The 497339-nt window shown below is 47.3% G+C and overlaps 1 protein-coding gene across 1 annotated transcript; it reads right to left on the reverse strand.

The window, feature by feature from the left end:
- Positions 1-105541: 105541 nt before the first annotated feature.
- Positions 105542-487129, reverse strand: USP14 (ubiquitin specific peptidase 14). The gene is made up of 16 exons (XM_086917977.1): positions 487108-487129; positions 486753-486898; positions 451885-451917; positions 450603-450707; positions 445057-445160; positions 431350-431408; positions 399437-399567; positions 398701-398781; positions 395681-395781; positions 345407-345521; positions 340059-340124; positions 257118-257210; positions 221810-221938; positions 166258-166312; positions 141823-141930; positions 105542-106349 (listed from the first exon to the last, which is right to left on the reverse strand). The coding sequence occupies exons 1-16, from the start codon at positions 487127-487129 to the stop codon at positions 106201-106203; spliced, it is 1497 nt and encodes a 498-aa protein (XP_086774103.1). The 3' UTR covers positions 105542-106200.
- Between the last annotated feature and the right edge of the window lie 10210 nt (positions 487130-497339).

Genomic DNA, 497339 nt, shown 5'->3' on the forward strand with positions numbered 1-497339 from the left:
AGTCTTAAGTGGGCCGCCACCGGGGCCATGCATTTGGTGAATACCCTCGGGGCTGATTTGAGTCCGAATGGCAGGACTTTGAACTGGAAGTGGCGACTCTCCACAACAAACCTCAAATACTTCCTGTGCTTCCGATGGATGGGAATATGGAAGTACGCATCCATGAGATCCAAGGACGCCAAGTAGTCTTTGTCCTTTAACATGAGTAAGATCTCTTGCAACGACAACATTCTGAAGGATATCTTTTTTATGTAATGATTGAGATCCCTCAGGTCCAATACCTGTCTCCATTTCTGGGCCTGTTTCTTTTTGATGAGGAAGAAATGTGAATAGAAGCCTCTCCCTCTGAGATGCTGTGGTACTTCCTCTATGGCTCCCTTTTGTAGAAGCGAGAGAACTTCCTTCTGCATTTCTGTGCGATGATGGTTGAGCCTGAGTACTGGAGGGTGGTCCGGTGGTATCTCCACAAATTCCAGTGTGTGGCCCCTGCTGATGACATCCAGGACCCGTTTGTCCGATGTTATGGACATCCAGTTGGTGTAGTATTGAGACAGATAGTGGTCGTTGTCCGGGATCGGTAGTGTGGGGAGCGCCTGCCTGAATTCATTGCCGTCTATTAGACTGCTGATTTTTCCCCCTGGCGTTGGATTTACCTCTGGACTGTTGTTGGTAAGAGGAGTTAGAGGATCTGTACTGGTTGTTGGTGTTAAACTGACGATATCCCTGCTGACTGTACGGTTGATATCGGTTGGATTGAAAAGAGGATCGTTGATTAAATTGTCCTCTTGCCCCCCTCTTCCGAAAGGACTGAAACTTTCCCTGCTGAAGAGATGCCAGCGCTCTAGCCGTATCCGTATCCGACTTTATGCCTTGCAATGCCTCATCGATATGTTTCCCAAACAGGTTCTCACCGTCGAAGGGCATATCGACAATCTTCGCCTGCACTTCTGGCCGAAAGGAAGTCGCCTTGAGCCAGCCCTGTCTGCGAAGCGAGACCGCCCCGGCCATTTGTCTGAAGGCTAAAGACGAAACATCCATGGCGATGTCGATAGACTCAGCCGCTGATTTTGCTCCTTCTTTAAGAAGGGCTGCCGCTTCTTCCTTTCGATCCTCTGGAAGCGCCGACAGGATGGGAGCCAGATCTGACCATATCTGCCTGTTGTAACGGCCAAGCAGAGCCATCGCATTTGCCGCTTTAATGGTAGAGGCTGCCATGACCGCAAACCTCTTACCTGCTCCATCCATTCTCCTCCCTTCCTTGTCTGGTGGTACTAGGGAAGTAGCCACCGGGTTTTTAGAATTTCTTTGCGCCGCCTGTGTCACAACCGATTCCGGTCTGGGATGACCAATGAGGCAGGCTGCCGTAGATTCTGGAGCTCTGTATTTCTTTTCAATTCGTGGAACCGAAACCGCTATAGAAGCTGGTGTTTTTAGAATCTTGAGGCCCTCCTCCCATAAATGCGGGATAATAGGTATTGAGCGAAGTGACTTTTTGTTATCATCCTTGAAATCGTACAAGAAACAATCCGTCTCTTGTACGTCCACATCCAGATTGAATCTCTTGGCCGCCCTTTCCATGATATCATGGAAGCCTCCGATATCTTGAGGAGGGGAGGTAGATTTGAGTGGTTCAGGTGATGCAGCTGAAGGTAAAACGTATTCGTCCCATTCCTTCCCCGAGGCATCATGAACTAGCTCTCCGTCTTCGGGCTCTTCATCGTCATCGGAGTCCGTTAGGTCGTCCCTAATAGTAACCACCTGCGGAGATTTAACCCCTTGATCTTGAGGGGCAGGTGCTTTTTTAGGTGTTTGCGTGGGAGGCGTGTGCGCAACTGGTTGTGATGAATTCGCCTCTGGGAAACGACGATAGTAGTCGTTTAGCATCAATCTAAGATCAGACACAAGGGTGAGGGGTATAGAAACTGTCTCTTGACGTTCTTCCTCCCGTGAGTCCTCGTGCTGATCTTCTTCATCTTCATAATCACCAGATTCCTGGAATGATTCATATCTGGCAGATTGTGGCCTGTCCTTGAAGGAAAAACTTTCCTCCTCATCCGTATCTTGGCTTTTTATCTGAAGCTGAGAAGGGCTGTAGGCGGCACCTGAGGACTCCTCTCCCTCCGAATCCTGCTCCAACAGCGATGATGGCGGCAATGGAGAAATCTTTGTCCAAGAGGTGAACTCCGCGGACTTACTGATGGTAGCCGAACCTCTTGTCGATTGAAAAGAGCGGATGGAGATCATGGTCTTCGATTGAGGAGAACTGTAAGCTTTAGCCGTTGAAAGTAAGATTTTCGTCGACGGAACCACCGTCGACGGGATCATCGTCGACGGGACCATCGTCGACGGGGCCATCGTCGACGGAACCACCGTCGTCGGGACCATCGTCGACGAGACCTTCGTCGACGGGACCTTCGTCGACGAGACCTTCGTCGACGGACCCTTCGTCGACGGGACTGTCGTCGACGGAACCTTCGTCGACGGGACCTTCGTCGACGGGACCTTCGTCGACGGGACCTTTGTCGACGGGACCCCCGTCGACATTCGTGACATCGAACCTGTCGTCGACGGAGTCGTCGTCGTCGTCGACGGTCCTGACAGAGACATCTTACTCATCGATGTCGTTGCCGTAGACGTCGTGGTCGTCGACGCAGCCTTAGATGAAGCTGAAGTCGACGGAACTGAAGTTTTCACCACAGGCTTAGGAGCAGAAACCATCGAACTGGTAGAAGGTGCAGATCCAGGTCCTTTAAGACTTGACTGCTTCTCCAGAGGAGTAATAGGAAGAGATGATGTCGATTTTTCCCTAGATTTACTCCTTTTAGACTCCACTTTCTCCACAGAAACAGAGGCCTTTCTTTTCTTGGGAGTGGAGTGAGAAGATTCTTCCTCAGAATCTGAGCCTGATGTGGCCTTCTTCTTCTGAAGCCATAACAGTAATCTTGCCTCTCTGTCACGCTTAGTTTTGTCAGAAAATTTTCTACAAAGCTTACAGTCCTTCACCAGGTGTTTAGGGTAGAGGCAATAAAGGCAGTCCTCATGTGGGTCCTCAGAGAAGAGTCTGGCCTTCCCACAGGATCTGCATGGCCTGAACAGCCTCTTCTTAGAGCTTTCAGCCATCATAAGCAATATGAATACACACAATACCTCAAGGTAGAAGGCAGGAAACAAGATTCCCAAAGGGTCAAAAGTTCACACAGGAACAGAAGAAAACTGAGCAGAGCTCAGGGAGACTCCTTTCTCACACGAAGGCGGTTGGAAATCTGAGGCAGGAAGCTGCTGCTGGGGAGTGTGAGGGCAGGGCAGCAATTATGATTGGCTGGCTTTTGGACCAAAACAAAGAAATGGTCTGGTTACCAAATAGTACAGCCCCTATGGGGATTTTCTATGCAGTTTTTCTTCTCTATGATACTGCTTGGTCATTCTGTTACCGTGAGACTCCCACCATGACGACGGGGAAGATACAAGCATGTGAATCTATGAAAGATGTAATACTGGAGAATGGAACTTACCTTTGCCAAAGCTCTGCAGCATCAAAAGTGAACTTACTCCTGAAACCTTGTGTTTCCTCACATTGTGAACAAAGAGACTCGTCAACAGTGAACATTACAGCAGATCCTATACCTGATGGTATAGTATGGGACAAGGTTGATTTTGATATATTTGGACTGACAGAACATTTAAAAATAGCACATTTATTTAAAATTTAATTGAATGATATCTTTACCTCCAGTACATTTTTCCGATGATTGAGATTTTGAAACTGTGAATAATATGTTGTCTGATTTAGAACAATCTGCTGCATTTTCTAGCAATGAAATATTAGAAGACACATCAGACTTTAACACAATGTATTGTTAGCAACATTATGGTCATCATTTTTTACACAAATCAATTAACCTTAGAAATGTTTTCACATATCACCAATGGGGACATTGTCCAACACAGCCTAAATGTACAAAAATGTTCATATTTTTCAGGGTTTAATATTTCAGATCCGACCTCATACTATTAAAGGTTTCACTTACACCTGCACAGAAAAATATGTTGACTAACACCAAACAGATTTACTCTGCTTCTTTAATTGCCCAACTGTCTGAACAGGGTTTTGACTTATGGAAAGACGCTATAGACTTAAAATCAGTCTGGGGTTCTAGAGACTGGCAAGTCCAGGGAACAGAAGCGCTATTTAGACATGCCTAATTTCTCAGCAGATGATACTTCTAAATGAGACTGTGCAGCCAAGAACAAGGATTTAAATACACCTCGAATTCCAAGACCATCACAGGCTGAGGGTAACTTTACATCATTGACAGGGGATACCTTAGATGACATCCTACAATACAATAGATCAGACCCCAATTGGAAGGGATGGTTGGTTTGGCACACAGATACTAATAGGTGACAAAAAAGATTCAGGGGTTACACCGAAGGGTTCAGTATCCATAGGCCTGACCCACGCTACGTACAAAGAGAACATGCTGGGATAGTGACACCATACAGTGTTGGGAAGTTACGCCTCGATTGGCTTAGAACCTCAACACTAACACAGGTGAAACAACACTTATCCTTACTAACAGACGATGTGGACCTAAGGAATTTATTTATTCGGTCCCAGAAAGCCACACCAGAAATGTTTCTATTATGCTGTCTATAATGAAATTTGGAAAATCTCCCAACAAGAAGCAGCGGAGAGATTTTGAGAAATAGATAGGATCAATTTAGAAAAGGTGTTAGCCGTAGTTAACATTGGTATGACTACATTAGCATCCAGGATTGATTCACTGGTCAACATTGTATCTTCTGCTATTGATTGCCTAGCACAAGATTTGTCGATACTACAGCACAGACGGTCACAATTACGTTCTATTATGTTATTGAGCTGGACGCTGCAAACATTGCACGCAAGTTATGTGCCTTGGCGTGTTAAGAACAGCACGTCACTGTTTTCCACAAACAATCTTGCGATAAAACAGATGAAAATGGCACAGCGAAGGGGTGTGGCCAAGCATTGAACCGTGATGGGCGCGTAGAGTGAAGCTCCGTCACCCTAAACTTCCCCACGTCTATCCACACCCATCATCCGGCCTTCCCGAAGGTGGTTCTGTAAATCCAAGGCGTAGCGGCGCCTAACCCTGCCACCCGCGCTCGCAGCCGACGTCTGGGGCCAAAGTTACAGAGACCAGTGGATTGGGGCCTACTCGCCGTGCGGGAGCTGGGGTGCACGGTGCTGCCGGAGGCCGAGGGGGTGACACTGCCGAGTGGACGGTTCCCCGCAAGACCCGGGGGGTAATCGCTATCGAGGGAGGAATGACAGATCTCCTCACGCAGATCGGGACACATCAAGCCCGGGCACCCACAGAAATACAGTGAGAGGGCTCCGGTTGGGCTGGAGGGACCCGGACTTGAGCGCCATCCTCATACAACCGCGGGGCCTGGGCCGACGGCGGTGTGGTGAGTTGGAGGCCCGGCGGCGCCTGTAAGAGAGTGAGTTTCTGTTGCAGTACCCCCCACTTTTTGCCTGATACCTGATGCACTTTTCCTTGGTGTGCCCTGGGTCCCTGCCAATCAGGTACCCAGGGCCTGTGGTCCTTCCCTAAAAACTGTAATAAAGCCTAAACCCAATTGGCATCTCTGGCCACATGTCAGCCCCTAGTAAATGGTACCCTAGGTACCCAGGGCATTGTGACCAGAGAATACCCCGAAGGGCTGCAGCACTTATTGTGCCACCCTTAGGGGCCCTGTACTCTGACACACACACACTGCCTTTGGAGGCTGAGTGTCCTGGTGCAGAACTAAACAAAGAGTCGACATTGCACACATCCATGTGTGCCATGCCCACAAACCCACTGCCCTGGCATACATCAGCCAGCCCTCTAGCTGGGTGCCCTATGCCAGTGGTGTGGGCACAGGTATATGAGCCATGTGCCCCTACAGTACCCAGTGCCATTCCTGGGCACTGCAAGTGCAGTGATACCATTAAGAGTATATGGTGCTGGGAGGTTGTCATTACGAACTCCACAGCACCATCATGGCTACACTGAAGACTGACAAGTTTGATATCAAACTTCTCAGCACATTAAACCCACACTGATGCCAGTGTGGGATTTAATGTAAAATGCACTACAGAGGGCTTCTTAGAGATGCCCCCTGAAACCTAACCTACAATCCACGTCTTGTCTGAGTGGCTGCCTAGGCTGCCACACAGCAAACATGCTTCTGGACCCCTGGGTGGAGAGCCTCCGCTTTCCTGGGCCTGCAACAATGCACATCCTGGGACGAGGTGCCAAGCCTCCTCCCCCAGGATGAGCAGGGGAAGCTTCAGAGGCATTCCGCCTTTGTCAGCTTCTCCAGACCACTTGCTGAATTCAGCAACTGCCCCCCACCAGTTCTGACCGCCACTCTTGCGGGAAACCCTACGTCAGGAAGGTGGGTGTGCCAGCCTGTGCCAACTCCACTCCTCAGGTGGAAGAGGCGAGGTGAAGCACGACCCCGGGTTCCGGCCATCTTGAAGATGGGGACCCCTGCCCAATCACAGCTAGGCTCCTGCCCCCGCTCCCACAGGAGAGAAGCAGGCTAGGGGGTGGACCCAGGAAAGGGACCTATTGGTCCCTGCCCTTGCCCTACCTGTAACGCCCCTAAATTTAGTATTTAGGGGCACCCTGAACCTTCCTTCCTGAGATCCGATTGCAACAACAAGAAAACCAAAAACAAGACCTGCCGCGCAGCTGCTAACAAAAGGACAACACCCACTGACTTGGCCCCAGAACCCTACAGGCCCGGTTGATGCTTGAACCTGCTCCTGTGGACAGCAACCTCGACAACCCCGGAGGACCTGCCTGTCTGCCTTGAACCTTCCCAAAGACTGGGACTCCCACAAGCAGTGGTTCTACTCAAACAATACCCCTTGTGCCAGCCAGGAACCGCAAATCCAGCCCACTCTGCACTCGCCAAGCCCGGCCTGTGCCTGAGTGACCCAAGACCACGAGGACGTCCCCCCCCGGTGACTGGGACCTGAAGTCCAGTGCCCAAAGACCCTCCTCAATGAACCAGACGACGCCAGCAGCCTCAGAACCAGGGAGCCCCTCCAACCGCGACCAGATGAGGATAAGATTTCCCGACACCAAAAGACACCCCGGCACCCGGCGCCCTGAAGCCCCCTGTGCCTACCTCTTCTCCAATATCCCAACTTACTTCTCGAAGTGGTGGTCGCACCTGAAGAATCTCCGTCCCAGAGTCTGCAGCTTTTGTTCACTTTTTAACTTTCCCATTAGATAACATTGAGCGCCTGACGGCTCAAAAGCACCCTGCACCCAGCCGCCCGAGTGCTGCTGGAAGTGCAACAACTACTCTACTTTACTTCCCCACTTGCCCTGAGTAAGTGACTAGGAGCCCAGCTCCGACATCAGCGTGGTTTGCTTGCTTGCAGCCACAAACCAAAGGACCCATACCCTCCATTGGATTGCCTTGGGCCTACTCTCTCTGCACTCTACTGAGCTTCAGGAAGAGCTTAAAAACCTGGCTCTTATCGAACTCCAACTAGCCCTCTGCCATCACCCACTATCATCTATATCTCAGCGCCAGGAAACCTACGGTGTCAGTGCACTTTATAAGTGTAGCTTAACATAACATAACATCCGGCTGCCCCTGTGCCGCTGAGGTTGTAACTACGGTACCTTTCTGACCCTGGGGGACCCCTGAGTCTATGCCCAGAACCTTAACTTCACCAGTCGAGTACTTACCTAAAAGCTGATAACTTACTTTCCTTCCATAGGTTAACAATGACTGGTTTTTACTTGAAATTTCTTCTAAGTGTGGAGTTTTGAAACTTTAAAATATTCATCTAAAATCTGCCGAATAACGAATTCCGAATCACTCACCTGTGATCATGAGAGAAGCCAGTACTGTACCTTTTAACCCAGTACTGACCGCAAAAGTAATCCTAACTACTTACCAGTTACCTGCATTTTCTTCCATAGGAAACCATTGACTGTTTTTCTGTGAAATTTCTTCTAAGTGTCGATTTTTGCAAACTACAAATATTGTTTAAAAATCGTACCAAATACCAAAACGTAATAACTTACCTGTCTTAGGTAGAGGTCCCAGTGCTGAACAAAAGTAACAAGAACCTACTTTACCTGTGACTTGAATTTCCTCCCATAGGATAACATTGGTTGGTTTTCACTGAAAAGTTTTAACTTTGAAAATACATTTATATTCTTTAGAAATCACAACTGTAACCAAAACGCTTGTACTTAACTCTTTCCAGCTTATGTCCCAGGACTGAATCCAGGATCCAGTCCTGTGGTTAGAAAATTAATCCTTAAAGTAATCAACTGCCTTCATGTAGAAAAACCCATTTAGCTCAATGTTAAATTGTGTTTGAAATTGTGTTGCCTATTGCAACCACTGTAGCTATTGTACTTACAAAGTCTATTGCCTTTTTGCAAAGTAATTACCTCATATTGAGAAAAGTATATTTTGATACCCGATTGGTTCTAAAATAAAACAACTATATCTTTGGATATAAAACAATTGGCCAAGAGTTCAGTTCGTGAGTGTGTGCAACCTTTTACTGACTGAGTGTGTACAACAAATGCTTTACACTGTCCTCTGATACTGCCGTATTGCTCGACCAAGCTACCACTTTAGAGAGTAAGGTTATATCTAACTTTAACCTCTTTCATACCTCTGGAGACTGGAAACTCTGTACCTTACTTTGTTCCAGTATATATAGAGCCACTTTCTTACAGCGCCTCGCACTGCCACTCCCGCCCGCGGCTGAAGTCAGGGGCTGTGGACTTAGGGACCAGCTGATCGAGGCCTACTCCCCGTGCTGGAGCCCGGGGCCACAGTACTACCAGAGGCGGAGGGAGTGGCGCAACTTGGCAGATTGCTCCCCGTGGCGACAAGGGACCAGGAGGGCCCTCACCTCAGAGGGAGGTGCGCAAGGCCCCCTCAGGTGGATCGTACTGTGTCTGGGCAATCCGAAAAAAGGACCCCATTCGGGATGGGAAGACCCGGATCTGAGCGCCACCAAATCACCGCGGACTGGGCCGAGCTGCAGCAGGCGTCCCGGGAAGGGCCAGAATTCTGGCTGGTTCACCCTGCATTTGAACCTCAAGGTCAGTGAACACTCAGTCACCAAGAGTGGGAGGGCGGTGAAGTGCAACGATCGCCACTTGCCCCGTTAGACCCTGGCAAGTCCTCCGTGGCCCGGGGCTCAAAACCGCACAAACCAACAAGCTTGACCACTACACTATACCCAAGGACATGCAACCGAACAGACTGTCGAGAGACGCCTCCCTGGGCAGCCTCGGGGAAGAGGAGCAGGATTTGTCACTGAAAGAGGTCATGGACGCCATTACTGGTGTCAAAACCTCCCTGGAGCACAAAATGGACACTATGGTAATTGATGTGAATCTCATCAGGGCTGATCTGGCTAAACTGAACGAGAAAGTCTAGCAAGTGGAAATCACTGCCACCAGTCTTGTCAGAGATGTCCCACAGCTCCATGGAGAAGTCTGCGAACTTCACAATTTCTGCAAATTTACAGAATTAAAGCTGGACAACTATGAAGGGCGCCAAGGGCAACAACCTGCGCATTTTGGGAGTTCCGGAAAAGGCAGAGGGCCAGACCCCTGATCTCTTTGTTGAGGTCCTTATTCTGAAACATTTGCAAACCTAAAGGTCTAAGCAAATTCTTTGTTATTGAAAGAGCTCATAGGGTCCCGAGCGGCTGTTCCAAGCCTGGCGCTCCCCGCGACCGATGTTAGCTCGAGTCCTGAACTTCAGAGACAAAGATACTATCCTCCAAAAAGTCAGGATGGGGGCGACCCTCCGCTACAAATATGCAGACATAACCTTTTTTCCGGACTTGGATTGAGCAAAGGGGATTTAGAAACCCGAATGACATCAACGACAGAGGGAGAAATCAATCGGCCTCCCTGAAGAGGAGATCAGGCCTGCAGCTGAATCTGAACTGAGTATACAGACAGGGCCTGGAGCGGGTTGGGACCGGTAGTGAGATTGCCTTGTTATTGGTCTTTTGCAGTGGGGGACTCCTACAAACTTGACATATTTACTTCATGGGGAAGTACACTTGAATCTGCTGGGAACAGGGTAGCGGAGCGCTCTACCCCTCTTTTTATTCTACTCTTAGTTCCATACGAGGGCCACAGGCACTCTGCAAGTTTTCAAATGGACAGTTCTAAGCCAAGAGTGCAGGGCAGCAGGGTGAGGGGGTGTTGGGAGGGGGCATTTTGGTTATTTTTTGTTGTAGGGACACTTTCTAATACATAATAGCTATACATTGGGACAAAGGGGTTACAATTCTAAGCTGGAATGTCAACGGGTTGAGGGATGAAATCAAACGCAGTGTGGTCCTCCAATACATCAAGTATCAGGCCCCTGATTTTGTATTGCTACAGGAAACACATCTGATCGGCAATGTGTGCAAAGCTATGCACAGAGGGGGATATATCATGTTGGCTCATGGGGGATACACCATGTTGGCTCATGCGGGATTCACCTCCAGCTCGCAGGAGTGGTATCATGATGAGAAAATCCTTCCCGCTGGTGGTGCAGGCCACTTGGACTGACGACTGGGGTAGATACATTGGGGTCTCGGGCGCCTGGGAGGGGCACCCCATCACACTTCTGTCAGTTTACATACCGCCTGGCCTACAAGCCACAAGGCACCACCTTCAGAGACCATCTTACTTGCTATTCCAGAGGGCCTGTTGATACTTGGGGGTGACTTGAATTGGTGGTCTCGGGTGAGCTGGATCGCCATCCCCCCACCCCTGAGAGGTGGGTACAACAGCGTGTTGGATTCCTGAATTCCTTGAGACCATGGGGCTGGTGGATGAGTGGCAGACCTAGCATCCAAGCACAGTGCAGTGCACCTTTCATTCGGGGGCCCATGGGAGCCTTTAGCGCACAGACTATTTTGTAGTCCTTGCATCTCAGGTCACACACATTCACAAGATTAAACACCTGGCCAGAGGTATCTCGGACCATTCACCAGTCTGGCTTACATAGTTCTTAACCACAAACAGGTGGGGATAGTGGCCCCTATTAATCCATGGTATCTAAGGAATCCTAAAATTTGCAAGGAACTTCTTGGAGCCATAGATAATTATTTTACTAACAATGATGGATCATGACCTCCTCTCAGACGCTATGGGAGGCATTTAAGATGGTGATCTGGGGTCAAGCCTTATCCTTGATCTCAGGAATAAAGACATAAAATCAGAAAGAGATAGCGGACATTGAGGCTCAGATTAGTCACGCCAGAAAAAGCTCCACTATATTAATCTCTGACAGCAGGAATATAGGGCATTAGCGACTGAACAGGCCTAAGCCTTGGGGAGAGCCACGTAAGGAAGATTATACGATCTGGGGGAAAAGGCGGGGAAATGACTTGCATGGCCAGACATAAAGGAATGGGCGAGCAGATTGGTACCAGAACTCCATGGTGTGGGGGGCAACCCTCTCACGGACCCGCAAACCATTGTAGACGCATTTGCTGACCCCTTCAGCGTTGTCTACTCTTCCGTCGCTCCCTATTCAGTAAATGACTCCAGTGAACTGTTAGATGACATAGCGTTGCCCAAGTTCCCAGTAGACAACTGTAACTTTCTGGAGAACGGCATTTCCAATGAGGAAATAGCAAAAGCAATCAGGGGCTAGATGTAGGTAAATTAGATTTACTGATTCTAAAATACCGAATTTTACCGATTCGGTATTTTAGAATCGGTAAATCTAATGTAGGTAATGATTCGGTATTTTTTACCGAATCGGTAAAATTCGGTATTTACCGATTCGGAAAATACCGATTCGGTATTTGCTATTGACTCCTATGGGCCTTGAAGCCCATAGGATTCAATAGCAAATACCGATTCGATATTTACCGAATCGGTAAAAATACCAAATTGGCAAGGGGGACAGGGTGTCACTTTGACACCCTGTTGCACCCCTGTTTCTGGCTAGTGTGCCATGTGGCACACAGACATGCCCTAAGGGCATGTCTGTGTGCCACATGGCACAGGTGTACATGCACAGATGTGCATGTAGACAAGAATTCGTTATTTACCATGGAATTGTATTACATGGTAAATACCGAATCCTGAAAGACCTGAAGCACTGTTAAAAGTGCTACCTACATCTGAAAATACAGTTTCGGTAATTTTACAGATCGGTAAAATTACTGAATCGGTAAAATGTACAGAATCAGTAAATTACCCGATTCTGTAATTTTACCGATTCGGTATAATTACACTTTCGGTAAAATTACCGAATCTGAATGTATTTTGAGCCCCTACATACCAAAGTCCAAATACCGGTCGAAAACGGCCGAAAATCGGTATTTTCGGCCGTTTCCGACCGGTATTTGGACACCTACATCTGGCCCCAGATCCTTAAATTCAGGGAAGGCCTCCAGTCCCAACGGTCTCCCGATCGAACTATACAAACTTCGGCCGGACAAGGTGGCCCCATATCTCCGGTCCATGTTTGAAGAATCCAGAGACAAAGGAAAACTACCAGCTGATCAGAGGATGGCCACCATAATTACTATCCACAAGGAAGGGAAACCCAAAACTGAACGTGCTTCTTATAGACCGATTTCTCTCTTGAATGCCGAGCCCAAGATTGGCCAACTGCCTGGTCACTGTGATTGGGACTCTAGTCCACCCAGACCAATCCGGTTTTATTCCTCATCGCAACACAGCACTTAATTTGCATAGGGTACATAGGGTACTGGACAGAGCAGCCTCCATCCAAGAACCAGCTATATTAGTCTCCCTTGACGCTACCATGGCCTTTGACACCATTGAATGGCCATATCTCTGGGCAGTTTTGTAAAAAATGGGGTTTGGCCCGAAATATATTCAATAGGTGCTGGACCTCTGGCACAAGTGGTGGTTAACAATAAGAAGTCGGCCACTTTTGAACTTTGTCGGGGGACGAGGCAGGGATGTCCACTGTCCCCCCTCCTGTTTGCCTTGGCTTTGGAGCCATTGGCAGCATGAATACGTAGAGACCCAATGGTACGGGGGTCTGGGTTGGTCCCCGGAATGGGAAGACCGCATCTCACTCTATGCGGATGACATCCTACTTTGTCGGTCCTCCCCGAGACGATCCCCGATTGTCGTCTTATATATCCTGGCCATTTCCTGTAGAATTTCTGGATATTCTATTATTTGGTATAAGTCCCTGCTGTTTGTTCTAGAGGGAGAGCCGCCTGTCCCACCAAAGGGATGCCCTATACAAACAAATACATACTGAAGGCTTTAGGTATCTCGGGATCTTTCTCTCCTTAGATCCATCACTCCAGTACACTCAGAACTTGCTCCTGCCTCTGGCCAGGCTGAGAAAGGATATAAATAATTGGAAGTCTCTTCCCCCTTTCCCTACTGGGTAAAGCGCCTCTTTTTAAAATGATGTCCTTACCTCGGTTTTTGTACACCCTGCATAATTCCCTAGATCCTGTTCTGTCGTCTTATTTTAGTGAGGTAGAGCGCCTACAGCGGGACCTGCTGTGGGAAGGAAAGCCTCGTATTGCTCTCAATAAGCTCACTCTGAACCAGTACAATGGAGGCATTAGCCTCCCTGATATTAAAAAATATTACTGGGCGGCCAATCTAGCTGCCATCAACCATGGCAGCTAGATGGGCCGCCCGACCGGGAGATCCAGGCTATGCCATGGACAGATGGCTTCTCTCTGGAAGGAACTATAACAGAGCTCTTTATTCCAAACCTCAACACTCCAAACTAACAGGCCCCCCTAAACATTCGGTACACGTGTGGCATACTGCCACTAAATGCCTTGGCTGGGATCGCAGACTTACACTTGCGACTCCGTTATCGGATTCAGAGCAGCTGGGTAGCCTGTGGAGATCCAAGGGGTTTGACAAGTGGGACCTTACTGGAATCTCACGCATAGGTGATCTATGGGATAAGTCAGATGTTAAACCATTCACCGCCTTGCAACAACAATTCGATCTAGCTGACACAGAATACTTTCTTTACACACAGATCAGACAGGCTTTGCTCTCCCGCTAGCAGCGAGGTACCACCTTTCCTGAGTCTTCCCATTGGAGGATAGTGTACTGGATGGACACCTTCCTGATAAAACTATCTCTCTGATATATAATAAATTGATTAATAATATGCCAGAGCCTCTTCACCTACTCCAGGAACAATGGTCGGGAGATGGTATTGAGATAGATGACGAATAATGGCAAGAGGCTGTTTTCTCGTCTAGAATCGTGGCTATACCAGCGTGACTCCGATTAATACAACTTAAAATACTCCATAGGGTATACATGAAGTGACCCCTGCTGGTGTGGATGGGAAAAGTGGACGGGTAAATGTAGACAGGGATGTGGCCAAGAGGGTACTTTTATGCACAGTATTTGCCAATGGGACTTTATTCAACCCTACTGGCGTAAGTTACATGACACCATCAACATAGTGCTATCCACCCAGCTCAGTCTTGAAGCCCGTAGGTGTCTATTGAATATATGGGAACCAACAGATTTGAATGTTTACCTTACACAGTGGGTCACTCTGGGGCTTATGCTAGCTAAGAGAAACATTGCACAGTTATGGGGAGCGTCACATCCTCCTACAGTGGAAAACCCGAAGAAAGACTTGGATTGGACCATGTATTGGGAAAAGAAAGTATATATGGCTCGGGTTGCCCTAAAAAGTGGACCCGCATATTGGGTTTGTGGAATTCCTATTGTGGTGATATATGTCAACCGCCGGCACTGTCAGTTATGATGACCCCTCTTCCCCCCCAGATCTTCCGGGTGATATATTGCAATGATTGATTTTACATATTTTCTCCATGATGCCAGATTTATTATTTCCTCTGTATTGAAATCAATGAGCTGATGTATGTTAATAAAAAGTTTTACAAAAAAAAAGAAAATGGCACAGCGAGGAGCAACCTATACAATGCTGCGTATTGAAAAACTGGTTAGATTACCTTTCACTGTGGCAGAATCACCGGCCACAGAATGGTTGATCCATGGCCATTTAACATTCCTGGTCACAACTTTCCAGTTTCAGTACTGCTTAGAACAACAACAGGCAGGCAGGTATGAAGAAATGGGTAGGGAATATATCAAGGAATCTTGGGAATTACCGTTCAGATTTCGATGCAGAAGTGGGGATTGAGAAGTCTTTCTAAGCGGTTCAAACTGCGAGAGTGCTTTGAGTGGTTCTCTCATATGCCAGGATGAACAAGTTACTTACCTTCGGTAACAATATATCTGTAAGAAACATTAGAAGTGATAGATTCCTTAGCTTAGAGTTACCTCCAGGCGTTAGACTGGATCCGGAAACTTTATTTCAGCAGTACCCCTGCGCGTCGGAAGGTGGCGTCGTGCGGCTCCGCGTCCGTCGTTGGCGTTGTGGTCCCTGAGATGACGTCGCAGCATCTACTTAGACGCGGTCCTCGCGCTCTGACGTCAATTCTGTACACGACTTTCCGCACCAGAAAACGCAGGCCCATGCAAGATACTGACCATTGGTGCCTTGAAACTAGGGCCCTGAAAAGGATGACCGTAACCCTAGAAATCAGTTTGCAGAGGATGGGTGGGGCGGGAAAGGAATCTATCACTACTAATGTTTCTTACAGATATATCGTTACCAAAGGTAACTTGTTCATCTGAAAGAAATACAGTAATAGATTCCTTACTTTAGAATAGATACCCCAGCAATACCAACGCGAGTGGTGGGTCTGAGAACCAAGATCGCACCAGGAAGTCTCGGAGAACAGAACGGCCAAAGAAGCCATCTCTCCGGACTTGTCTGTCCAGGCAGTATTGCTTAGTAAAAGTGTGCAGCGAGGCCCACGTAGCTGCCTGACAGATGTCTTGCAGGGGGACATCATGTCCCAATGCTGTAGTGGCTGCAGCGGCCCTGGTAGAATGGGCGCACAGCCCCAACGGAGCTTCTTTTTTAGCCAGAGAATAACAGGCTTTAATACACAACATGACCCATCAGTAGATAGTCCGCTTGTGTACTGGCCGACTTTTTTGGGCGCCAATGTAGCCAACAAAGAGCTGGTCATCCACATGGAACAGTTGTGTGCAGTTCAAATAAAACAAGAGCGCACCTTTTGGGTACAGACAGTGGACCCTTTCTTCCTCTCTAGAAGGATGCGGAGGCAGAAAGAAGGTGGGCAAAGTGATGATCCGGCTGATGTGAAAAGCAGTGACAAACTTTGGCAGAAAGGATGGACATGTCCTGAGCACAACCTTGTCCGGATGGACAGATAGAGAAGGAAGCTTACAAGAAAGATCCTAGAGCTCACTCCTTCTCCTAGCAGAGGTGATGGCAACCAGGAAAGCAGTCTTCAAGGTCAGCAGACGAAGAGGACAATTGTGCAGAGGCTCAAAGGGAGCGCACATTAGATATGTAAGAACAAGATTCAAGTCTCTCCTGTTCCTTTTGAAAGGAACAGGAGGGAAAAGAGGAGTAATGCCTTTGAGAAATCTATTTACAACAGGGGATTCGAAAAAGAGAGGGCGGATCAGGGAGCCTTTGAGAAATCTATTTACAACAGGGGACTTGAGTAGAGAGGGCAGATCAGGGAGCCTGAGAAAGGCCGAAATAGCAGAAAGGTAGCCTTTGATAGTGCCCAGAGCAGAGCCCTGCTGGGCCAAGGAAAGAAGAAACAGAAGAACTTCTGAAAGAGGGGCAGAAAGGGGATCCACAGCCTTTGCTGTGCACCATGCCACAAATTTGTTCCACCTGCAGGCATATACCAACTTAGTGGCGGGACGCCTGGCTGCCAGAATGACTTCAGAAGGCAAGTCAAAAGGAATCAACTGCCGCCGCTAAACCTCCATGCAAAGAGGTGGAGGCTGGACAGGTTCGGGTGGAGGACCGTCCCCTGCTGCTGCGACAGAATATCCTCCCAAAGAGGCAGTCGGATTGGGGGATCGATTGTCATACTCAGTAGCTCGGGATACCAAACTCTTTGAGCCCAGTCCGGCGCCACAAGAATGACTTGTGCCCCGTCGCGCCTAATCTTCTTCAGCACTCTGGCCAGAAGTGGTATAGGCAGAAAGGTGTACAACAGACAGCAACTCCAGTCACAACAAAAAGTGGCGCCTATCGAGTGCCACCTTGGAAATTCCAACACGCAGAACTGCTGACATTGCGCGTTCTCTTCGGTGGCAAATAGATCTAACCAAGGCTCTCGCCACGGTTGAAAGAGACAGAGTCCAAGTGAAGACGCCATTCGTGATCCATCATTTACCTGCGCTGCATTCGTCCGCCCTGGAGCTCAGTGAACCTGCCAGGTGTTAAACCACCAGGAAAATGCTCTGCTGTTCCAGCCATGTCCAGAGGAGCAGAGCCTCCTGTCGTAGGGTCCACGACCCCAATACGCCCTGTTTGCATCAGTACCACATATCGGTGGCGTTGTCTGTGAACACCTGCACCACTTTTCCTTTCCCTTTGACAGGCGGAAGGAATGCCTTCAGTGCAAATCGGATCGTCTGAAGCTCCAGAAGGTGGATATGGAGCTTGGACTCCACCGGAGACCAGAGGCCTCTGAGCTCTGCCTCTCCCATGTGCCCCCTCCCCCCCCCCCCATCCCAGGAGGGATGCTTCCGTCACCACTGTGTGCTCTGGTTGGTAAAGGGAGAGGAATCTTCCCTGAACCCAATGTCGGTTCATAAGCCACCACTGCAGCTGCTGTGCAGTGCCCTACGACATCTGGATGTAATTGGACAGGTTCCCCTGATGCTGCACCCACTGGAACTTCAGGTCCCACTGCAGTTCATGCCATGCTCATGCCATCTGGCATGAGCGACCAGCAGGATGCAGGAGGCCATGAGGCCCGACAACCTCAGGGTCATCCTGACCGAAACCCAGGATAGAAGCTGAAAATTCGGAATCAAAGCCTGAATATCCTGGACTCGCCATTCGGGAGGATAGGCCCGAAACAGCGTTGTGTCCAGAATCGCTCCGATCAAGAGAAGCTTCTGAGAGGGAATCAGGTGCGACTTCGGCACATTGATGGAGAACCTCAGCAAATGCAGGAGGCCGGCCGTAGTCTGGAGGTGGGAAACGACTGTCTGGGGAGAGCCCGCCTTCAACAGCCAGTCGTCGAGATAGGGGAAGACTAGAACCCATGATCTACGCAGATGAGCTGCAACCACCGCCATCACTTTCGTGAACACCCGAGGGGCACTGGTAAGGCCAAAGGGGAGCAGGGTATCCTGAAAATGCTTGTTGCCTACCGTGAACCGTAGGTAACGCCAATGGGCCGGCAGGACAGGAATATGGAAATATGCATCCTGCGAGTCCAACGCTACCATCCAGTCTCCCGCGTCGAGCGCAGACAAGACCTGAGCCAGAGTTAGGATTTTGAACTGGAGTATTGACGTTCCTGAGGTCCAAGATAGGACGCCAGCCCTTGTCCTTTTTGGGCACCAGAAAGTAGTGGGAATAACAACCACGTTCTACTTCTGGCGCAGGAACATGCCTGATGGCCCCCTTGGCCAGGAAGGCCACGACTTCCTGTTGAAGTGCCAAGTGATCCCCGAAATGCAGTGGTACTGGGGTGGCATTGCTGGAGGGGTAGTCTTGAAGGGGAGGGAGTAGCCCCTCCAGACTATGTCTAAAACCTCCCTGCCCGAAGTGATGGTGTGCCAGTGGGGAAGGTGATGATGAATCCTGCTGCCCACTGGCGTTTGATGGGCCCGAAAGACCGGACTGACCCGCCCGCCGGCCCCCTGAACCACCTCTGCGGTTCCAACGTCCGCAGCCCCACTGAGTCTGCTGCGGCCTGTGGCTCTGAAGTGAACGTGCTTGGGCGCCTCTTCCGTTGCTACAAAATGAGCGAACTGCAGAAGGCGGAGGAGGGCGAGTGGTCAACAGGCCCAAGGACTTGGCTGTAGCCTGTGAGTCCTTAAAACGCTCCAACGTGCTATCTGCCTTGTTGCCAAAAGGTGAATAGCATCAAAGGGCATGTCCATCAGGGTGTTCTGGACATCCCCCGAGAAGCCAGTGGTCCCCTGCCAAGGGTGGCGACAGAGTGTCACCGTTGTGGAAATCATTATGCCCAGCAGGTCGGCAGTGTCAAGGCCACATCATATTGTTAATTTGGCTGCCTCTCTCCCCTCTGCAATAGCCTTCAAGAGCACTGTCCGTGCCTCCTCCGGACACTGAGGCAGCACTTACGCCACTATCCCACACAGAGTGGGAGTAACAGCCCAAGAGGCATGCAGTGTTCAAAGACCACAGCCCTGAACTGGTGGAAGAAAACATCTTCTCCCCAAATTGTTCTAGTCTCTTGGATTCCCTGCCCGGGGGTGCAGTAGGGAATGCGCTCGGGGCATTGAGGCATGGACAACCAAGCTCTCAAGGATGGGGCCGGGCGATGGCGTCGGGCCACATTCCTATCCCCAGAAGCCCCTGTGTTGGGCCTGGACCAGGTGCCCAAAAGAATGTCAGAAAGTGCCTTATTGAAAGGCAGCACTGGCTCGGCAGAGGTAGCCGCCGGCTGAAGCACTTTTGTCAGGAGGTTAGCCCTGACGGCACCGGAAGTTGGAGGTTGAGGGCCTCCATCGCCCTACGCAACACCACTGCAAAACTTGCGCCCTCCTCTATAGCGACGGTAGGAGGAGTGAGCATGCCATGGTCAGGGGAGGTGTCAAGACCGCTGGAATCCCCCAGTTCCTCTGCCCAGTCCAGGTCATACTCACACTGAGCTGTGAGAGGGTCCTCAGACCCCTCCCAGTCCTCCCCTTCCTCCTCAGGCTGATGTGCAGCCTGAAAATAAGGAGGCTGGACATCGGGCGGAAGCTTTCTGGCTCCGTGTCCATGGCGGGGCTGAAACCGGGGGCGTCATCATCCAGTGCCACAGGTGACGTCGGAGGTGGTGCCGGTGGGGTCGACATTGGTGGAGGTTTAGCAAAGTCAACCGGCGTTGACCGGGATCCAGGCCTGGTTCCTCTGGGGCACTGTGGTGTCAGGGCCTGAGCCGACAGCGATGCCGGAGCTGGAGCCGCCAACAGGGAAGGGCGAGGACGCCCAGTCGGGCCAGCGGAAAGTGCCGGAGGGGCCCAATGGCACAAAGTGGCGGGTCATGGCTGACAGAAAGTACTGCAGCAGGGCCGGAGTCGCTGACGGACCTGGGAAGGCCGACGGCAACACCGTAGGCTCCGCCCGGAACCGCGGGGAAGCACCATCCTCGGCCGCGTAGCCCGACAGGAAGTTGAGTGATGACGCTTCTTTGACTTCTTGTGCTTCGCCTTACCTGACCCCGAGTGCGAAGACTTCGATCCAGAAGAACAATGGTGATGGCTCCGCGACCGGTCCCTCGACCTTGAGTGGCATAGAGCCGACTGCCGGACCTCCAGCAACTATCAGGACCGCTCCCGGAAAGTCTTCGACGCCATGGCCCAGCAGTCGGGGCACGACTTGGTGTCGTGGTCGCGCCACAGGAAGTAGACACACAGGCAGTGCGGGTCCGTCACAGACATCATCCGATGACAGTCCCCCTAAGACTTGAAACCAGGCATCCCTACAATTTTTCGAGACAAAAAGCTTCAAAAACACAGTCAAAAAATGACTTGGGGTACTACTCTCTCCAGACCTGCGCTTGCTGGCGCAGAAAAAGAATGAACTGATGTCAGAATGCGAGGGTGGTGTCTAAGTAGCTGCTGCAAGATCATCTCGGCGATCATGACGCCAACCATGGACAAGGAGCTGTACGACGTCACCTTCCGACACGCAGGGGTACTGAAGATGAAAACTTTACAGATACAGTCTGATGCCGGGGGGTAATTCTAAGGTAAGGAATCTATCACTATGTGTTTCTTTCAGATATTATGTTGCACGGGGCCTGCAATGGTTCGGTAGCAAATCTTTCCTGCCACTTGAGGGGTATCCAAGCAGCTGTGATTGCTCCGGTATTCAGGCGACTTTCAAATGCGTTACTTGATGCTGCACGATCAAGGTTGTTGAGGCATGCTTCTGGGCATCGCATATCTGGTAACCGCAAGCTCCAGGGTTACTTGCTGTTTGCAAGTATTGTTTCCACCAACACATGCAGTCAGAGAGGCGCTGTTATGTCCTTCAGTAAATGTTTCTCTTACACGGTTTGATACTCAAGGCCTTAACTTCCGCCCGGGAGACTTTGATCTCCAGATCGCAAGGTCCTCGGCAGAGATACAGGCGCTCATAGGTACAAACTGCCCCTTCCATTTCGGCCCATGTTCTGCAGTGTCCCCAGCATATTCCAAAGTTGATGGCAGCATTGTTAGAGCCTCCACAGGAAGTTTCTGCTCCTGTAGGAATGGATACCGGCTCTTCCACTGACACCAAGGCCTTGGATGGAGAACAGGCTGCCCCAACATCGCTGCTGGCAGTACGGAAGATCATCTGTGCTCGATTGACGTACTCTACAAGGTGTTACAGGGATCCTGGTCTGCAGTTGCAGGCAACAGCAATGTTGGGTCTATCAGCCAGGACACAAACATTTGGTGGTTCATTGTGCAAATTTGGAACTCCAAAACAAATTGACACTTTCATGACCTGCATGGCTTTCCAATGCTTGTAGTTGTTCGAACTATATTTACGGACATATTAGAGCTATGGCTTGAGTGACAATTTTTCAGAGGAACTATGGGTTTTACTAAATATGTTTGCGTTCCAGTACCTAGCAGGTAGTACGTTTAGAGTTAAATTATGTCGTCCAGTCGGAGGAGGAGTGGGTGAACATGGGGCTTTCCCTGACCAAATATCCTCAACCATTATGCATGAGGATCCTTTGAATCTCAGCAGGGCTACCATCTCCTGCATAAAAGTTATGTACAAGGTTCATTCCCGATGTTATCCTTAGTCCGACAGTGGTACAGCAAGGTAGAACCCCTGGGGATACCTTTAGGTATATAAGCATCACATCTTGCTGAGTTAGGGAGAGGAGATCAGGACCTCCACGCCAAGACTCTGACACGAGAAGCTGAAGCCCCTGCATGCAGATACTCCAGCTCGCAGTGGTCTGACATCCCTTGCGGGGTGTCCAACTCCATACCAGGACGGGGTCCTACAGTTTCTCACTTCAGGTAACCGGGGTTGACCCTATTCTAGAGGGATTCTTGGCTTAACACCTACATACATGCTAGGTACACTCGGGTACATCTAGATAGGGTTACATCGTAGGAGTACACATTTTATTATCATGCATTTTATGTACTTGAATTCATGGTTATAGCAAAATGGTAGAACTCTAGCATACTTTTACTTTCCTAGTACTTCTAATCATCTATATCTGTTACTGTCCAATGATTGTTTTAGCACACCAATTTTACACTAGAATAACAACTGTTCAATAAATACTTATTGGAAACGTCCCTAATGTTTAATCTCTCTGAGATTACGCGAGCATGAGTGACTAAGCGAAAAGTAGTATACGGTTTCCACGGTCCTGAGGGATCAGGGTTGTCAGGTTCGATAGCTGCCAAGAACTATTCTCTCCTTGGTAAGAGGAGTTTTTAGTGGCACTGTGAGCTAGCTGGTATACAGGCTAGCATACCCAGTGAGGGTGCTCAGAATAAGTCTGGCAGCAATCCTACAGTGTATGTTGTTTATACGTGCAGATCCAGTATAGGTTTTATAGGAACAACACAACATTATATTAAGGGGTGGAGGTACGAGAAGTCAGTCTATAGCCTCAGCAGATGGGTAGGGAGCATTCTCATTGTCACCTGGAGAGGTGGGGTGCTCCATCGGCTATATAAGACAGTATGTCACCAAGAGGGCAATGGCCTCCCTGAAGCCTAGAAAAAGGCTTGCCAGTAGTGCTTCCACATGGCCACCAATGTTCTCTCTATTTTTTCCCCTCTATGTGCGACAATAAAGGTGCTTAGTGCACTGCAAATAAGGTTGCGTGCACTGAAGATAAGCAACAACTTAATATGCAAGCATGTGTGGTGTGTAAGCTACCAAAATCAATGGCCTAGTAATAGTGCCATGGGCCCTAATGCAAACCAGTAGAAAAAGATCCCCCACCCCTCTGGGTTGGTATTAAAGACATCCATTACTGGGGTGCAGAGGACTTCTTGCACCTCTGGGAATGGGTGTCACTGCATCATGTGTCCTAATCATTACACCAATGATTCTTCTCTATTTGCTATTACATGTCACTTTTATCTCCTCCTCGTACCTTTTCTTATTTCCTAGCTTGTCCTCATCGCTTTCATCCAATTTCTTTTTCTCTCCTTTGGTAGCTTGCACACTGCATTTGCTTGCATATTAAGTTGTTGCTCATCTTATGTGCACACAGTCTTAGTTGCAGTGCATGAAGCACAATTATTGCAGCAGAGAGGAAACTTTTATCTTGAATATGCTTCTCTCAATTTGTTCCCTTACTATGCTCTGACCTCCTTGTATGCCATTTCTAGATCTACCTATCCCATTTTTATATTTTATTTTCCTTTCCTTCTTTCTATTCCTCACCTTTCCATGTTTCACTCCCCTTTCTTTCTTTTCCTCTCCTTTTTGGGATTTCTCACTTCCATAGCTCATCCTCTCCATAAAATATTATCTTCACTTTACACTCAAATCTTCGCTCCTCACTCCCAAATAGGCTTTCCTCTTCATCTCTATTATTTCTGTCCTTCCTACTTTTCTCCTTTCCTATCCAGTACCTTTTCTTACTTTCCAATCCCTGTTCTCACGTCTCTTTTTTCCCCACTCTCCAATCTTTCTTTCCAATCGGTCTTTCCTATTTCCTTGTTCATTTTCTTACCCGGTCTCTCCTCTTCCTTTATTCTCTCTACTTCGTATCCCAGTCCCATCCCTCCATTCTTTCCCTCCTTAATATCTAGCCTTCATAGCTGCCCTCCTCCTCCCAATCTCATTGTATCCACCTTCATTTCTTTACAACCTTGTTTTTTTCATTTCTGCTGCCATTTTGCCAGATCCACCAACTTCTACACTGTCTCCTTGTCTTTTTTTATTACCTCATGACAAGCTCCTACACAAACCCATTGAATTAAACTGTGATCTCTGCTCTGCTATAGCCTCTGTTCTGAGTTTTACTAGTGCCTGTCTGGGACCGGTTTCCCTTTCTGTGGCAATGACTCGTCCACAACCCCTCATAGAGGGAGACAACACAGAGATAAACGAGGGAGACGTTCCTTTATTGCTTGTGTTTTGGTTCAGGGAGGACTTGGCCTGGCAATTCGGGCTACAATGCCCCTACTGGAGTAGAGTCAAAACTGATTTGCATATGGCTGGGTCCAAACTGAGTTTCCCTGGTGGGCAAAATAACAATCGTTTGGGATGCTACCCAAAGTGATTGCCATTGGTTAGACCTACTGCAAGCATTCCTCCCATCACCTTTAGTATTTTTCATGTAACACACTTAGTGGCCAAGGGTATGCCCAGAGATTGGCTCCTTGCTCACTCTGCTACTGGAACCAAGCTACACCGGACTCAAAAGCCCCAATCAGTGTGAAACCGGTCTTGAGTTCTGGTACATGGAGGACCTGGCAGTTCAGAATGGACTGCTCCTATTGGAGCAAGTTTAAGACTGATTTGAATATGGCTAGGTCCAAACTGAGGTGGAATGGTGGGAAAACGAAGAATGGGTTGAAATGCCATTTTGAGTGACTGCCCATGTTTAGACTGATTGGCAGCATTTCTGCCATCACCTTTTGTGTATCCGATGTTAAATAAACTTAAGCCAATGCAGAGAAGACTGGGCCTCTCTCATGTCTGGGCTGTGGTGCCTTTGCACTGGCTGCAGTAAATAAGACAAGCCCCCTGAAAAAAGATCACATGTTAACATCACAAGTGGCACTCGCTGTCTCCTCTACCCCATTTGTCTAATTTCCTCTAGAATCCTCAAAGGTAATGGGACAGGCAGCCTTGGCCAGGCTCTGTGTCACCAAGCTTGCTACCACTAGGAGGCCCGCATCCACACCTCATCACTTGTGATGCCTGTAGAACAGCTACATTTGTAGTCACCCCTGAAATTGTAAGTGTTGGTACATTTTATGATTTAGCACTCTTCAAGAACCATAATTAAATGATAGCTGTTGGAGCAAGTTTAGACCTTATTTATAATCTGGAACCGGTCTACAAAAATTTGGCATGCTCAATGCCAGGCACAAACCATTTTGCCTCATGCTTCTGAGGTCCCTTCTCTAAGGCATCGTCACTGACTTTTGATTTCGCACAGTACAACAACATTTGCTCTGCATTAGTCATTTGGTAACCTTATATTAGCTTGAAGTAAGAACACAAATCGTCCTCAAAGTATTAACAAGTACCGGTGTAAAGATTCTGACCCAGATTTATTAACTCTTTGCACTGAGTTTGCATCACAAAAGTGACACAAACATAGCACACAGTGTTGTGGTTGGATTTATTTACCAAAGCAAGTCACGATTTGTGTAGAAAAGTTGCCCACAGTAACGCAAAGTAGCACTATGCCCTAAATTATGCTACTTTGCATCAAGAGAGGCTTACCATAGGTGGTACATGGGAGTTCCCATGGAACCACCCATGGGTTTTGAGGCAAATCCCTATCTAATAACATTTATACACAGGGATTTCAGCCAAACAAATTAGGAGTAACATCAGAGCAGCTTTTAAAACTTTCCAAGTGCGATTCACTGTACAGCATATATACAGCGGGGAAACATCTTAAAGGATATTTTCTGTACTGGAAGGATCCCCTTCCAGTACAAAACCTATGCTTGACAGAACATTCAAATCTTTACACTAAGGTCAGGCACCAGAATTATAAGATATTGCAGCTGTGGCCTTTTCTACTTGAGCATGGATTTGCCACATAACCCATCATCTGATGTATAATTTGCATATTCTAATCCCCCCAAAAAATTTCTAGCTTGAATGGATAAAACGCTACTAAAACCAGGTCTACCTGTATTGCTACGAAGTGAAAGCTCCTCTGCAAAGTTTGACTGGTCACATTTCTGTTACTTATTGTTTTATTTGGGTATCAATTTGGTTCTAATGACGTGAAACAGTTGCCCAGTTAGTGTTAGTATGTTTGACATGTCAAAATAATAAAGTTATACGATCACAAAATATGCAGCATTACGCTGCATTGCTGGACTTTTCTTGCCACACAATTCAACCCTGCCAAATTATTTGGTCCTCTCCTAACACATATTTCCAGTTGCTCGGACTATGGTGCAAGGCAGAAGTGGGTGAACCAACAAATTAATAGGGATAGCTGAGCCAGGGTCTGGTCTTGGTCTTAAGAACCCATATGTGAGAAGTTGGCCTGGTATATGATGTTCACTATTCTAGTGAGCACCTTGCACCAGTCCAAACAACCCTTATGGTGATGGTTGTAAAGTCAACCTTATAGACCAGCTATCCTAGGGGTAGCATGGACAAAGCAGTCTTAGGCTAAACTCAAGAGGGCATGTGAAGCCAGCTGTTTTACCATATGAAATCCCTTTAATACCAAATGAAAGGACACCACACAAGATATATATTGAAAATATATATGTATTTATTTCTAAACAAACCCCTGAACTCTTTATGAGCACAGAAGCACAAGCGCAAAACACGTAACTTAATAGAATAGACAAAAGTTTCACAATTATGGATAGGGCGGGGTGGCCCGTCAAACCATATATCAAAAAAGTGGTATAAGTACCACGACACGAACAATGGTAAGGCCTAGGCCCTTGGGAAACGCTGGGGCTACACTGAGCTAACAATGGTTAGGGAGCAGGAGGCCCACGGGATGCGTGTGCAGTGTCTAAAAGCACACGAGTGTACACATTGAAGTCAATGGGTGCGTAAAAGTTATGAAGTTAAAGAATTAGGAGCCTTCTGACTGGAATAGAACTTAACCACTGGAAACTAGGACACTAGGGATGTAAACCTCTACAGGAGCACCGTACTACTCGCGTTACCTAACCCACAGGGAGTGGGTGCATAAATCCAAAAGTGTGTCGGGTTTCGTCGTGGAGATCTATGGAGCCTTGGAGTAAAGATGCTGCAGGCGGCCAGAAGAGAAGAGTCTGAGTGGATCCAAGGGTGGAGCAAAGACGTAGAGGACCTGAAAGCAGAGGGGACAGAGTCTGGGTCACTAGCCAGTGACCAGCGTGCAACCAGGATGGAACCAGGCAATGTCGGGATACGATCAGGTGCTGATGGGAAGCTTGTCTCTGCAGCCACGTGGACCAGGATGGAGGCACGAGCTGTCCCACGAAGGCTCTCATTGTCGGCGGTGTCGGCTTCAAGATTGGAGGCAACAAGCCTTGGCAAAGGCAACCCATGCAGGAATCGATGTAGGCTTCTTACTCAGACCTGCCAGGTCTGAGGGGCTGCTTCGTTTCAGGGAAGCAAGGGCCAGTCTGGAGCAACCAGACCAGTGGTGTAGTTTCACAGGATCGTCGCCAAGATGGCCACTAGCCAACGGGCAAGTGACCGGGCAGACGCGTTGAGCAGGAAAATGCAAAAAAGCCCCACGCAGAACTCGTGAAGTGTGCAGGGCTGATCTTTGGTGCAGATGCTGCTCAGGGCTGGGGCTTCTCAATCCCGAATGCACAGCTTCGAGGAGGCCTTGGGGGCTGAACAGTTAGAAGGTCGCAGACTTTTCAAGATGGCCGGTCCCACGTCTCACGTCGCCTCCACGGGTCTCAGCTTTGCAGGGACTGTGGATCGGGCTGTTGGATGTCTGGGAATCCGGTTCTTGTCAGGCTCTGGGCTCGGGCGGCGGCAAAGCAAGTCGTCGATCGCTGGATGGGCCTGCTTGTGCAGGGTGGTCACTCCTTAACCACAAGGGAGATTCTTCAGTCATCTTCTTTCAAAGTAGAGTGATGAAGGTCCAGAGTTTCGTTTCAAAGTTTCAGTCAGGATAATCTAAAGTCCTAGTGACTCATCTCCTACCTATATACTGATCTAAGGGGCTGGATTACCTGCTAGGTCCCTCTTATGAGTGGGACCAGGGAAGGGGGCGGTTACCAGCACTGGTTTGAACTGGACTATGCATGGGACACCTTGTGTGCCCCAGGCATGTCTCAATCCTTTGAGCCCTCCCTGTCCCAATACACAAAATCCTGTCTGGGGTGGTGCTAGCACCTCCCAAGGCAGTAAACCTATTGTCCAAGCCTCCCTCGCTGGAAGGACTCCCAGCATCAGGAGGTCAGACTTGTGTCTGTGGCAGCAGCATACATTTTGTGATGCTGAGGCTCTGGTTAACTTTAACCGGGAATAGTAAGAACAACATATCTTCTCCCTCTAGAAGGGTGGAATGCTACCCCCGTCGCCAGGCTGGCGAGGGGGTAGTATTCCAAATCGTATGACACCTTACTCGACATGTTTCGATAAAGCCAAACCATAGTTAGCATCTAACTGCGAGGATTATAATGCACTTAAGAGTATATGGTATGGCAATATCCCAGAACAGCTAAAGGACATCTATCTAGAGGAAATTTACGGGAAATGGCCAATGAGGGAGGGAATAATGGTAAATGCCTGGCCAGGAATAAGTGAAGAATTAAAAACCCATTTTCTCCCAGATCGAATTAGAACCATAATATCTAGACTAAACCTAACACGGGCAGCCGGCCCTGACAACCTGCCAGCTGTCATAATAAAAACAAACATAGAATGGTGGGCAGAGTTCCTTTCAAATATGTTTTTATGGATCCTAAAATACAGGTGAATTCCCTGCAAATTGGAAAGGGGCTATTGTTAGGCCAATCCATAAAAAAGGTGATGTAAACACCCCTAAAAATTACCGCTTAATAAACCTCTTGGATATAGGCGAAAAGATTTTTGCCAAGGTAATCCTAGGGATTCTAAAGGAGTGGGTGGAAGACAAACAGATAATACCCCCAGAGCAGGGGGGGTTCAAAGAAGGCCACTCAACGATTGACCATTGTTTTGCTCTGTGGTCCATCGCACGGAAGTCAATTGATCAGAGGAGTAATCTATTCTGCTGTTTCGTTGACTTCCGTGCAGCCTTTGATCTTGTGGACAGGGATCAGCTGTGGTCAACACTAACAGGGTATGAACTACAGGATGACCTGCTGGCCCTTGTCCAAGCATTACATACAGAAAATTGGGCACAGATAATATTGGACACGGATGGAGGACTGACCGGGAGAATCCCTATTGGGAACGGCTTAAGACAGGGGTGCGTTCTAGCCCCCCTGCTGTTCGCCCTGTTTTTAGCTGACCTACCCCAAGTATTAAGAGATGTCAGAGGGGCGAACCCGAAGTTGGGAGGAAGGCACATATCGTGCCTCCTTTATGCCGATGATCTAGTAATAATGGATCAAACGGAGATAGGCCTCCAGAGAAAACTCAATAGGTTTAAAGATTACTGTACGAGTAAAAAACTAGTGGTAAATATGGATAAAACCAAAATAGTATGTTTTGGGAGAAGGAAAGTGAAGTTCTCGTGGTATCTTGGCACAACCTTGCTTGAGAGGGTGACCAACTATAGATATTTGGGAATGTGGTTCTCAGGTAACTTGAAATGGCATACACACCTGCAAGCATTAAAAATAAGGGCACTGGCGTCGGTCAAAGGCCTAAAAAGCTTTAATAACACCTATGGTGAAAGGTCAGATAGACCGGTCTTAAAAGCTTATCAAGCAATGGTCCCCCCACAATTTCTGTATGGAGCCGAGGTTATTTATCTTAGTGGCAAGACCTCCTGGGATAGTGAAGAGGGAAATATATTAAAAAGCTTATTCGCTCTGCCAAAATCCTCTATGGTGCAGGCAGCACGACTGGAGCTGGGAATAACCTCCTGGGCTATTACAGTTTGTATGAGCCTTGTACGCTTCTGGCAGCGGTTGGGAGTAGGGGAAATTGCTAAAATCTCCCAATGGGCTAAGGAGGAAATTATCAATAGTGAGCTCCCCTGGGCAAAAAAGGTAAGAGCCTCAATAAGCAAGGCTTATGGGGTGCTAGATTTGAAGGTATGTTTGCCGCAAGACCCCATAATATTTGGGAAAAAAGAATTAAAGACTCAGGGGGTCAATATGTCCCGTAGTTATGATCGGGAATACCTTGCTCAAAAGACCTCGGTAGCACACATGAAAGTGGCTTGGGAGAGCAGTCAACACTTCCCTTACGTGGATCGGTTACCCAGCCATAGTCTGAGGCGAGAAGTCCTGAAAATGCGAATTGGCATAAACCCAGGCTATGCAAATAACGGGGTTCGAAATTTAATGATAGGAAGTAATGGGAAATGCACTTGCACTTTAGGAACCACCTGTGATATGTCACATATTTTATTAGATTGTACGAGATTTTTAGACTTTCGAAAGGAGTTTTTATGTCCGATTTTTAAAAAATATAAGATTACGCACAGAATGCAAGCTGCCACTCTTTTGGTGGAAATGGAGACTTTAGATATAGCCTGCGCGTTGGGGAAATATATGAATAAAGTTAGGTTGTTCCTCAAATCCGCAGAAGAACATGTATAGTGCAGTCCTTATCCCTGAATAAAGGTAGAGATACTAAGGGACAATAGTAGTAAAAATTGCATTCTGAAGAAGGTATATATAGGAAATGTTAGCGATTTTAACAAATAAATGTTATAATACTCCGTTTTAAAAGGAACAAGAGAAGTTAATTTTCATGTATCTTGAGGTGTAATTGTGGTTTTAATATTATCCTGTTATGCTGCTGCTCTTTTTCTTGTTGAATATTACCATGTTTTGCTGTTGTCCTTTCTCTTATCACGGAATGTGGAATGTACTTTTAAGGTTTTAACAAATCAAATAAAGTTTTGTTTGACTGACTGACTGACAGCTAAAGGACATGGTTCCGAAAGCTGCAGACAGGCTCAGATCATGCTAGAGCACCATCTCACATAAAACCAAGCACTCTGCCTCCAGGATTGTTACGGCCTGCCATAGGAGTGACTTATAGGTGTATATGTGTCCAGACATAAGGTTAGATATAGGTATACTATATCTAAGCAAGGGGTGATTACACCACCTTGCCCCAGCTGAGTGATCAGCCAGTTGTGTCGATTTGAATGGCCAGCCAGGGGTGGCAAAGGATATGCTGCAGCCCCTGGTAGGCCTTGGATGCACCTATGTCCTGGGTACCTATGGTACACTGTACAGGGGCTCATAAGGTGACCCAGTATACAATTGGAGATGTACCTAGGGTACATGGAGTCCATTTTAAAGAGAGAGCAGATAGCCTGGGGCCCTGATTAGCAGCATCCCAGGCCAACTAAGTCGAAAACCAGCTAAACACCAGGCAAAAAATCTGGGGTAACCATAGTCAGGTATCCACCTTCCTACACCATACACAAGCCAAGCCTTGGAAAATATATTGTAAGTCAATCATGGAGCCCAGATTAGGTTAGACTACAGTAGAATGCCTTCAGAAGCACCTCATCATGCTGCATCAGACTATGTGTGAAGTATTTATTAAACATGAAGTGAGAATCGTTCAAGCACTCAACCCCCTTTCCCAAAAGACAATGCTAATAGTTAACTAAAAGGCAAGTCAGGGGTCATGGGTACCCATGTGCGGCCTACGTTAAATTTATAGATGGAGCAACTTTATAAACTACTAAATCAAACACAAGAGTTGTTTTGTACAGTACAAAGCCTGAATTCATGTATTCGAAGGTGCCTCATTTGTAAACAGTGCCCCCGCGGACCCGCTAAACCCCTGCCTGATGCAGGCCCAGAACCTGAATACAGGACTAGACACGTTCACCCCCATCAGCGAGGACATCCTAGCTCCCATCCTCCAATCACTTAAGAGTGGCTCACCGCGTGACCCAGCCCCAGTCAAGAACTTAAAACAGGTAGCACCCACCATTCTTGCTTCGATGGCGAACTTGATCAATGCCTCACTAGCAGACGGAACGGTACCCCCCAGCTGGAAGAAGGCGGTGGTCAGGGCCTTACTCAAAAAACCCAACCTTGACCCCCAAAACCTGGTTAACTTCAGGCCGATCTCTCTCCTTCCATGCATCAGCAAGATGGCTGAAAAATGTATTAACGGCCAGCTGTCCAATTACCTGGAATCCAATGAACTGCTCAAACCTTCACAAACAGGTTTTCGCCCGGGCCAGGGTACTGAAACAGCGATGGTGGCGGTTGTAGAAGAGGCTAGGAAGATCATTGATGCAGGAGAATCAGTGGCCGTGATCATCCTGGATCTTAGTGCGGCCTTCGACACCGTCAACCACCATATCCTGGCTCAGCGACTCAGAGACCTTGGTATTTCAGGGTCTGCCTTGTCGTGGTTAAAATCTTTTCTTCACTGCCGCTCTTTCCAGGTGGCGGAGTGTGAATGCATCTCCAAGGAGACCCCTACACGCTGCGGAGTGCCGCAGGGCTCTTCGTTGAGCCCGACGCTCTTCTACGTATACATGTCTCCTCTTGAAAAAAAAATTGTCGCCCCCCCACGGAATTAAACTTCTGACATATGCAGATGACACCCAGCTGGTTGTCTCTCTCAGTCAGCATGAAAATCCTACCAGCAATTTGTACTCCTGTCTGGGGGATATAGTCAGCTGGATGGATAGGTCCCATTTGAAACTCAACAGCGATAAAACTGAGATACTGGTGATGGGTAATCAGTCTCACTTACGTCCTGAATCCTTGTGGCCCCCGTGTATGGGCCTGCCTCCAACCCCCAAATAATACATCAAAAGCCTTGGGATTTGGCTTGATCAAAATCTCACCTTGAACACCCAAGCAAGGAAAACGGCAGGAGTCTGCTTTGGTCTCTTGCGCACTGCCCGCAAGATTCTCCCGCAGCTACCCTTTCAGTCAAGAAAGCTCCTTATAGAGGGCCTCATTCTGTCCAGATTGGACTACGGAAATGCCCTGTATCTTGGCGCACCAAAGAAAGTGACAACAAAGCTCCAGGTAGTGCAAAATGCTGCTGCCCGGATTCTTACTGACACCAAGAATTTTTGCACGGCCAAACCGGCCATCAGAGCACTGCACTGGCTGCCCGTCTTGCAAAGAGTGCAGTTCAAGGCCCTCTGCCTAACCCATAAAATACTCCATGGAAAAGCCCCCCCCCCATCCTTAAAGACCTCATTGTTCCCTATACTAGCTACAGAAACCTCCGATCCTCCAATCCCCACCTAACCTTGCCACCCAGGATCAAGAGGTCGCGCTCCGGAGGCAGGGTTTCTCTTATAACGCTTCCAATCTGTGGAACGCACTCCCTTCTCACCTCCGTGCCCAACCCAATCTCTTGCCTTTCCGGAAACTTCTAAAGACTTGGTTGTTCCAGTAACTTCCCTCTCCTGTTCTCACTCGATCCTCTGTCAGCGCTGGGACGCTTTCGGGCAGCCATGCGCTTTAGAAATCTTTTAACATTTAGCATAACATAACATTTAACAGAAGTTCTCAGTTAACAGTGGATACTTAACCACTGATGAGGGCTAACATAGTATTGCTAATGTCGTGTTGGCGGATAAAGCCCTACCCCCCATCCCTCCCTCAGCCCCACGTAGGGAATCCTGAAATGTTGAATTTCCTCAGTGACTGGAGGTTATTGGTGGTTGGTTCGTCTATAGTAGACGCAATAGTCAGAGGTATCATGGACATGTTGATTCCCTGAATTCTTGTGAAAGCAGGGACACATACGGACACCACAGATCCTCAAATGCCGCTCCCTTCCCAGCCCAAGTAATTGTGATCTTTTCCATACCCAGGATGTGCCATAGCCATTGAAGCTAGCTGGTGTGAGTGGGGTCTGTAATGAGCCCCAGTGGCTAAGAATGTTTTGAATGGCAGCTTCCAGCGCCATGCCTATTTGCCGCCCACGTCTGGATTTCAGAGGGTATGTTAAGGGATTTGGAAGGCCCAGAAGTATGTATGCAGGGAAGTGCGGCAATTGGGTGTCCAGATGCCTATATAAGTTGTTGAGTACCTGCAACAAGTACTGTTGGATTTGGAGGCATTCCCACAAGATGTGTGTCAGTGTCTCCCGCTTCCTGCACCCCCGCCAGCATTTTGCGCTTTGTGTGGTCTTGACCCTGTGTAGTCTGACCAGGGTATTACACCAGTTTGTGAGGGTTTCAGTAAGGGCATTGCTGTTAGCTGTGTGTCTTGCTCTGTATGATGTATCTCCTAACTTCATGGCACTCAATGGCCTCCCCAGTTCATACTCCCACCTAGTCTGCCCAGCATGATCTGCATGCTTATTATATTGGATTAAAAATGTGTATAATTTGAATATTAACCCTTTATCTGAATCTTTATAGAGAAGCCATCTCACTTAGTGGGTGAGGTGCCGCTATGCATTGTGTGTTTTTTGGGTGTACAATCCAATTTTGTATTTGTCTTTCAGACTCCCGGAGCCCATAATCTTCACGCATTTGGGGGTAAGAGAGCACACCCTCGGTATCAAATAGGTGGTCCATGGAACGGCAGGTCAATTATTTCCACTCTGCGAACCCCTCCACCTCCATTCCTGGAGCGAAGTCCGGGTTATCAAATATTGGGGTCATCGGGGATGAAAAAGTAGTCAGTCCATTCCTAGTGGTGGTCTAATCCCAGGCTGTCATAGTCGCCGGTGTCATCGGCTATAGATAGGTCTGTGCGCTTTCTTCAAGAAGGGGACCTTCCATAGGAAGGTTCCGGCCACCGCCCTGTCCTGAAACAACCATTGTTTCTGGTACTAGGCTCAACTCCACTCGACTAGGTAGCGTAGGTGGGCCGCCTGATAGTAAAGATGGAGATCAGGGATACCCAAACCCCTAGCCTCCGGGGGAGGTGGCTCAAGGCCATCATGCTTGGTTTCCTGCCCTGCCAAATGAACTGTGAAAGTTCAGTTTGGAGTTTTGTGATCATGCCTGGAGGAGGTGGTGGTGGTAAGGGGAGAGTCTGAAAGAGATAAAGTATCTTGGTGTAGGGTGGTACTTTGGTTGCAGCTATCCTTCCCAGCCAGGAGATCTGGAAATGATTCCACCTCCCAAAGTCGTTGCGAATTGCGAGTAATGTTTGACAGTTATTGGCTGCTGTTGCTTGCGTGGTCGCTGCAAGGTTGATCCCCAGGTACGGGATAGTCTCTGTAGCCCATTGAATGGGATATTGATTTGCCAGTTGTTTCAAAAGTTGGGTCGGCTGGGAAAGGCTAAGTGCCTGTGATTTTCTACGTTAATCTGGAAGCCCGAAGCAACTCTGAAGGTCCCAAACTCGTCCAAAAAAGCCAGCAAGGGTGTGGTTGGTTTACCCACTGGCACAAGCACGTCATCTGCGTACATGCGGATGGAGTGGCGGTCGCCTCCGAATGTCACCCCAGTAATTACTGGGTGGTCTCGTATTCTCTGGGCCATTGGCTCCATGTAAAGGGAGACGAGCAGAGGGGACAGGGGATTTGCCTGGCGTGTGCCTCAATTGATCGGAAAGGGCTTTTTTGCATTGATCGCCAACAGCATATATACCCCTTGATCGCAGAAGGTCTTTTCAATAATATGCAGGATGCGCTTTGATGTTATCGCTCGTTTGTCTCCGGGGGATGAAGCCTGCTGGGTCCGGATCAACTATAAAGGGCATGTATGTGTTGAGCCTATGTGCTATGATACTTGTGAATAGTTTCAGGTCTATTTTTAGGAGGGAGATAGGTCTGTATGAGCTGCAGTGTGATTTGTCTTTGCATGGTTTGGGAGGACTATTATGGAGGCCTTCAACATAGAGGCTGGGATTGCCCTTGGGTCCGCGAAGGAGTTAAATAATCGCACCAATATAAGTGCTAAGATAGGACAGAAGTTTTGTAAAAAGCAGCGACGTATCCGTCTGGGCTAGGTGAATTTGTCCTAAAGCCATGTGACTTACCCACACATGAACAAACCCACCTGACAGGACGAGGTGGAGGCATAAGGGGGTCTCCGGGCCGCAGTTCGGCCTGTTTTTGCTGTGTCGAACCCTGCTATTAGAGTGTCCATGGAGACAAACGGACTTCAAAAGTTCCACCGTACAATTTGAGGCTGCTTTTCTCCAGTCAAGCGGATATATCCAGTAAACACCATCCTCAGCCAGGGCACAAGTGGATGCCCTGTTCTGCCTTTAACAAGACAGGCCAGACGAAGAACAATGTACGTCTGTAGTACAACCTATCACCCTTTATGCCCCAGACAGGAAAACTCACCCTCTCCCTGCAGCACCTATTGCACATTTCAGCCCTGCGTCCAGTATCTGGCTGGGGTGGGGCGGTGGCGTTGAGGATAGTACTCCCCAATTGCAGGCTACTTCTCTACCGAGGCAGTGGCAGGCGCAAGTGCAGTTAATACGGTAATGCATGACCCATTCTACTATGCTAATCCTAGCCGCCACTGTGCGTGGTCACCACTCAGGAGCAGCACACAGGTAGTGCTACGTGCTATGCAGAAATATGAATGTGCGGCACTGGAGCTGCGCAAGCCAAACCTCCGCCTCAGAGGGGCATATTAAATTAATAATGCTTGCTCCCCATGGTCATACACAGCAAGTGTGGTGCGTGGAAGTAACAGCAGGCAATTATTAACAAGCATTGCCATAGCCAATAGGTCTTGCCTTTGGGACCTTATGAGTGTTTAGTTATCCAGCACAATATCCTTGGTGCAACAACATCAAGTGTTGCATGGATAAACATGTATAAGTTCCAAAAGGCATGACCTACTTTCTATGTACAGGTATGCAACTGTGAGATAGAGATGCTGCGAGTGCTTTTACAGGACCCCTGTGACATTGCGCTTCTTCAAAACACTTCTAGCACCTATTCCCGTCTTCTTACACCCAATGCATCCTTTAATGTCCCATGTACAGCCAGGGTTGACACTCCTTTTACCCCTGCCCTTCAGTGACACTTGTGGTGGTGGTGGACATGGTGGTGGAGGACGTTGGGGTGGTGGAGGTCGTTGGGGGTGGTGGAGGACGTTGGGGGTGGTGGAGGACGTTGGGGGTGGTGGAGGACGTTGGGGGTGGTGGAGGACGTTGGGGTGGTGGAGGACGTTGGGGTGGTGGAGGACGTTGGGGTGGTGGTGGACGTGGTGATGGAGGTGGATGTGGTGGTAGACGTGGTGGTGGAAGTGGTGGTGGAAGTGGTGGCGGTGGACGGCGTGGCATTGGACATGGTGGTGGATTTGGTGGTGGTGGACGTGGTGGTGAACATGGTGGTGGACGTGGTGGTGGTGGTGGGCGTGGTGGTGATGGACAAGGTGGAGGACGTGGTGGTGGATGTGGTGGTGGTGGACATGGTGGTGGATGTGGCGGTGGACGTGGTGGTGGACGTGGTGGTGGACGACGTGGTGGTGGTGGACGTGGTGGTGGTGGTGGACGTGGTGGATGTGGTGGTGGGGGACGTGGTGATGGACTTGGTGGTGATGGTGGACGTGGTGGTGATGGTGGACGTGGTGGTGGTGGTGGACGTGGTGGTGGTGGACATGGTGGTGGTGGTGGTGGACATGGTGGTGGTGGTGGACGTGGTGGTGGATGAGGTAGTGGTGGTGGTGGATGTGGTGGACATAGTGGTGGTGGACATGGTGGTGGTGGATGTGGTGGACATGGTGGCTGTGGTGGACGTGGAGATGGTGGACGTGGAGATGGTGGACATGGTGGATGTGGCGGTGGACGTGGTGGTGGTGGATGTGGCGGTAGACGTGGTGCTGGACATGGTGGTGGTGGACATGGCAGTGGACGTGGATGTGGTGGATGTGGAAGAGGCGGAAGACATGGTGGACGTGGTGGTGGATGTAGTGGTGGACTTGGTGGTGGTGGACATGGTGATGGACATAGTGGTGGAGGATGTGGTGGTGGATGGGGTGGTGGTGGTGGTTGTGGACGTGGTGGACATGGTGGCTGTGGTGGACATGGAGGTGGTGGTGGACGTGGAGATGATGGGCGTGGTGGGGGTGTTGGTGGATGTGGTGGTGGATGTGGTGGACGTGCTGGTGGAGGACATGGAAGACGTGGTGGATGTGGTGGACGTGGTGGCCATGCTGGATGTGGTGGTGGACGTGGAGGTGGAGGATGTGGTGGACGTGGTGGTGGAGGACGTGGAAGATGTAGAAGACATGGTGGATGTGGTGGTGGACATGGTGGTGGAAGACGTGGTGGTGGTGGACGTGGTGGAAGTGGTGGACGTGGATGTGGTGGACGTGGAGGTGGTAGATGTGGTGGAGGACGTGGTGGTGGACATGGTCGTGGTGGTGGTAGTGGCCATGGTGGTGCTGGACGTGGGGATGGTGAACGTGGTGGCCGTGGTGGTGGTGGACGTGGTGGAGGTTGCGGCCGTGGTGGTAATGGAAATGGTGGTGGATGTGCTGGACGTGGGGGTGGTGGATGTGGTGGTGGATATGGTGAACGGCACCGCTCTGTTTGATGTTTGAGAGGTGTGAGGGGTGTTCTGTACAGAAAGGCATTACAGTGCTCTAGTAAATAAATACATAAATAAAACAAGCCTGGTACGCGAAAGTGAAAGCGACCGCTTTTGGAGCTGAAACTGCACGCTGTGCTTAATGGGCTATGGCGAAGGAGGAAAGCTGTGCTCGCTCCCGCGGACCCTTGGTCATGTAGAGAGAAGGCGGGACATGCAGCTACCTTTGGCCAATTGCGTGCTGTTGTTCTTAGAAAGACGCATGCAAAGGCCAGTAGCGGTGAAGAAAACAAAAGCACACACACAAGTGTGTGTTCCAAAGTTTAAAGCCCTTACTAAATGTCTCGCAGAGCAACGCATGCGCGCTGGCTCAGGCAAGACCTAAAAGGAGCAGAGACTGCGCGGAATGTGTTTTGACAGTGACACTGGCTGCATGCTGCTGCTAATGTTTAAAATAATTGGCCCCTTCCTCCAACCCAGTCCCAGAATCAGAGGCTTTCAGCTCAGAGGCAGTTTGGATTTGTGCAGAGGCCCCCCTGCACTGTGGGGGCTGCCAGGGCCAATGTTTCTCCAGTGCCTTGGCACTAGAAACCTTAACTTGACAGGTTGTTTAAATAGGTCCATGGTGGGTATTTGAGCATGCCCTTTAGCATGGGTAAGATCTGGAAGGTTGGCTGTGTTCTTGACAGTGTTTCGACCAGGAAATCTTCCTCATCTTCCAGTGTGTGCATATCAACTTTATGATATTCTGCAGCCCTGCTTAGTACCTTATTGTATGTGGTTGTGTTGTCAGGTGAGGAAGGTTTTGAAGGATGCAAGTCAGGTTCTGTATCTCGAGAATAAACATTATAGTCTTCCTAGCGTTCATCTAGTGCATCAGGATCTTCCAGTGGATCTGGTGGATAAAGAGTATAGTACGGGTCTCTATTTTTCCCAGTGCTGTGCTCCCATAACAATGAGGTAGTAGGTGCCCTGTGGGTGAATACGAGAGGAGTGTTGTGAGGAGGTTGGTAAGGAGTAAGGTTTGGATGACATTGGATGAGGAGGAGGAAGATGAGGTAGCATTGGAATAGTAGGTGATACAGGATGTGGAGGGTCCGATGGGAAGTGAATAGGGCTAATGCCCTCGTCCTTGTGTTTTTTTAATGTGGGGGCTTGTGTGGTTGAGGCCCCATAATCTCTTTCTCAAATGTCTTTTTTCACATAGGCAATATATGTGTAGGTGAGAGTGGTTACCTTCTCGCCACTAATCCTGTATCTGGATTGAGGACTAAAATCTTCCTGTCAATAAATTGTTCCTGAAGGTTTGATAAAATAGGCTCCACAGGGTGTTCTATGGGGTCTGTATAGGCTTTTGCATCATTAGCAGTCTTGGACGGTGGCATTCTTTTTCACGCTGTAGGAAAGCGCCCCTTTTTGTCATGTCTCCCCCACTTTTTGCCACTGGTACTGATGTTTTTCGACTGATGAGTACTAGGACTCAGCTAACCAGGGCCCAATGCAGGTGCTCTTTCCCTATTATTATTATTATAAAAACGATGTGAACCTGTCTAATTGTACTACAATGGCAACACCCTTTAGCACCCTTGTAAGTCCCTAGTAAATAGTACCCTTTGGTACCTAGAGCATGGGTACTAAAGAGGGCCCCTAGGGTTGCAGCATGTATCATGCCACACTAAGGGACGCCTATACAAATTGCATGCAGGCTGTGTGACATGGTGCAACCCATGTGTGAAAACATGACATGGCACACTGACTGTGCCATGCCAAAGTCACTGTATGTAAAATATGTATGCAAAACAAACAAGCATTTGCAATGCAATAGGTCTCGCATCAGGAAAGTTTGAGCTATTGGTCTTGTAAATGACATTTTTTATTTATGTGTTGGTTTTGAAAATAGCAAAATAGCTTTGTCATTTACAATGCCAATAGTTTTAACTTTCGCAAATGTGACACCTATAGCATTTTTAATGCAATATGTGTTGTATTTAAGTGACTTAGATGTATTGATATTACAAATAACAATGGCTTAATTTTTTTTTTTTTTTTAATAGACCTTTATTGTACCATTAAACATTACACAGCTTCTGGCCTACAACCCCTGGGGCCGGCCGCAACATTTTCTCATATATGCAATAATATCTGGATTACACAGCCCCTGTGCCGACAGCCCGGGGATACGGCGGCATTATAAATCAATGTATATATGTGGTTCGCGTTCAGAATGCGAATTTGTGTAGGTCCGATTTTATATTTTATGAAATTGAACAGTATTTTTTTTTTTTTTTAAATTGAAAAAAAAGAAAAAGGTGTAACAATACACAAGGCAATAGTACAATATACACGGACATGTGTTCACAAAGGAGGGACTCCTGAGTATAGTGTTATTCAGCATTTAACTAATACAGAGAGTAGAGGGGTCAGCGGGGAAGCAAGTCAATGGTAACAAAGTAAAAGATACGTGGAATGTCTGGTCAGGAGGAGAGGGAGTCATCTAGGATCTCAACAAAAGGGGGCGTACATATATTCCCACGGTAAGCATTCCACTGGCTCCAGTTTTTATTCCATTTCCTAGGTCTACCCCTAGCCACATATACAGTCTTCTCTCCATACACCAATCCATGCTTTACTTCCATACTGATACCGCGGGCGGCCGCTAGGAACCCCACAACTGTGCGAGGTCTCTCTTTGCAATCATGTTCCCAAGGGTCGCCCACTGGGTCTGAGCGACATTCTAGTCATTCGGTTCCCACACATTCAACAGACAGTGCCTGGCTTCAGGCAGCAATACAACTCCCGTGACCCTCTCCATCACTGCATGCACACGGTTCCAGAATGCAAACACCTCCGGACACTCCCAAATTATATGAAGGAAGGTTCCAACCATTCCACAGCCACGCTTACATAACCCATCGGGGAATTAACTCATACGAACCAAGCGCGAACCAGTAACATACACACAATGGAGAATTTTAAGCTGGACAAGGCGCAGACGGGCGGGAATAGCCACCTCCTTAGGCGAGGATAACGCGGATTGCCAGTCCTCATCATCCAGCTCCAAACTGTCACTAGTCCAGACCTCCCTGAGAAGTACAAGTAGATCCGCCCGATTGTTCATCAACTTTTTGTATATTAATGAAATCGTGCTATCGGGCACATGACCGTCAAGCACATGGTCTTCGAGCGGGGAGGACTCAGGGATGTCGGCACCAACAGTGAAGACCGAGGTCAAAGCATGGTGAATCTGCGCATATCTGAAAAATTCCTGGTCGCTCAACTCTTATTCTATCTTTAATGCCTCCAAGGTCTTAATTTTGCCCTTGGCCCAAAGGTCGCCCACCCTGCTGATACCAATCATGTCGCATTTCTCAAAACCTTTCGTTTTCCAGAGACATCCCAATCTTTCAGATGAGTACAACGGAGTTGCACGGGTCAGTCGATCTCTCCATCCCAAAGCCACATTCGCATCATGCCAGACTCGTACCGCGATCTTGGTAGGTCCAGATAATTTCCTCCCTACTACCTTAGAATAAAGCGCCCTATTGTAGTTCAATCCCGGTAACAGGTATTTGTCCATCTCGAATGCCGGGTTAGGACCGGGTGCGTACGTTGCATGGTTAATCGCACTCAACTGAGAGGCCCAATAATAACGCCTGTATCCGGAAGTGCTATACCTCCGTCGTACCAGGGGAGTGTTAGCTTAGTAAGGGCGATACGCGCACGTCCGTCCCAGACCAGCCGCCTCTGTAAGCTCTCCACCTCTCGAAAATAGCGAGTACAAAAATCGTGGCAGGGACATCATTTTGAAAAGCGCCGCACGCCCGAGCGGTGACAATGGTAACCTACGCCAGCGCATAACATCAAGTTTCAGCCTCTGAAGAGGGGGGAGCAGATTGCGCTCGTAGCGGACAGCGGGGTCTAAAGATATGAAAATCCCCAAATACTGAATCCCGTCTGCGAGACTTGGATAGGAAATCGACGTGGCAAAAGAGGGAGACAACCCGAAAGAACATAAACACAGGATTTAGTCCAATTGATAACTAGACCTGAATTCTTTCCAAACGAAGTAAGCACGTCAAACAACACATTAAGCGATTTTCGGGGGGGACATGAGGTACAACAAGATATCATCTGCGTAGAGCGATACTCGATCCTCAAAATCCGGAGTCCACTGGATACCCTTTATCGAGGGTTCCCATCGCAACCAGGCAGCCAGTGGTTCCAGAGCAATGGCGAATAGTAGGGGGGACAACCGGCAGCCCTGCTGTGTACCCCGCCCGAGGGTAAAGGATTCTGATACTCGGCCATTAACGACCACCTGAGCCAGCGGCTTCTCGTATAAGAGCTTCACCCACCCGATAAACCCGGAACCGAAACCGAATTTCGCGAGAGCGGCCCAGAGATAAGGCCATTCTATTGTGTCAAAGGCCATCGTGGCATCTAAGGAAGCCAAAATGGCCGGCTCATGATGAGATGCCGCCCTTGCGAGAACGCCATGTAAGCGCCGCAGGTTAAGTGCGGTGTTGCGATGCGGGATAAAACCAGACTGATCCGGGTGGATCAGGTCACTAATTACCATGATCAGTCGGTTGGCTAACAATTTGGCTAGAATTTTGGGTTCGGCATTTAAAAGCGAAATGGGCCTATAGGAAGCACAGCGATCCCGCTGCTTCCCCTCCTTGTGGGTAACTACGATCGTACCGAGACGCTGATCACGGGGAAGGGAACCAAGGTCTCGCGACTCCAGGAACATATCTCGAAGATACGGCGCCATTTTATCCGAACGCAATTTGTATAGTTCAATGGGCAGACCATTGGGACCCATAGCCTTGCCAGAGTGAACGGAACGAATAGCGGTGGCAATTTCATCCGCCGAAAGTGGAGCATCCATTAAGTCACTGTCGACCTCCGATAGGCGCAGCAATGCAATGTCGCGCAACAACAGATGAGAATCCTCCTCTGCCCTATCAGAGACCGGAGAGTACACCCTTCGAAATTATTCCGCAAAACACTCAACAATCTCAGCCGGGTCTGTCACACACACTCCATCAAGTTTCTCAATCACGGGAACCACACGACTCGCCCTTTCTTTCTTATCGAGCCACACAATCAATTTACCAGCCTTGTCCCCAACGTCATACAGTCTACCCTGTTGCTCTCTATTCATAACTTTAGCAGCATCAGTCAACAGGGCTCCTTAGTCTAGCTGCTTAAGGCCGAGGGAGTGTAGTTTAGCACGAGTCACGCCAACCTCAAGGTCACTTTCTAGCTCGGCTATCTCTGTCTCAAGACGAGCAGTTTCTTCGTGTTTAGTTTTCTTAGCACCAGCGATTAGTGACAGAGCCTGCCCACGGATGACCGTCTTGAAAGCCTCCCACAATGACACAGATGAGGACACAGACCCCACATTTTCAAGAAAATATTGATCAAGGGACTTTATCCAATCAGCGCGGATCTTAGGATTGCGAAGATACCAAGGGTTTATGGGAGAGACCCGTCCTTCGCCACACACTTTAGTATCCATGCAGAGCCACAAAGGGGGATGGTCTGATATACCCCCGGCAAGATGTCTAATTTCTCTGATAGAAAAGGATTGTGCCGCCGGCATCAGAACGTAGTCAATTCTGGAGAGGCTGCCGCAGGGCCCCAGAATGAAAGTGTATTGTATCTGCTCGGGATGCATCAACCTCCAACAGTCTACTAGACCAAAAGTCTCCAAGAACCCACTCAGCCACGATTGAGACTTGGTAAGATCTCTGGGGGGGTAACGATCTATGCTGCCAGAGACAACCGAATTGAAGTCTCCACCCATAACCAGGATACCATCAGGAAGCCCCAGCACTACACGCCCAATATCGGCAAAAGTAGAGGTCTGTAGACCCGGCGGGACGTATATGGTAATCAGTGAAACAGTCCTTCCCTCCCATCTGCCAGTGAAAGCGGCATAGCGCCCCCTATCGTCAAGGATTACATCAACTATTTCCAAAGGGAGAGAGGACCGGACAAGGATGCCCACGCCCCTAGAGCCAGAAGTAAATCCAGAGTGTGCAGCAAGACGATAACCCCGCCTGTTCATGGCGTGGCACGTATTCCCAACCAGATGTGTTTCCTGTAGGAGAACGACGTCGGGGGAGAGGAGTCGCAAAAATTGCAGCACCACTCCCCGTTTTATCCTATCACCCAACCCATTGACATTCCAGGACATCAGTCTCAACTCACTACCCCCCATCCCGGCAAGGAATGCAGAATCCGCCCCACACAGAACACAATGACCGGATAAAAGAAGAGAACAATACGTTGCCTTGAAAGAAAATAAACACACAAATTCTCCCCTCCACCCACCAACTTGAACCCGTTACAACACCCACCACCCTGCACCCCTGTGTTAGACTTAGAAGCCACCCCAACTTGCAGTGTGCCTGTCGCCCTGACATTAAACTAATCTACAGAAAGAAACCCGGAGGAGGAAAGAGTCTCGTTTTCCCCGCCACTCTCGGGCATACAACAATGAATCACAATAATATTAGAATCATCAAACCCAGCTGTGTGATAAGTCAAATGTTCGGAAGTCGGGAACCACAGTGTCACTCTTGCTCTGGCACACCACCCTCGGCACCACCAGGGTGCTCAGTTCGATCGTTCTGCGTTGGTAAAGCATCCAGCCAGTCACTAACACTTTCAGGACGGCCAAAGAAAAACGTCCGGTCCTCGTATTCGACACGAAGACTGGTTGGAAATAGCATCGCGTATTTCAGGCCCACGTCTCGCAGTCTTCGCTTCACTCCCTGAAATCCCATCCTTTGCCTTTGAACAAGCTGGGTGAAGTCCGGGTAAAAGCTCACTGTTGTGTTTTTGAACTTTACAGGGCCGCTCACCCTCGAGGCCTGCAGGATAGCGTCTCTGAAATGAAAAAGCCTGGCAATGATAGGCCTCGGAGGGGCACCAGGCTTCGGTTTCCCACCCGGCACACGATGTGCACGCTCCACGGCGAAAAATTTGCACAGACCTGTAGGAGCAAGGTGATTTAGGACAAGGTCTTCCACCAGGAGATACGTCACGGGATTTTCGGGGTTTTCAGGGACACCAATGATGCGTATGTTGTTGCGCCGGGCCCTGTTTTCAAAGTCTTCCAGTTGGTGAGACATAAGGTCGTTGGAGGATCGCAGATTACCGATTTCAGTCTATAGATCCGACACATCGGTCGTGAGGCTAGAGGTCTTTAAATCCAGCGACTTGACCCTTTCATTGGTCTTAGACAAGTCAGCTCTGATCAGGGTAACATCGATGGCTACCGTGTCGATTTTAAGAGCGAGAGCTTCATATTGCTGGCCAATGGAAGCCTTCATACTGGCAATGGCGCCCAGGACATCCTGGAGAGTCAATTTGGTCGGTGCAGCCGGGTCTTCCTTGGCTTCTTCCGAAGTACGGCTAGTACCACCGGGGGACCCTTTAGAATGGGTATAGCGGTCCATGATGTTAGTTTGGATCGGTCCCCCGTGTAGAGGCGTCTTGGTTTTCCGCTTCTCGTTGTCGGCCCTGTGAGCCATCTTGGAAAGTGTGCCCCGAAGGGGCCCGCGAGACCTGGTGAAAATGGCCATTCGCGGGCAGATCACCAGAGTCTACAGAAGTGGGCTCAAATGGCATGGGCAACAACGTAGCTTATTACCGCAGGCACACGATGAAGAGGCTGAGCCAGGCTGGCCTTCGGGCAGACCGGAACCGTCTTGCAATCTGATAGTGCAGGACAAAAACGAAACTGAAAGTGAAAGCCCCGCAGCCACTGTTTTTCAACTACTTCCCGGCGTCCTGGCAAGTCAAGCCCCCGGCTTCGCCATGGGGTGGGCCTCAAAAGTTCAAATCAACGTAGCTGCGGTTCCCAAAGTCCAAATTAAATTTTGAAAAGAGCAGAAGTATCAGCCGAAGTTCATCTCCAATAACCCATATTCAGAATCAGGATATCTTCAGGATATCTGCGGAGGGCGGCGAGGGTCTCGGGAGCCCTGTGCTCACGCGGCCATCTCGGATGCTCGCGTAGCTCCTCCTCTCGCTTTTAATTTTTTAAAATAATTAATACTTAAATGAAAAGTATTTGTAATTTATAATGGCAATAGCTTAATAGTTTAAACTTTTGTAAATAACTTTTGTGAAGATTATGTTCAGTGTATTTTATTGTGACAAAATCCAAATAAATATCAACATCTTTTTGTAACATTTTTAATAAAGCTTGAAACATTGAGAGAACATATTTGAATCAGTTGTTGTTGAATGGTTGCACAGATTGATGCTGTGGTGGCTCTGAATGATGTTGTGGCGGCGACGAGTGATGCTGTGGCTGGTGCTATGTAAAGCGCTGTGAGACCCGATTTCTTGGGTCTACTTCGCGCAATAGAAAACTAAGAAAAAAAAGTTTTGATGACAAACTGGTAGCCATGCTGTCTGCCTAGTGTCTCTCTTGTGCTCCATTCAGGGTGTACCTTTTGCCACCCAGGCCATGCTTACTGCTATAATTATTATAACATCCTGTGTTTCTGGGCAAATCGCTTTATCTCTCTGTGCCTACCAAAAAAATAATTATGTCCTTGTTAAATGTAACTGGTACTCCTATAAAGTGCTCAAATACCTTCAGGTCGAATGCACGATATATAAAAAAAACTGTTACACTTAGGCACAACCATTAAGAGGCATCATTTTTGCTTCTCCCAAAGTGACCTCTTTGCATGACATTGCTCATCAGCCACTCTGGTACTCTGGAGACTGGAGGGATGCTTGTGTCCTCTGCATGCCAGAACTTAGTTTGTTGCTACGTTATTTCAAGGCACTTATTTTGCCAGTTCATTACGTCTGGTGGCTTCCTGCTTGGATGTGGCTCAGTCATCTTGTATGAGACCTGCTCAATCTGAGATGCTATTTTGCTGTTTGACTTTGATTCACAATAGCGTAGATTCATGGCAGAATAGTGAGCAGGCGGTGAAAGGGCCAACTGATTGGCACGGATTCATTCAATCGCGGGAGGAATGAATTATGCATTTAAAATTAGGTCTCTGACTTGCAACTCCAAACCAAGTGCTTTTACCCACTAAGTGCAAAAGTCTGAGACCTGTACATGTGAGCAGCGGCAAACTTGTTGCAACATCCTAATTTGCAGACTGAACATGTACTTTTAGTCAAAGTAAGGCAGCATCTCCTTTCTGAAGAGGGAATTAAATAGTTTCATGAGCTCATAGTCATTTCACAAAGGAATATTTGGAACATTGGCCAAAGGGTCATTGTCTTGAAACAATTTTCAAAAACGGATTCTACCGTTCTCTGTATTAAAATCTGTAGATGCTGCTTTTTAGACGTTCGACTTTTAAAAGACCTCTGCAAGTAGCCTATAAACATCCTCAAATCCACTAAAACAGGTCTGTTATCGTATTGACCAATGTGTTTCAAATGCAGAATTCACCACCATTTGCTTGCATTGATTTTAAGGAGTTTCATCATATTGTTAGACTGCATCGCTTGACGTGCCAGCACCCCCAAGTTCGGGTTTAGTTGTAGCCGTGGCCACCAATAAGAGTGCTGAAATATATATTCACTAAGACTGCTGAAATACATATTCACTATACACGCGACATTGGCTTTGCCAGTGCTTGTTCATTGCGAGTCTAGCCATGCCTGCATGGAGTTGGCCTCCTGAGATGCGAGTTATTCATGCAGGTAAGGGGGAGGGTGTTGGCTGTTAGTGCCTGGCACGCCCTGCAGGAGCCAGCTGGGGGCCCCCACCCTTCAGAAGGGCCCCATCCTGCCCCAAGTTCTATGGACATCTGGGAGAGATGGGAGACCCGGGTCCCTTTCCCATTCTATAGGTGGCCCAATCATTTGACGTCGCGCCGCTGGCAGGAGGTCTGGAGGGTGACAGGGAACGCAGGGGCAGCGCCTTGAGGCGCGGAGCACTTCCCCTCTCCTGAGCACCTTTGCCAGCGCAAAGAAGACATCAGGTGAGTGGTAAAAACGAGCCCTGCTCGGATGGGGGAGGGGGAGCATTATCCGCTAAACTTCTCCATTTCATCACTCGTCTTGTGATTATAGTGTACTTAAAGGTACTTACGCTCCGTCACATGCCCTTCGAGCTGCGCGTCACCTGGCTCGGTCCTGCTCGCTGCACTTCCCTTCATGCCTCAGTTGTTGCCTCAACAGCTCCCTTGGCCCTAGAGTGCCAAGAGGCCCAGGAACTGGCGAACACGGCACTATAACATAAAAACCTGCGCATCGCAACATATAGGCAGGCTAGGCGCACTGAGCTGTACATTAGAAGCAGGCCATGTGACCCATTGAACAAGCCACAACAGATTTAACGCCACGCTTCTCCCTGTGGACACATTCTCCTTGGCAGAGTGAAACAACAAAAATTAATTGTATAAGTTGATTGTCAGACTACTCACGACTCAACCCCAACTCCTTTTTGCTGCCCTACCTTAACCCCTAACATACGGGTCCTCGCAGTTAATGTTTTCCAGTCTCAGCACTTATTTATTTATCTAATGAGATTTTCCATAGTGGGACATTATCCGAAGGTGTCACGTCGGAGTTTCAACTGCCTACGAGAACAGGGCTAAGGGGCTAAGGTTAGGTCGTGAGCAATATCATGTGACAGAGAGGACGCCCAATAGGAGACAGAGTACGATCTGTGACGTAAGGCGGACTTCCAGGAAATCCCTGTTGTGCTAGAGAGACCTTGAATGCGGCATAGTGTGTCTGCTCTTCATACTGTAATTATGGGCAAACAGTTTAATCCCCCGGTGCCTACCAAAAATGAATGTGTCGGTGTGTAATTCCGTCACCACCGCAGGACGAGAGGAGCCTGAGAGACCTGGGGGGGGGCTGTGTGTGTGCGCCCGTGAGTGGTGGGGGGTGCGTGCGTGGCTTTGTGTGTGTGCGTGAGCCCGTGAGTGGTGCGGGCGGTGCGTGCCTGTGTGTGCGCGTGACCCCGTGAGCGGTGGGGGTGGGGGTGCGTGCGTGGCTGTGTGTGTGTGTGTATGTGTATGTGTGTGTGTTTGTGCACTTCAGGGAATCTGAGGCAGGAGATGTGCACGGCGCCGGCCTGGACGTGCGCGTTCACAGATACCCATCGCCGCGTGTGCCCGACCCCTGTCTCAGATTCCCAGGAGGCGGGATTATATATATATATATATATATATATATATATATATATATATATATATATCCAAAACTCTTTGTCGCTCTGAACCCCTGCCGCTTGCAATGGAGGGCCCGGATAGCGAATCTCAAAGTCTCTACAAACTTGAATCCCAGTAGCAATAAATGAATGGAATGTCCAGGCCAACTTCGTGCAGAATTACGAGCTTTTATTTCAGCTCCACTCAACGCGTTTCGAGAAAAACTTTCTCTTGGTCACGAGCGTGAGTGTCAGTGTGCTGGTGCTTTAAATATGGTCACATGTGTGTAAACATAATAAACAGACTCCCAGGTATGCATAGCCTGAGCTACCTTGCACATTAAAGATTTACAAAATAAATGTCAAATCAATAAATGTAGACACATTTGAAAAGCAGTATTAAACATTGCACATTATTGCTCTAAATGTCAAACAATACATCCAAACATTTAAAGAAAATAGACCAGCTAGGAAGCCATTTGGCCTAGAACCAAACATGTGGTGTGCCTTAAAATACTTGATACACATTGTGCCCCAGTGGGCTGTTTTTACCCCGTGCTGATGCCAGACAATAGTGGGAGAAGAATGAAATCCATATGATGCAGTCCCACAAGCAGGACTAAACTCGTATCCACCAGTGTGGATTTTTTAAATCAAAACAAAACACGCCCCAGTGGGCAAAATATCAATATTCAGAGTTCAGCCCCAGTGTATGTATATGTATGTATATATATATATATATATATATATATATATATATATATATATATATATATATATATATATATATACATATACAATAATACTGTAGGTACATCAATTCAATCTTGGATCCTACAAAGTTTTGAATAGTTGGTTCGTGTCAAAAAGGGATTGTGTCGACGTTTCGACCATGGGAAGCGATGTGGTGATTTAACGCATCAAAGGTGGGTCTTCATCAGGAATGTATATATATGTAGGACAGCCTCTTGCAGACCTAGCTCCGCTTGGAGTCCTGGTCTCTTTCTGAAGCATACTCGCGGTCCGTTTACTCAGGCCGTATAGATGTTCAATGGACCTCTGTATTGATTAGTATATACAGGGGGTAGGTTGTAGCGTTGCTCCTTTTTATTTCTGACTCGCGTGGTTCGCGTCCTTAGCCTTCCGTTTGTCATCACAGGATTATTGTATATATATAGTTGTCAATTCCAATAAGTATATGAAGTAACAATTTTACTTGTTGTTTTTAGTGTGTATTATTTCTTAGCACACAATTTACGTGCCATGTGTCTTTTAAATATGCTTTAGGGACAGCAATTGAAGTAATTTGTTTTTCACATTTGAAAGTTTATGAGTAAAAATTTACTTTCATTTTTTACTTTGTGGTCAGTGTGTTTGTTTGTGTATAAGTACATTTATCTTTGTATCCTGGTTAGGAACGAAGTACGCAAAAAATACCATTGAAATACTAAAGCATTGTGTATTTCTGTCCGACAGAACCATTATTATTTTGTCTATTACCCACCCAGGTTCTGAGGGTTACAGGGTCACCCCATTACATGTAATGAATAAGAATAGAAAGCAGTACGCCATAATACTCAAAGTCATAAAAGGCAATAATGAAAAGGTAATGATATAAATACACATTGGCAACATTTACAATAATGCACAAGAAAACCTTTTATGACAGGAGGTGGGAAGCAACATAGGCTCACCTTTATTTGAAGAGATTTCGCAGCACCGCTTGACCCACAGCAGTGTCCGCAGCGTTAGCTGTCTTCAGACAGTAGTACCTCGTGAATGTGTGCCTACTGGACCATGTTGCCGCCCTGCATATCTGATGCAGAGGCACACCAGCAAATAGGGCAGTAGAGGAAGCCACTGCCCTTGTCGAGTGTGCTCGCACCGGAGCGGAAAGAGGCTTGCCAGCCCGTTGATGGCAGTAGGAGATGACAGAAGAAATCCAATGAGCAATGGTTTGTTTAGTAACTGGATGTCCCTTGCGCATCCGTCCATAGGTCACAAAGAGCTGGTCTGACTTTCGAAAGGTAGCAGTGCATTGGTTATAGAATTTGATGCATTGTTTCAGGTCCAGGGAATGAAGTGTACACTCAGCGTGAGACTGAGGGTTAGGGAAAAAAGTTTTGAGTAGTACAGGTTCGTTAAGGTGGAAGACTGAAGGGACCTTTGGTGTAAACTTAGAGTTTGTACGTAGTACAACAGCGTCCTTTGAAAACTGAAGAAATGGTAGCTGAATGGTAAAAGCCTGCATGTCGCTCAATCGCCTTGAGGACGTGAGTGCAAGGAGGAGAGTAACTTTCCAAGTAAGGAATTTTAAATCAGCTGAATGGATAGGTTCAAATGGCGGCTTAAGAAGCTGGGATAAGACAAGATTCAGACGCCAAGAAGGTGGAGGACGCCGGACAGGTGGAAACATCTGGAAGAGACCTTTAAAGAATTGACGAATGTTCCGAGAGGAGTACATGGATGTGGAACCATCAGGTCGAAAACGGGAAAGTGCAGCCAGGAAGACCTTGAGAGAGGAATGTGAAAGTCCATACTTTGCCAAAAGGAGGAGGAAAGGCAATATTTGCACAGGGGTGGAGAGCATAGGATCAATGTTCTCCGAGTGGCACCAAACACAAAACCGCCTCCATTTCAATTTGTAGGTTTTGATGGTGGAAAATGCCCGTGCGTGAGCAAGGACTTTTCTGCAGTCAGGATCAATAATAAATTGGGCAAACTCTTGGTGTCAGGTTCCAAGCGTGAAGCTGGAGAGATGCTGGGTCTGGATGGCAAATCTGCCCGTGGTTCATGGTGAGAAGGTGCGGCAGGGGGCGGAGAGGGATCGGATCGCACTGGGAAAGAAGGAGATCCGTGAACCACGGTTGACGCTGCCACTTGGGCGCAATCAACAGGATCTGACAAGGTTGCGTGCTCATCCTGCGCAGGAGGCGAGGTATAAGAGGGATCGGCGGAAAAGCGTACATGAATCCTTTCGACCAGTTGATCGAAAATGCATTTCCGTTCGACCCTTTGTGGGGATGCCAGCTTGCGTAGCGTAAATTTTGGAGACCCAGCCCCGCAAGGGCGGCTAGGACTACAACATGCACCAACGTTTGGAATGTTTTTTACAATAAACAAGTTAAACTTTATGAATAAGCAAATGAGCAAATGGATTTATCTGTATCTTTGCATCAAAACTGTCAAAGTACTTTACATGAAAAAACTTTTGAACAGCTGCGTTATACAATTCAATGTTTTACATACATAAAAATATATACATTTGGACTTCACACCCAATGCATTTCGAGACCATAGTCTCTTCTTCAGGGGTACAGCTGTAAAAGAAAATATATCATGAGACCAAATCACTCAAATAATGTTATTTTCATATGTAAATGCTAAACTTCTCCAACCAATTAGTGTTGTGACCCAATCACCAACACCTGTGTATCACACTCAATAAAACCACAACTTACTTGAAGTCCTTAATTATTCTCTAAATGAAAACTCCAGAAAAAACCAAATGTCAACCGAGGTCCAGAAGGTTAATTAATCTCTTCTTTAACTTTATAAAAGGTATTGCATCCTTTTCATAATTTACCTTAGTTTCACAAGGCTGATTTCTTATCAAAATAGGACGGCCACTTAGTTCCTCAATCCTGGTAATGCTGCAATATTATAAAAGCCTTCGTAAATAACACAAACTCCCAAGTGAATACTTTTAAAGAGAACATATTGCTCTTCTCTCACCTAAGATCGTATTCAATGGTTGATCCCAAAGTAACGGCTTATGTGTTCAAGGACGCTCTAAAAAGTAAATACAACGACCAGTCATGACTGTGTTCTATTAGGATGCTTCAATGCAGCATGATGAAAATAATACCTCTCTATGCTTCAACAAGTTTCTTACCTAAGGCACGACTGGTATTCTCAGTAATCCTCCGTACAAAACGCTATCCCGACTCGCCATGACAGTCTCTGAATTCCACTGTTCAAAACATACTCCCGTGTCACGTGATCGCTATCTTAGATTCATGAAACTAGAAAGCGGACTGTTTTGTAAATACGGAGCTCCTTACTGGTCAAAGAAGCAAAAGAGCCTCAATGTCCATATATCACGGCTCGTGCAGATCAATAGGGTTAGAGCAAATAATTACTCGGACACCCAATAATATTACGTGCATCTACATCATATAAGAACATCATAAATCAAATATCCAAACAAGTATCTGAAAACTCGTAGACGGGTATAGAAAAATATCTATCGGTGAAATCTGTATTTGTAAGTCTATCCGAGAAAGAATCTGCCCTCTAAAAGTTGTTATACGAAGCATAGGCCACCTCACTAATTATAAAAATCTGTGGGTTGTAATCCCAGCAAAATCAACAAAGGACTAAATCAGCCACTTGAATAGTTCCAAAGTCTTTCTGTCAATGAATTTCAAACCAACGAAAATAAACAAAAGACTCATTTCGTGCCTTCTAGGCATGGAATTAATCATAAACATAAACAAAAGACTGTATAAGTAGCTACAGCGTGAATTCTGATTTTCAATCTGAATGATGATGATTCACAATGATCAATACATTTTGCAAAAACATAAAATGACTTTAGGAATTCAATTGCGTACATTTACAGTACATTACATCAAATAATCAACATAAATATTAAGTGACGTCTGATTGTAGGTGTTGTGTTAATGTGTGAATAGTTGTTTAAACTAAGATCAGCTGGAGTGGAAAGAACATATTTAGAGGAAACACAACATCTCTAATTTGTCATTGAGTCCTGTCGGATTTAGAGTTTTCAAACGTTTGATCCAATATACTTCACGTTGGAGAAGCTACTTGGAATTGTCACTTCCAGGTATTTTAGCCACCTGTTCAATAATTTGAAATTTAAGTTGTGCTATCGTGTGTCTGCTTTCTTTCCAGTGTGTTGCCAGTGTAGATGTCACATTTCCTGTTCTTATCCTGCTTTTATGTTCTGAGAGCCGTGTTTTCATTTTTCTTTCAGTCTTTCCGACATACAAAAGCCCACAAGGGCATTTGATGATGTATATTACGTTCTCTGAATCACAAGTACTCTGATTTTGTAAAGTGATACTTTCTCCTGACTGTGGATGTGAAAGTATATCCCCCAGTATAGCATTATTGCAATGAATGCAATTTCAACATTTAAATGTTCCTGCTTTTTGCAATTTTTCTCTTTTCTTGCTTGTCAGTAGTTCTTTAAGATTTTTAGCCCTGGTATACGCGAACAAAGGTTTACTTTCAAATAGTTTATAGAAATCTTCTGTTTCTAATATTTACCAATGTTTTAATATGATTCTTTTGATATCCCAAGATGCTGTAGAGTATTTGGAGACAAAAACAATTCTCTCATTAGTTGATCTTAACGTTTTCTCCATACGTTTTTGTCTAGGAATCAAACGTGCCTTCTGCATTTGATTTTCTATTAACTTCTCAGGGTATCCTCTGATCAGATAATTCTGTTTTTGATGTAAACAAGATTCTTTGCATGTTTTTTCATCTGAAGAAATGCGACAAATGCGCAAGAACTGTGAAAATGGTAAATTGTTCACCAATGAAGGTGGATGAAAGCTGTTATACAGTAACGCGTTGTTTTCATCTGTGGCTTTTTTATACACACTTGTGTGTATAGTTCAATTTTTCAATTCTATTTGTACATCTAAGAAGGAAACTTTCCTCTTGTCCATTTGGTAGGTGAACTGAATCCTTGGGTCTGCCAAATTTAGTGTCTTAATGTTGTTTTGTAATCTTTCTTCTGAGCCCTTCCATATTATGAATATATCGTCAATGAATCGACGAAAAAATATCAATCCTTGCTTCCATGTTTCGTCTTGTAGAATGTAATCATTCTCAAACCTTGCCATGAAGGTGTTTGCGTATACCGGCGCTCCCAGAAAAACCCATACTCGTTCCATTCAACAGGATGAAAAATGTATCATTCCACATAAAGTAGCTATTTTGCAGGCAAAATTCTAGGATCTCTAAAATGAAACTTTTAGGTGCATCCAAATTTTCTTGATTCAGTAGGGCCCATTCTACCGCCTCTATTCCACTAGCATGTGGAATTGAAGTGTATAATGACACTACATCAATAGTGCACAAGATCCAGTTTTCTGTTACTTCGTCTTTGACGTTATGTAAACATCTCAAAAAGTCAGATGTATCCTCAATGTATGTCACCCACTGTTGGACAAATGGCTGCAAATAATAATCAATGAATCTACCCAGATTTTCAAATACAGAACCACATCCTGCCACAATGGGTCTGAACAGGGGATCTGTTTTGCTTTTATGAATTTTTGGTAGAAAAAAAATTCTAGGACGTTTTGGAAACATGTTCATCAGGTATTTTTTCGTCGTTATGTTTATCCAACCTAGCTCTTCTGCTTTATCCAAAATTGTATTCAGAGTATCCATAATTTCTGTGGTAGGATCAGTATCCAAGATACCATATATTTTCCTGTCACTGACATGTTCTAATGCTTTTTTGTCGTAAAAATCTTTGTCCATAATTACCAATCCTCCTCCTTTATCCGCCTTTTGAATTTGCCAGTTCCTTCAATGCACTGTATTCTGCTCTACTTAGATTTTTATGTTTTCTCTTGTAGTTTATTTTCTTTAAATCTTGTTTGACAAGTATCTCAAATGTATCAAGAGATTTATGTGAACTTGGTGCCATGAAAGTACTTTTAGCTTTGAATACTGGTGTCTCTCTGGCAGGATCTTGTGGACACACGTTAGCAAAAAAGTTATTTAGTCTAAGAGCTCATAAATTTAAATATGGCGATGTCTGTCTCTAGTTCAGATGTATTGTAGGTGCTTACAAAAGAAATCCCTTTGTTTAGAACTTGATTCTGAAATTTGGACAACTGTAATTGAGATATGTTTACCACTAAAATCATTTCTGAGTTTGGCTCCGTAATCCTGGTTTGGATTTTTTTTTTCTTTCTCTTTTTCCTTTGCCTCTCCTTGTTTTTTGTTTACGGGTTTGCTTGTCTGTGTTATTGCTGATTCTTCTGGTGGACATCCTGTTTGGGCTGCCCCCTCTAAAAAAGACACACTTGGTAGTATTTCTGAAGTTCCTGGTGTGGAATCTTTGGTAGATTTGGTAGTTATTAAGGGTCGACGTGCTGGTTTTCTTGCGGTATCTATATCTCCATCCGAGACAACACTTTCTTCAGATGACACTTGGGTGGTACATTTTGGTGAATCTACGTTGGGCATATACTTCTGCCCAAGTATATGCCACATTCAGTTTATAGTCTATTGTGTCTCTTTTGAACTTTCTTAGTTTTGTCTCTTGTAGTTCTTTACCATATTTGTCCAATTTGATGTTGAGTTCCTCAAGAAATTTGTCCCAAGGTTCAGTTTCCATCCGTTTGGACAAGTCACCTTTTAGATTAAATATTTCCTCCTCTAGTTCATGTATTGCTCTAGAAAGTTCTTCCACTAGTAATAAAATTAAATCCAATGAGCATTTGTTTAGGATGCTATACCATTTCTCTATGAATTGTTGGTTGTTCTGTAGTCTGTATAACATAGGTCTGATAGATAGTCGCAATCCTCTTGGTATTCTTTTCACTCGATGATACTGGATCAGAGTTGAGGCATGTAATCGCTGATTGAGTTCTCTCCTAGTTAAATATTCTAATTGTCGTAGTTGTTGAGCAATTGTCCCGCTTTGTGCGTCAAATGATTTGGTCTCCTTGATGAGATTGTAAATTTGGTCTGCCTCTTCTGTTGTGTAAACTTTGATTGATGCTCTATTTTCAGTAATGCTAGAAATGCTGTCAAACGAAATTTTTAGTGTGAAAGGTGCTGCTTCAGTACGGGTCAGTAGAAAGAATCAAGAAATAGGAGCGGAGCGTAGGCATTTGCGGTTGAGTGGAGTCGCAAAGAGATCCAGCTCCGGCTGGCCCCAACGGCGAAAGACATACTCCGGAGTTGGCTGATGGAGTTCCCATTCAATGATTGTCTGTGGCCGATCGACAGAGAGTCTGCAAGGGCGTTGGAGACGCCTGGTACGTGAACTGCAGTTAATTGGACTCGATGTTGTATTGCCCATTCCCAGATCTGTTGTGCCTGTCTGGAGAGCAGAAGAGATCTCGTACCCCCTTGCTTGTTGAGGTAGTGCATACTGGTGGTGTTGTCTGTACGCACCAACAGAGACTCCCCTTCCACCAGCAGACGGAATGATTTCAGGGCGAGGAAGATGGCCAAGAGTTCCAGCCGATTGATGTGCCACTTGAGCTGGTCCGCAGTCCACTTGCCGTTGACAGATAACCCTTCATTGTGCGCACCCCAACCCTCTAAGGAAGCGTCCGTCGTAAGGGTAAGCGTGGGGGCTGTTTCCTGAAACGTACGCCCTGTCGCAATGTTCGGAAGGTGAGCCCACCATTCCAGCGCGCCCTTAATGCGAGGCGTCAGAAAGACTTTGTCGTTAAATGAGCCTGAGACTTGCCTCCATTGTTTGTCCAATTCTTCTTGGAGAACTCTCATGTGTAACCTGCAATTGGGGATTAGCGGTATGCAGGACTAGGTCATGCCCAGAAAGGATTTTAACACTCGGACAGAAACGGACTTTCTTGAGCGTAGAAGGGCCACCAATTTGGCAACGCGATGTTGGCGCTCTTGAGAAACAAACACCTTTGCTAGATGAGTGTCGATCAATGCTCCCAGAAAGACTCTTAGCTGTGCTGGATGGACATGCGGTTTCTTGTGGTTGATGGAAAGACCCAAGGTTTTGAAGACTGACAGGCAAGTCTGAGTGTGTTGTTGTGCTGAGAGAAAGGTTGGTGTCTTTATCAAGCAGTCGTCCAAATAAGGGTAGATTTGTATGCCTTGTATGCGTAGATACGCCGCAACCGGAGCCATGATCTTTGTAAAGACTCTCGGAGCGGACCGAAGGCCAAAAGGCAGAACCTTGAATTGGAGTGTTTTAATCCAACTTTGAAACGGAGGTACTTTCTGTGGCTTTGATGGATTGGCACATGAAAGTATGCATCTTGGAGGTCGATTGTGGAGAGGAACTCTCTGGGGTTCAGGAACTGCAAAATTTCCAGCAAGGTCAGCATTCGAAATGTCTGGGATTTAATGAACTTGTTGAGGGCTCGGAGGTCTAAAATCGGGCGCCACTCCCCCGATTTCTTCCTGATAAGAAAAAAGCGGGAATAAAAGCACGTCCCTTGTAATCGAGGAACTACTTCGACTGCTCCCTTTTGATATAACTGCAACCTGTGCAAACAGTTCCTTTAAGTGTGCTGGTGGGGGACCAGAGGGCGAGTGGTTGGGTGGAAACTTGAGAAATTCCAGAGCGTGGCCCTTTGAGATGACATCCAAGACCCAACGGTCTGAAGTTATTTTCGACCAATCATAAAAGTTGTGAGAGATTCGACCTCCAATTCGCTGAGCAGGATAAGGCTTGGATTTTGAAAAGTCATTGTTTTTTAGAGGTGTTACCTCCCCTGTAGGTGTTTTTTTGCCTATAAGGCCTGCAATCGGACTGTCTATTCTGGTTTTGGTTGGAATAACGCTGTTTGTTATCACCATAGGAGCGGTACTGGGTTGAGCCTCGAAAATTGGAGGCTGTGCCCCTGCCACGCGCTCCACCAAATGGCCGTTTCCTGTACTGGAGAGAACCTAAGGCTCGAGTAGTGTCCGTATCTTTCTTGATGGACTCTAAAGCGTCGTCCACATGCTTGCCGAAGAGGGACTCCCCATCGAAAGGTAAATAGAGTACCTTAGCCTGTACCTCAGGCCGAAAAGACGTAGCCTTAAGCCAGCCCTGCCTTCTTAAAACAGCAGCACCTGCAAGCTGTCTGAAACCAGTTGAGGAAATATCAATTGCACAGACTATAATTTTGGATTATATTTTTTCACCCTCCTGCACGATCTTTTGTGCCTCTGCCCTGGAAGATTCAGGTATCAGGTCGACTAGAGCTGCAATCTCCGACCACATTTGTCAGTCGTATCTGCCGAGGATGGCTAAGGAATTTGCCGCCCTGACTGTAGTTGCGGCCATAGTGGTGAACTGTTTGCCGATGGTATCCAGGCGGCGACCTTCCTGGTCCGGCGGTGACGATAAAGGAGAAGCTGGGTTACGTGACCTCTTCTGGGCAGCCTGTGTAATGACCGAGTCTGGCTTCAGTTGAGACACAAGGCAGGCAGGTGAATCCTCGGGCGCCTTACATTTTTTGTCTAGGCGTGGAAGTACGGCAGGAATGGAATTAGGCCGTTCCATGAGTTTAAGTCCCTCCTTCCAAATGAAATCAATTATTGGAATGGTATGCCCTTGCTTTAAAGGTTGATCTTTAAAATCATAAAGAAAACAGTCTTGCTGTCTGACGACCATAGGCAGGTGGAAACGTTTTGCGGCCCTCATCATTAAAAGGTGGAAACCCCCAATATCCACTGTGGGGGGAAGCCCGAGGGGAGGAAGGCGTAGGAGACGGAGTCTGGGCCTAATAATTAACCCAATCTGCTAGGACAGGGTCATCATCTTGGTCCGTATCAACATGAACATCATCATCAGTACCAGGGTCCTGAGGAACAGGTGACCGTGGCGGTGCAACTTGAACGGGTTCCTGCGCTGGAGGAGGCGTTGGAGAAGCCTGCGAAGAAGGTGGAAAATGATGATTATAGTCGTCCAGCATGTACTGCAGATTTGTGATTAAAGACATCAGCAACTGCGCCATAGGAATTTCATGTTCCAGATCCTGTTGGTCATCCTGAATCAAGATGTGTGACTCCCGCTCATAGTTATCTTCATCCTCATCCTGATATTTGATATGTAGCTCTGACGGGCTACTTGCGGGACGAAAGGTGTCATCAGCATAGGAGCCATCAGAAGATTCCTCCTCTGCGGACACAAACAATTGAGCCGGGGGACCTGACCAGTGTTGGACAGGGCTCAAAACCAGTGGAGCAGGATGTTTAACAGTAGTTGCACTTACCACAGTGAAGGTGGTTGCAGTCACCAGTGAAAATTGCTCTGTCGACGAGCTAGTCGACGATGTCGTCACCGAGGGATTCGTCGTCGATGTTCCAGGCGTCGACGATGAGGTGGATGCCGTCGACAAAGTCAAGGCCTTCGACGTCGCTGACGCTGCCGTCGACTGAGATGTAATTGTCGTCGCCGAAGACTTGTGCGATGAGGTAGACGTCGACGAGCTACTCGACGTCGACAAAACTATCGCCGACAAAGCAGGTAGCGTCGACGAAGTCTTCGACGATGAGTGTTGCTTAGGTTGGGTCGTCGACGAGACCGATTTCTTTGTCGTCGACAAGATTTTCACAATTGAAGAAATAGGCCGAACCTCCTTGGCCATCGTCGACACAGAGCGGGTCGTTGTCGAAGTATGTATCACGTCGACGGATCTCGTCGTCGTCGACTGGCACGTCGACTAGCTCGTTCACGAGCCGGCACTCGTTTTGGATGACAAGGGCACAGAGTGGGACTGCGACGCCAGAGAACTAGGTCCCGCAGGCGTAGAGGCTGGCAGTTCCCATGGGGAGACAGACTTTGCAGTGCCCACAAGCTTATTCCTTTTAAGGAATAGAGAAGGAAGCTCAGTCTCTGACCCAACGCTTTAGAGAGGTCTTGGATTGACAGGAAGACACACTCTCTAAATCAGACACAGGGTCGTCTGACGTCTTCAACCTCTGTAGCCACAGAAGGAGACGGGCCTCTCTATCTTTCAAGGTCTTTGCTGAAAAGATTCTGCAAAACTTGCAACCCCTCACCTCATGGTCCGGGTACAGGCAGTAGATGCATTTTTTATGGGGGTCCTCAGAGAAAAGGCAAAGTTTTCTGCAGGCAGAACAAGGCCGGAATAAAGATCTTTTTGTAGAAGACATGTTGCAGAAGATTTGAAGATATGTAGATGGAAGAAACTGAGCAAAGCTCAGGGAGACTCCCTTCACATGACGTGCGGTAGAAAATCTGAGGGCTTGAAGCTTCTGAGGAGAAGGTTCTAGAGGGTGCTACAGCCTGATTGGCTGGAATGTGGACTATTATATGACATGGATATGCTACTAAAGTGAACTCTACCTCTATACTTTATATGGGCCAATGTTGTTCTATGGTACTTTAAGGTTTTATTTCTTTTAGATATAAACGTAAGTACCAGGATTGGAGATATATATATATATATATATATATATATATATATATATATATATATATATATATATATATATATATTAGTTACTTACCTGTAATCCTAGTTCTCTTCCAGGGGTATCCTCATCGAAGTCATAATATAGTGTTTCCGGGGTCCCGCGCATGGGCGGGAATATTCTAATGCTTATATGTGCCCCACATATATATAACCATGTTTGAGCAAGAGCCTTTGAGCTTTTGGAAGGGCACACACCGCTCTCTCGTGCCATCCAGCATTTCATGCCTCGCTGTAACTTGCTTTCTGTCCTCATTAGATTACTTTAAAATCCGACGCGTTTCGAGGCAGAACGCCCCGTATTCATGGACTGCTTCGTAGAGGGAGTGATGTCTCTGTGCAGAATACGCGTTTAAATTGTTGCGCTGATCCGCCCTAAGTGGGTGTGGCCTTCAAGTTGCACGCATTGCATGCTGGTTAGTGAAGTTCACAATGCACAGAGTTGATTGACACCTTGAGTAGGCTCAGACCCCCTACTTGTTGTTTGCTTTAAATCCTTGAGTAGGAGTAGAGGTTTCAGTCAGCAAGTAGCATCTCCCTCGAGATTGCGTGCTATTAAGGAAAGGAAGGTTCCCCTCCATGGCCGCTTCTCATCTGACTGGAACAGTCTTAGTAGAAGCTGGTGCTCCTTCCCACGACCAAGGCAGCCGTGTATTTAATGTTTGAGCAAGAGCCGTTGAGCTTTTGGAAGGGCACACACCGCTCTCTCGTGCCATCCAGCATTTCATGCCTCGCTGTAACTTGCTTTCTGTCCTCATTAGATTACTTTAAAATCCGACGCGTTTCGAGGCAGAACGCCCCGTATTCATGGACTGCTTCATAGAGGGAGTGATGTCTCTGTGCAGAATCTGTGTTTAAATTGTTGCGCTGTATCCGCCCTAAGTGGGTGTGGCCTTCAAGTTGCACGCATTGCATGCTGGTTTGTGAAGTTCACAATGCACAGAGTTGATTGACACCTTGAGTAGGCTCAGACCCCCTACTTGTTGTTTGCTTTAAATCCTTGAGTAGGAGTAGAGGTTTCAGTCAGCAAGTAGCATCTCCCTCGAGATTGCGTGCTATTAAGGAAAGGAAGGTTCCCCTCCATGGCCGCTCCAAAGAGTCGGTGCCTACTTTCAGAAAACGTAAGAACCAGGATTGGAGATATATATATTTATATACATAAATATATATATACGGATTAGTTACTTACCTGTAATCCTAGTTCTCTTCCAGGGGTATCCTCATCGAAGTCATAATATAGTGTTTCCGGGGTCCCGCGCATGGGCGGGAATATTCTTATGCTTATATGTGCCCCACATATATATATATATATATATATATATATATATTTATATATATATATATTCACTTAAAAAAACATAGGTTTCAGGCCTTATATAGTTAGGAATTAGCATTTTAAAAACCTTGCAAATTCACTTAAAAAAAACATAGGTTTCAGGCCTTATATAGTTAGGAATTAGCATTTAAAAAACATTGAAATTGCTCCTATATAGTTAGTTGTACTAACTATATTTCGCACACCCGCAATCCACTGCTGATGATGTCACATATTACATCATTCATGACATGGTCAGTGACATCACTGATGACATCTCATTTGACATCACTGATGACCTCATCCAGTGACTGTGTTTCTGTACATTTTTAATATGTTTTACATATTGAAGAATGAGTGGATGTAGAAGTGTCTGGATGAAGGATTTAGTAGATGCGTGACTGACTGTATGAGTGAGTGATCAAGTGTGTCTTACTAAATGCATGGGTTAGTGACTAAACTGTCTGAATGTGTGCATCAGTATGTCTGTTGTTGTGTAAGCTGCTGCATGTGTTGATCAGTAGCTGTATGAGTGGCTATATGGGTTATTGATTGGTTGCCCAAGTATTTGAATGCGAGACTGAGTGTGTGTGTGGGTGGCTGGGAGGTGTGTGATTCTGTCCATAGATGTGTGAGCAGTTGATTCACTAGGTGTATGAGTTCAAGAGTGCATGTGGAAACAGCTATATGGGCGGTTGACTGTGTGCATGGGTGTGTTGGTGAGTGAATGGATAGCTCAGTGCTACATGTCCAAGTAAGTACATATGTTAAACACAGTGCATGTGAGAGTTGGCATTTATAAATGACTATACAGGAGAGCCAGTGAATGTGCGAGTGGCTGTATGGATCATTGTGTACTTGTATCCGTAATTGTATAACAAAGTAAGTATGTGTTAGTATATGTTTGAATAAGTAAGGTGTTGTATGTATAACTGTATAGTTGAGGAAATGGAAGTGTGATTGATTCTTTGCATGACTGACTAGGTGTGTGAGTAACACCATGAATGAGTGGCAGTGTGTGAGTGTCTGTATAGGGGTATGAGTGCATATGATAGTGTTGTATTGATGAGTGACTGTATGTATGAGTGATTCTATGGGTGAATGAGTGAATGTGTGTGTAGACCTAGGAATCATTGAGTGCGTATGTAGTAACTGGTATTGGTGTGTCAATGGTTTCAAGACTGGTAATCTGTATTTAACACTGGGTGTATCAAAGGTTATATTAGAGTGTGAGAAGGTGCATCGTATTATCACATGAATTATATCATCAGTGATGTGATCAGTGATGTCAAATGTGATGTCATCAGTGATGTCACTGACCATGTCATGAATGATGTAATATGTGACATCATCAGCAGTGCATTGCGGGTGCGCGAAATATAGTTAGTACAACTAACTATATAGGAGCAATTTCAATGTTTTTTTAAATGCCAATTCCTAACTATATAAGGCCTGAAACCTATGTTTTTTTAAGTGAATTTGCAAGGTTTTTAAAATGCTAATTCCTAACTATATAAGGCCTGAAACCTATGGTTTTTTAAGTGAATTTGCAAGGTTTTTTAAATGCTAATTCCTAACTATATAAGGCCTGAAACCTATGGTTTTTTAAGTGAATTTGCAAGGTGCCCCAGCAACTGGTTTGAAACGGGGTATGCACAGGGACACCTTGTGTGCCCCAGGCATGTCTCATTCCTTTCAGCCTGTCCTACCTCAATACACAAAATCCTGTCTGGGGTGGAGCTAGCACCTCCCAAGGCAGGAAACCCTTTGTCCAGGCCTGCATCGCTGGAAGGACTCCCAGCAGCAGGAGGTCAGACTCGTGTCATGCCAGGCCAGGGATGGCACAATACGTGCTGCAGCCCCTGGTAGGCCTTGGATGCACCTATGCCCTGGGTACCTAGGGTACACTGTACAGGGGCTCACAAGGTGATCCAGGTTCCAATTGGTATGTACCTAGAGTACATGGAGTCCATTTTAACAGAGAGAGCAGAGGGCCTTGGGTCCTGAATAGCAGGGCCCCAGGTCAACTAAGTCGAAAACCAGCTACACACCAGGCAAAAAGTTGGGGGTAACCATAGTCAGATATCCACCTTCCTACACAACCTCCCCCTACCCAAACGAAAGGAGATAAGGCTATCCTTGACCAGGTAAGCCTATATTGCCTGAGTGGCCATATGAGGAGGTACATGCACTGGCATGGTTACCCCCTGTCTCATTGTCCACTAAGCAATCACTCACCCTAAGTGTATCTGAGGGTCTCCACCATAAGGAATTGCTACCTGTGGTGTGTTTTGGTAAAGTAAAAGGCTGATGCTGAGATGGAGTACTGAAGTGAGGCTCCACTAATGTTGGGCTCAACTTCCTCCAATTACCATCCGCCATATATGCCTTTCTTTCCAGGACTGAGTTGCAGTGTGCTCTCAGGGTCAACCTCTGGCTACCTAAAGCTGGAGGCTGGGTCCCTCTGTTTGGCTTACTGGAGGGACAGATCAGGTTTGGGGCCCTTAGGTCCCAGGTTTGGCTGTGCCCAACAGTGTCCATCTGGGGGAGGTCCCTAACTAAGTTTAAGGGGGATCCCTCAGGAGTTTGTTTTATTTTCACCTGGCTATGACTGCTAGCTTCGGTGCCCTTAATCTGCTGATTGGGGAGTTCTTTTGGACAGGGGACCCTTTGGTGTCCACTGGCCTCCCTGACCTCTACAGCCCTGGCTGACAGGCAGGATAGAGAGGGGAAGGTTACCTGCTCCAGACTGGGTCCCACCTTGGAAGGGTCCACTGACATCAGAGGCTCTGCCAGGCTAGGCCTGACTACCTCTGGGGCAGTTTCTTCAAACGGGGTAAGATCAGTTCCCTGAGGAGGCTGATCCTTTCCTAAAGTCTGGTGGGAGGGAGATTTCTCTTCCTCCTCAATGCTCTCTGTGTGGAGGGATCCATAGTTTCAGGCTTCACAACACATGAATCTGAGTTTGGGCTGTGGCCATCAAAGCCCCACCAACCTTTTCAGGAAGGGACTCCGTTTGGGTATGGGCTGTTACCATCACAGGCCTGCCAACCTGTTCAGGGAAGGAATCTGGTTGAGATTGGGCTTAGACTGGCACAGCCCTCCTGACCTGTTCAGGGAGGACATTTTGGATTGGGGCTGTGGCCATCACAGCCCCACTAACCTTTCCATGGAGATTTACCATTTTAGAATGGGACAATCTACAGGCAAGTTTGATGACACTGCCACTCTCTTGGGGCCAGTGACACCTCCCCAGCTGAGATTTACCACTGACATGGGATGATCTTTCTGCACTCCATCAATGTTGGTCACCTGGTATGTGGCTCCGGGTACAAGTTGCCTTGAGGGGACTAGGCTCTCAGTCACCATGGTGATGCTAGCCCCTTTGTCTCTATAGGCCTCAACTTTCAGACCATTGATGAGGGGCTTCTGTCTGTACTTGTCCAAAGTGTTGGGACAAGCAGTGAAGTTGGCAAACCCCCTGCCAGTCTCAAAGACAAGAGTAGCTGTGGTAGGGGACCTGGTTAGGCCAGAGTCCACCTGAGTTCCCCAAGTATACCCAACCAAATTCTTGGGGGCACTCCCACCACCTGGGGGATTACTACTAGTAGTAACAGGAGGTGTTGGAGTATTACCTGGAGGAATATTTTCCTTATTGTTGGCCTTGGGGCAACTGCTGTCAGTTTTCCAATGGCCTACCTGTTTGCAGGCATAGCAATAAGGTTTCTTTTGGGTATTGAAATGATTCAGTGGATTTTGGGGCCCTGATGTGGTTTGATCTTTTGATTTATTCCCACCCTTCTCTTGAGGCTTGATTGAGTCTTTCTTTTGGTCACCACCCTGATTCTTAAGCCTAATCCTGGTTCTGACCAATTTGTCTGCCCTCTTACCCAATTCTTGTGGAGAGGTCAGATCTGAGTCTACAAGGTGCTGGTGTAACAACTGGTTCTGACAATTATTTAAGATTTGTTCTCTCATAATAAGATTGTACAATCCTGTGTAATCAGTAACTTTACTTCCCAGTAACCAGCCTTCCAAAGCCTTAGTGGCACAATCAACAAAGTCAGTCCAATCCTGAGCCAGAGTTTTCTGCGTGTCTCTGAACATCGACCTGTACTGTTCAGTTGTTAGGCCAAACCCATCAATTAGAGCATTTTTCAGGACTTGGTAATCATTAGCATCCTCATCTCTAACAGTTAGGAGCTTATCTCTACCTTTACCTTCAAAGGAAAGCCACAATATAGCTGCCCACTGACTCTTGGGTACCTGCTCTACTTTGCAGGCCCTCTCCAGAGCAGTCATCCATTTGTGGATGTAATCTCCTACCTTATAGGAGGGCACTATTTTACACAGGTGTCTAATATAAAAACTCCCGTCTTTATCCCCAGGGATACTGCTGCCACCAGTGGGTTCTAACCCACTCAATTTCTGCTCTCTGGCAAAGGCAAGTTTCTCCTTGGCAAGGGCAAGTTTTTCCCTTTGGATCCTCAGATTAACTTCCTTCATCTTTGCCTCGTGTTCTCTCCTCTGAGGAGAAGTCATCCCCCTCTGAGAAGATGTATGAGAAACATGGGAGTGAACAGATTTGTTTGAGTCTCTGGACTGAGATCTACCTCTTCTGTTCCCAAGGTTAGGCCTGCTTGTGGTTAGGTCTGGGGCTCCACCAGATCCATCCCCATGTAGGCCAAGTTGGCCCTTGTAAGTCTGCTGACTAAAACTTGGCCATTGTCTGCCTCTCCATCAGAGGAGTTCCCATCTTCCCTACCATCTACATCTTCTGTTTCAGGGAGGTTAGAGTCATCTTCTAAGGGGGGCATGCTTCCATCCGCTGGATCAGACGGGCCTGGGTTAGAGGCTCTTGTAGCATCATATGTCTCTAAGAGACCTAACAGAAAAGGAGGGGTAGGGTTAGAACCCGGTTTCAATTTCCTGGAGGTACACAATTGTCTCATCTCCTGGAAGCGGAGTGCTGAATATCTGGAAAGGACCTGTGGAGGGTCAATAATCACAAGGGGAGTCACTCCTGTGATAGACATGTTTTCTAGTTTAGGGGAGGTGTGTGCACCTACCTACACTATGGGTTTTCCTACTGATCCCTTGCTAAGAGTTGTAGTCCGGGTGTGCTAGGCCCGTTATACTACAACAGCTGGTTCAGTAGAACTCTGAGTATTTCTAAGCTTTGTTATATGTACCTATGGTACCTTATGTGATCTTTCAAATGATATCTCAATATTATATTTGGTAAAAACAGCAAGCTCAAATCCCAACCGCTGCACACCAATGTGAGAAGTTGGCCTGATATATGATGCTCACTAGTTCTAGTGATCACCTTGTATCAGTCCAAACAACCCTTATGGTGATTGGTTGTAAGTCAACCTTATAGACCAGCTATCCTAATGGTAGCATGGACAAAGCAGTCTTAGGCTAAACTCTTTTGGCATGTGAAGCCAGCCGTTTTACCACATATAACCCCTTGAATACCAAATGAAAGGACACCACACAGGTTGTTATGAAAATAAACAAGATATTTATTACTAAAAAAACGCCTCTGAACTCTTTATGAGATCAGAGGGCTAAGCACATGACAAGACTCTTAAGAAAAATACGATAAGTTGCACAAATTACAATGGTGCCCTAGGGGCACGACAAACCATATACTAAGTAAATGGCATAAGGAAATCAATAGAAGGAATGGAGCTGTCCAGAGGCTGTAGGATCGCTGGGACTACACTACCCTAACCTTAGGTAAGGGACAGGAGGCCCACAGGACGCGTGTGCAGAGTGTGAACTCACACGCGAGATGCGGGACAAAGTCAATGGACACTACAAATTACGAAAAGGTGAGTAAAAGACAGTTCCGACTGGTTAAGACTAAAACAGGATACCTGGACACTAGGAGAGTCAATCTACCCTTGAGCACCGAAATGCTCTCGTTACCTCACCCACGGGCTGCGGGTGCATAGGTGTGAAAGTGTGTCGGGTTTCCGCGTCAAAGTCTATGGAGCCTTGAAGAAAGATGCTGCAGGCGATCAGGAGGAAGATGTCCGGGCCGATCCAAGGGTGGATCGAGGAAGATGGAGGCCTGAAAGCAGAGGGGACAATGTTCACAGTCACTAGCCAGTGACCGGAGTGGAACCAGGAAGGAACCAGATGCTGTCGTCGCGATCAGGTGAAGAGTGGACGCATGGCTCGGCAGCCACGTGGACCAGGAGGTGTCTTCGACGACCAGGATGGAGGCACGAGCTGTCCCACGCAGGCTCTCGCTGTCGGCGGTGTCGGATCCGGAGTCAACAGGCCTTGGCAAAGGCAACCCACGCGGTGAGTGGAGATGGCGTCTGGTGCGGAACAGGAGGGTCCGGGGTGCTTCTCTTTTGGAAGGAAGCAAGGGCCAGTCTGGAGCAACCAGAACAGCGGTGTAGATTTCTTGGGTCGTCGTCTAGGAGGCCACTAGCCAGCCGGCAAGTGACCAGAGAACGCGTCGAGCAGCAATCAAGCAAAAGGGCCCCACGCAGATCTCGTGGATGCTGGAGGGCTGGTCTTCTGTGCAGGAGCTGCTCGGGCTTCTCAATCCCCAAAGCACTTTCTCAAGGATGCCTCTGAAGTTGTGCAGGAAGCGAAGTGCAGTTTCTCCAAGATGGCCGGTCCCACGTGTCTCGTCGCACCCACGGATCTCAGCTGTGCTGCAGATGTAGGTCGGAGAGGTCTGGAAGTCCGGGTCTGGTCGGGCTCTGAAGTCTGGTTCCACCGGGAAGGACGACAAAGTGAACCGCTAGGACGCTTGATGGTGCCTTTTTGTGCAGGGTGGTCACTCTTTGGCCACAAGGGAGATTTCTTCGGTCTTCTGTGGAGCAGAACATCGAAGTCCAGAGTTTCTTCTTTGCAGTTTCAAACCAGGATTAATCTAAATCTGGAATGGGACCAGCTCCTACCTTTATTCTCCTAAAGGGGGCTGTACTGCGACTAGGTCACTCATATGGGTGGGACCAGGAAGGGGGGTGGTTACACCCCCTATCCTTTGTCTGGTTTCGCGCCAGAGCTGGGGCTGGAGTGCCCCAGCAACTGGTTTGAACCGGGGTATGCAAAGGGACACCTTGTGTGCCCCAGGCATGTCTCATTCCTTTCAGGCCTGTCTTACCCAATACACAAAATCCTGTCTGGGGTGGTGCTAGCACCTCCCAAGGCAGGAAACCCTTTGTCCAGGCCTCCTTCGCTGGAAGGACTCCCAGCAGCAGGAGGTCAGACTCGTGTCTGTGGTGGCAGCATCCATTTTGTGATGCTGAGGCTCGAGTTAACTTTAACCGGTGTTCTCAGTTACACGTCGTGTCCCTCTAAAAGGGTGGAATGCTACCCCCGTCGCCAGAACTGGCGAGGGGGTAGTATTCCAATTCGTAGGACACCTTGTGAGAAGTTGGCCTGATATGTAGTGCTCACTATTCTAGTGATCACTGTGTATCATACCAAACGACCCTTATTGATGATTGGTTGTAAGTCAACCTTATAGACCAGCTATCCTAGTAGCGTGGACAAAAGCAGTCTTTAGGCTAAACTCTAGAGGGCGTGTTAAGCCAGCTGTTTTACCATCACATATACCCCTTGAACACCAAGTGAAAGGACACCACACAAGTTGTTATGAAAATAAAGGATATTTATTTATAACAAGTCTACCCTGAACTCTTTATGAGTCAGGGAGCTAAGCACAATACAAAACTCTTACGAAAATACTTCAAGTTGCACAATTTACACAAATGCCCGAGGGGCACGAAAAACCATATACTCTAAAAGTGGAATGCAAAATACTAACAGGTAAGTAACAAGATCCAGAGGCTTCAGGATCGCTAGGACTACACTACTGAACCCTAAGGTTAGGAGCAGGAGGCCTAGGGAGATCGGGTGCAGAGTGTGCACTCTCACGCGGGATGCGGGACAAAGTCTATGGAGGCTAGTATTTCTAGCGTTACTGTTTTCGGACGAATCCGACTAGGTAGACTTAAAAACGAAAAAGGATCTGGACACTTGGATAGTGAACCTGCGTTGGAGCACCGAAATGCTCGGGTTACCTAGCCCAGGGGCTGCGGCTGCATAGGGTTCAAAAGACGTCGGGAATCCTCGTTGTAGTCTATGGAGCCTGAAAGAAGAAGTTGCTGGCAGGCGACCAGTGAAGAAGTTCGGTGTGATCCAAGCCTGGATCGGTGATGGAGACGACCTGAAAGCAGAGGGGACTCAGTTCTTAATCACTAGCCAGTGATTGTGTGGGCACCAGGATGGCACCGGATGAAGTCACCTCGACTAGGTGAGTGGACGACGCTGGACTCTGCAGTCACACGGGCTAGGAGGCATTGTCGGCGACCAGGCTGGAGGTGCGAGCTGTCTCACGCAGGTGTCTGCTGTCGGCGATGCTGAACCCAAGATGGGGGCAACAAACCTTGGCAAAGGCAAGCCCAAGCGGTGGAGTCAAGATGGCGTCTGGAGTGGACCAGGAGGGTCCAGGGTGCTCCTCTTTTGGAAGGGAGCAAGGGCCAGTCTGGAGCAACCAGACCAGCGGTGTAATCGTCGTGGTACGTCGTCAGGAAGGCCACTAGCCAACGTGCAAGTGACCGGACAACGCGGTAAGCAGCAAAGAGCAGAAGGGCCCCACACAGATCTCGTGGATGCTGGGGGCTGGACTTCGGTGCTGGAACTGCTCAGGGTTGGGGCTTCTCAAACCCCAGTGCACTCACTAGAGGATCCCTCGGCGGTCGTGCTGGTTAAGCGTCGTGCAGGTTTAGAAGATGGCCGGTCCCTCAGGTCTCGTCACACCCACGAATCTCAGCTGGGCTGATGATGCAGGTAGAGGTCAGAGATGCCAGGGAATCCGGGTCTCGTCGAGCTGGTCAGTCTTGATCCGGAGGATGGACGTGCAGCAAAGCGCGATGCTTAGGTGGTGCATGCAGGTGCAGGGTGGCTACTCCTTAGCCATAAGGGAGAGTCTTCAAAGAAAGTCAAGAGTTCCTTTCGTGGAAAGTCCTTCAAGATCCAAGATTATCTAATTTGGGAAGGGGGCCCGCTCCTACCTTTATTCTAAGAAAAGGGGCTGGCACGCGCCTAGGTCCTGCCCATGGGTGGGACTAGGAGGGGGGTGGTTACACCCTTCTCCCTTGTCCGGACTTTCCCCAGCTCAGGGGCTGGTGTGCCCCTGGAACTGGTTTGAGCCGGCATATGCACAGTGAGGACCGGGGTGCCACTTGCAGTCACCTTCCTCTCAGCCCTGCCTACCTGGGATACACAAAACCCTGTCTGGGATGGTGCTAGCACCGCCCCTGACAGGAAACCCTTTGTCCAAGCTCTCCTCGCTGGAAGGACTCCCAGCAGCAGGAGGTCAGACTTGTGTCTGTGGTGGCAGCATCCATTTTGTGATTCTGAGGCTCGAGTTAACTTTAACCGGGGTTCACAGTTACATACATGTCATGTCCCTCTAGAAGGGTGGAATGCTAGCCCCGTCGCCAGAATTGGTGAGAGGTTAGTATTCCAATTCGTATGACACCTTACTCGACATGTTTTGATAAAGCGATACCAAAGATGGCAAATAACCGCGAGGATTATAATGCACTTAAGAGTATATGGTACGCGTTATCATGGAACAGCTGCAGACGGGCTCAGCTCATGCTAGAGCACCATCTCACATAATTCCAAGCACTCTGCCTTCAGGATTGTTAAGGCCTACCATAGGAGTGACTGATAGGAATACATGTGTCCATTTTAGGGTTAGATATAGGAATACTATATCTAAAGCAAAGGGTGTTTACACCACCTTGCCCCAGCTGTCGTTCAGCCAGTGGTGTCAGATTTGGATGGCCAGCCAGGGGTGGCATAATACATGCTGCAGCCCCGGGTAGGCCCTGGGTACACCTATGCCCTGGATACAGGGACTGATAAGGTGGCCCAGTACTAATTGGTAAATGCACCTAAGGTACATGTGTGTCAATTTAGAGAGAGAACAGCTAGGCTGTGGGTCTGATAAGCAGGCCCACAGCCAGGGAAAGTCGTAAACCAGTGAAGCAAAAAGCAAAAATCGGGGGTGACCATAGGATTGCAGACCCCACTCTCCTACATAACCCTCCCCCCCAAACTTAGGGACATTAAACTAACCTTGACCAGGTGAGTCTTCTTGTTCTAAGTGGAAGTACCGGGAGAGACCATCTGCATTACCATGGTCAGTCCCTGGGCGGTGTTCCACTGTAAAGTCCATCCCCTGTAGGGAAATGGACCACCTAAGAAGTTTGGGGTTTTCACCCTTCATCTGATTTAGCCATAAGAGGGGCTTATGGTCGGTCTGAATCTTGAAGTGAGTGCCAAACAAGTATGGCCTCAACTTCTTCAGGGCCCAAACCACAGCAAAGGCATCCCTCTCTATAGCTGACCAACGTTTCTCTCTAGGGGTCAGCTTGCTACTTATAAAAGCAATGGGCTGGTCATGACCATCAATATTCAGTTGAGAAAGAACAGCTCCCACACCCAACTCAGAAGCATCTGTTTGGACAATGAATGGCTTGGAGTAGTCTGGACTCTTGAGAATAGGTGCAGTGCACATGGCCTGCTTTAGGTCATCGAATGCCTTCTGACAGCTAACTGTCCACTGAACTTTCTTTGGCATTTTCTTACTTGTCAGGTCATTAGGTGGAGTCACAATGGTTCCATAATTTCCTATAGTAACCAGACAGGCCCAAGAAAGCTCTGACCTGTGTCTGGGTGGTTGGAGGAGCCAAGTCCTTTATGGCCTGTATCTTGCTCTCCAAAGGTTGAACTTGGCCTCCACCTACAAGGTGGCCCAAGTATACAACTTGACTCTGCCCTATCTGGCACTTGGTAGCCTTGATAGTGAGGCCTGCCTTTTGCAGGGCCTCTAAAACTTTCCTCAGGTGGATCAGGTGATCCTCCCAGGTGGAGCTAAAGACAGCAATATCATCTAGATATGCTGTACAGAAGTCATCCAGCCCAGAGAGAACTTGGTTCACCAACCTTTGAAAAGTGGCAGGTGCATTTTTCAAACCAAAGGGCATCACCACAAACTGGTAATGACCTCCTGGGGTAAAAAATGCTGTCTTGGCTTTGGCATCCTCAGCTAACCTGATTTGCCAATAGCCAGCTGTCAGGTCAAATGTGCTCAAGAACTTGGCAGAAGCCAATCTGTCAATGAGCTCATCTGCTCTTGGTATTGGATGGGCATCTGTCTTAGTGACAGCATTGAGACCCCTGTAGTCTACACAAAACCTCATCTCTCTCTTACCATCTTGGGTGTGAGGTTTAGGCACTAGAACTACAGGACTAGCCCAAGGGCTCTCCGAGGGTTCAATGACTCCCAATTCCAACATTTTCTGTACTTTTTTTTTATTTTTAAAGACCTTTATTGAAAGCAAAGCCATTGACATCACCAAGTCTTTACATTTTCACATTGCACTGTATCATATACCACAAAAGACATGCGAGCGATGATCGAGAAGAACCGTACACAGCCTTTTTGCCGGCATCCCGGAGGCCCGGCGGCGTGGTGAGGTGTCGTTATTCTAGTATAACCAAGTGCAATGTCTCTCCATAGGCAGCTTATTAGAGCAGTGTGTCAACTGGCAATCCCCAACTGCGATCGCGGCAAAAAGGTCTAGTATTGAAATAAGGTCAATAGAACTACCCCAACTAAACCCCTACCCCTCCCCCCAGAGTGTGGCTGTGGAACCGCTAACCCCATCCAGTCATGTGTACCTCAAGGTGTACTTGCTATGTGCCCCGTGACGTCCCACCGTAAATGAATGCCCCCCCCCAGTGCCACCCCCAATCGTGCCCCAGAATCAGGAACCTCAGTGTAGCCCCCTCCCGTCCCGTAACTTCCCCCAACCCACTCCCCTCAGGGAAAGAAATGCATGCGTTCCAAGCACTATTCCACCACCCGGTCTTGGAGTTCAGCTACTTCAGAAGTGTCAGAGTCGCCATCCTCCCCCTTATGCAGGTGGTCTTTGTAAAGATCCCAGAAATTCTTGGGCCTACTCCTGGGCGGTAACAGGTCGCTGTACAGTTCTGTTTGAGTGCAGCAGTACTGTAGGTCCCGCAACCATCTCGTTTTGGCAGGTAGGGGCCAACGCATCCAACAGGCCGCAACCACCCTCCTGGCCAACAGCAGGGCCATATCGACCAGCCTGCGCAGAGAAGGGGCCAACGGCTTAGAGTTACCAAGGAGCGCAAGCGCCGGAGTGCGCGGCAGGGTCTCCCCCAGAATCTGGTCAAGTTCCGCAAATACCTCCCCTCAGAATGCTCGTACACCGGGACAGAGCCACGCTAAATGGAAGAAGTCTGCCACCAATGTTCGGCAACGCTCACACTCCGCAGTGGGGCGAAGGCCATAGCGGTGCAGTCGTTCGGGGGTATAGTACACCCGCTGAAGGAATTTGAAATGCACCAGCCTGTGCCTGCCATTCAGGGAAATCTTGCGCGTGCTGGAGCAGCAGTATCGCCACATAACGTCGTCTATGGGGGTTTGCAAATCGTCCTGCCAGGCCGCTCTAGCTTTAGAGGGTTGTGAGCGCTGATGCGCCACTCCCAACCTGTTGACCTGTGAAATTAGCTTTGCAGGTGATGTGGATTTAATAATATAGGTCAGTTCCGGGATCTCCTCAGGCTCCTCCATGGTAGAGCCCAGGACCTCTCGGAACGCAGAGCGAAGTCTGTGAAATTGAAATTTCTGTAGCAAGGAAGGGCTCGACTCCGTGGTAGTAAGTTGATCCCAGGTTTTCAAAGTGCCCTCGGAGAACAAATCCTCCATCCTCACTATGCCGAGGGCACGCAAGGCCTCGACTACTCCTCTCTCGCCCAACGGGTCCAGCCAGAGGGCCCATTCTACAGGCATCAATGGGGAGTACAAAAGGGCGCAGCCGCGAGAGCGCATCAGGGAGTTCCAGGCACGATTGGTCGCTTTAAGGGAGTCCATCCGGCCGATCGATCGATCCGCGGGTAGGCAAATAGTGGCAGGCAGGGGGAGTGGGTCCGCAAACAACCGCTCCAGTATGAGGTGCGGCGTGCGTGCGTCACCATGAATCCACGAGTGCAGGTGCGAAGCCTGTGCAACTCGGTAGTAGCGCTCTAGATCCGGGGCTCCCAAGCCCCCCATCTCACAGGGGAGAGTCAGGATCGCCCACCGTACTCTTGGTTGCTTGTCGCCCCAGGCCAGTCGGATCAGGACTTGGGTAAGTTGTTTAAAAAATGCTCTCGACAGAACCACAGGTAAGTTAGGGAAAAGGAACAGGAATCGGGAAAGCACTATCATTTTCATAATAGCGATCCTGCCCAGAAGGGAGAGCGGGAGTCTGACCCAGGCATCGACATCATCAACCAATTTATTGTACGCAACTCCGTAGTTGTCCCTAACCAGGACCTCAGGATCAGTATGCAGGCGGATACCCAAATAACGGACTGAGTCAGTGGACCACTGAAGTGGGTACTCCATAGCAAAGGGTTGTGTCACAGGGGTGAGAGGAAAAGCGATGGACTTGTCCCAGTTCACCCTCAAGCCCGAGAGCGATCCAAAGCGGACCACCTCCCGAAGAACCGCGGACAGGTTAGATTCCGGGTTCCGGACGTACAGTAGAGTGTCATCAGCGTACGTCGAAATCCCTATTTTGTAAGTGGGAAAACTTATACCCTCCAAACTGTGGTACTCCCGTATAGCGCAAGCGAGGGGCTCCGCGACCAGTGCATAGAGCAACGGCGACAGGGGGCAGCCCTGCCGATTGCCCCTACCAATGTATACCGGCTCCGACACTCTGTCTCCCAACCGTAGTCTGGCAGATGGCCGATGGTACAGCGCCCCAATCCTCTGCAGGAACGGTTCGCCTAGGCCCAGCTTTCGCAGTACTCTTACCATGAAAGGCCACTCCGAGTCGAACGCCTTTTCCATGTCAAGGAAGATTGCCAGCGCGCTGTTCTCCTGCTTGACATGTTGCATTGTGCCCAGCACCGTGCGAATGTTGTAAGTTAAATTCCTGCATGGGACAAATCCGGACTGCTCCGGGGCGACAAGCTCTGGGACCAACAAGGCCAGCCGATTGGCTAGGACTTTGGCATAGATCTTTGCATCTACGTTCAGCAGGCTGAGTGGCCTGTACGAGCCGCAAAGGTCCGGTGGTTTCCCTGGCTTAGGTATAGTGATCAGCAACGCCTCACGCATGGTGGGCAGCATCTCGCCATCCTCGCAGATAGCATCAAAGAGGGCAACCAAGTGCGGGAGCAGAATGTCTTTGAAGGCTTTATAAAAGCCAACCGTGAGTCCGTCGGAACCCGGCGCACTCCCCGATTTCATGCTCGCAAGAGCCTCTAGTATTTCGTCCTGGTGAAAGGGGGCCATCAAAAATTCCCTATCCGAGTTCTTGAGGAACGGCATGGCAATGTGGTCCAAATAATCGTCCATTTCGCTCTCCAGTCCCTGCGTCTTGGACTGATATAGTTCAGCATAATATCGTCTAAAGGTCCCTAGTATCTGCTCCTCGTCTGAAACCGTGTCACCCTCCGGGGTCCTTAGCTCCTCAACAACCAGAGGCCGTCGAGAGCCCCGAACCATGCGAGCCAGCAAGGCACCTGGCCTATCCCCCTCATCATACACTCGGGCAGTGGCGTACTTGCCCATATAAAGAATCTCTCTATCCGCCAGAGCCTGAAACTCGGACAGGAGTTGGGTGAGCGCCGGGCCATCTGCAGTACTAAGTGTCGACAATTGTCGAGCCTCCAGCTCCGCTATCCTAGTCTCCAGAGCAGTGAGTTCCCGCCTGATGGAACGTAGCACACTGGAGTGCTTAGACATAGCCATGCCCCTGATGTACACCTTAAAAGCCTCCCAAACTGTAAAAAAGTCTTCGACCGAGCCTTGGTTAGTAGCGAAATATTGTTTTATATCTTCCGCAAGCTCCCCCCGGAAGGCATCATCTAGCAGAGCGAAAGGAGGGAACCTCCAAGTGAAGGCTGGTATCCCCTTTCTGGCAGTGGAAAGGTGTAATAGAATGGGGGAGTGGTCCGAGAGTGTGCGTGGGAGAACCTCGCATGCGCTGATACCACCCAGGACCGAGGGAGATGCTAACCAGTAATCTATCCTAGTGTGCACATTGTGAAAGGCCCAATAGTGCGTGAAGCCGCCCTTCGTGGGGTGTTTGTCTCTCCAGACATCCACTAGGTCTAATTTAGTCATCTCGGCTTTCATATGTGTGGCCGAGGCCACCGGACGCCGAGTAGGGCCCGCGGAGCGGTCCCTGGATGGGTCGAACACAAAATTAAACCCCCCCCCCCCCCACAACATCCCAGGCTGAGCATGTGACCTGCAAAGGGCAGACAGAGTCGCATAGAATTCTGGGTGATCATAATTGGGGCCATAAACATTTACTACCAGCAGATCAAGACCCCTACCCACACACCTAGCCAGGACGTACCTGCCCTCCGTGTCTGCGTGTACCGGGATCAATTTCAGTTGTGATGTAGGATTGGCCCAGATTAAAACCCCCCGGGCGTGTGTCGTGAAGCCTGCAGCTACTATATTCCCCGCCAACCCCCTAGATTGCAACATCCTGCTGGTGAGTGGCAAGTGCGTTTCCTGCAACAAGGCCAGATCGACATGATGTCTATGGAGATAGCAGAGGACCTTCCTCAGCTTACGAAAGTCGTTCAGGCCCGAACATTCCAGGTCATCAATTTCAGCTTATTCGGGATACTTGTGGGTACATTCAGTGTAGCATTAGACATTGCATGAGCTCATGAGTTGTATTAGCAGCAGGGATGTGCAAAACAGGACTCAGCAGTACATTTGATCCCATATTCGCCAGCCGGCATTTCCAAACAGGTACAGTTCCACAAAGCAGTCCACACTCAAAACGCACAAACCCCCCAAACAACCCAAGGCAACAACCCCCCCCAACTGTCCAGTCCCCCGACCCCACCCCCCATTCCTTCGCCCACCCACAGCCGACCACCCCCAACCAGGTCAGACAGGTCCCAAAAATCCCCCCCATCAACCCTCAAGTAGCAGAGTATTCGTCAGTTCGATACCAACTCCCTGGAGAGTCGCTCAACCAAAGGCACCGGGGCGAAGCGCGCCAAAATAGTACAACACCGCAAACTGTCCCAATGAAAAGTTCAGATCGGCACCTCGATCCTGCCCCACTTGTGTGCCAGTGCCCTTCGAGCAGCAAGTATAACGGCCCCCCCACAACCCTACCAGCCCCCCCAACGATTCAGCAGTGGTCAGGTCCCCCCCCCTATCAGTGGTAAACGACCTCCTCACCAGCAATCCATAAGGCATATGTCCGAACAGAGTGGCCGCCGCCCCTCCAGATAGTACCGGCAGCGCTCATGTAGACCAGACATACCGCCCCTCTTGGGGTGGCGCAGCGGTACCAGGTTGCAGTGTCCCACACACGTTGAGAAGTTCCAAATATCCCGGCAGAGCCCTCTAGTCCTGTTCCTCCAGGTTCGATGCGGAGCCAGCGTCGTCTTCCTGGCTATGCCTAGCCTCCTTTCGCTCCCGTGTCCATGTCTTTAGGGATTTCTGGAGTTCTTTCGGATCCGTAAAGAAATACGATCGCCCTCCTGTGTTAATGCGAAGCTTGGCGGGGTACAGCATCGCGTAGTCAAGGCCCAGAGTACGCAGTTGTTTTTTATACGGCGCGAACAGTCGTCTCTCCTCCTGCACTTTGGCCGTAAAGTCTGGGTAGAGGGAGATGTCCATACCCTCATGTTGAAGCTTGCCCTTCTCCCTCGCCAAGCGCAAAGCAGTGTCCCTGTCGCGGTAATTAAGGAGCTTCGAGATGATGGGGCGAGGCGGCGCGCCCGGCTGCGGTTGTGGGCCCAACGTGCGGTGGGCCCGTTCCACTATGAACATGGGGGAAAGCCTCCTCCCCGAGTAGCAGCTTCAGCAATTTTTCTACGAAGAGTTCCATCTTCCCAGTTTGCGTTGTTTCTGCCACACCTGTAATACGGATGTTGGATCTGCGTAAGCGCGCTTCCAAGTCCTCCGTTTTATCACGAATAACTTGCAGAAGTCTATCAAACTGCTTTCTATCTTTGTCCCACTCGGTCTGGGCTTCTTCGGCTTCGGTGAGTCGACGTTCCGCCATGTCCAGGCGCTCCGCGTGTTTATCCACTCGCTCCGCCATGCGGTCCATGCGGTATGACAGAGAGTATCTTAGTGCCCACAGACGCAATGCTGTCCTGGATGCCCTTTTCCATGGCGGCCAGCATGTCCCTGAGCTCCGTGGACGCTGGGGCGGTCGCAGTGGCCCCCTTCGGGGAAGACTCCGGGGCCGTCGCATCAGGCCCTTTCGGTCGGCGCCGTTCGAAGGAGAGCTTCGCCTGGGCAGCGTCGTTTTTCCCCATCTTCTGCCCCTGTTGCGGTGGGTCCCAGAACAAAGAGGCGCCTCGCAATCAGCAGGCCGCAGGGGCAATACAGGAGATACACCAGCCAGCGATCCACTGCCACTAGATACTAAGTCTGAGCCAGAGGCCCGATGCAGCCAAGATGGCGTCCGTTATGGCGGACAAACCGCCTCCAATCACTTCGGCAAAACCCACACCCGCTAGACACAGGGTATTATTAGGTCTACAATGCCAGCACCAGTCAACGTCGCACCAGCGTGGCGTGGGGGCACGGGGATAGCAGGTCGACGCAGTGGGGATCCGAACCAGTGATCGCACCGATATGGCGACCGCTCCACCTCGTGGTTCGGATGCTCAGTGTCCTCTCTGCCGGTGGCCCTCCGCTTGGGAGGACAAGTCGTTCTGATGTGGGGCAATCGCAGACAAAAGGGGGGCGGGGGGGGGGGACGCTCCGGCAAGGGAAAAATCCAAGTGTTAGTCCGGCCGGAGATGAGTCCGTCCACTCCCGACTCTGAGGCTGCACGTCAGGCGACGTCACCCGGTCACCTCTCCAGGATAGCACGCAGCTTCAGGCCCAGTCCTCCTCGGCCGAGTCGCAAGGAGCCGCTCTTCAAACAACTCGGAGAGGCTCGCCAGCAAATGTCCGAAAAGGCCCCCAAAAGAATCTAGGGTGTCAGCGGGTGTAGGAGAGCCCGCTATGACATATAGGACACGTTTTAGGATAAATTATCAGGATTATTCCGGGGCTAAGGCGAGGAGCCGAGAGCTCACGCGTCCGCCATCGACGCCGGCTAGCTCCGCCCCCCAACATTTTCTGTACTTCTTGTTTGATACAGTCCCTGACGTGGTCAGGTTGCCTGTAGATTTTACTCTTTATAGGCAGACTGTCACCAGTGTCCACCTCATGGGTGCACCAGTTTGTCTGACTGGGTGTCAGAGAGAACATTTGTCTGAAGGATTGAAGAACCTGTTTACAATCCTCTTGTTGATGCTCAGAGAGGCTGTCAGAAAAGACTACACCATCTACTGACCCATCATCAGGGTTCTGAGTGAGCAGGTCTGGGAGAGGGTCACTCTCTTCCTCCTGTCCCTCATCTGTAGCCATGAGCAAGCCCATGTCTTCCCTGTTGACAAATGCCTTGAGCCTGTTCACATGAAGTACTCTGTGAGGGCTCCTGGGAGTTCCAAGGTCCACCAGGTAGGTGACCTCTCCCTTTTGCTCAATAATGGTATGGGGTCCAGACCACTTGTCTTGGAGAGCTGCTGGGGCCACTGGCTCCAACACCCACACCTTCTGTCCTGGGTGATACACAGTCAGGACAGCCTTTTGGTCATGCCAAGCTTTTTGAAGTTCTTAGCAGGCCTCAAGGTTTTTAGATGCCTTCTCCATGTACTCTGCCATCCTGGAGCGGAGACCAAGTACATAGTCCACTATGTCCTGTTTAGGCTTTTTGAGAGGTAACTCCAATCCTTCCTTCACAAGACACAGGGGGCCTCTTACAGGATGCCCAAAAAGAAGTTCAAAAGGGCTGTAGCCAACCCCCTTCTGTTGGACCTCTCTGTAAGCAAACAGAAGGCAGGGTAAAAGGATGTCCCATCTTCGCCTAAGCTTTTCAGGTAACCCTTTTATCATCCCTTTTAGGGTCTTGTTGAACCTTTCAACAAGCCCATTGCATTGTGGGTAATGAACTTGTAGTTGACACCACACTCCTTCCACATAGCAGTCAAGTATCCTGACATGAAGTTTGCACCTCTGTCAGAGACAACCTCCTTAGGAAAAATCGGGGGTGACCATAGGATTGCAGACCCCACTCTCCTACACACCTTACTCGACATGCTTTGATAATGCTATGCCAAAGTTAGCAATAACCGCGAGGATTATAATGCACTTAAGAGTATATGGTATAGCGTTATCATGGAACAGCTATAAGGACTTGGTTTCGAAAGCTGCAGACAGGATCAGCTCATGCTAGAGCACCATCTCACATAATTCCAAGCTCTCTGCCTTCAGGATTGATAAGGCCTGCCATAGGAGTGACTGATGGGAGGATATGTGTCCATTTTGGGTTAGATATAGGTATACTATATCTACAGCAAAGGGTGATTACACCACCTTGCCCCAGCTGATTGATCAGCCAGTTGTGTCAAATAGTAATGCCAGGCCAGGGGTGGCACAATACGTGCTGCAGACCCTGGTAGGCCTTGGATGCACCTATGCCCTGGGTACCTAGGGTACACTGTACAGGGGCTCACAAGGTGATCCAGGTTACAATTGGTATGTACCTAGAGTACATGGAGTCCATTTTAACAGAGAGCAGAGGGCCTGGGTCCTGAATAGCAGGACCCCAGGTCAACTAAGTCGAAAACCAGCTAAACACCAGGCAAAAAGTTGGGGGTAACCATAGTCAGATATCCACCTTCCTACAGTCACCCTTTCTATTACACATATGGGTTATGGTACAATACACTATACCTTATGAAGATTTTTTTTTTTTTTTTTTTTAACCTTTCCGGGTGAGGCGATGATATAATTGAGGCCCCTGAAAACAACCGTCCAACTCATCTTTACCTCAGTTTCGCCATACTGACTCAAGGTACAATCCATCTTTGGAGTGTCCTGGGTGATCATAAAAGCCAATACCTGGTCGTTGACTTCTTCCTGTGGGGTCACCCTATTCTGGTTGGATCCCTTCTTCAAGATATCAATTGAAAGTTCTTTCTGCCACATACAGCCATTACTTGGTCGCTGACCTTGTCCTGCGGGGCCGCTTCACCATAATTGGACCCCCTCTGCCCAGACATCCGGGTGAAGGTTTTCCTGCCAATTACAGGAGTACACAGGATTATATTGCTCCTTATGAAGAGTCACTGACTCCTATACAACTGTCTCTAATAACCAGTTGCTGACATCCCTTTCGAAGTGTAGCTTTACATCCAACATATTGCTTGGCCAGAGGAAGTTCCCTATATGGAAATGAAACACTTTGGCTGGATTGTCTAAATTTAATGAATTTTAAAAGAAGTTTTTGATTAAATAAGTTGTTTTTCAATCTACACTGGTCTATTAGACTTTTTGAGCTGCGCACCCCCATTTGTTGCATTATTCGCTGATCTGGAGCACATTGACGCCATCCAACGGCTGGCGTAGGGGTAGTCTGCACAGCGACCGTAGGTAAAGGAACTGGCACGAGGTGCGGCACAGGAGGTCCACCGTTGTTGCTTTGTGATTTAAGACCAAGGGACTTGTAAGCAAAGATTGATAGAAAGGGAAGCAGAAGGTCCATAAAAAACATGCAGCAAGATGGAAAAGTGTTCAGTTCAAAGAAGAAAACAGCATTTCACACTGTGGAAATGGATATATATAGATATATATATATTTTTTTTTGGGGTACAAATGAATGAAATGAAAAAAATATAGTCAAGGAAAACAACCATAAATGCCCATACAAGGCGGCATAACAACTGCATATCAACATCCAGGAAAATCTCAGGGAAAAAGGGGAAAAGTCTTGATAATCATTGATTAAATATTTTATTATCGCTTCGAATTGAGACCACTACTTAGGATTATATCCTACATCATATAAAGTTGTAATAACTTATTTATGGTTATATGATACATGTAAAATGTACGTGCTTAATATTGTAAATAGATGAATTTGCGTCTCAATTCAAATGTAGAATTCCCCTTTTAAACGAATGTGATGGGATATGCAATGCAATGAAATGCATAATGATTTTATGTTTGTGTACTACATTGTTTTTAACTGCACAAGCACTTTACTGACACCATTCTCCTTGCACTATTACTGTAATGTTTGTTTTTTGATGTTTTATAACAAAACACATTGTAAGATGGCTCCCATTAAGAACTCTGCGCTTCAGTCCTCTTTCTATGATTAGAATGGGGTGGAGATAAAATGGTGTCTCTTTCTATGCACTGGTTGACACTGAGGAAGCCTTGACGGCGAAACGCGTCTGTTGCTTTGGGGGCAGGGGGGGTCTGCCAATAAATTACTTTTAAATCACAGCTCAGAGTGCCGTCTACCTTCGTGACAAAAAACGAGCGTGTTTCTTAGATATATATATATATTGTGTGGGAGGGTCTGAGATTGAGTCGGCCCCACTCTAGCGGTTGGTGTAAAACGCAGGGATAAGAAGCTATTGAAATGTCGCTTGAAGAAATAAACGAACGCGAGCAAGAAGCATTGCTGATATTTGATGAAACAACCACTGGTGTAGCGGCAAAACAACAGCCTTCAAGAGCTCGTAATGAGAAAATGCCTGATGTAATGGTGCGATTGAAGCGCCTTGAGAAATTATCCCGGGGTGAATTATCAAAATGGTGGGAATCAAGATCCCTGCAGCGCTACCTTGAAGTAGGGAGAATTCCAAGGGGGCTAAGAATTCTTGTGGCTCCGACCTACGAAGACCCCGACCCCCTAATGCTACAGGAGTGGGCGGATAATAACCAAGAATCATCTTGCCGCATGCTAAGAATTCTAATCAAGTATGCGGAAAAAGATCGTGCAAAAATGATGGAGGAAATTATTCAAATTAATGACATGTTGGCTAAAGAGGATAATCAAGAACCAATTGTTCTCTACAAAAAAGAGATGGGAGAACGGCTGAAAAAGTTGGGTACTTCGATCAAGGAACGAAAAGCACAAAAGTTCATAAGGGACAAAAAAAGACTATGATCGTGGGCAGATCTATACATTTGCCAAAAAATTTGAAAATGTAAGGAGAATGAAAATGAGTGGCGCAGCTCAAAAACAACAGATAGCCCAATCTGGCGTAAGTAGCGTACCAAGTTCAGATGTGGTGACCTCAGCGGAAGAAGGGCCTACTGGGGAAATGGAAGAACGAATCCCTACAGTTATTGACAAATTTGTTTTTTTTCAAGAGGACCTACGGTTCAATCTCCGCCCAAGAACAAGGGTAAATTACGCCAAACCGCCAAGAGGAAAAGGCAAAGGCACAAAAGGCGCCAAGGTGCAAAACAAAGAGCAGTGAACAATGCACAAATGTCTCCTGACAATGTCCCGGATTTGACCCAACAACAAACATCGGTGATCAACCTGACCGACATGGAACTTTCTATTGAAGAGGAACAGATCCTCAACTTAGGACTATCGTTTTGCCCGATTGCCGAGTTTAATTACGTCCAAACTCGGATAGACATTTTCAAATTTGCAAGACTCTTGAAACTAAAAAAATATTTCTCTTTGAACCAGGGTTCAGTGAGCGAGACTTTAAACCACGGAAACAGTGAGGCTTCACTGGGAGAACTAAATGTACAGGACATGGATCTCATGCTTGATATTCAGCCTTCCGGTGGAATATACGAAGATAATGGGAATGGAGAGAGCTTTGAAAGACAAATAACTGGTGAACCACCAGAACTTATGAGTCAAGCAGATGAGGTAGCAAGATCTGAAGGATTGATCATCAATGCTAGCGACCCAACTAATTTTCGCCCCAGATCTCGATATATTCCTTATACTGCACATGATAACATTGATATTTTCAACGATTTGGTGGTGAATGACTTGAAAAACTTGGAGAAATGTACTAGTGTGTGCAATAAAAAATTTAGCAAGCAAGAAAAAGTTCAGACGGCCCTTATTAATAAAATCAAGCAGGAGGACAAATGTATAGTACGTGATGCTGATAAGGGCGGGAATGTAGTCCTTTGGGATAGACAACAATATTTATCTGAAGCTTATAAACAGCTAAACAATAGAGCTTGCTATGTAAGAGTTAAACCTGAGATTATGTTTAACAGTCACGCACAGTACAATTCAGAATTGGAAAACTGGTATGGGCAATCATTGATTACTCATGATGAGTATAAGTACCTAAAGATAACTAATCCAGTTACTCCAGTTTTTTATTTGCTCCCGAAGGTGCATAAGGACTCGTGTAACCCCCCTGGTAGGCCGATTATTTCAGCCATAGGCAGTGGGTTAGAAAATACCTCAAAGTTTGACTCTTTTTTGAATCCATTAGCTGCACAACTCCCGTCGTATATTTTGGATACAGGGGATTTTCTTAAATCCATCTATGACATTCCCTGGGAAGATGATCTGATTTTGGTAACTATTGATGTTACCACCTTGTACACAAGCATTAAACATAGCGATGGACTTAACGCTATAAGACATTTCCTTGGGACAAGACCAATCAAATTATGGGCTCATACCCAAATGCTTTTATCAATGGTCTCAACCTGCTTAAAGAATAACTTCTTCATCTTTAATGTTGAACTATTTCACCAAACCTGTGGCACTGCGATGGGCACCTGCTTCGCCCCCAGCTATGCTAATTTGCATATGGGCTGGTGGGAGGAGCAGGTGATCCGGAAGTAGTGCCAAAATGAATGGGAGAACAACATCCTTCATTGGAGTCACTTTATTGACGACTTGTTTGTTGTCTGGAGAGGCCCCCTATCTGATCTAAATCTGTTTTTGGCCAAAATACAGAAAAACAGTTTAAATTTGAAATTCACTAGTACCGTAAGCACAGAATCGGTTAATTTTTTAGATCTTACAGTCTACATCAAGGACAATAAATTACAGACTAAAGTATACAGGAAGGAGACCTCTGGAAATACTATACTGTGCTACATGCCAGTAGTTTCCACCCTACTTGTTTAGTAAACAGCATCCCCGATGGGGAAAGTCTAAGGGTCTTAAGAAATTGCAGTGACCCCAAGGACAGGGAGTATGCATTAACTGAACTCCAATCACGTTTTAAACAGAGGGGGTACAGTGATAACTGTCTTAGTACATCTTTCTGTAAAAGTCAAACGTAAAACCAGGGAAGAAGTCACTAATTATAACAAATTGCATGGATCGGTGAGGAAAATCTTGACACGACATTGGCATATCATTAAAAATGACCCAATTCTCGGTCCTTCACTCACCAATAGACCCCTTATAACCTTTCGAAAGGCAAAATCTTTTAAGCAAATGCTAGTGAAAACCACGCTGACTAAGGCAAAGAAAAAGACAAAAAGCAAAAAGAGTAATTGGTTGTCCAGAAAGGATGGGTTCTTAAAGTGTAACAAATGTAAAGCTTGTGAACATGGGAAGAATGCTAGTACATACCAACCAGGCCTTTCTAATAGAACTAAAAAGATCAAAGGACAATATGACTGCAAAACAGACTTTGCGATTTATGTTTTATGTTGTGAATGCAACCTACAGTATGTAGGGAGCACGATCAAGCCCGTTCATCAACGGGTGTTACAACATTTGAGGGCGATAAAAAATGCTGATAGATCTTATCCAGTCGCCCGACATTTCTAAAAGTTTCATGGAAAGAATCCAAGCAGTCTGTCCTACTTTGTTATTGATTCCGTACCCTTGAATGAAAGAGGGGGGGATAGGGTTAAAAAGCTGCGCAAACTAGAATCATGGTACATAGTGGAACTGAATACAAAAAGCCCATACGGATTAAATATTGAAGAGGATCTGTACACACACCTATGAACTTTGATTAAACTGTAATAGTGATGAATTTCTTGTGGTATATTCAGCTTCCTGGTGAGCGTAAGCCATTTTTTCTAGTTTAGAGTTTATAAATTTTTGTGTTATTGTCTGTTCTTATAATTTTTGTTGAGACACTTGAATGATTGAACTGATGAGATTAGCCCACTTGGGCTATACTCGTAAACCTTTTGGTTTTTTGGTTTCTCAAGTTTATCCGTTAAAAACTTTGGGGGTTTCTTGATACGAATGCAATTTATTGAATATAAACCACCAATTGCAGTTTTGTTTAAAGGAGGTTATCTTAAGCCCACTGGGGCTGCACTTTGTGTAATCGAAATTATGATTATAACAATGGGCGCGAGTATTTAGCGCCTTTTCTTGTTACAAATACCCCTTTAAAAATAATTACAGTTTTTTTGGGTTTTACAATAAAATTTGTGTAATTTGTGTTTGGTAATCAACCCCGCAATGGATATAATGTCTATACGGAAATACGAACTACAGAAACCACTGTGAATCTTTCTTTCAGTTCTATGATTTTACCTGTCACGTGATGTATCACGTGACATTCATGCACTTTAAATGTTTGTATGTGTATTGTGAACTTTAATCGTGACCAAGCCTGCTGGGTCAGGCGAAACGCGTTGATAGCGACTAAAGAATAAAAAGAAGGTTTTTCACCACGTTGTTGTCGTTTCCTCTTCGAATGGATTGTCGAGGTTTTGAGCTCGTAATATATATATATATATATGTATGTTATTAAAGATTTTTTAGAGAAAGATTCTTTCCTCATTTGAGATAAAGAACCCTAAGAAAAGACCCGGAGCCACAAAGTGGGATTATTCCTCAAACAAAAGTTATCACCAGATTTGTGAGTGTATTCAGAAGATGGAAACTTTAAAGAAAACTGACATATTTCAAAATCTAACCTCTGGAGAAATAATTGTGCAGTGATTCGCTGAAAATTTCACATGGTATGTGTGCCACTTCAGGTTCCAAATACGTTCGGAAGGCTATAAATAAAGACAGAGTGCATTAATAAACTAATAGGTTTAGATTTCTGGATGTTTATTGGTTGCTGCAATAAACACTTACTTCAAGTCTCCATCATAAAAGTCCTGGATGGCCCGAGATAGAACCCAGATAATGCATTCAAAGGGGTCTTTTGGAATAAAATTCGTATCTTATGTCTGCGGAATTTCCAATTTCCCATTTGACATCAGTCTGGACTTTCCACATAGTGTACCTTATTTTGGTGCACTACATAAAAAGCCAGCTCCCTACAGGCAATAGGGTTTTTGATGCCAAGGGCATTTGAGGCTGAGGGCGTTTTTGGAGCCAATGCCATCAGGGAGTTTCACGGCGCTTCCGACACTACAATGTTTTTGGAGCCAAGGATGTTTTTAGCAGCGACATAGGCTTCGAAAGTGCTCAAAGCCTTTCCAGCACTGTAATTCGCTCCATAGGCTTCTTTAGCATCAATGCATGTTGTCTGGACGCCGGCCTCGAAACTGGCTTCAACTTCAAAGGAGTCGGTCAGTGCCTTAGTCTTTTCAATTGCCTTGGAAGCTCGTTTGGATGGAGGAACGATTGCCTGCTCCTTTCTCTTAAATGTTATGTTATGTTCTGGTGGATTTATACTGCGCACAAATACTCAAGAGTGTCCTGGCGTGCAAAATAACCGAGACCCGTTGGAGCGAAGAATTTAAAACGGCTGCTTGAAGAGGAAGGTTTTAAGTTGCTTTTTAAAAAGTCTGAGGTCGTGTTTCGTAATTCCAGGGGCAGGGAGTTCCATGCCATAGCTGCTTTAACAGAAAGGGACTTGGGCCCCAGCCGCGTTCTGCGGAATCACCATCCGTCGTTGGGTGGTGGAGCGCAACGATCTGTTGGGGACATAGAAAGCAAAGCGCTTCCTGATGTACATTGGTTCAAGACCGTGCAGGCATCTATGCGCCAGGGAGAGGGCTTTAAATTGCACTCTCTGGACCACAGGAAGTCAATGCAGATCTCGCAAATGCTGTCTTGCGCTAGATCTTCCAGAGATGTTAAACAGACGTCTAGCCGCGGCATTCTGTATGGTCTGTAGTTTCTTTTGCAAATATCCAGGAATACCAATATACAGAGCATTGGCATTATCTATGCGGGAGAGAATGAGAGTACGGGCAACCATTTCCTTGGCCGGCCTCAGAAGCAGGGGGGAAGAACCTTCTTAATGACTTGAGAGCCAAAGCAAACTCCGGTGAGTTTCTTTATTTGCACCGAGAATTCCAGGTCTTCCAAACCAGACCCCCAAGTCCTTTACTGGAGCACCCTCTGAGTTAGGTAGAGGGAAGTCAGAAGCCCACAAAGTGTCTCTGAAGGCAAGCAGAAATTTACCATACGGAAGGACCACCGATTGGTCCTCGTTGCATTTCAGTTGGGCATTGGCCAACCACTTAAACACAGACGAGAGACAGTTCGGGGCAATTTGTCAACAGGTCGGAGTCCTTCCAGGTAAATAGGAGCTGGGTGTCATCAGCATAGGCGATTATTTTGCTCCCAGTTCCTCAGCCAGAAAAGTCAGAGGAGTCAGATAAATATTAAAGAGCAAAGGGCTCAGAGTAGAACCCTGAGGTACTTTGGTAGACAATTTCTTGGCAGTTGATGAAAAAGGAGGCATCCAGACCTGCAGGGTGCGCTCTTCCAGGAAGGATTTCATCCAATCCTAGGTGGGCCGGCAATGCTAATGTTTGAGAGGCGGGCGAAAAGTAATTGATGGGGCACCGTATCAAAGGCGGCAGAGAGGTAAAGTAAAATCAAGGTTGCTCTGCCGCCCACGTCCAGGCACTCCCTGATTGCCTTAGCCATTTCCACCAGTGCGGTCTTGGTACTGTATGTTGCCCTAAAACCAGACTGCGCTGGATGGAGAACACCGGAAGCTTCCACATAGGCTTCAAGCTGTCGAAAGACCACCTTCTCACATACCTTTGTCAATGCCAGTAGGAGAGATATGGGGCGATAACTTGCAAGTTTGAACGGGTCTAAAGAAAGTTTTTTTAAAAGTGGCAGGAGCTTAGCCGGTTTCCAACTCAAAGGTACAACAGCGGTCTGTAAAGATAGAATAATATTCTTATTGACCTCTGGATAGACCACCTCAGCGACCCCAGCCAGCACTCTGGGTGTACAAAGGTCAGTCAGAGACCCCGACTTAAGGGATTTGAGGATGGCCAAAGTATCTAATCCAGCTATGGGCAAAAAGTTCATAAATGGAGGAGCTGATGGAGTGGGAGCTAGAAGGGGCAAAGGAGAAGAATCCCTCGGTGTCGGGGAACCTCGACCCAAGACTGTCTTAGATATTCTGTATTTTTTCAAAAAAGAAAGTGTAGCAGGGTTTCCGTTCTCCCACAGAACTGTGCACAGAGATCTAGAACCTGGGTGAGTTAGGATGATCCAAAACTCACCTTTGTTTCAGAAATCCCCTTACCAAGCTAGCTACAGTGTCTCATCGGTAGTAGTAACTTACCAATGACTTAGACAATCCAAAACATAAACTTAGGGTACCTCAGGTATCGTGGTACACATGAACACTCTTTCGTTCTATAATCATTCCAAACCGAAACTGGGAGGCAAAGAATACACGGGCAAGTTTGAAATGTTTATTTTTCAATGCAGCATTCTCAAACGCAGTATCTTGTATAATATCAACATACATATTATAAAAATCAGAGTCAGCAGCATAGTCACTAATCCATAGTAAGCAAAAGGTGATAGCATGTTATGATGCAAAAATCTATAGAATTCTGTATCACCTATATTTCGCGCACCCTAATTAGCATATTATATTATATCTAAGAAGGTCTCATCTGGGTTCTAGCAGGGCGGACCCATACCTCTAATTCTCAGTAGGAGGAGATCACATCAACAGCTACCAGCTCTCTGCATGCGAAGCATCAAGTGTGTTGATTCAGTCCCTGTAACTGTATCTTAAACCCGCGTAGAGCCCAATGTTGGCAGCAACATTATTTGTGTTATGTCTAACGTAGTGCGAGGATCAGGCCTTCAGCAACCTTGTGTTAGGTTATTCTTAGAGTGTGCAGTTCTCGGTGTACAGACAGTTGTACCAAGTGTACCAAGCACGACTGATACTAGAGCAATAACATATTATTCTCAAATAAATCACATCTTTCGTCTAGGTTGAAAGCTACAATAACAATTAGGTGTTGTGTGCAAACTCAAGCTGAAAGAAAATATTGCGTTTAAACATTTAATAAGCTCATGCTAACTTAACACAATATATAGAAACGTAGTAACCATATGACACCCCCCCAATGATCCGAGGACGGTTTAAAAAGGAGAAAACACAAGCTAATACCATATGAAAGGTAAAACATGAAAGCAGAGTTCAATGATATTGAGCCAAGCTAAATGTATGCAAATGTATGTAAAATTTAAAAACAAAAATATGTATGAATGCCTATAGTGGCCACACAAAATATAAAAGTCAAACTTAAGGCCTACTCTCAGTTCATAGGCCCAGAACATATGAAAGTCGAATGTTCGTATTGAAAAAGGCACCATTCAGAATTACTAAAAAGTCACGTGCCATAATACTGAAAGTCTTCAAAGTCACTCATGGGTTGAATGAATATGCAAAATAGGTAGCTACAGCTTCCAACATGAAATCACTGTCATCATCCGAAAACAGTTCAGCCATCCAATTAAGCAATGGGAAAGAACATACGTGCTCCTCCAACATCGATTCCTCTAGCAACATCAGAGGACAACTCAGTGGGTTCTCGAGAACACTATGTGCCAGAAAGTCATGCGCCGCTGCGAATATGTCCCACTGACCCATTAGTCCATGCATCGCTGCCACAGCCATAACCCTTTCGCCAGAACAGACCAACTCGTGAGCCACTACAGGGTTCATCAGCTGATCAAAATCGACGTCAGGAGAAGTCGGTAAACAGAGACACAAATCAATGGCCCAGTCGAAATCACAGCTCAGGCAATGAAACACAGGCTGGACACATGTGAAATAGGAAAATCGGAACGATAATCCAAAAGCCGTGCTTAAAGTCGCAAGCGGCAAGGAGCCATAGTATTCAAGCATCCGGTTGCGAAACTGCATCAGTAGGGGCTGAGCGTTTCCTTGCGCAGGATGGGCATCCATGTTTTATAAAGTAAAATATCACCAGAACGCCTGCAGCCAAAGCCAGCAAAACAGGAAATCCGCCAAACAGGCATGCGAATATAGAATGAAAGAACGCAGGGATAATACCAAATACTTTTTCAAATGTAGTCACGAGACCACTGCTAACCAATTTAAAAAAATGAGCCAGGCCTACTGTGGAGGAGGCATTGAAGATTTGATGAACCAGCTCGGAGAAATGAAACGGCAAATCAGTATTTAAAAGTGCCTGCACCTCTGTGCGTGTGTTAGCTATGTGAAGGACATAAGTTTCGCGGGCAGAGCTCAGGGCCACCTGCTTTTGAGACAATAGGGCTCTTATACGGCTTAAACCATTGAACTCGGCTTTCAAGGTTGGTATTCGTGGCCAAATTGAAACTTCTGAATTCCCATGCGTGGGTGGATATAACACATTCTTGCAACAAACCACCCTCTCTGAAACGGTTACCACATAAGCGATACCGGCCTGTAACCCACAACACAGTTCGTTATTCAAAAGTAAATAACTACCGTTGGACAATAAAGTGAACGTGAGAACTATTGCAGGAACTGGTGTCCCTTTCAAAACACAGGCCAAATTAGGTTTGTCCTGATTACAAGAACCATGCAAGTGGATGTGTCTGCATATTAGTGAACGGTCAGGCGACTGTGTACATTCTTCACCATTCAGATTCACTTCATTTCCCTCTTTTAGGCATCTGTAAGTGTATGGTAAAGACCATGTCTCATGGAGGAAAGCACTGCCTAATGGTTCATATCGCCCTATAGCCATATATTTCATACAATTTGTAAATTTATACAGAGCAAAAGGTAAGGTAATAACACCATGGATAAGCCATGTAGCAGCAGTTACCTCAGCCACAGAAAAGGGCAAGGATTCCAATTTTTCAATGTGTAACATAGAAAATGATGCATCTCTCATTGAAAGCATGCGCTGTTTTTCAGTCAAATTAAATGGGGCAAATAGTGATGAGACGTTCATAAAATTCCAAGGCACTCGACCAGACTTCAGAGTCTGTAGTGTCCAAGCAAACTGCATCACAGAACGCAATTGATTTTGACCATGATATAACACGGACACTTCATCATGTACAATGTCAACAACAGAAGACACAATATTGTTCAACGTGTAAATTCGGGAAGAAAGCGTGTTAATACTGTTATCGACAACTGCAAGCACCTTTTCTAAATTTGCTTGATCAATAGCTCTCAGGCGTTTAGCAGCCTCAATTTGGGAAACTTTCCAAATTGCATTGTAAATCGCATACAGCCATCGTTTAGATCTACCTTTAGCTGGGCCTTTTATAAAACCATTCAAATCCACATTATCATTTAATTGAGACAGATGTAGCTTGACTGCAGCTAATGTGGAATGTTGCAACCAATTCTGACACAGCTTTCCCACAGAATAAGTTGTGACAGTATAGCCTTCTTCAAAACGGGGATCGGGTCTGACTTCTGTGAACCCTTCCGCCAAACCCAGAAAACGGCGTTGGCGAAAATCAGCACTCCTATGCCATATCAGCCAACCCTTGGAATCCAAACTGGAAATGTTAAAGGATGAATTGTGCAAAAGAGCTTGCAACTCATGAATGGACAAATCAGTAAAATTACCCCAACCTGAATATTCCTCTAAATCTGGGATGGTCGGTGTATTTAATTTTTTAGAAGTAGCCAATCCAAAGCATGTTGTTTGGAAAATGGTTGAATTTAAAAACAACATGTGATTCGGGACGAGAAATGCACGGTGCAAAGCCTCAGTGCCTGGTACCTGCCAATCTTTGGTACCCTAAACCGATTTAAGGTCAATTGTTCCTTTCCAAAACTCGTAGCCATCTACAGCCAACCTGTCTAGAAAGGACTTCGAATACAGTAATTTTGTATCGGTAAGTCTAACTTTGGACATGGACTTGTGTCATTTTAAAATAAAATGACTCGGGATTAGATTGATTAAAGTCTGTGAAATAAGTGTATTTTTTCAGAAACGTATTGGAGCTGCCACCTAAAGGAGCAGGGCAATGTTCCCATTGTGTATAATTTACAGCAACCCTCCTTGAATTTGTCTTATGCAAAAAATGATTACCATAGTGTTGAAAACAAAACAAATCACCATAATTAATAGAATCTAAATACAGATCCTCAGCATCAAAGGCAGCATAATATTTCAAATCAGATAATAATGCTTCTACGGCCTGAATATCCCAATCATCAGAACGTACATTTTGTTTAATCACATCTCCCATGTTTACTCTAAGCACATTTGGAACATTAATCACTTCAGTGGGCCCATGTATCTGAAACCTAACCGCATCCCACACAATCCCATCAAGGACAGGCCAAGCAGTAATGTTGACTGTATTTAAGTTTCGTTTCAGTCTGTGCGCTGAATGTGAAGAGGAAAGAGGGGCCAATGTTCCATTTAGGTACCGAATTCCTGTTCTTTCTTTAACGTAGTGACCATCGATCAGGCGGAAAAAATAAAACACAAAACCAATTGACATAAAAAGGTAAAATGAAAATAGGATCAACCAAATGTATGTCCATGGGGGAATCAAAAAATGTTTTTTAAATAACTTAACATAGTTTGAAATAATTGAGGGTTTCTTTGAAAGTTTCGAAACAGAGTCAAAAGAGAATCTAGATTGGTCTGCCAAACGGGTCTGTAAATCAGGCATCGATAAATCAGCAGGATAAGTGTAGTTCAGCTCATCAATGTTAGTAACAGGAAAAGTATTTAATAAAGGACTGGATATGGCAGACATCTCGAGGGACACCTCCTGTTCTGCACCAGATCTTATTGCTAGCACAGAGTGCCTCACCATGGAAGGACAGGATACAGCCGGTGTCATGCTATGAAGAATCGGCCACCCTGTGTGTCTTGACATTGTCAATAGAAATAAATCTGTTTTCCTTACGACCTGGAAGTGGTGGTAAAATGACTGTTCTTGTGCCCTTCACTCCAAGAACTCGAACCGGTACTCGATATGAGGGACCAAACTCTTTCTTGTTATCGATCTTCTCTCGAACCAGTTCTCCAACTTGGGGTAGCCAGCCAACTACCAGGATCTGCAGCGCATCATCCGATGTGGAGGGCATATGTTCCTTTGCAAGACTGTCTCTGGTCTTTTGTAGATTCTGTAAAACATAGCAATGTTCATCTACGTCAAAGGCCGTGGCCTGGGCCTTGCAGTCCTGCCCATCGAGGTCAGGGACATACAACTTGATACCAAAGAGCATTTCGTATGGGGTCCGCCCACCCAGAGACCTTCTAGGGAGATTATTAAGCGCACGCTGCACGCCCATGAGGTGGGCTAACCAGTTTCTGCCAGTGCCTATAACTCGAGCTGTCAAAGATTGCTTTAAGTCGCGGTTCATTCGTTCAACTACACGGTTACCCTCAGGTCTGTAGGGACTCGAAAACTTGACTTGGACCCCCATCGAAACCATAGCATCCTTATATGCCTTAGAGGCGAAAGCCGGACCCTGATCCGAATGGAAGGTACCACAGGCAAAAATTCCCACAAAGACTCGCAAATCCTTAATGACAGTACGTGAATCAGCGCTCCGATGTGGCCATACCCACACAAAGCGTGTGCATGAATCAACTGCTACTAAGATGTATTTGTATGCAGTATCAGAAGAAAAGGAACCGCAGTGATCCAAATAAACGCATCCAAGCGGTTTATTCGAGATGTACAACCGTGTCTGAGGCGGACGCGCAGCAGTTGAAGGCTTAATCTGCTGGCAAATGTCACATTGAAGAACATAATCGCGCGTCTGTTTGTACAGTCCCTGCCACCAGAATCTTTGTTGTAGCTGAGTTACAGTGGCTGAGACGCCCGCATGCGCAGACGCCACACCTTCATGAGCCGCTGCAATCAAAGCAGCCCTGCGATCCGAGTTGGGAACTAGACGTTCGCCAACATCAGGGATTTTCACATAAGGAACCTTATCGGGACTTAAGTGGTATGTGTATTTAGAAGGGAATCCCGCAGGATATTTACCTCCCTTCTCGGTCGCAGCAACTGCTGCCAAGATGTCATCATCTATTTTGCTTTTGGACCTCGTGACTGCTGCAACTAAGTATTTTGATACCGCTGACTTCGCTGCTTCATCAGCAAGCGAATTGCCAACAGCGTGGACCCCCACGCGCTGATGACCGAGAGTATGAATCACAAACACGAGTGGCAGCTTCTCTTTAAGTTCCGCCACTCGGACCCAGATCATTTTATGTTTTATTGTGCTACCTTTGGAGTCACGAAATTCATTCTGAATCCAAAAGAACAAGTTCTCATTATAAGACTGGACACAGTAGTAAGAATCACTTACGATTAAAGTCGTCACACCAGGATCTGCGTACTCCAATGCAAGCATCAGTGCACGAAGCTCTGCTAATTGTGCGGTGCAGTCTCCAAGCGTCTGCGTGTGCACGACACTAGACTTGAACTCATCGTTCACCATGGCACCGACCACAATGGGGCAAGCGGACACGTAGGCATGTTTAGAGCCATGCGCAACCTGCGCCGAACCATCAGTGTAAATGATGCAATGGAAATCCTCCAACGGCCGCATTGCTAATGGGGCAGGATGAACAAATTCATACTGTAAATACTCCTGCGACCGTAAAGTGGCGTCAAAAATAAACGTGACATCCTGGGACGTCAAGGACGCAGCCCATTGAATCCACCGAGGGTGCAAAGCTTTGGAATTAGGTACACTGGCTTTCGTAACCGCCTCCAAGGCAGGACACGGGGTAACAACCAACATGCGTTTTCCTTGTGACAGGGCACGTTCCTTAAGAATCGCCATCTGCACAGCCGTTAAAACTTTTTCCACAGTGGAAAAGCGCAGTTCAGCCGAAGTGTACAAGTGTGACTTGTAAGCAATTGGTACTGTATCTCCCTCATTAAAAGTCAGGTACGTGAAACCCACCGCCCCAGGGATAATTCTGATCACCAGGTTGGTCTGGTTATCACGAGTCTGTAAGTATTCAGAAGCGAGCAAATCAGCCTGCAAAGACTGTAAAATGGCTGAATGCTCAGGCAGCCAGCATGATTTGGAAAAAGATGGTTGTATCAAAGCATACAAAGGCTTGATACGCTGGGCATATTCCGGAATGTAACTCCTCCCGAAATTCAAAAAGCCCAGTAGAGATTGCAATGTTTTCAGTGTTGTCGGAGAACGCAACTGTGCGCACTTCTCCAGGAAGTGGGGTGCTAAACCCTTCCCTTCGTTGTTAAGCTCGTAACCTAGAAACAACACTGTGTACTCTGCAATGTGCGACTTTGCAAAGTTAAACTTGTAACCTATGTCAGCAAAGTTACAAATTATGCTATTTACTCGACACAGATGCTCCCAAAGATCGTCGTCTGTGAGATAAATGTCATCCACATACGAACAAGCAACTGGGTCGATGCCCTCCAGAAGAGAGACAATGCGGGCGGAGAATACTCCAGGACTGTTCTTATAGCCCATTGGGAGTCGCCGAAACATTTTTTGCACACCGCCGCATGTAAAACTGGTCCATTGGGAACTTAGACCGTCTAATCTATGGGCATAAAACCATTGGAAATGTCAAGCGTGGTTTTGAACCGTTTACGCTCGACTATTCACTAACGCAGAGCCATGAATAATCTGTACTGCGCAGTTACGCCAATGCGAGTTCAAATGCCTATAATCCAAAACCAAACGATATGATCCGTCCGGCTTGTTTACAGTAAAAAGGGGGTTATTCATCGGTGACACACACGTTTCAATTACACCTTGATATTCCAATTGTTCAAGGATAGCCGCGACTGAAGCTTTGGCTTCACGTCGTATGGGATATTGAGGTTGAGGCTGCGGCTGAGACCGTAAAGGAATCTCGTGGCTTGGTGACAATTTATCCCAGCCACACTGATTGCGGTACACAGCCGGCGCAAGCGCCAGAGCCCACTCTTCTGCAAAATGCAGCGCTTCCACTCTCGGCACAGTGTGCGCGAAACTGGGTAGGATTACCTCCTCCCCTCGCGGAGCTGCGAGAACAAAAGGTGGGGGCCAGTCAGCCTCCGAAAGCAAAATGTCATACGTAGACAAGAGATTTTCCCAAAATACCCCTTTTACCGTTCGCTGCATGTCACCTTCAATTAACGGGACAATTTCAAAAAGACGTTCAGGGGGAGCAACATGCGTATCAGCAGTTTCAATCACAACATAAGTATCAGTCGCTGTCACCTTCAACAGTGGACGGAGGGCCTCTCTCACTATGGTAATCTCTGCTGCGCTGTCCAGCAAGGTCAGAGCCCACGTCAGATTCCGAAGCCGCGTTCTCACTATCTGGGGCATAACGATGCGCTGTCAGGGCGGCAACTTTCTTCGTGGCAAACTGTGGTCTCTTGGGCGTAGAGCCTTCCTGCTGCTCTCCACTGTTTCGCGGGCGGGCTGACCACGTCCTTGCTGGCCACCCCGGCCCCTGCCGCCCCCTCCACCACCGGTTGACGGAGCCGATGAGTCCTGAAAGGAACGAGGAGAGCGTTGGTCAGATGTCTGAAACCTCTCAGGCGATTTAATCATCGCGCGGTCGCGCAAATCATAAACACGATCCGACTGCGCAGGCAACGGAGACGCAGGAGCAGAAACCTGTGTTTGTTGTTGTTGTTGCTTACCCTGATTCTGCTTTTTAGGCCAATTTTGTTTCTTGGACTTTTGTTGACCACTAGTTTCCGATGTCTGACCCTGGGGCTGCTTTTTCTCTTTATCAGGAAAAGCTTTAACCCCCATGGCATTGCGGCCAACCGTTTTATAAGCAGCCACAATAATCCTTGCTAACCGTCGGGGTCGTTCGGCCTCGGGAACCAACGCCAATGCGTTAGCAACCTGAAAGGTCACTGCATCCCCCTTGACATTCGCAAGGATTAGATCGCAAACTACATCAAAGGAGCCACACAGGCGCATACCCAATTCAACAGCCGACTCCGGTCCGTGTTCGTCTTGAACACTTTTAAGGACCCCACCTAGATTGGTCACAGACGGGGTGCCATAGCACCTCGAATAGACCGCTGCAAAAGTCTTACCCCAGGTCTCACAGTCAACAAGTTCAGGAGCCAAATCCTTCGGTAAACTTAGTGTAAGAATCCGGTGTTTATCACCCGGACTCGTGTTGGGAAACACAGCTTCCAGTTGGCCGAATTTCTCAGCAAGCCAGAATGGAAAATCATCCTTGTCCTGGGGTTTTTTACCCATCACGGAATTCACCATGACTGGATTGATTTTCAGACCAGCATGCTCTGCACGAAGCTGTGCACCCCTAGGGGCCGCGTCCTGAACATTACGGCTAGTGTAATGAACAAGCGCTCTAATCACCTTCACCGCGACTTCATGAAGCCGACGCAGATCTCCCACGTTACAAGTGGCGCGATTAGGGTGAGGAGTGAATCCAGCCAAAGCGGGCCAAGGTGTGCCCGGAATGGACAAAGGACCTAACCTTGAAGCGGACAATGAGTGTGGTAGGGCGCCACCAAACCAAACTCCATGCTGCCAAGCATCAATAGGAACCTCCAGTGCTCTGTACGGAGCATACGCAGCCGGTACAGCTGAAGCAGTGTATGAATGGAACACTCCAGAATTAGCGTCCACTGGCGGAAACGTCACCCACGAATAAAACAGTTCGTACGGGTAAGCATGTTCCGCACTCACTAATAGAACGACAGCCAAGCCTTCCACAGGAACATCATAAGTCCGCAAATGGTCACGCACCGCAATGAGACTATACTGCGGGATGTCCACGGCTTGTGCCATGTCAGCACAGGAAAGTGAAAACACAAAGATTACTTTGTAGCACAACTGGGTAGTAATTCAAAGAAACCGTTTACAGTTAGATTCAAGCTTGAAAAAGACCTATTTCAAAAACAGGTAGGTTTTTCCGACACTGCCGTTTTCCGGAAACGGGAATGAAGGCGTTAAGGTTTGAATGATATACTACTCGAGTGTCATGATATAAGGCCAATCAACGTATGGGCGCCATGTAGCAGGGTTTCCGTTCTCCCACAGAACTGTGCACAGAGATCTAGAACCTGGGTGAGTTAGGATGATCCAAAACTCACCTTTGTTTCAGAAATCCCCTTACCAAGCTAGCTACAGTGTCTCATCGGTAGTAGTAACTTACCAATGACTTAGACAATCCAGAACATGAACTTAGGGTACCTCAGGTATCGTGGTACACATGAACACTCTTTCGTTATATAATCATTCCAACCCGAAACTGGGAGGCAAAGAATACACGGGCAAGTTTGAAATGTTTATTTTTCAATGCAGCATTCTCAAACGCAGTATCTTGTATAATATCAACATACATATTATAAAAATCAGAGTCAGCAGCATAGTCACTAATCCATAGTAAGCAAAAGGTGATAGCATGTTATGATGCAAAAATCTATAGAATTCTGTATCACCTATATTTCGCGCACCCTAATTAGCATATTATATTATATCTAAGAAGGTCTCATCTGGGTTCTAGCAGGGCGGACCCATACCTCTAATTCTCAGTAGGAGGAGATCACATCAACAGCTACCAGCTCTCTGCATGCGAAGCATCAAGTGTGTTGATTCATTCCCTGTAACAGTATCTTAAACCCGCGTAGAGCCCAATGTTGGCAGCAACATTATTTGTGTTATGTCTAACGTGGTGCGAGGATCAGGCCTTCAGCAACCTTGTGTTAGGTTATTCTTAGAGTGTGCAGTTCTCGGTGTACAGACAGTTGTACCAAGTGTACCAAGCACGACTGATACTAGAGCAATAACATATTATTCTCAAATAAATCACATCTTTCGTCTAGGTTGAAAGCTACAATAACAATTAGGTGTCGTGTGCAAACTCAAGCTGAAAGAAAATATTGCGTTTAAACATTTAATAAGCTCATGCTAACTTAACACAATATATAGAAACGTAGTAACCATATGACAAAAGAAGACAGCTCCTCACACCATTGTGATGGTACTGGGAGGGCCGTTTGTTCAGCGCAGGGTGCCAAAAAGCTTCTTACAATGGACAAAATCTCCTTGCTATTGTTATTAGATTTAGCAATCCGCTCCGCATAGAAACTACTTTTCACCTCTGCAATGGCTGCCTCGTAGCCTGTGCTTTGCGAAGAGCATTTTTGGCCAAGGGACAATACTCCCAACCCCATTCCAGTGTTTTACAACCCAATTTGAGGTCTCTAAGAGTGCCAGAGTACCATGGTTTAGATGGAATGGGTCTCGGTTGCCTGGTGGAAAGAGGTTTTAACACAACGCCAACCCCTTGACTAATCCAGGTGGACAAACTATCTACCGCTCCTTCAAGATCACAAGTTGCCGACTGGCATGACAGTGAGAGAGCCTTAGAGAGGGTCGGAATGTCAATCTTCCGAACCAGCTTATTATGGGCCGGGACTATAGAGGATGGGCGTTTCCCTATGGTCCAGGAAAACTGGACCAAGTAATGATCTGACCAGGGGACCTGAAGAGGGTCAGAAGGAGACAAGGCAAAGTTGGAGCATACCAAGTCGATTATATGTCCCCCCCCTTATGTGAGGGAGACTTGATCCACTGGGTTAATTGTGCCAGATCAAACAGGTCCATTAGATCCCTAGAGTCAGTAGCCTCCGGGCAGTCTAAATGGATGTTAAAGTCACCCAGAAGGAGGAAGTTTGGAAAGCGTAGGGCACAGGGAACAATGACAATCCAGGGCTTTCGGGAATGCTCCGGGAGGGCCAGGGGGCCGGTAGACCAATGTGCCACCAAGTGTGTAGTGGGGCGACATTGACAATGGAAAAGTCAAGCACCTCCCCCTCCACTAACCCCACGGAAACCTTGCTGGAGTAGACCCAAGTGTCCCTGAACATTACTGCAATCCCGCCCCCTCTCCCAGTTTTGCGGTCCACTCTTACAATTTTATATCCCAAAGGGACAGCAAGCTCAACCACCGGGGAGCCAGATTCAATAAGCCAGGTTTCAGTTAAACATAACACATCTAAGTGTTTTTCCGAAAGAAGTTCATGGATATCGAGGGCATGTTTAACCATAGAGCGCGAGTTAATAAGTGCAGCTCGAATTCTGCTCTCTCTCTCAATTCAAGGGACAGGGGTTGTCTGCTTAGTGTGAAAGCAGAACTGGCAAGTGGGGCATGTCCTGGAGAGACTATGAAGAACTGTCCACTGATCACCACCATTACACTTAGCGTTATCCAGCGCCACAAGTTTCTTTCTACTAAAGGACCTCCGACCTCCCTGCTCCTCTAACGTGTACCAGGCAGCGTGGCTGGCGCTGGACGCTCCTGGGCACAGACAGGCTTGCCTTTGGCACACCCGCCCGCTGCGTAGTCGCTGCATCCGGTTTAAGTAGGAAGTGTGGGCTGGGGGAAGAGCATCAACAAACGCTAACCTTCATGCGGGTCTGTTCTGACAGACGGACACCGCGTTGCGTTTAAATGAAGATAAAAGGTAGCGCACACTCAAATTTATAAAAGCAGCAGTGCAAATCAGTTATTTTTAAAAACAAGAACACAAGCCCCCCCACGCACTAGCAGTGAAATGAAAGTCACAATTACCGGTGAGCGGTCGCTGCATCCGGTTTAAGTAGGAAGTGTGGGCTGGGGGAAGAGCATCAACTAATGCTATATCAGACTCCTCCATGGCCTGAGAGCAGTGGGTTCCACAAGCCTGACTTTGCTCCTGAGGTTTCGTTTGGGTATGTGTATGTGAGGCTTTCACCATTGTACTCACATGGCCAGTCAAGGCGATATGTTGTGCCTTCTCCATTTCTTGGTTGGAGTTGGACCCCCTCTCCCCTGCTAGGAAGGATAGGGACATCCACTGGGGCTCCTTAGGCCCCAATGTCTCCGTTCCTGTCGTATTGGGCCTCAGCTTTAAGAACCGATTCCTCTTGCAGCTATGCCTGTGGGTTCCTGAAGATGTCGGTGCACCTTTGATCGCTGTGCCTTCATTGTGGTGTGGGCCCACCACTTCTTCCGTTGTTGAAGAGCTTTTTCAACTGGAAAGCTTCACATGATCTTTCCTCGTAGTCTGGAGAGAGACCGAGGTTGCAGACTGGGTGATCTTGTCTGGAGTACTTCTCAAGGCTCTTGGGGCAGAAGCTGAAAAGCGTCTTTCCCATCATTTCGCATGCATCGAGTGAGGGAAGATTATGGAGAATTAGTGAAGCTGAGGTAAAGCCGGGCCCGAGACCGGGCAGGTGTAAAATCAAAAATCAGTGATCAGCCTGTATGTGTTTTCATTGATGGGTGATGTATGGCAGTCATCAAAGGGGTAGTGAAATTGCATCAAAGTTTCGATCCTGAGGCTCTGAAAATATATCCAAACCATATAGAGAAAAACAATCTAAAAAAAAAGCCAATGACCATGAGCAATACAAACTATAGGAGGAGTCACCACACCTCGTGACTCAGAAGACTTAAAAGATAAATAACTTGCAACATTTGAGTCCAATACTACATGACAGGAGTATGCTAATCGCATCCATCTATAGCCCACACATGCTACGAATATAGAGTTAAAAGACACACAATTGATGGGCAGAATGCAGAACAAATCAAAACATTCACCCCCAGTCAAGAGACCAGGGTTAAAGCAATCATTTGATTGCTCACCATGCCACCCCAGTTCAGATCTGGCCATATGCAAATCAGTCTTGACCCTGTGCCTCATGGGAACAGTCCAGCCCGAACTGCCAAGCCTGGACCGGAAACAAGCATCCTAGGACTGGTTTCAGGGTCTCACTCCTCATCAGCCAGGATAGTTTGAATCCAGTGGCACAGTGAGCCTGGGACCCATGTCTGGGCATACCCGACGCACTTAGGGCAAGAAAGCAAAAGCCACACAATTGATTGACGGAATGCAGAACAAATCTAACAGTAGAGTTGGCAGAGAAGATGGGACAGGGCAGTGTCACAATAATTATGAGAGAAGGAAAAGATAAAGCTAGGAAAGACCATTTCCAGCTCTTTTAGGAACATCCCATATAGGAAATCCATTGAGGAGATAATGTACCAGTGACATCTTACACCACATCATCTACACAAAATATTTCGGCAGGTCCCAGGCAGATGCTAAAGATATTCTGAGGGTGTGAATTCATATATACACACAATTTGTTGGGACTGTTCCCAGATACAAATATAATGGAAAGAAGTGAATGGTCATTAAAAAACAAAGTGGAGGAGAAATTAAAGTTCCCACTACCAAATGAGAAGAGCATAGTATTGCTCTGAATTAAACACCCTTAAATGGACGGTATAAGTAGGGCGTTGCGATGACAAAACATTGAGAGTAGACAAAAAGCTAATTGGAAAACTGAGAACACACTGGGCATGGCAACTTTATGGAGGGATGGAATCTGAATTCTTTAAGGGCCCCACTTCAATTTATTTCAGGCATTTGGAACACCTATGCTTCTACACTAATAAAGTTAGGGTGCTACAGATTTCTGAGGAATAAATAATATGAAATAGAAACATACAAGACATTTTGCTGTAGATCACAATTTATTTTGAGGTTTAAGTGCCAGCAAGAGAACAGACCGATTCGTAAGGTAATGTTGGACAAATACTTGATTGTGGCCTCGTGTTTCCAGAGGATATGGGCAGCAGCACAGTTACAATGATGCAACACTCTCCCCACCACCACTACCTTTACTGACAAAACTGACAGATAAGGCAAAAGGAGGCAAAGTACTGTGTAAACCATGCAAGAGCAACAAATGAAATGTTTGTAGGTGTGCAATAAATATTTGGGTTTTGAAAGAAATGATTGAGAACAGATTGGTGTTACAATGTTGAAATTCAGACTGGCTTATTAAGTACTGTTGTATCAGATCGGTGTTTTCCAATATGAAAATATGTCAATGCAGAAAAATAAAAAAATAAAAGCAAAATAGTCTTATTAAATGTTCACCTGCCAATAACCATAACCATCAATTCAATTTGTGATTAAACTGTTGATCACAGGGAAATTTCCTTACAATTTAGTCTCACCTTTCTTCCCACTCTTCCTCAGTATCGGGAAGACAGTAAGAAGAAACTGTTTAGCAAATTACAGATCTTTAAAAATGTTCTTTATGAAGGCAAGGAAATGTTCAATGAAAAACATTTATGTCACACCTAGAAAAAGGACTAAAATGAAGCATTATTGTGCCGTTTCTTCAGCTACTTCAATTCGTCGAGGACCGTATAGAAGAACATATGCTATATGCCAGTCTCCACCGCCTGATAATCGCAAAATATCTTCTGGAGAAACAATGCTGACTTTGTCATCGTCAAACTTAATCCATTCATCTGAAGAAAAGAAAGAATACGACAAAACAAACATTATTGAACTTCTACTGCAAGGTCTTTGTAATGGTTCATTCCAACCAATATTTTACATTATTATGACTAAGAAAATACTTATCAGTACAGATAGTTCATTTGTATTTGTGTTCTTCAATAGGTTAACATATGCTTTATATACCTAAGTTTGTGTCAAAGATGGGAGACGACCAAGATTAGAACCGACACATTTTCACTCCGATGCTATGGTCTGCAAACCTACTTATTCCTTGTAGTCATGATCCAAAAACTAACCTGAGCACAAGGTTAAATATATTCTATGTACTTTTTCAAATTTAGAGCAAGTCTATTTAGTAGTTTTTCTCTAGTTCTTAAAAGAAAATATATGTAAGGCTGAACGGACGTAGACAGAGAGGATAGTCTGACAAAATGTTGCTACCTCTACTAACACAGGATGTCCCAGACGGCTAAACGTCTGTGGACATCATTCCACAATAAATGCCTGAAGATAAGAGGGAGGGGCTGGGAGATAGGGTAGGCATACGGTAAGCCAAAGAGGGCACTGACTTTCCCAAGAGGACAGCAAATACAATTTCCCTGCAGACAAACGGCTATATTTAGACATGGAGGGTGAGAGAAAATGTACACATGCTTTCTTTCATAGTAAACCTTTGCCTCAAAAGAAAATATGTGAATACATAATCCTACAACTTAACTCTGCATGGAATTGTACATTGCTAAACTATATGCATTGCACACAGCTATGCCCTGTCCAAATGGATATCAATACATGCTGGTATTGTGCGCAACCATAATAAGGGTACAACCCCGTAGAAGGAATCTGCATATAACCTCTTACAAAATCCAAAGATTGCTATGTGCAATTTTGTAAAGACTAATACTCTTTGCTTCATGGGGGGGGGGAGGGGGGGGGGGGCATTATGGAACGGGGTAGAAGGTTGAATTTTCCCTTGAAACTGGGTTAATAATTTGTGTCCTCTGAGCCACAAACACGACTGCAGTCATATTCCGAGCTGTCTTTTGTTTGTTGCCAGTTGAAGGTTTCCTATATTGGTTATAACTCAGCGTGGTTTCACCTTTTTCAAAACTGGTATTCTGTAGAATCATAAGCTCATTTTGGCGGAGAGTATAAGATAGAGAATAGTTGTGTCTTTATGCACCACAAGCTCCTTGACTAATTTTCTCTGCCACATGTTCATCAATTGAACTAATATAGTAAACCTTCCCTTAAAGCTAGATTCATGTATCCAGAAAGGTTTGCTGTCTGACCTTGAAACAAGGAGAGATTTCCCTCAGTCCCATTTGTAGTCTATGTGAGAAGGTGGGTTGGTATATGCAGTCTACTAATTAAAGTGGGCACCTTGTACCAGTCCACACGACCCTTATGATGTATGAGGTCAAAGATAATCTTTATTGAAAGCTATCCTAGTGGTAGCTATGGAGAGCAGCCTTCAGGCTTAATCTTGAAGAAATGTAAAGCAGCTTGTTTTACCAGAAGATCAACTCCTAAATGGCTAAATGAAAGAAGAACAACACAGTAGTTATATAAAAATATGTATTTATTAATTAACTATCTCTACAAGAGATTAGAACATAAAGCACACACTACTGAATCAATAGAACATTAGTAAATAGAAAATACACAGCGGGCTCCAGGGGAGACCGAACCATATACTAAAAAAAATGGTATAACAACCACAACTTCAAAAGACACAGGGCCTAGCACACGTAAAAATCGCTGGGACCCCAAGGAACCACCCAGAGGAGTGGCACAGGGAACCCATGGGGACGGGTGCAGTGAGGAAACACAGACGCGTGCTCTGTAGAACTCTATGGGTAAGTCGCAGTTGGAAAATTACACACTTCTAAGAGGACTTCAAGCAAACCCTTTGGAACATAAGAGGTTCTAAGATCAACCCACCCGTGTTACCTATCCCAGAGGAGCCGGGTGCATAGTTGTCAAAAGGTGTTCGAAACCTTTGTCGTTTTCAATGGAGAGCTGCAAGGAAGTACTGCTGCCAAGATGCAAAGAGTGTCCAGTGGAATGCAAGCCTGGATTCAAGGTGAGTAGAACCCTGAAAGCAAAGGGGACACAGTCCGTGTCACTTCTGGTGACCAGGGGCTCAGTAGTCGAATGCCCACCAATGTCGGGTGCTTCAGGTGCAAAGAAGGGTTGTTTGACTTTGCAGCCCTGGGAACCAGGAGACGTCTAGGACGACCAGAATCCGGAGGTGAGCTGTCCCACGAAGAATGTTGAGAGCTGAGGGGTCGATGTCCTGCTGGAGCACCAACAAGCCTTGGCAACTGCAACCCAAGCAGTCAGAGGAAACAGGTTACTTGACCCAGCAAGGGCCCGGGGACTCTCGAAGCAATGGAGTCAGGGCACGTCTGGAGCAACCAGGCAAGTCAATTATGACCACGAGATGCAATATTTCTTGGGTAATTGACATATAGAATGGGATTTTGATTATGATACTGTGACACATTTCTATTCAAATCAATCAATGTTATATACATCATAACACTATGATTATGCTATTCCCTCATGCTAGAATAACTCTCCTGTGCTTTGTTCTGACGTTGTGTAATGTTTAACACCTGTATATTGAATATGATCTTTACATGTATACATACAATAGATAAATGAAAATGTACTGCGGATGGTAATGTGTATTGAGAGACCCACGTGTGATTGGGACGGGCACCGGTAGTCTGTAGATTTCCAAGCACGGTGCTTACAACTTTAGCTCACCCGGAGGACTATCATATCTTCTTGTCAGAGTTTAACTAATGGTTGCTACAACATAGCTTCTTGCTTACGTTTACCGACCGTGAATATTTACATGAATCAATTAATCCCATGAGGACGTACATCGCGCTTTGCCGACCACACAAACAAAATATATGAACAATATAACCTCCCCTTTATAATATTTACCGTAATGCTGCTTTAATGTATAGCCATAAAAATTCGAGAGAATATGCTGTGTGCAACAAATCCTTATGTGGATTGTTGATTCATAGGGTTGTATTGGGAACCCAACATGGAGGACTAGAAAACGATGCGAACGGTCTAGTTTACTGTCACGTCACGTAGAGACGCTTTTTAGCGTCGTTTGAACGCCGGTCACGTGTCCAAACAGGAACACGGCCGTCGGGTCCGGACGCATTACACGCCGCTTCTCCGCTTGATCGAGGTAAGCTGCTTTAAACATGCTGGCATACGCTTTCATATCGAGCCATGAAAACCCGAATTTAGAATGATTCCAGGAGCATAACTCCATTCTTATTTTTGGTGTCTTTTTAGCTTGAAGCGCCAGACACATCGGAGTCAATCAAGGCATTAGAAAGATACCTTCAACTAATAGGTGAGACTCAGATTATATCGCACCCAATATAAATATCCATATTCCATGTTTTATGGCAGCACTAATAACCATTGTTGCCCATAATTTCCACAGAGTATTACCCTACTCGCCGTGGGCAACAATTGGGGAAAATTATACATTTGATCTTCAAGCGTGAGACTACTGATACAGACCGATAAATGTAAGTGTATTTGGTACTTACATACAACAGAATCGTACTGAAATAGAATGCGTAAATTACCTACTTTTTGAATCAGGGGGAGGTGCATTTTGCATCGGACGTATAAGATATCGTTTGTGTGACAGGCTAAAGTGCGCTGTTTTTTGTGTTAAGTCGGGTGACTGTGTGTTAGAAATAACAGGTTTTTAATTTGGCTGCATTTATGAAATAATGAAATGCAGACCTGTGTATAGTGACTCAGATTACTTAATCTGATTACAGAATTGACTTCACATCGGATACTCAAACGGAGTATCTGCGGTCAAGGGCCCGGCTGGGTTGGAAATATCACCAGCTGAGCGGTGAGCTTCGAATTATTTTACCTCACATTCTCACTACTGTGTTTTTCTTGCCTGAGCAATGGATATATGACAATTAGTGATGAGATTTTTCCTGTTGTCGTGTGTTTATTTTTTCCGTGTTGAACAATTAGACCTTCTGACTGGAACACAGCCATCTAGGTATGTGACGGATACACTCTTAGGTTCAGAGTTTCTAGATTACTCACAGATTCACTAAGCATGAAGTATGACTGAGTCGTACACAGATAGATCACTTTTCAAACAGAGACTCTGTCTCCTAGTAATAATAATTCCGCTACACCCACGTATTAAAGCACAAAATCACTATTAAACTGCACAGTTAGAGATAATAGTGGTAATTCTTACACTTACGACACGGATGTGTTGGGGTGGCACTCAGGAATCATAGATGTATTTCTGTACACTCACTGTAGTAGAAGCAACAACTGAGCATGCAAGACCATGTAACCAGGTCTTATTGTATAATGTAACTTTGTGAGATACATGCTCCATTGTCAACCTTTGTTCATTTCAGCCCTGAGGAATCGCGAGTGCGATGAAACACGTGTTGGCTGGCTGTTTGCTACATTAAAGACTCCAAGATTTACTTATTGAGAGTTCTTTTGTTTTGATAATTCTGTCATTTTGTCATTATCTTGGTTGAATATTGTTACTTAACATTGTATACACCGTCTTGAGTGCAACGGCAACCGAGTAAGTCCAACAATTCACAAGGTGACCCTCAATAGGACCCACAGGCCAATGGACCAGGGATCGCGAGGGGACTTCAAGCGGAATCACAAAGCATCAGCCCAAAGAGCACTTGTGAAGTGGACGCCGGAAAACTTCGGTGGAAATACTGCTCGGGCCAGGACTGCATGTAGTCCAATGCACAATCTCGCCAAAAAGCACATGCTGCTGTAAAAGTACATGGCCTACAAGGGTTCGGGTTACACGGTCCCCACGAGGGATACTGGTCTCAGGATTGCTGAGAGCAGATCGATCTGTGTAGTAGAAATCTTTGGAGTCTTCAGGAGCTCTCGAGATGCAAACCTGGTAGATGCGCTTAGGTGCACGCTTTGGGAGGGGAGTGACTCCTTTACTCCAATGGAGATTTGCAGCATCGTGCAGGCAGTCAAAGTACTTGGTTTCTTCTTAGCAGAATCTTGTCCAGGTAAAATCTAAAGCCGTTAGCCAGTTAACCCACTTTGTACCCATGGGAAGGGGTTGGAAAGATTCTGTGGGCCCTCCTAGAGAAGGGGCAGGACAGAGGGGTGGCTACACCCATGTCGTTTGTACACTTTTGCACCAGAGCAGGAGCCAATGGCTCCCAGAACTGGTTTGAGCTGGACTAAGGACAGGGACACCAAATGTGCCCCCTGTGCAGACTTTCTGGCACTCAGAGAGTGCATCCACCCAGCCCCAATACACTAAATCCTGTCTGGGAGATGGCTACACATCCCTATGACAGGATGACTATTGTCATGACTTCCTTTGCGCGAGCTTGGCTTAGCAGCAGGAGGGCAGACCAGTGTCTGTGGCTGGCAGCATCCATTTTGTGCTGCCCAGGTCGAGAAAGATGGTACTGGGTGACCCACAGTAGTGGCTCTAGAAGGGAGGAATCATACCTGCACACCAGTGTGCAGGCATGATTCCAAGGTGTTTGACACCATACACAACATATTTCTAAGCAGCGGTTTTAAAGTCAGCATTTACTGCAAAGCTATAATGCACTTAAACATATATGTCAGACGGCATCACAGACATCCCTGGAGAATGGACTCCAAAGGCTGTAGAGGGGCTCTGCTCATGCAGGGGTACATTTTCATGTTAAATTCAGCACCCTGCCTTCAGGACTGATAAGGCCTGCCATAGGGGTGACTGATAGGTATTTAAGTGTAGTGATTTAGAGAGATATAATGAACCTATATCTCAGTAAGTGGTGCAAGCACCATCTTACACAGTCTGCAGTAGCAGGCCTGTTGTGTCAATTTGGATGGCCTCTCATGGGTGGCATAATACATGCTGCAGCCCAAGGGAGGCCTCTGGGGTACCTATGCCCCGGGTACATGGTGTACCATATACTAGGGACTGATAAGGGTACCCCAGAATCCAATCTGAAGTGTACCTAAAGTACATGCATTGCAATTTAAGGGAGAAAGCAGATAGACTGGGGTCCTGGATAGCAGGATCCCAGTCAGACTAAGTCAAAAGTACTAGTTACCTACCTTCGGTAACGATGTATCTGGTAGAGACGATTCTAGCTGCAGATTCCTGAATGTAGAATTATCCCAAGGCATGAGACTGGATCCAGGGGGGGGGGTGCGGGGGGGTGGCGGGGGGCACCACATGACTCTGCCCGACGACGTCCGCATCTGTGACATTAGCAAGAATATTTAAGTCCCAAACCCAGCACGCCAAAGATCTCCACCAGAGGAGTACAGAGGAAGAAAAGCCCCCCACAGACTCCAAGGAGAAGAGGGAGTAACACAATCAAAGCCCTCCACCAGGAAACGCACTCAGTGGAGAGGGCAGCAGAGCCTATCACAGCTGGAAGTCAACAGACAAATCAGAAAGGCGCCTCAGCAATAAAGGCAGGCGGGAGAAGAAGAACGTGATCTCACAATTCCTGCAGAACACGAGGCAAGGTCGCCCGAGCTCAAGCCAAGGCCCCCGGCCACAGAACAGAAGTGCAGGCTGGTGCGGCCAGCCGCTGCCAAGCACCACGAATTAAACGGCCAGACCACGTCGGGCTCAGAACAAGGGCAAGGCCAGAAAAATCCCGAACGAACCCTAAAAGGGGATCGCTCCCGACAGAATCAAACCTTGAAGAAGTGCGATCCGCTAGAAGAGGAGAGACCAGTAGGACGGGTCAAGCAGTCAACACAAGAAATTATTGTGAGAAGTTGGCCTGATATATGATGCTCACTAGTTCTAGTGATCACCTTGTATCAGTCCAAACAACCCTTTGGTGATTGGTTGTAAGTCAACCTTACAGACCAGCTATCCTAGTGGTAGCATGGACAAAGCAGTCTTAGGCTAAACTCTTTTGGCATGTGAAGCCAGCTGTTTTACCACATATAACCCCTTGAATACCAAGTGAAAGGACACCACACAGGTTGTTATGAAAATAAACAATATATTTATTAACTAACATACACCTCTGAACTCTTTATGAGATCAGAGGGCTAAGCACATGACAAACTCTTAGGAAAAATACGTTTAAGTTACACAAATTACAATGGTGCCCTAGGGGCACGACAAACCATATACTAAGTAAGTGGAATGTGAAAGTCGATAATAGGAATGGAGCTGTCCAGAGGCTGTAGGATCGCTGGGACCACGCTATACTAACTCTAGGTAGGTAATAGGAGGCCCACGGAACGCGTGTGCAGAGTGTGAACTCACACGCAAGATGCGTAACAGTGTCTATGGACAGTACAGTTCAAGAAAAAGGTGAGTATGGACAATCCTGACTAGGTAGAACTAAAACGACTGTGGAACTGGACACTAGGAGAGTCAAGCTACCCTTGAGCACCGAAATGCTCGTGTTACCTCACCCACGGGCTGCGGGTGCACAGGTGCCAAGTCGTGTCGGGTTCCGGCGTTGAAGTCTATGGAGCCTGGAAGAAAAGATGCTGCAGGCGATCAGGAGGAAGATGTCCGGTGTGATCCAAGGGTGGATGAGTGAAGAGAAGAACCTGAACGCAGAGAGGACAATGTTCAAAGTCATTAGCCAGTGACTGGAGTGGAACCAGGAGTGGAATCAGATGTTGTTGTCGCGATCAGGTGAGGGTGGACGCTTGTCTCTGCAGCCACGTGGACCAGGTGGTGTCTTCGACGACCAGGATGGAGGCACGAGCTGTCCCACGCAGGCTCTCGCTGTCGGCGGTGTCGGCTTCGGATTCAGAGTCAACAGGCCTGGGCAAAGGCAACCCACGCGGTGAGTGGAAACAGCGTCTGGAGTAGACCGGGAGGGTCCGGGGAGCTCCTCACGTGGAAGGGAGCAAGGGCCAGTCTGGAGCAACCAGACCAGCAGTGAAGATTTCGGGTTTCGTCGTCTAGGAGGTCACTAGCCAGCCGGCAAGTGACCAGACAACGCGTCAAGCAGCAAACAGGTAGAAGGGCCCCACGCAGATCTCGTGGATGCTGGAGGGCTGGTCTTCGGTGCAGGAGCTGCTCGGGGTCGGGGCTTCTCAGTCCCCAAAGCACTTGGACGAGGTGACCTCAGAAGTCGTGCTGGAGCGAAGTGCTGCTTCTTTCAAGATGGCCGGTCCCACGTGTCTCGTCGCACCCACGGATCTCAGCTGTGCTGCAGATGTAGGTAGAGGTCGGAGAGGTCTGGGAATCCGGGTCTCGTCGGGCTCTGAAGTCTGGATCCTTGCAGGAAGACAACAAAGGGAAGCCGCTGGACGCTGATGGTGCCTGCTTGTGCAGGGTGGACACTCCTTGCCCACAAGGGAGATTTCCTCAGTCTTCTGTGGAGCAGAACGTCGAAGTCCAGAGTTTCTTCTTGTAAAGTTGTTCAGGATAATCTAATTTGGAATGGGACCAGCTCCTACCTTTATCCGGCTAAAGGGGGCTGTACTACGACTAGGTCCCTCCTCTGGGTGGGACCAGGAAGGGGGGTGGTTACACCCCCTATCCTTTGTCCAGTCTTGCGCCAGCTCTGGGGCTGGAGTGCCCCAGGAACTGGTTTAGACCGGAGTATGCACAGGGACACCTTGTGTGCCCCAGGCATGTCTCATTCCTTTCAGCCCTGTCCTATCTAATACACAAAATCCTGTCTGGGGTGGTGCTAGCACCTCCCAAGACAGGAAACCCTTTCTCCAAGCCTCCCTCGCTGGAAGGACTCCCAGCAGCAGGAGGTCAGACTTGTGTCTGGTGGCAGCATCCATTTTGTGATGCTGAGGCTCGAGTTTAACTTTAACCGGGGTTCACAGTTACATACATGTCGTGTCCCTCTAGAAGGGTGGAATGCTACCCCCGTCTCCAGAATTGGCGAAGGGGTAGTATTCCAATTCGTATGACACCTTACTCGACATGTTTTAATAATGTTATACCAAAGTTGGCAATAACCGCGAGGATTATAATGCACTTAAGAGTATATGGTATAGCGTTATCATGGAAACAGCTAAAGGACTTGGTTCCGAAAGCTGCAGACAGGCTCAGCTCATGCTAGAGCACCATCTCACATAATTCCAAGCACTCTGCCTTCAGGATTGATAAGGCCTGCCATAGGAGTGACTGATAGGAGGATATGTGTCCATTTTAGGGTTAGATATAGGGATACTATATCTAAAGCAAAGGGTGATTACACCACCTTGCCCCAGCTGATTGATCAGCCAGTTGTGCAAGATTTGGATGGCCAGCCAGGGGTGGCACAATACATGCTGCAGCCCCCGGTAGGCCCTGGGTGCACCTATGCCCTGGGTACCTAAGGTACACTGTACAGGGGCTGATAAGGTGACTCAGTATCCAATTAGATGTGTACCTAGAGTACATGGAATCCATTTTACAGAGAGCAGTGGGCCTGGGGTCCTGAATAGCAGGGCCCCAGGTCAACTAAGTCGAAAAACCAGCAAAACACCAGGCAAAAAGTTGGGGGCAACCATAGTCAGATATCCACCTTCCTACAATTATCCCCTCAGAAACACAGAGGACCAGACCAAACGACAGACAAATGGCAAAAACCCCACAGCACCACACCATAGATGGCCAGGCCAGGGCACGCTCAAGTAAGGACTAAGGGCCGCACACCAGCGTAATCAACACCACCAGGAAAGGTGAGTCCACACCCTCCCAGCATAAGACAGGGCTATACAATAGCTACACGTACAAGGTGAGTCCACACCCTCCCAGCATAAGACAGGGCTATACAATAGCTACAAGTACAAGTACCCCACAAAGGGTAGGACACGTCCTAAAGAAAGCATGGGAACCACTCTTAATGAAAACAATCTAGCATCAGAGAACAAATTATAAACCTGCGGTAGAAACCACAGAAGGCTTAGTAATCAGCCAAAAGGTACATTAGTACCCAAAAAGGGGGCTGAACCAGCAGCCAACAGAAGAGAGGGGCCAACCAAAGAACCCAGACGGCACAGTAACCCTCAAAGAAAGTGTAACAGCCACTCCAAAAACCAAATACCAGAAGCAAAGTGGGATAACGCCTCCCACCGAGCCCCGGAGGATCAACAAACCAACCTACTGAGGAGGAGGAGGAGGAGGAGGACAGAGCCCCGCAAGAAGACGCTGAATGGCGGAGTCTGCATGAGTATTAAACAGAAGGACCCCGTCAAAAGGCAGGTCAACCAGACGCTCTCTAATATTTTCTGGAAAAATAGCATCACATCGCCAAGCACGGCGACGGAGAGCCACTGAAGTGGCCATAGCACGGAGGAGAGCATCAGCAACATCCAAGGCAGCACGAAAAATAAACGATGCCAACTCCCTACCATCAGACACATGGACCAGCAGATCAGCACAGGCACCCTCATGGGAGACATGAGAAAGAAGAGACTCCACACAGTCCCACAGGCTAGAAGTAGCCCTGGTCAACACACACAAAGTGTTAAGCAGCCCAGAAGGCAGGGCTGGACGAATCGAAGACATTACGCCCCCCATGAATCCAACCACAGGGCCTTTCTAGGCGGAGGAAACAACACCACAGGCAAACACAGAAAAGCATTCTGCAGAAGAGCTCCTTGAGTAGAGGGGTGGAAAGAAAGACAGACAGGGTCGTGCGAAGCAGGACAGTGGCGATTTAGCAGCGCCCGAGGCACCGGATCGCCTGTGGCAGGGCACCCCCAAGTCCCCACAAGAGAATTATAGAGTGAGGCTTCAGAGGAAGTAACAACTCCTGTCCACCAGAGCCCTGGTAGAGAATCTCCAAGAGGTTGTCTGTAGGAAATGGAGTGACTAGTTCACCCATCCTGAGAATACCAGCAGCCGTGGAAATAGCTTTAACAAAGGCAACGCTGGCCTCAGTAGGGCGCAGCGGAGGGGAAAGTAATTCCTCCGTGGCGAAGGCTGCAGACTGAGCCGTCCATCCCCATGTCCCGGGGAAGTGGTCAGCCACGGAATAGTGGGGGATCCACAGATGAATGGGGAACCTAAGGGGCCCCAGGGGAGGGCGGAGAGGCCGGTGGAGAAACCAGCCGCGAGCCACAGAAAGAAGGGTTCAAAGATTTAGGCCGTGGGAAAGGCGAAGAGCCTTCCCTGGAAGATGCCGGTGAAAAGGCAACAACATGGCGCCCTGTCTCCGGAGACGAACCAACCAACAGATGACAGACATCTGGAGAAGAAGGGACCTCAGGAGACAAATCCAGAACCTGACACGTGCGCGGCTCCGTGGCGTCTGCCATCGGCGCCTGACCGACGTCGACCGGTGCCGGAGTGGGCATCCGTGGCGCCGGACCGACTCCTGCCACCATGTGCTCACCAGGAGAATGGGGCGAGGTCATCGCCGGAACGGCGAAGGGGCGGCGCCGGCTCGGCCTTGGACGGTGCAGCTGCCCGCATCGAGGACCAAGAGGGACTCAGGAAGGCGCCCCAGGTCCTGGACATCACCTGCCTAATCCACCAGAGCTGGGGAGGAAGGCTCCCGGCACCGAAACGACACCGGCTCGACCTCTAGTGAGGCAGCTGCATGCTTAGAGGACCAAGGGTGTCCCGGGGACAAGCCAGGAGTCCCTGCGACACCATAGGGAGACTCGTAGGGATTTGCGGCGAGGCAGGGATGCTATGCGCCGAAGAGGAGAGCCCTGAAGGTCTACACATCGACGACGCCACCCTCCTATGACCTGAAGCCGGAAATACCACCGCCTGCGACTCCGCGGAAACCCCCACGCGAAGCAAGAGTTTCGCGGACGTCTCAGGAGGTGGCGGAAGGGTCAAAGAAGCCTGCAGCGCCGCCGCGTAGGCTGTCATTTGGGCCCTAGTTTAGGGAGGCGACCGGTAGGGGCGCCTGTCCCGGGGGGAGAACTCGTCCACCGCGGAATGAGGACAGGACCAGGGAGACAGCTGAAGGACTTACCTGCCAGTGAGCCGCGCGAATAATGGCTGCGGCGAAAGACAATGACGCAGACTAAACTGGCGGCTCCTTGCCTCCAAGGTAGGGGACGGACGCTGGGACGACACCGACCTGCACAACGAGCCAACAGCAACTTCATCCGGCGCTCCCACCGTGACTTAGACTTAAGGTGCTGGCGGGCGTCGCAGCTCTCCGAGTCGTGGTGCTCACCCCGGCACCACATGCAAATTGGTTGAGGGTCCGTCGCGGACATGGGACGTGCACAGAAGGTACATCTTGAAGCCCGAAGGCATTGGCACAATTTTCCACTTAATGCCAAGCGTGTAAGGGAATAAAATGACCAAAAACAGGCCAGACACAATCCGGATCTGCATTGCACGCGAAAGAAAAAAAAACGACGTAGGCGCGCTGGAGTGGGACTTATGTATCCTTGCTGACGTTGCGGACGCAGACGTCAGGGCAGAATCACCTGGTGCCGTCCCCCAGGCGCGCAGGGATGCTGTGGCTAAAAGTGTTCCGGATCCAGTTTCGCGTCTGGGGATAATTCTACGTTAAGGAATCTGAGGCTAGTAGTCTCTATCAGATACAGTGTGACAAAAGCAAAAAGTGGGCGTAACCATAAGAAGCAAATACTACTTTCCTACAATCTCGAACAGCAAATGGACTGTCTGCACAAATACTTCAAACTACTGTTTTCTATGCACAAACTAAATGATACAATACATTTCTATGAATTTGTTTCATGACTTGCTAACAGTAAAAGTGGCCATCCCTGAACAAAGAAGAGCTGAGCAACAAGGAGTGAAAGACTGATACATTCCAAAAAGTTCTATTCAAAAAAGGCAATATTTTTATTTTAGGTAAGCAGCTTTGTCATTGAACTTTGGTCACAGTATGTTTAATTTGACTTAATTGATGGAGCAATAAATTCAAGCTAGTAGAAAGAATTCGGTCCTGTAGGTGGGAGAGGTTAATGAAGAGCTTTGTTCCAAGGGCATGCTGATGTGCTATGTACTGACTATCTTCCCTTTTTCATCTGAAACAAAGTAGTTGGTGTAGGAAGCTAGCTTTTTATGTAGAGTACTAAAATGAGGTACAGTATATAAAAAGTCCAGACGACCCTTATTGGCTTACAGAGCTTAAATTAATAATCCGAAATGCTCTCTTGTAGTGTGGGCGAGCAGTTAAGGCTCATCAGAGGACAGTGTTAAGCATTTATTGAACACAGTCAATAAATAAAACACAACAAGAAACTAGAGTCCAATTTAGAAAAATAAAATCTTTTATAGAATTTTAGACCTAATCAGGTAAGTCATTTGGACATTATCAAATTTTACGGTAAAAACAGTGGAAAGTGACAGCTGTCAGATTTGAGGCATAAGCCTTGAACACGGTAATGTTATCCTACGCAAGAAACATTCACTGCATAGCGTTACTTGCAAACAATTTACGGGACTGTTGTTCTGGACTTAAGGCGAGTAGGGGCCAAGTTCCAAGAAAGCACCAAGGGTTCAGTTTTACCTGCCTTGAGCAGTCCAGGTGCAGAGTTGCTTTTAGCAGTAGTAGCCTCGGACGCTACACGATGCAGTCAATGGATAAAGCACCTATAGGATTGAGGCTGCAGCGCTGGACTGGCAGAACCCAAAGGGGGGCTCCACTCTTGAGGGTCCCCAGGGCCACAGAGACATCATCGGTTTCATTGGACTTGGGAAGGGGCCCGGATGCATAGGTGTTTTGTCTGGCAGGTCGTTGAGTTTGAGGCTCCCAATCTTCTTGGTGCAGCTGTAGAACAGGGAAAAGAAACATCAAGATGACTTTTGGCATGGAGCTGGCCTCAGTTGAAGTCCCTCGACGTGTTGGTTAGTTTTAGCAGCAGTGATGTGTGGGCTGAACACAAACAAGCCTTGGTGCTTACAACAGGCTCCGGTACCCCGGGTATTAGTGTATGGCGTCTCCTGGGGGATGCTGGAGCCTCCAAACTTGGTGGGAAGAAGCATCTGACCTCCTGGAACTCCGTGACCTCTTCCTGGGTGAACCCATTGGTCAGCAGATTGGTGTACAGGACGTTGCAGCTGGTGCCTGCAAGTAAGTGTCTCCTCCACTTCAAGGGAGATGTGGGCTGGCAGCATTTCGAGGCTTTTGGAAGAGGTACAGCTGCAGGACGAGTTGGGTCTGGGCGGGACCAGGCAGGCAAGGTTTGGTGCCAAAGTCCACAGCTAGTCCTCAGTTCTCACTTTCTTTGGCTCTTCTTTGAAGTGGTTGCTCCTCGGCTATGGTGGAGGAGCTTTGTCCCAATTATATTAAGCAGAGCGAAGCAGAAACCTAAAAAGGTAAAAACTTTACATTATCATTTTATGCTTCTTCCTGCTGGAAGAAGCATAAAATGCTTCGTCCAGCGACTCGGTTCTTAGAGCAGGGCAGGGGAGGAGTGGTTTGCCCACGCCTAAGTAAATAATGACTGTTTGTTCGGCACAATTAGGCCGCCCAAACCAGTCAAGCACACTTTCCCCGTTATCCATGCAGGCTGCATTACAGCCCACGTGGAGAACATGCCCAGGCCCGGATTCCCTGGTTGAGCGTCGAACCAGGATGTGATTGGTCAAGGGAGCCTGGGTGCTTACCAATCAATCCTGCATTGCAGAGTTGATTGGTCAGTGGGGCCTGCTTCTTGTTCCTTGATATGCACGAGGAGAGGAGAGAAGGAGCGGAGATGCGAGACCCAGAAGGCAGCAAGGTACGATGATCTTGAATTGTATTAATTTCTATTTGCACCATGCTCGACCCTCCTGTGCCCCCCCTACTAATTTCATTTGACTTTCCAGTTAGAGGCCAGATCATACGGCACACTAGAGGCATAACATGATCTCACTAAGGACTTGTCACAGTCTTTAGCAAACTTGAGGGTTGCCTACTCTCATCATTAGTGTTTGACTTACGGACTTGGCAGCCATTTTTCAAAATGTTCTCATTGTGTGCATTGGATCATGGAAATAATAGAATACCCATAAATACATTGGTTTGGAAAAGAACAGCTTATAAGTATCACTTGGCCAAGACAATTTATTTCTACGCAGTTTTAAAGCGTGAGGAACGGTGTATTTTCTAGTGACCTCCAAGAAGATCTTCAGGTCCTTGTATACCATTCTAGTTTAGATATATCCCCCCCCCCGATTATAGCCTTGAAAAAGTCCAGAGTAGGGACGAAACAGTTGTCGGCTGAAACAATCCAGGAAGAATCAACATATCCACAATTACTATTAAATAAGAGTGATTATATTCAAGATAATTTTTGTTCTCTGTGATACCAAGATTAAGTAAAAAGAAAATACTATTCACCTGAACATTAGGAGTTCTAAATGATTCCTTGAGAATCTAACTACATTGCACAAAAATATGAATGCTGTATCTACATGGGTGTATCAATAGATATATTAATAGACTTACATAGATACAATTAATGGTTCTCGCACACCAGTAGTGCTCTGCTAGTTTATATTCTATTCATACCTGGGCTGGGGATTTTTTCTCTCCGGTTCAGATATACACATTATGGCAACAAGTGTGTTATAGTGTTAAGAACACGGTTTGGCTTATGCTTTCCTGCTCAAAGTATAGGGATGTGCAACTGATCAATCACTGTTGCCTACTGGTAAATAAGATAACTGATTTCCTGCCTATCCTGGTGCCAAATGGGCCTCGGGCAGGGGTGGCACCACACAGGTCTGGGTGAAGCCAGGGTCGCATATCGAAGATTGCAGGGTCTTTGAAGCCCCTGGTCTATATATGCTAAATCACTAACCAGCTTGCTGGAGGAGGTGTGAACACCTTCCTCCAGAGCAGACATTGTTTCTGGCCTCAACAAGGGGTCAGAAACAGGTCTGTGGTGGCAGACTGGATGATAACAGTCAGCCAGCACACTAAGAGACTCTTAGGTTTTCAGGGGGCATCTCTAAGGTGCCGTCTGGGTGCATGTTTTAATAAATCAATTACTAGCTATCAACTGGATGCCAAACACCAAGCATTTCATTAAAGCCATCTTGCAGTTGGGGAACTCCGAATAACCAGTGCCCAGTACATATATCCAGGAGGGCTTCCCTGCCCTAGTAATTGAACTAGACAGCACGGGGACATATCTGTTCTGATATGTCTTCACATGTAATATAATGCACCCTGCCTTAGGGCTATGAGGCCTGCTGAGAGTTGACTTACATATATTGCATGCCGTGTCTGTGGGCATGGCACAGGTTGTGTGCCATGTCATGTTCCACATTTGTTTGCACCATTTCACAAAGTCTGCGATGGCAGTTTGCATGAGTTTGGTGGTGGGTCCTGTAAGGTGGCCCAATACGTGCTGCAGCCCTTAGAGACCCTCTTTAATAGCCATGCCCTAGGTACTAGGAGTACAATTAACATATGGATTTACAGAGGTACTAAAGAACTTGCCAATTGGGGTGCAATTGAACAGTTACATTGTTTAAGGGAAAGAGCACTGGCACCGGGGACCTGGTTAGCAGGAACTTAGTGCACTTCAGTAAAAATTGCATCAAATACCAGGCAAAAAGGGGGGGTGTCCATGTCAGAGAAGGGCATTTTCTTACAGTTGGAGTCTTTAAAACCAAAAGGTGGAAACCCCAATCAAAAGATATTCAAAAGAGGCATAAGCATCTGAAGTCGTAGTTGGTACTACTTCAATGACTAGACCATGCTCGGATCACTCATCTTGCAAATCTTTACTTTTTGTGAAACTTCTTTCTCTGTGCTCACCACAATTACTTTGATCATTTATTTCTTTTAAGAAGAAACCTTTATCTAGTGAGCAGGCCGCAAAATCTCAGGCCTCAACTTTGGTCTCTGTCTGAAAAATTAGGTGAAACGGTCAAATCCATACACCGCTTGGGAGGGGTACTAGACAGGGGTGTCCGCTGTCCCCCCTGCTCTTTGCCCTTGCCCTGGAACCGCTCGCTGCTTGGCTCCGATGGGAACCCTCGATAAAGGGCATTCGTTGGACCCCTGACTTTGAAGACCGGGTGTCGTTGTACGCAGACGACATTCTTCTGTACCTTACCTCCCCCCGTAAGTCCCTCAACGTCCTCTTTGACGTCCTAATTTCCTTTGGCACGAACTCCGGGTTGATTATCAACTGGTCTAAGTCCTGTGTATATGTCATCTCTGGTGGTCTTCCTCCCCTACCGACCAGGTTTCCCATTCAAGTTTCCCACTCTGGCTTTAAATATTTAGGGGTTTACGTATCGTTGGACTCGACTGCCCGTTACAAGCATAATCTCCTTCCTCCTTTGCGGCGCTTGAAGCTCGACGTGGACCGTTGGCGTAGATTGCCGCTGTTCCCACTTGGTCGAGCGGCGCTGTTTAAAATGATGTCCCTACCCCGATTTCTCTACGCACTCCAGAACTCCTTTGCTATCATTCTTGCGAGCTACTTTCGGGAGGTGGAGGGACTCCAGAGGAGACTTGTTTGGGACGGCCGAGCGCGCATTGCTCTCTCGAAACTGACCCTCCCCTGGTACGACGGGGGTATCGCACTCCCGGACATTAGGAGGTACTATTGGACCTCCCAGTTGTCTGCCATTAACCATGCCACATACGCTCCCGGGCCAAATCCAGCGTACGCTATGGATAAATACTTGTTGCCCGGTGGCGACTAACAGAGCACTCTACTCTCAGACGGCGGGGAGGAACCTTACGGGACCCACTAAAATTGCAGTGCGTGTGTGGAAGGATGCAAAGGTGGCTATGGGGGGGAATGATCGACTGACGCAGGCGACCCCTTTGTTTGCTTCGGAACGACTGGGGTGCCTCTGGATGACGAAAGGTTTTGAGAACTGGGACACAATTGGACTTAGCAGAGTGGGTGATCTTTGGGTGAAGGGTGCGGTGAAAACATTCGCGGAGCTTCAGAGTGAATATGAGTTGAGTGAGCGGGAGTTCCTCAGATATGCACAGGTGTGTCATGCTTTACTGTGGTCCCTGAATCTTCCCCACTTGAGGATTGTATAGATGGTCATCTGCCCGATAGTACGATTTCCTTGATCTATAAAAAGTTGATCAACAATCGGGCAGATCTCCTTGTGCGCCTCAGGGAGACCTGGGCTGGAGACGGGTTGGAATTGGACGACGAAGACTGGCAGTCTGCTCTATCCTCCCCTAAAGAGGTTGCCATTCCGGCCCGTCTCCGCCTTGTCCAGCTTAAAATTCTTCACCGCGTGTATGTAACTTGTCCTCGTTTGGTTGCCATGGGTTTTTCGTCGGATGGGTTGTGTAGGAGCAGCTGTGGAATCAGTGCCACCTTTCCTCACATCCTCTGGGAGTGACATGAGGTCGCTACGTATTGGCGCAGTGTGCATGCTGTGATGGAGTGCGTCACTGGGGTCACTCTGTTGCCTGAGGCTCGAAGATGTTTGTTGAATGTGTGGGAGCCGAATGATTACAACGTTGCCCAGACCCGGTGGGCGGCTCTTGGGAACATGATTGCCAAAAGGGACATCGCACAGCTCTGGGGCTCCCAACGGCCTCCCACCGTGTCGACGTGGAAGGAGAACATGGACTGGTGCATGTTCAGGGAGAAGACGGTATATTTGGCTAGGGGCAAGCCTAGGGCGTGGTGTAAAATTTGGGGCCAATGGAACGTGTACCGAGGAGACATCTGCACACCCCCCTTCGTAGATATCCCAGACACTTCTCTGTCCCCCTGACCTCTGAGGTTCCTTGATTACCATATTCCTTGTTTGAATGTCCTGACCTCCCCACTGCCTCCCCCCCCCCCATAAGTTCTCTACCGTCCTCCTGATTCCCTATCCATTATGGTAGGTCCCCAGTGTCTGAGCTCGACTTCTTTTATCATGCTTTGCGCCTTGAGTTGTTTGTTCTTTTGTTTTTCTTTGTTCCTTTTATAAAAAATAAAAATTGCGTATCCTGCATACATCCTGTGTTGCCGACAGTGTATCCTGTACTTCTGCTGGACCTACCTGGGGTCAGCTGCTGTTTTACTGACTGCTTATTTACTTGACGAACACTAGCGGACGGCCCCTGGGTTGTAGGCCCATACCTGTAATTTTTCTGCTTTGCACAATAAAGTTTTCAAAAACAAAAAAAAAAATCCATACACAGCACCTGGTTTTGTATGATTGGAATGTCCAACTAACTATAACTTTCCTTAAAACCTATGTTTTTTTCAGTGAATGTCAAAGGTTTTTTTAAATGCTAATTTCTAACTATAACGTTCCTGAAACCTATGGCTTTTTCAGTGAATTTCAAAGGTTTTTTAAATTCTAATTTCTAACTACAATGTCCCTATAACATATAATGTTTTTACGTAAATTTTAAAAACATGTGTATACTTTTTATAGTTATGTTATGTTATGTTATGTTAACTTTTATTCAGCGCACAGCTGCCCCAGCGAAGGGGCGTCCTGGCGCCTGATCAAGCACCACAACATAACAGACCGCCGCTGAGAAGAGGAAATTAATTAACGGAGGTGAACAGATGGGTCTTAATCGCCCGTCTAAAGAGAGTCAGGCTATTCAGTGCACGGATATGGACAGGAAGGGAGTTCCATAGTCCAGCCGCCATGACACGAAAAGAGCGACCTCCTATCCTACTCAGTCTAAATCTAGGCATGTTCGCTAGATAGAGGGATTCCGACCTGAGAGACCGCCTGGGGACATATGGGGAAACAAGGCCCATCAGGGCGGGAGGAGACGAGAGTTTCAAGATCTTAAATGTGAGACAGAGTGCCTTAAATTTGATTCTCTGTCTGACCGGCAGCCAGTGCAGGGAGGTCAGGACTGCCGATACAGAGCACCGTCTCGGGAGGCCTACAATGGCCCGCGCAGCGGCATTCTGCACCCTCTGCAGTCTAGTCGCCTCGGCCTGATTAACGCCGAGCAACAGAGCACTCCCGTAGTCCAGCCGGGAAAGAATGGAGGCTTGGACCACCAGTTGCCGAGTAGGGGGGTCGAAGAATTTGAGGACAGGTCTCAGTCCTCGCAGAATCCCATAACAGGTGGCTGCGATCTTCTTAGTGTGGCTGGTAAAAGAAAGGTTGGAATCCAGCCAGACCCCCAAGTTCTTCACTTCGGCCGCTGGAATGGGAGTCACCCCCAATTCAGGAGGCCACCATTGATCTCCCCACAATTCCGCTTGCTTTCCTAAAATCAGGACTTCGGTTTTCTTGGCGTTTAACTGTAAACAGTTAATACGCATCCAGTCCGCCACGGCAAGAAGCCCTGCGCGAAACCTGGGGGCAGTCACCTCAGGGTCCCCACTGAGTGTCACCGCTAGCTGCGTGTCATCGGCGTAAGATGTCATGGTTAAGCCAGATTGTCTAACTACAGCAGCTAGCGGTTTCACATACAAGTTGAACAGCGTGGGGCTCAACGCAGATCCCTGAGGGACTCCTAATCCCAGAGGATGGAACGAGGACTGACCAGGTGGAATGGCCACTTTAAAAAACCGGTCCGAAAGGAAAGAGCGGAACCATTGAAGAGCCTTACCCTCAAGTCTGTGAAAACTAACTTAACAGTAGTCTTTTATAACTTATAATTATGGCTCCTGGTGTTATGGTATTTATTTTTTGGGCATTTCCGTCTGCATTTATCCCTATTTTTTTAAATAATTGCATCAGTATTTACCCATATATATTTTGGGTTTTGTGAAAGAATGATTCATAAATTAGTATATTTCCACATTTGTCTGATAAATATGCACTCAGGCCTGAAGGACTGGCCGTTTTCAGTCATATAAACACTCATAGATGATAAACTATACACAACCTTGATATTAAAATGTGCATGTTTTCTCATACGAGCATATATATTGCGCTTTAAGGCTCTTTACTAAAATTATTTTATTGTTTTAACCCTTTTACTTTTAGAACGAAAGACCTATTGGCCTGGTGCTCAACATTGACAGCATTTAGAATCGCTCAAAAAATTACCCAATTTCCGTTTTTATCCACATTTTAAAATAAATACAGAGAGGAAAATAAATACTTATCTGTCTGTATTTATCTGTACAAATCAGTGAAAACAAGGAGCCCTACTTGTAATTTAACAATGTTTTCAACTCAATTAGCAGCAATTAACATATAAGTGTAGCAAAAGTATGACGCAGCACCTATAATACCGGACACAGTTTGATTACAGACTCCAGCAGCATCTTAGCCCATCACAATCTCACTGTGGGTAACACAATGCTTAATCTTCCCATACCCTGCCCCCGAGCGCCGGCACACCTTTCCGGAGGTTGCTTTACGCTTTACAAATGCTGGCATTTTTAAAATTTAACAGCATGACAGATGACAAATATTAGCAAGTTTTTTTTTCTTCTATTGTGAACGTAGTTTTTTATGTCTTCCATTTAGATGTTTTTAAACATGAGAATGCAAATGACACAGTTTGCCGGGTAACACTTTTTAAACTCTCCAACACATGTAGATATTAAGGACCTTATACGTGTTACGATGGAAATCAAAACCTTTACAGCTTCACAGTTTGTAGCTTTTCCCAACAGATGCACAAGTTGAACAGTTAAAAAGTGAGCACGTGTAAACTGTGAAATGTGACATCTAAATGGGCGGAGCCGCATCTTCCTTCCATAGACTACCCAATAACCAAAAACTGAATAAACCACACCCATTGTGCGATTAGTTATTTCTCTGTGTTCATTCTGTGATGCAGGTTTGCTAGCGTCGTATTCTTGATTTGCATCAACAAAACATTCTGGAGTTGTACGTTGTTTTATTAAGGCATAGTAGATATTTATAATACGTAGCTATTGGTCAATATTTAAACATTTATATCTAGAAAAAAGTGTTATTGCATGTTTTTGCCTTTTTTCTGTAACGTCAGCAGCTTTTTTTCAGAAACAGATTACAGCAAACAATGCTCCTTTTCTGGCTCCTTGGAGCTCATATACTGTGACTTTGTATATTATAATATTTACACTGTACTTTACCTCAGAGGTGTTGGTGACCCGTCGGCGCAAACCCTAAACATTTACAATTAACGTCAACACCTTTCAGTTGTTAGTCTGTTTTCCCCTAGGGATCATATACTGTTAATATGTATATTATAATATGACCAGTCATGCTGATTTCAGAGGAGTTCATGACCTGTCTGCACAAAGAGTAAAGATATATAAGCATCACCACCAGCTTCTGGCTTTTAGTCTGTTCCCCCCTTTTGATCATATACTGTGAATATGTATATTATAATTTTCACAGTATAATGATCTCAGAGGAGTTTATGACCTGTCGCCAGGAAAGATCAAACTTTGACGTCCCGGAGAAAAGAAGCTCTGAAAATGATTACCGCTCGAAAGTATTTTGTTAGTGATCTTCTGTTCAATTCATAACTTTATTTTTCTTTTTACTGTAACAATGGCGTCATTTGTTATATTGTAATAGATTGTCCTATTGTTACAGAAGAGGAATTGGAGATTTGTCGACGCCATCTATAATACAGCTTACGAAACATTATAACGTACTTGATCAGATTTTCAGTAAGCTTATTTTACGAAATTGCAGTATTAAAAAAAATATAGCTTTCATACATACTTTGTTACTTTAAATGTTGGACAAACCGTACATTTCTGAATACTATTCTCTAATTTGTATTCTTCTCAGTTGCGGTTCCTATTCACGTTCTCCCTATAGAATATAAAATACCAGTACTGTATATTATAATAGTACTAACCTATATATTCCTAAATGAGTATGTGATTTCTTAGCTGAACAGTGTGCGACCTCTAAGCACTACGACAGAACGTTCCAGAATTCTACAAAATACAAATTTGAAAAATTATAATGCATACATTTCTATCTAATATAAAGTCATTTGTGTTTAACTGTTTTTTACTTGTTCTACTGACCTCCGATAATGTAGTGCAGTAGTGTTTGAGGTAGCACTTCTTTTCTACTTTATCTAAAAGTAACTGATGCCCTCTTATATTATCAAGAATAGGGGCAACACTTTTACAAACTATAGCAGAAAAAAGGACTGTCGCCATGCTTAAATCATATTTTAAGAAATTCCATTGTTGGCACCCCTTTGATATATACAGAGACAGTTTCCAAAGAAAGTTTATTTATAATTCCTAAATAAAAACAGTTTCAAACCTAGACCTAAATTTTTGCTGCGCAACCACACCTCCTCGTCAGAAAAGTAAACACCACATTATAAGTAAATAGTGCTCCTGGGAAGTATCCCACCTGCAAACTAGATAAAAAGAAGACCACAAGACACTCTTATTTTTCCACCGTGATTTGTACACCCCACGGCAATTATATAAATGGCCCTTAAAATATATAAAAACAATTTTTACCTTCACAAGCCCTGTCCACCACCATGTAACCACTGTACAGAGTTAACATTGTTCCTACACTCCCGCTACTACTTTGTTTTCCCATACTCCTTTGAAGTGCATCACAAAATGGCTCACAAGAGTGAACCGTTCCCACCCAATAAGGAGCAAACTTGTGCTCGGAACACTTTAGTCAATAAAATGTCCATGTTCTTCGGCAGAGGAGGAGGGAATGGCTGCCAACACTTCTACTTTTAATGCTGCACAGCCAATGAATATTAAGCTTCGGAAGGTCCAGCTTGGAACACGTTACCCAATGAAATGTCCATAATACTCGGCGGAGAGAGAAGGAATCGCTGACAACACTTCTACTTTCAATGGTTTGCAGCCAATCAACATTAAGTTTGGGAAAGTCCTCCTTAGAACACATCAGCCAATCAGATGTCCCTCCTACTCTGCGGAAGGGAAGTGAATGGCTGCCAATAACTCTACTTTCAATAGTTCGCAACCAATCAACATTAAGCTCAGGAAGGTCCTCCTTACAACATGTGAACCAATTAGATGTCCTTGCTAGTCTGCGGAGGAGAAGTGAATGACAGGAAACACTTCTACTTTCGATGGTTCACACCCAATGAAGTTTAAGGTTGTTGTTGGAACATCTCAGCCAATTAAACGTTAATATTTTTCCGCACACACATACAGAACATGCCCTCCCACATATTAATACATTTCCTGTAACAAAGTGACTCTATCCGTGATAACAGTGAACACTGCATAAAAAGTAAGGATTATGCTACTTACCAGTATGCATCTGTTCTTGGCATGTAGGGCTGCTGACATTCATATCTGTGCATAGATCGCCGCCTAGTGTTGGGTCCGGATGATTGCACATTGTTGTCCTGGAAGAGTCTTCGAAGTATCACGAGATAGGTGGCTCCTCCCCTGGACTACAGTGCGCATGGGCATCCTCTCCATCCTCAGATTGTTTTTCGCCATTGTGGCAGAGATGGAGTGTAATACTGAAAGTGATGACCATGCCTGAAAATGATTCTGAGAGCTACAGCTGCGACAGGCACCGGGGAGGAGGGTGGGCGATATGAATGTCAGCAGCCCTACATGACAAGAACAGATGCATACTGGTAAGTAGCATATTCCGTTCGAGGCATGTGGGCTGCTGAATTCATATCTGTGCATAGAATAAATAGCAGTTACCTCCTTACCGGCGGGTGCCCGTGCCAGCTACAGCAGTCTGAAAGAGAGTTCTGAGAACAGCCTGTCCTACAGCAGCTTGCTGTTTGGAGTGTACATCTACGCAGTAGTGTTTGGTAAATGTATGTATGATGGACCATGTGGCTGCTCTACATATATCTTCTAGAGGAATGTTACCCAGGAAAGCCATGAAGCCCCTAACTTGCGTGTGGAATGCGCTCTAGGGGGAACTGCTAATGTGCGCTTAGCCTTCTGATAACAGATCTGGATGCATTTAACAATCCACCTGGCTATACCCGACTTGGGGATGGGGTTGCCCTTATGTTGTGGAGAGAAGGTAACGAACAGTTGTTTAGTTTTTCGAAAGTCTTTTGTCCTGTCGATGTAATACAGGAGAGCCCTTTTGACATCTAAGGTGTGCAGTGCTCTGTCAGCCACTGAGTCAGGGTTAGGAAAGAAAACTGGCAGTTCTATGTTTTGGTTAAGGTGGAACTGCAAAACCACCTTTGGCATGAATTTAGGGTTGGTGCGAAGCACCACGCTATTTGCATGAATTTGCAGGTAGGGTTCTTGAATTGTGAGGGCTTGCAGCTCACTGACCCTCCGCAGCGATGTAATAGCTATTAGGAAGGCCACCTTCCAGGTAAGAAACTGTATTTCACAGGAATGGAGTGGCTCAAAGGGTGGCCCTATGAGTCTGGTGAGAACGATACTTAGGTTCCAGACTGGTGAAGGAGGGTGTCTGGGAGGGATTACTCTCTTAAGTCCTTCCAAAGAGGCTTTAATGGCAGGCACCCTGAAAACGGAAAGGTGCTGCCTGTTTTGAAGGTAAGCGGCTATGCCCGCCAAATGTATCCTGATTGAACTGTATGCCAGGTTGCATTGGTACAGATGCAATAAGTAACATATGATGTTTTGCTTAGATGCGTCCAACGGATTAATGTCATTGTTGGAGCAGTAAATAACAAACCGCTTCCATTTGGCTGCATAGCAGGCCCTGGTAGTGGGTCGTCTTGCCTCCTTGATGATGTTCATACATTCAGGAGGCAAGTTCAGGTATCCAAACTATGCCCTCAGGAGCCAAATCGCAAGGTTCAACTGTTGGGGATCTGGGTGCTGAATGTCGCCATGGCTCTGAGTGAGGAGGCTGGGAGTGAGGCGCAGCCGTTGGTGAGGCACCACTGAAAGTTCCAGGAACGTGGTGTACCAAGCTTGCCGTGCCCACATTGGAGCAACCAGGATGAGCGTCATGGAGTGCTGTTGCAGTTTGCGCGCCACCAGAGGTATGAGCTGGCGGAAAAGCGTACGCAAATCTGCCTGACCAGTTCATCCATATCGCATTGCCCTGAGACTGCGGGTGTGGGAACCTGGCGGCGAAGTTTGGGCATTTTGCGTTCTCGCTTGTGGCGAAGAGGTCGATGTCTGGATGACCCCACTGCTGGAAGTATGGATGGAGTACTGACGGGTGGATCTCCCACTCGTGCATCTGATGACTATGCCTGCTGAGCAGGTCCGCCATCTGGTTGTCGACACCCGGGAGATGCTCCGCCATGAGGAAGATGTTCCTCTGAATGGCCCACTTCCACATGCTCTGGGCTAGGTGAGACAGCTGCGGGGAGTGCGTGCCTCCCTGCTTCTGGATGTAATACATGGCGGTCATGTTGTCCGTCCGGACCAATACGACCTTGTTGCACAGGTGCAACTTGAATGCCTTCAGTGCCATGAAGATTGCCATCAGCTCCAACACATTGATATGCATCTTCTGCTGTTGTGACGTCCAGAGTCCCTGCACTGTGAAATGGAGAACATGCGCTCCCCAACCCTGGAGAGAAGCGTCCGTCGTTAGCACTATCTGTGGAACAGGCTCTTGGAACGGTCGTCCCCTGCAAAGGTTTTGTGGATTCCACCAATGCAGAGAGTTGTAAGCACGACCGGTCACCAACACTAGGTCTTTTAGATGGCCATGAGCCTGGTTCCACTGTCAGGCTAAGCATTCTTGAAGGGGACGCATGTGCAGTCTCGCGTGCGGGACTATGAATATGCAGGATGCCATCATACCGATCAGTTGCATGAACACCTGCGCTGTGAGGGATCGGTGAGGCTTGAACCTCCGAAAGAGCAGCTGCATGCTGTTGACCCTGGCAGAGTTCGGCTGCGCTGTGGCCGACTGAGTGTTTAGTGTTGCCCCTAGGTACTGTTGCACATGGGCTGGCTGCAGGTGAGACTTCGCGTAGTTGAGTGAGAACCCCAGACTGTGAAGGAGGTGAATGGTCCGCGACATATCGCGGCCGCACTGCTTGGCTGAACTGGCCTGAACCAGCCAGTCGTCCAGGTAGGGATACACGTGAACACCTTGCCTGCGAAGGTGCGCAGCCACAGTCGCTAAGCACTTGGTGAAGACCCTGGGAGCAGTAGTGACCCCGAACGGCAGAACCTTGAACTGGTAATGCTGATTGTTGATAGTGAACCTGAGATATTTTTTGTGACTTGGGTGAATGGGAATGTGGAAATATGCATCCTTGAGGTCCAGGGTGGCTAGGAAGTCGCCCTGACGGAGCAGCGGCAGGACCTGTTGTAAGGTTAGCATGTGAAAGAGCTCTGAAAGGATGTATTGGTTGAGGGGTCGGAGGTCTAGAATGTGCCGCAGGGACCCGTCCTTTTTTGGAATCAAGAAGTACAGAGAGTACACCCCTGTACTCTGCTCTTCTACAGGCACGAGTTCTATGGCTCCTTTTTGCAGCATGGAGAGTACTTCTTGCTGCAATAAGTGCGTGTGCTCTGCGGACATAGGACGGTTCCTTGGGGTTATGTGGGGGGGGGTTAGGGGTGGAGGTCAGTTCTAGACAATAACCGTACCGGATAAGTTGTCTCACCCACCTGTCTGTTGTAATGTCTTCCCAGATTGGCAGGAACTGCTGGAGTCTTCCCCCGACACGTGTTAGATGGTCGGGGGGCAGTGACAAGAAGTCACTGTTTGTTGGGAGCGGAGGATATGGCGTTGTTATTGCCGCGTCCTCTCCCTTTGGCGCTGTTCCCACGGTATCCACCCCTGGTGTTTTTCGTGTAGGTAGATTGCGTGTTGCCCTTGGCGTACTGGGAATGCTGTTGAGCATGTCCTCTTGTGGCTCCCCTGTTACTGGAGCGACGAAAGGAATTGCCCCGAAACTGCTGGGACTGCAGAGCCCCCATGGATTTCGCCGTCAGTGTCTTTTTTCATTTTCTCAAGTGTTGTGTCAACCTCCGGTCCAAACAGGAAGTCCGGGTTAACCGGCTGATTGAGAAGAGTAGTTTGGATTTCGGATTTAAACCCTGAGATGCGCAGCCATGCATGGCGTCGCAGCATTACGCTAGTATTAATTGCCCTTGCCGCTGTGTCTGCTGCGTCCAGTGCGCATTTGATTGACGCATTGGAGACCAATTTCCCCTCTTGTATAACCATTTCTGCACCTTCTCTGTACATATTCAGGCATGTGCTGCACTAACTGTTCTAGTGTGTCGTAATGCGCCCTGTCGTATCTAGCCAACAGGGTGTGTATTGGCTATTCTCCAAATGTTAGCGGCTTGCGCTGGCACACGCTTTCCAGACGCTTCAAAGATCTTTGACTCTTTGTCCGGAGGGGGAGCGTCACCACTGGATTGAGAGTTAGCCCTTTTGCGTGCATTAGCCACCACAAGGGAGTCCAAGGGGAGCTGGCCTTTGATATAGGTGGGGTCCACTGGGGCAGGCCTGTATTTCTTGTCGATCCGGGGGTTGATAACCCTGGCTTTGGTTGGCTCCTTGAAAATGTCCGTTGCATGCTTGAGGACCCCTTTAAGCATGGGTAGAGTCTTAGTGGAGCGTTCAGATGTGGAGAAGGTGTCAAATAAGAAATCCTCATCCACTGGCTCGGCATGCATGTCATCATGGTTAAGGCCTGCCCGCTCAATCAATGCATTAAATGCCGCGGTGTCCTCAGTTGGAGATGGTTTAACATTGTAGGACTGGGAGTCCGGAGCGGTATGGGGGTCATCAGGGTCATCGCCTTGATCCCCTGTCCCAAAACCATTGATGCGAGTCATCCTGATCAGTGTCTGTGTGGTAAGAGTAGGCCATTTGGCCATAGTCTGCATTCAAGTCCTCCTCACTCTGTGCTGGAGAATGAGCTATTTGTTGCGAATAGTCCTGAACTGGTTCAAAAAGAACCGGAGAGGTAGATGAGACCATCTTTTTGAGGGGAATCCTGTAACCTTCCAAGGGATGTTCAGGCGCGATCTTCCGCTTGTGGACGGTAAGCCTGCCCGACTCCGAGTCAATAAAGAGTTTTGCCTGGTTGTCATAAGAAGGCTCGTGATAGACGACCTGTTCGTGTGTGGACTTGGAGGACACCTTCGACGTCTTGGAAGCCTCGGCGGTTTCATGGCGTTCAAGATGCTTTGGGCGGGCCGTAGGCGGAAGCCCAAACTTTATTTGCGCTGAGCCCGCAGGTTTCGAGCTTGAAGTGGCTGATTCGGGTCTCTTCGACGCCTGTGTAGGCCGCTCGCTTGACCGCGTCGAATCGAGCTCCCGGCGCGTGGCGCCCCATCCTTGGGCATCGACGACACTTTCGGGGCGTCTTGGGTCGTTGGTTCAACCCGTTTTCCAAGCATAGCCTTGAGTCCTGACAGGTTTGGCTCGAGACTTTTTTTCGACGGAAGGTCTTTGCTCTTCTCGCCATGTTTGGTCGTCAACGCCGGCGCCGACGCCGAGCCCTTCGAGGCGACGTGCTTGCTGGTCGAGGCCTGCTTCGATGACCCAGTCTTGGAGCCGATGGGCATCTTCGACGCCGAAGGATCGTCGACAGCCTTTGTGGGAACGTGCGTCCACGTTGAACCGACCACCATCTTGAGAAGTTTAGGTTTCGATTTCGGCTCCGCCTGTTTCGGTTTCGTAGAATCGACCGATGGCTCCTTGGAAAGGGTCTTAGCCTGGCTTTGGCGCGGGGCTGTAGACCGTGTGGAAGGATCTTGGCTAAGGCCTTTCGGCGATGCATCGACCGGAGCCGGAGGGGGCGGAATGTTAGTGATAGGCCCCGTAACTGCGGGCGGGCTCGGCTCTCCACTGGAGTCGTCATCGACGGCCCCAATGGCCTCATCGTCGTCCCCTACCTCGACGACGTCTTGGTCGTGGACGTATTCTTCAGTTTGCTCGTCCACCTCGAAGTTGGAGTCCTGCTCCGACGCCGGTTCCGACATTTCTTCGGGAACGTCTTCCTCTTCTTCTTCCTCATCTTGGAAGACTTCCTTGTCTCTGGCATCGAAGATGTTCGCAGGTGCTGGGGCCGACTGTTGGGCCGACTGCCTCGCCGCGTGTCGAAGTTTAATAGTTTTCTTTGAGCGGAACTTCGAGCAGGCGAAACATTTTGACTCGTCGTGGTCGGGGGACAAACATGTATTGCACACTGGGTGCACATCTAAGTTGGAGTATTTCGAATTACAAACGGGGCACCGCTTGAACGGTGTCCGTTCCATCGTCGATGTAGTCTGGGCCTGTGTTGTCGTAATAAATTTCTTCTTTCGACGTCGATTGAAGAACTCGAAAGGGACAGGCACCGAACGATACAATACCGACGCTGTGAAGGCCTTTTGGCCTTAGGAGTAGAAAGAGTACAAGTTTTTGGAACTGGAGTCGAGATAAGGACATCCAAACCCAATGGCGGAAAAAAAAACAATCTGAGGATCGAGAGGATGCCCAGGCGCACTGTAGTCCAGGGGAGGAGCCACCTATCTCGTGATACTTCGAAGACTCTTCCAGGACAACAATGTGCAATCATCCGGACCCAACACTAGGCAGCGATCTATGCACAGATATGAATTCAGCAGCCCACATGCCTCGAACACAATATTCTGCATTACATTAAATGAAGGGCGCATTATTGTTTTCCCGATAAAATTTCCACAGCCTACTGAACCCCCCCTCCCAACAGAAGTGAAGCCCCGGGACAGCGGGGGCCCCAGCGAGCTCCCGCTATTATTTTTTTAACAGTAACCCCAGGACCTACTTCCACAGGCTACTGAACCCCCCTCCCAACATAAGTGAAGCCCCAGGACTGCGGGGCCCCAGCAAGCCCCCGCTATTTTTTTAACAAATACCCCGGGGACCTATTTCCACAGCCTACTGAACCTCCTCCCAACATAAGTGAATCCCCGGGACTGCGGGGGTCCCAGCGAGCAAGCCACTGCTATTTTTTTTAACAAATACCCCCGGGACCTAGCCCACCCAGGGGCCTCATTAAAATAAAATGCGGGAACCTGCGACCCCAGCGCCAAGTACGTTGTTTAAAATAAAATTCTTTTTTTGGCCCTGGGGGTCCTTCTGGGACCCCCTGAGCAGGCCTAGGGGGTCTGGGGGTGTTTCTACCCTGCCCCCTTCTCTTGTTTTATACCTTTGTTTCTGTTTTCTGGTGACTCGCTTCAACTGATTCATAAGATGGCTGCCAACACTTCCTGGTTTGGAGTACTTGCAGCCAATCACAGTGAAGCTCGCACACAAAACTTAGGCTCCTCCCAGATATCAAAACTTTTATTTTTCTAATTTCTCAGCAACTACAGAATGGATTTACACCATTTAAAAAAAAGAAATTGCTTTCTGACCCACGCACTACCTTGGTGCTAAATTTGGGGTAATTCCGTTCAGTTTCGGCTGTAGCCTTGCACAAAGTTTCCTATGGGAAAATGATTTTTTGAATCATTTTTTGAATTTCTCGAAAACTACTGAACGGATTTACACCATTTAAAAAAAGGTCCCTTTCTGAACCAAGCTCTACCATTCTGCCAAATTTGGGGAAATTCTGTTCAGCAGTTCGGGCTGTAGCTCATCACAAAATTTCCTATGGAAATTGACATGGGGAAAACGCGTTTTGGGACCCCCCCTTTTTGTCCAGCCCCCCACTTGATGAATCGCCCCCAAAATTTCAGGATAGGAGCGGACCTGGATAGACTTTTTTGGGGAGAATTTCAGAAAGATTCATTAAACAGCAAAGTTATTAGCAAATCAAAAAATGCTTTTTCTATGGAAACTAGGTTCTAACCAACTACCTACTGTCGACCGCCAGTAGGTAATATACATATAACACATATGCAAGACATTACCCTGCTCTTGTGCTTCTCCAATGGTGATAGCACCCATTAGTGGGGGTAACCAAGGCCCTAAAAACTATACATCTCCCCCGAAAGACATACCTTCTCCCTCACAATTGGGGAACATCTAGTGCACCCTAGTGGAGAAGTGTGGCTCACTGGTTAGAGCAGGCAGACCCTGAAGCAGAGGTCAAACCCGGGACCAGGGTTCAATTCCCGACGTGGCAGGGTCTTGAGCTCAAATGTCCACGGACTCGATAATTCTCGCTTCGGTGCCTGACCTAATCATGGGTTCACACTCTGCAACTCTAGGCATTAAGCTTGCTTAATCTCCACAACGGCCCCCTGCGGCGGGATGCCTGGCTTTCACCTTGGGGATGCCCTGTAGGGGCTATCTCACAGGGAAAAGCCAGGACGGGTTCCCAAGGCAAGCGCTTAGAGACCCCTGGGTGATAAGCGCTATATAAATCCAATATACAATACAATACACCCTCACTGGAATGCCTATACTGCTCCTATTACAGATAAAACACCATGGTAACAGTCTGAACTTAACAATTTCTAGGGTTCAACTAATCAACCTAATCCAGATCCACTATACTCAATGATAGCTCCCTATTCTCCTAAAAGCTACTTAAGCCGAGAATGCTTCCTTTAACAAAACCACAGACTTAGCCTTTTCATTTCCTACCCCTATTTCAACTATTGAGCAATGCTCAGGAAAACAATCTTTGTTCCCCTGCAATGAATCAATAAGATCATGAGAACTTGCTACACACTAAGTATTTTTTTAGAATATATAACACCACCATGGCTATTTAAAATGTGAAAAAGGTACAAATAATATCTGCCTGATGCCACTTGTGTACGGGTACTTTCTCCACGTAGAGTGGGAATGCCCAGTGATCCAGGGGTATTGGTTGAGAATACTCCATGTCCTTGCAGAAGTCAGTGGAAGGACACTGGAAGCGGACCAGATTCGCTTTGCTTGGGATCATGGCTGATGAAAATGAGCTAAGAGAAGATTTGTATTTATGGGTATAGTACTCGTGAAGAGAGAGACATTTGTGCAGTGGCTGATTAGTCCGTATACAAAGCTAAGGGTTGTAACACTAAACATGCAAAAGTCTGGGGAGGGTGGCTGCGTCAAATAAATCTTGTTGTCTCCTACTCCGTGTTCCTGGTCATTCAAATCTTTCACACACAAAAATAACATCAGTCAGGCCACTCCCATTCTTTTCTGATTTGGCATTGGGAGATTAAGAGTCAAAAGCAACGTATTCTGCCTGCAGCCAGGTTAAACACATCTGCTTAACATGAGGCTACACAAGTGCCTAGGTCTGAGGTCGCCTGAATCAGATGGCTCCATATCTGAAGTGTTTTTGAAGATTTCACAGTGCACCAACACATCTGAGTCACTTCCAAGCAATCTTGAAACTCCAAGTTCTCTTTTGTTAGTTTTCGTCTGATCTCTCAAGAACCGTGTGGACAGCAATCGGTCATGCATGAAATTGTATTTTTCTCTGTCATCTTTTGGTTTGCCTGTGCATTCTCTGGTGTAAAGATATTTGAGCTCTCAACCTCATTCAGGCTGTTCTTTAAGTGGTTTGACATTGTAGACAACAAAAGTATGTAGATTGATCATCTCCAGCGAGTAGTCCGCATTACTCCAACATAACGCCTCTTTCAACCCATACAAACCATCCAAATGGTTGCCTATTCAACATGTCTCGTTTACTTCCCCACCAGGATGGAACAACAACACACGTAGGCAGTTCATGCGTGGTCACCAATTGGGCACCATTTTCACTTCCACAAAACAGTACCTCTTAAATTCCGGCCCTACTTCAGACGGACAGATTCAATTTTCGGACATCTGCAGACGGCAGTCATGTCAGAGCCAGAGAACCACACCGTCATCTCTGCTGCCATTTCTTTTCCTCATCGGATCCTTGCACTCCCACTGATCTAAACCTGCTAAAACACTCCAAAGGGATATTTAAATGCCAGATTGAGCATCCAGAACCTCACAGTTTTGATGCCTCAAAGCTGCCATCTTGATCATATGCCTCACTTTAATTATATTTTACTTAATCATTTTCATTGTATTCCTCATGTGTTTTAACTATTGCTGTAATTTATAATTTCACAACTAAAATTTTTGATTTGATTTATAATTATCTGTACTGAATAACATTATACATTAGCTTAACCCTCACTTTTATGGTTTTCGTTTGTGTTTTAAATTTCATTACCTAATCTTAATGTTTAGCTGTATTTTAAATTTGTAGATCTTTATATTCGTTACCTGAACCTTATTTTTTAATAGTGTATTTTTGTGGAATCCTAAATAATGTAATGTATTTTTAATTGGATTTATTTGCTAAAATTATTAATACCTGTTCATGGCGGCAATTAAAAAAAAAAACCTCATAGGCATCATGATGCCCTGACACATATGAGTGAACAAGAGAACTGGAGGCGTAGGATGAGGTAGCCTTACCTATTGACACTAGGGGGCAGATTCCGATCTGGGTCAAAAGGGCACCGAACGCAATCCGGCCGGAAAAACTATGAGCCGTACGTATGTTTTCCACCCGACTCGTACAGCTGTACGACCGAGCCAGTAGGAGGCAAGCTACGTGAAAATCACCAACCAAGTCGTTTCCGGGTCCGAACCGCTCCGTAAGCTAACCGTGGCGTGCAATGGATGCGATTTACGACCGAGCCAGCACGCGTCGGACAGCTGGTGCGAGCTGAAGTGTCCGGCTCGCAAAACGTTGGGGAAGTTGCCTTTGGGGGTCCAGGTCAGACCCACTGTCACCCGCAGCCCTACGACTCAGACACAGGGGGAGACCCAAGGGTCTCCCCAACACAGGCATGCACGGTGCGGATGGCACCGACGTGTACCTACTGTAGGGGGGCGCCTTTGTGAGACATACCCATTCAGTCAATGGAAGCCCATATACGCGGCGTACGACCGGATTCCATTGACTTCTATGGGAGTCTGACCGAACCGAGTCCGGCAACATACGGCCGCATCGTATTCGCTCGATCGGAATGCAGGACTCCGGCTCGGTCGGAAAACACTCCGGGTCTGGCTCGATCAGAGAGCTTTCCGACCTAGATCGGAATCGGCCCCAGGTTGTTATCACAAAGGTCTCTAGTGCAAACACTTGACCTATATCTGGTGTTTAATCGGGATCATGATTGCGTGTTAAAAAATAGTGCAGGCTCCAAGGCTTCAGCTCGACTACTTCACGGAAAGAACACGCAGAGGTTAACAACTTGTTTCTTGGGTCAGGTGATTAAAGCAACTACTAATACTCTACACAATTTAGCACAGACACCAACATGGTTAAACCGCATTTAAAGCACACATTTAAATGCATTCATCTAGTGGTGAGGTTTGTCTGTGTAAACGTATATAGGGACGGAAGGTGGCTTCTTGTGGGAATTATTTAAATCTACTGAGCCTTCTGTTAAAATAATGAAATTCACGCGCAATGTCCCCCACCTCCTGCAAACCACTTCAAATGTTTCTCTTTAACAAAACGCTACTTTGCATTATTCACTTGTCTACATCCTTTGTTTTTTGTGCTTCTAAAACGTATACCTACTCCCCTTTGCAGCTCAGAGAGAAATTGCATTTTTCAGCTGAATAGACTATTATTGCAGGATAAAACATAGAACAAACGTTACATTTTCAAGATCTTTACTTGTTACCCTCAATGACACCATTCCCATGTGCATTGCAAGTTAGCAGTGTAAACATCTAGTGTCCTGTTATGAACAGAACATTCTAAACACTTAAATGTAAATTAAATTCATTAGAATCAAGATAAAAAAGTTGGAAACGTGGAATAAGGTTGCTACTTCAGACCATAATCAAAATCTGTGTTAAATTACCTTCATTTCTTTTAACCCACGATAGATAATGGCCAGAAGAACTTGATCTTCCCTGATGTGTTAGCACTGCTTGTAGATCATAGTAACCACAGTTATTTGAGCCAATATCTAGGAGGGAAAAGCACATATTTTAATAGATATAAATGTAATTTCTTTAAGCCATAGTTATCAAAAGTAATTGTTACAAAAAAGGGTACATTTGAACTATTTTGTTAGCGCAGACTGACCTATTTGTAGGCATTCACACTCACAAAAGCGATTAGAATACTTCATATCCAAAAAACTACAATGGTGTCTCCCTTCACCGCACAGTAAAGGCTGTGATGGGTGTGCAAAAGAAGTCCTGAATGACCATAATTGTCCCACTCTAATCAACATATATTACCCACACAAACAACCTACTGCACAAGCTCATATTAGGTCCAGTCACGTACAGGCACCAAGTCTGGGCTACAGGGTCTTGTCAAAGGACCTTTAAGTAGAAAACACTTTAAGAAAAATAATCATTTGTAAGATCAGGGAAATAAAAATCGTCCTAATGGTGAAACAGTGCTGCCAGTAGTGACGAATAGCTACGTAGTAGAGAAATATATAGATATGAAGGTTATTGACAGGATGGTGGGGATGGCAGAATCAGACACAGAGTGATGTGCAACGTCAAGTTACAGGGCATAGCTACAACTAAGTAGCAAGCAGCACAAGGTCTTCCATCCCTAGCATTTCAAATGTTTTTTTTCTTTTGAAAAAAGATTCTAATAGAAATAGTATGTTTTTAGCAGAAAATTATGTCCATTTAGTTAAAGAAACCTGCAATCATATATGATGCATGAATATAATTTAAATTTCAGGGGTAATCAATGTGTAAAGTAATGTACTGAATGAGCTTACAAAATAACACGTCTGTTAGGCTAAGGACCTTACCAGAGCCTTCTTCTGGGCTCCTACTATTAGCCCTTAGAGCAGTGGAAGCACAGCCTAGGTCACAAAACGCTAGGCAAGTACCATTGAATAAGGGTATGCCCATTTTGTGGAAATGTCCTTGATATTTCTCATGGAATTTCCTTTCTACCTTATACTCCCCTTAACTACCACTCAGCCAAGTGTGATGACGTGGCCCCAGAGCTCCATAAAGCTATTTACAAGCAGCCAGGATAACAGGATGGACTTGGCTGTTTCCATCTTGGGTGATGATTTTCAAAGAGGAACAATTACCTTTTCTCTTGATTTCTTTAGGACCCTACTGTCTTGTGCCTTGATCACTACTAAACTAGCTATTTTCAAGTCTTTTTTCCAAAATGTTTTATTGCCCTATGTATGGATTGCTGTCTCAGTTTTCAAGTACCCAGGCTACTGTACTTATCAATCTTATTTTCTGACAAACTGTTCTGCCATATGTTCCGATCACTTATGGATTCTTCTTCTCTCTGCTGTTTTTCTAGATCAATTCTTCTACTCAATCTTGATCTCAGTTACTCTGTTATTTGTTGTCCAAATCATTTTTACCTCAGATTTATTTTGAACTCATGTGTTTTTAATTCCAAGCATGCCCTTTCCTGATTTAAAAAAGCCCTTTGCCAAGTTTTAAACTGAGTGGGACCTAGATATACTTTGCCCCGATTATTGAATTACCCTAAGTCTCTCCGTATCAATTCCTGAAAAACCTTTTTACCACGGTCTTCATTTCTGCTCACAATTTCACTGACATGCTAAGAAAGAAATCAAGTTATCAACGATAAGCACAGTATCATTTGACCCAGTTATCCCCACAAGTCCCCCTATTACTGTGCTAACACCTGGCTATTTTTGTAATACTTCAACAATGCAGTAGCCCATTTCTGAGAGAGTACATGTGTGAGGGTTTTTATTTCAGAGTCACAAGTAACATCAGGAGTGTCTACATTGTGGCCACTACATTGGAAGTACCATTAGATCACAAGTTAGCAGCTATATTAAGAGTTCTTTGTTCTCCATCTATACAAATACACTGAAAAAAACAAAGGTTATAGGGATGTTCTAGTTCGGAAATAGAATTTAAAAAACCTTAGAAATTCACTGAAAAACCCCAAGGTTTACAGGGATGGTATAGTTAGACTCAGATTTCACTTGTATAAATCAGAGAAATTCAGCAGTTATAGTTACCTGAGTTAACTAGAACGTACGCCACCGCAATGCGCTGCTTATGATCTCACATATTACATCACTCATGAAATGGTCAGAGACATCACTGATGACATCTCAAATGACATCACTATTGACATCATCCTGTGAGTGTGTTTGGTAAACGTGTCTGAGGCTGAACTATATATTTTAAGATACGGCATAATTTAAATTAGTAGCTGTATGTCTGAACCAGTGTGTGGGTGGATGGGTGGGTGGGTGGGTGGCTGGATGGATGGCTGGATGGATGGATGTCTGAGTGGCTGTACAGGCGTCTGGGTGGGTGTACAGGCGTCTGGGTGGGTGTGTGAGTAGCTTTATGGAAGTGTTACTGGGTATATATGTAGCTGTATGGGTGAAGGAGTGGCTATATTAGAGAGTGCGTGTCTGTGTAAGTGGCTGTAAGGGTGGGTGCGTGACTGGTTGTATGGATGTATGAATAAGTATCTAAGTGGTTTGAGGGTGTGTGTGTATGTGTGTGTGAGAGAGAGAGAGAGTGGCTGAATGGGTGAGTGGCTGTGAGTAGTTGTACTGAGAGTGAGTGGCAGTATGAGTGCCTATATGAGTACCTGTATAAGTGAGTGAGTGGCTGTGTGAGTCTCTGTATGGGTGATTCGGTGTTTGAGTGGCTGTAAGGGTGTATGAGTAGTTGTGTAAGTGTCTGAATTAATAGAAGGGTGAGTGGCTGTATTGGTGGGTGCATTAGTGGCTTTAAAGGAGAGATAGTGGGTGTGCGAGTAGCAATATGAGTGAGTGGTCATGCGAGTGGCTCTATGGTGGAGTGATTTGTTGTGTGTGTACTGGTCAGGAGGAGGAATCGCTATCGTCCATAAGAAATCAATCCGCATCTCAACCAGCTCTGACGCCAACCTCGCCAACTCCGAACACCTTCACTTCCAAATACACATCGACCCCAAGACCACACTCAGAGGCACCCTCCTCTACAGACCACCAGGACCCCGCGCAAAATTCAGTGAAGACATCACGGACTTCATCACTCCACACGCGCTCCCCTCCAAAGAATACATCCTTCTGGGAGACCTCAACTTTCACCTTGAAAAGATCAACGACCGCAACACCACCACCCTCTTGGACAACCTCGCCAACCTCGGACTTAAACAACTGGTCACTTCCCCCACCCACATCGCAGGTCACACACTCGACCCCATCTTCACCTCCAGCAACCATGTCTCCTTCAGCCACACTACGGATCTCCTCTGGACTGACCACAGCTGCGTTCACTTCACCTACAACAAGCCCAAACCCACCAACCACCTCCAACCAACTCTGCAAAGAAACTGGAACAAAATCACCACCGAACTGATCTCCTCATCGCTCCTTCTAAACACCCCAGCCCACTCCTCGGACCCAAACCTAGCCGCCGCCAACTTCACACTATGGTTATCCAACACCGCCGACACCTTAGCACCACTGAAAAAACGTCAAAGCAAACCTGGCAACAAGAAGGCCTCATGGTTCAATGATGATCTCAAGAAGTCCAAGAAACTCTGCCGCACCCTTGAAAAAGCTTGGAAAAAAGACCCAACCACCAGCACCAAGGACGCCTTCAAAAACGCCACCCGCACTCACCACCAACTAATCCGAAAGGCCAAGAAAACAGCATTCAAGGATCGACTTGACAACAACGCCCACAACAGCAAGGAACTTTTCAACATCGTCAAGGAGTTTTCCAATCCCTCGGCCAACTCCAACGACATCACCCCCTCTCAAGCCCTCTGCGACTCCCTAGCCTCATTCTTCCACAACAAGATTGCAGACATCCACAACAGCTTCGACAACCAACCCGGAGTCCAACCCACCCAACCACATGCTGAACACTCTCCCCCCGCGAACACCCTTAACGACTGGAACCCAATCTCCACTGAGGACACCATCCGCCTGATGAACTCCATCCACTCAGGATCCCCCACAGACCCATGTCCTCACCACATCTTCAACAAAGCAGACTCCGTCATAGCACCGCAACTCCGAGACGTCATCAACTGCTCCTTCAACTCCGCCACCTTCCCGGAAAACTGGAAACACGCTGAACTCACCGCCCTTCTGAAAAAACCCACAGCGGACCCCACCGAACTCAAAAATTACCGACCCATTTCGCTCCTTCCATTCCCGGCCAAAGTAATCGAGAAAGCTGTCAACAACCAGCTCGCCGCTTTCCTCGAAGCCAACAAATCCCTCGACTCCTCACAATCTGGCTTCCGAGCAAAAGACAGCACTGAGACCGCCCTCATCGCAGCAACAGACGACATTCGAACTCTACTGGACAATGGAGACACAGTCGCCCTCATCCTCCTCGACCTCTCTGCAGCATTCGACACAGTCTGCCACAGCACCCTTTTACAACGCCTCAGCAACATCGGAATACAAGGAAAAGCACTTGAATGGATCACCTTGTTCCTCACCGGAAGAAGCCAGAGAGTCCGCCTTCCACCATTCAAGTCCGAGGCCACCAAAGTCATCTGTGGCGTACCACAAGGATCCTCACTCAGCCCCACCCTCTTCAACGTATACATGAGCCCCCTCGCGGCCATCGCCCGCCAACACAACCTCAACATCATCTCTTACGCGGATGACACTCAACTAATCCTTTCTCTCACCAAGGACCCCAGCACCGCCAAAACTAACCTACACGAAGGAATGAAAGAAGTTGCTGAATGGATGAAACACAGCCGTCTGAAACTGAACTCAGATAAAACAGAAGTCCTCATCCTAGGTACATCCCCCTCTGCATGGGACGACTCTTGGTGGCCGGAAGCCCTTGGAAAAGCACCCATCCCGACAGACCACGCACGGAACCTAGGCGTTATCCTGGATTCTTCACTTTCAATGAACAGACAAGTCAGCGCCGTATCCTCATCCTGCTTCAACATTCTTCGCATGCTCAAAAAAACATTTCGCTGGATCCCCACCGAAACCAGGAAAACAGTCACCCATGCTCTGGTCACGAGCCGACTGGACTACGGAAACACCCTCTACGCAGGTACTACCGCTAAACTCCAGAAGAAACTCCAGCGAATCCAAAACGCCTCAGCCAGAATCATATTAGACATCCCACGCAACGAACACATCTCTGGTCACCTGAAAGACCTCCACTGGCTACCAGTCAATAAGAGAATCACTTTCCGACTGCTAACCCACGCACACAAATCACTCTACGACATCGGACCAGAATGCCTCAACTCACGACTGTCCTTCTACACCCCCTCCCGCCAACTACGTTCTTCCAGCCAAGCCCTCGCCACTGTACCTCGCATCAACAAGACCACCATGGGAGGCGAATCCTTCTCATACCTGGCTGCTAAAACATGGAACTCACTCCCCACTTACCTTCGCCTTACCCAGAACCACCTAGCATTCAGAAAGCAACTTAAAACGTGGATATTTGACAAGTAATCCTCCTCCCCTTCCTTAGCGCCTTGAGACCCTCTGGGTATGTAGTGTGCTATATAAATTATCTGACTTGACTTGACTTGTGAGTACATGTTTATATCAATGGATGTGTGAGTGGGTCTGGGTGTTCTGCATAAGTGTCTCAAGGGGCGTGTGGGTGGGTGCATGAGTGTCTGTGTGAGTCTGTGCGTGGGGCGTGATCCTGTGTGTGGTGGCGTGAATGTCTGTTAGTGTGTGTGTGAGTGGCAAGGCTACATTTGAATGGAGTGGAGGGCTGTGCAGCCCCCACCCTGTGCCGTTTTCGGCGCTGGGAATGCCATCCCCCAGGGCCCGACCATAAACAAATGGGGGAGGGGGGCTGCATGGCCCCCCTACCCTGGCCGATTTTAGCCCTGGGGACCCCATCCTCTGGGGCCTAGCCATTAACAAATGGGGAGAGAGTCCGGGCCAATTTTGGCCCCGGGGACCCCATCCCCCGGGGCTCGGCAGCAAGAGTGAGGAGCATGGAACCCCATCGGAGCCAGTCTTCGCACGGGGATACCATTCCCCGGAGCCTGGCCCCGCTTTGGACCCCATCCCTTTGGGCCTGGTCAATTACAAATGGGGAGAGGGCCCAGTCAGATTTCGGACTCAGGGACCCCATCCCCTGGGGCCAGGCCGTTTATTTTATTTTTTTAGGGGAGGGGGCCACATGGCCCTTGTCCCGGGCCAATTTAAGCCATGAGGCCCAGCCAATAATATATGAGGGGGCGGGGTGGCTGCCCCCCCTCCCCGGGCCTACTAGGGCCCCCTCTCCTGGCCTTTATTATTTTATTTTATTTTTGAAGTAGGGGAGGTGGGCGCATGACCCCCGTCCCCCATCCAGGGCCGATTTCGGCCCCAGTGATCCCATCACCCAGCATCAAGCCATGGTTCTCTGGCTGCCCACAGGGCACCCAGTGTGCAATAGGATCAAGGTGGGAGCCTGAAGGTCCCCACGGTCCCTGCCGGCTACCCGCCTCCTGTGGGATCTGGAACTGCTTTCACACACAGGGAGCGTTGAACATGCAGCACCTGTGCAAGAAAGCAATATATTTGTCTATTTACCTGCTCGCTTGACAACAGACAGGGAAACAGACGCAAGCTTGGTTTCCAGCAAGTGGGAGCAGTTCATTGCTTTTGCTTGCTAGAAGCAGAGTGTTTGCTCTGAATTGGCGGAGCAGCAGCTGGCAAAGCTCCTGCCAAGCCACAGCAAATAGCTATGTCCCAGGGGTGGGCACCCTAGGACACAGTAGAAGCCGGACCTGTGGGCCATTATTGGCTCCAGGAAGCAGGCTGTGCAGTTCCCCTCCTTTGTAGTTGATGGGTCCGACCCAGGGACCAGGGCCCGAGGCAGTTTATGACCTGGGAGGGAGGGCCGCGCAACCCCGCTCTCTTATAAAATGCTACTTTCGCCTTAGCAAAGTGGTGGTCCTGGGGCCTCGGGGCATGAGGCCCCCCCATTAGTAACAGATTAGCCCAAGGAATGTAGTGTTGGATCCTTAGAGAATACGCGTCCCTATATATACAAATTAACATTCTTCTAAATATGTTAAAAACAACTGAAAGAATTTTCAGCAACTAACAAACAGGGTTCTTTCTGAATAAAAACCAACCTTTTTGCCAAATTTGGTGTACTTCCGTCCAGTCGTTCGGGCTGAAGTTGTGTATATAAATCTGTATATAAATTAAACACTTTTTTTTTTACACCCCCCTTCTTTTTCAGCCTTGCTTGACAAATCATCCAGAAACGTTCCATGCACAACAAAAATCACTGGGCCACTTTATTTTGGAAAATGTTGTGAAGATTTGTCTAACGGTCACAAAGGTATAGGCAAGTCACAAAATGTTTTTCCTACAGAAACAAGGTCAACAAACACCATTTGCAATGTCTGAGTCTAACACTAGATCACAGGAATTTGTAGAGCTTGTGTATCTATAGCCACTCATGCTACAACCAATCTTTTTCTGGATTTACAAGACCCACTGGACTCAACTCACCACCCGGCCATTTCATAGAAGACATCAGGGTATTTTGCTTTGGTCTTTAGAACAGCCATCAATAATCTCAAACTCTAACTACCTGCTGTGGAGGTGAGAACAAGCGTCCTCACAGAGGATCCTATTTTCCCGTGAACAGGCAAATTGCTGGACGGCACAGACCTGCTCATCTTTTCTCCTCCAGCACCCTACCCCAGAGAGTTTTGTGGTACAAGCTTCCACAAGCAGGCTTAACATTCTTTCTCCATTACACCTCCTAGATAGAGAAGTTAAATGGGTGGATGTTTACGGAAAAAGAATGGTCATCTCTCTGTCAGCCAGACCCAAATGTCCATCATCTGTAGTTGCCTCTTAGGCAGTCACTCGCACATGTTAATGGAAATGGTGAGAGAGATTTTGCCTACGGTCACAGATGCGTTCCATCCAAATTTGGCGCAAATCATACAGGATACTAAGAACCCTGTATAGTTTGTCATTAGATCATGGCTGGAAACTACAGATTGCTTAGGTATTACAGGTGGTACCAGTGTGGTGCTTTGGAGCCATACATTGATAAGATCCAAGGGCTTTATCAGCGACATCAAGGTATCACCGATTGACATGTCAATTCATGGTACCATTTGCTTTGGGGACAAAGTGTATTCAGCTCAGCAGCACTTCAAAGAAAGTAAAACCACAACAAGCTCCCTTGGCCTTCCAGCAAAATATCTCCAAAAGATTTGCCTGTTTTGAGGCTTCGGAAGGGGCACTCAGCAGAGGTTGAATGTCAGATGAGTTAGTACAACCATAGATAGCGAACCATCACATTGGACAGGTGTGCTTCACACGGTATAGGATGGATACGCCCTACCTTTCCTGCCTATACCCTCCTCATATTTCACCTGTACCAGTGAATTCCAGAGGACCACTTGTCCATTCTGCAGAAGGAAGACCCTATCTGACGGCGGCAAACCTCATTTGGGTTCATGATCAACGTGCTGAAATCACACATGACTCCTCGCAGGCTCCGCTTCATTGGTACCATCCTGGATACAGTGCAGGTTCAAGCCTTCCCTTCACGAGTCCTGGACCATGATCCCAATGTTTCAACCTCTGACCTGGATTGCAATGAGAGTGGCTCTGAGACTTCGTGGCCTCTTGTCCTCCTGCACCTTGCTAGTGGACTACACCAGGTGGCTCATGCCCGCTCTGCAGTGGGATCTGATTTCTTAGTGAGCTTAGCACCAAAGTAACCTGTTGGATTCCATCCAAGTGTGGGAGACTGCAAAAGATCTGAAGTGATGTTTGCTAGTCCACAACTGGACCAGTGGCAGACCCCCTCTCCCTACCCTTCCCAGCGCTGATGGTTGAGACTGATGCATTGTTATCAAGTTGGGGAGGCCATTAGGGAGAGGTGGAGAGTAGAGGACTTTGTTGTCCATTCGAGACCCTAGCTCCACTGCAATCCATTTGCTTGCCACTAAAAACGCCTTACTCCTGTCCATCAAGAGGGAATGGGTGCAGGTTCCCACAGGCAGGAGTAGGCCAAACTTGTGTCCTATAATCTACCGGGCGGAGAGCTATATTGGGGTTACTGGAACTAAATATAATAACCGCTTCAAAAAGGAATTTCCACCTTTAGTAGCACATGCACATTTGTGTCTCCCCAGATTTGTGCTATCTGCCACCGCTTTGGTTTTCAACTCGGTTAGTGCAGGCTTTATTAGGCGATTTTTGCATGCGCTTGCAATTTTCCGAACAGCTCCTGCTTGCTGGGACAAAAATCACTTTAGGCTTGGTTACTAGGGCACCTTATTGAATCTGGTCATCAATCCGAATGCCCAAGTAATCATAGGTTTTAATCTGCTCTACTGGTTTACCAGAGATCTTGAAGATCGATTTTAGCTTGGCTTTCATCTCCATAAACTTTGTTTTCTGCATATTGACTCTTAATTTCCTTGTTTTACAAAAGAGTTCAAAGCCTTCCAACAGCCAATTCATTGACAGTTTTGTGCATGCTAGATTGACTGCATTATCTGCAAACATTAAGATCAAGAGATGCTCGTTCCCCAGCTTGGGTACATGAAGGCCAAGATAGCTTTGAGATTTCCCTATGCCATTGCTATAAAGAACAATTGTTACTTACCTGTAAACAGGTGGTTCTCCAGTATTGGTGTCTTTCATAGATTCACATGCTTGAATATTCCCCGTCGTCGGAGTGGGAGTCCCACGGTAAATAAAATAGCAATAAATGCTAAATATATAATAATATACAATAAATATATATATACATAATAAGGAAAAACCCAAAAAATGCATACAATAACCATCTGGTACCTAACCAAGAGTTTCCACATAGGAATGCATGGGGAAAAGAAGTTCCAATGCAGCCTATCCTTGTCATTATGTTAGTCCAAACTGCAGCCAATCAGGCGCCAGCAGCCCTCTAGAACCTTCTCCTCAGAGCTCAAGCCCTCAGATTTTCGTAGCACAAGAGTGACCACAGAGTCTATGAGGAGAAGCGAGCCTCTGAGGGGAGGATGGGAGGGTCGCATGTGAATCTATGAAAGACACCAATACTGGAGAACCACCTGTTTACAGGTAAGTAACAATTGTTCTTCTCCAGTATTGGGGTGTCTTTCATAGATTCACATGCTTGAATATAGAATAGTAAGCAGTCCGTATCCGTACACAAAGTTTCCAGGATGCAATGTATACACAAAAGGTTGAAATCAACAGGATTAAATCCATGTCACGGAAGTTATAACACTGTATGTATACATAGAGAAGACATGCACAAGACTGGAAACCATAGGAGGAGGGTAGAACAGAGGCTCACCTTATTGAAAAAGATTCCGGAGCACAGCTTGTCCCACTGCGGTATCCCCTTCGGCCATGGCACCCAGATTGTAGTGCTTCGTGAACGTGTGCCTGCTGGACCACGTGGCAGCTCTGCAAATCTGATGCAATGGAACTCCGGCAAAGAGTGCAGTCGAAGAGGCCACAGACCTGGTAGAGTGGGCTCTCACTGCAGACTGTAAAGGCTTTCCCGCTTTCTGATGGCAGAAAGCAATCGCCGAGGCCACCCAGCGGGCTACTGTAGGTTTGGTGACTGGTCGCCCTTTTTGAAAACGGCCATAGGCCACGAAGAGCTGATCTGATTTTCGGAACTGGGCCGTTCTGCTGATGTAGAACTTTAAACATCTTTTAATGTCCAAAGAGTGCAGGCGTTGTTCCGCAGGTGATTGCGGATTGGCAAAGAAAGACTTCAGTATAACAGGCTCATTAATATGGAAGTCTGACGGCACTTTTGGAAGGAAAGTAGGATTAGTGCGTAAAAGCACAGAATCCGGTTTGAACTGTAGAAATGGCTGTTTAATTGTGAAAGCATGCATATCACTCACTCGACGTGAGGACGTCAGTGCGAGTAAAAGCGCAACCTTCCAGGTGACATACTTGAGATCTGCGCTATGAATTGGCTCAAACGGAGCAGTCATTAATTGTGAGAGGACAATGTTGAGGCGCCACTCTGGAGGAGGACGCCGAACTGGTGGAAAAGTCCGAAGAAGTCCTTTGAAGAACTGACGTATCAATCTGGATGAGCATAAGGAGGCGGAGCCATCATGGCGGAAGCGTGAGATTGCCGCCAGAAAAACTCTTAAAGTTGCATGTGACAAACCCGACTGAGCCAGATGGAGAAAGAAAGGGAGGAGCTCAGCGGGCGTGGCACGCAAAGGATGTACCCCGGCGTCTGCACACCAGTGGCAAAAGCGTTTCCACTTCAACTTATAGGTTTTTATAGTTGATGGAGCCCTGGCCTGAGCGAGGATGTTACGACACTCTTGAGGGATGCTTAGATGTGCAAATTCACAGTGCTCAGGTTCCAGGCTGACAAGCTCAGGGAAGAGGGGTCCGGATGGTAGATTTGACCCCTGTTCATGGAGAGAAGATCCATTCGAGGATGAAGAAGAATGGGTTTGCATTGAGACAGGAGTAACAGCTCTGAGAACCACGCCTGTCGTGGCCACCTGGGGGCAATCAGAAGGATGTGACAAGGCTCTCTCCGCATCTTCCAAAGTACGCGAGGCACTAGAGGGATCGGAGGAAAAGCGTAGGCGAAGAGATCCGACCAATCCATCAGAAGGGCATTGCCTTGGGACCCTTTGTGGGGATGCCAGCTTGCGTAAGCGGGGCATTTGCGGTTCTCTGGAGTCGCAAAGAGGTCGATTGCAGGGCTTCCCCAACGGTGAAAGACCATATCGAGTGTTGGCTGGTGGAGTTCCCACTCGTGGTTGGATGATCGAGATCTGCTGAGGGAGTCCGCCAGGAGGTTGGACAACCCCGGAAGATGTACTGCCGTGATTTGGATTTGATGATTGATGGACCAGTCCCAAATCGCTTCTGCCAAGCGGGACAACACCGGAGACTTTGTTCCGCCCTGCTTGTTTATATAATGCATGCAGGTCGTGTTGTCCGTTTGTATCAGAACTGACTCTCCCTGCAGCACTGGTTGAAATGATTTCAGGGCTAGAAAGATAGCCATCAGCTCCAACTTGTTGATGTGCCAGGTCTTTTGATGGAAGGTCCATTTCCCTTTCACGGACAGGTCTTGGAGGTGAGCTCCCCAGCCCTCCAGGGAGGCATCCGTCGTCAGTGTTAGATCTGGGGTGTTGGACAGAAAAGACGTGCCTGCTGCTAGTTGGTGTGGTTGTGCCCACCATTTGAGCGCCTTTTTCATGGGAATGGTGATGGAGACCTGATCGTTGAAGGAACCGGTGACCTGACGCCACTGCTTGTCCAGAGCCTGTTGGATAGGTCGCGCTCGTAGTCTGCAATGAGGGACAAGAGCGATGCATGACGAAGCCATCCCCAAAAAAGACTTCAACAAGCGGACTGAAACGCACTTCTTTGCGAGAAGTAGCGATACTAGCCGGAGGATCCTCTGTTGACGTTCCCGGGAGACAAATGCTTTGGCCAGGGTGGTGTCCAACGTTGCCCCTAGAAAATCTTTGCAAGTTGTTGGCTGCAATTGAGATTTCTCCAGATTGATGGACAGACCCAAGGAACGGAATACTGTCTGGCAGATTGCAGTATGATGTAGAAGTTGTGCACGGGATTGTGATTTCAGAAGGCAGTCGTCGAGATATGGGAATATCTGGATGCCTTGAAGACGAAGAAAAGCCATGACCGGAGCCAACATTTTTGTAAAGACTCGGGGGGCTGAACGGAGGCCAAATGGAAGGACCCGGAATTGGAAATGAAGGTGCCCCACCTTGAAACGTAGGAACTTGCGATGCGCCGCTAGAATTGGGACATGGAAGTAGGCGTCCCGGAGATCGATGGTAGTCATGAAATCTCCGACTGAGAGCAAACGCAAGATCTCTGTAAGCGTGAGCATACGGAAGGTCTGGTCCTTGAGATAATGATTGAGTGCTCTCAAGTCCAGTATTGGTCTCCATTCTCCGTTCTTTTTGATGACGAGGAAAAAACGGGAATAAAACCCCTTCCCTCTCTGCGACTTTGGCACAACTTCCACCGCACCCTTTTGAAGGAGAAGGCGAACCTGATGAAATAGTTCTTTGAGGTGCGGAGGTGGTGGTCCGGAAGGTGGCGTTGGAGGAGGTACCTCGACAAATTCCAATGCATGGCCTCTCTTCACAATGTCGAGTGCCCAACGGTCCGTAGTAATTGAGGACCATTGAGAACCAAACAGAGAGATTTGACCTCCAATTCTCCGTTCGACAGAGGAGTCATTGGCGTTTGTTGGATTGACCTCTGAAATTAGACTTCCCTCTGTAAGTCCTGGCAGGCTGCTGACGGGAAGACTGCTGGCGGTTACCGGTGTAACGCTGGTTACCTTGGTTGAAGGACCGGTATTGACTGCTTCCTCCACGAAAAGTGGACGTAGTGCCACGTCCTCGAGCACCCCGAAAGGGCTGTTTCCTAAACTGAAGGGTACCCAAAGCACGTGCAGTGTCCGTGTCCTTTTTAATGGATTGTAGCGCCTCATCAATATGCGCTCCAAATAATGACTCACCGTCATATGGCATATCTAGGATTCGTGCCTGAACTTCCTGCCGAAACGAAGTCGAGCGTAACCAACCCTGGCGACGCAGAACAGCTGCTCCAGCGAGCTGGCGAAAACCGGTGCAGGCTACATCCACTGCACAATCGATAAGTTCTTCTGCCGTCCTCTCTCCTTCTTGCAGAATTTTCTGTGCTTCTGCCTTGGAAACATCTGGAAGTAACGCTATGTAGGCGGCTAGATCAGCCCAAGCCTGACGATCATAACGGCCTAAAATGGCCATGGCGTTGGCCACTCGAACTGTAGTAGAGGACATGGAGGAAAATTTTCGTCCAATAGCATCCAGGCGACGGCCCTCACGGTCCGGAGGAGCAGTGATCGTAGATGCCGGATTCTTTGAACCCCGTTGAGCTGCCTGCGTGACGACAGAGTCGGGCTTAGGTTGGCCTGTAAGGCATGCTGGAGATCCTATAGGAGCTTTGTATTTCTTCTCTAACCTTGGCAGCTGCGCTGGTAGAGAGTTTGGCGTCTTCATTATCTTCTCCCCTTCAGACCAGATGAAATCTATAATCGGGACTGTGTGGATCTGTTTCAAGGGCTGGTTTTTGAAATCGTATAGGAAGCAATCTTCCTCTCGGTGTGCTCGTGGCAGTTTGAAACGCTGTGCTGCCCTATCCATTAACTGGTGGAAACCTGCGATGTCCACTGGAGGAGAATCCGCTGCAGGCACCTGAGAAGGAGATGGTGTTTGAGCACGATAGTCATCCCACTCCGCCAAATGTTCCTCACCATCCTCATCTACTTCAGAAACTTCACCATCTTCACGCTCTGGAGGATTCTCGTCATCATCATCCTCTGGATAGATGGTAGTGTGAACACGAACCGATGTAGTACGGTGAACAGTTACAGGAGACGCTGGTTGAGGAGGAGCCAGAACCGGGTTAGAAACCGGATTCATTACTGATGGGACCGTTGTAAGCTGTGGCGTTGGTGGGAAACGCCGATTGTAGTCTTCCAACATACTTTGGAGGTTTGATATCATGGAGATAGGCAACATTGCAGTTGGAATCTGAGTGTGAGTTGTTTGATGTTGGTCATAAACATCTTCCTCGTCATTACTGAATTCTTGGCACTTAATATTAAGGTCCGAAAGACTGTGAGCTTGGCCATCAGACTCTTGATCAGAATCAGTCGCAAACAGCGGAGATGGAGGATTAATCATCTCTTGCTCTGTAAGAGTCTCGAACTGTGGTTTGCTGGACTGCAAGGGCAAAAGAGGCATAGTAGCAAAAGAAGAGGCCGGCGTCGAAATAGTGTCCTGCGTACGCGTTGACGGCATGACATCAATTGACTTCTGCGATGGGATCGATTTGGATGCCATCGTCGACGAGGAGACCGTCGACGGAGCAGTCTTCAACGGTATAGATGGAGTCATCGTCGACGGAACCTTTACTTTCAATGTCTTCGTCGACGGAGTCATCGTCGACGGAGTCATCGTCGACGGAGTCATCGTCGACGGAGTCATCGTCGACGGAGTCATCGTCGACGGAGTCATCGTCGACGGAACGGTCGTCGACGGAACGGTCGTCGACGGAGCAGATGGAATAGGTCCCCTCGTCGACGGGATAGCCGTCGACGGTGCGCTCGTCGACGAGAGCGTAGACGGAGTCAAAGCCTTCACACTTCTAGTCGACGACGACCGGGTCGTCGACGAGTGAGCTCTTTTCGTCGATGACGATGAAATAGGAATCACAGAAGGCACAGTCTTAGAGCTGAGAACCACTCTCATCGACGATGAAGACGTCGACGCTAAGGCCGACGACGATCCAGAGGCCATCGTCGTTGTGACTGTCGTCGTCGATTTGGAACCAGAGACAGCCATTCTCGTCGACGGAGTAAAAACTCCCGTCGTCGACGGCAAATCCGTTTTCCTCACAGAAATATTGGACCTTGAAGCAGAAGGAGCCTGAGAGCTTTGTCTCGTGGGCCCAGACGTGGTAGGCAAAGGTGAAGACACCGCAGGGGCCATTGTGAGGGAAACTTTCCTCTTTTTAAGAAATGGTGAAGGCACCTCCTGCACACTACCACGTTTAGAAGCTGCTTGAGAACGGCCTGACCCCAGACTTTCAGCGTCAGAAATTACATTATCTTTGTCTTTAAGCCTCTGAAGCCAGACAAGTAAACGGCCTTCTCTGTCCTTTAGAGTTTTCTCTGAGAATTTTCTACAGAGTTTACAGGTACCCACTTCATGGTCCGGGTAAAGGCAGTAAATACACTTACTGTGTGGGTCATCATGATATAATCTCAGCTTTCCACAAGAGGAACACGCTCTGAAGAGAGATTTCTTACTTGAAGACATTTTGGAAGAAACTGGAACACTTGAAGAAGAAAACTGAGCAGAGCTCAGGGAGACTCCCTTACACACGACGTGCGGTAGAAAATCTGAGGGCTTGAGCTCTGAGGAGAAGGTTCTAGAGGGCTGCTGGCGCCTGATTGGCTGCAGTTTGGACTAACATAATGACAAGGATAGGCTGCATTGGAACTTCTTTTCCCCATGCATTCCTATGTGGAAACTCTTGGTTAGGTACCAGATGGTTATTGTATGCATTTTTTGGGTTTTTCCTTATTATGTATATATATATTTATTGTATATTATTATATATTTAGCATTTATTGCTATTTTATTTACCGTGGGACTCCCACTCCGACGACGGGGAATATTCAAGCATGTGAATCTATGAAAGACACCCCAATACTGGAGAATGTTAAATAGGGCTTGGGCTAGAACGTTGGCTTTTCAGACCACTGTGTGAATACCAAAGGCAGGCGTACATTTATCCTTATGTCTATATTTCACTACTGCTGTGCTCCCAGAGTGGAGGTTAATGCAAATGCTACTTACCAGTATGCATCTGTTCTTGGCATGTAGGGCTGCTGACATTCATATCTGTGCATAGATCGCCGCCTAGTGTTGGGTCCGGATGATTGCACATTGTTGTCCTGGAAGAGTCTTCGAAGTATCACGAGATAGGTGGCTCCTCCCCTGGACTACAGTGCGCATGGGCATCGCCTCCATCCCCAGATTGTTTTTAGCCATTGGCAGAGATGGAGTGAAGTACGTGAGTGATGACCATGCTATGAGCATATATATATATATATATGAATGAATACTGCAGCTGCTACAGGCGCCGGGGAGGAGGGTGGGCGATATGAATGTCAGCAGCCCTACATGCCAAGAACAGATGCATACTGGTAAGTAGCATTTGCAGTTCGAGGCATGTGGGCTGCTGAATTCATATCTGTGCATAGAATACATAGCAGTCCCTCCATTAGCGGCGGCCGCCCGTGCCAGCTGCAGCAGTCTGAAAAAGTGTTTTGAGAACAGCCTGCCCAACAGCTGCCTGCTGTTTGGAATGCACGTCTACACAGTAGTGTTTAGTGAAAGTATGTGTGGTAGACCATGTGGCTGCTCTACAGATATCTTCCAAGGGAATGTTACCTAGGAAAGCCATAGAGGCCCCCAACTTCCTGGTGGAATGGGCCCTCGGTGGGATAGTGAGAGTGCGCTTAGCTTTAGCATAACAGATCTGAATGCATTTCACGATCCACCTAGCGATCCCAGCTTTGGAGATAGCGTTTCCCTTGTGGTGTGTGGCAAAAGCAACAAAAAGCTGCTTGGTTTTGTGAAAATCTTTTGTCCTGTCTACATAGTACATCAAGGCTCTCTTAACGTCAAGGGTGTGGAGCATCCGCTCCGCCAGTGTCTCTGGGTTTTGGAAAAACACCGGCAACTCAATTGTCTGGTTCATGTGGAATTGAGATACAACCTTGGGTAAGAATTTAGGGTTAGTGCGGAGTACAACCCTGTTAGCATGTACTTGGAAGAAAGGTTCTTGGATGGTGAGCGCCTGCAACTCGCTAACCCTCCGTAGCGATGTAATTGCTACTAAGAACGCCACCTTCCAAGTCAGAAACTGAAGCTCACAAGAGTGCAGTGGCTCGAAGGGAGGACCCATCAGCCTTGTAAGAACCACATTGAGGTTCCATTCCGGAGCTGGTGGGGTCCTTGGTGGAATGACTCTTTTGAGTCCTTCCAGAAAGGCCTTGATAGCAGGGACTTTAAAGAGTGACAGGTGTTGCCTATTCTGGAGGTATGCTGCCATAGCAGACAGATGAATGCGGATGGAAGAGTACGCCAAATTGCATTGATACAGGTGGAACAGGTAACAAATGATGTTTTGAATGGAGGCATCTAGCGGGTCAATATCGTGGTTAACACAGTAGATGACAAACCTCTTCCATTTAGCCGCATAACAAGCTCTAGTAGTGGGCTTCCTTGCCTCCCGAATGATGTTCATGCAATCGGGAGGTAGATTGAGGTAGCCAAACTCTAGGACTTCAGGAGCCAGATCGCCAGGTTGAGCTGTTGCGGATCTGGGTGCTGAATGTCGCCATGGCTCTGCGTCAGAAGGCTGGGAGTAAGATGAAGCCTTTGATGCGGTACCACGGAGAGTTCCAGAAACGTGGTGTACCACGGTTGGCGAGCCCACGTTGGAGCAACCAGGATGAGAGTCATCGAGTGCTGCCTGAGCTTGCGTGCCACCAGCGGTATCAGAGGTGCTGGGGGAAAAGCGTACGCAAATCTGCCTGACCAGTTCATCCACATCGCATTGCCCTGTGATTGCGGGTGTGGGAACCTGGCGGCGAAGCTTTGGCATTTTGCGTTCTCCTTTGTGGCGAACAGGTCTATCTCTGGATGACCCCACTTTTGGAAGTACGGTTGGAGTACTGATGGATGTATCTCCCACTCGTGCATTTGGTGGCTGTGCCTGCTGAGCAGGTCCGCCATCTGGTTGTCCTTGCCCGGGAGATGCTCCGCCATGAGGAAGATGTTCCTCTGAATGGCCCACTTCCACATGCTCTGAGCCAGATGAGACAGCTGTGGAGAGTGTGTGCCCCCCTGTTTCTGAATGTAGTACATGGCTGTCATGTTGTCCGTCCGGATCAACACGACCTTGTTGCACAGATGTACTTTGAACGCCTTCAAGGCCATGAAGATTGCCATCAGTTCCAACACATTGATGTGCATCTTCCTTTGCTGTAGTGTCCATAGTCCCTGCACTGTGTAGTGGAGTACATGCGCTCCCCATCCCTGGAGAGAAGCGTCCGTCGTCAGGATAATCTGCGGCACAGGCTCTTGGAATGGTCGGCCCTTGCAAAGGTTGTGTGGATTCCACCAATGCAGAGAGTTGTATGCCCGACCGCTCACCAACACTAGGTCTGTCAGTTGCCCATGAGCCTGAGTCCACTGACGTGCAAGGCACTCCTGAAGCGGACGCATATGTAGTCTCGCGTGCGGGACAATGGAGATGCAGGAGGCCATCATGCCTATCAACTGCATGAACACCCTCGCGGGAAGCGAGTGCTGAGGTCTGAATCGTTGGATCAGCGTCTGGATACTGGCGATTCTCACTGAATTTGGCTGCGCAGTGGCTGCCAGAGTATTGATTGTCGCGCCCAGATACTGTCGCACGTGGGCGGGCTGGAGATGGGACTTTGGGTAGTTCAGAGAGAATCCCAGATCGTGCAGGAGATGAATGGTGCGTGACACGTGGTCTACGCACTGCTGTTCTGTCTTTGCTTGAATGAGCCAGTCGTCCAAGTAGGGGTAGACGTGGACGTTCTGGCGACGGAGATGCGCCGCCACAGTCGCTAGGCACTTTGTAAATACCCTTGGCGCCGTGGTGACCCCGAACGGCAGAACCCTGAACTGGTAATGCTGGTCTTGAATCGCGAATCTGAGATACTTCCTGTGGGAAGGATGCAGGGGGATATGAAAATATGCATCTTTCAGATCCAGCGTAGCCAGGAAGTCCCCCTGCTGAAGCAGAGGGAGCACTTGCTGTAACGTGAGCATATGGAAATGCTCCGAGAGAATGTACCAGTTGAGGGGCCTGAGGGATCCGTCCTTTTTGGGGATCAGAAAATACAGGGAGTAAACCCCTGTTCCCCTTTCCTGCAATGGAACGAGCTCTATCGCCCCTTTTTGCAGCATGACTAGAACTTCCTGCTGCAACAAGGTCAAGTGCTCGCCGGACATAGGACGGCTCCTTGGGGGTATGTTTGGTGGAATGGAAGTGAGTTCCAGACAGTAACCGTACTGGATAAGAGACTTGACCCACCTGTCCGTGGTGATGGATTTCCACGCTGGCAGGAACTGCTGGAGTCTCCCCCCGACCGGTGTTGTATGGTCGGGGGGCAGTGACAAGACGTCACTGCTTGTTGGCGGTGGTGGACCTGGAGCTGTTGTTTCCACGTCCCCTGCCCTTGACATTATTGCCTCTGTAGCCACCTCTACCCTTGTTGTTGTACGAGGTTTGGGTGTTACTCTTGTAATACTGTGTGGACTGCGATGCCTGACCCCTTGAGGTGCCTCTGGAATTTGAGCGGCGAAAGGAACCACTCCGAAACTGCTGATTTTGGAGGGCCCCCATAGATTTGGCAGTTTCCGTATCTTTTTTCATCTTTTCCAGCGTCGCATCCACCTCAGGGCCAAACAAGTGGTCAGGATTAACTGTTTGATTCAGTATTGTTGTTTGAATATCGGGTTTGAACCCCGAAATTCTCAGCCAAGCATGCCGTCTAAGCAACACACTGGTGTTGATCGCCCTGGAGGCTGTATCTGCCACATCCAGCGCACATTTTATGGATGCATTCGTGATGAGCTTTCCTTCCTGAATCAGCATTTCCCCTGCCTCCTTGTACTGGTCAGGCAAGTGTTGCAGTAGTGATTCTAAGGTGTCATAATGAGCCCTATCATAGCGTGCAAGTAGGGCCTGTGTGTTAGAGATTCTCCAAATATTCGCTGCCTGTGCAGCGATTCGTTTCCCTGAGGCCTCGAAGATCTTGGACTCCTTGTCTGGGGGAGGAGCGTCACCAGTGGTCTGCGAGTTCGCCCTCTTCCTAGCGTTGGATACAACCAGCGAGTCCAGTGGCAAGTGTCCCTTGATGTATGTTGGATCCGAGGGCGCTGCCTTATATTTCTTGTCAATGCGAGGGTTGACGACACGCGCCCGGGTGGGCTCCTTGAAGACCTCCGTTGCGTGTTTGAGCACCCCCTTAAGCATTGGCAGTGTTTTGACCGACTTTTCAGCCACTGAGAAAGTGTCAAATAAAAAGTCCACATCCACTGGGTCCGAGTGCAGCTCGACATCGTGGTTAGCCGCAGCTCTTTCGATCAGAGCGTTGAAGGCCGCTGAGTCCTCTGTCGGTGACGTCTTGGCCGCAAAAAGCTGCGTGTCTTGGCCCGACTGCGGGTCCTCCGGGTCGCCTCCGGCCGACCACGGTACGTGTTCCTCCTCCGGATCCGAGTACGCCGGATAGCCGTACTCGGCGTCCTCCTCGTCCGCATCGCCTGCGGCGGAATGCGTCGGCGAGTGTCCTAGGGCTTGTGGAGACATAGGTTCCATCAGGGCCGAAGAGTCCGCAGAGTCCCTCTTATTTTTGAGAGGGATCCGAAAATGTTCCAACACCGGCTCAGTGGTGATTTTCCTCTTGAGGAGAGACAGTTTCCCAGTATTTGCGTCGATGATAACCTCTCGACGTTCCTCGTCAGCGAGTGGCTGGAGCCGAAGCTTTGACACCACTAAGGCAGCCTTCGGCGTCAATACCTCCTTCGAGTGGCCTCCAGGTTTCGGCGCGAAAGCCTTCGGCGTCGACTTTGGCGGCAGGGTAAAACGGATAGGCGTTGGCGCCTTCGCCGGCTTCGGCGTGAGCTTAGGCGCTACAGTGTCACTGTCCTTCCGTATCCGCTGCAGGGATTCCGCTACCTTCCTTGTGATGGCAGGAGAAGGCTTGACCGGCTCGAGAGATCCTCCCGCGTCGAGAGTCGGATCGATGACAGGCACCTTTTTTGGGGCCGACACCTCATGCGCCTTGTTCGCAAGGGCCAGCGCCGGCCGAGCCCTGTGCGCGTCGTCGGCATGCCGCTTCTTCGGAGCCGTCTTCGGGTCCTCGACCCCTTTCGGCGCCGACGCAGCCGCGTCGGTCGACTTCGCCTTCGGCGCCGACCCCGAGGGCTTCGGGTCGGCCATCTTGGCGTGGCTCTTCAAGTCGGCCATCTTGACTTTTTTGGAAGTTGACGCCTCCAGAACCTCCTGCCCCAGCGCAACTTTCACTTTCGTTTTCGCATCCGAGGGTGTGTGGCCAGATGGCTTCACTTTCGTTTTCTTCAACGGGAGTGGTGCCTCAGAAATGTCCGTGACCGGGCCCGGAGGCGGGGACGTAGGACTTATAAGTAGATCTTGGGTAAGGCCCGAAGGCGATCCCTCGACCTGGGCCGTATAAAGGGGATTGACCCCTAAGTCTGGTTGGGGATGCTCCTCCTCCGAGCTATCCCCTACGGTGGCAATAGCCCGATCGTCGTCCCCTACCTCGTCGGCGACTTCGTCAAAGTCCTCATCACCCGCGTCGTAGGCATCCCCTTCGGACGCGGGACCAGATTCCGAACCTTGTACGTCGTCCTCGTCTCCGACAGATTCTTGGAATATGTCGTCTGGTGGGGGCGCCGCGGTAGCCGAGAACTTAGCCTGGAGACGACTGGCCCGACGAATCTTCAGAGTTTTCTTGCACCGGAATTTCGAACACGCCATGCAGCTGTCTTCGTCATGGTCCGGTGACAAGCAGGTATTGCACACGGGGTGCACGTCGAGGTGTGAATATTTGGAGTTACACACCGGGCATTTCTTAAACGGTGTCCGCTCCATAGCAGAAGTGTAGTGTAGGCCCGTCCGCGCCGAAAGCACGCGGAAGGGTAGCAAGAGTTCGGAGCTGAGAGTCAGACAAGAAACCGAACGCAACTATACCGACGCTCAGCCTAAAGACCTTTTGGTCTCGAGTAGAAAGTTGAACAACTATCGGTTCCGACAGAGGGAACCGAAACACATCCGAACCCAATGGCGGAAAAAAACAATCTGGGGATGGAGGCGATGCCCATGCGCACTGTAGTCCAGGGGAGGAGCCACCTATCTCGTGATACTTCGAAGACTCTTCCAGGACAACAATGTGCAATCATCCGGACCCAACACTAGGCGGCGATCTATGCACAGATATGAATTCAGCAGCCCACATGCCTCGAACTTAGCAGGTTCAATAAGTATTTGGGGACAGCTAGTTCCTCCAAAATACACCAAAGTGTATCTGGTCACCGCTATTGAAAGTGGTCTTAAGGTCTATAAAGACCAAGAAGATCGGGGAATTTTGAAAAACTACATACTTTAAGCAGATCATGCAAAATAGCAGTTGATAGACTGTGCTCTGCTCCTTGTGAAAGCAAACTTGGAGATGTGATATTATGCAGTTGTCCTGTATTCAGGACTGAAAGAGCAACAACTTGCCGAAAAGTTTGCTAACACCATCCCGAAGCTAAATGAGGCAATCATTTTTGGGTCATCTCTCCTCCTTTTTTGTAGATTAGAACTATTATGGAGGACCTCTAGGAGTCAGGAACCACACTTTCTGCCAGTATTGCATTGAATACTGCTGTCTGAGTACCCGGCCAGGCGTCCATGTCGGTTTTAAATGTCAGCTGACACCTTCAGGGCCAAAAACATTCTCCAAATCTTGATATTGGATGGCTTGTCTTTTTTGTGATGTCTAAAACTTTCTTCATAGTGAAAAAGTCCACTCATGTCAGAGAATTGCAATCCCCACTGATTCAGAAACCATAGACCACTTTCTTCTCAGACTAGTGTTCAAAACCAAGGCAGTATTCCTACCAAAAATTGGCACACAATTTCACGGCAGAAAATCATCTATCAGGTGTACTTTGCTCCACCTCATTCATCCAAGGAGAAAGAGGGACTACATTGCTTGCATCCCAAAAGAGCCTTATTTTTTTATGTTTATCGTACCAAAGAACACTAGGTGTGCCTGTCTTGGACAAGTGTCAGACAGCAAAGTGGGCGTCAATGCAAACATTCAAGTAGTACTACTGCCAGATCCGGCGGGGGAGGGTCATTCTGCCCATTCAATACTAAAGGACTTTTAGGTCCTCCCCATTCTACACACCCACTACCTGGGAGGTGTAAAATCTGCGGTTAGAAGAATTTGCCAGAAGAATAAGTCATTTATCTTCAGTAATGCTATTTGTTGTGTATATTCTTTTTAAGTTCAAAATGATTTTATTGAAATTTTTGAGACAAAAGAAATAAACAAGAACAGTACATAACAAAAAATTAAAGCAGATAATCGTAAATGACGACAATCTAACCACCGATTTCTCACCACCCTACCCAACTCTCCCTTCTGTGGAATGGACCCTTCTCTCCATTTAAAAAGATCCCAAAAAGCAGATCTATACACTGTTTACTTGATTAGTATCGGTTCAGCGTCTAACGGCGCAGACCGAGTCAGAAAGAAACTGATGTCAGTGCACAGGAGTGCCAGCTATGTAGGTCTTGGGGTCACTGCCAGGGCAGGACGGAGTCAATGTAGAGTTGCACAATGGAAACTGCCAGATATGAGGGAATTGCAGAACAAAAAATCTCGGATCTACTGTATCGCATTGGGGTATGCGCAAGGTGAGGAATCTGCAGATAGAGTATCCATCAGAAAGAGTGTTACCTAAAGTAAGTAACTTGTTCTGTTTCACCATTTTTACAACTCCTCATCTTCTGGTGCCAGAGAGTACTGATCAAATGCAACTTGTCCAGAGTATGAACAATAAGGATGAGCTGTTAAACATTTCGAAAAATTAATCAACATCTTAGGCCTACAACAAACCATTTTCATGAGCCCATATGTATATCTGCATTTGGTAAAAGGTTTGTAGAAGATCCACTCACCATCTGGAAAAGAAATTGGTTCATATTTTTTTTCTTTCAGTGTGGCTTTCTTTGCCTAGGATAGAATATATAAAATGCCAGATGTTAGGCATCATCATCACCAAACTATACAAGTCATACTGAAACTTGCCTCTTAAAAGACTGCTTCACACATGAACTTATCAATGGGTCATATCAATATTCACCTATGTGTGAAACATACCAATACTAGTTCATCCTGTTAAACAAAATCTTACTAAAAAGGTAAGCTATTCATGACATTTCAAGCAATCAACAATAAGACGATTAAATAGATTGTTTTTTTGACTATTTACATAATCTAACTATTAAATGTGTCATTGAAAAAATAATTTGTTGATAACCAATCATGTAAAACTGAAATAACACATTTGTAATATGTAAGTGCATACATTTGATAAAACCCATACGCTTTAGCTCAAACTGTCAAAATGTTATTCTTGTGCAACGTTTGCCAAGCAACAAATACATCACTGTACCATAGCTGTAGCTGATTTAAGAGGCAGAAATACACAGCACAGAGGAAGTTAAATTTCCAGTTGCAAGTAGAACAAAAAGAAAATCTATGACAAAAACAACATAAAAAACTCCTACTAAATGTTATAAGATCTGTCGTTTATGTGTTTATGTTGCATACCAAGCACTAAAAAATTAGCACACTAAAAAATAAAGTTTTGCAAGAGTAGGAGTTTACTCTGACAGACTCTTGGAAAGAAACATTCACAGGCACTAGTTAGGGAAGTCACGGTACAGAGGTGGAAAACAGAGCTGTTTTCAGATGGGCTTTACAAGATTTTAACTGTAGGTGTTCTACGTTTTTAATTATATCAGTGAACTTTTGCGAAGCTCTAGATTCTTCGTCTTCACTTCATTTGAGAAGCTTTTTGCACTTATGTTAGTTGATGTTCGAACCAGATGTGCCTTTTGCTTAGTAGGACTGTGAAGCCATGTTGCGCCAGTAAATGAGGATATTTATACAGGAGCATACCTAGCTTAGCTTTTATTTGCGGGCAACTTAAAACTCAGGATGTACAGGTATGTCAAATTACAACTGCGTACAAGATTGAAAATGGGAAGAATGCAATATAAAAGGATCACAAAATAAAAAGCTACTTACCTTCGGTAAAGACCGTTCTGTTGGAAATTCTGTTGTACTTACCTGAAAATTCCTCTCTTCCCCGCGGCTGCATGCCAACATTCTAGAAAATTGTGTCAATAAACAATTCAAAAATACCTTGCGCTCCATAATCTCCTACACTCTTCTCAATCGGGCTTCTGCCCCAGTCATAGTATGGAGTTGGTTCTCCTTGAGGTTACGGAAGTACTCAGGGAGACACAGGAGAGGGTAATTCTTCTTCACTTGTGTGCCGCTTTAAATACCATAGCCCACCTGTTGCTGATAAGGAGACTTATTATCATCAACAGGGATGTTCAATGGTTCGCCTCATTTTTGGAGAGGAATTCCTTTCAGGTTGCCTCCAAATCTTATCCTTCCACTACAACACCTATAGCTTTTGATGCTCCTCAGGGCTCTTTGTTCAACCCCACGTTTGTTAATATTTATGCCCGCTCTATTGCAGACAATGTGAAAGTGTTTGGTCTGTCCATATTCACTAATGCTGGGAGCACTCATATTGTTATCTCCTTGTCCTCAGAATCAGGTTTCAGTCAGCTGCAGATGAAAGTTTGGTGGCCGATGCACATTGGGTGGGGTGCCAACTTCCTTAAACTTAATGTCATTAAGACTGAGATTCTAATATATGGGTGCCAATCTAACCTTTGGGGACCATCTGGTGGCCAGAGCCACTTGGTCTCTTCCATTACCCAAACCTAGTGTAAAAAACCTGGAATATGGCCGGATGACAAACTTGTTTGATCAGCAGATTAATAGGGTGGAATGTCCTACTTGCCAACTGAGGATGTGTGAGGAAAAACCTTTGGGCTAACCACAGTTCTGCCCAAAATACCATGGAGCAGGCTCTTATATTTTTGATCCTGGAGTGTGCTCTGTCTCGGGCTGCCTAAGGCGTCGCTTATAAGGCTTCGACCTATCCAGAATTCTGTTGCTCGCCTTTTAGTTCATATTCCTAAATACACTTTTGTATCCTCCTGGTTGCAAGATCTCCACTGGTTACTTACAGAGAAGCGCATTACATTCAAGGCTCTTTGTTTCTTTACAGAGCTATGACAGACCACACCCCACTGAGATTAGCCGGTTCGGTGCTTCTAGAACCCGATGCTCTAACTAAAATCTTGCTAGGGTACCACAATTCAATATTGTAAGACAGGCCCCTTCTGTGGAACGTCCTTCCTGCTCATATACGCCTCACCCCTTCGAAAGAGATTTTCCCAAAACATCTTAAAACCTAGCTATTTTGATTCTTACTGCCCTGTGCAACTTTGGTCTTCAGAAGTTCTTTCTGGCAGCGCTGGAAGATGCGATTTGGGAAGCCATGCACTTTACAAATTGCTCAAAAAGATTCCTCATCTGTTGAATATCTCCCAGCTCCATACTAGATTCGGAGAGCTTTACAAAAACCTCCCATGCCAGCAGGGGGCACTGGTTCATCTCTGAACATGAACCGACACCACCATACATCAGTGGAACTACAAAGTGCCCACCCCAGTTCCGCTAAATCAGTTCCCCATCCATTTTTTCCATGCCTGTTGAAGCATAGAAGAGTAAATAATTATCAGTTTGAGGAAGTTCAGTGCAACACTCTACAAAGGACAAATTTTAATGTGGCATATGAACATCCTTCAGAAGGGGACGGTAGCCTGGATTGGTGAGGAATCTGCAGGAAAAAAGTCTCTTCTGATGGATTCTAATATAGCAAATTTCTTACCTGCTGCCAACTGAATAGATTTGAAAGCAGGACCTCTCATCGGTGGGGGGCGGGGGGGGGTCTTAAGGAGTGGTGTAATGAGGAAATTCTGGAGCCTGAGCATGCTAAACAGTGATCGGTTCTCTCCTCTGAATCCAAACAGTGTGCTTAACAAAGATGTGACGAGAAGCTCATGTCGCTGTACAACAAATATCAGCAATAAGAACTCCTCTGGTGAGTGAGGTGACAGAAGTGTCTGTTTTAGTGGAGTGAGCCCAGATTCCCTCCAATGGTTCCCTCCTGTTTAGGGTGCAACATATATTTATACAGAGTATTATTCAACTGAACACAGTCCTATTCTGGACGTTCTTACTTTTTTTGCTGCCTGTATAATCGTCAAAGAGCAGGTCCTCAGACATGACCCTCTCATTCTGTCTGCTGAGAAGCATGTGAAGTTCGGGCAGACGCTCAATGCTCAAAATTCACTGACATGCCTAGCCAAAGTAACAGAAACTAGAATAACTGTCGTGAACATCAACAGGCGCAACTGACAACTGTGGAGGGGCTCAATGAGAGAACATATCTGAAAACTGAAACAAGGTTCAAGTCCCATTGAGGCATCACAAAAGAGTCGGCGAGAACATGCAAGTCAACCATTTATTTATTTATTTATTTATTTTTAAAGTTTTCTATAGCGCGAACTTGAACCGATTAGGTTATCAGAGCGCTTTACATAGCACCAGTTCCGTTACATGTTATCACAGCAGTTTACATAGAATCAGTTACGTTGCACATATCAGGATCTTGAACCGATTAGGTTATCAGAGCGCTTTACATAAGACAGCATTCGATGTCCAGTGCCCTCCTCCGCCGTGTAGCGGGGGACCTCTTCCAGCCCTCCGAAGTCGTCGAGCTGTCGGGACTAGGCTCCTGGAATTTCAGCTGCCCCTTTACAAGGCACTTTACATAGAATCAGTTACGTTACACATTTCAGGAACACATTTCTTTTTGCTCTAGTGGATAGGGTTATCTCTTCACACGGGGGAAGGGATACACCTGGCTATGTTCCAACAGTTCCACAGGCGATTAGTCGTTAACGCTATAATTCCAAACACAGTGAGGGGATACACATGGATACAATCTAAAAATCAAATAGGATACTAGTCGTTAGAGTTATCTTCTATCTTGACATGAGGGATGTGACTGGAAACACTCTAAGGGTAATATAGGGGTGGTAGAGAGTACAAAGGACCGCTGTAAACACTACACGAGTACCAGCATAGAGGAGGGGTGGGTGGGATGCAAAGGTCTGGAGGGAAGGGCTAGAGTCCAGCGAAAACTGTCCAAGAAAAAGCATCAGCATTCACAGTATAGAGGAAGGGTGGGTAGGATGCAGGGTATGGAGGGAAGGGACTAGTCCAACAAAAAAGTCCTCCAGAGTCCACCAGGGCACTATCCTCTGCGTTCGTGTTCCCGTAGCCTGCGTCTGCCGGTCATAGAAAGCGTGTCCCCAAGGGCGCCATCTTGAAGTCAGGCACCGTTGGCGCTAAACAGCGTGGTCAGCAAGGGGGAAGGGGGGGGGGCACATCTCTGCCCTCGGGCCCAGGTCCGTCCGCGGCGGAGAGAGGGGTGTGTGGCCCCCGGATCAGGCCGGTGGGAAGGCCTCAAGACGGCGCCGTCATCAGCAGGGGCGCCGCCGTCAATCACCGGCCCTTTACTGGTGTGCCCCTGGAGTGCCCTCAGAGTCTCGGCGGGTGACAGCGGGTGGCAGCGGGGGACGCAGTGGGAGCCCTACATACCGCTCAGGTGATCAGCGCCTGTCCGACTCGCCCCCGGTCTACGCTCCTCTTCCTTGTTGTTCCTCAGCCCGGGCTGGCAGCGGGCGTCCGCCATGTTGGGTCCCCGGCAGGGATCGACAGCAGCCCGCCAGCGCTGCTCCACAGACACCAGCAACGAGGGGGACGCGGTAGGAGCCACACATCGGCTCGGGTGAGCAGCGCCTGCCCGCCCGACTCGCCCCCGGTCTCCGCTCCTCCTCCCTGCCGCTCTACAGCCCGAGCTGGCAACGGGCGGCCGCCATGTCGGGTCCTCCCGTTGCCAATTAATTTGTGCCACGTCTTCGCTTGCTGAGCTAACCCACTTCGTTCAGATCAAGGAACTATCCTGGACCCTATCCACATTTAGCCCTAACTGGTCAACCATTAGCACTCATTTCCAATTTTCTGGGTTGTCTCTACACATTTTCAGCTGTGTACCACTTGCTGGAGATTATTTCTCCCATTCAATTAACACCTCTCCTTTTTTCTAAAACATGGGTGGTATTCAACTGCCTCGCCTGTCTTTCTTTTTTCAACTTATTTAACATATTTCAATTAGGCTTCAACAACTTCGATTCTGGCAATTTTCTCAAATCCAAACACTCCTTAACATTTCTTCTGCTTTCCACCGAGTCAGTTCTCCTACCATCCTAGCAAACATTACTTCTCCAGGCATCACAGGAAAGACACTAGAATAGTTTTCCTGTTGAATCTCAAATTAAAACATTCTCCTCTGAATGCACCAACGATAGTCTGAATTTTTACCCATAGGTTGCATTCCCGCTATATGATTAACACGGACTGCCTGGATAACAACGCACACAACAGCAAAGGGCTCTTCAGCATCGTGAAGGAACTCTCCAACCCCAGCTCCAACACCAACGACATCCCTCCCCCTTTGCAGCACCTGTGCGACTCACTTGCCACCTACTTCCACTGCAAGATTGCCGACATCCACGACAGCTTCAACACCACGACTCCACCGCCAACTACAGAGACCTCCACCCCCACGACCACCAGCCGCCTGATCACCTGGTCCAACATCAACGCCGATGACACCATCAAGATCATGAACTCCGTCCATTCCGGTTCCCCGTCTGACCCATGCCCACACCACGTCTTCAACAAAGCCAGCACAATCATCGCTCCCCAGCTCTGGAAAGCTATCAACATCTCCATCAAGACAGCAACCTTCCCGGAGAGCTGGAAGCACGCCGAGATCAACGCCTTACTCAAGAAGCCCAAGGCGGACCCCAAGGACCTCAAGAACTTCCGTCCCATCTCCTTGCTTCCTTTCCCGGAGAAGGTCACAGAGAAAATCATCAACAAACAACTGACCTGCTACCTCGAGGACAACATCATCCTGGACCCATCCCAGTCCGGTTTCCGCAGCAACCACAGCACCGAAACCGCCCTCATCGTCGCCACCGACATCAAGACCCTGCTCGACAACGGGGAAACAGCAGCCCTCATCCTCCTGGACCGGTCAGCTGCCTTCGGCACGGTCTGCCACCGCACACTATGAACACGCCTACACAGAGCCGGGATCCAAGAGAAGGCCCTGGACTGGACCACATCCTTCCTCTCCGGCAGAACTCAGTGCGTCCGCCTCACACCCTTCCGCTCCACCGCCACAAGAACACCTAAGCGTACCCCAGGGCTCTTACCTAAGCCCAACGCTGTTCAACATCTACATGGCACCCCTAGCCCACGCCGCAAGACAGCACAACCTCAACATCATCTCCAACGCCGACGACACCCTGCTGATCATCTCCCTCACCAAAGACCCTCACACCGCCAAAACTAACCTCCACGAAGGAAAGAAGGCTGTCGCCGAATGGGTGAAGAACATCCGACTGAAACTGAACTCGGAAAAAAGGAGGTCCTCATCCTCGGCTCCACCCCTTCAGCCTGAGACGACTCCTGTGGCCGACATCACTGGGAACAGCCCCACACCCACCGACCACTCACGCAACCTGGGGGTCATCCTAGACTCCACCCTCTCCGTCTCCTCTTCCTGCTTCAACACCCTCTGAATGCTCAGCAGGATCTTCAAGGGGATCCCCATCGAAAGGAGAAGAACAGTCACCCAGGCCCTCGTCACCAGCAGGCTGGACTACGGAAACGCCCTCTACACAGGAACGTCAACCAAGCTCCTGATACGGCTGCAACGCATCCAGAATGCCTCAGCGCGACTGATTTCAAAAACCTGATCATGATAGGGCATTTAAAGAGGGATGGTAGGTCTGGCAGGCAGTGAAATGTGAACATGTCAACAATGTAAACCTTGACATTGCCCAAAGCACAGCCCTACTGGGTCAGTAGGATTGAGAAAAGATGGACCTCTGAACATGTGAACCTTCATGGGATCCAAGTGCTGCTTCACACAACAACTGACAAATCTATTCCTCCTTTTAGAGGAAGCGGTCTTGGTGAAGGGCCAAAAACGGCAAACACCTATGGAAGTAGCTGGAGGGCGCTAAGGAGTCCACGCTCACTCTCCAGGCATAAAGGTGGAGGCTCCGGAGGTTGGGGTTTCCATTTGACTGGGAGAGGAGGTTTTCCATCAGAAGTAGCTGGAGCAGGGGATACATGAAGAGGACCTTGGTCTGGCCCTAGCAAATCTTCCTCAGAACTCGAGAAATAAACGGTTTAGGATAACATGTGTGAAGTGGAAATGAACAAGTTACTTACCTTCAGTAAGAATGTATCTGTAAGAGCCGCATGTAGTTATAGATTTCTTACCTTAGAATTCACCCCAGGTGTCTGGATCTGGAGACATTTTTCCTTAGCAGTACCCCTGCGCATCAGTAGGTGGCGTCGACTGACTCCACATCGGCGTCGTGGTCGCCGGGATGACGTTGCGCTGGCTACTTAGACGGCACCCCTGCGCGATGACGTCAGTTCCGACACGACTTTCCACAATAGAAGTGCAGAGCTATGCAAGACACTGACCACTGGTGCACAAAACTAGGGCTTTGGAAGGGAATCCCTAGCCCTAGAAGTCAGTTCACAGAATGGGGAGGATGGGTGGAGTAGTAAGGAATCTATAACTACATATGACTACTACAGATACATTAATACCGAAGGTTACTTGTTCATCTGAAAGACACACGTTAGTTATAGATTCCTTACCTCAAAATAGATACCCCAGCAATACCATCCCTGGAGGTGGGTCTGCATACTGAGTTCACACCAGGAAGTCCTGGAAAACAGACTGGCAAAAAAAGCAGTCTCTCCGGACTTGGCCGTACAGGCAGTAATGCTTGATAAACGTGAGCAAGGATGCCCACGTGGCTGCCTGACAGGTGTCAAGTAATGGAATTCCACTTCCCAAAGCATTAGTGGCTGCCGTCGCCTTGGTAGTGTGGCGCAGTCCCACTGGAGGTTCCATTTTATCCAAAGAATAGCAGATCTTAATGCATAGAACAACCCATCGAGAGATGTAACGTTTGTGCACTACCCAACCTTTCTTTGCACTTACATGACCCACGAAGAGTTGATAATCTAGATAGGTTAGGTGGAGGAGCATCCACTGCTGCTGCAACAGAAGATCCTCCTGAAGAGGCAGTCTGATCAGAGGATCGATTGCCATGCTCAAGAGCTTGTGGTAGCAGACTCTTCGTGCCCAGTCCGGAGCCACAAGAATGACTTGGGCCCGGTTGCGCTAGATCTTCTTCAGCACTCTGGATAGAAGTGGTACAGGCGGAAAGGAGTTCAGGAGGGCGCAATTCAACTTGCGCTGAGTCGCTAAGCGAGTGCCTTCTTGGTAACACGCAGAATTACTGACATTGTGCGTTCTCTCTGTGGCAAATAGATCTAACCAAGGCTTTCCTACAGCTTAAAGAGACCTTGCACAAGACGCCATTTGTGATACATCAAGCACCGGTGGCTGAAGTTCGTCCGCCCTGGCGTTCAGGGAGCCTGCCAGGTGTTGAGCCACCAGAGAGATATGCTCTGATGTTCCAGCCTGTCCAAAGGTGAACGGCCTCTTCACACAGGGTCCACAACCCCACCCGCCCTGTTTGTTGCTGTACCACATGGCGGCTGTGTTGCCCGTGAACACCTGCACTACTCTTCCCTTGACAGAAGGAGGAATACCTTCAGTGCAAGATGAATCACCAGAAGCTTAAGAAGGTTGATGTGGAGCCAGGACTCCGCCGGAGACCATAGGCCTCTGATGTCCGCCTCTTCCATGTGGTTGCCCCATCCCAGGAGTGACTTATCTGTCACCACTGTGAACTCTGGTTGGGTAAGGGAGAGGGATCTCCCTTTGACCCAATTCTGGTTCTGGAGCCACCACTGCAGGGGACGTGCAGTCCCCTCCGAGATTTGGACAAAATCTGAAAGATTCCCCTGATGCTGAGCCCACTGGAACTTCCGGTCCCACTGCAGAGCTCGCATATGCCACCTGGCATAATCCACCAAAACGATGCATGAGGCCATGTGGCCCAGCAGCCTCAGAGTCAATCTCACCAAAATCTGGGATAGAGGCTGAACATCAGGATCATAGCACGAATATCCCAGACTCGCTGCTCGGGAGCATAGGCCCTAAACTGCGATGTATCCAGAACTGTTCTGATGAAAAGGAGCTTCTGAGAAGGAGTCAGGTGTGACTTCGGCACGTTGATAGTGCACCTCAGGAAATGCAGGAGATACACTGTAGTCTGGAGGTGGTAGACGACAGCCTGGGGCGAACCCGCCTTCAACAGCCAGTCATCGAGAAAAGGGAAGATTTAAATCCCTGATCTGCACACATGAGTTGAGAGCACCGCCATCACTTTCGTAAACACCCGAGGAGCGCCGGTAAGGCAAAAGGGGAGCACGGTAAACTGAAAATGCTCGTGGCCTACCGTGAACCGTAGGTAACGCCGGTGGGAAGGCATGACGAAGATGTGAAAATAAACGTCCTGAAAGTCCAATGCCTCCATCCAGTCTCGAGGGCAGACTGGACCTGAGCCAAGGTTAGCATTTTGAACTACTCCTTCCAGAGGAAGCGGCTGACGTCCCTGAGGTTCAAGATAGGACACAGGCCTCTGTCCTTCTTGGGTACCAGGAAATAGCAACCACGGCCTACTTCTGGACCACCACCACAGACATCTCCACCCTCACAGCTGCTCCCATTCAGTGTCGGTGGATGCTCCCGAATGCAGTCCTAAGCTGGCAGAAGAAAACCTCTTCTTCCCAAGATGGTCCAGCTTCTTGGATTCTCTTTCTGGGGGGAGCTGTAGGGAATACACCTTTTGAGGTTGAGGCCTCGACCGCCAAGCACTTGGGGTAGGGTGTTGAGACAGGAAAAGTGGGTCGCCCGGGCTCATCCACCCTACGTAACACCACAGCGTAGAAAGCTCCCTCCTCAGTAGCCACGGTAGGGGTGAGAAAGCATACCAAGGTCTGGGGAGGATCCAGACCACTGGCATCATCCAACTCCTCTCTCCAGTCCGGCTCTTCCAGCTGTTCTGCTAGAGTGTCAACAGACCCCTCCCAGTCCTTCTCACCCTCCTCTGGATGCCAGTCAGGGCACGCCAGGAAAGAACAGCAGGACAAAAGTACCCTCCGGCACCAGTACCAGCGCCGTGTCCAAGTGGGAGGTGAGGCTGGGGAAGACGCCAGCCTGTGGCACAGCCGGGATCGTCGCCACTTGTATTGGCGCCGGGGAAGATTCTGTGAGGTCGACCGGCACCAATCCAGATCCAGACCTAGATTCATGGGGGACCTGTGGTGCAGAGGCCAGAGCCGCCGGCACCTAAGGCCTAGAGCCCCCAGCTGAGTCTGCGGGGTCCAAAGGCACACAGGCGGAGTCAGGCTGCCAAAAGATGGAGTGGAGGGCTTCATAAAATGCCCGAAGCAGGGCAGGGGACGCTCCGGCTCCCACAAAGGAAGGGAAGTGCGGAGGATGGAGCTGGAGGATGGAGCTGGAGAGCACACTCCGGGTCCCGCCCCACGTTGGCCAACAGATGGGGAGAAGGCGTAGAGCGACAATGCTTCTACGCCTTCTTCTTGTGCTTCGACTTACCCGATGAGTGCGAAGAAATAGATGACGAATGGTGATTGCACACCAGCCTTCCCCCTCAAACGGGGCAAAGCGGACTGCCGGGCCATCAAAACCTTTCGGGACTGCTCCCGCAAAGACTTTGGGTTCAGGGCCAATCAGTCGGAGCACGTCTTCCGGTCGTCGTCGCGTTCAAAGCACCAAAGGCACACGAGGTGCGGATTGGTGACCAACATCAACTTGTGACAGGAGTCACAGGGCTTGAAACTGGGCCGACTGGACATCCCTCATGCACCAGGAGTCGTAAGACTCTAAACAGATGTCGAAAAAAGTCGAAAAAGAGTTAGTCAAAAAGTGACTAAGGGGCATGCTCTCTCCGGATCTGTGCTGGCTGGCATGGAAAAGGAACAACTGATGTCAGCATGAAGGGGCGGTGTCTAAGTAGACACCATGACGTCATACCGGCTACCACACTGCCGGACGCAGAGTTGACCAACGCCACCTACAGGTGTACTGCGAAAAAAAAAATTCTACGGATCCAATCTGACACCTGGGAGTCATTCTAAGGTAAGGAATCTATAACTACAGTCTCTTTCAGATCTCCACCTCAAATGCATCACCCATGGATCCCTCCAGAGACACAGAACTGCTGCCAATAAGTATGGTTATAAGTGGTAAAGAGCTCCACCTGAATTGTGGTCCACAGGGCAAAGATACACTGACCACAGGATGGAGGCACCAGTTGTGATCAGCAATATGACACTGAGGCTGTCAGACCTGGTGTTCAGAGAGGGTCTGATGGTTTGAGACTAGCTAGATCCCATGCTGTTGCACTCAATCCCAGAGCATCAATGCCTCTCAAAGAGAAGGCAATATCTAATTCTTCCACGTTTATTCATGTACACATCGTAGTCATATTGTTCTTGAAGTATCCATCAGATGTCTGATTTTTAGGAAAAAACAATACTCGTGTGCAACTTCACAACCCTCACATTTTTGCATTGCTGTTTTTTTTTTTAACTGTACAACCATTGCAAGAAAAATAAAATTTGTACTGGTCTGTTAGTAGAGAGGCTTTAAATGAAACCGTGATCGCTCTAGTACAGAAAGACAGCCAGAAATGTGGACATTTTACTATATGGGCACAAGGGGCTAAATCACATAACCAGCACAGATGAGGACTGTGCATTTAATTGATATAATATATATGCTCTATACCCCATATGCTACCTCTCTGAGTGCAAGAAGTCAAAATGAGCAGTGGGTCGAAATGCTGCTCAGTGTTTCCCTACATACAAACCTCGGAATGCAACAATAAGGGATTCAGGGTAAATTTTGTGCAAACATCTATATATCCCTTTTGTGACATGGCATTACCACAGGGTATAAAAAGTGGGTGTAAATGCTTGCTACACACATGGAGCACCTGCATAAATGGTTTTGAGCTGGACCTCAGTCACATCATCAGTGAGGAGTTCTCAAACAACCCCCTACCTTTCAAGCTATGCCTGTATTATGAATACTGTGACAGGTGCACATTATTAAATGTTGCTGCTGGGGATTCAAGCACAGCATTTTCTCTCGCTCTCTGACATTAGTAGGCTGACAACCACCAGTACAATTTCAAAACTGGATATGATAAATTTATATTCCTGCATTCAAGCAACCCAACATACTAGAATAATGCTAACCATATGAAATACACTATCCCTTGTCACCACTATCAAAGCCGTTGGCTTTACCAGGAACTGCAAACAACAAAAAACTTTAATACCTTCATCAAAATAGACATTAAATCGGATCCCCTGGCTCAGGACTAGAAAAAAATCCAGTTTACCTGAAATCGTCTGAGATGCCCTTCAAGATCTTGTCCTGCTACATCTAGACATAGCCATACCAGAGAACAAGCCTGAATGCACAAATCATTGAGGCCACAAGCTTGGGGTCCAGAGTGAACAAGAGTATAGTAGTCTAGTACAATTTGAGAAACTGGGGTGTATTAGATGGTGTGGTTGTACAATCTCAACATGTAATAAACTTACCAACCCTTTAAGGACCCTTACATTTTGTCTGTTAAACCCTCAGCATAATCCTGGGTAGCTTTGGCACTGAACAGCAAAGCTTACACAGAGGAACAAGTGTAAAATATTTAAACATCACCAAAACAATTCTAGAAGAAATCAACACAAGAAATTGACACCAATTTATAAAAATAGACCGTATTTGTATAAGAATTTTGACACTAGAACGAAAAAGATCCAATTGAGAGTTCCAGAGATATGGATTTTACAAGTGATAATAAATCAAAGCATTTTCTCTAACTTCTAACAAGTGTTAGCAAATTCAACCAATTTGACACTTCAAAACGTTTTCAAGGAGAACTTGGGTAAGTGTCAATGCAGTCGGGTAGGAGTACTTCGAGCGAACAACTCTGACAAGAGGGCTAGTCAAGGAGACCAGCAAGGCCCTGAGAAACAGCTACCTCTGCCGAAGAAGCAGTTCTCCAACAGTTACAGGCACCTTGTCCGGGTTGCAATAGAATCCTATGTAGTGGTTCTGATGCAATGGATGAAGGCTGCTGAAGATCCTATGCTGTTGGAATTGACAGGGGTCTTCCTGCAGGGATTCCTCGGTCCATGAAGATGGTGAGGAGGTCCTGGTTGCAGGGTTGATATCCCACGAAGTCCTCTCCGGTCTGGTCGAAGTCCAGTTGCACAGTGTCGCAGTCACAAGCCAAACCTTCCAGAGTCAGTAACTCACCTTCTGGGGGTCCCAGCAACTCTGACAGCACTCCCAGGTTCAGAGAACTCGGTACAACTCTTTGCATAGATTGTTGGTCCTTGGTGCTGCTCGGCGGTGGTGGTGGTAGCGACTTGAAGACTTTAAGCTACCAACTTGCCCCAGCAGACTTCAGCTGTTGCGTCCCTTCGCAGTGAAAAAGAGGGCAGTCGGCTGGACCTTGGAGTTTGTTTGGCTTGTCTGCAGACGGCTTCCCAATGAGGCAGTCTCTCTTTGCTGGTCCTTAGTGCAGCAGGACAGTTCTTCTTTGGACCTTTTAGCAAGTCAGTTGAGATTAGAGGTCTGGGTGCCAGTGGTGCCCTTCATGCTCAGAAAATGTCTTCATGGCTGGATGCGGTTGGAAACCAATGAGCTACCAGGTTCCCTTCCACCTAGTGACCACTTTCTGTGGAGTGGGACATCTAGCTGTCCCAGGATGTACCATTCGGTCTACTCCCAAGATGGGGAGACTCCTCTCTGTGTTCATACCTCCCTAGCGCACCCCTGAGGTGCACCTACCTCAGGGCTACACGCCCCTGGGGAAAATGGTTTAGCAACCGATTTCCCCTCTCTGCTTCCTGTGCCAGCCTGTCTGACTAAACAATGGGGCAGTCCTCCTCTCTAGCGGGACACATTTGCCCTTCAACAGCGACTTCACCTTTAAAGCTTGCCTTTTGGGGTGAACACCCAAGTGAGCTCATGCAGAAGGGTGGTAACACCAACCTTGGCATGCAATCCCTCATTGTTCTCCTTCATAAGAGTTGTTGGCACGTCTCTCCAGGAGGGCAGAAATCGGTCTTGTAGAACAGGCTCCATGTGTGCTCAGAACCAGATCATTTACTACATTGCTGACATTTCAATTTCACTGGCGCTAACTTATCAGAAACCCATAATGCACCAGGACACAAACTCCCCATGGTTTCCTCCCTTATCCCCAAGGGTAGGTGGAGAAGTGCAGGAGAAATGTGGCATAATGTCTGTGCAGTGGAAAGTATTCATGCAATTAAAAAAAGAAAATATAAATGATTACTTTATTCCCAAGAAGTATAGGCTGCTGACCAATTATTACAGGCATACAGCATTTCCCATTTGCAGCATGTGTGGCTGTTGAAACACCATCCGCATCACAACCAACTCAGACGACACCCTCCCCACCGCCGAACACCTGCACTTCCAGATTCACACCGACCCCAGGACTACCCTAAGAGGCACCCTAATCTACAGACCACCAGGTCCACGCAGCCATCGCAGACTTCGCAAGCCCGCACGCCCTCGCCTCCCCAGACTACATCCTCCTAGGAGACCTCAACTTCCACCTGGAGAATAACAATGACTAAATAAACCAAAGGAGAGAGTGAGGGAATTAGTTCACAAAAGTGAACGGAGAGTACTCCTGATCCCCTAGGTATCAGTAATAAACAAAACAAGAGAGGAGTACCATCAGAGATAGCTTAGATAAAGCGGTCTGAATGGAGTGAATGAGAAAAAAGAGAAGAGAGTCCTTCCTTTTTTAAGAAACCCCTCACTCACCGACCTAGTCGGTGACATGCTTCATCATCGGGGTCCACCCTGACAGCCGAGTGCCATCAGGGTGTGCTGCGACACCTGGACTACAGTGGAGTGGGTATTTTGTGTGTGAAGTGAAAAAAATGTTAAAAATTGTCCTGGTATACTTGTGTGGAAATTTATTCTCAAGAACTGGACAATATTAAAAGTAAGTGTGTGGATACGTTTAGGCGTTATGACCGTGTGGGTGGTCAGGACACACTAACGCCCTGCCGGTCCCTATATTCCTGTACACAACTGACAATTAAGTCAGAGTGAAAACAAGCTCAGAAACAACAGAGTTCTTAGTACCTACTCGCCTCTCCACGGGGAGGCACGGAGAGGCGAGTAGGTACTAAGAACTCTGTAACCAACTGAACTAATATGGCAGCTTGGTTTTTACCTTCCCTCCACCCCGTGAAGCCTTAAAGATCCTAAACAGGAGTCTTTTTGCTTTTAGCTCAACCACTGTTGTTTCTGAGCTTGTTTTCACTCTGATTTAATTGTCAGTTGTGTACAGGAATCTAGGGACCGGCAGGGCGTTAGTGTGTCCTGACCACCCATTTTCCTTTTTGGTCCTGACGAAAACCCGGCACTTTTCCATCCTACGGGTTGAAACATGTAGACCTCACACATAAGAGATACACACGGTCATAACGCCTAAACGTATCCACACACTTACCTTTAATATTGTCCAGTTCTTGAGAATAAATTTCCACACAAGTATACCAGGACAATTTTTAATATTTTTTTCACTTCACACACAAAATACCCGTTCCACTGTAGTCCAGGTGTCGCAGCACACCCTGATGGCACTCGGCTGTCAGGGTGGACCCCGATGATGAAGCATGTCACCGACTAGGTCGGTGAGTGAGGGGTTTCTTAAAAAAGGAAGGACTCTCTTCTCTTTTTTCTCATTCACTCCATTCAGACCGCTTTATCTAAGCTATCTCTGATGGTACTCCTCTCTTGTTTTGTGTATTACGAATAACAATGACTGCAACACCACCACCCTGCTGGACAACCTCGCAAACCTCGGACTCAAGCAACTGGTGAGCACCCCAACCACTATGCCGGCCACACGCTTGATCCTGTCTTCTCCTCCAGCAAGCACATCTCCTTCAGCCACTCCAACGGACTCCACTGGACAGACCACAGCTGCGTCCACTTCGCCTTCAAGAAAACCACCACCCACCACCACCCGCAACAGGCCCCCCGCAGAAGCTGGTGCAAGATCTCCGCCGACCAGCTCACCACCTCCCTCAGCCGGAACCCTCTTACCATCACGACGGACCCCACCGAAGCAGCCCGCAACCTCGCACAATGGATCACCGACTGGGCCGACGAACTCACACCACTGAAGAAACCAACCTGCGGGCCCCACAGCAAGAAAGCCTCATGGTTCACCGACGACCTCATAAACTCCAAGAAAACATGCCGCTCCCTGGAGAAAACCTGGCGCCAGAACCAGACAACAGAATATGACAGCCCTCAAGAACGCCACCTGCAAGCACCACCAAGTGATCCGGACCGCCAAGAGAACCACCTACAAACAGCGCCTGGACAACACCACCCACAACAGCAAGTAACTGTTCTGCATCGTCAAAGCTCTCCAACCCCAGCAACAACGACATTACACCCTCGGAAGACCTCTGCGACTCACTCGCCTCGTTCTTCCACCGCAAGATCGCCAACATACACAACAGCTTTGGCGCACAGACCAATGACCCAACCACCGTAACAGTGCACCCAACCGCCACCCTCTGCACCTGGAACCCGGTCAGCCCGAAGACACCGCCCGCACTATGAGCACCATCCACTCCGGCTCCCCTACCGACCCATGCCTACACCACATCTTCAACAAAGCCGACTCCATCATCGCACCCCAACTCCGCGACGTCATCAACAGCTCCTTCGCCCGTCTCTCCCGGGGGCACCTGTCATGGGCCATGAAAGCGCTCAAAACCTGGGCAACCCAACGGGGGCTACATGACGCTTGGCGCAACCGGAACCCTGACACCCGTGTATACTCCTTTTATTCGAGCGCACACGACCCACATGTAAGACTGGATAGGTTCATGCTCACGGCCAACCTGCTTCCTCAGGTGACAAACACACACTACATGGGTCGCACCCATTCGGACCACAACCCGCATATCCTGAGTTTTGCGTGGACACGCGCACATCCGCCCGTCCCCACATGGAGACTACAACCCGACACTGTTAGACGCCCCGTTCCGTGATTCCCTGTCAGCTCAAATAGGTCATTACTTTGAGGACAACACGGGAATGGCATCCACCCCCCAGGTGGGGTGGAATGCGTTCAAGGTAGTGATTCGGGGGCACTGTCTGGGCACGCAGGTAAACCTACGGGGAACGTTGGAGAAAGCCTCACGCAGCTCGAGACAGAACTACTGGGAAAGGAACAAGACGCGGCTGCAGACAGGGAGGGCGAAGCGCTGGAGTCCCGGGTGGAGCATGAGCGGCTGCTGGAGAGGTTAAGATGCCTCAATTATGCAGCTCACTCGGCGCGCACGCACCACAGGGGGGACAAACCAGGCAAGCTGTTAACCTGGTTGATCAGCAGGGAAGATCGGGCACGCCCGATAACGGCAATACAGGCAGGCGAAGGAGACATGCTTTACACACAGCAGGAAATCCATGACGCCTTCGCTGCCCATTATAGCGCGCTATACCGCTCCTACCCAAGGGCCCCCACCCAAGACATAGTTGAATACTCGGCGGCCATACAGCTGCCGACACCGAGTGATGCGCAACACGCCAGCTGAGTTTTACAAAGCATACTCGGCTCTGCTAATTCCAGAATTGATCCGGATGTACGAAACGGCAATAGATAATTTGTCGCTCCCGCCCACTCTCAATGAAGCTACCCTGATTTCCCTCCTAAAACCTGGCAGAGACGGAACGCAGTTGGGATCGTATCGACCCTTAGCTCTCCTCAACACGGACTACAAAATCTTATCGTCCACTCTAGTGCAGAGGCTGGCCCCTTTCACACCGACCCTGGTGCACACAGACCAGAACGGTTTTGTACCCACACCCAGCACCTCCATAACATCCGCCGGTTGTTCAGAGTGCAGGAATACGCCACGGCTCGGTGGCCAAGATCAGGGTGTCTGGTGTTAGACCTGGAGAAGGCCTTTGACTCCGTGGAGAGGCCTTATCTCAGGGAGGTACTGCTGAAGTTCGGACTGGGGGAAGACTACACGAACATGGTCAGTCTATTATATAGAGAGCCGACGGTATGTGTTCGCACCGGCGGTTTGTTGTCCACGGCCATCAGAGTGCAGAGGGGCACGCTACAGGGCTGCCCGTTGTCGCCACTGCTTTTCTCCCAAGCGATCGAGCCACTAGCGGAACTGTTGAGGGGTCAAGGCGACACGTGGGGTATCCCCTTGGCGGATGGGACCCACGCGACCTCGCTATACGCGGATGATCTGCTACTCCGTATAAAGGACCTCACACGGATCCCACAGGGGATCACCGACACTACAGGGCTTTGCAGCCCTCTCGGGACTCAGTCAACTGGGGCAAATCCGGCGTGTATCCCTTTAGCCCTGACACGGAGGAATGTGAGATCCGACTCGGCGGGGAGCGGTTGGCTTGGCACGCCACCACCTTCCGTTACCTAGGGATACACATTTACTACACCCCGGAGGACATACTGGAGGGCAACCTGGTCAGGGCCATCTCTTCCCTGCGGGCTGAGATGGCCTTCTGGAAGACACTCCCCCTGAATGTGCCGAGCCGGGTGACCCTGACGAAGATGATTGTACTACCTCGAATCCTATACTATTATTCCAACATACCGGTCTATGTCCCCAACCGCATATTCCGGAAACTGGAGACTATGGTGAGAGGACTCATCTGGAACACGGAACGACCCAGAGTGGCATTGCGTAAGCTCTATGCCCTACCAAGGCTGGGGGCTTGGCGGTCCCGGACCAGGAGCTCTACTATCTGGCGGCGCAACTACAATGGGTTGTCGGCTGGCTGGCCGGGAGAAACTTGGAGGACACGTCATCCACTGCACACCCAGGCTCTCGCATTGTTCCATCCCCTGAAAAGGCCTCCCGCCTGACACAACTACATCTAGCAGTGGCACATCGTTTTTATAAACGATGCTTGAGGCTCACGCGAGCGATAACACCCTACGCTCCTGCCCTTCCACTGCTGGGTACCCCCAGCGATGGAGGGACCATCACAGCGCCCATGGTGGAGCACTGGGAGCAGGCAGGAATAGAAACGATTGCCGATTTATATGCAGATGGCGTCCTACTAACGTTTGAAGGGCTACGGGCGGACACAGGCGTGCCAGCAGGACAGTTCCTGCGGCACGCATCTATAATACACACGTATGCAGCATTCTGGGGGGACATATCTGAGGAACCACAGACACACCTGATACAATACTTACACATCATGGGAGGAGGAACACATGTGATACACTGGCTAGCGCAGGCAATGCTGACACACACTGCCTGTACCCTCCAGCCGCTGAGAGAGAAATGGGCAGCAGATAGAGGCAGGGACTGGACGGCAGGGAATGGGAAAGGATCCTAGAGGGTCCCAGCAACATCCCACGTAACTCTCGATTTAAGGTCATACAACTTTACATTACACATAGAGCATACCTGTCGCCGGACAGAATAAACAAATACTTTGGCACGGACAAATCAGCATGTCCACGCTGCTCACTGGCGGGAGCGGATATACTTCATATGCTCTGGGCATGCCCAAGGCTACACACTTATTGGACGGCGGTGACGACATTGCTAGCGAAGGGGGCCGGGGCAGAACTACCGCACATGTGGGAGGCCTGCCTACTCGGGTTGTTTAGGAGAACAAAACATACCAAGGTCCACTCAAGGTTCTGGGACTTGGGCCTCATTACCACCAAACGGCTAGTCACCAAGCGCTGGAAAAATAAAGACCCACCACAACTCAAACACTGATACGCCTCTTTTGACATTTGGGCGAACGCAGAAGAGGTGATCCTGTGCAGGGAGGACACAGCAGGCCTGAGGGCCATACCAATAGCACTAATGTGTGGAGACATACTGGAGACTTTCCGACAGGCGTACACTGACCAGGACAACACTCAGACACCGCCCTCCCCTAATGGCCCTCCCATGATAGCAATGTAATAGAGGCGGAGGCCTGAAATGAACGAAGGGAAAGGGGAAGACACCGACGCGCTGCACCCGTGCTGCGACCACTGACCGCCTCCCATCGCTGCGTTAGGCTGAGACACCCCTCCCCCCATAATGTGCCGCTTAGTGGTGCTACCGCACAACGCCCCTGCTCCGGGGGAGACCGCCCACCCTGAACACCAGACTACAGCCGGTAAAGAAACAAGATCATACCCGCATTGCGAAGCACTGACAACGCCTGCTCACATACCCTACTGAACATGTCTGGATAGCGTATCCCCCTCACGTTATTTTTCTCTTCTTTTTCTTTCTCCTCCTCCTTCTACATTATAATTTCATCTTTCTCTTTCCAGTTCGCCTCACATGTTCCACAACATGGGAAGGAGCCTCACCCCGAGTTCCCACGTAAGTACTCCCCCCCCCCCCACCCCCCCCGAACTTGTTTAGACCATACTCCTGGTCCCCCTTCCCGGTTACACCAGTTGAATGTTTAGCAGAGAGTTGACACTGGGACACCACAGTTATTCTGGCGGCCACCAGTAAAGTCATAGACGCGCGCGACAACACTGACAGTGGCGGCTTCACCGCTAACCTATATCGCCAGATACGCTCGCGAACCACATAATAAGGCATGACTAAGCAACATAATCATTTCTCAGACAAGATGGAGGTATCAACTCGACTAAAATTGGCACAACACTCAGTGAAGATAATGAGCATGAGCTCACACTGTAAAAATGAGAGATTGTTACGTGAACTTTATGATTCATTATTACCAGTACTGCTACATTGGGCATAAGACTAATGCAATGTGTAATACTGATGATATCTATGTTTAATGCAAAGCCTACCATGATACTATCTCCGAATGTCTTAATCAAATGCCTGTACTGTGTGATATTTCCTTGCTATACTCTCAATAAAATATATTCAAACAAAAAAAAATCAACAGCTCCTTCGCATCAGCCACCTTCCCAGAGAGATGGAAGCATGCCGAACTCAGCGCCTTCCTGAAAAAACCCACCGCGGACCCCACGGACCTCAAGAACTTCCGACCCATCTTGCTCCTCCCGTTTCCTGCCAAAGTCATCGAGAAGACTCAACAAACAACTCTCCACCTTCCTCGAGACGAACGGATCCATCGACCCGTCACAGTCCGGTTTTCGAGCCAACCACCGCACCGAGACCGCCCTCATCGCAGCCACTGACGACATCCGGTCTATGCTCGACAACGGGGAAACCACCGCACTCATCCTCCTGGACCTCTCAGCAGCCTTCGACACGTTATGTCACCGCACCCTGATACAACGCCTCAGCGACACCTGAATCCAAGGCGCGGCCTTAGAATGGATCATCTCGTTCCTCGCCGGTAGAACCCAGAGAGTCCGCCTCCCCCGTTCCGGTCAGCAGCTACCAAAGTCATCTGCGGCGTCCCACAAGGATCCTCGCTCAGCCCCACCCTCTTCAACGTCTACATGAGCCCCCTTGCAGCCATCACACGCAAACACAACCTCAACATAATCTCCTACGCTGACGACACACAGCTGATACTCTCCCTCACCAACGACCCCCCCACCGCCAGAGCCAGCCTCCAGGAAGGAATGAAGGACGTCGCAGAATGGATGAAGCTCAGCCGGCTGAAGCTGAACTCTGACAAAATCGAAGTCCTCATCCTCGCCCTCCGCCTGGGACGACTCCTGGTGGCCACCGGCCCATGGCACCGCACCCAAGCCAACGGACCATGCACGCAACCTGGGCTTCATCCTGGACTCCTCCCTCACGATGACCAAGCAAGTCAACGCCGTCTCATCGTCCTGTTTCAACACCCTGCGCATGCTCCGGAAAATCTTCCGATGGATCCCCACCGCAACCAGGAAGACGGTCAACCCAGGCCCTCGTCACCAGCCACCTGGACTACTGTAACACCCTCGACGCCGGAACCACAGCCAAGCTCCAGAAAAGACTACAGCGTATCCAGAACGCCTCTGCAAGACTCATCTTGGATATCCCCCGCCACAGCCACATCTCTGCCCATCTGAAGAACCTGCACTGGCTCCCCGTCAGCAAGAGAATCACATTCAGACTCATCACCCACGCACACAAGGCTCTCCACGATGCGGGCCCCAGGTACTTTAACAACCGCCTCGCATTCTACACGCCTACCCGCCAGCTCCGCTCCACCAGCCTCGCCCTCGCCACCGTCCCACGCATTCGCAAAGCCAACGCCGGAGGAAGATCCTTCTCCTACCTTGCAGCCAAGATATGGAACTCCCTCCCCACCCACCACCGGCTGACACAGGACCATCTCGCCTTCAGGAAGCAACTCAAGACCTGGTTATTCGAGCAGTAGCGCCCCCCCCCCCCCCCCTCAGCGCCTTGAGACTCTAACGGGTGAGTAGCGCGCTCTACAAATTCCTTGATTGAATGTTGATAACTGTTAGACTTGGTCCTCTCTCAGGGTCACCCCCAAATCTTTTGCTTTGACCACTCCTGTTTTCTGAAGCCATTGTTGGCTTTGTAGAACTTAATGCACTATACCACTGCTAACCAATACTAAAGTGCTTGTACTCTCTAATAAACATAGTAAAATAGGCTTACACCGCACTGGCATATTTAATTTACTTGTAAGTCCCTAGTAAAGAGATACTAAACCTACCCAGGACCTCTAAATTAAATGCTACTAGTGGGCCTGCAGCACTTCTTGTGCAACCCACTTAAGTAGCCCTTTAAAACATGTCTCGGGCCTGTCATTATGGCCTTTGTGCAGTGTTCAATTGGCATTTCGACCTGTCAAATTATACCTTTTGCATGCCTAAACCTTTTGAATAGATATGTCACCCTGGGGCTAGGCCCGTACCAGCCCATAGAGCAGGCTGCACTGTATTTAAAAGGTTGGACATGTACTCTTACGTTTTACACGTCCTGGTAGTGAAAATCTTCTAAATGTCTTTTTCACCATGCAAGGCTTACCTCACCCAGAGGAGAAAATTGGGATACCTTATTACATTTAGTAACTGCTAACTTTTGATCAGGAGAAGGTAGACATTTCCTGTGTGGGCTCAAGGAAACTGCAATTTAATGGTAAAGTCAGGTTTTACATGACAATTTTGAAAATGTCACATTTAGAAAGTTATCTTCCTACTTTAAGGCCTTTTAGGAGTCTCCAGCTGCTTGGGTCCGTTAACTTCTCCCTCACCAGGAATGTGTACTGGGCCCAGACAGTAAACAATAGGATCTAGGTTTAGATGGGAGAGGGCAATCTTAGATGTTTCTGGCCCCACTTGCATTTGAAAGAAGCGACCTCTGCACACTCACACAGAACATGACGCCATGCTTTGACACCCCATACATCGTGGGAGCTGGGCAGGGAGGTTGGAAATTCCAGAGCCATGGAGGGGGGGCTTCAGAAGTTTCTTTCACTTGAAAACTGGCACCAGGTATAAACAGTGGACCCTCAGACCAACTCTCCAGTACAATCCGGACAACAGAAGGACTGTTTTGTACTCCAGAGGATTGCTCTGCTGCCTGGGTCCTTTCTTGTTTCTCTGAGGGCTGCCCTGCTGCTGCCCGAGGACTGCCCAGCTACTTGAGACCTGCCTTGTTCTTCAGAGGGCTACCCTGCTGCTTGAGGCTAGCCTTGCTTTTCAGATATTGCCTTGCTAGTTGAAGACTACCTTGCTGCTTGAAAGAGAGTGAACAATCTCCTTGAACCCAGGACTAGCAGAGTGACTCTGAGTGGGGACATCAGCCTATACCAGCTCTTTTCCTTGCCGATGATGCAGTACTCATGGCCCGCACTCCTATTGCCCTCCAGCGTCTAGTTGATGAGTTTGCTCAGTTCATGTAAAACTTGGGCTAAAAATTAACATTAGCAAAACCTTTGCCATGACGATCGGAAAGAAGGTCACTAGCTGCCGTGAAATCTTCATTGAGGGCTCCACAATTCAGTTCACAGCGACATTCTCATATCTGAGCACTGTTTTCAGTCAATCTGGGTATTGGCAAGGGGCGATTAAATCAAGAGGACACCACTTTACGAAAACGATAATGGCTCTACTAAATTTTGCTGGACAGCTTGGCATCAAACATCCGAAGGAATTGATGACAATTTATAAGGCCAAATTTTGATCCACTGATATGAACGGAGCTGAGTTCTGGGGGCATGGAAAGATTGATGTACTCCAGAATAAAGAAAATGCTTTTTAAGGTCTCTCCTCGCTCTCCTGAAAAGTAGCCCAACCTTTGTGTGCCACTCTGAACTAAATGCCCCTTACATAGCAGATTTATTCAGGATCCAGCCAGGTCTACTATGGCACAAAATATGGTCATCTGAACATACTACTCTCAATCATGCCATAATTGCTGACTGTCTAAAATCTTCACATGCCCTTAACATCCCTTGGCTTAAATATGTGTACACCTTTCTGACAGACCTCATCCAACCCGAATATTTCAATCTTCCTGAGAGTCTGGTTAGTGTCCCAAGAAAAGCATTGAAACTGAAATCCATTTAATTATTGGAGTCAACCAGATTAGCTTCAGAAATCTGGAAACCCACTGTGTTGGCGTATCAAATGATCTTGACTAGTTTATATATGCAACCATACTTAGCCAATGTGTATAATCCGCGCCCCAGGTTGGTGTTGACCCGCTTTAGGTTGGATATTTTCCACAATTTCATTAGTTTTCCTACTATTAACAACTGGTCACCTGACCTGGGGAATTACACGTGTGATGATACCTCACCACAGAATACCATGCATACTATGCTTTTCTGTTAACACTTTTCAGGGCTGAGAAAGAAACTCATTAAACCCTTGTTATTACAGCTGAGTTTTACACAATGCCGTCCGGCTTTTATTTATCTGCAAATGAACTGAACTTCTACACGTGTGTAGTTATGTCACAATTTCTGCTGGCCGTTATTATTTACAGGAAGCAGTTGTAAATAGTAAATTGAGTGATTATGTAGCGACAACAGTTTTTATACATGTTTGTATATAGAATAATTTCTTGTATTCAGTTTTACATTTGAACTTGGTTTTTAAACTGTCATGGATTGTTTTTGTAGCTTTTATGATTCACTTCGTGACTTTGAATAAAGCTTATTTTGATTTGATTCCAAGGGTCAGTTGGCTGATTTTATGTTCTGAGCTACAGGGACACAAGTTCCAGAGGCCTCCCTACAACTAGCCCAGCTGACCTGCTGCAACTAGCATAGCTAGTGGACCAGCCTGAACCCTGCTGGCTTCTGCTGGTGAGAGTTCTTGATCCCACAGTGGTGCCTCCCGAGAGCCTAGACCCTTTGCTGGTATCAGTTGAGCACCTCCTGAGGAATCCTGAAGTTTTGAACTCTGTGCACCAGACTTTGAGGAGGTCATTTTTTCAGCAGGGCTAAACTGGTTTTTGTATCCGGCACATACTACATCGTGGTTGGCCGAAACCTGTGACTGTGTCCTGATCTAGTGCAACCAGTAACTCACATTTAGCGAGTTCGGCATCTTGCCACCATTTTTTCAATGTTTTTACTTAATCTGTTAAAATTGCAAATCTATGGTCCTACTGTTTGGATTTTTGTCATTTTGGTCAAATCTTTAATACATTTTAAGCCAATTTTTCTTTCCTTTTTAACTGATTTGGGATTTTTCTTGTGTTGTGTTTCAACTTTGTTTCTGTTGGTATGCTGTACTTAACACAGTGCCTCCAAGTTAAACCGGACTGCTTTTATGCCAAACTACTAGAGTGTATGCAGAGGTTAATTTACAGATACTTGAGATTCACCATGACATGGAATGTGGTTTTGGCTTGAGAAGGGCTTCACTCCACAACCCAGTTCCTCACAATAACAACCTGTGCAGAGTGAATAGTATATTCCAAATCCATATTGCAGTGGCTTTTGAGTAGAGGCAGATGTCTGGAACAATGTTTTAAGTACAGATTGCCCAATTAGTGCTTCTTGTCAAGTGTTAATGTCCCCACAAAAATGCTTAGTGAATGTGTGGATGGAAGTCCATGTAGCAGCCTTAACAACATCTACTAATGGGTTATTACCCAAGTACACCACTGAGGAACAATAGTTACTTACCTGTAATCTGTGGTTCTCCAGTATTGGTGTCTTTCATTGAGTCCCATGCCTGAATCATTCCCCGTCGTCGGAGTGGGAGTCCCACGGTACATAAAAAAGCAATAATATGCCATAAATATGTAGTAAATACCAATAAAAACAAACCAGGAAGTAAAGTAGCCAAAGCTACAGTAGAAAAAACTTCCACACCTATGACTATCCCAGTCATTTTGTATAGTCCAAACTACAGCCAATCAGGCGCCAGCACCCACCAGAATGTTCTCCCCAGAGGCTCAGGCTCTCAGATTTTTTCGCAAGGAGTGAAGGTAAACCAAAATAGCCTAAAAGCCTCTGAGGGGAGGTGGGCGAGTTGCATGTGAATCTATGAAAGACACCAATACTGGAGAACCACAGATTACAGGTAAGTAACTATTGTTCTTCTCCAGTATTAGGGGTGTCTTTCATAGATTCACATGCCTGAATCAGAGTAGCTAGCAGTACATATCCGTGCTAGTCAGACGCCAACGGTTGTCAAGCTTGTCAGCATAGAAGTCATATAACAGTGTAAACTGAAAATACACATCATTTTAACCCTTTCGCTGCGGCGGCTATTCCGCCGCAGCGCTAACAGGGCGGGGCGGCCGCATGCTGGTGACAGAACCGCTCTGTCACCAGCCGCGGTTGAGCTGTGCTCGTGCCTGAGCGGTTCCGTCATGGCCCGTCTGCTCAATAGAACGCGCCGCGTAGGCGCGAAATCAGTGCCGCGCAGGCCGGGCCATGACGGAACCGCTCAGTCATCAGCACAGCGCCACCGCAGCTGATGACGGAGCGGTTCCGTCATCAGCAGGGAGGGGTTAAGCATAGCAGAATGCAATCATGTAAGCATGTTTACAAACATAACATATGAAGCGTCTGACAGCAGTAATGGAGGTGGGAAAACAGAGGCTCACCTTAGTTGAAAAGATTTTGTAGAACTGCACGACCCACAGAAGTATCAGCTTTGCTGGTTGCCGCCAGACAGTAATGCCTGGTAAATGTATGGCGACTGGCCCAAGTAGCTGCTCTGCAGATCTGCTGAAGAGAAACTCCAGCAAATAAAGCCGTAGACTATGACATTGCTCTTGTGGAATGAGCTCTAGGAGCTGCTTGCAACGGTCGTCCTGCTTGCGTATGGCAAAAGGCAATGGCAGAAGATATCCATCTCTCAATAGTCTGTTTCAAAACTGCCTGCCCCCTACGAATAGCACCGTAGGTGATAAATAGTTGGTCATAAGTGCGCAAACCGGATGTCCTCTGCAGATAGAATTTAAGACATCTCTTAACGTCCAGCGTATGCAAAGCTCTTTACGCCGTGTTAGCGGGTTAGGAAAAAATTACTTTAGAACTATAGGTTCGTTGAGGTGAAAATCCAAAGGTACTTTAGGAATGTACTTCGGATTAGTGCGGAGTATCACAGCGTCATTTGTAAACTGCAGGAAAGGATGGTGAACAGTGAAAAGCCAGCAGCAGTGATACCTTCCATAAGAGATATTTCAGGTCGGCCTTGTGGATGGGTTCGAATTGGTGACGCATGAGTTGTGCCAGGACTACGTTAAGATGCCACGCAGGAGGTGGTCGGCGTACTGGAGGGAACATCCTAAAGAGGCCCTTAAAGAATTGTTGTATAATCCTCGCAGAGTAGAGGGAATTAGTCCCATCCTGCCGATACCTTGAGATCACCGCCAGAAAAACCTTCAGGGTTGCGTGAGACAGGCCTGATTTTGCTAATTGCAGGAAGAAAGGTAGAATCTCTTCCGGCGTTGCAGAAAAAGGGTGAACCCTGTTTGAGCGACACCAGATGCAGAAACGCTTCCATTTATGACTGTATGTCTTTATGGTAGCGGGTGCCCTTGCCTTGGCCAGAACCTCTTTGCATTCCTCCGGGATGTTTAGGTGGGCGAACTCACGGTACTCAGGCGCCAGGCCGCTAATCTCAGTGATGTTGGATCCGGATGATAAACCTGACAGTTCTGCATGCTGAGTAAGTTCGGGATTGGATTCAACTGAATCTGTTCGCACTCTGACAGAAGAAGAAGCTCTGTAGACCAATACTGGCGCGGCCATCTGGGTGCGATTAGGATCAATTGGCACGGTTCCTTTTTCATTTTCCGCAGAACCTTGGGGACTAGTGGAATCGGTGGAAAAGCGTTCGCATATGTCAGAGACCAATCTATCGAAAAGAGTCCTTGTGGGGATGCCAGCTTGCGAAGAATTGGCATTTGCTGTTGGTCTTTGTCGCAAATAGATCTAGGTCTGGTCGACCCAACAGGTGAAATATCCGTTCCACTGCCTGCTGATGCAGTTCCCACTCGTGAGTGGAGACCGTCGTCCTGCTGAGTGCGTCTGCCAAGACGTTCTCTGTTCCTGGAACATGCACTGCTTGAAGATTTATATTGTGCTTTAAGGCCCATGCCCATAGCTCTTGGGCTCCTTGGGATAGGAGAAGAGATTGTGTTCCTCCCTGCTCGTTGACGTAATGCATGCTTGTTGTGTTGTCTGTTCTTATCAACACATTGGCATCCTGAATGAGTGCACAAAACGCCTTGAGTGCCAGAAAAATGGCTCTCAGCTCCAGACGGTTGATGTGCCACCGCCTTTGTGGAGCAGTCCACTTGCCGCTGATTGTGAGACCCTGAAGATGCGCTCCCCAGCCCTCGAGAGATGCATCCGTAGTGATGGTGAGGCTTGGTGCATCTTGAAAAAATCCACAACCTTGTTGGAGATGTCGCTTTTGTGTCCACCAGTGGAGAGAATTCCGCATGAGCGGTGTGATCCTGATGAGATCTTCGAAAGTGCCGGAGACCTGTAGCCATTGCAGGCTTAGTTCTTCCTGAAGCGGCCTCATACTGAGGCGACAGTTTGGTATTAATGGGATGCAAGATGATATCATCCCCAGAAAAGACTTGTAAAGTCGAACGGAAACTGACTTTTTTGATAGCAGATTCTGCGCCATGTTTTTTATCTTCATTTGTCTCTCCTCCGAGACAAAAGCTTGGAGCTTCTGGGTGTCCAATGTTGCTCCTAAGAACGCTCTTCTTTGAGAAGGTCTCAATTGGGATTTGTCGAGGTTGATGGACAGACCCAGAGATTGAAACAGGTGTAGACACTGTTGTAGATGAAAATGTACGACCTCGCGAGAACTGGCCTTTATAAGGCAGTCGTCTAAGTATGGGAACATTTGGATTCCCTCCAGCCAGAGGTGCGCCGCCACTGGAGCTAAAACCTTCGTAAAAACTCTTGGCGCTGACCGTAGTCCGAAAGGAAGGACTTTGAATTGGTAATCCCTGCCAGCCACCCTGAAGCGCAGGAATTTTCTGTGGCGAGGTAGAATGGGGATATGGAAATATGCATCTTGGAGATCTAAGGTGACCATGTAATCTCCCGCTGCCAAAAGATGTAATATTTCCAGAAGCGATAACATCCTGAAAGTTAACTTCCTTAAATACTTGTTTAGAGCGTGAAGATCTAGGATCGGGCGCCACTCTCCGTTTTTCTTCTTTAATAGGAAAAATCTGGAGTAAAACCCCATTCCCCTCATCTTCTGAGGTACGCTCTCGATCGCTCCTTTTTGCATCATCAATCTGATTTGGGCAAACAGCTCCTTCAGGTGAGCTGGAGGTGGTCCTTTCGGGGGAACATTTGGAGGAAATTTCTCGAATTCTAGGGCTTGGCCCCTGCACACAATCTCCAGGACCCATTTGTCTGATGTTATTGACAGCCAATTTGAGTAAAATTTTGATATTCGCCTTTCAATTTTTTCTCGAGAGTGGGGCAGCTGTGGTGGCAGTTGAAATGTCTCATTGGCGCTTATCCTTTCTGCGGTAATTTGTCTTTCCCCTGTTCTGGGCATAATGGTAGCGCTGGCTCCGATAGCGCTGATTGCCTTGTCTGTAGGAGGATTGTTGGTTATATCCACCTCTGTTGGAGGACGCTCCCCGTCCTCTCGCTCCTCGAAAGGGCGGCTTGCGGAATTGAAGGGTGCCCAAGGATTTCGCTGTTTCCGTATCCTTCTTTATAGTCTGTAAGGCTTCCTCCACCTGTGGGCCAAACAGATATTCGCCATCATATGGCATGTCCAGCACCTTATTTAGGACCTCTTTCTAAAGGAAGTGGAACACAGCCACCCCTGCCTACGTAGAACCGCAGCACCCGCTAGCTGTCGGAAGCCCGTTGAGGCTACATCCACTGCTGAATCAATAATCTCTTCTGAGATTCTTTGGCCTTCCTGCAGTATCTTGAGCGCTTCAGCCTTGGAAGGTTCTGGAAGGAGGTCAATGAATGGTGCAATGTCTGACCACATCTGTCGGTCATACCTTCCTAAGATGGCCAATGAATTAGCTGCTCGAACAGTCGTAGCCGCCAAAGTGGAGACGCGCTTCCCAATCGAATCTAGGCGTTTCCCATCTGTCTGGCGGGGCTGCAACAGGAAAAGAAGGATTCCTAGCCCTCTTTTGGGCTGCTTGGACAATGACAGAGTCAAGCTTCGGCTGCCCAATAAGGCACGCAGGAGATTTGTCCGGTGCTCTGCATTTCTTTTCCATTCTTGGCAGGACTGGAGGAATGGATGCCCGGGTTCCCATGACCTTTATACCCTCCTGCCAAATGAAGTCAATGATGGGTATAGACTTGGCCTGTTTCTTGGGCTGATCTTTAAAGTCATACAGGAAACAGTCTTGTTCCATATCATTATGAAAACGTTTAGTTGCACGCTCCATTAAAAGGTGGAAGCTACCCACGTCTACCGGTGGTGAAATTGAGACAGTCTGAGGCGAAGGAGAAGGAGTCTGCACCTGGTATTCGTCCCACTCCGACTCATCCTGTACCTCTCCTCCTTCTCTCTGTTCCTTTTCTTCCGAAGACTGAGGATCCACAGACTGGGGTGGAGGTGATGCAGGATTTGCTGGTTGGAAAACTGGCACAGGTGCTTCAGTAGCCGGAGTATCAGGCACTGAGTCTGTAGATTCAGATGGCGGAAACCTTCTATAATAATCATCCAACATCTATTGTAGGTTGGTTAATAAAGCAACTGGTACTTGCGCGACAGGTACACTGTCTATTGGTGACGCCATTTGTACAGGTGGTTGTTCATCCTCCTGTTCCTCTTCTTGAAACTTTATATTTAGCTCAGAAGGACTAGTGGCTGCTGCGAATGTATGAACCACGTCATCCTCACTGTCCGAGTCTAAAAGTTGGTCAGGAACCTGCGAAGATGTTTTCTGAGGAGAAATATGTAAGAGTGAAAGTGGAAAAACTGTTTCACGCCTTTGAGCTAAAGACTGCTTTGGTGTAAAGAACCCAGTTGACAGTGACCAGACCTGCAATGCAGTGCAAGATGACAATTGCGGCGTCGACTGTGTGTTTTCCGCTGCTACAGGAGCAGATGTCAAAGGTACCGTCGTCGACGGTATAGGTCGACGGGATGGAATTAGTCGACGGGACGGGCTTCGTCGACGGGACGGGCTTCGTCGACGGGACGGGCTTCGTCGACGGGATGGCAGTCGTTGACGGATTGGGCTTCGTCGACGGAATGTTAGTCGTCGACGGTACAACCTTCGTCCACGCCTTCGACGGGGGTAACTTCGTCGACGGAGTAGAGCTCGCCGACGAGCCCGCCGACTGCATTTTCTTTGTCGACAGTAGAGCCTTCAGAGGAGCAGACGACGAGGCGGCGACGACGGCCGTAGTCGGCGAGAGAGGTCTAACGGATACATAGACCATAGTTGGTGAAGAAGCTGTCGTCGACATGATCATCTTGGGTTTGGGAGATGAGAAAATCATTGTCGACGTAGATGTAGCGTCGACGGAGGTCTTAGTCGACGAGAAGACAGAAGATGGCGTCGTTGACGATAATGAAGTTTCCTGAGGTGAAACTTTGTCAGTTGTCTGAGGCAATCTCTGGTGGACCATTTTTGAGGTGCAGAAGAACCCTCCAAGTCCTTGCCTGTGGGGGAAGCCTTAGAAGTGGAAGGCTTGTCAGATCCCTTAGAAGGTTGATGTTTTTTAGCAACCTTAGCCCCAGGCGATGCCAATACATCAGACGCAGGCCTCTTCCTAGACACTGAAGTGGAACCAATGGCAATACTTTCAACCTCAGACACAGGATTATCAGAATCCATAAGCTTTTGTAGCCACAAAAGCAACCAACCCTCTCGGTCTCTCAGAGTCTTTTGAGGAAAAGTTCTGCAGATCTTACAGTCCTTGACTTGGTGATCTGGATAGAGACAATAAGGAATATGCTACTTACCAGTATGCATCTGTTCTTGGCATGTAGGGCTGCTGACATTCATATCTGTGCATAGATCGCCGCCGAGTGTTGGGTCCGGATGATTGCACATTGCTGTCCTGGAAGAGTCTTCGAAGTATCACGAGATAGGTGGCTCCTCCCTCGGGCTACAGTGCGCATGGGCATCCTCTCCATCCCCAGATTGTTTTTCGCCATTGTGGCAGAGATGGAGTACAGTACAGTAAGAGATGTCCATGCAAAGAATGAATGCTGCAACTGCGACAGGCACCGGGGAGGCGGGTGGGCGATGTGAATGTCAGCAGCCCTACATGCCAAGAACAGATACATACTGGTAAGTAGCATATTCCGTTCGAGGCATGTGGGCTGCTGAATTCATATCTGTGCATAGAATGTATAGCAGTATCTCCCTTAGCGGTGGCTACCTGTGTCGGCTGCAGCAGTTTGGAAAAGAGTTTTGAGAACAGCCTGTCCTACAGCAGCTTGCTGTTTCTAATGTACATCTACACAATAGTGTTTTGTAATTGTATGTGTGGTTGACCATGTGGCTGCTCTGCAAATTTCGTGCAAAGGAATATTTCCTAGGAAAGCCATGGATGCCCCTAGCTTGCGTGTGGAATGCGCTCTAGGGGGGACTGTTAAGGTGCGTTTTGCTTTTATAGAACATATTTGTATGCACTTAACTATCCATCTGGCTATACCTGGTTTTGAGATAGGGTTACCCTTGTGTTGTGGTGAGAAGGCAACAAACAATTGTTTTGTCTTTCGAAATGTTTTGGTTCTGTCTATGTAATATAGCAGAGCTCTTTGACGTCAAGGGTATGGCAAGGCCCTCTCAGCTACTGTTTGTGGGTTTTGAAAGAACACTGGCAGTTCTATAGTTTGATTTATGTGGAAATGGGATACCACCTTTGGCATGAATTTAGGGTTTGTTCTGAGAACTACTCTATTTGCATGTACCTGAATGAATGGCTCTTGAATAGTTAGGGCTTGCAGCTCACTAACTCTTCGAAGCAAAGTAATGGCAATAAGGAAAGCCACCTTCCAAGTAAGAAATTGTAGTTCGCATGAGTGCAGTGGCTCAAAGGGTGGTCCCATTAGTCTGGTTAGAACAACGTTTAGGTTCCAGACTGGTGATGGTGGGTGTCTTGGAGGAATTACGCGTTTAAGTCCTTCCATAAACGCTTTAATTGCTGGCACCCTGAATAGTGAAAGGTGTTGTCTGTTTTGCAAATATGCTGCTAACGCAGCTAGGTGTATTCTGATGGAAGAAAAAGCTAAATTGCAACGTTGGCGGTGCAATAGGTAGCAAATTATGTTTTGAGTGGACGCATCAAGCGGGTTAATGTCATTGTTATTACAGTAAATTACGAAACATTTCCACTTTGCAGCATAGCATGCTCTGGTAGTGGGATTCCTTGCCTCTTTGATAATATTCATGCAGTCTGGAGGCAAGTTGAGGTACCCAAACTCTAGGATCTCAGGAGCCAGATCGCTAGGTTCAGCTGTTGGGGATCTGGGTGTTGGATTTTGCCATGGTTCTGCGTTAGAAGACTGGGTGTTAGTCGCAGTCTTTGATGAGGCACCACTGGCAGTTCTAGGAACGTCGTGTATCATGGTTGCCTCGCCCACGTGGGAGCAACTAGGATTAACGCCAGCGAATGTTGGCGCATTTTGCATGCCACCAGCGGAATTAGTGGAGCTGGGGGAAAAGCGTACGCAAATTTGCTTGACCAGTTCATCATATCGCATTGCCTTGCGACTGCGGGAACCTGGCGGCAAAGTACTGGCATTTTGCGTTTTCGCTTGTGGCAAAGCGATCTATTTCCGGATGTTCCCACTCGTGCATCTGTTGGCTGTGCCTACTGAGGAGGTCGGCCACTTGGTTGTGTTTGCTTGGGAGGTGTTCTGCCATGAGAAAGATGTTCCTCTGAATGGCCCATTTCCACATTGCTTGAGCCAGGTGCGACAGCTGTGGCGAGTGTGTTCCTCCATGTTTCTGAATGTAATACATAGCTGTCATGTTGTCCGTCCGAATCAACACAGCTTTGTTGCGTAAGTGTTTCGCGAAAGCTTTTAGGGCTAGAAAGATGGCCATCAATTCTAGGAGATTGATATACATTTTCTTTTGCTGTAAAGTCCAGAGTCCCTGTACTGTGTAGTGTAGGACATGGGCTCCCCATCCTAGTAGGGATGCGTCCGCTGTTAGCACTATTTGTGGGACAGGCTCTTGGAAAAGTCGACCTTTGCAAAGGTTTTGTGGATTCCACCAATGCAGAGAGTTGTATGCACGACTGGTCACCAACACTAGGTCTTTTAGTTGCCCGTAAGCCTAGTTCCACTGCCTTGCTAGGCATTCTTGTAGCGGACGCATATGTAGTCTGGCGTGAGGGACTATGAATATGCACGAGGCCATCATGCCTATTAGCTGCATAAACACTCGAGCTGGTAGTGAGTGTTGGGGTCTGAACTTTTGTATTAGTATCTGCATTCCCTGGACCCGTGCTGTGTTGGGATATGCTTTTGCTAACAGTGTATCTATTGTTGCTCCCAGGTACTGTTGGACGTGGGAGGGTTGTAGGTGTGACTTTGGGTAGTTTAGTGAGAATCCTAAACTGTGCAGTAGGTGTATGGTCTGTGACATGTTGTTGGCGCACTGCTGGGCTGTTGGCGCGTGTATTAGCCAGTCGTCCAGATAAGGGTACACGTATATGTGTTGCCTTCTGAGATGTGCTGCCACTGTAGATAGGCCTTTGGTGAACACTGTTGGAGCTGTTGTCACCCCAAATGGCAGGTCCTTGAATTGGAAGTGTTGCCCTTGAATGGTAAACCTCAAATACTTTGTGAGCAGGGTGTATTGGTATAAGAAAGTATGCATCTTTGAGGTCCAAAGTTGCTAGGAAGTCTCCCTGGCGAAGCAATGGTAAGACTTGCTGGAGAGGGAGCATGTGAAAATGCTCTGACAGAATGTAGAGGTTGAGGGGCCTGAGGTCCAATATTGGTCTGAGAGACCCGTCCTTCTTTGGAATTAGGAAGTATAGGGAGTATACTCCTGTTCCCTGATGTTGTAGTGGGACTGGTTCTATGGCCCCCTTTTGCAGAATACTGATGACCTCTTGCTGGAGTAACGTTATATGTTCTTGTGACATAGGGCGGTGCGCGGGTGGTATGTTGGGTGGAGTTGAGGTGAGCTCTAGGCAATAGCCATGTTGGATAATTTGCCTGACCCACTTGTCTGTAGTGATATTTAACCAGACTTGTTGAAATTGTTGTATTCTTCCCCCGACTGGTGTTACGTGGTCTGGGGGGGGGGGGGGGAGTGTCAAGAAGTCACTGCTTTGTGTTAGTGGAGGATCTATTTGCATTGCCTCCACGACCTCTGCCTTTGGTATTGTTTACTCTATAACCACCCCTGCTGGTGTTCTTGTTATATGTGGATTGTGTGTTAGATTTGTAGTTGAAGGATTGCTGTGATGGCCTTCACGCTCCTCCACTATAATTGGAGCGACAAACGGAGCCACTGTGTTGTTGGGACTGAAGTGCTCCCATAGATTTTGCTGTTTCTGCATCTTTTTTCATTTTGTCCAGAATAGAATCAACAGCTGGACCAAATAAAAAGTCTGGGTTAATTGGCTGATTAAGAATTGTAGACTGGACTTCATTCTTAAAGCCTGATATACGAAGCCATGCATGTCGCCTTATTAGCACGCTAGTATTAATGGATCTGGCAGCTGTGTCTGCCGCGTCTAGGGCACACTTAATGGATGCATTTGGTGATGAGCTTTCCCTCTTGTATGAGTTCATCTGCCTGCTGTTTGTAGGGATCAGGCAAGTGTTGGAGAATTTCTTCCAAACTGTCGTAGGGCGCCCTATCATATCTGGCCAGCAAGGCCCGTTTGTTGGCTATTCTCCAGGAGGTTGATGCCTGAGCCGCCACTCTTTTGCCTGATGCTTCAAATATTTTAGATTCCTTGTCTGGAGGTGCAGCCTACCAGTAGTTTGTGAGTTTGGACGTTTACGTGCGTTTGACACCACTAAGGAATCTAGGGGTAGCTGTCCTTTGATGTATGTAGGATTTATAGGTGCAGCTCTACATTTTTTCTCAATCCTAGGGTTTATAACCCGGGCTCTAGTAGTGTCCTTAAAGATGTCACCTGCGTGTTTTAACACCCCTTTTAGCATTGGGAGTGTTTTAACGTGTCTTTCAGATGTTGTGAGTGTATCTAAAAGGAAGTCTTCCTCAATAGCATCAGAGTGCATCTCTGCATTGTGGTAGGTTGCTGCTCTATCTAACAGAGAATTAAATGCAACTGTATCCTCTGTGGGTGATGGCTTAGTAGGGTATACTGTAGGGTCTGTAATGGGCAGAATCCCTTCACTGTCTGGTTCCCCTCCTGTACCCCATGGCTGTGTGTCTGGCTCTGTATTTGGGTTTTGTGGATAACCAAAACCTACATCTGTGTCCTGATCTTCATCAGGATTGTAGTCAGAGTGTGTTGGTGAGGTTGGGGTATAAGGAGTAGTAGGCATTGCAGGAGTGATAGGTTCAAAGAGGATAGGAGTGGTGGCACTGTCTTTTTCTTTAGGGGGATCCTGGAAAAGTTGAGTTGGTAGAGACCTTTTCTTTTTAGTATAGACAGTCACTTTACCAGTTTTTGGATCAATGTAGATTTTTGACTGGTTGTCTGTGGAGGAATCTGGGTGAGGAAGCTCCTCTTCCACAGTTGTTGGCTTTGGTGTTCCAACCTTTGCTTTTTGTTTTTTCGGTTCAATGGTTTTTGGTACCTCGACAGATTTAGGTGGTTGTATTGCTTTTGGCTGTTTTTCAACAGGTTTTGTTGGTTGAACGTCCTTTGGTGGCTTCACAACTTTTATCGGACCGAGCGGTGTTGTCAGTTTGATAGTCTCTTTTTGTTGCTTTGGAGCCTGCTGTTTCGGGTCGACACCCTTTTTCGGGTCGATAGTTTTTGGTTCGACCGATCTTTTTTCGTCCACCTTCGGTTTCTGTTTCGGTTCGACGCTAGTTTTGGGCGTAGGCCTTGTACGGTCGTCGACTGGTTTGTTCCCTTTGCCGATACTGGAGGCTGATTTGCTCGATTAGACGTGCCTTTTGGGGGTCGATTCAACGTTTTTTTGTTTTTTTGTTGAATCGACGTGTTTTGGCTTCGAGGTTGACTTGACGGCCTTTGACTTGGAGCTCGACTCAACTGTTTTTGGTTTCAATGTCGGCTCGACGGTCTTTGGTTTCAAGGATACTGTTGCCTTCGGGTCGACGCCTTTAGGCTTCGATCCCTTCGGTTCGACGTAATTTGGTCCGAAGACCGTATTGTCGACAAGTTTCGGTCTCGATGGACCCGATGTTGTGTGACGTGTCTCAGAGAGCTCTTTCGATATGTTCTTAGCCGGGCGATATGGCGGGGCTGTAGAACGAGGTTGTTGGTCTCGGCTAAGGCCTGATGGCGATGCCTCGACCTGAGTCTCTGATAGAGGTGTAGTGTCTATATGGGGCGGTGTAATCACGGTTCGCCCCTCGCCGTCATCGGAGTCGTCTTCAACTGCTACGATGTCCTGATCATAGTCTTCGAGATCGAATATTAGTTCTTCCTCTTCGGGGTAATATTCGGAGTCGGCCTCCGAGTATTGTTCGTCGTCTCGGTCTGAGTCTTCGGCGCTCGCTAGATCTTCTTCGTCCCCGAAGATGTTATCGGGCTCCGGCGCCGAACGTTGCATTTCTTGCCTTGCCGCCCGTCGATTTCGAATAGTCTTTTTAGATCTGAACTGGGCACAGGCAAGGCAACTATCTTCGTTGTGATCCAGAGATAGGCATTTGTTGCACACTGGATGCTTGTCTGTGTGCGGGAACTTAGAGTTGCACTGAGGGCAGTACTTGAACGGACTTCGTTCCATGGACGGTCGGTCCACGTGGTGTCGAGAAGGCCTCACGGCCCGATTTGACGACTGGAGTGCAACTGAGATGTAAAAAGTGTATCGGCACCGAGCGCTTAACAATACCAACGGTATCCGAAGGCCTTTTGGCCTTTGAAGAAGTTTTCTAGATTCTGAACTTGGAGAGTAGGAAAAGACATCCGAACCCAATGGCGGAGAAAAACAATCTGGGGATGGAGAGGATGCCCATGCGCACTGTAGTCCGAGGGAGGAGCCACCTATCTCGTGATACTTCGAAGACTCTTCCAGGACAACAATGTGCAATCATCCGGACCCAACACTAGGCGGCGATCTATGCACAGATATGAATTCAGCAGCCTACATGCCTCGAACATACATTTTTTGTGGGTATCCTCGTTAAAAAGCCGGAGCTTACCGCAAGATTCACAAGCTCTAAACAGACTTCTTAGAAGACATTCTTGAAGAAAAGATCCAAAAGGAAGATAGAGTTGAAAAAACTGAGCGGAGCTCAGGGAGACTCCCTTCACACGACGTGCGGTAGAAAATCTGAGAGCCTGAGCCTCTGGGGAGAACATTCTGGTGGGTGCTGGCGCCTGATTGGCTGTAGTTTGGACTATACAAAATGACTGGGATAGACATAGGTGTGGAAGTTTTTTCTACTGTAGCTTTGGCTACTTTACTTCCTGGTTTGTTTTTATTGGTATTTACTACATATTTATGGCATAATATTGCTTTATGTACCGTGGGACTCCCACTCCGACGACGGGGAATGATTCAGGCATGTGAATCTATGAAAGACACCCCTAATACTGGAGAATCTTCTTTCTTGCAAGTGGAAGGTGCTCACGGTGTGTCAATCAGTGCACATTTCACTTTCCAAAGTGAATTAAAGGGGCTCCTAGAGTTCTACTGAGGACAAGATTAAGTTCAAGAAGGAACTGTGGATCATCTAGGAGGAAAAACCACTTCAAGAACTTCTTCCAATCGGTTTGGCAAATTTGCAGCTACTGCCACCACTTGCACAGAAGTATAGGTCAGCCCTAATTTTTAGGTTGCACCTACCAGCCACCACAACTTCTTGCTCTTTCATGTGATTCTCCCCCATTCCCTCAGTCCACTCTTCTCTCCCCTGCATTCATTGTTTTACTCAAGTTTGTTTCTTCTCCTGCCCCATGTTACTATTTTCCTTGTGCAAAGAGAAGTACTGCCATGTGCTCCGACCCACTGATGCGGAGTATCCAATCTTGGGGGGACCACAGTCCCTGAATAAACAGATCAGCCTTATGCGCTCTTCAACCAGTGAATGACACTTCTGTTTGATGGTCACCTGGGTTGAAAAATGTTTGGATCAGTTCAAAGATTTTTCTTGCTCCACTACAAATTATGCTGAACACCGAGCTCCACCTACAGTACATCCTCCAAACAGACATTCGCTTGACACCACTGTCTGGCAAGACATGTATGTAAAGGATGCATGTATAATCTTGCCCTGGGAACTTGAGCAATACTTGACAGCATTAATATCAATAGTAGAATTATCATTCTCCCTGTCACAGTATGTGACGTCTGGCAAAGAGGATGCACCCTTTGAAGTACCCTCAACTCTAGTAATGCCGGAGTAAGCTTTTCCCATCACTGCATTGTATGTGGCTCCCAGAAAACCTTGGGTTTGCTATGGGCACAGGGGGGAGTTGTTGGCATGGATTGTGAACCCTGACCCATGGAATAGTTGTATAACTTGTTAAATATCCCATGTACCAGCAAGTCAATCGGAAATGGAAATAGATGACCGCGTCATATGTGCTCAGCCCAAATCATTGAATGTTTGGCAAAGACTCTTGGGGCTGCTGCAACCTCAAACAGTAACACATTGAATTGATAATGTGTTTTCCACTGACTAGATACTGGAAATGAGCCTGGTGTACAGGCACGTGAAATGAGGCGTCCTCGAGATTGATGGTCGCCAAACAGTTCTCTGCTTTGAGAAGCAGGATAACATCTTGCAGAGCTATCATCTGGAAGTGGTCCGATATCTATTGATTCTGGACTTTTGAGGTCCATGATTGGATGCGGAGTTCCATCTTTTTTGGGTATAAGAAAGTACAGCAAGTCAATCAATAAATCAGACATTTGTAAGGAGCGCACTGTTACCCCTAAAGGTATCTGGGCGCTGAGTGAGCACAGTCTCCTCAGGAATACTTCCCCGGCCTTCCTGACCGTTACCCTTCCTGAAAGACCTGTTGTTGCTGGTAGTGTTACCATGAATTGTTCGTGATGCTTTTGGAGCTAAAAGAATGTGCCCATGAAAAGTTGTTTTCGGAGCAGATGCTGCCGGACTCCCATTGCCCTAGACACGCTGGTCTTTTAAAATTTGCTCCAGGGAGGAGCCAAGATGGCGTCCGGGTCGGACGCGTAGTCCCTCGGCCCCGGGGACCATCATCTCCTTTCATCTATCCTGTCGGCGATCCTGGGCCAAGACGACACGCCGCGAAAGCAGACGAGCCCCGATGTCCTGTGCCGCAATTCCCGAGTTCGTACTGCGGCGCGAGTGGGCGACCCGTCCGACCGCAGTTTGAGGCCTGCAGCAGCTCCGGCGCCGGGACCTCGAGTGGCAGCGGTGTCCGGCAGCCGAGCAAACAACATCGGGCTTCGGCGCTTTGGATGGCCCGGCCGGAACTTTTGCCGCGCGACGGATGAGTCTGTACTAAATGCCGCATCAGACTGCAGGTACCGAGCTGCGTGTGCCTGTCGGTTTGCTTGTATGCATCACCCGTCCGCGTGAGCCCGGGTTATTGCCTGCCCAGATATTGCTTGCGTACTCTCCCGCATACGGCGGGTAACTCCCGGATTTTTGGCTCCCTTGCTATCGGATGGGGAGGCATTCTATGGGACGCTGTTGGCGGCTACATCCTGGTTCTACCTGCCGCTCCCTGCCGCCCAAGTGAACTGCCGACACATTGTGTGTTCTCAATGATGACTATGGAGGACATATCGAATTGCACCCCTGGGATACCTACGACACAGTGTGCCCGCGGACGCGTGGAGCAGCGGGCCGTGCATGAAGACACAACTAGAGGGGAGCAGTGCTATGGTGCATTACTGGCGGCTATTGTTTCCCTTCGCCGCGATATGGTGTGTTCTTTTCAAGGCCTGGCTGGCAAGCTGGATGGCATAACGAGTGAACTGAGTTGCTTCAAAATGGCTGTCACACAAATCCACAGTGACCCTCCTTCCTCCATGTCCGCCTGCAACAAGATGGCTGCTGCATGCGATGGAGGCGGTTCCTATGCCCCAAGTCCCGAGATGTCTTCTGCTTTGTTTGGTGTTTTTCCGGGACTGTGTGCGACCAAGGGATTGCAACCGCAACGGAAGTGCTCTCCTTATGTCATGCCCCCCGATCCTCGGGGTCCGCTCTGGGAAGGATTGAATACTGTGACTCTCTCCCCTTGCCCGGCCACTCCTAATAACTTGGGGACTGTGTACTTTGCACTCATCATGGGATCATTTGATCTGCTTGTGCCTGGTGTGATTCAGTGCTTGTGTCGGACTGGTTTTCTCGCCTCATCGTTTGTTCCCCTGGGTTGCTGAGGCTTGTGGTGGTGGACGGGAGAAAACTGGACAGGGATGAACGCTTTTTCTGTAGCTTGGCGTTTCCTCGTTGCTGACCCGGGCATGTTAGTGGTGTATTGTTGCTCTTGATCGCGTCCTGTGCCGCCCTTGTTCCTTTCAACCATCTTGCTAGTAATGTTTAATGTCACCGGCTTATCTGTTATGTGCTGCTCTTGTAACGTTGGAGAATATTGCCGAGGGATGGGTGGTGGGCTCCTCCCCACTTTTCCTCTTTTATGGGAGTTATAGATTAGGATACTCTTTTCTTACTCTCTATATTTCGGATATTATACTTATTCCTTCTTCTCTTTCTCTTCTTTCTTCCTTGTTCTATATTTCGGGTTTATTGGGCGACAGACACACTGCTGGGGGGGGGGGGGGGGGGGGGGGGGGGGTAGGCCGTAGCCTCTGCATGCGTGTAGGGTGGGGGGTTGGGGGATGGGATTTTAGTTTCCTGGTTTCAGTTTCTATGGTGCCTTGTTTTTTTCCTCGTTTTCGTTTCTTCCTCTTTATTCTATCTTGGGCCCGTGTCTGGGACAGCTAAGGGGGGGGGTGGCGGTGGACTCTAGATCTGATACTCCTGCTGCACGAACTTTGAGCCGCCACGCCGCCTGGGGGTACTTGACTCTTGGGTAGTTATATTATGTGGTAAAATTGTCGCTATTGTCACGTCATGCCTGCACGGACTCCGTTTTCTTATTCTATTGTTTATGTAAAAAACCTAAAATGTCGAACTTTAATAGCTGCAACAAAAATACAAAACAAACCTTCATTACTCCTGGGACACGGTATCACGATGATCTACAGTGTAGCTCTTAAATGCTTGCTTATCGTAATGTGTGTTACTGTGTTGCCGTATTGCATGCTTTGGTGCTTCAAGACTATCCGTGGCCGGCCTGTTGGTTGTGGGCCCGTATTTGTTTTTTTATTGATGCACAATAAAGGTTTCCAAAATTTTAAAAAAAAAAAATTAAAAAAAATTTGCTCCAGCATTTTGTCCACTTGTGATTCAAAGAAATGCTGCCCATCAAACAGTAGATCTATAAGGTATTGCTGCACACAAAATAATAAGCCCAGTATAGCACTGTAGTAAGGGTATCGTTTTCACTTCTCAGGAGCTCTTTTTCTGCTGTGTTCTGCTTTCCATCGTCAATTCCACCTTTTGCACACTATTTATAGTTTTGTGTGTGCCCAGCCTCATTCCCTTTGATGCCCGAAGGTATTCTTTGATTGTAAGGTGAGGTACAATGGACAGGGGGTGTAGTTGCGGTCAGCGGCATGCACAGACTGCACATTTTGTGTTGGTGTGCCAAGGGATATTTCCAGTGGTAGCAAGGACAGTTCTGGAAGGAAGTCCATTCCAATACTGGAAGTGCTTCTTGGTCACCCGAGGGGTGCAAGGCCCTCAATGCGTGGGTATCTTCCTAGACAGTCAGAACATTACATTAATGTGTCATGCAAAGGCCAAACGAATACAGTGTCAAGCAGACAAAGCTATATAAAAACGTTTTAGATTTATTTAAAAAAAAAAAGTTATATATGTCACAAAGTGCAATTCATATGACATTTAACTATAATATACACAATACATTAAATCAACATAAAACTTCGTCATTAAAAAGTACATTTTTCAAACAGTACATTTGTATAATCATATTTTTGAAGGTGTGGCGAGATTGGAGATATTTCCGACGCGCGTTTCGGCGCTATACCAGTTGTTTGGTAGGGATATACCACTTAAATCGCCTTTTAATGCCCTTGGAGCCTAAATTAAGAAGAGCCTTGTGGACATGGCAAAGGGCCTTTAACAAACTTCTCAGGCCTAGAAGAAGCCAGTGTAGCTTGCGAATAGATGCTGAAACAGGGTGGTATTTAGGAAGATCAATCACAAGTCTGGCTGTTGCATTCTGTACAAGCTGCAATTTGTGGATGGATCCCTTATTGCTGTCCAGATAGAGGGTGTTACAATAGACCAATCTGGACAAGACCAGGGCACCAGCTGCCGGCTTTCGAGAGGAAAAGGAAAGAAATAGAAAGATCTTCCTCAAGATCTTGATGATACCGAAAAAAGTGGAACCTGTTCTGTTGATCTGGGGGTTAAAAGAGAGAGAACTATCTACTACGACACTAAGATTCTTTGCTGCTGGATCTGGCACAAGGGAATGAGCCGAGCATTTCAAGCCACCAAGAGTGGGACCATATAGATTGTCACTACCAGAAAATAAAGACTTCTGCCTTGTCCCATTGAGTAGAAAGTAGTTGTCTACCATCCAGGTGACCACAGACTGCATGCAGCTTTGAAAACTTGCCGCAAATGCTCAAATGCTGTTGATGATTGACATCATTTGTGTGTCATCCGCACAGGACAGAGCCTTCAGCCCATAGAATCTGATAACCTTGTCTAAAGGGGCGATAGACGCTGAACAAGGTTGGGCTCAATGTGGAACCCTGTAGGACTCCGTAGAAGGTGCGAGTGGCAGCAGAGTAGAATTTATCAATTTTACTTGTTGTGACCGGTCAAAGAGAAAAGGAAGACAGAAGCACCAGAGCGGAGCCTGAAACCCCACCTTCGAAACAGCCTCGTGGGTGAGATGGTATCAAAGGCCGTGGTTATGTCTAGGGGAATTAGTAAAGAGGTGTACCCAGCATCTACTTGAATGCAAAGGTTGTTTACTGCAGAGGTTAGAGCAGTCTCTGGGCTATGGCCACTCCTGAAACCATGCTGGGAGCCATCAAGCAAATGATGTTGGTCCAAAACGGAGCAGAGGTGGGAATTTAGATGCTTCTCCAAGATCTTTGCAGGGACTGGAAGCAAAGAGATAGGCCAGAGGGATACAGAGTAGCGAATATGCTACTTACCAGTATGCATCTGTTCTTGGCATGTAGGGCTGCTGACATTCATATCTGTGCATCAATCGCCGCCTAGTGTTGGGTCCGGATGATTGCACATTGTTGTCCTGGAAGAGTCGTCGAAGTATCACGAGATAGGTGGCTCCTCCCCTGGACTACAGTGCGCATGGGCATCCTCTCCATCCTCAGATTGTTTTTCGCCATTGTGGCAGAGATGGAGTGTAATACAGTGAGTGATGTCCATGCTACATAGTAATTCTGAATGCTACAGCTGCTACAGGCGCCGGGGAGGAGGGTGGGCGATATGAATGTCAGCAGCCCTACATGCCAAGAACAGATGCATACTGGTAAGTAGCATATTCGGTTCGAGGCATGTAGGCAGCTGAATTCATATCTGTGCATAGATTATATAGCAGTCCCTCTTGTTAGCGGCGGCTGCCCGTGCCAGCTGCAGCAGTCTGAAAAAGAGTTTTGAGAACAGCCTGTCCTACAGCTGCCTGCTGTGTTGAATGTACATCTACGCAGTAGTGTTTTGTAAATGTATGTGTAGTGGACCATGTGGCTGCTTTACATATCTCTTCTAAAGGAATATTCCCCAGGAAATCCATGGAGGCTCCTAACTTACGTGTGGAGTGTGCTCTTGGAGGAATGGTTAATGTGCGTTTAGCCTTTGCGTAGCAAATCTGTATACACTTAACTATCCATCTAGCTATTCCTGCTTTGGAAATGGGGTTGCCTTTGTGCTGTGGAGAAAAGGCAACAAACAGTTGTTTTGTTTTCCTGAAAACCTGTGTTCTGTCTATATAGTACATAAGAGCTCTCTTGACGTCTAATGTGTGTAGAGATCTCTCTATGACATTTTCTGGATAAGGAAAGAAAACTGGCAGTTCTATGGTTTGGTTCATGTGGAACTGCGAAATCACCTTAGGCATGAATGTAGGGTTGGTGCGTAGTACAACTCTATTTGCGTGGACCTGTATGAATGGCTCTTGAATGGTTAGTGCCTGGAGTTCACTAACTCTTCTACGTGAGGTAATGGCTACTAGGAAAGCAACTTTCCAGGTAAGAAATTGAATCTCACAAGAGTGTAGAGGCTCAAAGGGTGGTCCCATTAGTCTGGTGAGGACCACATTCAGGTTCCATACAGGTGAAGGTGGGTGTCTGGGAGGGATTACTCGTTTGAGTCCCTCCAGAAAAGCTTTAATGGCAGGCACTCTGAATAGTGAGAGGTGCTGCCTGTTTTGAAGATAAGCTGCTATTGCGGACAAATGTATACGAATCGAAGTGTACGCCAGATTACATCTGTATAAGTGCAACAAATAACAGATAATGTTTTGTATAGATGCATCCAGTGGGTTAATGTCATTATTGTTACAATATATGACAAACATCTTCTATTTAGCCGCATAACATGCTCTGGTTGTGGGTCTTCTTGCCTCCTTGATGATGTTCATGCATTCTGGAGGCAAGTTGAGGTAGCAAAATTCTAAGACTTCAGGAGCCAGATCGCCAGGTTGAGCTGTTGCGGATCTGGGTGCTGAATTTCGCCATGGCTCTGTGTTAAAAGTCTGGGTGTTAGCCGCAGTCTTTGATGCGGTACCACGGAAAGTTCTACTAGCGTGGTGTACTATGGCTGGCGTGCCCACGTTGGAGCAACCAGGATGAGTGTCACCGAGTGTTGCTTCAGCTTTCGTGCCACCAGCGGTATTAGAGGTGCCGGGGGAAAAGCGTATGCAAATCTGCCTGACCAGTTCATCCATATCGCATTGCCCTGTGACTGCGGATGTGGGAACCAGGCGGCGAAGCTCTGGCATTTTGCGGCGAATAGGTCTATCTCTGGATGACCCCACTGCTGGAAGTACGGTTGGAGTACCGATGGATGTATCTCCCACTCGTGCATCTGGTGGCTGTGTCTGCTGAGCAGATCTGCCATCTGGTTGTCTTTGCCCAGGAGGTGTTCCACCATGAGGAAGATGTTCCTTTGAATGGCCCACTTCCACATGCTCTGAGCCAGATGAGATCACTGTGGAGAGTGTGTCCCTCCCTGCTTCTGTATGTAGTACATGGCAGTCATGTTGTCCTTCCGGATCAACACGACTTTGTTGCACAAGTGTACTTTGAAAGCCTTCATTGCCATGAAGATTGCCATCAATTCCAGAAGGTTGATGTGCATCTTCTTTTGCTGTGCTGTCCATAGTCCCTGCACTGTGTATTGGAGTACATGAGCTCCCCATCCCTGGAGAGACGAGTCAGTCGTCAGTATAATCTGTGGCACAGGCTCCTGGAACGGTCGGCCCTTGCAAAGGTTTTGTGGGTTCCACCAATGCAGAGAGTTGTATGCCCGACCGCTCACCAACACTAGCTCTTTAAATTGTCCTTGAGCCGGATTCCACTGACGTGCCAAGCACTCCTGAAGCGGACGCATATGTAGTCTCGCGTGCGGGACTATGAAGATGCAGGAGGCCATCATGCCTATCAACTGCATGAACACTTTTGCTGGAAGCGAGTGTTGAGGTCTGAATTTTTGTATCAGCAATTGCATGCTGTTTATTCTCGCTGAATTTGGCTGAGCTTTGGCTGCCTGAGTGTTTATTGTCGCGCCCAGGTACTGTTGCATGTGGGTGTGTTGAAGATGTGACTTTGGATAATTCAGCTAGAATCCCAGATTGTGAAGGAGATGAATGGTGTGGGACATGTGGCTGGCACACTGCTGGGCCGTCTTTGCTTGAATAAGCCAGTCGTCCAGATAAGGGTAGACATGTATGTGCTGTCTCCTTAGGTGTGCTGCTACTGTCGCCAGGCACTTTGTGAACACCCTGGGTGCCGTTGTTACTCCGAAAGGGAGGACTTTGAACTGGTAATGTTGATTTTGAATAGTGAACCTGAGATACTGTCTGTGTGATGGGTTTATGGGTATATGGAAATACACATCTTTTAGATCCAGTGTTGCGAGGAAGTCTCCCTGACTGAGTAACGGCAGAACCTGTTGTAAGGTGAGCATATGAAAATGCTCTGACAGAATGTATCTGTTCAGAGGCCTGAGGTCTAGTATAGGTCTGAGAGACCCGTCCTTTTTGGGTATTAAGAAATACAGAGAGAACACCCCTGAGCCTTGGTCTTCTACAGGCACAAGCTCTATGGCTCCTTTTTGCAGCATGCTGACGACCTCCTGCTGCAATAAGTGTAAGTGCTCTGCGGACGGTGTCTTGGTGGTATTTTGGGCGGAGTGGATGTTAATTCCAGACAATACCCGTACTGGACAATGTCTCTCACCCACCTGTCTGTGGTGATGGATTTCCAGACCTGTAGGAACTGTTGTAGTCTCCCCCCAACGGGTGTTATATGGTTGGGGCAGTGACAGGGCGTCACTGTTTGTTATTGGCAGAGGATCTGGAATTGTTGTTTCCTCTTCCTCTGCCCTTGATGTTGTTTCCACGATATCCACCCCTGTTGTTTTTATTGTAGGTGGATAGTGAACTTCCTTTATTGTACTGTGTCTGCTGTGTGGATTGGCCTCTTGAAGGTCCTCTAGTATCGGAGCGACGAAAGGATTCACCCCGAAACTGCTGGGACTGCAGAGCCCCCATAGACTTTGCAGTCTCTGTGTCTTTTTTAATTTTTTCAAGGGTGGTGTCAACCTCAGGTCCAAATAAGTAGTCTGGGTTAACTGGCTGATTGAGGATAGAAGTTTGTATTTCTGGTTTGAATCCTGAGATTCTTAACCAGGCATGTCTCCTTAACATGACGCTAGTGTTGATGGCCCTAGCTGCAGTGTCAGCTGCGTCTAGCGCGCACTTGATGGAAGCATTGGTTATAAGCTTTCCTTCTTGGATTAGTAGTTCTGCACCCTCCTTATACTGATCTGGTAGGTGTTGCAACAGTGTCTCAAGGGTATCACAATGGGACCTGTCATATCTGGCTAAGAGTGCCCGAGTGTTGGCAATGCGCCAGATGTTAGCTGCCTGCGCGGCCACCCTTTTTCCCCCCGAGGTTTCCAGTACTTTCGACTCTTTGTCAGGAGGAGGAGCATCACCTGTAGTCTGGGAGTTTGCTCTGTTACGTGCATTAGAAACAACTAATGAGTCCAATGGCAACTGTCCTCTTATATAAGTAGGGTCCACAGGTGCTGGTCTATATTTCTTTTCAATTCTTGGGTTTAATACCGTGGCCCTGGTGCTTTCTTTAAAAATGTCACCAGCATGCTTAAGGACCCCTTTTAGCATGGGCAGTGTCTTGACTGTTCTTTCTGAAGTGGAAAAGGTGTCGACCAGAAAGTCTTCCTCCACAGGGTCAGCATGTAGCTGTACGTCATGGTTACTTGCTGCTCTTTCAATAAGGGCATTAAAGGCAGTAGTGTCCTCAGTAGGAGATGTTTTTACACTGTACACGTGTGTCAGGGGCAGACTGCGGATCTTTTGGGTCAGTTGGGTCTACCCATGGTTGGTTTTGATCATCGGGATCAGGGTCCACATGATAAGTGTCATCCTCATTTTCGTCATCCCCTGCATCCACATCGGAGTATGTGGGTGAAAAAGTCTGAGGTTCTTGGCCATAGGATTGGAGAGGTTCCACAAGAACTGGCGAAGTTGTTGAATCCCTCTTCTTTTTTAAGGGAATCCTATATGACTCCATGGGTGTTTCTGGTATTATCTTCCTTTTATATATGGACAGTCTACCAGTTTCCGAGTCGATGAACTGCCTCGACTCCTGTTCTTCAGGCTCCTCTGTAGCCTCCACTTCCATCGACACTCTTAACTGCTCCGATACCTTTCTTTGGTTCGAACATCTTCGGACGCGACGCACCATCGGTGGCAACCCGAATTTGATTGGTGTCGATGCGGTCTGAATGTTTCCGACCAGCTTCGGTGTTGGGGCCTTTTTCGGCCCGACCGCCATAGCCTTATCTTTGATGCGTTGGAGTGACTCCGACACCTATTTGGCTATGAATGGGCTCGGCTGCGTCGACTCAACAGGGTACTTGGAGCCAGTCTTCGTCTTGTCTGCAGGCCTCGACCGAGGATCGAACCCTTCTTTTGGTTCGGGCCTTTTGTGTGTGTCGACTCCCTTCGGTGTCGGCTTCGTTGGTTCGACAGCCTTGACTTTGGTCTTCGGTGCCCCAAACTTCGGCTCGATGACCTTTTTGAGCTTCTCGGTATCGACGGCCTTTTTTTGTTTCTTCGGCTCAGAGGGGTTCGAGGCCTTGGAGCCGACCAGAGCCAGCTGCACTTTTGGTTTTGGTTTTGGCAGGGATGCTTTTGGTTTCGATTTCTATGGATCGACCGATGGCGGTTTCAATACTGATGGTTCTTTATATATGTTCAAGCCGGGCCTTTATGCGGGGCTGTAGAACGATTCTGTAGATCTCGGGTAAGGCCTTGTGGCGATCCCTCGACCTGAGCCTTATCGAGCGCTTCGTCGTCAGCCCCCGTGTAGCCGGTTGGGCCTAGCTCCTCGCCTGAGCTATCTTCTACGGCCCCAAGGGCCTCTGAGTCGTCTCCTACCTTCTCAACGACGTTTTCGTCTCCTTCTAATACCTCTTCCTCTTCGGCGTCATACTCTGAGTCATGGCCCGAAGCCGGATCAGAGTGTTCTTCCTGATCCTCCAGATAAACGACTTTTGTCTTCGGTCCCGAAGATGTTTTCCGGGACAGGCCCTGATCTCTGCGATTCCAATCGAGCCGCGCGTCGAAACCGAAGAGTTTTCTTCGACCTGAACCAGGCACAGGCCGTACAGTTGGCTTCGTTGTGATCCGGGGACAGGCACTTGTTGCACACCGGGTGGACATCGATGTGCGGGTATTTTGCACTACAAAGTCGACACCTTTTGAATGGGCTTCTTTCCATCGTAGATCGAGTAGAGTGTGGAAAAAACCGGCTAATTCCTCAATGTCCTATCGAAGCAAAGTTATCGCTACCGAACGAAACAATACTGACAGTGTCGAAAGCCTTTTGGCTTTGAAGAAAGTTTTCCTAACTTGAGCTAAGATAGTAACATCCGAACCCAATGGCGGAAAAAAACAATCTGAGGATGGAGAGGATGCCCATGCGCACTGTAGTCCAGGTGATGAGCCACCTATCTCGTGATACTTCGAAGACTCTTCCAGGACAACAATGTGCAATCATTCGGACGCAACACTAGGCGGCGATCTATGCACAGATATGAATTCAGTAGCCCACATGCCTCAAACCTTTTTTTTACTAAAGGTTTAACAACTGCTATTTTCTAAGTGAGAGGGTAATGGCCCGAAGAAATAGGTGCATTGAGCATAGAAGTAAGGTGAGGGACAATCATCACCCTTCCTAATTTCATGATCTTCAGGAGAAAAGGATTCCAAATGGGATCTGGAGGCGATTCCCCCTAGGAGACTATCTGTGTGCTCCTGGGACAAGGAAGGGAAGGCAGATAAATTAGATACCTCCTCATTGAACGAGGGAGAATTAAGGAGAACGGAGCTAGTAGTAGGAGCTGTATTGGACAACTCTAAATTGAGATTGTCCAGGGAGGAATATATTTCTGAATTCTTCTAAAGGAAATATTTAGCCATTTTATTGCAGAGATCCTGCAAGCTGTCAGTGTAGGCAGAGACCAAAGGAGAGGGATTACCCTGAATAATTCCCTAGAGGATCTGAGAGATTCTGTCATTCGAGAATAGAATGAGGATTTTTTCTCTTTAATATCAGTTTTGTATTGCACGAATTTCGGTTATGAAGGTCTTTCAATTGGGTCGAGGTGTCTATGCCGGATCCATTCTTGATGACTGCAGGATAGTCTAAACTTCCTTAGCCTCTCAGAAAACCAGGGGGCAATGGGCTATTTACAGCCTACATAGTACTCCTTGAGGGGAGCAAGGGAATCAATAGCTGTCAATAGCCAATTGGAGTACTCTACGGATGCCAAATTAGTCCAGTGAAGGTTACTAAGACATTTGATAAGAACTTCCTTATTAATATGGTTGTAATTCCTTTTAAGTACCTTTCTATTCCCCTTGTTTAGGAATTTGTGCGTTGACAGATCACAAGAGAAAAAGGAACCGCATCATGATCTGACCAGAAGAGTTGAAGTGGCTCCATTACCACGAGACGGAAGTCATTCGAGAAGATGCCATCCAAAATGTGTCCCGCCTCATGTGAAGAAGCTTTTACCAATTGAGGGAAACCACAGCCTGCCATAGTTTCTAAAAGAGTCTGAGAGTCTTTACATGAGGACTTGTCCAAGTGAAAATTAAAATCACCCATCAGCGTCCAATTAGCTTTCGCCAAGTAGGGTTCTATGCGATTAGTAAAAGATGATCTTGGCCCGGGAGGACAATCGGTTAGAATCCCAGCAAAGTTTTCTGTAGCAACTATTTTTAAAGAAAAGCATATCACTTGATAGGGATCAGAAGCTATAGTTAATGGCTCAGAGTAGTAAGTATAGGAGTCGTTAAATTGAATGCCAATCCCCCACCCATTCTCCCTACCCTATCAAATAGTGAAGGCATATCCCGGAGGTATTGCATCGATCAATTCAGGGCCAGAGCAGTCCCTGGCCCAGGACTCAGTGATAAAACCCAGTCAGGTTTTTTAAGGGAGACAAAGCCGTAGAACTCACTTTATTTTTAATTAGGGATCTAGCGTTAATTAGATAGCCCAAAAAGGTATTCTCAAGGGGAGTAGAGAGGAAGGAGAGATGGCTCTTCGGCGGGGATATGGCAAGTTTTAGCAGGAGGAATCTGAGAATTACAAGTAGAGCACACATGCAACTGATTGGAAGTATCAGCTTCCAGGTTTATGATATGGCAATTGATTTCTCCATGCTTCCGTAGCCCAAGAAGCTGGTCTTTAGAATAAGTGAGAGGCTTGATGAGGTCCCTTATAAAACAACCAGGGGTCCTGGCTTGCCTTTGGCGCACCTACTGCACATGTCCGCCCCAGCATGGACTTAAGTAGGCTGGGCCGGAAAAAAGAAAAGAACGCCCTCCCCACAACAGAGAAAGCAAAGCCAACAGGAAGTGGAGATGATGAAAGAAGAACACCCACTTCCCTCAGCAACAATCAGCGAGGTGCCGCGGCGGACCAGGGGAGTGAGGTAGAAGAGTAGTGCAATACAATAAACAGTGCAGTCAATCAGAAATGTTAAAAACACCTTGCAAAGGTTTAAGCCAGCACTAGATGGCAGCAATATGCTAAGCATGTTTATATACAGAGACACACAATTCTGAAGTCCCGATTAAAGTTGTGAGAAGAGCTAGGAGGGGAAACGCATGATAAAACAATTCCTAAAAAGGTAGCCCAAAGGATCAGAGTGAGAACCAACGACCTACCCTGGACATTATATGAAACTTCCATGCTACGTTGAGAAGGAATGTGGGGATAAACAATATTTACTGACCATGGCATTAGCACACTAGGACTATAAGCGCCTCTAACGCGCATGTGTTGGGGAGTACCATCTCTACCATTGCGCAAGAGCAGTAAGTTTGATCTTCTGAGCATGCACGCTTAGATTCTTGTTCAGACGGGAACTCCGGAAAGGGGAAACGCCCAACACACCTGACCCCAATGACCCCTCTTTAACTAGTTGCCGGGACCTTCCATCTCACTCTCTCGGCAAACGCATTGTAGGGGTAGGTGCAAAGGCATCAGCACGCGGGGAATACGTGAGTAGCTTTCGTTAAAAGGAAACGGGCAACACGCCCGTATTGAAGCTTCTCTTAACTTATCCCGGTCCCTACAGCTAAATTTCCGCAGACTTTTGTTATTTTTACAGCCCGGCATATTGGCGGTGTACAATGCTTGTGCCAGCGTTGGTTTCCTCAACATGACGAGGTAAGCACGCATTAAGAGGCTATACCTTAACCCCTTCTCTGCGGCGCCGATTCCCCCCGGTGCTGAGCTCTAATAGAACCGGGCGTGGTCATAACGGAACGGTTCCGTCATAGGCACAGCTCGACCGATGCTCATGACGGAACCGTTCCGTCATGAGCATGGAAGGGGTTAAGGGCACCCACCAGTGCTCGAACCATTTGTGTATGGAGTTTATTAGCGTTTTTTAGTCCTGATCATTGATCAAGCAGAGACGCAAGCATGTCCCTGGTTGACCCCGCATCTTGAAACAAAAAGAGGGACTCTCCTTATAATCTCAAGGGGCCTAAACACTTGCACTTAACTAGGTTTTGTTGGGCAAGGGTACTTTTTGGTACGCAGCTGTGTGTATTTGTGTCTCGTGTGTCTGTTGTTCTTTACGTTTTAAGTATTGGATATGCACACAATGGTGGCACATTATGTAGCATCAAGGTGTTCCTGATGTTGATACATGTGACCTACCCTGTATTGTCTTTCTTTCCTAGGTACTGATCAGGAGCGGTTCCACTATGCAGTTGTAGCCAGAAGCTGGGCATACAGGTTACTGCGCCGCCCTGATCTATGTGAGGGTATTTTTACTTGTCTTTCACATGCACTTTACACACTATAGCTCTGGTCCTGAAGAAGCGCCAACGATCCTTATGGCAACACAGGCGCGAAAACATGTTGACCTATGTCTTTCTACACCCAGGCATAGTATGCCATTGGGGCTAGATTTTAATCAGCAGTTGAGTCTGCTCTGGGTACACCAGTTTACCTTCGCTGCATGGTGACCCTATTTTTATATCACGCTTGCACGCCACTTTACTACCCTCAATTGTACACGATAAACTTATCCCCCACACACCCACATGCACAAACCGGCAGTCCTATAAAAAGATCTCTGATAAAGAGAGCCTTTGGGGGAACCTTAGGGAATTGCAGCGCCGGCCCTACGAGGAGCAACTGCCCGATGATGAAGCATGACACCTTTCGGGGCGTGTGAGGGCAACAGAGGACAACAACATGGTTTTCCTATCACTGGTGGGGGCTGTTACCTAGGATTTCTGTTCCTTCTCCCTTTTCATTCCCTGTTTTTAAATGGGTGAATTTTTGCATCCTGTTGCATGGGTGACTTTTCACCTTGCATTAGGAACAGTGTCCCTTTTTTGATATACATTCAAAGGAGGCCTCACAAGAGCAAAACCTCCAAAGGACAACATATGATAAGGGAGACATCTGTCACAGTATTCTAACTGATACCGCCATGATCATTGTTAAGGGTGTGGGGCACATCCAGGTACTCTTAATCCTCTTAGAAACTAAGACTCCCATAATAAGGAGGGGATATATTCTGTAGTCCTTCATCTAGTATGGTTTGTGGGATAGGCCCATGACTGTTACATAATTTTGTAATCAAAATTAATGAAGACTAAAAAAAAGCATGATATGCAGATAAACGTGGCTCTCCGGTTCAAGACATGTTTTATTCACTTGAAAAATTTTTCAAAATTATATTACATTGAGATTTAAATATATTTCCATTAGGTTTACCTTTCAATAGGGTTTTAAATATTATTTCAATGCATTTGCTTCTTCGGGCACAACCAGTTTACTTGCCACTTTTGTATGAATTCATAATTTGTGGTAGTTTTGTGTGAAACTAAGAACAAATGCAACAATTTAAAAGTCCATGAAGACAGCAGAAACAAACAGCCAACTGCACTCCCATCCTCCTCAAACAAAAACCTACAAAAAACAATGACGTTTTCATTCACCCAGTTCAATAAAGTATTTCAATCCAAAATGCTCTCATGATGAAAAAGCTGGTAACTGTAAATAAAGAATTGGGGAAGCATTAAATACCTACAATCGTTTTCTGCCCAGCTACATTCTTATCCTCAACATCCTTGAATTTTGATCGAAAGGGAGTCATTTTATCTTGAAGTTCTTGCGTACATAATTCATAAACATCCAACATGAGAGGAAATTTAACATCCTAAGGAAAAAGCAAAACAACCAATAAAAATAGATTGGAGTAATATTGTAAAAAAAGATACATACTTGTGCGGATTTTTAAAACTGCTTTGACAGAATTTGGCCAGGTCATGAATCTTTTTAATCTGCATTTGATTTTCTATTTCTTCACAAAATATGATAACAGAATGAAAACATCATCCCTCTACTGCACATTATTACTACTATTCACAAAGTAAAGAAATTCTGCCTAAAGCATACAAGAATATTAAGAAACATACTATTGTGTTTTTATCTAGGAACCTGAATCAATATTGATATTTTATGCCCTTGTACGGCTATAATCAATAATATCCCTATAATGGCATAAAAATCAGATCCATATTTAAGAAAATAGCCCTTGCAGTCCAAGGCACGGCAAAAGCTACTTCCTTGGATTCCTAGAAAGCACAACGAGTTCTTTCGACACAACAAACCTCCAGCAACCTGGGAAATCCCCATTTGTTTTGTTTTGATTTGATTTGTAATACAACTCCTGCAAGCACTGTAAGAACGGCCAGTTCTTAGTGACATCTTTATTGACGTCTTATGTCCAAACCTTACGTCAAACTCGGCACCTTTCAGGTATAAATATACCAACGTTGCCTTAAGCAAACACACGGTGGTGGTTTTGGAGCAGAGCAGCTATCTACTTGCCAGAGAGCCAAGCTGATGCGAGAGCCTACGGACGCTGCCCCTCCTCTTTGACGCGCTGAGAAAGACGCTGTCTTTTCTCCTGCCGAGAAAATCCAGCTCCGGCGTTTCCAGCCTACCCTTGCGATTTGCTGGAATATCGAGTCCTGAGGAAAGAGATACCAGACCTCCTACATTCTATTCCCAAGGTACAGTGCTGACTAAACCCTTAAAGAGAATTCTTGAATCAGATTCTAGGCAAAACCAACTTAACTTAAAACTGCTACTTACTTACTCCTTCCCACGTATTAGGCTTAGGTCAGGTACACCGGGTAGGCGTATTTTGGAAGCACCAGTTGAGCACGTTACTCAATGTATATATGAATGTATATATTTTATCCATTTTAAAGTATCTTATGACTAAGAAACCATATCAATGCTTTTACAGTATTTCATAATACTCCTTTTACTGTACGTACTTTACATTAAGTATTGCAATTGTGGCAATTAATTTCTCTTGCATGAGAAGGAAGACTGCTCAATAGAGAATACCTTTTATTGAAAACGCCCGTCTCTCTCTTCTCTGCACTCTGGTGAAACTAAGAACGCACAATTGACTGAGTGAAATAGCGGTCTATTGTTTTCACACGAGTCTAGAGATTTACTCTTATTCTGAGGGAGCAAAGTTGTCATGTTATATGGTTGTCGGAAGCTAATCCCTTCTTGTCTATCCAGGGAGGTTAAACGCCTCCTCGTTTATTCGAGAAAGTTTCTAGTGACCTCTGAGCTAGCTGGCAAACCTTAAGTCTAATATAGTCAGTAGAGACCCAGTCTACCTCAGTCCTACGTCTACACTGCTGAATATATTATTCCAATGCGCAGAGCCTATTGGGAATATAGGAACTACACTACATGGCGCCCAACGTTTGGTAAGGCGATAAAACTAACGCAAGACGTTAGAGTAACTCAGTTGTGCTTTTTCACACAGACCCTTTTTCCCGTAAATACTCCAATAGACGTCTTTAGTCAACGTTGAAGGATACAGTGTTCCAAAATATTGTGCACCTAATCTTTGTCTCCTTGAAACTAATTCTGCAACCGAAAAAATTTCAGTCAGTAAAATGACAAAGTGATGATGAAAGGGAGCGAGTAAAACTAGTAGCTCAACTCCTAGAGGAGGACACGAGTCTCCTACAGACAGAACCGAATGCAATACTCATTTCGGTCAATCTAAGAAGAACTATAACTCTAAAACTTATAGAAAATTGCCTGACACCGCGAGGTGGTACAGTCATATTCGTGATAGAGGCACACTAATATCAGCAGACAGAGGTATTCTATTCATGGATACAATTTCCAGCAGCACACGCTACAACAAAAGATTTCAACTATTACAAAATAGAGGAACCTCCGGATGAATACACTCCTTTCGAGGAGATTGAGATCCCATTAAAATACCAATAGCATCTGCTCTGGTTTAAAGGCGCCCTAAAACATAATGATCACATCACCAGGCTCGGTCCACTAGGTAGACCAGGAGCAACGTAGCCGGTTCTAGCCAGCTACACACCACATCCAGACATCGAAAAAATGTCAGACCGGGAACTTTTAGCCCAGCTAAAAGTACTAATTAAAATTCATGGACAGTTAGTCCAATATGTAATGCGGACTGCAACAGTCTAACCAGTTATTAACATTCCACAGCTAACCCCTCATCTGGGAAACACAAACAAAATTACACCACAGAACATACAATCATGTCTTGGTAAAACACCCGCAAAACGGGAACAAATTCCATTCTGGCTAGCACAAAAGATAACTCAAATAGAGGCAGTATTCCCGAATACTACCCCTAGTGAGAAACACAGAATTCTGACTATCTGCCTTCCAATGGGGGTCGCACCACATGTGGAGGATTGTGACACTTAGGGCACAGTCTTTGCTTCAATTTACACAAAAACACATGGTGTTCCGTCTCTGGCGGTAATACCAGATGTACTAAGACAGATTCAAAATGAATACGGTCCAGAACCTGCTTTAACTCTGGGTATGAAATTAGTGAAAGACTTCAAGCAGGTCTCGGCTATATTATTAGCCAACATAAAAGGAGAAGCAGCATCTGTGGCGATCCGCCAAAAATTGAAAGAAACAGGTATAGCAGACCAACCAATTGAACTTGCCAGAATCATAGAAAAATCCTATGAAGAACTAGGTAGAGATAGTTTGGGTGGGAAACCGGTAAAACCCCAACTACTTGAAAATCCTGAAAACATATTTATTAAAAATAATCTAAACACTCCAAAAAAAGAGCTGGGATGGAAATAAACAATCCACTCCCAAAGAAAAAAAGATTCCAGTCCAGAGGAAGGTCTCCTCGGCGGAGAGAAAGATCTCCGAACCGAGAACACAAGTCTCCCCAAAGGGAGCCCTCTGAAAAAAGATACAACCTTAGAAATAGGGATAATTTGAAAAAGCCTGATAGATATCAAGATATTGATACACGTCCCTCTCGATCTTTTCAGACTTCCTCGCAGAAATCGGAAAGAAGAGGACGGTCAGAACACAGGGAAGAGCACGTCAAGACCAAAGACAAGGAACCTGCTCAAAGTAAAAAATTACAATTTCCAAGAAAGAAGGTAGCAAGTATTAAAATAATCAAACATGCCGAGGATACTGAGGACACAGCTGAAAAACGGAGAGTGGGCACAGACAATGCTAGACAGCGCAGCAGAAGTGACCATAGCTCGCAAGATCCTGATGAATCATCTGGAGACAGTGGACACGAATGAATACATTCAGGTGGAAACTGCAGATACCAGAGTTAGCGAACCTCATAAAATATACGAAATAACATTGCGTATAGAGGGAGATAAGACTAGGAAGGTAAGGGGTCTGTTTTGGGATAACCTCTCAAAAGGCTATGACATCCTATTAGCTGAGAAAGACTGGCCACCAGAGTTTGTCAGGGAGTGCCCTCATGGCGAAGAAATGATTATGCCTGCCTTCTCAAATCATATTCCAATTCATAGAAAATACACATATGCAAGAAAATGGCCAGTAGCTCAAGCTCCTGCATTATATAAGAATCATGTAGGATGGGAAGAGGACTCCCCTCCTCACAAAATCCAGTTAAAATGTCAACAAACTGCACAAAGACAGTACCCAATTAAGCAAGAAGCTAAAAAACAAGTCAGGGAGATCTTAGATCAACTTGAATACCAAGGGGTGATTGAAACATGCACCTCTCAAATGAACAATCCTTTGTTTCCTGTCTCCAAACCAGACTTTTTATATCGTCTAGTCTTGGACTACAGACACCCCAACTCATGGTGCAAGACATTTGCAGTACAAAATTCGCACAGTGCGGCACTAATGAATAACATTATTCGCAAAAAATACAAAACATTAGACATTTCTAATGGATTCTTTTGTCAAAATATTGCACCAGAAAGCAGGTATTTTTTTTTTTTGAAAAACCTTTGACAGTTATGATCATACAGTAGCAAGCATACAACCGCCAGGGCCGGCTGTCACTGATATTGACAATTGCATAGGATAATTCAGTTACACAGCGCTTCAGCCGGCAACCCGAGGGTCCGGCGGCGATTGAGCAAACATGTCACAACTATGCATTTTAAATCACAGGAGTAAGAAGGTTTTTACTTTTTATGTTTTATAAAAGGAAACAAACAAAATAAAGAAGAAAGAAAAATGCAAATAACTGTCGAGGCAAATCAGGAATTATACACACGAGTGATCCCTCCGGGAGGGGGAGAACCGCATCCAAAAGGATTTGATGGATCAGCAGATGAAGCTTGAAAGCTATAAAGAAGGTGGGGGGGGGGGGGGGGGGGGGGGGAGGGGGAAGAGAGCAAGCAATCAGTGCATTAACGAGAATCTAGACCAGAAGGAAGATCAGGCTAAGGGGATTGCAGCATCTCCGGCGGATTTACAAAGGGGGGAGTACAAATCTCTCCACGATACTGATTCCACTGGTTCCATATCCTCCCCCACTTCTTGGGTCTACCCCGTGCAACGTACACCGTTTTTTCTCGAAACCTGCACCAATCCATGTTCTTTGACCAGGCGGACAGACTGGGTGCCCTCGAGGATCCCCACAGTTGTGCAATGTCACGTTTGGCGACCATATTCCCTAAAATGACCCATTGTGTCTGAGTCACGTTGTAGTCGTTGGGTTCCCACACGTTCAGCAGACACCTACGGGCCTCAGGCAAAATCGAAACTCCCGTTACCTCTTTCACGATGTCATGCACACGGCTCCAAAAAGGAGACTACCGCGGGGCATTCCCACAGAATATGGAGGAAGGTACCCATCATTCCACACCCATGCTTACACAGTCCATCCACAGAGTATCCCATACGTAACAATCGGGGGCCTGTCACATACACGCGGTGCAAAATTTTTAGTTGCACCAGTCGCAGACGGGCCGGGATTGCCACCTCCTTCGGAGAGGATATCGCTGCCTGCCAATCCTCATCATCTAGTTCCAGTCCATCGCTAGTCCAGGCCTCCCGCAGTTGTAGAAGAAGGTCTGTCCGGTCGTTTATCAGTTTCTTATATATATGAGAGATGGAAAAGCAGGTATTTAACCGCTTTCTCAATAATGGGGTCACAGAAAAATTTCTGTCGACTCCCACAGGGATTCAAGAATAGCCCAGGATTATTCTCAGCAAGAGAAATAGAGTTACTACAAATATATGATGATGAGGCATTATCTTATGTCAATGACATCTATCTCACAGATGATGACCTGGATACTCACTTGAAAAGAGTGAACACCATAATACTTGGGTTTGCAGCGGAGGGTTACAAATTCAACTTTAAAAAGTCACAAATTGCCCATCTAACTGTCCTGTTTTTAGGATATGAATTATCAAGTGAAGGCAAAAGCCTAGCAGACAACTTCCTAGAGAAGTGCGCTGTACTCCAAGCACCAAAAACGCTGAAGAACTTGCAATCAATACTAGGTTTCCTGAATTTCGGAAGAACTTACATTCTAAATTATGCAGAGAGGGTTAAACCTCTCTATGAATTAATAAAACCTGATTTTAAACCAATCAATAGGACTCAGAAACGCACAGACATTTTGAGATCATTGCAAACAGACATGTTAGCTAAAACAAAATTAGAAACTCGCGACAATACACGCAACCTTGTAATCCGAGTTATCCCAGGAAGATGCGGATTCACGTACCTGACCTCTAATGAGGGAGAAACAGTACCAATAGCTTACAAATCACATTTGTACACACAAGCTGAAAAAACATTCAGTCTTACAGAAAATACTGTAAATGCGGTTCAGACTGCTGTAGCAAAAGAAAGAGCCCAAGTGCAAGGCAAAAGAATAACTGTTTTTACAGCAGAATCAGCCTTTGAGGCGTTATTCAGCCCAGTTAATCTAAAAACGGTGGCACTAGATCCAAAATTGATACAGTGGGAAAATTCTCTTGCTGCAGAAGACGTGAAATACTATTTTGACCCGAACATGAAAAAACTGAAGGATCTGAAATATGAAGAAGAATATCCTCTGCCAATCGAAATTCTGCCTCTCCAACAGTACTCTTGTATAATCTATACGGACAGATTTGTACAACATTACAATGTGGTTAATAAATCCTACAATGCAGCATGCGCAATTGTTAAAGGTCGCTGGTGCTGTGGTAAATTCAGACCAAAAATAACAAAAACTGAATCACTGAGAAACTGTTCGGCTCAGCGAGCTGAAATCAGATCTTTAAAGATGGCGCTTGAAAATGCCGATCGTGAATTCCCGACACTAATAGTGTGCGATTCGCATTTCTGCGTCAAATCTTACAATAATGACTTGCAGAACTGGGTTCAAAACGATTACAAAGATGACAGGTGCCACAATAAAGCATAAGAAGCTTTGGGAACAGGTAGTTCTTTTGCAGAAAGAACTACGAAAGACTCATGTGATACATACACTGAGTCATCAACGTGATGGCGTTCAGGTTGCAGGGAATTCATTGGCTAATACAGCCACAGCGGAAGCAACTCAACCGGCTTCCGTAGCCACAAAAAAGCGTTCAGAAAAATACATAGACGGGGAAACCATGCTGGCGGTAAAAACGTCTTCAAAAGGCGACTGTGCAGCACTACCCGTGAACTATCCACTCAATTATACATACATAATTGATGCAAACTCCGTTCCCTTTTCTCGAATCCCTGGAGTGGGGGATAGAGTAATTCCAAACACGAACAGGAGCGTCTTATTAATAGCAGACGCACACATGGGTGAAGGTCCGAGGCACAAACAGATCAAGGAATCTCTGAAAGAATTACAATCAGAATACTGGTGGCCGGGTATGAGCCTGCAACATTATACATTTGCAAAGAGCTGTCCAAACTGCAACAGAGATCGCAGTAGCAAACCGACCGGAGTATTGCCATGGCCATTTCTGTAGTTAGCATAAGGCTATCTATACGTAAATTCCAGCGTCGCATTAATTTCCTTTTAAGACTAGATTCACTTAAAAATACAGACCCCAGCGCTCGGCTGACGCCAGAACTGTTATAAAAGATTTGCGGGTCTTTATCGGCACATACGCAGTTGGCATGCTACATTCTGACCAGGGTCCTGCTTTTAGCTCTCGAGCTTATAAGGAGGCGATGACCAGCATGGGCATTGCATTGCGGTACTCTTGTCCCTTCCATCCTGAGGGAAATGGGATTGTGGAAAGAAAAAAACGAGACATAAAGCAATCTATAACGGCAAAGGTATTAGGTTCGGGTGATGGGTGGGTCCAACATTTAACAAATGTCCAACGTAGTCTTAACGTAGTCTTAACAATCAGCCAAGTAATTCTCTAAAAGGTTTCAGCCCGTACAAACTATTGTTCGGAACTAGAATGTATATTCAGGATTTAGATAGTCAGACTTCAGTGGTAGAAGATAAGAAAAAATGCTTTGACATCAAAGATCGTTTGGCTGTTTTACAGGACTTAAATGAAACAAGAAAAGCCCTGAGCAACATAAAGTTAAAACAGCAGCCAACAGCCACTGCAGATAAACCACCTGTCCCAGCAAGGCCTGTCTGGATTCCAAAGATTGGGGATCTGGTCAGAGAGAATATCACGGTGAAGAAGGAATTTGGGCCTTCTTACAGAAAAGCAGTACCTGTCTTAGCTGTCAGCGGAACAAGATCAGTTGTACTACCGCCCCTTGCTGGTAAAAAGGAGAACCGAGTTGTATCCATCGACCTGGTAAAAACCACAATCATGTGGCCAATAATAAGTAGTAGGCCCAGTGGACTCCCAAGAATTAGCAGAATTCCAAAACTTGCTACAATACAAGAGGTTCAAACTGAGAGACTAATCACATTTGATAAACCTGCAGTGAATAAAAAAGGACTATGCAACAATGCCATGGAACTTGTGCCTCTTGAAACCCAAATTGAAACAGTTAGTCAAGAAACACCAGTCTACAACGATGTAGCCTCAGACTATGCTAATGAAAGAAAAATTGAAAAAGAAATTCCAACAATTGACAGAACTGCATCTGACTACTTCATCAACAAAGCAACAGAACTCTGTCATCAACTCAAAGAAACCTATCTGATTTCTCCATGGATTGAATTCTGGAAAGTGTTAGGTGTACTTTTCCTCCTGCTTTGGCTCATCATGGTACTTTGTTTGGGAAAATTCATTGAGGGAAAATACAGTACGATGGACACAGCAAGTCAGAACATCAACTTGGTCCTAAAGCCACACAAGTCATCTCACATCGAGAAAAGAGAACTATCATCAGTGAATGTCACAGCCATTCCAATACCCGGTGGGGTAGTTTGGGACAAAACGGATTACGAAATCTATGGCCCGGTTGAACTCTTGAAATATTCACATCAATTCAAAGTTTCATTAAGTGACTTTGTAAAACCAAGTACATTCTCTGATGATTGGGACTTTGAAAGCATAAATAATATGTTGTTAGATTTAGTAATGTCAGAAAAATTTACAGAACATGATTATTTACAAGGTTCATCGACCTATGAACAAATGAACTGCTATAACCACTTTGCACATCACTATTTGCATAAATCTGCTCAACCTAGAAATGTTTTTAAGTATAATCAATGGGAACATTGTGCAACTCCACCTAAAAGCAGTTCGAAAACATTTGAGAAATTCCCATACTTCTCAGGGTTTAACACAAGTGATGCAGAAACATTTTATTATAAACGGTTAGATAAAACAGGGATAAAAACTATGTTGACAAATACTAAATTGATTTATTCGGAAACATTTTATGAAAAAATGATTACATTTGGTTTTGATTTCTGGGAAAACAACATTGAAACAAAAACCATCTGGGGTACAAAAGAATGGCAGGTCCAAGGTTTAGAAGCATTATTTTGAGCCTGCATGATCCCAGAACAAATAATGTTCTTGAATGACACCATTCAACAGACTACTTGTCTTGGCCTAGCTAAGATTAAAGACCTAAACAAACCGTCTATTCCAAAGCCAATACCTGATAATACGACCACAGATATTGAGATAGACTTATTTCATATTTTACACCAAAACAGAACACATCCTGATTGGAAAAAGTGGTTGATCTGGCCAACAGACACAAATAACTGTCAAGATAGATTCCTGAACAAAATACAGGGGTTCAAAATGACCAGACCAGACCCTAGATACTCCCAGAGACAACATCCAGGGATAGTAACAACATACAGTGTAGGGAAACTATGCCTTGAATGGCTACAGACATCCACACTGGCAGAAATTAAGCAACAGTTGACTTTACTTAAAGACGGTGCTGACTTGCGCGATCTCATAATGGGACCACGCAAACAGGGTCAAAAACGTTTCACAGCGGCTAGTATATACGCTACGTACAACGAAGCTTGGAAAGTAACTCAAATTGAGACAGCCGAGAAAATACGAGAAATTGATCGTATTAATTTGGAAAAAACGCTTTCTGTTGTGGACAATGGGTTAATGACTGTCCTCCAGAATATATTCACTGGACAGTATATATTCACTGGACAGTATTGTATCATCTGCTATCGATATAATAGATCAGGACTTGTTAATGTTACAACACGGTCAGTCCCAATCAGTCCCAATTACGTTCTATTGTACAGCTAGGCTGGACGTTGCAAAATCTGCGTTCAAGCTACGTGCCATGGCGTCTGATAAATACAACGTCATTATTCTCTATCTTTAACCTTACTGATAAACAAATCAGTTTGGCAAAAAAAGGAGTAGACTATACGATTCTGAGCATTGAAAAACTTGAGAGATTACCATTGACAATGTCAGAAAGACCTGTCATTACATGGATAATACACGGAATAATCACAATTCCGATAACAACTTTCCAATTTAAAAATTGCCAAGAGTATATACCAGCAGGCCAGTATGAAAGGTTGGGTAAAGGGTACATTAAGTCATCATGGAAATTACCTTACACACACACGTTATAGTGACAAGAACCAGAATGTATTTCTTAGTGGTAACAATTGTAAACGATCACTAAGCGGTATACTTCTGTGCCAAGGTATTCATTCGCATGGGGCCTGTGAGGGGACTTCAAATAACCTTTCATGCCACCAACACGGCACACCTGCAACACAGATAGAGCCATCCTTTAGACAACTTTCTAACGGGGGTTACGTTCTAATAACGGACCACAGCTGTTGTGGCATGGTGCCAGGGAAAGCATATCTCGTAAGCGTTCGTTCCATGGTCTCTTGCTGTATGCAAGTATTGTATCCAAACGGCCCTCCTGATACAGAGGCGACGATTTGGCCTTCTTTGAATATCTCTTCTATACGAATTGATACTTTAAGTAGAATGAAGTCTGTTCTTTTACAGACAACCGAGCCTTTAACGTCATCAAAAGAAACATATGATCTTCAAGTTGCCAGGACAACAGCAGAGATACATACACTTTTATCAACTAATTGACCCGTGCATTTCGTAGAAATGCTAAGCCAAATTCTAAATATGTCAGATACCAGTGGCATCGCACATGTATTTAAGACAATTTTTTCGGGACTGTTAACACCCTTCGAAGCAGTTCTGGGCATCTTTCCCAATTTTGTCCATTCTGTCTTTGGCGGCCTACCACTACTTTTGGGACTCTTAGCAGGAATTTTATTTTTGACTCTTCTGCTACGATATGGCAAGCCAAATCGCAGACAAGACTCCAGCAACGATGGAAGAAACAATCCTAGCTATACGCTATTAGGACCGCATAACTAAAGTCCTTGGATTAGCCCGGCTAAGAGATCTAAATATGACCTGGTTTCTTTCATTCAGACCTATATGGCAAAACTGCATCTTACCTGTGCTTCGATGTATGTTATGCGGAGAAGAATGTGTGTTGGACACCTGTCTTACACTACAATCAGCAGTACCAATGGATATCGATACTTTGCTAAGTCCTGTAACGGCTCATGCATCGTGTTGTCCCCAGCGGTTACCAATCCTGATGACGGCATTCGTTGAAACTTCAACACTACGATTAGGTGGCAGTAAAGTATGAGATGAGAGCAACATCACCCAGGTACGACCTTCTGTGAGCATTGCTGATCCTGACATCGATGATAGCAATCATTCTCACGACTGCACCGCTGCAGCATTTTCAAACTTAGTCGAACTTTCACCTGAAGCTGTAGACTGCTTTTTTGCACATCTGTCTGAAATGATGTTCTCCCCTGAACAGAAAGAATAACTTTTTAAGCAAACCGGCACACAGCGTTCCCCTGAACTCTGAATTCGGCCTTCAGCTTTGATAAACAAAAGTTACTGAAAACATTTGGAACTATTTTCTCCCCTGAAAACGAAATTTTATTTTTTCAAAATTCCAAAATATTTACCCTTTTTTCTGGCACATGTACTCTGCTTAAAGTAGAACTATTCTTAAAGAACAGAGCTTCTATTTTTAGTAATTCTAGAGACAAAATATTACCTCAGCCTCTAGCACACTTACAAGCAATTGTATTTATATGTGAAGAAATAGTCTTGACCTTCTTTTCTGTATTAAGAGACATTTCATGTGTAATTTTCGCAAATCGTTCAGCTAAATATATATGCATCTTTTTTTCTGAATGATTACACTGCTTGATAAACGTACACTACCAATAATCTTTTGTGTATTTCGCATACACCATTTCAAATGCAAAAATGTATTTTGGGGTGGGTTGGAATACATATGCACCTTTAAATGTTTACTATTGCTTAGTTTTAGTAATGATGGACATTAGATCGTGGAGTGGGTATTGTGTTTTTATCTAGGAACCTGAATCAACATTGCTATTTTATGCCCTTGTACGGCTATAATCAATAATATCCCTATAATGGCATACGAATCAGATCCATATTTAAGTAAATAGCCCTTGCAGTCCAAGGCACGGCAAAAGCTACTTCCTTGGATTCCTAGAAAGCACAACGAGTTCTTTCGACACACCAAACCTCCAGCAACCTGGGAAATCCCCATTTGCTTTGTTTTGATTTGTAATAGAACTCCTGCAAGCACTGTAAGAACGGCCAGTTCTTAGTGACATCTTTATGGACGTCTTATGTCCAAACCTTAGGTCAAACTCTGCACCTTTCAGGTATAAATATACCAACGTTGCCTTAAGCAAACACAAGGTGGTGGTTTTGGAGCAGATCAGCTATCTACTTGCCCGAGAGCCAAGCTGATGCGAGAGCCCACGGACACTGCCCCTTCTCTTTGACGCGCTGAGAAAGACGCTGTCTTTTCTCCTGCCGAGAAAATCCAGCTACGGCGTTTCGAACCTACCCTTGCGGGTTGCTGGGATATAGAGTCCTGAGGAAAGAGATACCAGACTTCCTACATTCTATTCTCAAGGTACAGTGCTGACAAACCCTTAAAGAGAATTCTTGAATCAGATTCTTGGCAAAACCAACTTAACTTAAAACTGCTACTTACTTACTCCTTCCCACGTATTAGGCTTAGGTCAGGTACACCGGGGTAGGCGTATTTTAGAAGCACCAGTTGAGCATGTTAGTCAATGTATATATGTATGTATATATTTTATCCATTTTAAAGTATCTTATGGCTAAGAAACCATATCAATGCTTTTACAGTATTTCATAATACTCCTTTTACTGTACGTACTTTACTTGACATTAAGTATTGCAATTGTGGCAATTCATTTCTCTTGCATGAGAAGGAAGACTGCACAATAAATAATACCTTTTATTGAAAACGCCAGTCTCTCTCTTCTCTGCACTCTGGTGAAACTAAGAACGCACAATTGACTGAGTGAAATAGCGGTCTATTGTTTTCACACGACTCTAGAGATTTACTCTTATTCTGAGGGAGCAAAGTTGTCATGTTATATGGTTGTCAGAAGCTAATCCCTTCTTGTCTATCCAGGGAGGTTAAACTCCTCCTCGTTTATTCAAGAAAGTGTCTAGTGACCTCTGAGTTAGCTGGCAAACCTTAAGTCTAATATAGTCAGTAGAGACCTAGTCGACCTCAGTCCTACGTCTACACTGCTGAATATATTATTCCAATGTGCAGAGCCTATTGGGAATAGAGGAACTACACTACAATACAGCAAATCAGGTTCAGCAGCTTCTAATTATCTCAGATATATCCATGCAATCTAGGGTCTTTCTAAATGGTTGGCAGTTCTGCAGGTTCAAGGCCTAAATTACATCTTCAATCTAGTGATAATGATGTAAACCATCTCTAATAAAAAAAAAAACAAATATCAAATTTCTGTCATGGTGAAGAATGGTTGTCATGTTTCTGATTTTCTACCAGGCCTTCCTTTAACTTTGCGGTACAAAAGGGGGTGGCGATGGACGGAGCATCTGAATCAATCAAACACTCACACCCAGTCAAAAGATCTGGGTTTAATCCATCACCGTTCTTTAGCCCACTCTGCCACCCCGGTTCAGACATGGCTATATGCAAATCAGTCTGACCCTGTGCCTCATGGGAACAGTCCAGCCCAAACTGCCAAGCCATGTCTTCCCTGGACCGGAAACAAGCTTCCGAGGACCGGTTTCTGGCATTCCAGCCGCCTTCAACCCGGCTTGCTTGAATCCAGTGGCAAAGTGAGCAAGGGACTCACGTCTGAGCATACCCTGCCACACTTATGGCAGCCAAAAGCGGTACAAAAGGGGGTGGTGATGGTAGGAGCATCTGAATCAATCAAACACTCACACCCAGTTGAAAGATCTGGGTTTAATCCATCACCGTTCTTTAGCCCACTCTGCCACCCCGGTTCAGACATGGCTATATGCAAATCAGTCTGACCCTGTGCCTCATGGGAACAGTCCAGCCCAAACTGCCAAGCCATGTCTTCCCTGGACCGGAAACAAGCTTCCGAGGACCGGTTTCTGGCATTCCAGCCGTCTTCAGCCCGGCTTGCTTGAATCCAGTGGCAAAGTGAGCAAGGGACTCACGTCTGAGCATACCATGCCACCCTTACGGCGGCCAAAAGCGGTACAAAAGGGGGTGCATTTGTGTAAATTGTGCAACTTAAAGTATTTTCGTAAGAGTTTTGTTGTGTGCTTAGTACCCTGTCCTCATAAAGAGTACAGGGCTGTTGTGATCTAAATAAATACACTGTTTATTTTCATAACACTTGTGTGGTGTCCTTTCACTTGGTGTTCAAGGGGTATATGTGATGGTATAACAGCTGGCTTAACACGCCCTCTAGAGTTTAGCCCGAAGACTGCTCGTATCCATGCTACTAGGATAGCTGGTCTATAAGGTTGACTTACAACCAATCACCATAAGGGTTGTTTGGACTGATACATAGTGATCACTAGAATAGTGAACACTGAATATCAGGCCAACTTCTCACACCCTCTCTCTATTTCAAGTTTTCTTCACATTCCCATTATATGGCACCTATTTGCATTCCGTGGGCAATCCACACAAGTTCTTTTTCCCTTTCTGCTCTTCAAATTTCTTTGCAATTCCTCTTGTCCTTTTAAATTTCATTTTATCATGTTTTTGTAGTGGTTACTCATCTTTTTCTTTCCTTTCTCTGGCAACATTTTTCTTACTTACCCCTTACTACATTCTCTTCTTTTTTTTTATTCTAGCCTATGAATATTACAGGTTTTTTTTATCTGCTCTGGTTCTCTTTTCACTGGTTGTCACATGGACCATTTTCTTCTCCTCTCGACTTTTTGTACTTATTCATTTTTATTATTCCTTTAACCTTTTCCTCTTTTCTCCTACTCTTTGCTAACTGTTCTACATTTTTCGCCTACTCGCACTCTACTTTCAGGAATGAGTGGTCTTCGAATTATATCTTGGAATGTTAAAGGTATTCGGAATCCTATTAAAAAGCAACGTGTTCGGTCTCATTTAGCGAGATTGAAATGTCAAGTAGCTTTGCTGCAAGAAATGAGTCTTACTTCACAAGATCTATCTTTTTAGCGTAAACAATGGGTAGGAGAAGCCTTTTGCTCTCCAGCGGTTAACAACAAAATGGTGGTGTAATTTTATTTAATAAATCATTTACTGTCCAGTTGCATAATGAGTTTCATGACACTAATGGTAGATGGTTGTTTTTAGACAGTACTGTTAATGTGCACCTTTCTTTTTGTAATGTTTATGGACCTAACGGTATTGATTCATCCTTTTGTAATGATTTCTCCTCACTTCTTTTCTCATATGCAACTGAAGATTTAATTGTGGGTGGTGACTGTAACAAACTCATGGATCCCTTTTTAGACCGGAAATCACAAACCAAATACGTTCCCAATAGGATGCAAAAATCCTTTCACAAAGCAATCTCTTCCAGAGGCCTGGAGAATATCCCATCCTGACTCACTTGAATTTTCCTTTTTTTCTACAATGTATGCATCACACTCCCGTATTGATTATATTTTCCTCACTCAACATGCTTTCCAATTCATGACTAACTCAGAAATAGGTTCTATTCTGATTTCAGATCACGCCCCCGTCATGGACTACCCCTCACCTATTTCCGCTTCTAGACGCTGGCGCTTTAATAATTCCTTCCTTTTAGAGTCCCAATTTATTGATCACTTTACGCTTTTCATGGAAGAATTTTTCCATTATAATCTGATCTCTACCTCCGATTTCCACTTTATTTGGGATGCCTTCAAGGCTGCCGCTAGAGGTTGTATTATTGACTTTGTATCCCGAAAGAGGAAAATGGCCCTCTCTAAATCGTCTCAAATCCTTAAACAAATGAAAGAACTTTAACACCTTTATTTCACCACTAATTCCTCTGATACACCATCTTCTCTTATCAAAGCAAAAATGCAATACAATAAACATTCCTGGGACTCTGCTCCCAATAATCTTCTCAAATATAACGCTAAAATGTATGGTGGTCGTAACAAAGCAGGCATATCACTTGCGAACTATCTTAAAATTAAAAAGCAAAAATCTAAAATTATAGACATTATTGACTCTCAGGGAGGTTGTCAGTCCACGGATGCTAAAATCCTTGACTGCTTTGTACAATAATATTCTTCCTTCTACACTCCAGAATCCAGTTTTTCCTCCGTACAAATGGACTCTTTCTTTCAGTCTATCCCCAAATCCCTTGACAATCCTGTAGATTTTTCATCCCTTGACATTCCTTTTTCTGAGAAGGAAATACTTAATGCTATTACTCTTTTGCCCAAGGACAAAACACCCGGTCCAGATGGCTTTACTGTACATTTTTATCTCCACTTTAAGAATGTTTTAATACCACACTTACTTTCCCTGATCAATCACTTTCTTGCTAAAGGTGAATCTAGGGGATCCTTCACACAGGCAATGCTTTGTCTTATTCCTAAAAAATATAAAGATCCCTCCCTCTGCAAAAATTATCGGCCCACCTCCCTAATTAATACAGATTGTAAAATATATGTAAAAATCTTAGCCATTCGTATTAATAAAGTAATCCCTGACCTTGTCAATATCTGTCAGTCTGGATCTGTCAAAGTTAGATCTATTACTGACAACTCGAGAACTCTCCTTAATATCATACATTTCGCCTCGAAGATGGATTCTCCTATCTCAGCCATCACGTTAGATGCAGAAAAAGCATTCGGTATGGTCAACTGGGATTTTATGTTTGGAGCGTTGAGATGGCATGGTTTTAGCCCCCCCATTATCCACTATATTCAACTCCTATATTCTGATCCTTCTACTTTTATTTGGGTCAATGGCGCACAATCAAAATATTTCTCCCCTTATAGAGGAACCATACAATGTTGTCACCTCTCTCCCCTTCTTTTTATCCATGCATTAGAACCTTTCTTGGAAAAAATACGGTGTTCATCATCCTATTTTGGCTTTACATATAAGAATACTGAGATTAGGTTTACTGCTTGTGCAGATGATATTTTACGCTATATTTCTAATCCAACTACTTCTTTGCCTGCACTTTTCTCTCTATTACATGATTACTCCTTAGTTTCTGGATATAAATTGAACATAGACTAATCCAAAGTTCTACCTCTTAACCCTTTCGATGCTGATGACGAGCTCAGCTCGTCATGATGCACGGGTGAGCTGTGCTGATGACGAGCTGAGCTCGTCATGAACAATGGGAATCATCCAAAGTCAGCACAGGAGGGGAAAACACCTAGCAGCCAAGGTGTTAATAAATTCTGCCTCTCCCATATGTTCCAGGGTTCTGGTTTTGAATGGAACCCCAGAAATATTAAATGTCTAGGTATTCTTTATTCCAATACTATTAGAGAAACCATCAACATCAATCATAAGGATATACTTTAAAAAGTTTCCTCACTCATAGACTGCTGGTCCCCCCTTTTCTTACCTTGGTGGGCGAGGCATGCAACTGTTAAAATTATGCTACTTCCTATTGTCAACTTTTATCTTTCGATGCTTCCCATCTCTCTCCCACATTTTTATTTTCAAAATCATAAATCATCATCTAACAAAATTCGCATGGAATAATCACAAAGCTAGGATTTCTCTCTCTCTCGCCTTCAACAACCTAAAGAATTAGGCAGGGTCAATTTCCCTAATATTTCTCGGTTTTACTCGCCCTTTACTTCAAAACAAATTTGGCCTTTCCTAACTAATTCATCTTCTCCTCCCTTAACAGGCTGGAGCTCAAAAGTACTTGCAAACTCGCTCCTTTTTCTTTCCTTACAGTCAGTCGTTTATCTCAACCTCCGAAGAGATTTCTTAACCTCACATTTAAACACTACAAAGCACTAGCTCTTTCACTGTTTCGCTCTTTTCTCTCACAAGCTAATCTTCACTCTTACTCCGATCTGGTACAATAAACTCCTAAAGATTAACAATAGAGCGCTTTTTTGGAAAGAATAGGTTGACAAAGGTATCATCACTTACTTAAAGATAATTCTTAGAGAACTTTCCCAGATATCCAGGATGCTTATCTTTCTAACACACACTCTTCCCAATTTCTCTTGCTTAAACACGCCCTAACCTCTATTATTTCGCAGAATAGTTCCCTGTCCACCACTGTCCAGACTTTCTCACCTCCACCAGACTTTTCTACTCCTCTCAGAGCCGCTGCTATCTATAAAATACTTTGCCACCCCATTATTGATAGGCCCAAATCTAAACTTGAGCTTTTATGGGAACTTGAGATACTATTGGTCCAAAATACACACTGTTTCCCGATCCGCCAGCACCACACAGACTTTTTATAATAGACTTTTTTACTCCTTCTGATTTACACACTTTCAAGTTACTTGATTCCAAAAAGTGCTGGTCCTGGTTTCATGACAACAGTGACTTTATACACAGGTTTTTTCTGTGCCCGTTGGTTAAATCCCTTTGGTCTCGCATCTGGTCAAAACTAAACAACATTTTATCCACTGAATCTCTCTGAGATTGTGCATATTTTCCTGGGCGGTTCTTCACCTATATGGAATGTTCATTGTAATGTACGTACATTTATAGATCTTGTTGTAGCAATTTCTTTTCAGATCTCATATAATGCCTGGTGGAATTTGTTATGTCATCATCATAGGCTTGACCGCGCCTTTGCCACCACTGTACCTTTACTAATCAAAAAAGACTTGTTATGGTTGCCGTTAACTGATTTTCTTCCCAGACAAATACCTTAAATGTTTTTCTTTTATTCCCTTATCTTCTAAAGATGTTTATTGTTGTTTTTCATTTTTACTTCTTTATAGTAATTTCAAGTACTGAATTTGTATTCTAGGTTGCCCCTTTTTTCTTCCTCCCCCTCCTTTCTTTTTCCCTTCCCCCTCTCCTCTCACACAAAACAAAACACCTTTAAAAGCTGTGTTCCTTGGTACAGTTTATTTACCCCTTTTGGGGAAAGTTTGCTTATTGTCACATCTCAATTTTTTACCTTTTTTTTTCATTGCCATTTATACTTGTAGTGATGTTTTACTTTGTATATCTTATTTAATAAAGCTTTCTAAACTGAAAGTGGAAGCAATGGAAGGAAGGTTTAGACGCATACATTGAAGCCATTGGTGGCGATGATTATATAGATAAAAGGAAATTAGCTATAATAAAACAATGTCTTTGCGTGGAAAGCAGACATTTTAAGCCACATACCACCAAGTACTGTCAATCACACATCGTCAAAGGATGATGATATTGATATATTCAAAGAGGCTATTAAACAGTTGGATAAACAGTATATTAAAAAATCAATGAGGTGGTGTCACGTCACAAATTTCTCAGTAGAGGCCAACATGATTCTATAGACATTTTTGTTAATGATTTGGGAATCTTGGCATCCAAATGTAATTATACTATGTTTCATGGCCAGATGGTACGTGACCACCTGTACACAAATTTGCTGATGTTAAGCTTCAAGCTCATGTTCTCTCCAACTGTCCCAAAGCCATTTGTCTCCCAGCTAGAGAGATTTTATGGACAGACCACTTCCTTCTAGAAATCATACTCTCAACTCCCAAAAGACCGGTAAATAAAGGACCCTCCCTTCCTACTTGGCGCCGTCAATGGCACAAAATTTCCCTAAGCAATCTACAGGAAATTTGGGTACAACCCACTATATTAGCAGAAGATACTGTAGATGTAGCACTGGCAAAGCTTACAGGCTCAATCAAGCAAGCCATAGACACTTTGGCCCCCCTAAAACTATACAAAGAATATCCCGCCTCCAAACAAGAAAGCTGGTACACTCAGGAGTTAAGGGAGGAAAAACAAAAATGTAGACAAGCCGAAAAAAAATGGAGGAAACATAAGACCAAGGAAACAAGAGCGGTCTTCCATCATACTCAATCTCAGTACTATAAAAACATCAGACAGGCTAGAAAAAATCGCCTTCTGCAACAACTAGAAGAAGCTACCAACTGTCCCAAGGAGCTTTTTAAAATCCTCCAAAACTTTGTCAATCCCGCCGCATGTGAAAGCTCGGAGGAGTTCTCACAGACCTTATGCGACGAGATATCGTCCTTCTTTGAGAGTAAAATTAATACTATATATGAAAAAATAGTGGCTGCCAATAACAATACAAATGTCACTAACAGGATTATACCTCTAAACCCGCCTAAAGACAAAGACAGTGGAAGTCCCATATCACACTTCCCCCTCATTGAAAGTGCAGATCTCCCTCATCTCATTACTTACATCAAATCAGGGTCTCCAAACGACCTTCTCCCTGCTAAAATGGTTCCCCCCCTGATCCCTCTCCTGGGCCCCTTCATACAGAATGTCATTAACACATCTCTTACTAAAGGACAAGTCCCAGCAGACTGGAAGAGGGCGGTAGTAAACCCAATACGCAAGAAAGCTGCTTCCCCGTGGACCGACCTTTCCAACCTGCGTCCTATTTCACTCTTACCATACATCAGTAAGATAGCCGAGAAGCATGTGAACACCTACCTGTCACAACATCTAGAAGCGACGGAGGGCCTGGACTATTCCCAATCTGGGTTCAGGCCAAACCACAGCACCGAATCTGCCCTCCAAACAGTGACCAATAACATCAGAATGGCACTGGATGGGGGCAACTCTATGATTCTGGTGCTGTTGGATCTCTCCGCCGCTTTCGATACGGTGTCTCACAAAGTGCTTCTTGAGCGACTAAAAGACGTAGGTTTGGAGGGCACGGCACTGGCATGGATGGAAAGCTTTCTGTCAGGACGCTCTCAAGAGGTTAGGCTGGGCTCCCACAAATCCATCCACAGGGAGCTCAATGAGGGAGTGCCACAGGGCTCCTGCTTAAGCCCTACACTTTTCAACGTGTATGTGGCTCCCCTAGCCAACCTAGCAAGATCATTTGGGTTTACACCAGTGTCGTACGCTGACGACACCAAACTACTCTTTCCCTTTAAAGACCTGACACCTGCGATAAAAAAATCTTTCGCAGAGGGAATGAGAGCAATATCTGCTTGGATGTCAGCAAACTGTCTCCAATGCAATATAGGAAAAACGGAGGTCATGCTGTTTGGACAAGCAATAACACATTGGACACCGGACTGGTGGCCCCTGGAATTAGGTCCTGTTCCAAGTCCCAAAAACACAGTGAGAAACCTAGGAGTGTTAATAGACCAAACACTCACTTACAAGGACCACGTAAACCAGGTGGCGAGTACCTGCTTCCGAGCCATCGGAATGCTAAGGAAAGTGTTTCCCTACCTGCCAGACTGCCATAGAAAAACACTAGTGCAGGCATTAGTTATCAGCAGAGTGGATTACTGCAATGGCCTTCTTTTGGGAGCAAATGAAGGGCAGTTAAAAAAACTGCAAGTAATCCAAAACACGGCAGCAAGGATAGTCCTCAACGCCCCCCCAGGACTCCTTCCCTCCCCCTGCTGACCAAACTCCATTGGTTACCAGTGAGGAAGCGAGTGCATTTTAAGACCTTATGCACAATCCACAAAAGTGTGATAGGCAATGGCCCTAAATATCTGACCAACATCTTCCTGCCTTACGCCCCGGGGCGAACCCTGCGCTCTGGTAACCAACAGCTTTTGCAGGTGCCTAGAATAAAAAAGGCCAGACAAGGAGGGCGAGCCCTGGCCCATCTTGGACCAAAGCTTTGGAACTCCCTGCCTCTTGAGATGAGAATACTGACTAACCATCTGACCTTTCGTAAGGTCCTAAAAACACATCTATTTCCCATTAACTGACCCCCCTCTCTCTAAATGCACCATTTACCTCTTCATTAACATCGGAGGATATTCTCACTGGCAAAGCGCGGAGATACCCCTTCGGGGGTCTATTCATGCGCTATAAAAGAATATAAAATAAAATAAAATAGTTTTGAAGATATGAAACTGGGTTTAAAAGAACTTGCTGAACAGAAGGTCTCTGAAGTTAATTAATTAAAAAGTCTAATCCAGAGGAAGCCACGTCCAGCAAATCAAAGTCCAAAACGCAGTCTAACCGAGACAGAAAAGAATATATTTGTTTCAAATGTGGCATTCCTGGTCATTTAGCCAACAACAAAAGATCTCCTGCCATTGGTCAAGTGTGCAGCTATTGTAAACTAAAAGGACATTACACAAGGATGTGTGTAAACATGAACAGGTTCAAGAATGGGAATATAGACCATAAAAACCAGAATGATGAGAATGTGAAAGTAGTTAGAGGTGATATGGAGGAAGATTAATTTCTATTAACTGTTAATGAAGTTAACAGAAATATGAAAGATGCTTCTTTTTGCACTGGTGTAATTGGGAACAAGAATGTGAGAGTTATGGATGATTCCGGTGCCAGACATACTCTCACAGGAGATGAATGGTTAAAAGAGTTTCCTGATGTATGTTTATCACCTCCAGATATCAAACTGGTTGGGTATGGAAAAAAAAACATTGATGTATTAGGGTTTTTCACAACTACTCTAGGTTTTAAAGGCAAATCCATTTCCTCCAAAGTGTACGTTGCAAGGGAAGGCTCATGTCTTTTAGGGTGGCCTTAAAGATCTTATGATCACTTAAGATCCAAACCAGGTACTTGGGTACTCAGATTTGATTCTTCATATTGATATCGATCCTGCATCTGAGTGGGGGAAAAAAAATTCCCAGAGTATTTCTATCTGCCAAATCAGGCCTTCTGGAAAATGTTGTTCACAAAATCATTCTAAAACATGTTGCTGTACCCAAACTGGGGTGGGAGGTCCCACATGACCCGAAGCATGCGATTTTGGGTATCGCGGACGGGTTGGATGGTTCAAGGAATGAAAAATTATTTGACACTACAGCGATGGTGGTGGTGAAGAGGGATACAGCTTCTGTCTGGAAAAATCCTGACCCTTCCACTGTGGGGAAATGGCGGGCCGGGGTTGACTGGTGCGCCACACAGGCAAGAGCGCTGTATGCGGCGCGTGGCTGCCCAAAGAAGTCCCTTAGGGTTTGGGGGAAGTGGTTGGGGGGGGGGGGGGGGGGGGGGGGGGGGGAATAGCATAGTCTTGTAGGGGATGCTTCGAAATTGTCCTTTTGACTGTGTGTGTAATTAACCTTGGATTGTCCAGTTTGGTACATGCATCCTTCTGCAATCATGGCATCTTGCTATTCTGATGGTACTTTGTTGAAAACCGATAAAAATTTGTTTATCAAAAAATGCTTTAATTAAAGGGACTCTAAATAGTGACAAGTGTTGTCTGTTTTGTAAGTACGCAGCAAGTGCTGCAAGATGTAAACGTATAGATGAGTATGCTAGATTACATCTTTGTAAATGCAGTAGATAGCAAATGATATTCTGGATGGAAGCATCCAGTGGATCAATATGATAATTGGTGCAGTAAATGGCAAACCTTTTCCATTTTGCAGCATAGCAAGCTCTAGGAGTAGGTCGTCTGGCTTCTTCAATGATGTTTGTACAGTCTGGTGGCAAGTTGAGGTAACCAAACTCTAAGACTTCAGGAGCCAGATCGCCAGATTCAGTTGACTTGGATCTGGATGTCTGATCTCTCCTTGGTTCTGCGTTAACAGGGATGGGGACAGGCACAGTCTTTGGTGCTGAACTAGTTAGAGTTCTAGCAGCGTTGTGAACCACAGTTAATTAAAGTAGAGGATGACTACAAGGGATTTTGTTTTAGAAGTCACTTCACTTAAATTGTTTTAAACTTATCGGTTCTTCAACAAATTAAACCCAGTGTATCCACAGGATAACTTCAAAATTAATTTCAATTTCAAGACAAAAAGTAAACAAATACAGTAAAGAGAAGAAACACAGCAAAAAAGGATGCTATTCAAAGTTATTTATATCAAAATTAATCAAATGGAAAATTTCATGGGGATAAACATGGAACAAAACGCTTGACATAAAAGTTATGAAAGGCAGTATATCTGTGTCAACAGGTCAATTCATAACAATGCATCAGCTCCAACAATAGCAGAGGAAAACCAAAATCATAAATGTATCATGGTGTCCTTCAGTACAAACAATGTTGAGGAGTTGATGTATTAGGTCGACGTTTCGGTCTTGTATGTTTTTTGGAACTTAATTTTTAAGTTATCCTGTGGATACACTGGGTTCAATTTGTTGAAGAACCGATAAGTTTAAAACAATTTAAGTGAAGTGACTTCTAAAACAAAATCCCTTGTAGTCATCCTCTACTTTAATTATTCATTGCCCAAGCCTACAAGGGTATATTGGGTTTCCCACCTTTCTGACAGTGAACCACAGTTGGCATGCCCATGTGGGAGTTACTAAGATTAGTTTGAGAGACTGTTGTCGAAGCCTGTGTACCACTAGTGGGATTAGTGGGAGTGGTGGAAAAGCGCATGCAAATCTGCCTGACCAGTTCATCCATATCGCATTGCCCTTGGACAACGGGTGTGGAAACCTGGCGGCGAAGTTTGGGCATTTTGCATGGTCGTGTGTGGCGAACAGATCTAGGTCTGGTTAGCCCCACTTGTGGAAAAATTGTAGAGGAACTTGTGGATGTAGTTCCCATTCGTGAATTTAATATTTATATGACTCCGCTTGAAAGAGTGGTCGCCCCTTCAGGAGTGAAGATCATCAGCTATGCTGATGACACTCAGCTGGTGGTAGGCCTCACCCAGTTGGTGGAACAACCTGAAGTCTTTCATGACTGCCTTGCTAATGTCCATCGTTGGATGTCCCACTCTGCCCTCAAGCTAAATGGGGAGAAAACTGAGCTGATGCTCCTGGGTAAATCCAGTCCCTCTATCATTGCCAGCTGCTGGCCTCGGTCTCTGGGTGACCCACCGTCTCCCAACAAGGAGATCAAGACCTTGGGAGTATAGTTGGAGGAAGATTTGTCCTTTAGGACCCATGCCAGGAAGACCGCAGGGGTGTGCTTCGGTTTGCTTCGGTCAGCTCGCAAGGTTTTACCACTGCTCCCTGATTCAGCGAGGATGCTTCTGATTCGTGGTCTAATCTTGTCAAGGCTTGACTATGGGAACGCGATGTTTCTCGGTGCTCCCAAAGCGACTTTGAAAACCCTCCAACAGGTACAAAATGCAGCCGCTAGAGTGTTGATGGATGTTTCCAGAAGACATTCAGCTGCCCCGGCCCTGAAAACGCTTCACTGGCTCCCCGTTAGGGAACGGGTGAAATTTAAAGCGCTGTGCACGGCCCATAAAATTTTGCATGGTAAGGGCCCACCGATCCTTGCCCCCATGGCACGCCCCTATAAGCCCACACGTCTTCTGCGTTCGGACCAAAGACATCTCCTGCAGTCAACAAAAGTAAAGAGAGCTCGCTCTGGGGGCAGGCGTTTCTCAGTGCAAGTGGCGGCACTGTGGAACTCCCTTCCCTTTAAGATCCGTTCAGAGCCTAAGATCCTACTCTTTAGGAAACTTCTGAAGACCCATCTGTTTCCAGTGTAGTGATTGAGCGGTGTTTCTTTCTTGTTCTGTACTGCGCCGGGATGCCCCTGGGTAACTGAGCGCGTTATAAATTTTATATAATAATAATAATAATCTGTTGTGTTTGTCGACTTAACAGATGTGCACTCTGATTGTGAACACCTGGAAGGTATTCAGACAGTAGATATATTTTTTGTGGAATGTCCCATCTCCAAATGTTCAGTTGCAGAGAATGTGTGCCTCCTTGTTTTTGTATATAGTACATGACTGTCATGTTGTCCGTCTGGATCAAGACAGCTTTGTTCTGTACATGTACTTGAAAAGATTTTAGTGCTAGGAATATTGCTGGTAGCTCTAGGTGATTGATGTGGAGCACTTTTTGTTGAGTGGTCCATCTGCACTGTGTTGTATGTTTGAGGAGATGGGCTACCCATCCTGTGAGTGATGAGTCTGTTGCAAGTACTATCTGTGGAACAGGTTCGAGGAATGGCTGCCTTTTGGACACATTTTTGGTGTTCCACCACTGCAAAGAGCGATGTGTGCGGCTGTCCACCAACACCAGATCTGCAAGTTGACCTTGAGCCTGATTCTTCTGATGTGCTAGACATTCCTGTAATGGACGCATTTGAAAATGCAAGATGCCATCATGCCTATGAGCTGCATGCACACTCTTGCTGGGAGAGAGTGTTGGTCTTGAAATGTTGTGACTAAGGCTTGAATGCTCGCTATCCTGGCTGGACTGGGATATGCTAGAGCTGTAGGCGTGTTTATTGTGGCCCCCAGATATTGGTGTATATGAGAGGGCTGGAGATGCAACTTGGCGTAGTTGATAGTGAACCCCAAGTTGTGCAATGTCTGAATGGTTTGATGAGTGTGTTGAACACACTGATTGAATGACTGGCTTTTATTAGCCAGTCGTCTAGATATGGGAAGACATGGATTTTTTGTCTTCTGAGATGTGCTGCTACTACTGCAAGGCACTTTGTGAACACTTTGGGTGCAGTTGTGACTCAGAATGGAAGGATTTTGAATTGATAGTGTTGTCCGTCCACAAGAACCTCAGATACCCTCTGTGAGAAGGATGTATGGGAATGTGGAAGTAGGAGTCCTTGAGATCTAGTGTGGCAAGGAAGTCGCCTTGTCGCAGCAGCGGGAGCACTTGTAGAGTGATCATGTGAAAACGGTCTGATTGTATATAAAGGGTGAGGGGTCTGAGATAGAGTATTGGTCTTAGAGTACCGACCTTTGAGGGTATTAGGAAGTACAGCGAGTAAACCCCTGTTCCTTGATTCGATAATGGAACAATCTCTAATGCGTTCTTTTGAAGCAATGAGATAACCTCTTGTTTTGGCAACGTAAGATTTTCTGTGGACATGGGACGCTGCTTGGGTGGTATATGTGGAGGGGTAGCTGTAAGTTCTAGGCAGTAACCATACTGGATAATTTGTCTCACTCACTTGTCTGTTGTGATGGAGTTCCAGACAGGTAGGAACTTAAACACTTCAGAGGCATCCTTAAGGACTCCTTTAAATCATTGGCAATATTTGCACTGACTTTTGGGACTGTTCAAATGTATCTAAGAGCAAGTCCTCTTCTGCCTCATCTGAGTGTATTGTAACCCATGATAGATGTCAGCCCTACTAATTAACTGTCCAAAACCGATATTGTCGTCTGGAGGAGATGGTTTTGAGGGGTATGTGTGTGGACTTGGGACATCTGGTATGTCTTGTGGGATAGGAAACTCCCAATCAGGTGGGTCAGTTGAGTACGTGAAAGGGTCATCTGGGTCACCCCATACCCCCATGTCGTCGTCATTCTGATGTGGAGGTGTATGAGGTGGAGAAAATGTAGTGGAGAAGTTTCAATTGGATGTGTAAAAGGTTTAGCTAGAGGAAGTGGGTTAGAAGTAATTATAGGAGAAGGGTGCATAGGCGATGTGGCAGAGTCCTTCTTCTTTACAGGCACTGGAGGAATAGGTGCTGTGTCTAACTTCCTCTTCCTATATGGTCCAGTTGTGACATGTCCTGTCTCTGGATCCATATAGATCTTTTTCTGTTTTGGATCAACTGGATCCGGATGAAAAAGCTCCTCTTCCTCAGGAACCGCTCTTGGCTCCTTGTTTTTCTGTTCCGAGCGGGGTTGATGTTTGTCTTTGTCTTTAGCCTTAGGAGGCATGATCGAGTCCTTTGGCTTCGCTTTTGGCTCCGAGGATTTTGGTTTCGGAGCCGAAGCTGGTTTCTTTGGTATGGAAACGTTATAAGCCGGTTTGTCTACAGGCTTAGGATTTTTCAGGCCCGGTTTTCTTTAGAAGTAAACAGCTTCCGAACTAATTTCGGATCCGGGACTTCTATAGGTTTCGGTGCCGAAGGTTCTGGTGGGATCAATGCATGCGGTCTGCTCGGTGCTGAGCTACCGGAAGTCTTTTCGATATGCTTCTGAAGGCGGGGCTTCTGAAGTATGTTTTCGGTCTAGACTGGGCCCAGCAGGCGGAATGTTGACCTTTGCCTTCGGTTTTGGTGGTGGGGTTGGGGTAGGGGCAGTAATACTCACTCTTTGACCTGGAATGATGGAGTCGTCGGAGTCATCTGCCTCTTACACGATTTCAAGATCCTCGGAATCTTCTTCTGGAACATCTGGGCCTTCGTCGAAGATGTCCACCGGTTCTGGCTCGGATTTCTGCAAGATGTGTCTACGGGCCCCTTCGATCTCGAATGGTCTTATTCGATCGAAAGGATGCGCAAGCTGGACTCGACATGTTCGGGTGATAAGCACAGGTTGCAGACCTTGTGATGGTCATTTGCAGAAATTTGCCTCCAAACTGGTGGCATTTCTTGAATGGCGTCCTTTTTCATGAGCTGTAGGCCTCACGGCGTGGATAGGCCCAACGGCCCATGTAGACCGGAATCGAGTTGATAAAGTTACGTCGAAGTTCGAGAATGTGTGTTAGTTGATCGGAAGAGTTAAGGAAGTTTTTTCGCGTCGAAATACTTTAGAAAGTATATTTCGAACCGGAGCGGAAAAGTTACATCCGAAACCAATGGCGGAAAAAAACAATCTAAGGATGGAGTCAATGCCCATGCGCACTATTGTCCAAGGGAGGAGTCACCTATCTCCTGATTACAAAAACTTCTTCCAAGACAACAACAACCTGCAAGCATCCGTGCCCAACACCAGATGGCGATGTAATGCTAAGTGTGAGATCTGCAGCTAATATGCCTCGAACCTGACCTTTTGTTTTAAGAAGCCACTGCTGTGTCTTGTATTGCACCTTTTTTTTTAGATATCTGGTCATTCTTAAAACATTATTCAATTTGTCTTAAGAATAATGGATACATTATTTTCAAAGCCCTTCCAAAGTTTTTTTAATCTCTACTGTAGGTTTCAACAGGGCCAGCACTTAAATTAAAACATTTTGCTAAAATGGAGACTACAGCTTTTTCTAATTGAGACTTTTTACATGCTTTGCACATACACAACATTTTACTTCAAAATTATTCTTCACGCAGCTCATTTTAGTAAGCATGTTATCATGTTGCAAGTACACTCTGTCCAAGGCTAGAAACACTGGACTCAATGATAGAAGTGTACCTGGAGAAAATTTTGGTGAAGTTTGATATTCGCCCACCTTAAGACTGTGGCACACTTGGACACAGTAGATGAGGGGCACGATTTTCTTAGCCAAACCATATAGAATAGAAGGGTACCCGCACCTTGTGCTGGACGACCACTAGGTTTGTAATCACAGCCGAATGGCTGTTACATACGATTCAGTGAGTACTTCAACTTATGTCTCCGAAGGCAGGGAATGGAGAAGTAGCCCTGCTCAATAAGAGGTTGCAATTGGAAGCTTGTACTCATTATGACAATGATTTATTTTGTTTTTTCTCATAGTTTATCGGTTATCATCGATATCGTCTCTCTGGGTAGTTCTCTGTTAGTAGCTTACTGTTCAAAATGTACACTAAGTGTGAAACATGTATTTTGTGCATATATTGATGTGTTGGGAGTGTAACTAAATGTACTAGTCATGTTGATGTTTTTCCTGCACCACAAGATGAAAAATCCAAGAGAAATGGAGGACTGGTGAACTTATGGAAATGTGACATTTGCACAGTTTTCTATCTGGCGACATTTTTTGGGCAAATAAAAAGGAAATTAACAATGCCAATAAATACACATAAAAAAGCAATAGCAACAACAGATGTTTCTGGACAGAGTGAATTATTTACATCAGTGTTTTTACTTGACATTTTGCTAATTTCAGAGATTTCCACCGTCCTTTCCTCCCGTCCCTTACATGGTAGTGTAAAGGCAAGTCATTGAGACTGTAATGCTTAATGTTTGGAATTTGTCCTTTTCACCAATGCATAAGACCAATGAAATGCACAGACACAAGAAACCTTGTTAAGAAGGATTTTACCCCGAATGCATCCTGGGAGATACTACTGTGCAGCTTCCTTCTAAAGGAGATAAATTACGTATATCTGCACTAGACAGAAGTGGGCTTCTTTGCATACACTGCATTGCTCAGAAGAACCAGCATAGAAGAAGCAACAGCTTAGAAAACCTACAGTTTACTAATGCAGATAAATACTTTAAGAGCAGGACTTTGAAGCTGATCCTATCACCATGTGCCAAAACATGACAGCAGCAAGCAGCCACTATGGTGGTTTTTGAGGCCACTAGAAAACATGGCACAAGGAGGTTAAAAGCAATTGGGAAAAAACAAAGTAAAAGCAACACCATCCTTCCTTCGTTTATAGGTTTTAAGGTGTGAGACTACAAGTTCTACCTTCAGTCATTCACAAAACAAGCATTTGCAATGCAATAGGTCTTGCATTGCTGTACATTTGAGTTATTGCCAACGCCAATAGCTCAAACTTTCAGTAATGTGACAGCTAGTGCACTGTAAAGCAATCGTTCACTCGCACTTTAGCTTTAAACATCTTAAACTAAAGCGCGGGTGGCGCGATTGCTTCAAAAGTAAAGTAATAGGTGTGAGAAGTTGGCCCGATATGCAGTGTTCACTATTCTAGCGACCACTATGCATCGGTCCAAACGACCCTTATGGTGATTGGTTGTAAGTCAACCTTAGACCAGCTATCCTAGTAGCGTGGATACGAGCAGTCTTCGGGCTAAACTCTAGAGGGCGTGTTAAGCCAGCTGTTATACCATCACATACCCCTTGAACACCCAGTGAAAGGATACCACACAAGTGTTATGAAAAATAAACAATATATTTATTAGAATCACAACAGCCCTGGACTCTTTATGAGGACAGGGTACTAAGCACAGAACAAAACTCTTAGGAAAATACTTCAAGTGCACAATCAATACAAGTGCCCGAGGGCACGGAAAGTTTAGTGGTCTCGGGCGGACCCGATAAGGCAAGTCGGAAGCGAGGGACTCGGGACCCTTAAGTAAGGAGGCTATGCGGGCACCGAAATGCCGAAGTTACCTAGCCACAAGGGCTGCGGCTGCACAAGTCTTACAGGCGTCGGGGGTCTTCGCTGACGAGCCAGGAGCCGGAAGGAAGGAGTTGATGGCCGGCGACCAGTGGAAATAGTTCGCAGAGATCCAAGCCTGGATCAGAAATAGATGACACCTGAAAGCAGAGGGGACCAAGTTCGTACTACTAGCCAGTAGTCAGAGGGTACCAGGAGGGCACCGGATGATCGTCACCTCGACTAGGTGAGTGGGCGACACTAGGCTCTGCAGTCTCACGGACCAGGAGGCGTTGTCGGCGACCAGGATGGAGGTGCGAGCTGTCCCACGAAGATTGATGCTGTCGGCGTCGCTGGGCCCAGGATTGGGGCAACAAGCCTTGGCAGATTTCAGGGCCACTTGGCAGGCCTAAAATGGCGTCTTGAGTGGACCAGGAGGGTCCGGGATGCTCCTTTCGCAGAAGGGAGCAAAGGCCAGTCTGGAGCAACCAGACCAGCAGCGTTGGTTGTCGGTTGTCGTCAAAAGAATCACAAGCCCGCAGCTAGTGATCGGACAACGTGCTGAACAGCGAAGCAGAAGGGCCCCACGCAGATCGTGGAGATATTGGGAGGCTGCACTTCGGTGCTGGAGCTGCTCAGGGTCGGGGCTTCTCGGACCCCAGAGCACTCACCAGAGGATTTCTTCGGTGATCGTGCTGGTTAAGAAGCGTGCAGGTTTTGATGATGGCCGGTCCCTCGAGGTCTCGTCGCACCCACAGATCTCAGCTGAGCTGACGATGTGGGTAGAGGTCAGAGGTGCCAGGGAAGCCGGTTCTCGTCGAGCTGGGCCGTCGGATACCTGAGGAAGGACTTGCAGCAAACCGCAGAGTTCTTAGGTGGTGCCTGCGGACGCAGGGTGACTACTCCTTAGCCACAAGGGAGAAATCTTAAGAAGAGTCTCGAAGTCCTTTCGTAGAAAGTATTCTTGATTCAAAGATGATCTAATTCGGAAGGGTCCCCGCTCCGACCTTTATCCTAAAGAAAGGGGTGGGTACATGACTAGGTCCTGCCCTAGGGGTGGGACCCGGAAGGGGGGTAGTTACACCCCTCTCCCCTGCCGGACTTACCCCAGGTCAGGGGCTGTGCGCCCCTGGAACTGGTTCTAACCGGCAGATGCGTAGTGAGCACCGGGGTGCCACTCCGCAGTCACTTTCTTGTAAAGCCCTGCCTACCCAGGATACACAAAACCCTGTCTGGGATGGTGCGAACACCGCCCCGGACAGGAAACCCTTTGTCCGAGCTCTCCTCGCTGGAAGGACTCCCAGCAGCAGGAGGTCAGACTCGTGTCTGTGGTGGCAGCATCCATTTTGTGGAGCTGAGGCTTCAGTTAACTTTAACCGGGGTTCACAGTTACGTACATGTCGTGTCCCTCTAGAAGGGCGGAATGCTAACCTCGTCCCCAGCATTGGTGAGGGGTCAGCATCCCGATTCGTATGACACCTTACTCGACATGTCTTGATAACGCGATACCGGAGTTACCAATATGGTACGCATTATCATGGAACAGCCATTGGGTCTTGGTCCCGCAAGCTGCAACCGGGCTCGGCTCGTGCCGGAGCCCCATTCACACGATTCCACGCACTCTGCCTTCAGGATTGTTAAGGCCTGCCATAGGAGTGACTGATAGGAACTCGGGTGTCCATTCTTGGGTCAGATATAGGGATACTATACCTAAAGCAACGGGCGAGTACGCCACGTTGCCCCAGCTGTCGCGCAGCCAGTTGTGTCAGATTTAGATGGCCATCCAGGGGTGGCATAATACATGCTTCAGCCCCTGGTAGGCCCTGGGTACACAGATGCCCCGAGTTACAGGGTCTGACAAGGTGGCCCAGTTCCAATTGGGTAATGCACCTAAGGTACACACATCAATTTAGCGAGAGAACAGCTAGGCTGTGGGTCTGATTAGCAGGCCCACAGCCCGAGAAAGTCGTAAACCAGTGAAACAAAAGCAAAAAATCTGAGTGATCATAGGATTGCAGACCCTACTCTCCTACAATAGGAAACACAATATGCAATTTTTTTCTATTTCTTGATTTTGAAGCAATTGCGGTACCCGCGCTTTAGCTTAAGATGTTTAAAGCTAAAGCACAGGTGCGGCCATTTAAACAAAAGTAAAGAAACAGAAAAAAAGGCATGCAGCTGTGTACAGCGCCGCAAAGAACAAAAGAAAGGCGCGGCCACAAATATGTCAGCAGAGGCATGGACATTAAAACCTTTTTTTTTTTAAATGTTGTGGGAGAGTGTGTCGTTGCAGGCAGGAGAAAGCCATGAACGAAAATAGTAATCAGAGAAAACAATTCAAATGTACCAAGTAACACCACATGTAACAAGAGGTATCCTCTAATGAGGTTCCGAGAGGAGAAAAGGCGGTACTAAGGAGGGACTGCGAAGCCTATTGACCAATGAAAAGGCACAATTTACAAAGGACAGTGACAGGAGCCAATTAAAAAGAGCGACTGAAAGTGGGGCAGAGCTTCATGCCCATATCTTTAACACAGCATGCCTCGAAAAGAGAGTGCAAGTACTGCCTAGGCGAGCCCTAAAAAGGGGCAAACCTGGTTTTATTGCATTCCACACACCAAGTTCCACAACTTTCTACTAGCCCAACATCAGAGTTCTCCACTGAAGCAGCTGCCATCTTTTTAGATATATTTATCCAATCATTCAATTTCTGCACTACAGTTATAAGCGAGAGTTAGCCAAGAGAGTTTAACACAGGCATGGTGGAAGATATAGGGTTTAGGGAGAGGTGTGGCACAGCAGCCAGGGCGGCTGACTCTGGATGGCAGGGGTCACAGTTCGAACCCCAGCCCCGGCAGCAGCTCAGCACCATGCGACTCTGGGCAATAGCTCACTTAATCTCCCCAACGGACCCCAGCGCCTTGAGACCCTTCGGGGTGAGTAGTTTGCGCTTTACAAATACCAGATTTATTTATATAGTGCAGTGGAAAGGCAGAGGCAAATTTGTTTTTTAAAGAAGAGTAACACTTAAAACTCTACACTCTGTAACCCTAGATAACCTTCCGATACCTGGTACAACTGATACAGAACCCATCACGACAAACAATCTGTTAACGGTCTAAAGAAAAAAAATAAGTGGCGCATGGAAAATGCAGGCTATAGGATATAAGTACTTGTGAGAGTTTATGTTGCCAAATATTGCCCGAATATCCCCACAAGTTGTATTAAGGAAAAAAAACAAAAAAAACCAGCAACATTTAAGTTTTCTTTGAACACTCTTTTGGAAAAATCTATCCAGGTTCCTTAATGCTCCTGGAGGATTTTTTTGATCTGTGTATGTTATCCGATAAATGCAAAACAACATTTGATGGACAGAACGCAGAACAATGTCATACATTCACCCCAGTACAGAGATCTGGGCCTAAATCCAACTGTTGTTTTTGCATTTGTCACCCCGAGTGGGACGGGTATGCTCAGATGTGAGTCCTGTGCTCTCCACGCCACTGGAGTCAAGCTATCCTGGCTGATGACAGCTGATAGCCAGAAACCGGTCCTAGGATGCTTGATTTCGGACCAAGGAAGACATGGTTTGGCAGTTCGGGCTGGACTGTTCCCATGAGGCACAGGGTCAAGGCTGATTTGCATATGCCCATGTCTGAACTGGGGTTGTATGGAGTGCAAGAAAACGATGCATTTAGGCCCAGATCTCTGTACTGGGGTGAATGTATAACATTGTTCCGCATTCTGTCCTTAAACTGTTGTTTTTTCATATGTTATTCGATAAGTATGTGATCTGGGGTTGTCTTATGTGTCTGCTGTCCCTGCCTGGCTGGTATAAATTAGTGCCTCTGATTGGGACTATAATCGCCACTGCAAGCATCATGTGCTAAGGAGCTAGGTCTGGGTTTACTCATTCTCATGAATTTTCAGCAAAAGAACAATTAGACGTCTTGAGTCTCATACTGTGGCTTCTGTGTGTGCTAAGAACTGCTTTGCTTTTCTTAAATGTATTTCATCTTTCGCCCACTCTTTCATTCAACCACAAAATGTCAATGTAGACCTTTCCAAATCATGACCTCCAATGTGTGCACTACAGATGTCAAAATTGATTATTTTGCACCTATAAACAGCAAACCAAATTCAGCCATATCAGAATGAATGACATCTTACATTAATTTTGTTAAACAGGTTTCATATCCACTTAATTAAGCATGAAGCGAAAAGGTTAACACTGTGCCTCATACATAACATTTGGAGGAGGGATGCCTTTGTGGAAACGCTTGGACAAAAGCAAAAACGTTCAGGATGGATTGATGTAAGAGAGGCTTACAGAAATAAATTACTTACCTTAAGGACTTTGGCATTTACAGACTCTTTCTCTTTGTAGAAGAAGCGCACCATTTGAATGGTAAGGTAGGAAGGCAGGCGGCGTATTTTGTTCTGAAAAAGAATTGTAATTGATTTAGAGAACCCTCCAAGATTTTGAAATCATGTTTCACTTCAACATGAAAATCTGAAGCACAATTATTTTGTAGGCAATTTCACAGAATTGAGAACGAAATGTCATGGTAGGATCTGTTTGAAAAGCGTGCAAAAAAGGTAAACATTGCTTCCTGGGACTAAGATACAAAATCTGATCATCAATATGAACTAGCTACAAATTGGAGGGAAAACTGATCAATTTAATTGCATTTCCTAAATGCCAAGTCATCTTTTGTAAAGTTGAAGGTGTGAAGGAAGCCCATTTGACAAGGTGGATATTAGCATAAAATAATCAGCCACCGTACTGTGTATAAGATCCGGCATCTTAGTCAATTTAGGACAGGATGAGTGAAGGAAAGTGCCACACCGGTTTGGACAGATTTTATCCTGAAAGAAAGTTGGACACTGTTCATGAAGCTTTCGATAGACATTACAAAGCACTCTAAAATGTGCCTAATGCTCCAACAGATGATTGTGTGGGTCTCCGAAAACTGAGGAGATTAACATGAAAGTCACATTTTATACAAGCTACAATTTTTGAATGAAGTCAAATTGAATAGCTAAGTAAAGGCAATCTGCATAATATAACCTCAACAGAACAAGAGAGACCCCACTAGTTGAATGTGTGACCGCTCTAGGTAGGAAGAGGTGGAGCTGAAAAAAAGCCTGTCTTGTCATTAAACAGTAAAAAAAAAAAAAACTATTCTGACCCAATTAGAGAGAAACAACTCAAACTAGGTGGCTTATCCCCTTTTCCATCTTTACATGCATAGTTACTGGGTTTTATCGTGGAACTTCCAGGATATGATGAATAATCATGAACAGGATAGTAAAATTATGAATATACTACTTCAACTCACTCAAGAAAATCACCCACTACCACCTAGCAATTTATGCACAGTGGTGCAAGAATTAGTCATTTCACATTATAACTACAGGAATATTGTGCTCACTGGGTCTTCCTCAATTCTCACGGGCCCCTCAAAAAGGCATGCTTATCTCTCATGGCAGATACACTTCAACAAAAGTAAAACATTTAACCATGTTCTCTCAGTCAATGCATTGGATTGGCTGCTTCTTTGTCCACATACAGAACTCTTCAGCTGAAAAAACACAACACCTACCTGTACATTCTACTGACTCACAAATTTTAAAGTGTTTCATGAGCAGATCACTCTACCTCAAAAAAAACTTTCATCTAACAATCTCTGAAACACTGGAGTACAGACTGATCCTGGACTCCTTCCCATCAACCTGGGAATGAGAATGATTTGAGCAGTCAATGATGTCCTTCAGCAGTAATAAAAAAAAAAATCTATCATTACACAACTTGAGAGGCGCTAACTTTACATCATTCTTACTAGAAATGTGTCAACTGTTTTAAATGCTTCCCCACTTACACTGTTGATACGTTTCATATTTGGATGTTCTGTCTTAATAGGGCACTGTAAAGGACATATGACATGATTTATGTTATTGGACATTAGAAAATGTTTTAATGATTTTATTTATTATTTAATTATGTATTCATTCTGATAATTTATCGAAGCTACCATGAACTTTAACTTTGAAATCACGGATACTGGTAAAGACCTCAGTTTCAGTTCTCGATCCATCACCACTCTTCCAATACTCTCCTCACCACCAATTTATGATGTATGTAATAATTTGGTCTCAGTTTCCATTAGAATGTTTTCTTTTTAGAGGATGGATGTCCCTTCAAGACATGAATGAGCTTTAAAATGAGTACATAAAATTTAAATAAATAAATTCATGGTGAATCATTTAAACTTCATTAAAACAAAGAGGTAAACCAATAAACTGGAAAAGAGAAGGGAATCAAACGATCATGAATCTCTGATTTACTTTGGATGGAGGCAACAGATATTCAACTACGTGGATCAAGTGGAAATGCAATTAATGACTCACTGAGAAGAGTTTTGATGGGTGCCTGCCTGCATTCCGATCTCCCGGCTGGTCCCTGGTTTCCAAGGCGACGGAAGCTTCCAAAACTGGTGAGTAAGCTGGTTGCCTCTTTCCCCACCTTCCTCCTGATTGGTGTATGTGAATGCTAGGATTCATGTTTGTAATTGGGTGAGGTTTGTGTGTGGATGGGGCGAGTGTGAGGGCTGTGAGTGAGTATCCTAGATACTGGTGCTGTAGATTTTCAGTGTCTTCGCCTTTCCTCGGCAGAGAGGTGGTCATGCATTAAGCCCCAACATTGTGAGCTTCCTTTTGGTGGCTTCTTGTTTGTTACAAAGCCCTAAGAATGGACATTCTCTCTCCCAACACTGCCCCGTAAGTGTTGCACGGCTCCAGCAGTGTGTGTGTGCGGGAGGGGGGGGGGGGAGAGGGACTGCTGTGGCTTCAAGCGCTACAGAACTCTAGGAGTGCGCACTTTCTCCCAGCAGCATTGGAAAATACACGTTTACCCGAATTCAGAAGCAGAGTCCTTTGTGTTTCGGCAAAATTCTGCAAAGTCTTTATTGTAAACCTTCTCTGGAGCTGTGGTCTGCTCTCTTCTGCTCCCCCTTCCTCCTCTTGCAGAAACACATAGATGATACACATTGGGAAAAGAAGAGTATTCCTCCCTGTGTCTCGGATTACCGGCTTCAGAGGAGTCAGGGGTTGGCATTTTGCAATGTAAGGTGTGCTTACCTTTATCTACGGACCCGTTCCTCAGCATAATTTACTCAACTATCACAGGTAAAGTGAAGGTAGAAAGGGACGTGTTTTAGTATTCAGGAAGAATGGCGCACAAGCAGTATTAACGTAATGTGTCTGTTGAGTAGCTTAATGGAATGGTGCAGCCGGAAGGGAACACCCTTACAAACCCCTTAATCTGCATAGAAAACTACACAATTTGCAATTAATATGGAACCTGCGCACACATATATAGTCATAGATCTAATTAGCACAATTTTTCTAAGAAGCAATAATACAATCCAGGCGGTGGAATCTTTGTTCTTCATCTGGTCTGTTTTTAATCAAGCGGATGGTATAATTGTACAAACAGCCAGCCGACACGTGTTTCGTTGTTGAAAACTGTGTTCAACAATTCTTCAGGGCTCTATGGCTGGATCACAAAACTTTGTTGGGCCTTCCTCCGGTGATAATTCCAACCCGTTGGGGTAACCAAAAAGACTTAGCGTTTAGAGTGCTGAAGGTAAGTATACCAGCTATATGTTGGCAGTTATATTGTGGACGCAGAGTGATCCCAAAAACCGCGTAGGGTAATGTACAGGATCGGTAAAATTTCAACATGAAATCACGATATCAATGCGGCAGGAAAACAACCGGTCGTGCCCTCCTAAAAGACCCGCCTCTTCCAGATAAATAGCTTTCCCCTCTGTGTCTCTTTCACAGTCTCGTGTCGGCTGGCTGTTTGTACACTTACACCATCCGCTTGATTAAAACAGACAAGATAAAGAACAAAGATTCCACCGCCTGGATTGTATAATTGCTTCTTAGAAAAATTGTGACCATTGGATCTATGACTATATATATATATATGTGAGCGCAGGTTCAATATTAATTACAGGTGAAGTGAAGGTCACGACCATGCTGCACACAGCTCAGATGCGTGTGCTTGGTCCATTTGTACCGTCCTCCTTCCCACTCTCTGGGAGTCTGGCTGCAGTGAAGGCTGCAGAGGATGTGGCCTGGTGACCTGTCTGCCGCGCGAGGGACCGCGTCGCCCGTCTGCCGCGCGAGGGACCGCGTCGCCCGTCTGCCGCGCGAGGGACCGCGTCGCCCGTCTGCCGCGCGAGGGACCGCGTCGCCCGTCTGCCGCGCGAGGGACCGCGTCGCCCGTCTGCCGCGCGAGGGACCGCGTCGCCCGTCTGCCGCGCGAGGGACCGCGTCGCCCGTCTGCCGCGCGAGGGACCGCGTCGCCCGTCTGCCGCGCGAGGGACCGCGTCGCCCGTCTGCCGCGCGAGGGACCGCGTCGCCCGTCTGCCGCGCGAGGGACCGCGTCGCCCGTCTGCCGCGCGAGGGACCGCGTCGCCCGTCTGCCGCGCGAGGGACCGCGTCGCCCGTCTGCCGCGCGAGGGACCGCGTCGCCCGTCTGCCGCGCGAGGGACCGCGTCGCCCGTCTGCCGCGCGAGGGACCGCGTCGCCCGTCTGCCGCGCGAGGGACAGCGTCGCCCGTCTGCCGCGCGAGGGACAGCGTCGCCCGTCTGCCGCGCGAGGGACAGCGTCGCCCGTCTGCCGCGCGAGGGACAGCGTCGCCCGTCTGCCGCGCGAGGGACAGCGTCGCCCGTCTGCCGCGCGAGGGACAGCGTCGCCCGTCTGCCGCGCGAGGGACAGCGTCGCCCGTCTTCCGCGCGAGGGACAGCGTCGCCTGTCTTCAGCGCGAGGGACCGCGTCGCCTGTCTTCAGCGCGAGGGACCGCGTCGCCTGTCTTCAGCGCGAGGGACCGCGTCGCCAGTCTTCAGCGCGAGGGACCGCGTCGCCTGTCTTCAGCGCGAGGGACCGCGTCGCCTGTCTTCAGCGCGAGGGACCGCGTCGCCTGTCTTCAGCAAGGAGGGACCGCGTCGCCTGTCTTCAGCAAGGAGGGACCGCGTCGCCTGTCTTCAGCAGGAGGGACCGCGTCGCCTGTCTTCAGCAGGAGTGACCGTGTCGCCTGTCTTCAGCAGGAGTGACCGTGTCGCCTGTCTTCAGCAGGAGTGACCGTGTCGCCTGTCTTCAGCAGGAGTGACCGTGTCGCCTGTCTTCAGCAGGAGTGACCGTGTCGCCTGTCTTCAGCAGGAGTGACCGTGTCGCCTGTCTTCAGCAGGAGTGACCGTGTCGCCTGTCTTCAGCAGGAGTGACCGTGTGTGACAGTGTCGCCTGTCTTCAGCATGAGTGACAGTGTCTCCCGTATTCAGCATGAGTGTGCGAGTGTTGCCTGTCTTCAGCTGAGTGACAGTGTGTGACAGGGTCGCCTGCCTTCAGCATGAGTAACAGTGTGTAACTACTTCCATGTTTACATTTTTTCAATAAAAGGCATTGTCATTTACAATGCCAATAGCTCAAACTCTTGCAAATGAGAGACCTAGTGCATTGCAAATGCTTGTTATACGTGAAAGTGCTCTTCCTTTAGTGGCAAGTTTGGGTGTGTGGCCCTAATCAGGGGTAAGTGGGTTAATGTAAGAATGAGGCAACGGATGCAACAACAAGCAGGCGAGTAGTCTTTGAACTAGAATCTGAATAGTTGGGGTTCCTTGTTTCTCCTGAACCATAGCACTTTGTCCTCCGGCAGATTGTTCAAAAGTATAGAAACAAGACATGAGAAGATTTAGTTCAGTGTTTTCTAGATTTTTATTTTTTACCTTTTGTGATTTTTAGGATTAACCAGAGTTTGCTTCTAGAAGATAGTTCCTTCAGTAGTCATACCTTTTTTCTTTCAAATAGCTGGTTAGGCCAAGGTGTAGGGCATTTTGGGTGACACAGGCCAGTCTAAAGTGAATTCTGCCATCTATGCTAGCTTTTTTGTCTAATGTTAACTGTTCTGGGAACACCATATGTAGTCATCTGTAAATGTTTAAAGAGAACTCCATTTCAGAAATTGAATATTACGGCTCGTATAAGGCCTTCTTGTCAGGAATTACTAATGTATGCAGCTCCCTTGTCCCCAGACTGGATTCGACGTTCCATCAAAAGTGCTTACTCTATATCACTGATATCCCCTCGCTACCTCCTCTTCTGTTGTGGCCAAAGAGAGTACAGACTATTTCCCTCAGACACTGTCCACAGGTCACAAACGCTGCGCGGCATCACAGAGGCCAGAGCATGGGTAATGCTAAGCTTGGCCTGGATTCCTGGTGTTCTAGTCCCACTCCTCCACTGCCATCCCAGTCTCGTAGATCATGGCTATATGTGGGTCCGGTGGCGGGTTAGTTCACTCCTCCACAGACTTTCCCCAGTCTCCTAAATCATGGCTGTACGTGGGTACGGTGGCAGGTTAGTTCTGTGGCTGTGGGGCCTTCTCCTGTTACACAAACGTTCATGCCCTTTAATGTGGCCTCATTGCTAGGGCAGTCGACCTCGGAGCTGGGAAACAGAGTTCAAGTCTTGGCAGGGACGCTCAACATCCTGTGATTCTGTGCAAATCACTTAATCGCCTTGTGCCTAACAAAAATGAATGTGTCAGTCTGTAACATAACTGGTGCTCATGTAAAGCACTCTGATAACTTCAGGTCTAGTTCGCGCTACATAAAACTCCCCTCCCCCAAAAATTTGTAATTGCAACACCCTTCACTCTAAATAATCTTGCAGTCTTCGCAGAAAGGACACTGGATGTGATGAGCTGAGCGCTATCCATTTTGCCTAAGCTAAAGTTCCATCAGCATGGGTTCAATCAGTAATACAAAAGGGGATGATGGACGGAGCGCTCGAGCAAATCAAACACTCACCCCCAGTCAACCGATCTGGGTTTAATCCATCACCATTCTTTAGCTCACTCCGCCACCCCAGTTCAGACATGGCCATATGCAAATCAGTCTGACCCTGTGCCTCATGGGAACAGTCCATCCCGAACTGCCAAGCCATGTCTTCCCTGGACCGGACACCAGCATCCTAGGACCAGTTTCGGATTCATAATCCTCATTGTCCAGGCTATCTTGAAACCATTGGCAAAGTGAGCAAGGGACTCACGTCTGAGCATACCCTGCAAATTTAGGGCGAACAAAGCGATACAAAAGGGGATGATGGACGGAGCGTTTGAGCAAATCAAACACTCACCCCCAGTCAACCGATCTGGGTTTAATCCATCACCATTCTTTAGCTCACTCAGACACCCCAGTTCAGACATGGCCATATGCAAATCAGTCTGACCCTGTGCCTCATGGGAACAGTCCATCCCGAACTGCCAAGCCATGTCTTCCCTGGGCCGGAAACAAGCCTCCTAGGACCGGTTTCAGATTCATAATCCTCATCAGCCAAGCTATCTTGAATCCAGTGGCAAAGTGAGCAAGGGACTCACGTCTGAGCATACCCTGCCAACTTAGGGCGAACAAAGCGATACAAAAGGGGATGATGGACGGAGCGTTTGAGCAAATCAAACACTCACCCCCAGTGAACCGATCTGGGTTTAATCCATCACCATTCTTTAGCTCACTCTGCCACCCCAGTTCAGACATGGCCATATGCAAATAAGTCTGACCCTGTGCCTCATGGCAACAGTCCAGCCAGAACTGCCAAGCCATTTCTTCCCTGAACCGGAAACAAGCATCCTGGGACCGGTTTTGGATTCATAATCCTCATCAGCCAGGCTATCTTAAATCCAGTGGCACAGTGAGCAAGGGACTCACGTCTGAGCATACCCTGCCAACTTAGGGCGAACAAAGCGATACAAAAGGGAATGATGAAAGGAGCATTTGAGCAAATAAAATACTCACCCCAAGTCAACCGATCTGGGTTTAATCCATCGCCATTCTTTAGCTCATTCCGATGGATTTAGGCCAAGATCTCTGTACTGGGGTGAATGTATGACATTGTTCTGCAATCTGTCCATCAACTGTTAATGCATGGGTTCACTCAGTAGGCAGGAACATGGGCATCAGACAGGAGACCAAAACAGCACCAGTGAGAGTGAAGTAGGCCCCCTAATTAAAGCACAGCAATTCGCAACATTTCAGCGCCGTCTCTGGACACACTGATAGCAGATGGACTTCTCCTGCTGTACCCCTCGTTGGCTTGGACAGGGGATTCCTCTCTGATCCATTCATGGCACAGATGGAGTAGTTTCTGTCCTGTAACTCCAGTTCTGTAGTAGGGGTATCTCGGTTATAGCCATAATCTAGTGAATAGTCCCGCCCATGTGCGTGGACCCCGGCAATCAAAAATAATCTCTTAAATTGTCAAATCATGCAGAAACTGCAATGAGACATTTGAGAGAATTTAAAGACAAATAATGCAGCCTATATCCACAGGCTACACTGTCCAGTACTTCAACTAGAAATTCCACCAAACAACACCACACACACAACACAGCCTGCCTAGTTTCTACCATAGAGAAACTTGCCTCTACCAGTAAAAGACTCTGGAATGATAGCGAGGAAGGCATGGACAGACAAGCCCCATAGGCTGCCATTATGTGGCTTAAATAGGATACTGTGCCTTTAAGAGAACTTTCCAGAACTTTCTCCCAGTATCCCAGGATGCACAGCAGGTCCCTTTTACTTTCAGTTCTTTTTGAAGGCGTCGCACGCCAGACCTGTAGCATTCCTTACATGAATAATTATCTCCACCGGGGAGGAGGGCGGGCGCTTATGACTAGAACAGAGATACCCCTACTACAGAACTGGAGTTACAGGACAGAAACTACTCCTTCTGTAGTAGGGGATCTCTGTGTATAGTCATAATCTAGTGAATAGAATGGTAAGCCCATCCCCACACCAAAGCGGCGGTGGAGAAAAGAAATTAACACCACTATTGTGCGAACAAATTATGCAGCGAAGCCTGTCCAACCTGAGCATCTGCCCTGGCATCAGTGTCCAGACAGTAATGCTTAGCAAAGGTATGAACCGACTTCCAAGTGGCCGCCTTGCAGATCTCTGCAATCGGAACATTATGGAGCAAAGCTGTCGTGGCAGCCTTTCCCCTGGTGGAATGAGCCTTAGGTTTACCCCCTAAGGTCTTATTAGCTTTTTGGTAACACAACTGTATGCAGGACACATTCCACCTAGAGATGGCCTGCTTAGAGGTAGCAAGACCTGTCCTGACCGATCCATAATTGACAAATAATTGGTCTGACCTATGAATATCTTTGGTTTTATCCAGATAAAATTTCAACACCCTCCTAACATCCAGGGAATGTAGAGACCTTTCCGCTGGAGATGAAGGATTCTGAAATACGTAGGCAACATTATGGTCTGGTTGACATGAAAATCTGAAATAACCTTGGGAAGAAATTTAGGGTGAGTACGCATAACAACCTTAGCAGCATGAAATACAGTATAAGGTTCTTGGCAACACAACGCCTGAATTTCACTCACCCTGCGGGCCGATGTAATGGCCACAAGGAACGCCGCCTTCCAGGACAGGTGCTGCAACGAAGCCTTATGAATAGGTTCAAAAGGCTCCTTCATCAATCTGGACAGCACCACATTCAATTCCCATGAAGGCGAAGGAAGCCTGACAGGAGGGAACACTTTCTTCAAGCCTTCCAAAAAATCTTTGATCACAGGGATCTGGAAGAAGGAAGTCTGTGAAGGGCATTTCCTGTAGGCAGTCAATGCAGCAAGATGAACCTTAATAGAATGAACATTAAGGCCAGACTGCGCCAAATGTAGAAGGTAAGGAAGGATGACATCTTCCTTGCACGTCGTCGGGTCATAGTTCTTAGACTGGCACCAGATACAGAACCTCTTCCACTTGTAAGCATAGGAAGTCAGAGTGGAAGGTCTCTTAGACTCCTTCAGTATGTCCATGCAATCCTCGGGCAGATTTAGATGGCCATATTGCACTATCTCAGGAGCCATGCCGCCAAACTCAAAGACGATAGGTTGGGGTGCAACATCTGCCCCCCGAACTTTGTGAGAAGGTCCGGCCTGCACGGCAGCCGAATGTGAGGAAGGAGAGACCGGTGAAGCAGGTCCGTGAACCACCACTGTCTGGGCCATTCCGGGGCAATGAGTATCATCCGAGCCCTGGACCGGGCCAGCTTGATGAGCACCGCCGGAATCAGGGGAATGGGTGCAAAAGCGTACAGAAAGCTGTTCGACCAGTTGATCCATAACGCATTCCCCAGCGTCCCCTGCTGGTAGTACCTGGAGCGAAGTCTCGGCATTTGCTGTTTTCGGCAGTGGCGATCAGATCTACGTCTGGAGTCCCCCACCTTGCGAAGACTTCTCCTAGTACTTCGTCGTTTATGACCCATTCGTGGTTTTCCTGAATCAGTCTGCTCAGTGCGTCCGCCTGAACATTCTGCACACCTGGCAGATGGGTAGCCGTTATCGTCAGTCTTCTGGCCAGAAGCCAGTGCCAGATCGCCTGCGCCTCCTGTGACAGAGTGCGTGATCTCGAACCCCCCTGCTTGTTGAAATACATTGTGGTCGTATTGTCCGTCTGTACAAGCAGAGAGTTGGTCTGGAAGGACGGATGAAAGGCCTTCAGTGCCAAGTGAACAGCTCTGAGTTCCAGGAAATTGATGTGATACGTGGCCTCCATCGGGGACCAGGTTCCTTGAATCTGCAGGCTTCCGGAGTGCGCTCCCCAGCCGTGGAGAGACGCATCCGTCACAATAGTCTGCGTGGGAATGTCCTTGCGGAAGGGAACCCATCTGAGGAGATTTTCCGCTGAACACCACCACTTCAGAGACTGAAGAGCATGCAGAGACCGTCGTATCTTGTCGTCCCAAGATCCTTTCCTCTGATCCCACTGGTCTTCCAAGCACTCCTGCAGCGGTCTCATGTGCAGCCGTGCGTGTGGCGTCAGGAAGATACAAGAGGCCATCGATCCCAGTAGAGAAGACACCGTCCTCAATGTTGTAGATGGAGTCGTCATAAGAGCCTGAGCCTTCCGAAGGAGTGATAATCGTCGCTCTTCCGAAGGAGACACGCTTGACAGCGTATTGATGGAGGCTCCCAAGTACTATATGCATTGGACCGGAGTCGGGACAGACTTGGACATGTTGATGTGCAACCCCAGCTTGTTCAAGAGAATGCACGTCTTCTGGAAGTGTGCTCGAGCTTCCGAGAAGGAGGCCTTGATCAACCAATCGTCCAGGTACGGGTAGACAAACACCTTGTTCTTCCTCAGGTGTGCCGCCACAACCGCCATACACTTCGAGAACGTTCTCGGCGCAGACTTTAGTCCGAATGGGAGTACTGTGTATTGATAATGATTGGTGCAGACTTGGAACCGCAGGAACTTCCTGTGTTTGTGTGCAATGGGCACATGGAAGTACGCATCCTGTAGGTCTATAGCACATAGCCAGTCTCCCTGTTGCAACTGAGGATGAATCTGATGCAACAACAGCATGCAAAACTTTTCTCTGCGAATCCATCTGTTTGCCTGTCGCAAGTCCAGAATGGGCCTGAACTCGTTCTTGTCCTTGTGAACCAGGAAGTACCGGGAGTACAGACCTCTTCCTCTCTGAGACAGAGGTACGTCTTCTATCGCCCTTTTCCTTAACAGGATATCTGCCTCCGCCTGAAGCTCGCGCAGTTGAAACTGTGAGCTGACCGGTGGAATTGCTGGAGGCGGGCTGGTGAACCGAAGACTGTATCCATTGCAAACAATATTCAGCACCCACTTGTCCCGAGTAATTTTTCTCCACTCTACCAGAAAAAATTGAATGCTTCCCCCTACGGGAGTGGGTAACAGATCCGGGGGAAGGAGTAGTTTCTGTCCTGTAATTCCAGTTCTGTAGTAGGGGTATCTCTGTTATAGTCATAATCTAGTGAATAGTCCCGCCCACGTGCGTGGACCCCGGCAATCAAAAATAATCTCTTAAGTTGTCAAAATAATGCAGAAACTGCAAAGACACAAGAGAGAATTTAAAGACAAATAATGCAGCCTATATCCACAGGCTACACTGTCCAGTACTTCAACCAGAAATTCCACCAAAAAAACACCACACATAAAACAGCCTGCAGTTTCTACCATAGAGAAACCTGCCTCCCAAAGTCAAAGACTCTGGAATGATAGAGAGGAAGGTAGGGACAGACAAGCCCCATAGGCTGCCATTATGTGGCTTAAATAGGATACTGTGCCTTTAAGAGAACTTTCCAGAACTTCTCCCAGTATCCCAGAATGCATAGCAGGTCCCTCTACTTTCAGTTCTTTTTGAAGGCGAAGCACGCCAGACCTGTCGCATTCTTTACATGATGAAAAATCTCCACCGGGGAGGAGGGCGGGCGCTTATGACTATAACAGAGATACCCCTACTACAGAACTGGAGTTACAGGACAGAAACTACTCCTTCTGTAGTAGGGGATCTCTGTGTATAGTCATAATCTAGTGAATAGAATGGCAAGCCCATCCCCACACCAAAGCGGCGGTGGAGAAAAGAAATTAACACCACTATTGTGCGAACAAATTATGCAGCGAAGCCTGTCCAACCTGAGCGTCTGCTCTGGCGTCAGTGTCCAGGAAGTAATGTTTAGCAAAGGTATGAACCGACTTCCAAGTGGCTGCCTTGCATATTTCAGCAATCGGCACGTTACGGAGCAGAGCCGTCGTGGCAGCTTTGCCCCTGGTGGAATGAGCCTTAGGCTTACCTCCTAAGGTCTTATTAGCTTTCTGATAACACAATTGTATGCAGGACACAATCCACCTAGAAATGGACTGCTTAGAGGTCGCAAGACCCGTCCTGACCGATCCATAATTGATAAACAACTGGTCAGACCTACGAATATCTTTGGTTTTATCCAGATAAAATTTCAACACCCTCCTCACATCCAGGGAATGGAGAGGCCTCTCCGCTGGGGATGAAGGGTTCTGAAAAAACGTAGGCAACGTTATAGTCTGGTTGACATGAAAATCAGAAATAACCTTGGGAAGAAATTTAGGGTGAGTACGCATAACAACCTTAGCAGCATGAAATACAGTATAAGGTTCATTACAACACAACGCCTGAATTTCACTCACCCTGCAGGCCGATGTAATGGCCACGAGGAACGCCGCCTTCCAGGACAGGTGCTGCAACGAAGCCTTATGAATAGGTTCAAAAGGCTCCTTCATCAATCTGGACAGCACCACATTCAACTCCCATGAAGGCGAGGGAAGCCTGACAGGAGGGAATACTTTCTTCAAACCTTCCAGAAAATCTTTGATCACAGGGATCTGGAAAAAGGAAGTCTGTGAAGGGCATTTCCTGTAGGCAGTCAACGCAGCAAGATGCACCTTAATGGAATGGACATTAAGGCCAGACTGCGCCAAATGTAAAAGGTAAGGAAGAATGACATCTTCCTTGCAGGTCGTAGGATCATGGTTCTTAGACTGGCACCAGATACAATACCTCTTCCACTTATAAGCATATGACGTCCGAGTGGAAGGTCTCTTAGACTCCTTCAGTATGTCCATGCAATCATCGGGCAGATTCAGATGGCCATATTGCACTATCTCAGGAGCCATGCCGCCAAACTCAAAGACGAGAGGTTGGGGTGCAACATCCGCCCCCCGAACTTCGTGAGAAGGTCCGGCCTGCACGGCAACCGAATGTGAGGAAGGAGAGACCGGTGAAGCAGGTCCGTGAACCACCACTGCCTGGGCCACTCCGGGGCGATGAGAATCATACGAGCTCTGGACCGGGCCAGCTTGATGAGCACCGCCGGAATCAGGGGAATGGGGGAAAAGCGTACAGAACACTGTTCGTCCAGTTGATCCATAACGCATTCCCCAGCGTCCCTTGTTGGAAGTACCTGGAGGCGAAGTCTCTGCACTTGCTGTTTTCGGCGGTGGCGAACAAATCTACGTCTGGAGTTCCCCACCTTGCGAAGGCTTCTCCTAGTACTTCGTCGTTTATGACCCATTCGTGGTTTTCCTGGAGCAGTCTGCTCAGTGCGTCTGCCTGAACATTCTGCACACCTGGTAGATGGGTGGCCGTTATCGTCAGTCCTCTGGCTAGGAGCCAGTGCCAGATCGTCTGCGCCTCCTGTGACAGAGTGCGCGATCTCGAGCCCCCCTGCTTGTTGAGGTAATACATCGTGGTGGTATTGTCCGTCTGTACAAGCAGAGAGTTGGTCCGGAAGGACGGAAGAAAGGCCTTCAGCGCCAAGTGAACAGCCCTGAGTTCCAGGAAATTGATGTGATACGTGGTCTCCATCGGTGACCACGTGCCTTGAATCTGTAGAGTCCCGGAGTGCGCTCCCCATCCCAGAAGAGACGCATCCGTCACGACAGTCTGTGTGGGAATGTCCTTGTGAAAGGGAACCCCTCTGAGAAGATTCTCCGCCGAACACCACCACTTCAGAGACTGAAGAGCATGCAGCGACAGTCGAATCTTGTCGTCCCAAGATCCTTTCCTCTGATCCCACTGGTCCTCCAAGCACTCCTGCAGCGGTCTCATGTGCAGCCGTGCGTGTGGCGTCAGGAAGATACAAGAGGCCATCGATCCCAGTAGAGCAGACACCGTCCTCACTGTTGTAGATGGAGTCGTCATAAGAGCCTGAGCCTTCCGAAGGAGTGATAATCGTCGCTCTTCCGAAGGAGACACGCTTGCCGACAGCGTATTGATGGAGGCTCCCAAGTACTGTATGCATTGGACCGGAGTCGGGACAGACTTGGCCATGTTGATGTGCAGCCCCAGCTTGTTCAAGAGAACGCACGTCTTCTGGAAGTGTGCTCGCGCTTCCGAGAAGGAGGATGCCTTGATCAACCAATCGTCCAAGTACGGGTAGACGAACACCTTGTGCTTCCTCAGGTGCGCTGCTACCACCGCCATGCACTTCGAGAACGTTCTCGGCGCAGACTTCAGTCCGAATGGGAGTACTGTGTATTGATAGTGATTGGTGCCGACTTGGAACCGCAGGAACTTCCTGTGTTTGTGTGCAATGGGCACATGGAAGTAAGCATCCTGTAGGTCTATAGCGCAAAGCCAGTCTCCCTGTTGCAACTGAGGGTAAATCTGATGCAACGACAGCATGCAGAACTTTTCTCTGCGAATCCATTTGTTTGCCTGTCGCAAATCCAGAATGGGCCTGAACTCGTTCTTGTCCTTCTTGCGAACCAGAAAGAACCGGGAGTACAGACCTCTTCCTCTCTGAGACCGAGGTACGTCTTCTATCGCCCTTTTCCTTAACAGGACATCCGCTTCCGCCTGAAGCTCGCGCAGTTGAAACTGCGAGCTGACCGGGGGAAATCGCTGGAGGAGGGCTGGTGAACCGAAGACTGTATCCATTGCAAACAATATTCAGCACCCACTTGTCCTGAGTAATTTTTCTCCACTCTGCCAGAAAAAGTTGGATGCTTCCCCCTACCGGAGTGGGTAACGGATCCGGGGGAAGTAAGTTCCTAGGGCCTAGACCCAGCCTGGCCCTTGGGCGCCGGAGCCGACTGCTGGCCTCCCCTGCCCTTCTGCCGCTTCTGGAACAGCTTACGGAACTGCTGTTGCGAGTGCCCCGAAGCCTGTCCTCGTCCTCGGCCTTGTCCGCCGAACCGCCGTTGGAAGGGGCGGTACTGATTCTTGGTCTCTTTGGGCTTCTCCAGGCCCACAGCGTCAGCGTTTCGGCCTCCGCCTTCATGCGGGCCATTTCACCGGAGAACGGCAGATTGGCCACCCTCTGCTGTGCGTCCGGTTTCAGGGACGTAAGCCGGAGCCATGCGTGGCGCCGTTGGTTGATTCCGTGGCAAAATCCGTGAGCCGCCAACAGGGAAGAGTCCGCTGCCGCGCTGATTATCTGGTTGGCCACCAGCATCCCCTCACTCAGGACTTCCATGAAGTCTTCACGCTGCTCCCGAGGTAAATGCTCCGCAAAGCGCTCGAGGGAGTCCCAGAGGGCGCGGTCGTATCGGCCCAACAGAGCCGTGGCACTCGCCGCTTTCATGGAGGTAGCGGAAGTTCCACAGACTTTTCTCCCCGCCGAATCCATCCACCTTGACTCCTTGTCCGGGGGAACCGTGGAGGACGGATTGGTGGCATGCTGCTTGCGGGCCGCCGTGACGATGACAGAGTCAGGCGGAGGCTCCGGTCTCAAAAAGGCCGGATCCGAGTCGGGAGCCCGGTACTTCTTTAGTAATCTTGATGGAGCCGCCCTCGTCACCGCCGGGGTGAGAAACGGAGCCATAGCCGGTTCTTCCAGGCCCGGCACCAGAGGCAGGAGAGGACGAGACAGGTGCTTTTGATGTAGAGTCTCGAAAATGACCGACGTCTTTGGAGTAGGCACCGTCAGGGATATGCCTAGCTTCGCAGCGCCCCTCAACAGGACGTCCTGAAACGCCACCAGGTCATCTATCGGGGACACTCTGGTGTCCGGTGACCCCGATAGGGTAGGGGAATAATCCCTGGTCCCAGAGGACCTCGTGTGTGAGCGAGATTCGCGCCTCCTATGGCGGTGTCTCGATCTCGTGGATGATCTGCGCCGCGATCTCTCCTTCCTCCTAGAGCGAGAGCGAGACCTGCCAGCTCGTGGGCGCTCCTTCGGATTACGTGGAGGGGTCATCCGTGGTTCCTCACGGGGTTTCGTCGGTTCCTCCCGGGGTTTCGGTTTTGGAGTCCCCTTAGGAGGAACAGGCAGGGATGGCAGGGAAGTGGACCTCGGAGGAGGAACCTTCGGCTGCGGGGTGGGCCCATGCGGAGGGACCGGAGGTGGAGGAGGATCTCCTGAAGGCAGTGGCGGTTTGGGTGGAGGGTCCTCCTTAGGAACAGGGGGAGGAGTCGGAGTCCTGGGTCGAGATGGCGTGTACACTTCCGAGTACACCGAGCCCGGTGACCCTTTAGGCGAAGGGCGCGGAGAGCCATCCCCATCAGCAGGCGACCGCTTCCTCTTGAGTCCCACACTGGAAGCAGCGTGACTCCTGGGACTAGAGTCCCTTTTGCGCCGTTTTGGAGAGGGTGACCTACTCCTTGACGCTGACCGCTGTCTGCTGGATGCAGAGCGACGCTTCTCCGGCGTCGAATGACGCTTCCTGGACTCCGGCGTCGATCGCCGTCTCCTCGGCGTCGACCCTCTTCTCCTCGGCGTCGACCGTCGACCTCCTCTTCCGCGACTTCTCACGTCGCCCTCTCGACGTCGGGCGTTCCGCCTTCGACGACGAACGCCGCCGTCTTGATGTTCCCGACGTCGAGGAGCCCCTCGACGTCGATCGGCGGTGTCGCCTCGACGGCGATCGACGGTGTCGCCTCGACGGCGAGCGTCAGTGCCGCTTCGACGGCGAGCGCCGATGCACGTCACTTTGCCTTCGGCGTCGGTAGGAAGATCTCGACGAAGACGATGACGTCGACGGTGGCTTCGACGTCGGCTTCTCCTTCGCCGTCGAGCCTCCACGCCGTCTCGACGCGGAGCCCCGGGGAGAAGGGGAGCACGCTGTCGTCATCCCTCTCGACGTCGTCGTCGATGCCATCGACGTCGACGGAGAATGGGACCGTTTGCTGGACTTCCTGCCCCCGGGGAGCCCCCCAGGGGCCTCAGCAGAGGCAGAGGGAACCTTCCCAGGCTGCCCAGACCCACCTGCAGCCCGCAGACGCCTATCCTCCAGGCCAGCCAGCCTGATCTTCAATCTGTCCCTCAGGGTCCGAGCAGAAAGCTGCTGGCAGATGACACAATCCTCAGGGACATGTCTGCATCGTGTGCCTTCCAGAAGATCATCATGGGGGTCACTCTTGGCCTTCTTCCTCTCACATGCTGGGCACTTAACAAAAAGGCCAGGCATTTTGGAGCCCCAAAACGCCTAAAACAGCACAAAAAGGAGAAGAGAACACCAAGAAGTAAACTGCAACACTTTTAGAATTCAAAAGTGCAAAAACAATTCCAATAAACCCTTGAAAAAGGGAGAGCTCAATGCCAGGGTCCTGTAAGCAGGAGCCGGAAAAAAGAACTGAAAGTAGAGGGACCTGCTATGCATTCTGGGATACTGGGAGAAGTTCTGGAAAGTTCTCTTAAAGGCACAGTATCCTATTTAAGCCACATAATGGCAGCCTATGGGGCTTGTCTGTCCCTACCTTCCTCTCTATCATTCCAGAGTCTTTGACTGGGGGAGGCAGGTTTCTCTATGGTAGAAACTGCAGGCTGTTTTATGTGTGGTGTTTTTTTGGTGGAATTTCTAGTTGAAGTACTGGACAGTGTAGCCTGTGGATATAGGCTGCATTATTTGTCTTTAAATTCTCTCTTAAGTGTCTTTGCAGTTTCTGCATTATTTTGACAACTTAAGAGATTATTTTTGATTGCCGGGGTCCACGCACATGGGCGGGACTATTCACTAGATTATGACTATACACAGAGATCCCCTACTACAGAAGTAAGTGCTCAGGGCCTAAACCCGGCCGGGCCTTTGGTCGCTGGTGCAGACTGTTGGCCGCCTCTGCCCTTCGGGCGTTTCTGGAACGGCTTACGGAACTGTTGATGTTGCTGCGACTGTCCCGAAGCTTGGTCAAGTCCTCTGCCCACCGAACCGCCATTGGAATGGGCGGTAAGACTTCTTCGTTTCTTTGGGGTTCTCTAGACCCACAGCCGTAAGTGTTTCAGCCTCCGCCTTCATGCGGGCCATTTCGTCATCCGCATGTTTCCCAAATAGGGTTTCGCCAGAGAATGGAAGGTTGGCTACCCTTTGCTGTGCGTCTGGTTTCAGTGACGTAAGGCGGAGCCAGGCATGACGTCGCTGGTTAATCCCATGGCAAAAGCCATGTGCCCCTAAGAGGGATGAATCTGCCGCAGCGCTGATAATTTGATTCGCTACCAACATCCCTTCGTTTAGCACTTCCTGGAAGTCTTCCCGCTTATCGCGAGGCAAGTGTTCCGCAAACTGATGGAGGGAGTCCCAGAGGGCGCGGTCGTAGCACCCCAACAAAGCTGTGGCACTCGCAGCCTTCATAGAGGTCGCAGATGTTCCACATACTTTCCTTCTAGCTGAATCCATCCATCTAGACTTTTTGTCAGGGGAACCGTGGATGACGGGGTGGTGGCATGTTGTTTGCGGGCCACCGTCACAATCACAGAATCCGGAGGAGGTTCCAACCTTAGAAAAGCCGGGTCCGAATCGGGAGCCCGGTATTTTTTTTTGCAATCTCGAAGGGGCCGCGTAAGTCACCGCAGGGGTGAGGAAAAGGTCCATGGCCGGTTCCTCGAGGCCCGGCACCAGAGGTAGTAGTGGACGAGACAGGTGTTTCTGGTGCAGTGTCTCGAAAATGACTGATGACTTAGGCGTGGGCACCGTCAAGGATATGCACAATTTGGCAGCGCCTCTCAAAAGGACATCATGGAACGCCACCAGGTCATCAACCGGTGACACTCTCGTGTCCGGCGATCCCGACAAAGTCAGAGAGTAGTCCCTGGTCCTTGAGGACCTTGTGCGAGAGCGAGATCTGTGCCTCCTATGGCGGTGTCTCGACCGCGTGGACGACCTGTGGCGCGATCGCTCCTTCCTCCTGGAGCGAGAGCGTGATCTCCCGGCACGTGGACCGCTCCGCAGGTTTCCGTGGGGGCTTCTACCGTGGTTCCTCCTGGGGCCTTGGTCTAGGAGTCCCCTTAGGTGGTGTAGGAAGCGGAGGTAGTGACGCCGACCTTGGCGGAGGGACAGGGGTTATATCCGACCGACGGCGGGCCCATGCAGTGGAAGCGGTGGTAGGGTTCATCCCGGTGGAAGCGGAGGGTTGGTGGGAGGGTCCTCCTTAGGTACAGGAGGAGGGGGCGACTTAGGCCGAGGTGGTGTATATGCTACCGAGTACACCCAGCCCGGTGACTTCTTCGGGGAAGGGGACTGTGACCCAGCCCCTTCAGCAGGCGATCGCTTTCTCCTGCGCCCGCCACTAGATCCAGCCTGACTTTTGGCGCCAGAACTCCTCCTGCGCCGTTTAGGAGAGTTAAACTCCTAGACGCCGATCTCTTCCTTCTCGATGCTGAGCGTCGCTTTTCCGGCGTCGAACGTCGCCTCCGCGACTCTGGCGTCGAACGCCGCCTCCGCGACGTCGACCTCTTCTTCCTCGATGCCGAACGCCGCCTACGAGACGTCGACCTCTCCTTCCTCGACGCCGAACGCCGCCTCCGCGACGTCGACCGGTCCATTCTCGACGACGAGCGTCGACTCCTCCTTCTCGAGGTCCTAGACGTCGAGGATCCCCTCGACGCTGATCTTAGTCCCGACGGCGACCGGCGGTGTCGCCTTGACGGCGAGTGCCGACGCCGGTCGCTCCTTCTTCGACGTCGATAGTCCGACGCTGATGTCAATGACGACGATGAAGATGCAGTCGACGGTGGTCTCGACGGCGGCCTGTCCAGGCCCGTCGACGTCGAATCCCCACGCCACCTCGACCCTGAGCCCCGGGGAGATGGGGAACACACCGTAGTCATCCCTATTGACGTAGTCGTAGATGCAATCGACGCCGACGGAGACCGGGACCGTTTGCTGGTCTTCCTGCCTCTGGGGAGCCCCCCAGAGGCCTCAGCAGAGGCAGAGGGAGCTTTCCCGGTCTGCCCAGACCCACCTGCAGCCTGCAGTCGTCTGTCCTCCAGGCCTTGCAGCCTAATCTTCAGCCTTTCCCTCAGGGTTTTTGCAGAAAGGTTCTTGCAGATGTCACACTCTTCAGGGACATGTGCTTCAAGAAGGCAGATGATGCAGACCTCGTGTGGATCAGTCTTGGCCTTCTTCCCCCCACAGACAGGGCATTTGTCGAAAAGGGCAGGCATTTTAGAGTCCTAAAACACCTGAACAAACACACAGGAGAGAAGGGAAAGCACCAAGACAAAAACTGAAACACTTTAAAATCACAAAGTGCACAAAAAATCCAATAAACCCTTGAAAATGGGGAGAGCTCAATGCCAGGGTCCTGTTAGCAGGAGCCGGAAAAAAGAACTGAAAGTAAAAGGGACCTGCTGTGCATTCTGGGATACTGGGAGAAAGTTCTCTTAAAGGCACAATATCCTATTTAAGCCACATAATGGCAGCCTATGGGGCTTGTCTGTCCATGCCTTCCTCTCTATCATTCCAGAGTCTTTTACTGGTAGAGGCAAGTTTCTCTATGGTAGAAACTGGGCAGGCTGTGTTGTGTGTGGTGTTGTTTGGTGTAATTTCTAGTTGAAGTACTGGACAGTGTAGCCTGTGGATATAGGCTGCATTATTTGTCTTTAAATTCTCTCTTAAGTGTCTTTGCAGTTTCTGCATGATTTGACAACTTAAGAGATTATTTTTGATTGCCGGGGTCCACGCACATGGGCGGGACTATTCACTAGATTATGACTATACACAGAGATCCCCTACTACAGAAGAAGTTCCGTTAGTCTCCCTGAGAGGTGTGTGTGTGGCATTGTGAATAAAACCAGGTTAAGCAGCTGCCTAGACATTGCTCCTGAACTTTACATGAACAGAGATTTTAAAACATATATATATATATATTTTTTTTATATTTCTTTTTATTAAAATTTAAAACAAACAAAGAAACATGGCAATACGATCATTGAAATGGTGAAGCGTCCTGCGAGGGAGGAAAGCATACAATTTTGATACAATCAACAACATTACAGGATGGGGGAAAGCAAGGGGAATTGCAAGTCAGGAGGCATTTTAGCTGAAATAGCAGTAGGGATGTCGGGTCAGGAGGAAGGTGAGGCAGTCTCTACATGTGTGAAGGGAGGTGTACATATTTCACCTCGGTAGGAGTTCCACTGGCCCCAGACTATCCCCCATTTACGAGGCTTGCCACGTGTTACATATACCGTCTTCTCTCTAAACATACACCAGTCCATATTTTCCTTCCATGTCAGAACAGTGGGCGGCCTCTGGGATCCCCACAATTGCGCTAGATCTCTCTTGGAAATCATATTCCAGAGGGTCGCCCACTGCGTCTGTGCCACATCATAGTCAGTCGGCTCCCAAACATTCAACAAGCATCTCCTAGCTTCAGGCAACAACGCAACACCCGTGACCTCTTCCATAACTACATCCACTCTATTCCAGAAACGCACAACCACCGGGCACTCCCCGAGTATGTGGAGAAAAGTGCCCAAGAAGCCACACCCACGCCTACACATCCCATCCAAGGAATATCCCATGCTAACCAGGCGAGGACCAGTCACGTAGATCCGGTGAAGGATTTTGAGCCGCAGTAACCGAAGACGAGCCGGAATTGCAACCTCCTTCGGCGAGGATACCGCCGACTGCCAGTCCTCGTCATCCAACTCCAGACCATTGCTGGTCCAGGCCTTTCTGAGACTGAGTAGGAGGTCAACCCTATTATTTATTAGTTTTTTGTAAATTAGCGAGATCGTACTGTCAGGGACGTACCCATCCAGTATCCGATCTTCAAGCGGGGATGCCTCCGGGACAGTTGTACCGGACGGAAATACCGACAGCAGTGTGTGCTGAATCTGCGCATAACGAAAAAACTCTGTCACACAAATCATACTTCACCTTCAACTCCTCAAAAGTCTTGACCCTGTCCTTGATCCATACGTCATTCACCCTGCATATACCGATCACGTCCCACCTGTCGAAGCCTTTAGTCTTCCACAGGGAGCCCAGTCTCTCAGATGTGTAAAGTGGAGTCGCTCGTGTCAGTCTATCCTTCCATCCCATGGCAGCATCTGCACAATACCATACTTGCACCGCTATCTTGGTTGGACCCATGAGCATCTTCCCGGCCGATTTTGTATAGAGCACCCTGTTGTAGTCCCCACCAGGCAACTGCCACTTGTCCATTTCGAACGCGGGATTCGATGCGGGACCGTACGTACCCTGATTAATCGCCCCCAGCTGGGAGGCCCAATAGTAGCGCCTAATATCCGGGAGTGCGATTCCACCATCGTACCACGGGAGAGTCAATTTGGCAAGGGCAATACGGGATCGCCCGTCCCATATCAATTGTCTCTGCAGACTTTCCACCTTTCGGAAGTAGCTTGCTGGGATAGTGTCAAATGTATTCTGTAACGCATATAGGAACCGGGGTAGCGACATCTTGAATAATGCCGCTCGTCCGAGAGGGGACAACGGACGTCTGCGCCATGCCTCGCCATCGGACCTTCGGCGTTGAAGCGGGGGTAGCAAGTTGCGTTCATAGCGGACCACAGGATCCAAGGCGATAAAGACCCCCAAGTATTTAAACCCCGCCTGCACCACCTGTATGGGGCAGAGAGGAGACCCACCTGAAAGAACATATACACAGGACTTGGACCAGTTAATTACGAGGCCGGAATTTTTCCCAAAAGAATTCAACACATCAAATAACACGATCAGCGACTTCCGAAGCGCCGTAAGATACAGCAGGATATCATCCGCATAGAGTGACACTCGGTCCTCGAAGTCCGGGGTCCATCATATACCCCTCATCGATGGCTCCCACCTCAGCCAGGCTGCCAAGGGTTCCAAAGCGAGGGCGAAAAGAAGCGGAGACAACGGGCATCCTTGGCGCGTGCCTCTTCCGAGGGTAAACGAGCCAGAAACTCTACCATTCACGACCACCTGGGTCAATGGTTCCTCATACAGTAATTTCACCCAGCCAATAAATACAGGGCCAAAGCCAAACTTAGCAAGGGCTGTCCAGAGGTACAGCCATTCTAGCGTATCGAACGCCATCGTGGCGTCCAAAGAGGCCAAAATGGCCGGCTCACGTAACTACGCCGCCCTCGCGAGGGCGCCGTGCAAGCGCCGAAGATTCAATGCAGTGTTACGGTGTGAAATGAAACAAGATTGATCTGCATGGATCAGGTCGCCAATGACTTAAGCGGTTCGCGAGCACTTTTGCGAGGATCTTGGGCTCAGCGTTTAAGAGCGAAATGGGTCTATAAGATGCACAACTATCTTGCGGCTTCCCGTCCTTGTGAATCACGACAATCAATGCAAGTTGTTGATCAGAAGGGAGGGAGCCTGCGTCTAGCAACTCTAAAAACATCGATCGGAGATACAGTGCTATTTTATCCGGGCGCAACTTGTAGAGCTCAATGGGGAGTCCATTAGGGCCCATGGCTTTTCCCGACCACACGGAGCGGACAGCAATTGCCACCTCCTCGACGGAAAGCGTTGCGTCCATCAGTTCCCTGTCTAATTCCGATAAGCGGGACAGTGCAATGTCTCGTAAAAGCAAATGTGAGTCCTGCTCCGGCCTGTCTGATACAGGGGAATATACAGTTCGGAAGTATTCCGAAAAACACTCCACGATCTCAGTAGGGTCAGTTACTCTCACCCCATCCACTCTCTCAATCAAAGGAACCACACGACTAGCCCTCTCCTTCTTGTCTAGCCAAGCTATCAACTTTCCCGCCTTATCACCCACATCATACAGACGTCCTTGTTGCTCTCTGCTCATCACCTTGGCTGCATCCGTCACCAGCGCTCTATAGTCATGTTGTTTAAGACTAAGGAGGTAGAGCTTGTCCTGGCCAACACCACTTTCCAATTCCCTTTCTAAGTCAGTTATTTCAGTCTCAAGTCGGACTACTGCCTCATGTTTACGTTTCTTAGCGCTATTGATTAACGACAGCTCCTGGCCACGGATAACAGTCTTGAAGGCTTCCCATAGTGAGACAAAAGATGACACAGGCCCCTCATTTTTCATGAAGTATTGATCCAATGATTTGACCAACTCTGCATGGATTTTAGGGTTGCGGAGATACCAAGGGCTAATCGATGCTACCCGGCCCTCAGTTCCCAGGACAAGCCATAAGGGAGAGTGGTCTGAAATACCCCGCGCCAGGTGTCTAATCTCCCTGACAGAGGAGGCCTGTGTCGCGGGCATCAGTATGTAATCGAGTCTCGAGAGGCTACCGTGAGCACCAGAGTGAAAGATGTGTTGCAATTGCCCCGGGTGAAGCAGTCTCCAACAGTCTATTAATCCCAAAGTATCCAGGAAGCCACGCAGCCAGGACCGAGACCTCACAAGTTGCATGGGGGGTAGCAGTCGCTATTTCCGGACACTACCGAATTAAAATCACCACCCACCACCAGGATGCCTTCCGGGAACCCCAGAATCAGTCTCCCTAAGTCGGCAAAGGTCGTAGTCTGGAGGCCAGGCGGGACATAAACAGAAAGCAGAGTGATAACCTTCCCCTCCCATCTTCCAATAATGGCGGCGTACCGCCCCCTATCATCAAGGATGATGTTATCGATCTCCAGAGGGAGGGAACCCTAGACCAGGATACCAACCCCCCTAAAGCCTGTAGTGAATCCAGAGTGCGCCAGGAGACGGTAGCCCCGTCGATTCATAGCGTGGCATGTGTTTCCTATCAGGTGTGTCTCTTGCAGCAGCACAACATCAGGGGAGAGGCGTCTTAATAGTTGTAACACCACACCACGTTTTATCCTGTCGCCCAACCCATTAATATTCCAACACAATAACTTCAATCCCCTACCCCCATCCCAGGAATGATTGCTGCATCCACCCCACAACGAACGCGACATCCAAGTCCAGAAGTCCATCAATACATTGCCTTGAAATGAACCAAACATCAACAACTTCCCCCCCCTCCACCCCCCAACAAACTCCCAAAACCAGACCCACCACCCTGCACCCCTGCGTTAGACTCAAAAGCCACCCCAACTTGCAGTGTGTCTGACGCCCTAACATATAACTAATCTACGATAAACCCCAGAGGAGGAAAATACTCCCCCTCCCCCCCCCCCCCGCCACCCCTGGGTAACCACCTCTAACAAAGTAAGTTCAAGAATCATCAAACCACAGCTGGAAGGTCTATATGTAGTCCAGAGAACCAAGTCCGTTTCTCATTCCTGCTACATCGGGCCACCTTCAGCTCCCCCAGAGTGTTCAGAGTGTTCCCGCTGGAAAGAGCATTGCGTGTTTCATGTCCCCGTCTCTCAGTCGTCTCTTCACTCCCTGGAACCCCATCCTTTGTTTCTGCACAAGCTGGGTGAAGTCCGGGTAAAAGCTCACCGTGGTATTTTCGAATTTCGTGGGGCCACCCGAACGCGATGCTTGCAGGATAGCGTCTCTATTGCAGAAATTGAAAATCCTGGCGTTTATGGGCCGCGGGGCAGCACTTTGCTTAGGTTTACCTCCCGGCACCCTGTGTGCCCGCTCTACCGGAAAGAAGTTGCTCAGGCCTTTAGGTGCAAGATGGTTTACTATGAGGTCCTCCACAAGGAGGTCAACAGTTGGGCTGTCTGTTTTTTCTGGGACACCCACAATACGAACGTTATTTTGTCTTGCACGACTTTCTCAATCCTCCAGTTGTCGAGAAAAGAAATCGTTTGAGGACCGCAGATTGTGGACCTCCGTTTGTAGATCGGAGACATCAGTCGTGAGGCTGGAGGTCTTCACGTCCAGGGATTTGACTTTTTCATTGGGCTTAGCTAAATCTGCCCTGATCAGATTGACGTCGATCGCAACGGTGTCAAGTTTTTGGGCCAGAGTCTCGTATTGTTGGCCAATAGAGGTCTTCATGCCGGCAATGGCGCCCATGACATCACGTAGAGTCAAATCATCTCCCGCCGTCGAGTCGTCTCCCGCATCTCCCAGAGGCCTACTCGCCCCACCGGGGATCCCTTAGGATGAGTGTACCTGTCCATAACGTTAGATTGTATGGTACCTCCACGGTGGAGAGTCTTGGTCTTTCGCCTCTCGATCTCTGGTTTGCCGGCCATCTTGGAAGCTGCGCCCCTGAGGGGACCTTGACACCTGGTTAAAATGGCTACGTTCAACTCACCCAAAGGGGTTCGCTAGAGGAAAAGGTTACCACTCGCCATACAACGAGCAGTGACATTCAATCACGGCACTAGAGCGAAGTTGAGCAGACCCTGGGTGGCAGGAGCGAAACCGATGTTGGGGAGGGTACGAGGCCAGAAGCGAAACCGAAAATCTGGGTAGAGAGTAGAATCAGGCTGGCCGATGTTGTTCAATTACTGCCCGGGCAGGCCATTGACTCGAGCCCGGGGCAGTTCCCTGGAGCAGGCCGCAAAAGTTCAGAGTTTCGTAAAATCGGTTCCCGGGGTCCAAATCAATTTCTGGTGACAGCTATTATATCAGCTGGGTTGCATCTTCAATGACCCGTCGTCATAAACCAGGATAATAGTCAGGATAAGTGCCGGAGGTGGCGAAGGACCGGGAGCCCTGTGCTCACGCGGCCATCACGGTTGCGCGCGAATCTCCCCCCCCCCCCATAAAACATATTTTTGATGTACATGTAGAATGCTGACCAGCAATGAGACTGCAGAACAGACCTTTGGTAGATGGGCAGATGTCAGTCAGAGCTTGCAGATGTGTCTTAAGGTGTTCTGTGTTTTCTTCCATTGATATTTAAATTTCCTGTGGGTGACCTTCGTGCCTCTGTTTCGTAATACACCTGAGAGCAATGCAGGTTTGCTCTCTAGTTCTTGATTCTGGGGCACTAGCAGTGAGAGTTCTTGTGATTAGATTAAAGATGTTTTTCCATCTCATTTAAGTAGAAGGTTTCACTGCAACAGGTCCAGCTCCATAGGACAGACGCCCTTCAGTAGATACAGCATCCTCTAATTTAGCCATGACCACCTGACCTCTCCCCTACACGTGGCGCTGGCAGGACCGCCGCCATGTGTTTGACCAATGTCCCCAAACCCATCAGTCACCTGACACCTGAAATGGTGGTGGGAAGGGTTGGTGCACAACTGCACTACAGAAACTAGCAGGGCTCCACTCCGCATAAGAAACACGCAGACATACTTTAACTGACAGATGAGAGGGATGGATGGGAGGGGGTGGGTGGAAACGGTTTACCTCTGCACACAAAAAACTGTTTAACTCTGCACAAACCTCCAGGTTTTTAAGGGACGCCCTACTTCTACGGCCAGGACCAGGTGAGCTTCTAATGTGGCTACACGCATTCCTGCAGAGTGGAAGGCCCTTTCAAAGGTTGACTAGGCACTTTCTGTTGATCATTGCTGTATTTTGTTTATAAATTGGTACTAATGAGGTGAACCATTGCCCAGTGTTACCGTGTGTGTGTAAAAATTGTCAAAATAATGAAGCAGTAGTATCCCAAAATATGTGCATCACATAGTATTCTTTACATTTTCTTACCACCCAATTTAGTTGACCCTGCTGCCTAATTTGGTCCTCCATTGCCTCATAATTTTAGTAGACCTTCCTATAGGGCAGTCTGGCAGTGCCCAAAGGGGTGGCCTGGTAGGTTAGTGTGTGTGCTTTGTTTTGCTGCTTGCTGACCTGTTTTACAGTCTGGTGGGCTGTTTTTACTCCTAATTTCTGTGATATTACCACAGATATTGTCTGCAGGACGCACAAGTGCAGTAGTCTACCATACCTTGCAAAATACCTTTACAACTCTGCCTTTACAAGTTTAAAACCGCATCATAATTTGGTCCTCACTTGCCTCATAGTTCCAGTAGCCCTGAATATAGGCAGTGTCTGGCAGTGCCCAAAGGGGTTGCTGGTCAGGTCGGTGCTCTTGATTTCTGTGCTATTACCACACATTGTCAGCATGAAGCACAAATGCATGCAATCTACCATACCTTGTAAAACACATACATCTCAATCAATTACAAGTTTAAAACAGCCCGCTTTCCAAATAAGGCCCCCTTTTTAAAATCTCATATAGGCTGCACTCACAGGCAAACTTCATTGTCCACTCTGCACTATATCCCTTATAGCTCAGTGAGATGCAAAAGAGAGGTTAAATGGAAGGAAGGAGATAGAATATGAGAGCAAAGACAAGAAAGTCAATAGAAGAATATCATGCATCAATGAGTAACCAAGAGTCTGCCACAACAGATTACACTTGTCTGGCAGGGTTTCCAAGCAAGCACCGCAAGGCTGGCTTTAACTGGATAGCAGTTGTCTTCCTTCTGAGATCAATTTTGACACAGACAACAACCTTAGAGTCCTTCTACCTCCCTTGAAGAAGGTGTCAGGAGATTATGAGTTGGACTAGCCTACACAGCGAGCACTACAATAATCAATCTGGGAACAAATAGCAGATTATAAACTCATTAACAAGTAGGAGGTGGATTTTACACATTTTGTCCACCCATGTTACCTATGGCTATCATTGTGTGCGCATTCAAGGGTAGGAGATCCTTGGTAAGGGCCCACAACGCCATCTCCCGTAATGGAAGCCAGGACCAGCTGCAATTTCTGTTTTAAGCACGTGGAAGGAACCGGATGTGTTATTTGCATTTTAGATAAAATATGAAGATTTTTTACACTTCTTGTGGGAATGCAAAGAGTTATATTTTTTTTAAAGACAACCATACTGCATACAGCAGCAAGTCTGTGGTAATCAATGTTGGACTTTGAAATTTTGTATCATAGGTCAAACAGACATTTGACATGGATCGTTTCCTGCTGCCAAAAGATGGTAGATAACTCAAACGAAAGGCAGAAACAGACGTCGAGAAAAGAGCTGCAAAAAGTAGGAAGTATGATGCCTCCTACCTGGACCTTGGATTCACCTGCGTCACCATAAATGGTGAAATAAAGCCACAGTGTGTGGTTTGTGGCATGACCTTGGCGAATGAAAGTCTGAAACCAAACAAATTAAAGCGCCACTTGGAAACCAAACACGGGTAGGTAAGAATACAGATTTTTTTGCCAGAAAGCTGGAAGACATCGTCCACCAAAAAGACACTGAGGAAAATGTGGTCTCCACACCAACAAATGCCTTGAAAGCATCTTACCAAGTGGCGTACCCCATTGCCAAAAACAAAAAGCCCTTTACGGATGGGGAAAAAGTGATTCTTCCAGCAATGCTTGATGTGGCCAGAACAATGCTGGGTGAAAAAGTGGCAGAGAAGTTGAAAATGGTACCACTCTCAGACAACAATTTGCCGCAGAATCACTGACATGTCTGAGGATATCCACAGACAACTCCTTGGACGCTTGAAATCGAGTTTGTTTGATTTGCAATTGAATGAAGCGACTGACTTATCTAAGGACGCTCATTTAATTGCTTATGTCAGATACTGCCACAAAACTCTAATATTGTAAGATTTTTTATTCTGTAAACCAATCAGGGGACAGGCAACAGCATCAACCCTGTTTGACATTCTCAATGACTTCCTGTGCTCCAACGGCTTAAAATGGGAAAGCTGTGTGGGATCTGTACGGATGGTGCTCCTTTCATGTGCGATGCAAGGGCAGGCCTAAAAGCAAAAGTGTTAAAAGTGGCTCCTCATATTCTATGGACCCACTGCATGATACACCGGGAAGCCCTTGCAGTCCGAAACATGGATAGAGAACTGGGGGATGTGTTGGATTGTGCTGTGAAAATTGTTAATTTCATAAAGGCTCACCCCACTAGAGCTCGTCTTTTTTGTGTGTGGAAATGGGAGCTGATCATAATGGTTTGCTTTTCCATACTGAAGTCCGATGGTTATCCAGAGGAAGGTTCTAAATCGTATTTTTGAATTAAGAAAGAAGTATGGCAATTCCTTTTAGATTTGGATCCATACACAGCAGAACAGTTGTGTAATCCTCCTTGGCTTGTGCTTTTAGCATACTGTGCAGACATCTTTGATAAATTAAATTCCTTGAATTTGTCTTATGAAAGAGCTGAAAGTACATCTTTCACAATGTGCAAAACAATATCTGCTTTCAAGAAGAAGCTAGAGTTGTGGAAAAGACTAATTAAAGATGGCCTGCTGGAGGCATTCCCGTGTTTATCAGAAGCTGTTGAGGACACAGGTTATGAACTTGAAAGTGTTGCTGAGGTAATAAGAAATAACTTGACTTCTCTCAGGGGTGGTTTAGAAAAGCACTTTCCTGAGAACATTGATCATGACAATGACTGGGTCTTCCAACCTTTTCTAGTGGATGCAGGTACTCATCTCCGAGTGCACCTTCAGGAAGGCCTAATTGAGGTCCAGAGTGATTGCTTTCTCCAAATGCAATTCAGCAAAATCCCATTGGCAGAATTTTGGCTGAAAATGTCTGAAGAACATTCCTGTTTGTCAAAAATTGCAGTCAAGACTATTCCGCCTTTTAGTTCGTAATATTTATGTGAGATTGGTTTCTCAGCATTGGCAGTATTAAAGACTAAGTACCATTCAAGGCTTGAGGTGGAGCACAACCTGAGGATGGCTGTAGCAAAAATACATCCACAAATTGGCAATCTCTGAAGAGAAAAACATCCTTTTAGTTCAGAAATGTGTTATCAAGTTTGTCAAATTATGTTTTGTTTAGGAAAAATAAAGTATTGTTGTGCATTTTTGGGCATTTTTTTTGGGAGACTTTGTTTGAACTGTGTAGTAAGCGTGTGACTCCGAACTACAATCACCCACAAACCTTTAGTTTGCTAAACACTGTTTAATAATATTTCCCCGCCATTAGCGCTACGAGGCCTCCGGGTTGTTTGCGCTTAACAAAACACTATTAATAATAAAAATGATTGGGGGGAGAGGCCAAGCAGCATGGCCGACAGGACGTGAGCTTCACCAGCTCCGTCTGAGGACCCACTAATCCTGCCTAAAAGATCCTTGCTGGACCCTCCAAAGGGGAGCTGACGGTCCGGATCCTCTCCTGACACGTTGGGGACCCCCACATTGCCGAGAGAGCCTCCGGTGCCCCGGCAAACACCGCCGGAGATCGAAGCGGCGCTCTGAGGGCTCCGCCTGGTTCTACGCGAGACCGCGGACTGGGCCTGCGTGAGAGACTAGCGGTGCGTGCGGCCCGCTCGGGGAAGGCGTTTCCCTGCTCCGGGGCTGATCGCGTCCGCTGCTGACCCCCCGATTGTTGGAGATGGTGGCGAGCGTCCAGGGCGACTAGTGGAGGGCTGATCTGGGGTCCGGTGATCCCCGCTGACCCGTGTGAGGAGTTGCAGCACCCGCCCCTCCCCCCTCCGATCCTCTACTGCGCCGGAGCTCCCGGCTGTGGAGCGCAGCCCCGGGTGAGTGCTTCCCTGGTCCCTGGGTCTCTGCAGGACTGTTGGAGGGCTGAGGCGGTGCGGCCACCAAGGGCTCATCACTGATCTTGCCGGAACTGTTGGCCTTTGGAGCTCGTCCCCGCACTGAGTGCCGGTGCGGCCTGCACAGGCTGCCCCTCTTGGTTTCTCTGCAGCTGTGGGGATTGCGGCCTCCGTCCCTTCCCCGGGACAGTGAACTACGGCGGCCCTTCCACGTGGAGCCTGCAGTGGCGCTGGGACCTGCGGCGGCCTGAGGGGTTGGGCTCCGGGGGACGTGGGCGGCTTGGAGCCCCCCTGGTATACACGGCATTGCCTGGGTGCCGGGGCGGCCTCCTTCCTACGCAGCAGCGGGATACAGACTGATACCCCCGGCCCACGTTGCGCCTTACCCCTAGAGGCTTGAAGATTGTTCTGTTGCTCCTGGATGGTGAGGGGGCTCGTCCCGGGTGCACTGGTTGGCGGGGGAACCGATTGGTTGGCTGCTCTCGATCTGATCGCCGGAGACCCTCCCCCGGATTGCCTGGTACGCCCTGCTGAATTGTCCTCTCCACCGGTCCTCCCGCCTTCGCCCTGCTGTTGGGATCTGTGCCTACCCGATGGGACCGGGTGAATCCTAGCTGAGGCGCCCCGTGGGGGCTCCCGATCTGCCCCCCAGGATGACGACCCGCAAGGATAGGAATGCGAAATCCTCCCAACCCAACACCATCGTGCAGTATACCACCCCAAGACTGCCATCGCAGAGGATCACGCGGCAGACGGGACCAGACGATGGGGGCGATGGACCGCATGAACCATCCCGGGCAGAGATCCTGAAGGCGATCCAGGGATCCCATTCTGCCTTGGAGAAGCAGATCGAGACGGTGTCGATCGACGTAAATCTCCTACGGACGGACCTCCGTAAGGTGGCGGACAAGGTCTCAGACGCGGATGGCAATATTGACCAATTGCAAACTGAAGTGGCCTCCCTGCAGAAATCGGTCGCGCACCTGACGTCCACTACCCGTGCACTGGAGAGGAGAGCGGAAGATGCGGAAGGCAGGGCCCGTCGGAGCAACATCAGGGTCCTAGGCGTGCCGGAGCGCCTTGAGGCGGGAAACGCTGAACGCTTCTTGGAGACGTGGATCCGTACCCAGCTATGCCCGACCGGACTGTCCAGTGTCTGTTATTGAGAGGGCACACAGGGCCCTGGTTCCCCCTCCACGCCCAGGCGAGTCACCTAGAGCCATCATTGCAAAGATTCTAAATTATAAAGATCGTGATTGTATTCTACGGGCCGCGAGAGAAATGGAGTCCATCACCATTGAAAATAGTTGTGTTTCCATCTACCCCGACTATACTCAACAGGTGCAGGAGCAACGGAAGTCCTACCTGGGCGTCAAGCAGAAACTTCGGGATATGAAGCTACAATACATGCTCCTGTACCCGGCCAAACTCAAGGTGCTCTCCCAAGGGCGCGCTCACTTCTTTGAGTCCCCGGCGGAAGTGTGGGAGTGGCTCGAGATACGGGGAGACGACCTACCTCCTGGTGAACGGGGTGGCCCCCGCGAGACCTGGGGGACCCGGCCCCAGAGGCGTCGACGAGGCAGAGGGAGACGCAGGTCTGGATCCCGGGGTTCTCCCGAGCCCCGGATTACCGTAGGCGAGGATGGGGCGCTCCACGTGAGACCATCAACGGCGGGGGCCGATCCGGAGTCACCTGAGGCCCCTGCACCTGGTGAGATCCTGGTCCCAGATACCTTGCAGGAAACCTTGCTGGAGGTACACTCTGCTCCCCCGGTGATACCAGAAACCGCCCTCTCCGAAACACGGCCTGAGTGAACTCTGATATGAGGTACTGTCTTGTTAAAATGTTGTTGCCCTGGGAGGTTGGGTGGGTCGCCTCTCCTGGTTTTTGCCTGCCCGGTGCTGTCTCTGCCTGGCGCTGGGAACCCTGGTTGGTGGGCTGAACAGAGGATGGACACCATGTTGGCCGAGGAGTTGTGGTGCGAGGTCCAAGAGTTTATGGCGTACCGTCGCCCAGCATTGGAATGGACTTTTATGAACATTCCCAGAGACTGTCCTGGAACATTGGGTCCTCGGGGAGTTGGGGGGGAGGGGGGGGAAGGTTTTGGTTGGTTGTGTGTGAGTGTGGGGTGCGTGTGGTGTATGGGGTGGCTGTGCACGTCCTAGCACTGGCAGGGGAAGGGCAGGGTAGCGTTCTTGGTTGTTGCTGTCCTTTTGCTCGCAGGGGGGGAGACTGGTTCTGATGGGGTGTTGGGTCCCATTGTTTTTGAATGGCGCTGGTGTGGGATGACCGGGATGGTGTGTTTTCAGGTTGAGTCATTCCTCCTTATGAGCGGGGGAGGGGGGGGGGGGGTTGTTTCTGGGGTTGGGTGGTTGCGGGTACTGTGGGGTTGGGGGGAGTTGTGGGGAGTTGTGGGGGGTATTTGTTTTTGGCATGGTGTGTACTACTGTTCGTGCCCCTAGGAGGCTGTTTGCAGAAATTAAACTTGGGTGCCCGGATGGGCAAGACCAACGCTTCTGGGATTCAAATTTTTAACTTGGAACGTGCGTGGCCTGGGTACTTGCTCCAAGCGGCATAGGGTGCTATCCTTCCTTCGTCGGCATGGAGTGTCAGTGGCGTGCCTACAGGAAATGCATTTGAATGAGGAAGGAGCTCTTAAATTGGCAAGGAAATGGAGGGGTCAGGTGTTCCATTCCTCCTTCTCTACCTATGCTCGGGGGGGTCCTGATCTGGGTGGCTCCCGGGGTACCCCTAGCAGTCCAGTATGTTGAGGCTGATGTAGAGGGCAGATATGTTCTTATACGTGTGAAACTGGATGGGAGGGACTTCCTGCTGGTGAACTCTTATGCACCTAACATAGATGACCCGAGTTTCTTTACTGGCCTGCAGGAGCTTATAGCGACGGACCTGGATGCCCCCCTCCTCTGGTTTGGAGATTTTAATTGTGTTCTGGATCCACTGCTGGACAGGCATCCCCCCCGGGCGGGTACAAAACCTCGGATGACGGCACGGCTCCGGGAGGTAATGGAGAATCTGGGTGCTGTGGATGTCTGGCGACTCGGCAATCCGGGCCTGAAGCTTTACACTTGCTATACCCCCACACATAACACACCTAGCAGGCTCGACAGGGTCCTCGCGGCCAACATTGGCGCATCCCTTGTTTTATCGGTCACACATCAGGCCCGGTTCTTATCCGACCATTCGCCCGTGACGTGCACGGTACAGTGGGTGGACCGCTCCTCCCGCCCACGGACCTGGCGGATGCCAGGGGATCTTCTGCAGGATCCGGTGGGACGGGAACATGTGGAGACGTCCCTGCGTACTTATCTGGACCTGAACTGGGAAGTGGGTGATATCCCTTTTGCGACCAAATGGGATGCCCTTAAGGCATTCGTGCGGGGCACTTGCATGGGGCTGACATATGGAGTTCGCAAACAGTTGCTCCGTGACCTCGCGAGTGCTGAGGAGCGCCTCAGCCACTATCAGTCCTTACCGGACCCGGATGGGTCGAACGGGGACTCTGAGCGGACAGCCCGAGAAGGCGTCCATGATATCCTAGACCGGCTAGATAGATTCACTCTCGGTCGATATCGCCAACGCCTTCACCGTGAGGGGGACAAGTCGGGCCGATTGCTGGCCTGGATTCTCCGAAGGGAATCGGCCCGTGCGCGGATTGTTGCGTTGAGAAATCCCGCTGGGGTCCTAGTACACTCGGAACGGGACCTTCTTGCGGTGCTCCGCACACATCTGCAGAAGGTCTATACTGCTGACCCCCTGGTGACAGAGGCGTCCTATCAGTCATACCTCCGGGATTTGCCCCTTCAGACCCTCTCTAAAGAGGATGCTGAGGACATGGATACTCCAGTGACGCTCCAAGAGGTCAGGGTGGCAGTGGCAGCCCTGCCGAAGGCTAAGTCGCCGGGTGGAGACGGTTTTCCCCCAGAGTTTTACCAAGCGTTTGTTGATACCCTCGCGCCCCATCTCTTGCAGGTTTACCATGAAGCGATGGTGCGAGCCACGCTCCCGCCCACCATGCAGCAGGGTGAGGTCTGCATGCTCCTGAAACCGGGTGGGGATGACTGTGATCCTGCGGCCTACCGGCCGATCACTTTAATCAATACCGACGCCAAAATTCTTACTAAGATTTTGGCCACCCGGCTGGCCCCACATATGACGCACCTGGTTCACCATGATCAGTGCGGGTTCATTCCGGGCCGCAACACCGCCATGAATCTTCGGCGTCTGAACCACGTTCTACATGAGGTGCGCGATAGGGAGGGTCCTCAGGTCCTGGTCTCGATAGACCTGACTAAAGCCTTCGATACAGTTAGCTGGGGGTACCTATTGGAGGTGCTTCGGTTAGCGGGGATGGGGCCCCTTTTCTGCAATTGGATTCATATCCTTTACAGTGCGCCTACGGCCAGGGTCAGGCTCGGAGCGGCCCGCTCGGAGGAGTGGCGGTTGGGCAGGGGCACCCGCCAGGGGTGCCCCCTGCCACCGCTCCTGTTCGCTCTGGCGATTGAGCCCCTTGCAGTGACACTACGCACGGAGATGGCACCCTGGGGAATACGAGTGGGGGATGTGGTACACCTGGTTTCGCTTTATGCGGACGATGCGTTGTTCTACCTGACCTCCCCGCGGGAGTCGCTGCCGATCCTGTTACACCACTTGGAACGCTTTGGTGCAGCTTCTGGGCTGCGTCTTAATCCTGAGAAATCCCTGATCTTTCCCCTTGCGGGATGCGGTGAAGACCCACGTGTGGGTTTCCCGCCCCTGGGGCTGCGGTGGGAGATGGAGGCCTTCCGCTATTTGGGCATTCAGGTGGCTGTCTCTGATGAACAATTGCTGGCCCGCAACGCCGACCGTGTGCTCAGTTCAATACAACAATCTGTCTCCTTTTGGAATACGCTGCCACTCTCACTCATGGGACGATTGGCCGTCTCAAAGATGGTGATGCTGCCTAGAATATTGTATATCCTACAGAATACCCTCTGTCCTCTTCCTCCTCGAATTTTCAACAAGCTTAATACGATGCTTACCTCCCTGCTCTGGGCAGGCAGACGCAGCAGAGTTGCGCTGCGTACGATGGTCAGACGCTGGGAGGAGGGGGGCTTGGAGGCCCCACGCTTTGATCTCTACTATTACGCTGCCCAACTTATACCGGCTGCGCGCTGGTTCGCGGGCGCGGACAATTGGGAATTGCGACTCTTGGCTGGTAGCGCAGATGAGAGGGCGTTGCAGTTGGCTCTGATGCGTGGCAGAGGAGCGGATGGCAACCTGCCGTACATTGTTCGGCATACTGCGGGGATCTGGCAGCGAGTGGTGGAGAGAGTGCTGAGACGGGCCCCTTTTCATAGGGAGCTGCCGATATGGATATTGGCACCGGTCACTCTAATGGAGGAGCACATGTCGTTTCGGGAATGGCGTGAGGGCGGCTGCGACACATTGGCAGACTTATACCCGGACGAGTCCTTTGTGACCCTGGAGAGAGCCATCGAGGCCTTCAGTCTTACTGGGGGCCAATACCTTCACTATGGAGGCCTGCGGGACATGGCGAGAGCGACGTGGCCACAGTTCCCTGAGGCGCCCCAGGTGTCCCATACTTTGAATATCGTGCTATCGTGCGGCGCAGGACGGCGATTGATAACGCTTTTATATACAGCGATGAGATGCGACTCGGCGCCTCCGGTGTCTCCGTCCTGGGCGGCGTGGGAGGCAGACTTAGGGGTTGCCTTGGACCCGGGACAGCGGGGGCGGATAGGGACGCTCACCAAGAAGGTATTGTGTAACGCACGTTTCAAATTAATCCATTTTAATTTCATGCACCGCACTTACGTAACCCCAGTTGCTCTGCGCCGCATTGCGCCGGATAAATCGGATGCCTGTCCTCGGTGTGGTTCAGTAGGAGCCGGATTTCTCCATTTAGCTTGGGAGTGCCCACTAGTCGGGGACTTCTGGAGGGTTGTGGTAGCCTACATCCGGAGAGTCACAGGACTGCGTCTTGACCTGTCCCCGATCCATTGGTTGTTAGCCCTAGTCCCCAAACCTAAGAAGAGGAACCTGTCATATAAAATGCTGCAGCTGCTCTTAGTGCTGGCTAGACGGCGGGTGGCTATAACCTGGATGGGACGAAGGGCGCCAGATATGACATTATGGCTTCGGGATGTGGCGGAATGGACATTGGCTGAAGAAACGCACATGCAACATACGCGTAGGGATGAGCGGCTCCAGGAGGACTTGCTTGCATGGCGTATAATGTGTGCGGGGGGGTCGACTGCCAGCGACTCTGATGCTACTAGTGCTGCATTGTTCTCGTCCGAGGAATCGGAACCTGAGGAAGGGGTGGCGGGGGATGGGGAGGGTGAGTAGGGGCTGGGGTACTACCCTGATGACTACGCACATGTTCCTTATGTCAGTTTTTCTGTACTTGCACTGTATCCCGTGGATCTGATTCTTGCATCTCCTGTTTTATCTGCAACTGTTGAAGCCGTGCTGGGGGTGTGAACTGCGTACACATGTTTTTTCTATACCTTGATGCCAATGTTGGGGGGGGGGGAAAGTATTGTTTATTCTGTTGAAAAAATAAAGTTTTTTATTTTTTTCACCCTTAAAAAAAAAAAAAAAAAAAATGATTTGCAATGGGAACAGGGGCGTCTGTGGTTGTCTGTGATGAGGAGTACCAAGTTCTAGAAATTTTTGTCAGGAGGAGGTCCTTAAGCCTGGAAATTTTGACAGGGGGGTCTCGGCATCCAAAAGTTTGAAGACCTTCTGTTTGCGAGGCTGCGGGGAGGAAGGGACACTATTCCACACGCTATGGGAATGCCCGCAAATACGCGAATTCTGGAGGCAGGTACTCCGATCCATCTCCCAGGCCCTCAAACTCTCCATTCTACCCGAACCACGTAAATGCCTTCTGAACATCTGGGACCCAAATGACCTGGGTAGATATGAACTGATTTGGGCGTCACTGGCATTAACAGTGGCTAAATGGGATATAGCACAAAAATGGGGGGCGCCGGAAGTGCCCACCGCCAGTAGATGGGCCAAGAACATGGACATCATAATGGTGACAGAGAGAGCGGTGTATGTGCTTCGAGCGGCACCCCGGAAATGGAACAAGGTATGGGCGGCATGGAACATGTACAGAGGGGAACTTTGTGAGCCCTTGCCAGAGGGAGAGGAATCAGACTCCGAAGGGGAGGAGGAGTAACTGATCAGTTGCGGGGAGAAGGCCTCGGACATTTGACACGGCTGAATGGGCGGCAATGAACTGGCCATTTAATGCACTACGGATAGCAGCGCAGGGTATTACGTACTGTGGGACACGTCCAAGGGATACGATGACACATGGTTGGGGGGGTATGTTGGGAAGTTTGTTCTTACGGGTAACTTGGAAGGAAATGTAACCATCACTGAAGCTTGAGGGAAGGGCTACTGAGGGAACGCGCTATACGACCGAATATCATATGTTGAAAGCCTATGAGAGACCCATGATACAGCAGAAACTATGTATTAATTACGAAAATGTAGCCAGTGCATTACTGCACAGATAACTTGTACGAAATGCATAATTGCCGATTGGATGTATGCAATTGTTTAACCACTATTCCTTCCTAACAATAAAGTTTAAAAAAAAAAAAAAAAAAGTTTGAAGACCTCTGGCTTAGGGGGACAATGTGAAACGCTGCTACGGGTGGGGCTTTTATTGGTATCAGGGTCCCGTGGCGGGTATTGGGTGCACCGTCGCAGTGGGTTTCCCCTATGACAGGTTAAGTCCACGCGCAGTTGAACACCCCCATACTCCCTTATGACACGACTTAAAGTAACCATTTTGCGCTTCAATGTGCAGGGCCTTAATTCCCCAGCAAAGTGTTGCGTGCTTCTTGCCTTGTTGAGAGATGATAAGTGTGATAGCTGCCTCTTTCAGGAGACCCACCTTTTGTGGGCGGATTGGAAGCAGCTTAGATCCCAGTGGTTCGACAGACAATATTTTAAATCTGGGCTGGGGAAGAAGGCCTGAGTGGTGATTCTCTTGGCTATGCATTTTCAGGAGAAAGTAATGGGAATTCACACTGAAGTCGCCGGTCGACTTCTGGCTTTGCACGTGCTCATGGGAGAGAGTGCACACGATCACTTCGCTCTACAGCCCCAACGACCAACAGGAGGCTGTCCTACGTGAAGCTATAGGCTCAATCTTGGAGTCCCCTGATAAGAATCTCATTATCGGGGAGATTTTAATTTAGTCCCTGTGGCAGAGGTGGATAGGTCAACGCATAGGGTGGGACACACAGGCTCGATATCTGGCACAACGCTTCAGAGACTGAAGGAGGCTGGTCTCGTTGATGCCTGGCGCCATCGCTTCCCGACAGCAAGGGAATACACATTATTTTCCGCTCCTCAGACGTACGCCTGCATTGACCTCTTTTGGACCTCGCCTAGTTACAGCATCCACGGACGAGGTTTCTATTGGGGTGGCAACATTCTCAGACCACTCTCCGGATGGCTTGACGTTACATCTCCCTGGCAGCTCCACTTAGCAGAGCTCATGGCGCTTCAACCATAAGCTACTCAAATATGACGCTAATATCACTGAGCTACGAGACACTATTAAAAACTACCTGGAAGTGAACGATGAAGGTTCGGTGGGGGTTGACATGCTTTGGTACGCAATGAAGGCGGTACTCCATGGACGGTGTATCGTGATTGCAGCGGGTCTGAACAAGGACCGCAAGGATAAGAGGGAGGAACAAATTCGGGAGCTGGAAGGGGTAAATCGCCGTACGGGAGTGGTCCAAACACGGCATCGACTTACACAGGTGAGGAAGCAACTGCGGGCATTAGACCTTGATCGCGCCGAGTATGACTTGCTCAGAAGCAAGCAGCGCTTCTACGAAGGGGGGAACAAGGGGGTGTAGACTTCTGGCTCACGCTCTGCGGGCCAAGATGGCGCCGCATCGGGTCGCAGAACTTGCAACTGAGTGGGGTGAGATTTTGCACACCGATGACATAGCATCCGCATTTGAGGCCTTCTATTCGGCCTACAAGTTGGACCCCACAGTGGCCATGGCATATCCGCAAAACACACAGGATGATGACGGAATGTTGCACAATGGCAAAACATTGACCCCCAGTCACAGATCTGGGTTTAATCCATCGTTAATTTGCTCACCAAGCCACCCCAGTTCAGACATGGACATATGCAAATCAGTCTTGACCCTGTGCCTCATGGGAACAGTCCAGACCTAACTGCCAAGCCAGGTCTTCGCTGGACCGGAATCAAGCATCCTAGGACCGTTTTCTGGCTATCAGCCTTCATCAGCCAGGATAGCTTGACTCCAGTGGCTTAGTGAGCACGGGACCCAAGTCTGGGCATACCCTTCCCACATAGGGTGAACAGCAAAACACACAAGATGGACGGAATGTTGCACAATGGCAAACTGGAATGGCATGGTGAGCAATAAAACGATGGATTTAGGCCCAGATCTCTGTACTGGGGTGAATGTATGACATTGTTCTGCATTCGGTCCATCACCTGTTGTTTTTGCATTTGTCACCCAGAGTGGGACGGGTATACTCAGACGTGAGTCCCGTGCTCTCCATGCCACTGGAATCAAGCTATTCAGGCTGATTAGGGCTGAAAGCCCGAAACCGGTCCTTGGATGCTTGTTTCCAGTCCAGGGAGGACCTGGCTTGGCAGTTCGGGCTAGACTGTTCCCATGGGGCACAGGGCCAAGACGGATTTGCATATGGCTGGGTTCAAACTGGAATGGCATGGTGAGCAATAAAACAATGGATTTAGGCCCAGATCCCTGTACTGGGGTGAATGTATGACATTGTTCTGCATTCTGTCCATCACCTGTTTTTGCATGGCATTTGCGCAAGCGGCTCCGGTGACTCTGCTCGTGGAATTGGTTGCAGCCAACCTGGATGCTGACATCACCCCGACTGAAGTTCTGCGGGCCATCCAGGGACTTTCAGTTGGTAAGGCTCCGGGGGAGAATGGCTTTCCGGTGGACTTATATAAAACGTTTGCTCCGGACCTCTCCCCCCTCATGGCGCGGCTGTTAAGCACCTTCCGTTCCTCTGGGAAACTCACCCCCTCGATGTCCATTGCAGAGGTGGTGGTTATTCCAAAGTCGGGAAATAACCCTTGGGAGTGCGCCTCATACCGTCCCATTTCTCTGCTCAACGTAGACCTGAAGATTTTCACCAGTATTTTGGCTTCCAGACTCGCTCACCAAATGCAGGGCCTGGTGGACCCAGATCAATCGGGGTTTATTCCGGATCGTAATTGCGGGGAAGGAACACGAAGACTGCCACTTACTAGTCAAGACACAATTGACCCAGATCCCGACGATTCTTCTCTTGGTGGATGCCGAAAAGGCATTCGTTCGGGTCCACTGGACCTATTTGAAACAAGTACTCATTCGCGTCGGGCTTGGGGACAGATTTCAGAAATGGGTAAATTCTGTGTATCACGATCCACAGGCTCGTATCCGGGGTAATAGGGTGGTCTCCCAACCCTTCCAGATTGGTAGAGGCATGTGGCAGGGGTGCCCCCTTTCCCCCGCCTCTTTAGGCTCTATATGGAGCAGTTTGCCGAAAGGGTCCGCCAACTCTCAACGATCACCGGAATCCGGATGGGCGATAGGGAACATAACCCGGACTCCCACCCCCCAGGCGGCTCATGTGGGAAACATTGACTTGAAATGGCAAGAGGCAAACTGTAAACGTATTGGCAATCTCTTTGATGAGGGGGGGGAATCCTGGATTTTCCCAGATTGGTGGCTCATTATGGGATCCCCAAGGCAGCCACTGGGTCAGTCAGCCGTAGATCCGTCCTCATGCGGGTCGGCTCCTCACGAAATGTGAAGTTTGGTACATCACCCGCACCTCCAACAAACGTCTTCTGTCCAATATGTATGGCTTTCTCATCAAGGCGCAAATGCAGGCCAAATCACCTGTGCAGCATAGGTGGGAAGCGGAGCGCAGTCTGGAGTTCTCCCCCAAGGAATGGGCTGATATTATATACAGAGACCGGGCTTCATCGTGTAGCACCTCAGGAAAAGAAATGCTTGTGAAAATTGCCCACTATTGGAATTACACCCCAGCGAGGGTTGCTAAATGGAAGCCCTGCTGCATGCGATTTCAGCTGGCGCTAGTTCGGGCAGGAGGGTACATTGTCCCATATTCTGGGGCATTGTCCTAAGATACAGGCTTTTTGGGATACTATCCTGCCCGTAATTGACTAAATTTATCAGACAGAACTCCCCAGATTCCCTAGCTACATCCTGCTGAGATTACCCAATCCTCTCACTTTTCCCCTCCGGTCATGTAGGGGCAGGGCGATCACTCTAGCACTAGGGGCTGCCAAGCAGGTTCTCCTGGTGAAGTGGGGCACACCCGACGTCCCAACAAAGTTAGACTGGTTACACAAAATGTGGGAGGTTGTTGGAATGGCAAGAATTACAGCGGGGATCCACCATACATTGCCCAAATTCAATAAGACCTGGGGTACCATAGTGGCATGCTTATCCTCAGAGTTCATTGAGCTCACCTGCCCTCACTACCTACGAGTCCTACGATTCCCCACAACACCACTAACAAATCCACTGCCTCCACCGAGGGACCACCAGCCTTAGATCCCTACCATGTCGCAATGTACACCGTAGGTGGATATCTGTCCTCTTCTCCGTTTCTCTGACTCTCATCCTTGCCTTCTTTCCTTTCATCTTTGGTTTACGTCCTCTCTCTTTAATAACGTTTGATTTTGAATAAGTTGTTACCCGCCGTCCTGTGGTTGTAAGTGGGTGTGTTGTTACTGACTGCACCATATCCAATAAAACGATTTGAACCATAAAGCCAAATACTCTAGTAGAAAACTTACATTCCTTTCACAAACCCTTTTTGTAAAAGAAGAAAGATGAAAGATAGGACAGTGTAGTCATATAGGCTACCATTATGTGAGTGTAGAAAAAGTGTCTGTGCCTTTAAGGGCCCAGCGACCACCAGGTTCCCATCATGCCTAGCAGGTGGCAGTTGCTTTACTTCTTTTTGGCGAGATGTGGCTAAATCAGATAGAGCCAATAATTTCCTCTGTCATCTCCCCCAGTGAAGCAGGAGGTCTGTTTGTGACTTCAATGAGATCCCCCTGTGAGGGAATGGTTTCTTGCTTGTAATCCCAGTTCTTTCTCTCGCAGTGGATCTACACTGATAGTCATAAGCACTGAATAGAATAGCAAACCAACCCCACAAAGAGCGGTGGAAAAAGACAGAAATGGCCAAATCAAGCAAATACATTTTTCTGGGAGACCTATCCTTCTTGAGCATCTGTTCTATAATCAGAGCCCAAACAATGTTTGGTAAAAGTGTAAACAGACCTCCATGTAGCTTTTTTACAGATTTCAGCTACAGGAACATTTCTCATAAAAGCAGCCATAGCCTCTTTCCCACTAGCAGAGTGAGATTTAAGTGTATTGGACAAAACCTTAATTGTTTTCTGATAGCATAATAGGATGCACGGTACTATCCATCAGGAGATGGACTGTTAGGGTGTGGCTAGACCTGTATGGGCAGGGCCAGAGTTTACAAATAATTGTTCTGACCTGTGTATGTCTCTTGTTTTGTCCAGATAAATCTTCAAGACTCATCTAACGTTTAAGAAATGGAGAGTTCTTTCGGCAGGTGTGGAAGGATGCTGAAAGAAAGTAGGCAAGAAAATTGTCTGATTGGCCTGAAAATTCAAAATGACTTTAGAAAGGAATTTTGGGTGAGTCCTCATCACTACATTATTGGAATAACAAAATGAAATATGGTTTGTGAGAACACAAGGCCTGGATTTCACTAACCCTACGTGTGGCAATGATTGCTATGAGAAAAGCCATTTTTCAAATGAGATTTGCAAGGACGATTTGTGAATGGACTCAAAAGGGCCCTGCATGAAGCGTGAGAGAACTATATTGAGCTCTCAGGGATGAGAAGGATGCCTAATGGGAGCAAAAACCTTTTTCAACCCTTCTAAAAACATCCTTGATACCAGGAATTTTGAAAGAAGAGGTATGTGAAGGACATTTTCTGTAGGCAGTAAGAGCTGTTGAATTAACTTTTATGGAAGAGAATTGTAAGCCAGATTTGCCAAATTAAGTATATGTGGAAGAATTACATTTTTTTGGCAGGTTGGTGAGTCCACATTCTTGTTAGAACACCAAATGCAAAATCTTTCATTTGAATGAACTAGTTGAATGTCGTTTAGCCTCCTTGAAAATGTTTGTCCATTTTTGTGTAAGGTTCAGGTGTTCATACTGAACTTGCTCAGGAGACATGCCGTCAAATTCAACAAGGAGAGATCTGGCAACCGAATTGCGTGAGAAGATCCATTCTGCATGGCAACTTGAGATGTAGACACTCTGAGCAGCAAAGAAGATCTGTGAACAACTATTGACTTGGCCACTCCGGAGTAATGAAGATCATTCTATCTCTCTAATAAGACAGTTTGATGAGACCGGCGTGATCAGGGGTATCAGAAGAAAGGCGTAGAGAAATTTGTTAGACCAGTCGATCCATAAGGCATTCCCCAGTGTCCCTAGTAGGAAGAATCTCAAGGCAAAGCCTGGGCATTTTTTCTACAGTGGTGAATAAAGTCACTATGCAGAGTGCCCCAGTCTGAGGGTGTTCTGTACGTCGTCGTCATGAAGGGGCAATTTGTGGTTTTACTGCAGGACTCTACATAAGGAGTCTGCTTGAACATTTGAACACCTGGGAGATGAGTTGCGGTGACATGTAAGTCTCTGGCTAGGAGTCACTTCCAAATTGTCTAAATCTTATGAGGTAAAGGTCTGCCCCTCCATCCCCCCCAGCTTGTTGAGGTAGTACGTAGTTGTCGTGTTGTCTGTCTGAACAAGCAGGGAGTGACTCTTGAAGGACTGGAGAAAAGCCTTCAACGGCAGCTGAACCTGTGAGTAGCTTGAGGAGATTGATATAGTAGGTAATTTCTCACGGTGACCATGTTCCTTGGATTTGGAGGTGATCTATGTGTGTTCACCACCCTAGCAACAAGGCATCTGTTACTATGGTCTGGAAAGGGTCATCCTGATGAAATTGCATCCCTTGTAGCAGATTTGTCAGAGAGAATCACCATTTCAGAGACTGTTTTGCATGGGGGGGTGATCTTGCCCTCCCAATTGTTAGTGAGTTGATCCCACTGATCCTCAAGACTTTCCTGAAAAGGACGCTTGTGGTGACAGAGATTCTGAGTTAAAAAGAAACACAAAGCCATCGAGCCAAGGAGAGATGACACTGTCCTCAATGTGGGTTGAGAGACTTTCATAAGAGTGTGACACTTTGAACGGATTGATAGTCTCTCCTCCGAAGGACAATCTCTTGCTTGAATGATGTTGATGTAGGCCCCACCTAATGTAGAGTGTTGGACTGGAGCAGATGCTGATTTTCTGCGATTGATATGCAGCCCTAATCTTTCAAGAAGATTGCTTGTCGACTGGTAATGCAGTTGAGCGGCTTGATGAGTTGATGCCTTGATAATCCAGTCATCTAGATTGGGTAGACTAAAACTCGGTGGTTTCTGAGGTGGGCAGCTACCACTGCCATACTGTAGGAAAGTTTAGCAGCTTTCATGGTTACTCCCACTTTTTGCTGGTGTCAGTATGATTTTTTGACCAGTCGGACTTGGATCCTGCTAATCAGGACCCCAGTCACTGTGCTTCCTCCCTAAATTGACTTGTGACTAAAGGACTGCCATTGCAGCCTGTGTAAGTTGGTTCTAGCACCACTTACAACAGATATACGTTTTCTTATATCTGCGTTCACTACACTTAAAACCTATAAGTAACCCCTAATGCAGCCCTTTCCTTTCTGAAGGCAGGAAGCTGGGTTCTAAGTGTAAGGGTGCCCTTGCATGACCAGGACACCCTTGCAAAACCCAGAGTCAATTCTCCAGGCTTTGTAAGCGCAGCCAGCCATTGTGATACATAGTTGCCATCCGTCATTAAGCAAATGCCAACTATATAGGGACTGTGCCGAACCTGGGCATGTTTGTTATCAAACATGTTGGAAGCATACCCCAACACCGTTACCGGTGTAGGAGGTATGATTCCATGTCCTGGAGGGCTCCTCCGGGAACCCCCTCAGTACTCCCGGACACGGCCTTTCAGGGTCTGCCTGCAATCTAGTGCTGCTGCAGACCTCAGACACGATTCTGCTCTACTGCTGCTGAGCGGAGCTGGAGCAGGGGGAAGGTAGAACAATAGGTTTACTGTCACAGTAAGGTGTGACCACATCCCAGACAGGACTTAGTGAATTGGGCTGGGGTAGAGGCACTTACCAGCGCCACCAGACTTCTTTGAAGGGCACTTTTGGTGCCCTCATATAGTCCAGTTTGAGCCACTTCAGGGAACCCTTGGCTCCTGCTCTGGCGTGAAACTGGACAAAGGACATGGGAGTATCCTCCCATTTGTTCAGCCCCGCCTGTGGGAGGGCACCCGGAGTTGTCCTAATGCATTTCCTGGGGTATTTAAGGGATAACATGTGGGTGAGTTTTCAGATTTGTCATGGTGTTGTAATTTAGCAATGATTAGGTTAAGCATTAGCAGAAGACATCTTGTATTTAGAGACTATCTTGTCCGTTGTGTGCATCCCTCGAAAAAAGGTCCCTGTTGTACGGCGGTTGCGCTCCCCGCTCCCCTCAACAGCTCACAGTGCCCATCTTGATGTTTTCACTGATCGCCGGTCCTTCCCCTCTCCGCCGGCCTCATTAAACTTCACCGATTAGGGACCCCTCTCCTCGGCGGCACCTGCTCTGGAGCGGCTGAATTCTCCACCGATCACTGGTCGCTCTTTGGCTCGAGATACGCTGTCCCGCCTCTGATGCTCTTTGCCCCCGCTGATCTGTCCCCCGATGGGGTCAGCAGTGGTGTCTGTTTATTGCCAGGTGCCTCATTAGTTTGCACAACAAGAATAATGAGGTGTGCCCCTTTCCTATGCTAGGTAAACAGGCTCATATGGGGCCTTAGAATCTTTAGGAGGCGTTTTGTCCCAAGTGGGCGCCATGATGGAGTCAGGCGCCACTTGTTTCTATCTCCTCTCAGGTTTTATTGTGGATATTCTGTTCAAAGGGCAAGAGAACCCATGCAATTGTACAGTTCTCTCCCCACGCCTGCTGTCTTTTTCGTGTGGCTGCCTTAACGCCTCGCCACTTGGTTTTCCTCCGCCACGCTGATGCTATGTTGCCGTGAAATGGCGGCCGGCGCTCCTCATACCTCACATTATATGGTGTAGCCATCTTCTGGCTGCCGAATAGCCACTATTTTCTGCGCTCCCGGACCGCTTCCAACTCCCTGGGCTTCCGCAGGGCTCCCCCACTGGGCCGCCAGCCTACCGCCCAGTTCAGGGGACCTCACCCTCACACTCTGGGCACCTATGCCCTCACACTCAGGGAGCCTGTGCCCTCACACTCAGGGGACCTCTGCCCTCAAGCTCATCGAACTTCTGCCCTCACGCTCAGGAGGCCTGTGACCTCAAACTCAGGGAACCTCTGCCCTCACGCCCAGAAGGCCTGTACCCTCACACTCAGGGCACCTCTGCCCCCATGCTCAGGGAACCTCTGCCCTCACGCTCAGTGGACATGTGCCCCCAAGCTCAGGGAACCTCTGCCCTCATGCTCAGGAGGCCTGTGACCTCATGCTCCACCAGAATTAGCTAACTGTCAGTCCCTCCCACTTGTTGCCAGCACACTCTGTATGACCTTGTGTGTATTTGAAACCAGCATTCTGTACTTGTACCGCCCTCATTTGAGCCCCTGTGTGGGTATAAAAGGACCAAGCTCCTTCCAGTCAGTGTGCTACTTCATGCATTACCGAAGGGTGCTGTGTGAATGTAGTTCCACCTCATGAGGTTTAATAAACTATGTCTTTTCTATTCCAGTTTCCCAGGCAACTTCTTCCTATTGGTCTGAGGACTCTGTGCAGAGAAGGGCGAATCCCTTGTACTGGTAGGCCTTGCTGAGGCTCACCACCACCAATTGGCGCCCAACACCGGGCTCATCGGCGACTCGGATGCCCGAAGGACTGGTCGCGACAAAGGATTGGAATCTCGCTTTGGATGCGATCGCTGCCTGAGGAGACCCAAGTCTTGGCACCCACAGCATTTTTCCTTTCTTTCCGATCTGACCATCCAGGTGGCGCTGGTCCTCGACTGAGATCTCTTCTGTTGTTTCGCCGTGCAGTGACCATTTGGTCAATTTGAGAACTTGGCAGTTGGAACCTGGACACCAGTTGATTGGTAAGAGCCATTCTGTGGCACTTGCTGTTGGTTTGACACCTTTGATTGGTAAGGTAGTTTAGTAACACTTACTGTGGCTTTGTTTGTAAGATTGGCCAATATTAGTATTTGTTCGAAATATATATGTGTTGCAATACATATAGGCAGGTAACGAGGAGATTTTTCGCTCTATTTTTATTTGTTTGAACGGAGCAACGTACGAAGAGTACTTTAAGCGCTACTTTGATCATAATACTGCATATTTTGCACTAATTTTGGCATGCCTGTTTCCAGCACACTTCGTAGGATGTGTTGCTTTTGTAGTGGTACCAATTTGAGACTCGATGAAGCACAAGCAGCCCCCCTGGAGGGGACGCCTAATAGGGACATGTATGTTAAGTATGGTATTTCTTCCATAATGTACAGCACGTTATGGAATGAATATACTAGTAAAGATCCGGAGTTGCGTTGGCCTATGCATGGGTTATTTGATTTGCAAAAGATACAGTATGTGGAGCAACAGATGTTTAAGCAAAAGGCTAGGCAAGATATGTTTGACTGTGTGCGAATGTGGCAGAAAGAAGTGCGTGAGAGAATGAAGCGTGAGCAAGCCTTTATTGAAAAAGAACAGCGAAAGAGTATCCATGTGAAAGCATTGGAAATGAAAAATAGGGAAATTAAAGAGAGGGAAGATAGGGAGCGTCATTTACAGGTAAATGGCCAATACGCTGTTCGTAGACCTCTTTATCCTATTCTTAATAAACCCCAAGATGACTCTCTCTTATTAGATCGTTGTCCACCTCGGTATACTCTTCCTTCTGCTCCTTATGAGTCAGATGAGGACTCTTCTACAGACCAGGACAAAGCTAGAGAAATTTGCTCAATGTTATCTGCTGAACGTGCGTCTCAGATTAGATCTGCTGCGCGTAAAGCCGTTCGTAGTACTACTACTGCTTCTGAACTTCTAGATAGTATACAAAGTTGGCAGGAAAGGGAGCAGATATATTTTGCTGAGGTATTTGCTGCAGAGGTTATTGAACGATGTTATTGAACGATTTAGGAAACATTCGGTAGACATGGAGCCCCATGATGTAGCAGCTGATTGTAAACAATTACGTGACAGTCTTTTTGTCTTCTCCCAGTTGCCTGACACGATCAGACGCTTGGTTAAACTGCGTGTTGAAGCAGCCCGTTTGCGAGAGGAGAAAAAGGCAGCAGACTAGGCTGCACCAACATCTCAGATCAGCATGGCACGAACTTCTACTCTTGAAACAGATAAGAATGCTGTTATTAATGTGAAACCCATGCGGGAAGCCGCACCTTTATATGTTGCTCCTAAGTAAACGGGTACAAATGATAAGACTTCTGTAGATAAGGGTATTTTATTTACAACTGGGTTTACACTCCTTGGAATAGAGCAGATGTTATGGCAAAATGCATTGCCTGATCGGCGAAAGAATCCAGCAGCCTTTTACGAGGAAGTTAAGTGTGCAATTAGTTCTTGTACTATGACTTTGCCTGATATTGAATTGTTTTTTGGATTAATATTACCGCCTGATATGTGGAGAACTGTGCGTAAAAATGATGACCGTGCGACATTTGGAGCATTATGGAAAGATTTAGAGCAGTTAGATGAAGATAGAGAACCTGCACAAAAACCGTGTCAGTTAATTTTAGATCTTCAGGCAGCTATATTAGTTAAGTTAAAGACGATTATTCCCCCTAAAAAGATAGATTGAACTGTATTAGCGTCGTGTAAGCAAAAGGCAGACAAATCGGTTTCAGATTTCTTTACCAGCTTTGAAGAGGCATTCCACGATTTTAGTGGCCAGTCATTGACAGATGACACGGGTAGGCATCTGTTTGTCGATAAATATGTTGCAAACCTTTTGCCAGGAATAGCTAATCGCCTAAAGGCCAGTGAGAGTTCATGGACTACCTCTTCTCCGGTTTTTCTCTTAACCATGGCTCAGTATTATGAGCGACAAGAATTAGAAGCTAAAAGTAATGAGGATAAAAGTCTAAAGAGTTAAAAACAAAGGTTATGTTAGCTCAAGCTTATGGCCTACCTTCAGGTAATGATAGCTGCGGACGTGGTTCTTATGGTTCGTCTTTTCCTTCTTATACTCGTTCAAATTGGTCTGTTGATCAGTGTGCGTACTTTGGACATTGGCTTTCTGATTGTCCAGTACTGCGTTCTCAGCAGTGTCCTCATGGTCGGGGACAAATGAGAAATTGTTCAGGATATTCAGGGCCTAGAGGAAACACGAATGATGGCGCTAGGTTTGATGCAACTACACGTGGGCAGGATGGGTCTAATGCTTTTGATAGAAGGAACCAATATCAAATGTCCGACTATGTGCAGTCGGATTTGCAAGATTCGGCTTATGCATAGGATTGCCTAGGATGGGGTAAGGAATAAGTTGAAGTTTCAGTAGATCAGAGGGGTCCCTATGTTACAGCACATGTTTTGGGTTCTACCGATCAGTTTCTGGTTGATACAGGAGCTACTCGTAGCGCCTTGTCTAAACAATTGGTTCCAAGGGCTCCCCTGTCTGGCTTAACCATTACATCCATCGAAACCTATCGAACACCTTCCCTTGGCCCATTGTCACAACAACTCGCATTTCATGTAGATAAGTTCCATGCCCGTTTTTGCTTTCTCCAAACACACCAGACAATATTGTGGGTCTTGATATGCTTAAATATTTCAGGGCTACGATACGATGCTCTCCGGAAGGAGTACTGGTTATTTTGAATGACAACTACCCTGTGATTGAGAGATCTTGTATTGTTAAAGTGGACATTGCACTAGCCTCACTACCTAGTACTTTGTGGGCTACTTTAGACACCGATGTAGGGCAAATGGTTATTCCGCCAGTGCATAGTAGTGTCAAGGAGGGTGCTTTATTTCCAAGACTGCCTCAGTATAAAATTTCTCGAGAAGGAGAAGAAGCACCTACACGCATTGTTCACAATTTGATTAAAGTGAGGGTTGTGGAAGAAGTTCCTTACAATGTTTGCAATAGTCCGATTCTTCCCATTTTGAAAAAGGATACGGATACTAAGATTTATAATCTTTTGAGAGAAGTCAACAAGATTGTAGTACCACAGTACCCTGTAGTATCTGACATAACACTACTTACTTTGGTTCCTCCGACAGCAACTACATTCTCTGTTATAGACTTAAAGAACGCTTTCTTTTCGATCCCTATTCATCCTGATAGCAGATATTTGTTAGGGTTCACTTTGAATAAATCGATCGTATAGATTTTGTAGAGTTCCTCAAGGCTATACTGAGAGTCCTAGTATTTACAGTCAAGCATTGCAGAACAGCTGGATTCCTTTTTTTTTTAATTAAATCTTTTTATTAAATGTTTTCACCTCATTTTACAGTATTTTCCAATACAGCACAAAAAGAATTCAAAACATAAAATCATACTCACTCAAGTGTTTTCCAAACAATATCAACAAATTTGATGTAAATCATAACATTAACAATAAGTACTTTCTATCTACTCCTTTCTACTCCTAACCCGACCGTGGGTATCCTTCCACAGTTCTAACTATTTTTCCCACAGATCTAATGGTTGCCAGATTCTTTCACCCAATGATCTCGCCAGACAGCTCGATTCCTTTACTTGAATGAGAGACACTCCTTCGGGTAAAGTAAAGGAGACAGCTTGATTCCTTTACTTTACCAGAAGGAGTGGCTCTCATACAATATGTTGATGACCTATTGTTGGCAGCTGATACGCCTGAACTATGTGCAGAGTGTACTTTGTCTTTGCTTTCTTTTCTTGCTACACTCCATCATAAAGTGTCACGAAAGAAATTGCAATTTTGTAGAGCGAAGGTGACCTATTTAGGACACCTTCTGCCTAAGGAGGGCTGTGCACTTACACCAGATCGCATTCAAGCAATTTTAGACACACCAGTACCTTCCACACAGAAAGATGTCCATGCATTCATTGGTTTGACTTTGTTTTGTAGGCAATGGATATTGGGCTTTTCACACATTGTTAAACCCCTGCTAGCGCTTTGGACTAGAAACACTCCGATCCCCCTTCCATGGACAGATGAATGCCAAAATGCTTTTCGTCAGTTAAGACAAGCTCTTTGTTCTGCACCAGTGTTAGGCACACCAGATTACACGAAGGCTTTTACACTCTATGTACACGAGAAAGATGGGTGCCCTATGTCAGTTTTAGTACAGACACATGGTGATAAGCAGCGTCCCTGTGCATATTTTTCTGCAGTTCTTGATCCTGTTGCTTATGCGTTGCCTGGATGCTTCAGTTCAGTTGCAGCAACAGCTGTGTCCGTACGTCAGAGTGAAGGGATAGTTTTGTCACACAAACTGTTGGTGCTAGTACCCCATGCAGTAGATGCCCTTTTGAATCAGACTAAGACACAACACTTAACTAGTGCTCGTTTGACTGGATACAAATGGACACTGTTAGCACCTCATATTACCGTGAAGAGGTGCGCGACATTGAACCTAGCCACGTTGTTGCCATATCCTGCGACTCAGTCCCACTCGAAAGGAACCTCACGATTGTATATTCCTCACTAAGGAACAGACAAAGGGTTGCATCGATTTGCAAGATACGCCCCTTCCAGATGTAGATGGGGAATTGTGGGTTGATGGGTCCTGTCTGAAGTTACCAGATGGCACGACTTCAGCTGCTTATGCAATCACCACGCTTGAGACAGTAGTGGAAACAGCTCACATACCTCAGAAGTCGGCTCAAGCAGCTGAACGAATACCTTTGACACGAGTGTGTGAACTTAGCACTGACTTGTGTGTGAACATTTACACGGATAGCCGCTATGCTTTTGGTATGGCTCATGATTTTGGCCTACTCTGGAAGGAAAGAGGCCTTCTTACATCCCACGGGATGCAGATAATGTACAGAGAATTAGTACATAACCTCTTGACTGCACTTACATACCCAAAGAAAGTTGCTATTATGAAGTGTAGCTCACACAAGAAAATCATTGACAAAATTGGACAAGGCAATGCCTTTGCAGATCGCGTAGCTCGTGAAACTGCGATGCAATGAAGCACTACATCTATGTATGTAGTGAAATCACAAGCTGAGCGTTGGCATGACGCTAGAGAGGTAGTATTGGATATACAGAGTTCTGCGTCTGTGGAAGAGCTTGAGCAATGGTCTAAAGAAGGAATGTTGGACGATGAGGGCTGTTGGTGTAACAAAGAAATGAAAAAAATGGAAATTGCCCGCAGCCTATTTACAACCTATGGTTCAAATGGCACATGGGCTGGCACATGTTGGAGCTCTAGCAATAACTAAATGGCTTACGCAAGTTTGCGAGCATCCTGAAATTGCCAGCACAGCTAAAAGAGTGGTACAATCCTGTTTGATCTGTTTGCAGTATAATCCTGGAAAAGGGACACAGACTCCTACAGGAGGGTTTGCTACACCAACCACACCTTTTGAAGTCTTGCAGATGGATTACATCCAACTTCAATGCTGCAATAATCTAAAATATGTCCTAGTGGTGGTATGTGCTTTTAGTAAATGGATAGAGGCATATCCTACAAAGGATAATACAGCTCCCTAGGTATGGTGTTTGTAAGCTTTTGTGGGGAGACAACGGACCTCATTTTAATGGGCAAGTTGTTGTGTATGTCCTGAAAGTATTAGGGATCAAACAAATTCCATACAGTCTTCCAACCACACTCAGCAGGATTAGTGGAGAGGTACAATGCTACTTTGAAACTAAAGTAGGCGAAAATACTGGCTTCCACGTCTTTGAAGTGGCCAGATGCACTCCCTTTAGCATTGTTGTCCATAAGATCGATACCACATTCATGATCAGGTCTTACCCGCTATGAGGTGGTGTTTGGGAGACCGATGAATATCCAGGGAGTTCCTAAGCCATGCCCCATACATGATGTTCCTTGTGTTCTGATGAATGATTATTTGGCACATTTAACCAACAGTTTGATTTCTATTCATCAACAGGTTTGAGAAGCGCTTCCTGACATCTAAGGTGAGGCCCACAAACTCCTTCCTGGCGACTATGTGATGGTCAAGATCTTCGACAGATCGAACAGCCTGGAACCAAGGTGCTCCTTGCGACAAGGACAGCAGTTCGAGTGACGAACAAGAAGAACTGGGTCCACAGCACGCACTGTAAGCATGTCGCCTGCCTTGGTGGAACCTGCTGCGCTGACCGACCATCAAGAGATTCTGGAGACTGAGAAAGGTAAAGCTATCTCACCTGATGAATCTGCGGAAGTCTTCCCGGACCACACGATTCCTGGAGCAACGCGATACCACTGGAGACAGAGGAAAGAATCTGCAGTGTTGAACGAGACTGGTTGAGCTACCGCCCTGGATTTGTGAAACGGAGAGCCAATGTGGCAGGGGGGGGGGGGGGGGGGGGGGGGAGGGGGGGGGGTTATTTATTTATTTATACATTCAATTTATATAGCGCGCAATTACCCTGGGGTGTCTCGGCGCTGAGCAAAAAAACATATGCTGAAGGGGCTGTGACTTATCAGCCCTTCATTAGTGTAGCGACACCCGTCTTGGACCGTGGTGAAGAAATCAACGGCTGCCCAGGGAGAAGAGCTCCAAGGATTGTTTTTAAAAGGTTTTTTGAAATATCAATCATCACTGTTGCTGAAAAGAATAACAAAAGAATCATTTGTGCTGTAGGGTTTGTTGTTGCCCTGGTGGTTATGGCAATTATCACCTAGTTTGTTGAGAAAGTGGCTCCTGCTCGACAGCTTTTCGTTGCCACTACTACAGCTCCAGTGGAACACTACTATTATTCCTCTTACCTACCATGAGCAGACGCATCGACAATCCTACCTAAATAATACCTTTATCCGGATGTTGCACCATACTCACAATGCTACAAATACTACCAACTGTTGGGTGTGTGGGATGATACCTGCACATCAAAAGAAAGGAGGAACAAATGTTATTCCTCTTCCATTTTCACATAATTGTTCATGTCAAGCTTGGTATGCTCTTTTGTTTGCTTTCGGAAAGCCCTCAGTAGGTGGAATCATTTTTCGGTTGAATAAAGAATGCTACGAAGATGAAGATTGTTATCCTCAAGCTAAAGGGACTAAATAGGAAGAGTACCAACCGGACAATATTTCGACACTATGTCTTTACAAATGGAATATGAATAACACTGGACCCTTTGTGACTTCTGTAACTAGAGATAAAGCAGATTTATGTATTGGCAGCGTTGGGAGAATTCCTGTAGGACGGAGTGAATGTATTTCTACATTAACTATTGAAGGTGCTAATAACAGTAGTTTTACATCGTCGCACAATACATACTTCGTGTGTGGTAATAAAGAATACTTTCAATTGCCTGTTGGGTGGTCCGGGGTATGTTACATATCATTTCTGTTACCCCCCCCCCCCCTGTGTTTTTAGCACCCGCATCAGATCACCTTGACCTAAAGTTGTACCGAATATGCTACTTACCAGTATGCATCTGTTCTTGGCATGTAGGGCTGCTGACATTCATATCTGTGCATAGATCGCCGCCTAGTGTTGGGTCCGGATGATTGCACATTCTTTTCCTGGAAGAGTCTTCGAAGTATCACAAGATAGGTGGCTCCTCCCCTGGACTACAGTGCGCATGGGCATCGACTCCATCCTCAGATTGTTTTTAGCCATTGTGGCCAAGATGGGAGTGAAACTCAGTGAATGATGACCAGGGAGGCCGATATGAATGTCAGCAGCCCTACATGCCAAGAACAAATGCATACTGGTAAGTAGCCTATTCGGTTCGAGGCATGTGGGCTGCTGAATTCATATCTGTGCATAGAATACATAGCAGTCCCTCCATTAGCGGCGGCCGCCCGTGCCAGCTGCAGCAGTTTGGAAAAGTGTTTTGAAACAGCCTGCCCTACAGCTGCTTGCTGGTTGGAGTGCACATCAACACAGTAATGCTTTGTAAATGTGTGTGTGGTAGACCATGTGGCTGCTCTACATATGTCTTCCAAAGGAATGTTTCCAAGGAATGCCATAGAGGCCCCCAACTTTCTGGTGAAGTGGGCTCTTGGCGGAATGGTAAGGGTACGTTTTGCTTTCAGATAGCAGATCTGGATATATTTAACGATCCACCTAGCAATACCAGCCTTGAAAATAGGGTTACCTTTGTGGAGTGGTGCAAAGGCGACAAAGAGTTGCTTAGTTTTCCTAAAATCCTTGGTCCCATCGATGTAATACATTAGGGCCCCTTTGACGTCAAGGGTGTGGAGCATCCGCTCCGGCAATGACTCGGGATTTTGAAAGAAAACAGGTAATTCAATAGTCTGGTTGATATGGAATTGAGACACAACCTTGGGAAGAAATTTAGGGTTAGTGCGAAGCACTACCCTGTTTGAATGAATTTGAATAAATGGCTCTTGGATAGTTAGGGCTTGTAATTCACTAACCCTCCGTAGCGATGTAATTGCTAAGAGGAAAGCCACTTTCCACGTCAAGAACTGAATCTCGCAGGAATGCAGTGGTTCAAAGGGAGGACCCATTAGCCTGGTGAGGACCACATTGAGGTTCCACTCCGGAGCTGGTGGAGTCTGCGGAGGAATGACTCGTTTGAGTCCTTCCAGAAAAGCCTTAATGGCAGGCACCCTGAAGAGGGAGACGTGCTGCCTATTCTGGAGATAAGCGGCCAATGCAGATAGATGAATGCGAATGGAAGCATAGGCCAGATTACATTTGTACAGATGGAAAAGGTAACAGATGATATTCTGAATAGAAGCATCTAGCGGGTTAATGTTGTGGTCTGCACAATAAATGACAAACCGCTTCCATTTTGCCGCATAGCATGCTCTGGTGGTGGGCTTCCTTGCCTCCCGAATGATGTCCATACAGTCAGAAGGCAAGTGCAGGTAGCCAAACTCTAGGACTTCAGGAGCCAGATCGCCAGGTTGAGCTGTTGCGGATCTGGATGCTGAATGTCGCCATGGCTCTGCGTCAGAAGGCTGGGTGTGAGACGTAGCCTCTGATGTGGTACCACGGACAGTTCTAGAAACGTGGTGTACCATGGTTGGCGAGCCCACGTTGGAGCAACCAGGATGAGAGTCATCGAGTGCTGCCTGAGCTTGCGTGCCACCAGCGGTATCAGAGGTGCTGGGGGAAAAGCGTACGCAAATTTGCCTGACCAGTTCATCCATATCGCATTGCCCTGCGACTATGGGTGTGGGAACCTGGCGGCGAAGCTTTGGAATTTTGCGTTCTCCCTTGTGGCGAAGAGGTCGATCTGTGGATGACCCCACCTCCGGAAGTACGGTTGGAGAACTGATGGATGTATCTCCCACTCGTGCATTTGGTGGCTGTGCCTGCTGAGCAGGTCTGCCATCTGATTGTCCTTGCCCGGGAGGTGCTCTGCCATGAGGAAGATGTTCCTCTGAATGGCCCACTACCACATGCTCTGAGCCAGATGCGACAGCTGCGGAGAGTGTGTTCCTCACTGCTTTTGAATGTAGTACATTGCTGTCATGTTGTCCGTCCGGATCAACACGACCTTGTTGCACAGATGTACTTTGAAGGCTTTTAGTGCCATAAGGATCGCCATCAGTTCCAGAACATTGATGTGCATTTTCCTCTGCTGTTGCGTCCATAGTCCCTGCACAGTGTACTGGAGTACATGCGCTCCCCATCCCTGGAGAGAAGCGTCCGTCGTCAGGATGATCTGTGGCACAGGCTCTTGGAACGGTCGGCCCTTGCAAAGGTTTCGTGGATTCCACCAATGAAGAGAGTTGTATGCCCGACCGCTCACCAACACTGGGTCTTTCAACTGCCCATGAGCCTGAGTCCACTGACGTGCTAAGCACTCCTGAAGCGGGCGCATATGTAGTCTCGCGTGCGGGACTATGGAAATGCAGGAGGCCATCATGCCTATCAACTGCATGAACACTCTTGCTGGAAGCGAGTGTTGAGGTCTGAATTTTTGGATCAGCGATGGAATGCTGCTGACTCTCACTGAATTCGGCTGTGCTGTGGCCCCCAGAGTGTCTATGGTCGCACCCAGATACTGCCGTATGTGGGCGGGTTGGAGGTGGGATTTTGGGTAATTCAGTGAGAATCCCAGATCGTGCAGGAGGTGAATGGTGTGGGACATGTGGGCGGCACACTGCTGGGCTGACTTCGCTTGGATGAGCCAGTCGTCCATATAGGAGTAGACGTGGATGTTTCGTCTCCTGAGATGTGCCGCCACTGTCGCCAGGCACTTTGTGAACACCCTGGGTGCCGTGGTGACACCGAAAGGCAAAACCTTGAATTGGTAGTGCTGGTTTTGGATGGTGAACCCGAGGTATTTCCTGTGTGAAGGGTGCAGTGGAATGTGAAAGTACGCATCCTTTAGGTCTAAAGTTGCGAGAAAGTCCCCCTGCCGGAGCAGCTACAGCACTTGCTGCAGGGTCAGCATATGGAAGTGCTCCGACAGGATGTAGTAGTTGAGGGGCCTGAGGTCTAGGATGGGCCAGAGGGACCCGTCCTTCTTTGGTATTAGGAAGTACAGGGAGTAGACCCCTGTGCCTCTTTCTTGCATAGGCACGAGCTATATTGCCCCTTTTTGCAGCATGATGGTGACCTCCTGCTGCAATAAGTGCAAGTGCTCGTCCGACATAGGACGGTGCCTTGGGGGCATGTTGGGTGGAGTGGATGTTAACTCCAGACAATAACCGTATTGGATAAGTTTTCTGACCCACCTGTCCGTGGTGATGGACTTCCAGACGGGCAGGAGCTGCTGGAGTCTCCCCCCGACCGGTATTGTGTGGTCGGGGGGCAGTGACAAGGCGTCACTGTTTGCTGGTGGTAGAGGACCTGGAGCTGTTGTTGCTATGTCCTCTGCCTTTGGCGCTGTTGCCGCGATATCCACCTCGACTCTTGTTGGCATAAGTAGTCTGGGTGTTGCCCTTGTAGTATTGCGTGGATTGGCAAAGCTGACCCCTTGAGACGCCTCTAGTGTTGGAGCGACGAAAGGACCCACCCCGAAACTGCTGGGACTGTAAGGCACCCATGGATTTTGCAGTGTCAGTGTCCTTTTTCATTTTTTCTAGGGTGGTGTCAACCTCTGGGCCAAACAGGTGATCTGGGTTAACCGTTTGGTTCAGGATGGTGGTTTGGATTTCTGGCTTAAATCCAGAGATTCTCAGCCAGGCATGTCTCCGAAGCATAACACTGGTGTTTATAGCTCGTGCAGCGGTATCGGCTGCGTCCAGAGCGCACTTAATGGAAGCGTTGGAGATTAGCTTCCCCTCTTGAATCAGCATCTCAGCCCCATCTTTGTATTGATCAGGCAGGTGTTGCAACAGGGTCTCTAGTGTATCGTAGTGCGCCCTGTCATAGCGTGCTAGAAGTGCCTGTGTGTTAGAGATGCGCCATATGTTGGCTGCCTGTGCTGCTACCCTCTTCCCCGAAGCCTCAAAGACCTTGGATTCTTTGTCTGGGGGAGGAGCATCACCCGTAGTCTGAGAATTGGCCCTCTTCCGGGCATTCGAGACGACAAGGGAGTCCAGAGGCAACTGTCCTTTAATGTAGGTAGGATCAGTAGGCGCCGACCTGTATTTCTTGTCAATCCTAGGGTTTATCACCTTTGCCCTGGTAGGTTCTTTGAAGATCTCAGCAGCATGCTTCAAAACACCTTTTAGCATAGGCAGAGTTTTTACAGTCTTTTCTGATACTGAAAAAATGTCAAAGAGGAAATCCACATCCACAGGGTCAGCATGCAGCTGGACATTGTGATTGTTAGCAGCCCGTTCAATGAGGGCATTGAAAGCAGCAGAGTTTTCAGTAGGTGAAGTTTTTGCAGAAATGAGTTGAGGGTCTTGTCCTGAATGAGGATCCCCAGGGTCACCACCAGCTGCCCAGGGCTCATTGGTATCCTCAGGGTCTGTATAGACTGGATAACTGTATTCATCCTCCTCATCACCCTCACCAGCGTCCACATTGGAGTAAGTGGGCAACACATCATGAGTCTGTGGTGAAAGGGGTTCCACCAAGACCGGAGAGCAAGCAGAGTCCTTCTTCTTGAGAGGGATCTTGTAAGACTCCAGTTGGGGTTCTGGGGTGATTTTCCGCTTCAGAAGGGAAAGCCTGCCCGTTTCGGAGTCGATTAAGTGTTCCTGACGCTCATCCTCCGAAGGGTGTCAAGGTCGCGTGCCGTGGACCACCGACGACGCATTCGACGCCGAGGAGACCTTTTCGGGCACGCCTGCCACTGCCTTAGGTGCGAAAGCCTTCGGCGCCGTTTTAGGCGGCAAGGTAAAGAGGATCGGCGTGGACGCCTTAACAGGTTTTTCCACAGGCTTCGCAGGCGGGGGGTCCTTCGGTTCGACCGCCGCGGCGCCGTCCCTGATGCGCTGCAGGGAGTCCGCCACTTTTTTGGTGAACGCGGCGGATGGACGCGCCGGTTCAGCAGAGTCCTTCGAGGTCACTTTCGGAGTCGACTCCCGTGGCGCAGCGCTTCTGGCCTTGTCGTGCGGACGCGAGGTAGAGAGGACCTTCGGGTCATCGAGTCGCTTCTTGGGGTCACCGAGAGTTTTCTTCGGGTCGATAGACTTCCTCGGGTCGACAAGGCCCTTGCCGGCGCCGACGCGCCAGTATCGACCACCTTTACTTTAGTCTTCGGCGTGGCAGACTTCGTCTCGACGCCCTTGACTTGGCCTTTCGGCTCGACAGCCATCTTTTTTTTCTTCGGCGCCGAGGCCTCCGAAGCTTTCGATCCGACCAAAGCGATGCGCACTTTCGGTTTCGATACTTGCACCTGCGCAGTATCTGGCGTCGAGACCGTAGGTTTAACTTTCGGTTTCGTTTTGCCAGGGAGTGGCTCGGTAACAATGTCCGTGGCCGGGCCCGAAGGCGGGTCTGTGGAACCCATATCGAGGTCTTGGGTAAGGCCCGAAGGCTATCCCTCGACCTGGGCCTTATAAGTAGGCACGGCCCCAGAGTCAGTTTGAGGAAGCTCCTCGTCCGAGCTATCCTCCATGGCCCCAAGGGCACCGTCGTCGTCTCCTACCTCCTCGACGACTTCTTCGCTTTCGAACACCTCAGCATCAGCGTCGTAGTATTCTTAGACGTCCGACGCGGGGTTTGATTCCGAGACTTCTTGGATACATTCTTCCTCGACATCCCCAGCATCGAAAATGTCCGTAGGCGCCGAAGCAGATTGCTGGGCCTCCAGGCGCGCAGCTCGACAAAGCTTAAGTGTCTTCTTGGACCTGAAGCGTGAACAGGCCATACACTTGGCCTCATCGTGGTCCGGCGACAGACACTTGTTACACACCGGGTGGACGTCAATGTGTGGGTACTTTGAGTTACAGACCGGACATCTCTTGAATGGACTTCGGTCCATGATGGATGGTCGATAAGTCAGGAGCGTCGACTAGGCCTTCCGCGCCGAGAGCCACGGAAGTACAGAACCGGCTCGGAGCCGAGCTAGAAGAGTAAAGCCGAACGCAAGAACAATACCGACGTAGAGACTAAAGACCTTTTGGTCTTAAGAAAGTTTTTCTATCGATTCCGACAAGAGGGAATTAAAGACATCCGAACCCAATGGCGGAAAAAAATAATCTGAGGATGGAGTCGATGCCCATGCGCACTCCCAGGGAAGGAGCCACCTATCTCGTGAGCAACATGTACGAAGGGACCCCCTCAAAAAAATACGTTGTGGCCCAGGAACAGAGGGGAAAAAAACAATTCTAATGTGGAAATTGTTCCTGCGGTGGCCTGCTAATTCACTTAAACAACTAAGTTTATAAATATCTAACCAGGTGACAAAAAATAGAAAAACTACTGAAATTATTCAAAACGTATAAAAAAAAATTTTTTCTCTTTTTTTATATATCTTTTAGTTTATATGAGTTCTGTTATCAATCAGAAATCACAGGACATACATTTATCAATTCATATCAAAAACTTTTCAATTCATATCAAAAACTTTTTTTCAGGACAAACACAGTTAAATCCTAAATATCTACAAAAAAAGAATATGTACAATATACAAAATTATTTAATAATAACCCTTGGTAACACCCATATCTCTCAACACACTCACGTGCTAACAACCATACCACACTCAAACTCCAGACTAGGATGGTGAAAGGAACTGGATTGCTATTTTAGCAGGATGACAATGCTAAAAAAGATCGGGCCAAGATGTAACTTTAGGCTCCCGTCGCAGGTCTACGCGCGTTTCGGCAGCTTACACCGCCTTCATCAGGACCATTTTCATCATATCTGTGCAGATACCAAGGGATCAGTATTATAACACAGCACTGGAATCACCCAAAGGGACGTCTTCAATACATTTCAGGGGGCAGGACGTCCTGTGCCGCCAGTAAGTAGCTTTGTTTTAAAGTTTAAAAAACTTATTTAGCTTTTTTTTGATTTGCAGCTTATTCATAGATGGCTGAGGTTAGGTGGAGGCTTAGGGCTTCGATGATCAGCTGGCATATTTTACACCGTAATTTCAATGTGCGTGAGAGATCCTTTGTGTCTGTTTAGATTATTCCAGTCAGTCCCCCAGTCAGCGCGAGGTCCTTGCATCTAGGCACCTACCCCCACACTATGGCTGGCTGTTCTGCGTGCTTTACCACGCCATAGTGTGGGGGTAGGTGCCTAGATGCAAGGACCTCGCGCTGACTGGGGGACTGACTGGAATAATCTAAACAGACACAAAGGATCTCTCACGCACATTGAAATTACGGTGTAAAATATGCCAGCTGATCATCGAAGCCCTAAGCCTCCACCTAACCTCAGCCATCTATGAATAAGCTGCAAATCAAAAAAAAGCTAAATAAGTTTTTTAAACTTTAAAACAAAGCTACTTACTGGCGGCACAGGACGTCCTGCCCCCTGAAATGTATTGAAGACGTCCCTTTGGGTGATTCCAGTGCTGTGTTATAATACTGATCCCTTGGTATCTGCACAGATATGATGAAAATGGTCCTGATGAAGGCGGTGTAAGCTGCCGAAACGCGCGTAGACCTGCGACGGGAGCCTAAAGTTACATCTTGGCCCGATCTTTTTTAGCATTGTCATCCTGCTAAAATAGCAATCCAGTTCCTTTCACCATCCTAGTCTGGAGTTTGAGTGTGGTATGGTTGTTAGCACGTGAGTGTGTTGAGAGATATGGGTGTTACCAAGGGTTATTATTAAATAATTTTGTATATTGTACATATTCTTTTTTTGTAGATATTTAGGATTTAACTGTGTTTGTCCTGAAAAAAAGTTTTTGATATGAATTGAAAAGTTTTTGATATGAATTGATAAATGTATGTCCTGTGATTTCTGATTGATAACAGAACTCATATAAACTAAAAGATATATAAAAAAAGAGAAAATTTTTTTTTTATACGTTTTGAATAATTTCAGTAGTTTTTCTATTTTTTGTCACCTGGTTAGATATTTATAAACTTAGTTGTTTAAGTGAATTAGCAGGCCACCGCAGGAACAATTTCCACATTAGAATTGAGCCACCTATCTCGTGATACTTCGAAGACTCTTCCAGGACAACAATGTGCAATCATCCGGACCCAACACTAGGCGGCGATCTATGCACAGATATGAATTCAGCAGCCCACATGCCTCGAACAATGATATTTCTAAGAATACATACAAACGAACAATAGTACAGATGAAGTCGACCAGAAAGATACCACTTTACAACAATATGTCGATTTCAATTTGGGTTTGTTCTTCTTTGTGGGTGCTGCATTGAATAGCAGAAAGATCAGATGATTGGTGACAGCTTCCACAACATGAGTCAATCAGACAGCCATGGCACTTGGGAACATTACAGAAGAACTGCAATTGCAAGAATTGTAGCACTCCAGAATAGGATGGTGCTTGCTTTGGTTTTGGCTGATCGAGCTGGTGCATATCGCATCATCTGTAGCAGTTGCTGTGTTTTCATACCTGATCACTCACCTTCAGTTTATGATGCAATCTCTAAACTGCATAAGATTGCTGCAGAAATTCACCCAGAGACTGCTACATGGACATTTTCAAACTGGATATGGACACTCTTTGTTACTTGGGGCTGGAAACTACTGACTATTCTATGTATACTACTGGTGATACTATTTACATGCTGTACTTGTATACAATGTGGTCCTATGCTTTGCTCCATGTGCATCACTGCTTGTACACCTGCCAAAAGAAATATTGCAGATATAAAAGCACAGCAAATGTTGAATAAAGAGATAGCTGAGGTGATAAGCATCAATGTACAGGATGCATATTTAGATTACCCCAGATAGACTAATGTCTTCAGGTAATGCTGAAAGGGTCGTCTGTTGTAATTTAGCAATGATTAGGTTGAGCATTAGCAGAAGACATCTTGTATTTAGAGACTATCTTGGCCGTTGTGTTGGATCCATTTTGTATTTCTGGCAGCCATGTTGTTTACCATGTGCTTGCTATGTGGTCTGTCCTAGCTTCTTGTCAACTGCTCTTGAAATCTGCCTAGAGACGAGATATATTTGGCCTCTTCTGCTTCGCACATGCTCAGTTGTGCTTACAGCTGTCCTCAACTTGTAACTGACAGGATGTGTCCACCAGAATTAGCTGTCAGCCCCTCCCACTTGTTGCCAGCACACACACTGTATGAGCTTGTATTATTTGAAACCAGCATTCTGTACTTGTACCGCCCTCATTTGAGCCTCTGTGTGGGTATAAAAGGACCAAGCTCCTTCCAGTCATTGTGCTACTACTTCATGCATTACCGAAGGGTGCTGTGTGAATGTAGTTCCACCTCATGAGGCTTAATAAACTGTCTTTTCTATTCCAGTTTCGCTGCCAACTTCTTCCTATTGGTCTGAGGACTCTGTGCAGAGAAGGGCGAATCCCTTGCACTGGTAGGCCTTGCTGAGGCTCACCACCACAAACGGACAAGACTTAACCCTGAAACTACGTCACACTTCAACAGTCTGGACACTTGGACTGCGCCTGGAAACAAGACTGCATCAAGGAAGACTCCTGCTGCTCCTGGTCTCGCTGTTCTGCAAGCCTTCTTCATTGACCGTCTGTGCTTCTTCCAGGAACTTCAACATCAAGGACACCCAAAGTAATCTACCTTGGAGTGAAAGAGTCACTCCTATGCATCTGCAGGCACCTCAACAAAGCTGACCAGTCAGCTGCTCCTGACATCCTATGGACTTGGAAAGGCTCAGCAACACAGGTGGTAGTTCTGCAACTTCAGAGGCCTGACCTATCCTCTCCGCAAGTGCAAGGATCAAGCTATCCTGGCTGATGAGTGGTGAAACCCCGAAACCGGTCCTAGGATGCTGGTTTAAAGTCCAGGGAGAACATGGAATGGTAGTTCGGGCTGGACTGTTCCCATTGGGCGCAGGGTCAAGACTGATTTTCATATGGCTCGGTCCAAACTGGAATGGAATGGTGAGCAAAAAAAAGATAGATTCAGGGCCAGACCGCTGTACTTGGGTGAATGTATGACCTTGTTCTGCATTCTGTCCATCAATTGTTCTTTTTGGGATCGAACCCCTGTGCATCACGTAGACTCGTCGTTGCCAAGGTTTGTTGGCTCTGCACTCCGGAGATCTTCCGGCTACAAGAAGCTCCAGCATCTCTTTCTGCCAAGCTGTTCAACGTCCTCTTGGAACTCCTTTGCCTTCGGCCTGTGGGTCCTCTGGAGGTCTGCTCTGACTCTCCTGCACTTGGGGAGTCTTTTGGACTTTGCTGGTCTTAACGTTACTTCATCGTTTTCCATATCTATTGCTGCTGCCAAGGCTTGTTGGTGCCGGACCCGGACCCCGACTCCGACTCCCTGGTTCTCAACTTCCGATGTTTGACAGCTTGTGAACAGCTCTTGGGCTTCCGCAGCGTCGCCTGATCCTCACACCTGCAGCGACAAGGCCACCATCTTCACTCCTGCATCTTCCATCATCGGTGGTCATTGCTCTTCCGTGCCTCCTAGTCACCTCCGAATGGCAGACTGTCCACTCTGCTTGCAGGTTCTTCTCTTCAATAATCCACCCTTGGATTCCACCAGACTCTAGCAGAATTGGCCAGCAACATCTTTGCTGAAGTCCTCTATTGTGGTCTATGGCGGTTTCCGATGTCACTTTGCACCTATGCGCCTGGCTTCCCTGTTGTAGGTATCCTGGTTACTGATCTATCCACGGGTGGGGTGACTCTACAACCTTCGGTCTTCAAAGAGGTTCCCCATTGACTTCCATTGAGTATGCAGCTGTGTTTTCACTCTGCACACAGACTTCATGGAGTTCCTGGGATTTACCTTGGGTGGTTTCTTTGGTCTTCAGCTCTTCTGAGTCTCCTGGTCCAAGTCCAGACTGAGGTCGCAGTTTGCATTCCACTTTCTTAGTATATGGTTTGAGTATGAGTATGTGTTAGTGAGTGTTGTATAATAAATAGACATCTTTATAAATACACTGTGTGGTTCATTTTCATTTAACATACACTACTTGATTAGATCTGGTAAACCAAGCTGCTTTACACTCCTTCAAGACTAAGCCTGAATGCTGCTCTCCACAGCTACCACTTGGAGAGCTTTCTATAGTTGTCTAAGACCACTAAAATCACCATAAGGGTTGTCTAGATTAGTGCAAGTTCTTCACTTAAATAAGTGTGCATCATATACTAAGCCTGAGAACAACTGGGGTTGGCTCGTAATCAGTAAGGCTGAGCCGTAATCAATAATCAACAAGAAACAAGTGCCAATACTGATCGTATCTTCATGGAAATGCTCTAACACCAGAACAAAGACAGTTTATCAAAGCTGGGATATACTAGTTAATAGCTTTTTATTATTGCAACAGAGTCATCAAGAAAGTATATATAATGCTTCACTGTTTGTGTCCAAAATTGTTCTTGTGTTTACAAAAAATGTACTGTTTCTATTTGACAGTATATGACTAAAACAAATATACTTTCTTGATGACTCGGTTGCAATAATAAAAAGCTATTAACTAGTATATCCCAGCTTTGATAAACTGTCTTTGTTCTGGTGTTAGAGCATTTCCATGAAGATACGATCAGTATTGGCACTTGTTTCTTGTTGATTATATATCATATACTAAGCCAGCCTCCTACACATATGCTTTTAGCAAGTTCTGGTTGCTTACTTGAGGCCTAATGGAAGCACTGTGTACTGGTAGTGATCGTAACATGACTAATGTCAAGAATTTTGCAATGCTAGAATTTGTGATGTTTTTCGGCTAAGGGTATATGAAAGTACACATCTTGCAGGTCTTTCGAACCGAACCAGTCTCCCTGAAGTAGCTAGGGATAGATGTGATGCAGTGCCAGCATTCAAATTTTCTTGTTGAATCGCCTTTTTGGCCAGTTTCAAATTGAGAACGGGTCTGAACTAGTTTTTGGGATATTTCTTTTTCAGCAGAAAATATACGGAATAAATCTGTTCCCCGTTGTTTCAGAGGAACAGTCTCCGCCGCATGGTTCTGCAGAAGGGTGCTTACTTCTGAGCACAGCATCTGTTGGGGGTGATTGGATGGTTTTGGTGGAATGTTCGGCGGAGGATTTGCGAACTTGGGACAGTATCCATTCTGAACAAAATTTATTAACCAGGCGTCTTGTAATGGATTGCCACTCTGCCAGAAAATTATAAATACTTTCCCCTACCAGAGTTGGTAACGTAAGGGAGGGAAAGAGATTCATGGTTTAGAGCCTGCTTTAAGCGACCCCAACCAATTCCAATAAATGGAAGGTTAAGGATCAGTTGCTGGGATTCTTGTTTCAGGCCCTTGAGACGGAGCCATGTATGCCTTCGCAAGCCCACCCCAGTGACGGTACACATGGGTTGCTTGTAATGTTGTATCAGCTGCAGCACGGATGATCTGGTTGGAGACCATCATACCATTGTTGACCACTTCAAGGAAGTCCTCCCTCTTGTCTCTCGGGAGGTTGTCAGCAAATTTCAGCAAAGACACCCACAAGACCATTCGGTACCTGCCCAGAAGAGCTGATGCACTTGCTGCCTTCATGGCAGTGGCAACTGTATCGCATACCTTTTGCCCCACTGGATGAGAGACAACTACCTTCAGCTGAACAGTGACAAAACAAAGGTTTTGATGTTTGGTAATCACCACCCCGAATTATTCCACTTTTGGTGGCTAGAAACATTGCGGTCTTGTCCCATTCTGGTTGAATCCGCAACAAATTTTGGTGTCATAGTTGACAAAAATCTATCTTTCAACCTTCAGGTTAATAGGACTGTTTCTTCTTGCTTTTGAATCATAAAGACCCCAAGAAAGATACTCCCATTTCTTTCCCCTAGCGATCTGAAGCAAGCTGCTGTATCACCAATTCTAGCACAGGATTAGAATCTAACAAGACTTACATTAATAAACTCCAGCTGGTACAGAATACGACAGCAAGACTGGTATTAGACATTCATAAATACCATTCTATCTCAGCTGCCATCAAGAATTTGCATTGCCTTCCAGCATGAAAAAGAATTCTATTTAAAGCCTTGTGTATTGTGCATAAGGTAAAACACAAATTATGACCAGAGGGAATCCGGAATTTCTTTCACCGGTATGTCCTTATCAGAAAATTACGATCAGCCAATAAAAATCAGTTGGTTGTTCTAAGATATAGAAGGTCACGAAGGGGAGGAAGAGCTTTCTTGGTCACAACAGCCAATCTTAGGAACACTCTTCCTTTATTTATATCCAGCTTAGAGCTACATCTTTGTTTCCTCAGGGCCTTCAAGACCTGGCTTTTTGCCTTGGAAATATGAACTCTCATACTCTGCTCCTATCAGATAGCTGTAATCGTTGTAGCGTCTAGACGCCGAAGGGTATTTGTTCACGCTATAAAAAGGATTCATTCAATCACCCACAAGGCCGCAAAGTACCTGCCCAGAAAAGCTGATGCACTTGCTGCCTTCATGGTGTTGGCAACTGTACTGCATACCTTTCGCCCCACTAAATCCAGCTTTTTACATTCCTTGTCTGGTGGTTCAGTAGATGGAGTCGTAGAATGGTGTTTTTTTGCCACCCGGACAACCACAGAATTTGGAGGGTTGGAGCAAAAGTGGGTCCTACTCTGGAGGTCTGCATTTCTTTTGCAGGTTTGGCAGAGGCTGTAGAAAGGAACAAGTCCATTGCTGGTTTCAAGAGACATGGAACCAAAAGCAGGAAAGGCCTGGATGCTCATCTGTGGTGGTGAGTCTCAAAGATGACAGATGTTGATGGTGTAGAAGCGGACATCGGAATGTTAATTTTGTAGCACCTCTCACCAGGTCCTCCTAAAAGATGTTGATATCATCCACAAGAGAAACCAGCGGTTGGTGAGAATCTGAACATGTTGGAGGGGTTCTACCTACGCTGTAAGAATAAGTGGAATAGTAGGCTGAAGGGTAACTTGACCTTGTACATGACCTAGTCCTGACGCATGACTATGAGAGCATCTGGGAGGATGAAGAACGCTAGGAACTGTGGTGATGTCTGGAGTAGCACAATTAAAGATCTGGAATGAGTTAGTCATGGGGAAATTTGAGGCATAGGAGGAGGGGCTTCCACAGGTTGCGGTTGAGGAATCGGCGCTGGAGGAGAAGGCGGCGGTGGAGGAGAAAATGGAGGCAGAGGAATAGGAGAGTCTGGCAGCACCACAGGAGAAGGAGAGTATACCCAGGAGTATTTAGAGTTCAGGGATGATGAAATGCACTTTTTAAAAGATTTTTCCATATGCCTAGATTGTCTTGACTGTGAGACACTCCTTGACGTCGAACTTTGGCTGTCCCTCGATGGTTTAGTTACTTTAGATGTTAACCTACCTAGCCTTGACGTTGACCCAGTCCTCAACGGAGAACAAGTTGGAATGGTACCTTGTATCGATATCAATCCTCTCAACGTCGATCTGGAACTATGTCCTTTTTGGGCTGTACTTCTCTTTTTGGACCATCTATGCCTGGAGTTCTCGGAGGAAGGTGGAAGAGCCCTGGTACTGCAATGACCCGCTCTTCGCTTACCTTCTGACTGCGCCTGGAAAACTTCCTGCAGTGTTGAAACTGGTCAGGAACATGGCTCAAGAAGGTAGATTATGCAGACAACATGAGGGTCTGACGTGGCCACCTTTTGTCCCACAGGCAGAACACTTGTCAAATAAAGATGCAATTTTATTTGACTTAGTGCCAAAAATTCTTGACATAAAATGAACGAGACAGGTGAAAACCATTGAGTTAAACCGTGGTCACAAAAATCTATGTGAGATTGTTTTGAGAGAAAAAGCCAAAAAGGCAGCGCTCAGTTCTCCAAGATCCTGTCACCAGGAGTTGGGAAAAAGAACGGAATCAACTGCCACCTGCTGGGTATGATAGGATACTGGTGGTCTCCGGGCCCTTAAAGGCACAGACGCTGTTTTTACATTCGTATAATGGCAGCCTATAGGGCTACACTGTCATTTTATCCTTCATCTGTCTACTTTTACAACAAAAAAAGAAGGGCTTGTGAAAGATTTAAGCTTACTACTAAAGTATTTGACTTTTAATATGGTTGCATCCAAAAGGACTGCCACCACTTTTTGGAGAGGGTCTAAATGGATCAGTCTAGGCACGACTTCAGGCAGACTGTGATGGAGCCCTGGTTAGACACAACAAATAGATTAGTCAGAGTCAAAACAGTTTAAGTCTCAAAGCAGAAAGGGACTTAGTCACTTTTTCGAATAAAAATCCTCCCTGAACTGACCACAGCTGAAAATGTGGCTTGATACTTGGAGATCAGGTTGATCCCTCAGGAGCTTTCTTTTTTTTTTTTGTATTCCTCATATACCAATGTTGACATTCTAGCAAGAGAATCCCCGCCCTCCTCTCCTCTATTTATAGTGTTCCGGATCGTTATTTGAGACCCAAGGAGAAGGGGAAGGGGGAAACGCCCCTAGTAGCTACTGTTTACTTATTCCACTCTATTCCGCTTTATCTGAATGGCACTTTATAGAATGGAGACAAAGAACCAACAGTGCCCAGGTGAAATCATTGGAATACCCTCATCGGTTCCGCCAAGCCACCAGGGCTGCCCAGATCTTATTGTGACTGGTGTTATCACAGGCTATGTCCGACTCACTTGTGTAGATGATATATTTCAGGCACTCTGAAAAAGTGGGGGCATTCTCATCCTTCCAGGCCCTGCATATTTCTCGCCGTGCTAAGATTATCACATAGAATATAAATTTAGTCGCCATATCGTTAAGATGATAATCTATGGTTAACCCAACCAAAATCGTCCTCGGGTTTATCGATACTTGTATATCTAGAACCTCAGCTAAGAAATCTTGTATTTTAGACCAATAGTCTAGGAGCATTGGGCATTCTATAAACATGTGAATGTCATCCGCGGCTGGAAGTTTACATCTTGGGCAATGATGTTCTAGGCTCATGATTTTGGCTTCTTTTTTTTGTGATATGTACACTCTACACATGGTGAAAAGGTGATTTCTTTTAAAGGGAGCTGACTTAACTGCTACATTAAGTAGGGTGAAAGAGTCTACCCACAGGTCCTTTAGGTTGTTACAATCTAGACCTGCAGCCCCGTGCCATAGCCTTTGGAGTTCGGGTTCTGTCACTCCCTCTGCCTCAGTCATGGCCCAGTACCAATAGGATAGTTCCTTTTTCCATCCCCCCTTCCTACTTACTAGGTCAAACTTTGGGTTGAGTGTGTTAAAATACTATTTGAACCTAGTGAGAGTTCCACCTGTCAATCTAGATGGGGATTCCCAGTCAACGAGGTGTGAATTCTTGTGCAAGTCCCGCCAGAGTGTTATACCTGCTAACTTAAGGGGGTGTGATAACTGATCCCTGAGGCATTCTGGTGTCCCTGGAGAATCCCATATCGGGGCCTGTGACGTATAATAGGGGATTCCCATCTTTTTCCTAAGACATACCCAATTCTTCAATGCCGCACCCAAAATCTTTAGCCTCACCTTCTTGTAGAACCTTGGGTCACCAAATTTAAACAAGAAGTATTCTTGCCCTTGTGGAATGCCATGTAGTAAAGCCTGGAACAATCGGCCTAAAGCGGAGGTATCCGTCTTATCTGCCAAAAGTCTAGAATGTTTAAAGTGAAAGGGGTGGCAATAGATTGGCAGAGCTAACCCTCCTGTTTTTAGATGCCTCCTCAGTTTTTTCCAGGAGATTCTCGATGTCTTTGTATTTCATATAAAAGAGCCAATTTTCCCCTGTACTTTAGCTATGTTGTTAGGACTAAAAGTCAATGGGATTGAATTAAAGAGGAAGGTGATTTTGGGTAAAATTATCATCTTTACTAAGTTCACTCTCCCGAAGATATTCAGCGAAAGACCAGACCAACGTTGTAAAAGGCCACAAACCTCCTTATATACTCTATTTAGATTTATTTCGGATACCTCTGTAATGTCCTGAACCAGCTGTATTCTGAGGTATCTCATCTGTGGTTTAACACCTGGGACTACCGCCTCCGTGTTCCATTGCATGATCTCAGTTTTTCTTTATTTATTTTATAACCCGAGATTTCCCCAAAAGCCTCTGCTTGGTCAAACAGCCGGGGAATTGCCTCTTTTGGATTAGAAGTAAAAATTAACAGATCGTCTGCATATAGAGCAAATTTTAAAGCCAAATCTGCAATATTAAAAGGTTTAATGAGGGGATCTGATCTTAACTGAATAACAAGAGGTTCAATATATAAATTTAACATCAAAGGGGAGAGGGGCACACCTGCCTAGTGCCACGAGATATGCTGACCCAATCTGTGAGGAGTCAGTTTACGAGGATTTTTGCCTTGGGACCGGAGTAAAGTGATCTTATTGACGATATAAAATTCATGGGAGCACCAAATCTAGATAGTGTCAACCATAGGTAGGGCCAGTTGACTTTATCAAAAGCCTTAGCGGCATCGATGGCTACAATAGTTAGTGGAAGTTTTTCCATCGGTGGCGACGTCTATAGCAGCAATGGCTTGAAAAGTCAATTCGTTCAATTGCCTTCCCGGAATGAATCCTCACTGATCGTGGTGTACTATAGATTTAATGACTTTAGCCAATCTCGCTGCCAGAACCCCTGCGAAGATTTTATAATCCGTATTTAGCAGCGAGATTGGCCTGTAGGACTCTATGACTGAAGGGTCCTTATTAGGCTTCAAAATCAGAGTGACTGTTTCTTCTTACCAAGTTTGTGGGGTATTCTCACCTGCCAAGTGTATTTTGTTAAACAGGGTCGTGAGAACGGGAATGGCTTTGTCCGAGAATATCTGATAGATTTCTACCGGAAGCCCATCTGGGCCAGCCGCCTTTCCCTTAGCCGTTCTTTTTATCTGATTGTATAGCTCTCCCTTTTTGATATCCGAGCTCAAGAAAGCGCTATCTACCTCAGTTAGCTGTGGTACTTCAAGCTGATTCAGCCGGTTTTCTGCCCTTTGCATTGAAAAATTTGGCCCTGGAAGTACGATCTAGAGCTCCGAAGACCAAATTAAAATCACCTCCCAGAAAAATAGGTATATTCAAGTCAGAGAGGCTAGATTTCAGACTAATCAGGGCCCCTGGAGAATTTAAATTAGGCCCATAATACACTGCACAAGCTATACGAGAATTATCTATAACTAAAGATGCAGTCAACCATGTACCTGAGCAATCAGTCTCATACCTCTACTCTAATCCTGCAGTTGGCCCGAATTATCATCGCCACCCCTCTTGTATTTCCACTTTGGTTAGAACAGAGAACGTCCTGAATCCATCTTTTTTTCCTGAATGCTGCCTTGCATTCTTGTGACTCTAGGTGGGTTTCCTCTAAAAGACAGATATGTGCCCCTTGATATATTTAAAAATTCACAGATTCTGGAAAGCTTCCTTCCTTCTCTCAGCCCTTTGACATTCCAGCTTACTATTTTTATTTTATTCAGTGTACTTGTCATAGGAATGGGTCTTTTCCTGCAAAAAACTTGCTTCTTTTTCTCAGCCATCATGGTTATACCATCATGGTTATATGAGGAATAATCTTTCTCTTTATTTGCCCTGCCCCCCCCCTGCGCCCACCCTTACGGAACCCCCCCTTATGAACTTCAGCGATCTTATCGCCCATTGAAAACCCTTATCCCTAACTTGGATTCTGCCTCAATGTGATTAACAACTATATAGTGCCTATGCCTCTCTAACTATAGACGTGAGAAAGAAAAAACAGAGAAGAAAGGTAAAAGAGAAAAAAAAAGACCATTAATGTAGCCTAATATAGATACATACACCTTTTTAATTTATGTATTTATTTATTTATTTATTCTTTCTCACCTCCCTTCCTTATAGGTTACTGAGGGGAACATTTTTCCTTGTTTCCTTTTTTTAAATTAATCTCTCCTACAGTCACCAAATTTTCTACGTGTTCTACTAACCTATGCATAAGCTACCCCTATCCGTGTTGCTTAATTCTATGCAGTCCTTTTCAGAGAGAGGGCAGAAAAAAGGGTATGTGTGTAGATTGCCAACTTGAGAGCCAATGATATCTAATGATGAGTCTCTTTCATATTAGTTAAAAAGGTATTGACCTCCTGGGGGAGGTGACATATGTCTTATTTCTCCATACCACCCTTAATGCCGCGGGGAATTTCATCAACACCTGGGCTCCCTGGCTTCACAAGTCTGCCATTCGGGACCCCAACTCCCACTGCCTCTGTGCCGTAACTTTGCCTACATCTGAGCGGATAAGGTACTTATTAGAGTCAATGAGGAGAGAAGAATCTGCGAGGGCCCTGCTTAGAATTAACAACTTTACTGTGTATGTTTGGAAGTTTACCAATATCTTCCTCGGGGCGTTCCTATCCGGATGTTGCCTGAAAGGATCTCTATGTGCCCGCTGGATCTCACTTTCAAGATCGATATCTGGTCTATCCTTTAGCACCCCTTCTCTCAGCAATTTATACACCAGGGATTTCACATCACCATTTTCTATACCTTTGAAATTTCTGAAGGGAACCAGAGAGATTAATGAGAAATGTACTAGTCTGGAGAGCAAATTAGATGACATCTGCACAAGGACGGAGGCGCTAGAAGGAGAAGTCGCTACCCTCTCCCGTGTATCCCAGGCCCACCCGAGAGCTATAACAGAGTTAAAGTCACAAAATAGGTCACTGCAACTTGACATGAGATCCACGCTAGGAGAAATAATTTAAAATTTCTGAAAGTACCCAAAGGGATAGAAAATGGTGAGGAGCTTTGGAGATTTCTTGCAGAAAAGTTATTAAGTCCCAGAGGAGAATGGGACTTCGCCATTTTGTCAAAGATGCTGTGAGCCTTGAGTGAGACAAAGCTAAAATGGTTGCTGATTCTGTGGAACTGCTGGTTGGATGCTTTTTCCTGCAGGTCCTCTTAAGCTCTAGAACTCTGGATGAAAAGTTTTAAAAAAGTTTACAAACTTTTTACTGGTGCCCAATCATTGGTTTACACTTCAAAGACTCCCAGGACCTAAGTGGAGGGCACAAACAGACTTTCCGGGTGTCGGGAAGAGGCAAACAGCAAAGTCCAGTCGAGTTGCTGCGGGACATGTCCAGTTGACCGTCCCTTGCTGTGGAAGAAACTACTCACTTTGGGTATGCCAGCTAGGATGTTAAATCTAATTCAGGAACTCCACTCTGATACCTGGTGTAGAGTATTGTTGGGTGGAGAGAGAGGCCTATCCCAAGCAATTCCCACAGCTAATGGTCTTAAACAGGGCTGTTTATTGGCTCCTTTGTTGTTTTCTCTTTATGTTTGTGACCTACCCCAGTTTTTATCCCTAAGCGAAGGAATTGCTCCCACTTTAGGGGACAAACCGGTCGCATGCTTAATGTATGCAGACTATATCCTTCTCTTGGACCTTACTCCGAAAGGACTAAATAATAGTCTATATGCATTGCATCTATTCGCTGAGTCCCATCATTTGAAAATCAACATGTCCAAAAGCAAGGTAATGTGTATTACACAGAAAAGAAAAACGAAATCCGGAAATTTTAGTTGGTTTTTGGGTAACGAGAAACTTGAAATTGTAAAATCTTATGTTTTCCTGGGGAAAATAGTATGTACCAATTTAAGTACCAAGCCACACATAGACAATAACATTAGGAAAGCCAAGACCCAGGGAAATGGACTGAGTGCCCTTTATAAGGCTACTGGCAGAAGACATTTTGCCCATCTGTTGGAGGCCTTTCGAGCAAAAATTCCAGCCTCCCTACTCTACGGCATTGAGTTAATAGATTTGAGTCAATGGGGTTTCCTAGATACTATCGAGGGTAGTCTCTTGCGACATTTATGGTCGGTCAATAATGCCTGTAGAGTGGAATCCCTCAGGCTTGAATTGGGCATACGAAGTAGCTGGGTTCAGGCCCTGGCAGGAGTTATACGTTGGGTTTTCCACCTAGCCATGGGTAAATCGGCTACTTTAAGATCTCTGATCATAAAGGAATTACTGGGCCCCATGAAGGAATATTCTTTACTTTTAAAGAACTTTAGAAGGGCTGTCACTTTTTTAGAATTGGAGGAATCAACTCTTTTCTCATTAACGCCATATTAGCTAAAGCTGTCATTAAAACGGGCAACTTGGGAGTTGAGTTTTAGGAGGGATAGAGATATCCTTATTACAAAGAAAGGTGTCACTGAGGTTGTAAACTCTTACTCATTTAAACATATACAACCTTATGCATCCTGGACCCTTCCTCACGGCCTACGTCGTTTTTGGTTCCTCCTGAGACATGATCTTCTCCCTCTAAATAAATTACTAGCCAGATGGCATGGCGGTTCCGACAAATGGAATTTATGTAGAAATGACAACTCAATTCAGGATATTGCCCATATCCTTTTTATATGCCCTGCACTAATGGTCCACCGTCGAAAGTGGGTGAGACCTATTTGTTTACAGTTAAGCATCTCCTCTGGTAAATCTTTACGTGATGCCACTTTCAACCCTCCCAATGAAATGTTCTGTTTCAGAATTTTTAACTTTTTTTAATGTTTCCTAGAATTATATTAACAGATATGATTCTTATATTTTGTTTTTTTGTATAAATGGAAGGTACTTTGTGGATTTTATGTTCTTGTAATTTCTGTTAAATATGTTTTTATATGTGGATTTCAATCGAGTTCCAAATCATATTCAAATAAAATTGAATTGAAATGTCCAGAAAAAGCCAGCTTGCAGCCCTGTAGGTAGTCGGGAGGCCAGCCAATTGACCCTTGGAGTCCATATCTTTGTCCTGAGTGCAGGAAGGAGTAAGTCCAGTCCAACAGTGGTATTCCCATGTCAGACAGCAGCTTCCGTACTCTTCTGATCTTCTGCAGGTCCAGTAAGTGTTCAAATGAAGTGCTTTGGGGTGCCACATATATGCCCAACACCAACTGGTGGGTGGGGCGACACATGGATACTCCTTAACCAATGGGGTAAAAGTTACTGGGGGGAACCCTACCTCGTTTTTCAGCAGTTCCAGTATGCCCTACTACAAGCAATCCCACAGTGCCCCGCGCTCTCAAATCTAAGATGGAAAAACCCTTCTCCCTTTTTGCAGAGCCTCGGTGCCACCCACAGGAGTGGCCAGGGTAATGAGCAGTACCCTCCTCTGTGGTCACTCAAACCCCGTTTATGGGGGTTCCTTTCCTCCCATTAAGTTAGGTGCCAGCTTGACTATGGGGGCAAAAGCTGCAATCTTTCTGGATGTCACATTTACTTGTGACAGGGCAGGACTCTTTGAAGTAACTTTAGGTCTCTCTGAGCAGATGTCCATTGATAGTCAGAAGCACTGAATGCTCTCGCCCACGTGTGGGGATCCCGGAGCACTTTTTCATAGAGGGTCTTAAGTGTAGGTGTTCGTCTTTCTCCAGAAAGGCCTGTAGGAACACTTAGGAAAAGACGTGCTCAAAGAACTAACAGAAAGAGACTGGATCCCAATACCATCCAAAGCATCTAGGGTGTCAAGAAAGGCCCGGTTTAAGATGTCCCAGTACAACACACTCTACACAACTTACCTAAGCGCCAGAAAACTCAGCAAAATATATGGGCTCCCTAGCACAGAATGTGTCAGATGTAGAGCGAATGGTGCAAACATAGTATATTTAATAGAATTGACCTAGAGTCTGGGAAGAGCTGATGCTCTAATTTACTCAATATGCACATTACATTTCTTAGTTTCCAGTTTGATGGTGTCCTGACTGTGTGCAAAGATCCACCAGAGATGGTGAGGGTTTTAAGATAAGTAGCAGTGCTGGTCGTGATGACTTTGTAAGTTATTCAGCTGGCTATGAAGATGGTGCAACCCGGAGAGAAAGCAAATTGAGTTCCATCATAACGTGATCATAATTCTTCAGGCCATGGACGATATGTACTGCCTGCAAGGGAGGGGTCAGTGTGGAATCTGAGAAGCCATAGAACAAAGCGTTAACCACCATGATGAGAGGAAAAACACTTGAACAGCATTTCTGAAGTTGCTTTATGGAAGAAATAGCTTCACTTTCTTTAGAAGAGAGCTGCTACCCAGCCAGCTTTGTATTTTTAGCAATGTGTTCCTGGAGCATAAGGTTGATGTCCAGGGTAAATCCAAGGGAATTGGCATTCGGGGATGTTGAGGTTCAAAGCAGTCAAGTTTCAGGTCATTGAGTCAGGTTTGTGCTATTTCTTGCTTTTGAGCTGGGGCTGACAGTTAGTTGAGTGCTGAACATCTGGGTCCACCTGGAGAGGTGCAGGAAGTCCTTGAGGTGTTGGATGTCTGAAGCAGAGGAGACTTGCAAAAAAGCCTTATGCATCATCAAGTTCTTGGTGAATCTTGATGCAGTTATCCGTGAGAAGAGCCCCAAGATGCTCCATGTAGAGGACTGAAAATGACAGGGGACAGTGGTGAAGCTTTAACAGTGACAGGGATCTTTTTGGGGCTTGCAGGTGCCCATGTGAACAAACTGGTGTTGGCTGAAGGACATTGCCAGTGAATCCCATTTGAGATTCCATAGTGTGTATGAGCATGCAATGCTAGAGAGAGGTCCAGCAATACTAGAAGTAAGAGGACATCTTCATCCGTGGTCAGAAGGGCATGATCTATGATTCTTGAGGTAACAATCTCTATGCTGCAGCATGATCCACAGTCAGATTGGTATTTGTGTAGGAGAAGGTTCATACTGGTGTGATCTCGAACTTGAGTGTAGATTGCTTTTCTAATGATCTTGCTGATAAGGTGAAGGCGAGTAATGACCTGGTAGCTGGTGATATCAGGGCCTAGACCAGGCTTCTTCATGAGTTGGATGAGAGCCTCTGAAACGATGCCTTGAGTGAGAAGCATTGACAATGGTGAGTATCCCTGGAGAAGCAGGACAGCAAGGCATCAGACTTCTAGGAAGCTGTTTTGAGGAGACGACTACGAGCTCTGTGAGGCTTTGCGAACACTTGTTTTTTTTATTTTTTAAGTGTGTTTTGTTATAAAAAACTAGTTCCTTTGAACAAAGGTAATAAGCAGCATTTTTTTAATTCTCAAAGGGTTTACTTATTTTTTGAGGACAGTGAATGTTCATGCCGCTTCAGGACATTTCACAGTTCGTCCTGTGACACAGCTGTGCTCGTCCCATATCGCTCCCAGGGTTCTGATGTCAGCTGTTGCAGTGATACGGACGTGAGCACTTCCATGACTAACTGCTTGGCCAATAAAGATGCTTTTCATTTCACTCACAGCAGACATTGGGGGCAGGCTGACAGGGCGAGTCAGAGAAAAGGGCAGATGTTTGTCTGGGCAGAGTCAGCTCAGACTCATTGTGGGTGACTAATGTGGGGTCAACCCACTGTGCTGGTATATGGGCCCAGGGCAAATTTAGGCCCTGCACAACGATGGAAACATGCAGGGAGTATGGCCAGCTGCTGAGTAAAATGGTCATTTTCTGAAGCGGCTCATGTAACCCGCCAAAGGAATCCTCTACCATCCTCTCAATTATCCATCAGTTGTGACGAGAAAGCTAGTTAGCCGCAACCTACTCACCGTGGGGATGGCAAGGATATCCCTATTGTGACTAGACATTGCTTTTGCATCGGACGAAGAAGTGGGGGCCTGTGCCACGAGGCGTAACTGCGACCTCGCTTACTTCCACAGCGTGGGAAGGGAACAAGCATGATGTGGTGCAGTGTACATGCAAAGCATAGTGGCCTCCTGCGACTGACGGCTTTCAGAACCAGCTGTAGTGAGCTGGCGGTGACGGAGGCAGTCGCTTGATACACAACCAGATGGGTGAGGCTCCCCACTATCTGCTGTGGGCATGCAGGGCCTTTTACTGACGCTTAGGTCTAGCTGGGCTCGAACAGCACATTCACTATTGGTGCTCTGGGCTCTCCCGCACAGGACCCTGCTGTGAGTCTCCTTGGCTCATGCAGACCACAGGGCCTCCTATGAACAATTTACCACATTCCCTAAGACCAATGTGGAAGCTTCAACTGTCGCCCTACTCATTTTCCTTCCCATGCCACAAGCAATCTCAGATGACAAATTGTGCTTTATAAAAACTGGGGGGAAAAATAAAAGTCTCCTGGTGGGGAAAACTTAGCATTCAACAATAGTTTCCAGCCTCCAAAGGGCAAAGGGTTTTTTATTTCAATACTAGAGCCACAAATGCAAAATTTTGTCTTTAGATAATTATAGTGACACAGGCATTTAAGAGTGCCTGCATTGTAGCAGTCATAATGGTATGAGATGAAACATTAATAGGTAGCTGGGACAGCAGATCATTTGGGGAAAAGGAGCATTAACATTTCTGAAACAGTGCTTTGACCAGCAGTTCATTAATTAGCCAAAGGCTTTAGGTAACTGGGTGCAAGGGAAATCAGTTTGCCAGAATTAAACCTCAACAGTGATTTAGGTTCTTGCTGAATGGAACACTCAATCTGCTCTTGCCAGTTTAGAAGCTTTTAGGGGCATCTTATTTAGGCATGGCACTGTCCCAGAGAGCTGACTAAGGACCAATACTCCCCATCCTTTGCCTTCCCCAGCTGCTTCCAGTTACCTATGCCTGGCTGCTGGCACGGTGCAGGAAGAGTGTCTGAGGGTCAATCTGGTACCATCGAGCAGCCATTTCTGAAGCTATTACTATATGGCTGGTGGACATTTATTTTTATTTTTTGTAGCAATACATGTTAACTGATTCCCTTCCATTTGATCTTGGAGGGTGAAAACTGGCTTTTGAATAGTTTTGTTTCATGGTTACTTTTAGGTTGCTATCTCACCTATAAGTACGATAGGCTTAGAGAAACAGACAGCAATACTTACAACACTAGAGTGGGGAAATATGTATATATTGGGTACAGTATATAATGACTAGGAGGTGATTCAGGCAGCCCTGGGTCTCAAATAGGTAGGGCTGCAATTGATCATAAACTGCCATGCCTATGGAGGAGAACATTTGTGGTAGAAAGCTGAGAGGAATGTTCATTTGGAGTATTGAGGAGTCCTATTGGGGACATCTGGGGGTGTATACTTTATACAAACGATCGTACTGATTACGGGACACTGATATAAGAGTAGAGATTAGGGAAGAAATGAGAGCATGAGTGAGCAAAGTTACTAATACAGGCGCTCTGTTAGCTCAAAGATGATGCTGCTAAATGTTAATACCAGGACGGCATGGGGGCCTGGGCTAAACACTTAACATTACATCATAGCTAAAATGTTCTTTTATCTATACAAATAGCTTTCTTAGCTATTAAGGAACACATATACATGACTACTGGGGAAGAAATGCCCTACCAGGAAATGTACCGATTGAGATCATAGGATCTCTAAGAAATACTCACAATAAGTTGATATGGTATGGCAGGGCACTTCATGCACAGATCTAAAAGCAGCATTTAAGTTTGCTTCCAAGCCTTCATGGATTATTAATTGCATAATACTGAACAGCTTTTTGAATATCAATTATACCACTGAAGAAATCTAAAGGAAAATACAATTCCCTACAACAAAATGCTGAATTTTAACAGTAACAAGATGTAAAGAATTGTGGCCTTAAAAAGCCTCAACGAAAACATGTTAAAGTCCCAACTGTTAATCTTGAATCCAGAAAACACAATTTAGAGAAAACATTGAAGTATGATGGTTTAGCCATATTGCTCAATATTCAAATAAATTAAGTTACTTTCAATATACAAAATATTACTTACAGATTTGATGTACAAAGCATTTCTTTGCAACGAAGGAGAATGTTTTGTTATCTCTTCTTGAAGACGCTGAAAAAATAAAGATACCTTTTTGTTACGAATGTTTGCTGGAGAGGGGACACAGAACAATGGACATATTCCTGATGAGCGTCTGCTTGCACTAAAATATGGCATCTCGCAATGACTGAATTAGCAACAAAGTACTATGAAAAAAGGTCAAAGAGAGCATAGTTTTAAAGAGACTTGCTTGAGAAAAAATACTCAATCAAAACAAGCTGTTTTTCTCAGCACTCTTATACAAGCATCAGATGAGGTTTCTTGTACAAGTATTTTCAAGCTGAAACCCCTAGAAAGAGGCAGTAGTTAATGGTTAACTTGGCTAATGTGTGCCTAGATTCATTCAGGAAAAAATCCACTGCAGAAAACTTGTGTTGCAAACATACAAAGTCCATGTCAGGAATCAAGATAAAAAGCAATAAAAATAGAGATATTAAAATGAATACTTTGTCAAATTCAATATTTAGACAGCAAACTAGCTCTTCTCTCAAACTAGAGTCCTTTAAATGCAGCTGCAAAACTGTAAGTAAATCACAAGGGAACAAATGTAAGCACTTAGTATGAACACTGCACTTTCATGACAAAAAGAAAGATGCACCTCAGGAAGAGGTACTTTTGCTATCATATTCGGACCTCTTGTACCCACATGCAAAGAACATGCGCAAAGCACCTCAGGCATATCCCAGCCAAAAGCTGGCACCTTGTGCCGGACATAGTATTACTTCACGCAGTCGGTTGTAGCAAAATGGATATCTATGAGGAGGATATGGATGAAAGAGGACAAGTGGCAAGTTGGAGAACTCAATCCAGTGCTCTTAGTGAACAGGTAAGAGGGTCCCTAGAGGTAACCAACCATTTGTTGAGGTATTCATTTTTGCTCCCCACCAGTGAAGAATAAACACATGAAGTTTCTGCTGGTAAATGAAAATGTGTTGTACCAGTTTAGCCATTTGGGCTCCTGCGTCGATTTGGAGGTGATGAAAATTCACTAGATGTTATCTGGTGGTACTTCATTCTGTGGTCGGAGGCCACCCAATTAAATAGTGGAGGAGAACAAAGGGGGTGGAGTTTAAGAAATTATGAAATATTAAAAGGTTACCCTGTTGAACATCCTTGTTAGACTACTTTCTATCTAATGTTCTGTCATATTCTTTTTCACTGTCCTCTATTCAGATGGGGAAAAGTTAAAATTACTTACTTTTGATGTAATGTTTGTAAAGCATTTCTGTACGAAACCCAAACCCAAATAAATACACATAAGAACATATTTATTAAGCCCTTGGTTTAGATGACCAGCAGTGGCAAGTTGGTGCCCCAGTACTGCTCTGGGTAAGCACTTCAGCTCCATTTTTGGTGAATAGTACCACACAAAAGTGTGGATGCACCATGATCTATTCTTGCAACCTTAAAGCAGGCTAATCCAAGCCAGATTATCAAAGTCAATTTGGATATATTTGGAGGGGTATTTATAAAGCGCGGCGTTCGCTCTGGAAGGAGCATCATGGCGCTGTAAGTCCTTGAAACCAGATCACAGAGTGATAGGGGGGGGGGGGGGGGGAGGCTAGATGGCGGCTTTTGTCCAGTCGTCGGAGAGATTAAAAATCCAAGTTTTGAGGAGTTTCCTAAAAGGTTTCTCAAGAGTCTGAAGTCTGAGATGTCTGGGCATGCTGTTCCAGGCTCTAATAGCCAGGGTACTGAGGGTTTTTCCGCCTTTAGACTTCAGGTTGAACTTGGTGGGGGTCATGAAGTTTTCTTGTGAGGATCGGAGGGAGCGACTCGGGTTATAGTGAGGGAAGCGTCTGGTAAGATAGGAGGGACCAGTTTTGTTAAAGGCTCGGAAGGCAACAGTGAGAATCTTAAAGAGTATTCTCTTGTGCAAGGGGAGCCAATGTAAGGTTTTCAGGGCTGCAGAGATTGAGGATTTGCGTGGAAGTTTTAAGACAAGGCGGGCAGCGGTGTGTAAAACACTTTGAAGTTTCGAGAGAGTGGACTTTTTGGTCCCTGCCAGAAGGCCATTACAGTAGTCCACTCGTGAGAGTATAAGGGCTACTGTAACAGTCTTTCTGGAGTCGAGGGGGAGAAAATCAAAGAACTTTCTCAGGGATTTAATTATGCCGAAGCATTTTCCTGCTACAGACGTGACGTGGTGATCGAATGAGAGGTCGGAATCAAAGAGGACCCCGAGGTTTCTGGCAGATGAGACCGTCTGAGGGGGAGCTGCGGAGTTGTCAGGCCACCACAGGGCAGGACAGAACGAGGCATTCTTTCCAATGGGGAGGATCTCAGTTTTATTTGAGTTGCAGCGAAGGTGGTTAGCGTCCATCCATTGAAAAACTGCCGTTAGGCAGTGTTTAAGATTGAGCTCTGCCTTGTTGGAATTGTCGTCTAGGGGGATGATCAGCTGAGTATCATCGGCATAGGAAGTAACGGTTATGCCGAATGATTCTATAAGGGTGAGAAGAGGGATGAGATAAATGTTGAAGAGGAGGGGGCTTAGGATGGATCCTTGGGGGACTCCGGAGGACACCTTTTTCTCATTGGATTGAAAGGAGCCAAGGGTGACAGTTTGGGACCTATCGCTGAGAAAAGATCTAATCCATGATAGGGCTGAGTTGGTGATGCCGATGTCAATAAGTCTATTGATCAGGATGGAGTGGGATATGGTATCGAAAGCTGCCGTAAGGTCAAGAAGGATCAGAATAGCCTTCTTCCTTTGGTCTTGAAGGATTTTAATGGTATCGGTCAGTTCGATTAAGGCGGTTTCAGTAGAATGTTTGGACCGGAACCCGGATTGCTGGGGATGGAGTAGGTTATGGGATTCCAGAAAGGTCTTGAGCTCTTTGTGAACTAGCTGTTCTGTTATTTTGCCCAGAGCGGGTAGCAGGGTGATGGGACGGAGGTTGGTCAAGTCCGTTGGGGATTTGTTCGCCTTTTTCATAAGTGGCTTAACCACGCCTTTTTTCCATGAGAGGGGAACAGAGCCGGAAATGAGGGACAGGTTGATTATTTCATTGATGATAGGGTTGACTTCATCAATGATGAGGTGGAGAATATTGGGGGGACAGGGGTCGGAGGGGGAGCCAGATTTGCAGGAAAGGATCGCTTCTCTGGTCTGAGTCAGAGTCACCGGGGTGAAGTTTTTGAGACTGTTAGCGGTCAGGCACGGTTGGGCCGGATCAGGGATTATGTGTGTTGAAGGGGGAGGGGGGAAGTTTTTTTGAATGGAGGTAATTTTATCGTCAAAGTAATCGGAGATCTTGTCACATAGCTCTTGAGATGGGGGGATTTCAGGTTAACATAATTAACATAATAGAGACATTTTACAAGTCCCTTTTATTGCAAGGGAATGGAGGACAGAAGCATTCAATGCCATAGTGCCTCAAAGTCATCCATATAAGTGATATTGTATTTTGAAATAAAAAGTCTGTCTTTTACAGGGGATTCAATTTGGAGTCATTGGACCTGGCAACAAATTGGCTCAGTGTTTCTCAGATGTCAGCCAGACAAGGAAGGAAGAACCTTTATAAGTCTGGTTTTCTAGTGTTGGTGACAAAACTACACATTCTTCCAGGTAAATTGTATAGCCTTCTACATGTTTACTACAGACATTGCCTGTTGCAGTAGTAAAATACATTGTCTGACTACATTGTGCAGATCTTTCTGCAATATCTTCTGATGAGGGACAGTTGTCTTCAATGAACAGAAAGGGAGGGAGTGTGTGATCTAAAACCTGGCCCACGTCTACATATATTTTGAGTACTGCAAAGCCCACCCAAAGCAAGAAGCCCCACTTCAATGCCTTAACAAGGGCCATTTTTGATGTAGTAAATCAAGACTATGTACTCTGGTTAAATATTCAAGAAGAAATTTATTAACTCTTGCAATTCTTAAACAAAATGTTGTACAGGCAGCTGCATGGATAGTAAGAGCAAGCATGCATGCCAGTCAGTAGCTCTGATGGAAAACCATGAATAAACTGCACAAAAACAAGAGTGCATCTAAGAAAACAAGCAAATTTGCAATTCTGAACACACAGGAAAATACAGTTCTGCATAGGTAAACCCCACAAGATAGAAATGTGGCATACGAAAGTCTCAATAACCATTCAAATCTAAGGAGTTTGCTTATAAACCATGCTTCATAAAACACTTCGCATATTTTGCCAGATAATCCGTCACCAAAAGAAGTACTACTGGAATAGAATATCCGCCAGATCTCTTGGCCAAAAACAGGCCAGCCTCCAAATGTAGCCACTGTGAAAAATACCAACCATGCTGAAAATTTGTGACGTCAGCAGAGCAGCACAACGGTTATATAAAACCATGGGCTCACATAACTGAACATCAAACACTGGCCATGTTTTACCATAGTGCGAAACACTTGGGGAATGACTTACAATTTAAATGTAAGCATAGCCAGTATTTCACATAATTACGTAAATCACTGTCTGACTTTCAGAGACAAGAGTCGAAGTCTAAAAAAGGGTAGTGATAACATATGCCATGAACATCTTAAATTCCAGTGTGTTGAGGCATCAGCTACACACAAAGGAGGACTGTGATGGAGGGTACATTTTTAAAAATTGATCCAATATGCCACAACTCTGTTTTGCACACATGTTCTAGTTTTAGAAGTAAATTACTTTTCTTTCTGGAATACACGTCCAAGTAATCACACATAGCTGGTGATTCCATTTAATTGCTAGATTACGTTTCACTTGGCAGCCTCTTTACATTTCCCAACAAAGTATTACCTTCAACTTAACTATATGAAAATAAATTAGCTGAATAATTTAAACAAGAATAAGTTGGTTGTGTTGGTCTACTTATCATTGTTTCATATAGTTTACTTTTTTCCACAACTGCTCCATCAAGTATGAAGTTCTATTATATTTTAATGGATACATCTTTTTATCACCTTCTCATACCATTTCTGGTTAACTACTGCTGTATGTCAAATAATTCATTATATGATGGACAACATTCCCATTAATTCTCAATATATTTGTATGCACAGCAGGCCGGAATGTGTAGGTTTTGCACTGCTGTGCATTTACATCTCAATGTATGCAGCAACAACGTTACTTATTTTTCTAATCAGTAAATGTTTTTTTCTGTACATAGTTCCAATGCAGTTGCTACCTGGTTGGCCTCATAGCAACCCATGTAAATAAAGTGAAAAATAAAATTCAGCCCTATTACTCACAACAGGCTTTCACACCAAACCACCAAAACATTAATATCTATATCATCATAAGTCATCATCTTCGGTACAAATGAAGTCACGCTGCTCACCAATTTCAGCCCTGTGAAAAGGTATTTAACTTCTTGATTTATAAAACAGCTGAGCTGAAGCTGGTTCTCTGTACCCTTTGCTGGTTCTTCCTCTTCGGCCTCTGTACATTTCATACTTTAAGAAAAGATGTTAAGGGAAAAGTAGTGCACTGTTTGAAAAAGGATACTGTTTAAGGCAGAAGTATGCCCGAATCACAATTATTTTAGCTTGGACCATCAATCTAATGGGATAACAGGTCAATTAATTGAATATTATTTTTCCACAAGAGACATTTCCAAGAAAACATTCGATTTCTTAATCATTAAATAGAAAAACCAAACCAAATAAGACATTTCACCCACATTTACTATTGGCACTCAAACCTATATTCAATTACATTGTTTTCAAATAAATAGTTTGCAATAAAATGTCCATGTCAGTTGATTAAGAAAAACAATAATGAAAACCCAATTAAGCCATCCCAGTTAAAGAGTTTCTGTGAAATGTATTTAGGGAGAATGATTTAGACACTGTGTGATTATCGGAAAGTGAAACAAATCACTTTATTTCTCTTCATCTTTGAATATTGAACCTCCCGAAAAATCGTTTACAGCAGCTCATCAAATGCTTAGGTCACAGTATTAAATAACTAAAAAGTCAAAAGAGCTATAGTTTTAGGGTGTGCATGTTATTCCCACCAGCCCACATAGGCACAAATCAATGGTACGAAAAAAAGGGAACTTTGTGAATAGGTTTTATTCCTAATTATTATTGTATAGCTGTTAACAGAACCGCAGATTTAAATTGTACTCTACAAGGGTCCAAATCTGCAAGACTAATGAAACATGACTAATTCAACATAAAAAAGGAAGAAGAATGAAGCAAACATACAACTTCTGTGTCATTCATAATACACCCAATAAGGGCTTTGATCTACAATCAAGATTCAGGCAAAAGAGATACACGTTTACTGAAGGAAAACACAATTTCTTTAAAAGTGCACCAGCCGGGGGGCGTGGCCAAGATGGCGGACTGAGCGGTCGCACTCTCTGCGAGCTCCCGTAATCCCAGGCCCCTGTACCGCCTTTATTAGCAGATCTCCCCCCAAACGGCTGGGGATCTGTTAGGAGATTGAGAGATCGCCCAGCGACGACGACGGTGGTGCTGCTGGCTCCAGGGGTCGCTGTCCCGGAGCCCAAGGAGTGTGACCGGAGGCAGAGGCGGCGCGACGAGACGAGACGACCACAGGCTGTGGCCACGAGGCTCGGGCCAGCCCAGAGACGCCCTGTGGTGGAGCAGTCCGCTGGAGAATTGGAGCGGGACTCGCTTTGGCAGACTCCAGTACCGAGCGGAGGAGTGCGTGTGCCCGGTGTTCAGAGGCGACAGACTAGTACCCGATGCTCCGGTGCGGATCATTGCACGAGGCCGAGGATGAGGCCTAGCGGCAAGCTCCCTTGAAGTGAACTTCTTCCGGCGGCAGCGGCTCGCCGAAGGACCGGCACGGGAATTCCAGTGGCAGGTTACAGCGCCGAGCGGTGGAGTGCAAATGCCCGGCGCCCGGAGGTGAGAGGCTTGAACACGGAGCGCAGACGCAGATCGCTACGCGAGGCCGGGGATGAGGCCTAGCGGCAAACTCCCTTGAGGCGGACTTCTTCCGGCGGCAACAGCTAGCCGAGGGTCCGGAGCGGGAATCTCCGTGGCAGACTACAGCGCCGAGCGGGAGAGTGCAAATGCCCGAACGTGAGAGACTTGAACCTGGAGCGCTGGCGCAGATCGCTACGCGAGGCCGGGGATGAGACCTAGCGGAGAGTTCCCTGAAGCGACCCTATTCCAGCTGAACCGGCTCACCAGAGGAACAGAGCGGGACTCACAGTAGCTGAATCCGGCGCCGAGCGGGGAGGAATGAGTGTCCGGTGCCCGGAGGCGAAGGACCTCGGTGCGGAGCGCCGGCGCAGTTCACTACGCAAGATCGGGGAAACGGCCTGGCGGTGGGCTCCCCCGAAGCGAATCCTCTCCAGCCTGCCGCTGACTTGAACTGTGGAATTGGCCGCGGACCGTGATGGAGGCACCAGGCGCCCGGAGCAAGGATAACTACGGCAAGTGCTTAGGAAGCAACAGTGTGCTCACCTGGGGTCCCCACCGGCAGCATGGCTGGCAACAGAGGGAACAAGAAAGGGGACCGGACACTACCAGAAATGCTGAATAGAGGCCCAGCGAGGTAAGACAGGGGGCAACAATCGCCAGGCCACTTGAACAGCTCCCAAGGGGTTGCAGGAGGGGAAACTCCGGTGACTAGATCTTTCCTCGAGTTCCTCTTTAGCTCGCTTAGGGAAGATTTCCAAGCACTGAAGCAGGAAGTTGCAGGGGAAGTCCGGGAGGTGCAGAGAGAGGTCGATGGCCTTGAGGAGAGAGTGTCTACTATGGAGGAAGCTGGTCACTCCCGGGATAAAGAGATTGCACAGCTGCAGCAGGAGGTGCTGCGCCTAAGGGATCAGCAACTCGACCTCCAATCGCACAATGAGGACCTCTAGAACCGGTCCCGTCGCAACAACATACAGGTCCGGGGAATTCCATCTGGGGAAGAGGGTGAGGACATTGCTGGGTATCTAAGAGACCTCTTTAGGGAGATACTGGGGGAGCCGGATGATTGCACCATCAGAACAGACAGAGCTCATAGTGTGGGCCCGGCACAAAGAGCCTCTGCACCCCCCTGATATCTTGGCTTTCCTGCCGGACTATCCCTTGAAGGAGTGGATTCTCCGTGAGGCGCGACAGCAGCAGTCCCTGCGTTTCCGGGGGCACCAAGTCGCTCTCTTCCAGGATTTGTCGATAATCACACTCCAGAAGCTTAAGGCATTCAAAATTGACACGGACTTCCTGAGGGATCACAACACGCAGTACTCTTGGGGCCATCCCTTTCCCCTTATTTTTAGGTGGAACGGGACTTTACATCAGCTTCACTCCCTCCAGGACACCTGCGGGGTACTTGGAATTACCGCAACGGATGACGCGGCCCCCACCCCTAGCCGACGACGCGCTACCAGGGACAGCTGGCAGACGATCCCGGCGCGGCGATCCTCTGCTCGACCAGACTCACCCACTATCCGAGCGGACATGGCCAACGCAGTCCAAGAAGTAGCCAGAGACACAGCATCTACTGAAGTTGCTCTGACAGCCTGAATGTACTCCGGGCGGAGATCGACATAGCCTTTCAGATGACGCAGGTTTGGGGGTTCGGGGTTTGGGGGCGGGGGGCGGGGGGCGGGCAGTGGCTGGACGTCCACTTGAGTAACTTTCCTCAGACTTGTCCACAGAGGACCGGACTAGGACAATGGAATTTTGAGACCGGTTGGGGAGGCAGGGTGGGAGGGGAAGGGGTTGTTGGGGATGTTTCGGTTTTGAATTGGGGAGAGAGGGCTGGAGGGGGGGGGGGGGGTCAGGGAGTTTTGGGTAGGGCTTTGGGGGTTAGTGGGGAAGAGGGGGAGTCATCCAGTGTACCATGTAGGCCCTAGCAGCCTCAGCTGCGCTTGTCCACCTTGCCTTGCCCGGGCGGGGACACTTCGCTTTCACGTATACCCTTTTCTATGCCTCCCAGCACTTTTAAGGTGGTAACTCTTAATGTACGGGGCCTCAACAACCCGGTTAAGAGACGAGCGGTCCTGTCTCTCTTGGAGAGCACTCACGCTGACATAGGTCTCCTTCAAGAGATGCATCTACTCCAGCGGGACACTCACAGGATGCGCTCACATACATTTCCTACACAGTTTCACTCTTCCAGCGCCAATAAGACAGCAGGGGTGGCAATCCTGGTAGCCAGACACTTTAAGGGGGAAATTCTTCACAAGCATACAGAACACAAAGGCCGGCTGCTGGCATATCGGTTTAGGATCGGGGGTATCACCTTTACCGTTGGGTCCCTGTATAGCCCTAATGAACAACAGGAAAGCTTCCTCGATCAGCGCTTGTGGATGTTACTGCTTCGCAAGATAGGCATATAATCATTGGAGGGGATTTTAATATGGTTTTTGACTCGGCCATGGACAGATCCGCACACCGCAGGTCGGGGAGTTCTCAGCCGGGTGTAAGGTACAGCTATCAGAAGTTGACCTGCATGACCTCTGGCGACACATGCATCCCACTGATATACGTATTACTCCCATGCCCATAAGACGTATGCGAGGCTGGACCATCTCCTGGTCACAACTCCGGTACGGGCATTGGTCCTACGTCGGACCTAGGGGTGCTGTCCTTATCGGACCATACCCCGGTCTCCGCCACCCTGGGCCTACCGCCGGTGACTAGTTCTCCCAGAATATGGCGCCTCCGGGACACCTTGCTGCACAGGAAGGCGGTGGTGGATCGCATTGAGGGAGCGATCCGGGAGAATCTGTCCCACAACGATAACCCTGACACCACCCTGGCAACGCAGTGGGCAGCCTTGAAGGCAGTTCTCAGGGGGGAATTGAGAATAAAGAACGACAGGCCAAAAGGGAGGAACTCACCCAGCGGGTTAGTGAGCTCGAACAGATGCACCACTGGATGGGGGCCCCCAGAATATGGAGGCAACTTAAGGAGGCGAGGAAGCTCTTGGCGGCCCTGGATTTGGACCGCGCGGAATATGCTGCGCTTCGCCTGCGTCATAAATACTACACAGGTGGGGACCGCTGTGGCAGTCTGCTGGCCAATCGGCTCCGTGTGGAGCAATAGAGTCAAGTGGTGAAAGAAATCTTGGATCCCACGGGGGCGGTGGTGTCGGAAGACGCCCAAATAGCCGATACGTTCCGTAGATTCTATGCGGATCTATATGCCGGAGACGGGCCGGATGACGCTGCGACGTCCGCCTATTTGGACTCTGTGACCCTGCCCTCCCTGGACGCCTCGCAGGCAGAGCATCTTGATAAGGAAATCCGAATGGAGGAAGTAATTTCTGCCATCGCTAAGCTCAAGCATGGCAAGGCACCGGGCCCGGACGGGTACACATCGCTTTTTTACAAGACGTTCTACTCGACACCGGCCCTGATTCTCACTCGCCTTTTTAATTTGTTTGCCACTCCAGGGGCCATCCCACCTGACCTCCTACGGGCCTCACTCACGGTTATCCCCAAACCCGGGAAGGACCAGAAGCACTGCGGCTCCTACAGACCGATATCCCTCCTGAATGTGGGTTTAAAATTGTACACAGGGATCCTTGCGGCCCGATTAGCCCCCCACCTACCAGGTCCTATAGATCCGGACCAGGTGGGATTTGTCCCAGGGAGGCAGACGGTGGACAGCACCAAGAGGATCGTTCACCTCTTCCAGAAGGCCTCTCGAATTCCGGGAGAGCGAATGATGCTGGCGGTGGACGCCGAGAAGGCGTTTGACAGAGTGCATTGGCCCTATCTCGAGCTGGTCCTGGTGAAGGCGGGCATGGGAGATAAATTTCGTTCCATGGTCCTCAACTGCTACAAATGTCCGACTGCGGTGGTGCGGGTGAATGGTTGCAGTTCGGGGAGTTTCAACATCGAGAGAGGTACCAGGTAGGGCTGCCCGCTCTCACCATTACTCTTCGCCCTTTATATGGAACCATTTGCCCAATGGATGCGTGACAACCCGGCGGCAACAGGGGTGCGGTTTGGGGGCTTTACACACACCATTAGCCTCTATACGGACGACGTCATCCTGTCGCTGGATGAGCCCAAGACGGCCCTGCCGGCTTGCATCGAGGAGCTGGGCTCCTTTGGTACAGTCACAGGTTTTAAAATGAATATGGGGAAATCTGTGGCTCTGGATATCTCCCTTACGCCGGCCACCAGAGCGCATTTACAAGGCCAATTCCCCATGCATTTGTCGTCAGACTCGGTGCCCTACCTGGGGATCCAGCTGGCCCCTACCATACTGGCCATGGTAACGGCTAACTACACTGCACTGGGCAAAAAGATTCGGGAGGAACTTGGTCGGTGGAATAGCGGCACTCTTTCCTGGCTGGGCAGGATAGCTGCCATCAAAATGACTGTCCTCCCCAGGTTCTTTACTTGTTCCAGGCCTTGCCACTCCAACCACCGATTGGGTGGATACCTCAGCTGCAGGCAGACCTCTCGCGCTTTATCTGGCACGGCAAGAAACCTAGAATGCGCAGAGCTCTCTCCATGCTGGCCCCGAGGCAGGAGGGCTAGGAATACCAGATCTCCGTAGATACTTCTACGCAGCCCAATTACGCTATCTGGTGGAATGGAGCCGATGGGAGTCGGATAAGCACTGGCTCTTCCAGGATCAGGCTGTGGCGGGCCGACCCCTGCAAGAAATTCCATTTCTGCGCCGGCCTCACCGACCTGCGAATTAGTTTTAATTAGGTCTTTGGCACCTAAAACAAGTGAGAAACAAGTGAGAAGCTGGAGAAATCACTTTATCCCCTGTGCTTCAAGCTGAGGGAAAACATTGTAGGTGGACACAACCTCAGCATAGCTTTGGGAAGCTGTAATGCCCTGTCCTTGTATAGTTATCCGGACAGCCCGGTGCTTTTCCTCAAGTGAGCTAAAGATCAGTTACTTACCTGTAATCCTAGTGCTCTTCTAGGGGTATCCTCATCAAAGTCATAAGCACTGAATATTCAGTAGAATATAAGTAGAATCCAAAATCTTCATCTGCAAAGCAGCAGTCATTATTAGCCTATAGGCTGCATTGAATAACACTAGCATAGAAAAAGAACTTAATTATAAACATAAAAACTGGCACCATGCCTTTAAGGCAGCCATGACCCCCCGGGCTTCCCAACATGCCTCAGGGGTGACAGTTTGGTCAGTTGTTCTTTGCAAAGATCCAAGAGTCAGGGCACAAAGATATGATTTAAAGAAGATCTCATTTGCCTGGGGAAGCGGGTGAATTGCTTATGGCTTTGATGAGGATACCCATGGAAGAGAACTAGGATTACAGGTAAGTAACTTATCCTTCTCTACCAGGGGATCCTCATCAAAAGTTATTAGCACTGAATAGAGTACCAAGCCCATCCTCCGCCTGCAGACAAATGAGGTGAACCAAACAAAGCTACCATCGCAGAGTTAGCATTGAAACAAATTTCTCAAGGACGCCTGGCCTACTTGAGCGTCTGCTCCAAGTCTTTCCTACCCCAATACGCCCACATCATAAATAAATGTACAGTTTATAAAGACCAGCAGCTTACCAAAGCCAAACAGAAAAAAATAACTTCAAACTAAAAATATGAGCCTAAGTATGTTTGCTGATTTTCACGCTCACTACTGCATGTACGCCTTCCATGCTAATGTATCATGGTACATTTATTTGTATGCATCACAAGGGTTCTGTAACACTTGAATGTTTTATGCACATTACTTTTAAATGCCAATAAAATATTTGAAACAAAAAAACATAGCAATATTCAAATGGGTCAACGTTCGGGGCGGGGACAGGCACACAATATGTCATTCATACCGAACACAGAAAATGCAGATTTAATGACGTGTTGTGATATTAAAAGACCCTCCGCACTTGTACACTACAATTCCTGGTATATGTTAGAGACATTGTTTCCCCCACATAAACCTTGGCAGTGAAACACGCACGTCGCACGTTTTGAAATTATAAATGCACTATCGTCCATATAGACACACACAGGTCCATAATTAGCTTTTAAGCACAGGCTTTCACAACTTCCGTGGCGTCACCACTTTCAAGAACGTATTTTTCGTCATCCTTGGGCATCACCCTGGGGCACGGGTGTAGTGCACCATCTCTCTGCCCTCGTCCGGTGAAGTGCAGGCTGTCTCTCACTTAAAGTGTATTCTGCACCAACTCTGACATCCTATGTTGGAGTCTACCTGCCCCTGTCTGGTGAAGTGCAGAGTGCTCATCCCTTGATGTGCCCTCTTCACCCCCCTCCAACCCAACTGCTCACTGCTCTCGGCCCCTGTCAGGAGAAGTGCAGGTTGCCCCTTGCTTGAAGTGCTCTCTTCAACCCCTCTGCCCGCTGCTCCCAACCCCTGCCTGGCAAAGTGCCCGCTGACCCTCACTTGAAGTGCCCGCTTCATCCAATATGACACCCTCTGCCCGTTACTTTGTCAGTTTCGAGTTCGTATATTACTCCTGTAATGTACCTTTTGCTACCTCGTGTATTTTGTTTGCTCACAATTGTCACTTTTGTCTCATGTAACTTAACGTCTGCTTTTGTAATTTGTTCACTCGTAATCTTCTCATGTATCATTTCTGTTTCTATTGTGAAGCGCTGGATTTAGCAGTGTCACTGTTGTGTTATAGAACTCGTCTGCAAGTAATTGCTGTCTGCTGAGCTCGTCCAGTAAGGTACAATAGGTCTCACATTTGCAAGAGATTAAGCTATTGGCAATGTAAATGACAATGCAATTTTATCTGTTTTCAAAACCAACACATAAATAAAAATGTAGTCATTTACAATGCCAATAGCTCTAACTTTTGCAAAGGCGAAACCGTTTCATTGTAAATGCTTGTTTTAACAGCAAGCCCAGGTGTCCAGTTGGCTTTCTTCTCACTGTGACAAGAAAATATGAGGAGAATCCTCAAATCTTCCCCATAAGGGAACACAAAGATTTTCTGGTGTCCAGGGCCAGGGGCTCCAGTCCAGTGCTAGGAAGAGCAAGCCCTATAACCCATTCTGTTATTCACTTTTTTCGCTGATGGCCTGGACTTTGATCGCCCGCAACTCTAGGATGGGCAGATAGGAGGTCCACGACCCAAGCCGCCCAAAAAGGGTGGCTGAAAGACAACCAATCCACCAAGAGAAATACAGGTGGGACAAGGTAGTGGAGTGCTAGAACATTTGTTCATTGGACCCCACCACCAGGCACCAGAAAGTATTTTTGCTCACAGAAGAGGTAGCATGGGAATTTACTCTCTCTCTGCCAGTCCTCGTGTCAAAACTACACTGATAGAAATTCTAATTTCCCATCACTTGCTATGGGAAATAGCTGCAGTACTCCGGCTCCAAGCCATCAGGCAACTAGGGAACCCTACTTACTTTGACCATTTTTAAAGCCTAGAAACCCAGAGGGATCGAAATTGGTGTGACTTGTATGAATCCAACTACTTTTTCTTACCCATACTGCCAAGCAAATATAGGCTAAAAACAAAGATTTTCCTCATGCATCTGACAAATTCACAAAAGTCCTACCACCCATCGGTCCGATATCGATCCAGGTAAATAGGACACCCCACTTGAGTGGAAAACAAAAATCACATTTTGCAAACCGCCCTCTGAATCACATATTAGGAGTAACTCCAAATTCAGAGTTATACAAATAACTACTATTCCTTTACTCCGATTCGAAAGCATAGTTCAAAAATGCATAGTTTGCTTCCATACTCCTTTTTTTAATTACTTCATTTTACCCAATACATTTATGCATGGTGTGTACGCAACCCTGTTCCCAATACATTTTGGAATGGAAATCCCATCATGATTGGAGTACGTAAAGCCTGATTTTAACACAACATTTTGAACTACATATTATACAAGCTCAGAAGCGAGGTTGAGAATGTTTGTATGCGTTTCTGTTGAGAGTTAAAAACATGGAAGCACACAATTATACATTAAAGATATTACTATAAAAACATTACTAATAAACTTGTTACATTTTTTTATATATATTGTATAGAGAAAAAACCTTTCACTAACCATGCAAGTACCTGCCCTGAGCCAGTACTGGCTTTGAGTTCTTTTGTCCTTATATGAACCATCTTTGTAGCTCTTATGGTCATAAAGGCATCATCAATCAAAGTTGTGGTGAAATCTTAACATAAAATGGCCATTTATGAGTGGGCAATGTGTCTGGGCTGCCCACAAGCAGTGCAACTACCATCACAAGTGACCAGTAAATAAGCAAAAAGACAGCAAAAAAACAAGAAGTTGCTCAGAGGTCCCTGGAATCCAGTAAATAGGGAAATCTCCATAAACGGACAACTACGGCTAAACTGAGCAACTGGGATGTCTCCCCCTCCTGAACACCGGGAACACCTAAAGACTTTTGTTGACGGAGTCCTACTGGTTTCAGTAGTAGATTTGGGGCTCTATATTTTTGAGTGTTATCTTTTATTCTGGACTAAATTATTTTTGTGACCGGTCTAATTAACCTCGTTTCATACCAGTGTAGTACCCACCCACAAGCCTTGGGTACAGAGTATTTTCTTTGCTCTCCCTTTTAGACACATTTGTGGAATTTAGCCTTTACTAAAACCCCGAGATCCAAGCATGCCTGGACAGCCTGGACATCCCAGATTTACCCTGAATCGAGCTCCAGTTCAACAATGTTAAAAGAAATATAGGAAACAACTCTTAGTAGATTTTGAGGGCTTTACCTCTGCACCGTGAGGTGATGGAACTCCAATTTTAGTGTAACAGTAGTCATGCCTTTGGAACCAGTGGTAAATAATACCCACACAGGGAACTGCCACACACTGCTCCAGGACCCCTGAAAAGGCATCACATAGGTAATGTAAAGATATTTAATGTAAGCAACAATGTCCTATCCCAATCACATTGTGTTTCTGTAATGCAGCTGCTCTTTTCTTCCCGAATACAATATGGTTGCCTGCCACGAGTTTTGCTCCTCCATAGAGACAGAATTGTGCTTAATCAAACTCTTAATATAAACATTCAAACCATTAGGAACACAGGATAGGCACACTACATTTCACAAGAAGCAGATTTACAGAGAAAAATAATACATACTTGGCTGAAAATACATTTCTCCCATGTACAGTGTGTGAGGTACAGGACTATGAACCTTGAATTAAAGTGTTGCTGTAAACCCTCCCTCCAGATCAATACAATGGAATACTGGTAAAGCACAAGTTACTTAGCTTCGTTAACGATATATCTGTAAGAAACAGTACTTAGTGTCAGATTCCTTACCTTAGAATATCCCCAAGCGTCAGACTGGATCCGGAAAGTTTTGTGTAGCAGTACCCCTGAGCGTCGGTAGGTGTCGTATGCGGCTCCGCGTCCATCTTCGGCGTCGTGATCGCCGGGATGATGTCGCCAGAGCACTTAGACGCCGCCCTCAGGTGCTGACGTCAGTTCTTGTACTTAGCTTTCCGCACCAGGAACATAGAGTTATGCCAGAGATCGACACTGGTGCCATGAAAACTAGGGCCCTCAAAGGAAGATACCTTAACCCTAGATATCAGTTCGCAGAACGGGGAGGATGGGTGGGGCAGTAGGGTATCTAACACTAACTACTGTTTCTTACAGATATATCGTTACCGAAGGTAAGTAACTTGTGCATCTGAAAGAAACAGGTTAGTGTTAGATTCCTTACCTTAGAATAGATACTCCAGCAATACCATCCCCGGTGGTCCGTTTGTGCACCGCCCGTCCGTTCTTAGCACCCACGTAACCAACAAAGAGCTGGTCGTCCACCCGGAACTGGAGTGTGCGATCTAGATAAAAGGAGAGCGCACGTTTTGGGTACAGGCGGTGGAGCCTCTCTACCTCTTTCGAGGGCTGCGGAGGCGGAAATAAGGTGGGCAAGGTGATGGACTGCCCGATGTGAAAGGCCGTAACCACCTTGGGCAGGAAAAAAGGACGAGTTCTAAAGACAACTTTGCCCAGATGGACAGAGAGGAAAGGAGATTTAGAAGATAGCGCCTGGAGCTCACTCACCCTCTTGGAATGGGTGATGGCAACCAGGAATGCAGTCTTAAGAGACAGAAGATGAAGAGGGCAATTGTGAAGTGGCTCGAAAGGAGCACACATCAAATAGATTAGAACAAGGTTCAAGTCCCACTGAGGCATCACGAAGAGAACAGGAGGAAACTTGTGTGATGCCTTTCAAGAATCTATTTACAACAGGGGACTTGAAAAGAGAAGGTTGATTAGGAAGCCTCAAGAAGGCTGAAATGGCAGAGAGATAGCCTTTGATAGTGCCCAGAGCAAAGCTCTGCTGGGCAAGAGAAAGAAAAAAGAGGAGAACCTCTGATAGGGTGGCAGAGAGTGGATCCACAGCCTTTGCTGTGCACCATGCCACACATTTGTTCCACCTGCAAGCGTATACCGATTTTGTGGAGGGACGCCTGGCTGCCAGAATCACATCACAGACTTCAGGAGGCAAGTAAAATGTCCTCAACCGTCGCCGCTCAATCTCCATGCATGTTGGTGGAGACTGGTCAGGTTCGTTCGGGTGGAGGAGCGTCCCCTGCTGCTGCAACAGAAGGTCCTCCTGAAGAGGAAGACGAATCGGGTTCAGACACCATTCGTGATTCATCATGCACCGGCGGCTGAGTTCATCCGCCCTGGCGTTCAGGGAAACTACCAGGGGTTGAACCACTAGGGTGACGCCCTGTTGTTCCAGCCAGTGCCAGAGGCCAGAGGTGCAGATCCTCCTGACAAAGGTACGGTTTATTGCAGTACCACATGGCTGTGGGGCGGTGGTGTTGTCAGTTAACCCTGCACTACACTTCCACAGACAGAGGGAAGGAATGCTTTCAGTGCTAGCCAGATCGCCAGCAGCTCCAGAAGGTTGATGTGGAGCCGGGACTTTGCCGGAGACCAGAGGCCTCTGATCTCCCTCTCTCCCATGTGGCCTCCCCATCACAGGAGGGACAACATCTATCACTACTACGTGCTCCGATAGGGGAAGAGAGAGAGATCTGACGCTGACCCAATCACGGTTCGTGAGCCACCACTGCAACTGTCTCGCAGTGCCCTCCGAGATCAGGACGTGGTCGAACAGGTTGCCCTGATGCTGTGCCCACTGAAACTTCAGGTCCCACTGCAGAGCCCGCATCCGCCACCTGGCGTGATGCACCAGAAGGATGCAGGAGGCCATCAGCCCCAGGAGTCGCAGCGTCAACTTGACCGAGATCCGGGATAAAGGCTGAAAGATCAGAATCAGAGCCTAAATATACCAAACCCGCTGTTCGGGTGGATAAACTCGAAACTGCGCTGATTCCAGCACCGCCCAATGAAAAGGAGCTTCTGAGAGGGGCACAGGTGTGACTTCGGCACATTGATTGAGAACCCCAGCGAGTGCAGGAGGTTGGCTGTAGTCTGGAGGTGGGAGACGACTGTCTGGGGCGAGCCCGCTTTCAACAACCAATCGTCGAGATAGGAGAAGACTGCAACCCCTAATCTGCACAGATTAACTGCGACCACCGCCATCACTTTCGTGAACACCCATGGGGCGCTGGAAAGGCCGAAGGGGAGTACGGTAAACTGAAAGTGCTCATGGCCTACCGTAAACTGCAGGTAACGCCGGTGGGCCAGCAGGACGGGAATGTGGAAATACGCATCCTGCAAGTCCAACGCTACCATCCAGTCTCCAAGTTCCAGGGCAGCTAGGATCGGAGCCAAAGTCAGCATCTTGAACTTCTTCCGGAGTAAGCCGTTGACACTCCGTAGGTCCAAGATAGGGCGTAGGCCTCCTTTGCCCTTCTAGGGTAACAAAGTAGTGGGAATAGCAACCACGTCCTTCTTCTGGCCCAGGAACGCGCTCGATGGCCCCCTTGGCCAAGAGGGCCGTAACTTCCTCCTGCAGTAGTTGCAAGTGATTCCCCGACATGCGGAGGTACGGCTGGAGGGATCGCCTCGAAGGGGAGGGAGTAGCCCCTTCGGACGATTTGCAGCACCCACCTGTCCGATGTGATGGTACGCCAGTGGAGAAGGTGATGGCGAACCCTGCCCCCCACCGGCGTCGAATGGGCCTGAAAGCTTGGACTAGGAGGACTGGAGGCAGATGCAGCGGGGGCAGATGTGGACCGACCTAGCCATTGTCCCCCGGCACCGCCACAGCAGTTACCACGTCCGGGTTGAGGTTGGTTCTGCGGCCTGTGGCTAGCTAGACGTGTGGGGGCACCCCTTCCTTGGCCACGAAAGGCGGAAGTTTGCTGGCGTTGGCCGAGGCCCAAGAACTTGGCCGTAGCCCTGGAGTCCTTGAAAACACTCCAGTGCACTGTCCGCCTTGTCGCCAAAGAGGTGACGGCCATCAAAAGGCATGTCCATAAGGGTGGCTTGGACATCCCTCGAAAAGTTGGTGGACATCAGCCAGACGTGGCCGCGAACCGCCACTGTCGTAGCAATCGTCCTACCCAGCGAGTCCGTGGTATCAAGTCCACACCGTATCGAATAGCGTGCTGCATCCCGTCCCTCTGCTAGGGCTTGGACCTCCACAGGGCACTGCGGCAGCACTTCCGCAACGTATCCCACAGAGAGTGGGTGTAACGGCCCAAAATGCAAGCGGTGTTGACAGACCGCAAACCTAAACTCAGGGAGGATAACAGTTTCTTCCTAAACTGATCGTACCTTTTGGATTCCCGATCCGGAGGAGCGGTCGGGAATGCGGACTGGGAGGTAGAAGCCTGGATCACCAGGCTCTCAGAGTGGGAGGAACGGAAAGGAAGCTGGGGTCGCCCGGAGCCGGGCCGTGGCGTCGGGCCATGTTCCGATCCACAGGGAGGCCTGTGGAGAGCTTGTACCAGCTGCCCAACAGAACGTCAGTGAGGGCTTCGTTAAATGGCAGGAGAGGCTCCGCGGAGCTTGCCTGCGGTTTGAGCACCTCAGTGAGGAGGTTAGTCCTCACAGCCGCGACCGGGAGCTCAAGAGCCAAGGCATTGGCTGCCTTAGTCAACACCACGCTGTAAGCAGCCGCCTCCTCCATAGCCACGGTAGGAGGGGAGACAGATCCAGTGTCGGGCGAAGTGTACAGACCACTGGCCTCCCTCAGTTTTTATGCCCAGTCCTGGCTCAACTGGGACTGCAGTGCCAGAGGGTCCTCGGACCCCTCCCAACCCCCCTCGTCATCCAATTCCGGAGGTTCAGGAAGAAATGATGGAGCCGGGTCGTCTGTAAAGGGCTCCCCAATCGGCGTCAAAGACGGCGCCGGTCTGACGCCGGATCCGAATCGGGGAGGACGCCGGCAGAAGACGGCGCCGGGGTCGACACCCTTGGTGACGACACGGAGGAGGGGGTCGTAAGCTCGACCGGCGTCGTCACGGATCCAGGCCTGGATCCTGAGAAATCCTGCGGCGTCGGGACAAAAGTCGCCGACGGCGCCAGGGCCAAAGCATCCGACGGCGCTGGGGCCGGAGCCGCCGGCCCACTTGGGCTCCCAGACAGGTCCGCGGGGCCCGAAAGGCACCTCGGCGGGACCCGACAGAGGGAAGCGCGGCCTCATGGCCATGAGGAAAGCACTAATCTCCTCCGGTGTCGCGTGCAGCCCAGGGACCGGTGGGTGCGGCACCTGCGGCTCAGGAGGAGCGCGTGGGCGGTGTCGCCCGAACCCCCGGCCACGTCGCGCGAGCGGAGGAAGTCGGAAGAGTGATGCCGCTTCTTCGACTTTTTTTTTTAAAAAGAGTGCCTCGACTTACCTGAGGACTTAGAGCCCGACGAGTGGTGTCGACTCGTCGAGCGGCGATGACTGCGGCCCAGCGACCGGTCCTTCGACCTCCTCCTGGAGCGGGACCTCGAGCGGCGCGGGGCCGACTGCCGGAGCTCGAGACGCTTACGGGACCGCTCCCGTCTAGCCTTCGAGGTCAAGGCCCGGCAGTCGGGGCACTACTTGTCATCGTGGTCGGCCCCGAGACAGTAAAGCCACAGACGGTGGTGGTCGTTCACCGACATCAAGAGGTGACAATCGTCACATGGGTGCCGGTGGGCATCCCTACCGGCACCGCGAGTCGACTCAAGAAGTGATCCAAAACAGATCAAAAAGTTAGTCAAAAAATGACTAAGAGTACTGCTCTTTTCGGATCTGCGCTTGCTGGCGTGGAAAAAAGAAGAACTGATGTCAGCATGCGAGTGCTCCGACAACGTCATCCCGGCGATCACGACGCAGAAGACGGACGCGGAGCCGCAGACAACGCCTACCGACGCGCAGGGGTACTGCTACGCAAAACTTTCTGGATCCAGTCGGACGCCTGGGGATATTATAAGGTAAGGAATCTAACACAAACCTATTTCTTTCAGATGCGGCCGTATAAAATCTACTTCTGGTGATAGCCATAATAAAACCTTTTCTTGTGGGGCGGGGTACTGTTATTTTATACAAATGCCTGCACCTGGTGCCATACTACAATCGAACTACAATCAAACCAATTAAAGCACAAGTTACTACTTGTGTAACAATATATCTGTAATAGACATTAGTTATTGATAGATTCCTTACCTTATAATATCCCCAGGCGTCAGACTGGATCCGGAAACTTTTGCGTAGCAGTACCCTTGCGCGTCGGTAGGCGTCGTCTGCGGCTCCGCGTCCGTCGTGGGCGTCGTGGGCGCCGTGATGACGTCGGAGTACTTAGACGCCGCCTCCGCGTGCTGACGTCAGTTCTTAGACACAGCTTTTCCGTGCCAGAAACGCAGAGCTATGCCAAAAAACCAACACTGGTGCCTTGAAACTATGGCGCTGAAAGGGGATGACCTTAACACTAGATATCGGTTCGCAGAACGGGAAGGATGGGTGGGTCGGTAAGGAATCTATCACTAACTAATGCCTCTTACAGATATATTGTTACACAAGTACTAACCTGTTCATCTGAAAGAGACACATTAGTGATAGATTCCTTACCTTAGAATAGATATCCCAGCAAAACCAACCCCGGTGGTGGGTCTGCGAACCAATAATCACACCAGAAAGTCCTGGATGACGTAACGGCCAAACAAGCCATCCCTCCGGACTTGGCTGTCCAGGCAATAGTGTCTTGCAAACGTGAGCAGCGAGGCCCACGTAGCCGCCTGGCAAATGTCCTGCAAGGGCACACCTTGGCCCAAGGCAGTTTTAGTCGCTGTGGCTCGAGTGGAATGAGCCCTCAGCCCAACTTTGCCATATGGATATACAAGATGATCCACCGCGAGATGGTCCGCTTGCGTACCGCTTTCCCCTTCTTAGCGCCCACGTAACCAACAAAGAGTTGGTCATCCACCCGGAACTGGTGTGTGCGATCCTGATAAAACGAGAGCGCACGTTTTGGGTCCAGACGGTGGAGCCTCTCTTCCTCTCTCGAGGGATGCGGAGGCGGAAAGAAGGTGGGCAAGGTGATGGATTGCCCAATGTGGAAGGCCGTGACCACCTTGGGTAGGAAAGAGGGCCTTGTCCGCAACACAACCATGTCCGGATGGACTGAAAGGATGTTTACAGGATAGAGCCTGGAGCTCACTCACTCTCCTGGCAGAGGTGATGGCTACCAGGAAGGCAGTCTTTAAAGTGAGAAGGCGAAGAGGACAGTTGTGAAGTGGCTTGAAGGGAGCGCACATCAGAAATGTAGGAACCAGGTTCAAGTCCCACTGAGGCATCACAAAGGGAACAGGCGGAAACTTGTGTGTGATGCCCTTCAGGAATCTATTTACAATAGGGGACTTGTACAAAGATGGCTGATCAGGCAGCCTTAGGAAGGCTGAAAGGGCAGAAAGATAGCCCTTGATAGTGCCCAGAGCAGAGCCCTGCTGGGCAAGAGAAAGAAGGAGGAGAAGAACCTCAGAAAGAGGGGCACAGAGAGGATCCACAGCGTTTGCTGTGCACCATGCCACAAATCTGTCCCACCTGCAGGCGTATACCGACTTTGTGGAGGGACGCCTGGCTGCCAGAATAATGTTACAGACATCAGGAGGCAAGTCAAATATCCTCAACTGTCGCCGCTCAATCTCCAAGCATGGAGGTGGAGACTGGACAGGTTCGGGTGGAGGACCGTCCCCTGCTGCTGCGACAGAAAGTCCTCCTGAAGAGGCAGATGAACCGGGGGATCGACACATACTGAGTAGCTCGGGATACCAGTACCTTCGTGCCCAGTCCGGAACCACAAGGATGACTTGTGCCCGGTCGCGCCTGATCTTCTTCACCACTCTGGGCAGAAGTGGTATAGGCGGAAAGGCGTACAACAGACCGCAACTCCACTCGCGACGAAAAAGCGTCTCTGAGCGAGTGCCGCCTTGAAAATTCCAACGCGCAGAACTGATGACATTGCATGTTCTCTTCGGTGGAGAATAGATCTAACCAAGGCTCTCCCCACTGCAGAAAGAGACCTTGCGCCACATCCAAATTCAGACGCCATTCGTGATCCATCAGGCACCGGCGGCTGAGTTCGTCCGCCCTGCGTTGAGAGAACCTGCCAGGTGTTGAACCACCAGAGACACACCCTGATGTTCCAGCCATTGCCAGAGGCGCAGAGTCTCCTGGCAGAGGGTCCACGACCCCACCCCGCCCTGTTTGTTGCAGTACCACATGACGGTGGTGTTGTCCGTGAACACCTGCACTACACTCCCTCGGACAGAGGGGAGGAATGACTTCAGTGCTAGACGAATCGCCCGCAGCTCCAAAAGGTTGATATGGAGCCAGGACTCCGCCGGAGACCAGAGGCCTCTGATCTCTGCCTCTCCCTTGTGGCCTCCCAAGCCCTGGAGGGACGCGTCCGTCACAACTACGTGCTCTGGTTGGGAAAGATAGAGGGATCTGCCGCTGACCCAATCGCAGTCCATGAGCCACCACTGCAACTGTCTCGGAGTGCCCTCCGAGATCAGGACATGGTCGGACAGGTTGCCCTGATGCTGGGCCCACTGAAACTTCAGGTCCCACTGCAGAGCCCGCATCCGCCAATGGGCGTGATGCAGCAGAAGGATGCAGGAAGCCATCAGCCCCAGAAGCCGCAGCGTCAACCTGACCGAAACTCGGGATAAAGGCTGGAAGATCGGAATCAGAGCCTGTATATCCCGAACCCGCTGTTCGGGTGGGTAAACCCGAAACTGCGCCGAGTCGAGAACCGCTCTGATGAAAAGGAGCTTCTGAGAGGGGCACAGGTGTGACTTCGGCACATTGATGGAGAACCCCAGCTGATGCAAGAGGTCTGCCGTCGTCTGGAGGTGGCTGACGACTGTCTGGGGCTAGCCCGCCTTGAACAACCAGTCGTCGAGGTAGGGGAAGACTGACACCCCTAACCTACGCAGATGAGCTGCGACCACCGCCATCACCTTCGTGAACACCTGTGGGACGCTGGTAAGGCCGAAGGGGAGCACGGTAAACTGAAAGTGCTCGTGGCCTACCGTGAACCGCAGGTAACGCCGGTGGGCCGGCAGGACGGGGATGTGGAAATAAGCGTCCTGCAAGTCCAACGCTACCATCCAGTCTCCTGGGTCCAGGGCAGCTAAGACCTGAGCCAGAGTCAGCATCTTGAACTTCTCCTTCCGGAGGAAGGCGTTGACGTTCCGTAGGTCCAAGATAGGGCGTAGGCCCCCTTTGCCCTTCTTGGGTACCAGAAAGTAGTGGGAGTAGCAACCACGTCCTACTTCTGGCCCAGGAACGCGCTCGATGGCCCCCTTGGCCAAGAGGGCCGAACCTTCCTCCTGCAGAAGCCGCAAGTGATCCCCCGATACGCGGTGGTATTGCGGTGGCATGGCTTGAGGGGTCGTCTCGAAGGGGAGGGAGTAGCCCCTCGGGACGATCTGCAGCACCCACCTGTCCGAAGTGACAGTGCGCCAGTGAGAGTGGTGATGGCAAGCCCTGCCCCCCACTGGCGTCACATGGGCTGAGAAGCACGGACTAGGAGGGTTTAGAGGCGGATGCTGCGGGGGAAGGTGTGGACTGGCCTCGCCGTTGTCCCCGACCGCCTCCACGGCGATTTCCACGGCCGCCACCGCGCTGGACGTTAGTCTGCGGCGTGTGGCTGGCAGCACGTGTGGGGACACCCCTTCCTTGGCCACGAAAGGAACGAAAGGCACCAGATTGCTGGCGCAGGGCCGAGAGGCCCAAGGACTTGGCCGTAGCCCTGGAGTGCTTAAAGCGCTCAAGCGCATGGTCTGCCTTGTTGCCAAAAAGGCGACGGTCATCAAACGGCATGTCCATCAGAGTGTTTTGGACATCTGCCGAAAAGGTGGCGGACCTCAACCAGGCGTGGCGTCTAATCGCCACCGTCGTTGCCATCGCTCTACCTAGTGAGTCGGTGGTATCCAGCCCACACCAGATAGAATATTTGGCTGCATCCCGACCCTCCACAAGAGCTTGGCCGAGTTTGGCCTGTACCTCAAACGGACACTCTGGCAGCACTTCCGCAACCGTCTCCCACAGAGAGTGGGTGTAGCCGCCCAAGAGGCATGCGGTGTTGGAAGACCGCAGTCCTCAAGGCCGCGACGGGGAGCTCAAGGCCCAAGGCCTTGGCAGCCCTCAACGAACACCACACTATAGGTTGCTCCCTCCTCCGAAGCCACGGTAGGAGGTGAGACAAAACCAGTGTCTGGAGAGGTGTCCAGGCCACTGGCCTCCCAAAGTTCCCCTGTCCAGTCCTCTCGTGACTGACACTCTCGGGTCAGAGGGTCCTCAGACCACTCCCAATCCTCCTCATCACCCATCTCCTGATACTCGGGGTTCTCAATTAATGGGGCCTGTTCATAGAGTGAAAATCTCCAAACGCCGTCGAAAGCGGCGCCCAGCGGCGCCGTTCCGACATCGGAAAAGGAATGAAGGAGGCATCGGGGACGGCGCCGCCCGAGGACGGCGCCGGAGGAGACACCTGACGGACCGACGCCGGGGGGGGGGGGGGGGAGGGGGGGGGTCGTAAGGTCCACCGGCGACGATCCAGATCCCGAAGGAGGTCCAGAGGGGTCCCGCGGCACCGGGCCAGAGGCGCCGGCGGCGTCGGGACCGCTTGACCGTGCGGCGCCGGGCCCAAAGGAACCGGCGGTGTCGGGATAGTGGGGACCCGCGGCGCCGGGCCCGAAGCCCGACCCGCTAGGGGCCCCAGACTGGTCCGATGGGCCCGAAGGCGCCACGGAGCCTGTCGGAGAAGAGAGGGACCTCATGGCCATGAGGAAGCGCTCAATCTCCTCCGGCGTCGCGTCTCGCCCAGGGACCGGAGGGTGTGGAGCGGGACGCGACGCCCGCGACTCCGAAGGAGCCGTGTGGGCAGTGTCACCCGAACCCCCAGCCGCATCGTGCGAGCGTCGGGGGGAGTCAGAAGAGCGATGACGCCTCTTCGACTTCTTGTGCTTCATACCTGACGACTTCGACCCGGAGGAGGGTATGTTACTGTTACAACGCAACTTTTACATCGGAATGCTGTTACAACGCAGCTTTTACAACGCTGGTTCCATTACATCTGATGCCATTACAACGCAGGATATAACATAGCAGATGCTATTACAACGCATACCATTACATCGTAAGTATTGGTAAGTATATAATTTTTTTAAATATTATGTAATTAATTTAATCATTATTAATTATAAATAAATATATTTATGTTTTTTAATATTATAAATTAAATATATTAATTTAAGTAATTTTTTTAATAAGTATGAGTATAGGAGTATATGTTTTGGGGTACTGAGGTATATGTTTTGGGGTGTTTGGGTATTTTTAGGTTTTAGGGCAGGGTTTGGGTTTTGGGGTACAGGGGTATTTTTAGGTTTTAGGGCTGGGTTTGGGTTTTGGGGTACAGGGGTATTTTTAAGTTTTAGGGCAGGGTTTGGGGTACAGGGGTATTTTTAGGTTTTAGGGCTGGGTTTGGGTTTTGGGGTACAGGGGTATTTTTAGGTTTTAGGGCAGGGTTTGGGTTACAGGGGTATTTTTAGGTTTTAGGGCAGGGTTTGGGTTTTGGGGTACAGGGGTATTTTTAGGTTTTAGGGCTGGGTTTTGGTTTTGGGTACAGGGGTATTTTTAGGTTTTAGGGCAGGGTTTGGGTTTTGGGGTATTTTTAGGTTTTAGGGCTGGGTTTGGGTTTTGGGGTACAGGGGTATTTTTAGGTTTTAGGGCTGGGTTTTGATTTTGGGGTACAGGGGTATTTTTAGGTTTTAGGGCAGGGTTTGGGTTTTGGGGTACAGGGGTATTTTTAGGTTTTAGGGCTGGGTTTGGGTTTTGGGGTACAGGGGTATTTTAGGGTTCAGGGGTAGGTTTGTGTTTAGGGCTAATTAAATTATATTTACCATTTATAAATTAATTAAAATCTATTTATTTAATTAAATTAATTATATTAATTACATTTTTTAATTAAATTAATTAAATAAATTATTTTAATTAATTTAATTTCAATTTAAAAAATATTTAAATTAAATTAATTTCATTATACTAATTAAATAAAATTAATTACAATTTATATTAAAATTAAATAAATAGATTTTATTAAATTAAAATTACTATTTTAAAATGTATTTTAATTAAATTAATTAAATGAAATTAATTAAATTAACTTAATTACATTTTTTTTAAAAAGGTATACTTACCTATACTTACTATGTAATGCCATGCGTTGTAATGGCATCCGATGTAATGGATCCTGCGTTGTAAAAATTCCGATATAACGGAATGCGTTGTAAAAAACCGCGTTGTAGTGACACCAATCCCCGGAGGAGTGGTGCCGACTCTCGGAGCTGTGGTGGCTCCGAGCCCGTGACCTGTCCCTCGACCTCCCGTGGGACCGGGACCTCGCACAGCGCGGGACCGAGTGCCGGAGTTCAAGTCGCCTGTGGGACCGCTCCCGCCTGGCTTTCGAAGAGAGGGCCCGGCAGCCGGAGCAGGCCTGGTCATCGGGGTCGACGCCTAGGTAGTGGTGGTGCGGATCCGTGACCGACATCGTGCGGTCGCAATCCTCACAGTGCTTGAAACCAGGCATCCCTAGGCACCGATCTGAGTCGTAGAGACTTCGAAAAATGATCAAAAGGATTCAAAAAAGTTAGTCAAAAATTGTCTAACGGTTACTGCTTTTTCCAGATCTGCGCTTGCTGGCGCGGAAAAAAGAAGAACTGACGTCAGCACGCGGAGGCAGCGTCTAAGTACTCCGACTACGTCATCACGGCGCCCACGATGCCGACGACGGACGCGGAGCCGCAGACAACGCCTACCGACGCGCAAGGGTACTGCTACGTAAAAGTTTCCGGATCCAGTCTGATGCCTGGGGATATTCTAAGGTAAGGAATCTATCACTAACTTGTCTCTTTCAAATTTGCATTTACACTTACATGAGAGAGTAACAGAATTAATACCTTGATGCGCTCTAAGCTGCAAGTAATCCAAGAGACGGTTAGGGGTTAGAATATTGAGTGCTGTAGGATACAGTAGTTAACACAAACTTATTAAACGAAAAGCTCCAGAGAAACACAGAAGGGACTAGCACATTTTCAGGTCAGAATACAATCGAAGTGTTGTCATTGTTCCTACATGCTAGACTTTCTCTGATACTTTATGTATCCTCCAGGACTCAAGGTCAATTCAAAGGATTTCAAATCGGGATTCGTGTTAGCTGCTAGGGCTTCCTACAGCAAGAGAGGCCAGAGGATTTTTGGCTGAAGCCTCAGCAGCCGAGTTCAAAACCCCACAGAAATGTCTTTTAATGAACAATTCATAGTGCTTTTATGCAATTTCTAAGCATCATAAGTAACAGATGTTACTATTAAGTAAATTAATGGCACACAGTTTAATGAGCTCAGGAGACGGGAAAGCAGACTCTGCCTTGCCAGGATTTGAACCAAAAGCTCAGTGAAGGTCAGGTGGTAGGAAGGTGGATACCTGACTATGGTTACCCCAGATTTTTTGCCTAATGTTTAGCTGGTTTTCGACTTAGTTGGCCTGGGATCCTGCTAATCAGGGCCCCAGGCTACTTGCTCTCTCTTTAAAATGGACACATATACACCTATAAGTCACTCCTATGGCAGGCCTTAACAATCCTGAAGGCAGAGTGCTTGGTTTTATGTGAGATGGTGTTCTAGCATGAGCTGAGCCTGTCTGCAGCTTTCGGAACCATGTCCTTATAGCTGTTCTAGGATATTGCCATACCATATACTCTTAAGTGCAGTATAAACCTCCTGGTTAAATGCTAACTAAGGTTTGGCTTTATCAAAACATGTCGGGTAAGGTGTCATACGATTTGGAATACTACCCCCTCGCCAGTCCTGGAGTAGCATTCCACCCTTCTAGACGGAGAAGACATGTTGTTCCTACTATTCCCGGTTAAAGTTAACCAGAGCCTCAGCATCACAAAATGGATGCTGCTGCCACAGCCACAAGTCTGACCTCCTGCTGGGAGTCCTTCCAGCGAGGGAGGCTTGGACATTAGGTTTCCTGCCTTGGGAGGTGCTAGCACCACCCCAGACAGGACTTTGTGTATTGGGACAGGGAGGGCTGAAAGGATTGGGACACTGCCTGGGGCACACAAGGTGTCCCATGCTAAGGCAAGTTTAAACCGGTGCTGGGGCACTTCAGCCCCAGCTCTGGCGCGAAACTGGACAAAGGGAAAGGGGTGTAACCGCCCCCTTCCCTGGTCCCACCCATAGGAGGGACCTAGCGGGTAATCCAGCCCCTAAGATTCCTATACAGGTAGGAGCTGAGTCACAGGACTTTAGATTATCCGGACTGAAACTTTGAAACAAAACTCTGGACCTTCATCACTCTACTTTGGAAGAAGACAACTGAAGAATCTCCCTTGTGGTCAAGGAGTGACCACCCTGCACAAGCAGGCACCATCCAGCGATCGAAGACTTGCTTTGCCGCCTTCCGCTGGAGCCCGAGCTCAGAGCCTGACAAGAACCGGATTCCCAGACATCCAACAGCCCGATCCACAGTCCCTGCAAAGCAGAGACCCGTGGAGGCGACGAGAGACGTGGGACCGGCCATCTTGAAAAGTCTGCGACCTGCTAACTGTGCAGCCCCCGAGGCCTCCTGTGCATTGGGGATTGAGAAGCCCCGAGCAGCATCTGCACCAAAGATCAGCCCTGCACACTCCACGAGTTCTGCGTGGGGCCCTTTTGCATTTTCCTGCTAGACGCGTCTGCCCGGTCACTTGCCTGTTGGCTAGTGGCCACCTTGGCGACGATTCTGTGAAACTACACCGCTGGTCTGGTTGCTTCAGACTGGCCCTTGCTTCCTTCAAAAGAAGCAGCCCCTCAGACCTTGCTGGTCTGAGTAAGAAGCCTACATTGATTCCATCGTGGGTTGCCTTTGCCAAGGCTTGTTTACTCCAATCCTGAAGCCGACACCGCCGACAGCGAGAGCCTTCGTGGGACAGTCGGTGCCTGCCTCCTGGTCCACGTGGCTGCAGAGACAAGCTTCCCATCAGCACCTGATTGCAACGAAACATCACCTGATTCAATCTTGGTTCCTTCCTGGTCACTGGCTAGTGACCCAGACTCTGCCCCCTCTGCTTTCAGGTCCTCTACATCTTCGATCCACCCTTGGACACCCTTGGATCCACCCGGACTCTTCTCTTCTGGCCGCCTGCAGCATCTTTTCTCCAAGGCTCTATAGATCTCCACAATGAAACCAACACACTTTGGGACTTATGCACCCGCTTCCTGTGGGTTAGGTAACGCGAGTACTACGGTGCTCCTGTAAAGGTTTAAACTCCTAGTGTCCTAGTTTCAAGTGGTTAAGTTCTAGTCCAGTCGGAAGACTCCCAAACCTTTAACTTTCAACTTTACGCACCCACTGACTTCGATGAGTGCACACGTGTGCCTTTAGACTCTGCACACGCATCCCCTGGGCCTCCTGCTCCCTAACCATCGTTAGTCCAGTGTAGCCCCAGCAATTCCCAAGGCCCTAGGCCTTACCATTGTTCGTGACATGGTACTTATACCACTTTTTTAATATATGGTTTGGCGGGCCACCCGGCCCTATCCATAATTGTGCAACTTTTGTACGTGATATTAAGTTACTTGTTATGCGCTTGTGCTTCTGTGCTCATAAAGAGTTCAGGGGATTTCTTTAGAAATAAATACATATATATTTTGAATGTATGTCCTTTGTGGTGTCCTTTCATTTGATATTAAAGGGATTGCATATGGTAAAACAGCTGGCTTCACATGCCCTCTGAGTTTAGCCTAAGACTGCTTTGTCCATGCTATCTCTAGGATAGCTGGTCTATAAGCTTGACTTTACAACCATCACCATAAGGGTTGTTTGGACTGGTGCAAGGTGCTCACTAGAATAGTGAACATCATATACCAGGCCAACTTCTCACAAGGTGCCTCACTGAACTATCTTGCTGGTGTCCCACAAAATTCCTAAACCCAAAACTAAAAAGGGCTTCATCCCAAAGAAGTCACAAGTATTGTTCCAATATCCAACATAAAGTCAACAGTGACAGGGGGTACATTTCCCAGAGTTCAGTTAGGACACATTTCAAGTCACTACAACCAGTAAAGAAGCCAACTGGCCCATATTTCCACAATCAGCCACATGCTGTAATCAGTTGCACGTAGTATGCGATGTCAAGGGCGCCTAAAGCTTCGAGCTGGGGTGAGAAGACCTGCTGGGACAGGGGGGATAGGCATTCTTTAGGTTAGAGTGCAGGGCAAGATTACTAGTGTGGTTTTATGACCCACTGTAAGGAAATGCCTTCTTTTGTAGAGTCACTCCAAAGTGTTTCGACTGATTCAGTTTTTTTGAGTACACGGAGGCCTGCTAACCAGACCTCTGTGCCAGTGCCCTAAACCTAAATGTATCTGCAAAATTAGCTGCACCCAACTGGACACGACTAACTTACCTTTAAGTCGCTAGTAAAAGGTACCCTAGCCCCAGGGCAGTTAAGTTAGAGGGGTACCCCAGGACATGCAGCACTGATTGTGGCACCCTGAAGGGCTCCAAAGTAAAGCAAGTCCCCCAGTCAGTCATGGCAGCACTGCTAGCCTGCCTTTGAAAGCAATGGCAAAGCACCCATTTCCACTGGACATGTGCGTAAGTCACCCGTCTGGCAGGCCTGCTGAGCCCTAAAGGCAGGGTGCAAAATATAACAGGCAGGACATGCACTTTACATTTCCGACAGTAAAACACATGACACAACTGCTTTTTTACTGTTGAAAGACTTGGTAGCCCCAGTGGCGAGTACAGGGTTGCATGCAGACCTCTCAACTGGGTAACTCCTGAACAGGGTGACTAAAGTGGGCACTCAAGATATCAAACAAATCCTTTCATTAATCCAGATTTGTATCTCAAGTCAACATGAATACAAGTTGTTGCAGTGCGCGGAGCGCGCAAGCAGAATGGTCGCACTGCTGTGAGGTTCCTGCTACCTGGAACCCAAATCCTGCATTTATCCTGGTCTAAATGTGCATAAAAATCGCTGAAAATTGAAACTGATACAGCACTAACCTGTCTCTCCACTCGGTGAAAATTTCAGAACGATTGAAGGTTGTCAGCCGGAGCAGTGGGCGACGAGAGGTGGGACCACGCTGGCCACTGGAGCGGAGGGTAGATACGAGGCAGCGACCGTGTCCATGAAAGCCCGAGGCCTCGCACGTGGAAAGTGGGCCGCACGACCTGAAAGCAGCAGAAATAGAGCTCGCAAGACCGGTGAGTGGCGGACGGCTGCTGGGAACCGAAAAGCAAAAGTAAGGAGCTGCGGGGGAATTAGAGGGAGCACGGCAGCCGGAGCGGCTGTTTGGCATGCTGAGAGAAGAAGCGGGCCGGTGTAGAAGGGAAGCCATAATAACGGAGGCGGAGGGCGAGATCGCTGCGGACCCGGAACCCTGTCCTCATAGTTGTTCTATGATGTAGCCATACCATATACTCTAGTGCATTATAATCCTCGCGGTTAATTCTAACTTTGGCTTGGCTTAATCAAAACATGTTGTGTAAGCTGTCATACGCTTTGGAATACTACCCCCCCCCCCCTCTCCCCCCGCCAGTCCTGGCAGCGGGGGTAGCATTCCACCCTTCTAGAGGGAGAAGACATGTAGTTGTAGCTTTTCCCGGTTAAAGTTAAACAGAGCCTCAGCATCACAATGTGGATGCTGCTGCCACATACACAAGTCTGACCTCCTGCAGCTGGGAGCCCTTCCAGCGAGGGAGGCCTGGACAATAGATTTCGTACCTCTCCAGACAGGCTATAGTGTATTGGGGCAGGGTGGGTTGAATTAAATGAGACACTGCCTGGGGCACACAAGGTGTCCCATGCATGGTCCAGTTCGAACCGGTGCTGGGGCACTCCAACCCCAGCTCTGGCGCGAAACTGGACAAAGGGAAAGGGGTATAACCACCCCCTTCCCAGGTTCCACCCTTAGGAGGGACCTAGCAGGTAATCCAGCCCCTTTAATCAGTATAAAGCTAGGAGCGGAGTCAAAAGACTTTCGATTATCCTGAACTGAAACTCTGAACTGAAACTCTGAAACGAAACTCTGGACCTTCGACATTCTACTGCAACTACAAGACTGAAGAATCTCCCTTGTGGTCAAGGAGTGACCACCCCCTTTTGTACCACCCTGTGCAAAAGGCACCAACTAGTGAATTGCTGGTTTGCTTTGTCGACGCTCCCGAAGGATCCCGACGACTGCTTCACAGGACTGGACTTCCAGACTTCTCGGACCCTGACCTACACCTCCAGCAAAGCTCAGACCCGTGGCAGACACGAGAAACGTGGGACCGGACACCTGGCCATTTTGCTCTTTGCTAAACTGTGCAGCTTCTGAGGCGTCCTCGAAGTTGTGCATTGGGGATTGAGAAGCCCCAACTCCGAGCCGTAAGTGCACCGAAGCTCAGCCCTCTACACTCCACGAGTGCCGCGTGGGCCTACCCTCGCATTTCTCCTCGACGCGTCTTTGCGATTGCTAGCCCGTTGGCTAGTGGCCATCTTGAAGACACCATTTTGGATCAACGCTGCTTGCCTGGTTTCTCTGAGCTTGCTCTTGCTTTCCTGTAAAGGGGAAGCTCCACAGACCTTACTGGTCTGTACAAGAAGGCGATCTTCACATCCTGCGTGGGTTGCCTTTGCCACGGCTTGTTGACTCCGATCCAGAAGCAGACTCCACCAACAGCAAGAGCCTTCGTGGGACAGTCCGTATCCAGCTCCTGGTCATAGTCGACGCCTCCTGGTCCACGTGGCTGCAGAGACTAGCTTCACTTCTTCACCTGTTTGCAGCTCGACATCGCCTGGTTCCTTCCTGGTCAGTGGTAGTGACCCAGACTCTGTCCCCTCTGCTTTCAGGTTCTTCACTTCTTCGATCCACCCTTGGATCCATCCGGACATCTTCCTCCTGGTCGCCTGCAGCATCTTCTTGCAGCTCTCCATAGGATTCGACGACGAAACCAGACACGGCTTCACACCTATGCACCCGGCTTCCCTGTACTCCGGTGCTCCCGTGGGTATTATCTATCCAAGTGTCCTATTTTATCTGAGTTTTCCCGTAGTCCACCCGGAAGTGACCGAGAAACCAACTACTTTGTTAACTTTACGTTCCCATTGAAAGTCTATGAGAACGTGCGTGTGTGTTTAGACACTGCACACACATCCTGTGAGACTCCTTCCTAACCTGTAGTTGTTCAGTGTAGTCCCAGCGATTCCCTAGGCCCTAGGCCTATTCACCTGTTCTGAAGCGGTTCTTATACCACTTACTTAGTATATGGTTCGTGAGGCCCCTAGTGCAGAATTGTATTTGTGCAACTTATAGTATGCTTATTGAGTCACTTGTGCTGTATCTCGAACTCTGACCTCATAAAGAGTGCAGAGGGGTTGTGTTAGTAATAAATACATATAGATTTGATATATACCTTGTGTGGTGTCCTTTCATTTGGTATTCAAGGGGTTATGATTGGTAAAACAATTGTCTTCACATGCACTCTGACGTATTAGCCTAAGAATGCTTTGTCCATGCTACCACTAGGATAGCTGGTCTATAAGGTTGACTTTACAACCATCACCATAAGGGTTGTTTGGACTGATACAGGGTGCCCACACCGGGTTGCATCGAAACCGGACCAGAAAGCTGGAAGCGAACCAGTTGACCAGAGCAAAGTCGCCCAGAGAAACCGGAAAAAGGGCACGCTCATTCAGAAGGCCTGGAGGAACGAGTAGGGAGACCCCACGACAGCACACTGGTACCCCTAGATATTATTTGTGGATAAAGTGTGATCGGGAGGCTGAAGAGAGGTATCTCATTTATGCGGCAAAGGCGGAGGCCCTAGGAATTAGATAGCGAATTGCGCCAGAAGGCGGTCGAGAGAAGGAGACAAGTCTCGGCCTCACGACACCTGAGGGACAGGCCACCGCTACACAGAAGTGCCCTTACATACTTGCACCTGGCCCAGCACTGCTTGTAGAGTTAGGCGCTAAGCTACGGAAAACAACTGCGACATAGAATTGGACGACATGGGGAAGCTCGACACCAGACAACCTAAATGGAACTTCGAAGCGACGAAGAAAGGAAACAGGCACATGCAAGATGAACGAGAATCGGAAACTGCGGATCACACCAGCGGAGGGGCTACATCACAGACATCGGATATAAACAGTATTCTACAAGAAGTACAGCAGGGATTTGCGACGGTGGTAGACAAAGTGGATCGTATGTCGTCAAGGATGGACGCAATAGCACACAAGCTAGATGACCACGAAGAACGCATCAAAGAGGCGGAAAGACGCATATCTGATAACAATATCACCGCCAGCCACACAACACCAATCACGAGAATGGACAAACTATTGCGAATAATAGAGGCCAAGAATGAGGATTTTGAAGCCCGCAGTAGGCGTAATAACATCCGCGTAATAGGGATTCCAAAATCAACCAATACTGGTAGAATGGAAGACTATGTTGAAAAGATGCTGCAGACCGCTATCGGGAAAAAAGCGTTCTCCGTGCAGTTTATAGTTGAAAGGGCTCATAGATCGCTAGGGCCAAGACAGACGCCAGGTAACTCCCCACGACCCATCGCGAGACTGCTGTATTATAGGGACCGGGATGCGGCTCTTCGAGCAGCACGAAATAAGCAGACGCTTACATATGATGGCAACACTTTCTCGATATACCCGGACTTCAGGCGCATATTGTACAGGAGGAGAGATGCAAGTTTATTGATGTTAAAAAGAAACTGAGGGCGGCACAAATAGATTATGGGCTACTGTACCCAGCGAGACTCAGGGTAACGCATCAGGGGAAGCAAAGATTTTTTACCTACCCGCAGTAAGTGGAAGACTTCCTTCGCTCGGTGAGGCGTGCGACTCGGGGTGGAGGAAACAAAGAGGCCCCGCAACAAGCCAATTCCGAAGAAAATAATGATGACTCGCAATGATCATCTCACAAAGACGCCACTGTACGCCACAAGGTGATGGTAAGCAGATTGAAGCGTAATGGTGAGCATACTGGCTGTTCAGAGGTGAGACAATTCCAGTGGACTCATTTGACCTACCAATACGGAGTTCCAGGCTCCACTCCCTCCTCTGAGCCCTGACATTCCATCCCAGGAGGGCTTGAGGGGAGCGGAGTGTCTGTGCTGCTGGCTAGACATGACCCCCTACGGGAATTCCCCCAAGGATGAACACTGCACAATCTGTGCGGAGACTGTAAACAAATGTTTGATCAAGTTGGGAATCGGGGAGGAGGGGTGGGATTTGTATTCTGGCAAAATTGGGTTGCTTCAGTGGGTGGGGGGAAGAGGGAAACACGGTTGGGGTGTTTGGTTTTTGAATACAGGGAGGGTTAAGGCCACCTCCTTTAGGGGGGGGAACCACCAGAAGGGGATAGCGGTCTACAGCTTCAGAAATGTGACTCATTCAATGTATACGAGCAAAGGCCAGATTGGTGTGATATTTCATGGTTCGTAATAGAGATGCAGACATTAATTAGTGATTATGGCTGAGGCAAACGTGGGTACAATGAATATTATTACATGGAAAGTACGAGGGTTGGGCGATCCCAGGAAAAGGAGGCATATACTTTCATACTTAGACACAAGGTGCATATCGCTATGCTGCAGGAAACTCATTTAGACTGCCAAAAACCACACACTTTCGCCACCAGATGGGCGGAATATAAACTTTTCTCCTCCTTCTCCACATATGCACGGGGAACAGCGATACAGATAAAAAAACAGGTCCCCTTTCAGATGGAGGGAGCCTCATGGGATTTGGAGGGCAGGTATTGTCTAGCGTTGGGCCGACTAGGCACTATAACCGTCACATTGGCATGCTGTTATGGACCGAACACAGACGCACTGGGGCATTTTGTTGGGGTATTTTGATACACTGTGGGCTAAGACATTCGAGATAAACTCCACCCACGTTGTTTGGGGAGGTGACTTTAATGTGACTTATTGCCTCGGATTAGACAGATCGCACCCTGCACCGCACCATTACACCAAGGCGGAGGCAGTATTAAGAGACATCATCTCCGTCTACCAGTTGACCGATGCCTGGCGACACACACTTCCAAATGCGCAGGAGGGCACGCATTTCACGGTGCAGGCGCACACATGGGCAAGATAAGACTATTACCTAGTGTCCAGAGGGATGGACCCTGTGGTAAAGGCAGGGAGACATCTAGCTAGAACTTACTCGGAAAATGTGCCGGTGGTGTTGGAGCTCTCTTCTGCTGATTTCAATACACCTTGCAGCCCATGGCGACTCCATGCCTCTAGTTTACTTGACACAGTGTTCCAGGAAGAGCTGCGGGAGGAGAGAACCGATTTTTCTAAGCGTAATAAAGACTCAGTGAATAGTGTTGAGACCATTTGGGAAGCATTTACAGTAACAATCAGGGGGTATTGCATAGCTAAAGGGTCCAGAGTCCTAAGGGATATACTTCATACCCAGCAGATACTAGAAACAGCTAAAAAAACTGGAAGATGAAATTGTAAGGGAACCGCACAAGCAGCGTTTGGAGATAAACTTACAGAATAGAAGGAAGAGGCGCGGTTCGGGGCAAACACTGGGTTGCACGGCAGTATGGAGAAGGAGACCGGCCTGGGAAGGCATTGGCGCAGAAAGTGAAGCATCCTCACTGCAATAACTATGTAATGGCAGTGGAAGATATGGTGGGTAGGACGTGCCGGGAAACAACTAATATACTTAACGCCTTCCTGAAGCACTATAAACAACTCTGTACCACAACTAGAGCGAAAAACATTGATTTAGATGGATTCCTGGGAGATGTAGCGCTGGGCTGACTCAGCGATGTACAGAGGACCTTTTTATGTGAGCCATTTGAACTTGATGAGGTGCGGGATGCCATAATGGGGCTGCAGACGGGGAAGGCCACTGGTACAGTCTGCATCCCAGCAGAATTTTACAAAACATATGTAGACCTGACGGCCCCTATACTCAGAGAAGTGTAGGAGGATGCGCTGGAGGTGGGATATCTGCCGGCCTCTATGAGGGAAGCGCTTATACTGTTGTTGTTAAAACCAGGGAAAGCACCAGAACAATGTGATTCATATAGACCGCTATCGCTCCTTAACTGCGATGCAAACATTTTGGCTAAACTGATTGCGACACGCCTGCGCTTGCTTATGGAAAGCTTGATTTGCCAGATCAAACGAGATTTGTGCCCGGCAGGGCTACTTCCCATAATTTGAGAAGGCTATTTGCCACCCTAAACAACGTCTCACCTGATCTCCCAATGCCGTCCATTTTTTAAATTTTATATATTTTCAAGAACAAAGGTCCTAAGCATAGAACTTTATCCAAATAACATGTGTATATAGACCACAATGGTAAGCTATATAGTCTTTATCCTGTACCCAGCCGGGCAAGGAATTTATTCATTTGATATAAAAAGGATTATGAGTTACAGTTTCACAGTAAACATATACATGTGAAGTAGGGCACAAGACTGTACCGTACTGGAAAGTAGGAGGGAGAGGATAAAGAAGAACGAAAGTTTACATCAGGCAAGAAGTGGTGAGCAAAACTGGGTACTGTATTACATTAGAATTAGCAGTAATCCCCAAAGTAATCCATACAAGCAGTAGTATTCACAGATTTAGCTGTATGATTACTAAACAAAGTCGACGGCGTTTCGATCCCTGGCTCAAATTATAATGGGATCATCATCAGGACTTATTAATTTTTGCCTGGTACAATTAATGTTATATACGCCTGTAAGGGAAAACAGGGAAAAACAAAAAAGCAAAGAAGAAATTTAAATTACTTTTCTGCGGCGAGAAATTGAGGTCAACTTAGTCACATTCGATACCTACATTTTTCGGAATCGCAGTGCGGTGACAGTGCCAACACGTGTTCCATTTTTACAAAGTTGTGCCATTGTGTGCGATAGGTGCTTGATAAAATTGAGGAATTAGACAAGAACCGTTTCTGAAAGGACAAGGAATGAGTGAAGTGATGGGACAAACTTGAAAGACTAACTCCTCCATTTTGTTGAGGAGGTGGAAGCCTGTGTAGTTAAACAGGGGTTGTGGGGAAATAAAAGGGACTATGGACTGATTTTATGTCAAGAGTGGGTAAGGAATTGTCGTACCCACTGTGCTGGGAATCTCCTATGTTGCACGTGGAAAGTTTGAAGGAAGGATGACCGATAATATGGTTCCGAGTCATTGAGGAGGAGAGTGGATGTTAGTTGATATGGAGGGCTAAGGGGAGCCGCAACCGTTCATGACAAGGACTTACCAATTGAGGCTCGGTTTTGGGTATCGTGGCAGGTCCCAAATGGTGGTCCTGTCTGGTGGGGTTGACGCGGTCGACACTTAATTCGATCCGCTATAAAAAAGGGAGGAAGAGCAGATTCAGATCTACGCTCTTACCGGGAAAGAGGCCCCGATCTGTGGGGAATTGGGGGCTTCTTACCGTTAGCGAAGAGACTTACGTTGCTGCGGTCGGTCAGTTACACGATCCGCTGCACAAGGAAAAGAGCGAGATTATAAGTTTACGCTCTACTTCCAACTTAGTTCTAAGCCCAAACATGAGTCTCCATGGGTCTATCTAGAGGTCTCCTTACCGCTATAATGATACTTGGCGAGGTGACGATCCACTAGTTCCAGTCAGTTGAGTTGCTTCCACGGTAATGGACATGATCCAGCCATTCAAATACATCCGGTCAGGTGATAGAAGTCACATGACAAGGGGTGATGTGGCAGACATCTTGGAGTGGTGTTTTGGGCTTGCCGGGGTGCAATGGGAAATCGGCGCAAGTGAAGTGAAATTATTAAAGTGCACTGTGTGCTTACGGAAGTGCTCGGGGTCAGCAGTGAATAAAGTGCAACATTTGTGATAAGAACCATTTTGATGGGATATCCGATTACATTTAGACACATTATGCTCAGTTATGCTCTCCTGTCATTGGTACTGTTATGGCTTTTACTCGAACAGTATTTGCAGTTACTCAGTAGCAATGTGGTTTGATCAAAATGCCAGCTACAGTAGATTAGTCCAATCCTCACTCTTGTTTAGTCCAGTCCGGATAGTGTTGAACTGGATTATGGACTTGAGTTCTTCTCTGTTCAAGAGTTGAGCGAGATTTCCTCCTCTTTGTGGGAGTTTGATGACTTTGAGGATTGTCCATTGCATATCATCAGCTGTATGATTCAACTCTGTGTAGTGTTCCACCAGCGGCGCATTAGGAGTTTTGCATCCGATTCTGCTCCGGTGCTGGCAGATGCATGTCTTTGCCTTCTGGCTGGTTTGGCCAACATACATTTTCTGGCACGGGCATAGTATTGCATAAATTACATTACATGTGTTGCAATTCGTAAATGATTTCATTTCGAAATTGATACCATTATGAACGATGCTGCGTGCCTCAATTGTAAATTCACAAACATTGCAGTGGCCACATTTCACATGCCCAGAAAGTGGTGGAAGACCCCAATTGGAATCTATAGTGGTTCGTGGAGTGGGGACTGGTAGAGATGCCCTGACCAAATGATCTTTCAAGTTCTTGTTTTTCCGGAATGCAAAGATCGGTCTCTCTAGGTTGATGGGGCCTGCATTTATGGTGGGCCAGTGTCGAAGGATAGATTTTCGAATCCTGTTGGATATTGGGCAGAATGTGGTCACGCACGCTATTCTTTCCTTACGGTCAAGTGTTTTGGGTGTTAAGAGAACATCGCGTGGACAGTACCAAGCTCTTTTGGATGCTGCTCTGACTAATCTTCTGGGATAGCCACGTGCTTTGAGTTTATCTGATAACACATTGCCTTCCTTGAAGTAGTCTACTTTGTTCGAGCAATGCGCCTTATCCTGAGAAATTGGGAATAGGGTAAAGAGTCTTTTAGGGCTCTGGGGTGGTTGCTACTGTAGCTTAACAGAGTATTCCGAAAAATGTAGGTATCGAATGTCACTAAGTTGACCTCAATTTCTCGCCGCAGAAAAGTAATTTAAATTTCTTCTTTGCTTTTTTGTTTTTCCCGGTTTTCCCTTACAGGCGTATATAACATTAATTGTACCAGGCAAAAATTAATAAGTCCTGATGATGATCCCATTATAATTTGAGCCAGGGATCGAAACGCCGTCGACTTTGTTTAGTAATCATACAGCTAAATCTGTGAATACTACTGCTTGTATGGATTACTTTGGGGATTACTGCTAATTCTAATGTAATGCAGTACCCAGTTTTGCTCACCACTTCTTGCCTGATGTAAACTTTCTTTCTTCTTTATCCTCTCCCTCCTACTTTCCAGTACAGTACAGGCTTGTGCCCTACTTCACATGTATACGTTTACTGTGAAACTGTAACTCCTAATCCTTTTTATATCAAATGAATAAATTCCTTGCCCGGCTGGGTACAGGATAAATACTATATAGCTTCCCATTGTGGTCTATATACACATGTTATTTGGATAAAGTTCTATGCTTAGGACCTTTGTTCTTGAAAATACTTGATACCCATGGTCCAAAGCTACCCATCGGGTCCCCCTTGTTCTTGTTAAAAAGTCAATTTTTTAGATGCCACCAAAGCGTTCGACTCAATAGAGTGGGACTATATTTTTGAAGTGATGTTGCGCATGGGGTTCCCCCCGCTGTTTTTGTCATGGATTGAGCTGCTACACTGCAAACCAGTGGCGAAGGTCCTAGTAAATGGTCATACGTCTCAGACTTTTAGCATCACTAGGGGGACACGCCACGGGTGTCCCCTTTCCCCATTGCTCTTGGCAATAGCGATAGAGCCGCTTGCGGCGGCACTACGACAGCGCCATAAAGACAAGGCCCTCCGATGTAATCTGCGCCAAATACTTGTCTCACTATACGCAGACGACATCACTTTATATGTGTGTGACCCACAGCAAAACCTCAATCCGATTCTAAGAGAATTCATAGTTTTTGGGCGGCTTTCGGGGGTCCAGATAAACTGGGGGAAATACTGTGTTTTCCCTCTAACAGCAGCCACGACACGCTTCTCACTGGACTACCCGCTGGAGTGGTGTGAGGAGGAATTGAAGTACTTGGGTATCAGAGTCACCAGAAATAAAAAGGAACTCATGAGAATCAACTATGGAACGGCCATGACTAAAATAGAGGACTGTGTTGCACGCTGGGTAGCGCTACCCCTCTCCATGGCGGGGCGCACGTCCTTGATTAAAATGGTGATACTCCCCCGGCTGCTATACCTTTTTTGAATATCCCTTTTTATCCAGGAGCGCACTTCTTTAGATCACTTAAAACTGAGATGATACGACTAGTCTGGGGAGGCAAGCATCTCAGAGTGCAGTGGGAAGTGATGTCAAGGCACTACTCGCAGGGAGGGTTTGGTATACCGAATTTTGGTTCTGGGTGAAACAGCCAAAATACATGCCCCAAATAGCAGCAGAACACTGGATTTCCCACCCCACGCCACTGCAGGGAGCACTATATGTTGCAATAACAAACCGAGATAGAGCACCCAATGCACTCACGTGTACAATAACGGCATGGCAGCGCATAGGACGTATGCTGGATGTCCCTGTGCTACACTCTCCATTGCTACCTAACACCTAACACCTACCATCCTGCCATGCCGTTGCTACAGGAGGTTTTTTTTTTAAAAGCTTCCAACAACGGACTCGTGCCCCTACCTGGGGGGGGATCTATACCACGAAGGCCAATTCCGCAATATTAATCACATGTTCCAAACAGAACAGAGGATGCCACTGGATGTCTATATATATATTAGATTGAGACAAGGGATACGAGCACTTACTCCTGAGTGCCCAGCGGAACCACAAACGCTTGCCCCACTGAAGCACGTATTAAAGAGAGATACAGCTAAAAGGCTAGTGTCAATGATATATAAACTGGTGCATTCACAAACGGCTGCCTTGCCCCTGCGAGCGCGCAAGAAATGGGAAGAGGAACTTGGCCAAGATCTGACAGACGAACAGTGGGCGGACTGCTGTATGCAGAACGAGTGGGTATCTGCTAGGAGCAGGCTACGGTTAATTCATTATACATTTTTACACAGGATGTAGTATACACCAGCCAAGATATACAGATTCAAGTTGAGAAACGATGATAGATGTGATAGATGTCGTATGACGGGAGCAGACTTTCTACATCTAGCATGGTGGTGCTCTACGGTACAAGAATACTGGGATCAAGTGTTTCATGCATTGCGCGAAATGATAGAAGCCACGCCATTAATGGCATTACTAGGATACGTCAAACCACTAAGGGCTGAGCATCGTGAATTTATTGCGCTGGCGCTCCTCATGGCTAAAAGAAGGGTGGCTTGCCGATGGGGCAGGGGACGGGCACCCAAGTTCAAGGAATGGCTTTCTGACATAATAGTGTGCCAGGAACGGCTCTTGGACTATGCAGAACTATTGCCCATGGCTTCCAGGCCCAAGGATGTATGTGCCCCACTGCGGTGTTATTTGTTAGCTCACCCGCGGGAAGAGGGATAAGTGAAGAAAGAGTTGTTGGAGGGAAGTTTGGGGAGGAAGGTGCTCCTAAAACATGTAATGCCGTGAAGGAGGAAGATCATACCAAGTTGCAGATAGGGTGGGAAAGAAGGTGGATCGAGGGAAGGGATAATTCAGATGGAAAAAGATCAAATCATCTAATATGCTCTAGATATGCGAGAAATACTAGGAAAAGATTAAATAGATGAAGCGATAGGATGCCTAAATGGTTATGATGCGCACAGCCCTTGATATACAATTGTACCACCAACGTCAAGTGCATGTAACAAAGATAAATATGTGTAATATCGGTATGTACCTACTCTGAGCCAAATGAATTTGTAAGATGCTGAAAGAATTGTTATCTTGTCTTGAAAAACAATAAAATAAAGATGTTTTTAAAAAAAAGTTGTTGCAGTGCGCAGCTTTAGTAAAGCTGCCACTTGGTTGCTGTAGGAAGGGGGAGGCTCTAGTTGGCGCAGTGGCGACACTAGCGACAAGCAGGGACTCTCTCTTCCTCGTCAGGGCTGAGGGTTACCTTCCAGACAACCTCTGCTTACCCTCTAGGTAGTGTGGCTTAAGCAGTCGTAGGCTAATCTTTGGGGCACATAGGGTTAAACACTTGCAATATTACACCGTCACAACCAACCCACCACACAATGACACCAAACTGTATTCTGTAAAAATATACATCTTTATATAAATTTCAAGCAGGCTTGTGAATACAGTCGTCAAACTTTCAAAATAGCGGTTCCAGGTTACTTAGTTCAAGTTGCCACAGTTCTTTCCAGCAATAAGCGATCTTTAGGGCCTTCTGCCCAGTTCAACAAAGTTCTTGTGGAGCAGGCGGCTTCCAGGGGAGCTGTCCCACGTCGCGTTGCCTTCCCGGGGTCGCTGTTCGTTGCGGCTCTCAGCCGAGCAGTTCACGGGTCATCCGGGGCAGCGGTGTTCAGTGGCGGCAGGGTCCTTCCTTCGGCGTTCTCTCCAACCCTGGAGGCGGCGGCTGTTGTGGTGGCGGCCAGTGGCAGTACGGTCCCCAAGTGCAGGACGTACCCAGCCAAGGGCCGGTTGTAGCTGTACGCTCACAGCTGGGCTGTCGGGCAGGATACCGACCAGAGGGGGGTTCTCACAGGGCGGCTGTCCGTCTTCGCAGGTGGATTGACGGCTCGAAGCACAGTCAATTCGGGAGCTTGGACCGGACGGGTCCTCCTTTACTTTGCTCTAGGGTTCCCGGTGCAGATGCGGTCACGGTGTTCAGGCCAGCGGCGGCTGGACCTCACTTTGCTCTCGCTGTTGCTTTGGGGCCCCGGTCACGGTGTTCGGGAGGATATCTATGCCTTGGATTACGGAGAGCGTGGCAGGGATGCCCAGCGCTCCCAGACTCCTCTGTCGGTACTGCAGCGATAGCAGCACACACAGTCGCTTTCTTCAGGGTGTAGCGCCCACTGGTCCTGGGGCGCTGGTCAGGGGGCAAGTTCAGTAGCAAGCCCTTGGAGATCTTTTCAGCAGAGTTTGGCACAAAGTCTTGTAAAGCAAAAGTCTTCTCGCAGTCTTTCCTTTCTCCTCTCCTTCGGCAGCAAGGCACCAGACACAGGCAAGAGACAGCACTCTTCCTTGTCCTTCACGGTCCTTCTCGTCGGGCAGAGTTCCTTCTGTAGCCCAAACAGGATCTAATTTTCAAGGAGCAAGGCTCCTTCTTTTATACGGTATTTCTTTTGTTCTCGTAGGCCAGGGGGGCCTTTGCATAGCCACTTTCAGTCCTTGAGTACTCGGGTGGGCGTAATCCGGCTTCTGCTTTCAGTGTGAGGGGCAGGCACATCAGACGCCCCACAGGAGGTGGAGCCAGCATTGTGCGGACAGGGGCGGCCAGAAGTACCTTGTCGATGGGGCTTCGCCCTTCCTGGGCCAGGTGTCGGCTGAGCCATCAGTCGCTCCCCAGGAGGGTGGAGCCAGCATTGTGGTGGCAGAGCACAGCTAGAGTTCGAGTCAAGAGGCACTCCTACCTCCCACTAAGGTGTAATCTGCGCATTCACCACCTGTCATCCCCCCAGCCCTGTCACTCACACATCCCAGACAGTCAGATTCACATACCAGCAGAGGCGGGCTGAAATGGTTAGGCAAGCAAATGCTAACTTTCTAAAAGTAGCATTTGCAAACCCAGGATACTAAAATAAACTTTACTAAAATAAATATTTTATCATCCTGAGTTCAGGCATACTAAACATGACTCTCTACCATGCTCCCTGAGCCTGCTGGGATTATAGGATGTAACAATTCCAGCAGCTCAGTCTGGCCTAACGGGAGCAGGTAGCCTTCAATAGTGAAATACGAATTTAGGTGTAATTCACTACTAGGACATGCCATACACATCAGGGCTTGTCCTGCCTTACACCTACAATGCACCCTGCCCGTAGGCCTACCATAGGGGTGACTAATATGTAGTCAAGGGAAGGTTCAGGGGCTGGCAAGTGGGTGCACTTGCCCAGCTAGCGTGACAGTACGAGACCGCACGCGGGTTCTGCGGTGGCAGTCCCCAGACACATCTTTACGGCTGCTTTGGTGGGTGGCGCAACCAGCGCTGCAGGCCCACTAGCAGTATTGGCATCTACAAGCCCCGGCACTCCTAGTGCACTTTACTAGGGACTAACAGTAAATCCAATGAACCAATCATGGATACCAATCACATGTACAATTTACAGTAGGGAGAGCATATGCACTTTAGCACTGGTCAGCAGTGGTAAAGTGCCCAGAGTCATTAAACCAAACAAAATAGGTCAGAGAGAGTATTGGAGGAAGGCAAAAAGTTTAGGGATGACCCTGCCTAGAGGCCCAGGTCCAACACAACCCCCTTCCAGCCAAAACGCAGGGTAGACCAATCACCACTGTGATGGGCTTCCCTGCTTGGGGCGATAGAACATGGACCTGGCCCGCAACAGCAGGGGCACATTCCAGTTCTACGCCAATCAGAACCTATTTTAAATCCTCTGTACATACTCTCAGGGTCCACCCAGCTACTCCATGGGGCACCCTTCTCTTCCTCTGTGGACACCACCTGTGCAGCCTCTAACCTTAACTTGCTCACAGGTGTGTCCCAACAGACAGTCATCAAATCACAGTGGCCACTGACAGTAGTCAGGGCTGAGACCCAGGCCTCATGCCTCTCAGGGCTCCCAAACCTCTGTGGCCTCAGAGAGTGGGGGGCAGTAGCCCCAGGTGCTTGGCACCCTTTGTCCACTCTCCCTCCTGTCAGGTCAGGTATGTCATCCTGGCACTGACCCACCAGCTCCAGGCCTGTACCTGGCAGCTGAACCAAAAACTGGGGTGGGCTCTCCCACACCCGGTCCTCCTCCTTGGGGCTCTGTACCCTCCCACCTGGAGTGGTACCCCCTTCCAGAATTGCCAGGGCACCGGTGGCAGGTGATCTGCACAATTCGCCCACCAGTTCAGGGGTGCTATCCTGCAACTGGGGCACCAGGTCAGGGGGGACACCCTGCACCTGGCCCTTAAACCTAGGGTCTAGACCCTCTAGTTGAACCGGGGTCAGAGGCGAGGACTTCCTCCCTCTGCACCCCCTTCCAGAGTACTGCCCACTCCCAACTGGAGTGGTACCCCTAGAAGTGAAATGGGCCAGGACACTGATTACAGTGGTCCTGCCCTCCAGGTCAGACAACACCTGAACCTGGCTCTCCAACTCAGGGACCCAACCCTGCAGTTGAACTCTTGCCTGGCGCACCAGGACTTCCCGGGGAGCACGCATGCCCCCCCTGAGGGTGGCACATAGCTCATGTGCCGTGCGACAGTCTGCCTGGCGCAGATCTCCCAACCCCTGTCCATCTGACAGGGCGGGAAGATCCCCCAGGACAGAAGTGGTGTCCCCATGGTCATTCACTGGGGACGCAGCCCTGCTGGCTGGCCCCTGACCCACTGGTTCTTCCACTGGGGACTCTTTCCCCCTCTCGCCCCTCCTTCTGGACTTCTGCACTCTCCCAACTGGAGTGGTACTGCCAGACACCAGAACTACTGGAGCTCTGTTTACAGAGCCTCCACGTTCTCTAGACACTGGGGGATCCCCCTCAGCGGGTGACTCATCCGGACAGCCTAGGCTCCCCACCTGGTATTCCCTTAAAGAACCATCCAGGCTCTGAGACTGAGGTTGGGCACTACCAGGACAAAACCCATTCTCACTCCTTCCCCTCAAGGACAGGACGTGAGGCCCTACACCCCTCTCACTACTACAGGACCTAGCTGGGCTACTCTGCGCCACTTCCACCACTCTGGGCTGGAAGATACCTGAGCCACTCCCCACAGGATCACACCCCAATGCCTCTCCAGACCCACTGGAATCCACCACAAGGTCTGCCTCCAATGTGAGCTCCCTGGGGTCAGAGAACTCACTCTCCAACAGGTGTTGGCATAGCTCTGGAAAACTGGGACTTAAAGTATGCTCTCCCACAATTGGATTACACAGCCCCCTAGCAGGGTTAACCAAACTACCCTTCACCTCACCATCCAGCGCCTCACACACATACTGCACACCATCCTTCTGAGACTGGCCAGACAGTAGCGGACTGTCTCTGTCACACAACCCACACTCTTCTGGGCGGTCCTTACACTCACCCACCAGGACCTCAACCATGGGGGAATCCCTCCCACCACTAGGACCATGAACTCCTACGCCAGTCACCCTATTCCCTTCAGGGTCGCTGCGCACTACTGGAGCTACCTCATGCCCTTGAACCTCCTGGTGTAAGTTAACCCCCTCCAAGTCAGGTGCCATATCTCTAGGTGCGCGCACTATGCTGTCAGCACTAGATACCTTAATGTTGCTGCCACCATCTGAGCTGGACTCCACCTCCAACTCAGCAAAGCTCAATCTCTGAGCTACACACATTTCTTGTTGCTGGGCTGAAGCCCTCCTGGCCTCAAGCCCCTCGAGCTCCATGTCAAGTTTCCTCATTCTTAAGTCATGCGCAAGCTCCATTTTCATTTCTTCCAAGGCCAACTTCTTGGTTTCAAGTTCCAGTTGGATTTTTAATTCTGCCAGCTTCCTTTCATGATCTCGGGCGGCCTGTCTGTCCGCCAGCTCCTCTGGTGACAGACCTCGGCCAGAAACACTGCTACCCAATGGGGAGGGTGCACCCCTCCACTCTGGAGTTAGGGGTCCCTCCAGCTGCTGTTCTGCATCCTCAAATTCAAAATCTTTTCCAGGGGCATTCCTTGCCTTGACCCAGGCCCTCAGCGCTTTTTGGAACTGCTCCCTTCTGGAGAGTCCGGTCATGGAAATGCTCAAATTTTTGCAGAAGCTCTTGAGCTGTTTCCCGGTATAGTTTTCTAGTTTCTCCCAATCACAGTCAATAGAAGAAATGGATGGTGCCTTTTCCATTTTCACTGACACAGGCATGACTTCAAAAACACATGGAGATCTCTTCTAGCAACACATAAATCAAAAAAAGGTCTGTGGCTAAGTTACTGGACTGTAATCACTGTGCAATGGTCAGAAGTTAAGGTATAAACACTGCAAATGTAAATTCGAAAATCCCACCGCTGCCACCAAGGTAGGAAGGGGGAGGCTCTAGTTGGCGCAGTGGCGACACTAGCGACAAGCAGGGACTCTCTCTTCCTCGTCAGGGCTGAGGGTTACCTTCCAGACAACCTCTGCTTACTCTCTAGGTAGTGTGGCTTAAGCAGTCGTAGGCTAATCTTTGGGGCACATAGGGTTAAACACTTGCAATATTACACCGTCACAACCAACCCACCACACAATGACACCAAACTGTATTCTGTAAAAATATATATCTTTATATAAATTTCAAGCAGGCTTGTGAATACAGTCGTCAAACTTTCAAAATAGCGGTTCCAGGTTACTTAGTTCAAGTTGCCACAGTTCTTTCCAGCAATAAGCGATCTTTAGGGCCTTCTGCCCAGTTCAACAAAGTTCTTGTGGATCAGGCGGCTTCCAGGGGAGCTGTCCCACGTCGCGTTGCCTTCCCGGGGTCGCGGTTCGTTGCGGCTCTCAGCCGAGCAGTTCACGGGTCATCCGGGGCAACGGTGTTCAGTGGCGGCAGGGTCCTTCCTTCGGCGTTCTCTCCAACCCTGGAGGCGGCGGCTGTTGTGGTGGCGGCCAGTGGCAGTACGGTCCCCAAGTGCAGGACGTACCCAGCCAAGGGCCGGTTGTAGCTGTACGCTCACAGCTGGGCTGTCGGGCAGGATACCGACCAGAGGGGTGTTCTCACAGGGCGGCTGTCCGTCTTCGCAGGTAGATTGACGGCTCGAAGCACAGTCAATTCGGGAGCTTGGACCGGACGGGTCCTCCTTTACTTTGCTCTAGGGTTCCCGGTGCAGATGCGGTCACGGTGTTCAGGCCAGCGGCGGCTGGACCTCACTTTGCTCTCGCTGTTGCTTTGGGGCCCCGGTCACGGTGTTCGGGAGGATATCGATGCCTTGGATTACGGGGAGCGTGGCAGGGATGCCCAGCGCTCCCAGACTCCTCTGTCGGTACTGCAGCGATAGCAGCACACACAGTCGCTTTCTTCAGGGTGTAGCGCCCACTGGTCCTGGGGCGCTGGTCAGGGGGCAAGTTCAGTAGCAAGCCCTTGGAGATCTTTTCAGCAGAGTTTGGCACAAGGTCTTGTAAAGCAAAAGTCTTCTCGCAGTCTTTCCTTTCTCCTCTCCTTCGGCAGCAAGGCACCAGACACAGGCAAGAGACAGCACTCTTCCTTGTCCTTCACGGTCCTTCTCGTCGGGCAGAGTTCCTTCTGTAGCCCAAACAGGATCTAATTTTCAAGGAGCAAGGCTCCTTCTTTTATACAGTATTTCTTTTGTTCTCGTAGGCCAGGGGGGCCTTTGCATAGCCACTTTCAGTCCTTGAGTACTCGGGTGGGCGTAATCCGGCTTCTGCTTTCAGTGTGAGGGGCAGGCACATCAGACGCCCCACAGGAGGTGGAGCCAGCATTGTGCGGACAGGGGCGGCCAGAAGTACCTTGTCGATGGGGCTTCGCCCTTCCTGGGCCAGGTGTCGGCTGAGCCATCAGTCGCTCCCCAGGAGGGTGGAGCCAGCATTGTAGTGGCAGAGCACAGCTAGAGTTCGAGTCAAGAGGCACTCCTACCTCCCACTAAGGTGTAATCTGCGCATTCACCACCTGTCATCCCCCCAGCCCTGTCACTCACACATCCCAGACAGTCAGATACACATACCAGCAGAGGCGGGCTGAAATGGTTAGGCAAGCAAATGCTAACTTTCTAAAAGTAGCATTTGCAAACCCAGGATACTAAAATAAACTTTACTAAAAGAAATATTTTATCATCCTGAGTTTAGGCATACTAAACATGACTCTCTACCATGCTCCCTGAGCCTGCTGGGATTATAGGATGTAACAATTCCAGCAGCTCAGTCTGGCCTAACGGGAGCAGGTAGCCTTCAATAGTGAAATACGAATTTAGGTGTAATTCACTACTAGGACATGCCATACACATCAGGGCTTGTCCTGCCTTACACCTACAATGCACCCTGCCAGTAGGCCTACCATAGGGGTGACTAATATGTAGTCAAGGGAAGGTTCAGGGGCTGGCAAGTGGGTGCACTTGCCCAGCTAGCGTGACAGTACGAGACCGCACGCGGGTTCTGCGGTGGCAGTCCCCAGACACATCTTTACGGCTGCTTTGGTGGGTGGCGCAACCAGCGCTGCAGGCCCACTAGCAGTATTGGCATCTACAAGCCCCGGCACTCCTAGTGCACTTTACTAGGGACTAACAGTAAATCCAATGAACCAATCATGGATACCAATCACATGTACAATTTACAGTAGGGAGAGCATATGCACTTTAGCACTGGTCAGCAGTGGTAAAGTGCCCAGAGTCATTAAACCAAACAAAATAGGTCAGAGAGAGTATTGGAGGAAGGCAAAACGTTTAGGGATGACCCTGCCTAGAGGCCCAGGTCCAACAGTTGCCTTTAAACCTGTGCTGCCTTCCGGTGCAAACATGGAGCCTGCTCCACTAGACCGCTTTCTGCCCTCCTGACGAGACGTGCCCCGACTCTCAGGAAAGATAACAATGAGGGAATCGCACCTCCCTCGTGTAGGAGGTCCCTTAGGTGTTTGCCCCACAAAGAAGGCTTCAAAGGTAAAGCCACCTTCAGGGAACAGTTGTTAAATACTGGGAAAGTGGGGGGGGGGTGCCCCATTATTGTGGTAAACAAAAACAAATGGCCGAGCAGGTTGAATTTTAAATAGTACACCACCTAGTCATACAAATTACTAGGTTGAACAACCATTTAGTTGAATGAATTAGTACTTTATAAAACAATTTTTTCAAGAATGTTCTTCTTATGTCATCAAAAACAAACAAAATGATTAGCAAATACATACACAAACAAAGTGGAATCCACTCAGGTGATAGTGATCCCTAAGGTGATGGGGAACACACAGTGTTGTTTAAATGCCCCTCACACACCAACAGGCCCCTTGGTGTCATGCTTCATCATCGGGGCCTTCGCACCCCTCTACGGGATGCGGCGTGCTACGACTCGCGAATACGCAGGAGCACTTGACGTGAACTATGTGTGGGGGTGTGTGTTTTTTACAAGGATGTGAGTGAGGTGAGGTTTGTATTTTGATTCAGGACTGGTGCCTCAATTACAACATCGGAGGCATTACACAGTTGTCTATGTGATTCTATGTGACAATTATTTTGTGATACATAATTGTGTTATATGTTTGGTGCACTTTATTGAATGTATGTATGTATTTGCTAATCATTTTGTTTGTTTTTGATGACATAAGAAGAACATTCTTGACAAAATTGTTTTATAAAGTACTAATTCAATCAACTAAATGGTTGTTTAACCTAGTAATTAGTCTGACTAGGTGGTGTACTATTTAAAATTCAACCTGCTCGGCCATTTGTTTTTGTTTACCCAATAGTAGTGGTCCAGGCCGGTCAGTGACAGGACCCAAGCCTTTCTTTGTTTTTCCTGCCCATTATTGTGGTAGACAGGCTGGCACGGGGAGCAGGGAAACCAGTTGCCAAACCGATTTCCCCAAGGACGTGGAACCCCGAGGAAGCCACATCCCAGGCTGGCCAGGTCTGTACACCAAGAGATGGGTCTTGCATTTTGGAAGTGGGCAGAATGGTGCATCCTTAGATAGCCAGATGCTACACTCTACATGAAGTGGTTATCAGGTGTGAGGTAAGCTGGCAGCCTATTGGCTACAACTGTATGCTGCCCTGAGGGCACTTTCTGAGCATAAAGAGAGCACACAGACCTCAGATCTTGCCCTACTCGGAAGGAGGACCAGAAAAAAACTGCTGCTCTGTTGAACTGAGAGAAAAGCAAAGAGATTCTGCACTAACTAGGACTGCACCCGGTGGCTACCAAAGAGGGGGACTGTGCCTCTCGTGTCCTGCTCAAAGAGTGGTCATCTCCAAAGCACAGTCAAATCAGAGAACTCCAAGTGCCAACTGACTGGCCTCCTGTTTGCAGCACAGGAACAGAACAGGTGAAGACTTCTGGAGAAACCTTGTAGCCCAAGGTCTCAAAGCTGCTACGACCGCCGCCGTGTAGCATCGAGGACCAAGAGCTGATGCACAGAGAACACCAGAGTTCACTGAGCCTCAGAAGGGACACTCAGAAGGAAGGTTATTGACCCAGGAAGGAATGACCTGTGACCGCGACAACGGATGACAGGACTCCGGCCAGAATGGAGAGGACTTTGTGGGATGTTGACCCTGCAAAGAGGAAGCCCTCATCATCTCCGTGGACCAAGGAATCCCTGCAGGAAGTCTCTCCATAGACCGAGTCACATCCACAGCAACCGTAGAGCATCTTCAGCATCCTTCATTCCTTGCATCAGGACCCACCCTAGGAATCCACTACAATGTGGATAAAGTACCTGGCACCGCTGAAGGACTGCTTCACCTGTGAAGGTAACTGTTCTTGAGGACTTTGCTGGTTCCACTGACTAACTCCGTTCCAGAGTTGGTCACCCCAAGTATTTTTAAACAACCTCATTGACACTTAGGTGTGTGTCGAATTTGTCGATCTTGTCAAGGCTTGGTGGTTGCATGAAGTTGCTTTGATTTATTATTGCTTGTAAAATATATATTTCTCAAGAAACCTCCAGGGGATCTTTCATGCTATTGTCTAAATTATACAGTCTACTTTTATAAATTGGTGTTGGATTTTATGGAGTGTCGTGTCAAATTCTTCAATAGTTTTGGTGCTGTTTAAATGCTTTACACTTATTCCTCTGTGGAAGCCTTGCTACTAATTGCCATAGCTAAAGAAGGGTTAACTGAGAATCTTACAGACAAAACTTACCAGACCTAAAGGGGTTGGTAAGTATTACACACTGAGGTGGCACAACCACACTATACAATACAATCCATTTCCTCACACCTACGTGGTGGGCTATTTTTGATCTTGGCGCTCCTAACCAACTGGACTGATGATTCTAGCTCCCGGGAAATCTCAGTAATGTAAGATGTCATTCAGGCAGATTCCCCAGTCAGATATACTATGTGCGGCTGAGCTTTGTATAACAGTAATGAATGTTATATGCAAGTCAGGCATAATTACATATATGGCATCTATCAGTGTGATCCCAGTAATATTGGGGTGAACATAACTGGGCCATGTATTGGTCTTCCAGGAATCAGGGTATATTCTCATAGCAGGTGTAAATCCTGTCCAGCTTCTTATTTGGACAGGAAAAGTTACTCTCCACACAGCACATCTAAAATGTATCAAGCAGGATTCCCACTTCATGCCAAGTACAGAGACAGCAGCAAGACCATTAGCGGTTACACTGCTCTGAGCGGTCCATTCCCACAATGGTGTGCTTGCCCCCCCCCCACATCAGTATCCAGATGAATTAACAATACTAGCTCCAAGAGGCTAGAATTTTGCTTGCTGCGGAGGCTTCGTTGAGAAGCCAGAGCCTACCATAGATCTGCATTATTTTAAAGTTAACAATCCTCAATTCCTAGAAAATTGTATCTTCTGTAAGTTGTCTAGCTTTCTTAGTTTCTTTAGTCAGCCACAGGTCAGATGTGGTCAGGCTGGTATGGATGGTTTTGGATGCAGGTTGGACAAACCTTTGTCTCAGCTCCTACTTCATGAAGGACCAGCAATAACACTGAATAAGGGACAGGTGCCCTTCAGTTGGAAAATCCTGTTCTAAACAAAAATAGTAACTGATGCTATCCGCCACCCATTAGGTACAACAGGTTTACTGTAAAAGGGAATGAATATGTGCAGACTGGGATGTGCAGCATGAACAAAACAGCCTTACCAAAAGAAAGCCACCATTTGGTGCAGCACACACCGTGTCCATATGAAGGTTAACACTTGCCAGGTATCCATGAAAACACACATTTTTCATAAACATCCAATAGGACAGCAAAGGGCTACAGTTAAGAGGAGAGGAAGGGAAGGGTCATTAACAAGGGATAGCTAAAAGGCAGTCTCCACACAAAAGACCTATATTTACCACCACTGCAAGTCTCTTCACAGCCTGCAGGGAGTGAGAGGAGATGCCCTCACAGGATGGGATATTCTCTCTGGGTGTGCCCCACTCCCCCGTTATCGAAGCACAATAAAACTAAAATTTAGTCACCTTAGGTAAACTCACAGGACCGCAGAGTTTACCGCAGGAAAAAAACACAGAACAGTACATCTTTTCTAGTCGGGCAGAGCAATTTTATCCCTGCACTGGGATGTACACATTGGCCAGTGGGCAATAGAAGGTAGAGCATTTTGTCCCTAGGCTAGTGATGCTACAGATTAAATCTCATACTGTCAATGGGCAAGAAAAAGGATACGTGGTTTCGAATTCAACACTGAAAAACTGATCAATGAAGCTCTTCTTTTTAGATGCAGCAGCTCCTTGCGCAGCAGGTGGCGCTGCAGAGTCCGTGTCCGTCTAGGAAAAAAAATTAAGAAAAAACTGTTTCATATTACTGAACAAGAGCAAGTATAAATGTGATACTAAGCTTCCTACTTTCTCAGTCTTATCCTACCTGCACTTAACAAAAGAATTTGTCTGCAAAGACCCTATCCTATCACTTTTTAGGTAGGAACATATACACAATGTCAAGGTGAAGCCGGATCTCTCCATTAAAGCTATAATGAACATCACATTTGCAAGACACATTCTGTAAACATATATTTTTAGCATTAACATGTTTCTATGGACTGTATAATCGGTTCCAAAATAGAATTTCATAAGCACAATAATAACATTCTGTACCTTATACACACTCTCTTGATTACAGTTCCTATGTAACTTTGTGATATAATAAAGTTCTGAAGAAGTTCCATAATACATTTCGTTGTAGTGTTCATAGGTTAAAAAGCAATTAAAAATGCATAATATTTATAATTTTTAATCTGTAATTTATTTTTATTTTACCAGTAGGGAACAGATATACTCTAGTCCTAAAAGCAACATATTACATGAACTGTATGGACTAGGGAGGTAGGGCTGCACCTGCTATTAATGTTGGAGAAGCAGGCAAGGACAGGGGAAGGACTCACACATGCATTCAATTGTCGAGTGCGTTTTTCCTAATGAAGAGGCAAAAAAGGCCAACACTGTTTATTTTTTAGGTGCAGGACCATCACCCAAAATCTGGTAACTATTCAACTCTGGAGAAGATTGCTAATTGGAGCTCAGAAATGGAGGACCAACTAGATATGTAATATATACCGGCATAAGTCTGTTCTCTCACGAGCCAAGTGAAGGGGAAAGAGGGTCGGCATTTGTGCATGCACACACATTGCATTTCGGGAGAGTAATTTTGTATTGTGCAAACAGAGAGACAGAACATTCTAAAAGCTGAAAAAAGTGTACATAAGTAAAAGAGCAAAGGACATGCAGTACGGAAAAAAGAGAAGTGAAAAAAAAAATCATCAGTATGGCAAGGTGTGGCGCAGCGGCCAGAGCGGCTGACTGTGGAGCACGCGGTTCGATCCCCGGTGGCAGTGCAGCTCAGCATTATGTGACTGAGCAATAGCACACTTAATCTCCCCGATGGCCCCCAGTGCCTTGAAACCCTTAAGGGGGTGGCATGTTCACGCTTTACAAATAGGAATTATTATTATGTCATAGGCCCATCACATGACTCAGCCTCGATGTCCCCCGATATTAGCAAAATGGGTCAAATCAGTTTCCAGCAGAACAAGGGAATGTTTTGGGGAATCTGAATGCATCACTCATTAAGATACTAGGGGGTGTGACTAGGGACTTCGACTGAAGCTGAGCCAGCAACAAAAAACATCAGAAATAAAAACAAAATTGTAAATTGTGTACTGGGAGGAAGATCCAAGTAAGGACTGCATGATCAAGTATTCAGGTCTTGAGAGTACTTAGTTACTGGAGAGATTCAAATAGAAAACACAAAAATTAAGGAAGTTCCAGAGACAAGATGCCTCTAGGGCCAATAGTAGACTCTATAGTTATATAGCTACAACACAGAACCTGGTGGCAGGGATTATTGCTGCACTACCTTTCAGTTTTTAAGAACCGTTCCTTGGTTCCAGCCACAATACGCACTATTGCCCACCTCCTAAAACCAGCCACCTATGTTGGTCTTAACTATACTTGAAGGCTTTTTTACACATATGTGGACAGGCAACGTGTACAATGCAAATTTTGGCTTCAAATGCCGTACATAACATATAAATGGATGACAGGAGTGATGGATCTCCAAACAGATGGCATAGTTTTCAAATGCTTTTATTGTGTTTCAAATAATCCACAGCCTACGCGTTTCGCCCAACACGGGCTTCTTCAGGGCTTATTTGTATGTCTTGGAACTGGGATGTGATTTCTCCAAACGATGAATCCTCGCTGATTTCCAATCCTGGAAAGGTGAATGTCCCCTGACCATGCGAACACCCACTTGCTTGTTTAATAGATTTAGTAATTGGAAATGTTTCCCTTCTATATCATGGGTGTCCTTACTTCTTGGGTCAAAAGGGTGACTGTAACAGTAGCAGTGTCGCTGTCATGTGCCGATTTGGGCACAGATGGTGGTCTCTTCTAGCGAAGTCTTCCTTCTCGCGTCCTCGTTTCAGAAACAGTGTGAAGAGATATAGTTATATACCATGAAACTGGAACTATGCCGGAAATCTAAATTCACCTAGCACAAATCTCTAATCATTCAGTTTATTTAGTTCCATTGACAAAGATTAGTCGAGTAAAATATGATAACCAGGTATCTGACCTCAAGGTCATCAGCCTGTGCCATCAGAAAATTGTGAATCCAGAAAAACGTTAAAGGATGATGGCTGAAGGCCTGTGAGAGGCATACTACCTTCAGCTTGCACATAGTTGAATGGAGTGAGATTACAGTAAAACAGCTCAGTGACTAATGGGACATGACATGAGCCTTGGCAGAATGGGGACTTTACTTTGATCTCAAGAGCACTGTCTATTTTTAAATAAATCACCAGCATTCTTCCCAGAGTAAAGAAGACACCACTCGGTGTTAACCTGTTAACCTGTTCCATAATTTCAGTACATTGAAAACAAAAATCAGACTGAGCATGGAAGCAGAGCTTTTCTGAATACTTAGTTTGTAACAGTATGAAGTAAACCAACCATATAAAGCTTATGTGGGGCTCAACTCAAGAATCATGACTGGAAAGGGGAGAAGAGAGGTGTCTGGCACTATTTAAGCCATGAGCTTGTTTCCTGGTAACTTATTCTGACGGTTTACACACTTCAATTTGAATTATTATTCCTTACAATGAATAATGAAAAATTGCAATGTCTAAGATACAAGTTTCATTTTCTCATATTGTGGCACAGTGGAACACACATGTACGCAAGCATTACCTCCATTTCAGTGTCGCCTTCTATTGATTCCAGTTTTTGCTGTAATACTCTCATCATTTGTACCCAACACTCATTGGCATCCTACAAACAAAGCAGAATAAAATACATACTCAGTACAACTACTTTGCAAGTATTGGGAAAGCAATATAATCTTGGTCAAAATAGGATTCAAGGTCATGAGAAGAATACAGGAATTCAAAAGCACACAAAGTGAGTTCTATGAAAGAGTCAGTAGCATATGTGCACACTACCTCACAGCCGAACAACTATGAGTGCTATGCTTGTACGGACATATAGTGGTGAGAATGTGAAGGTGGAAACGATTGAAAAAGGATAGGGCAGACATTACTAAAACACTGCCACCTACTAGAAAGTCAAGAAAAAAAAACAGAGCCAAAGAGTTAAAGTACACACCCGGTGGGACTTTGTTCACTTGATACGGTAACAGACCAGCTGTGGCGTGTGCAGGTAACAGTTGTGGGGCGGGATTTCGATAGACAACAACAAGGGGAAATTTTAATTTTCCCTCATTATCTTAATAATAGCTGCCAAAATAGTACTCTGGGAGAAAATTAGAGTTCTTTTTTGTGTACTAAACAGTACTGAAACCCCAAGATGTGCTAAAAGCGCAAGGAACAATCAATGCTCTTCCCGACATATGGAACACATTGTGAACAAAAAATAATGGATCCTTTTAAGTGCAAGAGTTGTTCAATTGAAGACGAATGGGCTTTACCTGTTGGAGGTACTGTCCTTGTTCTCCCTTCTCTGCAAACTGTGGAAATGCCATGTGCAAGAACTGCAGTAAAATGATTGGTGGGATACTAGTTGAGGTTTTATCCATAGAGTCAAACAAATCACGTAGTGCTTGAAAATAAGAAATACACAATATTTAATAAAGCTCATGTACAACACCAAGAACGTGCACTTTAAGTCTCCTTTAAGAAATTAAGTACATTTTAAGTTTTTAAACTAATGCTTTATCAACAACATATTTTCCCAACATATTACTATTTGGCAATTATATTCCCAAGAAAAAGCTATACATTCCAACTGCAATATCAAGAACTACCTTTAATGACGTTACCTGGCAAAAACAGTTTATTCTTGACTAACACCAGCTTCACAATTAACCTAGGAAACATATTTCTTAAAAATCCTCATCGAGTCTCTGGCCTCTCCGGTCTTGATTGATCTAGCTAGCTGTAATGTACTGTGAACGTGGACAGCACTGACTGACACTTCAGAGAGATAAGCTGCCATCAATGTGACCTTACATCGCTCTAACCTTCATAGTTATGTTTCAGGGTCGAGTTCGTATGTATAGGTAAATAATGTGTGGGTGAAACACCCTCAGTACTAACAGAATGGAAGGTATTAAACATTTAAGTGGGAGGCCATGTGTGGTAGGGGACCAGAAATAGAGAAACCATTCGACTATGTTAAACCAGTAGTTTGCCCAGGCTAGAGCGGGAGGAGACAAGACCCTACAAGACCCTACAAGACCCTTCAAGTGATCCTGCACACAGGGCAGAGAAATACGCCACAAATGTTGAAAGATTACATATCTAAATGGCTCCTAGTATATGACCAGGAATCACAGTGCGGGAGAACGCTGGAGAGGTTCCTAGACAGGCTAATTAAACTGAAATTGAGGGATTTACTGAAATTGAGGGATTTACTGGTGCTACAGGTCACAAAACAGGTTCAGTGTCCGCATGTGTTCCTAGAGTATTATTCAGACCTCTAGGGGACAAGACAGGACCTAGGGGGCATAATTGTATCCTATCTAGAGAGGTCACCAATGAAGAGGATTCAAGAACAAGCTCCAGAGGCGTTGAATGCTCTGGTGAGCAGGTGGAGAAATTAGGAAAGCCCTGAAGGAAATCGCAAAGGAGAAAACTCCATGCACAAACAGCCTGATAGCGGAGTTCTACCTCACCTACACTGACAAAGCACTACAGCTTGCCAGAATGTATTCAGTGGAGCAACAACAAGGCAAGCAGCCAGCCACGACTAAACAGCCTTTAATAGTTTTGTTAATAAAAACTGAGGCAAGTACGTTTAGACATGCTTGTTTTAGGCCCTTGTCCCGGTTAAATCTAGACTATTAAAATATTCGATAAAGCATTATCGAAAAGACTAGACAAATATCTTTTATTACCATTCATTGTGACCAGAACAGCTTTATTCCCAAATGGAACACTTCAGGGTCACAAACAAGGTTACAGTGAATCTCCACCAGAGGGCTATAGTGGTATCAGCAGACCTTGAAAAGGTATCCTACATACTGAACAAGAGAGATCTCCTAGTTGGGAACAGGGAAACAACCTGAAGGGCAAATCCAAAACAGGTTGCTGCGGCCAAGAGAAGATACATTTTTACTTTGTAGCACAAGAGGGCTGATTGGGGGGATTAAATCGCAAGGGCACCTCCTACTATGTTTCGCACAGATCAGATTTATCTGTTCGTGTGCACCTTGATTTTGATATGCCCCTCAGGTAGTTTCCCTGTATGCTTTGTATTCATACTTAAAGAAGTTTTCCACTACTGAAGAGGAGCTGGCTGGACTTTCATAATTCATCAGTCAGTTCCTTAACTGTTCGCTGCTGGAACCCAGGTTATTCCCAATATATTGTTCAACCTGTCCTGATGAAGACCCATGTTTGAGGCTCTAACGCCCCCCCCCCCCTCTATTTTTCTGGTCAAACAGTCACTATTATTTCTACAGCCTGGATCGAAGAAAATATACACAGAGAGGAAATGTTGATTGAAGTATTTACCTCTATATAGTGGAACAAATCTGCAGGGTTTTAAATTGGTGTACGGGCAGACTCGTTTTCAAATTAAATCGAATATGCTTTGTCCTTTTCTTTCTTATCTATGAAACTCATGCACAAGCACTTTTTCTGGGCACCCTGTTGCACTCATTGGAGCAACCGCTGTATATAAATACAACATTATATATTGTTTATTACTACAGTTTGATTATTTTTGGATTCAGTTTACTGTTTTGTGTGATGGGATTTTTATTTACTCTTCCCTCTTACTGATACAGTGTTTACCCCGCTCTGTTGGATTGGTGGCTCAGGTCTATTTGTATTTAATCAGGATAGATTTATCAATTAAGCTAGTCACCAGCCTCGGTAAGGACTATTTTTTAGGTACACTCCAGATTGAATTGTGGGGTACCTTTATAAGTCCCTAGTATATGGTATACTATATACCCAGGGCATAGGTACCCCAGAGGCCTCCCAGGGGTTGCAGCTTGTATTGTGCCAGCATGTATTGTGCCACCCCTGAGAGACCACTCAAATTGACACCTTGGACATAGACAGCCTTCGGAACTTATTCTCCGGGGTTGTTCTGTGATGCAGCCAACCATATACTCTTAAGTGCATTATAACCTCACTGTAAATGCCATCTTTAAAACGGCTGCACAGAAACCGGTCGTGTTTGGTGTCAAACACATTGGAATCATACCTTCACACCAATAACTGGTGTGAGAGGTAGGATTCCACCCTCCTAGAGGGAAAAATATGACTACACCTGTACACCCGGTACCAGCTTAACAGACCCTGGCATCACAAGATGGATGCTGCCAGCCACAGACACAAGTCTGCCCTCCTGCTGCTGAGACGAGCTTGTGCAGGGGAAGGCATGACAATAGGCTTCCGGTCACAGGGAGGTGTAACCACCTCCCAGACAGGCTTTAGTGTATTGGGGATGGGTGGGTGCATTTTGAGAGTGCTTTGATGTCAGCACTGGGGGCATATTTGGTGTCCCCGTTGATAGTCCAGCTCAAACTGGTTGCAGGAGCCATTTGCTCCTGCTCTGGTGCATAACTGGACAAAGGACATGGGTATAGCCATCCCTCTGTCCTGACCCTCCCATAGGTGGGTCCCCAGAGTTTGTCCCACCCCTCCTTGGGTATAAAGTAGGAACCCCTGACTACAAGACTTTATATTTACCTGGACCAAACTCTGCTACAGAAACAAAGTACTTTGACGATCTTCACTAGGCTAGAGGACTGAAGAATCTCCTTTGGAGTAAAGGAGTTACTCCCCTGCTAAGCAGGCACCAAAGACTCATCTGACCGGTTTGTATCTCCGAAGCTCCTGAGGACTCAGAAGGTTTTTGCAACACAGGAGGTGGGTTTCCAAGTGTCCCTGGGTTAGACTAGTGTTCTCAGCAAACCTGAGACCTATATCCCTCGTGGGGACTGTGCAACCCGAAACTCTGGGCACCGTGTACATTTGCAGAAGCATCTCCTTTCCAGCGACCCCTGAATCTGTGCTTTGGGCTACTTGTAGTCCAGACCCCGAGCAGTGATTCCACTGAATATTACCGGCCTACACTCCACAAGTGTTCCTTGGGCTAGTATTTTGTGATTCCTCTCGAGGTCCCATCGCGATCCCTGGTGCGTTGGCCTGTGGGTCCCTGTGAAGGCAACGTTGACTATCAGTGGCCTTTCCTGGTTGCTCAAGACGTGCCCTGACTCTCCATCGCTTGGGGAGTCCCCAGGACCTTGCTGGTCCTCACCAAAGCATCTTTTCTCTGACCGCGTGGCTTGCAGCTGCCAAGGCTTGTTGGTGTTCAATCCGGACACTCACCCCCCAGCACTCGACATCCTTCATGGGACAGATCGCCTGCGGACTTTGGTCATCCTCAAAGTCTTCTGGTCCCAGTGGCTGCAGAACCAAGCTTCACCTCTTCTCACCTGAAGCACCAGACATCGGTGGGCATTAGTTTCCCAAGCCCCTGGTCACTGGCAAGTGATCCAGACTCTGTCCCCTCTGCTTTCAGGTTCTTCTCAGCTTCAATCCAGGCTTGGATCACACGGCACACTTTTCCTCTTCACGGCATCAGCACTTTGCAACATCACACCCTTGAAACCGACGAAGATTCCGGACACCATTTGACACCTATGCACCCGGCTTCCCTGGGTTAGGTAACACGAGTACTCTGGTGCTCACATGGGAGCTGGCCTTAGTATCTTCTAAGTTAGAAAGGGTTTTCTCAAAGTCTTCTCCTAAGTGTCCTTAAACTTTAAAATTCCAACCGCGACTTTACCATAGAGTTGTACGGAGCTCGCGGCGGTGTTCTCACACTGCACGCATCCCCATTGGGTCCCCTGTGTCACTACCTTGGGTGGTTCCTTGGGGTCCCAGCGATTCTACATGCTCTAGGCACTGTGTATAGACAAGTCGTGGTTCTTATACCACTTTCTTAGTATATGGTTTTGTCTCCCCCTGGAGCCCACTGTGTATTGTGCTATTTACTGTTGTTCTAGTGATTTAATATTGTGTGCTTTGTCTAATCACATAAAGAGGTTAGTAGAGAGTGTTTAGTAATAAATACATATATTTTATATATTCCTTGTGTGGTTCTCCTTTCATTTGGTCATTCAGAAGGTTATAGACTGGTAAAACCAGCTGCTTTACATTCCTTCGAGACTTAGCCTGAAGGCTGCTCTCCACAGCTACTTCTAGGATCACTTTCTTTAAAATGTTGTCTTTGACTTAATCATCAATAAGGGGCGTATGGACTGGTGCAAGGTGCCCACTTTAATTAGTGTTCTAGAGAACAGTGGTCCCTATTCAGGGAGAATACAGTGTGATAGATAACCATACACTAGAATAGAATGTATGTCTTTTGTCCAGCCAGACAAGAATATATTTTCATAATATTTTTCAAAAGTAGTATCAAATAAAACATTCAGATGACAAGTGGGCACAGCCGTGACCCACAGAACACAAGACAGAACAACGAACACAGAATTGGCCAAAAGGGGTCTGTACACTTGTACTCAGTATAGACAGACACAAATTAATCATTCAACACTGGTGCACAATGTGTTATAGCTTGAGTCTGGTGCATAGGGTGTTTGGGTGTATGGTTATCTATCACACTGTATTCACCCTGAATAGGGACCACTGTTCTCTATAACATGAAATTGCCCAAGGTCCCTGTCTAAATTTCCTTTGGTTTCCCTTGTTCTGTATAACCCCTTCCACGCTCATGACTAGCTGGGCTCGTCATGGCGTAGCCTCCTCGCACGCTGATGACGAGCCCAGCTCGTCACGTAAAGTGCGGTTTTAAAAAACTCAGCACAGGAGCGGAATTGCGCTAGCGCGCATGCGGTTAATAACACTTTAATTAGTGGACAGCATATACCAGGCCAGCTTCTCACACACAGTACTCACGGAACGCAAGCAATAGCGTCAACTTCATGTATTAGCAGCGCGCCATGTGTGCTTTCACTCTGGCTGCCTCCCCCTTCCCTCCGCCCCCAGGCAATCGCAGATACCGGAAATCACTGCTCGTGTTGATATTATTAAAGCTGGCGTCATGCTGCAGCATAAAGTTTATACTTCAGCACAGTACACGCTTTCATATTATCAACACGGGCGCCACGCTTTAATAAAGTGTGGCACGCCTGTTTTTTAAACTGCCGTTCTAACAGCTCGGTGTAAACAAACTACTCCCTTTCGCTCCTTCGAGAGGCTGTGAAGTCCACATAGCCTGCGTTCTGTTTCCGCCCTTTAAAGACGTGTTCTCGGTTTATGAGGTTTTTACGAGCACTGTAAATGGTAGCAAATATTAATCTATTTCATAAAGATTGGTTGCATGTAAATTTAATTAAACTCACAGATGCGGACCGCATAGAGTCACACTGTCAGGACATGACCAATTTATGCTTAAAATAAACCCTAATTCGTCATTTTAATCAAGTCCAGACATTCTTTCAGATACCCAGATTTATTTGAAGGGGGATCAAGTGTTTATTCTCTTTTCAGAGACATCTGAAAGTCTGAAATTCTGTTTATGTCTTCTGTACTGAGGCTTTATGGAAGCATTTCTGGCGGGATCAGTGTTCATTTTTGTCATGTCTGAGTGCTGAGACATGTACCAGTGTCTGTACTCTTTGCTAAGGAGGGTGATTTATTCTAGCATATTTGCTTTAAAAAAAATAGTTTTTACATTTCTTCCTACTAAAATTAATTTGTACCTCAATTGGAAATTTCTCTAAATTTCACTCTTTGATAACCATCTGTTGTTGGCATGTATGTGGGGGGAGCGCACTGTGTTGCCTTCTGTATATGGGGTAGGTGCGCTTTCATGCTAAAGCAGAGCTTTGGATTTATTCCTATTTTGGTTGGTGGCGTTGACTCTGGAACAATTGTGCGACGTTCCATACAATTTTCCTAGGCATCTTTCCAAAATATCTCATGCTTTGCAAGTGCCACTAAGAGTTTGAGCTATTGGCATTAAAAGTCAGAATGCCTTTTATATATGTGTTGCTTTAAATAAACATATAAAAAAAATGCATTGTCATTTACAATGCCAATACCTTAAATGCTCGTAAGTGCGAGACCTATTGCATCGAAAATGCTTGTTGCATGTATGTTTGGGATTATTAGAAGAGACAGAGAGGTGACAGGCATACCTGTGGCAGATAGAACACAGTATTTCCTGGTATACAAAGGATATGCTTTTGTTCCTATGAAATGAGAGGATCATTTTAGGACCCATGGTTAAACACGTGGAGTAAAGCCCTAAAAAGCTGGTAAATTCCTCCCTCTGCTAAGCCCCAACAACTATTGGTATAACACATTGTTGGGTGACAGCACACACACCAATACCTTGAAGAGAAAGTCTCATGCTGAGGAGGACTTGAGACATGGTAATCTGCTCATGGCACTGCAATCCCATTGGGTTAAGCTGCTTCAAAAAGTTGGAACTACTATTAAAGAATAAGATATGGGGGAACAGTAGACGAAGGGGAGCACTTCACAAACTACAGTTACTGGTTAACAGATGATGAGCTGGCCTCACCAAATTTTGGACTATGACATCGCAGCACCCTTACAATGGGTAACAAGGTATTTGGAAGGGTTAACCTACAAGGCATAAGCGGGTCAAGAGTAGCTGAGGAACAGAACCTATTCATAGCATGATTATTAGAAAGTGGGAAAGCTGAGAAAACCCTTCCATAAATGGTTAGAACTGCACTCAAAATTTGGGAAAGATGCAGGACGAAATTGTATAAGCACCTTTTTTTACATGCCAGCCCTTTCTCCAATACGCCTGTCATAAACAGAGAGAATTTGGGAACTAAGAAAACAGGTTACCTACCTGTAACTTTGGTTCTCCAGTATTGGTAACTTTCATAGATTCCCATAGCTTGTATCATTCCCCGTCGTCGGAATGGGAGTCTCTGTAAATAAAAAACAACATAGCAGTAGGTACAAAAGAGAAAGAAAAGGCCTAGGCCTCATTTCATTTTGTAGCATGTCCACCTCTTTTTGTAAAAGAGACCAAAATAATCCAACAACCCATCAGATTAGCCTCACCCCATAGAACCTTCCTGAGAGAGACTCAGAGCCTCAGATTTCGTAGCCGTTGTGTAACAGTATAACAAAACATGCTGAAGGCAGAACTTTCCCAGGGAGGGAGGGTGGGCGCATGGGAATCTTTGAAAGTTACTAATACTGGAGAACCAAAGTTACAGGTAAGTAACTTGTTTTCTTACTCCAGTATTGGAACTATCATAGATTCAGATAGCTTGTATCAGAGTAGCAAGCAGTCAGAAGCACATTTTGCTCTGACTTTGTTGTCTCCCTCTCATTTTTTATAAGAATGCATCAGGCAAAAGAACATTAAAAACAGTGCAATAACATTAAGAATAAATAGCAAATGCACATATAAACCCAAAAACAAAATGTGCCAATAAAAAGAAAGGAAGGAGGGAGGAAGGGAAGAAAAGGAAAGCTCACCACTCAATGGAAGAGGTTCCTCAGGACTGCCTGGCTTTCAACCGTGTCTTCCTGTATCGAGGCCTTCAGGCAGTAATGTCTTGTGAAGGTGTGCGTGCTGCTCCAAGTTGCAGCCCTGCAGATATCCTTGATCTGGACCCCACAAAGAGGGCCGTAGAAGAAGCCATGGACCTTGTGGAATGTGCTCGGACTCTACCCTCCAGGGGTTTGCCCACTGCTGAATGACAAAAACGTACAGCACTGGCCACCCACCGAGTAATCCCCTGCTTTGACAGGGGCAAGCTCTTGCGGTGAGCACTAAAAGAAACAAACAGCTGAGAAGACTTTCGGAATTCCTTAGTACGGTCCAGATAGAACTTCAAACATCTCTGTACATCCAGAGGGGGAGTGCTCTTTCTGCTTGTGTAGAGGGCTATGGGAAGAAAGCCTTAAGAATCACTGGCTCATTTAAATGAAAGCCCGAAGGCACCTTAGGTATGAACCTTGGATTAGTTCTTAGAATCACTGTATTTTTCTTGAATTGAAGGAAGGGTTCCTGGATCGTCAGAGCCTGTAACTCACCCATTCTTCTTGCAGAAGTGAGAGCTAAGAGAAGCACCACCTTCCAAGAGAGGAATTTCAGATCTGCTTGATGAATCGGCTCAAAGGGGTGCTTCATCAGCTGGGTGAGTACTAAATTCACATAGGAGGCGGAGGCCTCACAGGAGGAAAGACTCTAAAGAGGCCCTTGAGAAACTGCTTGACAATACTGGCTGACCAGAGAGAAGGTTCAGATGCAGTGTATCTATAGCAAGAAACTGCAGCCAAATGAACCTTTATGGATGAATGAGCCAACCCAGCTTTAGTCAAAGACAGGAAATATGGAAGAACTTGGTAAGGTTGAGATGAAAAAAAGGGTTGAAACCCTCCTGCTTACACCAGATACAGAATCGCTTCCATTTTAAATGGTACGTCTTGTTAGTAGAAGGAGCTCTGGCCTGAAAGAGAACCTCCTTACTCGCCTCCAAGTGATCTAGACCAACATACTCTTGCTGCTAAGGAGCCATTGTAGTGTAGTTCCTATATTCCCAATAGGCTCTGCACATTGGAATAACATACATTATAGATTAGACATAGGACTGAGGTCGACTAGGTCTCTATCGTATATATTAAAGTTAATTGTGAGTGCCAGCTAGCTCAGAGGTCACTAGAAACTTTCTCGAATAAACAAGAAGGGATTAGTTTCTGACAACCGCATAAACATGACAACTTTGTTTTCCAAGAATAAGAAATCAATCTCTAGAGTCGCAGAAACAATAGATAGCTATTTACTCAGTCAATCGTGCATGCTTCGTTTCACCAGAGGTGCTGAGAAAATAGAGAGACGGGCGTTTGCAGTGTTCATATCAGATGGTGCCTCTGTGCCTGTTGATCCTCGTATCTCAACCTCAGTCAGACTTACTGGTGAGACCTCAATGAATGCAGTCATCAGGATTGGTAGCCGTTGGGGACAACACGATGCATGAGTCGTTACCGAACACAGCAAGGCGTCGACATCCGATGGCAGGACTGATTTAAGTGTAACACAAATTTCCAACACGCATTCCTCTCCGCAAAGCAGGCATCGTAGAACAGGTAAAATGCAATCTTGCCAGATTGGTCTGAATGAAAGAAACCAGGTTGTGTTCAGATCTCTTAAACAAGCCAAGCCAAGAATCTGTGTAATTCTCTCACGATACCTCATGGCAAGGAGGGTCCCTTCCATGGTAGTTTGGGTATAGTCGGTTACCGGACTTGCCATATCGGAGAAGATGGAATAAAAATAGAATTCCTGTTACTCGTCCCAAGATGAGAGGCAGACCGCCGAACACAGAGTGCACAAAATTTGGGAAAATTCCTAGGACTGCTTCAAATGGTGCTAACAGTCCCGAAAAAATCGTCTTAAAAACATGTGCGATGCCACTGGTATCAGACATGTTTAAGGTTGGACTTAACATTTCTGCGAAATGTACTGGGCAGTTTGTTGATAATAATGCATGTATCTCTGCAGATGTCCTCGCAACTTTCAGATCATACGTTTCTTTAGACTAGGTCAGTGGCACAAATTTTTGCAAAAGAATGGCTTTTATTCTGCTTAAAGTATCAATTTGTATAAAAGAGATATTCAGTGAAGGACATAATGCCGTCCCACTGTCTGTCTTGTGCATTGGATACAATACTTGCATACAACAAGTGACCATGGACGACACACTAACTAGATAAGCTTTTCCTGGCAACATGCCACAACACGGCACGTAGCCTGAACAAAGATTTTGCAAAGTCCAGCCTAACTGCATTATAGAACGTAATTGAGACTGGCCATGATGTAACATTAGCAAGTCCTGTTCCATTATGTCAATTGCAGAGGATACAATGCTGTCCAATGAATATATCCTGGAGGACAGAGTCGTTAACCCATTGTCCACTACAGAGAGAGCTTTCTTTAATTTAATACGATCAATTTCTCGTACTCTTTCTGCAGTTTCCATTTGCGTTATTTTCCAAGCTTCGTTGTACGCAGCGTATATACCAGCGTATATGAAACGTTTTTGCCGTGGTTTGCGAGGCCCCATTAAGAAATCTCGCAAATCATTGCTTTCTTTAAGTAAAGATAAGTGTTGTTTGATTTCCGGAAGTGTGGATGTCTTTAGTCACTCAAGGCATAGTTTTCCTACACTGTATGTTGTTACTATCCCTGGATGTTGTCTCTGGGAGTATCTTGGATCTGGCCTGTTCAGTTTTAACCCCTGTGTTTTGTTCAGGAATCTATCATGACAGTTATTGGTGTCTGTGGGCCAGATTAACCATTTTTTCCAGTCAGGTTTAGTTCTGTTTTGTGTTAAAATATATGGTACGTCTACCTCCTTTTTTGTAGTATCATTACTCTCAGAAGTGGGTTTAGGTATAGACTGTTTATTTAAATCCTTTATCTTAGCTATGCCAAGACAAGAAGTTTGTTGAACAGTGTCATTTAAAAACATTATTTGTTCTGGTATAATGCAGGCTCTGAACTAGGCTTCTAAACCTTGTACCTGCCAGTCTTTTGTGCCCCAGACAGTTTTTGTCTCGAGGTTGTCTTTCCAAAATTCAAAACCTAATATAGACAGCGGAGCATTAAAGTTTGCAGAATAAATTTGTTTAGTATTGGTCAACATTGTTTTCATTCCCGTCTTATTTAAATTTTTGAAATAAAACGTTTCTGGATTTGCAACATTAAACCCTGAGAAGTACTGACATTTTTCTAGAAATGTTTTTGAGCTACCCTTTGGTGGCGATGGACAATGTTCCCATTGATTATATGTAAAAACATTCCTAGGGCTTTCGATTTATGCACATAATGGTGACCATAATGATTAAAACAATACATTTGTTCATAATCTGATGAACCTTGTAAGTATTCATGTTCTGTAAATTTTGCTGACATTTCTAAATCGGACATCATATTATTAATAGTCTCAAAGCCCGAATCATCAGAAAATGTGCTGGGTGATACAAAGTCACTTAAAGAAATCTTAAACAGGTGTGGAATCTTCAGCAGCTCCACCGGGCCATAGATGTCATAATCAGTTCTGTCCCATGCTATACCACCAGGTATAGGAACGGCTGTGATGTTCACTGATGACAGGTCTCTTTTTTCACGATGAGATGATTTGTGAGGTTTTTGGACCAAGTTGATTTTCTGACTTGCTGTGTCCATTGTACTGCATTTTCCATCTATCATTTTTCCCAAGCTTAAAACCAAAATGAGCCAGAGCGGGAAGAAAAGTACACCTAACCCAATCCAAAATTCAATCCATGGTGAAACCAGATATATTTTTTCAAGTTGATGAGAGTTCTGATGTTTTTTCTTTGAGTTTTATTTGCTGGCGTTTCTTTGCGTTTACTGTGATCCTCAGAAAATGTATCAAAGTTGATGAAATAGCCAGAGGCAGTTCTGTCAATTGTTGGAATTGCATCAGGATGGTTATTAATCTTTGGAGTTGCTTCTTCCTTTGTCATATTGGTATAGTCAGAGGCTACATCATTGTAGACAGGTGTTTCTTGACGAACTGTTATTTGGGTCTCAAGAGGCACGAGTTCCATGGCTTTGCTACATAGTCCTTTTCTTACTGCAGGTTTATCAAAGGTGATAAGTCTTTCAGTTTGAACCTCTTGAATAGTAGCGAGATTTGGTCTTCTGCTACATCTTGGGAGTCCACTGGGCCTACTACTTTTATTGGCCACATGATTGTCGTTTGACCAGGTCGATACACACAACTCCCTTTTACCAGCAAGGGGCGGTAGTATTACTGATCTTGTTCCTTGGATTGGCCAGACAGGTACTGCTTTTCTGAAAGAAGGCCCAAATTCCTTCTTCACCGCGATCTTCTCTCTGACTAGATCCCCAATCTTTGGAATCCAGACAGGTCTTGCTGGGACAGGTGGTTTTTCTTCAGTGGCTGCTGGCTTTTGTTTTGTGTTACTTAGACTTCTTCTTGTTTCGTTTAAGTCCTGTGAGTCAGCCAAACGATCTTTGACATCAAAGGGTTTTGGTTCCACCACTGAAGTTTGACAAGTGAAGTCTTTGATTAATATTCTAGTACCAAACAGTAATTCATATGGAGTGATTCCCCCCAGGGAATTTCTTGGCAGATTGTTAAGACTACGTTGGACACTTATTAAATATTTGACCCACCCATCACCCGAACCTAATACCTTAGATGTTATGGATTGCTTTGTGTCACGGTTTTTTCTTTCCACTACCGCATTACCCTCAGGATGGAAGGGACTAGAATACCGCAATGCAACGCCCAAGCTAGCCATGGCCTCTTTGTAAGCTCGAGAGCTAAACGCAGGACCCTGGTCAGAATGTAGCTTGCCGATTGAGTATGTGCCGATAAAGACTCGCAAATCCTTTATAACAGTTCTGGCGTCAGCCGAGCGCTGGGGCCACATCCAAATAAATCTTGTACAGGAATCCACTGCGACCATGATATATTTATAGTTGCCATCCCTTGTTAAGGGAACACAGTGGTCCAGGTAAACACATGCTAGTGGTTTATCTGAAATCAGAAGTGGCGTCTGTGCAGGTCGCTTCACTGTAGAAACTTTTCTTTTTTGGCAGATTTCACATTCTAGAACGTAGTTTCTAGTTTGTTTCCTCATGCATGGCCACCAATATCTCTGTTTTAGTATTACGTATGTTTATTGAGGGTACAACAGGTGGCAAAACAATAATGTCACTTAAGAGTGGCAGATCCGTCCGGGGACAGACCCGCCAAGCAGTGTTGAGGAAGGCACAAATCCTGAGCACGTTATGAGCAAGCAGTCTTATACACAGCAAGCCGCCTACAACCCAACCAGGGCAGGCCGCGTCATAAACATAATGTGGATGGAGAGCATCCCAGAGCTCTTGCTACTCCCCCGTCCGCTGAAAGGTCAGTAGCCCTGATATTTGCATTACTGCAGCTGAATGTCCAACATTCCCTCTTCGAGCGCCGTCCTGTGCTTCTACGGCTTATCAGCCACTTTAAGACCCCTATCCTTAAAAGTTCAATAACCAACCCAAAACAGAACGGAAAGGAAAAGAAGGGAGGACCTTTCGTAAACAGTCTCAACTTCTCCCACGCCCCGATCCCCCGTCCACCTTCACCCCCTCCCAAACTCCCTCCACCCCCCCCCCTCCGGTCCATGGTCCGCTTGTGCCGCAGCCTAGGGCCTACACAATCTTCACTGGTAAGTCAATGTGGTTTTGGATCTATTTCGGTGTCTGCCAGTCTCAATAGCCGGAGGTACCTAGGACAGGTCACCTCCGTGAACTCAGACGCCAGGAGGGACAGGAATGGCTTTCACAATTCCGCATAAAGCGCTTCCTCCCCCACCCTGGATAATGACAGTTTCTCCATGCCCAGAACCATCCAGAGGCGATGTAGCCATCCCTGATATGTGGGGATATGTTTGGATCGCCATTGCGCCACTATGTTCTGCACTGCTGACCCCAATGCGATTGCCATCAGTCGTCCTCTCCGTGATCTCAGTGGGTAGTTCAGTGCATTAGGCAACCCCAGGAGCAAGTAAGCGGGGGATATCTGTTTCGGAGTGTGTGTCTACCTCCCTTAATATCTGGCTCCAGTATTCCTGTAAAAGTGGGCAGTCCCACAGTACATACACTAATGTGCCAATCTGACCGCAGCCGCGCCAGCACCGAGGATCCCGTTTGCTATCCATTTCATTCAGGCGTTCGGGGGTGTAATACCAATAGGACGCAACATTCGTGAGGGTATCTGTAAGTCCCATGTGATAGGCAGAGTGTCGCGCTCTATAGTAGACTGCCTCCCACTCCTTGTGTGTCAGGTTACTCCCCAGCTCCCGCTCCCAGCGCACCCTGCCTGCATTGTAGGTGTATTTGTGTTTCTGCATGAGCATCTTGTAAAGGTCTGAGATCAGTTGTTTGTCGTTGGTGCGGGAGATCAGCCAGTGTTCGAATTTGGTCAGGTGTCTGTCCGCTGCCAACCTCACTGTGGGGTTGAGCGCCCAGTGCCTAACCTGGAAGTAACGGAGCCTTTCCGTCTCTGGCAGGTCAAATTCCTGCCGAAATTGCTGAAAGGGAATCACCCCTTCCGAGTCATAGACATGATGGAGAGCCCAACAGCTCGCAGGCCTCCAACGCGCAAACAACTTCTCGTCCATCCCCGCGTAGAATTCCGGATTCCCTATAATGGGCGTAAGGGGAGAAGGATGGGAGGTGAGTTCCTGACTGACCCCTACCCGGTCCCAAATCTCCAGGGGTACCCACGTGATGAGGGATGCGTAGAGATTGGGAGGACTGTGTTCTCATCTCATAAAGGGGATTTCCTGCAGAGTCCGTCCCGCAACGGCCTGGTCCTGAAACAACCAGTGTTTCCCAGATTCCCATCTGACCCATTCCACTAGAAAACGGAGCTGGGATGCTTGAAAGTATGTTGCTAAGTCTGGTATCCCGATTCCGCCTTGTTCCGGCGCAAGCATTGCGATCTGGCGCTTCAGGCGGGGTTTCCGCCCGTTCCATATGAATTGTGACAAGTCCGACTGCGTCTGTTTTATCCAGCCTCAAGATGGTGCAAGAGGGATCGTACGGGAGAGGTATAAGTTTTGGGGAAGAACCGTCATCTTAACAGCCGCCACTTTACCCAACCAAGACAACGGATAATATTTCCATCGACCCAACTCGCGTCTGATTTTCTGCCGCAGTTTAGAGTAGTTGAGGTCTACCGAGGTCTGAAGAGAGGGTGCCAGTTGAATCCCCAGGTATGGGACTGTGTCCATCGTCCACGGTATGGGGAACAGTGCCTGCAGGTGGGCGCGCGTAGTGGGGTTCAGGGATAAATCGAGGGCCACCGACTTAGTCATATTGACTTTGAAGCCAGAGACACTGAAGAATCTCTCTAGATCTGCGACACACGCCAGCAGGGAGCTCCGGGGTTTCGCGAGGGAGATCAACACATCATCAGCATGGGGGGGAGACGACGATACAGCGGAAACACTTTCCTCGCGCGGCTTTACATCGCCGCAAATACATCGCATCTACTGTTACACCGCCATGTTTTACCTCAAACGTCGTTGCGACGCTAGTGCAGTAAATCCTATTGGCAGGACAGCACATCGCATGGCATGGCATGGCTTGAAATCGCGTGTCAGGACAACGCGTAATCTAGCCTTGGAGCATAGTGATGAATATTTCTAAGTCTGCTGAAGACCCACGTACGTAAAGTCATAACGAGATAATGGATGGTTGAAACACCTACCTTTGTATATGGTGATGCGCTCATATACGCTGTATAATCCAGGTCATCAAGATTCGATTTAACAAAGGTAGTACTGGGCTATTATGTCTAACATCGGTTTCTGATTAAGTGCTAGGCCATCCTAATCGTGCCACATCTCATAAAAGCATGCTCCTCCAACCACTTTCAGACCTTTCTCTTTTGATGTTGAAACTGTCAGCAGATGTTGAAACTGTCAGCAGATCTCCGAAAAGCGATCAAGACACAGTTTATTTTATACACTGTTTATTTTATTCATGTCCAGGCAAGGTTCTTTCCGTCTCAACAGCAACACCGTTTGCAGTCTCAGTGCAGCTGCACTTCCGTTACAAAGACCCCTCCAATCTCACTCCCTACTGCAGCGCTCTCCGGTAAAGCACACTTTGCAATCCCTCTGTAATCACGCTCTCGTCCCCGGAGTCTCCCTGCTCCCCCTGCACTCTCTTATAAGGCTGTCTGTAGCTTGTCTCTTTGGTGGTTCCTGACCGCCATCTGAATTGATAATCTCAAAAGCACTTCAGACGTAACGGTGTGCTGTGTGTAACATGTGTGGAAGTTTACAATTGCTCTAGTCCATCTAATAAAGTTGCACTCCAATTTCTGAAAATTAGATAGTACGAAATTTCGATGGCTCCCTAGTCCTTCAGTTTATGGTTTATACCAGATATAGCAAATACTAGACATTCACTTAGGCTCCCTGTTGCAGTTGGGTGCTGGAGTCCCCATATAAGCATCAAAAGACGACTTAGATTTTTGCTTGGGAGTGGTAAATGAGAGGTTTGCCTAGGTTGTTTTAAATGTATTTGCTAAAGCCGTACAGGAGAATAACCAGTACTGCAGTCATCCATCATCTACTCATTCAGCCACTCATTATTCCTCCATCAATCTGCTCATCCCTCCACTCATCCATCCGCCCGTCCATCCGACATTCATCCTTCAATCCATCCACCCATCCTTCATTCATTCATTCATGCATCCATCCACCCATAAACGCATCCATCCACCCCCTAGCAACCACCCATCCATCCACCATCACCTACCCATTCACCCATCCATGCATTCACCCACCCATGCATTCACCCATCATCGCCCACCCATTTACCCATCCTTCATTCATGCATTTGACTGCCTGTGATTTTATTTATTCACCATAAGGCATTTGACTGTCTGATTTTATTTTTAATGGTGTGCAGCATTTTCCCGCATTTTCCCGTTTTAATCGCTAACATCGTTCTATAAATTTAAATGCGTAACGGTGTAACATAATATCCGCCTCATGCTTAGCTTTCCCGTTCATTTAATAGCTCTTTAAAATAATAATCCGCTTCCGTTGCATTTTTTTTCCCGTGTATTAACATTGGTAACATATTTTTTTTTTAATCCCCAACATCGTTTTGGAAATGCATTTTAATGGTGGAACGTTTTGGAAATGCATTTTAATGGCGGAACATAATATCCGCTTCATGTTTATCGTTTTGGAAATGCATTTTAATGGTGGAACATTTTGGAAATGCATTTTAATGGTGGAACATAATATCCGCTTCAAGTTTAGATTTCCCGTTCATTAATGCATTTTAATGGTGTATTAACATCGGTAACATTGTTTTTTCTAATCGCTAACATCGTTTTGGAAATAATATCCGCTTCATGTTTAGATTTCCCGTTCATTCGCTGTAACATCGGTAATATCGCATGCGTTGTAATGGCATGCGATGTTAATGACATCGCGCAGTGGAAGCATGCGATGTGAACGACGATGCGATGTGAAAGTGGCGGTGCTATAGCACCGCGATGTTTTGACACCGATGCTGTGGGTGCTTCCCTCAGCATACAGGCTTACGGTGTGGACGTCACCCCCGAATTTGATACCCTGCACCTCCGGGTCGGAACGCAGATATTGTGCAAGAGGCTCCATATATAGGGCGAATAAAAGAGGGGACAATGGGCAGCCTTGCCTGGTGCCGCGTTCGATATCAAATCGGGGAGACGTGCACCCATTGACTCGAACTGTTGCGTTCGGAAATTTATAGCAATTGAACACCCTAGTTCGGAATTTAGGCCCTATCCCTGCTTTTAGTAACACCTTCTCCAAGTAGGGCCAATGTACTCTATCAAATGCCTTTTCGGCGTCAATGGCAAGCATCATATATTCACCCTCAGTCCGCGCAGCTTTTTCTAGGAGGTGAAAGGCCCGTTTAGTGTTGTCCGAGGTCGACGCTCCGGAATAAATCCGGATTGGTCCGGGTCGATCAGTCCCCCAATATACGGTCCTAATCGGGAGGAGAGGATCCCTGTGTAAAGCTTGAGGTCGACATTCAAGAGGGAGATTGGTCTATATGCTCCGCACTTAACAGGATCCTTACCTGGCTTAGGTATCACAGTGATGGACGCCTCCAGTAGATCTCTATGGATCGCTCCCTCTTCCGCGAAAGAGGTAAAGAGTCGTGAGAGTAGCGGAGCCACTTGGCTACAGAATGTCTTATAAAAGCTTACCGGAAAACTATCCGGTCCCGGGGCCTTGCCTAATTTGAGCCGGGAGACGGCAGAGATGACCTCCTCCGGTCGGATGTCTCTTTCCAAGCCGTCTATTTGTTCCTGCGTCAACTCCGGCAGGGGGATACCTGCCAGGAACTCTGTCTCTGCCTCTGAGCTAGGAGGATCAGATGTGTACAAGTCTGCGTAGAATGCACTGAAGGCTTCCGCTACGGCTTGGTTTCCGTCTACTGTGGTACCGTCACTCCTTATCTCTCGCACCTCCCTGCGCTGCGTGGCCTCGCAAAGTTTGTGAGCCAGCAGGCGCCCACACCTGTCCCCGCCCGTATAATAGGCGTGGTGCAGTCGTAGTGCTGCGTACTCTGCTCTGGCTAGATCGAGGGCTGCGAGTTGCTGTCTGACCGCTTTTAACTGCCTCCATATTCTCGGCGACCCCGTCCTCCGGTGCATCTGTTCTAACTCTCTGGTCTGCGGTGTAAGTTCTTCCCTCTTAGCCTGACGTTCTGCATTTTCTGCAGTCGAGAGTGATATAAATTCACCCCTAAGAACTGCTTTCAGCGCGGACCATTGCGTGGACAGTGTGGTGTCATTGTTGCTGTTATGTGTAAGATAGTCAGTGATCGCGTTTTGGATTTTAGTGACCACCACTTTCCTCTGGAGCAGTGAGTCTCGGAGGCGCCAAACCCTGCTTGAGCGTTGGGTGTCTGGCATGGAGAGGACGGCTTTCACCGGGGCATGATCGGAAAGTGAAGCAGTTTCTATAATCAGCGCTGGTGGTAAGCGGTTTGGTGGCAGTGGAAACCAGCAGGTAGTCAAGACGTGCATATGTTTGGTGGGCAGCTGAGAAGTGTGTATAGTCCCTCTCACCAGGATGCAGCTCGCGCTAAAAGGTCTGTTAATCCTAATTCCCGCAATCTGGCTTTGCCCGCTGTAGAAAGCGCCCCCACCTGTGCAGTGCATTGACAGGAACTGTCAAGTGTGTTGTCGAAAACTAAGTTTAGATCCCCGCCCAAAACTATGTGATGGTCAGTGATGTCGGTGACGTCCGTGAGCGCTCTGTGAAGAAAGTGTTCCTGACCGTCATTGGGCCCGTATATTGAACCAATCGTAAGTGTCCTGTCGCCTACTGCGAACCTGTACACTAGCAGGCGCCCCTTGGTCTCGGCCAACTTCCCCAGCACCTTGCCCCTGAACTTTTGTGCCACTAAGATCGCAACTCCCGCTTTCTTATCCGGGCAGGAGGAGAAAAATTGATGGGGAAATTTACAGTACCTCAGCCTGTGACAATCTTCGTTCAGAAGGTCTGATTCCTGCAGGAGGCATATGTCCGCTCTAGACTGTTCTAGTTGAAGCAGGATCGCTTTGCGCTTAACGGGATTATTCAGGCCGCGTACGTTCAATGTGAGGATAGTTAGCTCATCTTTCTTCATCTAGAGGTCCCAACCCTTTCCCTGCCCCTTGTGTAGCCCTAGAGTAGCCGGGTACGATAACCCCCAACCTGCCCCTGCGCCGTAACTCCAACCTCCTGGCTTCAGAGCCGTCCCTACCAGCAATCGAACCATGGACCAGTTTCCCAACCCAAACTTCCCCCCCCCACCCACCCACCCCAACAACTGCAGATTGTCATTGTCTCTCATCCAGGGATGAAAAGGAAAAAAGATAAGTGTAAGGTAGTCTTACTAGTCTGTTCGGGAGCGCCCTCCCGCCAACGGCCACCATGTGGCCAGAATGGACATCCGGGTCAATAGGCGTCATCGGATCTCTCATCCTGTGGAACCGGTGCCGTTATCCGTGGCCACTGCATCCACTGCGGCGCGCTGTCCTGCTGCAATCTCCGTCACCGGAGGCTTCTTGACCCGCTTCACCCTTCGCGGTTGGCTCCACTGTGGTCTTCTCCCTTCCGTCTCTGGCGCGGATCCCTGGGCCTCGGCGCCGTCCTCGGGCTTCTCTATTCCTAACAGCGTGCAGGCCTCTGAGACCGACCGGCGCTGGTATGGTTTATTCTCCAGTCTGAAAATGAGGCGAAAGGGGTGGCCCCAGCTGTATGGAATGTTGTTCTGCTGCAGATAGGTGGTGACTGGTTTGAAAAGCCGGCGCTTGTGTAGTGTGAGCGCTGCCAGGTCCTGGAATAACAGTGGTGACGTGCCTTGGAATGCTATCGGGTGTTTCTGGCGTGCCTTCTGTAGTATCTCCTCTTTGGTACGGTAGTCTTGAACGCACACCAAAATGTCCGGGGGGGGGGGGGGGCGCCGTCGCCGCGCGGGGCGGTCCAGCTCTGTGAGCTCTATCTAGCTGTAGAGGAGAGTCCACTGGCCGCCCCAGCACGTGGTTGAAAAGCTCTCTAGCGTAGTGAAACGCATCTAGGGTGGCTTCGGACGTAGCCGCATTGCGAATACGGATGTTATGGCGTCTAGAGCGATTTTCTAAATCTTCTAGGTGGAGCTGTAGATCCACCTGCTGGTCGTGCAGCCGGATGATCTCTTGTTGCTGGGCCGCGAGTTCCGTATCCCTATCGTCGCTTTTGGTTTCCAGGTCTGCCACCCTTTCCCCTATGCCATCCATCTCGCGCCATACCTCCCGGATTTCGCTGGTGAACTCCGTCTTAAAAGTCTGGATATCATCCCGCAGGGACGCAAAGAGGGACTCCAGAAAGGCCTTCGTAACGGGTTCCGCCCCGCTGTGGGAGGCCTGGTCCCTCTTCTTCGATGTCGGGGCTACTGCATCCTTCTGTGGGGGGGGGGGGATCTGTGTTTTAGCGAACAGTTCCTCCACTGTTTTGCCTCGAGGAAGCCTGGCCGTCGACATCCCGCTTTTCTGGCAATCGTATCACATGGAGTTCCGGCCGTGGAGGGTCCAGGGAGAGGACGTGAAGTTCTGTGAACCAGAACTGCCTCGGCCAATCTGGAGCTATTAGGACCATTCTGCACGGCTCCGTTTTGATCTTCCTGAGTATTCTGGGTATCAACGGAATGGGGGAAAAGCGTATACAAATGCGCCTGACCAGGCTATCGAAAGCACATTCCCTAGCAATCCATGATGGTGTAGCTTGCTGGCGTAAAACCGGCATTTTCTTGTTCTCCGGGGTGCCAAAGAGGTCTATTGAAGATCTGCCCCACTGGTAAAAATGTTCCTCCCAGACAGTCTGGTTCAGTTCCCATTCGTGGTTGACTAACGTCAGCCTGCTGAGCATGTCCGCCTTTTCATATTGTACTCCTGGAAGTTGTTCCACCTTCAGTGACATCCTGTGAAAGATAGCCCACTCCCAAATCTTCTGGGCTTCCTGTGACAACGGACAAGATCTGGTACCCCCTTCCTTATTTATAAAGTGCATGGCCGCCGTTTTGTCCTTGCGGACGAGAACCACCGATCACTGCAGCCGTGGAAGAAAGGCCCGTAGTGCCAGACGAATCGCACCGAGCTGCAGGAGATTGATATGGAGAAGGCAGTGCTGTGGCAACCAATGTCCGCTTACATGGAAGTACTGTAGCACCGCACTCCAGCCTTCCAGTGAGGCACCTGTAGTCACTACTTGAGGAGCTGGATTGATTACCAAGGATAGACCTTGGGATATATCGTCTTCCTTCGTCCACCACAAAGCGGCCTTTTTCATAGCCGGAGTGATCACCACCTGGTCGTCGAATGATCAGTCTACTTGTCGCCATTGCAGGTCGAGCTGCTCCTGAAGTAGACACATCCACAACCTGCAGTGAGGTATTAAAGTAATATAAGAGTAATTGTTCCTAGCAGGGATTTGTAACGGCAAACTGAAAGATACTTTCTTCCTCGCAACAGCTGAGCCATGGACATCAGTTTCCCTTGCCTTTCGAGGGATGGAGAAGCCTTGTTGAGACGTGCCCAGGATGGCCCCTAAAAATCGCGCTTCCGTGTTAGGACACAGAGATGACTTCTCCCTGTTGAGAGTCAGGCCCAAATTGCTGAACGGATGAGTGCATGCATCAACTGTTTCTTCCGCTGCACCTCTGGCTTTCAGCAACCAATCGTCCAGGTAGGAGAAGATCTGAAAATGCTGCTTCCTGAGGAAGGCTGCCACCGGCACCAGCACCAGCACCTTGGTAAAGATCCTCGGAGCAGACCAAACTCCAAAAGGTAGAACCTTGAACTGGAAGTGGCTCTTGGCTGCTGTAAACCGTAGAAACCTCCTGTGGGCTGGATGAATGGGTATGTGAACATATGCATCCTCGAGATCGAGAGTGGCCAAAAAGTCCCCAGGGTTGAGGAGACTTAAAATGTCCTGGAGAGACACCATCCGAAAGGATTGTCTTATGAGGTAGGTGTTCAGCTCCCCAAGATCAAAATGGGGCACCACTTCTCCAGCGTCTTCTTGACCAGAAAAAATCTGGAGTAGAAACCAGCTCCCTTATGAGAAAAGGGGACAAGCTCCCTTGAGGAGCATCTGATGAACTTCGAGCCGCAGAAGACGCAGATGTTTCAAAGGCATGGCGGCAGGGGGCTTGGAAGGTGGAAGATGAACAAACTCCAGCGTATGGCCACATTGAATAATGGGGTGCGTGGCTACCGGCCGAACATGGCGGACGTGAGCTGCTCCGTCCACCACCCTGTTCATAAGCCTAAAATCCTGTAATACCCAGATCCACGGAGTACCCACCTCCACACCGGAGCATTGTGAAAGCACACAGAAGGTGCATAGCCGAAATAGTGGACTGACGGAGGCCCTGATTGGAGCTGCCGAGAACGTATTCCGGTGAGGCCTGCAGCCGGAGTAAAGCCGCGGCCCATGGTGAGGGCGGGGGCTGAGAGATCCGCTGATGAGAGGGGCAGCCGCGGGAGCTGATCTCCGTTGAACGGGGCCTGGGGCGCCCACAATCGCGGGGTGAGTGGCGCCCCCCCCACCCTCTCTATGGGCTTAACGCCCAACGGGGAAACGTGCGAGGCGGACGCTCCTACTGGAAGATCGGACGCCTTGCACTGCCTCTGGCAGGCGCGGCTGCAGTGCCCCGAACGACGGTACAGCCCATACCGACCTGAAGACCTGCCTGGAGCACTGTGTAAAGGAGGCAAAGTGCGGGTCAGCACTGGCTACGGAGTCTGCATATCGCGCACCGAGAAGGAGCCCCTCCCCACCCCTGGGAAAGGAGCAACAAGCAGGAACACCATTAAAATAGACGCAACCACCGCTGCAGGGCACAAAATGGTGGCGTGATACCAGGGGAAGGAGACCTGGTCTAAGGAGCAGGAACATCATTCCAGGCGGATCGGAGAGCCATTTCGCTGTGCGTGGATGCAGAGGGGCCACACACGCAGCACAAGAGTGAAAATTATTATCAACAAAAGTGTACAGTTAAGTGCAACGCGCAAGGGTGGCAGCGCGACATTGGCAGCGCTCAGGAAACGCACACCAAATCCCATCCCCACTCAGGTGCAATGCGCAGCCGGCACAACTGTGGCAGTTAGAGCCTGGGCATTAATTGACCAGCAGTGAAAGTGACAAAGGGTACATACAGGCGCCCACGACCTGGGCAGTGGCTGCGCCCGTCGTGAACATTCCTTTGGGCCTGCAGTGAACATCTATAGAGATACGGGGAAGTGAGAGAGGGGTTCGCCTACAGCAGCGGGGAGGTCTAGCTCGTTACACACGGGTGCAGTACGACCACAGTCGTGAAGAGCTATCATGGGACGTAACAGAACCAGGCAACCGGACCCCGTGGTGGGCACTGCAATGCAATATACCGGATCAGAGTCCCCGAGCCGTGCGCCAGTGTCCCCGAGCCGTGCGCCAGTGTCCCCGAGCCGTGCGCCAGTGTCCCCGAGGCGTGCAGCAGTGCGAGGCGTGCAGCAGTGCGAGGCGTGCAGCAGTGCGAGGCGTGCAGCAGTGCGAGGCGTGCAGCAGTGCGAGGCGTGCAGCAGTGCGAGGCGTGCAGCAGTGTGCTTGTAATGTTATCAAACAAGTGAGACCCCTTCAATCAAAGAGCCAAAGCAGGCTTTTCATTGCAAAGAATATTACATGTATTGTACTTTGGCATGGCAACTGGAAAACCGCATTGACACTTCATGCTGAACTTGTGTTAGAACATCTGACGTGAGGCGCGTGACAGCAGATAGTTTTCATATGCTCCCGGTGTCACCTAATAACGTAAAGAAGGGTTCGTTCAGACAGGATGTTGTTTGTATGAGTGACTGATGATACGCTTCCAGAGGGCACATCGAGTGGAAGTATACAGGCATTATTATCACAAGTGTTGTAAAATGGTGGTGACACCTTGAGAAAGCTGTGGACTTAATTTCGAACTACAATCTGACTCGGTGGCAGCAGGCAGGACACGAAGGTAGATTATTTCCTTCATAACATTTTTGGCAATATTTTGTGACAGCTTAATTTAACCTAATGAAATGCCCTACTTTAGTGAAGAGATCCACAACTATTTACAAGACAGTACACGAGTCAGGTGGACGTACAACTACAATAAAATCCATGGATGCCGTGCCCATGACTGAATCGGTGCAGGAAGAGGCTGAAGAAATCCCTCAGGTTTCCTATGTGTTAGTTTATGTTGCATTTTTGAAAAGGATGGCGTATATTCAGCCATTGTTTTATGCATTTGCGGCCACAAAAACATGACTTTATAAATCCTCTGTGCGTCAGACTATACCTGAATGACATACTGGAGTGTCACAGTACAAATGTAAACTGAATTTACAATTGCAGAGTACGTATAAAGATGTAATTGACCCACGAGTGCTGTATATCCTCCAGAATTCATTGTGCCCCCTTCCTCCGAGGGTTTTCAGGACCCTTGATACACAGCTCACGTCCCTGCTGTGGGCGGCGTACCAGAGTGGCCTTTCGTACCGCGGTGCGCTCCTTCGAGGAGGGGGGTTTGGAGGCCCCCCGCTTTGACCTCTACTATTATGCGGCGCAGCTCCTTCCGGCGGCCAGATGGTTTGTGGATACTGCAACGTGGGAGACGCAACTGTTAGCAGGGCAAGCCACGGCACAGGAACTTCAACAGGCATTGATGCGGGGTACGGGTGCTCCGCCGGAGCTTCCTTACGTGGTGAGGCACACGGCTAGCGTGTGGCAGAGGTCCGTGGAGAGGGTCCTGCGCATGGCGCCGTTTCATAGGGAGTTACCGATCTGGATCGTGGCCCCTATGGTGGAGGTGGAGAGCCAAATGTCCTTCCGCGCATGGAGAGAAGGGGGCTGTGAGTTGCTTGCGGACTTGTACCCCTCGGACAGCTTCCTGACTTACGAGCAGGCGGAGGAATCTTTTGGCCTCAGCGGAGGGCAATTTCTTCACTACCAGGCCATGCGCTCCATTGTGCGAACGATTTGGTCGCAGTGTCCGGAGTTGCCCCAAACGTCCCATACACTTCATATCCTATTGTCCTGTGGCAGGGGATGTAAGTTGATCATCTTATTGTACGCGGCTATGAAACGTGATTCGCCCCCCCACCCCTCCCCCGGTCCCACCGTCATGGGCAGTCTGGGAAAAGGACCTGGGTGCGCCCCTGGGCCATGGTCAGGGGAAGGGCATAGGGGCCTTGACCTGGCATGTGTCCTGTAACGCTCATTTCAAGCTGATTCACTTCAATTTTCTTCATCGCACCTATCTTACCCCACGAACGCTGAGCCGATACTCGACAGATAGAAGGGACAACTGCCCCAGGTGTGGCACGGGGTGGGGCGGGATTTTTACATATGTCGTGGGAATGTTCACTGGTCGGGAGCTTCTGGGCGGGTGTGGTGGGTCGTATAGCGGCCACTACCGGTCTACGCATTGACCTGTCCCCTTTACACTGTCTGTTGGGCCTGTTACCCAAACCCCGGAAACGGAAGCTTCCCTACAAGCTGCTGCAGTTGATGCTAGTCTTGGCTAGGCGTAGGGTTGCAATTACGTGGATGGGACAGAGGGCCCCTGAGGTTGACATTTGGCTTAAGGATGTGAGGGAGTGGGTGCTAGCCGAAGAAACACATATGCAAAGCTCTAGAAGGAACGACAAACTGCAGGAAGATCTGTTGGTCTGGCGTACCATGTGTATGGCGGGGTTTGGTACTGAGTCTCAATCAGATTCGGAGGGGACTAGTGGCGAGCAGTTCTCTGCACCCGACTCAGACTTGGAGGGGGACGCAGATCTCCGAGTGCCTGCATGTAGGGTGGGAGCCATGGGACCTGGCCTGAATTCCTCACGTGTTTGGTAAATGCGCAGATGGAGACGCTGCTCTGTCACATGGACCTCCTTGCTTACAGATGTAGTCTTGTACCGTGAAGTGACTTACTGAGTCCACCGACCTGTGTACCTTTGTCTACTAGTGATGCTTATGTGGGGGGAGGGGGGCTTTGTGTTTTGTATTTTCTGAAAATATGAAAAATAAAGGTTTAAAAAAATGTAATTGACAGGTGTTAGTTGTGCTCTAATGCATTCCGCAAAATTAACAGGAACAAGTGCTTGTAAATTCTACTCATTCATCTGGAGATTACTTTGCATAGACTTAACACAACGTATTAGAGGTGACCGAAGCGACTTTTTAAACATAATGTGTGAAAGGGCATCTGTCTTCTATTGTTGATTTCCTGTTCTCTCTGGCTGCTTTTTGTCTGGTAATAAAAAGACGCCACCCTGCCAGCTTCCTTCCAGGGCTCTTTGGAACGCCTGGCAGTGGAGCGCGCAAGCCTGTCCCCCTCCGCGCACCTGTCCCCGGCCCGCCCCCTCCGGATGCCCCTGCCAAACAACACAAGACAGAAGTTTCAGAGGAGAAAAAAAACCCTGTTTGTGCTGCTGGGCCTGGACCGCTGCCGCAATGAGTCTGTGGAGAGAAGAGGGGGGGCTCGAGGCACATTGCCGGTGCCCCCCCCCCCCTGTGAGGTGTGTGTGTGAGAGAGTGTGTGTGTGTGAGTGTGTGAGAGAGATCCACTTGCTGAGAATCTGGGACAGGAGATGTGCATGGTGCGTGGGTGAACGTGTGCGCACACGTGGTGAAATCGCCTGCGCGTGCCCATCCCCTGTCCCACTTTCCCAGCAAGTGGGAAACAAAAGATCTTTCGCTGGACGCAGCGCTTTGCGCTGCTAACCCCAGCTCGACCTAAAAAGAGGGAAATTAATACACTAAGAAGTATTCCAGACCCAACTACTTGATTATGGTATAATGCACAGCATGTGAATCCAGAAAAGATTAACGCTGCAAAATCTTCATTTACAAGATTTCTTATTGAGATTCTTTTTGGTTTCCGCATGCAGTCAGTCCTTCCTGCACCAAGGATCCAGAGCCTGAATGTTGCTGCTTCTGTTTTCGACATGAATGCACTTACATTTTTTCCCATGATTGATACATTTGTAATGTCCCTGTTCTCCATGTTGCATGATAGGTTACTTTACACGGATACAGAGGACAGTTACAAAACACTCTAGCTAAGCTGGCAAGACTTCTGTCAATCAAAATGACTAGTCCTTCAACTGATGGCACAGTCAGCACTGATAGGGATTATTATTTTTCACCGTTTTTTCTGTGTTAATGTATTTTCCAACTGCATACTGTTTCTTACGGGTGCTGAGCTGAAGTGTAATAACATCGACATCGAAATTCTGGGGAAGAAGCTAAAGCAGTTTTGTGAATGTTCCTTATGACATTTGGAAACTGCAGTCTCAGTTTGGTCTTCTTGGTAAATGGGAGATGCCAACCTGTCAGGATAGCAGGCTGATGCCGGTCACACACACCACCACATTATGCGATTTCCTACCAGTGTATGTTTTTATGCACTGATTATGAAGCATATTTTTCTTTACAACGTCCGTGCCTAAAAAATTTTGGTAGCTCCATACAGCTTTTCTTTGACACACCTTAATCTCAACATGTATGAGGGCTGACTGAACACAAAGTTCTGATAGATGCAACTTTCATTCAAAGTGCCTCCTGGTCCTTTAGCTCCTATTCAGGGTATTCTCTGAATAGAGACAAGACAATGGTCATATGTGCTGAAAATACATCTTTTGAAAGTTCATGTAGAGTTAATAATGCGGTATACCTAGGTGTATCCATTTCTCCTAAAGTAAATGAAATTAATCAACTTAATTACGACCCACTCATTAAGAAAATCAAAAAATATCTTAATAGAGTTAACAATCTTTACTTGTCAATTATAGGCAGGGGGAACTACCTCAAAAGGAGTATTTTCCCGAAAATATTGTATTTTTTCCAGGCAATCCCATTCTTGGTTGAGAATGGTATTATTAATACTCTTGATTCCTGCATGTCGAAATTTATGTGGAATTATGGGAAAATCAGGAGGGCTTTGCCAAAGTTAACATTACCACAGCAAAGAGGAGGGCTGCTATACCAAATCGGACATTTTACTTATGGGCAACTCTCCTTCAACAAATGGCCCCTCTTTTTGACACTAAACCAACTGTAAGCACTATTCCAGGCCATACTATACCCTCAATATATGAATTGTTATTAGGGGACAAAGCCAGAGGACTGCTTCTAAAGCAAGTTGAACCCTCGTATTTTAAAAAGATTAAATTTAAGATTATTGATGCATGGAAAATCTGGAAACATACTAGCAAACATCTGATAACACCAAAGTATACTAAATACACTCCTCTCTGGCACAGCTCAATTATACCAATCCAACTTAATGACAGCATTTCCAGGAAATGGGAGAGCTTGGGGATCGTGAAAGTAGCGGATTTCCTTGGTCATGATCTTACACCATCATTTGAGGAACTACGGGAAAAATGTATGATCCCTTTACTGACTATTTGAAATATATACAAGTTTATACGACCATCACGCAACTTGTACCTAAAATAGAATTAAAAGTATCCCGTTTTTAGAATTAATAGTTAGGCGGACCACCAGGATAGGAAATATTTATGAACTACTGATGAATAACCACCCTGACGATTTAGAACGGGTTGAAAGTGGTTGGGCCATTAAATTAGACAACTCAAATACTGATGTTGACATGTCCTTCATGCTATCCTCTAAACTGTTTTTAGCTTCTAACCTAAAGGCTCAAATTTATAAAACAATATATGATCTTTATTATACCCCTGCAAAGTGGTTTACCTGGGGTAAAAGGCCAAACGATCAGTGTCCAAGATGTGCTCTTGGTCCAGCTAATCTTATACATATGCTCGCTGACTGCCCTAAGTTAGAAGTAAATAAAGGAAAGATCTCTGAATATTGGGCAGAAATTTTTGGGCATGATTTAATAACATCGTCAACACTTTATGTTTTAGGTTATGATGACTCCCTTGGATACAGTAAGGAGGAAGTAATATCCGTATTTCTGGGTACAGCTGTACTCCGAATCATCCTGGCAGCTCGTTGGAAAGAGGCAGACGCTCCTACTTTTCAAATGTGGCTAAGCAGACTTTTGGGAATATATAAACAGGAGACTTCCATCTATAAAACCAGGGGGAAAAAATCTAGAATTCTTGGGGCTCAGATATGGGCTCCTGTTTCAGCCTGGTATGAGAATAAAAGAAATTTGTAAGCTTCTAAAATGACGTGTTATGGGAACTCGGTATCTATCAGTATGTATGCTACAATTTTACTCAGCCAGGTTTCTGAATAACCATAGCTAAAACTATGATTAGGAGTTTGCAATGTGATTTTGTAATGCTGGATGCAATGTATGATTTTTAAGTATTTATACCTGTTCTACCTATAAACTGTATGTTGTATATTTTTGAACTTGCTCAAATAAATATATTTTTTTTAAAAATGCCTCCTGGTCCTTTAGCATTATTTAGACACATTAATTGCTAGACAACCACATTCCTATTAGAGCATCCTTATGTCCCGGTGAATATTTTTTTGGGCAACCAGGTTTTTCGTTGCCTTCTAGTCAATTGGTATTACTGCCTTCCTTATGGCAGATAACTTCACAATACTAAAACTTACCCTACTATTGACAGGTGTTTGTGGCCACTGATTGGTTTGTTCATTTCACAGTCACTTCTCTATACAAGTGAGATTTTGGAGCCAATACCTACAAAAACGTCATCATTTGTGCATAAATTGTGAGATCAGTGCCATTCTTGCAACTGCCTGTATATCTTCATACTTTAGGACTGTGGTAATGGATCAATAACGGATTGGCAATCCTCATTACACCAAGACTAACTTGCACTCAAAATAGCCCTAGATTTCTTGCCTCACTACTGTGCGGTTTTGTCTTTGAAAGTTGTGGTATTGCATGGACACAGTAAACAAGTATTTCTTGGTAAAATGTCACAAGTCCCTGAGTTAAGAGGTTAAATTAAAATCAACGAGATGGTGAAGTTGCCTGCATCCTGGACATAACACCCCTCATATTTTAAGAACTGAAACGAGTAATACTAAGAATCAGTACAATGAGAACTACACTTAATGAGAAATACTAACACAAGAATTTTAGTTTGTGACCCCTATATTGTGACTTAGAAGGTTCTATTGATCAACTTAATGAGCAAGTATTTTGCTACCTGCAGAGTCGATATTTATTATTGCATCTACTCATGGTACCTATAGCTATATATTTTAAAGAGCACAATTATAGCAGAACAAATAAAATTAGAGGTTTCAAAAATAAGCATTTTATTATTACTTTCAAAGCACCCAATCACTTTAATCACAGCACTATGAGGGAACAAGTTCTGGTCTCTAAACTAGTCCAATTAACGGGCAGATTTGAAGCACACATGCTGAGTCATATTGTGTGGTTGCATACTCCGAATCTAACTGCAACAGATCAGTTCGCCAACCAGAGTTTGTTCCTTACTGCTGCAGTGACTGCAGGGATTGAACTGAACCAATTAGAAAGCCCGCTGGTGTTGCGGACAATATATAGTGCCTATGGTGCTATCTGCAAAGGTAGCAGTGACAACAGATTTGTTTTAGGTGAGTGATGGAAATACGCACTACGGGAATTAGTTGTACTACATTAGTGTTGAACTGAGCTGATTTGACGATCATCACGAATGACAATGGATTATTTTTGTAGGGGGGGCGGGAAGAGAGAAATAGCTTAAATTTTAAATGGGCTACCAAAATTATTCAATTAGAAGTACACAACTGGATGATGGTCCGAAAAAAGACCCCACAGAGGGGACTGAAACGTCCATCTATGACGTTTTCATGACATCTTTGTAGATTGTTAATGAAACATTATTTTCAGTTTACTATACATCTCTATATGCATGCTTTTTCATCTATATTGTGGAGACTTCATGGTGATTTCAATAATACCTTTGTGCCTCCTTCTTTACTATCTACATATCTCAATAAAACAACTTGTATTGAACTGATAGGCTTATGAATTTTAATGACTTTTGGCCATTTTAGTAAGTAATAAAAAGTAAATGTATAATTTTTGAAGCCCCTAATTTTATTGGTTCCATTATAATTATTTTTTGTATGATATACCTGTATGTTCCATGAATTGATAAAATCCATTTAAAAATTCTGTTGCTGTTTGTTACATAACTTGGCTCCTGCAGGGTTACAGGGTTGCCCCATTTTGTTATATATTAGATGTATGCCAGGTAGTGCGGCCAGTACAACACTCCATACAAACCCATACTGAAACAAACACCGACATACAAGTACTAACCTGCAGTAATATACTGAGCGGATGCCAACTCCCCCGAAGCTCTCAAGGCACCTGAATATCTGAAAGAGAAGATAACCGTATTGTATTGTCTACACTTATCCAGGAATATAGAAGAGCACTTTACACAGAATGTCAGCAATGACCGAGCCAATCACGAATGCCCCAAAAGTCCTGCAGTATATATTTCATATAGTTATTACCCAGTATAATTTTGTCTGACGTGAGTAGAGTGAAGGGCCTAAATCCAGCGTCATGATGCCCATGAGTAAAGTAAATTCTCACTATATGGCTCACAATGTGTTTAAAAAGAACCATACTAACACAATCTACAGCAGCTTTCATCTGTGCATATGCCAATGGAATTTAAAATGAATTACACAAAGGCATCTTGAAAATACTTCATGTATTTCTAAAGTTAGTCAAATGCAAATCTTCAAGAATACAGTGAGATGGCTGATGTTAATTTAAGATTATCAAAAACATACAATAGAGAGTGGGTCCTAGGGCATTTTTATAGACCTGCACAACCACACAGCCCCCAAACCAAAACGTAAGTCAACACAAGGTGCCTGAGGGACTTAAAGTAATCCTGTCTACGGCATGCAGTCCACATGTATTAATTTACTATAAGGGAAGAAAAGAAAAGGAAAAAATGCCCTATGTGAATATCGCACAATAGGATATCTCTAGGGCATGAAGTATACCCATCAGTTATCGTCCGATACCGCCCTTTGCATCATCTGGGTCTCCTGACACCAAGGAGAGTTCAATTGTAGCCTCTTAGTGTAGAAGTGGGTACCAAAAAAACAGTGATGTAGGATGAATGTGGGAGAATCTGAACAGATATGTTAGGATAATTGATTTGCAGTGAGCATGAAAATAGTGTGAAAAAAGTGATGTGTATTTAGATAGTGTGAATAAAATGTGAGAGATAGGAGGGAAAATAATTTTAAATGATGTCCTTCTGTCTTCCAATGTTAAAAAACAGAGCAGAGAATATAGCAGGTTAAACAAATATCTGCTAGAAAGAACTTGAGGTCGACATGTTTCAGCAGTCATGGGACAAAAGTTGTCTGCTGCTTTCTTCAGGACCAATTACTCGCTACTGCAAAAGAAAAATTAAAAAGTGCAACAAAGACAGTTTTACAACCATATCACCTGGTAACCCTAGGTGCATAGGGTATATCCTCCGTAACACTGGAGTGGTTTCCAGAAGTTTAAGAAGTCATGCCATAGTAGTCAGGAAAGAAGAAAAAAGAAAAAATGTTGGTGTCACAATTTACATAACATCCACAAACAGCGACAGTGGCTGGCAATTCCAAATGTGTTGTTAAAAGTGCACATTGGATCTCTGTGTATAGAAATCACATGTGCTCGCTTACCTATTGGGTAAGAGGAATAGATTTCACCTCACCTGGCTACGGCTCAGGTAAGTTGGAGCACCGGTCTAGTAAAAACAAATAAGGAGGGAAATGAGGGATCGATGAATCACCACTCAAAAACCTCGTCTATGCACAAAACATCTACACACACATGTTCTTAATGCGCAAAAAGATTACTATGAGTCATTGTAGACCTCTTAGTAGTGAGCACAATCTGGCATGCCTTGATTCCTTAAATGTTGCTCAGAGATCATGTGAGCCATCGAAATTAAAAAGCACCCAGTGATTGTGCGGAGATGGTTAATAAAGTTTTATATTCAAGTATCTCGATCAGACTGTCCTTTGCGAAGAGACCGGACACTCGGCATCACCCCTTAAACTTGTTCAGCTAATATTACATGCAAACTTGGGTTATATGGTGCCCCCAGATTTCAATATGCAAAATATCTCCGCAGGCAGCCTTCAGCGACCCTTGCTACCGGGGACAGCAACTAACGAGTAAGCCAGTACATTAAATGAGTCGGAAGAGGGGCGTAAGTAAAGCAATTTCTACCTCCGAAACAAAATAGGCATTTACGACCACGGCTTAAAAGCAAATGGGCAGCGTCTTATCCTGTGGCAAAAAGCGCGCTCTCCCTCACTCACCTCTCCGTCGGTACTACGGGCGTCCCTCCGAGCAGATTCGGGGAGGTGAGGAATGAGGAGCGGGCACCATCTTTATTCCGGGATCTGGCGCACCACCATGTCACGTGGGTGCGTCAGATTGAGTGCCAGATCCAAAGAATGCTGGGAAAAGTAGTACTTCCATTGTTCACGTTACCGAGAACGCCAGGTTTCGCGTATACATTTTAAGAGACACATCTATGTATTAAGATACTTCTATTAGAAGAGCGTCTTACAGACTATGTCATCAAATTTAAGATTTTGATAGCCACTAAAAACGCATTGGGTACGCTCGCAGCACACGATGAAACTACTGCTACATACTTATTGAGCATGCCCAGTCACCAAATGGGAGTGCACGAGCATGTGTATGAAAAGCGAGGTGTTGTAAGGAAGGTGGTTCATATTATTCCACAGGGCTATAACTTTGCTATTCAGATTTCAACCTCATGGCTTACAGTATCTTAAATCTGGGCTGATGTATTTTTAGGTCTCGCGACCTATCAATGCGCGCAAGCGCATTGAGCGGAGCAAGAATTCATGTCCTCAAAACGCTCATGAAACCAAGGGTTTCGTTCGTGCGGTTTTCTTTAAGTTCACGTGAATCACGTGACCAAACAAGCACGCGCATCAGCCTCCCTACCTCCTAATTGCATTTACGGCCGCACAGCACATCAAAGGGTTCGCCCAGCGTGCGCTCTGCGGCTTCTCCTCCCCTAATTAATCATGGCTGGATAAATATGGTTGAAAGATTTCTTTAAATTCTTAAAGTACGTTTTGTTACAGACCAACAAAGATATGATTCTATTCCCTTAAAGATTCTTCCTAACTTGACTTCCTGGTGTGCGGATCACCGTCAATGCCCAGGTGACACACACATGCTCCTTAGACAAACTCTTTGAATACAGTCAACAAGTTGAAGACTGCCAGAGTTACACTTCCTGGTGTGCGCGTCACCGATAATGCCCACGTGACACACAGGCTCTTGAAAGGAACTCCTCGAATCTAGTCGCCGACTTGAAGACTTCCCGAAACAAACAGTTCACTCGATTCACTACACGGTAAAGTGTCCACATTTTTATTTCTTCCTTCTTAAAATATTGTGCCTCCAAAAACTTGAGCGACAGATGTTTCCTTTTTGAAATAGAATAACACTTCCTCATGCACTCCACTTACAGAGATTTACCGCTTCAGGAGATCCTAATGAGCGTGCATGCCTCTCAGAACACCAAGCAAACAATGCCTGGCTCGTGGACCATTCAAACTTGCGCTCACAATGAATTCCTCGCACTGTGCTGACCAATTAATAGAGTTTGCGGCATCCTCGTGCTGTCCTCTCTAACCGCCAGCCCCTCAAAATCGTCAGAAAACTTCAGTAAAATAGATTTACAGTACCTTGCGGGTCCGATCCTCCCGTATATCACAAGTTGCCACAAATTCAAAGCACGACACTTCCAAGTGACGCTTCATTAAATAAGTCACCATACCACGGTAACCTATTCTTCAGATAATCTTTAGCTTGATGTTGAGGTATCCCTTCCATTTTCAGATCCATGGCTCGTCGCCAGTGAAAGGTTCTCCAAATCAACATACAACACAGGATCAAATTGATAAGAGGGTTTATTAATAACACCTCATCCATCAGCCACCAGGCAGCAAATGACAGATGAGAAATTCTGTACATTCTAAGTTCTATAGAACTTGCATCACCAGAAATGAGTGCAGGAAGACACCACACAAGTGTTCTCTTTTAATTACCAAATATGTGTAACAGATCATATATAGATGAATAGCTTGGTCTATGGTTTCTATGCTTGACCTGAACCCTACCTGTACCTCAGATAGAATATTTGCCCTACCCACCCAGCCTTGCGATTAATATAGTATATCTGTGCTAAACGTCTTGCCAACTCAATCCAAAAGGGTAGTTGGAGGGGCAGCTGCGATCCCCAATCTTATATAAGGGCACTAGGATAGCAGACCGTCTGGACTAAGGAATATTGGCATTAGCACTGGCCACATTAAATACTTTTGTGAGCAATGTAATGTCAACAAGTATTGGCAGAGCCAATAGGTCTTGCCTTTGCGAGAGTTTTTTTTCTTTGCTTTACAGTAGTGTGGGCGTAGGGTAAGTGTAGATTGTATGTGTTTTTGTTAATGAAATAGTGTGGGCTAGAGGGCTGCACAGAAGCACATGGTACAAGAGTGACTGGGAGCTAGAGGGTGTGGGTTTGAGAGAAGCAGACAATAGCCAACACTGATCAATGCCATGAAGAACTGAAATTTGCTGCACTATGTTGCCTGAAAGAGAGCAGAAATACGCCATATTTACAAAGATATGTCATACTTCTGCACTCTCTTTGCACTTGCATACTTATAGCAGCATTACGACAATGCAGGCACCTTTGCACCACAACGTACGGGCCTGTGTTGTGGTCAGAATAGTTTCTGCAGGGTGGGCTACTTTCCTCCACAGAAACTATTTTTAGACCCTTATTTATTCTTCTTTATATGTGTGCTGCAAAATGCAGCACACATGCAAAGAGATAATAACAAGGAAATATAAAGATATTTATCTTTTTTATGCTAGCCTTGCTTAGGCGCAATTTTGGCGCAAAGGTAAATTTACAGACTTTAGTAAACATGGGTGTGTGTCAAAATCCATGGGTGAATACACAGTAACACCCATTCTCCACTGAAGGAATGTCTCCCCGATGCAAGGTAATTCAAGGCAAAACTATAAAATGTGTTAATTTTTTTTTTCATTAAGCCCTGCAAATTGAGGTTTGCATGGCTCAGTAAATCCTGAACTTCATTTTGTGTCGGGCTGCGTCAAACAGAAAGTGACGCAGCCCTTACACAAAATGTTAGTAAATCTGGGCCCAGGTATACACTGCATTAGAGAAGAAATAGACAGCAGTAGGCTGTACAAAGGCCATGCAGGACGCCTGTAGGGCAGATATATACAGCAGAGTGGGCTCAGAAACCATAGAGACAGCATGACAGATATGAGCAGCAGCAGGGCACATACAGGTAGCAGCAGGGCACACACCGATACCACCACTATAAAAATTGATAAATAACAGCAGGATGCATGCAGACAGCAACACAACAAAAACAGTCAGCAGCAAGACACATATAGACAGTAGCAGGACACATACAGGCTACAGCAGGGCACGCAAAGACAGCAGTGGGGCACACAAAGACAGCAGAGTACATACAGACAGTAACAGAACAAAAAATATAGCAGCAGGACACGCAAACAGCAACACAACAAATACAGTCATCAGGCACATACAGTCAGCAACAGGGCACATACACACAACACCACAACAAATATAGACAGCAGCAGGACACATATAGACAGCTGCAGGGCACAAGCAGAAAGTAACAAATATATTTGGCAACCAGCCAAATACAGAGAGCAGCAGGGCACACACAGTGAGAAACACAACAAATACAGATAGCAGCACATCACACACAGAGAGCAACACAACAAATACAGACAGCAAAAGGGCACATGCAGAGAGATGCAGGGTGCAGAAAGAGGGCTGTAGGAACACCAGCAGTGCACATATAAACAGCAGGGCACATCGAGACCGCTGCAGGACACATACAGATTGCAGTACAACAAATAAAGAAAAAAGCAGAGCACATACAGGCTGGTACAGGGCGCACACACACACACACACACAGAGCAACACAACAAATACAGATAGTACCATGGTACAGAAAACCAAACCAGCAGACAGATTTGAGAAAAACACACACACCCCTACCCCCCCTCCCCCGCCCCCCAACACACACACACACACTCTCTCAATGCAGTGGGCACAATTTCTCTTGTAAATATGCAATTAAATGCTGGTGTAAAATTACACCTACAAAGAACCGACTCAAATAATACATTGTGCCTAAGTCAATGACAAATACACACCTTGGACATTCCATTGCAATTCAACGTCAATGCGCACCGTGGGAACTGAACTGTTTAACCTTTCTTTAACCCTTTCTTTCCTACTACGAGAGGACGTTTATAAACACTGTCATTTCACTACTAAGCAACTAAGGCACAGGGACATCATCTTATCTCATCGTTTGAAACTGTTATGCCAGTGCTGAAACCAGAAGTGTTTTTTCACAAACATTCAAATCATGATTTTAAACGGAAATTCACCTCACACACACACACACACCGTCACCATAACACCCTCTACATCATACAAAGGCACACACACACACACACCTTCATTCTCACAACACGACACACCATCGGAATACACACACCCTCCCCCTCACACCACCTCACACACACTCACCCTCACACACAATTACACTCAAAGACCCTTACACACCCTCAATAACATTCTCAAAAATCACACACACTAACACACTCACACACCCTATCTGCATCACACATCATATCACAATCACCCTTTTCAAACACACTCACACTCTCTCACATTACACAAATGTCACAAAAAGACGTTAATATTTCACTTCTGTTCTTTTATTTTCCTCACAATAAAATACACTGAACATAATCTTCACAAAAGGTACTTACAACAGTTTAAGCTATTGCCATTATAAATTACAATAACTTTTATTTAAGTATTAATTATTTAAAACATTTCATAACCATTGTTATTTGTAATATCAATACATCTAAGTCACGTAAATACAAAACATTTGCATTACAAATACTATGAGTGTCACATTTGCAAAAGTTAAAAGTATTGGCATTGTAAATGACAAAACTAAAAGCACTCGATATTCATTTAATCAACTCAGAGGCTACGCACATCAAAGGTCATCTTTTGGACCCTCTATTCACCAATCTCCCCAAAACTGAGATTCGACCAGCGATCCCTCTCCCCTGGACTGACCATTTTCTCCTCCCATTTATCTGGCAAATTCAAGTAAAAAAGGCCCACACACCAACCCCCAGAGAATACGATAGAATATGGTCTAAAATATCATTTGAGCAATGGACTCAGGAGCTAATTCGCTCCGCTCCCCCGCTACTCCCTGACCCGGTTAATGCAGATAAAAACTTTACCAACTGGCTCACGTCCACTCTGGACATTATCGCCCCGAAACAAGATCAAAAAAAGAAAAATAAATCCTTTAAGTCGCCTTGGTTCTCACAAGAACTCAGGAACCTACGAAAAATTTGTAAAATCCACGAGAGAAAGTGGAGAAAAAACTGGGACCCCCTTATCAAGGAAGAGTATAGAACTGCAATGAGGATCTATAAAACAGCACGGAAAGCAGCCCAAGCCTCATTCTTTGACAAAAAAATCAAAGCTGCATCTAGCTCATCCCAAGAGACTTACAAAATAGTCAAAGAACTTCGCAAAATACCCACCCCTCCCTCCTTTCTACAACCCTCAGTTGCCAGATGCAACCAAATAGCGGGCTTCTTCCAAAGCAAGATCACCAACATTCTGCAGTCACTCCCGCCCAAATCAGACAGCAATCCCCCTGCTGTCCCCCTCCCCCCTACCCCAAGACCTACCCTCGACAGCTTTAACCAACTGTCTAACGATGACTTTCTGAAAGCCCTATCAGACCTTAAAAGCGGCTCCCCCAACGACCCTGCTCCTATTCGAATCTTAAAACAAGTCGGACCTACCATATCCCACGTGGCCACTAACATTATTAATACCTCGCTGGGCCAAGGAGTGGTTCCCCCCAGCTGGAAGCATGCCATGGTCAAGGCATTACAGAAAAAACCAGGACATGACCCATCAGACCTATCCAACCTTCGACCGATCTCTCTCTTGCCTGGCTTGAGCAAAATCGCAGAGAAGGCAGTTAACCAGCAATTGTCAGCCTTCCTCGAATCCAATAATCTTCTTCGACCCTCACAAACAGGCTTCCGACCAGGCCAGGGGACCGAAACAGCCCTCCTGAAAGTGGTAGAGGAGGCTAAATGCATCTTGGATTCAGGGGGATCGGTCTTACTGATCCTCCTGGATCTAAGCGCTGCTTTTGATACGGTGGACTACAAGATCCTAATACAGCGATTATCTGAACTAGGAGTGAGAAGCACGGCACTATGTTGGCTCTCCTCCTTCTTAGAAAACCGTACCTTCCAGGTTTGTGAAGGAAACGTCCGATCAGATATCCTTTCCCTCCAGTGTGGGGTCCCCCAGGGCTCTTCACTGAGCCCTACACTGTTTAATACATACATGGCCCCCCTGGAGGATGTGGTCTCCCCATTTGGGATAAAAGCCGTCACCTACGCTGATGACACCCAAATGATTGTATCATTTTCACTCGAGGAAGAAAAAATCAAAAACCTTCATGACTGCCTAGAAGGCATACATGCCTGGATGTCTAACTCAAGGCTCAAGCTCAATGGGTCAAAAACCGAGCTTATGCTCTTGGGACACCAACCACCATCTCTCCCCACTGCTATGTGGCCTTCATGCCTTGGGCCCATTCCCCAGCCTAAAACTGAAATCAAAAGTCTAGGCTTCTGGCTGGAACAGAATCTCTCCATGACAACACAAGCCAAACAAACAGCCGGTACCTGTGTTTGTCTACTTCGATCTACCAGGAAGATTCTTCCACTACTTCCCGCAACCTCCCAGAAAATGCTTATGCAAGGTCTAATATTATCAAGATTGAACTATTGCAATGCCCTTTTTTTAGGTGCCCCTGAAGCCACGCTCAATGTCCTGCAGCGAACACAAAATGCCGCTGCAAGGATACTCACTGGCACCCCCCGTAGAGTCTCAGCCAAACCTGCCCTTAAGACATTGCACTGGTTGCCGATACGCGAATGGGTCAAATTCAAGTCCCTTTGTACCACCCACAGAGCCATGCAAAACCAAGGACCCCCAATGCTAAAATCCATGCTCTACCCATACACCCCGAACAGACCCTTACGGTCAGCGCAAGGCAACCTGGTCAAGGTCCACCGAACTAAGAGAGCTCGTACTGGTGGTCGCCGATTCTCGGTGGTCGTCGATTCTCGGTGGTCGCCGCAACCCTCTGGAACTCTCTCCCAATCCAACTCCGGTCTGAACCTAATCATATGAAATACCGAAAACTTCTCAAAACTCACCTTTTCCCACAATAACCTTTTCTCTTCCCCCTCAGCCTCTACCCTCAGTTGTTGGTCTACAATCACAGCGCTGGGATGCTTCCGGGCAGCCATGCGCTATACAAATCCCAATTTCATTCATTCATTCATTAATTTCGCGATTTTCAAAACCAACACATAAATATAAAATGTGTCATTTGCAAAACCAATAGCTCCAACTTTCCTACTGCGAGACCTATTGGCAACACCAGTGCTTGTTTAACAACCTTAACAAAAGGGGGCATATGGTGTATAGCGCAACGAGTCAAAATTAATTCACCATATTACTATCTGTGGAAACAAACTTTTTTAGTTTCTACTACTCGTTAAAAATATAAAATAATGATGTCAGTATACGTGTTAATGGAATTACTACATACAGATGTATATGAAGTGCAAAATGGTATTGGATAGGATGTCCACACCCAGATATATGTGGTGGACATAAGAAAAGTACTCATGCTAATGACCTGACGGAGGTGAGTGCATATAGAAAAACCCGGTAGTCGGGGCTATGAAACTATGGTCTAGTAGCAAGTAGCAAAAAAATTTCATCACAGTGACATCCACGGGATGTTTTCATTCAGACCCTCCTTATCTGAATTGAGTCTGTACACCCACTTCTGTTCTTTTACAAATAAATACTTGCCAATATCAATTACATGGTCGGGGACGAAAGGTTGTTCCACTACAGTCAATGTAAAATCTGTTGGGCCATGACCAACCTCAAGAAAAGGACTTATACGTGTGGACTGTTTTTTACATCGGATCGTGCTCAGAGATTCGAAGTTTAATTTTTCTTGTTGTCATTCCAACATACCTTAGTTGGCAAGGGCATGTTATGAGATAGATTAACTTCTCGCTATTGCAATTTGTAAATCTTCTGTTGCCAAGGGCGACGAACCGGGATAAGGTAATCTCTCTCATAACATGCCCTTACCAACTAAGATATGTTGGAATGACAACAAGAAAAATTAAACTTCGAATCTCTGAACACAAGAGCACGATCCGATGTAAAAAACAGTCCTCACGTTCAACAAGTCATTTTCTTGAGGTTGGTCATGGCCTGACAGATTTTACATGGACTGTAGTGGAACAACCTTTCGTCCCAGACCATGTAACTGATATTGGCAAGTATTTCTTTGCGAAAGAACAGAAGTGGGTGTACAGACTCAATTCAGATAAGGAGGGTCTGAATGAAAACATCCCGTGGATGTCAATGTGATGAAATGTTTTTGCTACTTGCTACTAGACCATAGTTTCATAGCCCCCGACTACCGAGTTTTTCTATATGCACTCACCTCCGTCAGGTCTTTAGCATGAGTACTTTTCTTATGCCCAACACATATAATCTTGGTGTGGACATCCTATCCAATACCATTTTAACTTCATATACATCTGTATGTAGTAATTCCATTAACACGTATACTGACTGATATCATTTTATATTTTTAACGAGTAGTAGAAACTAAAAAAGTTTGTATCCACAGATAGTAATATGGTGAATTAATTTTGACTTGTTGCGCTATACACCATATGCCCCCTTTTGTTAAGGTTGTTAAAAAATACATCAGCCCAGATTTAACATACTGTGAGCCATGAGGTTGAAATCTGAATAATAAAGTTATAGCCCTGTGGAATAATATGAACCACCTCCTTACAACACCTCGCTTTTCATACACATGCTTGTGCACTCCCATTTGGTGACTGGGCATGCTCAATAAGTATGTAGCAGTAGTTTCACCGTGTGCTGCGAGCATGCCCAATGCGTTTTTAGCGGCTATAAAAATCTTATATTTGATGACGTAGTCTTTATGCCGCTCTTCTAATATAAGTATCTTAGTACATAGATGTGTCTCATAAAATATATACGCGAAACCTGGGGTTCTCGGTAACGTGAATAATGGAAGTACTACATTTCCCAATATTCTTTGGATCCGGCACACAATCTGACGCACCCACGCGACATGGTGGTGCGCCAGATCCCAGAATAAAGATGGCGCCCGCTCCTCCCTCCTCACCTCCCCGAATCGGCTCGGAGGGACGCCAGAGTACCGACGGAGAGGTGAGTGAAGGAGAGCAGGCTTTTTGCCACAGGATAAGACGCTGCCCATTTTCTTTTAAGCCGTGGTCGATAAATGCATATTTTGTTTCGGAGGTAGAAATGGCTTTATTTACGCCCTTCTTCCGACTCATTTAATGTACTGGCTTACTAGTTTATTGCTCTCCCCGGTAGCAAGGGTCGCTGAAGGCTGCCCACGGAGATATTTTGCATACTCTAATCTGGGGACACCATATAACCCAAGTTTGCATGTATTATTAGCTCAACAAGTTTAAGGGCTGACGCAGAGTGTCCGGTCTCTTCACTAAGGACAGTCTGATCGAGATACTTGAAAATGAAACTTTATTAACCACCTCCGCACAATCACTGTGTGCTTTTAAATTTCGATGGCTCACACGATCTCTGAGCAACATTTAAGGAATCAACGCATGCCAGATTGTGCTCACTACTAAGAGGTCTACCATGACTCATAGTAATCTTTTTGCGCATTAAGAACATATGTGTGTGTGGATGTTTTGTGCATAGACGAGATTTTTGAGTGGTGATTCATCGATCCCTCATTTCCCTCCTTATTTGTTTTTACTAGAGCGGTGCTCCAACTTACCCGAGCCGTAGCCAGGTGAGGTGAAATCTATTCCTTCTAACCAATAGGTAAGCGAGCACATGTGATTTCTATACACAGCGGGCCAATGTGCACTTTTAACAACACATTTGGAATTGCCAGCCACTGTCGCTGTTTATGGATGTTATGTAAATTGTGACAGACATTTTTTATTTTTTCCTACCTACTATGGCATGACTTCTTCAACTTCTGGAAACTACTCCAGTGTTATGGAGGATATACCCTATGCACCTAGGGTTACCAGGTGATATGGTTGTAAAACTCTTTGTTGCACTTTTTAATTTTCCTTTTGCAGTAGCGAGTAATTGGTCCTGAAGAAAGCAGCGGACAACTTTTGTCCCATGACTGCTGAAACATGTCGACCTCAAGTTCTTTCTAGCAGATATTTGTTTAGACTGCTATATTTTCTGCTCTGTTTTTAACATTGGAAGACAGAAGGACATCATTAAAATATTTTCCCTCCCATCTCTTCAAGTTTATTCACACTATCTAAATACACAGCACTTTTTTCACACTATTTTCATACGCACTGCAAATCAGTTATCTTAACTTATTTGTTCAGATACCCCCACATTCATCCTACATCACTGTTTTTTTGGTACCCACGTCTACACTTAGAGGCTACAATTAAACTCTCCTTGGTGTGAGGAGACCCAGATGATGCAAAGGGCGATATCGGACGATAACTGATGGGTATATTCATGCCCTAGAGATATCCTATTGTGCCATATTCACATAGGAAATTTTTTCCTTTTCTGTTCCTCCCTTATAGTTTAATACATGTTGACTTCATGCCGTAGACAGGATTACTTTAAGACCCACAGGCACCTTGTGTTGACTTACGTTAATTTAAGATTCTCATGGACACTTATGCCATAAATACGATGTCAGTCGGAGTTCCCTCCAACCGACATCACTGCGATTGGGATCCGACTGACCTTACGTCGGCAGTTCCAACCACACAATTAGGCTGCGACCAAACATGATGCAGCCGCAAACTTTCATTTTTCATCGGGAGCTTGTGCGACAGGCCGAAACAGCCCACAGCACAAGCACCCATTGAAATATGGGTGTTTTTAAACAACCCTGCACAGGGCGACATGCGGAGCGCCAGGGGGGAGGGTGCCCTTGTATGGGCCCCCAAAGTTGCTTTCCAAAAACCTTTCCATGTCGGAAATGCAGACATCAAAAGGCTGTTGGAAACGGACAGCATGATCCCGACGGCAAAAAGGCCATCCTTAAGGGATTATGAGGAGTTTCCGACCAACCAGGTTCCATGAACCCCTCAGATCGGGTCTGTCGGTCCCTCCGACTGCTGCCTTCAACCGCACGCATCCTAATGAGTCGGTCGTACCAAAGAAGTAGATGCTGTTACCGCAACCGACAAACTGTTGGTTGCAGTCCAAACCGCATCGTTATGATGCCCTTAGTTATTTCAACTGTAAAAGAGGACACACAAACCAACTATCATTGTCCTCAAATACGACCGCTCACTCAAAGTGCACCTCACTAATGTGGGCACACTTAGGCAGCATCACACAGCTGGTAAGTTATTCATATTTATATAGCACCAATCACCATTTCCATGGCATCTCGCAGCAGAGACTGCGAGGACCATGAGAAAGAACCTTCTTTACAGCTGTTGTTGAAGGGTGCTCAATTTTTATCTACCCATGGATGGGCAACACATGACTGCAGCCGTTTGGCACCCTCAGGAGTTTTGGCATTGATTATCACTGGCTGTTGAACGAGTTCAGCAAAATGTAAGGATGTTAAAACTTAAAAAGATTCTCCTACCCATTTGCTACATTCCACATCTATCATCCCCAAATTGAAAAACTAATTATTATCCTTACAATGATTATGGAAGTCTAACAAAACTTACCGTTTAAGGGCTTCCTTAAGCTCTGGCACCGAGCGGATGCACTGAACAGTAGCATTCATGTAGCAAGTATTGCCCAAATTTGTCAAACCACACGGTAGTTCCATCTATCAAGAACAACATTAACATAAAACAAGGTTAACATATTACTGACAGATTTTTAGTCCATGTGTACTGGGAATGCAAAAACATGCAGGTTATCTGTTAAGGAGACACTTTAGAGAGGACTTTTCAGACTGAGATTAATAGCTGTGGAGTTGCTGACGCATGATGCTACTGTCTTACAGATAAGCAAGACTTTTGTGAGATTTCTGATATATATGACGCGTTTTAGCCACAAAACTACCAGTACAACTTTGCAAAGCTTCATCCTGTTAATAAAATTATTTTTTTTCCTCCACATCAATTTGATATTTTTAAGAATACATTAGTTACATGTACAAGCTGATAGACTAAGTTAAATTAAACATGTAGATTAAAAAAAACAACTTGTTATGTCAGGTGCTTTTTACAGTAGCGCCAATTGAAAACTCAGTCCCACCTTGATTTTTTTTTACCCACAAAGTCCAATCTTTACAAAGGTAAATTGCAATACTTTGACTGGGAAAGGGCTGGCGTGAGTCTAAGGAATGAGGCAGACTAGCAAGATACCTACATATCTTTAAGATGCAGACACCCATTGTTCTTCACCTCTTTTGAGCCTATCTTTTTCACGCTACTGTATGAAAGCAGATGCAACCTTATAGCGGTCAAATCAATGGGATTCTTTTTACACAGCGGTCTAATGCCTCCTTTTCATCCCTTTTAGCAGTAACCCCTTCAGATTTTAAATTCTTCAGTGCCTCTCGCCATGAAGTTCAGCTGTTCTGATTTTCTGAATGGTTCCAATCTAAATCTTTCTTTTGCCATCTATGTGTTATTGGTTTCTCTGCCCGGATAGAGCTGCTGTAGTGATCCACCTATCATATACTACTGAAGGCGTGTAAGACATTAACTGGTTTTACAAACCCATGCTGTGCGATGGCTGCACTTTCAGAGCCTGGGGCCATATGCACTCTAATGCACAATACATCTAAGTTTAACCATTTATACTCTATTGGAAAACATATCCTACATGGCAGACATAAGTGGAATAAAGCAAGCGTACATGTGGGTGAAGAGGTTAGGAAGGGTATTCGTATCTAACAGCGGGAAAGCAGTTTTGGAGCGGAGGTTCAAAACCTGCTAGTATAAAAGGGCAATAAATCATTTAACACCTCTGTGAAACATGCTTGCATACTAGTACTTGGTAATTTGCTGGCTGATGCTTCCTACAAGTGAAATGGAGTGATGGTGCTATAACACTCAACAGTTCTGTGGTGGGCTCGAGTCTTGTATCTCTGAATCCCACTGTTATGGAGAAACAAGCTTTTCTTAGCATAGCATCTAGAGAAATCTCACAATGAATATAAAACCTGCCCAGCATCATCGATGCTTGCCTTTGCAACTTCTTGACTTTTACTACTTCATGAGAGGGACTTTCAGAACATGAGTGTTTTTAATACCTAATCTTGCATGACAAACCAGTCAGTATTTTTAATAACACTTTCATTGACATTTGTTCAATGTTCAAAATGGCATTATGTGGCACAACAAAACACAAGCAGTCAGTAAAATGGCAGCACGTACAGCATATACAGTATGTCAGCGTACAGCATTACAGTTAAAGGTAGATTCTCCACATTAAATATATGACTTGCTTTAAGATCCCAAAGTGGATCAGCCATGACTCCTAAATTTTTGCTTGCTTCCAGGGGCATTCCCTTGTGTGGCGGATAGGTTTCTTTAGCACGGAACATTTATTGATTTCCCGTAGTGTACGGGTGCTAAGTGGGAAACCTGGTCTCCCCTAATTTCCAGTTTAGCGGACAAGTCAATGGGGAACTGGAGAACTACCGATACAGTGAGGGATTATTGTTGGTCAATCTGTCTGGATCACCACACACCTCCAAGCCACATGGAAGACTGCTCCCTTAGGAGTCCTGAGGCTAGCACCTTGACAAATTTCGGGGAAGAGAATGTGGCCATTGTAGGTGCTCTGGTATGAAGTATACTCTGTGCATGTATTTAAATTAGATTGAGTGAAACCTAGCAGAAATCCCCAGTTCCTTAGCTGGCAGTTTTGCACCCACCACAATAATTTTCATCCTGTAGGCTTTATTAAGCTTCCATTGCAACCTCACTCAAACCAGCTTATCCGGTGAATCAAGTACCAGGGTCCGCGACATGCGGTTTTCTACCTCGGCAGGGGCAAAATGTCAATCTGGCTTCTAATGAGCTGTATTCAGGGAGACCACCTAATTCCTAGCTTTGTCCCTTAATGCAAGTTTCAGTTGGAGGTATCTGAAGAACTGGGAAATGTGCATTGGAAACTCTTTGGCCTTCTCAAGAAAGGACCTCATGTGTGGGCATGATCTCACACGTCTCCCACCATGGATCGCTCAACAGCATTCTAATTTGAAAATACAACCTGTCAATTTACCTGACCTAACAAGGTTCAATAACAGAGTCAAGATGAAAGGGTCACCCGGCAGTCCCAAGTAGTCCATTGAAGAAGGCTGTACTAGCACTCACCAACTAACTTAGTTAATTGTGGTAGTGCAGAAGTTATTGGACCCCCGTAAGAGGATACGGAGTAAGCTGGTCTCTGTCAATTGAGTCAGTTCATTTCTAATGGCAGTGTCATGGAGCACCAGCAATTGAGACTTCTAGTAATAAAACTGCACATCAGTCATGGTCTGCCCCCAATTACACAAAGACAGGACCTCTATCATATGTAACTGGTGTGTGCATCTTCCACACACCAAAATAAAAAAAACACACCTGTAGGAATTCAAAGGGCGTAATGCAGCAAGATATACTGTAGCAATGGGAAAAATCCATGTTAAATAGTGACACTGCCCACAAAGAAGATAGCATGAATTTCAGCAAAGGATATTGTTTGAAGCAGACATTGGGTTCGAGTTGGGGAGGAGCGCGGCCGGTTCTGTTCTCCCACATGCTACAGGTCTCAGATGACGTGCATCCCTAAGTATTTAAAGCTGTTGACAGTTCATGGATAAGGTACCCCTACAAAGTGGGTAAATTACAGATTGATATCAATTAACCACCTGGTCTGAGGCTGCTCCAAAATTTGAGAATCTCCAAAGGCCCAGAGTTTGTCAATCTCAGGTGTCTGGCGTTTAGAAACAAATCTTTACTGGAAAGAATAGTTGTTTCTTCTATTATTCCAGTTGAGTTTTTGTACCAATCTCACTATTCTAATCCAATACTCAAGAGGATAATTCAAATTACAATGGGGAGAGTGGAAAACCCTGTCACATGAAATTATGTGTATAGCAAATGGGGGTGACAGCGCAACACTGATCAGCAAGCAAGCATGCGGGTGTGTATAATGGCGTTTGACGTACAATCATAGCCTTGGGCCCAGATTTGCTTGCTCAACTACAACACAGAAAAGATAACCTTAGCTTGAGGAATCAAACACCTTTTTAGAGTCTATTAATATAATTGCAAGGGGCCCAGGTAAGTTGGCTGCCAAAGATAAATTTGCTCACAGCAGGTTTTATCCGATTGCTCCTACTAGCATGAAGCAATTTTGATCAGGGTGTACCTGGTTGCAGATTACTTTTACCAAACTGGTTAGCCAGGGCATTGGCAAAGATTTTAACCTAAAAATTAAAGACGGCAATTCAGCAGTAAGATCCACAAATGTCCAAAGGGCAACTCTGTTTCGCAACCAGTGCGATGGTAGAAATGCAGAGGTAATCTGAAGATCACGGTCTATGTTGCATTCTCAGTTTTCAGACGACAAGTGTTGCATTAAGGCCAGAGACAAACCCTTTAAAAATTAGGCTGGGAGACAATATGCATCCGGTGTCCTACCACAATAACGGTTAATGGACTTGACAGTACCACAACTGGTGAAGGTCTAGTTCTTTTCAAGCGGCACCATCACGGTGGGGTAAATGAAGGGCAAACACAAACCCTGCACAAGACACAGAGTTGTTAGTGGGTGTTTGGTACAACTGACTAACATTCTGCAAAGGCAAGGGCAGTAAGCATGTTCATGAGTGAGCACAAACACAACTCTTGCATAAGCCTGCTAGGGTCCTTCATGGATACTGCAGGGACACTGGGGTACTTATAAATAAATATATGGGCATGTGACACACTGAGTTTGCGAAGTGATTCTCAATATAATGCTTCTTCCTTTTTTTTTTAAGCAGAAAATTCTGCTAAAGTAAAAACCACCAAAGACAGTCTTCAATTTCAAAACCTCATCTAACAAAGGAAAATGAATGCTTTTGTACAAGGTCCGAATTACCTTCAGATCGGTTTTGATAATTTAGCGCTACTCATATCTGGTTGCCTCAAGGCACAATCTGTGCCAGTTGCATCTTGCATTCTCAAGAGGAAACTCTGCTTTACCATTAAAAAACAAAACGCACATCAAACTTAAACTTGGTACAAAAATGGATCAAAAGGAAGTTGAAAAAAAATACAAGCTACATAATTGGTAGAATTGCAAATAAGTCAGATTCCTAAAACGCTGAACAGCCCCAAACTAAGAGCATAACTAGAAATGCTGACACTTATTTATTGACTAATACACAGTTTCTGCTCCTGTACTCTGTCAGGCACTCAGAGAATTACCAGTTACCAGATTCCATTAGCAAAGAACATGTAGGCATTCTCTTGACTGTAATCGTTAGAATTATTACTTCAAATAGGAAAGATAAATACCAAGTTACTTATACCTTTTGATCGAACTTGGTAGGCCTTACCTGCCAAATGCAACTTACACTAGATGATATAACAAATGTAAAGACAGCCCAGGTTTGGCACCAGGTGACTACCTAGCTGAACAGTGGTGGTAAAGTGGCATGATAATTAATATTACTTAGTAATCGTAAAGAGAAGCTACCACTGATTTTCTGTGCACACACAGGAGGGGGATACATTTCTGTCAATATCTTTGCACATACCACCACATTCCAACGCCTCCTATCCCATACTGAACCAGGCAAGGTAGATTCTAATTTCAGTGGTGCTTTCTGATGAAACAATTGTGTTATACCGCTTACATACAAGGTATTTTCTTAAATTATTTATGTGCTACACATATAGTAATAATTATCTACAAGTCTCCAGAACAACATTAAACTTGAAAGGGGTATAGAAGAAGGGTTCCTGTGATCATTCTAATAAGATGGAAAAAAGTAAACTATTATCGTCAGGTAATGCCTTATATATGTTATATATTAAGGAGACTACCAAACAATGGGTTGTCATTACTAAATCATTAAATGTAACCAAATACATTGATATGAAGCTATAGTGGACTCCATAATAGATCACTACTCTATTAAAAAAATAATTATCAGCCAACTAAGTTTAATAGGGAGGTTAAAAAAGCAGACAAATCAATTCACATGAATGTTACAGAAATAAACTTCAAATTTTTCAGACAGAGTGGGCTAAGTACTAGGATATTTGAAGATGCTTACAGCAGAAGCAAGCTGCTCTTCTGTCATGTCTTCTACGAAGACAGGTCGTAGGACTGGCTCTTCGGGAAGTGCTTCTGCCGAACCCATCATTAGCAACGTCATTCCCTGAAAAACAATACGAGTTATAGGTGCAGCCCATCAACCCAAGGAAAATACTAACATATATTTAAATTACACTAATGCACTGTGGGCTTTTTTATACCCCATGCATAAAAATTGTAGGTGTAGAAACCATTATTTCAGTTTATTTTTTATATATTAAAGAAATAAAAACTTGATCCAAGGCACCTACTAGTTCCAATACCTGGATTGTGAATTTTTAATTACAAAAGAACCTGGAAAATTATTAATGGCACAATCATTTTCCTGATAGAATTGGGATAGTGCTACACAAAGTGTACTGTTCCACTTAATTAGGTTCTACAGAATGTAACTAATGCAAAACTTTCCAACTACACCTGCATGTATTTTAAGTTTAAGTGATATTTTTATATTAATAATAATAATAATCCTTATTTTCATTTGGTTCTGCAACTCGCCAGAGGAAGGGATATCCGGGAAGGGGGGAGGGGGGAGGGGGAATGGGGGGGGGGGGGGGGGGGGGAATTGCCTCTTTCTAATCCATTTGGAATATATTCTGCTGCTGCTTGCAATCTGACCCACTATTCACTTGCCCTGACATAAGTAACTTCAATAGACTTTGATTTCTATAGCCTCAATGTGTTAGACATATCTTGTTTTAGCTGAAAAACAAAACGGTACACTTAAATATTTAGATACTATTCCTCTTTTTACTACCGACAAACAGTACATCCAGGATTTCACTTATGATTTGCAATAAGCGTTTCCCTGAATATATACATCTCACTGGATTTTAAATAAGCACTTAAACAGTACATACTGAATGATTTATTTAGTTTCTTCCGGATCAAGGCAAGATTACAGGCATTTGTATCAGAACACATGGTTAAGCACATACATAACAAGCAAGCCCTGGATTACAGACTCATTATATTTTCACCCCTTAAAACAAAAGCAAGTTTCATTTAGGTGGAAATTCATTTATTTCAAAGCCCATATTGATGGTATTCATTACTGACCATCAATGTAAAACTACGAATCAGTACCAATATTTAAGTTTGTTTAAATTCAAAAAGCATATATTTGTCACTCAAACTCAACAAATTTGGTAAAAATGCTTTACTTTTAAAGCAGTAATGAAATAAGCAAGCTTTGGTTACATAAAATTATTTACAATTATGTAGTCAGCATCACTACTCACATTCTTTAACTTGATGTTGCCCCATTCGTCGTCCTTTTTTGGGTCACAGCAAAAAAAAAAAAAAAAAAAAAAAAGATATTACTGTTGCATTTAAAATTATGTAAGCATGCTAGTATTAATGCAATGATTTCACAAATATTATTTAGATTTTTTTATCACCCTAACAGTTCCACAGATAAAAAGGGAACAAAGCAACTGATTTTACACTAAACACAAATTCCAGTTTTCCATCTTAGATGAAATTCAACCTTTACATGGAGCATCATTACACCATGTTCATAAACTTAGGAGTATGCATCAATCTTATACGGGCGACATCCAGCTCCAAGTGTTAGAAGAAGATTTATAACATCTTAAATCATGACTGAACATCCATATTTCTGTGCTTGTTAGTGTGGACCTGCACCTTACCACTGTCAAAATAGAGTTAATCATTGTGGTCCTTGTGGATATATCCTATTGAACTGAAAATAGTCCACCCAGCAACTGCTGCATGTGTTTCTTTATCCAGGCCTCAAAACTTTATAATAATGTTACTAGACGTGCGGGTTTAGTGACTTGAATAATCTACTCGATGTAACTAATGCACTTGACCCATAAACTGGTTCAAATTTTGTGATCCTAGGCAAATATTTTATTTCATTGATTCACCTTTTTCTTCACAAATAAATATGAGAGAATCTTCAAATATGTAGGTTCAGCATGTCGGCTGTTCAAAAACGTATAGTGCCCTATGTTATGATGAGTTTGGCAGTGCAGGAGTGGGACCGCCCCACTCCCGCACCACCAAACCAGAGTAGGAACCACCATCCAGAAAAGGAGTCTTCTCCTGGTCTGGCAGGTGGTTCTTTGGCAGGGCCTATGAAATAATAGGCAGCGCAATGGGAACATCAAAGACAGTACCTTCAAGGCATGAACTGCTGCAGTATGCCATGCAGGTACTGGGGTGCATGCACACAGAGGGGCACACGTACATCCACATGACATGGGACACCAGGGGGCCCTATCCTTTGTTCCTCTTTGGATGATTTTGAAAACCATGCTAAAAAGGAAATACGTAATATGCTTGACGGGACCGTGGCTGTCCCACCGAGCACACTGTGGCCTCAGGACCACCACGCAGCCGCCAGAGAATGACGGTTCCCTGGTGGTTGCAATGGTCCCAGTGCGACCTGACCACCCTAGTCATAATAGAGCAGTCAGGAAACCACTGCCGTGAGTCTGGCGGGCCGTGGACCGCCACTCATAATAAGGGCCTTCTGTTGGATTTAATAGACTAAACATTTGCACCAAGTATATTAAAAAAAATAAAAGGTACATATGACCCCTCACTAGTCGGTTTGTTCATCAATAGTACTGTCATTAGGGAGGGGACAGGAATGTTTCTAATTTCATTTATAAAAACTCTTACTTTTAATAGATCTATTACTAAAGCATGATGAGGTACTACACTGTCATTTACAGATTGCACATTTCCATTGAAATGACCACAAACATTCCCAGTTTTATTGATAAAACTGTATGGCGTACAAAAAAAAATGAGGAAAGTGTTTCAGCGAATATTTATCATTTGCATATCACCAAGGAAAGTGTCTTGGTTTGTTTTAATCCCATTAGAATATGTGCTTCCATCACACATTAAAACATTTTTTAAAGTGTTCTCCCAACTACTGAAATACATTTTGAAATATTTCTACAGTTCATTTACAAGATATTTAAATATTTTTTTAAATAAAATGTACACACTATAGCCTTTCATTGCACACAGCATGACTGTCAGATAGTTCACTTTACTTTCTCGGACAGCAAGTTGGAAGACTTACAAACACGATCTCTAGGAATAAATAAAGTACAATCTGTAAGAAGAAAAACTGACATGTGTGTCTTTGAATGCACAACAAATATAAAAGGATTTAACAAGCATTGGCATAGCCAATAAATAAGTTGCAACTTTGGGACCTTATAAGTGTTTAGCCATGCAACAGTTGATGTTGTTGCACCAAGGATATTGTGCTCGATAACCAAACACTTATAAGGTCCCAAAGGCGAGACCTATTGGCTATGCCAATGCTGGTTTTATTGAGGGGGGGGGGGGGGGGGGGGATCATAAAATCGGTGGCAAGGGCAGGTATTTACATTCAAGTAAAAATCTTTCATTAAAAAACGGGCATGTTACTGCCCTGAAAAATGCACCCCACACCCTCGTCCATTAGTTTTACGGTGGGCTCTCATCTCTCACTGTGCAAGATCAACTGTGAAATCTAACACCCTGCAACCACCCCCGCTGCTGGAAGACTTGCAGAGTAGCACAACAAGATTGCTATGTCCTGGAGACAAGAGATGCTGTTTGACTCTTTTGCAAACTCAGCCCAAGGATTGTACAATCAATATGTGCAGGTCATGTGAACAATGCTGCAGAGGCCCGAGAAAATGTCGAGGCAAATCCCCCATGAGTACTGGCCCCCTTCTTGTCCGAGGAGAAGTTCCGGCACTCAAGGGGAGAAAATTCAATAGTGCTGCTACTCAGTACCTGTAAGTACCAGCCCTTTTAAAGCACTGAGTCAGAGTCAGAGTCAAAGCACTTTCTTTGATTAATTAAAATCATAAAAGGACACAAAAAATTACAATTAATAAATAGGTACAGTTTAAGGTCAATCAGTAAAATCATACAAGGTTCCTTAAAATTATTGATTTACGCAATTCATATCGGAATACGCAAATCTAGACTAGCACATGCATTTATCATGGTTCAGAAATGCCTGATAATCTTAACTTCTGAGATCTTACAGCTGCCACCAAGTAGCTCGCAATATTAAAGATGATCCAAACATTATGCATCAGTTGCAGATACATTAAAGCAGGTTTAACTTGTTGAAACCCCATACCCCTCAAAAGTGGGAAGATGTACTTTCTCCTTATTACAGAATAATAGTTACAGAGTAACATAAAATGAGTGGTATCCTGGGTGGAGCAATTATCACAGTCACAAGGTAGAGCCTTTTCAAATGTGCTACAGCCCTGGACTGTGCCCAGTAGGGTTGATATTTTATTAAACCTGAACCTTGTTAAGAGCCATCTGTGAAATGGTCTAGTGACCACCTTTAAATATAATTCTAGTGAATCGGGGGTAACTATTAAGAAATGGGCTCTTACTGTGAGTTTCAGGGTTTCTGCAGCCTCTCGCTCCTGAGTTCTTAGAGACATAAAGTGCCTTTTTACCCATTTTATGTCATCTTTAGTGATGGTATCTGGGCTTTCATAAATTTCAGGTCGCCCTAGTTTGGCAAATGCGGATTTTACATAAAGGAGCCATTGGATATCTTCTCCCTTATCTAGGCTAATACAGTCCTTTAATATGCGTTGATTTAAGGTTAGGTCCGGGTTAAGCCATGTTTTCAGCCATAAGACAAGGGGGGCCAGACTGATCAGGTCCTCGACATACCCCATTCCCAACTCCTGATAAACTGCAAAAGTTGAGTTGATTGAGGGACCGAAAGAAGACACCTGAATATCTTATTTTCAGCCCTGTGTACGTCAGACATTTGCATATAACCCCAAAAGCACTGGTTTTAGCCAACAGGAACTCATTACATACAAAAGATGCGCTGGTTGTTCCGTGTACTAGATACACCATCTAGACCGAGGTGCCCAACATACACCACATTACAGAAAAGCTAGTGCTCATGTTATGATGCATTTGGTGGCTTGTATGTTGTGTGGCCATTCTCAAAATCTGAACTGATCTAGCACTCCCGAGCATATGAAAGACTACATTGATCACCACCTCATCAGATTAGCCAAGAGATCCTCCTTCAAAGACCGCTTGGATAACAACGCACACAACAGCAAGGAGCTCTTCAGCATCGTAAAGGAACTCTCCAACCCCAGCGCCAACGCCAATGACATCCCGCCCTTACAAGAACTGTGCGACTCCCTAGCCATCTTCTTCCACCGCAAGATCGCCGACATCAACGACAGCTTCAACACCACGACCACCCCCATTATGCCAGACTCCTCCTCCCCTGTAAACACTACCAGCGCCAAGCGCCTGATCTCCTGGTCCAATATCAACGACGACGAGACACGCAAGGTCATGAACTCCATCCACTCAGGATCTCCGTCAGACCCGTGCCCACACCACGTATTCAACAAAGCAGACGCAGCCATCGCACCCCAACTACGGAAGGTGATCAACATCTCCTTTGAAACAGCGACATTGCCGGAAAGCTGGAAGCACGCCGAAATCAACGCTCTCCTCAAGAAGCCCAAGGCGGACCCCAAGGACCTCAAGAACTTCCGGCCCATCTCCCTGCTCCCGTTCCCGGCAAAGGTCATTGAGAAAATCGTCAACATGCAATTGGCCGACCACCAGGAAGACAACATCATCTTGGACCCGTCCCAGTCTGGATTCAGACGAAACCACTGCACCGAGACAGCCCTCATCGCCGCCACAGACGACATCAGGCGCCAACTAGACAACGGCGAAACATCAGCCCTCATCCTCCTGGACCGTTCAGCCGCCTTCGACACGGTCTGCCATCGCATTGTAAAGACACGCCTCCTAGTAGCCGGAATCCAAGAGAATGCCCTTGACTGGACCAAGTCTTTCCTCTCTGGCAGAACCCAGAGCGTCCGCCTCCCACCCTTCCGATCCGAAGCCACCGACATCATCTGCGGCGTCCCCCAGGGCTAATCTCTCAGCCCGACGCTGTTCAATGTCTACATGGCCCCACTCGCACAAGTGGCCCGCCATCACAACCTCAACATCATCTCCTACGCCGACGACACCCAGCTCATCCGCTCTCTCACAAAGGACCCACACATTGCCAAAACCAACCTCCACGAGGGAATGAAGGCCGTCGCCGACTGGATGAGGAGCAGCCGTCTGAAGCTGAACTCGGACAAGACAGAGGTCCTCATCCTTGGACCCACCCCCTCAGCCTGGGAGGACTCCTGGTGGCCGACCACACTGGGAACAGCACCAACACCCACTGAACTTGCACGCAACCTAGGATTCATCCTCAACTCCTCCCTCTCCATGTCTAAGCAGGTCAACGCCGTCTCCTCCTCCTGCTACAACACCCTCTGCATGCTCTGCAGGATCTACGAGTGGATCACACCAGAAACAAGAAGAAGGGTGACACAGGTCCTCGTCAGCACAAGACTGAACTACGGCAACGCACTCTACACAGGAATCCCAGCCAAACACCTACGACGACAACACATCCAAAACGCCTCCGCCCGACTTATCGTCAACGTCCCCCACCGCAGCCACATCACCCCCCACCTGAGAGACCTACACTGGCTCCCCGTCGACAAGAGGATCACCTTCAAGCTCCTCACCCACGCACACAAAGCACTCCACAATGCCGGACCAGCCTACCTGAACAGCAGACTCAGCTTCTACACCCCCACCCGCCAGCTTGCCCTCGTCGCTGTCCCCCGCATCCAACGAACTACCTCCGGCGGCAGATCCTTATCCAACCTCACCGCGAAGACCTGGAACACCCTCCCTACCCACATACGGCAGACCCAAGACCTACTCGCCTTCAAAAGACTCCTCAAGACCTGGCTCTTCGAGCAGTAGCAGCACCCCCTCCCCATAGCGTCTTGAGACCCTCACGGGTGAGTAGCGCGCTTTACAAGTACTCTGATTGATTGATCTATGAGAATATGGCAGCTACTGCTGGACAGACTAAAGAGCTTAGCAGGCAGTTTCAGTCTAAAAAGGAGCTCAGGCCACAATTCACTGTGTGCAACCAAAGCAGAAGTGAAAGAGCTCATGTGTCATACATGTCAGCTCTTCTTACGGCTGGCCCCTCAGTCCCCGTGACCAGGTCACCATTTAAGGTAGATGCCTGCACCTGAAGGGTGCTTAGAGGAAGTAAGCTGCGCCGAGGCCCGGACGTGAGGTGGTGTCCTGGAAAGGACAAACAAAAGAAGAGGCTCTCTCCATCCTGTGATTGCGATAAATCAATTAATCTACCAGTGCCTGAAAAAATAAAAACAAAATGATTGCATCCCAAAGTGATTATGTGCTTGTATAATGTAACAGGCCCTCATGTAAAGGGAACCAACCCTTTTGGGTGGAGTTCGCACCATTTAAAAACTGCAAAAAATAAGCACCCTTTCTTGTTCGCCTTTCCATCATAACCAACACTGTAAAGCGCTCTGAAACCTTACTATGTGAAGAAGCGCTATTAGAAGAACAATAGATAAATACCCATCCTCTCCAGCAGTGTTGGTAATCTCTGCCGGGGAGCCAAGAATTGAATGGGTGCAAGCTTGCCCCTTCCTCCGGCCGTCAACTGCTGCCCTCTCCCAGGCAGGGCCGTAGCACACAGCTGCTGCTCACAGTTTTGTGTCTATGGATAACATTATTTGTACGATTTTCGTTTTCACTGGGTCTTAAGGAATAATAGCAAAAAAAGCACCTTTGCTGCATTAAATACAATGTTTATAAACAGAAATACCTCTGAACCATAGATTACACTCTTATTGCCACAATAGTCCTTTTTATTGACTTTGGGCTTCAACATATGATTTTGTACTTTTTCAATATTTGTAAAAATTGAGAATATCCTTCATTTCATATTTTTTACACCTCTCCTAGAATCATATCTATACAAAACACACACACACATATATATATATATATATATATATAATTCCAAGTTTCCTGTCCGCCCTCCAGGGCACAGAAAAAGGTCGGGACACTCCGAGATATTCAAAGGTGTTTATTTACCACAAAGGTTTAACAAAGCCGACGCGTTTCGCCGTTAGGCTTGCTCACCGTGAGCAAGCCTAACGGCGAAACGCGTCGGCTTTGTTAAACCTTTGTGGTAAATAAACACCTTTGAATATCTCGGAGTGTCCCGACCTTTTTCTGTGCCCTGGAGGGCGGACAGGAAACTTGGAATTATTTCTTCAAAAACGCCGGTTTTGAGGAAGGGACCGCTGTGCAGTTTGAGCCCAGGATTACCGGCAACTTTGTGCTAAAAATAAATATATATATATATATATACACACACACATACATACATACATACATACACACACACCAAACATTAATATATACAACAATTACACGGTTGACTCATTTCTTGATGGAATTTGAAATGATTATACACAAAACAAATCATACGCATTGGAACATTACACATTAAATGCTTTGTATAATTCAATAAATCACAAAATAAACAGCGAATGCCTATCTCTTGTTTGTCCTACTTGTATTTACAGTAAATCATAAAGTTGGAAAGTCGGCTGTGTGGCAGGCAGCCCCTGGCGAAACACCGAGGCAAGGCAGAGGAAAGAGGACAGGAGCGAGGACCGGGGAGCGAGATCCCGGCTCGCACTTCAATTCCCAGGTGCCCCAGCATCGCGAGATTACCGCAACACCACCTGAGAGCGCCCGGAGGCACTTAAAAGATCACAGCGCCTCCCGCAGCGCGGGATGGACTTCGAAAGTTGCCCGTGTGGCAGGCAGCCCCTGGCGAAACCCCGAGGCAAGGCAAACGGTAGAGTAGAGAGGACGGGAGAGAGGACGGGAGCGAGGACCGGGGAGCGAGATCACAGCTCTGACTTCAACTCCCAGGTGCCACAGCATCGAGAGATCACTGAGACACCACCTGAGAGCGCCTGGAGGCGCTTAAAAGATCACAACGCCTCCCGCAGCGCGGGATAAACTTAGAAAGTCGGCTGTGTGGCAGGCAGCCCCTGGCGAAACACCGAGGCAAGGCAAAGGGCAGAGGAGAGAGGACGGGAGCGAGGACCGGGGAGCGAGATCACAGCTCGGACTTCAACTCCCAGGTGCCCCAGCATCGCGAGATTACCGCGACACCACCTGAGAGCGCCAGGAGGTGCTTAAAAGATCACAGCACCCCCCACGGCGCAAGGGCGGGCCCGTCCGCGCCCGTCATAGGCCGGAGGAGGCAGGGCCGGCCCGGCCGGGCCAAGTCTCTTGGTTCCTCTATTCGCTGTGGATCGGAAGGAACACTTGAAACCCGGATAATTGTCATATTTGTGTACAAACTTTGCCACTTGTTTAAAGCCTCAACTGACTCGGGCCAGTATTTCTCTATCCTTTTTGGGTTTGCTAAACAATACTGAGGGCCAACAGGGGACTGTGAAAGAAAGCTTGTGGCGATTATCAACTGCCCAGTAAGATAACCCCCATGTACTTTGATCAATTCTTTGCACACTCCGTATAGCTTGCATAAGAAAACTGGGTGGGCGTGCTGGGCATTTGCATATTAGTACTTGCAACACTTTCCTGTGAATTAACGATAAAGGGTATAGTCCCATTACCTGATCAGGGTATAGCTGCAACTTATCGGTCTCCTAATAAATGGGGAAAAGAAAGCTACACACTAGCCCTTCGGACACGAGAAAGTCCAATGTTAAAGAGTCTAGTTCGACCCTAATGAAATATCTGATCGGGGCAGTAGGAGCTATAGAGAAACAAATTTCTAACGTAGAGGAAAAACTCAACAAAAGGTCGTCTAGCTTGACCGCCACTAGTATTAACGATCCTGCTCGAAATGAACTGAACGATGTACCTGCCATTGTCACAGTAAACGCATCCCCCTTCGTCCTTCATAATGAGTGTGTGCAGCAGGGTAGTGACGAGATTTCTGCAAATGACCTAGAGGGTTCAGATCTTCCCCCCCAAAAAAAAGAGTATGCGTGTCTAAGAATCCTGCCCTTACTATTTTACCGCCCCAGATCCATGAAGCTCCACAATCCCCAAAAGATCTTAAGACCAAAAGTAAATTCCACATTGGGAAAGAGGCAAAAAAAGTAGCAAGGAACAGAAGAAAAAAGTGTCCCAAACCCACTAGTGATCAAAGGCCAAATTAACACAGAATATGGAGAGATTATGAAATCAATAGCTGATCTCACTATGTTTGTGAAAGAAGCCATAGCCTTGATTGGGAATAGATTGGGACAGATAGAGTCGAGTCTGTCAACTCTTACAGGGCAAGCGAAAGATGAATGTAGTAAACAGGATGTTCCTGGTAGGGTTAGTAACTCTCAGCCTAGCCAGCCCAGCAACCCGCGCAAAGATTGCTTCCTGGTATCTGCCAATCATATAAACAGTGGGCAAAGTACTTCCTTGCCCACGGCAGATGGACCTAGAAAAACGGTCAATAGAAAACTTTCCTACCAAGATTACGGCAATATTCTGCCAAACCTGAATCCACCCCCACCCCCCCCTCGCGGCAGTCCCTTACACGCTGGTTTGGGCCAACATTCCCACAGTGGAGGACGGTGATAGGGAAAACTGGGTAACGCTGAGAAACAAAGCCATACACTTCCTTGGACAGAAAACAGGTTTAACACAAGAAATGTTTCATTCATTTAAAATGGTGAGACGAGTAAGGTGGCTTGGTCCAAGTAGAAAGTCTTTTGACGGGGATTGTATAGTTTTATCACTTGTCTCTTCACCCTTAGTCCAGGAAATTTTGAACCAGGCTGAAGATAATCAAAGGAGGGTGGTGGGTATAAATGTGCTCCCACTTGGTTTCTTTTACCAACCCAAAATGACCAATAAGCTCAACATCCCCCCCTTTAACCGCCCTCTTAATAATCCACTGAGGTATAACATGGAAGCCACAAATAGGTTTGGCCCTCTATACTCGCTAGACGAAGTGGATTGACCTACTCCAGTCAGGGCTCCCCAGGAATGTTGAACCCTACCCAGCTACCCAGCCTCCCCAATTTTAGACGATTTGGGACAGGAGGGTGAAATTATTCATGATGATAAGAATGTTACTGACAAAGTCCTAAATATTTCAGCTCCCCATTTCTTACCTCCTGTGGATGTTAATACGGGTATGGTTATATTAGAACAGGCACAAAAAGTACTTTCGAACGAACAGCCGCAATTAGACTCTAGAACACCTGTCAGTGACATAGGTAACATCTCGGTCCCCAGAGAAACAACCGGGGAGGAATATTGGATGGGGAGAGTGGTTACTCATGGAACCCAAGAGTCGTTTGTACCGGGACGGGCGAGGGTAGCATTCTGGAATATATCAGGCCTTCAATCCAAGATTAACATTCGCATTTGGGGAGATTTTATTAGAAACTTTGACATCCTATGCCTCTAGGAAACATGGTCTTTGGAGGAAATTCATCTTGATGGTTTTAAAACGTTCGATATTCCAGCGGGTCAGTCGAGTCATGGGAGGCATAAAGGGGGGGGATCTGTGTGTATGTTACTAATCTCTTGGAGGCTGCAGGGATAACAATGGTGAAATCGTGTAGTTACTACCAAATTGCTGTTATCAAAGTGTCCTCACTGGTTGAGTTAATAATTATTAACATGTATAACAACTTGGATAAGGGCCTAGTTTGCGATATGCTACATGACCTCAATGAGGATCTCAAGAGTGTAAGCGATAACTTAGGGAAGGAATCCATCCTCATATGGGGTGGTGATTTTAATCACAACCTCTGCCAACAGTTCTTGTGCTGATGTGGCGATTGTGAGGTCGATGATAATGAGGGGTGACAGTTTTAACGAAGTCATGGCAACACATAACCTAGGTTTCGCAAACTTGTTGTGTACGCCCACTGTTGATTTCAGTCCCACATTTGTAGGAAGAGGACACAGTACCCTGATTGATTTTATCGTTCTTTCTAACAGTTACGCAACCTGGGTAGCGGATTTCGTCACTCACATAGTTGGGATAAGTGATCATCTCCCACTTAGTATCAACATCTTATTCCCTCATAAAAAGGCTAGTTCGCTGGTAGAGAGCCTAGCCTGGACTCTAGGGTGAGTTCTGGATAGACAAAATGGTTATTCCCTTCGATGGGCCAAGAGCGACCCAGAGGTCACTAATAAGAAAATAATGACGCAGGCAATAACTCCAATTTTAAAGTGCCTGCAGGAAGATGCATCATATATAACATATTGGGTTCCTTTGCTGACATTACAAGGATAATTTTAAAAAATCTGAACCGCCCCAATTGAGATTTCAAACCCAATAAAAACGGTTGGTTTGACTAATTGTACAAAGGCCCACTCCCAACTAAAAAAGGCCCTACAAAGATCGAGGAGGGATACTGAAGAAGTCAGGAGGTGCAGGAAGGAATATAATATAGCAAGAAACAGACGGAAGCGGGAAATCAAAGATCAGGCCTGGACCAATTTATTTGAAGCCTCACAAAAGAGGGACAGCACACTCTTTTGGGGAACTGTCAATGCACCGTTTTTTAGCTTGGGGGACGGAGCAAGAATTGAGGTGGCCATATCGGAAGATTTATGGATAGACTTCTTCTCAGAAGTATAAAACCCTGGGGGATAGATAAAATAGCAGATATGGGGTTCGAAACCCATGAGGGATCAGATAAATTTGCACAAATTAAAATTAACATCAGTAACAAAGAAGTATTTGCAGCCATAAAAGAAAGTAAGGGAGGCAAAGCGCCGGGCCCCGATGGTATCCCGATCGATCTATTTAAATACTCGGTCGAGCTTTGGTCCCCACTATTAACCAGAATTCTTGAAGCTAGCTGCGAGAAGGGCTTTATTAAAACCTGGTTCGAGTCAGTAATCATCCCTATAGTCAAAGCATTTGCAATGCAATAGGTCTCGCATTAGGAAAGTTTGAGCTATTGGTATTGTAAATGATAAATATTTTATTTATGTGTTGGTTTTGAAAATAGCTAAATTAATAGCTTTGTCATTTACAATGCCAATAGTTTTAACTTTCGCAAATGTGACACCTATAGCATTTGTAATGCAATATGTGTTGTATTTACGTGACTTAGATGTATTGATATTACAAATAACAATGGTGTTTAATTTATTAAAATAATTAATACTTAAATAAAAGTTATTGTAATGTATAATGGCAATAGCTTCAACTTTTGTAAATAACTTTTGTGAAGATTATGTTCAGTGTATTTTATTGTGACGAAAATCCAAGAACAGAAGTGAAATATTACCATCTTTGTGACTTTTGTAATAAAGCTTGAAACATTGAGAGCTACCTCCCCCGCACCCTTACACGTACACGTACAAAATCGCTTCCCTTTGCACAACATACTTACTTTAAACGCACAGATTAACTACTGCAATAAAGTAACAACCAGGTTAGGAGGTTGATGCAATCTTTTGTTCACATCGCCCATCCCTGATGAAAAGCCATTGTAACCACAGAGCTGCATTAAGAGTCATTGCAAGGCAGGTTTGGAGTGCGCATTTCAACGGCAACTTTATTTTCCCCACCTCTCCAAACAGCCCGGAAATGCTATCTTATTACATAATAGCCCTTTCTCGAAGCGACACGGTTTCACAACAGGCAAGGCCAGATTCCTGAAGCACGGAGAAGGAATGTGGATATTCCGGCCTTGTGAAGAGACACTGGTTTGACCCGTCCTGCGGCAGCGACAACATATGTAGCGAGTTCCAATCATGGCCGCTGTACTTATAGGCTGAACTTCGGCACATTTTACAAACATTCAAAAACGTGTAATGCACTAGGAGCAACTTATTTTAACTATTCCTCTAGTATTAGGACACACAACGACCCCATAACAGGAATAATACTTTATTATACTATTTTACGCCAAGAACTGGTACACTAAAACAACGATGACAACTACCTCAATTGAGCTACACAAGTGAATATTTTGTTAAGTGGAGGTTTTAGCCACGCAAGGGTCTTTAATCTTACCTTGTATAGGAACGCAGTAAGGAAATAATATAAAAGAAAGGCGCAGAGATCTACTCGTGAAAAAGCTGCAGTAAAGGGTGTGTGTGTCATCTGTCTGTAGTGTAACAAACTTATCAAAGGACATTATGAACGGCAGAAATTAAAATGCTGAGCCTTGGGCCACGGAAATAATAGCACGTTGTTTCCTGCGTTTTTAAAGCCTCTGAATCAAATAAAGAAAAAACTCACCGCTGCAGCCTGGCTTCAACAGGAAGCCAGGCAACCTTTGTTGGGACGGGGGCGGGGCCGGACACGCGACCGGAGCTTCCCAGGAGGCAGGCTGCAGTGGCTGGCGCATGGCTCCGGTGCAGAAAGAGGAGAGCCCTGCGTGCAGCCGGCGTCCGCCCGGGAAGCCAAGGAGCGGAGTGCCGGTGTCCGTTGACGTCGGAGTGAGCAGCCCGGAGTCCTGCGGAGTAGAAGTCCCGGTGAGTGGGGCTCCGTGCTTGCATGTCTGTGTGTATGCAGGGGGGGGGTGGGGGGCGGCAGCGTGTGCGTGTGTGTGTGTGTGTGTGTGCGCGCGCCTGTGTGTGTGTGCGCGCGCCTGTGTGTGTGTGCGTGAATGCAGAGGGGTGGGGGCTGGCTGTGTCTGTGTGTGAGCAGGGGCTGTGGCTTACTCTGCGCAGGCGCGGCTCAGACGCGAGCTCCAGCGGTCAAAACTGAGACTGCAAAAGCGCGCGTCTGAGTCGTGTCCACTTTCCTAAATACGGGCCATATTAGGTCTGGAGCAGACACTCTCAATGCTCACGCATTGAGAGTACGTCTGCTCGACCTAAAAAGGGGACCGGGATAACCCTTCTAGTTATCGTCCAATATCCCTGCTTGATTCATTTATGAAAGTCACAGGCAGGGTTATTTTGAATCGCCTCCAACAATGGGTTGAAGACACTAATGTATTAAGTCCAGTACAATATGCGTTCAGGGAGGGGCGGGGCACTGCAGAGCAGGTGCTAAATTTTTCCATCTTACATGGAAAATATATCCAGGCCAAAGGAGGTAAATTATATGCAGCGTTTGTTGACTTAAGCGCGGCTTTTGACTGCGTAATCCACAGCCGGTTATGGCAGATTTTATCAGACCTAAAGGTAGATGAGGTACTTATATCATTTTTAAGACAACTTTACGCGGGTGCTACAGCCAAGGTGAGATTCGGTTTAAAAGGTGAATGCACCAAGCCTTTTCGTGTAAGGAGAGGAGTCAGACAAGGCTGCGTCCTTGCCCCTTTTCTTTTTACTTTATATACTAACGATTTGGAAAAGGAATTGCTGGCTACATTACGAGACTCACCCCAGGTTAACAATAATCAGATTGTATCGCTCCTACATGCCGATGATGCCGTCCTAATGGCGAGAACTCAAATTGGTCTTCAGACGGCACTTGATACTTCTATAAATTTTATGGACAACAGGGGCCTGAAACTTAACGTTAAAAAAACTTTCATTATGACCTGTGGGAGAGGTAAGAATGGATCCTGTTCCCTGTTTGCTGGGAACGAGAAAATTGCACCCACCAAAACTTTTTCCTATTTAGACATTGTTTTAGAAGAATCCGGATCCTGGGGACCAGCTATAAAAAGTAGGACATGAATGTTTAAAAGAGAAACGGCAGCATTAATGATATTCGCAACAAAAAAAAAAATGGAGAAAACGTCCCCTGAAATCCTTCTAAAAATGTATCAGGCTAAGTGTAGAAGTACAGCTATTTAAGGAGCAGGTGTTTGGGGAGCCTACGACACTTCATTCATTCAAAAGGAAGGAAATGCTTTAAGATTTTTTAGCCATTCCGCAAAGTACTCCTGATTTTAATGGTCATTCCGAATTGGGTATCCGTTACATTAGCGATCTGATAAGCATGCAACCCTTACTGCTATGGCATAGAGCCTTGACCTCACCTGACTTCGCCTTAAACAGAGAAATAATCAAAGATTCTTTGGGACTGGATCAGGCCACCAGGATCCCATGGCTGAATTATACACGCAACTTTACAAGTGACTTGGGGAGACCAGAGTTTTATTATAAGCCAGACTCCCTACATAACATAACGAGGAAAGACTTAAAGTCACTCTGTTAGTATCACCTTGAAACGTTAAGACTAGGAGTGGAATTAAATTAAAAAACTGTATTACAACACCAACTCACCCTGGTCTCAGCCACAATTCAACCCTACTTGGTATGGGGTCAGGAGGGGTATGATAGGTATATCCTGACCAGATTCAGATTTGAATATTCCACCTAATTACTTTCCCTAAAGTAAATGATTGGTCCAGAAAGCTCAATAAATGCCGGTGTGATAATCTATCAGATCAATCTACATTGCACGTAATATTTTTTTGTAAATTGTATTCAGCAGAAAGGGCTAGATGGATAAAACCATTCTTAAAACAGGTTTTATGGCGTCAATGTCACCCGGCTCTATTGTTCTTACAATTTTTAAATGATGTATACTGTGTTGGTATAATGACAGGCTTTTTAAAAAGTATTTTGAGGAAAAGGAAAAGTTTAATTTGTTCTTAAAACTTTTTAAAGATGTATTCATTGATCTTACTTGTAATTCATTGGATTGATCTTACTTGTACTTCATTGGATTGTATGATTTAACGAATGAACTGTTTTTATGATTTTATATACTTGTGAAATCGAATAAAGCTTTTCTACTACTACTACTACTACAGTAAATCATTACACCGGGACCGTATGTCTTTTTGCCCTCGGTGTATCCCGATTAGGAAGTCCTATATAGGGTCGGAGAATATTTACACCAAATATACAGTGAGGGCGGAATTCATTCCACTGAAAATTCCCAACCGGTTCAATCTATTCCACCTTTTTTAAAATGTTTGCTCCAAACCACTATTTATACAAATGCCGACGAAATATTACCTTCTCGGTCTAAGTCACTATCAGGTACTGAGCTTAAGTCCGTTTGGGAATTGCTTGATGATCCTTCATCCATTCTTCCGGGTTTTGCATTTAACCGATTGGAACTTTGGCTTTTTTTTTTTCTTAGTGCCTCATATTTTTTTTTAGAGAAGGTAAAAATTTGACCCATCTCGTAGTCTGTTTTGTCCCTGAAGAACTTGTAGGTCTTACGATATTTTATTTTCTTCTTTTTTAAGCCTTACAATAATCTCCTGTCATTTTTTTTTCATCTTCCGGTTGGTTCATTGTTTCAATTTCTTCGTTGATTTTTGCTATTAGTGGGTTTGGTTCTTCATAGCTCGGCTCTCAACTAACAGGAGCCTTAGGGGGACGAGAAGCAGGCCGCCCCCCACTCAAGTTACTCTCAAATAAAAATGGCCTGCTCCTTGTAGGCTCTATGGCTACAGAGAATTTTTCTATTTTATTGTGGCAGAGGATATGTATACACCTTCTGTCTACATAGATTGCACTCTGTTGCAAACTCGACCCGGCAGAATTGCCTACATGTGTGTGTCTGAGAGGTCCACCACCCAGCTATATGTGCCCGCTATCTTCCAATCGTGAAAAAAGGGGAGGGAAGGTTGACAGTGCCTCACGGAAGCAACACCAAGGGGAGGATTCTACCAGGCTGGTACTCGCCCGATTCCTCACTTCTCATCATCGGCTACTGTCAACCCCAAAATAAAATGGGAGAAAAAGAGATGAGTGGATCACGGCAAAAGAGGCGGAGTTCTTGATAAATCCATCCCCCAGAATACCAGCGTTTTACATTGTGCCAAAAATCCACAAAGCACAACGGCCACCCCCTGGTAGGCCAATAGTTTCCGGCATTAACTCCATACTTGAGCCACTTTCCCAGTTTGCGGATTTTTTCTTGCGTGAATGTGTAATCACGCAGCCTTCATACGTACAAGATACGACTGATATTTTGAGACACCACCAGGCGGTCACATACAATCCTGACTGTGAGAAGGTGGCCTGATATGCAGTGCTCACTATTCTAGTGAACACTATGTATCAGTCCAGCAACCCTTATTGATGATTGGTTGTAAGTCAACCTTATAGACCAGCTATCCTAGTAGCGTGGATACGAGCAGTCTAAGGCTAAAGACTCGAGAGGGCGCGTTAAGCCAGCTGTTTACCACACATATACCCCTTGAATACCAAGTGAAAGGACACCACACAAGTGTTATGAAAATAAACAGTTATTTATTTAAAGATCACAACAGCCCTGTACTCTTTATGAGGACAGGGTACTAAGCACAAACCAAAACTCTTACAAAAATACTTAAGTTAGCACAGTATATACAAATGCCCGAGGGGCACGGAAAACCATATACTCTGAAAGTGGAATGCGAAATTCCTAGCAGGTAAGTACAGTACTAATAGCTTTTGGAATCGCTAGGACTTGACTAGGGAATCGTTAGATTACTTCTAGGAGGCCTAGGGGACTCGGGTGCAGTGTGTGCACTCTCACGCGAGATGCGGGACAAAAGTCTATGGTAGCTAGGAATTAGAAAGTTAGTGTTCTCGGGCGAACCCGACCTGGTAGGGAGAAAACGAAAGTAGATTCTGACCCTTGGATAGTGAGGCTATGCTGGGGCACCGAAATGCCGAAGTTACCTAGCCCAGGGGCTGCAGCTGCATAGGTCTGAAAAGACGTCGGGAATCCTCGTAGACGGACCAGGAGCCGGAAGAAAAGATGCTGGCCGGTGACCAGTGAAGAAAGTTCAGTTGGATCCAAGCCTGGATCTCGAAGATAGATGACACCTGAAAGCAGAGGGGACCAAGTTCGAGACTACTAGCCAGTAGTCAGTGGGCACCAGGAGGGCACCGGATGGTAGCCACCTCGACAAGGTGAGTGGGTGACGCTTGACTCGAAGATCTCACGGACCAGGAGGCGTTGTCGGCGACCAGGATGGAGGATCGAGCTGTCCCACGAAGATGGAAGCTGTCGGCGTCGCTGGACCCAGGATTGGGCAACAAAGCCTTGGCAAATTCAAGCCCACGCGGTGGACCTAAAATGGCGTCTGGAGTGGACCAGGAGGGTCCGGGGTGCCTCTCTTGAAAAAGGAAGCAAGGGCCAGCCTGGAGCAACCAGACCAGCAGTCGTGAAGTCGTTGGGCGTCGTTCAGAAGGCCACAAGCCAGCCGGCTAGTAGCCAAACAACGCGGTGCACAGCAAACAGCAGAAGGGCCCCACGCAGATCGTGGAGATGCAGGGAGGCTGATCTTGGGTGCTGGAGCTGCGCAGGGTCGGGGCTTCTCGGACCCCAAAGCACTCACCAGTGGAGGACACGGTGGGCTTGCAGTAAAGATGTCGTGCAGTCTTGGCGATCGTCGGTCCCTCGAGGTCTCGTCGCACTCACGGTTCTCAGCTTGGCTGTAGAGGTGAGTAGAGGTCAGAGGTGCCAGGGAAGCCGGGTCTCGTCGAGCTGGGTCGTCGGATTCGTGATGAAGGACTTGCAGCAGACCGCAGTGTTCTTTAGGATGGTGCCCGCTTGATGCAGGGTGACTACTCCTTAGCCACAAGGGAGAATCTTGAAGAAGAAATCGTGAAGTCCTTTCGAAGAAAGTGGTATCTTGATTCCAAAGATGATCTAATTTTAACAGGGGGCCCGCTCCCATCTTTATACTAAAAAAGGGGGCTGACCCGGTGACTAGGTCCTGCCTATGGGTGGGACTAGGTGGGGGGTGGTTACACCCCTCAGCCATGCCGGACTTACCCAGGCCAGGGGCTGGTGTGCCCCTGGAACTGGTTCAGACCGGCCTATGCGTAGTGAGCACCGGGGTGCCACTCAGCAGTCACCTTCCTGTAAAGCCCTGCCTACCCAGGATACACAAAACCATGTCTGGGACGGTGCTAGCACCGCCCCTGACAGGAAACCCTTTGTCCAGGCTCCCCTCGCTGGAAGGACTCCCAGCTGCAGGGGGTCAGACTCGTGTCTGTGGTGGCAGCATCCATTTTGTGGAGCTGAGGCTTCAGTTAACTTTAACCGGGGTTCACAGTTACATACATGTCGTGTCCCTCTAGAAGGGTGGAATGCTAACCCCGTCGCCAGAATTGGCGAGGGGTTAGTATTCCAATTCGTATGACACCTTACTCGACATGTTTTGATAAAGCAATACCAAAGATAGCATTTAACCGCGAGGATTATAATGCACTTAAGAGTATATGGTATGCGATATCATGGAACAGCTATTAGGACTTGATTCCGCAAGCTGCAGACAGGCTCAGCTCATGCCAGAGCACCATCTCACACGATTCCAAGCACTCTGCCTTCAGGATTGTCAAGGCCTGCCATAGGAGTGACTGATAGGAATCTGTGTGTCCATTTTAGGGTTAGGTATAGGTATACTACACCTACAGCAAAGGGTGATTACACGACTTTGCCCCAGCTGTCATGCAGCCAGTTGTGTCAAATTTAGGAGGCCAGCCAGGGGTGGCATAATACATGCTGCAGCCCCTGGCAGCCCTGGGTACACCTATGCCCTGAGTTACAGGGTCTGATAAGGTGGCCCAGTACCAATTGGTAGATGCACCTAGGGTACATGAGGTAATTTAGAAAGAGAACAGCCAGGCTGTGGGTCTGATTGGCAGGCCCACAGCCAGAGAAAGTCGTAAACCAGTGAAACAAAAGCAAAAAATCTGGGTGATCATAGGATTGCAGACCCTACTCTCCTACACTGACGAGAACCTACTAGTGACTATTGACATCGAGTCACTCTATACTAGCATACCCCAGGAGGCGACGCTGGTGGCAGCAGCTCGCTCCCTGGGGGAGCTTGAATGGTTCTATGACACAGCACAGACCCTAGTCCTGCAATGCATCGAAATAGCCTTGACACGCAATTTCTTTGCATACAACCAACAACTATACCTGCAGACCTCCGGAACTTCGATGGGGGCAACTTTTGCCCCCAGCCTGGCATGTATCTATGTCGGCCAATTTGAAGCTAACTACATCCATCATGCATCTAATCTCTTCCAGGGGAACATTGTCCTCTGGAAGAGATATATAGATGACATTCTGTGCATCTGGAGGGGCTCACCAGAGACATTAGACCGATTCCTATCATGGCTTAATAGTCTTGATAGATGTCTCAGGTTCACATGGTCTGTGGACCGTCACAAAGCCACCTATCTGGATTTAGACATATGTGCTACAGACAACAAACTTGTAACATCAGTTCATCAAAAACCTACAGATAAGAACTCGTTGCTACACTATAAATCATTTCATCCAAGGGCCCTGCGAGACAACCTCCCGGTGGGGTAATTCATGAGATACCGGAGAAATTGTTCCACCACTGACAGTTTCCTGGAACAATCCGCAGAGCTGGCTGATAAACTCATTGCCAGAGCATACCCCCAAAAAACAGTGAAGCAAGCAAAGAAACGGGCACTGAATACTCCAAGAGAGACTTTGTTGGAGCGACAACCCAAAGACTCACAGGATTGTATCCCGGTAATCACCACCTTCGGACCACATTCCACCAAAATCCGCCAAATATTGAGGAAACACTGGCACATTTTGAGCACCAATTCAATGCGAATGCCACCACCTCAGTTTGCCTTTAAGCGATCATCGAGCCTGAAGGACCGGCTGGTCCGTACACGACCACAAGCTAAGATACCCCATTCCAATCTCCCCCCTGGTCACTATCCATGTGGACAATGTACCATCTGTCCACTCACCATGAAAACCAGTTCCATCACCAGAACCAGTGGCAACACCTGGCACCTAAATAGTTTCAGCAACTGCAATACGTGCAACGTGATATACAGATTATCCTGCCCGTGCGGATTGCACTATATAGGGTTAACGACCAGAAAAATCAAGGTGAGAATCCAGGAACACCTCAGCACACTGAAAACAGCAAAACTTTCGACCAAATTGGTGCAACATTTCAACAGCCTAAAACATAAACCCAGAGATCTACACTGGGTAGTGATTGGGAGAGTACAAGGAGATCCACATAATATGAGCAACAGACTACTCAAGAAGGAGGCACGGTGGATCTATGAAGAGTCTACAGCTGAACAAGGCCTAAACAAAATTGAGTGGAATAAAGTATCAATGATCTATTGTGCAATCTCCTACTAGACACACCATTGGTCCATGACCGATCTGTAAAGATAAGCACCACTGCTTGACACTGCAACAAAGAACTATAACTAATACTAATTATTTGTGGACTATAGTTAGGGGTCTTCGCCTTCCGTTTTGGAAAAATATCTAAATTGCACTTTAAAAAGATAATACAGTGGAGGGGTTAAATAGGAACATACCTAAATATGCCACATCACTCTTAAAATCCAACTAATATATCAAGGAGTTTTTTCGCCTAGTTCCTGTGACCCCCAAATGCCCTCTTAATAACACCAGTTCCATATCCTACTGGTACTCGCAATCCCGGTCTAAAATGGCACTCGCGATAGAGGTATAACGACGCGCCACCGAACTAGCTTCCCGATTAAAAATGGCGCCCGCTACTCTGGTACGATGACGCGCCACGTCACGTTGATACGCATGCATCACGTGACGGGAAATCGGGCCATGTAAACAAACCGCCAATGCCGCTTCAACACACGAGGGGTGAGCACAGACCACACCTGGACGCGAAAGCGGTAAGAAGTCCCGGCGGCAGCCTCTTGATATGCCGAGGGGAACTTTGCATTGGAACCTTGAGTGGGGTGGCAGGTTGTGAAAGTAATGAGGGAATCTGTAGACAATGGGCGTGTTAAAACTAACAGGCATTTACATAGGGCTCTATGTACCTTAAGACTCTTTTCCTCTATCCTGTTGTTTTTGCCACAGATACCGACCAACCGGCGGTTAACAAGGACCCTCTACCGAGTTAGGGCCTGTAGACGACAATATATTCTTCCACGGGGGCCGGGTAGGCTTGTCAGAGGAGGCCACCTGGTAACATACATTTTTACTCATACTAGACAATATGAGGGGACTTGCTATGCGCACCGGAAACGGTGCCACTTGTTGAGACATTTTAATTTACAAATGAAATGTGTGTGTTTCATGTCCTATAAACCACTACAGGTACAATAAGGGAAGAATCTGAAAGGTGCAATTCACATGCTGACCCAAAACCCTGAAGAAATCACTGAAAAGTAAGATACAGTGATGAAACATGTCGGTTGACTTTTAACAGAGTGAGCTAACAGCACAGAATAAAGACAGTAGTTGCCAGCTAGCCTTGCTCTTTTTAATTGTGATATATTTGTATTTCACCATTTGGGAAACGGGCATATCACTTTGGGCTTTATCACATACAACACTTGATGGCTTTATGATTTGAATGCACTTTCTTTATCTCTTTTTCTCCCATTTTATTTTGGGGTTGACAGTAGCAGATGATGAGAAGTGAGGAATCAGGCGAGTACCAGCCTGGTAGAATCCTCCCCTTGGTGTTGCTTCCGTGAGGCACTGTCAACCTTCCCTTCCCTCACGATTGGAAGATAGCGGGCACATATAGCTGGGTGGTGGACCTCTCAGACACACACATGTAGGCAATTCTGCCGGGTCGAGTTTGCAACAGAGTGCAATCTATGTAGACAGAAGGTGTATACATATCCTCTGCCACAATAAAATAGAAACATTCTCTGTAGCCATAGAGCCTACAAGGGGCAGGCCATTTTTGTTTGAGAGTATCTTCATAGCTCGGCGCCAATAGTATCCTAAGTCCACGAGGGACTCTATCGACATCTAAGTACATTTTCAGCGAACTCGCTTCCCACCATTTGCTCTGTTCCATGTGGTATATTATCCCCAAAGTGCACAAAAATGCCGACAAACCACCTGGAAGACCGATCATTTCGGCATGTGGGGGGTTGCTGGAAAACACTACGGCTTACATTGACTCATTCTTACAAGAATACGTCTCGGCACTCCCGTCATACATCCAAGACTCAAGTGATTTTCTGAGAAAAATTAATGATGTTGAATGGGATGAAAATTACTGGTTAATAACACTTGATGTAACATCAATCATTGAACACCAGTATTGTGCATGCAGACGGGATGAGAGCCATTGAATTTTATCTGGGCCAGCGACCGATAAAACTGTTGGAACACAACAAAATGTTGTTATCTATGACCAGTTTCTGCTTGAATCATAAATACTTCATGTTCCTCAACCAATACTACCAGCAGGTCAGGAATGTCGCCATGGGGGCCTGTTTCTCTCCCAGTTATGCCTGCCTACACATGGGCTACTGGGAGAGACAGGTCCTCTTTGGTGATCACCGTGACATCTGCCACAGCCATATCATACGAGGGAACAGGTACATCGATGATATTGTGATGATTTGGCGAGGTTCTCATGAAGAAGCAGTTAATTTTGTTGAAACCCTTAATTGCAATGTCTTTAACTTGGCGTGCACATCACACATCAGTAAATCTCAGGCACATTTTTTGGACATTGCGATCCAAGTCAATCAGGATAAGTTGAAAACAAAATTGTACAGAAAGCCCACTGCGGGCAATACTGTACTACATGCTGATAGCCTTCATCCCCCGCATCTGATTAGAAGCATCCCCTATGGGGAAATGCTCAGAATCAGGCGTATTTGCAGTACCAATGATCAATGCATATTAGCACAGGCAGCACGCAAAGAAAGGTTCCTGGCTAGGGGGTACAAAGAGAACATTCTAGATACAGCTATCAATAAGGCAAACTCTTTATCCAGAGATGACGCTCTGGTCCATAGAAAAGCTCAGAGACCCATTGACACCGGTACACATCAACCGACCAGACTTATTTGGACCTATAGTAGGCAGCATGGGGTGCTAAGGAAGATAGTCAACAAACACTGGAATCTAATTCGCTTTGATCCAGTGATTGGTGAACACATGCCTTGCAAACCATCGATCACATACAGGAAAGCTTACTCTATGCAGGATGCTTTAGTGAAATCTAGCCCTGAAGTGATCCCCCCCTCAAACTGGTTGGCTACCAGTAAGGGTTTCAGAAAATGTTCCAGCTGCAAGGCATGTATGCATGGTATCAGTAAAACGGAATTCTTGACAACATTTTCCCCGGTGCCCCGTAAGATCAACAAGCAACTAACGTGCAGGAGTGAATACGTGGTCTATGTGCTGGAGTGCCCGTGTGGCCTGCAATACATTGGTAGCACCAAGTTGCAGGTCCACAAAAGGATACTCCAGCACATAAGGGCAATCAATACCAACGATGCCACGTATCCAGTTGCCAGGCATTTTAAGGAGTGCCACAATAACAACAGTGGACTCCTCAGGTATTATGCCATTGATACGGTTGGTCCATTAAGAAGAGGTGGTAATAGGGGGGGATCTTAAGAGCATTGGAGACAAGATATATTCTAGAGATGGACAGTAAGACCTCACGTGGCCTTAATTCCATGGAAGATTCTTATACCTGTCTCTAGAGGACTATATTTGTCCCCCATCCATTTGTGCCGTTGACCATCTGATAGTGTAGTTTGACATTTTGCAATACATATTTATATGCCCTATCTTTCCCACTGTTCCAACGCTATATGTAACAACAACTAGGTTGGACAGTATGGTAGAGCAACACAAATCGCGCTATACAAGGTTCCATTTATTGCGCTTCACCTTGAGTATTTGCTGTACATTAGGAGTAACCTACAAAAAAAGATCTGCATTACTCGTTATTTTTATTATTACTAAAAATTGGAAAAAATAAATGTTTCGTTTTTTTCTCACAAATGCACAAAGTATTGGCTGTCCTTTAAAAACGTTGTTTGGGGGGGCGTGGCCAAGATGGCGGGCTGAGCGGTCGCACTCGCTGTGAGCTCCGCCGGACCTGAGCCCTTAACCTACTAATTTAGCACTGGTCTCCCCCCGGGACCCTGCATTTAGCGAGATATAGGCGCTGGATGTCGGAGTGGAGGCTGTGAGGGCGGAAATCGCCGGAATTGGAGGTTGAACGGTCCCGGAGTCCTTGCCGGGAACGAAGAGGGCCGTTGGCCCGGAGCGGAAGTGGAGCAGAGGCTTGGTTTGGGAGATCATCCGCCTTGGTGACTGCAGAGGAGCCGCCGTTGCTTCTCGTCTGACCCCGACCTTCACCACAGCACCCTACCCTGCGGCGAACCCCGAAGAGTTGAGCGGCTTGGTGCCCGGAGGCGGGGCATCGAAGGAGGGAACCGCGGGGCTGGGCATTGCGCAAGGCTGTGGCTTTGGCCTATACCCCCGGACGGCGAAGGCATCAGGAGTCGCGAGGCGCTGCGCTCGCCCGATGACCCATCGGAAGGGCCCTCTGGGTACGGGACTGCGTTCCCGGCTCCGCAAGTACTGAGAAGGGGGTCGAGGGACTTGATACTGCGGCCCAGGAAGATCCCGCATGTGGCGCCGAGACTGCGGCCTACCTCTCCGGGAGCCCCGGAGGCGCACTTGTGGAGGTTTTTAGCGGAGATTGGATACCTGTATCCCCCCCAGAGGCAACCCCTCGACCGACGCCGCTTCATCGCCTTTGAGAGGCTGGAAAAGAGGGCGTTTGGTGTGAAATGTCCGGTACAGACTTGGAGGTAAAGCGGTGGTAGGTTGGGAATTAGCGCGGCCCCCCATGCTGAAGTGCCTGAGAAGAATTTGCCAGACCGATTCGATGGGGGCCATCTGAGGAGGAGTCGGGGATTTTGCCGGTGGTGTCGGCGGTGGTGGACGAGGGAACAGGACCAGGCTGGTCGGGCCTGGAGACTCGGGTGGGACGCCGCTCCCCGGGTTGAACGGATCGTGGGCCGCTCCATTGCTCGTCGGACGAGACCTGCTGGCGGTGTGGACAGAGACCCCCGTGGCTGTTGGTAGTGGGGTACGTAGCAGTAGCGGCCTGGCCGGAGAATCGACTAGCGGCTTTGTCGAGGCCACGCCGAACGTTCCGGAAGGCACCCTAGTAGACTCAATGGCGAACAACAAAGGGTCCAAGAAGGGGGATCGCACCCTGCCGGACATGTTGGGCAGGACTGCCGCGAGACAGGATAGGGGGCAGCCATCTCCGAGTCTTCCGGGTGGCTCCCAAGGAGCGAGTGGAGGGGAGCCCCCGGTCACGAGATCCTTCCTTGAGTCCCTCTTCGGCACATTGCGGGAAGACTTCCAAACCCTCAAGCAGGAAGTGGCGGGTGAGGTCCGGGAGATACGACGAGAGGTGGATGGCCTGGGAGAGAGAGTGGCAACGGTGGAGGGCGCTGGCCATGCCAGGGACGAGGAGATTATGCAGTTGCAGCAAGAGGTTATAAGGCTCCGGGACCAGAATCTTGATCTTCAGTCACATACCGAGGACCTTGAAAACCGTTCCCGGAGGAACAACATCCGAGTCCGGGGAGTTCAGACCCGAGAAGAGGGGGAGGATGTGGCTGCATACCTGCGGGACCTATTCAGAGAGGTGCTGGGGGAAATCGGCTGATTTCCCTATTCGTATCAATAGGGCGCACAGAGTGGGCCTACAGCGCCGGGCCTCGGCGCCCCCCCGGACATCTTGGCCTTCCTGCCGGACTATCCCCTGAAAGAACGAATACTCCGCGAGGCACGGAAGAGATCGTCCATGGACTTTAGGGGTCACCGTGTGGCACTCTACCAGGATCTTGCAGCATACACCCTGCAGAAACGCAATGCCTTTAAAATTGCGACGGATTTTCTTCGGGAGCATGGCACTCAGTACTCCTGGGGGGACCCTTTCCGCCTTATTTTCCGGTGGAACGGGACACTACACCAGCTGCGTTCCCTTCAGGATACATGTGGGGTGCTGGGTATCACTGCTACGGACGACGGAAAATTCACACCTCGCCAGCTCCTTATCACCAGGGATGGCTGGCAGACGATCCCTGGCCAGCGGTCCTCGGCCTCCTCAACGAGACCGGGTTCGCCTACTGCAGCTGCGGACCTGGATGATGCACCACGAGCTGTAGCCACCGACGCAGCGACAAGTGAAGTTGCGCTGACGGCTTGAATGAACTCCGGGGGGAGATTGACATCGCCATGACTGTAACGCAGGTTTGGGGGTTCGGGGGGACGGGGTAGTGCGTAGTGGCTGGACGTCCACTTTTTTGACTTTCCACAGGCTTGTCCGCTACGGACCGGACTTGGACAATGGTTTCTGGTGGGTTGTTGGGGGATCGGGGGGGTGGGGTCGGGGTTGTTGGGACAGTCCCAGTTGCGGGTGGGGACTGGGGTCAGTTTGGAAGTTGGAAGGGGGGGTGAAACAGTTCTTGGGGGGATTGGAAGGGGGGGGAGGGGACGTCCAGTGCACAATGGGGTTCCTTGTTATTCAGACAATGCATATGCTTCTTGGTTTGCTCAGACTTGACTGCCGCAATTACAGTTTTGACTTTCTATTTGATTTGCTGAAGAAAGGGGGGGGGACGGGGTGGGCTGTCCAGTGCTTGTTGTGGCCTATGGCTATCCGGACATTGACTGGGCCTCTGGTTTTGATCGATCACTTCTGCCCCACACATGATAGTGCTCTGTTCCCTATTGTGTCACCTCTAACACACGGCAGCATTTGTGCCCTTGTTGCCCTGGTACTATGGGGCCCCATTGCTTCCTGCTACACCCCTTTGCATGCCTCCTGACACTTGCAAGGTAGTGACTCTGAATGTCCGAAGGCTGAATAATCCAGTCAAGAGACGGGCTGTGCTCTCACTTCGGGAGAATACCCAGGCAGACATTTGTCTTCTCCAGGAGACGCACCTCCTATCGCAAGACACGCACAGACTCCGTTCTCATAAGTTCCCTTCACAGTTCTTCTCCTCTTGTACTACTAAAACGGCTGGGGTGGCGATACTAGTAGCCAGACACTTTAGGGGAGAGGTCCTCCACAAGTTCACCGAACAAAAGGGCAGACTCCTTGCATACCGGTTCAAGATAGGGGGCCTCCTGTTTACGATCGGGTCCCTATATAGCCCTAATGAAAGGCAGGACCGTTTCTTGCAGACCGCGATCGAGGATATCACTTCCTCCCAAGACCGTCATATTATACTCGGTGGTGATTTCAACAAGGTCTTTAACTCTCAAATGGATAGATCGGCGCAACGCTCCCCGCAGGTAGGGGAACTCTCCGCGGACCGTAAGGCTCAGCTGGAAGAGGTTGACCTCCTTGATTTGTGGAGATACATGCACCCCACGGACAGGGACTACTCGTACTATTCCCATACGCACAAGACGTACGCGAGATTGGACCATCTTTTGGTTACCTCCCCGGTGCAGGCGCTAACCTTGGGGTCAGAGATAGGTGTGATCTCCCTCTCGGACCACGCCCCAGTTGAGGCTACGTTGTGTTTGCCGCCGGCCGTTTCTCGGCCCAGAACATGGCGTCTACGTGACACGCGGTTACATAGGAAGGAGGTGGTGGTCCGTATTGAGGAGGCGATCCGGGACTATCAATCCCATAATGACAACGCCGACACTAGCCGGGCCACGCAATGGGCGGCGCTAAAGGAGGTGATTCGTGGGGAATTCTTGGCAATTTCCGCAGCTGACAACAAAGAACGGCAGGCCAAGAGAGATGAACTCACGGGTCGGATTAGAGAACTTGAGCAGATACATCATAGGACTGGGGCTCCCTGGATTTGGAGGCAGCTTAAGGAAGCGAGGAAGCTTCTGGCAGCCTTAGATCTCGATCGGGCGGAGTATGCGGCACTCCGGCTGCGTCAAACCTTTTATACTGGAGGAGACCGCTGTGGTAAATTGCTGGCCCACAAGCTCCGGGTGACACGTCAGAACCAGCTAGTTAAGGAAATTTCTGATCAGGCAGGGAACGTGGAGACGGAGGACGCTCGGATCGCGGCCGTTTTCCGCGATTTTTACAAGGGCCTCTACACTGGAGAGCCCCCGGACGAGATAGCTATGACTGCCTATTTGGATTCGGTTACGTTGCCGTCCCTGGATCCTTTGCAGGCGGAGTATTTGGATAGAGACATCCGGATAGAGGAGGTGATCTCTGCTATTGCCAGACTTAAACATGGCAAGGCGCCCGGTCCAGATGGCTTCACGGCCCTCTATTATAAAACTTTCTGCACATCTCTAGCCCCTGTGCTCACGCATCTCTTCAATTCCTTTGCTGATCCCGGAGCTATTATACCTGATCTACTTCGGGCCTCTGTTACGGTTATCCCTAAGCCTGGGAAGGATCCGAAACACTGTGGGTCCTACCGACCGATTTCTCTTTTAAATATTGATTTGAAGCTGTACATTGGGATTTTAGCCGCGCGCCTAGCTCTTCACTTGCCCGGTCTCATCGACCCTGACCAAGCAGGTTTTGTCCCAGGGAGACAGACAGTGGACAATACGAAACGGATTGTCCACCTTTTGGAGAAGGCTTCCCGGATTCCGGGAGAACGAATGATGCTGGCGGTAGACACCGAGAAGGCTTTTGACCGAGTCCACTGGCCCTTTCTGGAGCGCGTTTTAATGAAAGCGGGGATAGGATATAAGTTCCGATCCATGATTCTTAACTGTTACAAGCAACCATCTGCTGTAGTCCGGGTTAACGGGTTTACGTCTGCGACCTTTGACATTGAACGCGGTACCCGGCAGGGCTGCCCGCTCTCGCCCTTACTCTTTGCTCTTTATATGGAGCCGTTCGCTCAACGGGTGCGTGATAATCCTGCGGTGACCGGAATCCGGATGGGGGGTTTCACGCACGCTATCAGCCTCTACACAGATGATGTCATCCTGTCCATTGACGGACCCCGGTCGGCCCTTCCGGCGTGTATAGAGGAATTGGACTCCTTCGGCACGGTAGCGGGGTTTAAAATGAATATGGGGAAGTCGGTGGCTTTAGACATCTCCCTCAAGCCGGCTACCAGAGCCTATTTGCAACACAGGTTTCCTATGCTTTGGTCTTCGGGTGCAGTACCTTACCTGGGGATTCAGATCGCTCCCACTTTGTCGGCCATGGTGTCGGCCAATTATCAAGCCCTAGGAGCAAAAATTAGGGAGGAATTAGGGCGATGGAATCGCGGGACACTCTCTTGGTTGGGCAGGGTAGCTGCTGTCAAAATTACGATTTTGCCACAAGTACTTTATCTTTACCGGGCCTTGCCGCTCCAACCGCCGGTTGAGTGGATACCGCAACTAAAAGCAGATGTTTCACACTTTGTTTGGCAAGGTAAGAAGCCTAGAATGCGCAGAGTCCTCTCGCTGCTGGCCCCCGAAGCGGGCGGTTTGGGGATACCAGATTTCTGCAAATACTTCCAGGCTGCGCAGCTCCGTTACCTAGTGGAATGGAGTAGATGGGAGTCCGATAAACATTGGCTCTTCCAGGACCAAGCGATGGCGGGGAGACCTTTGCAGGAGATTCCTTTCTTGCGTCGTCCCCATAGGCCTAAAAACCTCTACGCCTCCTTTATTACGAGGGTCCCCCTACGGGTATGGGACGCTACTAACCTTCCACACGGTCTCACCACGTTCCCGTCCCCGCTCACACCGCTAGTGGACAACCCAGATTTCACACCAGGACTGGAGAGAGGGGCGTTCACGCATTGGAGGCAGGCGGGGTGTCGAGCCCTGTGCCATTTGTATAGCCCTGAAGGGGTTGTCCCCTTCTCCCAACTCCGTCAGGAGTTTTCACTACCGGAGAGCGACCGACACCGCTATATGCAGGCTCGCCACTGGGCCCTCCAGCCGCAAGTGAGGGAGTCAGCCGATAGGCTTTTTCTTCCTTACGAAAAGTGGCTCTTATCGCGCATATCGGATGCCAAATTGATCACAGATCTCTAAAAGCTTCTGCAACCACCTGCAACACACAGTTATCACCCCGGGAGGGAGCGCTGGGAAAGGGAATTGGGGAGGACACTGAGCCCTAGGGAATGGGAGCACATATCTTATAGGGCAAGGCACTCGGCATACCACATGGGGCTCACTGATCCTCTGACCAAGGTCTCCACCTACTGGTATTACACACCTGAACGAGTCCACGAATTTGATCATAGCAAGGAGGACACATGTTGGAGGGGGTGCGGGCACCGGGGGACACTCACGCACATTCTATGGGAATGCCCGTTGCTGGAGCCTTACTGGAAGGAAGTGTTGGATAATATTGATACACACTTCAACATTGAATTACCACGCTTCCCTGCTTACACCTTGTTGGGGCTTCCAAATGGATTGATGTACCCCCTTAGATCCCGTAAGGGCAGACAGATAGCGATAGCTCTAGGCTCTGCAGTCCAAAACATTCTAATACACTGGCACACTGCTACGATACCCTCCACCACAGGTTGGCTCCATAGGCTGTGGCATGTGTTGGGGATGGAGAGAATGTCCCTCACGGTGGCGAGAGATGTGGAACAATTCAGGGAGCTCTGGCAGCCATTTCATTCCCTATTGCTCACGGAATTTAGAGAACTCACCTGCCCTAGGTACCTCCGCCTTCTGCGGGTTCCAAGCCCGATGGAGCCTGCCCAATGATTTGTTACTGAACTTTTTCTCCAAGTGAGGCATAGCTTGATGTATTTTCCTTCTGGTTGGGGACTGTGCACTGGACGGGGGGTGGGGATGGAGGGGAAGGGAGGTTGGGGGAAGGGAGTTGGGTAGTTGGGGGTCGGGGTGGGGTTGTGCGGGGAAGTCATTTCATGCTGTGACAGAACATGATGTATATTTTTGTGGGGGCGTAACCCGTCAGGATAATCTTGGCTGAGGGTGCACTTGAGCTTTGTGGGTTGTTTCCGCCCTGTCGTATTGCTCTTTGAAGATATGTCTTGTCCCAACATGTTATGTCGAATAAAATACTTTAAACCTAAAAACGTTATTTGCCTAATCAGGCTTGTTGGTACTACTGCGGTAAAACCTAAGCAGAGGAAAAACGGACTTAGAATGAAAAATGTTGATGGGGTATTACAAAATCAAACAGTGATGAATTAGGTGTATTTAAACATAACATTCCATGGTTGTTGTAAATAATCCGACATCATTTTAAATATAAATTATTTATGAGCTTTTATCCAAGTACTTTACATGCATTGCACAGGATAATGATTATTGCTTTTATTTATGTATTTATACAATGATTTTTACAATATGCCCGAGAACTATCCCATTTTCGACCCAAATTCAGTGTGTTTTCCATGTCTATGAATTTAAACCACTGCCTCAATGTATTGACAGCCAATGAAATGCACTGTTTCTTTGCACTAGCACTTTAAATATTGCTCACTTCTCTCATTGCGCCATGTGATCAAGGCCTCTTTGCCTTGAAACGTTATGCTGTCGAGGTGTGCCAAATAAAATACTGACCTGCATCCTGGGTCTTCTGTTCCTTCTTCTTGTGGCGTTTCCGGATTCAAGGGCATGTGGAACTAACACACACACACACACACCTGCTACTTCCACTGCAGTGGCGAAGAAGGAGAAACGGACCACTTCATTCAGGCAAGATGTTTATTCAACCCCTACATCCAGTACAGCTACGGCAGATGATATATATCAAGATTTAAAAAGGCATATTTATTGCTCATTCACTTTCTGAATAAACTGAACACCTGTTCGTTTCGCGGTTCAAGTTCACTTGCCAGAACGGACCTGTAGCTCCTAAGGATAACTCGACTTGATCAAATCGGACTCACTATAGCAAGTGGGCGAGAAGATTTTTTGATGCCTGATCAGTGACCACCTAGAGATCATTAGGTCAGCAATGAAGCCATGGTAAGAAAGCCAGTAACTAATCAAAAGGGAGAGGGTTTAAATTAAATCTGAATTGTGTGGTTTATGAGATGCAATTATGAGTGATGCATCAGCACAGTCACATTTACTACTAACTACATTAAAAAGAATCTCATGTTCAAATCCTGCTGAACGTTTGACAATAGTGATAGACTGACGTTACAAATGTATCTGCCTATTGTGAGCACACAATAGACTTCCATACTTGTAAAGTAATTTAAAAGACACCTTTATCAGCGATGGCGGATGACCTGTAGGCTAATCCGATTGTTTTAATTTCCAAAGCACAACAATAGTTATAAAATTAAGTTAAGCGCGGTTTAACCTGACTGCATTGGAAAAGTGTTAGACCTGTCTGCTTCTGGGGATACTCTAACCATTATTATTTAGTTTTTGTCCCCCTTAGCCTCCCAGAGTTTCTATTTTTATTTTTACATATATGTCCATCAGGATTTTTCAATGCTGTCAGGGGGCTAGGTGTTCCTTGGCTATGACGCCATTTTTCCCTCATAACCTGTGAGGCCTAGTCAGGCCCCTTGAAAATCTAGGGACATCCAGAAACCTAAAATGGTGTCCACCAACTGCCATAACGGACACTACTGGAGGACAGGCCCATAGGCTAACATAGGGAACTTTCTAGAATCAACCAGAGACTTCTGCAGGTCTCAGGCCACCCTATATAAGGCCAGTGACCAGCAGCCATTTTGTGCTGACCCAAGAGTGGAGGAGTGAGGCAGTGGTGAGAGGAGGTGGACGCACTGAGAGCAGCTAGTTTGTCTTGGAGGCAGACAGTCACTTCAGAGAGACGTTCCCCCTTCAGCCTCTGACCAATCCCTCCCCATACATCAATTGCTGAGAAGAAAAGCTACCTGAGTGTGAAGGAAGACCCTTCTTAACCTGAGCCCCAGTGAACCCTGTCAGGGGGCTCTTAAAAGAGGATTTCCCACACTTCCAATTTCACCTACCAGCGTGGAAGAACAGCTGTGAGCCCCGTGACGTGGCTGGAGTTTCTTGTCGTGCCCTGGTGAAGCCGTGGGTCTGCGGAGCCTTAAAAGACCTAATGAGCGAGGGCGCTGCTTGAGAACCTCCTTCCTGTGAAGCCGGTGAGGGAAGTGACTGGGGAAGAGCAGCGGCGCTGCTCCGATTGTCTGTGGGACCCCGGGGGCACCGGCCGCGTTAATTGAAGCAAAAAAGCGCTTCCGCGCATGTCCCCAGCGAGATCACTACTGGAGGCAGGAGGGGCCTAGGTGCGGGCAGGCCCAGAAGAGCAGCGACTCCGAGGTGAGCAGCGTCCTTCCTGTGAGCGGCCGCTAGAGGAGGCGGGAGAAGAGCGAGCGCTTCCGCGCATGCCCGGTGGGGTAGTGCATCGCCTGAGGAGAGACGCAGAGGGAGCGCTTCAGGTTCGTTCGTGAACCGCCGTGCAGAGGGCGCCGATCCCTCGTGGTGAAGAGAGGGAAAGAAGGCCAAGGTGTGTTGCTTCGTTTTGCCTTCCCCGCTCGAGTGTCACGGAGAGGAGCGGACACGAGCAGGGAGGGGAGAGTTGAGATCCCAACTGATCCACCGCCCAGCCCCAAGCAAAGCGCCGGCTCGGCGGAAGAAAGGGAGAGAGAGGCAGTGAAGTCGGCAGGCGCCCTAAGGCAGCGGTGACGCGTGGGGACTGGGACAACATCGTCCCCACGCTAAAGTAAGGAGTAGGGAAGAGGGGCCCCTGGGAAATTCTGAGAACTGGGGACCGCTCAACTCCAGTTAAGACTCTTAGCTGTGGAGAGGAGGAATAAGAGTTCATTATAGAAACCAAGGTTAATTAAAGCTGAGATCTAGCTTGGTATCCCAGGGTAACTACAGAATTGGATACAGAGTAGTGATGCTATGGCTTATTGAGAATTACTACTGAAGCAGGCTAATATCTCTGAAAGGGGCACACTGAAACTGTAATGAAATGTACATGCCAGGTCTGTGATGTAAATGTGTAACCTGTATAGAGAATAGTACTGACTGTGAAGTCTGATTGAAAAAGTAATTTTGTGAGGTTGATAACAGTTTCTTACAAAGGAAATGTACCCATGAATTAGCGTTCCTAGAGTGGGAAAATACTGAAATTGATGTAACACAGGTACATTATTGCTCAACTAATTGTAAACCCATTTTGCATGAAAAGAGTCATATTATTTTTATAAAAGGTAATGGTATTTTTCCAAACATTGGTGTTGTGTCTTTTATTTTAGTGGTTCATCACTGAGTTACTGTGAGTGAGACTTGTAAGCACTTAACCAACGCCTTGAGTTTAGCTGTAACCACTACTGTGCCCAGCTACCTTATATAGACTTGGATATCCTAGGTCCAACAAAAAGCAACAAAATTCCGAGCAGTTTATAGCTACTATTATTCTCAGTATTTGTATGTGAACATCTCTCAACAAATGGAACACACCACATTTTATCTCGTAACTGAAATGTTTCAGCACTGCAAGGACTGTAAAACTAAGGTAGATCCAAAAGTCTAGAATTGTTTATGCATTACAACCCCCCTCAATGTTTTCACCATTACCTTTAGAGTTCCTCCTTTAACCATAACTTTCTGTCTTGCCGGCTGAACCCCAGTGAGCGCAAAAAGCTGTGCCTTGAAAACCATTGGGGTTTCTTCTGTATTCAGCTCCACATTGTCGAATTTTTCCTTTCCCCATTTTACATTAACTGCAATTAGAGCACAAATAATGATCAGAGTGCTGCAAGTACTAAAGACATTTCTAAAAAAAATATACACTGTTTAGAGTTTGTCATAAACAAGTCACTAGGTTACATCTGCTCTCATCAACTGTAGTGTTTAATTACTCCTGCCATTATTTTGTTACAGCTCAGTACTTATTTCAGGGCTGTAACTAATCTAACACCAGTAGTTTTGCCTGACAGCTGAAGCATGTACATTATGGGCTGCTCACATTTCTACATGACCATTTCTTAATAATACAATATACATTTTCTCCCACTGTTAAACCTCCATTAATGGCCGTGAAAAGAAAACAGGGGTCAGAAACTAGTGGAGTGCAAGTAATCGAGTAAACAATGCTATGTGTACAGAGGCACACAGCACCACAATATCCAGCAAAGGGTAAAACGTGCTCCTCTCTCAAATTAGTTAGAACGTCAAAGACACACTAGCAATCATGAAAGGAAACAGGGAGGTATCTACAGGTGCAGTGTAGTTCACATAATCCTAACGTGGGAAGTACATGTATACAAGCACCCACAAGGAGTAATGAGGTTATCAGGCCCAACTCACTTTTCCAACAACAGCTACTGACAAACTCACTCAAAAAACATTGCTCTATGACACATAAGTGAACTGAAGCATAGACAAAACAGACAAATGGCAAGGGAGAAGAGAAACCACCAGTGTTTTTTTTTTACAGTGAAAAAGAACAACCCAAGGTTTAAGCAATATCAACAGGACATCATAAATTAGACAAAGGGCAACATTACGCCCAGAACACGCAGGTCCATACACCAAAGACTAGATCAACTCACATGCAACTAAGCAAATTGTACAGACCTTATCACACAACTACTTGTACAACATGGACTTTGACAAACAAATAGTCTCCACGTTCTACAGAACAGAACAGATTTTGGCGTCTAGTGAACCAAATTGTCAAACACGACCACTCGATCAAATAGAAACTAAAGCAACAAAGAACACTGTATCATGCCATTAAGCCCCAACATGGCGGCTACAACTTTAGTGAAAAGCCACTCCATTGTGCACATATACTTCACTACAAAAGGGTGCTGTGTCGACTGGAAGGCACAAGCAATGTACAGCCAGCGATTGGGCGCAAGTCACCAACCCACTAATGCACAAGTTACTACTTGTGTAACAATATATCTGTAAGAGACATTAGTTAGTGATAGATTCCTTACCTTAGAATAACCCCAGGCGTCAGACTGGATCCGGAGATTTTTACGTAGCAATACCCCTGCGCGTTGGTAGGCGTCGTCCGCGGCTCAGCGTCCGTCGTCGGCGTCGTTAGCGCCGGAATGACGTCGGAGTACTTAGACGCCGCCCATGCGTGCTGACGGCAGTTCTGATACACAGCTTTTCCGCGCCAGATACGCAGAGCCATGATAGAACCAACACTGGTGCCATGAAACTAGGGCCCTGAAAGGGGATGACCTTAACCCTAGATATTGGTTCGCAGAACGGGGAGGATGGGTGGGTCGGTAAGGAATCTATCACTAACTAATGTCTCTTACAGATATATCGTTACACAAGTAGTAACTTGTGCATCTGAAAGAGACACATTAGTGATAGATTCCTTACCTTAGAATACATACCCCAGCAATACCAACCCCGGTGGTGGGTCTGCGAACCAATAATCACACCAGAAAGTCCTGGAGGACAGCACGGCCAAAGAAGCCATCCCTCCGGACTTGGCTGCCCAGGCAGAAGTGTCTTGCAAACGTGTGCAGCGAGGCCCACGTAGCTGCCTGGCAAATGTCCTGCAAGGGCACTCCTCGGCCCAGGGCAGTTGTAGTCGCCGTGGCCCGAGTAGAATGAGCCCGCAATCCAGCAGGGGGCTCCTTTTTGGCCATGGAGTAACATGCCTGGATACACAAGATGATCCACAGCGAGATGGTCCGCTTGTGCACCACCTTTCCCTTCTTAGCGCCCACGTAACCAACAAAGAGTTGGTCATCCACCCGGAACTGGCGTGTGCGATCCAGATAGAAAGAGAGCGCACGTTTTGGGTCCAGACGGTGAAGCCTCTCTTCCTCTTTCAAGGAATGCGGAGGTGGATAGAAGGTGGGCAAGGTAATGGACTGCCCGATGTAGAAGGCCGTGACAACCTTGGGCAACAACGAAGGTCTCGTCCGCAACACAACCTTGTCCGGATAAACAGAGAGGAAAGGAGGTTTAGAGGATAAAAGCTGGAGCTCACTCACTCTCCTGGCAGAGGTGATGGCAACCAGGAAAGCAGTCTTCAGAGTAAGAAGGCGAAGCGGACAGTTATGAAATGGCTCAAAGGGAGCGCACATCAGAAAAGTAAGAACCAGGTTCAAGTCCAACTGAGGCATCACAAAGGGAACAGGTGGAAACGTGTGTGTGATGCCTTTCAGAAATAGATTTACAATAGGGGACTTGAACAAAGATGGCTGGTCAGGCAGCCGCAGGAAGGCTGAAAGGGCAGAAAGGTAGCCCTTGATAGTGCCCAGAGGAGAGCCCTGCTGGGCAAGAGAAAGAAGGAAGAGGAGAACCTCAGAAAGAGAGAGGATCCACAGCCTTTGCTGTGCACCATGCCACAAATCTGTTCCACCTGCAGGCGTATACCGACTTTGTGGAGGGACGCCTGGCTGCCAGAATGATGTTACAGACTTCAGGAGGCAAGTCAAATGGCCTCAACTTTTGCAGCTCAACCTCCAAGCATGGAGGTGGAGACTGGACAGGTTCGGGTGGAGGACCTTCCCCTGCTGCTGAGACACAAGGTCCTCCTGAAGAGGCAGACTAATCGGGGGGAATCGACTGACCTGCTGAGTAGCTCGGGATACCAGTATCTTCGTGCCCAGTCCGGAGCCACAAGAATAACCTGGGCCCCGTCGCACCTGATCTTCAGCACTCTGGGCAGAAGTGGTATAGGCGGAAAGGCGTACAATAGACCGCAACTCCACTCACGATGAAAAGCGTCTCCGAGCAAGTGCCGCGTTGGAAATTCATACGTGCAGAACTGATGAGATTGCGCGTTCTCTTTTGTGGCGAATAGATCTAACCAAGGCTTTCCCCATTGCTGAAAGAGGCCTTGCGCCACGTCCGAGTTCAGACGCCATTCGTGATCCATCATGCACCGACGGCTGAGTTCGTCCGCCCTGGCATTCAGAGAACCTGCCAGGTGTTGAACCACCAGGGTCACGCCCTGATGTTCCAGCCACTGCCACAGGCGCAGAGCCTCCTGGCATAGGGTCCACGATCCCACCCCGCCCTGTTTGTTGCAGTACCACATGGCTGTGGTGTTGTCCGTGAACACCTGCACTACACTCCCCCGGACAGAGAGGAGGAATGCCTTCAGTGCTAGTCAGATCGCCTGCAGCTCCAAAAGGTTGATATGGAGCCGGGACTCCGCCGGAGACCAAAGGCCTCTGTGCTCCGCCTCTCCCATGTGGCCTCCCCAGCCCTGGAGGGACGCGTCCGTCACAACCACGTGCTCCGGGTGGGGTAGGGACAGGTGCGACTTCGGCACATTGATGGAGAACCCCAGCAAGTGCAGGAGGTCGGCCGTAGTCTGGAGGTGGCTGACGACTGTCTGGGGCGAGCCCGCCTTCAACAACTAGTCGTCGAGGTAGGGGAAGACTGACACCCCTAACCTGCGCAGATGAGCTGCGACCAACGCATCACCTTCGTGAACACCCGTGGGGCGCTGGTAAGGCCGAAGGGGAGCACGGTAAACTGAAAGTGCTTGTGGCCTACCGTGAACCGCAGGACGGGGATGTGAAAATAAGCGTCCTGCAAGTCCAACGCTACCAGCCAGTCTCCAGGGTCCAGGGCAGCTAAGACCTGAGTCAAAGTCAGCATCTTGAACTTCTCCTTCCGGAGGAAGCCGTTGACGTTCCGTAGGTCCAAGATAGGGCGTAGGCCTCCTTTGCCCTTCTTGGGTACCAGAAAGTAGTGGGAGTAACAACCACACCCTACTTCTGGCCCAGGAACGCGCTCGATGGCCCCCTTGGCCAAGAGGGCCGTGACTTCCTCTTGCAGAAGTTGCAAGTGATCCCCCGACACGCGGTGGAATTGCGGTGGCATGGCTGGAGGGGGTCACCTCAAAGGGGAGGGAGTAGCCTCTTTGGACGATCTGCAGTACCCACCTGTCCGACGTGACAGTGCGCCAGTGGGAGAGGTGATGGCGAACCCTGCCTCCCACTGGCGTCACATGGGCCTGAAAACTCGGACTAGGTTTTGAGGCATGTGCTACGGAGGGATGTGTGGACTGGCCTCTCCGCTGTCCCCAACCGCCGCCATGGCGGTTTCCACTGCCGCCACCGCGATTTTGAACATTCTGCGGTGCATGGCTGGCAGCAGGTGTGGGGGTGCCCCTTCCTTGGCCACGAAAGGAGCGAAAGGCACCCGATTGCTGGCGGGTGGCCGAGAGGCCCAAGAACTTGGCCGTAGCCCTGGAGTCCTTAAAACGCTCAAGCGCATGGTCTGCATTGTCACCAAAGAGGCGACGGCCATCGAACGGCATGTCCAGAAGTGTGGCCTTGACATCGGCCGAAAAGTTGGCGGACCTCAACCAGGCGTGGCGTCGAACCGCCACCGTCGTTGCCATCGCCCTGCCCAGTGAATCCGTGGTATCCAGCCCACACCGGATAGAATATCGCGCTGCATCTCAGCCCTCCACCAGGGTTTGGGCGAGTTTAGCCCGAACCTCCTCTGGACATTGTGGCACCACGTCCGTGACCGCGTCCCACAGGGTGTGGGTGTAACGGTCCAAGAGTCAGGCGGTGTCGACAGACCGCAGCCCTAAGCTTAGGGACGAGAACACTTTCTTCCCAAACTGTTCATATCTCTTGACGGGAATGCGGTCCGGGAAGTGGAGGCCTGGATAACCAGGCTCTCGGGGGTGGGATGGGTGGACAAAAAGCAAGGGTCGCCAGGGGCCGGGCGGTAGCATCTGGCCACGTTCCTGTCCACAGGCGGACCTGTGGCGGGCTTGAACCAAGTGCCCACAAGAACGTCACACAAGGCCTCATTGAATGGCAGCAAAGGCTCGCTGGAGCTTGACTGCGGTTTGAGGACCTCAGTGAGGAGGTTAGTCCTCACAGCCGCGACGGGGAGCTCAAGGTTTAAGGCCTTGGCCGCCCTCGTCAACACTACACTGTAAGTAGACCGCTCGTCAACACTACACTGCCAGTAGACCCCTCCCCTGAAGCCACGGTTGGAGGGGAGACAAATCCAGTGTCTGGCGAAGTGTCAATAGCACTGGCCTCCCCAAGCTAATATGTCCAGTCCTGTTGAGACTGGCACTCCAGTGCCAGAGGGTCCTCAGATCCCTCCCAATCTCCCTCGTCACCCATAAAACAGGATTAACAGACTTGGCCTCCTCATGGAAATAAAAATCTCCAAAGGCCGTCGGAAGCGGCGCCGTTCCGGCGCCAGAGTTGGACCGAAGGGAACATTGGGGACGGCGTCCACAGTGGGCGGCACCAGTGGGGCTGGCGCCAGTGAGGTCGACCGGCAACGACCCGGATTCGGAAGCGGATCCGGTGAGGTCCTGCGGCGCCAGGACCGAAGTCGCCGGCGGCGTAGGGCTGAAGCACCCGACAGCGTCGGGCCGAAGCGTCCGACCCGCTAGGGCCTCCAGCCGGGACCGTTGGGCCCGGAGGCGCCTCGGAACCCGACTGAGGAGGGAGGGACCTCATGGCCATGAGGTACCTCTAGATCTCCTCCGGCGTTGCGCCGTGCCCAGGGACCCGAAGTTGTGGGGCAGGTGGCGACGCTTGCGACTCCCTCTGAGCCGCGTGTCGCCCGAACCCCCAGCCGCATCGTGCGAGCGTCTGGGTGGGTCGGAGGAACGATGACGTCTCCGACCGCTCATGCTGCTTACCTGAAGACTTGGATCTGGACGACCGATGTCCACTCCCGGAGCTTCTATGACTCCGAACCCGCGACCGGTCCCCCGACCTCCCGTGGGACCGGGACCTGGAACGGCGCGGGCCGACTGCCGGAGCTCGAGTCACTTGCGGGACCGCTCCCGCCTAGCTTTAGACGTCAGGGCCCGGCAGTCGGAGCAGGTGTGGCTCTTCGTGGTCGAGGCCTAAACACTTCAGGGACCGGCGATGGGGGTCCGTAACCGACATTAGTCGGTCGCACTTCGAACAGGGTTTGAAACCGGCATCCCTACCGGCACCGATCAAGTCAAATACTCGAGGAAAGGAAAGATCAAAAAGATCCCAAAAAAATTTGTCAAAAAATGACTAGGGGTAGAGCTTCTGCGAATCTGCGCTAGCTGGCGCGGAAAAAAGAAGAACTGACGTCAGCACGGATGGGCGGCGTCTAAGTACTCCGACGACGTCATTCCGGCGCTAACGACGCCAACGACGGACGCGGAGCCGCGGACGACGCCTACCGACGCGCAGGGGTATTGCTACGCAAAAATGTCCGGATCCAGTCTGACGCCTGGGGATATTCTAAGGTAAGGAATCTATCACTAACGTGTCTCTTTCAGATACACACATTACAGACACAGCAACAAAAGCCTTTCCCTCCAAGACATTTGCAGTCAGAACTAAAACAACGCAATTCAAATAATACAAACTATTTGCCTAATAGCTGTGCATGCTAACAAACAACGCAATCCAAATGATGCACCAAACTATTTGCCTGATACGTGGCGGTTGTCCCTCGGGTGAAGGGAGCAAGGGCAGGAGGGCGCTCCATTTGTGCCCTCGCTCCCAAACGTTGGAATTCCCTCCTTGTGAGTATCAGAAGCATTCAAAATCATGTGTCATTCCGTAAAGCCATAAAAACCCATCTTTTTCCTACCTAATCTGCTCTTCTGTGTGTCACTTTGTCTGCCCTATGTTAGTTTGAGATTAGTGCTGGGACGCGCCTTTGCTGGGGCTGCTATGCGCTCTATTAAACTTATAACCAACATGCACGGGCTATTACTGACTCAATGCTTTACTAATTAAAACTGAATGCACAACCAGTGGGCTAGGACCCAGTACCTCACCAGACATGCACTGTTCCGCAAAGATATTGAATACAAAATACTGAGCCCTTACTATCAATCACTGAATGGTAGAAATCAAGCTAACTAGTGAAGAACAACATATTTCTAGCACCTTGGGCCCTCATACCCAGTCACTCACTGGTGCACACTAATTCATATGGCACATATATTCTGAACAACTGCACACACATTTATCAAAATTACACAAATTATTGAACACAATCATTAGCAGTATAAATGTGCACTCTCTGATGGACCTTTTCAAAGAACACTAATATTTAGATGTGAGAAGCTGGCTTAGCATATGGTGCTCACTTGTGTAAGTGTAGCACCCTGAACTAATCCAGACAACCCTTAGGGGGATTTCAGTTGTCTTAAACAACCTTAGGAAGCTCTCCAAGTGGTAGCTGTGTAGAGCAGTCTTCATGTTTAGTCCAGAAGCAGTGTAAAGCAGCAGGTTTTACCAGAACATAATCTTATTGGTATAGATCAAGCGAAAAAGAACCACACAGAGTATTTATAAAAATATGTATTTATTGTAAGACACTCACCAACATATACAAATATCTCCTACCCTGAGATATAAGAAATGCACACAATACTTTGCAAAGAAAACAGGTAAGAAGAACGTATTTTACAGTGGTCACCAGGTGAGGACCAAACCATACACTAAAATAGAGGGATGTGAACCACGGCTCAAGTGATTGTACCCAAAGGACATAGACGTGCCGGGGACCAAAGGAACCACAGAGGTAAGTAACCAGGAAACCCCACGGAGGATGTGTGCAGAATGAGAGCACAAGCGTGGGCTCAATTCAAGTCAATAGGTAAATTGCAGTCGTAATTTTAAAGAAGGACCCTTCCCATTGGACACTGAAGAAACCTTGTGAAAGACCGAAGGTTGAAAAGCCACCTGACCCATGGATGACCTAGGAAGCAGGTTACCTACACCAGGGAACACAGGTGCATAGGCGTGAAGTGGCGTCGGAAACCACAGTCTAATTCAATGGAGGACTTCAGGAAGATGCAGCTGGCGAAGAAGTGGAAAGTTCCTGGTGTAATCCGAAGGTGAATTCCAGATGAGAAGTACCTGCAAGCAGAAGGGACAGAGTCTATGCCAATCTGAAGTAACCAGGGGGCACGGAAGTCAGGTGTTGCAGGAGAGTGGACGGTGACCTCGGAGCTGCAGCTGTGCGGACCAGGAGAAGCTATGGAAGACCAGGAGCAATTCACAAACAGTCCCATATCGGGTGTCAAGAGTTGAGGAATTGGTGTCAGTCAGAAGCACCAACAAGCCTTAGCAACCGCAACCAACAAGGAAAGCAAAAAAGGTGCAGTGTCGGGACCAGCAAGGTCCAAGTGACTTGCCACAAGCAGCGGAGTCAGAGCAGGCCCCAAGCAATCAGGGGAGCCAGCTGGAATCAAAGAGCCTCAAATGGACCCACAGGCCAGTGGCACTGGAGTCGCGAACGGATCTCAAGCAGCTCACCAAAGATGAAGGCTCACGTTGCGAGAGATGCGGTGAGGACGAAGATCTTGGTCACAGGAGATGCTTGAGGTGGAGACTACTTGGAGCCTGAAGAACTCTGAGGAAGACAGCCAACAAGCCTTTGCAATGGTAAGCCAACACGGTGCACAGGTGTTCGATTCCTGCAGCTCTGATGAGGGATCCTGGCCTCACACTTGGTGAGAGGACAGGGCGGGCCTTGCAGGATGTGAAAAACTACCACCTGTGTTGCTGAGCCTTTCGGAGTCCATGGGAGCCCAGAATCAGTAGAACGGTCAGCTTTGTTGCAGTGCCTGCAGATGCAGGGAAGTGAATTCTTTATTCCAAGCGAGATTTCTTCAGGTGTCTTGGATGCCCAGAAGGATCCAGCATGGAGCACGGGCACAGATGTTGCAGCAGACGAGCAGGGTGACGAGACCAGGAGCAGCAGGAGTCTTCCCAGTTGCAGTCTCTATACTCAGAGCGACGTCCGAAGTGCCCAGATGGTTGAAGATGAAGTGGTGTCTTGATATGAATATTGAACCACGGTGAATCTACGGTCCCACTCACAGGGAAGCCCTTACGTACCCTAAAGAAAGGGTTGGGACGATTCAGGGTTCCCTCCCAGGGGAGGGGTTTGGAGAGTGGAGAGGATACTCCCATGTCCTTTGTCCAGTTTCATGCCAGAAAGGAAGCCAACGGCTCCCTGAGTTGTTTTGAACTGGACTATGCAAGGAGGGCACCAAATGTGCCCCTCAAGCAGACTGAGTAGCACTGGCAAGTCCTCCCATCCTGCCCCAATACACTAAAACACACTTTATAATTTCAAATGATGCTGTGCAATGCTCACATGGACCAACATCTGTCTCTACATTAACGGATATTAAATTTCAACCACATGCAAATAGTCCTCCACATCATTACAGAGAATGCAATAACGCCCCATCATTATAGAGAATGCAATAATGACACTAGGCAAAATATAGACAATAGCTGCCTTCGTAAGAGCACCAAGCTGCTGCACAGCCTACACCCAATACCTCCTAACAGTCAACCATCGACTTTCAGATTTCCAGATCACAGGCACAACTTCCACCATGTCAAATAAACTTACATTCAATTAAATTATGTTTTTGTTTGCACTGCACGTCAGGTTTGTCCTTGGTTTGTCAAAGACAAACGTTGTAAGTGTGATGCTTGGTGCAAGACAATAGCACCCACAAGATTAAACTGAGTAATAAGAAAGAAAGAAAGAAAGAAAGAAAGAATTGAGTTTGTGACCACACTCGGACGGAATATCTGAATTCACAGCACAAGATGGTGTTTATTTGATTGAAAAAGACATGGTCTTTGAACGAATAACATATAAAAAACAAGCATTGGAAATGCAATAGGTCTCGCACCATTAGAGTTAGTGCTTTTAGAATTGTTTATGGGTTTTTTTTGTAAATGTTTAGCATTTTTGTTTCCTGTAGCCAATGCTAAAGAATTACAAATAAAAAAAGCCATAAACATTTCTTAAAGCTGTAACTGAAATGGTCTGAGACCTATTGCACTGTGTGAGGGTGAGGGCTTGAGGGTGAGTGAGGGTGAGGGGTTGAGGGTGAGTGAGGGTGAGTGAGGGTGAGTGAGGGTGAGTGAGGGTGAGTGAGGGTGAGTGAGGGTGAGTGAGGGTGAGTGAGGGTGAGTGAGGGTGAGGGGTTGAGGGTGAGGGGTGAGGTGAGGGTGAGGGTGAAGGGTTGAGGGTGAGGGGTTGAGGGTGAGGGGTTGAGGGTGAGGGGTTGAGGGTGAGGGGTTGAGGGTGAGGGGTTGAGGGTGAGGGGTGAGTTGAGGGTGAGGGGTTGAGGGTGAGGGGGGTTGAGGGTGAGGGGTGAGGGTGAGGGGTTGAGGGTGAGGGGTTGAGGGTGAGGGGTTGAGGGGTGAGGGGTGAGGG

Source organism: Lissotriton vulgaris, chromosome 4_1, assembly GCF_964263255.1.
Source record: "Lissotriton vulgaris chromosome 4_1, aLisVul1.2, whole genome shotgun sequence".
NCBI lineage: Eukaryota > Metazoa > Chordata > Amphibia > Caudata > Salamandridae > Lissotriton > Lissotriton vulgaris.

Bases quoted from the DNA above. Each gene is read 5' to 3' on its own strand.
- USP14 (XM_086917977.1), bottom strand. From the start codon at position 487,129: ATGTACATGCTTCAGCTGTCAG. The intron at 431,409-445,056 runs GTAAGTTTTGTT...CTTCTCTTTCAG, and splicing joins CTTAAGGAAGCCCTTAAACG to ATATTCAGGTGCCTTGAGAG. The intron at 345,522-395,680 runs GTATCCTTTTTC...CTTTTCTTAAAG, and splicing joins AGTGTTGAATTCGAAACCAC to TATGAAATGTACAGAGGCCG.